This window comes from Doryrhamphus excisus, chromosome 21 (genome assembly GCF_030265055.1).
Source record: "Doryrhamphus excisus isolate RoL2022-K1 chromosome 21, RoL_Dexc_1.0, whole genome shotgun sequence".
Taxonomy (NCBI): Eukaryota; Metazoa; Chordata; class Actinopteri; order Syngnathiformes; family Syngnathidae; genus Doryrhamphus; species Doryrhamphus excisus.
In genome coordinates, this window is record NC_080486.1 from 12,999,003 (window position 1) to 13,436,244 (window position 437,242).

General features: G+C 48.2%; 43 protein-coding genes and 5 long non-coding RNA genes across 86 annotated transcripts; 30 read left to right on the forward strand and 18 right to left on the reverse strand.

Moving 5' to 3' along the window:
• Positions 1-40,804: 40,804 nt before the first annotated feature.
• bhlhe22 (basic helix-loop-helix family, member e22) lies at positions 40,805-42,461 on the reverse strand. Its single transcript, XM_058059833.1, has one exon. The coding sequence runs from the start codon at positions 42,232-42,234 to the stop codon at positions 41,428-41,430; it is 807 nt and encodes a 268-aa protein (XP_057915816.1). The 5' UTR covers positions 42,235-42,461; the 3' UTR covers positions 40,805-41,427.
• A 2,437-nt stretch (positions 42,462-44,898) lies between these two features.
• On the reverse strand, positions 44,899-46,743 carry LOC131108653 (uncharacterized). Its single transcript, XR_009120497.1, has 2 exons — positions 46,560-46,743; positions 44,899-45,279 (listed from the first exon to the last, which is right to left on the reverse strand). It is a non-coding gene; the product is annotated as an uncharacterized LOC131108653 (long non-coding RNA).
• Positions 46,744-77,659: 30,916 nt separating this feature from the next.
• On the reverse strand, positions 77,660-81,932 carry ythdf3 (YTH N6-methyladenosine RNA binding protein F3). Of its 2 annotated transcripts, XM_058059826.1 has the most exons (5): positions 81,544-81,932; positions 81,209-81,233; positions 80,980-81,059; positions 79,147-80,784; positions 77,660-77,803 (listed from the first exon to the last, which is right to left on the reverse strand). In XM_058059826.1, the coding sequence occupies exons 1-5, from the start codon at positions 81,565-81,567 to the stop codon at positions 77,780-77,782; spliced, it is 1,791 nt and encodes a 596-aa protein (XP_057915809.1). In that variant the 5' UTR covers positions 81,568-81,932; the 3' UTR covers positions 77,660-77,779. The 2 variants fall into 2 exon arrangements, with proteins under 2 accessions (XP_057915809.1, XP_057915808.1); XM_058059825.1 differs by lacking the exon at positions 77,660-77,803 and having other exon boundaries at positions 78,792-80,784; positions 81,544-81,929.
• A 651-nt stretch (positions 81,933-82,583) lies between these two features.
• On the forward strand, positions 82,584-84,872 carry abhd10b (abhydrolase domain containing 10, depalmitoylase b). Its single transcript, XM_058059832.1, has 5 exons — positions 82,584-82,741; positions 83,126-83,312; positions 83,468-83,579; positions 83,863-84,000; positions 84,198-84,872. Exons 1-5 carry the CDS (start codon positions 82,648-82,650, stop codon positions 84,537-84,539), a joined length of 873 nt encoding a protein of 290 aa, XP_057915815.1. The 5' UTR covers positions 82,584-82,647; the 3' UTR covers positions 84,540-84,872.
• Positions 84,873-85,022: 150 nt separating this feature from the next.
• Positions 85,023-88,142, forward strand: tagln3b (transgelin 3b). Of its 2 annotated transcripts, XM_058059841.1 has the most exons (5): positions 85,023-85,914; positions 86,575-86,775; positions 86,991-87,165; positions 87,240-87,342; positions 87,406-88,138. In XM_058059841.1, exons 2-5 carry the CDS (start codon positions 86,596-86,598, stop codon positions 87,545-87,547), a joined length of 600 nt encoding a protein of 199 aa, XP_057915824.1. In that variant the 5' UTR covers positions 85,023-85,914; positions 86,575-86,595; the 3' UTR covers positions 87,548-88,138. The 2 variants fall into 2 exon arrangements, with proteins under 2 accessions (XP_057915824.1, XP_057915825.1); XM_058059842.1 differs by lacking the exon at positions 85,023-85,914 and having other exon boundaries at positions 86,580-86,775; positions 87,406-88,142.
• A 1,147-nt stretch (positions 88,143-89,289) lies between these two features.
• On the forward strand, positions 89,290-90,505 carry c1qtnf9 (C1q and TNF related 9). The gene is made up of 3 exons (XM_058059829.1): positions 89,290-89,470; positions 89,539-89,601; positions 89,671-90,505. Exons 1-3 carry the CDS (start codon positions 89,290-89,292, stop codon positions 90,438-90,440), a joined length of 1,014 nt encoding a protein of 337 aa, XP_057915812.1. The 3' UTR covers positions 90,441-90,505.
• Positions 90,506-91,052: 547 nt separating this feature from the next.
• spata13 (spermatogenesis associated 13) lies at positions 91,053-101,167 on the forward strand. 3 transcript variants are annotated; one of them, XM_058059813.1, is made up of 14 exons: positions 91,053-91,434; positions 93,565-93,615; positions 94,923-96,251; positions 97,326-97,745; positions 97,820-97,964; positions 98,045-98,163; positions 98,414-98,593; positions 98,959-99,138; positions 99,247-99,426; positions 99,502-99,734; positions 99,853-99,982; positions 100,054-100,429; positions 100,509-100,583; positions 100,660-101,167. In XM_058059813.1, the coding sequence occupies exons 1-14, from the start codon at positions 91,426-91,428 to the stop codon at positions 100,839-100,841; spliced, it is 3,609 nt and encodes a 1,202-aa protein (XP_057915796.1). In that variant the 5' UTR covers positions 91,053-91,425; the 3' UTR covers positions 100,842-101,167. The 3 variants fall into 3 exon arrangements, with proteins under 3 accessions (XP_057915796.1, XP_057915797.1, XP_057915798.1); XM_058059814.1 differs by lacking the exon at positions 93,565-93,615 and having other exon boundaries at positions 100,660-101,165; XM_058059815.1 differs by lacking the exons at positions 91,053-91,434; positions 93,565-93,615; positions 94,923-96,251 and adding an exon at positions 96,759-97,034 and having other exon boundaries at positions 100,660-101,159.
• Positions 101,168-101,290: 123 nt separating this feature from the next.
• Positions 101,291-107,405, forward strand: tmprss7 (transmembrane serine protease 7). 3 transcript variants are annotated; one of them, XM_058059819.1, is made up of 18 exons: positions 101,291-101,398; positions 101,805-102,009; positions 102,837-102,967; positions 103,040-103,107; positions 103,188-103,384; positions 103,452-103,487; positions 103,573-103,801; positions 103,863-103,987; positions 104,042-104,154; positions 104,223-104,329; positions 104,710-104,846; positions 104,910-105,017; positions 105,091-105,192; positions 105,270-105,386; positions 106,044-106,215; positions 106,289-106,557; positions 106,905-107,041; positions 107,136-107,405. In XM_058059819.1, the coding sequence occupies exons 1-18, from the start codon at positions 101,342-101,344 to the stop codon at positions 107,307-107,309; spliced, it is 2,484 nt and encodes an 827-aa protein (XP_057915802.1). In that variant the 5' UTR covers positions 101,291-101,341; the 3' UTR covers positions 107,310-107,405. The 3 variants fall into 3 exon arrangements, with proteins under 3 accessions (XP_057915802.1, XP_057915801.1, XP_057915803.1); XM_058059818.1 differs by having other exon boundaries at positions 102,837-103,107; XM_058059820.1 differs by lacking the exons at positions 101,291-101,398; positions 101,805-102,009 and adding an exon at positions 102,066-102,725 and having other exon boundaries at positions 102,837-103,107.
• A 519-nt stretch (positions 107,406-107,924) lies between these two features.
• Positions 107,925-113,151, forward strand: LOC131108634 (suppressor of tumorigenicity 14 protein). Its single transcript, XM_058059816.1, has 17 exons — positions 107,925-108,188; positions 108,265-108,389; positions 109,059-109,421; positions 109,493-109,579; positions 109,667-109,886; positions 109,951-110,093; positions 110,188-110,285; positions 110,367-110,470; positions 110,634-110,767; positions 110,877-110,981; positions 111,279-111,383; positions 111,474-111,587; positions 111,707-111,826; positions 111,893-112,076; positions 112,143-112,414; positions 112,480-112,616; positions 112,813-113,151. Exons 1-17 carry the CDS (start codon positions 108,031-108,033, stop codon positions 112,978-112,980), a joined length of 2,637 nt encoding a protein of 878 aa, XP_057915799.1. The 5' UTR covers positions 107,925-108,030; the 3' UTR covers positions 112,981-113,151.
• Positions 113,152-113,840: 689 nt separating this feature from the next.
• flt1 (fms related receptor tyrosine kinase 1) lies at positions 113,841-161,102 on the forward strand. 2 transcript variants are annotated; one of them, XM_058059300.1, is made up of 29 exons: positions 113,841-114,067; positions 115,118-115,220; positions 115,685-115,890; positions 116,791-116,915; positions 118,401-118,566; positions 118,639-118,775; positions 118,962-119,133; positions 119,895-120,012; positions 120,097-120,266; positions 120,349-120,496; positions 126,059-126,185; positions 126,260-126,368; positions 126,913-127,215; positions 129,040-129,186; positions 129,251-129,382; positions 157,406-157,512; positions 157,601-157,739; positions 158,025-158,129; positions 158,207-158,320; positions 158,416-158,504; positions 158,808-158,859; positions 158,966-159,063; positions 159,325-159,447; positions 159,517-159,628; positions 159,694-159,793; positions 159,868-160,056; positions 160,176-160,254; positions 160,337-160,425; positions 160,493-161,102. In XM_058059300.1, exons 1-29 carry the CDS (start codon positions 114,016-114,018, stop codon positions 160,614-160,616), a joined length of 3,735 nt encoding a protein of 1,244 aa, XP_057915283.1. In that variant the 5' UTR covers positions 113,841-114,015; the 3' UTR covers positions 160,617-161,102. The 2 variants fall into 2 exon arrangements, with proteins under 2 accessions (XP_057915283.1, XP_057915284.1); XM_058059301.1 differs by lacking the exons at positions 126,059-126,185; positions 126,260-126,368; positions 126,913-127,215; ... (14 more) ...; positions 160,337-160,425; positions 160,493-161,102 and adding an exon at positions 122,759-124,277.
• pan3 (poly(A) specific ribonuclease subunit PAN3) lies at positions 160,952-180,800 on the reverse strand. Of its 2 annotated transcripts, XM_058059304.1 has the most exons (29): positions 180,723-180,800; positions 179,821-179,912; positions 176,991-177,168; positions 176,431-176,882; positions 175,191-176,357; positions 174,971-175,111; positions 173,709-173,873; positions 173,520-173,586; positions 173,203-173,297; positions 170,450-170,564; positions 169,061-169,265; positions 168,570-168,928; positions 167,635-167,756; positions 167,100-167,172; positions 166,946-167,016; positions 166,710-166,854; positions 166,409-166,626; positions 166,193-166,297; positions 166,072-166,129; positions 165,841-166,002; positions 165,619-165,735; positions 165,294-165,395; positions 164,566-164,731; positions 164,170-164,257; positions 163,934-164,073; positions 163,733-163,862; positions 163,377-163,441; positions 163,146-163,284; positions 160,952-162,651 (listed from the first exon to the last, which is right to left on the reverse strand). In XM_058059304.1, exons 11-29 carry the CDS (start codon positions 169,078-169,080, stop codon positions 162,511-162,513), a joined length of 2,421 nt encoding a protein of 806 aa, XP_057915287.1. In that variant the 5' UTR covers positions 169,081-169,265; positions 170,450-170,564; positions 173,203-173,297; positions 173,520-173,586; positions 173,709-173,873; positions 174,971-175,111; positions 175,191-176,357; positions 176,431-176,882; positions 176,991-177,168; positions 179,821-179,912; positions 180,723-180,800; the 3' UTR covers positions 160,952-162,510. The 2 variants fall into 2 exon arrangements, with proteins under 2 accessions (XP_057915287.1, XP_057915288.1); XM_058059305.1 differs by lacking the exons at positions 160,952-162,651; positions 163,146-163,284; positions 163,377-163,441 and adding an exon at positions 163,543-163,573 and having other exon boundaries at positions 163,685-163,862.
• Positions 169,756-170,622, forward strand: LOC131108412 (uncharacterized). The gene is made up of 3 exons (XR_009120448.1): positions 169,756-169,795; positions 169,863-169,931; positions 170,352-170,622. It is a non-coding gene; the product is annotated as an uncharacterized LOC131108412 (long non-coding RNA).
• flt3 (fms related receptor tyrosine kinase 3) lies at positions 171,141-177,748 on the forward strand. Of its 2 annotated transcripts, none has more exons than XM_058059302.1 (24): positions 171,141-171,194; positions 171,486-171,568; positions 171,643-171,788; positions 171,856-171,983; positions 172,047-172,158; positions 172,221-172,360; positions 172,445-172,623; positions 173,498-173,636; positions 173,714-173,891; positions 174,009-174,109; positions 174,177-174,291; positions 174,357-174,562; positions 174,627-174,739; positions 174,800-174,932; positions 175,014-175,118; positions 175,193-175,303; positions 175,440-175,596; positions 175,763-175,872; positions 175,952-176,061; positions 176,254-176,376; positions 176,441-176,552; positions 176,630-176,729; positions 176,798-176,915; positions 177,024-177,748. In XM_058059302.1, the coding sequence occupies exons 1-24, from the start codon at positions 171,167-171,169 to the stop codon at positions 177,174-177,176; spliced, it is 3,000 nt and encodes a 999-aa protein (XP_057915285.1). In that variant the 5' UTR covers positions 171,141-171,166; the 3' UTR covers positions 177,177-177,748. The 2 variants fall into 2 exon arrangements, with proteins under 2 accessions (XP_057915285.1, XP_057915286.1); XM_058059303.1 differs by having other exon boundaries at positions 176,798-176,903.
• urad (ureidoimidazoline (2-oxo-4-hydroxy-4-carboxy-5-) decarboxylase) lies at positions 178,450-179,465 on the forward strand. Its single transcript, XM_058059311.1, has 2 exons — positions 178,450-178,867; positions 179,037-179,465. The coding sequence occupies exons 1-2, from the start codon at positions 178,693-178,695 to the stop codon at positions 179,372-179,374; spliced, it is 513 nt and encodes a 170-aa protein (XP_057915294.1). The 5' UTR covers positions 178,450-178,692; the 3' UTR covers positions 179,375-179,465.
• A 927-nt stretch (positions 180,801-181,727) lies between the features above and the next one.
• Positions 181,728-183,489, reverse strand: pdx1 (pancreatic and duodenal homeobox 1). Its single transcript, XM_058059310.1, has 2 exons — positions 183,084-183,489; positions 181,728-182,316 (listed from the first exon to the last, which is right to left on the reverse strand). Exons 1-2 carry the CDS (start codon positions 183,487-183,489, stop codon positions 181,949-181,951), a joined length of 774 nt encoding a protein of 257 aa, XP_057915293.1. The 3' UTR covers positions 181,728-181,948.
• Positions 183,490-183,511: 22 nt separating this feature from the next.
• On the reverse strand, positions 183,512-187,592 carry si:ch211-140b10.6 (protein POLR1D-like). Its single transcript, XM_058059312.1, has 3 exons — positions 186,195-187,592; positions 185,741-185,815; positions 183,512-185,400 (listed from the first exon to the last, which is right to left on the reverse strand). Exons 1-3 carry the CDS (start codon positions 186,221-186,223, stop codon positions 185,076-185,078), a joined length of 429 nt encoding a protein of 142 aa, XP_057915295.1. The 5' UTR covers positions 186,224-187,592; the 3' UTR covers positions 183,512-185,075.
• lnx2a (ligand of numb-protein X 2a) lies at positions 185,791-194,037 on the forward strand. 2 transcript variants are annotated; one of them, XM_058059307.1, is made up of 12 exons: positions 185,791-186,007; positions 186,507-186,731; positions 188,396-188,949; positions 190,980-191,212; positions 191,278-191,415; positions 191,487-191,686; positions 191,929-192,342; positions 192,405-192,578; positions 192,640-192,817; positions 192,890-193,115; positions 193,201-193,359; positions 193,432-194,037. In XM_058059307.1, exons 3-12 carry the CDS (start codon positions 188,546-188,548, stop codon positions 193,565-193,567), a joined length of 2,262 nt encoding a protein of 753 aa, XP_057915290.1. In that variant the 5' UTR covers positions 185,791-186,007; positions 186,507-186,731; positions 188,396-188,545; the 3' UTR covers positions 193,568-194,037. The 2 variants fall into 2 exon arrangements, with proteins under 2 accessions (XP_057915290.1, XP_057915291.1); XM_058059308.1 differs by lacking the exons at positions 185,791-186,007; positions 186,507-186,731; positions 188,396-188,949 and adding an exon at positions 189,693-189,836.
• Positions 193,997-196,028, reverse strand: gtf3ab (general transcription factor IIIA, b). Its single transcript, XM_058059309.1, has 9 exons — positions 195,833-196,028; positions 195,673-195,767; positions 195,309-195,405; positions 195,138-195,226; positions 194,994-195,067; positions 194,854-194,934; positions 194,556-194,785; positions 194,373-194,426; positions 193,997-194,286 (listed from the first exon to the last, which is right to left on the reverse strand). Exons 1-9 carry the CDS (start codon positions 195,944-195,946, stop codon positions 194,167-194,169), a joined length of 954 nt encoding a protein of 317 aa, XP_057915292.1. The 5' UTR covers positions 195,947-196,028; the 3' UTR covers positions 193,997-194,166.
• Positions 196,029-199,402: 3,374 nt separating this feature from the next.
• On the forward strand, positions 199,403-201,022 carry LOC131109102 (uncharacterized). Its single transcript, XR_009120655.1, has 3 exons — positions 199,403-199,515; positions 200,126-200,196; positions 200,535-201,022. It is a non-coding gene; the product is annotated as an uncharacterized LOC131109102 (long non-coding RNA).
• Positions 201,023-202,137: 1,115 nt separating this feature from the next.
• rpl21 (ribosomal protein L21) lies at positions 202,138-203,893 on the reverse strand. The gene is made up of 6 exons (XM_058060712.1): positions 203,804-203,893; positions 203,221-203,299; positions 203,076-203,137; positions 202,876-202,988; positions 202,356-202,506; positions 202,138-202,261 (listed from the first exon to the last, which is right to left on the reverse strand). The coding sequence occupies exons 2-6, from the start codon at positions 203,285-203,287 to the stop codon at positions 202,172-202,174; spliced, it is 483 nt and encodes a 160-aa protein (XP_057916695.1). The 5' UTR covers positions 203,288-203,299; positions 203,804-203,893; the 3' UTR covers positions 202,138-202,171.
• A 115-nt stretch (positions 203,894-204,008) lies between these two features.
• On the forward strand, positions 204,009-207,905 carry usp12a (ubiquitin specific peptidase 12a). Its single transcript, XM_058060709.1, has 9 exons — positions 204,009-204,517; positions 205,290-205,370; positions 205,443-205,656; positions 205,724-205,959; positions 206,094-206,170; positions 206,261-206,344; positions 206,413-206,610; positions 207,102-207,180; positions 207,266-207,905. Exons 1-9 carry the CDS (start codon positions 204,470-204,472, stop codon positions 207,365-207,367), a joined length of 1,119 nt encoding a protein of 372 aa, XP_057916692.1. The 5' UTR covers positions 204,009-204,469; the 3' UTR covers positions 207,368-207,905.
• A 591-nt stretch (positions 207,906-208,496) lies between these two features.
• gpr12 (G protein-coupled receptor 12) lies at positions 208,497-214,199 on the forward strand. Its single transcript, XM_058060710.1, has 2 exons — positions 208,497-208,646; positions 209,979-214,199. The coding sequence occupies exon 2, from the start codon at positions 209,991-209,993 to the stop codon at positions 211,017-211,019; it is 1,029 nt and encodes a 342-aa protein (XP_057916693.1). The 5' UTR covers positions 208,497-208,646; positions 209,979-209,990; the 3' UTR covers positions 211,020-214,199.
• wasf3b (WASP family member 3b) lies at positions 212,005-222,740 on the reverse strand. The gene is made up of 9 exons (XM_058060705.1): positions 222,619-222,740; positions 218,142-218,299; positions 216,879-217,013; positions 216,656-216,809; positions 216,416-216,533; positions 216,154-216,335; positions 215,820-216,092; positions 215,363-215,670; positions 212,005-214,874 (listed from the first exon to the last, which is right to left on the reverse strand). The coding sequence occupies exons 2-9, from the start codon at positions 218,272-218,274 to the stop codon at positions 214,717-214,719; spliced, it is 1,461 nt and encodes a 486-aa protein (XP_057916688.1). The 5' UTR covers positions 218,275-218,299; positions 222,619-222,740; the 3' UTR covers positions 212,005-214,716.
• Positions 220,634-224,378, forward strand: LOC131109103 (uncharacterized). The gene is made up of 3 exons (XR_009120656.1): positions 220,634-220,748; positions 221,179-221,219; positions 223,975-224,378. It is a non-coding gene; the product is annotated as an uncharacterized LOC131109103 (long non-coding RNA).
• Positions 223,964-230,048, reverse strand: cdk8 (cyclin dependent kinase 8). Of its 2 annotated transcripts, none has more exons than XM_058060706.1 (13): positions 229,512-230,048; positions 228,075-228,150; positions 227,501-227,611; positions 227,164-227,304; positions 226,714-226,771; positions 226,504-226,635; positions 226,279-226,422; positions 225,535-225,604; positions 225,384-225,456; positions 225,158-225,255; positions 224,999-225,086; positions 224,731-224,889; positions 223,964-224,598 (listed from the first exon to the last, which is right to left on the reverse strand). In XM_058060706.1, the coding sequence occupies exons 1-13, from the start codon at positions 229,637-229,639 to the stop codon at positions 224,473-224,475; spliced, it is 1,404 nt and encodes a 467-aa protein (XP_057916689.1). In that variant the 5' UTR covers positions 229,640-230,048; the 3' UTR covers positions 223,964-224,472. The 2 variants fall into 2 exon arrangements, with proteins under 2 accessions (XP_057916689.1, XP_057916691.1); XM_058060708.1 differs by having other exon boundaries at positions 225,008-225,086; positions 229,512-230,043.
• Positions 230,049-230,265: 217 nt separating this feature from the next.
• On the forward strand, positions 230,266-235,043 carry rnf6 (ring finger protein (C3H2C3 type) 6). 3 transcript variants are annotated; one of them, XM_058060703.1, is made up of 4 exons: positions 230,266-230,406; positions 231,290-231,445; positions 231,648-231,806; positions 231,892-235,042. In XM_058060703.1, exons 2-4 carry the CDS (start codon positions 231,298-231,300, stop codon positions 233,712-233,714), a joined length of 2,130 nt encoding a protein of 709 aa, XP_057916686.1. In that variant the 5' UTR covers positions 230,266-230,406; positions 231,290-231,297; the 3' UTR covers positions 233,715-235,042. The 3 variants fall into 3 exon arrangements, with proteins under 3 accessions (XP_057916686.1, XP_057916687.1, XP_057916685.1); XM_058060704.1 differs by having other exon boundaries at positions 230,405-230,516; positions 231,892-235,043; XM_058060702.1 differs by lacking the exon at positions 230,266-230,406 and adding an exon at positions 230,529-230,986 and having other exon boundaries at positions 231,892-235,043.
• A 467-nt stretch (positions 235,044-235,510) lies between these two features.
• atp8a2 (ATPase phospholipid transporting 8A2) lies at positions 235,511-275,114 on the forward strand. Of its 11 annotated transcripts, none has more exons than XM_058060690.1 (37): positions 235,511-235,783; positions 238,038-238,145; positions 242,290-242,467; positions 244,469-244,568; positions 245,044-245,142; positions 245,221-245,266; positions 245,485-245,525; positions 246,068-246,141; positions 246,250-246,447; positions 246,534-246,645; positions 246,709-246,877; positions 246,973-247,100; positions 247,169-247,246; positions 247,315-247,403; positions 248,872-248,916; positions 249,030-249,105; positions 249,269-249,457; positions 249,530-249,579; positions 249,652-249,721; positions 249,790-249,874; positions 249,960-250,099; positions 250,958-251,096; positions 251,162-251,226; positions 256,914-257,086; positions 258,547-258,730; positions 259,970-260,080; positions 262,239-262,313; positions 262,702-262,824; positions 263,096-263,174; positions 263,274-263,335; positions 263,503-263,559; positions 265,229-265,336; positions 266,478-266,566; positions 266,642-266,746; positions 269,295-269,383; positions 269,457-271,676; positions 272,357-275,114. In XM_058060690.1, exons 1-36 carry the CDS (start codon positions 235,741-235,743, stop codon positions 269,549-269,551), a joined length of 3,672 nt encoding a protein of 1,223 aa, XP_057916673.1. In that variant the 5' UTR covers positions 235,511-235,740; the 3' UTR covers positions 269,552-271,676; positions 272,357-275,114. The 11 variants fall into 11 exon arrangements, with proteins under 11 accessions (XP_057916673.1, XP_057916675.1, XP_057916677.1 ...); XM_058060692.1 differs by having other exon boundaries at positions 242,323-242,467; XM_058060694.1 differs by lacking the exon at positions 248,872-248,916.
• LOC131109100 (protein shisa-2) lies at positions 271,842-278,458 on the reverse strand. Its single transcript, XM_058060711.1, has 2 exons — positions 277,711-278,458; positions 271,842-274,199 (listed from the first exon to the last, which is right to left on the reverse strand). Exons 1-2 carry the CDS (start codon positions 278,012-278,014, stop codon positions 273,625-273,627), a joined length of 879 nt encoding a protein of 292 aa, XP_057916694.1. The 5' UTR covers positions 278,015-278,458; the 3' UTR covers positions 271,842-273,624.
• A 645-nt stretch (positions 278,459-279,103) lies between these two features.
• spice1 (spindle and centriole associated protein 1) lies at positions 279,104-283,516 on the forward strand. 2 transcript variants are annotated; one of them, XM_058060252.1, is made up of 18 exons: positions 279,104-279,298; positions 279,436-279,537; positions 279,671-279,718; positions 280,343-280,489; positions 280,565-280,667; positions 280,728-280,813; positions 280,912-280,976; positions 281,047-281,171; positions 281,250-281,375; positions 281,456-281,718; positions 281,796-281,927; positions 281,996-282,092; positions 282,178-282,273; positions 282,348-282,667; positions 282,737-282,926; positions 283,014-283,089; positions 283,252-283,315; positions 283,386-283,516. In XM_058060252.1, exons 2-18 carry the CDS (start codon positions 279,436-279,438, stop codon positions 283,443-283,445), a joined length of 2,100 nt encoding a protein of 699 aa, XP_057916235.1. In that variant the 5' UTR covers positions 279,104-279,298; the 3' UTR covers positions 283,446-283,516. The 2 variants fall into 2 exon arrangements, with proteins under 2 accessions (XP_057916235.1, XP_057916236.1); XM_058060253.1 differs by having other exon boundaries at positions 280,912-280,958.
• Positions 283,517-285,568: 2,052 nt separating this feature from the next.
• Positions 285,569-298,275, forward strand: LOC131108885 (uncharacterized). The gene is made up of 4 exons (XR_009120555.1): positions 285,569-285,708; positions 288,025-288,144; positions 288,382-288,442; positions 298,025-298,275. It is a non-coding gene; the product is annotated as an uncharacterized LOC131108885 (long non-coding RNA).
• Positions 298,276-298,920: 645 nt separating this feature from the next.
• On the forward strand, positions 298,921-320,238 carry boc (BOC cell adhesion associated, oncogene regulated). The gene is made up of 19 exons (XM_058060554.1): positions 298,921-299,072; positions 299,159-299,713; positions 310,711-310,837; positions 311,194-311,466; positions 313,906-314,052; positions 314,818-314,961; positions 315,203-315,502; positions 316,036-316,308; positions 316,377-316,645; positions 316,744-316,909; positions 317,000-317,068; positions 317,449-317,658; positions 317,762-317,937; positions 318,124-318,346; positions 318,425-318,610; positions 318,784-318,971; positions 319,069-319,157; positions 319,233-319,411; positions 319,509-320,238. The coding sequence occupies exons 3-19, from the start codon at positions 310,726-310,728 to the stop codon at positions 319,658-319,660; spliced, it is 3,156 nt and encodes a 1,051-aa protein (XP_057916537.1). The 5' UTR covers positions 298,921-299,072; positions 299,159-299,713; positions 310,711-310,725; the 3' UTR covers positions 319,661-320,238.
• A 1,652-nt stretch (positions 320,239-321,890) lies between these two features.
• Positions 321,891-330,887, reverse strand: LOC131108734 (basic helix-loop-helix domain-containing protein USF3). Of its 2 annotated transcripts, none has more exons than XM_058059978.1 (7): positions 330,740-330,887; positions 330,156-330,278; positions 330,040-330,071; positions 329,872-329,954; positions 329,680-329,776; positions 324,708-328,924; positions 321,891-323,925 (listed from the first exon to the last, which is right to left on the reverse strand). In XM_058059978.1, exons 2-7 carry the CDS (start codon positions 330,197-330,199, stop codon positions 322,150-322,152), a joined length of 6,249 nt encoding a protein of 2,082 aa, XP_057915961.1. In that variant the 5' UTR covers positions 330,200-330,278; positions 330,740-330,887; the 3' UTR covers positions 321,891-322,149. The 2 variants fall into 2 exon arrangements, with proteins under 2 accessions (XP_057915961.1, XP_057915960.1); XM_058059977.1 differs by having other exon boundaries at positions 321,891-323,928.
• Positions 330,888-331,001: 114 nt separating this feature from the next.
• Positions 331,002-334,213, reverse strand: naa50 (N-alpha-acetyltransferase 50, NatE catalytic subunit). Of its 2 annotated transcripts, none has more exons than XM_058059987.1 (5): positions 334,016-334,213; positions 332,877-333,010; positions 332,688-332,807; positions 332,538-332,604; positions 331,002-332,104 (listed from the first exon to the last, which is right to left on the reverse strand). In XM_058059987.1, exons 1-5 carry the CDS (start codon positions 334,021-334,023, stop codon positions 331,927-331,929), a joined length of 507 nt encoding a protein of 168 aa, XP_057915970.1. In that variant the 5' UTR covers positions 334,024-334,213; the 3' UTR covers positions 331,002-331,926. The 2 variants fall into 2 exon arrangements, with proteins under 2 accessions (XP_057915970.1, XP_057915969.1); XM_058059986.1 differs by having other exon boundaries at positions 332,877-333,013.
• A 583-nt stretch (positions 334,214-334,796) lies between these two features.
• atp6v1ab (ATPase H+ transporting V1 subunit Ab) lies at positions 334,797-341,737 on the forward strand. Of its 2 annotated transcripts, none has more exons than XM_058059984.1 (15): positions 334,797-334,947; positions 337,009-337,113; positions 337,190-337,318; positions 337,460-337,674; positions 337,833-337,970; positions 338,046-338,197; positions 338,323-338,485; positions 338,655-338,763; positions 338,841-338,963; positions 339,736-339,850; positions 339,918-339,981; positions 340,058-340,261; positions 340,348-340,442; positions 340,548-340,719; positions 341,197-341,737. In XM_058059984.1, exons 2-15 carry the CDS (start codon positions 337,032-337,034, stop codon positions 341,287-341,289), a joined length of 1,854 nt encoding a protein of 617 aa, XP_057915967.1. In that variant the 5' UTR covers positions 334,797-334,947; positions 337,009-337,031; the 3' UTR covers positions 341,290-341,737. The 2 variants fall into 2 exon arrangements, with proteins under 2 accessions (XP_057915967.1, XP_057915968.1); XM_058059985.1 differs by having other exon boundaries at positions 334,803-334,947; positions 337,013-337,113.
• A 222-nt stretch (positions 341,738-341,959) lies between these two features.
• Positions 341,960-352,537, forward strand: gramd1c (GRAM domain containing 1c). 5 transcript variants are annotated; one of them, XM_058059982.1, is made up of 19 exons: positions 341,980-342,057; positions 342,148-342,185; positions 343,514-343,630; positions 343,696-343,810; positions 343,949-344,046; positions 344,554-344,649; positions 344,743-344,823; positions 348,231-348,346; positions 348,889-348,976; positions 349,058-349,145; positions 349,293-349,433; positions 349,506-349,624; positions 349,690-349,832; positions 349,913-350,016; positions 350,280-350,435; positions 350,813-350,879; positions 351,052-351,171; positions 351,300-351,405; positions 351,748-352,537. In XM_058059982.1, exons 3-19 carry the CDS (start codon positions 343,529-343,531, stop codon positions 351,814-351,816), a joined length of 1,809 nt encoding a protein of 602 aa, XP_057915965.1. In that variant the 5' UTR covers positions 341,980-342,057; positions 342,148-342,185; positions 343,514-343,528; the 3' UTR covers positions 351,817-352,537. The 5 variants fall into 5 exon arrangements, with proteins under 5 accessions (XP_057915964.1, XP_057915965.1, XP_057915962.1 ...); XM_058059981.1 differs by lacking the exon at positions 342,148-342,185 and having other exon boundaries at positions 341,960-342,057; XM_058059979.1 differs by having other exon boundaries at positions 342,041-342,185.
• A 201-nt stretch (positions 352,538-352,738) lies between these two features.
• zdhhc23b (zinc finger DHHC-type palmitoyltransferase 23b) lies at positions 352,739-357,907 on the forward strand. 2 transcript variants are annotated; one of them, XR_009120484.1, is made up of 7 exons: positions 352,739-352,953; positions 353,901-354,046; positions 354,433-355,062; positions 355,230-355,397; positions 355,769-356,038; positions 356,385-356,470; positions 357,761-357,907. XR_009120484.1 is itself a non-coding variant. In XM_058059582.1 (6 exons), exons 2-6 carry the CDS (start codon positions 353,919-353,921, stop codon positions 356,395-356,397), a joined length of 1,209 nt encoding a protein of 402 aa, XP_057915565.1. In that variant the 5' UTR covers positions 352,739-352,953; positions 353,901-353,918; the 3' UTR covers positions 356,398-356,535. The 2 variants fall into 2 exon arrangements, 1 of the variants encoding a protein (XP_057915565.1); XM_058059582.1 differs by lacking the exon at positions 357,761-357,907 and having other exon boundaries at positions 356,385-356,535.
• On the reverse strand, positions 356,766-366,359 carry ccdc191 (coiled-coil domain containing 191). The gene is made up of 17 exons (XM_058059577.1): positions 366,163-366,359; positions 365,632-365,670; positions 365,352-365,487; positions 365,150-365,290; positions 364,893-365,071; positions 364,643-364,830; positions 363,606-363,765; positions 363,335-363,525; positions 362,764-362,980; positions 361,678-362,015; positions 360,799-360,881; positions 359,967-360,049; positions 359,787-359,876; positions 359,535-359,678; positions 358,433-358,585; positions 357,742-357,896; positions 356,766-357,039 (listed from the first exon to the last, which is right to left on the reverse strand). Exons 1-17 carry the CDS (start codon positions 366,250-366,252, stop codon positions 356,898-356,900), a joined length of 2,529 nt encoding a protein of 842 aa, XP_057915560.1. The 5' UTR covers positions 366,253-366,359; the 3' UTR covers positions 356,766-356,897.
• A 557-nt stretch (positions 366,360-366,916) lies between these two features.
• Positions 366,917-399,546, forward strand: qtrt2 (queuine tRNA-ribosyltransferase accessory subunit 2). The gene is made up of 10 exons (XM_058059581.1): positions 366,917-367,134; positions 367,203-367,258; positions 368,474-368,550; positions 369,041-369,250; positions 369,561-369,760; positions 370,655-370,806; positions 372,921-373,026; positions 373,117-375,543; positions 381,991-382,842; positions 399,471-399,546. The coding sequence occupies exons 1-8, from the start codon at positions 366,917-366,919 to the stop codon at positions 373,355-373,357; spliced, it is 1,260 nt and encodes a 419-aa protein (XP_057915564.1). The 3' UTR covers positions 373,358-375,543; positions 381,991-382,842; positions 399,471-399,546.
• Positions 382,334-393,301, reverse strand: drd3 (dopamine receptor D3). 3 transcript variants are annotated; one of them, XM_058059579.1, is made up of 8 exons: positions 393,158-393,301; positions 391,858-392,187; positions 389,801-389,913; positions 389,232-389,368; positions 387,784-387,977; positions 386,245-386,307; positions 385,514-385,901; positions 382,334-384,502 (listed from the first exon to the last, which is right to left on the reverse strand). In XM_058059579.1, exons 2-8 carry the CDS (start codon positions 392,149-392,151, stop codon positions 384,306-384,308), a joined length of 1,386 nt encoding a protein of 461 aa, XP_057915562.1. In that variant the 5' UTR covers positions 392,152-392,187; positions 393,158-393,301; the 3' UTR covers positions 382,334-384,305. The 3 variants fall into 3 exon arrangements, with proteins under 3 accessions (XP_057915562.1, XP_057915563.1, XP_057915561.1); XM_058059580.1 differs by having other exon boundaries at positions 385,514-385,898; positions 393,151-393,301; XM_058059578.1 differs by having other exon boundaries at positions 393,151-393,301.
• Positions 397,593-399,564, reverse strand: si:ch211-161h7.8 (thiosulfate:glutathione sulfurtransferase). Its single transcript, XM_058059583.1, has 4 exons — positions 399,315-399,564; positions 398,273-398,389; positions 398,037-398,199; positions 397,593-397,851 (listed from the first exon to the last, which is right to left on the reverse strand). Exons 1-4 carry the CDS (start codon positions 399,436-399,438, stop codon positions 397,785-397,787), a joined length of 471 nt encoding a protein of 156 aa, XP_057915566.1. The 5' UTR covers positions 399,439-399,564; the 3' UTR covers positions 397,593-397,784.
• On the forward strand, positions 399,462-401,323 carry LOC131108556 (cystatin-B-like). The gene is made up of 4 exons (XM_058059586.1): positions 399,462-399,542; positions 400,310-400,386; positions 400,448-400,549; positions 400,799-401,323. Exons 2-4 carry the CDS (start codon positions 400,321-400,323, stop codon positions 400,925-400,927), a joined length of 297 nt encoding a protein of 98 aa, XP_057915569.1. The 5' UTR covers positions 399,462-399,542; positions 400,310-400,320; the 3' UTR covers positions 400,928-401,323.
• A 727-nt stretch (positions 401,324-402,050) lies between these two features.
• On the forward strand, positions 402,051-403,521 carry LOC131108555 (cystatin-B-like). The gene is made up of 3 exons (XM_058059585.1): positions 402,051-402,921; positions 402,986-403,087; positions 403,302-403,521. Exons 1-3 carry the CDS (start codon positions 402,853-402,855, stop codon positions 403,431-403,433), a joined length of 303 nt encoding a protein of 100 aa, XP_057915568.1. The 5' UTR covers positions 402,051-402,852; the 3' UTR covers positions 403,434-403,521.
• A 2,404-nt stretch (positions 403,522-405,925) lies between these two features.
• Positions 405,926-410,762, forward strand: fam162a (family with sequence similarity 162 member A). 2 transcript variants are annotated; one of them, XM_058060148.1, is made up of 5 exons: positions 405,926-406,003; positions 409,530-409,613; positions 409,848-409,962; positions 410,158-410,266; positions 410,366-410,762. In XM_058060148.1, exons 1-5 carry the CDS (start codon positions 405,958-405,960, stop codon positions 410,480-410,482), a joined length of 471 nt encoding a protein of 156 aa, XP_057916131.1. In that variant the 5' UTR covers positions 405,926-405,957; the 3' UTR covers positions 410,483-410,762. The 2 variants fall into 2 exon arrangements, with proteins under 2 accessions (XP_057916131.1, XP_057916132.1); XM_058060149.1 differs by lacking the exon at positions 405,926-406,003 and adding an exon at positions 408,880-409,048.
• mix23 (mitochondrial matrix import factor 23) lies at positions 407,371-408,705 on the reverse strand. Of its 2 annotated transcripts, none has more exons than XM_058060145.1 (5): positions 408,578-408,705; positions 408,090-408,215; positions 407,879-408,025; positions 407,750-407,809; positions 407,371-407,693 (listed from the first exon to the last, which is right to left on the reverse strand). In XM_058060145.1, exons 1-5 carry the CDS (start codon positions 408,626-408,628, stop codon positions 407,643-407,645), a joined length of 435 nt encoding a protein of 144 aa, XP_057916128.1. In that variant the 5' UTR covers positions 408,629-408,705; the 3' UTR covers positions 407,371-407,642. The 2 variants fall into 2 exon arrangements, with proteins under 2 accessions (XP_057916128.1, XP_057916130.1); XM_058060147.1 differs by lacking the exon at positions 408,578-408,705 and adding an exon at positions 408,500-408,537.
• A 38-nt stretch (positions 410,763-410,800) lies between the features above and the next one.
• kpna1 (karyopherin alpha 1 (importin alpha 5)) lies at positions 410,801-415,999 on the reverse strand. 2 transcript variants are annotated; one of them, XM_058060142.1, is made up of 14 exons: positions 415,900-415,999; positions 415,187-415,320; positions 414,970-415,083; positions 414,787-414,886; positions 414,603-414,697; positions 414,219-414,350; positions 414,049-414,137; positions 413,878-413,977; positions 413,640-413,803; positions 413,487-413,565; positions 413,294-413,419; positions 413,075-413,202; positions 412,825-413,000; positions 410,801-412,457 (listed from the first exon to the last, which is right to left on the reverse strand). In XM_058060142.1, exons 1-14 carry the CDS (start codon positions 415,973-415,975, stop codon positions 412,270-412,272), a joined length of 1,701 nt encoding a protein of 566 aa, XP_057916125.1. In that variant the 5' UTR covers positions 415,976-415,999; the 3' UTR covers positions 410,801-412,269. The 2 variants fall into 2 exon arrangements, with proteins under 2 accessions (XP_057916125.1, XP_057916126.1); XM_058060143.1 differs by having other exon boundaries at positions 415,805-415,942.
• LOC131108812 (nanos homolog 2-like) lies at positions 414,601-417,048 on the forward strand. The gene has a single exon (XM_058060150.1). The coding sequence runs from the start codon at positions 416,491-416,493 to the stop codon at positions 416,929-416,931; it is 441 nt and encodes a 146-aa protein (XP_057916133.1). The 5' UTR covers positions 414,601-416,490; the 3' UTR covers positions 416,932-417,048.
• Positions 417,049-418,955: 1,907 nt separating this feature from the next.
• On the forward strand, positions 418,956-420,703 carry si:ch211-161h7.5 (uncharacterized). The gene is made up of 7 exons (XM_058060144.1): positions 418,956-419,064; positions 419,135-419,279; positions 419,351-419,464; positions 419,544-419,688; positions 419,846-419,994; positions 420,075-420,214; positions 420,294-420,703. Exons 1-7 carry the CDS (start codon positions 418,956-418,958, stop codon positions 420,443-420,445), a joined length of 954 nt encoding a protein of 317 aa, XP_057916127.1. The 3' UTR covers positions 420,446-420,703.
• A 515-nt stretch (positions 420,704-421,218) lies between these two features.
• On the forward strand, positions 421,219-428,301 carry si:ch211-161h7.4 (microtubule-associated protein futsch). 2 transcript variants are annotated; one of them, XM_058060140.1, is made up of 17 exons: positions 421,219-421,519; positions 422,163-422,206; positions 422,282-422,349; positions 422,423-422,553; positions 422,637-422,697; positions 422,782-422,968; positions 423,307-423,396; positions 423,479-423,514; positions 423,710-423,844; positions 424,357-424,964; positions 425,056-425,526; positions 425,618-426,122; positions 426,202-426,263; positions 426,685-426,843; positions 427,664-427,824; positions 427,904-427,994; positions 428,079-428,301. In XM_058060140.1, exons 1-17 carry the CDS (start codon positions 421,496-421,498, stop codon positions 428,159-428,161), a joined length of 2,916 nt encoding a protein of 971 aa, XP_057916123.1. In that variant the 5' UTR covers positions 421,219-421,495; the 3' UTR covers positions 428,162-428,301. The 2 variants fall into 2 exon arrangements, with proteins under 2 accessions (XP_057916123.1, XP_057916124.1); XM_058060141.1 differs by having other exon boundaries at positions 426,685-426,828.
• The last annotated feature ends 8,941 nt before the right edge of the window (positions 428,302-437,242 follow it).

The window sequence follows — 437,242 nt, forward strand, 5'->3', positions numbered from 1 at the left end:
ATCCACGACGCCCGTGTTAGACGGCGGCGAGGAAAAGGAGAGCAAAGCGCCGGTAATTTGGCTTATTTGCTGATTAATTTGAGCCCACCTGTGATGCTGGCTGCGCTAAGTAGCAGCATCACTTCTAATTACCCAGCTCGCCGCTGGCGTGATGGTGGAAATGACGCTATTAATGATCGCGTGTGGAGGAAGACTTCCCTCCAAACTCCCTCACTCCCGTCCTTCACACAACCTTGACTGTCATGTCATCCATCAGAGCCATCACGTGGCTCTTTGTCTCCGGCCTCCAAAAACCACACCGACGTTACCTTTCCTTCATTCATTCCGTGTGGCGAGCTCACTCGTGTTCCTCGTGCTTTTAGCAAGCTAGCAAGCTAAAGTGCTTCCGACCATCGCTGGTGGGAGTTTGAGAGCCCTTGTTTAAAGAGACAGACACCCGTTGTGTCCAGCCAGAGGTGGTCCTCATCGAGCCCCTCTTGGCCGCCTCTTGCACTCCTGTCTCCCCACCAAAGTGCCATATTCATCATCATTACAGACTTAATAGTCATTCTATTAAAGAAATCACATTATCATACATTTCATTAATTAAACTCCACGCCACGGCCGACACTTTGAGGGGCGACGGTGGGTCGCTGCCAAAGGGCAGGACACTCCGGCGTCTCCCCAAAGTGGCTTTAAAAGGACGCATTTGCATACGGGGCAGCACACAGGCGTGGGACACAACATTAGGTACACCGGCTCAATCTAACGACCAGAGGTCGTGTGCACACTTCCATCCTGGAGGTGTTTGTCCTGCATCCTACTCCATCCTTCTTCTTCTTCTACTTCTACTTCTTCTTCTTCTTGAATATTCCACCACCCCCTCCTCCATCTGCCAGGCCCTCCTCCTCCCCCCTCCCCGGCTGATTAGCATGTGTGCGCTATGTTTCTGTCACGCCGCCGTGTTGACCTGCGCTGTCGTCTCCCTGATTAGCTCCCTGATTCACTTTCCTTGTCTGCTAATGTGCAATCAATCACAATCAATTAGCCAAAATGTTCAATCATTAAAACCATTATCATCAATTCCAATAATTAGCACTTTCTGCCGCTGCTCCACCACACACACACACACGCACACTTTGCCACATGACTCATAAAGTTCTTTCTGAATATTTGATGATGATGATGATGATGATGCAAGCAGGCATTTAATTGCTTTGTGTTTTTAAGCATTTTTCCCTTCTAATTTTTATTTCTATATTTTATCTCATTTCCAAATCCCAAACGTTCAAGCTATTAATCATGGATGCTTATTGATAATTGAACTAATTATATTCCTTCCTCTCCACTCATACTCATCTACAGTCCTTTTTTTCTTTATTTTTCTTCGACCCCACTGGTGCGGTGCTCCGTCAAAGGAAAGGACGGGCGTGAGATGAGACATTGAAGTCACGCTAATGATGTGTAAACCTCAAAAAGCCCCGAGGGGGGTGGGAGGCAGGCAGACATGTTAGCTGGGGCCTTCCAGACGATTGTCATCTCGCTTCTCCCCGTCGTGGCGACCCGGGATGGACCTGTCAGTGGCTGGCCCGCAATAAGCGCTCATGTCAACGTTTCCTCCGCGCCGGGCCTCAGGCTTTATGGGCGCCGTGCCGCGGCATCGCTCACTGCCACCTGAGTAAAGCAGGCGGCTCATTGGGGTCGGGCCCCCTCCGCCCCACGCCCCCCGCCGCTGCAATGTGAGTCCAAAGGAAATGGGCCTGAACGTCGAGTCTGAGCTCCATTAAGTCAGGCATCCTCTCCTTGGGATGGGCGTCCGTGATTGGACGCATCAACACAGCTCATATTCACCCAGATACCAGCTCTACGCAGGCCAGCGTGTACGGACGTTTAGCGAGTTAGCTTCCGTCACGAGTGAACAATGGCAATTGAAGAGAGATGGGGGAGGGTTTTAGAGATGAATCTAATCAACTATTCCCAATCCAAAATTGGAAGAAAATATCCACCTCAAGCTAGCAGGAGGCTTTGGAAGGGGAGGAGCCATGTGTTAAAAATAGCCTCTTATTGGCTTTCAGACTTTGCATTGCACCTAAAGTGTCAATCTATTATTTTGCGGTACTTTTTTATGTTCCGTAAGAAATAAGATGGCTCGTTGAAGCCCGCGTGGTCCATTTCAAACACATAAAATGTGTTTCCTTCCAACATTCTGCCTCGCATGGCAGGGAATCATGTGATAAATCTGCATGCCGCGTGCGTCTGCGAAGGCGGTACAGTCGGTTGCTAATCCAAATTAGCACGGTTGGGCGCGGCCGGGCCTTCTCGTTGTTGGCGCGTGGGTGATGAAGGGGCTCCTTTTGCGGCGAGAGCGAAAGAGACAGGCCGGCCTGGCTGTCACGTCGTAAAGGATGCAGTCGGTGAGAGCAGACATGATTTCATGGCTAATGATTCCCGCTGTAACGGCGGCGAATAACCAAGTTGAGCTGTCTTAGCTCAAATGATTCAATTAGGCCAGCTGTCCCTATTTGTCATGGCTCAACTGGCTGGGAGATTACCTTTCCAAGGGTGCGGACGTGCTGCCGCCGCCGCCGCCTCCAACTTCAGGAAGAAGAGGTTATCAAAGAAGGGAGGAACAATAAGCACATTATCCACTTTGACGCGGTGGCTTGTTTTGTGGCGTGGAGCGTCCTGAAAAGCCGCTTTCTTCCCCGAAGTATCTGGGAGACGCTGCTCTCTTCACCTTTCCCCCGAGCGTCAATTAGCCGAGTATTTAACACAGCCACTCATTAGCCTTGATTGAGCCGCTGATGTCTTCTTCGTCTTCACTTTAATGCGCTTACATTTACCTCAACTAACCTCATCAGGCGTCGTTAACGCTTTTGTCAGTCCGCCGTCACGGAGCAGGAGGTGACGACGTGCGTGTTAAGAAACGGTGGACTCTTTGCCGTGTTCAAGGCGATTAGCGCCGTCAGCGTTATAGCGCTGCGTGTCTGTTTGGGGACGTAAACAACAGCTCATTAACGGCAGGCAGTCAGGCTAACGTGCTCACATGCTAACGTGCCGCGCGCTTCACGTTGTTCTTTCTTGCTGGATGATCAGCAGCAACGCCGGCGAGATAGCTGGCTCGTGTACGTCTTTAGGCCATTTTCACGACATAACGCCACCCCCCCCCCCCCCCCCCCCCCCCCCCCCCCCCCCCCCGTGGAGGGGTGGCACATGGGCCCGCTGCATTTGGTGAGAATCTGGATAAAAGTGGAGCTTTTTTCACGTTTCCCTCCGCCCATTGAGGGGTGGGGGATGGGAGCGGGGGGCGGCGCGGGGCGGCGGGGGCACGGTCCTTGCAGAGCTGTCAAAGCTGTCACCGCGCTCCCACTCATCACAGTGATTGAGAGGACGACAACACTGGCGTCCGCGGCTAAAGTACCATCCATCGTTTAACCCACCAACGACTTCATGCCTTCGTTAAGACAATTTTCTTCTGATTTGTCGCTTTTGCCACACAAAGTGTGAGCCGAAATGGAAGCCTCCGTGTCTGAAGTCCGGTCCGAGGTCTGCCGGCACGCTCCACATTGTAATCTTATGATGAAACCACTAAACTGCAAAACATAAATACAGGAAGAGCAAAAATATGACATTTTTCTGACATTACTGATATTGTCTTTCACTTGCAGCTAAGGTTACAGAACAGGCTGGGATAGTCATCATAACGTGATGCTTTTTTAGGCTTTAAGTATGAATATATTCATGCTAATTATGTTTGATGGCATGCTTACAAGGAAAACCATTGGTACAGATGTAAAAATAATGTCATATTTATTAACGTTAATGAATAAATGAAGGCAAACAAGTAAGATGATACGCTATATTTACTGTATTTTCTGGACTATAAGTCACTCTGGAGTATAAGTCGCACAAGGCCAAATATGCATAAATAGGTAAAAAAAAATTATTTTAATTTATTTTCCAAACTACTTGACCAAAACAGACATTACGTCCTCATAAAAGGTGTCCAGTGTTTATGTAACATAAACACTTTTTTCGTTTATAAGTCGCAGGAACAGCCAACCATTGAAAAAAAGTGCGACTTATAGTCCGGAAAATCCGGTATTCTTCCCTGTTTGTATTCAATTCCTCATTGTATTTTATATCCGTGTATTTTATATGTATTTTATATGGCCTAAAGCGAGCAAATACGCTTCCCTGCCCTTTGAATCCTCTCCGCCACCGTGATGCAGCAAACATAGAAAGCTAATCACACGGAGAACCTTTCCACCTGCTCCCGTGGCCCCGCCTCCCCTTCCTCGGAGCCTACCTGAGCGGGCGCCGGTCCGCACGGCTTCCCGAGTGCAGCTGAGGCCGGCAGCCCATTTGGAGCGGGTCCAGGCCTTCATTGGGAAGTAATGCTTTTCAGTGAGCTGAGTTATGAGCAGCTGTTTGCAGACGCTCCGTGACGCGGTGATGGAGCAGAACGCCGTATGCCGCTTTTCCAAATCAAATGATACGAGGAGGCCGACGGTGTGGAGAAACAGCTGTCATTAGCAATTTGCCGCACGCTCCGCTAATTCCGGACAAAATGCACCTAATGAAGTTACTGCGGGAAACTTATATTGTCGCTGCGACGGCGGCCAAGGCCTGTAATCTCATTCCTTTTGTAGTCGGGAAAATACTAATTACTTGTCATGGCACGCCAACGTTCTTTAATCCTGCAGAACAAAGGCAGGGAATCAAGGCCGGGTGGGTGTCTGGCCGCCACGCATTGATGTCGCCTCGCTTGTGCGCGCACTTGTAACTTCATCGCTGATGCTGATGCTGATGCTGATGCTGATGCTGATGCTGATGCTGATGCTGATGCTGATGCACTACCTGATGAAGAGTCACAGGTTGCTTCTTACTCGTCGCTTCCGACTGAATGCTAACATTTGGTTCAGGCGCCATCTTAATATTTGGACTGATGTATAAAAATATGATTGTAACAAAGGAAACATTGCGTCCTCAGGTCGTGCAGAAGAGAAATTGAGACAAAGGAGCCCAGGCGTCAGCGAGGGGAAAGCGGCGGTGGTATTTTGGCCGCCAAAGGAAGATGCTGCATAAAGAGCAGCGAAAGGTATACAAGAGTCTGGCAGGAGCATCCTTCATTTGGCTCCTCGTCGCTTGTGCCTTTCACAGATTGCCGTGCCGAGAGGAGGAGAGTGTTAAAAGTAGAAGTGGTCCTCTCCTCGGGAACAGTTGTTGTGGTGAGAAGCATTAGAGGCGGGTGGGCGTCTGGACCCCGAGCGCGCCGCTCAGACACGAGGCCCGTGTGTGCCTCCCTGGCAGCCATCTTGCCGCGGCAGAAGGCCCATAAAGCCGCCTGTGTTAATTCTGCCGTAATTATCATGGGTGCCACATGTTAGGCAGGATGTCCTACCACTGCAGAGCCACTCAGAAGTTTGCGCCGAAATCCTTGCTGGCGCTCTAAGCCGCCGAGGCGCGGGGGTGACAGTTGGCCATTGTGATTAGAAAAAGCGCTTCGGCTGCTGCTGGAGCCTTGCCCCGCGTCTCATTTCCTGTCGCGGCCCTTTGTAATGATGTGCCGTGTGCCCAATAACTGGCTGCACTCGCATGACAATAATCACCCATAATTCCCCCAGGGAGGGGGCAGGGGGCGGGCGGCAGGGACAACATTGGTCATAAATATGCAAAATGGCTGCGCTGTCTTTACCGCACGCGCTCATTCTGCTGAAGGTATTGAAATGGTTCATCCTCATTTGGTTGGATTTCCTAGGAAAAAACACAGAAAGAGCTATAGCATTAGCATAGCCATCAGTGGGCCTTGCTATCAAAGCGATTAATGAAAAAATGAAACATATTCACCATATTTAAGCTAGCTTAGTAGGTTTAAAAATGTACATTTTCTTTATTTTTTTCAAGCTGCTGCACCTACATCCTTTGGTTATTTCTTATCGTTATGTCAACAGATGCAGAGCTACAGCACAGCCATCACTGGGCCTTGCAGCCGGAAGCTGATAAGTGGTCCACTTCAGTCTGGGCGTCCCCCGGGGGCGGGGGGGTGAAGGAGTGGTACCACCGCTGAGAGCCCCCCCCACCCCCTCGACAGCCCCTCGTTGCGTGCTTTGGCAGGACCGTGGCGTTTAGCGCCCCGCGTCGCCGCTCACCCTCTCGCAGTCAGCGAGAGAGCGGACACCTTTTTGTCTTCGTCCCATCTTGACTTTTTTTTTTTTTTTCCCCCTCCTGGCTCGCTCCCGTCGTCCATCTGTCAAGCTGATATTTGGACCAGGAGCTCAGATGATCATCTCGCTCTCACGGGCGGTCGTTATCGCCGCTTCCCGAATGTGCCCGCGTTGATTTGCGACGTCAGACGGGCGGCTGACAGATAAATCTGATGGAAATTAAGGCACAATTAAACATTTCATCTGGGCTAATTGCTGGCGCTGGATTTGGCCAAGATGGCGGCGCGCTGCAGGAAATCAGCAAGCATAACACATTTTAATGGGCCACAGCTGTCTGACGGCTTGGCAATGTTTGCACAGTGCACCACAAGTGTAATTTATGAGACGGGGAGAGAGAGCGAGAGGCAGAAAAAGTGGTGATGATGATGATGATGATGATGATGGCAAAGTGATATTATCTAACGGCTTTTGGGTTCTTCCTTATCAAAGTAGGCATAATTACTCTACCTTTTTTGCACCAAGGTAAACACGCCGCACGCGCTCACACACGCACGCAGAAATGCGCCTGACGTGTGCCAAGGAATAAGCCTGGCAAAGTCGGCAAAATGTGGGAAGCAGCTTGGGAACAGATTGATGCAGAGGGGTGAAAAAGGCTGAGAGGGAGTGTTTGCGTGCGCCCAAATGGCTTTGCATGAATGTGCGTATGTACTCTCTGCAAAGCGTCCAAGGCAAACAAAGGACGCTTTCCTCCAGATAACGCCGGCCGCTCTGCCGGCCTCTCGCTGCTGTGGAACTTTGGACAACAAAACTTGTAATTCCTGTCTTTTTTCCGTGAAGGTTCATATGGCGTTGTATGAATTGATCGCCTGTTTATCTGATCTTTATCTTAGACCCTCGAAGAAGACGCCTGCATTGACCTGGCGGATCGCTGCCCCCAGCAGGAGCGTCCTGGTGGTGCTGCAGGCCACGTTTGCCCACAGAGGTCACTTCAACGGCTGTTTACCAGGTGACACCTTCAGTCTGGAACAGGCCCGAGGGCCGACTTGGACCCCCTTTCAGGTGCTGGCTCACGGCCCCTGAAAGCTCACTGGGTGACATGATGGTGCCTTGTGGTCAAACGGCAAGTTAAATAAATACGTTTACTCTATCCAACCCACCATTAGCAGCAACGTTAGCGATCCTAATTATTTTTAAACTAATAACTCTAATTAACGCCTCTGCTCATGTAAATAGAATATGGTCTACAAAAGCAAATAACCTCCAAGGTTTCTAGTTAGCCCAGCAACAACTGTGGCTGTAGGCAACCACATGATGTCGTCTTTTTAAATGAAAGTTGCCTTTGAAGTGGTCAGCACATTTTTACATGATGGCGTTAATGCCATCACTCAATTGATGTTATCTTTATGTTTTTGGCAATTGAATGGCGCTCTGTATTATATATAAAATAACATTCCAGTTGGTCGGCATGGAAGAAGGCGGGGTTTTGGAAGTGCAGCAGCATTTTTTTGCAAAACATTTTTCCTCGTATCGCCCGGAGCTGCATTGTCACCACAGGCTGGCGTACAGTATGTCATTTTGTGCACTGCGTGTGCTGGGAAGGGGGGGTCAGAGGGGCTGGGGGGGGGCAGCATAGTAGCTAGCCGGCTGTTGTCCTAAAAAGTGCAGCACGTTGCCTCGTGGCCCCCGGGTCAGCAGGCGCGGGCAAGGACAAATAAGAGGACGGTGTATGTTGTTTACCAAAGTGTACAGTAAGGATGCGAGGCGGCGTCTCCTCGCTCGTTAGGTCATCGCTGCATCCACGCCGAGGGAATCCAAACATTAGATTAGATATAATGGAGAGAAATGAAGCCGTGCTACACGCGGTTAAGCCTCCCGCATTAAACGCGTGCTCGGAATTGCTCTTTGTTAATCTCTGATCAAGTGGGATATTACCTCATGAAGTGCTGGCTCATTAAGGCATCCGCCGTAAATGCCTGCGTAATTACAAACTCCTATTCCGCTCACTATAAAAAAAAAAAAGAAGAAGAAAAAAAGTGAGTTGGTGAAGGAGCGTGACGGTACGCCATCATCACGGTTCGGTACGTGTGTCGGTTTGAAGGTCACGGTTTGGTTGCATTTGGGTACAGTAGGTTTTCACATTATTAGAGTCCTCCAGACATTAAATAGCACCCCTATAACAGCCATTATTAAGAGAAAATAAGACATTTAAGACACAGTAAGTAAGACGTGTGTTGCTGTAAATGTGTTTCTTTCCTCAGGAAGCTGAGTGGGGGCAGACAGGAAGTGATGTCGGGGACCCGTGTTGGGATTATTGCGCTTATTGTGAGAACCAGTCGTGCCTCGCTGAAATAGAACTACAAGGCAGAAGAAGCATCGTGGTGGTGAGTGCAGTACTTCACTCTGACCACTAGGTGTCAGTAATTGTTGGCTGAGACAAACAATAGACGTGATGGCCACCACCGCCACCACGTGGTCATGCAGGACGTTCCGTATGTCACGGACAGGTACGGCGGTCTCGTTCAGCTGGATGTCTTTCACAGGAGCTTCAACACAGCCATCACACGCCTTCAGTAGATGTTTGTTTGCCTTCTTGACAAGTCGCAGAAGACGAGGAGGACGGTATTTGCAGAAGAACAGCACGGCGACAGAGAGGAGTGGCGATCCTGAGGGAGGCCTAATGGTTCCACTCCTTCCTGCACAGAGATAAAGACTCATAATAAGCGTGTCTGCTCGCCATCTGGCCCTGTGCATGTGGCCCTTATGGAGGCGCAAGCAGCGCAATCTGTAAACGATCAGGAGCCATGGCGCTCCCCCCGGAGAGGCCGCCATGCAATCAAGGTGACAGATGGCGACGCCGCTGCCGTGGCCTCATGGTAGGAGATGAAAATCACCTTCAATAAACTCTGACTGGAATGGGCACGGGCCCTTCAAAAAGTCACTTTGTCAGTCAAAACCGCCGCCGCCTCTTTTGCGTCTTTTCCGCCCTCAGCCGCCACGGGGGGGATGGAGAACACGGTGACGCTAATGTGGGGCAGTGGCAGCGAATGGGGGCACGAAAGGTGGCCGGTGGTCTATTTTTGGACTGACAGGCCCCCCCACCCCACCCCGGCCCCCCTCCCCTCGGTTTCATACAATGCCCGACAAGGTGCAGTTGGACTATCCGGCCGACGTGTGACGGAGCAGCATGCTCGTCCTCCGCACCGTGTCCTCCTCCCCGTTTGGGCCCGAGCGCCGAGACGCTATTTCACACATCCCCTTCATCTGATGCGCAGCTTCTGTCAGCGACGTGAGAAAAAACAGGCTGACTCGCCACGCTTGTTTTGCACCAGTGCAAAAGTTCAAAATGGAGGCGCCATCTGCTCCGTAAAACTAATCTGGGAAGGGAGAGAGCGGCTGCGTCCCGATTGGTCCAGCTTTCCCTGCCACTGAATGAAGATGTCTTCACAAGAAGTTGTCGCCGATGAAACCATAAAAATATCCTTCCTTCCTCTCCGATCATCAGAATAATCATTCCGCTGTCCGCTTTTATTGTTTTCTCCTAAGATCAACTGGAAGGGGAGCACTGCCACTTAGTTAATTGCCGCACTTATTGGATGAATTGGAAAACTTCCATTGTACTTTCATCTTTTATTAGCCTGCCCTTAATCATAGCCTTGTTTTTTAAAGCTAATGTTCAATAGGCCCGCTTCAACTGATAATTGGATCAATTACACTAATGACTTTCACAAGTTGGGGCTTTTAGGTTTCTGACTGCGGCTTTAAATCTGTGACCGGGGGGGGTGACGAGATGGAACCTCTGCAAGGACGTCGGCCCCCCACTTAAGGTTAAATAGTGTACTGCTATAATCATTAAAAAAGACCCAAATTGGATGGCTTTCGCTTGGTGAGTATTTTATCTACAAAGTCATTTTTTATTCCTCCTTCCGCACATATTTTTTAGAATTTCACATGAAACATTGAATCAGGCAGCGGTATAGAAAATGAATGCATGAATGAACATTGATCGTTCTTATTTTTATATAGAAGTGATGATATGTAAGAATAATTAATTTAGTTTTTGTTATATATTTTTTTCATTTAGATAATCAAAATAAAATGATTTATTTGTAATTTTGTATTTTGTTACTAGTAAGCACGTGGCGTGCTTGGACCTCCAGGTGGTGGCCATGTCTAATCAAGCATGTCCAATCAGCCTTTGTGGATTTCCTCCCAGGTATGACCAATCTACCAATGGAATCAATGGAAGGACTTGTGTGTCTTTGAGCTTGTGTCTTTAAAGTGTGAGGCCTTGCTTGTGCTTCAGTTTGGATCATTTCTCCAGTAGCGGTAACTCCTAGAAGATGGACGGGTGGAATGGAGATCAGTCAGTCAAGCCCACAAGCGGAAGCCTGGCGGCGTTACAAACACCAGCGTCAGGTAAACCTTCACTTTTCAACCTTTAAATTCACTTTTAGAGCAGCGGTTCCCAAACCGTTTTACAGTGCAGAAAACCCACACCTTTTTGCTCTACTCACTTAACATAATTCATTGGTGAATTAATTTAATTTCCTGGTCAAAACGTGTATTTGGAGCGCTGCTACAAAGCTAAGCAACCATCTTACGTAACCTTTATTCCAGTCTAAAGTTGGTGTCCTTCCATTTCAACTCCAGCGTCCACTCACGATGGCCCCCCACGATGGTCTTCATTGACACCAAATTGAAGCCTTTACCACAATTGTCGAACTTTTGCTGGTCCGCATACCCCACTTTGGGAAACCTCAAACGTTGACTAACGTGTCTTTCTAGCTGAATGACTCTCGCTAGGTTTAGGCTTGCTCGGTTGGCTAATGTATGCAAAATCCTAGTTTAGCCGTTAGCATTAGCATAGATGTAATCAAAGCCCAGTGATTGTGGTTTACCTTTCCTGACCTTCTTTGGGTTTAAATCTGAGTGATTCATGGTCAGACCGGCGCCGTTGCCGTCGCTTTGTCGAGGCAGGGTTTTAATTTGAGGCTGGCCTGATGGATGCGTGTAATTTATGATGATTAGAAATAAAGCATCATATTTTCCTTTATCTCCCCCGCCCATCGCAACACAAGAGGGTCTCCTCCTGAAGGGTACAAGGGAGCGCTTGATTAGTCGTAATGCGGCCCGCCCGGAAGCCCACGGGGTTCAAATTTATGTCCTCCATTGGAGGAACCCGGCCGCATGAAGCTGCGTACATCAGCTTTGTTAATGAAATTTGTCGCCAGGAGGGAGTCGGGGGGCGAAGGGGGAGGGGCTACGGTCCTTGTGTCGAGTCGTCAGCCATTGCGCTGTGATTGTACGAGCATCATTTTTACCTTCGTACTAATCCAGCCGCGGCCACCATGGCTTGCTTCATATGCAAATATTCCAAATAATTCAGCTCGGAATGGTGGCACCTCTTTGCTTTTTATTTGGCTTTTTGTGTCTGAACCAACAATGGATTAGTTTATTTACAACATGGAGCATCACGTCTTAACACTCGTATAATTCAACACGACCGAAAAGCAGCAGTGATTGACTTCTTTTTACACTTGAATGGCAGTTAAGGATAGGACAGATTGTTTGTGATCTGAGCAAATCGGAGGTGGTGGAGTCCTGGCGATGCTCTCATCCCGTGTGCGGGTGTGATTGACAGCAGGCCTGTCATGGCTGACCAGGCGTCTCTTGCTGAGACACGCAGGGACAGGCGGACGATGAGGGTCTGTCATTTCAGACTTACGTGACACGCGTCCTCGCCCCCTATTGTCCGTCAGCATCAGCAGACCGGTCAGGTGGTTGATCGCACGCAGGAAGACGGAGCGGTCGTGCTAGTCTCCCAGTGAGCTAGCCGCTTAGATGGCGTTCCCTTTTTGGCGACTAAACGGTCTTGCATGTCTGCGCCGTATTGTGCTCGCTGACTGCGCTCCAAAATGGTCATTTCGCAAATGGGAGAACAGCATCTGCTTTCCCGCAGCGTCGCATATGGCGGCCGTGGCTGCTCTGAACAACTCAAGCAGGTAAACGGGGTCGGGGGGTCTGCCCCCGCGGACCCCGAACAGAGGGGCCTGGCCCCGGGGAGTCTTGTCCACAGCGAGGCCTCGCTCGGTCCCCAGACAGATGAACTTGCATATGGAATGAGGCCAGCCAGTGCTCCACAGCGTGAAAGGGAAACATGGAGGGTTATTGCTGTTTACTGTTGTTTACTCCCATGATGGGAAAGCCATTTTCTTATAAGTCATGTGACCCTACAGCCTGCTTATGAGCATCAAAACTGACCGGGAAAGGCTTCGCTACACATCGTAAAACGCAGCCCCGTACGCCAACTCGCCATCATCGTCAGGATGATGATGATGTAATGAGAACAAGTAGAAATATTGCAACTCACAAGTCGACTAAATGCTAATATGCTTGGTCGTTTCTAACACAAGATGGAGGCTGTTTTTCACAATTCAAAATGTTCAATTCCATTTTTTTTGTGGCGTAATCCCTGTTGTGGCCCCTCCGACACTAAATACCGCAATATGGTGGAAGAGTATTTCCAGTATTTGTTGCATTCTGCCGTGCCTGGCCGGGATTGAGAGCAGAATTATGTAATGTTGTTATGGTGCGAAATGAGCGTGTGCAACACTGACGGCGTGACACATTGTTTGCTGATGACTCATGTCATTTGACTTTATAATTTGACGTCAGCGTCAGATGCATGTCATTAAGGCCCAGTTCCACTGCCTACATTCAATATCTTTCATAATATGAAATATTTTGGCAATTATTTTCTGATTCTTGGCGTAGACGAGATAAGAATGCAAAGACCCGAAAGTAGTGCAGTAATCAGGCAGTACTGTGCAAACGTGCATTTTAATATGCGTCAGATTTGCACGTGTACACCGTGAAGGGATGGCGGGGGCTGCACGGGCATCGAGGAGCCCGCCGCATCAAACGGGCGCATGCAGCCTGACAGCAGGTAAATGATGTGTCAAGCACGGCCGGCATTTCAATCCTTGCATATTTTCCAAACGGCTCACAGCCATTCAGTGCTAACTGTTTTTGATTCCAATGTCAATAAGGCTTTCATCCCCGGGGACCCGAGCTGTCCATCACCTCGGGTGTGCTGGGCAACACGGACGTCCATTTATCCACTCGTAGGACGTGTCGTGTAAGAAGCCCATATTCTCGGGGGAGCGTTTAGTCCTGATAGGAGAAGCTGATTGAGGCAAAAGGCCTCAGACTCTCAAGTCAGACTTGAGACTGTGGTTGCTGGGGGGTGGGCGGTGACGCGGGGAACCACCGTAAACAAAAACAATAAGACTGTTCAACCACAAACAAGCATCATAAAGCGAGAACGGTCCGAGTCGGCGGCAGCTGTATCCACAGATGCTCATGTAAAAACATCCTCCTTCACATCCTCCACTTGTTTGCTTCCCGCTAATTTAGCCCATCAGCACGGCTAAGGAAAACATGGCTTTGTTGTCATGCTAACGAGGCAATTAGCAATCGTTACGCATCTCCACTATGGACTGCCTTCAGGCTGATACTGGTCAGGATTTCACTGATACCCTATGCGGCGTTTCCCACAGTAGTGTAGTCGCTCTTTGGTCTAAGGTGAGGTTTCTCATGGTTGGTGCTCAAACAGGAGACTGGCAGAACATCAGTAAAGTCACTTTTGCTTAACGGGACCTATCAATGCACCTTATGTACAGTCTTATTTAGACCACTTTGTTGTGTCTGATGCTAACATTTCCTCCTGTGTCAGCCAGGCTGTGAACGCCACCTTTCGTGAACCTGTATCACGCCTGCCTCGGGATTAGAATGTTTACACACCAGGAGTCTCAAGCTTCCCTGCTCAATTATTAATCCAGTATGCTTCCGGAGGCCGTAAAGACTAATTGTTAAACACACTCGTGTTGCTTTAAAGGACGAGGCTGGGGGGGGGGGGATAAAAGTCAAAGTACAGTAATCATAGATTGAAAACGATAATGGGAGGGGAGGGAGTGTGCCCGCGCTCCCCGGCCACTCGTAAGCTGCTGATGTCGCCCGTGAGCCGCAGGGTCGATGCCGACACACACTTCATTTGGTTGGCTCGCCTTGTAAACATGCCGCAATGACGCACGTGTACACAGGCGGCCATAAAAGCACCAAGGTCACTTCAAGCAACTGCCCAATTACGATGAACTAATCGCTCACAAGCGTCTGCGGGCAAAGCGAGGGGGGGGGGCTGCGTCGCTTTCTCCAGTTCATCTCGTATGAATCCCATTCCCGATTGCCAGAATCCAAAGCTTTTGTTTTGGATTGATTGTGGAGAATAGCGTGAGATATTTATCCCAGCCAACCTCCATCCCATTCCAGTTACTGCCCATCTGCCGCTGCTGCCACCCTGCGCCCTCCTAAAGGTTACTCATTTACATTTTTGGGGGGTGGGGGTGGGGGGGGGGGGGGGGGGGGGGTTGTCGCCTAATCACAGATAGCCGTTATTTCATCAATCAGAGCGTCATCGTCAGAGTGCATGCAACGTTTGGCTTCAAGCTTCTCTTTCAAAAGCCACGATTGACCAGAATGGGATCCCACGGAATTCTGGAGGAAAAGTTCCTCATTTCGCAGATCGAGTATGATGCCGCGGCTGAAACTGATTTATTATTGTGATGCTCGGCCATATGGCACACACTGCCTCCCCCCATCCAAAAAGCTGTGATTACGGGGCTAGGTCAGCGCAACCTTTAGCATTGCTCAAATGAATCTCTGTCTAATCACAAGAGGACAACGAGGGAATGTTGGGCCTCATCTTGGAGCTGCAATTACCAGGGAAAGTGTCTCCATTCCTTGTCCTGGATCATATTTAAGGAAACATTTAGAGTGAGTGCTCTCACGCTCATCATTTGGTCAAGGATTGTTGGGTATTCGTTTTGTTGTTTGCCTTCAGTATTCATGCAGTTCTGTTCACCAGTATACCTTCTCATAGCAGATACTTAAGAAATCCTCAAGATCATAGCTGAAGGCTCCTGGAAAATGATGTGTCGACCTAATGTGATTTTACTGTAACATGATTTTGGTAAATCTGCCCTCTGGAGTCCTCAGCGCTCCTTCCCATGGCGTGACAGCAATTACAGCCAAGGTAAAAAGGGAGATTTGTAATTATTTGCATGTGTCCTATCAACATTGACATCAGCCACCCTGGTCGTCCTCCAGCTCAAGGCTTTATACGTGACACTGCAATCTCCGCCGCCGTTTGCTGACACCGAGTTGCCACGGTGATTTGGCGTGGAGGAGAAGACATGACAGAAGCTGCTTTCGGGAGACTGACAACACAACGTTGGCAGGTTACGGCACCCCCCCCCCCCCCCCCCCCCGGCCTCAGGACAGTCACCTGTCAGCTCAGGTGAAGGCTTGTCACAGCTGACGACCGGGAGCAGCAGAGTGGATATGATGGGATGAAGCCAGTGACGCTGACGCATCGTGGACCTCCTTTTGTCTGCGGGGGGAAGGAGGCGGAGCTTCAGTCATGTCAAGGATCAATTCACCACCAGACGCTCAAACCTGCTCCTGAAGACGCCCCCCTCCAGTGGAACCAAAGTGGTAAGCTTCACTCGTTCACCGTTTGTTGATTCGGATGTCTCAATGCAAACGTAATGTAAATCATCTGGATTATTAATATTTTGCCAAGTCCACGCCGCCTTTGCCACCTTCAAACAAAAAGTCCCTCGGTCACATGCGCTGCCAAGTGCAGAAGTAGCACATGTCCATCAAAGTCAAGCCGATATGACGTGTGAGGGCTGAGGCCTGCCCGCCGCATGGAAGGCGATGTCCTGACTCACTTAGCAACCAAAAAGGAGTCGTACAAATCTCGATCTAAGCGTGCGGGTATGAATGGCGCTCACCTGTCAGTTGTCCACTTTTTCTTAGGTAGCGGCGCTCGCTATCTTCTTCTGCTCGAGTTGCTCAGCCCCCAAAGCGTCCGTCAGAACCGCCTGACGGTGATGAGGTCGGATCTGTGTTCATAACTTCTGTCAAAGCGCTTCCGTCCGCCATGTCCTTCCAGATTCCCAGTGAACTGTTCCAAGCCTCCATTAGTCCAAGTGTTTACTGTTGTAATGATTGTCATCATTTCTGCAGATTCCTCGGAGTGACGGGTGGTTGATGACGTCTTTCCTGGTTTGGCTGGACTGTCTCCCTTGAATGCAGGTAATCTTCTACCCCCCCACCACCCATACACTTCAGTGAATTAATGCAAATGAGATTATGACTGTTTTCTCCGTGTCCGTTTTACGCTTATACACAACTGACATAAGCATCATAAAAATGTAGGTGGTTGACGTCTAGAAGTCAAATTGTGGGAGACGTGACGTCGTCATCGGGGGGTATTGTCGTTTATCGCGGTCTAGTCTCACCGAGCGGGTGAAGGATGCTCCCAACCCAAACCCTCAGTCCCATCTGCTCACAGTAAGGCTCAACATTTGTCAAAGTAGCCCGGATAATGGCTTTGGCATTCTTATCATAATCTCAGCATAATCTTCATTTGTCCATCCTTGGCGTCGGGACACTTTTGGGTTTGGGAAGTCGGTCAAGGCTCATGTGTCCATTAGTTTCCGTCAAGTGATTTTAGCAGCGGGCAGCTTGGTTTTTATTGTATGTTGGCATAAAAGTAGAATCATCTATGATGAATGAGATATATGGTTAGATATGATGCTAATTTGCTTTATCAATCTTCTAATCTTCCTACTCCTTTTCGGACATGTTGAATTGTGCAAGTGTGAAGATCCATGTTTGAAACAAATACGGCGACGACCAGAACTGCACAAAAGCCTAATAACAAGCAGGTCTCTCAGACAATACGGGGACAAACATCCTGCTGCCAATGGCTCCCCCTGTATGTGGGTCACACACACACGTGAACACACACACACACACGTACACACACGTACGGCGTTCCCAGCTGTGCGGCCCAGTCAGCGGCACCGTGTGCCAATGCCCGCCAACATCTGCTCCACAAAAACAATATCCAGCTTTTAGCACTCAAATGGAGGTTGCGCCATATGCCAGCAAGCCACTTAGTTGCTGCCAGGGGAGCCCAGGCCCTGGCCTGCCTTCACGGAGGTAGAGCTGAAGGAGAGCGCCAATGGGATGTGAAGGGGAGCGCCGCTTCCTCTTCCCGCCTTACCTGCCGCAACCGAGTCTCCTCAATATTTCATTTACATTTCTTTTCTTGTATTTTTGTATTTTTTCGTTTAGCGGGTGCCATCAGCATGCCCCTGCTCAAGGTGGCTTGACAGCGTCACCCCTTCGTGTTTGTACCACCCACTCTTGATTTAAACCAGGATCCACACCGTTTTAACATTGTTGTGGGAATGGAGTAATTCCAAAGCACTTGAAACAATAATTAAAAGTGCAGTTGAAGCACTTTGCGCCATGCTAAGAGGCCATAATGGATTTTTAATTCAATGTGGGAACCAAAGGTCCCAAAATGGAGCTTTGCAGCTAACCAAGCAGTCGCCCTTTGGTGGCACCATACACCGGCTTTGTTGTTGTCCTTGACATTCACTTCAGGATTTTTATTGCTTATTTTAGGATTATTTCAGGCTTGTGGGGCTCCGTGGGTGAGATGCAGACGTAGAAGCTCCGTCATCATGTTTTCTTTCAGTGACGAGGAAACCTAGCATGAGCATTATAGCGGAAATAGGCTTGTCCTGTGATGTGCATTGTTAGCTCCCTCATGCTAATGAAGCTTAAAACAAAAAGTGCATCTTTCCTTTTTAAAGCAACACACACAAACCGGTGTGCTCGCAGCGTTTAAAGGCACTTTCAGATGCCGTAAATTCCAGCATCAAAGCTAACACGCTTTGTTTCAAAACAAACAGTACATAGAACATATTGTGCTTTTCTTCTATAAATGCATCCAGTCGTCTCAACCTGAGCTCTTGTCCTTGTTCAGTCGTGGGGGGGGGATAACAAGAGAAGATGGATGGATTCCGCCCGCTCTGGGGTGGGCGGATCGGAGTGGGAAGTTCTGGGACGGCAGGTCGGGGCTGCCTTGTGCAGGTCACGGTTTCACTTGTGGGTATTAATGTGTGTGTGTGTATGTTGGCCATGGTGAGCAGCTAGAAATCACCTTGACAGGCTTCTTCTACTGTACATCATGCTGGGATGCTTCCATGCTCCATTGCTGATTCGTCTACCGCAGCTTTAATTGCTTTTTCCTAAACTCGTGCAGCCACCAACTTCTCTCTTCCAAGCTAACATACCAGTAGTTTGTTTTTATCATGAGCTAATTTAGTCTCCCAGATAACATCATGCTCCCATTTTCCAAGCCCTACCTGAGCCTGGTCTGCTATTTTGGGTCCAAATTCACACGTTCATGTGATCAGGAAAGGCCAGCACTTTTTGGCAGAGATGGCGGCTCGCTGTCTATCTTTAAACACCTCCCACATGAGTCCTTCCGTCTGCCAAAAGGGGTCCAGGCAGTCCAAAGACAAATAAGATTGGATTGGAGGAGGAAGTTGGAGCTCCAGAGAGGATCTGTCATGGTGAGAAGTCTTCCAAAAGTGGCTGAGATGAAATGCAGTCCCTCAAACAGTCAGAGGAGGGCAGTATTCAAGTAGAAACCAAATGTGTGTGTGTGTGTGTGTGGCATCCTTGTTTACATTGTGTCAGCTGTGTGCCTCCGTCCTATAGGTCAGCAATCTGCTGGTGGTTGTCTCCCACGGTACCGCTGGTCATGACGGTGAGGAGCATCAGAGGAATTATGCAAATGAGGACAGTGATTATGTTAATTATGAGACGTCCAGCGCAATGATGCTGAGCTTACATGAGCAAGATCACAAAACCGCTGCTGACGGAAATGGCCAAGATACGCCTCTGGTGTTAATTCATGCTCTTCCACATCGGCCTCCATATGCCGGTGCATTCAAATGCTGTTTTTCACTTCGACACGTGTATTTTTGGATTTTAATATGCAGTCATAATCCCAAAAGAGGACAACATTTGTATCTTTATTTGAATGAAGGTCTTTCTTATTTAATTTTTCAATGCTAATTCATGTAGCAGAAGAAATTGGATCTTTGACTGTAGTGGATCTTTGACTAGCATTTTGGCATCATTTCACAAGCATCTTTACATATACAGGATCTTTGGCTTGTGGTGGTGTACATATAGGCTCTTTGACTAGTGCATTTTTTTACATTTTGACTTGTGGAGGCTCTAGCATTTTCACACACAGGATCTTTGGCATGTTTTTTGCAATATATATGATCTTTGACTGGCATTTTCACTCGCATATCATCGTGTTTTTGCATTTTTAGCGCGTTTTGTATTTTTGCATAAATCAGGTCTTTGACTAGAGTTTTTGCATGTAGAGGATGTTTGACGAGCATTTTCACACACAGGATCTTTGACTCGTATTCATGCACGGAGAGGATCTTTGACTCGTATTCATGCATGGAGAAGATCTTTGACTAGCATTTTTTGCAGGCAGGAGCATAACATTCCAGTCATGCATATAGTAGTTTCCCATAGCGACTGGGATAATCTCTCTAGGAATGTTCTGAACTCCCGTTTTAATATTGTAGCGTAAATATTTTCATCCTCCACAGGAATGTAATGAAGTCACAGCTAACTGACATTGTCTTTTAAAGCTGCATGCCCCCCCCCCCCCCAACTGTGGTCCCATTAGAGTGTATAATTCAACATAAGCGTGACATGATGTTTCTTTCATATTTTCCATAAGCCAAAGAGCCTCGTCGTCTCGGCCGCAGCTGTGCCGCCTCTCCGAGGCGACGTTTGAGGCGGCGGCACGACCGCGAGGCAGGCAGAGTGATGCGGCGACAAATGCGTTCCGTCAGCTCAGCAAGCACATCTGGGTGCGAGGCCTCGCCGAGACCCGCCGACAAACTCTGATCCCGATCGGTGTGAGAAGCGTCGATGTAATATTGAACGTCCAGATGGTTTCCCGGCAAAGACAGACGCGGCGTGGCGTGGCGTGGCATGGCGCTATCTTTAATTCATATCTGCTCAGCCGTTCTCCCTTCATTGTTGGAGATGCGGCGCTAATGTTCATCCAAACAAACTTGCCTCAGTCCTGCTCGTCACGTCGGCTGGCAGCCCCGCTAATGCGTGCGAGCAGCTCGGTGGCTGATATAGTGCAACGCGCTGAATGCTTCCCCCCGCAATTGAAGATGACTTTTTTGGGGGTGTTGTGCCAAGATCTTGACGAGGATGCTCAGCAGCCCAGTATGCTTCACGCCTCGCTGCTTTACAGCAAACGCTAAGCTGCCTCTAAATCATGTGACGTGTGTAATTACTGGCCTGGAACACCTCTTGGATACCTGAATGCACCTTTTTGCTCATCGCCTACCGCCTCGTTTTGCTACATCTAGTCGGCGTCTGACTCCTACAGGACGGGGCCTTGCGTTGTTGACAGAATTGACACGTCCTGTGAGGCTAAGAAATTTAGTAATTCAACAATAAACGACTTAGAATCCGTATCAACTTCACTCTTTTGGCTGTAAAACATGGCTGCCATCCATCAGAACGTCTTTGCAGGGCCCCAGCAGTCTGTCTGATACCTACAGTATCATATGGGGGTCCGCTGGTGGACTACAAGCAAACACTTCTTGTCTTTCCGCGAATAAAAGGCTAACTTTGATCAGGTCGACAAAACGTTTGGCAGGATTGTAAAAAGAAACGGTCACAAGACCGCCGGCGTGACTTCCCTCATTAAGGGATGCTTTCTAAATGCATTTGTCATTTTCTACCATGCCCAAAAAGCAGAGGCTGACAAAAAAATGAAGCCCCCCCCCCCCCAAATGGGGGCGACTCCTGGGCTTCCACTAAACTGGTCATGAATGCACAAACCATCTGTTTTTCTGGCCGTTTGTCAGCGTGAGCGTGGCGGAGGCAGCTGTCGCCGCCGCCCCGCTTTGAATGATGGAGCGTGCAACCTTTGTTTGGCTCGCCGGCGACTTTTTGTGAGCTCTGGCTCGTCCGCGCTTTCTCTTGTCGGCCGTGCAGGCCAAATTCGCCAAATAGGCCGACACGGCAGCGAGGGATGGACTTGGGACTTGGAAGGCAGGCGGAGGAAATGAAATAAGCGCTGAGGGTTGAAGTGGACAAAATGAGGAAGCGTGTGCGGCTGGTGGTTTGGCTGTGACGTGAGGCTGTCGCTCGGTGGGTGAGCTTGTCAGGGAGCAGGGCCAGGCGAGGCGGGTGACGGTGGCCAGGGGAGGCGGGTGACGGTGGCCAGGGGAGGCATGAATCGGGCCAAGCATTTGCATTTTTATACTCTTTTTATTTGGCTTTCACGGCGCTGCCATAGACGGGAAATAACCTGGGAGAGTAATGTTGCGTTATTATACCTATAAGTTTTTAAGGAGGCACCATATGTTCCTTCATGGAAGCTTGTGGGAAGGATCGGACATTAAATGGCCTCATGTTTGCACATCATTAAATGATTAAGAGAATTAAGAATTCTTTGCTATTGATCATGATATCAATGAATTGTACCTTGGGGCAAAAAAAGGAGTGCACTGCTTTGCTGCAGCCAGCAGAGGTGCTGTTGACACATTGTTATGAAACTTTCCTGATTTTCTGTGAAAATTAAAATGTAAAATTAATATTAAAATATAAAATTTCATATTTAACCATTTATCCATCCATCAGTTTTCTACGCCGCTTAACCTCACTCGGGTCGCCAGTATGCTGGAGCCTATCCCAGGTCCAACATAAAAGATGGCATCATGAAGACATAAATAAATGGATCCTCCATGTTAAATATAAATAAAATATCCTATTTGTAGCTTTAACTGAAATGAGACCCAAGCCCCGGTCCAAGCATCGGGAGCGTGAAGTAACCTTCCTGATGCCAAAATGAATGGAAACATTTGACGCACGTTATCTTGGCAGCGGATGTTTGCGTTCCTCCTGACATTGATGCTCATGTGCACTTTGGGTGGCTCAGGCCAGCGTGACCTAATTGCATATATTTTCCCGGCTGACTCACTTGACCGTAAGAGAGGGGCTGTGTTTTTTAGGCTACGGGGTCAAGCTGCGTGTGGCGGATGCTGTGCAGCGCCTGTGTCTTATCTCACCTGACATTAGACGACATATGCTAGGAACACGACACCGGCCTCTCATCCTGGTGGAGCGCAGATGAATGGATGAAGGTCTGGTTTGGTCTTTTCTTTCTCTTTTGTGTCGCAAGGCAAAGCTTTTTCTCCCCTGATTTGCTGTTTGGTCACAGACTGCCGGCAAAGAAAGCGGCTTTCCTTGCGTGGCGGCTTGGAATGAAGAGTTATCCCTGTGTGGCTGGATCAGTGGTGTTTTTGTTTTCCAGGCTTTTAGATGTTGAACCCAGCTTGTTCCATATGCTAGCTACTTTTGGGTGCTTGTAAAGTGATTGGAAAGTGCGTCGCTTGTGTCATTGTGATCATTGTGAGTGTAAGTGCAATGCATTGTGGGCTGCAGGCTGGTGGAGCTTATGGTGTTAAAGCTGAGCCTTGCAGGAAGCAGTTGTGTCCTCTCACACGGCAGGCGGAGCGTGGCGGGTTTTTTTTTTTTTTTGTAGCCGCGGGGCAGCCAGGCAGCTCACGCCCCCCTCACCCACCCCACCCACCGCCACCCCCATCCCAATCTGCGTGTCACCAGTCAGCTCTCGTTAGGCGTGACGGCTCTCTGATGTGGACGAGTTTGTCACTAAGGGAAGACCTGGAGACTGAGCTGCAGAGCTTTGGCTACTTGAAGGCCGACAGTTCTCGAGGCTGTGTTCACCACCACCCCCCCCCCCCCCCCCACCCCCAAGAGGTATGACTATCAGAGGGGTTTCCTCCAGCTTTCCTGTGCTCTGATGCACACGCAAGCCTTCTTTTTCACCCCCATGGTGGCCGACATTTAGCTAGGAGTGACACTCCACCACCATGGTGACTCTTTCCTGATGGGGCATGGAAAAAAACAAACTCAACGTCGACGTATTCCTGCAGGGGTGACGGTTGACCTCCAGTTTGTTTACAAACAATCACATTCTTAGCAAGCTAACCAGTTTGCTTCAAATGTATTTTTTTAAGGAGCCAACAACTTACCACTTCCACACAGGTTGGGAGGGATAACTTTAGTCAACCACCGCAGCCATCATGGAGTTCCTCCATCCCTGGCTGGACATTCTTCAGGACAAAGTGATCTCTACCGAGGTATGCGGAGACCTTGCAAGATTTGCATCCTTTTTGAGGGTCCACTGTAGTCCCTGTCCTCTTTGAGAGCAGAGGAATGAGATCAGGTGCCGCTCTCTCCTTTGCAATTGAGCGGATGGAGAGCGTCAATGGACTGCCAAGCACTCATTCATGAGCTCGCACTTTTGTCCGGGAACCCGAGCGCCAACAATAGGCCGTGTGGCGACAGAATGGCCTCCTGTTCTTTTCAAATGGTTAACGGGCCAACAGGGGCCAACAGGGGCCAAGAGGGGCCAAGCGTCAACATCAGGCTTTCAGAGGGCGGCCGGGGGAAGCATATGGAGCTGGGAATAAAACTGGGATCCGGCACAATGACGGCTGACGCCTGCTTTGTCTGAGAGAAGGGGGGGGGTGGAAAGTTAAATGCTCATAATAAGACTTTGAGGCATGAAGAAATGAATGTATGGCTGCGTAATGCGGCAGGCCGCTTTGTTGGCGACTGACTCTTTACCGCTTCAGTGAGGCCTCGTCATCCGATCAATGGCGCTGACACTTGACAGATTCTACCGCCTTGCTGTCTTTGTGGGGGGGCTATGACCTGAAAGGAGGTTAGGTGGCAGGGCGATGAATAGGCTGTTTAAAAGTCATCCATGGTGGCTAAAACCACACTAAATACGCATCAATTATTATTATTTTACACCAAATCTTACAAAACAAACAGTTGGCCTCCATGATGGAATTTAGACGGTCTTCCTTTTAGGAAGACTTGCTGATCAAACTTACAGCTGACTCATTTTAAGATGTGTAGTGAAGCCTGCTCTTTACAAATCTTAAGTTATAGCAACACAATTGTATCGCTTATGAAAATGCATCAAAGTTTGATTAAGGAACACCAACGTTTACTTTACGCAGGTCGCCAAACGTGTCAGCAAAGATAAAAAATCCAGCTAAATTCTGACCACGCCCCTAAGATGAGCCACTTCCTTTCCCAGTGTAATTAAAGCGGTAGCATTGCTAGTAGCCTGGAATCAACGTTTCGTCCTCTTCAATATCACCCATTTGTTTGGAATCCCAATGAAACAACACCCCCCCCGAGCTACATTGTGTGTTTATGTGCAGCGAGGGAGGGGGTGAGATTTCTCCTGTTTTTTTTCACACTTGCAGAATGCGCGGCCTTTCAAGGACTTGTGAAGCCGAAGGCGTCCCGTTGCTCAATCAAACAGATTAAGTCAGTGCGACAAGCGGCGATCTGTCCCATTGCATGAACTTACTTTTGTCATGCCGCGTCTCCAAACGTGCACAACGCCACGCCCGTGTATACCGTGGCGTCTTCAGATGCGTCTATCGTATCGTAGCCCCGTGAGTGTTGAAGCCCAGGCCAGCCGGTAATGAGGACATCTGTTTTCATATGGTCCTTGACACCCAGCACCAGAAATCTGATGTCATCCTGTCCAAACTGGTACGCGGCCGTCAGACAGCATGGCGTCCCGTGATTGCTTGTGACAAGCCAGTGACAGCTCTGGAGGTGAAGCGGGTGCATGACAAAGGGCAAGCAGAGGATGGAGGGCCGTGGCGTCGGGCTTACGGGGGTCTGCCGGAGACATCGCTGGCTGCTAACCCGACCAGCTAGCCGAGCCTGGTGTTCAACGGCAACGTTTAAAGACCCCATTTTCCCGCGTTTGCGTCAAGATTGATCAATCCCACGCGATAGATCGATAAATTGACGACCGTGTCGGTCAGCGGTACCTTGTGGGGTCTCAGGAGGCGGATGGCTTGGCTGTGGTCCCCTCATGTGGCCTGCCTCCAGTGTGACCTTGCATTAGCGCATATGCTCACAGCAGGGTCGCCGGCCGAGGGCATGATCTGTCAGCCTTTGTTTGTGGGAGGCGGACAGCGCAAGCCTGTAAGATAGCATATTTCACGCAATTAGGGGGTCCTTGCTCAACGGCCTTGCCAATTTCAGCTCAGATGTGATCAACGCAGATGAAGGGAGCGGCTCGCCGCCTTTTCATTACATGTTCACGTCCAGCACAAACACACACGATGGCTGTCTGGGATTGTGTGGCTTTCAACTCATCGTGGATTTGGACGCCAAATGTGTGGAAAAATGTTTATGTCAACATTCAGGATAGTGCATGATATGCAGCTCGGTGCTGATTTTGATGTTTGACGTCGGGGTGGATTTCAAGGCGAAGCAACGGAGACCAAGATAAGACTCTTTCCAGATAGTTTGGATATTTAATGCAAAGCAGTTAATGGAGTTCACCGAGTAAGCAGAACAAGCCCGTAGAAACTGTTTCACGCCCATAAACACACAGGGGGCGCCAGACGCAGCAACGTCTGGAATAATGAGAGGTTATACGAGCGGAGAAGGGAATGATTTCCAATATAAGAATATTTATGCGGCTGAGATACGAGCATGTTTTGCTTTAAGGTCATGTGATGTGCAAAGAATAATAACCTGGCCTGCACTGCATCTGATAACGCAGCATTTGATGTCTTTATGTATATTTGCGCGTGTGCGTGTGTGTTTGACGCGGAGGCGGCGACGTCGTGGACATGATGGAGGTGGTGTTGACAGAGGGTGTCACGGTGAGGGTCGGCAGCGCCTGTGACGGCGGGCGCCCTCTGACAGTCTTTCTATAAGGCTTGGTAACCAGCCTTTTTCCTGGGAGGTGTTTACTGTCACTGCGTGTTGTGGCTGCCTGGCAGCCCAATTTCTCCAGGCTGTCAATCTCCGCAGACACTAACCTGCCATGTTGGATTTGACCTCCACAAGGGAGATTAGTGTCTCCCAGCTTTGGAGGCATCCTTCATTTCTCTCTCTCGCTCTCACTGTAGGGATACCTGGGAGAGAGGACTCAATCCAAGTGTCAGAATATTACAAACCCTCCATGAGATCGCCGTTCCTCCCCACGATACTTGGGCGCTGCACTGTACTTTTCCACGGAGGCACTGACTGTGAGTGTGATGCAGTTTGTGTGTGGGAGGCCTGAGACTTGCCTGTTAATTAAGAGTGTTAGATGATTACGCTCGCACTGTTGGTGCGGCTTCCAGACTAAACTGCAGACATTCTCTGGCAGCGCTTTTGCACGGAAACCTTGTTATACACTCCTTTCAGGCGCAGGAAGTCTCCCGTGGACTAGATTGAATTCAGGAAAAATAGATTCTATTACTTTCCGTCGTCTAAAATATGTTGGGCTTTTTTTTTAATACAAGTGCATGACAGGCTGCTTGTTGATTTAGTAGAATTTACCAGAACCTTGTGGAATGCTGGTATCAAAAATAAAGACCGCTCGCTGTTGACATTCAACAGGATTGAAGTGGACTCAAAATGTACTAAAATCTGTATATGCTTTTGAAATCTGATTTGTCCCCCCCAAAAGCAAGATAGTACATGATATGCTGCTGTCATTTGGGAAGGGTTTAAATGTGCTCAAATCTATGGAATAGTAAGTCCTCTATCTAGATCCCATTCCATTTTTCCCCTCAGAAATTCCAGATAGTGTATGATATGCTGCCTGCTGCTGACAAGTGAGCGAAAGTGTTAGAAATCAGGCTTGATTTGGATGAAATGTTCCACAATGGTGGTAAAATAGAGGCAACATCTTGGCAAAATTACAAGAAAAAGAACATAAAAGCTGCTGCATGATATGCTGCTTGCTGGCATTTAGGGAAAATAAAAATTGAAGCCATAATCTACTTTAATATCGAGGCGCTATGCCGGTTACTTATTTTTTTCATTGAGGATAGTGCATGATACGCTGCTGTGTATTAAGTTCAATTCTCGATTCTATGGTTGCCATCACAAATAGAAAAAACAAAGCAAGTCCAAGCAGAGCAGATTTTATCTCCCAAAAGTCAGAGATCAAACCGTGCGTCTCGTCGGCGTGGCCATGATGCGCTAAAGAGCTTTTATTTACCATCAATCATCTCCTTATCTCGGCAACAGAAGGTCTTTAGCTGCTTTAATGGGCTCCAAAGATGCAGATGGAACTCTCAACTTGACCCCACAGACAAGACACGCGGGTGATTCCAGTTACTAATCTGCATATCAGATTTTTCCGTCCCTCAAAGAGCCGCTTCCTCGTTAAGCATCTTTCCATATGGATACAGCGCCGGCCTATCAGACGCCGTCTCCCGCCGTAATGAAGTTTGAAAAGGGCCATCACACGTCAATTTACAGCCCTCCCCGTCCTTATCGTAAATTGAGCGGCGGCGCGCGGGCGGTTACGCCGTCACATAAAACCCGCCGTTATGGCCCGTGTTCTGTTTAGCTCTTGATCGAAACGCCGCGCCGCTGTATTTCTCGCCGTGAAATTAGAATATGGAACAAAGATTAGAATGAAATTATCATGGCCCCAGGCGCTCACCCGCTGTGCCCACGCTCACGACACGGGCTCCAGGGCAAAGGGTGGAGGGTGGGGGTTGGGTGGGGCGGGGGGGCGTCCCCAAGAATAATGATAATACATGGGAATGTGAGCGTGCTGCTATTATTGCCGTACATTATGTATGTTCAATTCCCGCCACCTTACAGCGGCCACCCTCTGCTGACAGGTAGGTCGTTACTTGCCGCACCGGTGAACACTTATCAGCCCCGCGCTGCTGTTTATGACCACCATGAAGAGCGCTTGTCAGTCAAGGTCACCGCCTCAAATAGCACCGGCTTCACTTGTTCAACTTTGGAGGGTGGGGGCGTTCATCCTTTTCAGTGGTGGGCAAATAATTGGGAATGATCTTTTCCTCTCTCGGATGGAAAAAAGGAGCTGCCTGTGTGTGCGTGTGGGGGGGCAGGGGGGGTTAAGTTTAGCTGACAGGATCCAAAGAGCCTCTTCTTAACTGCAGGGCCAATGCTAATGCATGGTTGGTTGCGTTACACCAGCGAGTGTGGACATCCGAAGTGGCCCACAACGCGGTGCAGACTCCTCATGGCCCCCAGACAAAAACCACTTTTGGTTGCCTGATATTTATATTTATTTTTTTATTTACTTAGCCCGCAGCGTCTGATGTTTGTCATGGCGGCGCGAGTCATTTTGCTGTATCGTCCACACACACACACACACACACACACACACACACACACACACGGTTGCTGATCCGGGCTGCTTAGGTAAAAAGGCTTGCCTCATGGTCACTGTCATGGCTACTTTGGCTTCCCTGCAGGACGTTTTGGCCGATGGCTGCTTGCACGCTACTTCTGCTTTTGGTTAAGTAGTACTATATCTTGATATACTCGTATTTCCTAAAATGGGGATATTCAACTGAATTGTTCAGAGAGAGCAAAGGGCCACTTAAAGATGGTTGGTATAATGCTAGCACGTTTGCTAGGAAGCAGTTAGCATCGCACAAAGACTAGCATCAATAAAGAGGAGCTAACGAGTAGTCAAAAAATCTTTAAATGTCATCGTTAGGACTTTCCTGAACAATGGCCTTGAGTGGACCGCCACACATACATTTGGTACTACCTATTCGCCCTCACCCATAAACCTGGGGAATAAGAAGACTGAGCAGGAGGGATCGATGTTTGCATCTTGGAGAGTGCCGTGGGTCAATGGGCAGTTAGGAAAAATGACAACCACGCCACAGAAGAAAGTTTTTTTGGTGGTTTTTAGGTGGTATATGTTGTGGTGTACTGCAACACGTCATAGAAGTATATACATTTATTTGTATCTTATTAATGTATTGTGGTGAAAGAAACTAGATAATTATTCTATTTAAGAAACAAGTTGGATGTTTCTTTTTAAATTTTTAATTTTTTTCCACACAAGCTGCGCGCTCTTTGACACTTTCTATCAGCCTCAGCGTCCAATCCCGGCGCTCTTTGGACTGTGCTGCCATTAATCCAAATGGACAACGGCTGACAAGGTGCTTTTCATTGTCATCATTTGTCTGGCAAGGCAGCAGCGAGGCATCGTTTACGCAGCCCACCCCCCCACTCCCCTTTCTCTAAACCCCCCCGCTGTTGAAATGAACAGTTTATGGGCTTTGACGCAATACTGACACAAGTCACTTTCAGACACTTGGCTGGATGGAATTTTGATCTGTCCTGTTTTTTTTGTTTTCTTTTTTTCTTTTCTGATTCCTCTGCTTTTCCACCTCCCGAGGCTTGGTCTGTGCAGACTTGGGGAGCTGTCATTTCACCGCCCCCTGATGGGGGTGACGCTCAGCCGCTGTGACAGGTGCTGGACAGCGGTCTTGGCGAGCTGCTTCTCTTTGCTTTTGTCACGTCGCCAAACATTCTTATTATTGCCATCCAATCATCGCTGATACTCAAACATCCTTTAGAAACATACCATGAGCCCCCCCCCACCTTTAACGGACATCATCGTGTACGTACGTGCTCTACAGGAGCCCACAGGCTGCGTGCTCGCTGGTTTAGACACCTTACTGTGGCCTGTGGTGAGACGCTGGTCATCAAATGTTCACACAATCACCCCCACCACCCCGCCCCCCCAAGCCCCTGCACTGCAGCTGAGGTGCCCTTTGCCAACCCCCCCCCCCAAGATGTAGGGACAGATTTAGCCTTCAACATCACAGCTATTGTCAATATTATTCCAACCTCAGAGTACATTCTTTTATTCGGCCATGTTGGAATCGAGCAGTGACCATTTCTTTATTATTATTATTATTTAATCAAACATTGGTGCCGCAATTTTGGTTGTAAAAAATAGTCAGTTGTCCTCCGCTGTATCGTTTGGCCAAGTGTAGAAGAAATGACTTATTGAAACACAAACCAAGGTACCATGGTATTAGCGTCCTATTACTTATATAGATACTTATACATGCTAACGTCATGGAAATCAATTACTTTATTTCATGCTCAAATATCTGCTTAAGGTGAGCTTTTTCTTACCGATATTCATCCTCTAAAGGATGACGCAATACCACGGGTGTCCGTCTCGTACGAGCTCCAGCAATGCGGCGCTCGCCATGCCGAGTCCAGGTTCCCGTGGCTTGTTTACGTCTTAGCGGCAGCTAAGTCAGCATTATTCTCATTATTTTGCATCTGCGTTCGTTCAAGAAACAGCTGTTGAATTGTGAGACGGATCCAAAGTGGCAGCGCCCGAAGTTGTCCCCGCTCGTCGGGCGAGCTTGGCCGTGACGTGATGGCTGCTGGCAGTGTTTTGTGCTGAACTCAACATCTGCGACAGCCGCCGCTGACCGGTCCGCCCTCCCCTTCCTGTCCTTCTCGTGTTTGTTTTTGCATCTTTCTCATCGTCCCTTCTCCATCTTTTGCCTTCCAGGCTTCGCCGCTGAAGACCCAAGCGACAAAACGCGGGGAAAAGGGGGAAACCTTTGACGCCACCGGATCGCTGTCTTCTGCCAACGTCCATCTCCGTCACGGACACGTCAGCTGGTCCCAAGGTCATGTGAACATCTGGCCCCGCCACCGTGCTCTTAGGTCAGTGGGTAGCATCTGTTTGGCGACTCCGCCACCGACAACGTTGGGCAAAAAGTACTCAAAGTAAAATATAGATTTTGTAAAAATAGTCCTGTTATTCAACTTAGAGCAAATATTACAAATCCATTTTGCCTTCGGACGTAAATGAAGTTAGCAGGTTTTGCTTCATTTTTCTCAAGCTGCTTCGCCTCACACTTTGAAACACTCAACTGTTTTTTTAAAGTGGGAAACGTCCCTTAGCATCTCCGGGCGCTACGTAACCGGGTCGCTATCTTTTCTGCAATGTGGTGACTCCTCATGACTTCTCCATGATAACACGTTTTATAATACACCTACACATTTATAGTATGATGACGGTGCCATGTGATTGGCTAGCTACCTGTCCTTTTGTGTGTGTGTGTGTGTGTGTGTGTGGAGTCCGGGCGAAGTTTGAGCAGCAGCAGGCCACGTCGCTGGCTCTCAAGGCCCAGGACAGGAATTATTGAACAGAGGGTGGCTGACGGAGGGATCTGGCCTGGGAGCAAACAGATGTTGCAATCATAAAGAAATACACAAGCTCTGAATTAAAGATGACGAGCGCAGAGGGGACGCTAGGACGCTATGAATGGAGGACGGTCTCCCTCTCGGCCAATGGCGCCAGCTCGCGATGGCCCTCGATTGGTCAGCTGCCGTAGTGATCAGAAGTATAAGAATTAGCTCCAATGATGATGGTTCCTTTCGGCAACAAGACCTTCGAGACGCAAGTCAAGGATGCGGTCGCTAAGTCGTAGCAGGAAGACAGCTGTTTGGAGCATCCTGCTCATTCATTATTCACCGAAGCACGGCCTCGGCACGCAGCGTGTGATGTCAAAACGTTTGAAAGCATTTACGCCACAGCGGCCCGCTCATGAAATCTGTACGAAAGAGCGGAATCTGACAGAATGTCTTCGGAACCTTGTTTTACCACGAGTGTTTTGTTTGCCGCTCGCTTCTACGGGACAGGAGGACAAGCGTGTGAATATTTGATGGCCTCGCTGACATGTCAATCACTAAATATGGCTTTTTTTATAGCCATTTAATAGTCACAATTACACCCGGTTACTATGAATATTACTATTATTTATACTGTTGAATGTGCTTGTACTATTTTTCTCTTTATTTGCCATTGTTTGCTCGCTACCAAGCGAAGTAGTTGACAATCCGACGTAAATACTTTATACTCGTGATTAGTCAAACTGCTGAAGGATTTGTGGTGAAGTGGTGTAGCGAGGTACGGCGCCGATTTTCTAGCCAATCCCTGGCGGTGAAACAAAAGTGAAGAGATGCCACTAAAAAGGCAAATGTGATTATTTTTCCTAAGAGCGCCCTCATCTTGGCGAGCGCGCGGGTCTAAAGTGATGTGACACGCAGATTACTCTCCCTCCTGGCGTCTAATTTCACTCGTCACTCCGAGGAAATATCCGGGGGACGGCTGGACTGACAGAAACGCTCCCGTCTAATAGACTATTTGTCCGCCGCTAAGTGATCTATCGCTTCAGCGCAAACAAAAGTGCTTTATCTGGCCTTGCCCCCCCCCCCCCCCCCCCCCCCCCAGGTAGCGTTATCACTTTTGCGGAAAAAGCCATTAAAAACAAGCAGCGACTCCAACGTTAACGCCGCGATGTAAGCTCATTTTAAGCGCTTGTAAAAAAAAAAAAAATGGTGCGTTTAAAAAAAAAATCCTGTCGTTTCCTGGAAATTGTTTTGATGGGCGACGGGGTCCCCCGTGGAGTGACATTTAACAACGTGCGCAACCTTTTCAGCGACACGCCACTGTTGCCTTGTGCGCCGCCTCTTCAAGCGCTAACCGTAAAAGACAGCGCGCTAAAGGTTATGTCTTTAGCCGCGTCGCACAAATGCAACACGGACACACATTAGCGTTTAGCCACTCTACAACACGGCTTCCTGCTCCTGTCAATCATTGAGTCGGTTTAGGTTGTTAGCCGAAACACGGTCCCAACGCAGCAGCCGCAGAACCAATGTTGTAGCGGTGCCGATTGCGTTGTAAACTCAAGTGTAGTAGTAGTAGTACTTTTTAAAGCGCATGCAGAGGTAGATGATCCTGATGGTGCAGATACGAGACCCATGCACGGACGTCGAGTGAGACATTTGGTGGTGTTCTACAACAATGCTGAAAGACACGCTGCCTCTGATTGGTGCGTTTTCTACTCCACATCCTCGGCAGGAAGTCGGTTTCCTGCCGCCAGTATTGCTGCGCTCCGTGCAGTTTGTCGACTGGCTGGCGTTGTTGTAGCGTCTCCCCGCGACCGCCTTGAGATTAACGATGTGGACTGGCTGTCGTTTTTTTGTGTTTGATGCGGAAATAAAACAATCGCAGGCGTGTGCGTTTCAGGTGGGAGTACGCTGGTGGTCTGACAGGTTGAGTCTGTCGGTTCCTCACGGCCTCCGATTGGCTGTAAGCTAGTAAATATCCTGGGATGGATCAAAAGGGTTGTTCTCCGTGTTAGCGTCGGCCGTGTCACCTTCACAGCCGGGGGGGGTGGCGATGCGGCGGGGGCCGCCTTGTTTACCGCGATCCTCCGACATCCCATCCGCCCCACGTTTATGGCCGTATTTACACCAGCTCATGCTGCCGTTGACCCCATTAGAGGTAAAACAACGGTTCAAGCACGAGAGCACCGACCTCCCGCCGAGAGTAAACACTGCTAGGCTTGCATGCGGCCGAATACTGAATGATTTACGTCACCAGAAATGTATTATTTTAAGTATATGAGTCTAAGCCAAGTACTTGGACACGGTTAGAGGCGCCTGTTTTTATTTTATTTTAGTCGGATTGACACGAGATGAAAGCCAGCAGCGAGGTTTACTTTCCACACAATTAGATTGGACAATAAGACTCAGAACAGCGCCAGCCTCGTGCTTTTAATTAGGAGATAATTAGCAGAAATCCTCCCTAGAAACAAATGTGTAACAGTCTTGTGTTCCGCGCGTGAAATGGGGCCAACATGATAATGGCTGATTATATTAATTAATAGACTGGACTCATTAGTTTAGCTGTAAAAAATGACGCTGCTGATTAAACGGCGTCGCTCTGCTGCCTTGCAGCGCTAACATGGCGTCCTAACAAAGTCGGCTTTAAGTTGTTGGATGCGTGGATGTGCATTCCACTGGCACCCATTGACTGGTAGGCCGAGATGCCGCAGATTGGTGACCCCTGCAGAGAGAGCGAGCACGTGGAACCAAGTCCCGACCCGTTGGAGTCTAATTGTTTCAGCGTGCTGGTGCAGCACAGTCCGCCCCCCCCCCCCAGACGTCACCTCTGCCGAGGCCCGGCGTGCATCACTGTCAGTCGGCCCGCAAAATCTTCCTAACAAGCTCACTGTTACATAAACCCGAATCCCCGCCGCTGCACACGGACGCAGCTTCACGCCGACTCCATTGTGTAGTTCTTCGAGAACGAGCGCGCCGACTTTGTTCATTTTTGTCAGCCGCCATTTCATAAGTCGGCCGTGAGAGCGGACGTCGGCGGAATGAAGTCGCCCGGCGCTCCTCAAAGGGGGCGTGAGTGAGTTTGACAGGCCCTCTGAAATATGCCGGGCTCTACCTTTTTTCATTACGGGAGCAGGGACCCAAAATGCAAATCCAAGGTTGGCCTCTCCGGAGGTCATTAAAAATGTGACAGATCAAACAACGCGCGTCCCGCCTCGCATTACCGCTACGTTTTAATCTCGCTAGCTTGGACTTCATCCGTTTGTACGGCTCCGGCTTGTCAATACGTGGAGGGAAGTGTTTGGGAAGGATTGGGAAAGGAAGTTCAAGGAGCTGCACTTCTCTCTGCTGTGTTCTAAAGATATAAAAACAGCTAAAAAAAAGGCCGTATCATTGTCTTTGAATGCATCTTCTGAATGCCTTATTTGTATTTACGTCATTTAGCCATTTTATTCTTAAAAATGTGCTTCAATATGCATATTTCTGAACAAGCAACCATGACTCAGCATAATTTCATTCATTTGTGTTATAAAAAAAATGTGCTAGCTGCAGCGTTGCTTTTAAAGACAGTAGTTTTCCGTGCATGGATGGTTGCATCCAACGCGGCTCCAAGTGAGCCAGCGACTGACGCTCAGCCAAAGCGACACCCAGCGAAAGCGCGCATCAGACACAGACACAAAAATGGCCGCCGAGCGCCAAGCCCCGCCTTGGCTTTCACTTGGCATCACACCACAGAGAAGCCCGTTCAGCGTCGTGTTGTTCGGCGTCGGGAGAATATTAGCATGCTAGCTTGGTGCTTTTGTGGCTAATGTGCCTGACGGGACTTCCTGTGAAGTCAAGGTGACCTCGCTGGCAGAGGAAGACATCCGAGTCCGCCTTTGAGCCTTGCAGCCAAGAAGATCATGGAATGAAATAAGTGGGGACATTAGCATGAGTTAGCACGTTGATTGGATCTCCAGCAGGCTAATTAAAACATGCTAGGACACGGGTCCTGCCAAGGATCAGTGGATGCTAATGGACGCCAATAGGCCTCCGGAATCCACCGGGCGGGAACGTGGGCCACCACCATCATCATCATCATCATCGTTACCAGCCGTAATGGCGAGCATTGACGGCGTCAGCAGAAAGGAGGAGACTGAAATGAAAGCTAGCGTTCGGCGGCGCTAAAGACTTTTTCATACAATGAAAACATTTTATTATTGGACGATTAGCGGGACGTTTGATGGCTGGAGGTCACACGCTCTCGCTCGGTTTGATGTGACCAAGTACCAACCTTTAGGACTTGAACATTTGGGGTCTCATAAAATGATTGCTGTTTTTATTTGTAGTTTTCCCGTTATTGCATTTTTAGAATAAAAAAAAAAAACAGTCAATGGCCCCCGGGCTGCACTTTGGACACCCCTGATGTATATGGAGCTTTACAGCATATCTTCCCCGGCACCGTCCCAAACATCGAAACGGTCCCTGCGTCCTCCCGTTCCCCCGCCAAGCGTTATCCATCAGCACGTCTGCTAGCATAACCGCTACAAGAGACTCCCGCGTGTTTAACCGAGCTTGGGTTCCGACATCGAACCTGCCTTATGGTGCAGAAAAAATAAAGAGTGCTGAAACGCCGGTGCGGGTATGACAATGCTGATAGGCTATAAAAGCGCTTAATGACCCCCCTCTCACCTCCCTGAGCGTCGCTTACGGCGCCATTTTACAATTCATCACCTCCTCAAAGTGTGGACATACTAGCTCGCCGCTTGAAGGATTACCGAGATGATGCTCGCGGTTCGCTTTCTGTCCAGCATGGCCACCAGTCAGTCGTACGGACGCGTCGACATATACTCGCTGTGAAAATATTCTATAATATTCCACTGGGAATTCAACCGCCCACCATGAAGGAGGGCTTCCTGTTCTCCCATTAATGACGTGGTCTGTTCCAGGGTTAAATAGTTGCCATCCTGAAACCTTTGATGGTACAGGCGATGTTGGAGGAAACGTTTCCAATCACCGCATGCTAACAATTGCAACGATTTTCATGTCTATGGCCGTCATCACCTGAGTTAATCGAGTTAATTCACTTTTAGATGCTAACGGAGCCGATGCAGCTTTAGACGCGAAGTCTTAGCGAGCTGTCTGTGGGATGCTAACACGTGTACAGCATGTACACGCACGCATGAGCGTAGCCCGGCTGCTAGCATAAAGACAAGCGTCCCGGCGGCGGTTTAGCGGAACACGGAGAGCGCCAGGTGTAGGCGGACGGGGGAATAAGGTTGTGTTTATTAGCCGCTCCCTCGGCGTGCTGCAAATTGCCTTGTTTGCTCGGCACGAGCACGCCAACAGATGCTGTCCTCTCCGCTCGGGGTAATTGCGGGAGTCTCTGGGTATTTAGCGAAAAGGCCCCGCAAAGGCGCGCACACGCCCGAGCTGGCAAGCGCGGCGAGACACATTTGCGTGCTAATGTCGGCGTGACATTCTGGAGGCGACAGTGGCGACCTCGCACAAGTACAGTATGATTTATGTAAAGATGGAGACCTTGTCTCCTCGCATAAGCCGGCGCACGACGCCAGCGCAACAAAGCCGGCGACGCAATTTCGCTCTTATTAGGAAAATCTGCATTTAGGAGGTCCCGACGCCATCAGTCGAAATTAATCTGCTTTGACTGACTCCTAATGTGAGCACAGTCAAAGAGTAATTATTGTCTGGATGAGCGCCGCCCCCCTCGCTCCCCCCCGCCCCCCCTCCTCCTTGTCTTGCCGCGTGAAGACGTCCACGAGCGACTGGTTCCAGTGGGTCCGCCTGGCACGTCATTTAGTGCTCCGGCGCCGAGCCGCCCCGTATTATTGTGATTAACGTCCACCCGCCAGGCAGCTGTCCACTTGTCACCGCTGATGCTGCGCCCAAGATGGCCGCCTCTTGGAAGCCGGCGCCGGCCGCCATGTTTTGTCTGCGTGTCTCCTCGCGTTAGCGGAACGGGACCTCGTTTCCGTCAGCGAGTCTTTGCCTCCTTTCGGGCCGAGCCGGTGGGTTCCGACGGCGGTAACGAGAGCACGCGCCTTCTCGCCGTACGTCGCTTTAGATCACAGCAGAGGGGCGGGCAATGAGCTGCCCCCGCCCCCGTCGCTCTTCCTCGTGACCTGCGATCCCTGGCACGCTGGGAGACTGGCCGTGACCTCTGGGAAGACAAAGGGGGACTGCGGGGGGGTGAAATATCAGGACTTGATTTTGGGAATCATTGCTTTATTTGCTTCAAACGTGTTTAGACGGGAAACGCCATCACGCGTTTAAACGGGAAACGCCATCATGCGTTTAAACGGGAAACGCCATCACTTGTTTAAACGGGAAACGCCGTCACATGTTTAGATAGCAAACATCCAGAAATTCTTGATAGTTTCTTCACTTCCTGTCTTTAAATGTCACATTTTTAGCAAATCAGCAGACGGCTGCAAAGACCCCCCTAAAAAAAATGGTACGTTCTGCAGTTTTCTTTCCTTGTAGGCCCGATGCTTGTTTATTATTGGCCTAAAAATAAGAGATGGAGAATTATATCTATCAATACGGACACTCTGGACTTATGCACTGATTGGTGGGGGGGGGGAATCTTTAAATACATAATTTAAAAAATAAAATCCAAAATTGTGAAATTGTGGGAATATATTCCCTATTAATGATTTAATGGATGTTTTGTTCATTCATAATTGCCCCCCCACCCCCACGGCTCTTGAGTCAGTGTTGATGAGGAAGTCGAGGCGGGGGTGTACGGGTGGTCCGGGTGTGGTGGTGTACGCCGCTACGCCTTCCATCAGGATGATTTATGCAAATGATGCGCATTATTCCCGCAGGAATGTCTCTTCTCAAAGTGCCAGGATAAATTGCCGGAAATTAGCCATAAAATTCACAGTGCGGGGAGTGCGAGGTGAAGGCCGCCAGAGGAGCCAAGGACGTCGGACCGCCGCGGTCACGCTCGGCCTGGCCTGCCCCCCCCGCGTCCCCCCCGCCCCCTCCCGTGCTTGGCATTCATGGCTGTTAAAGCTCAGACAGACGGGATCCACCAGAGCCCAGCTCCTGTTTTTTGGGAAGAAAGGAAATACTTGATCACGTTCCTTATCTTCCTCTTTCACCGCCGCGGCGTACGTGGCATCTGTAAAGCTGCATCTCAACCCGTGTTTCTGTACGTGCGGCCAGCTCCCGCCACGGTTATTATCTTGTCATCCCGGCGTCTTTATTTGGACGCGGAGGCCGCCGTTGAATGAACATCCGAGATGAAATCCACCTTAATGAAGTGCGAGGGGGCGTCGCTGCGCATATTGATCAGGCGGCGCCGGCCCGCCACGGCCTCCTTGGTCATGTGCAGGCACATGAAGATGACATCACAAACGATCTTTGGACAAGATCTATTTCATTCACGGACGGGGAAATATCCCAGCAATCCGTCCTTCATCCACTTGGGATGAGGAGTCTTGTTTGTGTTTTCCCACGTTGCATGGAACGTTTTAATCCCACGGGAATAAAAGCACATCAGATTACGGCAGTCGGAGCCATCCGTAAACAAGGATTAGGGGATTGTGGGATTCTAATCGGATTAATACGGAGGCAGATGGAATATTAGAGATGTTACTCCACAATTGGACTTCCCATGGAGTGGATTTAATCAGGCGTCATTTATGCTAACACTGTTAGCATCGGATCAAGGCTGCTAGCAGCTAGCCAGGAAGTGCTCAATAGGACGGCGGGATTACGTCACCGTTTTACATCATCATAAAATATTCCACTATAGTTTTATTTCATCCTCTGGCAGATTTACATTATTTAATACCACATGTACAACATAGAATATAAAGAGGAATATAATGCCAATTATGACCAATTTATTTGTAATATTTACCAGGAGACAAAATATCATTTTTGGACAATATGGCGCCGTATTTGTGAATTTTGTTTAGAAGAATAAAAGAATCTTTTATGACATTTTATGATAATAGCTCCTTATATTGTTTAGAAAAATCTGTAAAATTGTTGTAATATTGCAAGAATAGGTTGCGTAGAGTAGCTGGCAATATTTTTAAAAAAATATTTTTTTAGACTTTAATAGTATTTAAAAACTTTGAGAATTTAGTGTTAATATTCCAAAAATAAATTAGAAAAATGTAATTGTATTTAGTAGTAATATTTCAAGAATAGGTTGTAATATGAGAAAAATGTAATTTGATTTGAATACAACATTATTATATATTAAAGCGGTTTAATATTAAAATTGTAATATTACAACTACTAATCAAATACTAAAGAAAATTTGGTTGCCAAGCCTGATTGGCCTCTAAAAACCTTTGCAATATTTTTTCTTGTCTTTCCATTTTTCTATGAATTTTCCGTATGAAAAAGTGTCCAACTCCATCTTGGCAGATGACAAGCGGCTATGAGAGTTCTTCCGACGTTCCAAAACAAAATGTCACCAAGATTAAAATGCCAGCGTTTATCTTTTTCCTTCTCAAGGCGCGAGTTCGAAACCATCGCTGTCCCGGGATGCAAACGTGTAAATCCTTCAGACGTTGCCAGCGATAAAGGAAACGGGATGACGAGCAAATCTCAACCCAAAAGTCCTCGGTCACGCCGCCCGTCCAGACCTCCACCTCCAGTGTGGAACTTCTCTCTTGAGATAGCGTCATGTTTACGAGGCAGCAGTGAAGGCAACGCCGTGCTCGATCTTGGCCCCAAAGATGAGTTTACTACTCTTCTATCTTTTGGCTGATTATTACTTATCATCTCTGACCATTCCTAGCCCCCCCCCCCCAATATGAACTTATGTATATTCCGCTTTATCATCAAGTGTTATGAAGCTGGATGAGGTCGAGCGTTCCTTCATCTTTACCTGCTTTATTTATTCCACCATCGGGAATAAAAACATTCATGGATGACTTGTTGAAAAGAGGCGTGTCCCTTCCTCCCCGACGCGTCCATGGCCTTTACTACCTTCTCTTCTTTCAACTCACTTTTGTGCCCCCCCCCCCTCCCCGCACGGCTCCATCGCCCTCCCCCAGGGAATATCCTCTTCCTGGCTAATATGAGTAATAGTACGGGTTATATTGCGTCATCAAAATCAAAAGAATATTTTTGTCTGAAATAATCCGCCATCGTTTTTTTTTCCCAAACCGTTTCCAGGCCTCCCGATTATTTCCTGATTTCAGGAATGTGATGGGATGAAATGGGACACAGCGGCGGCCTTGTTGTCGGAATAGCTCATCACAGACGCGCGTGGCTAACGCCGGGCCTCCGCTTTTTTTTTTTTTTTTTTTTTTTTAAGACTGAAATGCACATGGTGGCGTTCCTCCGCTTCCTACATTCCCGGTGGTCACCGCGCATTTGGGCATTTTTATCCAAGATATCCAAGACATATTGAAGTCAAAATACACCTTTGCCTGCCTCTGTCCGTGGTGCTGAAATCTTCACTAGCTTTTCATCCACAGCAAATCTTGTATTACTTATTTCTGCATAAAATTAATTCTGCAAAATAAAACGTCAATTTTTACATTTCATGCAAGTGTGAAGCTTTTTAGATGTTTTTTAATTCCATAAGAATAGATTTTTAAAAATGTTTTAACTCTAAATGAATACATTTTAAAGAAACTAAAATAAAATCCACTGTCTTCGTATTCCAGACATTAAAAATGAGCAAATATTAATTTATCCTTAGGAGGATGCTCCGGTGCCTTCATGCCCTTGGTCAAACAATCAACAATATCAGGAATAAGAAGTGCTATTTTAGTCTGTTGTTGAAAATATTTTAATAAAGCTTTTCCACACTGAAATACATAAAACGAGCCGTCTGCCCGGAGAAGAAGTCAAGTATCTACACAGCCATCCGTGACCTGACAACCAGCGTGTGCAATGCAAGCCACAGTCCAAAGACACAAAAGACCCCATGAAACTCTCGGTGGGGGGGGGGGTTAAATATCTCCTAAAGAATAAATAAAAACACTCTTCCTCATTTGTGACATTCCTCGTGTTCTACTTGGAAGTTGGCGACCAGAAAGAAAAAAGGGCAGCAGCAGAGGGGGGTCGGACCCCCCCTTTTTAAAAGTGGGAAAGAAGTTGCCAGGTCGGTCTTGACTTTTGCATTCACACCAGCACTTGAAGGACGACTTATGTACACAATCAAGTATTGTCTTAACAAAACATGGCGATATTACAAAAGTATTCATCAGCAGGAAGTCTCTAACCTTGACGGACTCGGCCTCCCGTCCCCCCCCCACCCCCTCCCACCCCCCTCACATAAAGCGTCCATTGTGTCCAGGAGGGGTCAAGGCTTGTCGGTGCACTGCTTGCACAGGCTGGAGGTGGCGTTGTTGAACAGGGCACATTTGTCAGGGCAGGAGGACGACGCCACCCCGGCGGGGAAGGGGTATCCGGGCGGCTGCTCGTAGGCGCCGAGGCCGGGGGGGGCCGCCAGGGCGGTGGTGGCCGGTATGGAGGCGGCGGAGATGGCCTGGCCCTGGTTGAGGTAGGCCACCAGCCGCCGCATCTCCTCCAGGGCCTGCGCCTGCATGAGGATGTAGTTCTTGGCGAGGAGCAAGGTGGCGATTTTGGAGAGTTTACGCACGGAGGGGCTGTGCGCGTACGGGATGACCCCCCGGAGCTCGTCCAGGGCGTCGTTCAGGTCGTGCATCCTCCGCCGCTCCCGGGCGTTGATGTTGAGCCGCAGCATCTTCTGCTCTTTGGTCTTCTTGCCGCCCTCCGCTTTGCCCGGGACCCCGGTCCGAGCGTCGGCCAGGAGCACCATGTCGCAGCGGCCGTCGCTGTCGTCGTCGGGGCTCTGCTCCCCGCCGCTGCTCTCCGCCGCCGCCGACGTCCGGTTGGCGCTCTCCCCGTACTTGACGCACAGGGACCCGGTGGGCAGGCCCAGGGCGCCCCCTCGCACCCCCGCCAGTCCTCCGGGCTGAATGGGGTCCGGGTCGCCCTGGTCGAAGCAGCCGATCGGCGACTGGCGTTCTCGGGGCGGCAGCTCGATGCCGGTCCTGAAGGGGTCCATCTTTTTGCCGGACACGGCGCTCAGAGTTTTGTGGAAAATGTCCGCCGCGCCGCCGCTCAAGTTCATCCTCCGGTCCATGTCGCCAACTCTGGGAACTCTCGACGCGTCTCCCGGTGCCTCCCGGTGTCTCCTTGTGTCTCCCGGCGTCTTCCGGTGTCTCTCTCTGTCTCTGCGTCTCGCTGCGTGCGTGCGTCTCTTTGCGAGTTGGATTGTGTCACTGAAGCTTTGCTCCACTTGTCAGCTGGGATGCTGAGGAAGAGGAGGAGACTCTATCTCTCCTTCATCCCCCTTTCTCTCTCTCTTGTTCATCCGTTTTTATCCGCAGGCGGTTATTAAAAATGATTTGTCAACTGGGACCCCCCCACCCCCTCCCCTCGGTCAGGTTAACCTTTTTAATTAACGCCATTTAAAAACACTTTTTGGGTGTGTCTTCATCTTGCTGTGAGCTTCTATTTTGTTTCTCTGACTTAAAAGGTCCTGATAATCATTTAAAGTGAATGTAGATGAGAAAAAAGAGAGGAAAACCTCATTAATTTACTTCTTTTCCTTTCAACTTGCGTCCATTTGTTGTTGCTTTAACTTTGACGCGATGGTACACTCAGGACGAACAGACTTCCTGACATACGTGTGCTTACGCTGCCATCTAGCGGACGTTTCATGCTATTACAGCTCAATGGTGGCATTTGTTATTGTAAGGATGGCCCACAAAGGTGTGGATTATTCATTTCTTCATCTAAGTCCCATTAAAAGTCCCAATTTGTGAATGTTTGCAGTATTTGTCAGCCAAATCCCTAAAAATGAGGCTAAATTAACTTTTCCGTAAAGAAACGCTTGCTAGTTATTTCGTAGGAGTCGAAGTCGTCCTCGTAGTTTTAATTAAAATAAAAATGACTTTCACTTTCCTGGCTTGTTTGCCACCATAATTCTATCATCTCCTTTTCGTCCATTCGTTCAGGTGTCTAATTGTGTGTTCCCGATCTTGCCGTGTTCAGTGAAGCTCAGCAGAGGCCTTACAAATACAACTTTATTGATCACTAATAGCTCTCATCCTGCTTATTTGTGGGGGGGGCAAGGGGGTCACGACTACCGTAAGAGTTCCTGTGTGACGGGCAGCAGAGGAATTGCTTTCATCCCTTTAGACGTCCAGGGAACACCTTCATGGCCAATCAGGTCGGCCTAATGAGACAAGATGGGCCGGGACGCGTGGCCTTGCACGGCCATTATAGCCGCGGCCTGTCAGCACTTTGCTAATGAGGAGGAAGGAGGACAGCTAGTCAACATGAATATAGATTAGCGGAACATAAGGGACACGGAGGGGTCGCGTGTACGACTGTATCCCTGTACTCTATACGGGAGGGAGGGAGGGGGCCGGTTTGGTCCCACAAAATGGACGCTATCATAAAAAGGCGACGGATGTTCAAGTACCAGTTGGTACTAGATGGGTTCCACACATGCTGGGTGCCACCAACAACACCCATCCATCCAGCAGCTATAGCTAGCAATGACCAAAATAAACAGGCATGCTAGCATTAGCTTAGCTGGGGCGCTCCACAGTCTCCCCTTTGCTGCAACGGTGCCCTCATTCTCCTCCTTTGTTGCTGTTGTCGGTTGGCGTGTCTCCGTTTTGGACTGATGGTTTTGGATGGTTTACTTTCCCTTGTCGTCGCCCACAAAGATGGGGCCCAGGCTATTGTCTCGGACTGAGCTGATTGGAGAACTACAGCGGTGTGCTCGGCCGTGATTCGATGCTTCATGAGCAGAAGCCGCCACAAGAGGGCAGTGTCGGCCAGCTGGTCTTAAAGACCCATAGTGACTGCCTTGATGACCCGTAGAGCCTGCCAAGCCACCGTGATTGTTTACGTCGTCGTGGTGACGCAGCATCCGTACATGATTATTATATTGGTTATTGTTGGTCTTATAGTGGCGTATAGTATGCTTACCTTCCTCTTGGCCTCCTTTAGTCTGCACTCAAGACGCAGCGTCATTGTTTTCTGTGCTTATTTGAAGGATTGGAGGAAATTATTGGAAGCCCCCCCCCCTTTTGGTCAGACCACTTTTCATGTACATGAGTATTATAGCCTGGAGAGTCAAAGTGAGTCAAATAAAACTCGTCCTTTTAGTCTTAGTATGACGTCACCAAGCATTTTTTTTATTCTTGCATGCCAACACTGAATTACTCAGTTCCTGTTCTAGCCACAGGAGGGCGCCATGAGACAGTCATATAGCATCCGTGCAAATACCAGAACATCCTGTTTTTTTTTAACCCCCTCTTTAATAATTAAATCATGTTTTTTTTTCCTATAAAATGCAAGGATTTGTTAAACCACAATGGTGCACTTCATTTCCAGTCCATTCCGGCTGACTGAGTGCTCATGGAAATGAAGACCGGAGCACGGAATGAATCATTCTGCGGTGCGGCGCTGCACCTTTTAAGCTTATTGCATGCTTCCTTGCTTCCTTCCTTCCTTCCTTCCTTTTGCTGGCACTTTGTCCTCATCCGTGTAACGATGCTTGCTTCTTCCTTCAGTCAGTCGCTGGAAGGCAGAAACATTTTGATGCATTCTTGTGGAAGCATCGAGGGAAACAAAAGGCTGGAGTTCAGCACCACACACCGTGGACAGCTCTCCTCGACTACACACACACACATATATATATGCACACAGTTTTTTTTAATTTACATTTTTATTTCATTTAAAGAAAACATACAAGACATGGGGAAATTTCATTTTTTTCTTTAAAAAAAAAAAAAGATTCCAGTTTTTGAAGACCAGGAGGATCATCTCTTGGCATTCACCGCGTGCCTTAATTGTAAGACATTAAATCAAGGTCCGCTGTGAACACGGAGAGACACAACCCGCAAGCCGGATGTGTGTGTGTGTGTGTGTGTGTGTGTGTGTGTCATGGCATTCTGCAGTCTGTTCCCATAAAAAGCATTTAATTTAATTATTTTTTTATCAAACTTGAAACGCTCCTTCCCACCCCCTCCCCAAGCATGAGTGTAAGCCAGGAGTATTTGGTAGGAAACGTCCACATGACAAGTCATTCAATGTCACACAGAAAAAAGGTCCACGGGTGGGTGCGTGGTCCAAAGTGCATGAAAGTCCTCCCCTGGTGTTGGTGCACCTAAACAGACCAAAAAAAAGACACGTTATTCCCCTTTGACCTCCTTTCCCAAGACATTCCCATGGTGTCCTTGAGACCGAAAGTGTCCACTTCACGGTCCGGGAACACGAAAAACCAGATCTGCAACCGGGACCGAGCGAGAACCCGAGCCCGTCTGCTCTCCTGGTCCCGCTACACCTCCTGACTTTGGGATTAATGGAGCTCCAGCCAAACAAATGAGGCATCTGCCTTCAGCACAAGAGGATTGGGATGATGGAGGGGGGGCGGGGGGGGGGGGAGGGGTGATGACGTCACTAGGCAAACAGATGTTCCTCTATATTACCCAGCGTCCTCTTCATCCAACACCCCCCCCACACCCCCACCCCGTGTCCTTGAAAGTCAAAATGACGACGTTTGGAGCTGCCTGGCGTGCATGTATCATCCGTGTGTGTGTGTGTGTGTGTGTGTGTGTGTGTGTGTGTGTGTGCGTGTGCGTGCGTGCACGAGCCCGGCAGAGGAAATGCCAAAACTGCAAAGCTCCAAAATCTTGATAGGCTGCTGTTACGCAACATTGCTCCCTTCCCACAATGAAAAGGAACATAAAGACCTGACACCCCCTCAGTGCGCATGTGCAGGCTCGCATCCTCATCCCTGCTGTTTAATGCCTTTTTTTTTAAATGATGGAGTGGACGCCAATGACGTAGATTTTTCTGGAAGATTTGTAGCAAATATGACTCGCTCATCTGGGTGTCATATTAATTTCCATAAAAGTGGCTAAAATCCAAGTAGGTCACGATACGTAGCATGAATGCAGCACCCCTCCCTCCGCACTCATATTGGGAGCAATGTGACAAACATAAAAAGCATTGCAGGCTGGTAGTTATGGTGACGGCACCGTGCGTGTGCGCGCGTGTGTGTGGAGAATAAAAAGAGGTGGTGGATGAGGAGGAGAGGAGGAGAGGAGGAGGGGGGGTGCACAAACAAAGGGCAACGCCATTTTAAGACGGAAACCTTCCCCATCCACTTAGGGGGTGTTGGAGGGGGGGCACCTCGTCATATCGCGTACAGCCGGCTTGCCTTCACCTCGAGCCGGCTCCCCGATCTGCGAGCCCCCGGCAGGTGCACCATCACCCAACACCCCCTGATGACAAGATCACCTTTGCGTCTTTTTTTTTTATGCGCAGTCTCTGTCCTGCCGTACATCCGCAATAACAATAGCAAGTGTTGCGTTCAGGAGCACCGATATGAGGGGGAAACGTCAGCACCGTGCCGTGTCGCGCGATGAAGATGCTAATACTCACCCCGTGACGTCCGGTTTCACTCTTTAATCCGTTCGCAGCTTCTTCCCATGCACCTTCCCAGTCCGTGCATGCTAGTATTCCCGCTTCCGGATGACAGGGAGGAGGAGGAAGATGATGAAGAGCTCCGTTCGGTGCCGAAGCTCCCAATGAGAGAGAGCCTGCCTCTGCAGAGCATGGCTGCTGCCCGCCCGCTGCCTTTTTTCTAAAAGAGGGCAGGTCGTTGTGTGCATCACAATGACTGGGTGCTCTCTCTCTCTCTCTCTCCCCCTCTCTCTCTCCCTCCCTTCCCCCCGCTCTCTCTCTCTCTCTCTCTCGCTCCCCCCTCCCCCCATTTTATGCTACATATACACACACATGCATTTCACCTGCATCTATAGCACATGAATACATGTCATTTACCATCTTTGTTCTGCGCTTGAACGCATCATGTGCATTTATTCTGCTTAATTATTCCATACATTTTTGCACTTCACTTCCGGTTCCTGATTGTCTCCCATGCATCAGTTACGCAGGACCCCCCCACCCAAGATGTCACCCCCCCCCCCAGCCAAGCTATCCCTATACATTTATCCATGCATGTCCAAACGGCCTCCTTATTGATTTCTACCGCTAGATTCTCGTCGCAATGATGCAACACATCATTGGCAAAAAGGAGGAGAATATGTGGGGGCTGTCGCCTCCCGCCCCTACCCCCACCGCTCGCCCCACCGCTCGCCCCACCGCCCTCCAGTTAGGGCATGTGGGGCCATTGTTCCACGCTGAAACAATGGCTGCCGCCGCCGCTGCTGCCGCTGCTGCTGCTGTGGTGCACGCATGAATGAATGCCAGGGCCCTCGCATGCATGAGTGCGGGCCTGGGGTTCCCTCCCCATGTGGGCTGGAGGGGGGGGGTTCTTTTGTGTCGTGCTCCCAAACACAAACATTTATTCATCAAGATGGAAAGAAGCGGATGCGAGGTCTTTGCATGCAGGACTGTACTATAGTGTAGTGTACTATAGTAGTGTACTGTATCATGGATGCAGTAATGTCATATCCGCTACTACTACTACTACTACTACAGTACTTCAGTACCAGGGTTGGCCTTTTCTGGTCTTCCAGGCAAGCATGTGCATCAATCTAAACATGCCATTTCACGGAGGGGTGTCCAAGTGTTTTCCAGCGAGGGCCACATACTGAACAATCAGGATGTGGGGGGGGGGGCTCAGTTTTTAGTTAAATTAGTTAAAAGGTAAAACATTGTACTAAAAATATTCTTAGGATCGGTATTTGAGCTTTTTCATTGTATCTTATTTTGTTTTGTTTTTTTAGCAATCTGCTGTGGGCATTTGAACCTGTAACTTCTGGTCACATGGCCACTCGGTACTCGTTCTTCCTTCCTGAACGCAAACGGTGACCTCAAACGAGGTGCGTACCGAACCGTGCGGATGGGGGTAGCATCCCAGTACTGCTAAGGAGCTTGCCCCCCAAAATCCTTTTCCAAAGATGCTATGACGACGTCTCCATTGGTTTTATTCCTTGCATCATCACGTCAACATCATTCCGGCACCTTACTCATTTAATTAGTCATCATTTGCTTCTAATGAGGAATTGTGTGTGTGTGTGTGTGTGTGTGTACACAAACAGACTTTTTGGATGAGTGTTATTGCTTTAGCGCTAATGAAATTGTCACAGGAGAGAGCTGGAAGGCATCTTTGGAACAATTATCCAAAGATAATAGTTGGAAGTATTTTCATTTTACTGCACGTTAACTAACTTGCTGCAATCACAAAGACGCCTGGCTGAGGATGCTTCAGATCAAACTGTTCATCAGCTCAAATCTGATGCTCAATCCCGGACCACACTTGGAAAACATCATCTTGTACGACCATGATCATGTTTTTCATTCAGTGTTAATTCCAAGCATCTTCTTCCATCATGTTTATTTCCATTTTCATATATAAAATGGACATAATATAGACGCCATATACGTTTTTGTCATGGTTTCATCCCAGTTTAGGTGCAAAAGGTAAAAACGTAGAAATAGACAAAGGAGTCGGTAGAAGCGGAGTTAAAAGTTGACAGAATCATGTAGGAATCATCGTTCCCTGCTTTGGAGTTTTAACAAGCAAATCCCGACACCACCGGTTTTAGCAGGGGGAGGGGCGACGGCGTCAGTCCCGGGTGACGTTTCTAATTTAGTGCTTGCGTGCCAGCAGAAGCAGGCCATGATGCTCTACGGGTCACGGAGGCCAGCATCACTCTGTTATAGTATCACTCTACTATATACAGTAGAGTATCACTCTACTATAGTATCACTCTATTATATACAGTAGAGTATCACCCTATTATAGTATCACGCTATTATAGTATCACTCTACTATATACAGTAGAGTATCACTCTACTATAGTATCACTCTATTATATACAGTAGAGTATCACTCTATTATAGTATCACGCTATTATAGTATCACTCTATTATATACAGCAGAGTATCACTCTATTATAGTATCACGCTATTATAGTATCACTCTATTATATACAGTATAGTATCACTCTACTATAGCATCACTCTATTATATACAGTATAGCATCACTCTACTATAGTATCACTCTATTATATACAGTATAGCATCACTCTACTATAGTATCACTCTATTATATACAGTATAGTATCACTCTACTATAGTATCACTCTATTATATACAGTATAGCATCACTCTACTATAGTATCACTCTATTATATACAGTATAGTATCACTCTATTATAGTATCACTCTATTATATACAGTATAGCATCACTCTACTATAGTATCACTCTATTATATACAGTATAGCATCACTCTACTATAGTATCACTCTATTATATACAGTATAGCATCACTATTATAGCATCACTCTCTGCTATACAGTATAGCATCCAGATATCAGATAGATGTCTTTGCTCGTGTCCACGTGTGCGTTGGCAGTGTTGCGTTGAGAGCGAAGCCTGCAGGATGACCGTATAGGACCTCACAACCCCCCCCCCCCCCCCCCCCCCACCCCCATCCCTGCATCCCCCCTCCCCGACATTAGCAGGAGGTCAGATGTGCATGTAGGGCACCTGGCTCTCCACCTCCCCTTCTCTCTCTGTGATGCTAAATGTCAACCAGCAGCAGCATCCACACACACACACACACACACACACACACACACACACACTCACACACACACACACACACCGCCAGCCTCCTCTATTTTCATGCGGATGCCAGATCATCACATCACAAAGCCGTGCAGGGCCAATTAAAGCTGGGTGTGTGTGAGAGAGGGAGAATGTAGCTGTCAAGTACTGCTTCATGCTAACTTGGTGGCAGCTGGAGCACTCCTGCAGTATCTACTGTATGTACCTGCATGTAGTACTGTATGTACCTGCATGTACTACTGTATGCACCTGTATGTACCTGCATGTACTACTGTATGCACCTGGATGTACTACTGTATGCACCTACATGTAGTACTGTATGTACCTATAGTGGATAATCTAAGTGAAGCTTTGTGTTATCGGTGAGCGTGTGTTAACGTTTATTATCGTACCTTTTTGCCCCCCCCCCCCCCCCCCCCATTGTTGTTTTTTTGTTTATTGACTTCCTCATTTGTAGATTGTGCCGTGGGCCAATTAAAAACAGGCTGCAGGCTGCGGACAAACGGCCCCCAGGTTGTAGTTTGAAGTTGTAAATAAATGAAAGGATGTCTTTGTTTGCTGATTGGTTGGAATCGTCCTCCACTTATCATTCTTACATGTCACACAAGTGTAAAAATAAGCTAAGCGCCGTTTCTACGGAACTATGTGTACTACAGCAAAACAATGAGCCAACATTAGTTTTCCACCATACATGATAATAAATGAATTTGATAATATTTGCTGCTATTTCCTATTAGAAGTTTTCTTGTGCTTGTTTTTAACGAGGGAGTGGATCATCTCCCTCCGCCTCCGTCTTTGGCGTGCGCCGGCGTCTTGCGCGGCGATGATGTTATTAATGTGGCGGCTAATGGCGGCGCATGTCTCCCGCTGATTGTCTGACTGACTACGCGTCCTCGCCGACTGTCGGAATGAGGAGGTGCGCCTCCAGTTAGCGCTGATTGCAGCAGCTGCCAACACATGCGTCGCCATGGCAACAATAACGGGTTGCCGGGCAACCGTGCTCTTTTAGGGACACTGGAAGAAGCCCAAAGGCTTACTAAAAATATGTACAGTACGTGCGTTCCTCACGCACGGATGCCCATCCAGCCCGGCTTGTTAGCGTGCCGTGGAACGCCACTCGGCATTGTCCTCCACCCGGACCCCCTGTCGGCCATCTTGGCTGCTGCGTCTCGCCTCCCCCATTTGCAACAAGGCTCACGCGGAGGGAGAGAGGCAGGTGGAAACAAAGCATTCCATCAGCGGCGGTGACATCACTGCAGTCAGCTCAGCTGTTTGGGCCCCGACGCTAAAAATAGGCTGGCGCAAAAAGACCATCGCCTATGCAGAAAATATTTAACTCCTGACCTCGCCGCTCTCTGGAGAAATGCTTCTCCTGCCTCATGCGGGGAGGGGGGGCGGCCGAGCGGTGAAGTGTGCATTTTGCCAGTGCAGCAGCACACGCTTCCTTTATGGCAGGACCTGAAATCACCCGAAGGCATCACGTGTTGACGTACGCGGCACATGAACGCATCGCAAACGCACAACATGCGCCACGAACAATCACTTGGCTTTCAGCGTTTCAGCCATTTTAGAAGGCGGGTTTTATTGCTCTGTTTGCAGTATTATGCAAAAAGTACTTGACTTCCACAAACGTGCGTACTGTACATCAGGAAAAACATCACGTCTTTATGTCCTGATATGATATAGAGGATCTTTGACAGGCGTTTTTTTCGTCCCTTCTTGAAAACAGCAGAGGACTCCTGTTGGCGTATAGAAGATCTTTTTTTGCAGAAGGTCTTTAAAAACAGCAGATCTCTCCTGGCATATAGATGATCTTTGAACAGTGTTGCTTGTTTGAATGTCAGAAAAGGTACATCTCTGCTTTGCTTTTTCTTTAGCTTTTTTGCATCCCACATTGAAAGGAAAAGGGAACAATGAGTGTGGGAAGAGACGAGGTCGGACCTTCCGGAGGTTCCGCCGTCATCTTGTGGTCCAGATTTATGTGAGGTTGTTTGGCAGCCGGCCCGCATCCACGGCGCGTGCTGGGGTTGGGGGGGGTCACGGCACGTGCAGGGGGGGCATGGCACGGCGTCGGCCCCGCCAGGCTGGCAGCATCGAGGAGCGTGAAGGCATTCAGCGGCGTGAATGCGTCTTTTGTCCCAGAGCGGCGTGCCAGGCGAGCGCTAATGAGGCAGCTCTTTGTGGCGAGCCTCTCAGCATCAAGTGGGCTGCCGGACTCATTAACCTGACTGCTGCAAATAAAGCAGGCAGGCACAAGAGACGCCTATCATAGCACACTTAAGGCCCCCCTGCAGCCTCCCACCGCTCCTCTGATGGGAGCCAAAAGCGCCGCTGGCCTACTTCAGGTGTCCCAAATTAGGATGGAGGTGATTTCCTCTCCTTCACACGGCCAGCTTTAATCCGCCGTTAGCGCATCACGCTAACCTGCTAAATGCGGCCTGGCGTGGAACCGGCCGCTCATTCGGCGTCCGCCGAACTTTATGGATTCCAGGACGCTTTTTTTTGTTGCTGTGCCGCAAATAGATTCCTGGAATGGGATTGAAGGAGCAATTAGGATTTCATTCCGGCCGTTTAAGGCGGCTCAATATGCATTTTTATTAAAGCGTATTATCTTCCCAATCAGCCTTCATTGGGCTGCTGGAATTGGACGGCATTCCATCGACTCGCCCTCACCGCCGCACTTTCACGCCATCTTTGGATGGCCGTCACGTCCGCACCGACGGATGTCATTTAGCTCGAATTCCTTCAGCAGCAAATATGGATCATATTTATACCCATACTGTAATACCGTAGGACTTCGGGGGGGGGGGGGGCTAGCATACAACGGCAGCTAACGGAGACAAAAGGAAATATTAATGAGAAACATCAAAGACTTGATGAACGAATGTTTACATCAGAAACAGCACAGCGCTCCTGTCATACGCAGGATCTTTGTCTAACAGGCTCTTTTTTATATAGATGATCTTTGACTAGCATTTTTTCCCATTGGTCATTCAAAAACTGGTTGCGCTTCTGTGACTGTAAAGAGGATCCTCACCATATAGAGGATCTTTGGCATTTTAGTGGTCACTCCTTCCTGTCACATAGAGGAGCTTTGTTTTGAATTTGTGCAGCCTTTTTTTTTAAATTGGTGTGAAAGAAATCAGCAAAAGCGCTCCCGTCATATAGAGGATCTTTGTCGGGTGTTTTTGCAGTGGGTCCTTACACGAGAGAGAGAGATCCCGTCACATATAGAGGACCTTTGCAGTTGGTCTGGAGTGCTCCTGTGTGTTATAGAGGATCTTTGAGTAGCGTGCTTGCAGCTGGTGCTGCTATGTAGTATCGCTACTGCGTACAGGATGGTATTGATGTATTAGCCCTGTTTCCTTTGGGGGGGGGGGTCAGCTAGTCCAGGAGAAGGTGTCTAGGAAAGGAAGGGCATAACTAAAGAATACTGAAGATAACTGAGCATGAGTATTTAAAGGTACTGATCATTACCATCATTGAACATTGGGGGGGGGGGGTTGTCAGCTGGCCGTGTCTTCTTTTTGTAGCCCCCCCACCCCCGTGATTATCCGCAGCCGCTGTTCCCCATTTGACGAAAGTCAAAGCGGAACAGCAGCACCCTGATGAAGTGACAAGTGGAATACTTAGTTAATCCAGCAGCCGGGTTTAGATTTCAATTAATTTCTCCTCTCGCTTTCTTTCTCTGCTCCATCCTCCCCTGGGGGGGCTGTGGCGCTGCTGGGGGGAGGGGAGGAGGCGGCACGTACAGTGGGATGATGGAGAGCCTTTGAGGTGGGGGAGGGGAAGCCATAAAGGAGAGAGATGCTGGGCGGAATGCCTGCACAGCACTTTCACGTAGAAACGCTGCAGGTCAGGGCGGACGGCGGCGGCGTGCGTCTTTGTTGCATGCTAGCACGCTAGCCGCCTGCTAGCATGTCTGCGTCCTGGCTGTCGGCGCCCTGAGGCCTGAACAGTGCTCTCTCTCCTCACGGCGGCTTGCAGCTACTTCTTACACTTTTCTTTGTCATTTGAATGGTGAACAATATTTCCATCGGGTCCGCCATTTTGGATCCATCCAGCGTTTTTAAAGACTCCCTGCTGGTGTTGACGCTAATGGCCGAGCAAATGAGGAAGTTAATACATGCTGGAGGGTGGGGGGTGCCGGAGAAACGGCGGCCATCGTTGTCATCCGTGGTGTTGGTAGACATGATGGTGGGGGGGGGCCCTGCGGGGCGCTCGCCATCAGCTCTCATTAAGATGACGCCCTTATAGCTAACAACACTTTTCATTCACAGAAAGGCAGTAGTACACAACCCAGTATGCAGTACCTGACTTAATATCATGTAGTATCCTGGTGTGTAGTATGTATATAACCCAGTATGCAGTACCTGACTTAATATCATGCAGTATCCCGGTGTGTAGTACACAACCCAATATGCAGTACCTAACCTAATATCATGCAGTATCCCGGTGTGTAGTGCATAACCCAATATGCAGTACCTGACCTAATATTGTGCAGTATCCTGGTGTGTAGTACATAACCCAATATGCAGTACCTGACCTAATATCATGCAGTATCCTGGTGTGTAGTACATAACCCAGTATGCAGTACCTGACCTAATATCATGCAGTATCCTGGTGTGTAGTACATAACCCAGTATGCAGTACCTGACCTAATATCATGCAGTATCCTGGTGTGTAGTACATAACCCAGTATGCAGTACCTGACCTAATATCATGCAGTATCCTGGTGTGTAGTACATAACCCAGTATGCAGTACCTGACCTAATGTCATGCAGTATCTTGGTGTGTAGTATGTATATAACCCAGAATGCAGTACCTGACCTAATGTCATGCAGTATCTTGGTGTGTAGTATGTATATAACCCAGAATGCAGTACCTGACCTAATGTCATGCAGTATCTTGGTGTGTAGTACATAACCCAGTATGCAGTACCTGACCTAATATCATGCAGTATCCTGGTGTGTAGTACACAACCCAGTATGCAGTACCTGATCTAATGTCATGCAGTATCCTGGTGTGTAGTACATAACCCAGTATGCAGTACCTGACCTAATATCATGCAGTATCCCGGTGTGTAGTATGTATATAACCCAGTATGCAGTACCTGACCTAATGTCATGCAGTATCCTGGTGTGTAGTACGTAGCCCAGTATGCAGTACCTTCCATCCCGGACCGGCCCAGTTGTGCCAGGCCGTTCCCTCCCCTCCCCGCCAGGAGCAAAGGATGCTGGGTGACGAATGGAGGCTGACATCTATGCAGCTAGCAGGCCACGCAGGATGCAGGCGGGCGGGCAGGTTGGCTACAAAACACCAAATACTACTACTACTACTACTTTGATTGCATCACAAGTATGCTTCCATAGCAATTACAGCACTCCTTTCATTAGAGGATCTTTGATTCACGTATTTTTGCAGGTGGTCTTTGTAAACAAGCAGAGCATTCCTGTTAAATAGAGGATCTTTGTCTCCATTTTTTATAGTAGGTCCTTAAAAACAGTTTTACTGACTATAGATGATCTTTGGTTGGGGGGGGTAGGTGCTCCTTTCATACAGACTCACTTTTTGTGGTATTTTTGCAGTACGGAGTACATCATTGCTTTAATATAGATGATCTTGGTCTGGTCTTGGTTTGCAGTAGGTCCTTGGACATAACGCCCCAGCAGACCAACCCCACGTCACGTCTTCGTTCGTTGTTCAGGCATGTCGTGTTCGTACGTTGACATTGTGAGCGGGCACGCTAGCCGCTGCGTCGCCAGCTAGCTAGCTATCTGTGAGTCGTGGTGCCGTTTGAAGGAAAGTGCAACCTTTGCCTTGGGCCTTAATTATGTTCAATTTGCCAAGCAGGGCCTGAAACCATTGTGGGGGGCGATGGAGTGTGGGGGGGATCTCTGACCTATTTATCAATGCAGCTTTTTGCAAAAACAGACGGGGAGCGTGTGAGCCAGCCTGAGGAAGGCTTCCACGCAAACACTGGAGGATCCCTAACGAGCTAGGCGCGTCCACTTCCCACACGCTAATTACCACGTATGTTGCACCGCGTCAACGAAGTCTAAAAAGAAAGAACCGGGATGAGAATTCATCTCACCTTTCCAGTCCGTCCAGCAGCTTTATATCCCGTCAGGCCTGGGAAGTTGGTATCCGTGGGATAGAAAAAGGGATGGATGGATCTTAAGGACGTTCAGAGGTCAGCGCTTTATTGTGAAATAGGCTGTTCATCAAAAGATGATGCCGTTTGACGCCCCTGCGCAACCTGAAGCTCCATTGTTCCTTTGCCCCCCCCCCCCCGCCGCTCCCAATCCAAGCGTTCCATGTTCACATTGTGTGTTCAGGAGCGTAAGCCGCGTGTTATCTATCTCGCCAGGCAAAGCGTGTGGAGCACGGAGAGCGGAGAAGCTTCTTGACGTGAGGTAAACACGGAGGAGCCCATTGACCTTTCATGATAGCTTGTGATAAGGCCAAATATCCGCGCGGCCCAAATGTCAGCTCACTGTATGCGTTATAATGACCTCACTTGGTATTTTCCTCCTCTTTACGTTTTAATGCACGGAGCGCCTCCTTCCCGGCCCGTGCAGGACCTCCGTGCTCCGCCGAGTGAAGAGCTGCTTAACGCTTTCTCATTAGGAGCTTTTATGCACGGCCAAATAAACAAATGCTAATAAACTCATTATTTCTCCACCAGCTCATTTGCAGGCTTTGAATATTCATGTCGGGCCAAAAACAACGTCGACTGCAATTATTTGGATTTTTTTTTTCCTGGAGACGCCATCTTTGCCAGCGTCGTCTTTGTTTTGTGTTCTCACTCCGGGAGAACCAACTTCTAATGATGGCCTGTTTTCTTCTTTTGGAGGACCACTTTCCCTATTCATCATTCCTCATTTCCCATTTTCCATCCCAGTCATTCGGGAACACGCTGCTTGTGTTAGCATGTAGCGCTACCATAACATACGATGAACGTGTGCTGAAACATGTGACACGACGGGATGTGAAGAATGAAACGAAATGCGATCAATGATGAGTTCGAAGTCGGCTTGGAGAAATCCAAAGCTGGGCTCCCTGAAAGCCGCCATCGAGCCGCCACACAATGCCGCAGCCGTCTGCTGTTATTTGCCGTCGGAGCATCCCTAATGCAATTTGACTTGTTGGTGCAATTGTGTGGAAGAGGCTTTGCTTATTTTCCCAACGTGTCAAGGAAAAGCTTTTAAAGTGTCACCTCGCTCTTTCCCTCCTTCCCAAAACCTTTTAGGTGGCCTCTTTCTTCCACCTTATTTTCTTCCACGGTGGATTTTTCCCGGCTGATTTTCATGACGGAGCCGTGTCCGTCTGTCCCACATACGAGGAGGCCGTGATTCAAGATGGCAGCTGTCTGCCTCCCGTCTTCAGCGCTGAGACGCGGACGCGAGCATCCTGGTGATGCTGAAGTCACGTTTGTCTTCTGTGGGCCCGTTTTTCAAAAAAATGGGAAGGAGACAACCCAGTAGCAGATGAATAATGGATGTCGGCCGTGGGCCATGTCGTCCATGAAGTGGGAATACTCATTCCCGGCCGGGCCTTTGGAGGAAATGCTAATTCACACACAGGACGTACGCGCTCGCTCATATCCGTGAGGAAGGATATTTCTTCATAAGGAATGTCCACTCAGCAGCTACATCAACCTTTAACGGGGTGACCCCCCCAGCCCCCTACCCTTCCTCCATTGCTCTTAAGTGCTAAGTCACCAGAGCAGGGAAAGCCCATTAGCCTAAAGACGAAGACGCAGGCGGGGGTGGGGGTGGGGGGGGGGTCCAGTTGGAGTGATTATGCTGATTGGATATAGCAGCACTAGGTTGCTTAGGTCAGGACTAATCAGCTTCAGTGTGGAAGGAAGCTAGGAAGGTAAGAAGGAAGGAAGGAAGGAAGGGTCCCAACCCGTTTCAGTGTTTTCCAAAGGACTGCAATGTATTTGTGGTGCGCTATGTCCATTATTATTATTATTATTATTACATAACATGACTGGAATTGTGGCAACTTAGATCCCTCCTGCTACGTTTTCTTCTTTCAGTGGTATGTTTATCACACACTTCCACCCTGTCGTTGTATTCTTTCCTCCACTTTGGGTTCAGGCCATCATTAGCATGTTCCTGCATGAAGTAGATGAATGACTTCATATGAATTCATATTTTTTTTCTCGTGTCGACGTTGAGATCCTGATTTGCACGCGGCTGTCTGATGTTTATTTCATCTCACACCCGTTTCCTCCTGGCAGGCACGGAAATAACGTGACCTCCTCATAAACTCCAGCAGCGTGGGGGGGTGGGGGGGTTCGCGCCTCAAATGTGTCACTTCTTCCAAATCAAACTCCGCCGCGCGTCGTTGCAGCATTCCGCTACCAAGGGATCATTCCGGACTCCCGTTTTATTCTTTCTACTTTGTTCCGCTAGCGCTGCGCTCGTAACGGAACACGCCCGAGAAAAAGACTGTCAGTGGATTTTCTTCTTGGCGGCGTAAACATTTTGATGAAAGTTTTTTTGCGTGCGCGTCCCCTGAGCTGCCTGGTGCGTGACGTGTGGGTGGTGTCGGCGTGTTGCTGCCGAGGTGATCACGCTTCGCTTCGCTTCGCTTTGCTTGGTTTTCTTCTCGTTTGCCTCCCGACGGCGTCGCCATCTCACCAGGATTTAGGAGGAGAACAAAGTGGAATACTTGGCACACGTGCGGCAAACCTTCACGCCTTGACACATTTTACCGCAATGTCTTAGTATTTACTATTATTACTCCGAGTACTATCTTGTGTTAATTATAATACACCCGTTATTCATCACACAAGTAAATAGTACTCTTATTTGCAGTTTTTTGTGATGTACAAAGTACAAAATGTACATGGCATTTTACGTTCAGTTTTTCCAAATATCCGAAAAAATCATTGCTTTAAAAAAAAATACAGATTTTGGCCTAAATTGATCATTTTTGAGTATAAAAATGTCAAAAGGAAGTAAAATCCAAATACAAGGCCTTCAGAAGATGCGTTCAAACACCTGTAGTGATCTGTAGTATTCCACCCTGGTCGCTAGGTGTCAGTAATGTTGCATTGATGAGACGACAGCCACAACAGGAAGTACGCTGTCAAAAAAAAACAGGCACTTTTTAGTCTGTTATGTCTTAAAGGGGACTATAGGGGTGTTACTTTAAGTCTTTATTTTTATTTAGACGGTTGTCAACAGTTTTTCTAGTCTGTGACGTCAACCCCGGCCCATGTGTGTGATAGCTGGGGTAGGCTCCATCTCGCTATGACGGACGTGTGCCCACGTCGCCACCAGCGAACGCATGAGCGCCGGGCCTGACTTTTAGCGGAGGCCCATCTGAGAGGTTTGCGTTTGCGTCTGCCAGATTGTGAGATTTGGGGATTGGAGGTGAGTGCAAACCTGCGCATCAGCATGTCTTAATCCCACACGGCCGTAATCTGGGATTAGCCATCATCTCCTCGCTGGCTCCCAGATGACAGCGTCCACTCCGCGCGCGAGCGTTCAGCCGTTGGCCGAAGCGAAGCGAAGCGGGGCGGCGGTGGGCGTGGCAGATGATTGTTTGTGTCGGCGAAGAGGAAGATGAGGAAGATGAGGGAAAGCTTTGCAATCATGGCAGCACTTTTAACATCGGACTCGTTACAGCTGTCACACATTGATTTATGGACAGGCACTGCAAGCACTATTGCTTTCCTCTCTCTCGCTCCCTCGCCGTGTGTGTGTGTGCGCGTGTGTGGTTGTGTGTGTGTGTCATCCACCACACACACACACACACACAGCAGCCGCCGCCCACATAGGTCAATCTCATCACCCTGCTCACTGGCACATGCTGGAGCCGTAATCCTAAGGGTCAGAGGTTGGCTTCATGCTGCTCGGCCTGACTGAAAGGGCAGATGGGACGCACACACACACACAAACACACACACAAACACACACACACACACACACACGTAAAGACAGCCAGGTCAGCCTCGTGCTGCTTTGAAGGCCAGATGGCTGCACGGTGCCATGACGGCGGCCATGTTGTCATTGAGAGGACGCTGTGTGGGTCATGCGGGATGTTACGGCAGGACGTCGTGGCCTGTCATCACCACCATGTTGTTTTGCAGGGAAGCTGGAGCCTATCCCAGCTGACTATGAACAAGAGGGAGACTCCGTCCTGTCACTAAAAAACACAAAACTTTCACGTAGACATCCTGCACAATTGATGGACAAGTGGTACTGCTTGATGGCGGCCATGTTTTTCCACCAATCTTGTTCAAGTTTGGCACACGTGTTTGTCACTCCCTTAATGGTGGGATTTCTCCGTGATTATTCGTTAATATAATTATATGAAAATTTCTTTAGTAAAGGGCCATCTGTATCTGGACCGAGGTTCATCATTTTGGCGTAAACGTTTCACGTATCGCAATCAGCAGGTCCGTTTCCAAAACTGCCCCCGCATCCTAATCTGCTTGCCTTGCATCTGCGCTGCAAATGTGGTATTAAAAAAAACTGCAATTTGAAAGGAATTGAATACATGTATAATCTGCTTGTGCGGGATTAGGAGGCCGCATTAGAACAAATCTACAAGACACAAAGGGCACCGAGCGGACAGCGAAATACTCCCTCTCCGTCCCCGCGGAGCGTCAGCCCCCATTTTGGGGGCATCACCTCGCCATGGTTCCATCGCCGAGTGAAAAGTGTCCGCTTGGCGTCTGCGCGGCTTTGGCTTTGTTGACTTTAAGCGTACGCGTGTAAAAATAGACCAATAAGAGGCTTTCATGTGTGGTTGCCACGGAAACAGCATCTTTTGGCATGAAAAGAGTCATCGTTTGTGTTCAAATGTTTTTTTTGTCATCACATCACGGTAAATAAATACAAATATGCAAGGTTAAATACAAATATTTATATCATTATTGTAATATTTGCTGACAAAATGTTTAATATGATGGTAAAATCAGTTCATAAATCACTTCATTTTCTTCAAACACCACAAAAAATATGTCATAATCTCAAAGTGGTTTGCATATGGATTCATATATGTTCATATTTAAGTTCATTTTTTTTTTTTTTTTAAATTCAATTTTATTTGGATTTGGTCGATCAGATTTGGTGCGTCCATCCTCGTACTTGAGATGTCGTCATGCTCCAAGAATGACGTCTATATCCGATGTTTTGATGAAGTTATGCCATTTTTATGCCTTATATGAAAAAATAAATATGTAGTAAATAAAATACTGCAGCGTAGTAGACAGCTGTAGAGTACTATTACTATTACTTACGATGATGGTGTAAAGACATTGGTAGGTTTCACGAATAATAAAATGTACAAATTACCGGAAACATCAGCGTTGGTCCTGCAGCTAGCAAGCTAGCTACGACAACAACAGTTTGTTGGAGTTTGTTTGGATAACATTCAAATTTGGTGTGCTAGAAATGCTACTTGAGACGTCGACGGCCCCCAAAAATGGTATCGCTCTCGTTTTTTGTCAGGTTTCCTCCCCCGCTGTTTGTGCGTGAATACCCGTAAGCGGCGGCGGCGACAGGGCGGCACCTGCATTATGCTGTTGGGCCGGACGCTAGCTCAGCACACTCTACCCTCCGATAAAGTGTCCTAGCCTGGCACGCTATTCTTTTATTGATGAGTTTGCGTCAGCAGATCTTCAGCTGCCATCAACGACGTAACCGAGCGTCGGTAACGCCACCCCGCCCCGCCCGGCCCCGCCTCATGTTTAATGTATCCACCTTAGCTAATAAGGTCAACTAGCAGCCAAATGGCTAACAGCAACCGATACATTTTAATGTCAGCGCCCAACAATGGACACGCGTCCGACACAATAGGAGTCACAGCGGAGGTGTGCGACCAGCTGGGGCCGCCTCCACCGCCCCCCCTGCCCCGCTGACCCCCAAAGGGTCACCAACCGCTCACGTGGCCTTTCAGGCACCTCATGAAAATGTATAGCGAGGGGAAGTTGCTTTGTCATCCAGATAACCTCCACGCGTGGCGGCCTGATAGGGCGCCATTTTAATCAAATCGCTTGATTGTTTGCGAGCGTGGTCGTCGGCGTGATCCCCCGGCAGATGTCTCTGTGGCTTTGGCTCCACCCACAAAGGTCACACGGCTTTTCATATCTTCAACGTGAGGCCCATTAACACGGGACTTTATGGCTTCCTGTATGAAATGTATCGTCACTCACACTCGGCTTGGGTCCCTCTTGCTACATTTTCTTATTTCAGTGGTATGTTTATCACACACTTCCACTCTGCCATTCTATTCTTTCCTCCAAGGGGACACACTTTGGGTTCAGGCTATCATTAGCATGTTTAGATGAATGACTTCATATGAATTTATATGAAAAGCTCGGCTTTTTGTGCCCCGCCAGCGGCCATCTTGACTGGAAACTCAAATCCATGTAGGTTCTGAGCTCCTGCTTCCATGTATTTCCTTGTTGTGTGTAAGGAATGACAGTGACCGGTCACGCTAACGGTTGAAAGATGCATCTTTAACTTTCCACTCCGCCCTCCTCGGACTCTTCTTCCCAAATCTAGCGAATCTGATTGCAGACGCCGGCGAAGCGGAGCCGCTTCACGGCGCCGCAGCACGGCCGCCTTTCCCCACTTGTGTGTTTGGAAAAAATGCAAAAGGGATTTCATTCCATTCTGTCTCCAAATCCTGCCTTTCTCCCGTGATTGATTTGGGGCGAGTGTATCATCCGGGCCGCCCTTTCTGGGCCGCCCTTTCTGGGCCGCCTTTGTACGCCAGGCACAAAGGACGCGTGGAGCCATCAGTCAGCAGCCCCTCGCCATTGTTGCCTTCATTCACGGTGGACCATTCGGGTCGGGTGGGACAGGTTAGGAGTCAGACGGGAACACAAAGGACGTCTCCGCTGCGGGAGGAATATTCCTCTGCTGCGGCGGCGTTGCCATATTTGTTGTGTTTTGCCGGCGAGGCCGCGTCTACAGCGTTCATCTCAACGTGATTGTCTTTAGCCGAGCGTGCCGTCATCCTGACGGCGTTCCCGTTTGAAAACCTCGGAGCATTTTGTCGTCTTCTTGGCCTCGTCTTGAGGCTCATGTCGCTCGCACCGCTGAGAGCGCGGCGTGCCGTGTTGTTCTAAAAAGGAGAAGCCGGTGGGGGGGTGGTGGGGGGGTGGGGGGGGGGGACAGCGCTTTAATCTGATTAGACCTGGCTAAAATCCCAAACAGGAGCTGAAGTGCAGCGCTTGTGGTTTCTGAACGGCTTAGTCAAAGTCTGTAGCGTGGAAATAATCTACTCTTAAAGCCCAGGAAACAAATCAGCGGCGCTAAGGACATAAGTCGCCGTCATTACGCCGTCATTACGGGGGCGTTACGGGGCCGCTGCCACGGGGGGGCGCTGAGTATCGTATCGCACCAATATTCAGTTTCTTTTATTTTTACTCCATGACGACGATGCAACCGACCTGCGACCCAAACATGGCCCTTAGGCCACACGTTGGATAGCCTGCATTACACTATAATAATATGAAATCTGCTTGGCTTTTTATGTCTTATATCTTCATGTGACATATTTACTGTGTGTGTGTGTGTGTGTGCGTGTGTGTGTGTGTGTGTGTGTGTGCGCTTTCAGGCGACTTCACGGCTGCTGAATAATGAATCAAAGCGGAGTCGCGCTGCAAGCAGCACAGCTTATTTATTTATTTATTTATTTATTTATTTGGGATCATTTTCCTGCCACGGAGGCCCGCTATCACCTCTTTGATACGCGCTCGAACATCCGCAGCGGCAGCAGCGTGGTCATGTCCAAAGCAGCGGAATGTTTAGCCTGGGAAAGATTCTTTTTCTCGCTTTCCGCTGGTGGCAGGCGAAGGAGAAGATGGAGGTTGATAGAAAAGTATCTTAAACACACGCAGGCTTATTTCCTGTGTATGTATTACACAGGAAATAGTAGTCGGAATAATAATATTATAATATAATAATATAATAATATTCTGTGTGTGTGTGTTGATTGCGTCGCGTGCCCGCTAGCCTCTTGTCTCACGAGCAGCACGAAGGCTTCCTCGCATCGGTCATGAAGGTTCTTCCCGCGTCCAACAATATGGCCGCCCGCGGGCGTCGGTCCGTAATGCGATTGTTGGCTAACGTAGAAGGATGGAGAGCAGCTTGGCAGCGTCGGACTTCAGTAATCAGCTGGAGTGCTGGCGCCGGCTGAGCAACACCTGCTGCTGAGGGAAGTCGCCGCGGCTAATTGCGGCCCGACGCTAGCGCGGAGGTGGACGCACGCCGACAGTCGGGTGTAATGTAATTAGCCGCCGTGTTCTCCTCCAACCAAATTCCATTATGAGTTTTTTTGCATTTAATTTAGGCGGCCCCGAATGAAAGCGTATCGGCCAGGAGAGATAATGAGCACAAAGTGATGGCGGAATGCGCACGTAACCACGCACGACATGACACCGCCCGCTAAAACATTCATCCTGTCATTACTTCTTCTTCTTCTCTTGTTGCGGACTTGGCTTGCTGGCTTCCTTTTCACAAATACCACCACAGACAGATGCCAAAAAGTAGTCCTTATACAAGAATAACCTGTTAGCATTACCACAAAAAATGTCATAGAATAAAATAGTCATTTAAGAACAAAGACGAAAAAGTTGGAATACGTTGTGGTGGTCTACTTTCCCCCCAGTGTGTTAATTGCTGTTGATTTTCCTGCAGCGCGGTGCAACCATGCCTCGCGTAGCCGCCCTCAGCCAATTTCCATCTTATTACGGCTATCTACGCCGAGCGCTAGCTGCTCCCTTCCAGGGGAAATTACTCTCCATTGAGTCAGGGGTGGGGGGGGGGGGGTCGGGGCTTGTTCCCGCCACCGCAACACTGATGAGCCTGCGAGGATTTCGATCAGCTGTGCTAAAGTCTTTACTGCACGGTTATGATTATTATTAAAGCTTCAATTGAGGCTGAGCACTTCCTGTTTGTCTGGCCGTCATTATTACCATGTGATCCGGCTGCTGCGTAGCATCAATAAACACGCCGCCGCCGCCAACGCCGCCGCCGCTGCTTTTCAAGCACCACGCTTTCTCACGTAGCGACACTGAGCGACACAGCTCATCCAGGAGGACGCTCACGTTGTTAGTCGTAGAAACTGCGGAAGACGGCGTGATGACATCACTACTCACGATGGTGTTGTTACATCATCATTTCATGCTGAATGATCACATATTTATGAATGATGATTAGTCCTAATCAAATATCTTGGCATGACGACGAACACATCACGACCATCAGGAGAAGCGGAGTGTGGAGGGGAGGAGGGAGGGAGCCACCTGCTGTGGCCCAGAAAGGTGCACTGTATTCGGGCACACGCTCCAAGCAACCAGGTCTCTGGCAAACCTCATTTTTCCCCACAAACCATGTGGGGGGGGGGGGGTACTGTCATGGAACCCCACGTCCTCATGACTGTATTGGAAAGATTTACTTATCAGCTTGTCCGTGTTGTTCATCATGGCATCATGGCGTCATGGCATCATGGCGTCATGGCGGTCGGATGAGATGCTGACTCAGCAGAAGGCCTGTCCCTGATTATTGGAGAGTCGTGCATGCAGGACGCCGTAAGGGAGGCAGGAGCTGCGGGTGCAACTGCAGCGTCTGCAATCAGGATGAAACCGGTTCCGGGTGCAGGAGGAGGAGGAAGAGTAGGAGGAAGAGGAAGTCGCTGTGTATTTTAGTCAAGGCATCGTAAGCGCGATGACGTCGGCCAAACATCCCGACCTCATCCTCTCCTCAATAATTCATCCAGCCGAGCGGCCGCGCTTCTCCTGAGCGACGTTTAAACAACGCAATCAATGAGGAGCGCGCCCTGCGGCCATGTTGGGCGACTGCGGGGGTGCACGTGCCTCCACGCGCCCCTCCCCCCTGCCCGTCCCATCCCATCCCGCTGTCAAGCGATGCTCCTCTTCTTGCTGCCGCTACCGCCTCCTCTCCCGAGGCTAGCGGCGCTCCCGAGGAGAGGGTGGGCACCAGACCCCTGGGGGGGGCGGCACCCCGTCTGATTAAAAGTTGCCGACAAAGACGCTCCATAATCCTAATCTGTATGCGGCCGCGACGGCGCTCCGGGAAATGCACAGGCAGCCATTTTGGAAAGGGGACAGCACGGTGCGTTTGTGTAATGGAGGACAGCGCGTGCTAACGCTCGCTCGGCGCTGAAAGCTCCGTCTTACCTGCCAGCCTTAAAATCAGAGCAGGAGGAAGGTGAGCCGTTCATCTTCGCAGCCGGGGGGGGGCGGCTGCTGGGGGGGTGATTGCATGTCTCCAGTGATGCGGGGGTGATTTCTTGCGGCAGGCCGGGAAGCGCCCCAAGGCTGGACGGACGGTGGAGGGAAATGGAAAATACATTTTTAGGGGGGGGGGGGGGTCGGGCCTGCAGAGGAAGAATAAAACAAGCGCTCTTATTTGCTTTACCACTTCCTGCCCCCGTTTTAAGATGGCGAATGAAGCCTGCTTTTTAAACACACAAGGGGAAGTCGGATGCTGGAATTTACGGACCTTAAATCCGGACTGGGACATCATGCTAGGTTGGCCAGCTCAACTTTAAGACGTGTAGCGAAGCCTTTTTGTGGGTGCGTACACACGGGGGCAGGTTTATCTCTGTAGGGGCGGGGCATGGGCAGCAGGAAGCAGCTTTTTCTTTCATTCATCTGTTTATGAAGATAACTGCTATTTTATCATGTCATGATGCATTCAGGGGCCGCACAGCAAAGGGCGTTTTCCGTCTTTAAATGGAGCTAAAAACCCATTTGGACTTGTGATGTTACGGAATAGGACCGTGGGATCGGTACCCCCCCCCCCCCCCCCAGCTTTCAGAATTTACTGGGGGAAAAGGAAGCCGGCGTGTCGGAGACAAGAGGGGAGGATTAGGAGTCTCGGCAAATCAGAGGAAAGCGCGTAGCGGCGAAATCTCAGCATCGCTTTGTTTTGCTCTCCCGCCCGCCTTTTGTGTGCGTCTTCGGCTCTGCCTCTCTTTGATAAGACCGTTCTGCCTCCGCCTTCCTGCCCCGGTTTCTTCTCACACAACTTGGATCCTCGTTCAAGTCCAAACGGGCTTATGGAGGACACTTCCCAAAGTCAGGATGCTCCCAATCCCTTCCTAATCTGTCCGTAGTGGAACAAAAGCTGTGGTGACAATGTGATGTCCTACATTTGCTGTCTCATGAAGCACACAAACCGGGACCAGCGTTCCCAGTATCCAGGAATCCAACCGGAAGCATTCAAGGTCCCTTTATTCCTAATATTCTGTGCGTGTGTAGCTTTAATGCTAACGAGCTGTGGCGGTCTGTGTCCCATCCTACTGCAGGACAAACGTTAGCAACACTAGCATATTATGGGATGCAGGAGAAGCTCAAATCCCGATCTGGCGTCCTCATCCAAACACAAGGTGGCGAATTCCAGTCCATCCTGTCTCCATCTTTGCTAATCCAGCAGTCGCCCCCCCCCAAAACATCACCACGTCCGCCTTGAGGATCCTCTCCTTGTCCCGCCGCCGCCCGCCTTCATCGATAGCCATTAATTACGCGGCCGCGGGCCGCATGATGAATACGCTTCTGATCGGTTCCTTCTCTAATCAATGGCCGCCAACGCTCCTCTCCACGTCTGGCGCCATCAATCGAGGAGCCGACCGTTTCTATCGACAGCCGAGGAGCCATCGATATCATTAGCGCCGCAGAGTGAGGAGTGGTACTTCCGTGACAAAGATTGTTCACGGTGGATGATGATTGACAGCCCCGATGTTCTTATAGATCCGTCGCTTAAGGTATCTGATTGTTGTACTTCTCAGAGCTGTACTACTTGTGTACTTTTAGTGTACTACAAAGTAGAGCAAAGCAGAAAGTGAGGATGAGGATGAGGATGAGGACGTCATGGCGGCGACCGAGGTCTCCATCCAGGTTCTTCTCTACGCTCCACCTGATAAGGCCACGCTGCCTTTAATTGGACGCCAGTGTCGTTCCCCCCGGTCCTGTTTACCGCATTTATTCACGTTGCCATGGAAACACACACCCCCATCTTTGTTTTATTATACTTTTACCTCCCGGACGCTTTTAATCGCCGTGATATCAGCTCGCTGTTGGCATTTCCACCGAGGGCTTGCAGCCTCCTTCACCGCTCGCCCACGCGCTCGGCCATCTTGATTATTAGTCCCACTTCCTGCCGCCGCCCTTTCATATTTCCTACCTTTACTATCGTACTTTGTACCTTTACTATCGTACTTTGTACCTTTACTATCGTACTTCCTACCTTTACTATCATACTTTGTACCTTTACTGCCGTACTTCCTGCCTTTACTGTGGTACTTCCTGCCATGTCCTCCCTTGTCCATCTTTAATAACAACATATGGGACGTTTTTTATGATTGCTTGTGTTGCTGAACTTTCCAGCCAAAAGCAATTAAAGAACAAAATGGCAAATCGGGCCGGAGTCTCAGTCGCAGGACTCCGTAGGACCCACCGAGACCTTGACAGCGGATCATGTCCATCAGTCACGGCGGGCTCGTCTTGGCGGGTATTGATGGTTCCGCCGGTCACGTCCCCGCCACACGGGACCCCAGAAGAAGAGCAATACGGAGGAGGGAAGGATTCTTTGTAGCACCACGGGGGGGGGGTCCTGACTCGTTTTAGGACGTCTAGCTAGCAGTCCAGAACGGACGCCACCCAGCAGCTTAGTGGGCGTGGCGGCCTTACAAAATGTCCATTTCTCATTGGCCTACGGGGCACCTTGTTAATTCTGCCTAGCAACAACGTACAGGAAAAAGGATGGATTCTTCATTGGTGTTTATTTTTATGATTTAGTTTTAAATGCATGCCTGATCATAGTGTGTGTGTGTGTGTGTATGTGTGTGTGTGTGTGTGTGTTATGCTAATCCTATGACCAAATGTTAACTCTACCTTGTTAATGTTCTTAAATACGCTTCTACCAAGCTTTAAGGCAACCCCGTGTTGACTGCCTGTCATAATATTGACATCAACGTGCGGAGGAATATTGGAATCTTCATCCTGCAGTGTGTGTGTGTGTGTGTGTACGTGTGTGTGTATGTGTGTGTATGTGTGTGTGTGTGCGCCTTCTCCACCACGCTATTATTATTTCCCTCGCAGCTCTCATTCGGCACCACTCGCCGCCATCCTTCATTTGACCTTGATGCGCCGCGGTGCCCTCTGCCGCCACGGTTGGCGCTGGCTGCACTGTGTGCCCCCCCCCCCTCCCCGCCGTATACACCCCCCCTCCCATGGCTCGCCAACGCATCATTAAAGACACACACATCAGATCAATAGTTCAATGGGCTTCAGGTCAACAGAGGGAATTAACTGAGCGTGCCCAATCATGGGGAGGGGGGGTTGGGGGGCAGGGTGTGTGTGTGGGGGGGGGTATGGGAAAAATCATTGGCTCTGATGGTCACACAAGTGAGGAGGTGTATTTAAATATGTCCCAAAAAAATAAATATGGCCTCTACGCCATGCCTCAATGAAACGGCGCATCTTCTCGTGAGACTGTGAACGCCTCACCTCAAATAGACACCTGGCATCATCATATCGAATGTCTCATTGACCAATATGTCGCTCGACTTACCGGTCATCAATAGTGGCCTCTGCTCCAATAAATGCCACGCCTCAGCCAATCACATTGTACGCTGTAGGCCTCCTCTCAAATAAATGCCTTACTTCAAATAATTTCCAATCTGTTTACCTTGCTATGTTCACTGATAACGCCACCTCAGGGCTCCATGTAGCTGTAAATACCTTTCCCTAGATAAATACCTGCTGCTACTACTATACTACAGTTAACCAAGTCAGATACCAATCTATACGAGGTTCATACTGCAGTATTTCAAACAATGAGGCGTGTACTCTCTGCATTGGTCGGGGATGAGGTGCTTCTCGTATCGTCTGGTCCTCCTCCGCTCTGCGGTGCTTTTGGATTGCAGCGGTGCATCGTGGGTATTTATCACGGCTCTCGTACGCGAGGATGGGCCTCCTGTGCATTCCTGGCTTTAGCCTCATCTCTTTAATGGCCGCCTAATAGCACAGAGCAGCCATAACATGCATGGCTGCACCGTGATGCGCCCGGCTTCCACTCGCTGTCTATTTTCACCGCATCGGAGCCGCGGGATGGACGGAAAACCAAAGGAAAGCCTTCTCCTATCCGTCTCTGCCCGTCGACGTGTCCCCCGGGGGCCGACGTCTGAGCGGCTAGATCAAAAGTAGAATCAGAGAGGCGAGCCGCGTCCGATGGTGTCACCGGCAGAGGTCTCTGCCGCCGCAGTCGAGCGTCCACGATGGCGGCGGCCGAGGGCGACGATCTCTATCAGCCCAGATAAATTCAGTCAAGATTCCGCAACGTGTGACGCCGCTCCTCCGAGCCCTCAAATGAGGTCGGCCGCCATCGTCTGGATGAGGCCGAGGTGGAGGAGATGATGCGCGGGAATTCCATTCTACATTCCGTCCCTCTTCTCCGTGCTCTTCCATCTTCCGTCTTCTATTGTGTATGCTTGTGGCGTTACGTCTGCGGGCAGGTCATTAAAGGCAGCAAAATGGCTTCCTGCAAGGCAAAAACATCCAAGATGGAATGAGAAACACCGCACCTCAAACGGACACCCAAACAATCAATACCTGTCTAGCAGTTATAGTGGCGGCCTGTGCTCTAATAAACACCGTGCCTCAAATAGACATCTGAAATATCTACATCCATCTATCTGTTCACCATGCAATACCACTCAATAGTGGCCTCTGTTCTAATAAACACCATGCCTCAAGTAATTGTGAGGTGTGTCATCCATTGAAACAAACGCCACGCCTCGAATAAACACCTATTCCAATGATTCATTATTCTATTCCTTATAGTGGCGGCCTCTACTCTAATAAACACCATGCCTTAAACTAACCCAAAGAAACAAACGCCACGCCTCGAAGAGAAACCTACTGTATTAATGTAATTTTTCTTTTCATAATAGTGGCAACCACTGCTCTAATAAACACCATGCCTCAATCGGTAGGTGTTGTCCACTCAAAGAAACACCGCGCCTCAAATAGACACTCAATTAATATCCATCTATGTATATATATATATATATATATGTATATATATATATATTGTAGTGCGTATTAAATACCATACCTCCGTTGGGGATTGGGTCTTTTAGCACACAGACAACAATCAAGTAAAGCAGCGCCCCCACAGATCATTACATCTGTGTGTGTGTGTGTGTGTGTGTGTGTGTGTGTGTTTGTGTGTGTGTGTGTGTGTGTGTGTGTGTGTGTGTGTGTGTGTGTGTGTGTGTGTGTGTGTGCATAGTAATAGTAACTTTTCAGTGTGTGTGATTAAAAAGCAAATAGCGCCAACAGAAGTGATCTGGACTCCTTAATGCAACTTTGATGGTTAACAGGATTACACACAGGAGGGGGGGGGCAGTCACACAAATCCTTCCATGAGTTTTTTCCACGTTGATCCGAGGTGGAGTTCTGTGCTCCAATGGAAGCCAAAGTATTTGACTTTGTTTTCTCATTAGAGGTTTGGTGTTTTTTTTTTCTTTTTACACAATCCAATGCAGGAAACACATCAGCTCATCACACTTGATTGTTTCACACACACACACACACACACACACACACACACACAAATCGGCAATCAGCACAAATACACCCATTAGACACCAGGAGGAGTGCAAACATGGTGGAAGGATACACTCTGCTCTCCTGTGATTGGTCGGATCAATTTTAAAGCAGCCTTATTGATTGCGCAACGCACATGTGATGGCCTTTGTTTATATATTCACTCTTACTGCAATCTATTAAATATCCTACCACTGTACTGGATATGCGGTCGGGGGGCCTTGGGGGCCCTTGGGGGTCCTTGGGACATCGTAGAAACCAAATTGAGGTCAAAGTAAAAAATACACAAATATAAAAAATACAGGAAATAGAGCATGTGATGAGCAAAGGTTGAAATGTTAGCATGGTAATGTTAGCATGGCAATAGTAGCATGGTAATGTTAGCATGGCAATGTCAGCGCTAACATTAAACCACATTTTCCCAGCGACATCATGCTAGGTTAGCCTATTCAAGAAAAGCAACACCATCCAACTCGCAGCTGACATCATTTTAAGACGTGTAGCGAAGCTTTGGGGAAGCGTTTTATTCAGGAGAGATGATAGGTGGTCAATGCTGTCCGTGGTCTTCTTGTCATTGTGGTCACCTGTGACAAGAACCAGTTTGGGTCTGCATGGTGCGGGCCAGGCTACGGTCTTAGGTCTTCGGTCTTTGGTCTTCAGTCTTAGGTGGTTTCATGCAGCTCCACAAGTCGCTTTTTAAGCACCCCCGTCTGTCTTTTTTTTTCCCTTTATTTTAATCCACAGCGCCCCCCCCCCCCCCCCCCCTTCCTCGTCCTCCCCCGGTGTTCTCTGTCACCTTTTCACATCAGCACACATTCCCTAATTGTCTCCTTTTGGGTGGGAGAGGAGGAGGAAGCTGAGGAGCAGCCGAGCACGAGTTTAGATGTCATCCTCTCCTCTCCCGCTTGTCATGACTGCAGGAGATACCTGCCTAATTGTAGCTGCAATGGCCGCTTGGACCGAATCACGCTGGTGTGTGATTCCCATGTAGGTTGGCGCTATTCTTACCGCTGCTGGCCTACATTCTGCAGCATTAGCGAGCCCGCCGCTAGCGTTAGCGCCACAGTGCAAAGCGTGCCTTGAATGCAGCTTGACCTCGATGGGAAGACGGAGAGAAGCCGACTGACCCGGCGTGTACTCTTTCCTTGTCCGCCATCTTGCTCGTGCGTGGCTCTGCCTCGCTGTCCTCACCTCGGGTCCTTCCTCGGAAGGCGTGCAGGCAAATATCCATCATGTGCGGCAAGATGGCCGCGTGCGTCGTCTCATGAAAATGTTTTTTGTATGTAAAAATATGACAATGTTGCGCCATCTTTTTTTATGCACTTTTGCAAAAATGTGGAGCAGCACGGGGGTGAAACTGCTCTGGGGGGGGGGGGGGGGGGGGGATTTACTGCCATTTTCTGGAGCTTTGCTGAAAAAAATCAATATTTTCACATGACAGTACTTCATATTCCTATCATGTTCGAAGAATACTAATTGTGGTACTTTGTCTACAATCTGTACAATCCTCAAATTTTTACGGAAATTAATTTCAATAGTAGAATATTACAAGTATATATTATCTTATTTACATATGAATGTAACACAAATAATTAATTGAAAATGAATTAATCAAATTATAAAGAGACAATGCTATAGCAGGAATAATCTTCCAAACTGTTAAGCAAAGAAACATAAAATTAATACTTTTTGTCCTTTAAATTAGGATTTCAAATGCAGACCTTTCACAGCTAAATGCTTGTTTAGCCGTCTATAATTTTGCCTGAGTCAATACATCTCCGCCATAGAAAATAAGACGCATTCAGGGGTCATTTCAATGCTTTGATTTCTGGCCTCCCTGGACGTGTGTGTCCTCCGTCCTGTGTGAGGATATTTAGCTCCCAACAGGAGCAAGAAGGAGGCCCTTGCAGGATGTGCCGGGAATGGAAGATGCGTTCCGGAGCACGTGAAGAATAGCAAGCACGGAAAAGGTTGGCGCATGCGAGGAGTGTGGGTGGAGGAGCAGCGGATCAATAGCACTGCTGCAAAGACATGTCCATTACTGACTTCACTACACAACTTAAGACCGCCATTTTTCACCAGCATGCAGGCCTTAGTGCATTATCACACTCTTAACGTGTGTGTTTATTCCCCACCAACACACACACACACACACACACACACAGCGGGAGTGTGTGAAAGCAGCCCTCATGTGTGAGCGTCTAAGTTTGCAAAGCACAGATGGGAGAGCGCCACTAATACGCTCGCATTGCTTGCCTCTAATTCATACTCCATCACTAATCATATTATTCACACACAATCACGCCTTCAGTGACCGTTGTGGGTGAATAATTCATTTCAAAAGAAGCTTCAAATGTGTACTTTTTTACTCTCTTCTGACAGAGAGGAACATGTTTAAAATGGCGTTGAAATGAAATATGTAAAGAAAATAAATCGGAGAAAATGGAGTCCATAGGGTTTGTTGTAGCAATGTCGCCCTCTAGCGGACAGTAGCGTTATTGCAGTATTGTCCCAGTCGTAGAACGTAGAAATACTATACAGTAGCTCCTTTTAAAAAAGGAAATACTGACATTTAACGCTAGCTTGTTTCTCTGAGACTTAAAAACGATTAAATTGATGAGTGTTAATTTTCTAATTTGCTTTTGTTTGTGGTCTCCGTGTCTCCTGCAGCTCCAACAGCCCAAGGATGCATCCTCATCCCGGCCGAGTCGAAAGTGTGAGTGATGCCTCCTCGCCGGGCCGCATTAATATGCATGAGAGCAGCAGGAGGATCTGCCCCATGATGTCATTGCAGCAGCCTGGAAGGTCAGCGCGCACACACACACACACACACACACACACACGCGGGTTTCATTGGGAAGGTGGACACTGACTCGGTCTGGATTAAAAATTACCCCAAAAATCCTGAAAATAGTAACAATCTGTTCCAGCCTCAAACTGTGGCCATTTAACATCTTCATGCAAGTGTAAAAATAAGTTAAGAAACCACAAAACCACTTCTTAACATTCATGATGATTGAGAATCATACTTGAAAAAGAGAGGAAGAGTGTGTGTGTGTGTGTGTGTGTGTGTGCGTGTGCGTGTGTGCGTGTGCGTGCGCACGCCACTTGTAATGGGATCATCGTCTGCAGTCGATGTGATCGATAGAAAGCACGCAAGCAGCTGAGAGCTTTTATGGCCGAAAGAGGAAGTCGGGCCGGCGTGCATCACGTTACACGCGCGTCACACGGCGCTGCTGCTGCTACACCCGTAACCTTTCACTCCACACGCATCACCTTCCTTCCGCAAGCACGGGACACACGCCGCCGTGGGACGGGGGGGGCCTTCTGTCTCTTTTTGGCCCGCAGCTCATTTTGATATTTTCCCTGCGCGTCTTGTTACATATAAAATAAAGTGAATTGATGATGAATTATGATGCTAACTAGCTTTGTAGATGTTTAGTTAGCATACCCCCCCCCCATATCGACAAGACAAAGGAGGAGAAATGCTATCAGATGGCGTGCGTCTTCCGTTTGCTGCGATTGCTCTACGGCCACATTAGACGTAATAAACATGGCTGCCGGCGTGCAGGCGTACCTAATGAAATGTCAGCATGGCATGCAAGGATGTTGTTGCCAGGAAACCTTGACGAGCGAAGGCCTCGGATGTTGGCGTTCCACATGCATCAACGCATTCCCCCTGCAGCGGCGGCGCCGCCCGTGGATCCACGGACGGCGCTGCAGCAGCCGTGGGCGGCACGTCGCCACGTCGCCGCCGTAGCGAATCAATATGGCGCCTTCCATCCCGGCACAGTTGGACCTTTTCCTGAAAAGGCGGCTGATTCACGCAGAAGGTCACCTCGCTGCTATTGTTCCCAAACAATAGTCTTCACAACATACGTGTGTGTGTGCACGTGTGTGTGTGCACGTGTGTGTGCATGTAGTGAAATTCCCATGTGGACGCCATCACACTGGAATTTCGCAGGAAAAATATTGTGTTTTTGGCAAGGCATGTTCTGTATGCTTGTCGGCCATATTTGTGGAAAGCATATTGTTAGTGTGTCGCTGCGTATTGTGGCGGTACACGTATGTCGGCCATGTTTGTGGAGCGTGCCGATTTACAAAGGATGTATTGAATGACGTCACAGCGCAAACTGTGTCGGCCATATTTGTGGAGGGTGTTGCTATTAATGTGCTTATGAGGTTATAGGAACTAAAATCAATGAATGCGGGACACATTCCATAAATATGGCCGACACACCCGGTTTGTGCAGCGACATGCTGTCCCTCAGCAAAACACTCCACTAATATGGCCGACGTGTGTGACGTAGCAACAACACACTTTACCTGACATAGCCACTAATATGGCCGACATGGTTGAAGTCGCCATGAAGGCACCCACGCCTATTTCGGACGTAAATACGCCACGTGTGTCCCATGATTCAAATCCCGTCTTTAATAACTGATTTTCAAAACGACAAAGCAAATATTGGATGTGGTGGAGGGAGGGGGGTGGGGGTGGAGGGAGGGGGGGTGGGGGTGGGGGGTCATTTCTAAGTGTGCAGCATGGCTGCTAATGAATCGCCATGGCAACAGACGGCTTCACAAATGCCACTAAAACACAAGCTGTCAATCAAAAGCTCCACTTTCTTTGCGTTCCGGAGTGAAAACTAAAAGGCTGCTGATTATTTCAGCCAATTTGCTTCTTCAGGCAACACCTTCACCGTCGTCTGACTCATCGGGATGGGGGGGCGCACGGGGGGGGGGGGGCGTCAGGCCTGGGAAAAGTACAGCAAAAAGTGGAAGTAGCGACCCGCAGACCGTCGGTAACCTCGCCCCGGGCCGCGTCTTGATGAGGCTTTGCTTCCGCCCAAAACTTCAAAGCATTCCGGGGGAAGACGATGACGGCCGTCCTCTCATCTCGACTTTCTCAACGTCTTTGTCCGACCGTCAGTGTGAGTCCCCGAGCCTTTAGTGATGGTTCAGTCCTTCTGAAAACTAGAGCAGTTTGACAGGCCGCAGCGGCCATCTTTGTGGCGCCTGTTGCATGTCTAAACTCTTCTACTTCTTTTTTTACGGCCTTCAAATGCGATGCGGCTGCGGCGGATCTATTCGGAACCGACCCGATGGAGTCAAACCTCCAAAGAAAGCCAGTGACGAGGCCTTGCTTCAAATGCAGTTATTTTCAGGTGCTGATGTAAGAACCAAAAACATGTTTTTAATTGACAGCACTTTGCACTGATTGGTGAAAACACAGCAACTCTTAACCCAATTGATGGATAAAAGACTCAAAGCCAATGACTAGATAACAGACAAGTACTAAATCCAGCAGCAATGTTATAATTACCGCTCATTCTCCCCCCAGACCAACATAAAGGGCACTCGCTGCACAATTTGGCGAGCTGGCATTAATTGCTTTAAAAAAAAAAAAAGGCTGCGGAAGCAGCACAACAAGTGCTTCCCTCCTCGCTTAATTGGCTCTGGAGGAGTAGGAGGGCTTGGGAAGAAAGGAGGAGAGGAACACTGCTGTTCATTGGAGAGGCTTTGTTCGGAGGGCATTCGAAGGCAACGTCATGGCTGGTGGATGGCGGCCTCTGGTGGACACACAGGGAAATGCACACGGCCGCTAGTACTAATAATGTTCAGTTGAATTTGATCTTTATACGTATCAGATGACAGAATTTATACAAATAAAATAACTCAAATGGGATACATGTGATTAAAATATCATAAATATTAATTAATTATAATAAATTATTAATATTAATTGTATTTTCTTAATTTCTAAAAAATAATCATCTTCTGCTTAATTCCTAGGACACCCTGTTGGTAGTGTGGCGTTTATTCCTGATGGTTGAATGAAGACCAAAAAGCAGACGTACGCTAAACATGGGTCATTTTTAATCCCACTAGTGAGTCACCTGCAGGATCACCCGAGGTTCCTCCTCAGACAAAATGCACTTCAGAATGACAGAATCACAACTAAATAAACTTCTCACCCCCCCCCCCCCCCAACCCCTTCCGTGGCGCTGCATAATTGTATTGTTTTGGTATGCAGCCAGGAAGGGTGCGGGTGTGATTGGCATGATTGTGGCTCTTCCCCAATTAGCTTCCCCCGGCTGTCAATCATCCTCAGCCTCCCGTCTGCAGACGATCAGACCATCAGACGGGTGTGCACACCAACTAAACGACACATCTAGCCAGCGCCACAATACCCCCCCCCCCCCCCCCGACATGATTACAAATAAAAACATGGCCACTAACTCTGATTAGTTGCTCATAAACAAAAGACGAGTAACGAGGGCGATCAAAGAGGCGTTTTTTTCAAAAGTGCTTTCAAAAACTAACTCGTGTGAAAGTGGAAATAAAAAGACAGACGAGTCCGTCACGTTGGAGTGTCCTCCTCCCGGTTAGGCAACGTTAAGGTCCTACGTCGTGGTTATTTCTATGAGCGGTTCTTGCTTGAAGGTTAGGGTTTATTCCTGCTGCGCTCCTGCCAACACCAGAGAAGGACACGTTATAACCGGCAGGCGGACAAACAACACGCGTCCGGCTTTTATTGCTTCGGGTGTTGTGGAACGCCTCCTCGGGAGCGTTGGGGAGCTAATTGTACTTTTTATTTCTTGTTTTTGTTCAGCGAAGTATGACAATGGCGGGATTACCCTTTCACACATAGCATTTGGCCTTTGACCTTTAGTGCTGGTTCTCATGTCACTGATAACAAAGCAGCTTCAATGCTACTTTAAAACATGGTATGTACTTCTTTTTACACTTGCATGACTAAGAAATATGTCAAGAGTTTACACAGATGGGTTAACTTACTTTTACACTTAGCTGCCACTTCAAACACTTCCTGTCCCATGAATAAAGTCTACTCCATCCCACCAAGATGGATGACACGGTGGCGTTGATGCTTGTGAACCAAGTCCACACGTCCTCAATGAAGCTTCTGTGCGCCGACGTTGGCCCCTCGCTCAGGGCTTGGTTACTATTAATATTCTCAATGTCTCTATTATCAGGACAGCAACACACGCTCTGATGATGCGTCCCCCCCCCAAAGGACCCCCAAGCACCGGGACCGGGCCATCAACAGCTCGCGACTTGGCGCTCGGAGAGACCTCCTGGCCTGCATCTGCTTTTGCCTCAAACACGGAATGCCAGGAATGTGCCCCCCCCCCCCCCCCCCTCCCCTCTCGCGGCGCTCACGACAGCACGAGATGGCCGTCGATGAATCAGGCTCTCTTTTCTTTTGACGCTTCTGACTAACGATGACACGTCCGTCTGCTGACAGAGCGGCCGGGAACTTCCACCCGGACCACGCCGCCCTTCGGCCCACCAGATGCCCCCGCCTGAGCAAGTGGGTCAGCTGATTGGACGGGAAGTGAAAAGCGAATTCGGCGCTTTTTGTCCGCGAGTCCACTTCAAAGTCCAAAGACAAAATGGGAAGAAAAATAATGACTTTGAATAAAAAGCAGGTGAACTTGGATTAAAGGTTGATTTTATTCACTCCCCTCACATTTTTTTTGTTAGTGTTTCAATGACCTTTGACCCAGTTGGAGCCACAGATGGCAAACAAAGGGGGTACACAACTTGGTGTTCATACATCCTCTACTTATTCATTCATTATGCAATGTTGCTTTTTTAACGTGCCGATATCAATCATCCGCTATCGCCGCGTGTGTTAGCATCTGCCGCCGCACATAATCAAGGAACACCCGTCAATCAAGAACTCCATGTGGTGTTGTCAAATGGGGTTAAATACTTTGTACATTTCTACCGGTCCACACGCAAACGGGATATTTAGGAAAGCCCTAGCGGCTCGTGCTTCCATCTCACCTTCCTCAAAGCCTCCTCCTCCTCCTGGCGTTTCTCGTAATGTGCAAAGTCGTCAAAGATGGAGGTGGTGTGCTTGTAAGCGGCAATGATTTTCAGCACTTGCTTGGCCTTCTCCAGAGGCACTTCCTGCGTGTCCCTGGAGTTGGTCACTGGCTTGTTGTCATTGTTCTCCAGCCGGATGTGCCGCAGCTGGTTGTTGGGCACGTCCTTGATGAAGACCCACTTCACCTCGAACTTGCCCTTCCACTTGTCCTGAGACCAGACGCCGGCGTAGGCGTTGTAGTCCACCAGCGAGCGCATCTCGGCCACGCCACAGAAGTGGCCGCTGCCGTTGACGCTGAAGAGCAGGAAGAGGGGCCCCTTGCCGCCCAGCGAGCGGTAGGCGCCGTCCAGCCGCTTGTTGCCGTGTTCTGTGCTGCACCAGATGGAGTACTTGATGGAGCGGTGGATGTCGTCTTCCGAGTAGCTCTTGATGATGAAAACGCGGCCGTTTTTCAAGTTCCACTCAAACTCTTTGGGGTTGTAGTTGTTGAGGGCGCGCAGCTTCTCCAGCACGGGGTGCGCCTCTCCAGAGCACAGCGACGCGTTCATGGGCACGCCCATGCCCAGGCCGAAGACGTCGCCCCGGTTCCTGGGTGCCACCCAGCGGTTGGGAGGCGGGCCCGGCGGCGGCTGATGGAGGGCTGGCGGGGGGCCGGGGTGGGAGGAGAGGTGCAGGTGCGGGGGTCCGGGAGGGAGGGACTGAGGGTGCTGCGGGGACTGGAGGGACTGGAGGTGGAAGGGCTGGTGTTGGTGCTGAGGCTGGTGGGACAGGGGGTTCTGCAGTAAGGCCGGGGGCTGAGCGAGAAGAGGCTGCTGCACCAGAGGGGGCGTGGCCATCATCGTCTGAGCCAATGGGGGCTTGCTCAGAGAGCCCTTATCATCCCAGGTGCCGATGTTCATATTGTGCTTTATGGGGGGCGGAGGGATGGCGGCGCCGCCCACCATCGCCATGTTGGCCTTGGGCTTGGCCTTGACCTGCAGCTTGGCCGGCTTCTTGGCGATGGCGGCCCAGGAGGAGGGTTTCGCAACAGACGAGCTCACAGAAGGCGGAAGGCTATTGGCGGCCATACTGCTCATACCTGGGGTGGCCCCTAAGGGCGAGCCCACGGTCTTGGTGACGGCTGCCACCATGTCCGTGCCCAGTTTCAGGCCCGCCATGCCTTGCTCGATGCTGTTCAACACCGGTACTTTGCTGAGCTGGGTGTCGCTGCCGAAGCCGGCCTGTCCGTCCGCGATGGCCCGCCCCAGCGAGCTGGGCGCGTAGCCGTAACTGTTACTGTAGACCGAGCTCTGCGTGGACTGACCCTGGGACACGCTGGTCCCCCAGGTGGAAAAGTCTGCGTTGCCGGGGAAGAAGTTGAAACCGTGTTGGCCGAGAAAGGGCGGCGTGTTTCCCAGGGCGCCCGGCTGACTGAACACGCCGTCGGGGATGAAGTGCGGCTCGCCGTTGCTCATCTGTCCGTAGGTGGTTAGGTAAGGCATGGGGGGGTCTCCTCCGGTGGACCAGGCAGCCTCTCCCAGGGAGTAGGGGAAGCCGATGGATGGGGTGTAGTAGCTGGGCATGTAGGGGTCGGACATGGGTGGGTAGCTGTTGCTCTGTGGGGTGAAGACGAGACACCCGTTAATATTTAAGGTAACCGTCCCTGCAAATATCGTGAAGATACAAATCACAATAGTGACCGATCCAGGGTGCGTCTCGCCTCTCGCCCTCAGAGTCAGCTGGGGTAGGCTCCAGCTCACCCGAGACCCTAATGAGGATGGCTAGTGGTGCATCGTCAGGAAGATTATTACCTGATTTGTCTGGCTGCTTATGTAAGGCTCAAAGTCATCATCGTTCACTCCATCCTTTTGATGCATTGATCCGTTTTGCACTGCGTGGAAAAGAACATGAAATGATGGCATAACATAACATAAATATTTCATTTCTGCCAATATACATGCAGGCGTAGACGCTGGGAAAAAAGGTGTTGAGTGTGTTTTGGTTTCCACAACCTGAGCTGACATGTTGGACCTCACTTACCTTTATTTCCCTGTCCTTTAGGTCTCTGCAAAACACCAAATAGACAGACATTAATCCCCACATCATGTCGTGTTCCTATGGATAAACGTGACAAGTAGCTGCCGGCTCTTATGGACCGGATGTCAGCCGGTAAAGGTGCCGCATCGCCGACCGGCAGAGAGTGCGCTGGGCTCGGCCTGCGTCCAGAATGTTAGCCGCGATGGCTTATCAAAGCTGGTTTGATGTGGCATCCCCACCAGGATCAAACTGTTGTCGACAAACTTTGCCAAGCACCGAGCGGCCCCCAGCTAACAGCCCCCCCGTCGAGCTAAGCTAACGCGGCCGCACTAACTAACCTGGTCCACTGTGGTGGCAGACATCCTCCAGGAAGCGGGGCTGCTCGGCACACTGTCCGTCGGCGGCGCCCTCTCCGTCGGTTTCTCTCTGTGCTCTGAGCCGCTCTCCTGCCGCTGCTCTCCGGGTGCCTGGACGATCCCTCCGCGAGCGGCGGTTCTCCTCTCGAGTCCGGAAAACACACGACGACGCCTTCCTGGGAAAAATGGCCTCTTTCTCCAAATGTCGCCTACGGAGGAGATGTGGGCGAGCGAGTCAGCGTGAAAGTGACGAGCGTTTTACGGGAATATGCCTTGCCATGTTCCACAATGGCGGACAGGCTTCGAGTCCCGCTTCCGCTCCGTTCCTCCGCTCGGTGACCTTCCGCCTGTGACGCTCTGAGTCATGTTCCACTCTGACACCTCACATGACGGCCGAGACGCACCGGGGCCCGCCGCCTTCAGCAGCCTTCGGCAGCCTGGGTGACCGCAGCCATTTTACGCAACACTTTTTATTACCTTTGGCTTCCTCTTTTGGCTCTAAGTTGGGCTAGATGTCATGAATGTACATTTTCATACATTTGTTTACACATATTAGCCCTCTGTGTGATACAGTGCACTGCCAAATATCATCACAATAATAATAAATTGTTAAATCAATACCTACATATGCACATATTGTCCAGAAAGTCATAGTAGTCATATATGTTACTAAAGTGCAAGTATCTGTGTAAAGTGTTTTTTTAATTTCCTATTAGATATTTATAGTTAAATTACATTTTGTTGCATTAGCAGACCCCTGTAGCTCCATATGCTTTGTTTGTATTATATGCGTGGTAGCATTGCATTCTACTTCCGGTATTATTAAAATCCCTAATACAATTAATTAATTTATACATTAGAATTTATTGCTGCACGTGAAAGAGATCTTAGAAAATACGACAAACTGCGTACATTTCTAATCAATTTTTGTACTAGTACTTGAATAAAGTAACTATTTTTGCTTGACTCCAATATTTTTGATGACACTAAATGAATCTGCTACCAATAGTTTTGTGCAGTAAGAGCAAGTCTCGTCAACGAGACTTTGAGTTCTCGCGATACTTCCTCGGTGGCTTCCGCTCCAGTATGGCGGCCGTCGCTCTGAGGTCTTGTCGCAGAGGACTTTCACAGATTTTAAGTCCCGGACGCCTCACTTCTTTGTCCTCTACGCATCGTCAAGGTTTGTTCGTGTCTTAATCATCGATTGAGTGTATTTCACACGCTTTGAGTCCACGGGGAAGACATTTAAAGGTCCACGAGGGGGTGTGGCTTTGATGGACTGCGTCGTTTTAAAAATAATGAACACGAAAAGACACGCAGTTTGCATTTGTCACCGTTTTGTGTCATCTAGTTAGTATTTTGAGTGCATAATTTGAGTGCAATTCGGACTAGTTGTTGTGTTTAGGTCGTCACAAACATGCTAGCCACCCCTTCCAAGTACTGCATTCCAGTCACCAGAATTCCTGACCAAAATGCACCTTCAATTCAGTATTATTATTATTATTATTATTACAGACATCCTGGTGGCATGCTATATTTATAGCTAACACTTTGTGTCCACCAGGCGACAGGAGACACAAGTCCACAGTTCAGTATGCTTCCAGGCCAGACCTTCCCAAGCTGGCCTACAGAAGAGTGAAGGGTAAGAGTCCAGGTGTGATCTTCTTGCCAGGCTATGGCTCCAACATGAATGGCCAGAAGGCTGAGGCCTTGGAGGAGTTCTGTATGTCTCTTGGACACTCGTACCTCAGGTGAGATTCATAACAAAACGAGATTTCACATATGGTACGCTTTATTTGTTGTGAGCAAACAAGTTTCCTTCAGGAACATCACGTGAGCATGGCCGAAAGGCAGCAGCAAGAAACACAGCTTATTGAATTCTACGTTCCGCTTGATTGTCTCTCAGGTTTGACTACACGGGACACGGCGCCTCAGAAGGGGTCCTAGCAGACGGAACCATCGGTACCTGGAAAAAAGACGTCCTTTATGCATTGGACGAATTAGCAGAAGGCCCGCAGGTATGTCCAGGCACATTTTTGCAATTATTATTATTATTATTATTATTGTTAAAATTGTTCATAAAAATGATTTACCCAAATAATAATTAGTTACAATCTTGCATGGATTCTCTTCAGAGGAGTATCCATGTTAGTTTCACAATCCAGCCACAAGGTGTCACTATGTTACCATAATGGCCCCCATGGCTGCTCTTTATACTGCAAAGGCCATAACATTAGGCACACCTGATTCATGATGGTGTGTCGGACATGTGGCTAATAAATGTATTCGTGGTGCTTTTAGATCCTTGTTGGTTCCAGTCTGGGGGGCTGGCTCATGCTGCTGGCGGCCATTGCACGGCCGGAGAAGACCGCCGCCCTGGTGGGCATTTCCACTGCTGCTGACCACATTGTCACGTCATTCAACACTCTTCCTCTGGAGGTGGGAGCACTTTGTCACAATAGTGGAGTTATCTGCACTGTAGCCATGCTTCCACCGGGTGGTGCTGTTTAGACTGATCTGTAAATATCAATATCAATGAAAATATTCCAGGTATTCTCTGCAGTTAAAATAAATAAACTGTAGTGAGTTGATAGTCCTGAAACCCGACTCTGAGCGAGACTTGTTGTGCTGTGCAGACGCGGAAGGAGTTTGAGGAGAAGGGCGAGTGGACGGTGCCCACCAAACACTCGGAGGAAGGTCACTACAAGTTCAGCATGGACTTCCTGAAAGAGGCCGAGAACCACTGCGTGCTCCAGAGCCCCATCCCGGTCACGTGCCCCGTGCGGCTCATCCACGGGCTGAAGGACGAGGACGTGCCGTGGCACATCTCCATGCAGGTGGCGGAGCGCGTGCTCAGCCCCGACGTGGACGTCATCCTGCGGCGCCACGGCCACCACCGCATGTCGGAGAAGGACGACATCAAGCTGATGGTCTACACTTTGGACGACCTCATAGATAAGCTGACCACCATGGTGTGACGAGGTACCGCAGGGGGTTAGGTTGCTGGGTTTTGAAGGACTGTTTACCGCGCAAGCGAAACTACCAAACACTGGCATGTTGCTTTGCCAAAAATGCTTTTATGCATCACGTTTCATGTTTGTTGATGTTTCTCTCATTTCCACTGTCATGAAAAGGGAGCTCCCTCCTGCTAGCTGGTCTTCCCAGGTTCCAAATGTTATGTCATCCAGTATTACACTCACTGTTGCTTCCACACTTCTCCTCCCTTCCTTTTTAATATAAATAGAGTTCCTGTGCCTTTTTTAAAAATCACTTTTTACCCTCGTGGGCCCAATAAAACCTCTGCACACTGAGTGCAGCTCTCTGTCTTTGATACGCGCTGTGATGGCTTTGGGCTGCGGCAGGTAGGTCAAGCAGCATGATGCACAGTCCTAACATGGCCGCCTTCACCCACCGGGTTGTTGATTATTAACATGTAATTGAGCACTGGCTGGACTGCTCAATGGGGTGAAAGCAAGCGCTTTAACTGCAGCGCTGACCTTTCACTTGTAGGGTGCCGTGGGTCATCACTCGATTGAAAGCACATCCGTTAAATGCTGTTATGTGTAATATATTTTGGATATTACTGTATTATGTCACACTGAAGCACGTATTTACTCAAACAAAACAAAAAAAATCTACAAGTAGTAGTTTAAAGTTGACAAAAGAGCAGCGATGCTCAAATTGAGTTATGCATTTGAGTGGTGATCTAATAAAGATTAACTATTTTAGGCGCGTCTGCAGAGGAAAGGAGCTTAACCACGTTAGAGACGGCGTGCTATTCTTGGAAATTACAGGATAAATCCAAAAGTAATGCGGAAAAGTGCACACTAAGTAGTATAGTAACTCAGGAGCATCCCTGTATTGTAATTGCACACAAAGCTTGCTGTCAGGATTTATTATGCTGTACAAACTGAAACCACAATGATGTTTAATTATACAACTAATTTTAAATCAAAACTGGTGGTTTATATTTTTAATATTTTTGTTGACATGATTAAATGCAGATGAACCTCATGCAGTAAACGCAACACCATGCTTCCAATCGGGAGGAAAGACAATAGTTGCTAACTATCAATGGTGAGGCTTCTAGTTGCCGCACGCTGCGATGACCACCAGCTGTGACCAGTCAGATGGTCCTGTGGGGGTGGTCGGGCCCTCTAGACGCCCCCCCCTCCCCTCTTTCCCCGGACGAGGTACCCGTATAAAAGGCGTGACTCGCCCCTCCCGTACACACGGAGACTGACGAGCAGCCCGTTTGGACGGCCTGACACGCCTGTGCTGCCCTTCATGGATGCTCCAGCAGCATCCTCCGTGGAAGTGACGCACTGACTTGACCACCGCAGCTCCTCGCCTGTAAGTAAACATCACATGGGTGGAAGAACACTGCTATGCATGACATGCGTGTGTGTGTTTTTATTTAGGTTCATGTGACTTTGGCTAATAATGTTGAAAGCATTTCTCGCCTATCCCATCCATGGAGATGCTGGACTTGTAGAAAGAATCCTATATCGAGTGACATAAGTCCTTTATTTGCACCGCAAAGGACTGCCATGATTGACTCTTGTGTTTTACTGCGTGCTATAAATAGAACTGCCGTGCAATGTGCATCCTTTGCTTTGCGCTGCATTTTTGCAGCATGCCGGAAACGGCTTGGATTGACATAGTAACCATAGCGATCACGTCCCTGTATGGGACATCTGCCAGGCAGGGACCACACCCTTCCAGCCTCCAGCCCTCCCCCGATGGAGGACTGGACTGGGAGGCCGATGATGCTGCACACCATTTAGGTACACATGCACCATGCTAGACCGCCACCATCATGCTTGCTTTTCATTAAGGTATCAATTTAGCATTATATTTATTATTATACATTTGAATCTTTCTCATATTTAGCACCTCTTCGCCACTTATCTTGTTGTGGGTGTCAGACGTAGCTTGGCCAGTTGTTCAATTCCTCCACTTTACTAAATAAAATCAAGTGTCCTAATATTATTATACTGTGTCCCTCCTTAGGTGAGTGTTGGGACCGTTGCCATGGCGAACAGGGGACCCAGTTATGGACTGAGCCGGGAGGTGCAGGAGAAGATCGACCAGAAGTACGACCCGGACCTGGAGCAGAGGCTGGTGGACTGGATCGTGGCTCAGTGTGGGGCTGGCGTGGAGAAGCCTCCGGTGGGCAAGCAGAGCTTCCAGCAGTGGCTGATGGACGGAACGGTGAGTGAAACAGAAGATACCGTAGAGCGCCCATCAATTATTCAATAGGAAGATGGAAGACGGAAGGGGCAGCAACATTTCCACGATCAGGGCTTTCTACTAAAACTAAATTAGCATCAGATGAGAATTATTATCTTGGTCAAAACCTCAAATACTGCAGTAATACCTAATAAGGTAGAAGTTGTTGTGTATTCTAAGTCCTGCACTGTTTCCAGATCCTGTGTCGACTCATCAACAGCCTCCACCCGAAGGGCAAGGAGCCCATCAAGAAGATTCCTGAGTCCCAGATGGCCTTCAAGCAGATGGAGAAGATCTCCCTGTTCCTGCAGGCAGCGGAAGCCTACGGCGTCACCACCACCGATATCTTTCAGACCGTAGACCTCTGGGAAGGTAAAGCCTGTTCAGCTTCCCGCCATGTTGGGCTTTGACTTCCTGCCAATCAGCCGTGTTCTCCTGGTGCACAGGAAAGGACATGGCCGCCGTGCAGAGGACCCTCATGGCTTTAGGTAGCGTGGCCGTCACCAAGGACGACGGTCAATACAAAGGAGACCGGGACTGGTTCCACAGGTAAAGGTCTTCTTCTCTATCTCCACATGGCTTAAACCATCTAACCCCCGCTGGGCCCCGCAGGAAAGCCCAGGGCTACCGGCGAGAGTTCACAGAGGAGCAGCTACGCCAAGGCCAGAGTCTGATCAGCCTGCAGATGGGAAGTAACCGCGGCGCCTCCCAGTCGGGCATGACGGGCTACGGTATGCACCGTCAGATCATGTAGACCGGCGCGCTCTCGCTCTCGCTCGCTTCCTAGCTTGTACGTTTCTACTAACGCAACCTGCTGCGTGTGCTCAGAGCCTCGCTACCTTTTGCAGAAATCACTGAGCTAACCTCAAACTGAAACTCCCTGAAACTGCTGCTTTGTTCTCACCAGCCTCTCTACTGTAAACAACCTTGTGTCTTCATTTATGTCATTATTATTATTATTATTTCATATCTTCTTTAGCTTCCCACGTGAGTCACCATTAAAATCCACATGATGAACAAGACCATGTGCTGTAGAAGCATGCTTCCTTCTCTGTTCTTGCATAGACCATTATCTATGATGTCATGGTCCACAAGCCTCACCTTGTGCCTGCTTTCCGGGTTCTAGACTGGGACCGGGTCCTGCTAGACTGGCCTCAAATGATAAATGTTTGTGCTGTCATTTATTTTTGACAAGTCAACGTGATGTGCGATGTGTAGCCAACAGGAACCTTCCGGTGCTCCCACTCTTATGTTTGTATTTTTCATATTTATATCTGGAGGCTTACTGGGGGGGAATAAAGTATGTGAACATAAGTATGTCGCTGTGCATTTTTGATCAACACAGGCTAGCTATGTGTGTACATGATCCAAATATGGATGAGAATTCAACCTGCCGTTATACCGTACATCCCAGCTGTAAGTGGAAGGTGGAGTTTATCCTGTTAAAAACCTCAGGGGTCACCTTAAGGGGGCCGTTCGGTGCCACTGCATCAGATTTGGAGCGCCTCTGACAGACAACCACGGCCAGATGAATGCTGTCATTAGATAAAATATTTATTAAAACATATTATTATATCCTGACATATTTGATGTAGTCTTAAATAAATGTAGTCTACCGAAGTACTATATGGTTTCCTGTATTCCTCATGTGCTGCATTCTTATCTGGCTTTTACGTTGGACCTCCTCCCACATGTGCCTCCTGCCTCTCGTCACGGAACACAATCTCATTTTTAAACAAAATAGAGGAGCAGCAGGACGACCGAGTCATTAGGATGATTTCCTGTTCACGGACAACACAATCTTATTCATTCTCAAATTCTAAAATCTCATTAAATGTCAGCTTCTGCTTTGGAAAACATTTGCAAAACCTCCTGGTCTGTCTGACGTCTTTTTAAGTGTTAAATAGTGCAGTGTCTCGTTATCTCTGTTGCACAGGTTTAAATGCCTCAAGCATGCGAAGAACGGCTTTAGGGGCCTTGCAGTTTGTCTAATTCTAACATTAATATATTTTTTAATGTTAATATTTCAACTTTATGCTGTTAAAATTGTTGACATTCTTGCAAAATTCCATTAAATGTGATCTATATTCTTGCAAAATTACTGCAGATTTTTCCTTTTATTTCTTTTTCTATTTTTAGAACATGCCATGGCCGCAAATGGCCCCCAGGCTTCACTTGGTTTAACCCAAATGTATGGCTTCCAACACAGGAAGTGCCTCCAAGTGATGTTTAATGTCAGCTACACTGTGGTGGTGTTGGTTTGTTATTCGGCGCCGGGACAGCTGATGTGGAACTCAGACTGAATAAGTAACCCAAAAACCTCAGCCAGCCAACTGAACGCCTTTCTGGAGTCCAAAGTTCCCGTGCCGCTGTCGTTCTCCATGCTCTTCTGCTTGTCCAGATTTGATTAAGCGTGCGGGCGGCCATGAGCTTCCATCTTCCAGACACTAAAAGCTCCTCCATCCAAGGTTATTAGGTTACATGCCCTCCAGAACCATGCCGAGATTGGCTCTCACGCTCCTGCTCCTCCTCCTGGGAGTCCGATGTGTAGCACAGGAGCTCGCAGAGACGAAAGGCTGCGTTTGCGGCCATCCCGGAATCCCTGGGGACCCAGGTCACAATGGGGCGCCCGGGAGAGACGGCAGGGATGGACTCCGAGGGGACAAGGGGGATGCAGGTAAATAAAGACTTGGTTTATGCTTTACTTTTCATAGAAATCAGACCTTTTGCATCGTCTGTGATTAGGTCTTATTGGTCCAATGGGACTAGCAGGAAGGGATGGCCTGAAGGGGGACGCAGGGGAACCAGGTAAGGAAGATCATGCTCCAAAACCAACAAGTAAAAATATAAGAATGTTTTTCCCCTTGTCATGGCTAGGTCCACCTGGTCCAGCGGGGCTCAAGGGAAAGAGGGGGGACAATGGAGAGCAGGGCCCACCTGGGAAAATGGGGCCCCAAGGAGTCCAAGGGCCTCTCGGTTCAAAAGGAAGTAAAGGCGAGCTTGGGTTACCCGGACACCAGGGACCTCAAGGGGACGTCGGGGGGTCTGGACCGCAGGGGCCTAAGGGGGAAACCGGCCTCCGTGGGGACAGAGGCATTCAGGGACCCATCGGCCCACCTGGTAGGCCGGGGCCTAAAGGGGACATTGGCGTTCCCGGCCACAAAGGTGCCCTCGGCCATCGTGGGGAAAGGGGGCCTCGAGGAGAGAAGGGCGACCCGGGCGAGAAGGGAGATGCTCCTGTTGTCTCCAAAAGTGCTTTCAGTGTGGGACTCACCACCCAAACTAAACTCCCAGCCACGAATGCGCCCGTCCGGTTTGACAAGATTATTTACAACCAGCAAAACCATTACGATCCCCAAACCGGAAGGTTCACATGCTCGCTGCCCGGCGCTTACTTCTTCACCTACCACATCACCGTCTTCTCCACCAACGTCAAGGTGGCTCTGCTGAAGAACGGCGCCAAGGTGATCCACACCACCGACAACTACCAGAGCGGCGAGGACCAGGCCGCGGGGGGCGCTGTGCTGCACCTGCAGGCGGGGGACAAGGTGTGGCTCCAGGTGGCCGGAGGGGAGCTCTTCAATGGGCTCTTTGCCGACGAAGACGACGACACCACCTTTTCTGGCTTCCTAATATTTGGGGACTAAGTCGGCTTTGGGGGTCAGACTGAAGTACTTTTTATTTTACTTGGCTGATTTTAGGCATTTCAAGAATGAAAAGCAATAAATGAAATGACCAAAAGGGGACGCTGTTGGCTGTGTGTCATGTTTTTTTTGTACACTGTAAGCCGGGACAGAGACTTGTATCGCCATGCACTAAGTCTCTTAGTTATTTTCAGTTCTATGGTTGTCATCACACTTTGTAATTTTCTACTGCAATAAATAAGCAAAGCACATTTGTGTTAAGCCTTTATGATCATCACTAGGCCAAAAGAATCAGCAATAAGACCAATAATGGTAGATTATTGTATAAATTCTTATATATTATATTATATATTGTATTCCCGGAAGGCCAGGAAGGAGACACGGGTCCTCCTGTGGGCTACAATCATATGAGGAAGACAACTAGAATGTTCAGTATTCTTCAGACTAAGGACTCAAGTCTCGGGAAGTCTTTTTTTCTTCTTCAATGAGCCATACAAGAGGAGGGCGTGGCTTAGAGAGTATTGCTCCCGCTGCTGCCACATGATTGGCTGGCAGCGAAACAGTCTAGAGACGGTCGACCAGTAATATCTCTCCTCCTAGACTGCTCAAGCCCCGCCCACTCGAGTCAACTGCAACAAGTGCACTAAGATGCTTGCCAGGACTGACTTCTTTTAACGGCAGCTGGCAAAGGAAAAATCCCGACGTTTTCCTGATCAACACTTTTTTATTCCTTAGGAAACTTTCCAGCTCATGCATGCGCCAACGTTTTTCCTGTCGGTTGATTCTACACCAACTCGACTCACGGAGAAAGTTGATCGGCGAGCGCTCATGAGTTAGCTTAAGTTGCTGCTAGCCGGGCTGACAGCCGCTCGACATGTTTCCACGGGTGAACAACGACACGGAGGCTTCCGGGCAAGCCAGGCTGCTGTACTGTGGCTAAGGCTCCATAAACTGCCGCTCCGTTGATGTGAGGAGAACATCGGCGACTATGAGCACGGTGAGTTGTTGTTTTTAAAACTCCTATTAAGTGGAAAAACTTGGATCTGCTCTCATTCTCTTGTGTTCTGCTTCCAAACGGTCCTCAGAGGGCGCTTTGTGCTTTCCAGCCGCGGTTGTTATAGTGATGCTGGCTGCACAGGGACTTGCACGGGGGGGGGCAGCTTACAAAGAGCAAAGAAAGTTAATTAATGCAAGAGTAAAACAGCCACTAATCCTGATTCCACAATTCCTTCCACAGTTGATTCCACTTGAATCAACTTGCACAGTTGAGTATTCCATCCCCTAGCACACTTAGCTCATAGCTTAGCTTCTGTAGCTTCCTCTTTCATGCCTTTCACACTAGAATCATGTTCAGACAAAATATCTCCATGTGAGTTTCAGCTGTGGGAGCATCTACATAGAGGTGATGATAACCATAGAGCTGGAACTTGTGGAGGTGTTCGGACAAAAGCGCTACGTATGTCTCGTATGACATCCCAGCCATGTCTACTTCCTGTTGTTTACTTTCTCTTCCTATCAGTTACTCAAATATCATCTTTATTCATGTTTAGCACGTCAGCCTCACAATCAGAAGATCCGGGTTACAACATCCCTGTGTGGGTTTCCGTCCTCCCACATTCCAAAGGCATGCGTGCTCGACTAATTGGAGACTCAAACTTGTCCATATGTGAAGATAAGTGTTTGTGTACACGTACCATGTGACTGGCAAGTCACAAGTACACTGCCTACCCCGCCCCTCGCCCCCAAAGTCAGCTGGGATAGGCTCCAGCTTACCTGTGACCTTAATGAAGGAAGGAAGCAAACATTCCACTGTGTGGAATTCCCGGCTGTCTGACGCAATGACAGCCAAGAAAGCGGATCAGGTGAAAGTTGGTCTCCTGTATGCAAGTACAGACACTCCGCCCCCCCCCCCCCCCCTGCTTCCCACGCTCCACAAGAAAAGGGGCGGGGCTTGCTCCATTCTTTCTTCCTTGTGTGCCACATCCAAAACAAGGAAGTCGGTCCAATGAGAGCTTGAAGGTTGAATGCACATTTTAGTCATAAGAACCAATGGAATAGTCTGTTACAGGGTCAAACTGGTTTGAGGGAGCGGCCACTTCCATTCATGGTTTTGTGATTATACTTATTATCGTCACATTTTTTTCTCCTCCATCACAAAAAAGTCACAAAAAACTTTATTCGTCGCTGTTTAGAATGCTGCCACAATGGCCGCCGTAGGAGGACTTCAAGCCCTTCCCTTCATGCTCATCTCCTCACTGTGGCGCCCATGCAGGCCCGGCGTGCCCCCGCCATCCGTCCGTGCTCCTCCTGAGAGGCAGGCAGCAACGCGGTGGGCTGCTTTCAAGCTTTTTGGGGTGTCACTTTAAGTCGGGCGCTGAATAGCCTGCTTGTCTACCTGATTAGGCTATCATGTGCAGATGAAACCAGGCCTGGGCCCAGCCTCGCAAAGCTGCACTAATCAGATTAGCAATCAGATGCACACACACACACACACACACACACACACACACACAGGAGCTGTTTGTGTTTTCCTTGTGATACTACACGCTGACTTATCTTGGCCCGCTAAGCAGTTGTCCCGCCTGCTAATTAGCGGTTAGCATTCAGAGTGTTGGATCATCAATTAAGCACCCGAGTAAGCAGTTCCATCCATCCATCAGTTTTCTATGCTGCTTATCCTCACTAGGGTCGCGCCAATGCTGGAGCCTATCCCAACTGTGGAAGTGCGGTGAGCGGCGTGTTGTGGAAGATTGCCGCTTTCTTCCCCGCTGAGCAACAAGCACCCACCACTTAACATCGGTTGCTAACGACAATCACATGACCCAAGTGCGACCCGCTCAACGTGCATGAGGTCTGAGTTTGTGTCTCCAGGCTTGGCGTGTCCGCCTCCGAGTCGATGGAAAAGGAGCGTTTGCCGTTTTCCCATGATACTCCCCCGTCTGGGAGCCCTTGGCTGCTAATGCTCAGCTCTCTCTGTCAATTTAGTGAATTTGATCCCCCCCCCCGAGGCGGGACATACCTCTGCAGAGGCGACCTCCTCCGTCTCAGAGGCTCAGTCGTCGTTTTGCATTTTTTTGGCTCCTTACATAAGAGATGATGATGTGTTGTTGTTCTTCTGCCCAACCAGGAAGGGGAGCCAATGATTGACAAGCTGGGGATGACATCGCCAAGTGTGCACGTGGGTTTCAAGTGCGTGCTCGTGCCAGCGGTGCACATGTTCATGCATCTGGATGCATGTTCATCCTAATCTTAGCTGGCTCCTTCATAGACTTTGGCGTGTGGGAGGGGGAGGGGGGGGGGCTCTTAATTAACCCCGGACCGAGACCTCGGCACCGCCTCGATCTGAGAGGAATTCACACGGCAGCAGCAGCAACACTCCAAAGATTAAAACAAGGGACGAGGAAATGTAAGCATATCAAGAGCATTAGGATCATTATTCTTAGACCCCAATGAAGACAAGGGATTATGGGAAATGGATGACTGGTAGGCCACCATATTGTACAAAGGAGACCCCAACACAGGTGCTCTTAGGTCTGAGACAATTTGTGGGGGTCCTGGAATCCAGGAGACAAGGAGATCTGGGTTTCTTGTATTCCTGTAGTTTCTGTTGATTGTGTCCCGAATGATCCTTGTAGAATCCCGGACCGGGGGAGGACGCCAGCTGGCCGCCGACACCTGTGAGGCGGTTTGGGCGCCAAGATGAGGGCACGAAGGCGTTGAAGGAGAAGTCAGTCACTAGAGCGGCTGTCAGGAATCACAAAGGATTAGCGGCCGAGAAACAAGCCAGCTGACTTGTTGACATTCCTGGCCTATCTCTCTCTTGCCTGAGAGAGAGAGAAGTCGGAATAATGATCCCGAATCCTCCGGCCCGTCTATTCTGCTGCACAACAAGACAATTGAGCGCCGTTTTGAAAGCGGCACATTGTTCCCGGAGGCGGTGCTCGGCGGCGACGGCGCCGTGTTTACATCGATGACGGCAGCAAACCACCTGCTGCATCAGGACGGGAGTGCGGCGGGATGCGGCGGGATGCGGATCTTGAAATGGGGGGCGTAGCACTGAGAAAGCGTCTCGGAAAACCTGGCAATTTACTGCATTAATCACAATGGATTAGCATTTTTCACTGCTTAGTCACGCTGAGAGAGGCCCGCTTCAAAGGGCCAGCTGCATTAGCACGACTGTGACACACACACACACACACACACACACACACACACACAGTCCAATACCACCCGTCCCGGGCCTCTGTTCTCACCCTGACTCTTAAACCAAACGCACGTCATGTTCTAACTGTGTGGGTTCTTTGTTGACCTGGACGTCCTCTCCTCCTGTTACTTTTCATTCTGTGCCACGCAAACACAAGGCTGAGTGTCCTGTAAGCAAGGACATGAGTCAGTGTGCTCCGGGTTCGAGTCCCTGTCACGTTGTAATCCCGCGAGATCAGAGCGGTCGCTTATATGTCACACGTCTCTTGTTTTGATCCACAGGCAGAACCCAAGAGCAGAGTCTCGTTCACAAGCGAAGACTCCCTCCCGAGCCTCCACGCCTCCAAGGTTGCCCCAGCGCCCCGCCCCCTCTGTGATCTCCACCCGAACCACGGTCAACCCGAGGGCAGCGCCGTCCCGTATCTGCTGTCGGGCTGCGGTGCCCAAGTGCAGCCCGTGCAGACTGTGGGCGCCGCGGCGGATGAGGGCCATCCCAACGGCGTCAGCTCCTCGTCCGCCTGGTCCAACCCCGTCAGCGCCAAAGCCGAAGGAAACCCGGCCGCCGCCTCCAGAATCATGAGACTGTTTTCCAGCTCCAGGAAGGGCTCCTGGGCCTCCTCGAGCCCAAACGATGACAGTCCCACCGGGCTTCCGAGGCTGGGTGTCGTGGATTCGTTCAAAAAGCTCCGCTTGTCTGTGCTCCAGGGAATTCAGAGTCGGGGGGCAACCGATCGGGAAGCTGCTGTGAACTCTGACCTCCAGCAGGAGGCAGCAGCTGACTTGAACCTTGCAGAAGTTCACCACGTGTCCAATGGAAACCTGAACTGGCCTGCAAGCCGCTACAGCTCCGACATGGAGGACTACGACGAGGACGACGACGACGGCGGCGGCCTTCAGCGGAATTCCCGCTTCTCCAGGAGTATCAGGAGAGCGTACGGTGCAGGACGCATCACGCTGCTGGACATGGATGAGGAGACCCTGGCGGGAAGCGGCCTTGCTGCCGACTCCAAGAAAGAAATGTCAAAGATGAACGGACAGACGGAAAACTCAGGTGGGAACGTCCTGAGCAGGCTGAGCAAAAGCGCAGACAACCTTCACGTCTTCAAAGCACCCTTCCGACGCAAGGCCCCAGCGCAAGGGGCGCCATCCCCGCAGGAGGCCCCTCAGAGGACGAGCTTGTCAAACGGGACCCCGAACATCCAGAGGACGTCCAGCGCCTCCTCCGTGGACCTCCGAGGACACGCTCGCAGGAGGAGCCCCGTCAAGGTGAAGGGTCAGATGCTGAAGCTCGTCGGCAGCATGACCGACCTGAGGGTCCTCCGCCGGCGAAGCCCCTCCCCCGGCCCCGCCGCGCACACCCCCATGACACCCCTGAGCCGTCTCCACGACGACTACTCCCGGCGTGTACCCTGCCGGGCCGCGAGCGAGCGGCAGCCCCGGCCCTCCCCCGTCAGAGCCCGGGTGGCGTCTGCGGACGTCGGCTCGCTGGTTCACGTGCATCCTCAACGCCACATCGTCATCCAGCAGGTCTCTGCAGGGAGCGGCTTCGAAGACGAGTCGTCTCCTGATGACCAGACGGACCCAGGGGAAGTCGGCCAGCGTCCATCCAAGGTGGGTTTGCAGCAGACAGTTCATTAGGTACACTTGCACAGCGTGAACCAATGAGAGATGGCAGGAAGTGAGGATGTTGGTGTCCGATAGACAAAGCCAGCAGAAGCTTTCGGACTTATTGGAAATCTTTAGGTCGCAATTAAGCTCCGGGTCAAGTTCCACGGATGGAAGAAAGGATTAGAGATTAAATTTCCTGCTCTCGGAAGAACAGCTGATGTGGATTGTTCCCTCGCTGACCTTTGCCTGACGATGTGAAGGAAAACGCCTTTAAAGTTTTATGAACCACCCTTGATGGTTCTGCAATAGTTCTTGGTGCTCATTGGTGGAAATGGAACCAGTCCAGTGTCGTCTTCACTGTCCGTGTTTGCCGTGTGTGATATATTGACCAGCGCTGGTCACATGATGGCGTGCTCCCAGAAGAACAGTCCCGGTTAATGATTAGGCTTTGTTTATGATTACAGGCCCTTGCGCAAAACGGCAAACTGTGGGTGGGCAGGTTGAAATGGGCGCTCTCGCTTCTTCAGTCGCTCCCCCCCCGTGGAGCAAAGTCCAGCACCCTCGGCCTCTCTGAGCCGGCAGCAGCAGCTCAGACAGCGGTCCAAAACACTGGCGTGCGTTGGCGGTCGAGATGAGCTTTTCGCCCTTGAGGCTGCGGAGGAGCAGAGGTCCAGTGTGTTGACGTTAGAGTCGCAGGCGCGTACGTCTTTCACGATGGTGCTCGTGCTCTGTGGGCCTTTCCAATGTGTGTGCCGCCGAGCCCATCCAGACCCAGAGAACCAGAAGGTGAGCTCTGACCTGGCTGGCCGGCGCCAGGCGGTCTCCCAGACAATATTTGCATGTGGAGGTCGGGGAATAAAATCCACTATGGTAGCTTTTTTATTGTGGAATGTTTGTGCTGGAATTTGATAAGATTCCTTTTTATTATGTGACCTCAACGCTTGTTCCAGAGGGACCTGATATTCATTGGAATATTCCTGATCCAGATTCTCTTTGGAATGCTTTGAGCAGCAGTAGCTAGCATACAGCATGTTCTACTACTACTCTCCATTGTGACTTATTATGGGATGGTTCTAGGTGGCGTCAGAGGAGGAGTTGCAGCGAGCAGAGGGAGTCGCCACGGCACCCAGCGGCAGCACCCCCCCTCTCTCCCCGGTCTTCCTCCCGGAGTCGCCCCTGGATTCGGCTTCCTCCGTCAGGGCCCGGCGAAGGAGCGGGCGCCCCAGACCTCGGCCCATCTCGGACTACGGGCAGCTCCTCTCCAGGAGGCACTGCATTCCCGAGGAGGTGGCCGAGCTGAACCCCGACGCGAGGACGGCCAACGCATCGCTCCCCAAGGAATGCAGCAGGAACGGCGTGCTTGGGAGCAGGGAGAGCGTGGGGATGTGCGGCATGAACGGGAACGTTCCGGGAAGGCAGCAGAGACCCGTGTCTGTGATGGGGGTGGAGGATCTGTTCTCCCCCGACACCGACGGTAGCGAGGACCATCTGCCTTCTGTGGGTTCTTCTATTTAGTGTCAAGTATGAAGAATAACATTAGTGGATCTTGTAAATCCTTGTTCTCCCAGCAGCCTCTGTCCCGCCCGCCCGTGCCCTCCCACCAGGTGCCCCCCTACAAGGGAGTCTCTGCCAGGTTTCGCCCCCCCACCCTCTCCCAGAGCACCCCCATCGGACTGGACCGCGTCGGCAGGAGGAAGCAACACCGAGTGCTGAGTGGTGGGTGACGGTTGTCTTTACTTTGAGAGGATCTTCGTCGTTCGTTCGCCGAACGTTCACGTTGGGTTCGAACGCCGCAGACGGTGTGTCGGAGATGCTGGACGACAGCGTGAGCGAGGAGGAGGAGGGGAGCTTTGACGAGCTCGCCGATGTCACGCCTTACCTGGAGCCCGGGGTGGAGCTCTCGGTGCTCGTTGAGGTGAGGCTGAGCACGGAACCTCGTGGCCCGTCACGTTGACACGTCTGCTGCTAGCTTGCGTGTTGACTTTATGACACAACATTTATCTGTGTGTGTGTGCGAGTGTGAGTCCTGCCCCATGGTGAAACACGTGAGGATAAAGTGTGTGTACAAGATGTTTGGACAGCATTCAGCAGAATAGATAACCAGCGCCGATGTTCTCCTGGAGCTCATCCATCATGTAATTGTATGGTGTGTGTTTGTGCCGCAGTGGATAAGCTCGGGCCACGCGGTGTACGCGGAGGCGCTCTGGGACCATGTGACCATGGAGGAGCAGGAGCTGGCCTTCAAGGCCGGAGACGTAATCCGCATCCTGGACGCCTCGCACAAGGACTGGTGGTGGGGCGGGCGGCCCGACAAGGAGGCCTGGTTCCCGTCCAGCTTTGTGAGGGTGAGTGGACCTCCTGACCCCCCGTGTTTGCTCTTCACTTGTAAGCTGGCTCCGCGCCAGATGGAAGTCTTAGCGCCGCCACGCTCGGAGTCGGTTTCTGTGGTGACCGGCGCTGATGTTTGATTGACAGATGCTCGTCTGCTGTGTAATTGCTGCTCGCTTATTCAAAGTTGCTGAACAGGCGCTGATGAAACGTTCTTGCGTGTTACCATGGCAACGCTGAGTGGCTCGAGTGGTTTTTGTTCTCCCCGTTTTCTAATTGCTCTTTGAATTCAGACCGAGTGTCGGCCATCTTGCCCCACAGTTGGAGTGCTTTTCTTAACCGGAAGGCTTAGTTTGGTTTCTGCCGCTACTTTGCGTCTCAGGTGCGCGTGAACCAGGAAGACTCCAGTGCGGGAAGCGTGGAGAGTGTGGCGGACCAGGAAGACCCGACCCCCAGAGACACGCACAGCAGCCAGCACCGCCAGCAGATGAGGACCAATGTGGTCCAGGAGATCATGAACACGGAGCGCATCTACATCAAGCACCTGAAAGACATCTGCGAGGCGAGGCCCACCTCGATGTTCAACTTTAGCTTTTAGCGCCCTCTGCTGGCCGCTGTGTGAACTGCTTCCATTGAGTGACTAGACTAGAACTGTTGCTGTTCTCCTCAGGGTTACATCCGCCAGTGCCGCAAACACCCGGACATGTTCACCGAGCTGCAGTTAAGGACCATCTTCAGCAACATTGAAGACATCTACAGGTTCCAGAGGCAGTTCCTCCGCGACTTGGAGAGGAAGTACAACAAGGAGCAGCCGCACCTCAGTGAAATCGGCTCCTGCTTTCTCATGCAGGTCCGCAGCCGCACTGCCGGAGGTCGTGGCCCCAACGTAAGAGGCCGCATCTTAACGTCTGCTTTGGTCCCAAAGGGGGAGGGCTTCTCCATCTACTCGGAGTACTGCAACACCCACCCGGCAGCCTGCGGCGAGCTGCAGCGCCTTATGAAGTCCGGCCGATACAAGCACTTCTTCGAGGCCTGCCGCCTCCTGCAGCAGATGATCGACATCTCCATCGCCGGCTTCCTGCTCACGCCTGTGCAGAAGATCTGCAAATACCCCCTGCAACTGGGGGAACTGCTCAAGTACACCCCCAAGGACCACAGGTACGCATCAAGGGTCACCTAGCGACACATCGTTTAAGCTAATTAACGATTAAGCTACATCAAGGGTCACCTAGCAACACATCACGCCGTAGCATGCTTTCTTTCCCGCGTGTTGCAGTGACTACGGTGGCGTGGGCGACGCGTACGAGGCCATGAAGAACGTGGCCAGTCTGATAAACGAGAGGAAAAGAAAGCTGGAGAGCGTTGACGCCATCGCTCACTGGAAGGTGTCCATTCTCCACTGGGAGGTGACTGCTATTCTTCCCGCAGACGTTTAGGTGTGAGGCTGGGACTTATTCGGGTTGTCTCCGTGCTGCAGGGTCCCGACGTGCTGGTGCGCAGCTCCGAGCTCATCCACTCGGGGGAGCTGACGCGTGTCCTCCGACAAGGCAAAATGCAGCAGCGCAGCTTCTTCCTCTTCGACCACCAGCTGGTCTTCTGCAAGAAGGACGTCCTGCGCAGGGACCTCCTCCACTACCGGGGCCGGCTGGACATGGACCACACCGAGGTGGTGGATGTGCCGGACGGGCGGGACGCGGACCTCGGCCTGAGCCTGAGGAACGCCGTGCGGCTGCGTCACGCCTCCACGCTGGAGTTTGTGTGCGTGTTGTGCTGCAGGAAGGCGCAGGACAAGGAGAGGTGGCTCCAGGCCTTCGCCGACGAGAGACGGCGAGTCAAGGAGGACCAAGAGATGGGTGAGCATCACGCCACTCCTCCTTCAGGCAGAACAACGAGAGCATTTGAAGAAGCAGGAGGTGTCTGCTGTGTTTGCAGGAATAGAAATCAGCGAAGAGCAAAGGAAGGAAGCTATCGCTAATGCCAGAAGATCCAAACAGGGCAAGATCAAAAGTAAGGAGTCACTTCTCTTCTTTCCTGGAATCCTTCACATCCCGCTCCCATTCCGCTCCTGTTTCTCCACCCGCAGCTGTCGGCTACTCCGGCTCCGTCCCACCGCATCACCAAAACCTCCACCCGCTCCACCAGCGCCACGTCACCATCCCCACCAGCGTACCTCAGCAGCAGGTCTTCTCTCTGGCCGAGCCGCCCAAGCGAAAGCCTTACCAGCTGCTCTACAGCATCACCCGCAATGCCTTCTTTAGGAAATGAGGCTCCGCCCCCTCGCGGCGTGCCGCCAATGGACTGACATGTTTGTTTTTATTCATAAGTTGTTGTGGACGGGCGTGCCTCGGGTGGAAACGGGCCACACTAGTGTTAAAATACTGACTGATGAAGATGCTGCTCACTCCTTCTTCTTAACCCCCCCGTGATCTTACCGACCCCCCCTTTTACGTTCACTGTGACAATGATGTTCATTCTGCTTTTATGTTGACAATTATTTTATTTGACAAAGGCTGGACCCTTTTTTGTTTGTTTGTGCCCCCTGGACTGTGAGTGTTGCCTCCTGTTGACGCTGTAAATAAAATCTTGTACTCTTAAGCAGCCATTTTGCAGCGGACTCAATGAATGTAAGGCGAGCTGCCCCGCCTGGGTCGTGTTTCTCGCACCGGCCGGCTCAGCAACACAAGTCGTCACGTCGCCCTGCTGCGCTCGCCGCTCTCTCTTAAGACAAGAAGCCAGGACGGAGGCTTTAAAGGGATGCCTGCGTCATGGGCTCTGAGGGGGACAGCGGAGACGTGGACACGTCTCAACCTGATGCTGCCAGTGTAAGAACATTCCTTGTCTTCTCTTTTGTTTGTCCTCCTTAAATGTCTTCTAAAGGACAGACTTGTCCCCTCCTTTGGGAGTCCTTACCTTGCCTACTTGGGATGGATGAAGTGCACTTGGCCAGTATGGATGGCGGTGCGTGAATAATTGATGTCCATTGAGTAACTCAATGAGTTCATAAAGCGGAGAGCTTGGTCACTAAAGTCCATTCTCATATTTGGTGATTTGCATGGCTGTTAAAGGAACTGACATTTGAACATGACTCTTGAACACGACTCTTGTTTGTTCAGCGTCATTAATCGCATCCTATTAGCCTCCGCCACATTGTGGTGTCTCTCCAAAAGGCCAAATGAGACGGATTGCCCCCCCCCCCAATGCCCTGTGTGACGTGACCTGCGTCTGTAGGTTACAGATGTGTCAGTGGAGGTGTCCACGGTGGACCACACCATACAGAAGCTGTGCAGGAAGTACAGGAAGACCCGACGGAAGCCCAAAGGCCTCGCCAGGCTGTGGGCCCGCCTGCTGAGCATCCAGCACCTGGCCATCATCATCACGGCCGTGGTCTTCGTGCTGGTGGTCGTCCTGTGGTCGCTGCTTTGGGTCTTCATTTGTAAGTGTGTGACCATAAAGACGTTCAATCATTGTATACAAAATGTTTTATTATCAATATATATTTACTTAAATATAGTATGGAATACAATCAATGTTGTAATATAAATATATGAAATGAAAATATGTATTTATGCATGTCCGGATCAGCGAATGTATAAAAATGTGACCGGTGTTCAGCAGTCGGGGGCGGGGCCACTTGCTATTCACGTCTACGGTCGGGCCTTCTTCTGTTGGCTCTGTTAGCATTAGCTCGCTAACGTTCACATTGGCTTTAGACGGTTAAGTAACTAAGGCTAGTGTGGGGTTAAGTTTGGGGGGGTCGTGTTCACATTGATATTGATACTATATTCAGTTGGCAATTTATTTGTAACAACAACATACAACACTAAACACTTCCTCATTCTCTTATTCTAGCCTTTTTTCCTCCAAACGCGTGCTCTAACCAGCATGCTGAACCAGACTGCCCCCTATCGCTTACATATGAAACAGCAGCTTGGAACAGTATAGCCCTATTGTTGTTGTTGTTGTTGTTAATTTTTTCCTTTCAGGTTCATTGGTGGATTTATGAAAAAAACATCGGTCAATTTATTCCTAATTATTATTTTAATTTTAATTTTATTTAATTATTTAAAATTGTGCCTGTGTGGAGTTTGCATGTTTTCCCCATGCATGGGTTTTCTCCGGGTACTCCGGTTATTCCTACATTCCAAAAAGGTTAGGTTAATTGTGGATTTCGGTGATTGTGTGTCTATACGTGCCCAGCCATTGGTCGGCCTCCATGTTTTATTCAAATCCTCTTGTGCCTAATAAACTGTCTGTGGCCAGTTCGACGAGAGGGCAACAGCGGCGCCTACTTTGCCGGCATGTTCCGTGTGGCCAACGTGGAGTTCATCCCAGAGTACCGCCAGGCTGAATCCCACGAGTTCGTCTCCATGGCAACCAAGATCCAGCATGTGGTATGTGTGGTGCGGCGGGTGTGGCGTGGCCGATGTCCACCCTGGTGGTTGTTGTTGTTGTTGTCGTTGCAGGTGAGCAGCGTGTACAAGACGTCCTCGGTGGCTCGCCTGTACAAGCACGCCACCATTTCCGACCTCACGTAGGCTCCGTCAGCATCAGCACCACGAAGGAATAACACGCCACTGATTCCGTTGCTCACGCGTGTGCCACGTCACGCAGGACCAACAATGAAGGAGGCGTCCTGGTGCACTTCTGGATGGTCTTTGTGGTTCCGCATCTCAAGAGCGCGGCGGCGGTGTGCGAGGAATGTGTGGGGGTCATCCTCAAGGACTCGGTGCACAGCAGCCTGAAGAACCGATCCTCTGTGGGCTTCCTGCTGGGCCTGCCTGTGGACGTAGACTCCATCCTCATCAACGGTGGCGCGCTTTGAGGGTGGAACATTTCTTTTTGGGAATCAAACTGACGGCTTTGCTCTTTTTGCAGCGGTTCTACGCTCAGATTATACGTCCAACGCTGCAGGTAGGTGCTGATGGGCGCTCGTCGCCCTGTGTTTGTTAGTTCTATGGTTATCATCACATCCACATCAACACACCCCCCCCCCCAGGTTCTCAGTGTATCGACAAACTGTACGCCAACCTTCCTGGAGCTAGCGTCCCTCTCAACGTCTTCTCGTCGTGGGGGGGCGTGCGATGCCACGTCAAGCTCACCGCCGTCGCCGGTTTTCTCATCCGTCTGACCGTCCACTCGCTGGAGATCGAGGCCAGCGACTGCGTCAACGACGCCCTGACGGTGTACGATGCCCTGCTGCCCATGAGGGGGCGCATCCTACACAGGTGGGTCCCACTCCATCCCCGTCGCCGCCCCCACCCCCGACAACATGATGTGTGCTCCTAGGATGTGTGAGCCGGTGTCCGGCGCCGTCTCCATGGTGTCCACGTCCAACGTCATGCTGCTGTCCTTCACCATGACCAACGGACCCAAGAGCTTCAGGGGGCACTTTGAGGCCGTCCCACAGGAGGGTATGTCACATGACCGCCGTGCCTTGAATGCATCTCTAATTCTCCCTTCCTCAGTCTGCACGTCTCACATTGAGACCACGTCGGAACCCCACACGACGGGTCGCATCTCCAGCCCCTTCCACCCCAGCCTCATGCCCCCCCACTGCTCTTGCACCTGGACCTTTAAGGTGCAACTCAAATGAGCCTCATTAAGGACTCCCCGGGTCTAATGTGTCGGTTGTGCTTTTAACGACAGACGCCGGACTCCTCTTTGGGCGTCGCCCTGCACTTCCACGGCTACGTGCTGAAACCGAAAGACTTGAAAGGCTGCGAGCACGGCTGGTGGCGCATCAAGGAGGCCATGTATGTGTGAACGAGGACAACAAAACACCACTTGACTCATTCTCTCGGCCGGTGACCCGTCCCGGGTGTGGACATCCATCGGTCGTAGAGTCTGACATGCATCTGTCATACGTACAACTGGAAAACAATGGCCGCTGCTGCCTACTGTCTTTGTTTACACCACATTGCGCAACTCTTACACCCTGGCGACGCGATCCTCTGCAGGGACACACAAGATGGCCGCCGCTTTAAGCATATCAAACTACCACGCTAACTTGTTAGCCTCCTAGTTAGTAATTCAGTCAGTGATGAACGAGTAGTTGAAACACCTGAAGAGGGACAGATGTTGGAACCGCATCCTCTCCACGGGACCTTCACAGCCGTGTGTGTCTGTTCTCCAGTTTCTGCGGCAGCTACGTGGGACACCAGACCGTCTTTCGCATCGCCGAGCGCAGTGCGGAGGTGGAGTTCCGCTGCACCTCCCGCACCTCCTCGCAGCCCTTCCAGGCGTCGTACGGCAGCTACAACATCAGCCAACGTAAGCGTGCCCACCGCTTGTATCAAACGGAGGAGGCCTACCTCATGCCGTGTCTCCCCTAAGCCTGTCCTGAGAGTCACTTCCTGTGCTCCACCGGACTCTGCGTGGAGAAAAGCCGCCGTTGTGACGGGCTGGACGACTGCCAGGATGAGAGCGACGAGGTCTTCTGTTGTAAGTTCTGCCGTCGGGAGCTTTAAGGACGTGCAGGATGGGTTCCTGACGTGTTCCTCGTGTGTCCTCACAGCCAGGCCTGCAAAGAACTGTGGAGGTCTTCTGCATCCTCTGTTTGTGTGCAACGGGGAGACGGACTGCATCAGTGGATCGGATGAAAGCAACTGCACTCAGGGTATAATTATTAATATTATTAATATTAATATTGGGTACTTATTCACTATACTTATATGCATGACCTTCTGATGGTAGAAACAAGCTGCTCAGCCATCAGGTATCAGTGCCACAGCGGCTCCTGCATCGGCAAGAAGAACGCCAGGTGTGACGACGTGGTTGACTGTCAGGACGGCAGCGATGAGGACGACTGCGGTGAGTATCGATATCGTTGTGTACGGTATCGATATCATTGTGTACGGTATCGATATCATTGTGTACGGTATCGATATCATTGTGTACGGTATCGATATCGTTGTGTACAGTATCGATATCATTGTGAAGGGTATCGGTATTGTTGTGTACAGTATCGATATCATTGTGTACGGTATCGGTATTGTTGTGTACAGTATCAATATCGTTGTGTACGGTATCGATATCGTTGTGTACGGTATCGATATCGTTGTGTACGGTATCGATATCGTTGTGTACGGTATCGATATCGTTGTGTACGGTATCGATATCATTGTGTACGGTATCGGTATTGTTGTGTACAGTATCGATATCATTGTGTACGGTATCGGTATTGTTGTGTACAGTATCAATATCATTGTGTACGGTATCGGTATTGATGTGTACAGTATCGATATCATTGTGTACAGTATCGATATCATTGTGTACAGTATCGGTATCATTGTGTACAGTATCGGTATTGTTGTGTACAGTATCGATATCATTGTGTACGGTATCGATATCATTGTGAAGGGTATCGGTATTGTTGTGTACAGTATCGATATCATTGTGTACGGTATCGATATATCTTATCATTGTCATGATGATTATGTGGTTTTCAACAAAGGCTTTGTTCTGCAGATTGCGGGCGCCCCTCCCCTGGGTCCCACCGTGTTGTGGGTGGAGTCAACTCAGAGGAAGGGGAGTGGCCTTGGCAGGTCAGCCTCCTCTTCTCAGGCCACCTGTTCTGCGGCGCCTCCGTCCTCTCCTCCGATTGGCTGATCTCAGCGGCCCACTGCTTCAGCAAAGAGAGGTCCGCCCGCTTCGCCGACGCCGTCTCGCACCAGAAGTTACCAGTCAAGTCATGTGACCTTTTCACCCCACAGGCTGTCCGACCCACGCCGCTGGAGGGCCCACCTGGGGATGCTGACGCAGGGCGGCGCCAAACACGTGGCCGAGGTGCAGCGCATCGTCGTGCACGAGTACTACGACGCCTACACTTTCGACTACGACATCGCCCTGCTCAGGCTGAAGAGGGCGTGGCCTCCCTCCATCGCCTCGCTGGTGCAGCCCGTATGTCTGCCCGCCCCCTCTCACGCCGTCACCGCCAGGCACCACTGCTGGGTCACGGGCTGGGGGTACCGCTCGGAGGAAGGTGAGAATTGTCATCCTCGCCTGATGTTAAATAAAGTTGAAGACAATTTGGCACGCTGCTTCCTGTTTCGTGGAGGATGACGCGACCATTTGTACGATACTCAATGTGCTTGGCAGTGTGTGTTTTTATCCACGACAGCGCCCTCTGCTGGCTGACGTGGTTCACTGCCACACTCAACTGGTGGCAGAGCATCAGGGTTCAAATCCTGGTGGCAAGTGGCGCCATCGGGTGTGTTTGTCTTGTCTGGAATAAGACAAACATGTCCCCGTCCACATGGCAATGTTCCTAGCAAAAAGCATTTTGAGAGCCCTGTTGACCCCCCACCCCCCTCGCCCCCACCCCCACAGACAAGGTGCTGCCCTCCGTGCTGCAGAAGGCTGAGGTGTCCGTCATGAGCCAGACTGACTGTAAGAAGAGTTACGGACCAGTGTCCCCCCGCATGCTATGTGCCGGGGTCGCGTCCGGTGAGCGGGACGCCTGCAGGGTGAGTACCCCCCCCCCCCCCCCCCCCCCCCCCCATCCCCGCTCTCCGAACGACCTGTCCAACGTCTTACTGTACTGTGATGATCACGCCTCAGGGGGATTCGGGAGGTCCTTTATCCTGCCAGGCGCCAGGCGGGGGACGCTGGTTCCTGATTGGCATTGTCAGCTGGGGGGCGGGCTGCGGGCGACCCAACCTCCCGGGGGTCTACACCAGGGTCAGCAAGTTCACCTCCTGGATCTACAGCCACATTGACGCTAAACCACCATAAATCCTTGCCGGCATTTTGGAGCGTAACGGCGTGGAAATGACATCACTGTTGTTCTCAGGTGCTATGTTTGTTCAATAAAGCAAAGTTTGAACTGTAGCCCCTCCCACTGGCAGCCAGTCAAGTCATTTGATGCCAGATTAGTCCATCGAGGTCTCGCCAGTTGCCCCTGCGGAGCATTCGAGCTTCCACAATTACGACACTTTGCCCCCACAGTCCACACATGGAGGAAGTTTATCTATGCCCCCCTCCATAGTGGCCCCATTGTCCCCCCCCTTGCAATGCATGCTGGGATGCCGGGACTCCGGGTCACACCTGCCGCCCAGGTAAAAAGTGAATTAGGTGAATGGCGTCACAGCTCAGATTTCTGCACCCCCACCCGACAAGAAACCAGCGGGGTGGGTGGGATGAGGGGTGGGGGGGCGGCGGGTCCTCTCCCTCGATGGTGACTATGCCTGAGGTATTGCTGCATATCGCCTCTTCGGAGCTAAACGGGACTCCGCTATGAGGACGCTCCCCAAAAGCAGAAGCTGCCAAGTGTACTGCGTTTTCGGGCATGGGCGCCCCCCCGCACAGGTAAGACCCCCCCCCATGTGTTCTCGTCCTGTGGGAACACATTGTATTCCTGTAGCTGACGTCAAATGGGGCGTGTGACTTAATTGGACTGTTAAGTCCCCCCCCCCCATTTGAAATTGAGTTCACTGGAGTGCTGCTCTTGTGCTGCATGGAAGGCAGAGGGGGTCTTGAAGGAGCCCACCACGCAGGCCGAGGAGGAGGCAGCTGCACCTCCTGCACGCATCCCCTGGAGAAAATGGCCGCTGGCGCTCCTGCCCTTCTTCTCCTGCACTGCCGTCATTGGATTCGCCCTCCACTACTTGACGTGTGAGTACGACTCTTCCTTCCTTCCTTCCTTCCTTCCGAGGACGGAACGTTTGTCTGACCTTCCCTCCCTCGGCAGCCCCGCCCTCCTCGGTGTTCTTCCTGGGATGCAGCGTGGAGTTCCCCAACCTCAACTTCTCCTCGGAGCTCGCCGATTGCTCCTCGCCGCAGTTTCACCTGCAGGCTCAGGCGTTAAACCGTTACGTAAGAATGCACACATCTTTGCTACATGCTAATCTTGCTATCAAAACACCCCCACCCCCCCACCGCCCCCCCAAAGTGGTGCCTACCTAATCCCCTTCTTTGTCTCTCATTTGCTTTGTCTGTTTTCTGTGTTAAATGTAAAGCTGAAACAGGAGCTAGTTGTGTGTGTGTGTGTGTGTGTGTGTGTGTGTCTCCATCCGAGGGGTCCAGATACCCCCCAGGGTCCGGGCCCTCTTTCAGGGTGGAGGACAAGCCCTCCATTTGTAAGGCAGACAAGGCCCAGGCAGGCCTCAGTGAGGACGAGCAGAAAGGCTTCAATGACAACATTGTCTGTGCACGGGAGGGGGGGTTGGCGGGGGGGGGGGGGGGGGGGGGGGGGGTCGGGGTTGGGGGGCGGGGGTGCTGGCCAGAGATGTGAGAGGGAGGATTTGGATTTCTGGAGCAAAAGGTCATCCTTTACAGGAGAGCAGGTGACATAACGCACCTGTAATCAGCTTGTAGTGGATCATGTACCTCGCTGGCGTTGAAGCGGCTCCGTCAATCAAAAGTCACCAATATTAATATTTTGTATATGAATATCATTTGCCACGCCCATGCCTCCGTAGACGGCTAATACTCTCTGTGGTTGAGTGCCAGTTTATTTCATGTCTGTGTGTGTCCCTCCAACAGTTGGCAGAACTCTACAAGTCCTCTTGGTGGCGCTCGTACTACCTACGCTCAGGGATTACTGCCTTCAGGTACTGCGGCGTGCTGATCAAATACTGTCCCATGTGTACTTTTTGTCCACTCGGTGTACTAAGAACCCGAGTGACAAACAATTGGCGGTTGTGTGCGGCAGCGAAGGGGCATCGGGCCTCAACGTCTTCTACTGGAGCCAGTTCTCTGCCCCGCATCACATCGCCACCGCCATCCGCAGGTCCCGCCCCGAGAGGCTGCAGCGTAGACTTCCTGGCAGCAACAAGGTGCTGTGGGACGGCCGACACGAGCAGCGGTACTACTTGGAGCAAGATGACGTCACCCGACAACTGCTGGGTAGGAACGGCTAATTCCGTACCAGGATGGGACACGTCCCGTATATTTCCCACCTTGTGACACTTTTGTAGGTTTAGACCCTGATGACTTGGAGCTGGAAGAAAAATCGGGCAAGATTAAGAATCCACACAGCGGGAAATGGCAGCTGGGCTTCCAAGGTTTCATCCGCAAGAACGTTCCAGAATTCCTGCCATGAAAAACTGGAATAACCAAACGTCCGTTTCCTGCCTTGTGCTCCTGTCCAGCCATGTCCTTTGACCTCTACGCCAAACACGGCGTCAACCGCACCCTGAGCCTCGTCAGCCCCAAAAAGCTGTACTACCAATGGCGTCTCCGCGTGCCGGCCGGTCACGTGGTGCGGCTGGTCATCCTCGCCCTGCACGGCGCCACGCCGGGAAGCTGCGGCGCTCACAAGCTCTCGGCCTACGACTTCCTGCTTCCTCTGCAGAACAAGATCATCGCCAGGTATCCTCGGGTTGTTTACTCCCACGCTTCCGCGACGCCATCGTCATCTGTCATGTTGACGCAGGTGGTGCGGACTACCGCCGCAGGGCTCGCCCGCCGCCATGAGTCTGACCTCCTCCGGGAACGTCATGCTGGTCACCTTCTCCTTCAGCCGCCAGAGGGAGGGCACCGTCTTTAAGGCCTATTTCCAGGCCGTCCCGAAAGCAGGTGGAGAAAAGACAAGCATAATCCCTGCCAGGGTGGCGGCGTGGACCCGGTCTTGACTATTTTCTATTTCCTGTGCGGCCATCTTTAACCACAGGCTGTGGAGGCTCACTTTCCTCCTGGAACGGCTCCATTTCCTCCCCCTACCACCCCTCCCACTACGCTCCCAATATAGACTGCAGCTGGAAGCTAAGAGTGAGTGGGGGGTAAGGTGGGGGCGTCTTTTTTTTGGTTGCCCCCTCCCACATTCAGTCTCCCTTTTTTCTTTTCTAATAGGCGCCGTTGCCTGGATACCTGATCTCCATGACGATCGTGACGGTGGACATCCAGGGGTCGTCGGACGGCTGCGAGAAGGACTGGCTGGACGTCGGGGGGGTGAAGTGAGTTTGAGGACACCTCCATGATGGGACCTTCCAGTGTGCTGAGGTTTACTGGATGTTGGGTGGGGGGGGGGTCTTCGGGGACATGGATGCATCTCTGCAGCTTCCATAGATGTTATTGTCCTGCTGAGGTAATCATGAATGGTCGTTCTGGCTGCCCCAGGCTGTGCAACCCGGTGTCAGATGCCAGCAAGAGGCGGGTCTACTCGTCTCCGCTTTCCATCCACTTCCACTCCGACGAATCCCAAACTCACAAAGGCTTCCATCTGCTCTTCCGGGCCTTCTCCGCAGAAGCTGGTAAGGCCATCCTGGTACTTTGTGCTTCAAGGCAGAACATGCAGCTATAGTATGTGTGTGTGTGTGTGTGTGTGTGTGTGTGTGTGTGTGTGTGTGTGTGTGTGCGCAGCGTGTCCTCGTCAATTCCGCTGTGGAGACGGACGCTGCGTCCCTTTAAGGAGCGTGTGTGACGGCGTCAGAGACTGCTCGGACGGACGAGATGAGGCCAAATGCTGTAAGTCTCAGTAAAGCGGATGCGAATGCGGCTATCGCCATCTTGTGGAGTTCATTTTTTTTTAAGTGCATCAGGAGGTTGCCTCCAGCCGCAGCTGATGGTGGTTATTTTGCTCACCTGCGACTATGGGAGAATTTAGCTGATGGAACCAAAACCATGCTGTCACCTGGTTCCATTTACATACGTATAAGTGCTTATCATCTATGCTAATATGCTACAATATGCTACCAGGACGATAATATGTGCATATAAGTGTGCAGACCGGAGTGTAGTGACGGCAGCGTTGTCTGCATGCAGCGTCGTGCAGGCCCGGCGAGGTGTCATGCGGTAACGGACGCTGTCAGCCTCCGAGCAGCCCGTGTTCCAGCATGTGTACGGACAGCAGCGAGGAGAGCAGCTGCAGTGAGTGGCAACAGAGTGCATGCCCTTATTAGAATCATAATAATAATAATAATAATAATAATAATAATAGAATGTACTATGTGTTTCCAGGAAGTGAATGTCACCACAGGTGCCCCAACCAAGGGTGTCTGCCCAAGTCTTCAGTGTGCGATGGCGTGGTGGACTGCAAGGACCGCAGTGATGAGATGAACTGCACCAGAGCATGTGAGTCCGAATCTAATGGAACAGTGGTGTCCAAAGTGCGGCTGGGGGGTGTGCACGGGCCCCCTGAAACGGAAGGTGTATTATGTTTACGTGGGAGGTGTCGCTCATCGTCTCTCCAGACGTGAAAGGCTGCTCCCCGTCCTCCTTCAAGTGCGCCAACGGGAAGTGTGTGAGTAAGGTCAACCCCGAGTGCGACGGCGTCCGAGACTGCCCGGACGGGTCTGACGAAGCGCGATGCGGTGAGTGAGCGGAAAGTCACCGAGCCAGCATTTTGAGCTCCGTGTTCATCCATGCTGGCCGCCCAGGCTGCGGGGTCCGGCCCAGGAGGCGTCCCAAGATAGTGGGCGGCTCGGATGCGGGTCCGGGCTCGTGGCCGTGGCAGGTGAGCCTTCAGATGGAGCGCTACGGTCACATCTGCGGCGCCACGCTGCTCGCCAACCGCTGGCTGGTCTCAGCCGCTCACTGCTTCCAGGACTCGGACGCTATCAAGTGAGCCTTGAATGCACCGCCTGCCTGACCGCCACCCGCCGTCTTCATCTTGCTTCGTGTGTGCAGGTACTCGGACCCGCGTGCGTGGCGGGCCTTCATGGGGCTGCGCGTGGTGACCGCCGGGACCAACAGCGTGGCCACCAGGCCCGTGCGCCGCATTCTCCCCCACCCCGGGTACGACCAGCTCACCTCGGACTACGACATCGCGCTTCTGGAGCTCAGCGCCCCCGTCTTCTTCAACGACCTGGTGCAGCCCGTGTGCGTCCCCGCCCCCTCGCACGCCTTCGCCATGGGGACCAGCTGCTACGTCACGGGCTGGGGCGTCCTCATGGAGGACGGTACGGTCCTGCTTTTTAGGTTCTCGCTCCTACTGGACTCCATCCAAGGTCCATCTTGTCAACAGGAGAGCTGGCCTCGCGCTTGCAGGAAGCGGCGGTGAGGATCATCAGCAGAAACACGTGCAACAAGCTCTACGACGACGCCGTCACTCCCAGGATGCTTTGCGCCGGGAACCTGCAGGGTGGGGTGGACGCCTGCCAGGTGAGTACTCATCATTTTTTGGGCCTGATCACCGACTCAAAGAAGGCTACTAGAAACTATTTCAGCTAATTTTACAAATATGTTTCATGTTGCCACTAGAGGGCATATTTACACTACATCTAAGGCTTGCTATGATTTGCTGTGATGTATTCATCAAGTAAATGCATGCATCCTTTGTGGTTGCCATGGCCTCCAGGGTGACTCGGGGGGGCCGCTGGTGTGCCTGGAGCGCGGCAGGCGCTGGTTCCTGGCGGGCATCGTGAGCTGGGGCGAAGGCTGCGCCAGGCAGAACCGTCCGGGCGTGTACACGCAGGTGGTGAAGTTCAGCGACTGGATCCATCAGCAGACCAGAGGACAGGTGTGACGCCGGTCGTCTGTCGTCCGGGGCGCCGTCATGCCGGGAAACACGGCCAGGTTTGTTTTGTCGGGCGGTGAAGCGGACACGGAGACATGGACTCTTCCTTTGGCCGTCGGTGCAATCGATCAATCAATGAAACGTCACCTCATCCCAAAATAAAGGCAACGTTTTCCTTCATGTGCTTTCATAAGCCACGCTTGACGTTTTTCTACAGGTCAATTTCACCAAGTAACCATGTGGTTTCTTCCAGCCAATCAACAACTAAAGGTAACATTTTGTTGAAAAAAAATATGAAGCTAAAATATTTTTTTAACATTCATAGTATATATAATTTATGGAAGGCTGTTTTTGTCACTGAAGGAATAAGAATATCCAAAAGGTAAGTCAAAATTATTAGATAAAATAATAAGAAAATATTTATCCGAATTCCTGTGTGAATTGTAAAGTAGTCGTTGAGATTATAGCACCCTCTAGTGGCCGATTTCAATACTACATGAATAAATGCACCTTTACACTTTCTCGCACGCAAAATCGGCACAGAAATTTGACAAAATTCAACCTTACACCTAGTATTTCAAACTATCTACTTTACTACATTATTACTGTGTTTTTTTCCCCCCAAAATGAACTTATTACTTGCTTATATTTTCGTGCTGATCGGTGAGGAATCCGGACTGCTTCGTCTGAATGACAGAAATTGGACGATTCGATGATAATAATGACAACATTTAAAGTGAAAGAGGGGTTGTTTCCCGCGTGGGTGTGTCAGTGCGCGTCACGGAAGCCCGCCATCCGGTGGCCCCACTGTGGGAACTCTATAAATCCACGCCGGGGGCCAAAAGGATGGGAAAACCTCTTACTGGAGTCCCAAAGAGAGAGAGAGAGAGAGAGAGAGAGAGAGGGAGGAGAGAGAGAGAGACGTCCAGCTTCATCTTCATCATCCCATCCTCTTCATGGTTAAGATTACTTTCAAGTGGACTTTCATTCAAACCCTCCGCCTCCTCCTTTGCCTCCCTCGTCAACTTCCAGCGGAGTCGCAGGATGAACTTTCTGGGCTTTCTGCTCTGTGGATTGTACGCGGGCTTTGCCGAAGGTCAGTCTCCTTATTCTCCTTATTCTCCTTATTCTCCTTATTCTCCTTATTCTCCTTATTCTCCTTCACCAGCTGGACTGAGACATTACGTCAGAACCAGAACGTAGAACTACTTAAACACTTCAAACATGACATTCATGTAATGGCTTATTTTACTAGATAATATATGTTCATATTTGTGCTGTAATATTTCCAACTATTCCAAACTCCTCTATATAAGTTGTGTGTGTTTAAATCATCTTTTATATACTTTTATATTTGTTAGACCTTGGAAAACCCTCATCATTCCCGACAGTCCGGGTTGGAACAAGAGACCTTGGTAGCACTTTAGGTTTATATTTTTATTAAAATGATATTTGTTACTATTTGATATTTTTTCAGTCGTCTGCTAATATCCAGAAATGGCGTGGAAAGCCTCCCTTCTACTTTTCTGGTTCCATACTGCAAATATCTATAAAATCTATTTTTTTTTAATGTTAAAATAATGAATTATTGGAAAGTGGATCCAAGTGATTGAAGGCCGAGCGATGACATCCTGGACTTAAACGTCAGCCTTGGTCGTTAGTTGCAGTTGCTAATCAGCTAATCGGCTAATCAGCCGATTAGCTAATCAGCCAACAATGAAGCGAACCTGCGATGTCGTCTCTCGGGACGTCTTCCCATTCCTTTAGTTGGGCTGAGTGTGAGTGAGGAGGACGAATCCTAGGAAAGGAAGCGTATAGGAAGTGTGAATGGCTCCTCCACGGGGAGCCATCTTGCAGACGATGGGAGAGAAGCCATGACGGCGGCGGCGAAGCGACTCCTCAATGTTGACTGACCGTGAAGCTTATGAAGCTTGGGGAACTAGTCTGGACCTTTTTAGTGCGGGCCTGGTCTGGTCTGGTCTGGCCTGGTCTGGCCTGGCCTTGTTAATAACGCTGACAAGGCAAAGACGCTGCTGACGCATTTCCACCGTGGTCCTCGGTGATGGGGCGGCCTAAACCTCCCAAACCTGGTTGACCTATGACCCCAGGAAATAAAGCGTACCAGTTCACGTTCTCTCTTTTCAAGGCAGCGACCAAGCGGGTAAAGGCAGGTACAGCGAGCCGGTGCTGGAGGGGGCGCTTGGTCAGGTGGTGCTGGAGGTCAACCACACCCTCCAGCTCAACTGCAGGTGAGTTCAGGTAGATCACCGTAGCGTGGAATGGCGACTGGGCCTTTTCTCATTGGCACCATGGGCAAAAGTATTGGGACAATGACACCTCCGGGAAGGGAAGTCTTCTTTAGGAAAGACCTTCTAGAAGATTCCATGGGATTTTTTTTTGTCTTTCAAAGTGGAAGTGGGGTCCTACCCGTCAACTCTCCTGTTTTCAGATAAAGTCCATATTATTATTATTATTATTATTATTATTATAAGATTGATGTAACATCCTGCCTTCAAAATAAAACCATCCCTGTAAAATAACACACACACACAAAGGAGGATTAAGGTGCAGCAGCTTGAGAACAATAAAGAAAAACACATCACACTACAGTTAATTGGCTATTGGATACATGGGGAGACGTGTCCCAGAACTTTTGTCCAGCCAGTGCGTGTTTTTAGCGTGTGACCTTCAACACGTCTAATGGTTTCTCCAGGGGTCGCTGGGAGCTCTCCTGGTCTTTCCCCCCAGACGTGGCCGTGGATCAGGTCCACGTGCGCGACTCCCGCTGCGGCAAGTCCCTGCAGCTCCACTGCAGCCGCCTGACGCTCGGCGGCGCCCGGGCCCACCACACGGGGACCTTCCGTTGCCGGTACCGCCAGCGAGTCCAGAAGCAGGCGTCTGTTTACGTGTTTGTGGCAGGTAAGACTCGACTCGCATGCTTGTTGTTGCAACAGGATGTGCTAAAAACAGCCAATTATATCCAAACACACTTTGGACATCCTCCTTGATGAGTCTGGCACAGTCGGACCACCGGGCCCACCAAGCCGAGCGGCTAGAAATAGAAAAGAGTGCTCGCTTGCGGGGCAGGAGTGGCCCGTACAGCTGCTGAAAGGCTCAAACCTGGGCAGAGTTTCCCATGCGGAGCGGCGGCCTTATCTGCCCCGCTCAGCCTCGCCTCCAGCATCCTGTGCTCCAGGGAGGAGGGAGGGCAGCGGAGGGGGCGTCGCCGCCGGCTCTCGGACAAGGTGGCGCTCTCTGTGTTTGTGTGAAGATGAAGGCCGCCGCCATGAGAAGTCGGAGAGCATCTCCGAGGTGATATAAGCCGGGCCGGGGGCCAGAACAGTGGCACGGCCCAAAGAGGACCCTGGGGGGCCATCCATGGCTCGGGTCAGCACGTCCGTGACGCCGCCCCCTCCGTGAAGCCCCCACATGAAATCAAAGCAGCAGAAGGAAGCCCGGCTCAGTGGGCCGGTCCTTGGGGTACTTTTGTCTGGAAGGTTCAGAGATTTGCTTTCCTTCAATAACACAAGCAAACAATCTTTATTCCGGACCGCGGCAGACGTGAGCTCAGACCAGGATGGTCCAGGATGGTCCAGGATTGGTGGTTTTCATCTTCACAAGACATCAATGCTGTCTTGGGAGTCGGGCTTGTGAAGGTTTCAGCACCAACAGGTTCCCCTATAGTCCTCAACTGCTAACAGTTTAGCATATATTATATTTCCTTTAGCGCCTTTTCAGCGCTAAATGTCTCCATGGTGTCCCCGCCCCCCCTCACCGGTACGCGTGATTGGTCCCTGAGCGCCAGTGTTTGGGTTTCAGACAGCCGGCAGCCATTTGTGGAGCATCCGGAGATGAGTCCTTACGTGTTGTACATGAAGGAGAAGCAGCCGCTGGTCATCCCGTGCAGGGTCACCCATCCCAACATCACCAGCAGCCTGGTCAAGGTCAGTGAACGCAACACCCGTGTAACCTTTTTCATTTGGCACTTTTCCCGCCGCTCATCCTGGCAAAGCTTGCATGAAACGTGTCAGCAGCAGAGAAAATGTTGGAAATGAGGACCTAACAAGCCTCTTCCCATCTCCTGGCACCTTTTGGCTTTCTTGTCAACCCTGCTGGATGCAGGACGTTGGGTCGCCTCAGTGCCCCCTTGGCTTGGCCCCCAGCCATCATCACTTCCCTCCGCCTGGTAGATGGACTCCTGGCTGCCAACCCCCCCCGACCCCCGCCACCCGCTGATGCTTTAAACAGCTGGCTTGTGTGCGAGGAGGAAGCCCGAGCAGCCACCGTGTTGGCCCCGAAGTGCACGCCATTGTCTGGCGGCGGCCATTAGCTCCTGGTCCGTGCGCTGGCGGGCGTGTGGGAGAAGAACGTTCATCATCTTTGCTTCAAAATAGCTTGTTGCTTCATTCTCTGACGCAACTCCGTGCTCTTTCTGTTCTCATCCACCATTTGGACAACCAGTTTAGTCATCAAAGTTTAAAAAAATTAATTTCAAAGACATTTCTGATATAGAAATAGGAACTAATAAATAGGACGCATGCAAACATTAATGAGGGCTGCGTTCCATTCGGCTTTTTGATATTCATCTAGTTTTAACCAATTCATGACAGAAAATAAATCTCTAAATCCCCTAACTGTGAACCAGGGGGTCCAAAGTGCGGCCCGGGGGCCATTCGTGGCACACAGCTTCTTTTGTATTGGCCCACAGCACAAATTAGAAACACTACTGAACCAAAAAACGAGTGAAAATCCACTCCGAACGCCAATTAAAAAAAAAAGAATACTAACAACTAATACTACAACAAATAGTACTGCAGTACTCCATCACAAACCTCTCCAACGCTTCCAACCAAATGTGCTAAAAATAGCCTTCCTCCTTCCTGGTCCCTCCGCTTGGAATCCACTGGCCGTCCTCTGGAGTGTTTTTTTCCTGGAAGGCTTCGGAGCGCTCGGACAACAATACACACCAGGCCGTCTGTGAAAGTGACCAGGAGGGCCCCGCCCCAACATGTCCGCTTCCTGTAGTGACAGGATGCCAGGAGATGGACTGGAGACGGGGTCCGACACATCCTGGCGTCCTCCTTGGGACGCCTTAGCTCCGCCTCCTCCGTGTTGGCAGGTTGGGTTAGGTAAGGGGGCCCACCACACGGGGCCCCTCGGAGGGGGCTTCAGTGGCTGAAATAAGAGGGAGGTCCCGTCACTCACTGGAGGTCTACCTGGTCCCTGGAGAGAGGGTGGGAGGCTTTCACTGTCACGCAACGTTTGGAAACGGTTGCTCACCACAGGCTTACGTAAGGCGACTTGAACGCCACATCCAGAATATTTTAGATGTATACTCAAATACTATATATATATATATATGCAGTGCTAACTAGCTGCTGCTAACTTGAAAGCTCATTGCTAAGAAGGACTTGTGCCCCCCCCCACAGTTCCCCAGCCAAAGCCTGAGTCCGGACCAGAGGAACATCATGTGGAGCAGCAAGACCGGCTTCACCATCCGCAGTCCGACCTTCTACTACATCGGCCTCTTCTTCTGCCAGAGCGTCCTGGACGGCGTCACGCACAAGTCCCGCATTTACTTTGTCCACAGACCAGGTCCGCCGCCTTGATTAACCAGGTCTCTTGAACGCCCCCTAACCGTGTCCCCCCGCGTCTCCCCCCCCTCAGTGAGTGAAATCATGGAGGTGTACCTGAACAGCAGCGGTCCCGTGCAGGCCTTGAAGGGCGAGAGCTTGGTTCTCAACTGCACCGCCACCGGAGAACTCAACACCAGGGTCAACATCACCTGGGACTACCCCGGCAAGGTGGGGGGCCGTCTCACCACACCATTCCTATCCCGTCCTCTAGGTGGTGGTGACGAGCGCTGCCAAGACGTCACTGGCCCACTTTCGCTCCACGGCGACGGACAGGAACCAAACTCACGTTACTAAAGTATTTCAGTACTAAAGTATTTAGTACTAAAGTACTAAGTCTGCGTCTTTGTCTCACAGAGCAGCAACAGCGGCTCCACGTCCAAACGCCTCCTGAAGCACAGAACCCACATGCTCTTCTACAGCATCCTCACCATCCCCAAACTCCAGCGCTCCGACCGCGGCCTCTACACGTGCCGCGTCAGCAGCGGCGACAACACCAAACAGCAGAAAGTGGGCGTGACCGTCTACGGTGAGCGCCACCTTTTGAGCACGGCTCCTCAAGTTCTTCTGTCATTTAGAGGATCTTTGACGTTTTTGCGATGCATTCTTAAACAGCAATGCTGTTGTATAGATGATCTTTGGCTAGCATTGTTGCAGCAGGTCCTTAAAAACTGTATAATGCTCTTTTATAGAGGATCTTTGACTCACGTTTTTGATGTGTATTCTTAAAAAGAGTAGGCTGCTCCTGTCATAGAGGATCTTTTTTTTTTCTCATAGAGGATCTTTGAGGAATGCACTTGCAGCAAATTCCTGAAAATAGTGCTCTTGTCATATATCGGATCTTTGACTACTGCGGAAAATCTTTGACAAGTGGCCCATAAAAAGAGCGGCAGGCACGCTTGGTATAGAGGATCTTTGACTATGCATTTTCCACAAAACATTGTAGCACTCCTGTCATTTGCAGGATCTTTGACTATCATTTTTGCTCCTGTCAGAGCAATCCTGTCAATCCTAAAAAATAAGAGTACTTTGGTCATGTGCAGGGTCTTTGACTAGTTTGGAGGATCTTTGTTCTTGCGGTCGGCCCTGACAAACAGCATAATGCTCCTGTTATATAGAAGATCTTTGCCTCAATCCTTAAAAACAGCAGAGCACTCCTGTTGTGTAGAGGATCTTTGCCCAGCGTAAACGTCTCGCTTGTGTTTAAATTTGTGACTTGATGACTGGGTCGGCGTTAAGCGAGTCCCCCGGAAGAAAAGCCTCACCTTGTGCGGTCGCGTGTGTCTTCAGATCGTCCGTTCATCCGCCTGAAGCCCAGACGAGGATCCGTGATGGAGGCTCAAGCGGGACAGAAATCGTACCGGATCTCGCCCAAACTGCGAGCCTTCCCGGCCCCCGAGGTCATCTGGTAAGACGCCGCCGCCCCCCCCCCCCCCCCCGCCTCGGCAAAGCGCTAGAGGACGGCGTGTAAGTTGGACTGCTGCCGTCGCAGGTTGAAGGATGGCATGGTGGCGGCAGAGCAATGCTCCAGGTACCACATGGACGGGAACTCTCTGGTCATCAGGGACGTGGCCGAGGAGGACGCCGGGAAATATACCGTCCTCGTACGCATCCGGGAGCATGGACTCTACCACAACCTCACGCTAACGCTGGTGGTCAACGGTAAGCCGACATCCACTCACCGACTCATTCTCAACGATGAACGACTCCACTTGCTGACTCTTCTTCCCTTGGATGTCCGCAGTGAGCCCTCAGATCGGCGAGAAAGCCGTCTCGTCGCAGGACCCGGGGTCTGTGCCCCGGGGGAGCAGACAGTCTCTCCACTGTACGTCCCACGGTGTCCCCCCTCCTCACATCCAGTGGCTGTGGCACCCCTGCCCCCCGAAAGGCCTGTAAGTACATTTCTAAGAATGTCACCTTAATTCCAGTGGACCCTCCGTGGAAGTCCATCTCTGAAACCCATCGTTAGCATCCATTGTCAGGGAACCCCAAAGTTTTACCCCCCCGAAATTCATCCTATTATTAATCCTAATAAAGCTGAATGTTGTCATCTTACAGGACAAATCAATTTTACTCAAAGTAACATGAAATGTGATGACTCCTTTCCACATAGTAAATGCTCTTCCTGTTCTATGGCTACCATCACACTGTTCCTTTTTGACACTAGTCTTTCCCTTCACCAAAAAAATAGAAAAAGTAAAAAAGCCCACACTTGTTTTAAAGAGTATTTAACCCTTTCGGTTTCTAAATTCTACCACTTTGAGATTGTTGGGTGCACTGGAATGATCCGCACCACACATGCTACGCTTATTGCTGTCATGTGACGGCGATAACGCCTCTTCATTGTGGTGCTGTGTGTGTGCGTGCGTGTGTGCGTGCATGCGTGTGCGTGCACGCATTGTGTGATTGAGCAAAGGAGACATGTTTTGTCTATTCCAGCGTGTGTGCAGACACGGCTTCCTTCTTGTAACCAGAACAGATGCCTTTGAGGGCCTTTCATGTGTGCTAATGTGCTAATGTTTGTGTGTGTTTGTGTGTTTTTTCCACTTGCTTTACCGTACGTGTGTCTTTTTCCATACGTTTCTTTAATGCATCCAAATGTATGCCTGTGTTTCCTTAATTTGTGTGTACTTTCTGTGTTTGTGTGTGTATGTGTGTGTGGTGCATTCACAGACACACACTTGAAAGCGGAGACAAACAACACACACTTCAATAGACGGCAGTTCCGTGCTCGCAGTCACGATTTGTTGCTTTCCAAATCAAACGCGATGATTTAATGAATTTCCTGTGCAGAACGCCTGTTTATTATTGTGATTGCACACCACATCCTCTCATGCTTTTTCATATATCTCACACACACACACACACACACACACACTATATATAAAGTTCTCATGAGAAATGACCCAGCCCAGTCCAGCACACACATACTGTATGCACACACACACACACACACACACACACACACACGCAAGCTGAAGCAGGCACTTGGCAAGAAGATTGGAGTATTTGTTGGAGGTCAAAGACGTATTGTGTTGCTGTTGAGCGCGTCAGAGAGGTTAAGTGTTACCTGAGACGCCCACGCCGCGTTCCGCCACGGAGACGCGCCGGCATCATACTCGTCAGCCTTTGACCCCCGGCGTTCCCTCGCACGGCGCCGTCGTCTCTGCGAAATGAGTTAGTGTTTGTCCGTGATGCACGTGAACGCCTCGTAGGGAACACGGGCGGAAAAGGGTGGCGTGCTTTACCTGCAAAAGAAAACTCATACCTGCTTTTTTTTTTCCCCTCAAACTTTATTTATAGCATGCATGGACACAGCTGCTTTATACACTTTAGGCAAATCTTACACTATAATTGGACTATAATTTAGGGGGGGGGGCACACTTATAATAGGAATTTATTATATCACTGCAGAGAATGTATAATAGTCAAATTGCAAGACTCATTAAGATACTATTATTATTATAAGAAGGATATTTTTATATATTTTTTTAAAGTGAAGTATAAATTTTTGTAATGTATTATTGCAAGAATGAATTGAAAAAATATTTTAAAAATATACTATTGCAAGAATGAAGTTTAAAACATTTTTTTAAAGAAATTGCACTATTAAAAAATTGCAGTAAAATTATTTTCAAATTACACCATTTAAAGAATAAATTAAAAAAATATTTTTAAATTTTTTTACTATTGCAAAAATGTTTAAAAAAAAAACAATGAGGTAAAAACATTGTACTATTGCAATAGTAAGTTCAGATGCATAAATCCACGCGAAGAAAGTATTTGAAATGATAGTACTAAAAACTACTGAGCAGCCAGGAAAGAGGCGCATGTCCCACTTTGTCACATGTGCCGTTTCCTGCTCTATGGTTATCATCACAGTGTTCTCTTTTCCGTCCATTATGATGGTACAGGAAGACTACTGAAAAAGGTTGTACTCGTGTCAGTGCTGCCATATTGCGAAAAGAGAAAAAACAACGGCATTGAAATGACGGTGTTGCACTTCACAGTGTAGGCGCTGTTTCCTGTTCTATGGTCATCGTCACGTTTTCATCCTGCAAAGCTCTGTTCTGGTTGGCTACTTGTGCTTGACTGCTGAGTGTGTTTGCTGTGGCTGCATCCTCACATCCTCACTGGGCCCTTGTTCTTTGCAGCCCGGCTGCACCACAAGCCTGACGCCGAGCCGGAGGAGGCCCAGGCGCAGCGGGCCAGGCCGGGCCAGGCTGAGGAGGCCTCTCGCCCGGGTCCCGGGTCCGCTGCCGGGTTCGGCCCTGGGAATCGCAGCGCTCTTATCTGGCCCGGGCAGGAGGCGCACTGGGCTTCCTGTGCAAAAATCAGAGCGCTTTTCCTCTTGTTGTTTGGCTTCCTCTCCGACGCGAGACGCTTCCCAGCAGCGTGATTGTCCCCTCGTCTTCAAACGTGGCACAGGCCGCTTCCGAAAGAGCTTGATCTATTCTGGAGAGCCCCCGCCGCGGCTCTGCTGCCTCCCCGCCGCCCCTGCACACATACCTCCGCAGCCCCTTTTCGGTCGCCAGCTCTGCCCTCCGCCTCAACCCCAACCCGGCATCCTCGCTGGAGCAAGGACCCCCCGCCCTCCGTGACACGAACACGCTTGATGAGCTGAGAGGACTTGCGACACTGCTGAGCGGTGAAGACGAAGACCAGCACTCGAGCAAAATGACGATCAAAACATGTCTAAGGTTTCAGGACGCCTGCTTGATGACTTTATTTATTGTGCGCCTTCTCTTGCTCCCGTAGTTCATCCATGCTTTTATTCTCGTCCATCCATCCATCCATCAATCCATCCATCCTCCACCAGCCACATTTTTGGAGCTGCTTTGCTTTTTTTGTGTGTCCTAGAGTGGTACTATCATGGGTGCATGTCCCGAGCCCTGACCTAAGCCCCGACATCCACACAAGCTGTGAGTTTCTGTTCAGATGTTTGTTTTTTTTTTTCCCTCCACCAGCAAGAAGGCCAAAAAAAAGAGCAAAGATAGGACACCCACGTTGGGACGCTGTCGTAGTTCTCGATTCAAAGACCCCGACGCCTACCATGTAGGACGTCAGAGCACACCTGAGACTGACGTGTCCTCCTCATGTCCGCTCAGCCAAGTCCTTAGCGCTGCCCTGGTGTCCGTCTTCACCTGTGACGAAATACAAGCCATTTCTAGCAAGGAGTAGCGGGGCAAAAATATACACCGGAAAACCACAACCAGCAGGGAAAAGACACGTTCCAAAATATCCACTTCAGTATTTTCATTGTTTTCATTTGTCAAATACATACCCAATGAAATATTGGGCAGATGAAATGATTAACGGTGAATGATTAATCATGTTTTCATTGAGAATAAGAAAAACAGAATTACATAAGAAAAAACTGTAATGACAACTTGAACTTTTATCTCACAGATTGATGAATTTATGCTCATATTTTTAGCCCTAATACTCCTTCATATATTTAAATGCAGGTGTGTGTGTGTGTGTGTGTGTTCTACGGGTGTCTCCCAATGTGATCCATCCCTTGTATAAAGATGTCCTATGAGTAATATATGAATCTAATATTTAATAATTTTATACAACTAACGTACATATGACAATATTTGCCAACTTGTATGAATCATATTTGGTGTTTTGTGCGTGTGTGTGTTTGTGAGTGTGTGTGTGTGTATTAAACTTATATTTGTGCACACTTGTTGTTTTTCTCACTGTGGTTATTTTGGGGTGGAGACAAGCAGGAACCGTGGGGGACGTGAGGTACAGGCGGAGGTACAAGGTGTTTAGACTGAGCAGGACAGGAAGAAAAAGCAGGAGGTGACCCCCACTGCACCCCCCCCGACTCCGCTCACACACAACTTAGCACACACACACACACACACTGAGTGGATGCTGTGTATGATGTCAATGTCTTCTGCTTTTCTTTTTCTATTTTTGTAACTAACCACCTTCATGTTTCTATTCTGTGGAACACAACGTCTTGCTGGAAAGCGTGGGAGATGACAGCTGTGTGTGTGTGTGTGTGTGTGTGTGTGTGTGTGTGTGTGTGTGTGTGTGTGTGTGTGTGTGTGTGTGTGTCATTCACAGGGCGGGTCCTCACGAAAGGAAGAAGACCTCAGGGAAGACAGATATAGATTAACAAATGTTGAATGGGTGGAGGATGTTAGATATATATTTAGGCAGTCAGATGATTACAATTTGTAATCAAATTACTCAAATTATTTAATCATGGTTAATCACAATTCAGAGCAATGTGAAATATGCCTATTGCTGTATTTTTTTTTAGCAGAAATATTAATGACAGGACACAATTATGAAAGTGCTCCTCTAAATCCACGTGTCTGAAAATGTGTTTGCCTAACTAGTCTGTGACGTCATGAGCCATATGATGGATTGCGTTCAAAGACACTTATTGAATTCACATATTTTTTTTAGTGCAGGGGATTTCTGAGCACACTTAAATGCAGCACATTGTTTTTCCATGATAAGAGTGCTGAGTAATAAGAATATCCTCTTTTATTTGTACTTCTGTTGATTTAGACCTCACACACTCATACCCTTGATCACTTTGTTGGCAAATTCGGGGTGTTTCTGAACGCACCTCTTGGTGGTCTCGTGACAACAAGGAAGTGTCGTTCCGATGCGGAAGAGGCTCGACACGTGTTTGTGAGTTGTATATGCCCGTAAAGAGACAATATATGGTGTTGTAATGAATGTCCTCAGGTTCTAAAGTTATAAAAGAGCGTCAGACTCTGTGGAGACGCGATATTGTTCCGCCGTCTGTCGTCATAAATGAAGGGTGTGGCTTGACGTGATGTCCATGGTTAATGATGGTTAGCTTAAAATGTTAGCCAACATAAATGTTAGCTTAAACGTCAGTCATTGTATATGCCCGTAAAGAGACAATATATGGTGTTGTAATGAATGTCCTCAGGTTCTAAAGTTATAAAAGAGCGTCAGACTCTGTGGAGACGCGATATTGTTCCGCCGTCTGTCGTCATAAATGAAGGGTGTGGCTTGAAGTGATGTCCATGGTTAATTATGGTTAGCTTAAAATGTTAGCCAACATAAATGTTAGCTTAAACGTCAGTCATGAAGTAAATGAGTTGCTGCCTTTAAAGCTCTATCTTTGACAGCCCTAGTAGTACATATGTATATGTAGTATGTACTTTGCGGAAAATATGTATATACCAACATTATATACACACATGGCGTCGAGATACGTGCATACTGTATACCCAAAGCTAGCGTAGTCTGTATGCATAGTAGAGAATGTCAGGAAGTGGCCGTACATCCTTCATGTACGAACAATAAGACAATTATCATTGTGTACATTACAACAATGTCTTGCTTCTAATTAAACAGCTTAAGAGGACTCTTGGTGAACAATGTGAACACCTACACACAAACATACAGCTGTCTTATGTCAACACAGCTGAGTCTCCTCTTCTCCATCCAAGGTGTGCGGCTCCGACATCCTCCTCCCTGTGGACTCGTGTGACGGCGGACAGCGTTCCCGCCACGTCCACGCACAACCACATCCTGAGCGTGGCGCTTAGACAGGAAGTGCTTGAGGGGAAGAAGAAGGTGCACATATACACACAATGACGTGATGTAGTGCTTTGTGTAGCGGAATACCGCTAAATAGTGTCCTCCGTTAGAGTGTTGGGGTTCTAACGGTGGGCCAGGCTCTCGTGACGGGGGTGTATCGCTGCGTCGCCTCCAACGCTGCAGGTGTGGACCAACTGGACGTTGGCTTCTATGTCACAGGTGACACCATCAACCATACATAGCACATATTAAACAACCAATGGCACATATAGGTTTACTTATGTATGTATGGTTTACTTATGTATGGTATAAAAGGCTGGGGTTGACCTACTCCCGAGAAGCAGGTAGCTGGCATGTGTTGTTTTGCGTTGTGTTGTGTTGTGTTGTGTGAGTGTGTGTGATAGGAGGTCACATTAATTACCAGGAACACACGGGCAGGCCTCCCTGGTGTGTGTGTGTGTGTGTGCAAGAGTAAAACAGGAACCAAGGACTCTTATCGTTCCACTTCCTCCCCCCGCACGGCACACTTCCTTGGACTGGCAGGTCAGCTTTATTTCGGGAGGCCTTGGGGTGTTTGGGAAAGATAAACACTATCTGCCATCAGGAAACTCTTGAGCCGTTTCCACAGGAAGTTTCAAATGGCTAAAGTAAATAGAAAGCGTTTCCACGGCTACCCTTTGTCACCACAATAGCCATTCATTGGTCTTCAAAGGTGCTCCAAGATGAAGGAGAGCTTCAAACTTCATCTCTTCTTGACCCTCAGACGTCCCAGGAGGCTTTGGCGTGAGCCTGGGTGAAGAACCCACCGAGGGCGGGGACCTCCACCTCACCTGTCGAGCCAACAAGTACCTGTACACCGCCCTGTCATGGCGGAGGCTGGACCGCACTCACGCCTCCAGCGGGGGCACCGCCCTGCACGCCCACCTCACCACGGGGGAATTCTCCCACTCGCTGCTGCTGTTGCTAAGCAACCTGAGCGCCGAGGACTCCGGGGCTTACGGTTGCTCCGCCCACCACCTTGTCACAGGACTGGAGACACACCTGGTCACGCAGGTGAAGGTCTCAGGTGAGTCACTTCCTATTTCTCCTCATCCTCGGCATCATCATAAAGAGTATCGGGACGCATTTAACTGACATTAAAGTAAGAAAGTTTTACAAGAAAAAAACAAGATGCTTACCACAAAAAACTAAAATGGTAAAACAACAGTAACAGCCCCATCAAAAGTACATATTTACTACGTACAGTACATAGATAAGTGTGTATTTTTAATCTAATACAGGTATGTACTGTACATCGAGACATTTATACATAGTATGTCAACAACCACTTGTTGCTAGGCAGTTTTGACGGGGCTGAATCTGCCCAACAGGCCAATGAATAAAAAGTCTGGTACAAGCCACGCCTTCTTGGCTGATTGAAAGAAAGCATTCACTTCTTCCAAATACATTCCTGGAACTAGTGTCTTTTTTTCCAAAATATCAAAGGTGGTGTTGTTTTTTTTAAATACCAATTGTACATTTGGGTACTTGGCACATTTTTGCTCCAAGAGTTAGCTTACCGGGCAATGCCGGGTAGCACCGTGAGGAACAGGAATGGAGTCCAAGCACAGGACTCTTATTTGTGGACATCCTGATGTCTTAGTGCACGTCTGTGGCGCACGCACACACACACACACACACACAAACAAACAAACACTCTCTCAGAGATGTGGCTGTTTTGGAATCGGGTCCCCCCCAGCTTCCTGAGGCCCCACCCTGCCTTTGCTCAGCACCTCTTTCACGTGGGAATGAGCTGCGGTGAGGAGGAAGAGCACACAATGGCACTTCCCACAATGCCACATTTACAGGCCCTACATGGGCCGCTGCAACAATCAGCCAATCACACACTGTCAGACCCCCGGCCCCCGCTCACACAATCATCAATTGTTGTCCAGGAGGAACAACAATCAGTCGCCTTGCTTAAGTGACTTTGCCCCATGCTCGCTTTACAATCAGGGTCTGCTTCCTCCGCTGGGACCCCCGTGAGAGAAGCACCACACACTGGGTGACCAACCACACGAAGATACATCACCAGAATCACAATCACCATCTGTAGACACATAAAGATACATCTTGTGGAGATATGACCTGTTTCAAAGTTGAAATGGATGTCAAATCTTTTTTGATTTATTGTCAAGGTTAGTGTTTAGCACAGCATATTTCTTTCTGTTCACAACTTGCCGGCACTGCCCTCTAGTGGACGCAAAATAAATCCATCATTGCACATTGGAAAGTCCAAAGTCTCAGGCTGGTACGGTGGCCGATAGAGGCAACCACACGGCAACGCCCAAACACATAAATGCTCCAAAACAACAAGGAACAAAAAACAAATCGCTACTTTCCTTACTGCAGTCATTTCAGGTCATCTTTGTTGAAATGATGACCAATTGTAAACGGAGCAACGTGTGAATCGTGTATAAAGTCTGAATTTTTGAAGTTGTGCTTAGTCGTGCTCTTTTCATGTTTTTTTTTTACATTTTATTTCTTTTCTTTTTTCAATTGTTTGAAATGTTCACATATTTTACATGATTTTGTCCCCCATTTTTTTCTTGTTGTCTATAAGCTTGGCTATATTGTTAATCACCTGGCTACCTCAATGCACTTCAGGGTTTAAAATATATCAATAAATTATTAGTTACTGTAAATAAATCATTATTTGAATGAATAGATTTATTTCACGTCTTGCATTTGTAATGCTATGATATTAGATACATTGCTTTTTATTACCAGGCACATGAAGTGAATGTTACTCAGTGTCGCACGAGTAACAAAATCAGTGGTATTAAACATCACAGGAAGAACACTACTGAACCAGTATGTATGTAACCACCTTTGGGGTTTATCCTGTCAGCCTTGGAGCCTCCAGTGCTGCGTAACAATCTAACAGATTGCACCGTCAACATCAGCAACTCAGTGACCCTCCATTGCTCCAGCGAGGGTGTCCCGCGCCCGACTGTCACGTGGTACAAGAACCAACGCGCCCTGCTGCCAGGATCAGGTCAAAGCAGCCACACGTAGTCATTGGAAAGAAAGCGTTTTTCAACTGAGAATGTCGTCTGCAGGGATTGTGATGTCAGGGGAGGAAGGTTCCCTCCATATTGAGCGCATCACAGCGGAGGACCAGGGTCTGTACACCTGCAAGGCCATCAATCTGAGAGGAGCTGCACAGAGCTCCGCCTACATTTGGGTCACTAGTAAGTTTGGGGGGGGGGGGGGGGGTCTGGTAGCACCAGTGACTGTTCAGACTCTGAGGTTTCACTACCAACCGTTCTAACATCCACCAAACATGCCAGCTGAATGGAGCAGTTGGTAGCAGCGGTGTGTCATGGTCCATGGGACCAGAGTTCAAAACCCGGTCACGTCCAATGTTGCTTGTTTTGCAATTTCGTCAGGTTCAACATGTATTGTGATCATGACCTCCGTTATATCATCAAACATGCTTGCTGGCCGGGTGGCTCAGGTGGTAGCACCGCTGATTCATGGTGTGGGAGCTCTCGGTTCAAACCCCAGCAGGGCTCGCTGCAGTTGTTGCTTGTTTTAACATTTCTCCAGCACCTAGCGTACTCATGACCTCCGTTATATCATCAAGCATGCTTGCCGGCTGGGTGGCTCAGGTGGTAGCACCGCTGATTCATGGTGTGGGAGCTCTCGGTTCAAGCCCCGGCAGCGCTCGCAGTTGTTGCTTGTTTTAACATTTCTCCAGCACCTAGCGTACTCATGACCTCCGTTATATCATCACCCATGCTTGCCGGCTGGGTGGCTCATGTGGTAGCACCGCTGATTCATGGTGCAGTGGAGCAAGGTTCAATACCCGGCAAAGGCAACTTCAGTTGTTACTCGTTTTAACATTTCTCCAGCACCTATCGTACTCATGACCTCCGTTATATCATCAAGCATGCTTGCTGGCTGGGTGGCTCAGGTGGTAACACCGCTGATTCATGGTGTGGGAGCTCTTGGTTCAAATCCCAGCAGCAGTTGCAAAAAAATAAAGTTTCAAAAATACCAGTATTATAGAAATTTTATTTGAAATTTTGTAAATTTTTTTTAAAAACCAGCTGACTATTCCTATCCACCCCACGCGCAACCTCCCCACGACCGCCATGCCCCACCCCCCCCTCCCCACCTCGCCCCCCTCACCCCTCCGGCCATCCCCCACTATACGAGTTTACGCCCACTTAACTCCACCTACTTCTCATTTTATGTTGACTTCATCCAGTTGGAGGCACATATTTAATTATCAATCCCTCAAGAGGCGGGATCATTTTGGAGGCGGGATCCCCCCGGAGGCGGGATCCCGCATAATTTCAAGTTGAGGGGGGAAGTTACACACACCCCTTTTTGTGCCGACTGGGAAGGCAACGCCCTATCATTTTTGTTTTGTTTTGTTTTTTGGACCGACTAGGATTTGAACACAGTACTCCAGCACCATGAATCTGCGGTGCTACCAATGGAGCTAGTCAGCTGGCAGACATTCATGATGTTATAACGGAGGTGATGACTGCGATAGGTGTTGGAAGTGGACAAATGGCAAAATGACCTACACTTGCCGTCATAGGACCAGAGTTCAATGTTCGAGTTCAAGTTAAGTTTGTTTTGCTATTGCTCAAGGTTCAACATGCATCGTAATCATCACCTCCGTTATAACATCAGCCACACATGCCAGCTGAATGGTGCAGTTGGTAGCAGCGGTGGGTCACGGTCGATGGTACCTGAGTTCAAAACCCGGTCCCGTCCAATGTTACTTGTTTTGCAATTTCGTCAGGTTCAGCATGTATTGTGATCATGACCTCCGTTATATCATCAAGCATGCTTGCCGGCTGGGTGGCTCAGGTGGTAGCACCGCTGATTCATGGTGTGGGAGCTCTCGGTTCAAACCCCGGCAGCACTCGCAACAGGTGTTGCTTGTTTTAACATTTCTCCAGCACCTAGCGTACTCATGACCTCCGTTATATCATCAAGCATGCTTGCCGGCTGGGTGGCTCAGGTGGTAGCACCGCTGATTCATGGTGTGGGAGCTCTCGGTTCAAACCCCGGCAGCGCTCGCTGCAGTTGTTGCTTGTTTTAACATTTCTCCAGCACCTAGCGTACTCATGACCTCCGTTATATCATCACCCATGCTTGCCGGCTGGGTGGCTCATGTGGTAGCACCGCTGATTCATGGTGCAGTGGAGCAAGGTTCAATACCCGGCAAAGGCAACTTCAGTTGTTACTCGTTTTAACATTTCTCCAGCACCTATCGTACTCATGACCTCCGTTATATCATCAAGCATGCTTGCTGGCTGGGTGGCTCAGGTGGTAACACCGCTGATTCATGGTGTGGGAGCTCTCGGTTCAAACCCCGGCAGCACTCGCAACAGGTGTTGCTTGTTTTAACATTTCTCCAGCACCTAGCGTACTCATGACCTCCGTTATATCATCAAGCATGCTTGCCGGCTGGGTGGCTCAGGTGGTAGCACCGCTGATTCATGGTGTGGGAGCTCTCGGTTCAAACCCCGGCAGCGCTCGCTGCAGTTGTTGCTTGTTTTAACATTTCTCCAGCACCTAGCGTACTCATGACCTCCGTTATATCATCACCCCTGCTTGCCGGCTGGGTGGCTCATGTGGTAGCACCGCTGATTCATGGTGCAGTGGAGCAAGGTTCAATACTCGGTAAAGGCAACTTCAGTTGTTACTCGTTTTAACATTTCTCCAGCACCTATCGTACTCATGACCTCCGTTATATCATCAAGCATCCTTGCTGGCTGGGTGGCTCAGGTGGTAACACCGCTGATTCATGGTGTGGGAGCTCTCGGTTCAAACCCCGGCAGCGCTCGCAGCAGTTGTTGCTTGTTTTAACATTTCTCCAGCACCTAGCGTACTCATGACCTCCGTTATATCATCAAACATGCTTGCCGGCTGGGTGGCTCAGGTGGTAGCACCGCTGATTCATGGTGCAGTGGAGCAAGGTTCAATACCCGGTAAAGGCAACTTCAGTTGTTACTCGTTTTAACATTTCTCCAGCACCTATCGTACTCATGACCTCCGTTATATCATCAAACATGCTTGCCGGCTGGGTGGCTCAGGTGGTAGCACCGCTGATTCATGGTGCAGTGGAGCAAGGTTCAATACCCGGTAAGGGCAGCTTCAGTTGTTGCTCATTTTAACATTTCGCCAGCACCTATCGTACTCATGACCTCCGTTATATCATCACCCATGCTTGCCGGCTGGGTGGCTCATGTGGTAGCACCGCTGATTCATGGTGCAGTGGAGCAAGGTTCAATACCCGGCAAAGGCAACTTCAGTTGTTACTCGTTTTAACATTTCTCCAGCACCTATCGTACTCATGACCTCCGTTATATCATCAAGCATGCTTGCTGGCTGGGTGGCTCAGGTGGTAACACCGCTGATTCATGGTGTGGGAGCTCTTGGTTCAAATCCCAGCAGCGGTTGCAAAAAAATAAAGTTTCAAAAATACCAGTATTATAGAAATTTTATTTGAAATTTTGTAAAAATTTTTTAAAAACCAGCTGACTATTCCTATCCACCCCACGCGCAACCTCCCCACGACCGCCATGCCCCACCCCCCCCTCCCCACCTCGCCCCCCTCACCCCTCCGGCCATCCCCCACTATACGAGTTTACGCCCACTTAACTCCACCTACTTCTCATTTTATGTTGACTTCATCCAGTTGGAGGCACATATTTAATTATCAATCCCTCAAGAGGCTGGATCATTTTGGAGGCGGGATCCCCCCGGAGGCGGGATCCCGCATAATTTCAAGTTGAGGGGGGAAGTTACACACACCCCTTTTTGTGCCGACTGGGAAGGCAACGCCCTATCATTTTTGTTTTGTTTTGTTTTTTGGACCGACTAGGATTTGAACACAGTACTCCAGCACCATGAATCTGCGGTGCTACCAATGGAGCTAGTCAGCTGGCAGACATTCATGATGTTATAACGGAGGTGATGACTGCGATAGGTGTTGGAAGTGGACAAATGGCAAAATGACCTACACTTGCCGTCATAGGACCAGAGTTCAATGTTCGAGTTCAAGTTAAGTTTGTTTTGCTATTGCTCAAGGTTCAACATGCATCGTAATCATCACCTCCGTTATAACATCAGCCACACATGCCAGCTGAATGGTGCAGTTGGTAGCAGCGGTGGGTCACGGTCGATGGTACCTGAGTTCAAAACCCGGTCCCGTCCAATGTTACTTGTTTTGCAATTTCGTCAGGTTCAGCATGTATTGTGATCATGACCTCCGTTATATCATCAAGCATGCTTGCCGGCTGGGTGGCTCAGGTGGTAGCACCGCTGATTCATGGTGTGGGAGCTCTCGGTTCAAACCCCGGCAGCACTCGCAACAGGTGTTGCTTGTTTTAACATTTCTCCAGCACCTAGCGTACTCATGACCTCCGTTATATCATCAAGCATGCTTGCCGGCTGGGTGGCTCAGGTGGTAGCACCGCTGATTCATGGTGTGGGAGCTCTCGGTTCAAACCCCGGCAGCGCTCGCTGCAGTTGTTGCTTGTTTTAACATTTCTCCAGCACCTAGCGTACTCATGACCTCCGTTATATCATCACCCATGCTTGCCGGCTGGGTGGCTCATGTGGTAGCACCGCTGATTCATGGTGCAGTGGAGCAAGGTTCAATACCCGGCAAAGGCAACTTCAGTTGTTACTCGTTTTAACATTTCTCCAGCACCTATCGTACTCATGACCTCCGTTATATCATCAAGCATCCTTGCTGGCTGGGTGGCTCAGGTGGTAACACCGCTGATTCATGGTGTGGGAGCTCTCGGTTCAAACCCCGGCAGCGCTCGCAGCAGTTGTTGCTTGTTTTAACATTTCTCCAGCACCTAGCGTACTCATGACCTCCGTTATATCATCAAACATGCTTGCCGGCTGGGTCGCTCAGGTGGTAGCACCGCTGATTCATGGTGCAGTGGAGCAAGGTTCAATACCCGGTAAAGGCAACTTCAGTTGTTACTCGTTTTAACATTTCTCCAGCACCTATCGTACTCATGACCTCCGTTATATCATCAAACATGCTTGCCGGCTGGGTGGCTCAGGTGGTAGCACCGCTGATTCATGGTGCAGTGGAGCAAGGTTCAATACCCGGCAAAGGCAACTTCAGTTGTTACTCGTTTTAACATTTCTCCAGCACCTATCGTACTCATGACCTCCGTTATATCATCAAGCATGCTTGCTGGCTGGGTGGCTCAGGTGGTAACACCGCTGATTCATGGTGTGGGAGCTCTTGGTTCAAATCCCAGCAGCGGTTGCAAAAAAATAAAGTTTCAAAAATACCAGTATTATAGAAATTTTATTTGAAATTTTGTAAAATTTTTTTAAAAACCAGCTGACTATTCCTATCCACCCCACGCGCAACCTCCCCACGACCGCCATGCCCCACCCCCCCCTCCCCACCTCGCCCCCCTCACCCCTCCGGCCATCCCCCACTATACGAGTTTACGCCCACTTAACTCCACCTACTTCTCATTTTATGTTGACTTCATCCAGTTGGAGGCACATATTTAATTATCAATCCCTCAAGAGGCGGGATCATTTTGGAGGCGGGATCCCCCCGGAGGCGGGATCCCGCATAATTTCAAGTTGAGGGGGGAAGTTACACACACCCCTTTTTGTGCCGACTGGGAAGGCAACGCCCTATCATTTTTGTTTTGTTTTGTTTTTTGGACCGACTAGGATTTGAACACAGTACTCCAGCACCATGAATCTGCGGTGCTACCAATGGAGCTAGTCAGCTGGCAGACATTCATGATGTTATAACGGAGGTGATGACTGCGATAGGTGTTGGAAGTGGACAAATGGCAAAATGACCTACACTTGCCGTCATAGGACCAGAGTTCAATGTTCGAGTTCAAGTTAAGTTTGTTTTGCTATTGCTCAAGGTTCAACATGCATCGTAATCATCACCTCCGTTATAACATCAGCCACACATGCCAGCTGAATGGTGCAGTTGGTAGCAGCGGTGGGTCACGGTCGATGGTACCTGAGTTCAAAACCCGGTCCCGTCCAATGTTACTTGTTTTGCAATTTCGTCAGGTTCAGCATGTATTGTGATCATGACCTCCGTTATATCATCAAGCATGCTTGCCGGCTGGGTGGCTCAGGTGGTAGCACCGCTGATTCATGGTGTGGGAGCTCTCGGTTCAAACCCCGGCAGCACTCGCAACAGGTGTTGCTTGTTTTAACATTTCTCCAGCACCTAGCGTACTCATGACCTCCGTTATATCATCAAGCATGCTTGCCGGCTGGGTGGCTCAGGTGGTAGCACCGCTGATTCATGGTGTGGGAGCTCTCGGTTCAAACCCCGGCAGCGCTCGCTGCAGTTGTTGCTTGTTTTAACATTTCTCCAGCACCTAGCGTACTCATGACCTCCGTTATATCATCACCCCTGCTTGCCGGCTGGGTGGCTCATGTGGTAGCACCGCTGATTCATGGTGCAGTGGAGCAAGGTTCAATACTCGGTAAAGGCAACTTCAGTTGTTACTCGTTTTAACATTTCTCCAGCACCTATCGTACTCATGACCTCCGTTATATCATCAAGCATCCTTGCTGGCTGGGTGGCTCAGGTGGTAACACCGCTGATTCATGGTGTGGGAGCTCTCGGTTCAAACCCCGGCAGCGCTCGCAACAGTTGTTGCTTGTTTTAACATTTCTCCAGCACCTAGCGTACTCATGACCTCCGTTATATCATCAAACATGCTTGCCGGCTGGGTGGCTCAGGTGGTAGCACCGCTGATTCATGGTGCAGTGGAGCAAGGTTCAATACCCGGTAAAGGCAACTTCAGTTGTTACTCGTTTTAACATTTCTCCAGCACCTATCGTACTCATGACCTCCGTTATATCATCAAACATGCTTGCCGGCTGGGTGGCTCAGGTGGTAGCACCGCTGATTCATGGTGCAGTGGAGCAAGGTTCAATACCCGGTAAGGGCAGCTTCAGTTGTTGCTCATTTTAACATTTCGCCAGCACCTATCGTACTCATGACCTCCGTTATATCATCACCCATGCTTGCCGGCTGGGTGGCTCATGTGGTAGCACCGCTGATTCATGGTGCAGTGGAGCAAGGTTCAATACCCGGCAAAGGCAACTTCAGTTGTTACTCGTTTTAACATTTCTCCAGCACCTATCGTACTCATGACCTCCGTTATATCATCAAGCATGCTTGCTGGCTGGGTGGCTCAGGTGGTAACACCGCTGATTCATGGTGTGGGAGCTCTTGGTTCAAATCCCAGCAGCGGTTGCAAAAAAATAAAGTTTCAAAAATACCAGTATTATAGAAATTTTATTTGAAATTTTGTAAAATTTTTTTAAAAACCAGCTGACTATTCCTATCCACCCCACGCGCAACCTCCCCACGACCGCCATGCCCCACCCCCCCCTCCCCACCTCGCCCCCCTCACCCCTCCGGCCATCCCCCACTATACGAGTTTACGCCCACTTAACTCCACCTACTTCTCATTTTATGTTGACTTCATCCAGTTGGAGGCACATATTTAATTATCAATCCCTCAAGAGGCGGGATCATTTTGGAGGCGGGATCCCCCCGGAGGCGGGATCCCGCATAATTTCAAGTTGAGGGGGGAAGTTACACACACCCCTTTTTGTGCCGACTGGGAAGGCAACGCCCTATCATTTTTGTTTTGTTTTGTTTTTTGGACCGACTAGGATTTGAACACAGTACTCCAGCACCATGAATCTGCGGTGCTACCAATGGAGCTAGTCAGCTGGCAGACATTCATGATGTTATAACGGAGGTGATGACTGCGATAGGTGTTGGAAGTGGACAAATGGCAAAATGACCTACACTTGCCGTCATAGGACCAGAGTTCAATGTTCGAGTTCAAGTTAAGTTTGTTTTGCTATTGCTCAAGGTTCAACATGCATCGTAATCATCACCTCCGTTATAACATCAGCCACACATGCCAGCTGAATGGTGCAGTTGGTAGCAGCGGTGGGTCACGGTCGATGGTACCTGAGTTCAAAACCCGGTCCCGTCCAATGTTACTTGTTTTGCAATTTCGTCAGGTTCAGCATGTATTGTGATCATGACCTCCGTTATATCATCAAGCATGCTTGCCGGCTGGGTGGCTCAGGTGGTAGCACCGCTGATTCATGGTGTGGGAGCTCTCGGTTCAAACCCCGGCAGCACTCGCAACAGGTGTTGCTTGTTTTAACATTTCTCCAGCACCTAGCGTACTCATGACCTCCGTTATATCATCAAGCATGCTTGCCGGCTGGGTGGCTCAGGTGGTAGCACCGCTGATTCATGGTGTGGGAGCTCTCGGTTCAAACCCCGGCAGCGCTCGCTGCAGTTGTTGCTTGTTTTAACATTTCTCCAGCACCTAGCGTACTCATGACCTCCGTTATATCATCACCCATGCTTGCCGGCTGGGTGGCTCATGTGGTAGCACCGCTGATTCATGGTGCAGTGGAGCAAGGTTCAATACCCGGCAAAGGCAACTTCAGTTGTTACTCGTTTTAACATTTCTCCAGCACCTATCGTACTCATGACCTCCGTTATATCATCAAGCATGCTTGCTGGCTGGGTGGCTCAGGTGGTAACACCGCTGATTCATGGTGTGGGAGCTCTCGGTTCAAACCCCGGCAGCACTCGCAACAGGTGTTGCTTGTTTTAACATTTCTCCAGCACCTAGCGTACTCATGACCTCCGTTATATCATCAAGCATGCTTGCCGGCTGGGTGGCTCAGGTGGTAGCACCGCTGATTCATGGTGTGGGAGCTCTCGGTTCAAACCCCGGCAGCGCTCGCTGCAGTTGTTGCTTGTTTTAACATTTCTCCAGCACCTAGCGTACTCATGACCTCCGTTATATCATCACCCCTGCTTGCCGGCTGGGTGGCTCATGTGGTAGCACCGCTGATTCATGGTGCAGTGGAGCAAGGTTCAATACTCGGTAAAGGCAACTTCAGTTGTTACTCGTTTTAACATTTCTCCAGCACCTATCGTACTCATGACCTCCGTTATATCATCAAGCATCCTTGCTGGCTGGGTGGCTCAGGTGGTAACACCGCTGATTCATGGTGTGGGAGCTCTCGGTTCAAACCCCGGCAGCGCTCGCAGCAGTTGTTGCTTGTTTTAACATTTCTCCAGCACCTAGCGTACTCATGACCTCCGTTATATCATCAAACATGCTTGCCGGCTGGGTGGCTCAGGTGGTAGCACCGCTGATTCATGGTGCAGTGGAGCAAGGTTCAATACCCGGTAAAGGCAACTTCAGTTGTTACTCGTTTTAACATTTCTCCAGCACCTATCGTACTCATGACCTCCGTTATATCATCAAACATGCTTGCCGGCTGGGTGGCTCAGGTGGTAGCACCGCTGATTCATGGTGCAGTGGAGCAAGGTTCAATACCCGGTAAGGGCAGCTTCAGTTGTTGCTCATTTTAACATTTCGCCAGCACCTATCGTACTCATGACCTCCGTTATATCATCACCCATGCTTGCCGGCTGGGTGGCTCATGTGGTAGCACCGCTGATTCATGGTGCAGTGGAGCAAGGTTCAATACCCGGCAAAGGCAACTTCAGTTGTTACTCGTTTTAACATTTCTCCAGCACCTATCGTACTCATGACCTCCGTTATATCATCAAGCATGCTTGCTGGCTGGGTGGCTCAGGTGGTAACACCGCTGATTCATGGTGTGGGAGCTCTTGGTTCAAATCCCAGCAGCGGTTGCAAAAAAATAAAGTTTCAAAAATACCAGTATTATAGAAATTTTATTTGAAATTTTGTAAAAATTTTTTAAAAACCAGCTGACTATTCCTATCCACCCCACGCGCAACCTCCCCACGACCGCCATGCCCCACCCCCCCCTCCCCACCTCGCCCCCCTCACCCCTCCGGCCATCCCCCACTATACGAGTTTACGCCCACTTAACTCCACCTACTTCTCATTTTATGTTGACTTCATCCAGTTGGAGGCACATATTTAATTATCAATCCCTCAAGAGGCTGGATCATTTTGGAGGCGGGATCCCCCCGGAGGCGGGATCCCGCATAATTTCAAGTTGAGGGGGGAAGTTACACACACCCCTTTTTGTGCCGACTGGGAAGGCAACGCCCTATCATTTTTGTTTTGTTTTGTTTTTTGGACCGACTAGGATTTGAACACAGTACTCCAGCACCATGAATCTGCGGTGCTACCAATGGAGCTAGTCAGCTGGCAGACATTCATGATGTTATAACGGAGGTGATGACTGCGATAGGTGTTGGAAGTGGACAAATGGCAAAATGACCTACACTTGCCGTCATAGGACCAGAGTTCAATGTTCGAGTTCAAGTTAAGTTTGTTTTGCTATTGCTCAAGGTTCAACATGCATCGTAATCATCACCTCCGTTATAACATCAGCCACACATGCCAGCTGAATGGTGCAGTTGGTAGCAGCGGTGGGTCACGGTCGATGGTACCTGAGTTCAAAACCCGGTCCCGTCCAATGTTACTTGTTTTGCAATTTCGTCAGGTTCAGCATGTATTGTGATCATGACCTCCGTTATATCATCAAGCATGCTTGCCGGCTGGGTGGCTCAGGTGGTAGCACCGCTGATTCATGGTGTGGGAGCTCTCGGTTCAAACCCCGGCAGCACTCGCAACAGGTGTTGCTTGTTTTAACATTTCTCCAGCACCTAGCGTACTCATGACCTCCGTTATATCATCAAGCATGCTTGCCGGCTGGGTGGCTCAGGTGGTAGCACCGCTGATTCATGGTGTGGGAGCTCTCGGTTCAAACCCCGGCAGCGCTCGCTGCAGTTGTTGCTTGTTTTAACATTTCTCCAGCACCTAGCGTACTCATGACCTCCGTTATATCATCACCCATGCTTGCCGGCTGGGTGGCTCATGTGGTAGCACCGCTGATTCATGGTGCAGTGGAGCAAGGTTCAATACCCGGCAAAGGCAACTTCAGTTGTTACTCGTTTTAACATTTCTCCAGCACCTATCGTACTCATGACCTCCGTTATATCATCAAGCATCCTTGCTGGCTGGGTGGCTCAGGTGGTAACACCGCTGATTCATGGTGTGGGAGCTCTCGGTTCAAACCCCGGCAGCGCTCGCAGCAGTTGTTGCTTGTTTTAACATTTCTCCAGCACCTAGCGTACTCATGACCTCCGTTATATCATCAAACATGCTTGCCGGCTGGGTCGCTCAGGTGGTAGCACCGCTGATTCATGGTGCAGTGGAGCAAGGTTCAATACCCGGTAAAGGCAACTTCAGTTGTTACTCGTTTTAACATTTCTCCAGCACCTATCGTACTCATGACCTCCGTTATATCATCAAACATGCTTGCCGGCTGGGTGGCTCAGGTGGTAGCACCGCTGATTCATGGTGCAGTGGAGCAAGGTTCAATACCCGGCAAAGGCAACTTCAGTTGTTACTCGTTTTAACATTTCTCCAGCACCTATCGTACTCATGACCTCCGTTATATCATCAAGCATGCTTGCTGGCTGGGTGGCTCAGGTGGTAACACCGCTGATTCATGGTGTGGGAGCTCTTGGTTCAAATCCCAGCAGCGGTTGCAAAAAAATAAAGTTTCAAAAATACCAGTATTATAGAAATTTTATTTGAAATTTTGTAAAATTTTTTTAAAAACCAGCTGACTATTCCTATCCACCCCACGCGCAACCTCCCCACGACCGCCATGCCCCACCCCCCCCTCCCCACCTCGCCCCCCTCACCCCTCCGGCCATCCCCCACTATACGAGTTTACGCCCACTTAACTCCACCTACTTCTCATTTTATGTTGACTTCATCCAGTTGGAGGCACATATTTAATTATCAATCCCTCAAGAGGCGGGATCATTTTGGAGGCGGGATCCCCCCGGAGGCGGGATCCCGCATAATTTCAAGTTGAGGGGGGAAGTTACACACACCCCTTTTTGTGCCGACTGGGAAGGCAACGCCCTATCATTTTTGTTTTGTTTTGTTTTTTGGACCGACTAGGATTTGAACACAGTACTCCAGCACCATGAATCTGCGGTGCTACCAATGGAGCTAGTCAGCTGGCAGACATTCATGATGTTATAACGGAGGTGATGACTGCGATAGGTGTTGGAAGTGGACAAATGGCAAAATGACCTACACTTGCCGTCATAGGACCAGAGTTCAATGTTCGAGTTCAAGTTAAGTTTGTTTTGCTATTGCTCAAGGTTCAACATGCATCGTAATCATCACCTCCGTTATAACATCAGCCACACATGCCAGCTGAATGGTGCAGTTGGTAGCAGCGGTGGGTCACGGTCGATGGTACCTGAGTTCAAAACCCGGTCCCGTCCAATGTTACTTGTTTTGCAATTTCGTCAGGTTCAGCATGTATTGTGATCATGACCTCCGTTATATCATCAAGCATGCTTGCCGGCTGGGTGGCTCAGGTGGTAGCACCGCTGATTCATGGTGTGGGAGCTCTCGGTTCAAACCCCGGCAGCACTCGCAACAGGTGTTGCTTGTTTTAACATTTCTCCAGCACCTAGCGTACTCATGACCTCCGTTATATCATCAAGCATGCTTGCCGGCTGGGTGGCTCAGGTGGTAGCACCGCTGATTCATGGTGTGGGAGCTCTCGGTTCAAACCCCGGCAGCGCTCGCTGCAGTTGTTGCTTGTTTTAACATTTCTCCAGCACCTAGCGTACTCATGACCTCCGTTATATCATCACCCCTGCTTGCCGGCTGGGTGGCTCATGTGGTAGCACCGCTGATTCATGGTGCAGTGGAGCAAGGTTCAATACTCGGTAAAGGCAACTTCAGTTGTTACTCGTTTTAACATTTCTCCAGCACCTATCGTACTCATGACCTCCGTTATATCATCAAGCATCCTTGCTGGCTGGGTGGCTCAGGTGGTAACACCGCTGATTCATGGTGTGGGAGCTCTCGGTTCAAACCCCGGCAGCGCTCGCAACAGTTGTTGCTTGTTTTAACATTTCTCCAGCACCTAGCGTACTCATGACCTCCGTTATATCATCAAACATGCTTGCCGGCTGGGTGGCTCAGGTGGTAGCACCGCTGATTCATGGTGCAGTGGAGCAAGGTTCAATACCCGGTAAAGGCAACTTCAGTTGTTACTCGTTTTAACATTTCTCCAGCACCTATCGTACTCATGACCTCCGTTATATCATCAAACATGCTTGCCGGCTGGGTGGCTCAGGTGGTAGCACCGCTGATTCATGGTGCAGTGGAGCAAGGTTCAATACCCGGTAAGGGCAGCTTCAGTTGTTGCTCATTTTAACATTTCGCCAGCACCTATCGTACTCATGACCTCCGTTATATCATCACCCATGCTTGCCGGCTGGGTGGCTCATGTGGTAGCACCGCTGATTCATGGTGCAGTGGAGCAAGGTTCAATACCCGGCAAAGGCAACTTCAGTTGTTACTCGTTTTAACATTTCTCCAGCACCTATCGTACTCATGACCTCCGTTATATCATCAAGCATGCTTGCTGGCTGGGTGGCTCAGGTGGTAACACCGCTGATTCATGGTGTGGGAGCTCTTGGTTCAAATCCCAGCAGCGGTTGCAAAAAAATAAAGTTTCAAAAATACCAGTATTATAGAAATTTTATTTGAAATTTTGTAAAATTTTTTTAAAAACCAGCTGACTATTCCTATCCACCCCACGCGCAACCTCCCCACGACCGCCATGCCCCACCCCCCCCTCCCCACCTCGCCCCCCTCACCCCTCCGGCCATCCCCCACTATACGAGTTTACGCCCACTTAACTCCACCTACTTCTCATTTTATGTTGACTTCATCCAGTTGGAGGCACATATTTAATTATCAATCCCTCAAGAGGCGGGATCATTTTGGAGGCGGGATCCCCCCGGAGGCGGGATCCCGCATAATTTCAAGTTGAGGGGGGAAGTTACACACACCCCTTTTTGTGCCGACTGGGAAGGCAACGCCCTATCATTTTTGTTTTGTTTTGTTTTTTGGACCGACTAGGATTTGAACACAGTACTCCAGCACCATGAATCTGCGGTGCTACCAATGGAGCTAGTCAGCTGGCAGACATTCATGATGTTATAACGGAGGTGATGACTGCGATAGGTGTTGGAAGTGGACAAATGGCAAAATGACCTACACTTGCCGTCATAGGACCAGAGTTCAATGTTCGAGTTCAAGTTAAGTTTGTTTTGCTATTGCTCAAGGTTCAACATGCATCGTAATCATCACCTCCGTTATAACATCAGCCACACATGCCAGCTGAATGGTGCAGTTGGTAGCAGCGGTGGGTCACGGTCGATGGTACCTGAGTTCAAAACCCGGTCCCGTCCAATGTTACTTGTTTTGCAATTTCGTCAGGTTCAGCATGTATTGTGATCATGACCTCCGTTATATCATCAAGCATGCTTGCCGGCTGGGTGGCTCAGGTGGTAGCACCGCTGATTCATGGTGTGGGAGCTCTCGGTTCAAACCCCGGCAGCACTCGCAACAGGTGTTGCTTGTTTTAACATTTCTCCAGCACCTAGCGTACTCATGACCTCCGTTATATCATCAAGCATGCTTGCCGGCTGGGTGGCTCAGGTGGTAGCACCGCTGATTCATGGTGTGGGAGCTCTCGGTTCAAACCCCGGCAGTGCTCGCTGCAGTTGTTGCTTGTTTTAACATTTCTCCAGCACCTAGCGTACTCATGACCTCCGTTATATCATCACCCATGCTTGCCGGCTGGGTGGCTCATGTGGTAGCACCGCTGATTCATGGTGCAGTGGAGCAAGGTTCAATACCCGGCAAAGGCAACTTCAGTTGTTACTCGTTTTAACATTTCTCCAGCACCTATCGTACTCATGACCTCCGTTATATCATCAAGCATGCTTGCTGGCTGGGTGGCTCAGGTGGTAACACCGCTGATTCATGGTGTGGGAGCTCTTGGTTCAAATCCCAGCAGCGGTTGCAAAAAAATAAAGTTTCAAAAATACCAGTATTATAGAAATTTTATTTGAAATTTTGTAAAATTTTTTTAAAAACCAGCTGACTATTCCTATCCACCCCACGCGCAACCTCCCCACGACCGCCATGCCCCACCCCCCCCTCCCCACCTCGCCCCCCTCACCCCTCCGGCCATCCCCCACTATACGAGTTTACGCCCACTTAACTCCACCTACTTCTCATTTTATGTTGACTTCATCCAGTTGGAGGCACATATTTAATTATCAATCCCTCAAGAGGCGGGATCATTTTGGAGGCGGGATCCCCCCGGAGGCGGGATCCCGCATAATTTCAAGTTGAGGGGGGAAGTTACACACACCCCTTTTTGTGCCGACTGGGAAGGCAACGCCCTATCATTTTTGTTTTGTTTTGTTTTTTGGACCGACTAGGATTTGAACACAGTACTCCAGCACCATGAATCTGCGGTGCTACCAATGGAGCTAGTCAGCTGGCAGACATTCATGATGTTATAACGGAGGTGATGACTGCGATAGGTGTTGGAAGTGGACAAATGGCAAAATGACCTACACTTGCCGTCATAGGACCAGAGTTCAATGTTCGAGTTCAAGTTAAGTTTGTTTTGCTATTGCTCAAGGTTCAACATGCATCGTAATCATCACCTCCGTTATAACATCAGCCACACATGCCAGCTGAATGGTGCAGTTGGTAGCAGCGGTGGGTCACGGTCGATGGTACCTGAGTTCAAAACCCGGTCCCGTCCAATGTTACTTGTTTTGCAATTTCGTCAGGTTCAGCATGTATTGTGATCATGACCTCCGTTATATCATCAAGCATGCTTGCCGGCTGGGTGGCTCAGGTGGTAGCACCGCTGATTCATGGTGTGGGAGCTCTCGGTTCAAACCCCGGCAGCACTCGCAACAGGTGTTGCTTGTTTTAACATTTCTCCAGCACCTAGCGTACTCATGACCTCCGTTATATCATCAAGCATGCTTGCCGGCTGGGTGGCTCAGGTGGTAGCACCGCTGATTCATGGTGTGGGAGCTCTCGGTTCAAACCCCGGCAGCGCTCGCTGCAGTTGTTGCTTGTTTTAACATTTCTCCAGCACCTAGCGTACTCATGACCTCCGTTATATCATCACCCATGCTTGCCGGCTGGGTGGCTCATGTGGTAGCACCGCTGATTCATGGTGCAGTGGAGCAAGGTTCAATACCCGGCAAAGGCAACTTCAGTTGTTACTCGTTTTAACATTTCTCCAGCACCTATCGTACTCATGACCTCCGTTATATCATCAAGCATGCTTGCTGGCTGGGTGGCTCAGGTGGTAACACCGCTGATTCATGGTGTGGGAGCTCTCGGTTCAAACCCCGGCAGCACTCGCAACAGGTGTTGCTTGTTTTAACATTTCTCCAGCACCTAGCGTACTCATGACCTCCGTTATATCATCAAGCATGCTTGCCGGCTGGGTGGCTCAGGTGGTAGCACCGCTGATTCATGGTGTGGGAGCTCTCGGTTCAAACCCCGGCAGCGCTCGCTGCAGTTGTTGCTTGTTTTAACATTTCTCCAGCACCTAGCGTACTCATGACCTCCGTTATATCATCACCCCTGCTTGCCGGCTGGGTGGCTCATGTGGTAGCACCGCTGATTCATGGTGCAGTGGAGCAAGGTTCAATACTCGGTAAAGGCAACTTCAGTTGTTACTCGTTTTAACATTTCTCCAGCACCTATCGTACTCATGACCTCCGTTATATCATCAAGCATCCTTGCTGGCTGGGTGGCTCAGGTGGTAACACCGCTGATTCATGGTGTGGGAGCTCTCGGTTCAAACCCCGGCAGCGCTCGCAGCAGTTGTTGCTTGTTTTAACATTTCTCCAGCACCTAGCGTACTCATGACCTCCGTTATATCATCAAACATGCTTGCCGGCTGGGTGGCTCAGGTGGTAGCACCGCTGATTCATGGTGCAGTGGAGCAAGGTTCAATACCCGGTAAAGGCAACTTCAGTTGTTACTCGTTTTAACATTTCTCCAGCACCTATCGTACTCATGACCTCCGTTATATCATCAAACATGCTTGCCGGCTGGGTGGCTCAGGTGGTAGCACCGCTGATTCATGGTGTGGGAGCTCTCGGTTCAAACCCCGGCAGCGCTCGCTGCAGTTGTTACTTGTTTTAACATTTCACCAGCACCTATCGTACTCATGACCTCCGTTATATCATCAAGCATGCTTGCCGGCTGGTTGGCTCAGGTGGTAGCACCGCTGATTCATGGTGCAGTGGAGCAAGGTTCAATACCCGGTAAGGGCAGCTTCAGTTGTTGCTCATTTTAACATTTCGCCAGCACCTATCGTACTCATGACCTCCGTTATATCATCACCCATGCTTGCCGGCTGGGTGGCTCATGTGGTAGCACCGCTGATTCATGGTGCAGTGGAGCAAGGTTCAATACCCGGCAAAGGCAACTTCAGTTGTTACTCGTTTTAACATTTCTCCAGCACCTATCGTACTCATGACCTCCGTTATATCATCAAGCATGCTTGCTGGCTGGGTGGCTCAGGTGGTAACACCGCTGATTCATGGTGTGGGAGCTCTTGGTTCAAATCCCAGCAGCAGTTGCAAAAAAATAAAGTTTCAAAAATACCAGTATTATAGAAATTTTATTTGAAATTTTGTAAATTTTTTTTAAAAACCAGCTGACTATTCCTATCCACCCCACGCGCAACCTCCCCACGACCGCCATGCCCCACCCCCCCCTCCCCACCTCGCCCCCCTCACCCCTCCGGCCATCCCCCACTATACGAGTTTACGCCCACTTAACTCCACCTACTTCTCATTTTATGTTGACTTCATCCAGTTGGAGGCACATATTTAATTATCAATCCCTCAAGAGGCGGGATCATTTTGGAGGCGGGATCCCCCCGGAGGCGGGATCCCGCATAATTTCAAGTTGAGGGGGGAAGTTACACACACCCCTTTTTGTGCCGACTGGGAAGGCAACGCCCTATCATTTTTGTTTTGTTTTGTTTTTTGGACCGACTAGGATTTGAACACAGTACTCCAGCACCATGAATCTGCGGTGCTACCAATGGAGCTAGTCAGCTGGCAGACATTCATGATGTTATAACGGAGGTGATGACTGCGATAGGTGTTGGAAGTGGACAAATGGCAAAATGACCTACACTTGCCGTCATAGGACCAGAGTTCAATGTTCGAGTTCAAGTTAAGTTTGTTTTGCTATTGCTCAAGGTTCAACATGCATCGTAATCATCACCTCCGTTATAACATCAGCCACACTTGCCAGCTGAATGGCGCAGTTGGTAGCAGCGGTGGGTCACGGTCGATGGTACCTGAGTTCAAAACCCGGTCCCGTCCAATGTTACTTGTTTTGCAATTTCGTCAGGTTCAGCATGTATTGTGATCATGACCTCCGTTATATCATCAAGCATGCTTGCCGGCTGGGTGGCTCAGGTGGTAGCACCGCTGATTCATGGTGTGGGAGCTCTCGGTTCAAACCCCGGCAGCACTCGCAACAGGTGTTGCTTGTTTTAACATTTCTCCAGCACCTAGCGTACTCATGACCTCCGTTATATCATCAAGCATGCTTGCCGGCTGGGTGGCTCAGGTGGTAGCACCGCTGATTCATGGTGTGGGAGCTCTCGGTTCAAACCCCGGCAGCGCTCGCTGCAGTTGTTGCTTGTTTTAACATTTCTCCAGCACCTAGCGTACTCATGACCTCCGTTATATCATCAAACATGCTTGCCGGCTGGGTGGCTCAGGTGGTAGCACCGCTGATTCATGGTGTGGGAGCTCTCGGTTCAAACCCCGGCAGCGCTCGCTGCAGTTGTTACTTGTTTTAACATTTCACCAGCACCTATCGTACTCATGACCTCCGTTATATCATCAAGCATGCTTGCCGGCTGGTTGGCTCAGGTGGTAGCACCGCTGATTCATGGTGCAGTGGAGCAAGGTTCAATACCCGGTAAGGGCAGCTTCAGTTGTTGCTCATTTTAACATTTCGCCAGCACCTATCGTACTCATGACCTCCGTTATATCATCACCCATGCTTGCCGGCTGGGTGGCTCATGTGGTAGCACCGCTGATTCATGGTGCAGTGGAGCAAGGTTCAATACCCGGCAAAGGCAACTTCAGTTGTTACTCGTTTTAACATTTCTCCAGCACCTATCGTACTCATGACCTCCGTTATATCATCAAGCATGCTTGCTGGCTGGGTGGCTCAGGTGGTAACACCGCTGATTCATGGTGTGGGAGCTCTTGGTTCAAATCCCAGCAGTGGTTGCAAAAAAATAAAGTTTCAAAAATACCAGTATTATAGAAATTTTATTTGAAATTTTGTAAATTTTTTTTAAAAACCAGCTGACTATTCCTATCCACCCCACGCGCAACCTCCCCACGACCGCCATGCCCCACCCCCCCCTCCCCACCTCGCCCCCCTCACCCCTCCGGCCATCCCCCACTATACGAGTTTACGCCCACTTAACTCCACCTACTTCTCATTTTATGTTGACTTCATCCAGTTGGAGGCACATATTTAATTATCAATCCCTCAAGAGGCGGGATCATTTTGGAGGCGGGATCCCCCCGGAGGCGGGATCCCGCATAATTTCAAGTTGAGGGGGGAAGTTACACACACCCCTTTTTGTGCCGACTGGGAAGGCAACGCCCTATCATTTTTGTTTTGTTTTGTTTTTTGGACCGACTAGGATTTGAACACAGTACTCCAGCACCATGAATCTGCGGTGCTACCAATGGAGCTAGTCAGCTGGCAGACATTCATGATGTTATAACGGAGGTGATGACTGCGATAGGTGTTGGAAGTGGACAAATGGCAAAATGACCTACACTTGCCGTCATAGGACCAGAGTTCAATGTTCGAGTTCAAGTTAAGTTTGTTTTGCTATTGCTCAAGGTTCAACGTGTATCATAATCATCACCTCCGTTATAACATCAGCCACACTTGCCAGCTGAATGGCGCAGTTGGTAGCAGCGGTGGGTCACGGTCGATGGTACCTGAGTTCAAAACCCGGTCCCGTCCAATGTTACTTGTTTTGCAATTTCGTCAGGTTCAGCATGTATTGTGATCATGACCTCCGTTATATCATAAGCATGCTTGCCGGCTGGGTGGCTCAGGTGGTAGCACCGCTGATTCATGGTGTGGGAGCTCTCGGTTCAAACCCCGGCAGCACTCGCAACAGGTGTTGCTTGTTTTAACATTTCTCCAGCACCTAGCGTACTCATGACCTCCGTTATATCATCAAGCATGCTTGCCGGCTGGGTGGCTCAGGTGGTAGCACCGCTGATTCATGGTGTGGGAGCTCTCGGTTCAAACCCCGGCAGCGCTCGCTGCAGTTGTTGCTTGTTTTAACATTTCTCCAGCACCTAGCGTACTCATGACCTCCGTTATATCATCACCCATGCTTGCCGGCTGGGTGGCTCATGTAGTAGCACCGCTGATTCATGGTGCAGTGGAGCAAGGTTCAATACTCGGTAAAGGCAACTTCAGTTGTTACTCGTTTTAACATTTCTCCAGCACCTATCGTACTCATGACCTCCGTTATATCATCACCCATGCTTGCCGGCTGGGTGGCTCATGTGGTAGCACCGCTGATTCATGGTGCAGTGGAGCAAGGTTCAATACCCGGCAAAGGCAACTTCAGTTGTTACTCGTTTTAACATTTCGCCAGCACCTATCGTACTCATGACCTCCGTTATATCATCACCCATGCTTGCCGGCTGGGTGGCTCATGTGGTAGCACCGCTGATTCATGGTGCAGTGGAGCAAGGTTCAATACCCGGCAAAGGCAACTTCAGTTGTTACTCGTTTTAACATTTCTCCAGCACCTATCGTACTCATGACCTCCGTTATATCATCAAGCATGCTTGCTGGCTGGGTGGCTCAGGTGGTAACACCGCTGATTCATGGTGTGGGAGCTCTTGGTTCAAATCCCAGCAGCGGTTGCAAAAAAATAAAGTTTCAAAAATACCAGTATTATAGAAATTTTATTTGAAATTTTGTAAATTTTTTTTAAAAACCAGCTGACTATTCCTATCCACCCCACGCGCAACCTCCCCACGACCGCCATGCCCCACCCCCCCCTCCCCACCTCGCCCCCCTCACCCCTCCGGCCATCCCCCACTATACGAGTTTACGCCCACTTAACTCCACCTACTTCTCATTTTATGTTGACTTCATCCAGTTGGAGGCACATATTTAATTATCAATCCCTCAAGAGGCGGGATCATTTTGGAGGCGGGATCCCCCCGGAGGCGGGATCCCGCATAATTTCAAGTTGAGGGGGGAAGTTACACACACCCCTTTTTGTGCCGACTGGGAAGGCAACGCCCTATCATTTTTGTTTTGTTTTGTTTTTTGGACCGACTAGGATTTGAACACAGTACTCCAGCACCATGAATCTGCGGTGCTACCAATGGAGCTAGTCAGCTGGCAGACATTCATGATGTTATAACGGAGGTGATGACTGCGATAGGTGTTGGAAGTGGACAAATGGCAAAATGACCTACACTTGCCGTCATAGGACCAGAGTTCAATGTTCGAGTTCAAGTTAAGTTTGTTTTGCTATTGCTCAAGGTTCAACATGCATCGTAATCATCACCTCCGTTATAACATCAGCCACACTTGCCAGCTGAATGGCGCAGTTGGTAGCAGCGGTGGGTCACGGTCGATGGTACCTGAGTTCAAAACCCGGTCCCGTCCAATGTTGCTTGTTTTGCAATTTCATCAGGTTCAGCATGTATTGTGATCATGACCTCCGTTATATCATCAAGCATGCTTGCCGGCTGGGTGGCTCAGGTGGTAGCACCGCTGAATCATGGTGTGGGAGCTCTCGGTTCAAACCCTGGCAGCGCTCGCAATAGGTGTTGCTTGTTTTAACATTTCTCCAGCACCTAGCGTACTCATGACCTCCGTTATATCATCAAGCATGCTTGCCGGCTGGGTGGCTCAGGTGGTAGCACCGCTGATTCATGGTGTGGGAGCTCTCGGTTCAAACCCCGGCAGCACTCGCAACAGGTGTTGCTTGTTTTAACATTTCTCCAGCACCTAGCGTACTCATGACCTCCGTTATATCATCAAGCATGCTTGCCGGCTGGTTGGCTCAGGTGGTAGCACCGCTGATTCATGGTGCAGTGGAGCAAGGTTCAATACCCGGTAAAGGCAACTTCAGTTGTTACTCGTTGTAACATTTCTCCAGCACCTATCGTACTCATGACCTCCGTTATATCATCAAACATGCTTGCCGGCTGGGTGGCTCAGGTGGAAGCACCGCTGATTCATGGTGTGGGAGCTCTCGGTTCAAACCCCGGCAGCGCTCGCTGCAGTTGTTGCTTGTTTTAACATTTCTCCAGCACCTAGCGTACTCATGACCTCCGTTATATCATCAAGCATGCTTGCCGGCTGGGTGGCTCAGGTGGTAGCACCGCTGATTCATGGTGCAGTGGAGCAAGGTTCAATACTCGGTAAAGGCAACTTCAGTTGTTACTCGTTTTAACATTTCTCCAGCACCTATCGTACTCATGACCTCCGTTATATCATCAAGCATGCTTGCCGGCTGGGTGGCTCGGGTGGCAGCACCGCTGATTCATGGTGTGGGAGCTCTCGGTTCAAACCCCGGCAGCGCTCGCTGCAGTTGTTGCTTGTTTTAACATTTCTCCAGCACCTAGCGTACTCATGACCTCCGTTATATCATCAAGCATGCTTGCCGGCTGGGTGGCTCAGGTGGTAGCACCGCTGATTCATGGTGCAGTGGAGCAAGGTTCAATACTCGGTAAAGGCAACTTCAGTTGTTACTCGTTTTAACATTTCTCCAGCACCTATCGTACTCATGACCTCCGTTATATCATCAAGCATGCTTGCCGGCTGGGTGGCTCGGGTGGCAGCACCGCTGATTCATGGTGTGGGAGCTCTCGGTTCAAACCCCGGCAGCGCTCGCTGCAGTTGTTGCTTGTTTTAACATTTCTCCAGCACCTAGCGTACTCATGACCTCCGTTATATCATCAAGCATGCTTGCCGGCTGGTTGGCTCAGGTGGTAGCACCGCTGATTCATGGTGCAGTGGAGCAAGGTTCAATACCCGGTAAAGGCAACTTCAGTTGTTACTCGTTTTAACATTTCTCCAGCACCTATCGTACTCATGACCTCCGTTATATCATCAAGCATGCTTGCTGGCTGGGTGGCTCAGGTGGTAGCACCGCTGATTCATGGTGTGGGAGCTCTCGGTTCAAACCCCGGCAGCGCTCGCAGCAGTTGTTGCTCATTTTAACATTTCGCCAGCACCTATCGTACTCATGACCTCCGTTATATCATCACCCATGCTTGCCGGCTGGGTGGCTCATGTGGTAGCACCGCTGATTCATGGTGCAGTGGAGCAAGGTTCAATACCCGGCAAAGGCAACTTCAGTTGTTACTCGTTTTAACATTTCTCCAGCACCTATCGTACTCATGACCTCCGTTATATCATCAAGCATGCTTGCCGGCTGGGTGGCTCAGGTGGTAACACCGCTGATTCATGGTGTGGGAGCTCTTGGTTCAAATCCCAGCAGCAGTTGCAAAAAAAATAAAGTTTCAAAAATACCAGTATTATAGAAATTTTATTTGAAATTTTGTAAATTTTTTTTAAAAACCAGCTGACTATTCCTATCCACCCCACGCGCAACCTCCCCACGACCGCCATGCCCCACCCCCCCCTCCCCACCTCGCCCCCCTCACCCCTCCGGCCATCCCCCACTATACGAGTTTGCGCCCACTTAACTCCACCTACTTCTCATTTTATGTTGACTTCATCCAGTTGGAGGCACATATTTAATTATCAATCCCCCCGGAGGCGGGATCCCGCATAATTTCAAGTTGAGGGGGGAAGTTACACACACCCCTTTTTGTGCCGACTGGGAAGGCAACGCCCTATCATTTTTGTTTTGTTTTGTTTTTTGGACCGACTAGGATTTGAACACAGTACTCCAGCACCATGAATCTGCGGTGCTACCAATGGAGCTAGTCAGCTGGCAGACATTCATGATGTTATAATGGAGGTGATGACTGCGATAGGTGTTGGAAGTGGACAAATGGCAAATTGACCTACACTTGCCGTCATAGGACCAGAGTTCAATGTTCAAGTTCAAGTTAAGTTTGTTTTGCTATTGCTCAAGGTTCAACGTGTATCATAATCATCACCTCCGTTATAACATCTACCAAGCTTGCCAGCTGAATGGTGCAGTTGGTAGCAGCGGTGGGTCACGGTCGATGGTACCTGAGTTCAAAACCCGGTCCCGTCCAATGTTACTTGTTTTGCAATTTCGTCAGGTTCAGCATGTATTGTGATCATGACCTCCGTTATATCATCAAGCATGCTTGCCGGCTGGGTGGCTCAGGTGGTAGCACTGCTGATTCATGGTGTGGGAGCTCTCGGTTCAAACCCCGGCAGCACTAGCCACAGGTGTTGCTTGTTTTAACATTTCTCCAGCACCTAGCGTACTCATGACCTCCGTTATATCATCAAGCATGCTTGCCGGCTGGGTGGCTCAGGTGGTAGCACCGCTGATTCATGGTGTGGGAGCTCTCGGTTCAAACCCCGGCAGTGCTCGCTGCAGTTGTTGCTTGTTTTAACATTTCTCCAGCACCTAGCGTACTCATGACCTCCGTTATATCATCAAGCATGCTTGCCGGCTGGTTGGCTCAGGTGGTAGCACCGCTGATTCATGGTGCAGTGGAGCAATGTTCAATACCCGGTAAAGGCAACTTCAGTTGTTACTCGTTTTAACATTTCTCCAGCACCTATCGTACTCATGACCTCCGTTATATCATCAAGCATGCTTGCTGGCTGGGTGGCTCAGGTGGTAACACCGCTGATTCATGGTGTGGGAGCTCTCGGTTCAAACCCCCGCAGCGCTCGCAGCAGTTGTTACTTGTTTTAACATTTCTCCAGCACCTAGCGTACTCATGACCTCCGTTATATCATCAAACATGCTTGCCGGCTGGGTGGCTCAGGTGGTAGCACCGCTGATTCATGGTGTGGGAGCTCTCGGTTCAAACCCCGGCAGCGCTCGCTGCAGTTGTTACTTGTTTTAACATTTCACCAGCACCTATCGTACTCATGACCTCCGTTATATCATCACCCATGCTTGCCGGCTGGGTGGCTCATGTGGTAGCACCGCTGATTCATGGTGCAGTGGAGCAAGGTTCAATACCCGGCAAAGGCAACTTCAGTTGTTACTCGTTTTAACATTTCTCCAGCACCTATCGTACTCATGACCTCCGTTATATCATCAAGCATGCTTGCCGGCTGGGTGGCTCATGTGGTAGCACCGCTGATTCATGGTGCAGTGGAGCAAGGTTCAATACCTGGCAAAGGCAACTTCAGTTGTTACTCGTTTTAACATTTCTCCAGCACCTATCGTACTCATGACCTCCGTTATATCATCAAGCATGTTTGCTGGCTGGGTGGCTCAGGTGGTAACACCGCTGATTCATGGTGTGGGAGCTCTTGGTTCAAATCCCAGCAGCAGTTGCAAAAAAATAAAGTTTCAAAAATACCAGTATTATAGAAATTTTATTTGAAATTTTGTAAATTTTTTTTAAAAACCAGCTGACTATTCCTATCCACCCCACGCGCAACCTCCCCACGACCGCCATGCCCCACCCCCCCCTCCCCACCTCGCCCCCCTCACCCCTCCGGCCATCCCCCACTATACGAGTTTGCGCCCACTTAACTCCACCTACTTCTCATTTTATGTTGACTTCATCCAGTTGGAGGCACATATTTAATTATCAATCCCTCAAGAGGCGGGATCATTTTGGAGGCGGGATCCCCCCGGAGGCGGGATCCCGCATAATTTCAAGTTGAGGGGGGAAGTTACACACACCCCTTTTTGTGCCGACTGGGAAGGCAACGCCCTATCATTTTTGTTTTGTTTTTTTTTTTTGGACCGACTAGGATTTGAACACAGTACTCCAGCACCATGAATCTGCGGTGCTACCAATGGAGCTAGTCAGCTGGCAGACATTCGTGATGTTATAACGGAGGTCATGAGTACGCTAGGTGCTGGAGAAATGTTAAAACAAGCAACAACTGCAGCGAGTGCTGCCGGGGTTTGAACCGAGAGCTCCCACACCATGAATCAGCGTTGCTACCACATGAGCCACCCAGCCGGCAAGCATACTCGATGATATAACGGAGGTCATGAGTACGCTAGGTGCTGGAGAAATGTTAAAACGAGCAATAACTGAAGTTGCCCTTACCGGGTATTGAACCTTGCCCCAGAGCACCATGAATCAGCGGTGCTACCACCTGAGCCACCCAGCCGGCAAGCAGGCTTGATGATATAACGGAGGTCATGAGTACGCTAGGTGCTGGAGAAATGTTAAAACAAGCAACAACTGCCGGGGTTTGAACCGAGAGCTCCCACACCATGAATCAGCGGTGCTACCACCTGAGCCACCCAGCCGGCAAGCATGCTTGATGATATAACGGAGGTCATGATCACAATACATGCTGAACCTGACGAACTTGCAAAACAAGCAACATTGGACGTGACCGGGCTTTGAACTCTCGTCCCATCGACCGAGACGCACCGCTGCTACCAACTGCGCCATTCAGCTGGCATGCTTGGTGCATGTTAGAACGGAGGTGATGCTTACGATGCCTGTTGAACCTTGAGAGGTAGCAAAACAAGCTTAACTTAACATGAACTGTCCTGACCTGGCTTTGAACTCTGGTCCCATGGACCATGACCCACCGTTGCTACCAACTGCGCCATTCAGCTGGCAAGCTTGACGCATGTTATAATGGAGGTGACCATTACGATGCATGTTGAACCTTGAGAGAACTTGAGAACTGGACAAATGGCAAAATGACCTACACTTGCCCTGACCGGGTATTGAACCTTGCTCCCCTGCATCATGAACCAGCGGTGCTACCACCTGAGCCACCCAGCCAGCAAGCATGCATGATCATATAACGGAGGTCATGATCATAATACATGCTGAACGAAATTGCAAAACAAGCAACATTGGACGTGACCGGGTTTTGAACTCAGGTCCCATCAACTTTGCCCCACCGCTGCTACCAACTGCGCCATTCAGCTGGCAAGTTTGGTAGATGTTATAACGGAGGTGATGCTTACGATGCATGTTGAACCTTGAGCAACAGCAAAACAAGCAACAGTTGATGTGAGCCGGTATTGAACTCTGGTCCCATGGACCATGCCCTAACGCTGCTACCAACTGCGCCATTCAGCTGGCAAGCTTGAAGCATGTTATAACGGAGGTGATGATTACGATGCATGTTGAACCTTGAGCGATATCAAAACAAGCAACAGTTGACGTGGGCCGGTATTGAACTCTGGTCCCATGGACCATGACCTAACGCTTCTACCAACTGCGCCATTCAGCCGGCAAGCTTGCCCGCTGTTATAACAGAGGTGATGATTGGGATACACAGGAGAAATAGCAAAACATAAGAAGACCGCCGTGCCTTGGTATTGAACCCTGAGCGTCTGAACCATGATCAACTGCTTTTATCCCCCGAGCTAGCCACCACTCCAGCTTCGTTTAAGGAGGTGATGTGGACGATACATGCCGGCCCCCTGAGATACAGCAAAACAATGCAGGACATGGCTTGGTCTGACCGGGTATTGAACCCTGACACCATGCCCTGTGCTTCAACACTTCCACAACATGAGCTAGACAGCAGGCAAACATACACGATGTTGTAACGGAGGTGATGATCATGATACCTGCTTGATCGGGAGAAATAGCAAAACAACTGAAGATCGTGTTTGCACTGACCGAGTCTTGAACCGTGGATCTTATGCACCATGCTCCATCACCCACAGCTTCTACCACCAGAGCTAACCGCCAGGTGAGCAGCCAGGGTGTTGTAACGGAGGTGATGAGGACGACACATGCGGGCCCTCGCGATACAGCAAAACAACAAGACTTGGCATTGAACCGTGATCCCCTGGACTTATAACAATATCCCAATGGTGCTACAACCTGCGCTAGCTAGCAGGCCAACAGGTGATGACAAGAGATGCCTTTATTCGGGGAAAGACGTTGGTTTTTCATTTTCTCGCCGAAATTCCCAAAACGCGGCAGGATGCCCGAAGGCGCATCCCAAGTGGGAACAGCAACATCAAGAATTTGCTGAGTCGCCCTGAGCAGGTTTGGAACCCTGGCCCCCGTGCACCGTGACCTCCCGGTGCTGTTAGCTGAGCTATCCAGCAGGAAGTGGGCGTGTTGAGGGAATGATGGCGATGATGAAGATGTCACGTTGAAGTCATGTGATCATGGGGTGCAGGTGCATCGGAGGCGTCTTCCATGGAGGTTCCCACGCTGGCTTGTACCTGCGTGGTGGCGACGTTCCTCTGGCTTCTCCTGACGCTCCTGATTCGAAAACTCAGACAGGTGCGATGATGACGATGATGATGACGATGATGATGATGATGATGATGGCAACATGTTGACTCATATGAGGAATGTTTGCTCTGTGAAGCCTCACGACCCCCGCAGCAAAGCAGAGTACCTGTCCATCATCGTGGACGCAGGAGGCGGTCCCCTGCAGGAGGAGGGGGGGGGCAGACTCCACTATGACTCCAACCAATGGGAGTTCCCTCGAGAGCGCCTCAAATTAGGTATGAAACTAATCTTTGTTCCCCGAAGGATGTATTGAGAGGATGTATGAAGATCACATGACAGATACGGCGGCTTTCTCATGGGCCTTACGGCGTCGCCGCCGGGAGGGGCCGTCCTTCCGTTCATCAGCCATGTGTTGTCTTTCCTGCTAATTAACTCCATGATAAGTTCACAGTGGGTGTGGCTCGCTGTTTACCGACTAATCAGCCTCCTCAGCCTTCGCCAAAGTCCTCGCCAGGACTGATGAGGACCGTGTTGTCTTTTGTCCTTCCTGTCCCACCCAGGCAACAATCTGGGCCGTGGAGCCTTCGGGAAGGTGGTGCAGGCGTCCGCCTTCGGGCTGGACGACGCCTCCGGCTGCAGGATGGTGGCGGTGAAGATGCTTAAAGGTACGGCAACTCGCCTCCAATCCAAGCGGCCTTCTTTCCAAGTCCTTCAAGCCTTCAGGACTGCCTTTGTCCACCAGAGGGCGCCACAGACAGCGAGCGCAAAGCCCTGATGACCGAGCTGAAAATTCTCAGCTACATCGGACATCACGTCAACGTTGTCAACCTCCTGGGGGCCTGCACCACGCCTGGAGGTCTGTCCCTTTGCAGGGGGGTCCCGGGAGGGGGGGGGGGATACTGGGTCCACGACACAACTCCAACCAACCTGACCGCTTGTCTGCCATTGCAGGCCCACTCATGGTCATCGTGGAGTTCTGTCGCTATGGAAACCTCTCCAGCTTCCTGAAGAGCAAGCGAGACGTGTTTGTGCTCAAGCGGGTGAGCAAAAAGAAGAAGCAAAAGATGCTTCAAGAACAGGAACGTTCACACGCACACCTTTCACAGCTTCAACAACGTAGACGTTTCCCAATTATTCAGAAAGAGAAAAAAGCGCTCGTCACTTCTGCTATCTCCTTTTGAGGTTTGCAGACCTTATCTGGTCCACAAGACCTCAGGTCGACTTCCCTAAAAGTCCTCTCACATGTCACCAAAAGATCTCCGGTTGTCACCAGGAAGTTGGCCTCTCTTGACGTTTATGAATTCTATACCAGAAAACATCATACATCTACGCTTCCTTCTCAGGGCCCACAAGGGACAAGTTGGCATCCGCCCACGGGACCAGGCTTTGGTGACCGTAAGCAACACACGTGTCCGTCACAACATGGCTTCTTTCCAACAAGGAAAGTAGCAACAAGAGTTTATTAGGAAATCATCACAGTCATTTTTTTTTTTTACTTTAGATGACATCCGGACTTCCGACACGGCTTTGTTCCTGGAGGACCTGGTCTCCTTCAGCTTCCAGGTGGCACGAGGGATGGACTTCCTGGCCGCTCGAAAGGTCTCATAGTTGCACTAAAAGTACATCACAAGTAAAAACACTTAGCAAACACTGCCAGGTGGGCATCGAACTCTGGGCAGAATTCAGCCTTTCTTCCAGAGAACTGGAATCATGATCTGGAGTGCATGACAAAATGTGACATGTAGTATGAAGTTCATGTAGTGGCACCAAAGTATGGACATTATTATTCCTATTATTATGGACATTATATGAACTAGCAGGCATCTGTGCAGACCCCTAAGTGTCGTCTGTGGGTCCTAGTGTATCCACCGAGACCTGGCGGCCCGAAACGTCCTCCTGGCAGACGACCGAGTGGTGAAGATCTGCGACTTCGGCCTGGCCAGAGACATCTACAAAGACCCCGACTACGTGCGCAAGGGAGACGTGAGCGCACACGGCACCCAGACCGGGGGGCGTCGCCAAGGTAAATAACGTGCTGTGATTGGCTGACAGGCCCGCCTGCCTCTCAAGTGGATGTCTCCGGAGTCCATCTTTGACAAAGTCTTCACCACTCAAAGTGACGTCTGGTCCTTTGGCGTGCTCCTCTGGGAGATCTTCTCTTTGGGTAAGAGCTCTCACTCCCACCAGTCCTGGAAGCTTTGGGGGTGTAATACCACGCATGTCCACCAGGAGCGTCCCCGTACCCTGGTCTCCACATCGATGAGGAGTTCTGCCACAGACTGAAGGCAGGAACCAGGATGAGAGCGCCGGAGTTCAGCACGGCTGACATGTGAGAGCAGATGAAACGTGTTGATGGTTCTGGTCTTAGAAGATGACCGCGTGTGTGTGTGTGTGTGTGTGTAGTTACAGTACCATGCTGGCCTGCTGGGAGGCCGAGCCCAGCCAGCGACCTTCCTTCTCCCAGCTGGTGGAGACCCTGGGGGACCTGCTCCAGTCCATGGTGCAGCAGGGGGGGAAGGACTACATTCCTCTGGGATGGCCGGAGAAAGCTGAACCCGGCTGGGACAAAAGCCTCGCCGTCACTAACCTCAGGTAGGAATCATCATCGAGTCACGGATGGACTTCTTCCAGTCCTGGAACAATCAAGTCTTTGGACAAATGGAGCACACTCCAAATCCAGATCCAAAGTGTTTGTGCTTGACCTTGGGTAGTTACATGCGGGCCGTGGCCACCCTCCAGACCTTTGAGGTTCCCTGCCAGGGCGACGCTGGTCGTGGACGTGATGATGAGGCAAGAAGACACAACAGCAACTAAAACCCCAAACAAACACAAACACAGTCCTCATGAGACCTGATTGACTCGTTGGCTTCAGGATGAGCAGAGCGACAGCGGCATGGTCCTTCCATCAGAGGAGCTCCAGCACCTGGCGTGGAACCACAGGAGCACCGGGAAGCTCAGCAGGTACCAAACGATGTTCTTTCATGCCAGCATCAAACATCAACACGTCTCGCGGCTTCCTCACCTTCAGTAAGCATCCAGACAAGGACGGTCTCCACGGCGACGAGACGCCCGTCCATCCATGCGACCGGGGCTCCCCGACGACAACGCTGCCCTCCTCCGCCCCTCCCTCTAACATCTCCCTCACCTTCTAGATCGGCCATATTTACTCATCTTTCACTTCTTATTGTGGTATTTCTACCTCGCTGAGCTTTGTTAGAATGACGCCATTATATGCTGGATCAAGTCTGTGTTTCATCAGGACTATTTACTCTCATATGGTACATCATCTTTTCCTGGAAAGTAAGCAAAAATATAAAACAGCTGACATACTCCATTTTGTTCATATGTACTTTGCCAGGTGGAGAACAGACTTTAGCTTTATGATTGACAGGCTGGCCAAACGTGGTTTATGTTGGCGCTGCCTGTCATTATTGATGGAAAGATGAATTAGCTGAACGGTCAGATGCTAACTGCGTTTATGACAACATCACTTTAGTTCTTCTTTATTAAAATACTGCTGTACACACAAATATTGCAAAGTCTGAGACGATGAACACAAGAGGGGCAAAAACACACCAGGATGCTGTGGGGTTGATTACTGGAGTGTGTGTTAGCATGTGGCTGGTCAAGTGATGCTGTGGGGGGGGGGGGGGGGGGGGGGGTTGGGGGCAGTCTTGTGCACATGGAATCTTGTGTGTTTGGGGGTGGAGGTGGGTGGGTGGGGTCTAAAGCACCACATTCACCAAAGTGTGTTTTTGTTTTGCTAAAACCAGAGAAAGTAGTCCATGATCCGACGCCGTCCTCACCCCCCGGCGGCCATCTTTAAAACAGCGGCTGGATCAGAAGCAGCTGAGCCCAGACGCCGTTCTTGGCGTGTCCTCGCCCGTCGGCGTGTGTTATGACTTTGAGGTCCATGGTTTGGTCCACTGAGAAGGCGGAGGAGAAACCGAGAGCAGCGTTTGGGCTCAGTCACGTTTAATCTCCAGGTTGAGCTTTAAAGGGAACCTTGACAGCACAGCTCAGCGAGAAGCCCCGCCCGTGTTCTACCATAGGTGGACCGTTAGGACGCCTGAACACATTCAATGATTTTGGTGGGGGGGTAAAGGGGGGGGGGGGGTCTCACCGGCTTATAGTTTCATCGTCATATCATAAACTAAAAAAAAATGCTGCCTTGTTCTTTTCATCCCTGCTGGTATTGGTCCACAGAATAGAAAGGTAGTCACCCACTTCCCATGATGCACTTCTGCACAACAACTCCATGATGAGGGGAGGGGGGGGGGGGGGGGTAGAAAGAAGATAGCAGAGGACATTCCAAAAAGAGGCAGCTGTGGCTCAACCTCAGACACCCGAAGAATGGGGGCCACCTGTCCTTGAGGTGACCTGTGCCACCCCAGTGTCCGCCCTCCAAAAGCGGGGGCGGGGTGCACGTACTACCCCCGTTACCCACCCTCCCTCCCTGCCCGTCCCTGTTCCAGTTTTCAGCACCTCACCCCCAGTGGTTTGTCCTTGGTGGATTGGGGGGGTGGTGTCGGAGCGTCCCGTGTTGTCCAATAAAAATCCTCCGCACCCCCCCACCCCCCCATGATGCAGTCCATGGGGGACAAAAGGTGGAAGTGATGTTGAGATAATAAGTGTATGACTTTGTACACTCGTCAGCCATTCACGCTTGTTCATAAAAAAATAAGCTAAATTAAAATCTTAGTGCATCGTCCTCACAGAGAGAACCCCCCAGCGGTAGAAACAAACAATAAAAGCAGGAAAAATAGTTCAGACACCCCAAGGTTTGCCTCTGCGTTTGTTCCCCAAATCTAAAAAATGTCATCAATGGCGTCCGAGCGTCCGTAATGTTTTTTTTTCCTTTTTCCGCTGCAGGGATTTTAGGGAAGAAAAAAAAACACTTTAAGAAAAAAAGCCTTCCTGGTGGACAGTGTATGTGACTGAGGTTCACGAAGCCCCGCCCCGCCCCGCCCCCACCATGCTGATGTCACCACGAGCCCCCGGCCGACCGCCGTAGTGCAATTGTGTGCTGCGGGCCTGAAGGGGGCGCTACAGGGAGCCCGAGGCGGCCGCCTGCAGCTCTTGGAAGGTGCTGTCGAAGCAGCGCTTCAGGTCCGAGTAGGTCACCACCAGGATGCTCTTCTCGTCCCGCGACACCAGGCTGATCTTCTCGGGACCGCCCGCATCAAGCTGGAAACAGAACGCCACAAAATGAAGTTCAGCGCAATCATTGCTTCCACACCCAAGCGTGATGAGGGAATTTCCACAGAGGAACATTCCTTTTTCATAAATAAACTCGAAACAACGCTCCTTGTGGCCTTCTGGATGTGCCATTAGAGCCCTCTAGACGTGAAATAACACCCCTAGAGTCACACTTAGCCAATACGGTGAAGAAAAACTAGGCTGGTGTTCATGTGTTCCATTGCTGATTGAAAGCTGCAATAGCCTGGGACTTGATTGTCTCACTGAACATAACAGTAACTTTACTGACCCCTGGTGGCCAGAGTAAAACACTACATATCCCTGAGTGTCTTTGAAGGCTTCTTCTGATTGCCTTACATTTGCACTCTCGTTCATTCAGCCATTTTTATGCTTGAGAATGCTTCATTTTGGCAAAACATAATAATAATAATATTAATAGCCATGGTAGATGATGAGAATGGAATGCGATGCTCTTCACTGACTTTGTTGAGGCAGGAGACGATGTGGCTGAGGTCGATCCATGGCGTTCCGGCTTCCGTCACCTGATGAAAAAGATGGTCCCGGAAAAGCTTGAGCAGGTAGCGGTCGCCCGTTTCCGACCACGTTGGGTCCTTCTGAAACCTAGCAACACACGGCACAGTTCCGCTTCCTCTGCCAAGGGATCACCAATGAAGCGGGCATGCAAGAACTAAGAAAAAAAAGGATCTACTTACTCGGGCCTCTCGTTGATGGTGCCCAGCTTGGCCAACAGGCGGAAGAGGCGGCCATTTTGCACTTCCTGAAAAACAGGTTTGAGCAGGTTTTATCTTGTTGTATACGTTTTCATCCTGGCAATGCTCGCGTGTTTACGTCTCAGCATGTCTGCTGGTAAAGAAAGCCCTTTATCTCACAGGATGCAGCCAAGTGGAGACTGTGGAGTCCAATGGATATAATATATAGAATAGATAGATAGTCTCACGTTACGTTACAACGAGGCGGCTGATACGGTAAATAGTACGGTGTTGCTGTGCCGAGTCGGTACCGTGGAGTAGAAAAGGAAAAGCCCGGTTCCAGACACGGCATCACACACCTTGGCCAGGTCCTCCTCGATGACATCGTTCCTCATCTGCGACGCGTCCAGCTGGGTGTAAAACCGTGCCCCGATCATGGGCATGATGTCGTTGACGCTGCGTAGGCGGGACTGCTCAGTCAGCAGATATCTGCGGCGAGGAGACGGAGCACAATAAAAGCCTTGCGGGGGGGTTTATCTTACACCGCTTCCTGTCCGTACAGTATGAGGTTCTTGAGGTCTGAAGAGTAGTTGATGGACACCAGCTCCATGGCCTTCTGCAGGTTCTCCCTCTGAATGCCGGCCAGCGAGTTGCACGCCAGCGCCAGCACCACTTTGCCCAGCGACACCAGGTCAGCTTGCTGCGCCACAAAGGGTACAATGTTGAGCGTTCGAGCACCCGTGACGCCGTGGTGCACCGTGTGTAGCGCAGACGTGGGCGATGTTGGCGAGACTACCTGGTATTGTGGCATCAGGGCAAGATGGTTGGTCTGACTGTTGTCGAACGTTAAGACGTCAAACACACCCACGCAGTTCACTCGTAACCTGCACACAAACACAAACACAAACAGGACTTTTACCAGTTAGCAGTTTTCATACTGCGCTAGCTAACATGTACCCACTTCCACTTTTCATGTGTTACAGTAACACTTGATAGTTTCACTTTTAGAACAACTAGGAATACATGCAGTACCTGCGTGTACCGAGTGTAGGAATACATGCAGTACCTGTGTGTACTAACACCAAGTGTATGAATGCATGCAGTACCTGCGTGTACCGAGTGTAGGAACGCATGCAAACTAGGAAGGTAAAATATATGCAGTATGCGTGTACTACACCAAAAGTATGCCCACCTGGTCTTGCCGGTGATGAGAATCTTGCTGGGGTCCATGACGCGGCAGGCCAGGCCCGCTGTGTGGATGGTACGCAGGGCGGAGCTGAGCTGGACGATGTAGGCCCAGATCAGAGACTCGGGTAGCAGGCCGGCATGCTGCCGTGGTGGCGGTGGCTCGTGTTGTCCTGCACATGCACGTGCACACACACACACACACACACACACACACACACACGGTTATCAGAGGAACCCAGCTGGAAGGTCTCCCCTCAACTTCCTTATCTTGTCGCTGAGACATTTTGAGTGGCTCCAATGTTAGCGCCCATACGGGCTGCCTCCATGATGACTTTTTATAACTTAGATGTCATTTCAGGGTATTTTCCGCACATCAGACCTGAGCCTGTACGGCACCTGCCTTAAGATCAGTTTCAGCCACAGTTTCCCCAAAGAGGTCCATGTCTCTCTCGCTCAAGTCAACCGTCAAATTTGGGTGCCTCACTGGCAACCCATTTAGGTTTTAACCCCCCCCCCAAAAAAAAACATCCCTGCCTTGTGTCGCAGCCTGCTGCCTTTGAACTCATACGATGGCCATGCCTTAATTGGCTTTCGGCGCCGGCAGCCAAACCGTCCTAAGCTAGTGACCCAATTAGCACATATTAGCGAGTCACAAAAACAAAGTGCGTCAGGCCAAATAAATAAAAAGAGCGCTGAGGGGGGGGGGCTCTGCGTGCAGGAAGAGCCGCTCACCCCACTTCCTCTTGGTGAAATACGAGTCAGCTGCTGGGTCGTTGAAGTGTCGGCTGAACATGGTCTCTGCACCCGCGTGGAAGTCGTAGGAGAACACCAACGCTGCAGACAAGAATGAGGGAAAAGTTTTGAGGGGTGTTCTTTGCACACCATAAAGGATTCTTGGACTTCCATAAAGTTTCAAGAATTTGTAGACCCCCGCAGGGTCCTTATCTACTCAACTGCAGAGGGCAACAGGTTAGGTGTTTATTAGGAGGAGGGTGTGCATAGTGCAAAGACACTAGAATTAATTAACTAATTAACTAGACCGTTTGCCAACACTCACAGTGATCTCCAAAGGCTTTGGTGGTGAAGACCTCCCTCAGCGTTACAGAGTTGGAGTGCTGGATCTTCTTCCACATGTCCACCAACATCATGCACTTGGTGTTGACGAGGCGAAAACCTGCCCACATTTCAACAACGTGAGCACGGGAAGGGAAGCCAGCTAGCATGTAATGTAAAAGATGCTGTTTGTGTACATGCAGCGCCGTTAGCTTAGCATTTGTACCGTGTATCCTCCTCAGGCAGTACGGCAGGTCGTCCTTGCTGTTGACCGCCTTGTAGCAGGACGTGATGTAGCTGAAGTTGCTGGTCTTCTGCATGCAGTTGGGCGGGGGGAGGGGCTCCAGAGGGAAGAGGCTGTGGTAGCTGTCCACCTCGGAGGGGACGTCTGCGGAAGACAATCCACAACAACAATTCTATTCTTAGCAGGTGTGCTTTCCCAGGACCCGAGCTCTACCTGGGTTCTCCGAGTGGTCGATCTGGGCCATGGTGATCAGATGTCGGTTTATCAACTCCTGCGGGAAGATGGCTGACATGAGCACCGTGGAATTTCCGTGTTCAAAAACGTGGAGGCGTACCTGTCGGAGTTCATCGGCCATGAAGAAGGACGGGGCGTTGGCTTTGGGCTGCATGTAAGCCACATGGGGCGCGGTGGGGGGGTAGATATGGTAGGTAGGAAACACCTGTGGTGAAACCAGAAACGCTGAGCTTCCCATTTACTGAGAAGTGAAAACTGGAGGCGACACAAACAAAGAGGATGAAACTTGAGCCTGGCGGAAACGAAATCAACGTACCATCCCGGCCATGGGTGCTGGGGTGTTGTCCGTGTAGAAGTAGGTGGTCCCCCCGACGGTCTCCTTCTGGATGATGTGAGCGCCCTGGTCGGACGCCGTGGTGGGCACCATGTAGTTGACCGGGTTGGGGGTGTGGCTGCGCCGACGCGGGGCGGGTGAGGTGTGGGGCGTGATTTTCGGCGAGTGAAGGGGGGACGATCCCGCCGATAAAGACATGCCTGAAATGAGGGACACGGCGTCACGTTGCAGAATGCGTCGAGGCCGAGGGCCGAGTTCTACAAAAAGGTCTCAAACGCAGCACCTGGGGCGAGAGCGGCCGCTGTGGAGCTGCTGAGGCCTGGGTGAGCGAAGAGAGGTGAGGGGAAGGCCTGGACTGAAGACTGAGCCATGGTGGCCATTCGAGGAGCTCCCTTAGGGATGAACTCACTTGCTGCCGGATTGGGAGCCTAAATCAAATCGGGCTCGTGTATTAAAAACTCACCTTGGGAGCGTTTGAATCTCACACAGCAGTAACGTTGCTTCATGGTGCATACTCACCTTTCTCCTTTGGGAAATGCTGAGAGCACCAAAATCGCTGAACAGTGACGATGTCGGTGAGTTCACTGGATCTAGGAAAAGACCACAAGATAAAAAGTGAGGAAAAGCCGGGAGGGCGTGGGCGTGCAATTTGAATGACGGAAATATGCGTCACCATGAGCGCTGTGGCTGAAATTCTTGGCACCGTCGTTGAGGAGACTGGGAGAGCTGCTGCTGGTAGTTATTCGCTGAAGAAGAGAGGGGCGTTCAAAACACATTTATTACAAACTTATGTGCATTTCTAGACGATCGCCGTCAAATTATGGCCATCGACTGAAGTCTAGGTCACAGTCGGGTGTATGAGTTATCAAACCATACACGCGCCCTCCGTGTGTTTAGACAAGTCAAGCGGCGGGTGCCCGCAGCATCCGAGAAAGAAATGTACAGCTTACGTTTCACTTTTGCATCTCCTAGATAATAACCTTGGTGTTTCATCCAGCTAGCATCAATAATGTGGAAGTGGACAACACGTCAACATAGAGGGAACAATGTTTAAAGAAATGACACTCAGATTTATGTCAACAAAGCAGTTGCCTCAATAATAGCACGGCGGGCCGGGACTTGAAGACATGGACTAAACGGCGACTTTAGCGGGGTGCACGGTTTTAAATTATAAGAAACAATGACGGAAATTAGACATGCTGTCATACCTGCATCATGGAGTATTTGGGCTCTGCAGGGCTTCCAAATCCATTCACCCCAATAAAGCTGCTACTGAAGTAGGAGTTGGTAAGATTGGCATCGCTCAGCGCTGGACCCTCCATCCCTGGGACTGTGGATGACACAAACCACGTTGACTAAATCCAACACGAAGCCAGCAGTGAGAAATGATGCCGAAAAGCGCACAGACGCCAAAGCAGACATTCGGAAAGTTGGAATATTCCTGGTCGGATTGCAACCAATCACAGGGCTCATTAGAAAGAATGTAAACAGTCCCACAAGTGCACTTGCACAGCGGCGATGCTAAGGCACACCAACACCGTCATCTGTAAACAGCACCGTGTCATTAAAACCTTTTAATGTACATTTGCTAGTTTAGTTACAGTTAATTAAGTTGTGTAAGCTTCTTAGTGTTGTTTGTATTCATTGCAAAAAAAAACACTACCTCGTGTGCGGCTATGCTAGCTGTTGGCTAACTTAGCATCAGCGCTACAACTCACTCAATGTATTGATTGTGTTAGAAAAGGGGGATCATTTGTGTTAGAACTTGATTAAAGGACTAATTTGAGGGCTCCTTTATCTCCGAGTCGCTGTCTGGGCGCTACACGGGCGAACGTTAGTGGTTGGTGCCCACTCACAGCTGTCACACTAACAGGCCTCCTCCGTGGCAGCCGCAACAGGCTATTTTCTTATTTTTACGAACAACAACTTTGAAGTAAGTCTTATCACGATACCAGCATTAAAGCACAAAGCCCAAAGCAGATGATGCTGATGTGCATATGACGAGTAACTAATGTAATTTATTTGGCAGCAAAGAGGCCTCATTGAAGCCCCAAACTAAATTTCAACAAAGCCCGCCCATGGAACACTCACAGCCGGGGATATCCCATGTGAGACCCGGGCTGTGACGTAAAGTGTTACTCACTGGTTAACAGCGACCCGTCCAGAGACGTCCCTGCAGGCCCCATGCTTTCAGTCTTCTTGGACACAGCGGTCCCCCCGCCGCCCTGGCAGGAGGCCGCGGAGCCGCTGATGGAATACCCCGCTGGCGTCCCGCCACCCCCGGGCAGAGACAACGGGACGGGGCTCCCGCCGCCGTGCAACGGCAGGGTTGCCATGGACGGATCCTCGTGCAGGAACTGACACTCGTCTCCATAGAAGCAGGTCTTGTCTTTCGCGTAGTAACGGCAAAACTTCACCTTGACATTGGGTATCCCAGCACCCCCGAGCGGAGCAGCTGAAGCTGGGAGTCCACTGTTCATGGCACCACCGCCGCTGCCGTTGCTGCCGGAAGACACTCAAACATAGGGAGACGCATACAGCTAGCCTGCTAGCTAGCTCGCGAGCTAGCCTACAAACAATTCCCCCTTGACGGAGCTAAATTGAGCTGACATTGAAATGGGCTGCAGTACTCACATCATAGCGCTGGGGTGCATGTTTTGCTTTGAGGACTATATCATTGCACGCCTGGAACAGCGAGCTCCCGGGTCGCCATCCATGCAGCACCGTTCTTTGCAAAGTAGCCTGTTGTTGTTTTTGCTTACTGCCAGGCTCCCCTCATGACGCGATGCATCCTGGGTAACCGCCTCTCATTTGGGATACCTGCTGCCAGTGCTGCATACTGTACATTTACAGTACATAATACTATATTACACAGTTTTTACTACATACCATTTACTATACTGCTATATACTATCATTTCGTTGAAATTATATTCGGCTATACTAAAACCTTTAAAAACCATTTAGCAATCATGATGGCGATATTTGTATATTACAACATATTACATTAAGGATATATATATATGTGTGTGTGTGTGTGTGTGTGTATTTATATATACACATATATATGTAACCCAAGTGAAAATTATAATATCATTTATTTATATATACTTGTATACCATATCTTTTTTAAATGTAATTATAATACCCTTTCATATAATTATGAATGCATATACATATAAAGTATCAATAAAATGTTTCAATAAACTAACACTCAGCATCAGGTGATTTGAATTATGTGATTTGAGTCATGTGATTCTGTGCACCCAATCAGGGTTTCACCCCTCGATCACATGACACCCAATAACCAATAAATAGCTAACAGGAAGCCTCTCAATAAACACACATGGGCGAAACACTTGCCGTACAGGTAGGCTTGCAAATGTATTTCAGCGCAATAATATGTTTTAACACTGCTGCATTTAAATACGTTGTAGGCACCCACTACCACTGCCGCGACTGGGAGCACCACCTCGGAGCATTTCGTGTACTATTGAACGGAACTGGTAAGTCTAGGAAACCATTGATTCACTTAGCTGAGCCAGCCAGCCTCATTGTGTGGCCTGGTTAGCATGAACAGCAAATGCCAGATTGTGAAAGTGTAAATGGAATAAACATTCACTTTCATGTTGATGGTAGAATTGTTGCATTTCTGTGAAAGGTTATATTGAACCAATTGTACTTAAGCACTACTTGTGAATGAGTTATGGATGAATGCACTTCACTATTGTATAGCATTCATGTAGAATTATGGGATGAATAATATAATACAATATTATGTCATAGATTTAAATATTAGTAGTTATATTCTAGATACCTTATGCAATTAGTATAAGTCTTATTGTGTGCACACTGACCATTGACAATAACACCTGCCTGTACTTGGTGTTGATTGATTAATTGACTGTGGCCCTGTGTTTTTTCAGGCCAGGGGTTTTTCAGGCACAGAAAGATGGCGAGCTAAGCTAAGGAGGCCTAGAACCAGGACCGACTAGGACTCCACATAAATGAACTGACTACTCACCTGCTGGTAGGAGTTTGGCCAACCTGAACTGTTCCCCATTTTTCCCCCCTTGGTCACTGCCTCACATGAGGTTTTCACTATCTGGTCACCAAGACTTGGACTGGTTGGTATTCAGCTGAAAGAAAACATAGTGAATCTCACACATTGCATTCCTTGTATATTCTTGTAAATGGCACGCACTGAATGGCCATTCAATCACGTACAACCTTGAGCACTTAAACTTTGAACCTTAACTGTCAACTATATATAGTATTTTCTTTTTGTTGTATTGTTTTGGGGTTTATGCCCATGCATGTAAATATTGAATACACTGCATAAGCAAACTCAGATTGTGTATCTGGGTCATTTCTCTTCTCGAGTCTTTCCTAAACTCTTGAGTCCATTGTCCCAACAGCCTTCTTTGATTGCAATTAACTAATTAAATTAGTTGCATATCTATTTTTATACTTTTTGTATAATTTTAATTTCTTGCAACAAGTATACAATATTATAAAGTAGTTGTGTATTGACAAATTTAGGTCAATTGGGCCATTAGCTCAAATAAAATATAATTGGTAATAGTACTCTGAGCGTGTAAGGTGCACTGCCAGAATGGGAAGTGGCTAACTTCATTTATCAGGTCGTCAGGCGTGGCTTCTTCCCCTTTTAATAAAAAAACAAACCTGTCAGCATCACAGCCTTAAGTTTCTGTGGAGCGAGTATGAGACAAACTGGCAGATGGCCTCGCACGGTGAAATGATTGCGGGTGAGTGTGAAATGGCCTGTTGGCTGTTCTAGTCGTCTGATACACTGAACCATTCTGCTTAATTGTTTACAATGACAGTAGGATCAATTGTATAGATTTTTCAATACATGTGTGGTAGTTTTATCATGTTTACATGTTATCCAAAGGTCTATTTGAAGTGTTTGATTCCTGAAAGCAAGAAATGAGAACATTTGATGTGGTTGCTCAACCAATTCTGTATAAATCAACTGACTTACATTTGACTTGTGTTTTGACAAAGCATGGGACTAACATTGTGATTTGTCATCCAAGCTGCTGTCCTGCTGTGGGTACTTGGGCTGCATCGCTGCCACGGCGTTGCAGCACAGAACCACATCTGTGTAACTGGTCATGAGGTAAAATCAGTCTCAAGGTGTCAGTCTTTTGTTCTCTTTGCTTGTGGGCTATTTTCCACTGTCATGCTTTCCAGGTGGAGTGCTTTCACCCAGCAGACCACCTGAACGCATCAGGTGCAGTCCACCTGGAGGTCCGTGTGGGCAAGACACTGGTCATCTCCCTGGAGGACATCCATGGATGCGCCACGTGCCGCTTCATGAGAGGACCAAACACGGTGGCGTGAGTGTCATCTGCCAGCCTGTATGCTTGTAGGGCTGTTGAATGATGTGGGTCGGTTCCTCTACAGAAATGGGAGTGTCTCCATGGTCCTGCCATCACTTTCCATGGGAGATTCCGGAGAGTACATGCTGAGATGTGAGCTTTCCAATGGGACCAGGTTTTCTTTGTCCGTGGTGCTCCATGTAGATACTTCAGGTTAGTGGCACATTACCGTCACTCGTGTTGCAAATTTGAGCTCATGTGATGTTTCCTCCTTAGAGCGTCCCACAAAACCTCGTCTGACATTGATTCACGCAGATGTGCCAATGAGTTCCCCTCATTTTAAGTGTGCGTCTGAGGGACATCCAAAGCCCACCTTGAGGTGGTTTGGGTGAGGACAATTTCTCCTGCAACAATGAATGTGATTATTGGGGACTAATTTTCTTTGAACAGAATTCCAGATGAGGGGACTGTTTCAGGAGATGGTGGAAGTGCGGTGAGCACAATAACTAGCATTAAGTTCACACACAGAGGAGTCATGTGTTGTGCGAGTAACCCCAAAGGACAGGAATGCTCCCAAGTGTATGACTACGGTAATTACATCTCAGCTCATCATGACGAAACCAAAGCCAGATTATCTCACGCCATTTAAATGGAGTAATGTCTTTGTTTCTTAGACTTGGAGAGTTACGTGAAGAAAAATGAGGTGTCCAAGGTGATCCTGAGTCCCGGTCAGCCTCTTCTGCTTCGCTGCAGAATCCAACGCAAGAGACTGCGATCAGCGGTGGCGTGGGACAAAGACGGTCAAGACATGACATCCGGCGCTTTAGCATGCCCCGCTAAAGTAAACGAGGAGGTAGTTACTCCAGCAGTCCTTAAACCTTTGAAGTCCAGAGTAGGATTTAGCAGTTTTATGTACTTGTGTTTTCCGAATACTATGTCTTGGTCTCTTTCCTTTTTTGTGAGCGTAGTTTTTTTTTTACATTTTGACATGATGTATAAACACAAAGCCTGAAATCAACCAAATACTTCAAATTCAAGTAGCATTTTTCAAATGTAAAAACATGTAACATGCAGTGTTAGATGGCCACTCCAAACTGTCCATGAATGTGGGAATGGTTGTTCATCTATATGTGCCCTGCCATTGTGATAGCTCGCTCTCAGAATAACACTGCCCTCTAGCGTTTTAGTAGAGACCTGCACGCCTCAAGGTCTGCCCTCAGCCCTAATCTATTTAACAGCACGTGCCACAACAAAGCTAAATCCGAATTATTTTATATATTATAATTATTTGCCTTCCAAGCCAGGCAAGACTTTGGCAGTATTTAACTTTGTACACAAATGTCCCACTCAAAAAATACCTCAAGCTGAATACATCATGTGTATGAATGCAAAGACCATGATTTATGGCTTCCTGATGGCAGTGTTGGCTTACCTTTCCATGGTCTGACTGGTGACAAGCTTTTTTCCATCAATCGGAAGGTGGTGTCGTGTTTCATTGGCGACTTCCCTTCCGCTTTCAAATCCTTCCTGCATTGAAAGCACATCCAAATCAGTGAATATTATTTTAATATTTACTATCTGCTTTACTTCACCTATGTACGCCACTGAAAGACCCGTATGAAGTTTGAGATCAGTACTTTGAAGCAGAGCATGACTGCGGAGCCGAGGTCATGGATTGCGTCTTAATTATGAGCATGACAAATAAAAATGCTAAAAATGTCTTTCAGATTTGCATAAAAAATGACTCACATGGCAAAATCCAGATGTCCTATCTGTTCATCAACTCCATCAACGTGACCCACAGTGGCAGCTATACCTGCAGGAATCAGCAGAACACAAGCAAGACTGTTGACATCAGCGTCCAGGGTCGGTGCCACACACGCGCTTCAATCAGCCTAAAAAAAGGCCCACGTAGATCTCATGGTTTGCATGCGTTACCCCAGCTGAAGATTCCCTCTCAGTCCAGCTGGAGGGGAGGAAAAGTCTTCCGGCCCGGGAGGCGCTCAGCTCATGCTTGCAAGCCCATGTGTTGTACCACCCCGTGCTGCAGTACTGCGCCTGGGAGGCTCCTGATGGGAATATGTCCCAATGCATTACGGACGACTGGGTGACAAAGCAGAGGTACGACCACTGATGCAAAAGTGAACAGCCATCAATCAAATTGGAATCATATTTTTTTTGTAATTTCCATAGTAAAGTGACATTTCATTAAAGAAATATTTTTGAATGGTTCTTCAGGACTGTGAAGCTGTGTGCTGCACTGAAATCAGGGGAGTACACGCTTCACTTGAAGGCAGGCGGACAAAGCCAAAGCAAGTCTGTGTACGTGTGCGTTGTAGGTAAGAACCCCTCATTTGACGTCCATGTCAGACACATCCAGCTTCATGCTCCCTCCCTTCATCACAGATGAGCCAAAGTTCAATTTCAGCCAAGACGGAAATGACAATACCCTCCGCATCAGGACGGCGAGCGCGGTGCCGGCAAGTTCCATTTGGATGTCGTGTTTCTCTGCCAACCAAAGGTGGGACCGCAACTGGGCGGGTGTTGATCTCCTCCATGACATCTCCACGCTTTGTCTGGTTGCAGCTGTGACAGGCACTCTGTGTGGAAACGCATCCTCAACACCTCGCAGAGTGACTCTGACGAGCGATGCGACAAGCCCATGGAGAGCTCCATCGGCACGGAGCTTTTTGACGGACACTATTTGAAGTTTTGCCTGACTAACTCTGTCGGCTCCTGGTGCACCGAGAGACACTTGGTCTACTACACACCGGCGCCGCTTGCCTCAAGAGGTTTGTTCCACCTAACCGCTTTAGAAACTGTCCACCCAGTCTCACACACACTGGTGTGTTTCAGGAGGTCCGGAAGAAGAGAAGGGCAGCTTCATGGTGCTGAAAGTGGGCAGCGTGATCCTGGTAGTGGCTTTGGTCGTCGTCAGCATGGTGCTTGTTTACTTTGTCAAAAAGAAGGTGAGACATGAAAAGCGTTCAACACACGGGCCAGGTTTTCTAACTCTGATTGGCCAACAGAAACCTCAGTATCAGCCCCAGCTCCAGATGATCCAGATGGTTGGACCCAATGATAACGACTACATCTACATTAACTTCAAGGACTATGACTACGAACGTAAATGGGAATTTCCCAGAGAGAACTTGGAATTAGGTCTGGCTAAATCAATCACTTCTTAGCACGAGACTTACGTGACTCTTGTCGTGATCAATCGGTGTCTCGTGTCCTCCTCAGGCAAAGAACTGGGCTCTGGTGCTTTCGGCACAGTGGTCCAGGCAACGGCGTACGGCATCAACAAGGCAGGCGTCTCTCAGCAGGTGGCCGTCAAGATGCTGAAAGGTTGGTGTTTGCTTGGCTTGATAAGAGTCCAAAGATGCAGTAAGATCATCACGTGCGGTGCTTCTGCCTTACAGAGAAACACCAGGATGTGGAGAAGGAGGCTCTGATGTCCGAACTGAAGATGCTGACTCACATTGGTCACCATGCCAACATTGTCAACCTGCTCGGGGCCTGCACAGAGTCGGGTACATCTACACAACTACAAATGCAGTCACCAAAGTTGGAACATGTGTGGAGTTTGCATGTTTCCCCCGGGTCCTTGTGAATTCAACCAAACTTGTGTAAAATCATGCCTCTAAGCTTAATGTCCGCCCCGTGCAGGTCCCATATACCTGATATTCCAGTTCTGCTGCCATGGAGACTTGCTGAACTACCTGAAGAACAGCAGCGAGCGTTACCACAAGTGTGTGGCGGACGCATTCACCGAGGACCGCTTTAGCAGCCTGTACAACAACCTGACGGCCACTAAAACGTCCTGGTGGGTATCACGCATTGCTAAACACACTTGGCGCCCTCTAGTAGTCACATATGGGAACTTTAAAAGACCCCCTGCCCAGATGATGCCATCAAACCACTATTCAGCTTACCATTGAAAGTAATGAATTTAGTTTAAAGCTGAACTAACTAGTGTTTTGTGCCACCAGTGTGCAGGAGGGCAGTGTGAACAACTACATCCCGATGCACCCCGCCTCCACTCGGGGACAGGAGGACCTTGCCCTCCTCCAGCACAGCTTGGATGACACGGACTGTGAAGGTCAGAAGGTGCCTTCTGAGGCAAACTAAACATTTGACAATTCCGACTAAAAGTTCACCGCTGATCTTGACTGATGCAGAAAGCGCCAAAAACGATGACACGGACGACCTGCAGGCCCTGACTTTCGATGACCTCTTGAGCTTTGCTTTCCAAGTGGCTAAAGGCATGGAGTTCCTCTCCTCCAAAAATGTAAGCACCAGCGTAAAGCACATGTGAATAACTGTGCATTTTTTGTTCAAACAATAAACCTTGAAGTAACAGTATATTCTCAACACATTATTTATTTTCCTACCTGGCAACACAGAGGCCTGAAATCTAATTGGACGGAAGTGATAAAACTATTGGAAGTGAAACTGCTATGATTTGCATTGGTGTGTGTAGTGTATCCATCGTGACCTGGCCGCACGGAACGTGTTGGTGACAAAAGGCCGACTGGTGAAAATTGGTGACTTTGGCTTGGCTCGAGACATCGACAACGACTCCAACTACGTTGTTAGAGGAAACGTAAGTTATATGACACACACCCCCTTCACATCCAAAGTGACTTAAACGACTTACTGCCTCACAGGTGCGTTTGCCCGTCAAGTGGATGGCGCCGGAGAGCATCTTCGAGGGGATGTACACCATGAAGAGTGACGTGTGGGCGTACGGCATCCTCCTCTGGGAGATCTTCTCTCTCGGTATCGCCTCTCACATAAGCACCTGATAATGAGCAGCACACAGCGTAAACAGCCTTTCGTACAAATGTCCGCTTCAGGTGTCACGCCGTACCCAGGCATCAAGGTGGACCACACGTTCTACGCCATGATTGAGAGAGGATTTAAGATGGAGTGTCCCTACTATGCTGATGAGTCTGTGTAGGTGTGCTCGTCTAGACTGTACATGTTCCCCCACACAGGATATGTCATTATCAGTCCTCCTGCAGGTACGACATCATGTGCAAGTGCTGGGCCTTGGAGCCCGGCCACCGGCCCTCGTTCGCCAAGCTGCTGTCGTTCATGTCTGACCATCTGACAATCAGAGAGGAGAAGGTAGACGTGCAGGTTTGAGCAGTCATACAATAGCGCTAACTTCAAATTGATGTACTTTTTAAGGAACAAAGCTTTTATCTGACTCACATGTGTAGCTGACAGCGAGCCTTCCTCTTTCAGCTCTATCACAACATGATCGACCAGACACCCAGCGACTATCAGAATGCAGCAGACGTTCTGGACACTTCCGCTTCTGTGAAACAGGAGGCTGCGCTGCACACGGCCGACGCCACGTGTGAGGGCAAACTTCTGAAGCAGTCCGGGACTGAGTGACAGTTTATATGAAAACGAAAAGGAGCATCGCAACATATTTCATGTATTACAAGACAGCGGTGTTCAAACAGTTGCCAAATAACGAAGGGTGAGAGTCATCACCTTCTGTTTACATTCACTTGATGCTAACACCAAATCAACATAGGTCAAAATATGCTAGAGTATGTAGTTCAACTTTTTTTAAGTGGTACTTTCTGGTTCTGATGTGTTTCATCTTGTGCATCAAACATGCCGTCAGACAATACCAAATGAGCTGCAGGCCAAAGAATTTAGACACGCCTCATCAAATATAAACCTCGACAACGCCCAAGCCAAAATCATTTATGGGGTTTCTAACAAATGTACGACACACGGTTCTGTATATATAATAATCATTTCTACATACACATATTTACCTTTTGTGCAGCTAAAAGCTACAAATTTGCTCTCAGGCACATATACATGCAATTGTTATGCCTGACTGGTTTATTCTGCTTTTTTGTTTTTCAGAGAGCTTTAAACAATATGATTATTGCATGTATTTTCAAGGATGAACTTATATACGTTAGAGCGTCTGAGCACATGACATCATTGGCCCATTCATATCAGATTATGTACTACGTATTATGTCATATTTATGGTAAATGGGATTACACCTGCATCGTGTTTTCATACTCATATTTGATCAGAGCTGATTCTGATATTAGCCCTCAATGTACATATACACAACACTTTGGAAATAAATAACACAATATTACGACAGTGCAATGTTAGCCATATGAATCCAAAGGGTTAAATATTTTATTTACGGAAAACTTTTTTCTATTCAATTTGGTCCTAAAAACGGGGTGTGGGAATCAAGCCTTGTAGCGGAATTGACCAATCGGCGGCGTTGCCTCCGATGATTGACGTGCAGTTCGGCCAATGGCTGCACGCAGAGTCAGTGTTCTGATCGGTTGCATTTTCGGAGACGGCGAAAGAAAGCAAGACATTTCTTCAAGTGTAAGGTGATGTAATCAAAACTTTCAAATTCACGTCGAATGTTTTTTTTTAGCTTATAAAGCTCCAATTTATGCTGGAAAAAACTATATCTTATCAGTTTGACTTGTTTTTTGTCTCGATAAAGAGTGTGGAATGTGTGGAATGCAGCATATAGGCTATAGCTAGTACACACCCTCTATGTTATAGAGCAGAGGTGTCAAACTCATGCCAGGAGGGCCGAGACAGTACAGGTTTTCTTTCCAAACGGTCACTAAAGCTGTTGATTTTAATGATTAACCCTCCATTGGTTTGAGGGAAGGAGCTCATCAATGAAATCACCTGCTAGAGAAACTGGTTGGAAAGAAAACCTGCAGTGCTTCATGTATTATAGAGGAAATCATGACATGATCAAATGATGACTTCCTCTTTCGGCTGCTAATTGCTGTCATTGCCAGGAGAGTCAATAAGGCAAATATTAACCTAGACAGTAGCAAGGGGCTTGTTGTGCAAAGTGCATTCACCTCTCAGCTTTTACTGGTCATGTCCGAAGGGAGAAATGGAACTGTCCGGAGTAAATGAACTCCCCTATGAGGATTTTATCAACATCTTCGCCAACGTGGTGGAGAAATGTCCCATTGTGGCAGCAGCGGTGTGCTCCTCTCGGCCCTTTGGAAGCGTTGATGCACTGGAGGCGGCTATCGGTGACTTCATTGATGCGTTGCCTGAATCTGGTGAGTCCTGGCCAGACCCCTCTGTCCATCAAGTGAGCAGAAACACCAGTTATCTCAGCCAATAGGATTCTGTATAGCCGTACTCTGAAGCTTAGCTCCACCAAGAAGATCAAATGGAGGTGTGATTCTCTTGGGTAGAGAAGGTCAGCTGTCATGTCCGTGTGTCCAGGTAAAGAGGGCATCCTCAGGTGCCACCCGGATCTCGCGGGTCGGGACCTTCAGGCTGGCACCCTGACACAGGAGTCGTTGAAGGAGCAGGGAAATGTCGGCTTGGACGTGCTGACCTCCGACGAGGCCTCCAGCATGGCGCGGCTCAACGAGGACTACAAGAAGCGTTTCGGGTTCCCGTTTGTCATCTGCGCTCGGATGAACGACAAGCCAAACATCTTCAGGGAGATGCACGCTCGTATGGCCAACCGGCTTGAGGTGGAGAGAATGCGCGGCATCGAGGAGGTGAAAAAAATTTGTCACCTGCGTCTTCAGGACCTTGTGCACGCTGACGCTTGAAGAACTCGGGCTCACAGTGTAAATGCTTTCATTTCAAAATCTTGTACTAAGGAGTCATCTAATAGTACTGTAAAAAAATGCTTATATTAAACGTTTTGAGATAACTCTTGGAGTTTTGCATGCTTTATCTGTGTCAAGTGTGCCACCTAGCGGCTGAAAGGGAGAATGAGCTTGTGGCTGCTGCAATAGTATAGGATAGACCACCATGTACTGTACATATATGAGGCCTGACATACAAAGAAACAGTTATAGTCTTTTCTTAGGGCAAGTCCACACCATTACTCCTAGAATTTAACTAATGATTGCCGATTATTTTATACTGTGTCCAGAAATGACCAATGAAATGAACTTAAAAGCAAGCAAAGCGTTCGGCTGTTATGCATACATTATGGCCAACTAAAACTGAAACAACAAAACTAACGTAATTTGAAAATGTTTAAACTCACCTATTCCCATCAGAGGGCGATCTGGGTGCTGAGGAGCGTGCACAAGTCTTTAGACCTCCAGTCAGGGTTGTTTCCTCCCCAGTGGGTGTCTGCTGAGGACAAACATGGAGGTTGATGATGCACAAACAACAAACACCTTCCCCGTTTGTTGACAACTACAACCCCAAAACACCATAACACCGTGCAACTCATGGGACGTGAAACACATTGAACAAACGGGTGCCATGATGATGACAGACACTCGCCTTTGACCTTTACAGCTTGGGGTCATACTTGGAAAGGAACCTAAGAGTCCATTTATTATCCCTGCTGTGGACAGAAAAGAGCTCCTACGCTCTCCACCCATTTCTAAGCGTCTACGGTACACCTTCTTGGCTGTGCACATGTGATGCTGATGTAAATGCATCATTTAACACCACTTAGCGGGTCTGGAGGCCCGGTCACAGCACTCTCGCTGTGTTTACTGGCCATTAGCCTGTCGCATGTGTGTGTTTGTATGCGTTCACCCCATTAAGTAAGCGACCTCTTGGTAAACCAGTTCAGGTTTAAGTGAGCAGAACTCGTGTGTGTGTGGAGTATTTGTAGTTCTCTGGAGGGGCTTTACTTTGTATGTAGTACTTGAACAGCAATTAAAGCACTTGCGTCAGTATCTTGGCGGTGCAATAAAACCCAAGTACACCAATTCCATGCAGCTCACCACCTGCATTATGGCTTAATGGTGTTTATATGTGCACATTCTTTCAAAGAGGAGTTCCCATATCTTCCACCTTTGTGGACATGGACGAATTTATGAAGCATGAGAAGCTACAGCTGAAAAGTGATGCGACTAGCCACATTTATAGCCCCTATACTATACCCCTTTACAGCAATAAAAAATGTAAATTCAATGGAAGAGGACTTACCATCCTGTAGGGCCCAGGGTCCCGGGGGTCTCCGGTCTGTCACTCAGCAGCTCCACTGTTGCAATCTGGAACACACAACTAGTGCGAGGGAAGTACATCTAAGATCTCTCAAAGAAATCTCTGATGGACAGCAACAGCGTCCTGGTTTAACACAAAATATTAACCTTTAACTGGGTTGTTTACTGGGATATTTAGCAGTATTTGACGTGAAAAGAGAGTCAAGTCAACATATGTGGGGTAAAAGCAATCGTTTGACAGGCAAACGTTAATAAAAGCCTGAACAACATTGAACATTAAATATAAACGTATACTTAAAATTCATAAATATATTTCCTCTGACATAAACCTTTAAATAAGTATGACCTAGCAAAGCGAGACAATTATTAGTAAATAATATGTAAGAGTTCATTACATATTACTTGTTTTGATGTTAACACAGGGGTCCTTCCATTTAGGCGCCCGAAGTATGTTGTCTGGATATGTGCCTGATCAAAAATAAACGGTGTCGTGACTTTTTGACAAAAGTATGGTTTGTTGAAGTTTTTACACACATTTAGACCTTTTAAAAATGTATGATTTAGAAAATTTCCACTGTTCCTGTAATACAATTAGACAGGCGGTTGTAAGTAGTTCTGTTTGGCTCACTTACCGGATGTAAACACACTACAAAGATATAATTGACAATTAATTTTAGTAAGGGTGAGATGAAAATAATACTTTGTGCATATATAATTGGTTTTCTATCAAATATGGAGTATGTATTGTCGAGTCAATGTGTTTGAAAGAACACATGGACGTATGCTTCTCTCCTCCGCCAGGGGGCAGCCCTGCTTGGGTCATAGGCCAAAATAATGGGACTCATGAATCAGGTCTTTTCACACTTCTCACCCATTTGAGAATAATGAGTGAGTCCTGTGAATTCCACCTCGCAACAAGTGTCAAAACATAACTAGTTGTGGATTTCTGCTAGCTAAAATGTCTTCTTACACTGAAAGATCATTTGAATGTTTTAATGTGATAAGAACGCCACTACTGAAGCTCTGTGATTACACAGCACGTACAACAGCAATATGTACAAGTGAGAAGAGAAAAGGAAGGTATATTACATTAAATAGATTAAAATATGTCTTTTGTGCACCAAAGTTGGCTGCAATCGAAGAAAAAAAGCCTGGTCCTGTTGATAAAATCCATCTTATTTGCATGGAAAAGGTCCCTACAGTGTCTTCTCACGGTCCAAGTTTTCTGAGGTCAGAGGCCTGCAGGGCATGACCGTGCATCTGTGGGGAGAGCGGAGGCGAGACCCCGGCCGAGGCCTCCCCGTCATGATCCCCCGAGGTGACAGACGAGTCCTGGTCCGGCTCTCCCCTCCTGGTCCTCCTGCGGTCCTCCTCCTTCTTCCACTTCATGCGGCGGTTCTGGAACCAGATCTTGATGTGTCTCTCTGTGAGGCTGAGGGTGAGGGCCAGCTCCACGCGGCGGGGCCTGGAGATGTAGCGGTTGAACAGGAACTCCTTCTCCAGCTCCAGCAGCTGTGCACGCGTGTAGGCCGTGCGCGTACGCTTGTTCTCCTCGGCCTCCGCCATCACGTACGGACCTGGAGACACACGTCATTGAAATCACCTTCGCCACCAAAACACAGTCTACTTGTTAGCCTTGATGGGGTACATCAAGGTCAGTCTTTACAAGGAGAATAGCTTTTTGTTACAAACCTGATTCTAAGGAGGTTTTTTTTCATTCTGAAATGTTTAAATGTTTAAAATAAATACTAATAATCTGGTGAATGTCTGACAAAATACACACATAAATAATAATACAGCAATACATATTGGTATGGAATTGAGTCAGTAAAATAAAATACGTCTACTGCATGTCAACAAAGACTATATTTAATCAGAATGTATTATAATTACAATATTCATTCCACTTGTTTCCAGATTTTTGCCCAAACTTTTGAAATAGTCCTAAAATATTAAAATTCTTCTATTCAAATGGAATCTGTAAAAACCTTTCTGTTGTGCTACGGCCTGATTAATAAATGATATATTACAAAGCTTCTGTAATAAAGTAATAAAGATGTCTTATGGTAGGATTAAGTTTGATTTGGCATTAGTTTGAAAGTTGTTGCATGAAAAAAGTCAAGCTTGTGTAAAAGAATGAATGCTGAAAATGTTTCTATCTTATCTTCGGTGTCAGGAAGGACTTAAGGCCCATTATTCTTGTTAACATTCAAACTAATGATGTCTTCACATTTGACAAACAAAACACATTTTTGTCAAGATAAGAAAAAGGCTCTGACCAACTTTGGCTCTGACAATTAGATGCAATATAAAGCTTATAAAGATTATTAAAAGACAACATTACCTGTCCACTGGTGGCCCTTCCAAGCGTGGGAGTGGGACTTGGTGGTTTTCATCCAGGGAAAAGGGAGGTAAGACCTGCTCTGCTCCTCCGTCTCCACGTAGGCCGCGACGGGTGGGAGCGTCTGCGGGTGCTGGGGCCCAGGAGTCGGGTGTGGATGGTGGTGGTGGTGGTGCAGCAGCGGGATCCCGACATCGTCCCTCAGCGGGAGGCTGTACGCCGGGGCGGCGTCCGGGAGGTTGGCGGTGGTCTCCGGGGCTCCCACGGAGGGCGTCGAGTAGACGGACTGCACCTGCCGGCTCATATAGAGGCAAGGCGGCGGGCTGAAGTCCTCCGCCGCCTGCGGTGCTCTCTGGTAGACGCAGGACTCTTTTAACATCTGCGGGGTTTGGTACATGTCCCGATGCATGTCTGCTCACTGCCGTCTACCCGCAGGGCCCTTGCCCCCTGCGTGGATCTTCTCCTCTGCGGCTGGCCCCCACTTGCAGGGAGGGGGCCCTCAAGGAAACATACAGGTGTGCCTCGCTCGGATCATGTGACCCTGCATCGCCACAACCATTGGCCATTTGCCGTTGAGGAACCTTGACTACGGTGAGCAGAATGTGGCCACACCTGGTGATTCATCTTAGAAAGACAGGGAAAGTTAAGTCTCGGATTCAAATGCATTCTATTGTGAATAAAAGTTGGAGATAAGGGTTTATTTTGCAGGCCTGGTGAAGCCTGCCCATGATGACACCGATGTAAATGCATCATTTAACACCTTTTAGCAGGCGGCGCCTTCATGACAAACAAGAGCGTCTGCTGTCTGGCCGTGTTTACTGGCCATTAGTGTGTGTGTGTGTGTGTGTGTGTGTGTGTGTGTACAGTACCTGTTAGGCCCCATTAAGCAAACTCTCCACTGGTTAACCAATTATGTTTAGCTGGGACCCAATTAAGGGAGTGTGTGCAGGGAGCTGCAGGCTGGAGTCGCTTTGCATGGGATTGGTTGCTTAGTCCTAATTTGGAACAGCTTTACTTTACCGGCATAAAAATAATTAAAAAGACTGAAAACAAGGCAAAAGAAGAGCCAATGAATGACTTCATGTTGCATAATGAACGCAAGCACTAGTCCCTCGCCCTGGCAAGGCTCACTGGGAGATGGGCAGTCTTTCCCACAGGACCGCAATCTATTTGTGGCAATGGTGGCTTGGGAAGGGCATTATTAATTACTGTGATGCATCTGTTAAAAAAAGATACTTCCAACGAATATATTTGTCATTTTAACACGGCTCTGTGTCTTTCATCCATGTTGCATTCTAATTTGGGGCACATCAGGGTTCGCATGAAGCGTTCCAAAGTTCCCACCATCCGAGCCAATCATGACGGGTGTGTTACGTAATGGTGTTTACAAGAGGAAGAGGAATGAAACAGTTCAAAGATAATATCTTCCAGTGTCGTGAACACAGACAATAACGTGATGTGCCTTAAACGTAATGTCACCATCTTTACATGATGGTGTGAGCGAGGAGTCATGCGGCCCGGCTTGGCGTGATTTGATGACAAAACGGCGTAGAGGGGAGATTTATCCTACAACAAGTCCAAACACAAAAAAAACAGGAAAATATTTCGCTTTACTACCATTATAGGAAAAACGATGTCGCCACGTCTTGATAAATGACTTTGCAAGTTCTTGAAGAGGGCTTGTGCACCTGGAGGGGCGTCACCTTTGACAAACACGACTATGTGTGACGGCCGGCATAAACGCGTCAAGAAGTTGCGATAAAACGGCTTAGCGACTGCAGCTCGGCTTGTGTAAACATTATTAGACTACTAAACGGCGCCGTTGCTATTGGGATTCAAATCAAACCGACAGCCCGACAAATAAATACCGTGTTCTTTTTAGGGGGATATGTTTGAACAGGAAGTAACAATTTAGTTCGAAAATGAACTAAAAAAAAAAAAAAGTGGTTCAGAGCAGCAAAAGCAGTCTTCCATCCCTGAAAAAGTCTAAAACCGTCAGCGTTTGTCCTTCTTTGACTTGTGTCCGTCCACCCTGGACGTCTCGCCCCTCTTGTCCTTGTGTCCCCGGCTCCTCTCCCGGCCCCTGTCCCCTTCCTTGGGTCCATCGTGACCGTTCCTGTGGGGGCGTTTGTGGGAGTGTCCTCTGTCACGTCTGGCAGGCGATCTGCTGCGGCTCCTCTCCGGGGAATCCTTCCTGGCATGTCCTCGCATGGACGCGTGTCCGGCTGCTTTGGGCTCCCCGGGGCGCCGCTCCAGGCCCGTGGAGCGCAGTGTGTTCAGAAGGAAGCGCTTGTTGGTGCTCCGCAATGGACATTTCAACCTATAGGGGGCACACACAAGTCCCAGGTGAGGGTGGTAATGCCCCATTCAGTTTCGATTGATGCTACAGTGCAACACGTTTACGTCGACACCTCTGGGAGTGGGTGACTGATGTCGATATAACCCAAACCTATTTAGTGAGACTCCTTTTTAGATTAGAAAGGTTAGAAGCAGTCTGGAAGTAGTGTAGCATGATACAAAAGCCCGTCATAGATCAATTTTAGGTTGACAAGCTTTCAAAACAGCATAACACACACGTCACACAAACGCTGAAGAAAAACAGTGAATTTTGCTTCAAGACGGCAATAAATGTCAGTTTTGCGTCATTGCACAGGACTCACCATCCTGCAGGGCCCATGGTCTCGGCTCTCAGCCGAGCCCTGTCAGTCTCCCTCAGGAGCTCCTCAATGGCACGCCTGGAACACAAACCCACAACAACCCAGTGAGTCAAATGACAAGGGGGATGGAGGGGGGAATTTGTGCAGCATATGGCCATATGCTATGAGGTTATGCAGTCACAAGAGTGTGACCTGTAGTGCCATAAAGCAGTTTGGCTCTTGGAGGTGGTTGGAACCAGACAGAACTGAGGGGCAGTATAATGGCGTAAGGTAAGCAATCGCCTCTATATTATTTGCACGCATCTCATGTAATATTTTCTCTGTCATTACAGCACAACAAATAGAGTCATAGCTTCTTAACACGATGGGATTAGAGGTTCGGAGAGAAAGTACCCTGTTAGCAGCTAACAGCTAACTACGCGATTACTCTCAAACAACGGCGTGGAAAAATACGTACTTTTCTAATTCGTTCTCCTCCTTCGTCATGATTTGGCGGTCAACTGTAGCGTTAAAAAGTAATACTGCCCTTTAAAATCGAAGGTTTAATTTTAATTAAGGCACCAGTCGCTTGTTGACAATATCGGGGTCCGTCCACCAAGGACCCCAAGTTGCCCGTGTCGACGCCTAATTGAAAATAGACATCCAGACATCCGTCCTTTCACAAAATCAGATTCACGAAGAGAGATTTTACCCCCGTTACTTCCCGTAAAATTCAAACTTTATCGAGGTAATATTCCAAGTTTATACTCTGATTTTCTTTTCCACGTAGGCGCTTTTGAAACTGATTCTCCTGAAGTGGAAACCGTACGCCCCGCCTCCTCTAGTTGACTGACGGCGGTAGGCGTGACCAGTCCACCAAAGGCACGGGGGCGTTTTCGTGCGGGTTCGCAGGACTGTCCTTTGCGGTGAAAGCCTCATTGAGGTCCGCTAAAAATCACCCCCTCCCACCCCTTGTGGGGCCGGAATGCACGGCGCGGAGGAGCATCCGGATTAGGTAATATGACATCTGCAATACATTCTGCATGCACGTCTTACAATGTCACTGTGTGTGTGTGTGTGTTGGGGGGGGCTTCGCTTTGTGTTGCCATTGACGCTTGTTGGCGGGTCGGATGATGTGTGTGTGTGTATGTGTGTGTGTGTGATGATGCTCTTGTCTAATCAGACATGTTGAAGGCGTTTAGATCATGACTCTGCAGTACAGGTGCCAGCCAAGAGGATTTAGGGCAATGCCAGCAAGGAGAGAGTGCAATTCTATGCACAGCAATTAGTTTTGTTGACAAAAGCAGCACAGAACAAGCAGGCCTGTGCTTGCAAGTGGATATAAAAAGCACAAAAATGGGTTATAAAAATGTGACGAGTGCTGAATTTTTAAATCTGGGGCCAAAGCATCCATGATTTTATTGAAATGATATTGTGATGTGAGACAGGATGAAGAAAGGTGACTTATTGGTGTCGAAGGTAACAACACACAAACACAGAGAGCCTTGACTTGTAAGCAAAGATATTTTAAAAATAGAATAGAAGTGCTTTTCCTGGTCAAGACTTTACTTATTGATAAAGACTCCTTTGCAGGATGCGGCCGCCCCCCATGCACGCCGGCCCACAAGTGTGTATACATGTGCGAGTGTGTGATGTGGTGATGTCACAGCTTTGTTATAGAAACAGAGAGGCCTTGTGTCCTCATGATTAATTCATGTCCAGCTGCGGGATAGAGACACAAGCAGCCAGTCACACAGAGACAGGAGCGCATCCTTAAAAGGAGCCTGAAATAATTAACAGCCGGACCCGTCGCCAAGGAGACGGCGCAGACAGGTTGTCACCGGGAGCGGTATCCAAGGAGACCGGACCAAAAAAAAAAAAAAAAGAAACCAGCCCCAGGGAGCTCCTATCACGGTCGTCTGCGTTGTCCGACAAGCTGCGAGGCTGTAGCGAGGATGAGCCCCGCATCCTCCCGAGACCACGGCTGCCTCCGCATCCTTCTCCCGCCGCCCTCTGAATGTCAAAGCGGGCTGAAGAGAACAGGCTCCATCCGGGTCGCCATGGAGACAGGAGGAACCAGGTGGATGCATGCGAGCGGAGGCACGCCCTCTGCTGTTGGGTCCTCACCATTAGCGGCCCACGGGGGGCTCGGCTGGTGGAGCCCGAGCACCCACGGATGTGGAGAGCATCCTCCATACGTGTGGAACTCGAACCCACGTCTGCTCACTTTTGAGGAATATTTCCTCCCTACTTTTATATCAGCGCACCCGTCCGCTTGTGGAAGATTTTCCATCCCATTAATCTCTTTCATGCTTCCTCGCTTTATGCTTTTCTTTTGAAAAACAGCTTTCCCTTTCTATTGCTCTCCCAATCCCTCTTGCTCTGATCTGTGTCCTCTCTCCGCCTCAATCCCAGATAATTCCCTCCCTGTGGAATTGGAAGATTGCAGCAGGCGAGAGCAAAAGAGAGATTATACTGTCAGATTAGTGGACAGGAGCAGCGATACATAATCTCAGCGTGCGCACACACACACACACACACACAGGACTCGTGTAGCGTGCCGCACAGGAGCCCACGTGCACAAAGTATTTGCCACATGAATAAATGCCCCACAATATAATCAGACACTTGTTTTTCCCAAACAGCTGTTTCACCCTCATTCTGCCCTCTGACCTGCAGGGTGATGCGCCATCAGCTGGCGGGGGGCATCTGTCCTCGCTGCAACCTGTTCCTCCCGTGACGCTTATGGGATAGGAGCGCTCCCTTCCCAGCGCCACGGCCCTGCCGGAGTCCTTTGTGCCAAAGCTGCCTCGTGTGGACGCGGCCGGGATGGGCAGCCCGGGCTGCGAGGTGGCTCTCGCCGGGCCCGCCGAGCCCGTCCTGGAGGCTCTGTGCTCCGAGTGCGGCCAGGTGCACCGCGGCTGGGAGAACCACCTGTACAACTACCGCCTGGAAGTGGACGACGACCTGGTGTGCCACATCTGCCTGCAGCCGCTGGTGCAGCCGCTGGACACGCCGTGCGGCCACACCTTCTGCGCTCGCTGCCTGCGCAGCTTCCTGCAGGAGCGGGACTTCTGTCCGCTGGACAGGACGCGGCTGCAGCTGGCGGCGTGTCGCAGGTCCAGCATACTGGTGCACAAGCTGCTGGATAAGCTGTCCGTCACGTGCCCCCTGACCCCGGTCTGCTCGCTCAGCATGCCGAGATGCGACCTGGAGGCGCACCTCAAGCACAGGTACGCATCATTTGTGTTTGCGGTGCTTAACTTTAATTTGACATGCGAGAGGCTACGCCTACCTGCAGCCTTATCGGTGTAGCGCCATCTGCTGGGTCTGCATGCTCACTGCCCCTCTTGGCCTCGATACAAGTGGACGGTAACAGTAAAAATTCTTGCATGCGATGGTGTTCTTGCTCAGCAGATGTGCCGCTGCTCCAAAAAAGTTTCATGGAGTAGTTTTCCTGTAAAAAGAAAGTAAACATCTAGTATCTAAGGTCACTATACACCATAACAACCTGGATTCCACTGGTGGAAAAGGTGGAAAGAGCAGATATTTCCTTATGTGGACCTTATGTGGCATGGACCACAACCGCTTATGTCGACAGTCAGTCAGTCTGAGGGGTGTGGAGAGTTCTACAGCATAGTTCAGTCTAATTTCTATTCTATCTGTGTTAGTCTGGGGTATCCAAAGTCTGGCACATGGACCATTTGCAGCACATAACGCAGTTTTTATTGGCCTACAGCATAGTTTTCAAAATAAAACTGCATTCCAGCATGACTTACCTGATTCTACTTGTCACTGTCAACACTGGCCCTGGTGGGAAAAGTCAATGAGGTGCTTGATCTACTCATCAGAAGTTCTACTCGCCCATCAACCTTCAAGATTCCACATGCCTTTGGCTTGGGGCCTGTTTGGACCAGGTGCTGCAAAAACCTTAAAGGGGGGATTACTGGGCGGCAGGTCATGTGACGATGGATTAGTGGATCCCTAGTCATGGTCATGGGTTGGCGGACCAGAAGCTCCATGTTCTCACCCTGCTTGCCATCATGCTGAGCAACTTTAACACCAGAGATCTTTTTAATCATTTCTTCTGCGAGACGGCCAAGGGCAACCCGGGCTTGTGGTGAGTCTATTAGAAACGAGCCTGCAAACCTGTGTCTGATGTTTGCCTTTCAAGTTGCCTTTCTGGTGGATGGAGTCTCGTGTTTATGCATCACCTTAGCAACGGTCTTGTCATGAAAACAATTAGCGGTGTACTCAAATATCGGTTTAGATTGTTGTTGTTTAGATAGATAGACGTAGCGAGGTGAAAGTTGATTTCCTGCATAATGACCCTGAGATGCTCTTTTGCTAAGAACCCTGCAAGTTGAAATACGGGAAAAATCCGGGAGTTTTCTGGGAAAAAGGGTTGACGGGTATGCATGTCACCACCCGTCCCCTATTTTGAGTCCTGCTTGTTAACAGGTTATCCAGTCTTCGCCCGCTGAGAATCCTAAGGGGATTTCCACTAACTAGCTCATGCTAACGAGCTGTTAAATGCTTTCCTGACTCAGCTGTTTGTGCAGGAGACCCTTTGACGCCTTCCTTTTGACCTTTTGACACTACGAACTGGCGAACTTCCCCGTGCCCAATGCCCATCATTTCTTTTATTTGATATAAATCCATTCATTTTGTATACCGCCGATGGAGAGGGGCGCCGTATAAATGTCATTTACGGCGCCACTTTGGAATGGAGTAAACTAATGTATGGGACTAATATAAGCCAGTTGGATAAACTATACAAGGTACAGTGTGTCTGATATCATTGATCCTGGAAGGATTAGTTTGTGCATCCAAGGTCAGACAACAACTTAAGATTGTTCGAAAACCAAGTCCAACTCGTGAGGATTAACATGACATGGTTTGAAGAAACATGCGTGGGCTTTCCCGACCCTATCTTTACCGACTTAGAGGTCCAAGATAGCAACAGGAGTCAAGTGTCAGCCCACGTTGTGTAAGAAGTGAAGGGTGGGGATCAGACGTGCAGAAGATGAAGAAAGTAAGCGTGAGAGACCAGTGTCTGCCGGCGGTTAAGGTGGCGTCTTGATGGGATTAGTGTTGCGTTTGTGCCTCTTGATACAAGCTCTGGTGGCTTCCTGTAGGTTCTACTGTGACATTCTACTATGAGGTTCTACTTTGCCTTGGTTGCTCCAAACAACAATAAATATGATCAATGAATCCTTGACTTGATTCGTCTGATGGACTAAGAGAGAGTTCTTGGTTCCAGGTGTCCAGGGACACACTGTCAGCAGACCAGTGTTGATGGTCCACGCAAGGACAGTGGGGACGAGCGATCCACGGTGAAAAGCCCTCCACGATCCCCCCGCTCACCGCAGACGGACCTCGGGGATGGCACCTCTTCGCCACCTCCTCCTGGTCCTAATACCGGCAACGCACCCATGAGGACAGAGGACGTGGGACTGGACAACCCCGCCTTTGAGGAGAGCACCGAGGAAGACAGTGAGTTCCGATTAAAGTGGACAGCGAGATGAACAAAAGTGTCTTCATCTTTGCTCGTCCCTCAGGTGTGGTCGGGATGGAGTGCATCGTCCCCAGGGTGAAGCGTCCTCTCAGCAATCCATGCATCCACCTCCTACGCTCCGTTAGCTCCACCTCTTCTGGCTGGGACTGCCCCGAGTCTCCGCCTCTTTCCGCAGAAGAGGGTATGACATCACTAAGCCGTAATGATGTCACCGAAGCAGACTGAGACGTGTTGGTGGTGTGCGTCTGTTAGGCTGCGTCAAGCTGCCGTCGCTTCCTGAAGGCGAGATAACGGCGGTGGAGGTCCACCGAGCCAACCCGTACGTGGAGTTGGGCATCAGCATCGTGGGCGGAAACGAGACGCCGCTTATCAACATCGTCATCCAGGAAGTGTACCGGGATGGCGTGATCGCACGGGATGGGCGGCTGCTTGCGGGGGACCAAATACTCCAGGTGAGGAGATGATGTCACAACATCAGGAACAGCTGTACGGCTGTATCCAAAACCATGATGAAACTTACAGCTGCCACGTCTGTAGCTAAATGCTGAGATTCGTTTTAAGATGTGTAGCGAAGCCTCTTTTTTTTTTTTTTTTTTTACAAAAAAAACGTAAAAGGCGAGTACTTGAGGGCGTCTTCTCAATGAAGATGATAGATTATGACATGCTACTGTTTTTGCCCCCTGTTCAAACCCAGGTGAACAACGTGGACATCAGTAACGTCCCCCACAGCTTCGCTCGCTCCACCCTGGCACGCCCCTGCACCACCTTGCAGCTGACCGTGCTCCGAGAGCGCCGCTGTGCGTCCCGCGCCCCGCCCTCCACCTCCGCCTCCACGCCGGCGGTCCCCCACGCCCCCTGCTCCACCCCCGAGGGCAACCCCCCCAGTCCCGTGTCCCTGAGAATCACCCTGCATAAGCGGGACTCCACGGAGCAGCTGGGAATTAAGCTCGTGCGGCGGACGGACGAGTCCGGAGTGTTTGTGTTGGACCTGCTGGACGGCGGCCTGGCGGCTAAAGACGGCCGCCTGCGCAGCAACGACCGCGTGATGGCCGTCAACGACCAGGACCTCCGCCACGGCACGCCGGAGCAGGCTGCACAGATCATACAGGTGAGGATGGAGCCGGGAACGCATGTGCACGTTTGATCCTAAAGCGCTGGTGAACTTTCCAGGCAAGTGGCGAGCGAGTCCACCTGCTGATTGGCCGACCCAACAAACCGACTCCGCCCCCGCCGCCAAAATCAAGCTCTACCAGAGATCTCTACTGCCTTGATCACTTCCTGCCTAACCACAGCACCACTCCGAGTCCTGTACCCGTGCACCTCTCACGCACCAGCACCCACAGGGTGAGCACACAAAGTGTTAGCTACGCTATTAGCTATGACATGCTAACGTGTGTTTGTGCAGGACCTGTCCCAGTGTGTCACCTGCAAGGAGAAGCACATCACTGTGAAGAAGGAACCTCACGAGTCTCTGGGCATGACGGTGGCAGGGGGGCGGGGCAGCAAAAGCGGCGAGCTGCCCATCTTCGTCACCAGCGTCCAACCGCACGGCTGCTTGTCCAGGGACGGCCGAATCAAACGAGGTGACGAGGAGAAGACAAAAACAGCCCTCTGATGAAATGACGACATCAGTGAGACACGCTCTTCTTCTACAGGCGACGTCCTGCTGAGCATCAACACGCAGGACTTGACCTACCTGAGCCACGGCGAGGCGGTGGGCACGCTCAAGGCCAGCGCCGCCTCACCCTCGGTGCAGCTGAGGGTGCTGGAGGTCAGCATGGTGGAGGAGCGCGAGCGTGACCAGCTGCTGCCGCATGCGCACGACTGCGACTTTGACGCCAACTGGTCGCCTTCGTGGGTCATGTGGCTCGGCCTGCCCAGGTGAGGTCACGATACCAGAAACAAAGCCAAAAATGGCCGCCCTGAGGGTCCAGCCACGTACTGTACTTTGTACTTTTGGTGTCAGCTACCTGCACAGCAGTCACGAGATCGTCCTGCGGAGAAGCCACCCCGGCAGCTGGGGGTTCAGCATCGTGGGGGGGTACGAGGAAAGCCACGGCAACCAGGCCTTCTTCATCAAGACCATCGTCCTCGGCACGCCAGCGTACTACGACGGGCGCCTCAAGTGAGTCCTGGCCTCCCCGAAGTACGCTTCGTGTCATCCGTACTGACATGTGCCTTTATCGCTTTATCGGAGGTGTGGCGACATGATCGTGGCGGTCAACGGCCTGTCGACAGCAGGAATGAGCCACACGGCGCTGGTCCCCATGCTGAAGGAGCAGCGCAGCCGGGTGGCGCTCACGGTGGTCTCCTGGCCCGGCAGCCTGGTATAGCCCACGTTCCAGGGATCTGATCCGCATTTCCCGTCCATCGCTCCACACCAGGACCAAAAAGCATGGAGGGCGGGCCCGGTCGGACCCAGCTGGCCGTGCAGATTGCGCCATGCCTCTCGACAGATCGCACGCCAGCACGCCGCTGTGCTCATATGGCCGTGTGTTGGCTCCAGCAGGGACACACAGAGATGGACCGTTAGGTGATATGTGCCGTGTTCGACTCCCCCCCCATGCAGTTTTAGAGTCCAGGGTTCTATTCAGGTGGATGCACCCTTCAAAGTGGACCTTTCATGACTTCTGGATCCAGCTGAATGAGCCTGAGGCCTTATATTAGTAACCTGCCACAACCTGAGGGGCCCCCCTGCCCTCAGCCCCACTTCCTCCCATCACCATGACAACCGGCTGGCCAATCAGCTGTAATTTTATACATGTGTGAATGTGTGTCCTTTGTTTAATAAATATTTCCTGCAAATAAGATCCAAGCGTATGCAGCCACATCGCTACAGTATTGCAGTACTGGTGAGGCTTTTATTTGAACAAAAATATGACCCAACAGAAAATAGGTTTAGCCAATGCTAACTTTTACATAAATCACAGCCTCAGGATTTCGGGTCAACTAAAGTAGTTTTTGAGAGTTTGGCCGCTAGCTTGTTGGTCTCTGCAGTGTGCAGTCTGGCCTGTGCGGCGCTCCACGGCGAAGTCTTCCTGGGATGGAGCTTCTACAAGAGGGAAGCATTTGGACACATTACTATTAAGATAAATACATGCCAACATTTTTTTTTTTTTTTTTTTTAGATTGAATTACCTTCAGCTTCTTCTTGAGTGGATCATGGACCACGCCATGTCGCCAAAGACTTTCCTATGAAGAGTTAGAAAAGTCCATGTAAATTGGCTTTAACCAAAACAATGCAGCCTGAGGGACAATTCCCACTGCAGGACCATTTTAAGTCATGACTCAGTGTTTATTGGTTTGGTGTCATCTGTTCACCTTCATGGCGAAGCTCTTCCCGCAGCCGGCGTAGGCGCAGCTGAAGGGCTTCTTGCCCTCGTGGTCGCCCAGGATGTGGCTGTCCAGGTTGAAACGTCTGGTGAACGTCTTGGTGCAGCCTTTTTTAGAACACGGGAAGCTCCTCTTCTCAGTGTGGCGATGCAGCTCGTGCTGGCGCAGGAACCAGGCGTTGTTGAACCGCTTCTGGCACGTTTGGCATGGCAACTTGACTGAAAGATGCGACAAAAACTTCTGTAAAGTCCTGCAGCACAAGAACAATACTTGGCACTCGCTGTACCTCTGTGCTGGGTCCTGTGCTTCTGGTACTCAGACCAGGTTTTTCCCAGGAAAGGGCACAGCTTTTCCTCACAGGGGTAACCTACAGAACACGTAGTTTGCTATAAACGTGCATTATTAGGACTGGCGATGTTAACTAACCTTTGTGCATATTCTCATGGTGCCTTAGCTTGCCAAGGGAAGGGAACTCTCTTGCACAGCTGTCAACATTACAACTAAAGCAAAAACAAAAAGGATCAAAAAAAAGTGAAAAAGGAAAGCTTCTACCGAACTGGATCATCTTACTTAAACAGCAAAAGGCCTTTGTGTTCCCCCATGTGGGCCTTCAGCTGGAACTTCTTGCTGAAGTCTTCTTTGCAGCCTGGATGATTACACTGAAGGACAAGATGTGCTCAGGGAAGGAAAGAAGGAAGAAAGGAAGCGAGGTCTTTTGCGATAACTTGGAAAATGTCCTACTTTGTATCGCCTGGCCTTGTGTTGGTGGACTCCGGCGATGTGTTTTTTCAAGCTGGCGTGTCGAGCAAAGGCCTCAGAGCATCCTTCAACGTGGCACCTGCAGACCAACATTTGGTAAGTGGAGTAGAAGGCACGTTAAATGGAGTGCTTGATCACAACAGTCATTGATGACCAATTAATCGACTTCCTTCATAAAGTCTGACTAGCTCTTCTTTCCACCAGGCAGCCCGAGCCAAAGCCCGGCATCATATTTCACCAGCAGCCAATCCACATGCGACTGAGAAAAGCAGACTCATGCGTTCACTGAAGGCGGCGGCTTTGATTTATTTTGCTGACATAGCTCAGGCGGCCCACACGGTCTTACTTGTGACGTTTCTCCCCGCTGTGATGGAGCTCATGCCTGGTGAGCTGGTAGCGCGTGCAGAAGCCCTTGTCGCAGCTCTCGCAGGAGAAGGGTTTCTGCATACGGGTCAGAGAAAGGCCATGAAAGGAGAGGAGAATCCGGGCCCGTGCGGGTCACTTACCAATCCCGTGTGTTTGCAAAGGTGGGCCTCCAGCTTCCACGACTTTGTGAATTGCGCTTTGCAGTCAAAAAAGGAGCAAATGTAACTTTTTTGACCTTGAAGCCTCTCCCCCATCTTTCATCGGATGCGGTGTTGTTTGGTGTGGAAAAGGGGGCAGGACAACATCTGACCTACACCTTGCTGCTCACCTGTGCTTGATTTAACTTATTGGCTTCAACCACTTGGCTGGCAAAAAAGGGGGAGTCCATGCTGGATTTTTGTTTCCGTCTGAATGAGAGGACGAGAAGGGCGTGATCACATTGTAGCTCCCACATTGTAAATGTCTTTTATCCGCTTTGATTGATTGATTCCAGCTTTAAACACGTCACACCTTCAGCCTCCGAGACGGACCACTCGTCTGCCTCCCTTCACCGCCTAATCTTATCGCCACGCCAATACAGCTTGCACACACTTAAAAGAAGGCCCGCTGCAGTATAACTTCAAGGGCGCTGTCCAAAATACATCCCAGTTCATTCTCAAGTACATGGCAAGATTTTCATGTTGCAACTAAAAATGCTAATGAATCTTAGCATATTTGCGGTCATATTCTAATGAGGTGTTTCTGTTTTACAGTCAAATTTCCTTTTTATACATTATTTTTACTTTACCGCAACATCAAAAAGAACATTTCAGCAACCAAACTTGACTTGAATTGCTGTGATACGACTTCCCTGGTCACATGATCACCAGTTGCTAGGTAGGATTGGCTGGGCACAACCACTGGATAAACTCTCATGACAAAAACAGCACCAAACATTACACCGCATGTTCATTTTCTGAAAAAAATACATGCTCTGTATTCACTATAAAATACGTACATTTTGTAAAATGAAAGGGCCCCAGCACGAATGCAAACTTATGCAATATTTGATGATAAAATATATGATAAAATATATCACTAAAATATATCGATTTTGGAGAATTTTTGAACTTATTTCTCATGTAAATATTGATCAAATAAACTATGTTGCTGCTTTTTCACACATTTTAAACACTCAAATATGAAATTGTAACATTTTAGTATGAAGCCACTTTCATATGTGTTACAAAATACAGTCATAATAATTTGTATTATGTCAAATATAACAACGTTCATCCTTTTTAATGCTTCAAATCCTAGTCCAAATAAATACATTTATATATGTGGTGCCTTTAATAAAAACTAAAAACAGGAGGCATGACTCTGCTCTGTATTCACTATAAAAAGACATACAGTGAAGTTAATACCTGTCGATAATGAGAGAAATATTCCGAAAGTAAGGGAAACTAAATCACAGCCAAAAGGAGGTGGAAAAGCACATTTGACCAAACAGCATTGTTATTGATTGGCTGATAGACGTCACATGACCCGCCTGGCTCTCAAAAGAGGCATTCAGGGTCCACAGATGGAATAAAAGAAACGCAATAAAACAAAGACTGCTGTGGAATTTGCTATCTTCCTGTCCAAACACCAGCCTCCTGCTCCCATGTGAAACCTTTGACTGCCTGGTGTGAATGAGGCCTATTGAGAGCCTGTTGGACGTTACCGACGTGCCCTCCCACGCTCCAGGTGAGCACGCCGGGGTCAGGACACCCGCTTATCAGCCTCATCCGGTTCCCCCCCCGCCCTCGCTGGAGCTGCCGATCAATACGTGCAGGTTAGTATACACGTATATGAGCCTGACAAGGTGATACCACACCTAACACGCACAGATAGACGTGGTGTGCACTCTTTGACTCGGAATGGGACTTTCCTCTCTGGGAACACACACACACACACACGGAACACAATTATTATTAAAGCCAATCCACCAGCATCACACTTCATGCACAACGAGGAGGACCCTTCATTAGGTACACCTGTGCAACATCTCCCCCACTGTTAAAATATGTCAATATACACACTTTCAATGTTTACATTCTTTTGTTGACGTCATCTTATGTTGCTACATGAGCTGATTTCATGCATTTTGGTGCCTTCACAAGTCCAGCTCAATCGATGGGGGCTACATCCAACGAGCACCATGGTACGCATGCATGTGTGTGGCGGGTTAATATGTAACATCTAACGGGTCGATGGAGCTGTGTGTGTGTGTGCGTGTGTCAAATGAGTGATTAAGGAGTTCATACTCCAATGCTTTTATCCAAATAGTCTCCTCCTTGTCAAACCACACACACACACACACACACACACACACACACCCTCTCTGTCGTTCTCTGTTTGCTTCTTGTTCATTCAATCAGTAACCTCCATGAGTCACACAATGCAAGTGGAGATGGGAGAACACACACACACACACACACACACAAATGCCAGAAAAGTAACTGGTTAAAATGTCAATGATAAAATAGAAAATATATATATACATTAGGTCACCTATTATTTCATTGAGTGTCATTTATTTGATATATAATTATTATGGCTCATTCCGTCTTGACTGGTTGGCTCATTTATTTGCTTATTTCCTGATGGACTCGTTCGAACATAGATGGATAATGTACTCCATCCAGTTGAATCGCATTTTTGTCTCATTCTGACATTCATTTCAATGTTAATTATGAAATTTAATTGAATGTTTTGGTCATTTCATTAAAGCATTTCTTTATTTGAATGGCTCATTTTCGCATGATTGATGACTAGTTCATTTAATTTCTACTGAATTTATCAAGCTTATTTAATATATGGATTTAATGTCATTGAATGAATGTATTTGTTAGTTTCTTTTGCTCTGAAATAGTATGAGCATATTTGTTAATGGAATGTGGACACGGACCGTGTTGACAAGCATTTTGTCCTCAAAAAGCTTCATCTGAGTCATCTGTCAACGTCACTCAAATGTGAAAAAATAACCCTTTGACTGGCTCAGTCCTGGCCCTTCTTTATCTCACACATTACATCCTTCATGCCGGCCCTATCTCTGCAAACTGGAGCTAATTTGTGTCAATATTGGAAAAAGTACCCAGGTTGCATGAGATAACCTATTTGTCACAGAGAAGCACAACAAATGTAAACATGCTAAACATGTTCTCCCTTTATCTACACAAATATACTTTTTGCATATTTGCAAATAGTACATCAATTTGATTTTATATATATTAAAATCCTTTATTTCACAGCATCGTCAAAAATTAAATATCTGCTGTTTCCTAGCAAATTGCACACTGCCCTCTAGTGGATATTTACCAACATTACTACTCGTGCTGGCCTACACCAGAAGTAGGGTAGTAGTAGCAGTAATACACTGAAAAAAATGTTTTTTTGGCCCTGTAATTATTACCACAAATATTAATTTAAATTTTACAAGGATTTATTATTTAACTTCTTTTACTCTAAAATCTCACTCTTTATTTAATGTCTTACTTGATGATTGTGTGTGACTTTGTATCCTCACATTTATATGTAAATGTGATCACTGACACCAAGTAATATTTACATAACTAATATATTGATTTTACAACCTGATACCAGATAGTAAAATGTACTTGGGTAATAGCGGTAAACCTGGCCCCCTTGTGGCCATTCTGCGCATGCGTCAGAGGATCGTTAGCCCTCAGACTTCCCAAGGCAAAGTTGGAGGGCGCCATGTTTTCACGGGAAGACAGTGGAAGACGACATGGACAGTAGTTTAACAAGGAAATTCATCGATGTGGAGCCATATGGGAAGGTCATATGCTTATCTGACTTTTTTTCCATCACCTTTCCTCATCTGTTTACGTCAGTGCTATAATATAAAATACTCGACGTTAGCATTAGCTTACCTTTAGCCTGCCAGCTAGCTAGCTATCAACGGCGAGCTTTGTGGAGGTGTTTTCGGTTGCAGAACAGGAGGTTTTTATGTTTAAAAAATGTTTTAAATCTGTAATGATTCATTCCTTATATATGTAAATTGATTATTTTTGCAGCAGAGGTGTCCTCTAAGCTATGGGAATCGCGTGTAGCTTAAACAATTGTTGAAGTATGCTAGCGACCTGAGTCTTGGGGATCCTGTCGGGGAGCGGGAGTTTTTGTACAGCAGCAGAGTTTGTTCAGACCCTGAAAATATATCAATTATGACTGAAACCTGCCTGGAAGGATTAGAAATTTTGGAGCAAGGTTAGTTCACCGCATCTGTGGTCATTTTAATGTCAAAAATATTGTACGGGAACTTTTGTCATCCGTGTTCTACCAATGATCCAAGTATAACCAAGTAAACATTTGTTTTAATTTCACATATTGTAACACATGATATTGTCATGATTTGTCACTACAATGTTGTTTATTCCACTTGTCAACAGCGTCTAAGAAGCAGAGTCCTCTCTGTGTGTAAAACAGCAGCTTGCACCAACGAAGACGCCTGACTGAGAAGGTAACATTACAATATTACGTATATGGTTATTTGAATCTGTAAATGGCAGTTTAGCCTTTTGTTAAGTTTTATTGATTTAAAAGAGTTGGATAATGGAGTTCCTCAACAGTATCCCGTTGTGAGGAAAAAAGATTGTTTAGGTTCGGTTTCAAGACACATACATAAATATTTGTATTAAAAACTAAGTTGATTTTGAGTGTTTTGTTTTAAAACAAATCAACAAATATTGTCAAGCAGCTTTGTAGTTTAGGCTAATGTGCACGCAATCTGAAACCATTGTGATGATTTTAGATTTTGTATTGTTGCCATAATTTAAATAATTTCTCAATATTTCACAGAATATTGAAGGATGTTGACGCTCAAGTACAACAGTATATACAGTACAGTTATATTGGTGTTTTTTATCTCCTGTACAGCGACCTTGGGTGTCCTGAAAGGCGCTTTTAAATAAAATGTATTATTATTATTATTATAGTACAGCTGTTGAATGACACCAACATGGTTTAGTTATTCATTCATTCATTTTCTATGTCGCTTATCCTCACGAGGGTGGGGGTATGCTGGAGCCTATCCCAGCTGTTTTCGGGCGAGAGGCGGGGTACACCCTGGACTGGTGGACCGGCCAATCCCAGGGCACATATAGACAAACAACCATTCACACTCACATACCTATGGACAATTTGGAGTGGCCAATTAACCTAGCATGTTTTTGGAATGTGGGAGGAAACCGGAGTACCCGGAGAAAACCCACGCATGCGCGGGGAGAACATGCGAACTCCACACAGAGATGCAACGGAGAATCGAACCCAGGTCTTTGGTTTAGTGATGAAATGTTAAATTTATTTCACAGGTACCTCAACCTGTGGATGTGTTGTGTTTTTGTGCACCGTGATCAAGTATGTCCTTCCTTTTGATGACCACATATAGAAACGGCCCCTCTGCCAAATGTTTTCATTCAATGTGGCATGATACGTGTTGAACGATTTCACTGTTATTGTAAGTTAAGTTACAGTTCAGCACATTTTATTGTGTCTTTTAATTGTAATTATTTGCATAATTGTGAATGTAAAACAAATCTCCAATGATTTATAATGTTTTCTATGGTATTTCTAACCGCACTCATCACTGCTGGAAGTAAATACAGCTTTACTACAAACGTAGTAAAGGTGTTCTGGTTTGAAAGAATGTTTTGCAGAAGACGTGTTAAGATAATTTCATTTAATTCAAAGAAGGCCATCTTACAAAAATACAACACAATCATATTAGAAAAGTGGTGTAGGTGGTAGCTTAAATCTCGTGTAAATATTACTTATAAATTGCTCCAAATTAAGGGAAAACTAGTTAAACAATCCTGAAAAGTGAGTATATTTATATGGATTTTTAAGTAGATTCAAAGGTAGTTCTGAGTAAATTTTACTAGCAAACAGAGTACCTTTGTGTCTGTGACAGTAAATCTCAAGTAATGTTAAAGAGTATTTTTAATTTAAAAATAATCCTTGCTGAGAAGTAAATTTTACTTGAATATTTCCCAAGTAAAAGTTACTTAGGAATTGTGCGTGCAATTTGTTACCTAGCTTTTCTCAAGTAAATGGCACTCCAAATTTTTTTCAGTGTGGGCTACATATCCACGCAGTCATGGCACAATATCAAATATGAGCTAAACTTATGTCAATTCTTATTGAGCCCTCTATTTAGTAAACATTCTGTAAATGGCTTACGACATGCCTTGATCTCATACGGTACTATACAAAAAAAACCTATGCCAGCACTTCAGGTAGTTACTATATAGTATACACAATCACACACATTCTGGTACCAAGTATTTTATATGAACACTGTACTTGTAGGTGAAAGGAGACATGACATTTTCATCCAACAAAGCATCCCAGTGAGATTGCAGTGTTTCCGTAGATGTGCATGAAAATACTGAGAGCAGCAGAGTTGTGTACAAATATTTTTTATTAGAACCAGCACTTTAAGCCATGAACTCATATGGGATGGGCTCCAGCAGCTGTGGCTGGTTCTTCTTGGTGCTGACAAAGTGAGCATCACGAGGAGGAGCGGGCTGCAGGGAGGAAGAGAGAAGCTTGAGTTCTTCTGGCAGAACATGACATACTTAAACGCTTGGCTGAAAGAAGACACGCTTGTGGCGATCCTACCTGCCGTTTCAGTTCCACCCAGGTGTTGTTCTGCTTTGCCAGGAGCTTCTTGCGCTCGTTCTCTTTGACGCGCTGCAGGAAACTGTCTCTGCTCTTTGAGTGCTTCACATGTTCAATGCGCACGTTGATCCTCTTGGCCAGGATCTTGCCTCTGTTGGCAAAAACCATCCGTATCCCCAATATTTAAAAATAAGGCGCTCCCAGCAAACACCTTTGAAACACGAGTGTGACATCACAATTGTGTCAATTAAATACCCAAACTTATTGTCACCTCACTTGCACCTCTGCTCCAACAGGAAGTCAGGCTGAGGATGCTGGAGGTCAAAGTACTTTCCCCCATGTGAATGACCAAAGAGGACATTACATGTCCACATGGCAAAGTGAAGATGGGGTTACAAGACTCCAGACTTGGGATTATTTTTGGATTATTACTGATCCCAATATTCTGTCATGACTCCCAGTCAGTGTCTTACAAACCCCCCTTGATCACGTGCGTGTATGTGTGCGTGCGCCTACTTACTTGACTTGCTTGTTGACGATGATGCCGAGAGCATGTTGGGTCACGTTGTACACGCGTCCAGTCTTGCCATGGTAGCATTTGTGTGGCATACCCTTTTGGATGGTACCTGTGCCCTAGAGAAGACACCACCAAACTTAACCTCGCTCCTTAAGAGCACCACTTCAACCATCACATTCAAATATTGCCAACCACATCCTTACCTTTATGTCAACAATGTCACCCTTCTTGTAGATGCGCATGTACGTGGACAGGGGAATCGGGCCTGTGGGGTTGGAACGCAATTGTCATAATGCATTTTACAGAGATATTGCATGTCTCAAACACCACAATACAAACAATACTCACCATGCTTGCGGAATGGCCTGCTGAACATGTACCTGGTCCCCCTCCTCTTGCCTCTGGTGTTAGTCATGGTGCCTGATTACTGAAAGAGCAATGGCAGGAAGAATAAATATTAAATAAAGGTCTGACCTATAAGCTCACTTCAAAAAATAAAGTCTTGCTAGCAGCTCCTCTCCGCACATAGCATCCTTCCCTTTTGGTGTATGGCTACTGCTAACGTAAGTCTTTCAGCGTATCGTGCAGCTAGCGGCTAACAAGCAAACACAAATTAAATGTTGGCTTAATTAACTTGGTTAAATTCACAAATCAAGACCCTAAATATCATTAGACAGTGATCTGACACGCTGTCAAATGTGTTAACTTGCTTCTTGTTTCACCATCATTGCCTGCTAGGCCCACATGGAAGAGCCACGCCGCGGCTACTGCTCACGTTTAGCGGACTCGATCAATCTTTCGAGAAGAGTTACCAGGAATTTCTAACCACGATCGCATAATAAAACCACTATAGCAGACGCGTGAGTGCAAAAAACACCGAAATAACACTTGTTAGAGTACAAATTAAGATTTTAACCGGAGAATATCTTACCGCCGGTCTCAACAAGATGGCGGTTACGGCGGAAAGAGAGATGAGAGGCCCACAAACTCCGCCTAGTTCTGTCTGATGAGGCTGCCTTTAGGCTGCCTGAGTAAAAAGCCCTAAGAGGCGAGTGGCTGACCCAGAGTCAGCTTTACACTGCTTTAAAGCGGCGGTTGACCCGTATCAATCATTCGCATCTTGAGTCGGTGTAACATCAACATTCGTTGACGATTTAATCTCGGCAAAGAAAAATAAATGAAAGGCGTTTCACTGTAAACCTTTGGATTTTCAAAGTATACATTTTTAAATAACAGTTGGTTTAAAAAAGGTTTGCTGTCATTGCGTCCCTGACACGCATGCGTAATAGTTCATATAGCATGATTTTTTTTATGATGACATGTTAGCGGTATCGAGCGTCATTAGCGTCACCTAATCGATATCATGCACGTAGACTGCTAATGTAGGACGATGCGAAATGACAGGCAATCGCTGTGAAAACGAACGTAAACACCCGCACTATCGAGTGTGCCTGTCAAATACGGAAGTAGAGTGCAGCGAATGCTAGCTGGAGGAGCCTGGCAGCGTTAGCTTAGCCGAGCGGTCGTCTGGTTCCCCTCACCCGGGAAACTTGTCTTGTGAGCGCTCTTCGTTGTGCTGGAAGATGGCGCTAGCTGAATGGAAATCCTAATGACAGTCTCCAAATTTGCCTCTTTTTGTACCATGGTGAGCAAACAATGTGTGTTATATACGAACGGCTAAATGCATGCGTTAAACAGCTAGTCAAACCTCTTGTGTGCTAGCCATAGCAGTACAAGCGGCTACACAGCAGCTCTGTTTGCGAACGATGTAAGACACATTCTTGATTTATACTTTTTTCTGTCATACTTTGACAACGTTTGTGTGTTTTCGCACTATTGCTTGGTTGAAAGTGGCACCTGCTGCAGCTAGCTCGCCAGCTAGCTAACGCCAGCGGCTTTACAAGTGACAGCTTGCTAACTGCTAGAGCGCAGCTGGCGAAAAGAAACGAAACAATAAATTAAGGCTGTTACTTCAAAGGCGCTAGCCTGAGAAACGGCGTGCGCGTTTCCATTTCGGGGACAGGCTGTTTGGTATTGCTAACGGAAAACAATGACGACATGGTTTCACATCAGCTGCGCAGTTGCAGCTCCTCGTCCTGCACCCTGTGCACAATGTCACCTTTAAATTCACTTTAAATCACAACTGGCAGCTGCTTTCCTTATGGAGTCAAGTCAGTAAAAGTAAACCTTCCAACTCCTTTTCTACCACGATGCGTACACACAACATTCTGCAAGTGTTTCTTTCCAGCGGTGAGGTATTGTCTTGGCAGCCTTTTGATTTCTCTTTCATTCCACTAACAAATGACCTTGAGAATGCCAAGCCTTGCTCTTTACTTTTGTATGCAGAAGATGTAGTGGTTACGTGATTGTTCCACCCAAAATAACACCTGATGTAATGTCCGTTTTATGCCCCGCAGGGCGCCAATGCCTCTGCTCTGGAGAAAGAGATTGGATCTGAGCAATTTCCGGTCAATGAGCACTACTTTGGTCTGGTCAATGTACGTCACCTTCTCAAACAAGGTTGTCCCCTGCGTGTCGCTTGCACTCACAATGTGACCGCACACTTTCAGTTTGGGAACACCTGCTACTGCAACTCGGTGCTGCAGGCTCTCTACTTCTGCCGGCCATTTCGGGAGAAGATCCTGGCGTATCGCAGCCAACCCCGGCGGAAAGAAAACCTGCTCACCTGCCTGGCCGACCTCTTCCACAGCATCGCCAACCAGAAGAGGAAAGTCGGCGTCATACCGCCAAAGAAGTTCATCACACGTCTCCGCAAGGAGAATGGTAAGCCGCTGCCCGCCCACGCCGTCTTTCCAGGTTGACTCGCTACTCTCTTCCTCTTCCTGTGCAGAGCTGTTTGACAACTACATGCAGCAGGATGCCCACGAGTTCCTGAACTACCTGCTCAACACCATCGCCGATCTACTGCAGGAGGAGAGGAAGCAGGAGAAGACAAACGGCCGCCTGGCCAACGGCACCTTGGACTCGCAGAACAACAACAGCAACGCCACGCCCGCCCCCACATGGGTGCACGAGATCTTCCAAGGCACGCTGACCAACGAGACCCGCTGCCTCACCTGTGAAACGGTAACAACGTGGCAGGGCCCGTTGCGATGGCATTAGCTGTGCGCTAATGCCAGAGAGCTACAACAAAGAGTCGGTTTAGAGACCAAAAAAGCCATTTTTGTGAACTCATTGTTTCCTTATTCTTGCCTCTCCAGATAAGCAGCAAAGATGAGGACTTTCTGGACCTTTCTGTGGATGTGGAACAGAATACGTCCATCACACACTGCCTCAGGTACAATGAGTTTCATGTACAGGTCCCTCCTTCCCATGTGTAAAATCACACTCAGATTAATTTTTTTAATGTTCTGTCTGCTCCGAGTAGAGGCTTCAGCAACACGGAGACACTGTGCAGTGAGTACAAATACTACTGTGAAGAATGCAGAAGCAAGCAGGAGGCGCACAAGAGGTCTGCAGGCCTCGTCTCATGCGTTTATGCGCCTTGTACCTTGTTGTTGATGGACGTTTTCATCCCAGGATGAGAGTCAAGAAGCTGCCCATGATCCTGGCTCTGCATCTGAAGCGCTTCAAGTACATGGAGCAGCTGCAGCGCTACACCAAGCTGTCCTACCGCGTCGTCTTCCCGCTGGAGCTGCGCCTCTTCAACACGTCCGGGGACGCCACCAACCCCGAGAGGCTCTACGACCTGGTGGCCGTGGTGGTGCACTGCGGAAGGTGTGTAGGTGTCACCTCGGGGTTGCATGACAAACATGCAGTGCCCTAATTCATCATAGGCTGTGCTTGCATAGATACATAAATAGTACGGTAAGTACTGCATTCAAAAGCAAAAGGAAATAATTATGCATTAAATGAAGGCCTTGCCTACATTAGACGCCCGGTTTGTTCTGGTGTTGGGTAAATAACGGCACCAGCCATTGCCAAATGCCTTACTCCGAACAGGCGCCTAGAGTTTTCTGCCGTAGAGTAATTAATCCCCCTGAATGCCTCACTCCCTACCACACGGCTGCTATTTTCTACAGATGAGCAAATAGTTGCCATGACACCAGGAAAGGTGTGAAGTGACGTGTTGTTTGACAGTTTCACAGGCTTTCTGCTGGCCAAGTTGTTAAGGGTACCAAAATAGCCGACGCCCACCACATTTTGGTGGCGTTCCTTGTCGAACTGAAGGGGAAATAAAGCTTTTTGTCCTGGTGATGTCTTCCCAGTGGTCCTAACAGGGGTCACTACATAGCCATCGTGAAGAGTCACGACTTCTGGTTGCTGTTTGATGACGACATCGTGGAGGTGAGCGAGGCCCATCGCAGATCAAAGGTTTCCTCTCCGGCTTTGGGACGTGTTGTATCTAAAACCGGATTTTTTTATTGTGCAGAAAATAGACGCACAGGCCATCGAGGAATTCTACGGCCTCACGTCTGAGATCTCCAAGAACTCCGAGTCGGGCTACATCCTCTTTTACCAGTCCAGGGACTAGCCTAGACTCGTGAGCACGCTTTGTCCCCTCTGTGAGGAACGGGAGGACATTAAACGCAACACGGCAGCCTGCATGGTGTCGGCTGTGCCCTAAATATCCCATCCACTCTCTGGCTGCCGGCGCCGGGACAACAACCAATGAAAAGTGTCCAAAAATACTTCACAGATGTAGGAGGAGGCTTGTACAGATGTTTGAGGCATGAATGAGTCTTAAATCATTCATGCCATGTGACGTCAAACCCCGCCCCCGGCCCCTGAGGAAATCAAGCTGATGGGGGGGTGGGAGACGTCTCACTAGAAAGGTGACCTGCATTGTGTATTTCTACAGTGTACAGAATGGAATTTGTATAAATATGACAAAAAAAGATAATATTATTGGAACATATTCAGACCTGGAGGAGATGTATTAACACTATGGTGCACTTTTGATACCGTTTTATAGGTGTTGGGGAGTTTAACGCTCAGAGAGAGGAAGACGGCCTGAATCGTGAATCATTTTCTGTTTTAAAGAAAAAGAAATAAAGCCAGTATTGCGTCTCGCTGCTTCTCTTTGCGGGTCCAGTTGGTGCGCACTCATGACTCATCGCTGCTCTACGGCGCCCCCTGTGGCGCTGACAGGTATGACGTTCGCCGTTGTTTACCCCTGCAACAAGAGACTTTTCATTCATTGTAGCCCCCCCCCCCGGGCAGGAAACAAAATACTGATATTTGCTATCAGTGCCTCACTTAGAAGGGGGGGATTGTTCCTTAGGTTGACTTTTATTAGAACAGACAGGACCGGAATCGGTGTGTTCATGATTTCTGGATGGTTATTACTGTATTCATATTCACAAAAAATGCACCATCCGCACCGGATTTGACTTGGTTTTTCATTTGCCCCCCGTCCACAAATCCTCTTTTCAATGCATAGAACTCTGAATTAGTTTGTCGTCTAAATCCGATCACTAACTCACCATCGGCAATGTTAACATGAGCGGAAGTCCAATACGTCCTATGGGGAGGGGGGGGTATGTACCTACATCCAGACTGAGCAACCCCCTCCCTCCCTCTTCCATGACTGAACCCCACCCCTCTGCTTCTTCGCACAGCCGCAGTCTGCACCGTCTCCTTTTTTCTCCATCCTTGCATCATCATCATCATCATCACCACCACCACCATCGTGTCCAAGCCGAGAGAGCAGCCGCCGCATCTCCCCCCTCCACCTCCTCCATCCCTCCCTCCGAGCCGCCATGGACGCAGGTTGCATCTGAACGGCTCAAGTCTCCGCTCACAGAGTCAAGGTAAGCTTTAGAGATATCTGGCGTCTCTGGCTTGGGGAGGGGGTGGTGGGGGCACATCCCCTCCTTGCCATCCCACCGGCCTCTCCTCCCTCCCCAGCATCCTTTTTGCTGACGTGGAGCAGCCGCTGTTTGTGTGCTCGGAGGTGCACCGCCGGCCATGCATGCATGCTGCAGCAGCAGGAGCATATGGCCGCTTGGTGCCTTGATGCTGCTGCTTCTTGGGGTGGGGGGGCTGCTTCTGGTGCCGTCTTAGGGTGGGGGGCCTCCAGAGCATCCGGAGCATCACTGAATTATCATCGGCACCCTCGGAGGTGTTGTATACAGTGGGAGAAGAATGTGGCCTGTTTTAGCCTGGAAGGGCCCACGACTGTACCGCGCGCGTCTTCACTTCTGCATGCCTTAGGGGTGTCCAAACTTTTGCCTCATCATGAAATATCAAATTTTAATTGTTTAACTCGGCAGGCCATTCCACTGTTGCTTGTAAACATCTTTTTTTCAAGTCTAACTCTGATAATATGTACATTTAACTCATCAACGTCTCAGCCAAGGAGAAGTTTATTACGCCAAGATGGCTCCTTTCAGCAACAGGAGTGTTTTTAGCATATAGAATTAGCATATTTATGAATATATGAATACAATATATAAAATACATCCACGGGTCATTCATGCAAAGACCGTGTTGAGACTAAGTACATTGCAGTCCTTCAAGAAAAACAAATAATTTAGTAACAGGACTGTACTGTGATTGGAACACCCCTGTTGTATACTTGAAATATCTAATATATGCAAAAGTATTCAAATGTATTAAATATGCACCCAGATCAATGTGCAGGGCACGTTTATTGTACAGTTGTACACTTCCTGCCCAAGGTGGAATGGCCCTGATCTGTTTAAGGACTACTGCAATAGTAGGAAATACAGTGTATGCTAAAGTAGCAGCATAGTACATTTGAAGTATTTTATTGTCGTTATGAATAGACACCTCCTACTTACCAATCTGGATTCATATCAATATGCATACTGCATACTCCATGTCGATCAGGGCCATCCGAAGTGCAGCTCATACTTAAATCTGGGGTAGTTCGATTCCCGTTTGGACTATTTTTCATGTCATGAGATTTTGAATTTCGAAGGTTTTGGCAGGAATTGTTTTAGCTAACGCCGACACTAAAAAGGAGAAAGAAACGGTTGTCTGTTGTCAAAGTGGGTCAGCCTGAAAGCATGCGGCTAAAAATAATAGTTGAAAAAAAAAAAATCGAACAAGAAGCACTTTTTTTTTTTCCAACGCAGCGTGGCTTTCGTCAAGTCCTAACGGTGTCTTTCTGCACGCAGACGGGGGGCACAATGAGCCAAGATCCACCGGCCACCCCCGGCTGGCTCACCCCTGACCCCACAGCCTGGGCCAGCGGAGGAGGGGGCCCCACGGATAACGCCAGCACCCCGGGGACGTTCCCCCTGGAGGAGTCCCTGTCGCCTCGCCAGCTGCCCCTGCTGGTCAACCCGTGGGACGTGGTCCTGTGCACGTCGGGGACCCTGATCGCCTGCGAGAACGCTCTGGTGGTCCTGGTGATCTGGCAGAACCCGGCGCTGCGGGCCCCCATGTTCCTGCTGATCGGCAGCCTGGCTCTGGCCGACCTGCTGGCCGGACTGGGCCTGGTGCTGCACTTCACCTGCGCCTACCTGCTGCAGTCCGACTCGGCGCAGCTGCTGACGGTGGGCCTGGTGGTGGCGTCCTTCTCGGCCTCCGTCTTCAGCCTGCTGGCCATCACCATCGACCGCTACCTGTCGCTCTACTACGCCCTGACGTACAACTCTGAGCGCACGGCGGCGTTCACCTACACCATGCTGGTGCTGCTGTGGGGTCTGTCGCTGTGCCTGGGCCTGCTGCCCGTCACTGGCGTCAACTGCCTGGCGGAGGAGGCCACGTGCAGCGTGGTGCGCCCGCTGACCAAGAACAACATCGCCGTGCTGTCCGTCTCCTTCCTGCTGCTCTTCGGCCTCATGCTGCAGCTCTACGTGCAGATCTGCAAGATCGTGATGCGCCACGCCCACCAGATCGCCCTGCAGCACCACTTCCTGGCCGCCACGCCGCACTACGTCACCACGCGGAAGGGCGTGTCCACGCTGGCCATCATCCTGGGGACCTTCGCCGCCTGCTGGATGCCCTTCACCGTGTACTCCCTCATCGCCGACTACACGTACCCGCCGCTGTACACCTACGCCACGCTGGTGCCCGCCACCTACAACTCGGTCATCAACCCCGTCATCTACGCCTTCCGGAACCAGGAGATCCAGAAGGCGCTGTGGCTGGTGTGCTGCGGTTGCGTGCCCGCCAGTGTGGCCCAGCGGGCCCGGACTCCCAGCGACGTCTGACCCGGCGGACATTGTGGATGTTGCAACAGGGGGGGCGGGGCTTTGCCGGTCCACCGCACGGATGACCGCCTTTTTCGTCATCGCGAAGGTTTTTCCTTTCTGTCTTCCTCACCAGAGGCGGCCACCGTGCATGCGGCCCCACCCGCCCCCCACCGTTTTGGTGCCACGCCCTTCCGGTGCTCTGCAGAGGGTGCATCACATGTTCCACGCAGCTTTGGCCGACACGTGCTCGTCCTTCTTCATGCACCGAGGGATTATCGTGCGGCCTTTTGCTGGAGCGGCAGATTAACGAGGCAGACGACGAGCACGCACGCCTTTTTTTTTTTTCTCTCCCAACATCACAGTCTGGAGCAGCATCCCGCCGCTCCGCTCCTGCACACCCCGAACGTGCGTGGCAAGCTAAAGAGGCGCGGTCAGCTAAAAATAGACGCCCGGGCCGCGCGTCCTCCACAGACGGCGAGGAGAAAAAATGAGGACTTGTCTTTCAATGGATTATTGTGTGTGAATGTGTTGGACACACACACACATCACCCTCACGGGAGACCCCCTGCCATTAACCCCCGCCCCTCTTTCCACTTTCATCATCACTGGAGGCACACTGGCCGTGTCACTCCATTTGCCTCCCTGCTGAAGCTTACCTGTGATGGAAGCTTACCATCTTTCTTTTTAACCATGTGACTCCTCACTCCTCAAATCAGTGAATAGTCGTGTTTTGGGCTCCTTTGGGCCTAAACAATTCATGAAGGGATGGGGCACTCATTGGATTACTTCATAATGTCAAATGATCCGCTGTGGCGACTCCGTAATAAGGAAAAAGACAAAAACGGAAGTTTAAAAGCAACATGGAGTATTACACTGACATTGTTTAACTAACTTGAAACATTATTATTATTGACTATTTTACAAGTATAATAATAATACCGTAGTAGAGCCTAACAGTATTCCAGCGAGTGCCCCCCCCAACTGCCCCCATTCCCAAATAAAGGAGTCATTTTAGCGGCATACATGGCTGTGTGTTGCATGTGGACTTGGCTGCCATTTGCATGCAACAAGCACCAAATCCACTCTGGTCCCGAGTTGAGCGCCAGCTGTTATCCTGACCTCAATGTGGTGTTTCGTTTCTTCCCCCGATGCGCCCATCACGAGATGCCATCATGTGTACGTGGACCGTAGCCAATCTCGGAGCCGACGCCGGAGCTCATTTTCCGGTTCACGGAGGCCGTGTTTGTCAGCAATAACGAGCCTCTCAAACGGTCCTTCTTTTGGAGGTGAAGCAATACTCAGACAGCAATAACAGCCGCACGCCGTGCTGGGATTTCTTCCTTCGCTTCTCCTTGTGTTCGTGGGCGCCTTCCGCCGTCCTGGGTGTCGTAACCTCAAGTGTCTTCGTCTTTGTCGTGAGTTGCATGGCCTCCGGGCGGGTGCATGTGCGACCCCAGCAGACCACATAACGAGGGAGGGAGGCGTCGCCACATACTATAACGCCAGTGTCGGCCTCCTTGATTCGCGGGGGCGATGCTGCTGCCAGTCTTCCTGTCCACTGGGAGAGAATCCACACAGCGCATGCAAAGTCAGGACCAACCGGACGAGACTCGAAGCCAAAGCCAAAGGGAGCGGGTGGACCGCTGTAGTCCTGCTGCTGCGGCTACACTAAGTCAATGAAGACAGGTGTCCTTCAAGTGACCTCTGGATGATCTATGAGCTAAACAGGACCACGTCCAAACACCAAGATGATGCCCCTTTCTCTCTTTTCCCTCTCTTCCTCAGAATGAAGCGAGGGAAGCGGAAGAAGAGCACTTCCCAGTATTGGAACGTGGCCCGTCTGTGTCAGACTGACAAACATCACTTCAAAAAAAAAAAAAAAAAGTCTATTTTGTTATATTCATTGAAAAGTTCTATTTTTTTCCACTTTGGTCTGGCCTGAAGTCATGTGACATGTATGATATCACGGCGCTGTAAAAGCCCTTTTTCTGAATGTACTCCCAAATTCTCCTTTTTGAGTTGAAGTGTAAATAATAACAGTACGGCATGCTTGACAATGGGGGGGGGGCAATGACAAACACCGTGCATGGTGCTACCAAAGCCAGTCACCCGTTCTCCATTTCCTCCAGCCAGTGCAGGGTTTCCCAAACGCCATCGGCTCAAACCTGCTGAAACGTGTTTGTGGCGGCCATTTTTAGCACCACAGAAGGTTTTGGCGCTCCTTTGGGGCGCGACGTTACGTACGTTGGGGCTGTCTGTGTAGCTCGCTGTAACGCTGCTTCTTTAGCTGACGTGTAATCTGTTCATCGAGATACGACGTGGTACATTATCTTTCACACCTCACGTGTTGTTGTTGTTTAGTCGCCACTGGATGTTACGTAATGCGCACGCTTGCATGTAAACGAAACGCCTGGCAATCGATAACGTCAGGCGGCGTAAAAACACCCAGCTAGTGTCGCACATTTCTTAACACAAACCAAAAATCAACCAATTATGCAAATGATAAAATGTCATTTAGCCCCTCCCAGATCCTGTACATGGCAGTCATGTGACGTATTGACATGTAGGGTGTGTTCACGTACGATCAGCATGGAACATCTTCCAAACGTTTGGGAAACCCTGATGGAGGTCGAGTCTGTCCAAATTGCATGGTGGATGTAAAGACGTGCAAACAAGGGCTTTTCTATCCAAGAATAGCAAAAGGTTGTCATGTTGGGTGTCACACTTCCACACACACACACACACACACACACACACACACACAGAGTTGTAAATGTACTGTGTGCAAGTGAAGGTGTCGCCAAGGACGGCCTGGATGATGAAGATGTTTGCCAATGTTAGAGCTAAATATCACTCAAGGGCCTGTGAATGTCTGTATGGGTTATGGGGGAGGGAGGGAGGGAGGGGGGCGGTCAGGGGTGGTGCCACTGTAACAGCATCTTGTGTCAACGTAGTTTTCAATGTGAAATGCACTTTATTTTTTGGGGGTGCGGCAGTGATGATGATGATGATGATGGCACAAAAGGAGGATAATCAACCTGCACTAACGTGAATGGAAGGATAAAAACATGGTGTCAACGTGGTGTCTATTTTTCCAAGGTGTTCTAGTTGTACTTTTTATTGTTTGGGTAGTTCACTTCCTGATCATTTTTCTATGAAACTCCCCCCCAAAAAACTAAAGATGTGCTGTGCATACGACGCCCGCCTGGCCTGTTTTCTTGCTTCTCCCCCCCGTCGCCCAGGCAACTCCCTCCTGCCTGAGCGGCCTGTTGCCATGGCAACACAACATGCAGGGTGCCAGGTACGTGACGACCGCCATCGTCCTCCATTCATCTTTTTATTAGTCTCTGCGTGAAAGGATACATGGCTCACACTAGCATACTAGCATAGACACGCCCCCTCAATTTCATCACGTTCTTCACTTTGAGCTAATACACGGTTAAAAAGGAGCCTCGTCATCAGTAAAAAAAAAAAAAAAAAAGGGACGTTGATCACTAATGACACTTGACATGAACGGTGTGGATTAGAGCGGGAAAATAAGTGGGGGCACTCACAGTGAAGCTCGCAGGAAGTGGTTACGGTTACAGCTATTCTTTACAGTGATGCTTGCGGCTTGAAGACACGCCCACACGTCCTCTAGCTTTTTACGCATCTCATGTGTGTGTGTGTGTGTTTGTTTACAGGAAGCATTCTTTCAGACGTGGCCCCGCCCTCTTCAGTCGGACCAGTCGTTGTCCTCCAGCTCCGAGTCATCCTCGGAATCGGAGTATTCCACGGCGATGCGGCGCGACAGGATGGTGGCCACGTCGTTCCCCACCGGCTCCCTCTTGGCCTGCTGCTCCTGCTGCTCCTGCACCTTCTTCAGTTGAATGCCTACGGAACCGCCATTGACCAGGGATTACTGGATATCATATTTTTACATCAATTATTGTCATATTCTCTGGCAGTATTTCATCTGGGATTATGTCTATTATGAGTACAATATGGAATGGAATCAAATATAATACAGGTGGTCTGACCCTGTCATAAGAAGTGATAAAGACATCATACGTTTAGCCCTATTTAATTTGATAAAAATATGATTATTGTTTTTTTGGGGGTTAAAACATTGTGAGCTAGCTTGTAATATCACTTTGTGCCACAGAGGGCGACAAATCGTCGACAAGTGTGATTGTGCATCACTAATGATGTTTTAAACTGAGGTTTTTTTGTGTCAAAATTCGACGTATAAATAGAAATATGAATCAATTCATCAAAATGTCAAATAATCTAGCCAATAATGAAGTGAAAAAACAAATCATGTTAACAAAGCCTGATGATCCATGATCCAGTCATCGTATGAAAGACACCACAGCGCTCACCCATACGAATGGCCGCCAGCAGATCACTGCGAGCATCATTAACCACGCTGCTCTCCACGGGCACGGCCGAGGACATCTTGTGGGAGTGGGAGGCACCGGCTGGGAGAAGAGGCGGCGGGGGCCCTGGAGGCGGTGGGGCAGCCTGACCGCCGGATACAGGTGGTAGAGGCGGAGAGTAGACCCCGCCGCCAATCACTGGCCCGGGTGACATGGGTCCTCCAGGTGGCGAGGCAAAGGCCGTTTGGGCGGAGGGGATGAGAGGGGCCGGGGGTGGGGGCGGCGGTCCTGTGTTGGCATAACCATCCATGCTGAAAGAAAGACAAATGGTCTTATTATAGATAGATATAGATATAGATAGAGGCTTGACGTTCCTAGAGGGAGCCACTAGATGGCAGCATTACAGCCCATGTTGACATTTCTGTTAGTTTAACAGTCCTTGTTTTATCTTCATCTTTACCTATAGTCCATCGGTGGGAGGGACACCGAGCCCCCGTTCATCGCTTCGGCAGGTGGAGGAGGCAGCGGGACTTGGTGGTGGTGAGCGCGGCCCAGCGTGCCCCCCTGATAAGCCATGGACCTGCTCCTGTTATCGTGCTCGCTTCCCCCGCGAGCGGCGTGTCCGGCGGCCATCTGTGCAGCCAGAGCGCTGGGCGGTGGGCCCGAGTAGGTGTGAGCGTGGCCAGCGTGGTTCATGGCGTTGGGATAGTGGTGCAGGTCTCCTCCGTGTCCCCTGAGGGACCAAACATGATGACCCCCAGCTGTACAGTCCTGGTCCAAGAGTGTTCACCTACCTGTTTTCTGGAGACATGGAGCCCTCGGAGGAGGCCCCTCGGTCTCTGTGTATGGTGTGACGGTGGTCCGGCCTCAGCTCCTTATCTAGAGCCATCATGTTCCACTCCTGTCTGCGGTTCCGGGCCTTCCTGACCTTCTTCACCTCCCTCTGCAAGGTTCCATCCACACAGCGCTTCTGCTCCTGTGGGACAGAGACAGAATTATTTATTATTTACTCAACTCCTTCTGACCTTCTCTGATGTTCTGTCGTTTGATTTGTACCTTCTGCTTCCTCTTCTCCTTCCTCTTGTCCTCCGTGTCCTGCAGCATCTTCTCCTTCCACAGGTCAAAGAAGTAAGAGGGGTCGGTGTAGAACTTGAGTGCTTCCTTGTGGTCATCCCTGCCGACATTGAGGACATGCAGCCATGAAAGTTGAATTATTGAAGAAAGGCTTAAAGATGGCGACGGTTTAACGCTGGGTTGTATGATATGCTAGTAAATGTCACCCATTGATGGACCAACCTATAAGATGAGAGGATGCTGAGCGGCGGAGGCTTGTCACTCAAGTTATACATCTCCTTGACGGGATTGGGCACGCTGCTCTTGGACACCACCTGCTGGTCCTGAGTGGTAGAGCTCTTGAAGGCTTTCCGCATGTTGATATCCTGCAGGGAAACTGAGTACACGGATTTTAAAAGCGGTTAAAGGTTGCAGAGCTTGAAAGGAGATGATGGAGCGTACCAACCTTCCTCCACGGTGGAGTCCAGCTGCGTGACCTTGACGGCCAGCCGGTCAATGCGGTCCTGGAGAGAGTTGGCACGCAGGTAGAAGGTGTTGGCCTCGTTGAACAGCTCGCCAAATATGTCCTCCGCGTGTTTGCCTGCGGGAAAGCGGACGTGTGAGAGAAGAAACTGGATCTTGGAAATATCTGGAGCCAATCAATCTCGATGGAGACCGAGCGCTTCAATCGATACTAACGTGGCATCATGTGACGGGACCGCAGATGGTGTCAATAAAACACTTCATTAGCGCTTCCTTTCAAATGTTTCATGGGAAAATTGAAAGGAGGGAGTAGTGCATTAAATATCTTCCTGGGCTTCCATAAATGATGTGAATAAACAAAACATAAAATCCAAAATCCAGACCTACAAATGAAGCTCCCGTATTCTAAGCATGTCGAGTAGCAATGTGGCTTGGCACGCCAACATAAACACATGTCGAGGGGGGGCTATTTATGGCCCTCCCGCGGACAGGATGGGCTGCGGGACAAATAGTTAGTGGAAGGAAGAATCCCGGATGCGGCATGCTGAGCCCCGTCAACTCTGACCCCTCCTGAGGATTCTTGTCGGCTTGTATGTGCGTGCGGTCATGGAGGCTGCATTGTTGGACCTCCACGCCTGGAAGCACTCAAATATGAAATATATATACAATAAATATCAAGGAAATTGGGATGAAAGATGGAGGCCGGTTATATAGAGTAATCTGGGTCAATACAAAACATTTACACACACACACAGACACACACACAGACACACACACACACAGAGCTGTCTGAGCTTTGCAGCCTAATGACCCTGGGCTGTGTAACCATAACAACGGGCCACATCAATCGCCGCCTCGGAGATCATGTGATCACGTGACAATAGTGCAGCCGACATGCAGAAGTGAAATAGATGCCAGATGATCAACATTGTCGTGCTTTATCACCTTGGCTGCTCTTTCACTGTCGCTGGTGAAGCTCCGAAGTCTGACCAGCATTCCCATAAAAAATAACCCGTCTGACCTCAAAGGTTGTTCAAATTTGACCTAAAATTGCCTGGATTGTTTAGAAATGGGATGACACGGGGCCAGTTTGACTCTGGAACAGATCTTTTCTCCAAAACAAATCAAAAAACCTTGGAGGAATTTTGTTGGCGTAGGAATTCTGCTGAAATTCCCAGTGAGTAATTTGACCCCGGCGGGGGTGGGGGCCGCCATGGCATGTTGGTAACATGTTTGTGTGTCTTACTCAGGCTGCTGAGTTGGCGAATGATGGCGGACAGCGTGTTGTTCATCACACACTCCAGCTCGCTGCCGATGCCCTCAGGAAGCTCCCCTCGGCAGAGGTGGCGGGGATCGATGTTCCTCTTGACCAGCGGCATGGTGACGCCTCACACCCGCACGCAACTGCCGGAAAATACATCATTTACTACATATTCCACAAAAAATAGGATGAAAAATATAAATTTACACTTCAGCATCCATCTTTGTATATTATTATATTAAAAATATATATATATAATTTATATTATATACGGTATATTAAAAAGAGAGTCAATGCAGCGACAATTGCTGACCATCAGCTTGAGGACGACCAGCGGCGAGATTAAGGTATTAGCGCTAGCAAGATGCAGTGTGCCAGCTAATCCCAGGCCGGCTTGTCGGTGGCCCAGCTGGAATTGTGACACAAACACAGATTGGCGTGTACATCGTCAGACCGACGCAGTAAAACTCCAATTTGTCATTTCCACACACATGAAAGCAACATATGGACGAGGCTACTTCAAATAAACGGACTCTGTGGTACACAAGAGCGGCCATCTTATCAGCGTCCTGCATCCTATTTTTGCAGCCTATTCCAGTTTCCTGGTCCCACCCATGTCACCTCTTTCCTTCCTGTCCAAACATTCGGTCAGAACAATGCGGCCTTGATTCAAGAAGCAATCAGGAAAACAAACACACTCCGGAACACGTTCCCTCAACTTAACAGTGGACCGCTCCAAGTCGATTTTTAGCATCTTCAAACTTGTACAAAACGTGTCAAAGTCGTCGCCATTGAAGAGTTATTCAAGTGTTATGATGGCCGCAGTTTGACCCTGCCACGGACAAGTTGTGTTCCCGCAAAAGGTGCTAAATGTTCCCTCCAACAGCATCAGGACCAAAAGGGACAAAGGCTGATGCAAAGAGACGATGGTGTGTCGCACCCGCAGCCTGCATGGGGCAGCGTGGGCAAAGGCGGCCATTGACAGGAGTGCATGTGTTGGCTTTAGGCATGACAATCACATCAATGAGGCGAGATAATGAGCAGCGAGGTGGGTGGGAGGTGGGGGGGGGCAGGAGGAAGGGGAGGAGGGTGTCGTGGTGGGGGGGCTTGAGAGAAAAAGAGGAAGCAAAGAGAGAACGAATGAATGAAAGAAAGAGTGTGTGTGTGTGTGTGTGGGTGCAAAGTGGTATGTGACATCAAGTATATGTGTGTGTTTTGAGTGGGGAGGGGTGTTTCGGCTGGGGGGAGGGGTAAAAAACAGGGACCTCGGGGAAGCCACTGAAAGGTTCCCGGGACAATAGAGCTCCGTTCACACGGCAACAGCGCCAGCTTTCCCATGCATCCTCTCCCCCCCCTTCAACCTCCTTGTTCTTTAAGCCCCCTCCCCAAGTTGTTCACCCAAAACTCCCTTTTCTGCATCTCATAGTTGGGTTCCGATGCCTCAATTATTCACACACACGCCTCTAGGCCAGATGTGACGCGTCCATTAGACGTGAGGTGGGAGTGCTTAGCAATTGATGAGCCGCTGCGTGCTCTGCAGGTTGCCTCGCCTCCGATGTTGTGAATAATGCAACGTGGATTACGTCACGCCACGCTGGCCTACTTGTGAAGTGATGTCACCGCTTCTGCCGCCGGGACCAGACTCCAGGCACCTGAGATAAAAGCTCCTAGTTGAAAGGGGCTACCCCATGGCTGTAGTAGTAACAGCGACTCGACTTAAGTACTTGCTGTCTAAACAAATATGGAAGAAACGACAAAGAACTGATGCAGCTGGAAGTCAACATCTTCAATATTTCTTATTTACTTGTTTTATTTCATGCATCCACTCATTCTAACTTATTCATAATTTAACAATACTTTTTATTTATTTCATTTATGGTATTTCCTTCACACTTGAATTCCTATTTGCTTTTCTGTTCACACAGTAAGTGAATAAAATCTCTTTGTACGAACATCATGTTCTTAATGTAACTTGTTAATAAGCATATGTGAAACAAATAAACATCCCATCACATTTGGATCTTTTTAGGGCTGTCAAAAATAACGCGTTAAGGCGGTAACTAATTATTTTTTTTAAATACGTTATTATTTTTTTTTTTGCGTATTTCACGCATGCGCATCATGGCAAGCCACAGCTCTGTTGTGACGACAGACGGCGGCACATGTACTCTTTATAATGATATATTAGATGATATTATATATTATTCTAAGCTGAACGCATCAACAGCAGTGCAATTCAAACACCATTTATGTATCTCATCTCTAAAACAAACACGTCTCTAGTCCGTTCGTCATCGAAGCTTTCACTGACACCCCGAACTCACAACAACCTGCGTTGTTATTCTTGTTTAAAGCACAATTACATGTACACTGGAAAGGACAATATATTTCAAAAACACTTAAATACTTTAAACATTTGTACAAAAGACTGATTTACTAGTTTGAATTCTCTTTTGCTGCTTTGAGTGAACATGATTAAACGCAGCTCCTATTTACGACACTAGATGGGCGCCTGAATGCATCATGACAGCCGCGCGGGTTTCAAGAGTTGGCGTAACATTTGATGTTCAACTAAAGTGCGAACTTTTAAACGTGAGTAACTTGGTTATTTCTCATTATTTCAATGCTAGACGCTGTTTACACCGTCATATTGGAGTCTGTTGTGATTCAGAACCCTCGAGCTAGTAGCTAACTGCTGAGCTAAGTTAGCCATTGCCACTAATTCACGCTATTGTTAGCATGCTAGCATGCTATCACCGTGTTTAGTGTACTGCTTATAGCGAAGATGTTATGTTGCTAACTGCTAGCTTGATAAACATTGCAGTAGGGTAGACGAATATCATTAATTATTCATAATAATATTTAGTTAAAGACAAATTGGCTATTCGAGAAGTGTGTAGGACCCAAGAAGTAACTCTTGGTTTCAAAAAGGTTGGTGACCCCGGTCTAAAACAGAAATGCAAATAATCTGATTCAAATAATCTGATCATCTATCATCTCCTGTGCCCCGTATCCTCACTAGGGTTGCTGGGGAATGCTGGAGCCTATACCAGCTGACTTCAGGTGAGAATTAAATAAAGTGTGTGGCATTTAAATTTTGGTGCTGTTCATCCATACAAATATACATACTAATCCTGCCCTATAATTTGTCTTTCCTTCAATAAAAATATGGTAAAAATTGGCATATTTCAGACATAGTGAAACATGGTGATGAATCAGGATTAATTAATTTGAGAACCGTGATTAATCTGATTAAAATTTTGAATTATTTGACAGCCCTATTTTTTTATATACTGGCTGTTGTTGGCTTGTGCAGGTGTACCTAGTATAGTGTCCAGAGATTGTACAAGCAAATATGAACAATACAAATGCCACAGTAAATAAAGTAAGTAAGTACAGTAAATAGTATGGTGTTTGTAACGGAAGAAAAAAAACTATACTAGTTATGTAGTATTTCATTATCCGCTTTACAACATTTGATTTTGAGCAATAATCAGTTGCTATGAACGGGATGACAAATGATATTAAAAGTAATGCAGCGTGTAGCCGGTCTCCAAGTATACAAGTATTATTGTTTACAATGTAGTCACATGAACATCATGCCTTGAAATTGACATTTACTACTTTCACTTACTCACACACACACACACACACACACACACACACACACACACACTAATGGTAGCCGCGATCAATCAGTGTTCCGCACCGCCGCTTCCCGTATCTGATGGGCTGACCCACATCTGTTCATCTCCCCATCGGTTCCCCTTCATCCATACAGCCTGAAACCCCCAGGGCTATTCAACTAGAGTTTTCTGGGGGGGGGGCACACTTACAAAAAACTAAGAGGGGATAGATCCTCTGTGTGACAGGAGTGTTCTGATGTTTTTAAGACCTGACTGTAAACGCACAAGTAAAAAAAACCCTATAGGACAAGATGAAGGACCTGTTGGAAAAAATGCTAGTCAAAGGTCCTACACAAGATAGGAGGACTCGCTGCAAAAATGCTGGTCAAAGATCTTCCCTATGGCAGAACTTTGATGTTTTCAGGAATCTACTTTCAACATTTGTCACTGCCAAGTTTGCAACTGAACTGGTGGGCTGGTCTAATGTCACTCCCGTCCAGATTAGGTCCGCGGGTCGCCACTTGAAGAGCATCACCCCGGACGCTTCCTTTCTGGGCGTATACGAAATACGTGCACGCCAAATATAAATAGAAATAATATGGGTGCAGCAGAAAGCAGCAGAGTGACAATGTGTGAACATTTGAGGGCGGGTTTCGGCTAGCATGTTTTATCCTCCGCTGGTGGTCCTCTTCGAGTGACCACTCGGTTAGCTGCAGTAGCTTAGTCCGGTGGTCGACTTCTTAAAATACAATATTAGCGCAATCAATCTAAATATCTACGCACGTTTGAATGGCTCAAAAAGAGTGGTTGTAAATAAAGTATGTTTAGACCCTCACCAGCTGTTGGGATATTAGAAGAAATCAGGCGGTCGGCATGTCCCGTTAGATACTCCTATTAGCTCCACCATCCTACATCCTACATCCCCCCTCAGCCTGTCTGCTCACTCCGGGGAAAATCCTTTCAGCACACTGACACGCCTACTTGCCATGTGCGCCAATCACAGGGCTTTACTATATGACGGCCACTGACAGGAGCCAATCGTACTTGGAATAGTGAATGAAGGCTGACCCGAGTGGCACAATGGGGGGTCGGAGTGTTATGGTTGGGCGTTGATAGGAGATGATTTTGCTTTTTTTTTTTTTAAAAAAAAAAAAAAGAAAAACTAAGTTCTGATTGATGTCAGAAATGATTGTTTTAAAGCCACTGTTGATCTAGTCTGCTTGTGGAGCTATTTTCCAAGCAGATGACACGTTTGTGTGAAAGGAAGTAGAGGCTTAGCTGAGACGTTATTAGTGGATTGTGTAACATACTGAAATAGCTGGGCCAGCATCCTGGAGAAAAAGATTCACCCAGAGGATTACTATGCTACTTAAATAGATCAGGTGTGTTTACATTAGAAAGTCAGTGAAATGATATCTATTTACTAAATTAAAAATAACAGCTGTCATCCATGCATTTTCTTTAACGCTTGTCCTCATAAAGGTCACCAAGGAGCTGGAGCCTACCCCATTTGAATGTTAGTGGGGTGTAGCCTGGACGCCTGGACTGGTATCTGTACTGTTCAAAGTGAACTGGAAACCGAAACCAGGCAAATACAACAAAATGGGAGAGCATTCAAGCATATTCATGAGTACTATAAATTTGTACATGTTGACAGGTCTGCACTAAAATGAAAGCCGCTCCCAGGGAAGCACTGAATTAGACTACATACCTGTTTTGGCGATGTGGGAGGATGCAACATCAGAGGTGCTCGCCACAGAGGACCTAAGTGGGGAAAAAAAATCAAGCAGAAATGTATCTTTGCCCCGAATACATGTGACCACAATAATACTGCACAGTCATGGCATTTAAAGTCAGTATTTTAAAAGTAAATTTATCATGCCGGATGCACACGCAACATTAAAAATGGCCTCTTCGGAGTCGGACTGAAAGCAACACCCTGGCACAGAATGGATGATACAAGTGTTTCCACCACTGTTGTTGACTGTTTCCACTTTTATTGTCAGGATACTTGCGTCATGTAAAATATCTCCATACAATACAGTACAATGCATTTGCATCCGCCATCCTCCATGCCATTCATGTTTGTAAGGCTTGCCCACAGCATAAGCTGCTTCGCCATAATTGCCATGAAAACGGATTAAATTAAAAACAACTAAAAATAATTTTCTTCTTTTGTCCTTTCACAACAGGGTTGCGTCCCAGCATGCTTCCACTGCAGTTCAGTCCTCAGCTGGGGGGCGGGGCATACGAAGAAAAAGACAGAGACAAACAGTAGGACAGACGGACATGGAATCTGTCAATGCTGGCAGTCAAATAGCAGCTTTTTCAGTCTCATCCAAGCTTTGACAGTGAGAGGGCTACTGGCTGGGGGGGGGGGCGTATGCCGGAGGACTCTTCTCCTCCCCCGTCCCCGCTTATCACTCATTGGATTGGTGCTATGTAGCAGTGCTGCTAACACTTGCGCTCTGCTGCACTCTATATCTTGAAGCAGCAGAGAGGGGTGGCCCCTGTGGGGCTGTGGTGGCGGGGGAGCGTTGTCGCCCCCTCATCCCTCAGTACATTCTTTCAAAAGGGAGTAGTGAGGGTAAGTGTTATGAGGGAGGCGACAGGGGCGGGGGGGGGGGGGGGGGGGCAGCATGTGTGTTATGTGTGTGTTTTTTGTTCAGAGATCCGACATGCGGCCATTTTCAGTAGCGGTGGGTCTGGTGGGAGTACTGTGGCGGCTGTTGGGAGGTAGAGGAGTATCCCATGCTGCTTTGGGGCAGTGATGTGCTTGGTCCGGGGTTCTGGTAGGCAGCATGTGGATTGGAGCGCTGCGGAGATCAATGTGAATTATTATTTACATCATCATCATCATCATCATCATCATCATCGTAATACATTTTGGCCCATGAAGATTTGGTCAAATCCAAGAGCAGCAACCAGGTGAGATGTAGAGACGCTACCTGGTAGTCTGAGGTCATGATGAGGCCACCTGAGGTAGTGGTGGGCGGGACAACTCGCACTTTCTTCAGAGGCGGGCCCTGGGCGTGGCTGTTGTCGGGGTTGCCGGTGTGCCCCGCCCCGTTTGTGTGGTTGTTTCCCTGCTGCTGCTGCTGGTTCTTCTGCAGGTCGGCACAAACAAGCACAATTATTGGCCAATCGTGGTGGTACACCAGTGAATACACAGACTCTCTGGAGGGCTACTGTCTTTTAGAAAAAGGAAATACATTCCTGTCTTACTTTGTCTGCCTTGTCGTCTGGCTCCTCCTCTGTCAGAAATTCCCGCTTGGGGTAAGGAATCTGACAACCTGCAAACACACTGGAGAGAAAAAAAGACACCCTTGTCATTGGTCCGAGTAGCAGCAAAGGATGATTCCAAACGACGCTTACTCTGAGGTGGGCAGCGGCTCCTCCAAAAAGTAGGGGTCCTGCATTGCCTGCTCGGATGTGATTCTACGGATGGGGTCCATGGTCAGTAGCTTCTGCAGCTGTAGTTCAATGCATCACGTGAAATCAAAATCAAGAGACTATGGAATATGACACCATGACCCAACTCAACTTGTCCGAAAAGGAGCAGGAAGAAGCAGAGCTTAGCCCTGTGTGCATTTTCACTCACCAGATGGAATGCTTTGCTGTCTGGCTTGACTTTGTGTTTCTCCATGTACTTTATAAGGCTGCAGTTTGTGTATCTGAAAGCGGACGAGCGTAGTACCGGCTGTTGAAATTGCTTCAGACGTCGAGCGAAAGTGGGACTCGGCCAGACTCACGTGTTCCTTCTGAAGTCTTTCATCAGCGTGGAGTGCTCAGGCATCTTTTTGATGTCCTCCCAGTCTTTATCTGTCAAATGAAGGGAAGACAAGATTACAGTGTGTTGCGCCCACCCCTCCCCCTGTTGTGCATCTTGTCGTGTGTGGATTAGCATCTTTTTCTAATGCTTTGCTGTCCGGGCACCCTGCTGGCAGCAGGAACATTCACAGCATACACGCGGATCTCTCGTCCAACACAAGAAAAAGTGGGAAAACAAAATCCTTCATGCTGACTGGAGGATTACGCAACGAGAGAAGATGGAGGATCGAAATGACTGAGGCAGCGTCACTGAACTGGAAAAGATAGGCTGAAATGAAATGTTACTCCCCGCCCCGCCCCACCCGTAAGTAGACGTTTCCGTGTCATTGTCCCAAAGTGTCAGCTCTCAAACCACATTACTGACAATGGCCCAAGGTTCCCCCCAGGACCGCGATCCATGTGTGGCAGTGGATTGCAGGGGGGGCGGTCTAATGGGGGGAAAAATAATCAGAACAAATAGATTTAGAAATACAAATGGCTGTTCTTCCATCTTTAAGGATCTAGTGGGTCTGAATACTCACTAAATGTTACCAAGTTGGCAACACCGCTCCCCCTTACCACGCCTTTGGTTGTTAAGAAGCAAAGTTTGTATGCGCTGTACGGAGTTGACAGGACAAGCTCCATCCACAGAAAGTCCCATGAACATGTGTTCATCAGTGTCTCACCAGCAGGGAAGCCCATGACGTTGAAGATGCGGTCAAGCTGGTCGTGATGGTAAGGGTTACTGGTCTTGATGTCCTCCTGGCGACAGTGGAATATGGGCTCAGACGTCAGCAGCTCCGCAAAGATGCAGCCTATCGCCCAGATGTCTGCGAGAGCGTGCCAGAAACAAGTTGATGATGTCTGAAGAACAGCAGCATGAGGACGGGCAGCGTGGCGCCGTGACTCACCGATGGCTTTGGTGTAGTGCCGGGCCCCCAGCAGCAGTTCAGGCGCCCTGTACCAGAATGTGACGACCACCGGGTCGAGGTCGGCTAAAGGCTTCAGCGGTGAATTGAAGAGACGGGCAAACCCCATGTCGGCTGCGGAGCAGATGTACTGATGGGTTAAGAAACAGCAGACATCGGTAACAGCTGTCAGTGATTGGCCAGTGTACACACCTATCTTTACTCTACCCCTCTCTGGCCCCTCCCCCATCACTAAAATGTTGGCTGGTTTCTGAGGAGAAAAACACAAACAGGAATTGCATCAGAGAATGTCCAAGAACAAGAACATGTATGGCGTACATTGCTGGCCTCTAGTGGACAAATCTCTCCATAGCAGCCATCTTGAGCTCATCCTTTGGCAAATTAAGATTCATTTACTGTAGTTTGGGGGTATTTTAAATGACAACATTCATAAGACTATGAATCTTTTTCTACATGATGATGATGATGCATTCTAATCTCATTCATACCGCATCTGCGCACCACCACCACCACCACAACAACAACAACAAGTTATTTATGAACCATGACTAAACACAGTCATCCATGCACTCTTGTTTTTCCCTTTTCTTCTAGCAAAAACACTTCATGCCCTTCCACCCGCCACTCCCCCAGTCGGCTTACGAGGTCTCTGTGGAGGACCCAGTTTGCGTGGAGGTAATGGATGCCATCCAGGATCTGGTAGAGCAGAGACTTGACCATCCCTCTGGGAAGCTGCAGCGGCTTCTTGTTGGCCTTGGAGGCTCTGTGGAACTTAATAATGTGCTGGAGCAAAGACGAAACAAAAAGAGTCAGGGTGGCAAACGAGTCGACGAAAAAGCATCTTGGTGATCCTTTCAACCATTATAAAAACCCTTTAGGCTACGTACGAGACGAGTCATTCGGTCTTTCTGAAACATACTGTTGACTGGATACCACTCGGGCGAGTTAGCGTGCACTGTGCGGTATACAAGTAGCCTACCCAGAGGTCGTGCTCGGCGTAGTCAAACAGCAGCCACACTTTTCGGTCTGCGTGTGACAGGAAAACCTTCTGCAGTGAGATGACGTTGGGGTGCTTCAGCTCTCGCAGCAGCTGCAGTTAGAATAGACACAGGAAGTAGTATCGCTTGTTATCGATTGTTCTGTCACCTTCTTCTTACGCTCGCTTGGCTGTCTAGAAAGTTTGTGTATTTCCAGGAGTAGTTAACCTCTTTTTACGCTTGTGATGATTAACATTCCTGACTTCACTTTTTATCAAATGTGTTGACTCGATAGTCAAGAATGTTCATCGGAATGGTTCGCTTGCAGCAAGCTGATACGCGTCGTCGCTTGTTATCAAATGTAATTACATCATTGCTTACATTGAAGAGAATGTTTTATCTTTTCATTAGAGTGGTTAGCTTATATTACTAAGATTGAAACCATAAAAACTCTGCCTAGACAGTTAAAAATTGATTTTATGACTTTGTATGGTTTTCAAATCTGAAATCAGGTACGACCCAACAAGTGGAGAATGGTGCAAAGGTTAAAAGCTTAGCAGTGATGGAGCGTCTTACCGCAATCTCTCTGCAGGCTGACATGGAGATGCCGGTGCCTTCAATCTGTTTGAGGGCGTAGTCCTTATCATCTTTCCTACAAACACACAGGAGAGGCTGAGCAACATCAACATCGGAGCAGCCCCCCCTGAGAACGGTCTGCATGGGACCGTAAAGGGGCGCAAAGGGGGTGGCGGGAGGGCGCTCGGCAGCTGGCATCGGGACTCTGATGGGAAGCAGAGTTTCATTACCTCCAGATTTGTGTAATCAAGCTCACCTCTGAGGCTGGCTACAACAGAGCGGGGGAGGAAGCGGGCCCTTGTCTGGCAGCTGGCGAAAGGGAACCACTCTTCACTTGAATGAATTGGCCGCGACCCCTCCCCTCTCCGTTGCCTAAATCACCCCTTATAAACCCAGGCTTTGTGCCTCCTCCTCGGGCCGCTTCCGACTGCTGCGGAACCACGAGACGGCCCGTCGCATACACAGCAACTGACCTCAGAACTGAACACACACCGGCTTTAAATGCTCGTTTGTGGCGTTTTAGGACTGCTTACACGCATCACATTGAGGATGCACCGTTCTGCAAAAATGTCAATCATGGTTCTCTTGCTTTCAAGTGAAAATGACCCCCCCATGCACCATATTCACAGCCACGTACTGTTCTTTCATTGTTTTAACTATTGTTTATCATTATTACTGTGCTCTCTTATTGTCTAGTTCTGCTTTAAGAAACTTCCAGTGACTTTCCTAGCGGGAGGTCCCGGAAGGACAGTTGACAGTTTTCTAATAGAAATGAATAAGACAAGATAATCCATCTAGTCAAAAACATGGTACTTAATGCATGGTACTTAGTGAAGCGTTTGTTAGCGATGCTGCTGCTTTAGTAAGTAAACAATTAAATTCAATTGCATGTTTGTGTGAACACAGATCACACTGATGGGATGTAGCTGGAGACCAATGAGCTAAGTGGCTTGGAACACAAGCTTGGATATATTTAAATACCGCCTTAAAACAACAGAGAAACAAGGTGTGGTTAGAAATGAACTAGGAAGAGAACAAAAACATGCATCATAGCTACATTTGAATCAATACCGTATAACATAAAAAGGGGGCTTTGGTGATTAAACAAGAACCCCAAAAAACATTCACAAGGCTGTGCATAGTGACTGGGCAAAACATTAGGTAAACCAGCTCAATATGCCTTTTCCAAAGATAGTAAGGCTCAGTTTTGATCTCTATTGTCTGCTGTCAGCCACACGTCAGTGTCTTTAAACGTGACGAGCTGCAGAAGCACACACAAACCTAAACATCTGATGGACAAACAAACCTAAACATCTCATGAATATTGTGGTGTTTTTCTGTGTCTGCAAACGCACCCAGCAAAGCACCTGTCAGTGTTAAAAGAGCGCATGTTTAACGTGTATTTGACTGCGAGGCCTTGCTGGTCTTTGCACTCACCCATCTTTTCTCTTCGCCTTGTAAACATGCCCGTAGGTGCCTCTGCCCACTTTGCATCCTTCGTACTCAAACAAGTCCTCCACACGCTCTCGTTCGCCGGTCAGCTTCACCTTGAAATCATAGTCCATCTTTTCAAACGCTGTTTGGGCCCCAAACGTGTCGTCCCCTTTCTTCTCGTTGAAAGCGTCGCTTCGGAAGGCAACTAGGCTAGTACTCCGACGAGCTCGGTTCGGTAATTCAGCTAGTTGCCTTCCCCCAGCGTGGCTCTTTCTTTCTTCAGCCCAGAGTCCACATCGAGCTATCTGGGAAAAATTATGTCGCCGGCGAAGGATATGCGGTGCTCGGGTGGACCAGGCGAGAAATAAGCGTGTTGTTTTATTATTGCTTTTTCTTGTAGCTGCGTTCCTCTCAGCCGGTATCTGCTCCAAAGAGACGCACTTTACTCTGGAACGACGTCGTATTCCAGCGCGGCACTGTCGTAAAATGTCGTAAAAGGCCTCGCAGAGAAAGCGTGGAACGTGGAAGATCTTATACTCGCTAAAAATAAAAACACGGTGTTTATTTATAGAGTAATATCTGTGTTAAGTCCAAAAGTACAACAAAATATCGCATGTATTTATTTGAATTTGGGGATACACTTTGAACCCTTCAGCACGAGAAGAGTTTAACAAAATCTAAACTTAAACTACCTAAACTAATAAATACATTTATATTTATTTGTATGTTTGTTTATTTATTATAGTAAATTTGTTGTGGTTTCTGGCACAGGAACCAAGCCAAACAAATGTATGTGTTTCCACACGGATCGTTTCGGCGTGACACCACTGGTCCCATCTTGGGTAGAGCGAGAGAAGGAAAACGAAGGAAATCGTCCATATTACAGCTGCTCTATCGGGTACTACGTCTTTTCTTTGACATTGTCATCTCATGTAAATCCCCACTGGTGCTTGGCTTTATCGACCTTGCACGTTGACTTGGTGATACAACTCTTTATCTGATATATATGTAGGTAATTATTCAACATTGGGTCGTCCGCGAGTCGGCTAACCGCTGCTATTCGCTATCGTCACTTGCGCTAACTAGCTAGTACTCCGCTAGCAACTAAGGCGTTGCGCATTCAGAATAGCTCGGTGTGCCTTTGTGGTGTCGGTGAAATGTATTGTAAATCTGGCGGCGGCGACGGCACACTTTACCATCGTCATAGTTTTGTAACACTTATGAAAAGCGAATTCTTTTGTCTTTGCCTTCGTTTACATGGAGACCCTGTCCTTTTCGCTTCGCCCCACCTCCGTTGACCGCGATTGGACGCTTGGCTCGTCGCTCATTTCTAACCGGCCGGTGATTGGCTGCTGCCCAACGAGGACAACGCCACTTTACTTTGCTTTATCGCCCTGTCTTCAACGTGGCCTTCCGTAGCATCTGTCAAAACTCGGCCACGAACAAATAATACCAACGGCCACGACAAATGCGTCGATGTGAGGATGTCTTTTAACTGTAGTTTCAGCTCATTATGATGTCTTAAACTCGGGGCTCAACACTAGCAACGTTAACGAGATTACTGTAGGTGGTGTCAGTCGGCTGCCTGTGCCTGTTGAGGGAAAATGGACGACGCCACAGCTGACAGTTTAGCTGTTTATAGTTGAGGCAAACTGACAAACATGGCTTCCATTGCGTCACGAACCTCCTTGTGTCCTTGAGTATTCATTAAACCTGTGAGCAAAAGCTACTGATGATTATATAATTATGGACAATGACACTGCTCTGGTCTGTTTTACCAGCACTGTTCATGGTAATGGACCCTCCTGGGGGGGGAGACGAGCGTCGGAGACAGGCAGAGCGTCTTCGAAGGGAGGAGGCGTATTATCATTTTATCAATGAGCTGAGCGAGGAGGAGTATCGACTCATGAGAGACAGCAACCTGCTGGGGACCCCCGGTGAGGAGGGACACTTAGATTGGGGGTGTCGTATGATGTCATGAAAAAGCCTGTGCAAGCTAAGCAAATGGAAGGGAGGTGCTTTAGCTTGGTCATGTGCTGATACTATCAGGAACGAACAAAGAATACTTTTTTTAAATTATTGAAGCTGCTGCTTTCTAGTATTTTTAGCTTTGCTCATCCCAATTTTATTTTCATACAGGAGAGGTGACCGCCGAGGAGCTCCAACAGCGTCTTGATGGCGCAAAGGAGCGCGAGTCATCTCAGCCCAGCACGGTGCAGCGCTTGCCGGCTGCTGACCCGGTGGAGCAGCAGGGCGGCAGTGGAGAGGAGAGGGGGTCTGGCGGGCGACGAGGAACAGGTGGAATATCTCCACGATGATGTTTAAAATGTTTAAAAAGATTTAAATGGGGTGTTGCTTACAGTCTTAAACGTGCTCTTTGCAGGCACCCACGGAGAACCCGGGGCAGAGACCTCCAACGGAGACTCCTTACTGGAGTGGCTAAACACGTTCAGGCGCACTGGGAACGCCACCCGCAGCGGGCAGAGCGGCAACCAGACGTGGCGCGCCGTTAGCCGGACCAACCCCAACAGCGGGGAGTTCCGCTTCAGCCTGGAGATCAACATCAACCACGATCAGTCCGAAGCGGGGGAGCAGAGTGACACTTTGGATTTGGCCGAGCAGCCCCCCGCTGCTCCAAGTACACCTCCCAACCGAACCGCTTCCTCCGCCTCTCGGCCGTCAAGCGTGCCCCGGCCGTCCCCTTACCCGTCCCCTCGGCCTGCCCTCAGCAGGAGGATGCAGACACGCCGCACACGCAGCAGCACTAGCACTCTTTCCGTGGGCCCCACTGCACTTACGGCTCCTGCGGCGCCTCCAGCTCCGAGGAGAGGGGCCGCCATGCACTCTTTAGTACCGCCACCCACTGTTGCCCCCCATTCCGACCTGTCAGCACCTTCTTCACATCAAGCCCCCATTCAAGTCGAAATGGAGCAGGGCCGCGATGACGTGACCTTATCCCTGGACTGCCCCCGTGTGTCGCCCCAGGCTGGGTCTCAGGCCCCCGCGGTGGAGCAAGAATCACGCAGGACTCGATCACGCGGACGATCGCGCAGGGCTGCGGCAGGGAGCTTGGCCCCACCCCGCACCTCCAGGCGAAGTCGGTCTCCCTTACAAAGGAGCCCCGTCACGACCCCGGTGCCCAGTGGTATCAGCGGCTCGAGCATCCACATTGTCGACACAGGAAGTGGTACCAGCTCTGTCTCCATGGAGACGGGGGAGGCTGCAGCAGAACCTGCAGCCGAAACGGAGCCAGCTGCCGAGACTGGCGAGCGTGAAAATGAATCACATTTGACTTCATCAGGAGCTTCTTCAGTCCGCCGCCACCCCACCATCATGCTGGACCTGCAAGTGAGAAGGATCAGACCCGGAGAAAACCGAGACCGGGACAGCATTGCCAGCCGAACGCGCTCTCGAGCCCGTGTTGCCGAGAACACGGTCACTTTTGAAAGCGACAGCGGTGGATTTCGCCGCACCATCTCCAGGTCGGAGCGAGCGGGGATCCGCACGTACGTGAGCACTATTCGGATCCCGCTGCGGCGCATCAGCGAGACCGGCCTGGGGGAACCCAACTCAACTGCACTGCGCTCCATTCTGCGCCAGATCATGACCGGATTTGGAGAGCTGAGCTCTCTCATGGAGACCGAGGCAGATTCTGAAAGCGTGTCCCCGAGCCACATGGACGTTAGCTTGACGAATAGCAGCCCTAGCCCAGCCGGACGCTTGTACACCCACGAGAACACATCCGCTCAGGTGGGCTCAGCTGCACTTGATCCGGAGAGGGTGGGGCCAGCGGGGAACGAGGAGGAGCGCGGCGGTCAGGCCAGACTCGGGGGAGGACCGGTGAGCGCCACAGAGGGCCGGCCCACCAGCAGAGACACTAACAACCTTGTAGAAAACGGCACTCTCCCCATCTTGCGGCTAGCGCAGTTCTTCCTCTTGAACGACGAAGAGGAGGATGAGCACCCTCGCGGCCTGACCAAAGAGCAGATTGACAATTTGGCCACACGCTCCTACGGCCAGGCCAGCCTGGAGGGGGAGGCGGGCCGCGCGTGCAGCGTTTGCATCAACGACTACGCCCAGGGCAACAAGCTGCGGCGCCTGCCCTGCTCGCACGAGTTCCACATCCACTGCATCGACCGCTGGCTCTCGGAGAACAACACCTGCCCCATCTGCAGGCAGCCCATCCTGGCCGCGCACCAGGACTGAGCGGCCCGCGTGGACCGCGTGTACATAGTGCTCCCATCCCTTCTCGATAGTTTTAACGTTATACAAAGAAATCATTTGGGGGGGCGGGGCTTCACAACCCTTGTGGTTTGAAAGCCAATCATTTAAAGTCAAATAGATTCATGCTGAAACAAGCCAGCAGTGAAATGTCCTACGCTTTGTTCACACTTTGAATGGGACTGGCCTTTGATACACAAAGGTGCCTGTATCAAACTAAAGTACGATTCAGGATTTCCCCGTGTTCCCGGTCTGGTGTTTTGGCTGCGTTTAGCGTTCACTTTACGTTTGACAAATCGGGCCTCTTCCGTATTTATTTATCCAAAGCGAACCTGTCAAGTGTGGACACGCCATAAGAGTGTACAGTGGGTAATTCCACTCATTTTTAATAAACTAATTTCACAAGCACCGTCTAGTTTCAAGTATGCTTAATCAGTTCCAACTAGCCAGTGACTTCAATTAACAAATTATTTTTGTAGCCTCTGGTGTCAGCGTCGTTCGATTTCTGATGAGATTTTTCAGCTGCTGCGGATAGTTTCCCGTTTTTAAGTCTCCCGTTCCGCTCGACAGAAACGACTTTTCGATTGGATTGGTTGAGTGTAGGCTGTAAATACCCTACCACACTTTGGAGGACACGCGACACGCTGGCCTCCATTTTAAAGTGTCCTTTCATTGTTTATTGCTTTAATGGAGGTGTTGTTCTATGGGCATGTGTATGAGTTGTGTATTTAAATTGTCTACTAAATCCAGTATTCTATACTAAGTTCTCTCCACACATGCGGACGGCACGTGATAATCAGGAATCTAGACTTGTGCAATACACAATGAAATGTATTCATGTCTTATTGTTTTTGTTGTTTGGCTGTTGATGGCTGTTGATGGCTGTTCACATTGTCATGCCTGATGATCATCTTCACTCTCAAGTCTCGCAAATCTTCAATTCAGCCCTTAGAGACCCGGTACCGTCTCAGATAGCCTGACGAGATAATCTGTAGCGATTATACATCATGAGGTAGGTGTGACATGAAAGATGATGTTTGGATTTAAAATGAAGTACCATGTGGTTGAATGACGATGATGATGCAAGCGGTTCGCAGCATGTTGCTGCTCAGGGAAGTTCCAGCAGGTTTGGGTAGGGGCAGTGCCTATTCATTTTCTAAGAAATGATCAATATGGAGACTGATACCATGAATGTGTATTATGTTCCTGTGTGATGCTGAGGTCCCCCCCCCCCATGTGCAAAAAATAATTTCCTAGCTCTCCTCGACAACACAATAAAACGCAGCTTGCCTGGCGTTGTGTGTTTCTGTCAATGATTACATTTTTTAAAATTATTGCAGTTGTCAAAGAAGGATGGATGTCATGCTCCAGTGCAGTGGAAAGTGTGGCTTTAATATCGCTATTTAATTAATTTTAATTTCTCTGTTTCTCTGTTAATTTCTCTGTTTTTCTGTTTATTTTTTATTTACAAATGTATTAAAATCAAATAATCCAAATGAAATACATCCACCAACACGACCAAGAACTCAATAAATGAATACGTAAAGCTAGATAGCAAGCTAAGGAAAAACGCGATATTTACCCTTCAAAGTAAAAGCTTTTACTGCATGTGTCTATTGATGTTGTCCTTCAGACGGTCGGTATTTGACTAATTTACTTTTACAAAGCTTTTAAATAACAAGGAAGAAACAAAATGTCCTTGAGATGAACACGATGGGCCTAAACGTGAGGGTAGTGTGTCTTAATTTGAAATACGAAAGCACACCGGAACTGGCTTGCGAAACTAACAAACAGTGTGCTTGTTTTGCTGCGTGCAGCCGCCATCCTCCTTCCATCAGCACTACCTCCACTACGTCCGCGGTCAGACGGAACATGATCCCCGGTCAAGAGCGGCAGCGCCGGCCGCCTCCCGGGGCGACCGTCCTCCTTCTCTTCCTCCTCTTCCTCCTCCTCGGCTCTGCGGGCGAGTCCTGAGCATGTCACCGCTCCCGCCTCCTCGTCCCAGCTCAAGATGTATTTCAACCGGAGGGCCAAGAAGATACACAGCGAGGGAGGTAAGATGCACATCAAAGGTTTGTTTTAAATGTCATGTGTCGCCTTCCGTTGTGTTTGCCGAGGTGTCGTAAAGCGGTTCTTTGACATCCACCAGGAGGCCCGAGGGCATGGCGGCCTTGCCGGCTGATGTGCTAAGCATACTAACGCCGAGGTCCAGCCAGGACTGCGGCATGTTTGTGTTGATGTTAGCTGGGACTGCCAAGGAGGTGCTGGTGTTCATCGGGTCTGATGACCTCACATGGGAGGTGTGGACCTGGTTTTGCTGGAAGGTCAGCTTTGGTGTTCTTGCACGGCTTCTTCTTCTCTGGTATTGACTCCTTTCCAACATGCATGCATACAGGATGACGGTTATCTGTGGAGGCAAGAGTCCAGAGACCAGATTTGTCCACCAGTTTGAGAACAGCCTATTAACCGGCGACTTAAAAGTCACATGACTGTCTAAAGAGGTACCTATATTAGTCCGATGATTTAAAAATACCTTCCATGGTTGTCATGTATACTCGGATAGGCGTTAGCTCGGGAACCAAATATGGTTCCTTGCTCTATCTAGAAGCTGTTTCCTTCATAACTAACCGTTAAGATCTTATGCTTACATAACGAAAGGTGTCTCATTAAAGGCGGCACAGGATTGTCCTGGAATGGAGCACAATGTGTTGGTCTCACCGGTGGGGGGGGGGTTTATTGAAATAGCGCGAGGCTGTTGTGTGGCTGCATGCCCATGCCGCTTGCAGCTTCCAGAAATAGAAAGCGGGACAATTTATTAGAAGAGAGGAGCGAGGAGCGTCTGCTCCGAGATTCCCATGTTTCTATGATTTTTATATCATGATTCCAGGGATGCTCCCGGGTCCTGGGTTCCGTCTATTTTAAGCACCGTGGATTTTAGCTCTGATGTTCTCATCCATTCTCTGTTCCTCATGTTCATTGGAGTGCAGTCCAAGCGTGGAGAAGCCTGCAAAAGACAGCAGCGGTGTGTCTGTAATCTCTCGGGAGCTTTGACCTCTTGATTCTCTGCTCCAATTAGCTCCGCCACGCGTTTGCCATGACGTCCGCAGCCACGACGTCCGCAGCCACGTCCAGCTGTTTGTTTTTTCTATTTCCTTTTAATTATGACGACTGTCACTTTTAGTACACGCGGTATGCAGACCTTTGACACAATGGAAGACACGGGGGTCCAAACCTTTTCTACCCAGGCCTGCATGACTGCAATGAAAAGGATGCAGTGGGGCATTATTCTATTTTTAGTACTGTTAAAAGAGGCTAAAACAAATCTAGTATACCTTTCAGTGTTTCCCACAAACTGTCCATGATGTCATCATCACATTTGCATCGTTGGTCATGATGCAAAACTCCAGCCTGGGTTTGTGTACACGAGTAAAATGTAGCTTTTTTCACGCGGCGTTAGACGTGTATTGTCCCGTTATTATGTGTTTTGGAGCGAGGGTAACAATAGCTTGAATCAAATGTAAAAAAAAAAAAAAAAAAAAAAAGCTCCAACTCTATCTGTGGCAGTCCAAATGCATTCCTGGCGAGCCACCACAAATGAATGCTTACATTGGAAACACTATCACTTGAAAAATGAGTCAAAAAGTCAAATATTTCTTGATTTTGTAATACTTTGGATGATTATAGCTTATAGTTAATACAAACTGAAACATAATCACTTTTTACTGAACATTGTAATTTATGAAAATGTAATGTATTATTAATTATGACATGGCGGAGCCTTTTTGCTGTTTTTATCGTTTTTTAGTGTCTTAACTTTTCTCCTCAATAGGCTCCAGCATACTTATGAATATTGTGAGGCCTTTATTAAAAGTGTGTGTGTGTGTGTGTGTGTTGCGGTAACGATGTCCGCCATGACCCATGATGTCAGAGTCATGTTAATTAATTTGAGCTCAATCGCAGCACTGTGCGTTTTTTTGGTTGTGTTTTATTGAGATCCACGTGCTCGGCCAACTGTCAAGCATCTGTAGTGGTTAGATAATAACACGACTGTCATGGCTGCTCAGTAACGAAACATGCCTTGGTGAGAGATAGTGAGCGCTAAGAAATGGCAGCAACTGTGTGTTTACCTCTGCCGGACACAAGGGGGCGGGCATGTGCAGTTAATGCTCCAGCTGGTCCTCCTGCAAGCATCCTTTTATGGTTTTCCCGCGCACACGAACGCATCATGCAGTGATTTGAAATATGTGCTGTATGTGTACATTTACTTATTGTCTTGTTGTGTGTTGTTTTCTCCCACCGGGGCCGCAGAGCAGTTAGTGTTGACCACCCTTAGGCAGGACGCTTCCGAACCTCAGGACCCGAGCCGGGGTGCCGGTGCCGCCATGCGCGCCCGCCTCCCAGACAGGTTTGACAAAAGTGAGTCTTGCTCCAGTTGGATTTGGATGACGTCCTTGTTTTTGTTTTTTCTTGGCCCCCCGAAAGGTGCATGTGCGCATCCGGCTAGGAGTAGATGTCACGCCAACCCCCGGCCCTCAAGAGCCGCAACGCCTGGCGACTAAAAAGTATTTTCGGTCTGAAAATTGGCGGCTCCTCGGGGCCTGGAGTGATGATTGCTGGGTTCAGACCTTCTCACTGCATGAGCTTGTAGGTCGTGAGATGACGAGGTGTGCACATAATCACTAGCATGCATGCTTTAGCACACATGCATGTGAATATGCATGTTTATGAGTGCATTGTATGTGCGTATACATACATGTTATGTGTGTGTCTTGGAAGTCTGCTTCGTAGGATTACGAGTGCGTGGCTTAGCCAAGTTGCAGAGCAGACATGGAGGGGATTACCGTGCTTGCTCACTTGGCCCGTAAGAGGCTTTCTCGCCTTCCTCTCCTGCACCATGACAGCGGCAAATGGACCGCCCCGCAAGCCTGGACACCGGGTCGGACTGAAACGGCACATAAGTGGGCACTGCCGGTGTCTCCTAGGATACCAGGATGGGACCTAAGGGTCATCCGGGCAGGCGGCGCTCCATTGGTAATGCTTTCCTGACCGCGTGGTTGGCTGGATGGGGGTGTTTGTTTACAGTGGACCCGTGGATGTGTTCCCATCGCCTGTAGGACATAATGGAAGTACACACCTGAGACTTTTGGTCACGCTACAGGCGAGGTTTTAAGTCACATGACGACTTTGGAATTAGTTGCCTTTGCAGTTCTTTGGTCATCATCACACCAAAAAGCTAAAGTAAAAGCAAAATGGCTGACTGGTTAGTTAGCACGACCTCTCATGTCATTTTTTGTTCAAGTCCCACAAAGAGAATGAATCTGTTCCAGGGTCAAACTGTGGCCATCATGACATTTTTACCCGTACATGCAATGATGGCGAGTCATGCAAGTGTAAAAAGAAGTTAATGATAGATTAGCTGCCATGACAGCTGCGTGTCTTGTGTGATGTTGTGTGTTTTGATGGGATGTTGGAGGTTCTCCAATGTTTTGATTGATGAAGGCGGCTCCGGAATTATGTCAACAATTTCCATGACCTTGCAATGAATGTCCAGGCAGGACGAAGATGTCAATTGGAATGTGGAAGGAGTGTTTCTTTCTGGTGGAGGTTCCACGCTGCGTGCTGTTCTCCTCAAGGCAATTGACATCATGGCAGGGTGTTGGCCGCTGCTTTGACAGCTGTTGTTCATTGCAGCTTTGCACCCGCAAACGCGATTTTCCTCCAGTATTGGTTGCATGGAAGACTGGGAAGACCGCCGTGTCCGGTGTTCTCGTGAAACGTGCTGCGCCGCGCCGTTATTGTGTAAGAACGCTGATGAATTATGCAGCCCGCCTCGCTCCATTATTGAGCAGCCTCGCTTGCGTTTTTAACCGTGAAAGTGTTGACATCGTGCCAGGGCACCTTGAGACGTGCTAACGCTATCCTTGATGGAGTATTATCATCCCACGTATAAATCTCATACACATCCGCATAACACAAATACATTCTCATAGTAAATAATTAGTCATTCTAATTGACAACAGAATACTATTAGAAGAGAAGACTTGGAATTAAATGTCTTTTTTCTGAACAGTGTAACACGGCGAGTTCAAAAGTCGCCGACAAGAAAAGTCATCATCATCATCATCCTCCTGTGCACTCAAACCACTAAAGTCGTCTCCTTCAGTGTTGGAATTGAACAACCTGATAATGTGATTGCTTTGTCACACACTTTATCAGCCTCTCTCGGTCTGGAGGCTAACGAGCGCCTCTGCTGTTCTCCTCATCACATCCAGCCTTTCCGATATTCACATCTAACACAGGAAATACGCCTTTCAGTTTGTTTTTTTTGTTGTCGTGAGCACTTAAGGCACAGTAATGCTAATGCTAATGCACTGGTTTAGCCCCAGTTGCTGGTTTGCAGTGTCTTCATGTGGTGTTTGCCGAGGGATGGAGGAGCCTCACCTAGGGACGAAGGTCATCGGAACCCTCTTACCTTGTGACCTGGCCGTGCTGTGTTGGCGTTTATTTCCGGTGTTTGACTGGAGTACCAGATTGGGGGGGGGGGCGGGGGCATCTATTCCATCATAGCTGAGTAACAGAGGCATTGATCCGCTCCCAAACGATCCAGAGCCAAAGTGGGCTGCTGCTGAGAAAAACATTATTGATCCAAAAGGTGGAGTGGCGGCTGTAACAAATGCCGGTTGTAAATGGGACAACACGGACGGCACGCTACGTCGGAGGAAGTGAAAGCAAGGGAAAATGAGCCGGAAAAGAGCGAGTATGCATTCCACTTGACTAACTGTGACCTTGTCCGTTGCTGTCTTGATTTAACCCCGCTGCCATTTGCTCTGTGGACTGTTGTGAGAGTCCTGATTGTGACTTACGGCTCGGCCAGGCACTAGCCTGCCCCCCCGCTCCCCTCATCTGATAGGACACTTATTATCATTTGGCTTGGACGGACTTTGACTCCTTCGCCGTCATAGCATGTGGATCATACAGCACTACACTTCATTCTTTCTATATAGCATATATAGCCTAAATAGTATGTTTATATATCCCAGTCGTCACCAGGTGAACGCCAGTCAGGAACTCAATCTGCCTGACTGGGCCCAGACTTTTATTAGATTGTAAATAATGTATGCCCCCTGCCTGTTGTGTTGGCTTACACTGACAGACAGCATCTCAAAGAGGAGGCCGCGACCCGTTAGCGATGAAAGCAATACACTGGATGTGATTACAGTACTGAGAAAACAAATCACCAAAGCCAACCACTTAACGTTGCGCCGCTTGTCAGTTGCTGTACTTTCACTTTTACTTTACTGCAGGATTCTAAAAAGCAGATGGAAAAACGGCAGATTACTAATTATGCTCATCTTAATTCACGGGCCTGCCTTCCAGCTTTTGGATACCTTTTCACAAAATGAAGCATTGATGTTTATTTGTCTTTAAAGCTTTACAGAATAAAATAATTAAAAGTGTGCATTTTGGCAAATGACTGTTAAACTGTAAAAGAAACTTCTGAAAAACAACACTACGGCACACAAACAAAACTAGCTAACATTTACTACTAGTAAATGAATGACGTCATGCGCTGATTTCCTCCAATGACGCATCAACTGTCAGTGGCCAGCCAATGACAGCGCAGGAAGGCGGGACTTAAACCGGAACTGGCAGTTCAAATGCACAAAGTAGCTTTACTAACAACAATAATGGCTAATAGTTAACCCAAATTACCCGAAATAAAGCAATATTTACTACTTTTGTGTCACGATCACTTTACTTCCGTTGCTACATCTGAGTTTGCGTTTGTTCCACTATGGCGACTGTCACTTTAAAAAAAAAAAAAAAAAAAAAGCGGAGCCCCTGCTTTGCCTCCTCCCACCTCCTACTAGTGGAGGATGTCCATATGGCTTCCTCTTGTTGTCTGGGCTGCCTGCAACAGCGCGCCATCAATTGAGAGGGAGGAGACTGTCCTCATTTACGGCGAAGAAGAACACGAAGAGGAGAGCTCTCCCGATGGGGCGGTCGGCCAGATGACCCGGCGACGGAGCTTGAGGGGCAAACATCTTTGGACCGCGATCCGGACTTCGAGAGTCTGCTCGGGCGTGCTGTCGCCGCTGCGTCCGTCCTCGTCCCGCAGGTCCGCCAAAACGTTACCGGCGTGCAGTAGTTGAGTAAAAGGCGTGCGTGTCGGAGTTGGTGTTGGTGTGAGTTGTGTTAGGGTGGCGTGCGTGGAGGCTGAAGGAGCGATGCGAAGGCGGAGGTGGATCGTTGCATCCTCTCTGACTTGTCCGGGTTCGATCTACCTGTGCTGCTCGGAGTGGGCCTGCCGTGTTTGTTGGCCGTAGTGCATCCCTCAGCACATCCATTATCAGCCAGAAAGGGTGGGTGGTGTCTGGGTGTGGGGTTCCCGTGGGTGTGTGTGCGTTGACAACTTCCATGAAGCACAGCACACACACACACACAGACACACACAGACTGATGCTAAATGGGTCGCCCTGTCTTGTCTTGAACTGTCCCCCCCTCTGTGTCACCCCCCATCATCACCCCCCCCATTGCCTCCTTACTGGCACTCACCCAGCCTCGCCTCTCTCTCATCAATCCAACGGTGCAGGACCCGCTTGCTCGTCCGCCGGCTACCACAAGGCAGATGATGAGATGTCCGGGACCACGTCGCAGGCGGAGCCCATAGACGCCACGGCACGGACGGTGCTGCTCAACCGGCCCCAGACCACCAAGTTCTGCGACAACCACGTCAGGTAGACCTTCCTTGGTTCTTCCCGTAGTCGGTGCACTTTTGCTGGATGTCGGCGTGCCGCTTCCGTTTGCTCTCTACTGCTTTGACATCATGGCGGTCACGTTGAAGGCCATGCTGTTTGTTGGTACTTGGTTGGTACTGTTTTCCTACACTTTTCCTTAACTAAAGCAATCTTTTTGAACGTGTTTAACAAAAAGACCTCATCATGGCCAAAGCCTGGAGATAAGACTGTAATAACTCATCCATTAAGTGATTATTTGCAGCCGGCGCAGCCGTCCCAAAGGTGAGGCTCAAAGTGTACCACCGCGGTTTGAAAACTGCTTGCCTTGACTAAACTTCACATGCCGCGTAAATCAAAGCACGCCGGTTTAAAGAGGAAGTTACGTGGGATTCTTTTAGGCCGTCTTCAAGGCCGCCATGGAAACCTTTTGAAAAGCTAACCTCTGGTTTGTGTTTCCACTGCGACGTGCGGAGGCGGAGGTGGGGGGGGGTTGATAGCGCCACCAGGACGTCAGCGGTGTGACAGCGTCGGAGCGTGACTCCCTCTTCCATTTCAATGAACGCCATTTGCACAGAGGAAGTTGTTTTCATCTTTGTTGTCTTATTTGTTGGTTTGCTAGCAAAATCACGCTAAAGATGCATCATCGTAAATATGGTTGGTGGGGGTGGGGGGGTGTTTGTGCAGATACGGATAAAGGTCTATTCAGCTGTGCTGTATTTGTTATGATTGCACTCACAGGCTTGTAATCTACCTGTGGTGTCGGTTTGGTGTGAGGTGGGCGGTGCATAACGTCGATCTAATTTGCATAACTGGAGAGTGGAGATTTGGGGAAATTGTGGACGGGAAAACTCAGCTTTCTGGTTTGTGTCATGAGAACATTATCATGGAGGATGTTCAGGTCTCATGAAGACCCCCTCATGGTCCTTCAGGGACTCGTGCGGGTGCACATCTGCCATTACCGATGGCAGATGTTATTGTTAGTATTTTTTCCCTCGTGTTTCAGCCGGGCTAACGACATTACGGCGCTCCCTGGCTGATTGGATCGGATGACGCGAGCTGCGTTTTCAGCGCTCCGTGATTGGAGCTCGCTGCTCTTCCTCGATCTCTTTTGCTTTCTGTTTTGAAGCTATTGATTTCTGCCAGATTAAAGCCTCGTATTTTCCGAGCCCGGCGCTCCTTCAGCCGTCCGCCGTGTCCATAATTCACTGTCGCTACAGTCGCTTTTTATGTGCATTAGCGCTGCCGCTCAACTGCACTCACTTTTATCGAAGTCGCCAGCTCCTCCTGCGGCAACAGGCACTCGTCTCCTCTTTCTCCTCCTTGTCCTCCTCGCTCTGAGCTCCCTCGCTCGGAAGAAGGAAGGCTATTTCCTACAAAAACAGAATCCATCAGCAGGGGATCGTCACTCCTGCAGCTAGCAGCTGTTCACACCCTTTAGAATGTCCAACATCTGTGGAGTGACAGATCATGTGACCGGCTCTATTCCCTTAACGGACCGTAGCGCTATGCTAGGTAGCCCAAAACTGGAAGGGCTGAAACTTCACAACGGAATCGTACCAAACTGAAGGGAATGTACTGCTTAATGGACACAGGGCTTTAGTGCCTTTTTCCTTTTAGTACACACACACACACACACACACACACACACACACACACACACACACACACACACACACACACACACATGTGCAGCGTCCATTAAACAATGGCAGCTACCTGTCCACTCCACAGGCAGATCCTTTTTAGGCCATCTTAAAAGCTCCTGCCAGTCGATACGCTCGTCTGATCAATGCGCTTGATTGAAGTCGTCAAAGTTTCTGCAGCTTCCCGTTTTTGCTAAATGTAGCTTCTAGGATTCTAAATCCTAAGATGCAGCCCACGGAGGCTTAGTTCTGCCTCTGCGGGGGCCATTTTTTTTAAATGAAAGTATGATTTAAAAAGCAGGAAAGCGCTTGTTTTACTTACCGAGCCGCTGTGACTCTGCCCGCCATTTCCCTGCAGCACCACCAAGTATGGCGTCCTCACCTTCCTTCCCCGCTTCCTGTACGAGCAGATCAGGAGGGCCGCCAACGCCTTCTTCCTCTTCATCGCACTCATGCAGGTAACCGACAATGACATGTCAATGTGCCACTGATAGATTGCAGTCCTGTGGGAAATATCATGAAATGTACACAAAGTCGGTAGAGAAGTGCTGACACGTTCCTTCTAGACGTGTTGTCAGACTTCATGGACTACAAGGATGGATATGGATTGATATCAGGGTCAGAAGGACTAGAACTAATTTGGATTTGATCGACTGTACCTGTTCTCATCAAATATTACTACCGCTACTACAACATGAGTACTATCTGGAGAGGACAGAGCAGAGGAAGCCACCTGGTGTGGCCCAGCAAGGTGCACTGTATTCGGGCACATGCTCCGAGCAGTCGGTGTGCCTCCATGGAGGTCCCTGGCAAAACCTTTGCACTTTTCAAACTCCACAACGCTGGCGTTTCCGGTGCATTTGCTACAATTGGCAGGCTAAATGACTTCCTCAGAAAGTGAATGTTTCGTTAACGGCTGTTATCCCCCGTCAGCAAATCCCCGACGTGTCACCGACGGGCCGCTACACCACGCTGGTCCCGCTCATTTTCATCCTCACCGTGGCGGGCATCAAGGAGATCATTGAGGACTACGTGAGTAGCACAGGACATCCTTTATTTGTATTATTTTGAAGAGGTGTGGCTCTCATGCAACATCTTCTTCCCTCACAGAAACGACATAAAGCGGACAACACGGTCAACAACAAGAAGACGACAGGTATCTGCTACTGTGTTGGTGCATTAGCATCCACTCTGTCTGCTCTTTCACTGGCTTGGACGTCAGCGTGGTTTTGTCTTCCCGTCACGGCCGAGTGCGAGGCTGTCGACGGTGGCTCATTACGCCGCCGCCGCCGCCGCAGACGCTTTGCGATGAATACTGTATGAGAGATCCTCTATGGGCCGACTGACAGCTGCTGTTCTTCTCCTGTCTGGCAGTGCTGCGGAGCGGAGCCTGGCAGACCGTCGTGTGGAAACAGGTAGCGTCACTCGGTCGTTTGTATCGGAAAGGACCCGGAGCTAGCATGTGGCGTTTATTTCCCTGTGGTTCAAACACAGCGTGGGGGGGACAGTTTGTAAGATCCTCCTCCTGGGGGCCACATTTGAAAAAGGATATTATTTATTTTTTGTATATATTATCAGTTCAAGGCTTTGTCATACCTTCAAATGTTAGCCACGCATAAACCCTCGTCAAAGATCCTCAACAAGGCCGAGGGCCTCCAGTTGAACAACCCCGCTTTAGAGCATTGCACACACAAAGGAGGCGGCGCTAAATGTTGCACACCGATGCAATGTTTGTCATTTTAAACAAAGTTGATGTTAGCTTGTGCTCATTTTCTTGTGTTTGTGCTTATCATTGCTTTTTTTTTTGTTTTAGTCCAATTAAAAGACTCGAAGCTGCGCTTGCTGTCACTTTAAGTCACGTCATCTTGGCTGCTCACTAATTTCTTTTTCTCTGTCTATCCCCCCCCCCCTCCTTAACACCCATCTGCCCCCATGCTGTTGCACCGCTGACCACAAGGTGGCAGTAGGAGACATAGTAAAGGTGACCAATGGCCGGCACCTCCCGGCCGACATGGTCATTGTGTCATCCAGGTCAGACGTTTGAATGTTTGTCAGTAAATAGAATCATGTGTCTTCATGTCATTACGTGTGTTTAAATAAAGTTTATTCATCGACTGACTCGACTCTCGTCTTCCACAGCGAACCACAAGCAATGTGCTACACGGAGACCTCAAACCTGGATGGTGAAACCAACCTGAAGATCCGACAGGGTCTTTCCCTCACCGCGGGCTTCCAGACCCTGGAGGATTTGATGGCCTTGTCTGGTCGGTTGGAGTGTGAAGGTCCAAACAGACACCTGTACGACTTCACCGGGACCCTGAGGCTGGAGAACCAAAAGTAAGAATCTCCTCATCGCTGGTGCACTACTTGACTTCAACCAGAAGAGGCGCTGTTCATTCCAAAGCACGGCTTCTTCTCCTCAGTCCTGCTCCTCTAGGTCCAGACCAGGTCCTGCTGCGTGGAGCTCAGATCCGGAACACGCAGTGGGTGGTGGGAATTGTGGTCTACACCGGCCATGACTCCAAACTCATGCAGGTACTCACCAACCTTTTTTTATTGTCCAACTCCAAGACCTGAATGACTTTTCTCCCTCACAAGAACTCCACCAAGGCGCCGCTGAAGCGCTCCAATGTGGAGCGGGTCACCAACATGCAGATCCTGGTCCTGCTCGGCATCCTCCTGGTCATGGCCTTGATCAGCTCCGTGGGCGCCGCCATCTGGAACAGACAGCACACAGACGTTTCCTGCTGGTACCTCTCACGTGTTGGTGAGAGAACACCTGCGCACCCACGCGCACCCATGCACCCACACCCCACCCACTTTGCATCCTCCTGACAAGAAACCAAACCATGTTTTGTGCAGGCGACATCTCTGCCAACTTTGCCTACAACCTGCTGACGTTCATCATCTTGTACAACAACCTGATCCCCATCAGCCTGCTGGTCACCCTGGAGGTGGTCAAGTTCACGCAGGCCCTCTTCATCAACTGGGTACGCAGCATTTGACGCAATATCTGCATGAACGTGTGCTGTGCAATCATGCTGGATGTCCGTACCAGGATATGGAGATGTACTACGCCGAGACGGACACGCCAGCCATGGCTCGAACGTCCAACCTGAACGAGGAGCTGGGCCAGGTATCTTCACTCATGACGCGGCTTTATTGTCCTTTTAAACGTTTTGAACTCTGCTGGTGTCCACGCAGGTCAAATATCTCTTCTCTGACAAGACGGGCACCCTCACCTGTAACGTCATGCACTTTAAGAAGTGTACCATCGCAGGAATCACCTACGGGTAAGTCCCCTTTTTTATAAAACTGTCCCCTTACTTACATCAGGTGTGTCCAAAGTATGGCCCAGGGGCCGTTTGTAGCCCGCAGATTGACTTTATTGGGGAATATTCAATACATAAAGTAGCAGCGGAGATAACAACACTTCAGGTTGTTTGTTTCTTTATGTCACAAGCACCTGTCTGTGCTTTTGGTGGGGGGGGGGGGCACACGGCCCCCACTGCTCGTTACGCAATATATGCTCTCATGTCAAATGTATGGGAAACATTGTATGAAATGGAACACTGGAAAGTTACATTCAAAGGAGAAAACGTTGAAATATTCCTTGTTTGAATAACCTACCATGTACACAATAATAATAAATTAATAACAATAATAATAATAACAATAATAACAATAACAATAATAATAAATTAATTAATAATAATAATAATAATAATAATAATAATAATAATAATAATTTCGTATGTTTGAACAGAAGTAGAATAATACTGAGCTCCTTTAATCCTACCCAATCGTAAAAAAATAGCCACATCAATAATTAATATTAACCATGAATGAATACACAAAGGGCTGGAGGAGTGGTTAGCGCGCAGGCCTCACAGCTAAGAGACCCGAGTTTGATTCCACCCTCAAATTGTCCATAGGTATGAATGTGAGTGTGAATGGTTGTTTGTCTATATGTGCCCTGTGATTGGCTGACGACCAATCCCGGGTGTACCCCGCCTCTCCCTTTTAAAAAAAAAACAGCTGGGATAGGCTCCAGCACCCCCGCGACCCTCGTGAGGAAAAAGCGGTAGAAAATGAAATGAAATGAAATGAATACACAAAGGACTGCACGAGTGGTTAGCGCGCAGGCCTCACAGCTAGGAGACCCCAGTTCAATTCCACCCTCAAATTGTCCATAGGTATGAATGTGAGTGTGAATGGTTGTTTGTCTATATGTGCCCTGTGATTGGCTGACGACCAGTCCAGAGTGTACCCCGCCTCTCCCTTTAAAAAAAACAGCTGGGATAGGCTCCAGCACCCCCGCGACCCTCGTGAGGATAAGCAGTAGAAAATGAATGAATGAATAACTTCTTCAATACAATGATGGAATAATGAAAGATATTTAACAGTAGCTCATATTGATTTAGACCAAAGTCAGCTGGGATAGGCTCCAGCACGCCTTCGGAACCGAACGAGGATAAGCGGCATAGAAAATGAACGGATGGATAACAGAAATGATCAAAGTGGCCCCACGTCTGTTCACGTTTCTTGACGCGGACACAGTTTGGACACCCCTGAAGTACTCTTTCGTGATCCTCCAACCTCCTAATGAAGACTAATACCCGACTCCGACTGCTCGTTAGTCCGCCCTTCCTCCTTTGGTGACTCCGCCCGTTCATTTAAGTCTGGCATGCTCTGATCAGATGAACTAATCAACTCACCAAACGATTCCTTTTGCAAACCCGACCTCCTCCGTGACGGCAGCCACTTCCCTGATCTTGACTGTGATCGGTCCATGGAGGACTTCAGGTGAGCGCGCCGTCATCGCCGAGTTCTCCTCTTCTTCTCTTCTGCATGATGTGGTTCTTCTTAAAGAACCAAAAACCCATCAAATGACATCCACACTCCTTTTCATCTCACAGCAACCTGCCGTCCAACAGCCACAACTCCACAGAGTTTGATGACCCCACTCTCATCCAGAACATCGAGAAAGGCCACGTAGGTGTCGCCGATGGGTGCAGATTTACTTTCTATCTGTTATTTCCTCACATGTGTTCTTGATGAAGAAGTGTCCATCATCTGTCTTTATTCTTCCACATTCTTTATTAAAACCTCTAATATGAATTGAATATGTAATTATATTTAATTATTTTGTGTCCAGGCCACGGCTCCTCACATCTGCGAGTTCCTGACCATGATGGCGGTGTGCCACACGGTGGTGCCAGAGCGAGAGGACGACCAGCTGGTCTACCAGGCCTCCTCGCCAGACGAGGGCGCTCTGGTCAAAGGCGCCAAAGGTCTGGGCTTCGTGTTCACCGCCAGGACGCCGCATTCCGTCATCATCGACGCCGTGAGTCTTGGACGCACGCTCGTCGGGATGTGGCCTCCTGACCTTCTGACGTTTTCTTGTTGTGTTCTCCAGAGAGGGAAGGAGTTGACCTACGAGCTGCTAAACGTTTTGGAGTTTTCCAGGTACTCGTGTCTGTTCTGGATTACTCCGAAAAGTACCTCCAAATTTCTGTAATGATACTTTATTTTTCCCAGCAACCGCAAACGCATGTCGGTGGTGGTGCGGACCCCCAACGGGAGGCTCCGCCTTTACTGCAAAGGCGCGGTATGTTCCTGTCATTGTCAGCCATGTTGGTTGTAGTCAAAGAAAAACACGTATGTTCTTTTGTCCAGGATAACGTCATATTTGAGCGTCTGACCGCGGACTCCCAGTACAAAGACCTGACTGTCGCTCACCTGGAGCAGTTTGCCACCGAAGGTCAGAGAATGTCGGAATTAGGAGCGTTTTTTTTTTTTTTTTGTCTTACTGAGCCGTCTGGATTCCATCCTTTCACCCCATCCAGGCTTGAGGACTTTGTGCTTCGCCTATGTGGACTTGGAGGAAGACGCCTATCAGGAGTGGTTGAAGGAGTACAACAGGGTCAGCACCGTGCTCAAGGACAGAGCTCAGAAACTGGAGGAGTGTTACGAGCAGCTGGAAAAGGTCGGTTGTAAAGATGGTGGCGTTTGGGTGATATGAGAGAAAGATATTTATTTCATTTCACACCATCATGCATCGAGAGGCCCCCGGAGTCGTATTTAGCGACTCTATCTATTCGTAAAGCGGATTATTTGTGTCCAAACCTTTTCCCCATACATAACAAATACATGAATGCATGTGGCGCGTCCCAAAATGTCCAGCAGGTGGCAGTATTGGTCCATTGTTGCCGCTCTGTGCTGCACTTGTTGAAACTTGTTGGAGGTGAGAAGACTGAAGAGGGTCGTGTGTGTGTGTTGAGGGGGGGTGGGTGGGGTGGGGGGTTCAAAAGAGGAAGCAGGAGCAGAAGGGGCGCTCAGACCGTGAGACCACAAGTTAATTACCCAACACCAGCCTGCCAAAAAAACCTCTCAAAAAACGTGGGAGCCAACAACGCGGCAGTGTTAGCTTGCGCGTCTGCGGGCGTCTGCGGGCGTCTGCGGGGGAGTGTTTGTGTGCGCATGTGAGTGCGTCTAATAAGCGTACATGTGCGTTTAATCGGCCAGCTAATTAAAAGCAAAGAGAGCAGGGCGCTGAGGGGGCGTGTCCCAGGCTGGCTTCTTGGCACCGAGTCACGAGTCCGACACAGCCGCCATCGGGCCTCATCCTCCTAATTGGAAGTGAATGATGATGTTGGTGTGAAGGAGCCCCCACGCACGGCCTGGCCCACTGACTTCCTACCTGGAGAAGAAATACAAAAGTATTGGGACACAGGCAGGAAGTGGACCCTGTCCATCCCCTTGTGTTCTGATACATTTTCTGATTCTGTAAAGATGATAAATGATGTCAAATTCTAACAAAAAAAATGTTTACGTACACGAACAGAACCTGATGCTGTTGGGGGCCACCGCCATCGAGGACCGCCTCCAGGCCGGCGTCCCCGAAACCATCGCCACACTAATGAGAGCTGACATCAAGATCTGGGTCCTCACCGGAGACAAGCAGGAGACGGCCATCAACATCGGTGAGGGCAAACGGCAGCGCTGAGCGTGTGTCTTTGTGACCTTTAACCTTCAACCCCCCCGTCAGGTTACTCGTGTCGCCTGGTGACGCACGGCATGTCCCTCATCATTGTCAACGAGGACTCTCTGGATGTGAGTACAGACTCCTTTTGCTCACTTTTTTGCACCAGGAGTGTGCTTTGTGGTTGCCGTGGGAACCAGGGTGCGGTCCCCCTTCCACACTGGCGGGCGGGGCGCTTTGTGTGTCCCAGGTGCGGGTCATTAAAGTCTCTGGTGTCCCCGACGGTCCGGTGTGGGCGTGTCTGCATGGCGTCGCTGCCGATTGGCTCGGTCGGCTCAGCCGCGTCACGTGCGGCTGCTTTTATTCCCGTCGTGTTTTATTCCCGTCACACGCAAACACGTTCGATCTCCGAATGTGCAAAGCTGTACACGTTCTACATTTACACTCTTGGCACTTCCTCAAGGTTATTAGCAGATGGCCAGGGGGCGCCAACATCCGACTTTAAAGCACATTTCACATATCATGAGACGTCTTTGGTTGCGTCAATTTGATTAGTGTCAGTTAGGACGGTGGGCTAACTTGGTTTGTAGCACTCCCACGGACGCTACGCTAACATACAGTACTCCTATTTACCTATTATAGAGAACTACTGTAATTCTGTGTACTTTATTGCAAACCAAAGTGAATAGTAAAAAGGGCGTAAAATGGGAGTCGGTCCCTAAGGTTTATTCCTGCTTTATGGAAGAAAAACTTGAGTAATCCTAGAAATGTAACAGCTGACAACAGATGAAAGTGGGCTGCAAGCGTGTGGAATTTGTCATGTGACACTTACGTGGCCCTACGGTATGCACCAGTACCCGGGACGCCCTGTTGCATCCGATTCTGTCCCGTTTATCCTCATTCGGGTCGCCCGCCTATCCCAGCTGACTTTGGGTGAGAGGCGGGGTCATATTCACAAGGGTCTCAGTGGGGTGCTGGAGCCTATCCCAGCTGACTTTGGGTGAGAGGCGGGGTCATATTCACAAGGGTCTCGGGGAGGGGGAGGGGGTGCTGGAGCCTATCCCAGCTGACTTTGGGTGAGAAGCGGGGTCATATTCACAAGGGTCTGGGGGTGCTGGAGCCTATCCCAGCTGACTTTGGGTGAGAGGCAGGGTCATATTCATTCATTCATTCATTCATTCATTCATTCATTCATTCATTGTCTACCGCTTATCCTCACAAGGGTCTCAGGGGTGCTGGAGCCTATCCCAGCTGACTGGGCGAGAGGCGGGGTCATGTTCACAAGGGTCTCGGGGGTGCTGGAGCCTATCCCAGCTGACTTTGGGTGAGGGCGGGGTCCTATTCATTCATTCATTCATTTGCTACCGCTTATCCTCACAAGGGTCTCAGGGGTGCTGGAGCCTATCCCAGCTGACTGGGCGAGAGGCGGGGTCATGTTCACAAGGGTCTCGGGGGTGCTGGAGCCTATCCCAGCTGACTTTGGGTGAGGGCGGGGTCCTATTCATTCATTCATTTGCTACCGCTGATCCTCACGAGGGTCCCCGGGGTGCTGGAGCCTATCCCAGCTGACTGGGCGAGAGGCGGGGTCATGTTCACAAGGGTCTCGGGGGTGCTGGAGCCTATCCCTGCTGACTTTGGGCGAGAGGCGGGGTCCTAATCATCCAAAAATACAAATGTCTTTTGTCATTTGTCTAATGATGATAAACGTATATATTGAATACGCTTGCATGGCTTTTTCACCACAACCCACAGGGGGCGCCGCACATGTCAGCCGCCAATCAGGAGTTTGGGAGGGTTCTTAAGTGCGAAGTGGATGAAAGCAACACCTTGCTCTCACTTAACATAACTTCTGTCTTGAGGGTGTGGTGTTGGGTGGATGTGAGGAGAAACAGAACAGAAGGCCTCCTCCGGCCGTCGGTGCGGATGGAGGTGTTGGGGTGGCCACTTTGGAGCGGTCCCTCGCTACGAGGGGCGGAAGACGTGTTTGTGGGCGCAAGGGAAACTCAAGCATTCACAGACAAAAGATGGCGCAGGTGGAATCATTTCTACTTCCTGTTGGCTTCATGACCGACCCAAAACTTTTGTCATCAACCTTTCAGATGAAGTATTATCTACATCCACTATATGACCCCCCCCCCCCCCTCCCACCCCCATTTCTGCTCCACATCTCCTCCACACTGCTAAGTCCACATCTGTCAGCACCTTCTCTTTGCACAGGAAGGAAGTACACACTCGTGTGTGTGTGTGTGTGTGTGTGTGTGTGTGTGTGTGTGTGTGTGTGTGTGATGAAAGTGGGAACATGCACTTCTGATTTTTTCCTCAGCAAACGAGGGTGTTTATCCTACGGCATGTGTGTGTATGTCGTTGGTGGGCTTTCCTTTTTGGCGCACACACACACACACACACACTCCATGAATCTTGTAGCATTTCCCACAATCCCTTGTCAAGGCGCCCCCCCCACCCACAGTACTGCTCATTAATCATGTGTACACACACAAACATAGTATGTATGTAGTATGTACATAGTGTATATCCATACAGTGGATGGATGCTGTCTTGTTATGTTTATGGCCAACATATTCATCTCATACGCTCCATGCTTTCAAAGCGTGGGTGGCCTGGCCTCTTCATGTTTGCACAGATGCACACTGGATGGTGCTGGATGCTGGATGAAGGTGGTGGATGATGCTGGATGCTGGATGAAGGTGGTGGATGATGCAGACTGGATGCTGGATGATGCTGGATGCTGGTGGATGATGGTACGATCCATCCTGCACCATGCGTATGTGTGTACTTTGCAAGATGGTTCAAGGTTCCAACATCTTCACCTGCTCTTTGTCAAACCGCCTCCATGCTTGGCCCAGTTTGGGATCCTAATTTAATCCTGATAAAGTCCAGTGCACACAGTGTGTGTGTGTGTGTGTGTGTGTGTGTGTGTGCACACTCTCCTGATGCACATTAGGTCAATATTTAGTTTGGAGGAATATGAGGAAAAGCCTATTGCTATCACAATGGCCGCTGTGAAATAAGTAAGGCGGCCTTTTCCCTCCGAGGGCTCCACGAATGAGCGGTAATTTAGCATGAGAAAGGTATTTAGTCGGCCATCTTTTTCCACCCCTTCTCATGTCTGCTGTGAGTTATGATGTTATGATGTTCTGATGTTCTTGTCGTGCAAACATGACAGCAAAGTCTGAAGTGGCGTTTGAGGTCGCCTGTTGATTCCAACTTCCACATAAATAAGCATCTGTCACTTCCAGTATTAGGCTGACTTTAAAAAAAAAAAAAAAAAAAGTAATTTTCAGATATTTTTGCATGCAGGAAAATACTTTTTTGTGGTGGCGGGTTGCGGTGGGGGTCTCATTTGCATAATAGGCCATGCATGACGCATGTGCATGTCATTTTTATGGATGCCGTCTTCGACAAAAAGTGAACAAAACAGATACAAATATCGTCTGTTGCTTCTTTTTCTGTTGTTTTGGTTTGTTCTTATGTCACAAGCAAGACCGGGCCACCTGTCGGTTCTTTTAGATGGGGGAGGGGGGCACAGCAGGACCCGTTGTCGAGAAGAGCGAGCGATATGTGCTTTGCGTTAGTCTCTACAGACATCATTTGTTGCTAGTTGCACTTTACAATAAGATGCACAAAATGACAGTCGGTAATGAGGAACAAACCTTAACTACTACTATTGACTATTATTATTTCATCATTAGCCATTAGCTCCTCAGTAACGACTGTGTTTTTGTGTACTTTAGTTACTTTTTAAGAAGCAATCTAAGTTCTCAGTAAGTTGACATCTTGATCCCTCTTGCAACGTCTTCTTATTCTCTGGCAGACCAGGTGTGACGAGAGCTACATTCACAGAAAGTTCCATAATGATGCGTTTAAGGTCCATATTTGCGTCATCCATGCCTCCAGGAATAAATGAAAGCATGGGAAAGACCGCTAATGCCTTCGGCGGCGTCTTTATTATTCCGGCCGCCGTTTGGTGCAGAGTTGTGCCGCTTTTGTGTTCATTCCTGTGCAGCGAGGTGAAAAGGAGCTTGAGATCCTTATCTGTCACACATGCACGCATGTAGTCTGGCATGGAGACGCGCACGGCACGCGTGTGGAAGCGCACGCAACGAACACAACGCACGTTGCGTGCACCGGTGAGTTGCAGGACTGTGACAGGCCGCAATCTGCTTTAATCCCTTCATTATGTTTGTGTTTTCCTTTGCCGTGTTTAGTGGGGGTGGAAAGGTGAATGCAAACAGGAATTCCGGCATACAAAGAAAAACACACAGCCGCGGGCTGAGAAAACAAGAGGAAAGGGGAATATTTGGGAGGAGCTTGCGGAGGAGGAGGAGGGACAGATGTGGGGAGGGCGAAGAAAGGCCGCATTGTTCACCTAATTGTCTTGTGTGTGCCTCGGAGACGCTCTGCTTCGATGGCTCCCAGTCTGATGAAAAACATTTTTTTTCCAGTCCACTCTGAGTCGAGGTGATATTAGACTTTGTTGCTTGAGAAGCGTCACAGTGGAGCAGCACAGAAAGATTTTGTGAAGCACATTGTCGTCACCCGGCGCCCTACCGGAGTGAATTTAACAGGCCCATAACCTGCGTTAAGAGCCTGTTGCAGGATGTTTTGCACTCTTATTAAAAGCTTAAGTGGCCGAGTCAAAGTAGCGAGCTTGTTCTCGTCCTGCAGAGCTTTCGCACCTCGTCGTATGGAAATAGGGATTCGCCGTCATCCCGCCGCTGCGTTCTGTTGATGATTTGTGACTTTTGACCCGCTGCCACGCTGCGGACATCAGTGAGCTGACATCATGTCTGCAGCGATGAGCTTTATATCGCCAGACTTTATTGTGCAGCACACAGAAGCGCTGATTTGATTTTGGTCCTAAATAGCTGCGACACATGGTTTCCATTACGGGGCACCGACTCCGTGCCTTCAGCAAAGGTTCCTGTTTGGATGACCACGTTTTCACTTAGCGTGGCTTCCTGTGCGCCAAGACTTAAAAACAAGTGGACTGCAGTGTTTACATGTTTAAACAAAACATTTGTTAGTTGGACTTTTTTTTATATATTAATTCAATGTAATTGTTAGTTTTTAATCATAATAAAAACTAACAATTAATAAGATAATAAGAAATTATTACAATAATACATTTAAAAAATAAATAAATAAAATATTTTAAATTAATATGAATATTTTAAAATATTCATATTAATTCAATGTAATTGTTAGTTTTTAATCATAATAACCATAACAACAGAAATTATTACAATAATACAGTTAAAAAAATAAATAAAGAAAACCCCAACCCTCCCCACTTTTTACATGTTTGAACAAATCATTTGTTAGTTGGACTTTTTTTTTTTACAATATTCATATTAATTCAATGTAATTGTTAGTTTTTAATCATAATAATCATAACAGAAATTATTACAATAATACAGTTTAAAAAATAAATAAATAAAACCCCATCCCTCCCCACTTTTTACATGTTTGGACAAATCATTTGTTAGTTGGACTATTTTTTTTTTTACAATATTCATATTAATTCAATGTAATTGTTAGTTTTTAATCATAATAATAACCATAACAAAATAAATTATTACAATAATACAGTTAAAAAATAAATAAATAAAACCCCATCGCTCCCCACTTTTTGCGAACCCGCACAAGAAGTGTCCTGGCGGCTAAAGTAGGTGAGTTGCCATGGCAACCCCAGAGATGCTACCCTCCTCCTCAACCCCCCATCAACATGACCCCAAAGCTGCTTTCTAGTTCACGTGTTGCTTAACTTCATGTTTGGGTGTCCCGTGTCATCTCGCAGGCGACCCGCGCCACCCTGACGGCTCACTGCTCATCCTTGGGCGACTCGCTGCGGAAGGAGAACGAGCTGGCGCTGATCATCGACGGCCAGACGCTGAAGTACGCGCTGTCGTTTGAGCTGCGTCAGGCCTTCCTGGACCTGGCCTTGTCTTGCAAGGCGGTCATCTGCTGCAGGTCAGGACCGACGCCTCGCTGATGTTGTCACACGTCTTTGTGTGTTTTTCGCTTGCGATGCCGTGCCTTGCTGTGCATTGCATGTTTTCACTCACCGGCAGCTGTGATGATGAACTGGAGGTTTTCCTTGGTCTTTTACGTACGTGTTGGTGTGTTGGTGTGTTGGTGCAGGCAGGAGGAGGTCATTGACTCATTGCATTTCCAGGCCGTATCCGGATTCTGCTCTCCGAGGCCTTGCAAACAATCTCTCTCCCGTTTTTCTCTCCTTCCCTTCATTCCTCCCTCCTTGCTCAGCATCTTTAATTTAACGCAACCTGATTCCGGTAGTTTATTAGCTACAACCCAGGAAAAGTAGTCAGCGTGGCCAACATTAACAATAGCTCCATTAGCTTTAAAACACGAGATGCTGAGATACGGTCTCGCCTGTGTGTGTGTGTGTGTGTGTGTGTGTGTGTGTGTGTGTGTGTGTACATGGCTTCCAGACCGTTTGTTTATAAGAGAGAGAATGTAGCGGCTGCAGCCTTTCATCTCTCCTGTGCCACTTTTATACAATCTCAGACGCCCCGACAAGCACAAAGCGAGGGGGCGAGAGATGAGGAGATTTAAAGGCTCAGACACACACACACACACACACACGCACACACATGCACACACATGCACACACACACACTTGGGTCCAAATGTAGAAGAACTAAACTACTTACCTTTTTGTATAACAATTCTAAAAAAATATTTAAAAATCCAAAAAGATCTGCTGTGAAGGGTGGCACGGTGGTCGAGTGGTTAGCGCGCAGACCTCACAGCTAGGAGACCAGGGTTCAATTCCACCCTGGGCCATCTCTGTGTGGAGTTTGCATGCGTGGGTTTTCTCCGGTTTCCTCCCACATTCCAAAAACATGCTAGGTTAATTGGTGACTCCAAATTATCCATAGGTATGAATGTGAGTGTGAATGGTTGTTTGTCTATGTGCCCTGTGATTGGCTGGCGACCAGTCCAGGGTGTATCCCGCCTCTCGCCCAAAGACAGCTGGGATAGGCTCCAGCACCCCCGCGACCCTCGTGAGGAAAAAGCGGTAGAAAATGAATGAATGAACAAAAAGAAATCTATCTGTGTTCCATGTGTGCCAGCATTTTGACCACAAACCACAGGGGGCGCCACAGGGGGCGCCACCCGTGTCGCGTCTCGTCATCGTAGCACACCTGGCCCACCACATGATCACCCGGGTCCCCCCAAGCGGGGCATCTTGTAATGGATCCCGGCTGGCTCCTTCATTGTCTATGAAGAGACAGAACCGGTTTATTCAGACGGAGGATCATGTGTTCATCCAGGTCAAGGGGGCGGAGTCGCACCAGAGGCCGCCACACACACACACACGCACACACACACACACACACACACACACGCGCGCTTCTATTCTGCAGGTGTACCTATTCTTTTGTCTGTTAATTGCATCTGCCCAGGGTGTCCCCGCTGCAGAAGTCTGAGATCGTGGACATGGTGAAGAAGCACGTGAAGGCCATCACGCTGGCCATCGGCGACGGCGCCAACGACGTGGGCATGATCCAGACGGCTCACGTGGGCGTGGGCATCAGCGGCAACGAGGGCATGCAAGCCACCAACTCCTCCGACTACTCCATCGCGCAGGTAAAGCCCGGAATGCGAGAGCTCCTTGAGATGTTTTGATGCACGCCTGGCCGGCGAGCACGTGTCTTCAGGCCAGACACTGGATCCTTTAGCCGCTTGGAGTCCCCTGACCTTTCACCTCCCGGGACGGGGACGCCTTTAAGGAGATTTGACTGACAGGGCTCTCTCTCATGTGTCACAATGAACGTCAATCAAATGCATCACAGTTGCTTTAAACAATCGTGTAGAGCGCAGACCTCCTCCAGGGCGCCATCATTGATTGGATGAATCTTGTCATTGAACATAAGATGGCGTATTCACTGAGAAATGAAGAGAAATTTGCAGAAATATGGAAAATACCAAAAATATCACATTTACAAAATGGAATATTTTAGTAGTTAGAGCATAGAAAACCTGTTCATGACTTTATTATGACATTATTAGAGCCCTGTAGACATGAAATAACACCCCTATAGTCACCAATACACTCCAATTATTCATTGTTTACAGTGGACTGCACTGAAGAAATATGGAAAATACCAAAAATATCACATTTGCAATGAAGGATTTAATGTTGATAAATGGAATATTTTTGTAGTTAGAGCATAGAAAACCTGTTCATGGCTTTATTATGACATTATTAGAGCCCCGTAGACATGAAATAACACCCCTATAGTCACCAATACACTTATATTATTCATTGTTTACAGTGGACTGCACTGAAGAAATATGGAAAATACCAAAAATATCACATTTGCAATAAAGGATTCAATGTTGATAAATGGAATATTTTAGTAGTTAGAGCATAGAAAACCTGTTCATGACTTTATTATGACATTATTAGAGCCCTGTAGACATGAAATAACACCCCTATAGTCACCAATACACTCCTATTATTCATTGTTTACAGCGGACTGCACTATTTTGGGGGGGGGGGGGGGGGGTCTGTGTTTTGTCAGTTTATGCCCATAGACTAGATGTGACGGACTAGATAGGACAGCTGTTCAAGGAGCTGGATGAACGAAAGCATTCACAGACGAGATGAGCTTAATGTAATCACTAATTGCTGTCGTTATCTGGCCCGTCCCACAAACGGCATCGTGTCGCTTTCCACTGGCGTTGATCTGGCAGCCTTGGGGGCCAGTGTTGCGCAATCTCCCTTATCACGCTGCTCTTCTCCACTTTCACCTTCTTCACCGGCATTCTTCACGTTGTCGCTTCCAGGCTGTGACTGTGCTTTTTCTGCCGTGTGATTGACAGTTCTCCTACCTGGAGAAGCTGCTGCTGGTCCACGGCGCTTGGAGCTACAACCGTGTCACCAAGTGCATCCTCTACTGCTTCTACAAGAACGTGGTGCTATACATCATTGAGGTACGCACGCACACACACACACACACACACACACACACACACACACGGTTGCATTAACAGAGACGTTTTGCAGCTGTTTGTCCACGCAGCTGACAGTGATGGACGAGGTGCCCTTGTGGTGTCTGCTTTCCGTCTCTGCTCCACGCATGCACAGACAAAATGTTTAGATAGGCGCTGTTGAGACATGGCGTGCGTCTCGCGGATCGTCCGGTGTCTTGTGAGGACGTAAAAGCGGCTCAAAAATCGTATCCGAGGATAAAATCATCAATGACAAAATTGTATTAAATGTAGTGTTTTGTTGTTCATATACGAATTAAATGTTTGTCTTTGGAGGTTGGGGTCAGCTGCCCTTGCCTGTCTGCAGGGTGGCAGCTGTGCCACCCCCACTCCCGCCCCCAAAACCCTCTGTCTGGCATTAAGGATGTCAGCAGGTGCAGATCCTCATGGGACAATCTCTAGTCTGCTGTGTGTGTGTGTGTGTGTGTGTGTGTGTGTGTGTGTGTGTGTGTGTGTGTGTGTGTGTGTGTCCATTATCATCGCGTCTCCCTGCAGGGCAAAGGTTGGAGACCGTCTCTGTCGGAGACAGCATCAGGAGGGATGTGCGTCTGTGTGATTTTGTGTATCTAACCTCAGCCCCCAGGCTGCACGCTCCCAAGAATGTCTCCTCGGTGTCCTGACATCGGACTGCGTCCACTCACTTTGCTTCATGGCGTTGCAAACACACATGTCGCTACATTCACTGGTGTGTGTGTGTGTGTGTGTGTGTTTTCGTTGTCTTCATGGCCTCCACTCCAGCCAGAAGGTACAGTGGAGCTACAGGAAGTCAAACAGCAACTCATGACATGAACAGTTGATGAATCAGAGCGGGAGACAATGCTTTGGAAAGCAGCACGCTCTACAATATGCATGCTTTATTTATTTGCTGGATATGAAAATACAGTAGAGTCAAATACCTTCCATAAACACACACACACACACACACACACACACACACACAAGGAATTTGGGTGGAGACGTTCAACTCTAATGTTGAGGGATTCATTTTACATTTCACCTTGTTGATGATAAAAGTGTTGGTGTGACATTGAAATGCAAGTGAAGGACATCCAAAGTCTGCTTTGTTCCTCCAAAGGGAAAAAAAGGCGTCCAAAGCCGTTAAAGAAAAACACTTTACTACATAACTCGATGAAAAATACAGATGCTTCTGTTACTGAAAGTCAAAGTAACAGCTCCTCATCCTCATCAAACATGGCGGTACTTTTATCCAAGTGGTCTACCGAGGCTAAATACTTCAAGTTATCTTCATCCATCTTCACGTCCACGCAAAGCGAGCCATTAGAATCACACACGGATCCAAACGTGTGCTTGTTTAGTGCTGCATAGGAGACGTGTTAAGTGTCATGGCCTGACCCGAGTCGGGATTGAACATGCAGTTGCGGTCCTGCAGCTGTCATGCGTCTCACTGAAGAAACACCTGTCGTACTTATTATTATTATTATTATTATTCATTCACTTTTTCATTTATTTTTTAACGCTTATCCTCACGAGGGTCTGGGGGTGCTGGAGCCTATCCCAGCAGTCTTCAGGCGAGAGGCGGGGTACACCCTGGACTGGTCGCCAGCCAAACAAATCATTTGTTAGTTGGTTAGTTTTTTTTTTTTTTACAATATTCATATTAATTCAATTTAATTGTTAGGTTTTAATCATAATAATAACCATAACAACAACAGAAATTATTACAATAATACAAAATATAAAAATAAATAAAACCCCACCCCTCCCCACTTTTTACGTTTGAACAAATCATTTGTTACTTGGACTTTTTTTTTTTTTTTACAATATTCATATTAATTCAATGTAATTGTTAGGTTTTAATCATAATAATAACCATAACAACAACAGAAATTATTACAATAAATATACAATAAATAAAATAAATAAAGTTGCCAGCCAATCACAGGGCTATTATTATTATTATTATTATTATTATTATTATTGTTATTATTTTGTCTTCAATCACCTTCTCTGGCACACCAGCGGCCCCTCATCTTTCTGAACTTTGGGGACCCCCGTAGTAGAGGACCTCATATACCGTTTTTTAATTCATTGGACAGTTAGCACTCTCGCCCCCTGTCAATCATCTCGTTTGTGTCCTCAGCTCTGGTTTGCCTTTGTGAACGGCTTCTCGGGTCAGATCCTGTTTGAGCGCTGGTGCATCGGCCTCTACAACGTGGTGAGTAAGACTTTTACCACAGGCTTTTTACCGAGCTTAATAATGTCAAGTGTCACCGACGGCTGTCAAAGCGTAATCTCTCAATCTGGCGTCTTCTTATCAGCGTGTAGCATGACGCAGACGAGCTCTGTGAGGCAGGGATTCTTAAAAACTTAACGTACGCCTACCAAGGAATCTCCAGCCAGATGAAGATGTTTGCATGCCAACGCAACAGGTGGCGCTGTAGCTTTACCATCAGGCCGTTTCAGCCTTTCAGACGATCACTAGTCATTTATTTTTATCAAGCTATGAGGGGGGCACACAGGTCATTTACAGTCATGGCTGTATAAGAAAATGTAACCCCCCCGCCCCCAAAACATGACTGATGTGATGTTTGCGTGCGTTCCAGATGTTTACCGCTCTGCCTCCGTTCACTCTGGGGATTTTCGACCGGCCGTGCAGCCAGCAGAACATGCTTCGCTTCCCTCAGCTTTACCGCATCACCCAGAATGCCGAGGGCTTCAACACCAGGGTACACACAGCTCTGTAGCTCTGCGCTCCACTCGTCATGCCTCGCGGCTTTTGTTTGTTTGGCATGGCGGCGGGTAAACAAGGCTTGGGTGTTTCCATGACAACCCCCACGAGAGTGCTGAATAAGGAAGTCTTTCTGTGGATGTGTCACATGTTAATCCGTGTGTGTACACTAGGGCTCTTGTAGTGTAGTGGATTTTTGTGTTTTTGTGTGTGAGCTTTGGCAATGACGCCGACTTGTGCCCCCCCCCACCCCCACCGCTTCTTTCCAGGTGTTCTGGGGTCACTGCTTCAACGCCCTGTTTCACTCCATTATTCTCTTTTGGTTCCCCCTAAAAATGTTGGAGCACGGTGAGTCACATTTATGCATAAAATCCAAAAAATCCCACTTTCAACTTTGCTTTGTTGTTAATGGCTTTGGGGGGGTGGGGGTGGGGGGGTTCTGTACAGACTCTCCCTTTGATAACGGTCAAGGCAACGACTACCTTTTTGTCGGGAACATGGTCTACACGGTGAGTACGCCTTTTGCACAATACTTGTTGGATGCTTGCCGCCTCCTGGGGGCCCGTTCACTTCTCCGTCTGACACACGCACCATCGACTTTGACTCCCTTTTGTCTCGGGAGGACGTCCCGCGCCAGCAAACTCAGCTTATTTCTCAATTTGTCTTTTTCTTGTAGTACGTTGTCGTCACCGTGTGTCTGAAAGCTGGAATGGAGACCACCGCCTGGACCAAGGTAACAACATCTTCAACATCTTGTACTTAAACAGGGCATGGCTGTGAGTGGCTTGGTGTTTTTTGATGGTGCTGCCCCCCCCCCAATCCATGATATGTTGTGCCGTGACTCATCTGGAAGAGGTTGACTTGACCTGGCGGGAATTTTGACGGAGAAGAGCCCAACAGTCGGATTTAATCCCCACTATGAATCATAGTAATGTTTCTGAAAGGCCGATACGTGATGTACGCCTCAGCCACACTTGCCTCATGGAGGAAGGAGGAAGGAGTCATGAGGCAACATTTCAACTAATTTCTACAAAAAAAAGATTTCAAGTGGAAATAAACTTGCAAAAATATGAAGTAGCCATCAGTAATATTTCATTCATTCATTTTCTACTGCTTATCCTCACGAGGATCACGGGGGGGGGGGGGGTGCTGGAGCCTATCCCAGCTGTCTTCCACCCTGGACTGGTGGCCAGCCAATCACAGGGCACATATAGACAAACAACCATTCACACTCACATTCATACCTATGGACAATTTGGAGTCGCCAATTAGCCTAGCATGTTTTTGGAATGTGGGAGGAAACCGGAGTATCTGGAGAAAACCCACCCAGGGTGGAATTGAACCTGGGTCTCCTAGCTGTGAGGCCTGCACGACTACCGCTCGACCACCGTGCAGCCATTCAGTAACATTGCTTTAAAAAAAATATAATAAGACTTTTTTTCTGATAATATAAAAATTGTTATTACTTATTACTGTGCTTCTTACGACTCCTGCTGTTAATAATGATACAAAAAATACTGCGTTTTGTCTTTATTCCGTGTGGCCCTAATAGTCCTTTCTAGTCACCAGGACTACCTTTACTGTGTTTCCTACGACCACTCAGTCGCCGTTAAAGAGCTTCACGGGTCTGGGCGTGATCAAACGCGGTCCAAAACCCGCAGCTGTACTCCTTCCGGTCCTGACATTGTCAGTTAACATTTGCTCGACGTGCTTCCCATAGACCCCGGAGCCACCTGTTGGATGTATGGCAGCCACACGCAGCGATAGCGCTGACTTGGACTTTAGCAACATTGCGGTGAGGCTAGCTGAGGTGTCATTATATTGAATTACTGACGTGTGTGTCGGACACTGAAGCAGCCTCGTAAAACATGGAAATATCTTTTTAAAAATATCTTTTTAAAAATGGATAACGTCAGCTCGCCGTCTGACCTCGACTTTTACTTCCTCCTTCCTTAGAAGTTATGGTGACACAGACATCGAATAAAATAAAATAAAATAAAATCTATGCAGTAGAATTCATTTGAAACAGTTTTGGCCTTTTTCTTCAGGTTTTCTATTGGCCCAAAAGGCCCCGTGTTTAGGGGTGGTAGCGCCACCTGTTGTTTTGGTGCACACGGAAGGAAAAGACACATTTCTTTAGCGTCGGCGGTCAAGTTGACACCGCCGTTGTCCGCTCAGCTGTTTGTCGTGACGGAAATGAAGTAGGGCGGGGGCTGGGGGCAGGGGTGCCCTCTGGAATTCACACAGTGTCCCCTTGCAGCGGATCACAGAGCGGCCGGCGGCCAAGACGTGATTGGGCGTGAAGTGGGGAGGGTGTGTTGTCTATATTGAGCTCCGTGTCTACTATGTGACCTGGCCTTATCGCCGCCCTGTCCCCCCCCCCCTCTCTTGTTTCCCTCCAGTTCTCCCACCTGGCGGTTTGGGGAAGCATGGCCCTCTGGCTGGTCTTCTTTGGGGTCTACTCGGCCATCTGGCCCACCTTTCCCATCGCCCCCGACATGTTGGGCCAGGCAAGTCAGCCCAAAACCTTCTTTCTAGTAACGGGGGGTAACGGGGGGGGTCCAAGGGGTTAAAATAGCTGCTGCTGCCTTAGAGAATCACTTCCTGGGTGTTCCACGTCGCCACTGCTGGGTAGGGTGGAGGGGATTTACGCCCTGCCGGCCCCTCTCACCAGGCGTCCCGCACCTGCTGCTTGTCACCCGAACCCCCCGCCCTCCCCACTATCCAAACCCCTCCACCCTTTAGTGGCCTTTCCGGAGCTGTTGACTTAAGCGGGTGGGCTGCCGCTGCTCCGCTGCGTGTGCTGATGACCCAGGAGGCTCCTCCTTATGGAGACACTCGTTTTGGCCATCATAAAGAGGGGAGGGGCAGACGGTGGGGGGGGGGGGGGGGGGTGAGGTGTCCCACTGGGCGGATTGGAGTGTCTTCAGCCCATTAATTCAATTTGTGTCAGAAATCCGGAATGCGGTCAAATATCTCTGCAGCTGCTCCGTCTAACTGGACACCCCCCCCCGCCCGCCCCGCCCACATTTGCAGTGTTACCCCCCCCAGATCAAAATATCATATCACCCCTTTTAACTGCTTCATCCACCAGCAGCTTTATTGTTTTCACATCATTTCTCATTGGAACAGATACATGGAGGATGTACAGGAATTGATGGATGGTGTATCATAAATAAATACCGTATTTATGATATTTTGTTGATATTAGACGTCTGAAAATGCAGTTATTCATTGCTGGAAGAAGAAATGTAGCCAGTATTTGTCTCAGTGGTGTTACTGTTCCTGTTGTATTTTCACATGTCCATGAAAGGAGCTGGCGGGGGAATAGCTTGCATCCAAGTTTGCTGCGCTGTGATGTTCCAGCTGTGACTAACATGTCAGCATTGACTGTCAGAGACTTCCATACGAGTCCACTTTGCCGCTCAAGTTCATTCCAGCTGTTGCCGGGGAGATTTCCTAACATTTTATCGCTTCTCTTTCCCCGTTTCCTCCCCTGGGAGGAACGTATCGGTGTACTGTTGTTGCTTTCACACAGCTGCCTCGTACCTCGGACAATATTGTTGTCTATAAAGCGGACGCGCTTGTGCAGGACACAAAACGCTTCCTCCCGATTTGTCCGTCATCATGCTAACTTGAGCTGCGTTGCAGGCTGGTAGGGTGATGCAGTGCTGGTACTTCTGGTTGGGTCTGGTCCTGGTGCCCACCGTCTGCCTACTCAAAGACTTTGCTTGGGCATCGTAAGTACTTAACAGTGATATTATTCAACACGCCGCATGCATTTTTACTTTTTTTTTTTTTTTTTTTTTTTTCAGGACCCGTCGCACGGTACGGAAGTCTCTCCTGGAGGAAGTGCAGGAGCTTGAAGCGCACGCCGTGGATCCGGGTGCCGCCGTGCTGAGGGATGCCAGTGGACGCAGGTACGGTAAAGAGCAAGGCATGATGGGTAGAACGGCCTCATCTGAAATAAATCTGTCATCATCATCATCATCATCATCATTAGGGCCAAAACCAAGCCCGGGGGCCCGTAGAGGCAACACACACACACAACCGCACACACAGAGGTAGTCTCTGGGTTTGAACTGTCCCGCTGTGTGACCTCTGACCTGGAATGACCCTTGTGACCCTCACTTGTTTGTGCATGCTCGTGTCTTATTTATTTCCCCCTTTTTCTTTTCTAAAAGGCTTCATAGGTGGACCAGTCTGACCTGCTGCACTGACCTGGTGTGTTGTGTGTGTTACGTGCGTTTGTGTGATTGTGTAGCATTCTAGTAGCGTTGCTAGAAAGTAACACAACTGACTTTTGTGCCTTTTATGTTCAAACACTTAAAGACAAATGGATATTTTGTGTACAGTTACTCGTCTGATGTCTTTTAGCATTAGCTAAAGCTAATCTAGCAAACTAGTAGAGCTCACTTAATAGCTATAGCCAAGTATAGCTAATGCTAAGCTGTTAATTACTATAAGCCGCTTTTCAACTACACAAATTGAATAAACACATCATGAATTTTTAAAAGCTTTGACAGTATAGATAACAGTATCAGTGACAAGGTAGCCCTTAGCTTTAGCTCATGATAAATGATAAATTAATTGAATAACATTTTGATATTATTTTTGTTACATATTGCAAACAACACACAGGCTTCATGGCTAGCTAACTTAGCATGAGCTATATTCACTAGCTACTGCAGTAGCTGTGGATATAGATCTACTGTATATTTTTTTGGGAACTTAAATACACAAATTCAATAATCATACCAAAAGTTCTGACTAGTTTTGGCAATGAATATATACAGTATATAAAATACTACATTCTGACTACATGGGAGTTTCATAGCTAACGTAGCATTTAGCTCAAATATAACTTTGCATTAGCTGTATTTGGTAGCTGAATATAAAACTCTAACTTATTAGTGAGTATTAAAATACATCAATGTACTGTATTTTGTTTGTAGTATTGTTTTTTTATTGTTTATTTAGATATCCTTGTAGCTATTAGCAGCCATAGCTAAGTCAACGTAGCGTGTCATTAGCTCTTATGGGCCATGGTTATGCTAGGTTAGCTTGACTATAATATGACGTGAATTGTGAAGCGATTACATCCCATTAGCCAAGATGGACATTTCCGTTGGCTAAACAGGAGGCGTATATGAGCAAATTAGCAACAAGACGAGCTTTCTGTGAGCCGCTTGGCTGTGGGTGGACGGGCGCTTGAGACGGGCTTTCATCAGACCACTTCTCCTCATCCAACACGTGCGTCACCGACAGGAGGCATGACTGGCTGCTCTGAGTGGACTCCACGTGGAAAGGGAGCTTTATGGACTGTGGAAGGAGGTCGGGGAGGGAATAGGCGGCCCATTGGAAGAGAGCACATCTGTGTTTGTACTTCCTGGGGAGGTCCCGGGAACCAGCCCTGGGAAAGAGGTGGAAAGGTAGGAGGAGGAATACGGGAGAATCCCGAGGGAGGACTACAACTAGCGCTCTTCCGTTGTATCTCTTAAGCGCCGTAAGGTTATTTTTTTATAGTTTTCACCTTTTAAGAAAGTTCCAAACTTTGTGAACGTTCCCCTTTGGCTCTGGCCAGGAACGTCCTTGTTTGAGCACAAAGCTCCATTCATCCAAATCAACCTTCCAAACGTTTGGCAACCAAATGCTCCAGAATGTCCAGACCAGGACTTGAATGGTTGCAGTGATGGCGGCAGAGGCCGAGGCCGAGGCGGGGGGCGGGTCTAATAATCTGGAAGGTACTCGGTTATTTTTTGGTCACGGGAGGAGAGGAGCCGTGACGGCGTGTGGTCTTCAAACAGAGCGAGCACTCTTCTCGGAAAGAAGAGGAGTGGGGAGTGAAGAAGAGGAGTGGGGAGTGATTTAGAGGAGGAAAGTGGACGCCTGTTGGGCCTTCAAGCCTTGTAGTCCACTTTATGGAGGACATGCTGTCTTCTTCCTGTTTCGATAATCAACCAATCAATGAGTTGCAATGTGTTTAGCTCCACCCATTGTTTTCTATTGGCCCCATGAATGTTGTCACAATTATTATTATTATTATTGTTCTTTCTGAGGTTAAAAGTGGGTTAGAAGGAACAACAAAAACAACAAAAAATAGTAAAAAAAACTAAATTAATTTTTATAAATATAAGAACTTTTTTCTGTTGCAAGATGGCGTCACCTGTCAGTGCTTTTAGTACAGGGATGTCCAAAGTGTGGCGCAGGGGCCGTTTGCATACGCTGCTGTTTTTCTAAATGTTAGCAGCACTGCTCCAGGTGAAGGTGTGGAGCCATGCAAACAGGAAGCAGCACATCAACTCCATTTGTGGCCGCCCACCACAAACAAACGGCGTTCCCGGTGTGCTAGAAGGTTGTCCAACTAGAGCAAGAACAATTAGTTGATTTAGTTGGTGTCAATAGCGGCGGCTAAAGTCTTGTTTATTTTCCACTTTTATACTTCACGTCTTCTGTCCTCCTCCGCAGTCTAAACGAACGGGCCCATCTTCTGACAAGAGTTAGGAAGACGGCCTCCAGCCTCGGACGCTCCAACTCGGTGCAGCAGACCGTGACACGTGAGTTCCCGAGCCGGTCTTCAGTCCTGAAGAACATAGCATCCTCGCTAACGCGTGTCCTTCCCTCCTGCAGATGGCTACGCCTTCTCCCAGGAGGAGCACGGCGTGGTGTCCCAATCCCAGGTGGTGCGCTCCTACGACACCACCCGCCAGCGGCCCAGCATCTAGCCACGCCCCCCCCCCCCCCCCCCGAGCAAGTCCTCAAGACGGTGCGTGGATCCCTCATAGCCGTGGCCTTACTGGGACCTGGACTTGTTCTTCTTGGAGGCGAACTTGAAGGAGACGATGGGGAACAAGCTTCAAACGTCAGTCCTGCCCACGCTAGGCATGACGAGTCGAACTCAGAGACTGTTAATCACCCTCAGCCTGGGTTGGATTCATTCATGCTGCTGCTGCGTCTTTCCTGTGTGTGTGCGTGCGTCCACGGTTCCCTCTTTTTTTCCGTGAGGTTTTTTTTCTTTTGCTCCTCACTCATCGCATGCCGACATCAGAGAGCGCAGGACGTCCAAATAAACACACACGGATGAATTCCTCGGAGCGGGAAAAGAGCCCGGTCTCGCTGCCAAACACCACAGGGATGCTGCTGAGGCAGAACCGACCCCCGAGCGCCTCCCCACCCTCCCTTACCACACTACAGCATCCTTCCTTCCTTATCTCCTCACTTCCTATCTCTCCATCTCCAGCTTCCACCACTGGACTTTTTTCATTTGACTTCCCTTTTTTTCATGACGAATGCTTCATGTTTTTGTACTGGTGTCCTGGAGGGAACATTCTACTTGAACTAGATCCGATTCCGCATGGAGATGCTGTCTTCTCGTGGTGTTTTTTTCTTTTTTCTTTGTCTGCGTGTTCTGTTGTGTGTCGACGTCTCTCTCTCTCTCGCTCTCTCTCTCTCTCTCTCTCTCTCTCTCGCTGCTTCTTCTGGAATGCCGAGACTGAAAGCTTGTACGAGGGGATTGTCCATCCAAATCATCCTAATCATTAAATCTAATCAATCCAACGTCTGTGCCGTCTCCTGGCTGGAAGGAGCATGCTCTCCACGCCTTAAAGTAGCATTTCCTACAAAAAGCAGTTGTTGCTAGTTTAAAGCCCAAATATGTTGCTTCGTTTTCGTGCGCTTGAGAGGTTTGCGCAGCACGACGCCTCTTTCTAGGAAACAATCTTGCTAATTCTACGATGTCATGCTACGTTCTAGTTAGCGTTTGAATTAGTAGTTTTCTAAACATTAGAACCTGCTCCAAGCTTCTTTTGTGTGAGGGGGGGGGGCATTTCTGCCTGTAAAGGTCATGGAAATAATCCAGGGTCAAACATAAAAGCTTTATTAACCTGAAAGCCACGTTAATTGTTCCTAATTTTTTTTTATATCTGATTAACTTATGGTTGTCCTCGTTGCGTAAATTCTAATTTGTTTGTTTTTTAGTTCTGGAGAAAAAAAATGAGGGTGGGGTGACATTTTGACATGACGGCTTACTGTTAAGGAGTATTTTATAAGTGTAAAAATAAGTTAACCACCTTCCATTTTGACACGCGAACGCGAGTGGGGGGGGGCGGGGCAAAGTATAATTCTGAAGTGACGTCTAATGTGGTTCAAACTTCAACATTTTCAGCAACTTTTTTCACACAAACGCTCTAAACTCCTTGCATTTCAAACTTCCTCTTCTCCCACGCTCCTTTTCCCGATGTAGACCTTTAGGATTAATACACTCCCCCCCCGATCCCTGGGACTCTGGAGCCCGAGCAGCGATGCATTTCCCACCCACCTTCCTGGACGTGCAGTATGGAGAATCCATCTCCATTCTTGCCAAGAGCTACTTACCAGCGCCACACCTCCATGTTGCTGTGCTGATGTGACAGCTACTAGTTAGCGTGCACAGTGTGTGTGTCTGCTGTGTGTGTGTGTGTCTCTGCTGTGTGTGTGTGTGTGTGTGTGTAATTGCTCTTTCAGGGAGATTAGCAACATGAGACGGCTATGCGTGCAAAACTCTGGACCAAGGCCCTTCCTCTTCCGAGTGCATGCTGTTACTCGGCACATACTGGCCTATTAAAGGTCCCCTATTGTGCCAAAGTGACTTTTTAATGATGTTCTACCGGTAATGTGTTCCTACAGCCTGTTTATGAGCATCAAACATGAGGAAAGTCTATCATCTCCCTCACGTGTTGGCTCTACTTTGGAAAGAAGCCGCCATTTTTGAAGTCCTCTGAAGTCCAGGCTTTGCCACACATCTTGAAATAAAAGGTGTTTGATTCCAGCCGTCCCATCGTGGCTCCAACATGGCTCCTTCACGCTATCGAGGTATTTCAGCAAATTGTACATTTGTCCCAAATGAAGCATTGTCAAGTATCCAAATAAATAAATGCCATGAAGGCACCATACGGTCAGTGAAGGCATCGTTCTGCGTTGGTCATCAGGTGTCGGAGACGTTGGGTGAGACAAGCACCAGACTTGATTGCCGGAAGAACAGGCTTTTATTGCAGCTTTAAATTATCTCACAACAGGCACAATCATCATCATCAGAACACGGCTTACATTGAGCTAAAACGTCACTTCCTGTCCGCCACTGATTCTGCCCCCCGCCATTTTAAATGGCTTATTTTTGTGATGATATCCGTGATATTGGGTAATATGATTGTAAAGGTGGCTATATGGCTGATATTCCATGTCTAGATGGCTTTCATCATGTTGGAATACTTACTTGGAAGATTGGAAATCTGTTTTCCGTGTGGAAGTAATTAACCACATGAAAGGAGGGCTTACCGTATTTACGTTTTCTTCAGCAAAGAGCTAAGCTAGCATGATGTTGCTGATGAAATGTGAGTCATGTTAGCACCGTAGCTCAGCGCTATATCCAAGTTTGACATTTTATTCTGAAAACCAGAAACTGAAGCTGCCTTGAAATGTTTTTTATTTTATTATTAGGACCCCTAATAATATTCCATTCAATATTCTCTTCTGTGTATGCTTTTATTTTGAAGGAAATGGTGACGGGGGCCTGCTTGGCCTGTCAGCACTCAACTGTGCAAGTATTAAATACAGCAACACCCCGCCCACCGCCGCCACCCACCCCACCGCCCCCGTCGTCACAGGAGGGGCGAGAAGTCTTTCCACTCCGGCCGTAATCTTCACGCCGCCTTTCATCCACACGGCAACGGCTGTGGGTGCCTGAACGGTATGTTTGCAAAACGCCGTCACGGTGGGAGAGTCGAACTATTACTTCCTGGAATGGATGATGTCACTGTCATGTGAGCAGAAATGGGCGGTTTATGGTGTACTGCTGCCAAAAAGCGGCCTAGAAAATGGATGCTGCCATCCAGACTTTGTCTTTTACTCTTTGTCAGTCTAGACCAGAGATGGGCAAACTACGGCCCGGGGGCCACATGCGGCCCGCCAAGTGTTTGAATACGGCCCAAAGTATTTCATTGAAACTTAACATAGTACAACCTGGCATCATGGTACAACCTTGGTACACCATGGTACAAGTACATATAGCTGATTGCACTACATTTTTACAGATACAATAATTCCAGGTAGACTGTTACGTGTAGAATATATAGTATGCCCCCCCACCCCCGTCAATTTTGTTAAGTCAATGCGGCCCGCGAGTCAAAAAGTTTGCCCACCCCTGGTCTAGACCTTGTGTGCATGTCTTCTATAGTTGTGGTGTGTCACGTGGTTCTGTGTGTGCGCCACATGTTGGTCACCAAGTGATCCGTTCCCGTGTGGATGTGACTTATTCACTGAGCCGATACCGTTCGTTTTTTTTCCCCAAACGGTCATAAAAACCCAGGAGCGTTCCCGGGAGACGACATATTTGGCCTTGTGTGAGTGTGTGAGACTTTCTACTGTATGTTTTTTCTTGTGGGTGGCAGCAGCGGGGGCCGGTGGGCGGAGCGTCACAGACCATGTCCTGTGCTCACTTCATTAGAGTTTAAATAGTCTGCAGGGAGATTTCAACATGGCGCCACCTGCGTTTGCCATCACTCGCTGGACCACATCCCCTTAACGCACTTCACACTTCACCTCTCTCACACACACACACACACACACTTTGACCGCACAAATGTTGTCAAGTGCCGATGTGCACGTCACCTGTAAGCGCAGCTTGTGCTCACGGCTAAGAATCATCCAACCATCACTCAGACTTCCGTACTTGCAAGTATTTTCTTGATGCAGCACCCTCAACATGACATCCAACGGATGCCACATTTGTCGGCAAAAAGGTCCCAGGCCGCCCGGCTGCCCCTCACACCGTCACGGGGGGGTATTTCTGCTCACTGGCGACGCTGGAACCCCCAGCTTGAGGAGGGCAAGGGGACTGGAGGGGCCTGTACCCGCCTTGCGTGGGGTCTATGAAGGTGGGAGCCGGGGACACAGGGTGGGCGTACCCGATGTACTGCGGGTGCAGGAACTGTCCCTGGTGGGGCATGATCTGGGTGGCCTGCTGGCAGTTGAGTACGGAGAAGTTGGTGGGCATGTTGACGAAGACGCTGGCGTCCGGCGGCAAGCAGCACGAGGCCTGGGCCCGCACCAGAGGGGCCGGAGGCGGGGCGGGGCGGGGGTTGCCGGCGGGGGCGGAGGAGCTGGATGACGTGGCGGTGCTGGACTGACGCGACGACGAGCCCCTGGAGGTGTTGGACATCATGGGGATGGTCTCCAGGAGGCGGCCCCCGCCGGCCGCACCCCCTGAGGTGCCGCCCACGGACGCCAACTCCTGCTTGGGTCGGAGGCAGCGGCAGCAGCACAAGGCCACCACGGAGCCCACCAGGATGAACGCCACGAAGACGGAGCCCACGATGAGGAAGGGCACGTAGATGGGCACTGCGGAGGGGGACACGGAGACATCAAAGTCCGGTCCAGAGACACAGAAACCGGTCCCTGTTTGGACTCTACTCAAAGAATGAAAGGTGCTCCGGGATTTGGTCCCCAGGGAGCCGGCCTGAGAGCCTCATTAGCACTTATCAACTTTGTTTTGATCTCTTCTAATCCTCTAGAACCCTGCTGGGTGTGTCAGGTTCTCCTCGGTCTGAGAGGACATTCGGTTTCAAAGGTGAGGACCCTCTTTTTTTTCAGCTAGATGGGTCCTCCATAGCAAGGTAGCACATTTATTAGACATAAAACACGTGTAATAATATTATGTGTAGTTAGTCTGTGTTATTGTGGTTTACGCTACATAATCACTACAAATGGCGCAAAGTATTACGATGCACGGCATCCATTTCTGCATTGGGTGTACCCAATAAAGTGTCCAGCCGTTGCATGAGTCAGGTTATGTGTTGGACATTCTTGAGGCAGTTATTCTTGGCCAGACTTAAATCTTGGCTTCCGCCTAAAGAAAAGGAGAAAATCAAAGGCCTGACTTGGCTTTAAAACGGCAAACGGTAATGTATGATTTGCCAGCTCGCCGAGACACACGGCGGAGAGTCTGTCATGTTGCAAACGGATCAAGGAAATCTGTACGCTGGCTTTTTTTTTGTTGTGGCAAAGCCGCTGAAAGGAGCGCGGAAAGAGTCGTGTTCACACCTCGCCAGCACAATAACGTCGGTGTTACGAGCGGTTGGTTTTATGGCCCCCCACGGGCTGCAGTTCTTTTCCATTCTCCGTGTTGCCCTCCTGTGTGTGTTACGAGGTGTAACTGTATGCCAAACAGCCAGCGATGGCAACTGGCTCCAGTTTCCTTTTGTCTGCACGCTCTTTCAGCCTTGAGAAAAACTCTTTTTTTTTTTTTTTTTTTTTTGCTCATCAAAAGCAACAGGGTATTAGAGGAGATTACGGCGTCAGAGACGTCTGCTGCCTGACTGAGCCGCCGTGAGGACATGAGGAGGCCCGGGCGGGTGACACCAAGCCAGCAGAGGTGTCAGCTTCTAACGTAGCCCGGCCTACACCCTCTTCCAATAAACAGCTTCTCACAGGAACTCTTTCTACAAGGCTGAGCATAGAAGCGGTAATGTCCCTGGGGGGTGGGGTGGGGTGTGGTGGGGGGGGGGACTTGACTGGCCTCTTTTCCTGCACTTATATGGCGTCAACCGCCCTGCTTCCTAACCCTCCCAACTTCCATGTGTGTCGTATTTGATTAGTAAATTGAAATAAAAATGGCTGCCACCGAGCTTGTCCTTGAAAAGTGAATACTTTGGCGAGGCGTGCCGCAGTTTGACTGCACAAACTCCACAACAATGGCTGCCTTCCGCCACGGGATCGGGGTTATTTTCATTGGTCAGCATCAAGCGGTTTTATCGCTTTAAAATGTTTCTGCTCAACTCGTTGGTGCGAAAGTCGTACGTGTCGTACGTGTCGTCTTTGTGTTTACCGTCAACTCATCGGCGCCATTCGTACTGGCTCAGCAGTTCACGCCTTGCAGCTATTACAACATTGGTTCTGTTGCTGATGCTTTGTTGTGTAATATTCTCATTAATAAAGGTTTCGTTTTCAGTTAGGGTTATTTTTTTGCCCAAACTACCTTTTTGGTTTGTTTTTTGTTATAAACCTCTCATTCAGTAGCATGACTAAGTGTGTCTAAACATTTGACTGTTGTTGTACAGCATCATAAATAAGTGGGTGGATACATTGTTGTTGTCTCCAACCGTGCATTTGTACTTAGCTTAGTAGCTGCAGCAAAAAAAACAAAACATTAGAATGACCATCTCTCCACTTTGGGCCTTTCTAAACGTTTACTCTAATCTCCTAATCTGAACGTTGTTTTTGTCTGCTAAGCACCCACAGATGCTTGAACCGCAAGGGGAATTTTCCACTCTTTTTATAAGGTTAAAATCCACGTCACGGCCGATAAAAGCAGTCTGATACAAGGTAAACAAGGTACCACAGTAGCAGACGCTACAAATGTCGTGTTTGCGGCTCTTCTTCCACACCTGTCGCTTCTCCATTCGGCCCAAGAACAAGCTCCGCTTTGGGCTGTCTTACCCCCGTCGGGGGCATTCTCCTGTTCCCCGAACGCCACATGTTTCTTCATGGCGAAGCACATTAATAACGTCCTGCCTGCCTGCCAGCCATCAAAGCTGCTCTGTGTGTATCCTTGAGTGATTAATAGCCTGCAAAGCGCATGAAAATGGCCAAAATGCAACTGATCTTTGTATGAGAGAGAAGGAAGGAAAATGTTTCTTTGGCTGGGGGCCATTGAATGAAATGTATACAGCGGCGATAAGACCTGATGGTCTTCTTGGAATGACAGATAAATGAAGCAGAACCCGTCGTGTGTTCCATTCATGTCAAACAACAAACATGGATCCAAATTTAATCATATTTATCTTTTGTTTCTGGTGCATTTTATTTCTAGATCATGCTGAGGACCATGAAAAAATTAGTTGAGGGCTGGGTATGGTCCCCGGGCCGGACTTTGGACACCCTTGCTTGAATGTAACGAACAGAGCATGAATTGTCGGACAATAAATAGTTTAAAAATGTTTTTTAACTGTGTAAAGCATGTCGGGTTGCATTTTTAGATGCATTAAAAGCGCTAAATAAAGTTTGATTGAATTTGATTAGTAGTATTTCACTGTAGTTTGCCATTTTAAGAAGTAATATTTCAAATAAAAGTCTTTAAAGGTCCGTAAAACAGCGTTTCATTGGAGAGTCCAAAGATAATTATTCAATATTGACCCTTTTAATATGTAGTCCAAGGTGCACCCCTCTCTTGTCTAAAGCTGGGATAGGCTCCAGCATACCCCCAAAACCCTAATCAAGAGAATGATTCAATAAAGTTGACTTTAATGCGTCGTAATGATGACATACGTACATGTCATACTGTAAAAGTAAAGGTAGGAACGACTGATTTATGTATCGTCTGCACACTTGATCATTATTATTACTCCAAATAGCAATACTAATGGTAGTATTCTAGCCTACTTGATGTATTAAGAGAAGTATTAAATACTTTTAGTTGTAAATTGACCTCCAATAAAAGTGAGCAAGTCAATGAAAATGTGCCATGGATGTTTATAATGATACATATAGATCCATTCATAGTTCACTACTGTACTGGAAGTGGGAGGAGCTTCTACCAAAACGATATGGGTGACCACGTGAGCAGTCTGTCAGCACCTTTGGGTGATCTACCGCTGTCCAACATCCAGTCCAGCCTAAACTAACATCTATTTATAGTTTTACGACCATTGAAGTGTTTTTTTTTTCTTTTGCTTGCATGTTGTGCAGCTGCTCCTGCCAACCTGCGCCAGCTGGAGCTCCTCTCAACTTTGCAACGAGGAGGAAATGCTAAAGATGCCATCTAACAATGCGTTGCTATGGTGATTATTTTTCACTGACATCCTCAACCTTTGACACCTTTGTCTGCCGTGTGCATGAAGAAGGAAGACGGTACCTGCACCAGAGTCCTTGGCCTCTTTGCTCTCGGTCCCGGGTTCCAGGGCCTGCCTGTCGTTGTCACAGCTGCCCTGGTCCAGCCGTGCGTCCGTGCTGGAGCAGCAGTAGCGCAGCTCACACTTCCCGCAGCAAATGATAGCGTCCACGCCGTCTATCTTCTCCGGGCACTGGAAGCCCTCCTTCCACACTCCCTGAGCGTCCTGCCAGCCGTGGCAGTACTCCCCGCTGGCCTTCACGTCCATGGTGACCAGGAGCAGAGTCACGATGACGGTGACCGACCTTGGGAGTCCTGCACCCCGCATTCTGGCGCACACAGAGGCGTCACTCCCCCGGGGTCCAATCGGGCGAAAAGCCGGCTATGAATCGCGCGAACTATGATAGGAGTTGTAGCAATGAAGAAATAGGTTGGCAAAGAATTTAAAAGTTGTCATTTGTTTGAAAAAATCCTGTGCGTAATGCTCCCCGAAGTGACTCCACTTTCGTATCCTGGCGTTTTGCTCATATGCTGCGTAAATCCCCAACTTTCAGCGTCAAATCGCGTCCTGAAAAGACAGCAGAAGTCCCCCTTAAAGCCTCCAAGTGTCCTCACGCAAGTCTGATCGCCGTGAGCACCGCTGCAGCCCTCCTGGAGTCCTGTGACCGGCTGCCCTGCGCGCACACCACCTTCCAGGCTTGAGTGGCTCGCTTTGCATTTTGCTCAAAGAGTCCCGAAAGAAGTGAACCAGTGGACCGGGTCCGGGTCTGGGGTCAGGCTGGCACGGCGAGCAGGACGTCCTACTTTCCGTCGGAGGGGGCGTGTTGAAACTCTGATGCAAATGAAGACATGCACTGGAATGACAGATGTCCAGGTACAACCAGATGATTCTCCATCGACATCAAATACAAAATAGATAGAAAGATATTGTTTTTAAAACTTGAATGAAATTGAACTTCGGCTAGTAAAACTTTTTGTATACTGGAAACTTGACTGGCCTCATGCTAGGAAGTCGACATTGCTTGGTAATACTGCCATCTAGTGGACAAACTTCCAATAAAATCTTCACCGTCGTTTAAAAAAATAGGATTTACACTAGTAAATGTTTCAACATGAATTGGGATTAAACACATTGATCTCCGATTACAGTCGCTGTAAGTAGCATATGGATACTTCGTGGTGCCCAACTACTTCATTTCCCATCATGCTTTGTCGCGAGGAGGCATCGTAAATTAACGACAAGCAGACATAGCACAACAAACTGCACATATACATTATCTATTAACGACCATATGTACACATTGAAAGAAGACACATTTAGATTTCTAAGCCATTTCAGTTTTACATGTATTTCCTTAATCGTAATGCACAGTATTAAAAGTAGTGTAGGACACTTCCGGATATCAGAGGACTACACTTCCCATGATGCTATTGACAACAGGCGCAGGAAGTGGCGCGCAACGGTTGAAAATCTGTCACACAACAAAGTTCGACAGACATATATGAATCTACAAACCTGACGCGGTGACAAGTCTATCGAACATTTAAAACTCTCTGACAACAAAAGAAAAGAGGCGAGTTTGTTCGGGAATAGCAAGAGCGTCCTCTCAAGGTAAGTGCTAGCCTTAAAGGTTTGCTAGCTTGTTCCGAAGTGGATATTAGCCAACCCCACACATTTTGCTAGCTAACGCTTTTTGATAAATTAAAGTGGAAAATAAAAATGCAGTATCTTTAAAAAAATTCTCGAAGATGTCGCTTGTGAGAGGAGGGTGTCGACCGCAACAAAACAAGACGAAAAAGACTGTTGTTCGGCCCAAGAAGACAGCCCCCCCTCCCAAAAGAGAGTGGGTGGTGAGTACATATCAATTTATTTTTCAAAATCTACTTCTGACTTAGTAATATTTAACTTTTTGCATGTACTTTGTACTTTCTATTTTGTATGCTGTGCACTGATTTGGTTACTGATTTGTGTTGTTCATTTCAGAGCACTGTTAATGACTTGTCGGTGCACAAACTCACACCTGCAGAGCTGGTAAGTTGTTATCAAACCCTAAAGGATTCAGAAAATTGGAAAGTATAAAGTAAGGATGCTAACAGGGGTGCAGCTATATCCAATCGTTTCAAACACAGAAATGAGCCTAAACCACAAATGCAAACACCAGAAGACACATGCCCTTAGAAATACCTGCAATCCTATAAATGAAAAAAAAACAACAAACAAATGCAAAAGAAAAATGCTGAAAGAGAGCCCCAAAACAGCTCAATGAGAAAAATACTACAAATTCACAGAATAAAACAGAATTTAGGTTGGATGCCCAGAAGACAACTGGTGCTATGAAATTAATTAATTTAATTTACTTTAAAGACGCTCAGGTCAGGCGTCCCTGGTACTCTGACTAACTTTTTTTTTTTTTTGCAACATTTCTCTCACGCAGGTGTGTTGGGGGTTTGCGTGTGTTTTTGGCATTTGCAGCATTTTTCTTTTCCCCTTGTTTTTCATCCTGTATGTAATTGTGGCATTTTAAATTTGCAGTCTTTTCCTGTTTGTTTCATTGTGTTTTTTTGCTTTGGATCACTTCTGTGTTTGGATGCTGTTGCGCATTTGGCCACCAGAACAAAGACCACAAGTGTGTCTTGTTGCTCTGCCACATTTCAGAATCATCGCCACGAGATCCGCAAGTCCCACAACAAGGCTGCCGCTCAGTGGGAGCTGAGAGAGAAGGCTCTAAAAGGCCGTCTTTTTAGGCAGGCCGGTTCTAGTCCTGCTTCCCTAGATCAATCCAGTCTCACAATCTTAAGAGAGGTAGGATAAACGGGTGACACACTTCCCAGACAAAGTTATCCCATTTCAGTCATATCACATCATATTCTACTGCAGGTGTTTTCTGACAAGCTGCTGCTGCAGGATGTGCTGGCTCACTCCGACAGAGCCATGGCTCTTGTTAAGAACATATTTGGAGATGCGCCGCGCAAGCAGACAGGTAGCACTATTGACACATTCTTCAGCCTGAATGCTATTGCGAGTAACTGTCATTGTGCAGGACATCCATGTGTGACCATGGTTCCGAGTTCACACTCCCCTCCAACTCGGCTGTCTCTTTTTGGCAAGTCTATGCTGGATCAACAGGTGTTGACTTAAAAAAAACTCAAACCTTTTCATAGATAATAATGCTGAGTTTTGTTTGACAGTGTTGACAAATGTGTGCCATATGTGGTTTCTTTCAGGTTCTCAGTGAGCCAGAGGATGACTACTACAATGAAGATACTTCCAGGTCCAGCCTAACCCAAAGGCACTCATGGCACTCTGATTCTGACCGAGTCATGAATGGCAGGCATTATCACTTAGCTCTTTTTCTGCAGGAAAATGAAGGCAAAGAATAAGTTGGCAGGGGTTCAGCACCAAAAGGTCCATCGTGGTCTATCCAAACAGGCATTTAGTAGCCCTCAGACTCCTTGCGCGTCAGCCAGAGCGCCAGCACTAACAGGTTGGCTGTTTTTTTTTTTTTTAAATGTCTTGGCTGGATTCATTAAAGATCATGCAAACTCATGGCGCCTTGTTTAAGCTCTCAATGCCACACTGGAAGTGCAGCGTTTAAGATCCAGACAGAACCAGTCACAGGAAACCCCTGAGGAGTCTTCCTTACTTGCCTCCCAAGTCCTCAGCCCCGAGCTGTCTCCGAGGCAAGCAGGTAAGTGAAAGAAGGCCTCCTCTCATCTAAATGAAATATTTGTAAAAAAGCCTTATTTTTGCCCCTGTGGTGTTGTTCAGGCAGCGGTCGTCCCGCCAGGACCAGGAAGCATGTCTGCAAGACCACCGAGCTGAATGGCTCTTCTGTTGCCTCCCTCAGTGGGGATCAGTCCAGTATGGACCTGCTGCAGACCATGTTGGGCCAAGTGGAGGTGGACTTGAATTCTCTGAGTCCAGAAACGGGGCCGGCATCGAGACAGAGTCAGCAGACAACGCACAGCCTCACTGGCTTCTCTGTGGCTTTGGTCTCCACTCTGGGACGCCTGGTGCACCTCCTCAAAAAGGTCGGCCTCACTTCGCATACGCACATTTGATGCAACTCTGGGACCATTTCAGGGAGATGAATGTTCATGCTTCTTAGCGGCAAGAGGAAGCTGAGAGTGCGGCTGAGGAAAGACGGCAGCTGGAGGAGAAGCTGACGGAGCAGCAAGGCCTGATTGACGCTCTCACCGCTGAGAGCATGACGCTGCGAGAGGAGACCACCGCTCTGCAGGTGTTTTGTTGACCAAGACTGCAGCATCAATGTACTTTGTTACCTGACGTGGCTTTATTTCTCTACAGGTCGCGCTGCAGCAGCGGACAGCAGAGCTGGAGAGGAAGTTGGAAAGTGTGGCGTCGGCCATGGCAACGCGCATCAACTCTGATGTCATCGTTGCAGGTTCATCCTCTGGTTGATGTTACTTACTTTCAGGATGATAATGACAATCATGACATATTCAACCTAAAGATGATGTTCTCTACAGTTGAACAGCCTGTTGCTAAGCGACCAGTCGTCTCTCCTCTTCCTGCTGTCTGCCTGTCCTCACCTGGAAGTGGCGACTCATGGCGCCCAATACCTGGTAACATAATTACTTTTTGTATTCTATTCCACCTGTGAGAGACCATCTTTTTGTCATTGTGTTTTCTCGCATAGACACTGGTCCATCGCATCAGGATGCCTACAACAAACCCGGGGCTCACAGCTCAGCGTCCCATCCCACAAGCCTTCCTTCCTCGTTGTCACTGACCTCTAACCCTCACCTGTCTCTGGAAGCCATGGAGGCTGAGATTGCTCACCTCTGCAGACTTAAAGATGTGATCAAAGTGCAAATTAGTCAAGCTTGGGCTGCCAGTTCGGGTGTTGGAGGGTCGCTGGGCAGCGGCGAGGAACAGAGATGTTTGCTCTCCAGCGGTGCAACACCTCAAAGTGTCAGAGCCAGCGCTTCTACACTCGGTCAACACATGAAGCAACAGGTGAGCTCATCAAAACGAGCTGCTCATCTTTAACTCAACCAAAAGTCTGTTTGTGTCCTTTTGTCATAGGGGATGCCTACCAGTATCACCCCCAGTGTAAGCAGTGTACATCAGCGCCTCCTGGAGCTCAACAAGCAAAGTGCAGCAGCCAGGGGACGACTGCTGGAGCTGATCGAGCAGCAGAAGCAGAATGTCTCCGCCAAGATGTCCGTGTCTGCCTCCCCCATCCCTCCATCAGCCTTCAGCCCACAGCCAGCAGGTAGAGTGGGTCATCCACGCACCCTGCCACACATCTGCTCTAATACCTGTCACTCACAGTTCACTCACTGTGTGTCTTGTCACTCAGGTGGAGGAAGCACTGATAGAGCCTTCCTCATCCCCGCCGAAGAGCCGCTGTCCAAAGTTGCAGAAGGTGACAGACGGTAAGCTGGAGCAGCACGACACCAGTTAATGCACTTATAAAGCTCAGAACTTTAGAACCTTGAAGGGTGCGTACTCTCAGTGCTTGTCTTTTATGATTGACCACAGCATCAGATTAACTAATATATATATATATTACCAAAGTCATTTCATATCTGCTGCAGATCACCTGGTTTTGAAGTTCATTCTCAGCATTATGAGGAAGCACAGAGGGATGTAAGCACACAGGTACACACAAGCTTATTCACACGCTCATGTTGTTGTACACAAATAAAATAAAAGTCATTGTCCTCCACAGAAGGTGGACAAGCGGAGCGTGCCGGGGGGCTGGTTTGCACTCTCCACTCATGTCAGGTGATGAGAAGAGGAGCTAAAAACCATTTTATTGCTCGTTTTAATTGGCCGAAATAAAAGTTTGTTTGTTTTTTTTACACTAAGAACTATTGATTTGTTAAATTCTGATCGGTGCACCACATTCTAAAGCCAGTAGATGGCAGCATTTAACTACAAATGTTTCAACGCTAACCACTCGTCCTCACTATCAATGTAACAATGTGGTCATCCTGGGAGATGTTTGTAATATTTCATGATGGATATGAAAGTAGCTGACGTCTCTTCAAGCACACAACCGTGTTGTCCAGCTGTGGAGGTGATGCTGGGATAGGAAGGAAGCATGCTGAGGTGGTGCAGGCTAAGGTCGGTGGTTGGGAAGTGAGGCTACCAAAAGGAGTAAATGACAGGATGATGGAGGCATAACATAAAGGAGTGGCGGTAAACGCGGGGGTCACAGGGTCACCACAGGGAGGCGGGCGGAGCTTATTGTGTGCAAACGGGTTGAGTGAAGGATGTGACTGAATGGGGATTAACCCCACCCGAGTGCCTCTCAATGCCCCCCCCCATCACCACAGGGACTCATGTGGTGAACCCCTCCCATCGGCAATAAAACATGTTTGTCTTTTATTTACACACACACACACTCGACATACTGTATCATATGGAGGACATGACGCCATCCGTATGACTACGGTCTTGCCAGACTACCCGACAGTAGATGGGTGTCACATGCAATGGTGGAGTGGCCATGGGGGTTGTCTTCATGACTCATTTACATGTGCCCCCACTTCACCCCTGTCAAGGAGGTTGAAGTCACTGTGGAAAACACACACTCCACGCTGAAAACTAGTGACACACACATTATTCCGTGCAAATGGGGCGGCCCCCGCCCTCTCATTTTGGCAGATTCATAGTTTCTAAACAGAAATGTTCAGACATCAGATTACTTGTGTTCTTATTTGTTTTAGATGATAATAATACCGTTCATTTCCTCCAGTTAGGAATTGCTTGTACAGAATAGAATCATTTTCAATCAACTTAAGTCTGACTGTTGAGTATTGAACAAATAGTACCATGGAAAATACTGTATAGCAGGGGTCTGGAACCTCTATCTGGGACAGCCATATAACTTTATTTACACTGAAAACATCTAAATGTATGCATTTCTAAGCTGGGCCAACAATTGTACAATATAAAAGTCTATGAATCTCTATTGGGAGTTTGCATGTTCTTCAGGTACTCCGGTTTCCTCCCACATTCCAAAAACATGCTAGGTTAATTGGCGACTCCAAATTGTCCATAGGTATGAATACGAGTGTGAATGGTTGTTTGTGTGTCTGTATGTGCCCTGACACTGGCTGGTGACCAGTCCAGGGTGACCCTGCCACCTTAGTGGCGGTGGTATGCTGGAGCCACATCTGGCCCCTGAGCCACAGGTTCCCTACCCCTGCTGTATGGTCATTGTCCAGCTTGTTTGCATGTCACTGCAATGTGGTGTGCCTGCGCCTAGAGGGAGACATTTTAGTAATGAAACAGCCATGTTTAGAGGCCTGAAAGACTTCTTTCAAAGACACTAATAAAAAAAATCATCTATATGTGAAGCCTATAAGTGATTGGACTCTTGCAGAGTGTGTGTGTGTGTGTGTGTGCGGTTGCCTATATGCGTCGACGTGTCCTCTGCAGCTGTGCAATACTGGGATCTGAAGCAGGCTGTTGCTCGCTGTGAAAATATTATTGCAAGTGTTTATTATTGCTTCAGTGTGAAACAGTGGGAGTGTTGTATGTGCTGAGCGTGGATTGGACTCTGTGTGTGTGTGTGTGTGTGTGTGTGTGAGAATGAGTACGTGTGCAGGGCCAGCGGTCGGGGTGTCGTATCTGTTTCCCACCGGCAAGCCCCCGGCCTGTGGCCCATTGCACTCTGGGTAATGGGGAGGCCTTTTGGAGTTGATTAGTTCCGGCTGGATCCCAGATAGAGTTCTGACAGCCAGGAGAAACGATCTCCCAGCATGACCCCCCCTCCTCACACACACACACACACACACACACACACACAGTCCTGTCTCAGACACAAAGGACCAAGCAGGGGAAGGGCTTTTTAAACAACTACGGCCTCTCTCAACTCCACTTGTCCCTTTCCAGGCATGAAAACTTTGATCAGCGTTTGCATGCAAATTGAAGCACGGCCACGTCGATACAAGCTGGAGCTGTAGATCATCTTACAATATGTGTCTTTGCATCACCTTCTGCCTCCCAACGCTCTTTCATGACCGCCACAGTTCAAGATGGATGTGAGTAGTCCATTACAATCCGCCCCATTCAATGTTTTTTTTGTATATAAGTGTTTTCTCCCGGACAAAACATGGCATCCAGCGTGTCGGACACCTGTGGCCCACTCTGGCATCCGTCACACACATTCCAAAAGCGGAGCGGCCTCATTCATGCACGTTCCCGCTGCGGTTTCATCCACTCCTCATCCCCCCTCCCCCTAAGATCTCCTCTTTCTTTTCCGCAGGGTTCCCTCTGTCTCCACACTTAATTGATTAAGGGCCGTTTTCATAAATCAATTTGGGATGCACATCAGTCAGCCCTGAATGGAGGGAGCCCCTCGCCACCCCCCCCCCCCCCCCCCACCTCTGCCTGTGAGTGCTGGTATTAATCTACCTCCGCATGGCCTGCCACTCTCACTTACACACACGCACTCAATGCTGTATACTTTGTTTTCTTTGGCTTTGCAACATGAAATATGCAAACGTGCACACAGGAGGGCCCGAGAGAGACACTTTTCACTAAGACGCCCCTTTTTAACGGAAAAGCTGAAAAGGTTGCGCTTTTCCATCTCAAACTACGTATTTCCATCTACTTGTCCATTTGTATCCCCACTGCTCCGCCTCCGCCACTCACGCCTGGGGATCAAAACGGGGTCCACAGAATGAGTGTTGAGCAGCGGTAGTCCTTTTTAAGTCCTTTTAACTCGACGGCTAGCGCCCTCCACTTCTATTCCGTGAACCCTGGGCGTGCGCAAGAGCGGCTCAGATGGGTGACATTGTTGCTGTGACCCGGCAACACCGGATGACAGAAACACCTCAGCTTTTAGCTTGATGGCTAGCACTTATATCTCTCATTCTGCGGACTTACGTTTGCCTTTAGGTATGAATGAACCCTAGTGAGGATAAGTGGCATAGAAAATGGATGCATGGATGGAATTTTATATGATGTGTATTGCACATCCTGTATTCATCCAATAAACCACAATCTCCACTGTGCTGCAGCACTCCAAATTCTTTCTGCCGTCAGTTTCGTGTAAGATAAAATGTGTCTTGTAAGCACAGGAGACCTTCGTTCCCGTACGTTGTCTTGCGGTTTTTGAACTGTGCACCCAGGAGAGCCGAGTCGGTACCGTGTGGTGGAAAAGCGGCAACTGTGCAGTTAGTCTGTGTGAGCGTGGCTGGTGAAATATTGCAGTTTTTTACTGTCATTGTGTCATAAGTGCAGCAAACGTAGAAGGCCCAGGAATGTAAAGTGGTTGTATTGGAGTGGATCTGCTTCTTATTACTCTTCTTTTTTTCTCATTATTGTCATGTCATCTCGCTTTTTTTTATTTTTTTTCTCTTCTCCCTGTTGGATGCCGTTGGTGTGGATGTTTCGACTTCAACGTAACCATGACACCGCCCTGTCCTTTTTTTAGAGAACGCTGCCAAGTAGCAAAGCATTGTGGGAAGCATTGCAACAGCTGCAAATGATATGGCTGATTCCTACCCCCCCCCCTCCTTCCTCAGTCTGGATTTTCTTACACTTTGGCCTTTTTTCTCCCTGACTTTCTCCTTCATCTTGATCTTTTGTTCTTTTTTTTCTTAGCCTAAATACCTCCGCTGTACCCCGTCGCTCCACTTCTGACTTGTTTCTCATTCCTTGCCTCCATATTTGACCCCCCCCCACCCCCCTTCCCCTCTGAGCTGCGGGGGTGTTGGCTTTAGTGGTAGTGAAAGCTGCGTTGCCTTTGAAAACAGTTTGTCTTAATGAGAAATTGGGGGGGGGGGGGATGCGGGTCACAGCTGAAGCCAATTGTGGCCCCCTTTTCCTGTCTGAGGTGCCGCTGGCCGAGGTCAAGCTCAGGGTCACGCTGGGCCGTCGCTTTGGCTGGGTCCTGGTGCCGGTTCTGACTGGCGGCCTGTGTGTGTGTGTGTGTAAGCGGACAAGGAGGGCACATCTGTTTCTGATCCCCCAGAAAGACTTGCTCTCCGAACCTGGAGGTGCTGGAGTGCCTGCGGAGGCTTGACGGGGGCTGGGGGGGGTTTGGTGTACATAAGGGCGAGTGAGCGGTCACACGCATGTTCTATCATCGCCATGGACACAGTTGTACTTTTTTGTACGGTTGTATGCTAGCATTGCTAAGTTAGGATTCCAAGATGTGGAGGTAACCTGCATTCTGTCCAATGGCCAGCAGGGGGTCTGATTGTGACAATGCCATGTGGGTCAAGCCTTCCTATTTAGGGTAATGACAAATGCTTGAATGTGTGAATTTAGCATAGATTGCTATGATATGTTGATATGGAACATTTCCATGTGTTGGAACTTTTTACATTTGAAGTGTTTGTGTGTCGTAGTGAAGAATCCACCCAGCATCGTTCTCCAAAACTGGACGGGCGGGCGAATTCCCTTTGGCTTCTGCTTCATCATCGTCGTCCTCCTCCTCCTTTTCCTCCTCTCCACAGCGAGTGCAGAAGGTAAGCTGGAGATGAAACGCCACGTCAGTCTTTGAAGCGAGCCTGTAAAACACACGCGTATTAACGAGCGTGCCTAACGAGCTGCAGGAGCCTGTGGGCCGCATCACACTGTGCACGCTCATATGCTAAAATACTTGGATTTGATGGAGACGTAATCAGGCATTTCTAGAGTGCCTTCACACAAAAGATTCATTATTGTTCCAGAAATTATGAAAGTGGTGCTTCTCTCTCCTGCAGTCTCACGGCGTGACGAGAATATCCTTACAGTAAAGCTCGGATGTCATGGTGTCGCATAGAGGTACAACACACACACACACACACACACACAGTGTGGCACACCTGAGCCAATAAAGCAGGGTATTATTTTGCCAGGAAAAGCTATTTAATTCCCTCCGAAAACCCATCCTACACAAATCCTGCCCCCCCCCCCCCCACACACACACACATACACACTTTCCATGTCAGTCCCTGAGGCGTTAAAACCTGCCCCTGTACTTAACTTCTCCCAAAACCCCTCAACATGTCCACCTAACACTATGCCCCCCTCCTTACACACACCCCTCTCCTAATTCCCTCTATACGCCCCCCCCTCCCCCGCCCCCTCCTGATATCCTCCCCCCTGGAGAGGTTCGTTTTCTTTTTTCACAAGGCCTGTCATCCCTGCCAGGGCAGTAAAAAACACATCTGGAATCACACTCTGCACGCTCTCACCCTGTGTTTGAGAAGCATGCCCCCCCCCCATACACACACACACACACACACACACACACCCCTGCCCAACCCTGCCTCTCCACTCTCAACGCATATCAAGCTACAAAGACACAAAGAGTGAAATAACACTGCTAGCCCACAGTGAGTTCCAAATGAAGGCTGGAGACGAGGTTTGTGTGTGTGTGTGTGTGTGTGTGTGTGTGTGTGTGGCTGGCACAGACGTCATGAAATCCGACGCGGCCTTGTCGACTCCATCCACACGCCCACGCAGCCAGAGGCCATTTTGGATTTGGCCGTTCCCTTTCCCTCCCTCCTCCCTCCCTCTGTGTGTCCTTCCCGAAGACTGCTCGTCGTGTTGGACCGTCTCCCGGTCTGAGGCGTGACTATATATACATTTAATAAGGGCCTTTGCGGCGCTGCCATGGCCACTTGGGCTCGGCTACAGCCCGGGTCGGGGATGCGCCGGCAGCAGATGCGAGGAACCAAGATAGAGACGCAAGGGAATTCATCTGTTCCAGCCTCAAACTATCGCCACCATCATAAACCCTTTTATCCACAAAGTTATCCCAAAGTTATATGATTAACCAACCTAAAGGGGACCTATTGTGCTTTTCCACTTTTCTGACTTATCAATGTAGTTAGAATGTTAGATTCCACCTCTTGTGGGGCGTTCCGCTTTGGAGCCTTCACTGTACGTGAGAAACCCTCCCGCTCCTCCTGAGTTTGATCCAACGCTGGACAATAGGAGACTCCAAAACCACCCAGAAATCTGGCTGTTCTTTCTCTTCTTTTTTTTTTTTCTTAACACAACCTAATCAAAGTGAGGGTTAGCGGGGGACACGGAGGGAAGAACATGTGTTGTAGCTCCTCCTCCTTTTTTGTAAAAGTACGCTTTAAGAGCTGATTAGCTTCTGACCATGGGACACCTCCACCTCGGTGTCCATGATGGGAACGTTCATGTACAGTATGTACTCTGTGTCATTGAGAGGCATGGGGGTCTGCCATGGGGAGGGGTTTCAGGTTTGGGGCTCAGCAGTGCTGCGGTAGGTGACCCCGCAGGCCCGCCAGTAGAACACTCGGCCAGAACCTTTTTTTGTTTTGTTTTGTGAGTTTTTTTTTTCTTTCTCCTGTAAGACTTGGCTAGTAAGCAGGGGAGGGTGGAGGTTGAATATGACTGAGTACTGGGACCAGGAAGGGTGGGGGGCGGGTATTAACAAGGACCATGCTTTTTTTTTTTAATTAGTGCACTCCTGCAGAGCTTTTTGGAGACGGTGTGTGAGTTTTAGCAAACTTCTTCACACAATGCGGTTTCTCTTTCTTAAAAGGAGGCTGCGTCAGACCGTCCCGCCATCCCATCCTCGCAGCAAAGACGGAGAGTTTCCTTTCTCTTTTCTCGCCTCTTGAAACTTTCTTTCCTCTGTCCCTCTCTCATCATCGCCTGCTTCCATTGCCCCCGCGACCCCTCCCTCCACCGCCAAAGCCCCGCCCCTCCCCAGGCCTCTGGCGAGCTTAGTGGAGCGGTTTCCTGAGTCTGCCCAGATTAATGAGTGTAAGTCAGAGATTGAAAAAAAATAGAAAGAAGGAGAACGAATGCCTCAGCACGACCACAACTTGTGTGTGTCTGCTTGTGTGTGTGTGTGTGTGTGTGTGTGTGTGTGTTGGGGGAGCGGCGTGATTTGTGGTCTCCAAAGCAAACTTTTTGTTGTGTGGATTTTCCTGCTGTAGAAAGTGGACTCAGCTTTTGTCGTCGCTTTTTCCGCCGCGTCACCGAATCAGTGGAGGTTCAATCAGAAAATGAGCCCGGTGACCTTTGACCTATGGCCTAGCAAGGAGGTCAGAGGATCGACTGTACAAACTAAAAAAACGATCACCACTGATTGGAAGACGTTTTTTTCAGAAGTGCTAAAAATAATCTCCTGATTAGAGCCATGTGTTGGTTGGGGGTAAGGTGTGTGTGTGTGTGTGTGTGTGTGTGTCTGTGCGTGTGTGTGTGTGTGTGCGGCCGCAGAGAATAGGGAGGAGGCTCAAGGCAGAGAGAAAAACAGTTTGTCTTCCCTCTGAGCTCTGATAATAACGCCACGTGAGTCCCCTTTGCGCCATGTTTATTTACTCTCACAACTCGCTGCTGCACGCACACACACACACACACGCACACACACACACACACGCAAACAAACGCATACACACAAAGTCACTCCAACGTGGACGTGAACGTGAAGCCTGTAAAACCTTCTCACCCAAACCCCTCCCTCACAGATGGGGGGGAGGCGGGTACCTCCTAATGGCCAGGTGGCTTCAGTTAGGGTGCACTAGCTTGAAAGAAGAAAAAAAAAAGTAGAATAAATCAGTTTTTTTAGTCAGGTACGCTTGGCTGCGTGTGCTCCGACCGTACTGAAATGAATAAAGAGGCTTTTTTATGATTTATTATTTCCATTTTCATAGGTCGTCATGCAAGAACCACATGGCAGTGTACATGCACAAACCCCAGAGCAACACGGTTATAAACGTCTGTTGCTAGAAATGGGAAATAGCACCTTATGTTGCATGAGCAATCTTACAAAATAATATATTTTATTGTCTTTCTAAATTGATATTTTGCATATCAATATCCAGTACATACGCCGTTTTCTAGTTACTCCAAAGCCTTGAACTTGAATCCACTGCTTTCATAAGAATTGAGCAAATGAGTGGTCTAAACTGCTGTCACTCACCAATTAGGATTGCAGGAAAAGGGGGCGGGACATCCTGGAGAGAGACCAGGCAGCGTCTGCTTATTTGATAAGAAGTCGTCCATCAGGAAAGAAAATAAACAGCCGAGGCCGCGGCTACTGCGAGAGCTTCTACTGGAGCGCAACACAATATTTACACTGCCTACACACACACACACACACACACACATGCTGGACTCACACTGCTTACCTGCAACACATACACAAACACTGTCATGCATGTGTACACACCTTTTCTCTCACTTGTTGCAGCGTTTGTATATTTATAACAGAAAACACAGAGAAGCTGTGATTGTATCATTGTTGTAACGCAGCCACGTCACTACGTTGTGTGTGTGTGTGTGTGTGTGTGTGTGTGTGTGTGTGTGTGTATCGTGATGGATCAGCTCATGAATTGTCAAATGAGAGAAATAACCGACCGAAGGAAAAAGAAAGGAGAGATGGGGGGCCAAGGGGGCTGGGCGGGGGGGTTGGCTGAACGATCTCCAAGCCGTAATGTTTTCCACATGCTTTGGAAAATAGTCGACACGTATGATTTGTTGTTGGGGAGCCTGAAAAACACTTTTTCCAAAACGGCGGCTGTCAGAGTGGAGCGTCGCGGCGCACATTCTCCGAGCTCAACGACGCCGTTGGGACGACGGCCAATGTTTGCCGTCCGCGACTCCGACACCACCCTCGGCAGCGTCTCCGGGCTAAGTTAGGGAAACATTGCGGCTTCGCAACTGAAAATTAACAGCGTCTCTTTTTTTCCACAGATGCTTGTTTTTTTTTTGTTTTTGTTTTTTTTTTGCCAACACCGCTGCAAACACAAATACTTTGCTCACGTCTGTATAGAACAGGGGTGGGCAAACTTTTTGACTCGTGGGCCGCGTTCAGTTAACAAAATTGTGCGGGGGGCCAGAATATATATTTAACACACACTATTTTACACTTATAATTCCAACAGTCCGCCTTGAATTATTAGTCTAATTTTATTTTATAAAAGTGTCATACTATCAGCTATATGTTCCCATTTCCTCAAACTACGAAATTTAATTTTATAGTTTTTTTTTGTTTTTTTTTACTGAATAAGACATCATGTTAAACGTTGAAATACTCTGAAAGTAACTGACGGGCCAGATTCAAACGCTTGGTGGGCCGCATGTGGCCCCCGGGCCATAGTTTGCCCACCCCTGGTATAGAACATCTTTATTTTGTTGTGTGGACATTGGGCAGAAGCAATGAAGATGCTAGATACAATCAGTTTCAATTAGTTTCTGAGAACAAGAAGACGTTGCAGGAAGGATGCTATATAAAGCAATCAGACACCTCTAAATGCTATTTTTGCGAAAACAAATCTCGTGAAAGCTAGTATCGCTCTTCTCAAGCCATCCAGCCAAACGTACTCACGGGCAGCTACGTCTCGTTTTTAACCGAAGAAAAGTTCATTTCTATTTCGGAATTTATGTCTTTGACTTTTCATGTTTTTTACTCACTTTTTGCAAATGCATCATAGCTACTGATCCAAATTTAATCTCCCCCCACCCCAACCTCCCACCATGCAGTAAATACATGACAATCCTGTGGAAATATATACATTATTAAAATCTATACATCTTTACATACTGGACCTTTAAACGCGAGCACAGTACAGTGGAACATCTGGGGTCCAGTCATCAGTTTTTGGGTCCCACATTAGCGTGTGAGAGCCTCTCCAGAATGGATGGTTGGTTGTTTGTTTGTTGGTGAGTTTGAGTTGAGCGCCCAGGGACCAGGGAGGCATTCTGACCCTCCAGACCCAGAGTCCCGCCCTCTGGCTGTGACGGACCGATAGCATCAGTATGGCTCCTTATCAGCCGCGGCTCTCTCTGATCCGGGATCAGCCCCGCAGCGCCGCACAGATGATGAGCGGGCATGACAAACACGCAGCTCACTCGGAGGCGGAGGCTCGCGTAACGTTTGTGAACACACCAGCAGGTCGAGCTAACGTCGTTGTATTTTCTCGTGTTAGACCGTCGGTATGACTGTGAGTGTGTGTTGTTTCTCTTGGATCTCGGGCTGTTCTCCATTGCCTGTAAGACATCGGGTGTATTTCTTGGAGGGGGTGAGCTCATGCTTCCAACATAAAGACGCATTGAGTGAAGTGGGACCGTGGGCCAAGTCTGGAGGTACAAGGATCTATGTATGCACACACACACACTCAGGCCAGTGTGTAGGGCTCCCGAGGGCTGGGGTTGGGGGGGGGACTATCGTTTTCCTCGTTAATTACGACCGTCTGGCAGACTGGAGAGCAGGAAGTCCAAGAGTGAGCGATGGAAAGAGGGAGGAGGGAGAGATGGGACATAGATGATAGCAGCCAGAGAAAGTGAGTGAAGAAAAAAAATAAGAGCAGAAACAAAAACTCAAGATGGATGAAGGCAGCGTCGTCTCGTACAACAGCGATGGAGACGTCCAACTTAAACATGGATGGGAAAACCAGGTGCTTCCATTTATCGCCAAAGAAGACGAGTCGAAGTTTTATTTGGAGCAAGCTCACATGTTGTGTTGCTTGGGTTCAGATGAAGTTTGATGGTTTTTCTTCTTTCTTGAAGTGAAAACACCAAGTGTGGCCAAGTCATGGCAGCACTTTACTTCTACAGTACATGACATCAGCTGCTGGCAACATTGAATAATAATTCTTTGCATGTCCGATAATGACGTTACACCTGTTCAGCAGCGGCGTAGACCTGAGCTGGTCACATGCAAACATGATCTATATATCGTCCAGTATTGGAATCTGATCCAAGCTTATCCAACTTCTATGCTACGTTTACATCCTGTATGCATACAGTGTCAAATTCAGGCCGCATAGGTTGTGGTCGTTGACGTTTGTGCTTTGATCAGGTTGTTTTGGATTCTTTCCACCTTCCACACTGGACCTGGATTGGCTGGCCGTCTTGTGATATACATCACGCACCTTTTGACCCTCTCAGCCAAAGCAGCTTGTGGCCGTAAGTTGACTTTACCATCCTGCCCTCTCTGCCATCCATCCGTCATCCAACTCCCCTCTGGGACCGAACATCACGTAGCCATGCACTGGGCTTAAAATCAACGTTTTTTTTTTTTTTTTAAAAGAGAGTGGGGGGGGAGTAGGCCAAGCAGCTGCGGTGCCGTGCAGAGCGGGCCTGGGATTTAACTGGCTCCAGGTCCAATTACGAGTGTCTGCCGCATCTGGACACAGTTAGAGGCGAAGCACAGTGCGCGCCATTAGGGATATAAATTCACAAGTTTTAGACAACGCTGCTTGATGTTATTTAGCGCTCAGCCGGCAGACGGATCGAGGCTGCGGGCGTGCACGGTTGGCCTCTGCAGGTCGCATCATGTTTGAATTACCAGCTGAACACTCTGCTTGCGCCGCCGCATCGGGAACCAGATTTAGATCTCTGAGCAAGTTGAACAATGATGGAAAAATGCGAGCGTCACAGACATGCCAGTAAAAGTTTTTAATGAGATTTGCGCTGTTTTGAAAGTGACACAAAGTCACCGCCAATCATCAGCTGTAGTGTGAAAGACACAGGAAGTTGATCATGTCTCATGTCCAATACATTTAATAATTAGTATACAAATACTAAGGTGCCATCCATCTACTGTATGGAGTTGGAACCACAAGCTCTATTCCCAGACAGTCCCATTATAATGTGTTTATCAGCAAGGGCTAACAGGTAGCACCAAATTTATTTATGGCGGACCAAATTTATTTATGGCTACAAATAATTTATTTTTTTATTTGTGAAACATTTTGGATACTCCTAGCTTTGTGGGAACAGTTATGTCCCAAAACGTGATAGCATGGACTAGCATGGAGACAATATTGGATGGAAGCAGAGCGGATATTGCACACGCGGTTCTCCAGGCTTTGCATTGTGGAAGCAGCTTAAAGGATGGACAAGTTATGAGTTTGAGACCTAACGAATCCATCGTGCTGAGGAAAGTCTCCACAAACTTAAAGGTCAAAACTGAGACAACATCTAAAGGTCTCCATGGAGACCCCGAGGCCCCACTGCACAGAAAAACAATAACATTACATTCCACATTATGACACACACACACACACACACACACTGTAGCTCACCCTGAGGTCCGACCCCACCTGAGCTTGGATGTGTGCCTCGGCAGCACAATCACACTGGAATGATGACCAACAAAAACACACACACACACACTTAGTAAGCTTTAAATCAGAATGAAATGAAGAACAATAAAATCTCCGGATATGAAAAACCCCTGAGGCCATTACACACACTTACTCACATCATCTCCGTACTCTGGTTTGCTCTTTGACGTCCCACCTTTATTGTGGGGACATTTCATCTTTGCAAGGACTTGACTAGAGATGACCCGTGCGGTCAACTTGCCTTGGAAGACCTGCTAGCATACACGCAATCCAGATATACGCTACTTGAGTGACAGGTTGTGCTTTTGGCTTTGGTTTTCCTGTGTGCCAGGTGTGGTGCTTTTGTTTTGTATTTCTACTTCCTGTTCGGCACCGCAGCGGGCACTGTGAGTGCACTGGGGCTGATGTGTAATTAGCGTAGTATTTACTGTAAATTCCAGACTGAGCACTTAAATACTTGAGCACTTCCTGACTTTGCACTCTAAGCATCATGGGAACTGTAGTTCTTTTAACCACAAATTAGCCACATCATTGCCATAGGGTGCAAAGCACAGGAAAAAAGGGAATTGCGGTAGTTCAATTTATTTTGCTACTTTGACTGTTTGTGTGAGAAATTTCAAGTTGTGTATTTGTCAGGAAAAATAATATGTTGTGTAAATAACACATTTTCACGCTTTGATGTGCAACGATTCAGGAGAAGTTGTTTTCATTTTTTTTGTATGACTGCCTATATTGTGTGTGTGTGTGTGTGTGTGTGTGTGTGTGTGTGTGTGTGTGTGAGAGTATGAGAGTCCAAAACCCAAGCAGACTTTTCCTTTTAGCATTGATATTTTCAACCCTTTTCTCTTCCCAGAAAATATGCTGACCCGTTACATTTCTTAGCCCAAATCTTGCAGGCGTGTACAAGGCCTCGTTGACGTCCTGGTTTTTGATGGATTTCACATTCACCCTGCGAGAGGTCATCCTTCCTCTTAAGGACATTTTCCCAGCAGCGCTTTTTCTACATTTAGGAGCCAAGGAAACATCAGACGTTGCAAGGGGGAGAAAGAGAGAAAGAAAAAAGCCCAATGACTCGGACAGCTTTGACATGTGCTCTGCAGTTTTTCAGCTCGCATGGGTTTATTTTTAGGCGTGTACGCGAGGAAGAAAAGCCGTGCAGGAAGTGGAGATCTGGCCGCTGTGCTGTTGACTCTACCTCCCATCATGCTTCATTAATCCCGCGTATTGCCACTTTATCAGCCAATCTTTTTGCTATCGTTTCAACCACGACCAGTGTCTTTGCTGCTCCTTTCTCGTCACGTCACACGGGTCTGACACTTGCTGCATCTTCCAAGACCTTCCAAGTCCTGTCTTTCGTTTTACGTCTTTACGACGTAAGCCACATCAAGCGTTTGCTGCTCTGGAGCCCAGTGGAGAAATACGACGCACGTACAGACATGTCGTCAACCCGCAAAAGCCACATGAGCTGTTTTGAAATGGCAGCAAAAACATTGAAAACATAAAGATGCAATAAAAGACACTAATTTTTGCATTGCTAAAAAATAGCTAGTATGTTAATTACCTGTGCCAAGGATTTTATAGTTTACACACTCTTTCTAGATTTCTTAGCAGGATGGTGCAAAATATCACAATCTTCTACCGTTTTAAAATGATTTCCTTATACACGTTTCTACATTTGTATTCATTTGTGCTAGCTAGCCAGCTGGATATAAATAGACATTTTCCTTATCTTGTCCTTTCTCTGCATTAGCCAGCTAGCAATACCATGGCCATAGCATTTTTTCACTTTCAGAAGCATTTAGTGACATTTTACTTCATTTCCTTGTGATAGCAAGCTAGCTAGTCGGAGAGTGAGCAGTTAGTTTGCTAACTTCCATTTGTAATCGCTTTGTAATAGTTAGACAGCCTTCCAGCTATGTAGCCGTTCAGCTACATAGCTGGCTATTAGCTAGCTTGCTTGCTAGATTGATTGTTAAATTGTGTTCACTTTTGTTAACATTTTTGTACTTTTTCTTCATTTATGTTTCTGTGATAGCTGTAGTTAGCTTAGCTGTATATTTTCAAATAGATTTTATTCAATGGCATTTATATTTTTTGTCATTTTCCTGTGATCGTGAGATCTTTGTAGGTAGCATCTAGGTAGCTAGTTTACTAGCATGATATTGATAGATTTATGTTCACTTTTGTTAAAATGTTTGATGTTTTCTAACAAGTTGTCATGCAGGTAGGTAGACAGATGTATTGATTTTGTTTTGTTCACTTTTAACCTTTTGACATTTTTCTTTAATTTGTCATTTCCGGATGATAGGTGGGCAGAGAGGTCGTTGCCACGGCGACCAGCAAATCGACTGAACCAAGAGACATATGACGTGCTTGAGCCCACTCTACTCTCACTGTGCGTCACTTTCATAACAAGGTTTGTAATGATCTACATGACAATCTGTGCAGGGCCTCCCTCCATAGTGAGGCTGAGGGCTGAAGGGGAGGGAGGAACGGTTGTGTGACAGCTCTGAAGGGGAGCAGTGCATGCTGGGATTGCGGCCCGCTGGGAGAGAGGCATTCTGGGAGGCAGTGTCCTACGGAGCAGGGCCTCTGGGGGATGCAGTGTGCTTAATAGGCCTTTCATGGCCGGCCCACAAAACCTTTTGTCCCACGCTAATTCATCCTGCCCAGCATGGACAGATAGAGGAGGGGTGAGGGGGAAGGGGTTGTTTTTGGGGAAGAGGGAGGTGTCCCGGTTTTTTTTTTTGGTACCCTCTTTTTGCTGAAGGGTGAACTAATGTATGTGTACAGGCCTCTCTGAGTAGTGAGCAGCATAAACCACTACTGTGTAGTATCTGCTAGCGTGCTAATCAGATACTATACTACATGATTGGCATCATTATAATGTGGTAAGATACAGGAGTACAAATTCCAAATAAACACACATTCTCGTGTTAGCTTGCCCAAGATACAGCAGTACTATGGGCTACTCCTCAGTCTCCACTTTGCTGCAGGACACTTCTACTTCATATATCCGGTGTACTCGTGGTAGAACGCATGCACAGAAACTCACAAGTCATGAGTCAGTTAAACTTTGACAGTCTTCGTCGAGTGCCCAAAATTCGAGTCTTTGTCAATCTCGCATCTTTAGTCGAACACCTTGAATCTTGGTCAACTCGTGAGTCATCCTAAACTCGAGTCTTCAACACTTGAGTTGAAAGAAAGCTCGAGTCTTGGTCACCTTGTGAGTCAGTGAAAGTACCTGTTAGTCAGAGTGAATCGTTCGTGTTGTGGAGCCTGTGCTGCAGGCAGGAAGCAGAGAGGAGAGTTGATTTGAGGCAAAGAGCAGATGTGTTCAGCTGGTGGAAGCAGCGGTGAGTACATGAACGAGTTAACTTTCATGAGTACCCGTGAGTGTCAGTTAATTAAAAAAAAAACTAACTGTTCTTTCAACTAACAGCACAGCTGCCTGGAGGGCTGCAGGCCTCAGTGGACTGGTCAGTATAAAAACTGTGTGGACCAAAGCATACCAAATGAGGAGGTAGGGAAGGGGTGAAACTTTTTACCCCTGCAGGACAGCCCTGAAGAGGAGTTAATATGTTTTAATGAGTGAAACAAACACATGTGCTGGCATTGTACGTTTTTGCCATGAGGTGACGTGCAGGTTGTTTTTTAGGGGGTCCATGATGCAGTTCCCGCATTGTTCACGTCCCTCCTCCTGCTTGGGAAGTGGGAGGACTCGAAAGGCGTCGCAAAAGCGGGGGGAGAATTGTTTGAGAGCTCAGTCATCCAAAAACGGCCTTTCAGTGTGAGAAACTTTGTGTGGAGAAAATGTCGCTGGCTTCGTCGCAGTGAATCCAAACAACACACGAGAACAAGTAGAAGAAGACGACGTTTTTTGCTTTCTTTTTGCTTTTCTTGTTTGGGAGAAGGACTAAAAAAGTCGCCCGCAGTCGAACTGAAGATCGCTCTGCAGAAAAAAAACGAGGTGCGAGCAGCAGATCGAGCAGTTTTGGTAAGTTTGAGGCTTTCTTCTTCAATGAAAACAAACCTAGCTATGTTATCAATGCACTTTTGCACTAATCTTTACTTGCGCCGAACTTTAAAACGCCAAAAAGTGATCGTTGGGTCGCTACCACTTTGTCATGCTTGCTAGCATCCTAGCATGTGTTTCCTTTTTAAACGTATCCGTGCACCCCAAAGCTGGACTAAATGTCATTTCGGCTTCCAGAAATGAGATTTTCATTCGGCGTCACAGTTTTAGCGTCTTATTAATGTGCTGCTTTCTTGACTTTGAATTGGCGTGGAAAACGGCCGCACTTTAAAACCACTAAGTGTGTTTTTCGGGAGTGGGCGACACGTCGCTTGTGATTTTGTGGCTTAGTTTTGTCTTTTTTTCTACTAAAAGTCATTTACGTGTTGCAGGCCGCAGCCTACAGTGGCCAACTTTTTTTTTTGGGGGGGGGGGCATTTGAACTGCTGGGTTCATTTACCCCCCCACTATACCACCAGACAGTGTAGCAATGTCGGACAGAATTCTGGGGAAAGCGTTTTCTCCCAGCCTACAGTGAATGCACCATTTCCCTGCACATTATCTGCAGATTCGGTGACTGTTTTTTCGAATGGCAAGACATAATAAACATTTAAAAGGACCAATTTGTTCTGATTGAATGTATGTATTTAGTTTACTGTCTTGTCTTGCTGATGTTGTCACGCATAACAACCAGAGCGATGCTTTTCTGGGTCTGGTGGTGTCAACCTCCTCTTAAAACATCCCTCCTCTGTCATGGCTGCTTGCATCCTCTTAATGAGAAGATGTTTGTGTTAATCCCCCAGGGCTGCTAATGAGCCTTGGCCCTGGTCTCAGTCACCAGCCGGAGGGGGTCTGGAGGACGGCAACGGCCCCAGGGCTCATGTTGTCCAGCCCAGGTGTTGTTTTTGTTGTCACAATTCACATTTCTGGCCCCGGAATCTGCTCTTGACATGAGACAAGAGCGCCGCTGAATTGATGTCACTCGGATTAAAAGTCGAGAAGCAACCGTCTGGCCTCCTCGCTAATTGGGAACGCTGTTTCTCAGGGAATGAACTGGTCTCTGGAACAAAGAAGATAAGCGAGGCTCTTGGCAAGTGAGATGCATCAAAGTTGAACTAATTGATTCCAGTCCTGATTATCTGCCCGTTTCTCTGCGCCATTCATCAAAACACCATTAAATGAAACGCTTATGCGGCATCTTAAATTATAGTCTTGGGTCGATTCAGGCCAAACTTGCACTACATTTACATTATGTATTGCCATAGCAACCACGTGGGCGCATAATGTCATCAGAAAGAACACAACCAAGAAATGAATCTGTGCTGCATGGTTAATAATGATTGATAAAACTTGCTACAGCGTGAATTAATTCTAGAAAATACACATAATGTGGTTAGAGTCTCATGAAAGGCCTACAATAGTCGCTGGTAAGTGGTCTAAGGTAAAACATGCCCCCGTTCCAGTCATTTTATAAGCTGGTAAAAGTAGCATTCATTCAGTCAGATCACAGGAAGCCACAAGAAGCCACGTGGGCTCGCCGGACAAACATTTTTATGTCCGTTTCAAGGGCCAGAGCCGAAGCTGTATCGTTTTAATGTCGGCTATGATGAGAACCGCAGCAGGCTGTCATGCTACGGTATTTGACTTGTCTTTAGGGGCTAACGGATCCAGCCAGGAGACTGACTTTCTTGCCAGTTTGGCCTCAGTTATCTCCTTTGAAGGCGAAACTGGAAAGGCTTTTGCATATTTATCACCTATCGCCTGTTGAGGAATGCTCCAGCGGTGTGTATCTTGGTGGCCAGCCACCTCAGTGTGGTTCTCCAAATGCATTTTTCTCCTTTCGGACATGGCTTATGTCGTAAGTGTTGAGTAAAAATGGAGATGATGTGGTGTTTGTGACTGCGGCGTTGTTATTGCAGAGGGTGGAACGTTGCTGTTAAGTGACAAAAGAGGAGGGGAAGAGGGGAAAAGGAGCCTTCCTGGAGGGCATGCTTTCATCTTTGACAGCGGGACACTCGTGCAGCCAAAACAGACACTGGCGGGGCAAACTTTTTGGGCTTTTACCGCCCGTGTGAGCGTCCAATCAGGGCGGTAGGGCCTCAGCTGGGGCCTCACCTGTGTGCTCCCTCGAGGCAAGAAAGAATACAAGTGTACTGATTCAGTGATGTCTCTAGTTTTGTAGCTACATCTAATTGTGGTGTGTAACTGCGATGCAGCATAATGAGTGGTGTCTAATACTTCACTTCCATTATTTATGTACAATGCAGCAGCCTAAAGCAAAAAATAGGGTGAATTGTGGATGAAGTCTTGTATTGGATTGGTACTGGCTTCAGTGCTGATTGATTGAAAATGATGGGTTTATGGGTGCATCCATAGGAGGACACCTGGGCTGGCAGGTTTCCACGAGGGGCCGCATACCTCTGGCAGCCTGGGCCGTATTGAGAGGGAGGAATGCGAGGACAAGGGGGGGGGGTGGACTTTTGAGGATAATTAAACATGCCGCCATCAAACGAAACAAGATTAGAGCAGAGGAAAAAAAATCCCTCTCCGCTTCAGGTGCCTCTCACAGCCGACGGCAACCTTTCCCACGCATTTTTTGATATTCTGTCCATTAATAAGCATTAGCCAAATCCCTCTTAGCTGCAGGTTAATTGGCTCCTGATTGATGAATGAAGTTACCTCTGCTCACTTTCTCTTGCACACTTGCAAACTCACACATTGTGAATGACGTGTGAGTACTGTTTGCTTACTGATCCACTCCACATCAATTGGAGGTGTGGGGGGGGGGGTGCTTGTGTGTAGACAAATAGCGCTGTGTGTGTAAAGTAGATATTTGGACAGAGATTAGAGGGTGTTGTTGGCGACACAGCTGAGCTCTAATGGATCATTCACATGCAGGTGTAATATCGGTCTTACCTCATTAAGTTTATTCAATCAATGTGTCCATGCAGGTCCAAAATCTGGCAAAATCTGAAGGAGAACGTTGCACGACATGACTGTAGAACGAGTTGCGTTCTCACCTGCAGTACAACAACACATTCAGTATTTTATTATTTGCATTATTGGCCATGATGCAAAACGTCTTCTTAAACTGGCACTGGTTTGAGTTATTTCCCGGGCTCCGTGTACGATCCTGCAGACATCATCATGGTACATCTGCTATATCAGTGTATTGATGAACAAAGCCGTTATCATGCTTCATTTCGGAAATATTTGAGTTTGTGTGGACATTGCCTTAAGGTGAAGAATGTCCTTTCCGCTGACATTCAAACTTTTCAAAACATGAACTTTCCTGCACCGACGTGAGTAAATGTCATGTAGGATTCTAGGCTGTGTTCCAATGCTTTAACCAATAATCACATGTAAAATGGAAGAATGTCAAATTGGCAGGGCCTCATCCCAGCGGATGAATCACTGGGCACCCCCCCCCCCCCCCCCCCCCCACCCAACCTCCTCCCAGCGTTATCAAGAGCTGGAATTTTCCACTGTGCTGCTCTGTCAGCTGTCCAACGTGAAGTGGTTGGATTTGATGTTACGGTGAAATACTATACTCCTGAGCTTCTTGCTCAAATTTGTTTGAGAAAAGTACACCTCGACAGTCACATCTTAACCCTCCATCTTTATGGACGAGGGGACAGCGTACCCCCAACACCTCAGTTCAGCCAGCATCAAAGTATAATCTACACATAAGTTACACTAATACCAAAAAGGAAGACCAACTTAATCAGAGCTGTAGTGCTTTTTTTTGTTTGACTGTACTTTTTTAGTGTGCTTATATAACTTATTTTTCCTACTGAAAACATCCACCTCCAATGTTCCAGCTGTGTTTTACTGTAGACCATTGAACATTGGATACCCATGAAACCAAACAACGTTTTGAGCTGTTTCGAACGTGTTGTATAGGCCAATCATCTTTGCAGTGTGCAGTTGTCATTTCAAATCTTTGCTTTTGCTAGCGGTTCACTTCTTTTTACACTTGCAAGACGAGTGCCGTTCTGGCGGTTCCGGTATAGGTTGGATTACCTGGCACATCCAGGCCCCTGATTGGCAGGACCAGAGGTGTCTGTGCTGAAAAGACTAAATGGAGCTCCAGACTCTGAGAGCTGGTTCCTGCATGGTTCCTGCTCCAGCTGCTTCTCCTCTTAGGCCCGCCCAGGTCCGGCTTGCTTGCTCTTTCATTTCCTGCCCCCCACCCCCAAATACCTGCTTTTCCAATAAGCCTTGTGACTTCGCTGAAGCCTTATCTCCTTTCTCGGGGCTGCCTGCCATATCTGTTTTACATATAACCATGCAGCCGCTCCGCTTCTCCTTTTCCTTCCTGCGTCTCCCGCTGAGCCAGGCAGCCTCACTCACAAATCCCTCCCTTGGCTCCTGCTGAATAATAGGCAGAAATTGCTCTTGATTTATAATTGGTTCCATGCTGCTAAAGAAAGTTTTCTTTTTTTGGGGAGGGAGAGCCTTCTCCCCCACCTTTTTCCATCCCCCAAATGCAGGAAGGAGTAAGCTGCACGCATGTACTGACTGTATGGAGCAAAAACGTCGGAATGGCAGCACGGCCGCTGTGTGTATTGTGTACCTAATAAAATGCATGCGTGCTGTATGGCGTGTATGTGTGCCCCAGGCTGAGGATAGAAGTGGCAGCTTGTTTTTCTGTGTGTGTGTGGAGGGAGGGAAAAAAGGATCCTGAGGTCTGCATATTTGTGCGCTGTGTGAGTATACTTTTACCATGTAATAGGACTTTGTGTGATTGCTTGCTTATGCGCGGCCAGAGAAAGCAGGCAGCCAGAGAATAGTTGTGGCTAGGTGAAATATGTAAGTGCATGTGTGTGATGAGTGCTCTTGAAATTGTGGGTATTAGTTCGCTTTCTCCTCACCGCGTTGTTTGTGTGTGTGTGTGCGTGCATGTGTTTAGATGCTCGCTGCTCGGCTAAAGCCAGCAAAGACTTATTTATCCTCCTTAAAGAGTGATGTTTCCTTTGCAAAGTTCAGTGTTTCCTGTACATTTATTTATTTGTGGCCGGCCGCCCTCGTTCATAAACATATGATATGGGACTGTCTGCTTGTCAAGGCACCTTATATCCCCTGCTCTGCCAGATAATAAGAAGATGTAGAAGGAGGGATCAGGCTTGCCAACTTATTGACACTGTTGCTACATTTAGCCAGCAGTCAGACTAGTCTTTTTCAAAAAAGCGACGAGTGAGAAATCTTAGATTGTGAAAGCTACACAGCAGATGTAGTATGTTTGTTCTATTTGCTGGATGTATTAATCTGTGGCAGCGTTGCATCATGGCCAATGAGACGATCACGTCATGACATCATCCTCTATATAATATATTGCAGTGGTGTTGGAAAGGCTGATTTATTTTTTGCATAGGTAATGGAATACCAATAAAGAAAATTGTGACTGCTCCGTGGTGTGATTGTATGACAGTTCCATTTTTTGTAGGGGAAAGAACCTCATTTAGTTGTTGTTCTTTCCAAGTGTAGGAAGCTGTAACACACTAACTTCTCCACACTTGTCGGTTTTTGAATACACAAGAACATCCAGCATGTCTGCTGGGATACATTGTGGTTATCCATCACCATGCAGTTCCATAACTATTGTTTCTTGGTGGAAGCCGTTATCATAGTAATCATAGCAATCAAACGTTTCCCTTCCTTCCTTGCACGTGATTGGCTAATACATTGTCCTATGTTCCTTTAAAAAAAAATATATATTATTTATTTTTTTGACCGTTCCTTTCCCATGGCCCCGCTGCTTCGTGCCGGCATCTCACGCCAAGCGCAGGAATGTGTCGTAATTAGCTCGCCATGGTTAATTCAGCTTCGTTATCTAAATTAATGCTAATTCGCCGGTGCCTAATTGATTTGAACGCCTCCGCCCCCCCCTCCCCACTTTACAATTGTGGGTCTGTCCACATCTCCCTCGTTAATCCCCAAAGACGCTCTGCAGCTCGTTAGGGGAAGTCGGGAGGATTTGGACGGGCATGTAGTTTAATACCTTGAAAGATGGCTGCGAGGGGGGGGGGTGATCTCGTTAGCGATGCTTAGATAGGTTTTTGTGGGTAATTTGATGGCATGAGAACCAGCCTGTCTCCACCTGTTGGTTGCTTGGTTGGCTGCCAATGCTCTTCTCCTGGCGGAATATCTTTCTGGTCACATCATTGTCTTCACAGGACACTTGCAGCTTTTTTTATATTTTTATGCACGTTTATAATAATAGCAATAGTGGGATTTAGTTTGACTAAAAAAGACTGAGACGCTGACCTGGACTCGCACTGCCTTACACAGTCAGGCTTTGTTGACAGTTGCCATCACTTCATAAAGCAACACTACAATTTTCCTTACTGTGGATTATTATTATCATTATTTTTCTGTGGTTTGAGGCCTTGTTGTAAAGTGTTAGTGTGGCCTGAATGGCTCCTGTGTCAGGATTGTTAGCATTGCTGCTAACAAACAAAGTTATCTGCAACACCCCTTTTGCCTCTGCCTGTTTTAGTAGGTGACTTCTACGGGCTGTGTTAAGTCAACTCTGGACCCCCACCCCCCCTTGCACTCGTAACCCGTGCCATCGAGCGAGCCAACAGCTTGACAGAGCGAGGTGAAAATATGTCAGCGTGTTGTCGAGCGCCGGCCTCCCATTGGCTGACCCGCCAGTTGACGTCCTGCTCCTGGAGTCAACCCCCTCCCTCATCCTTTTACCCATCAATCCAGAAACTCTCTAACCACTTGGTCATTGAGCCCCCCCCCTCCCTCCCTCATCTGCGTGGTCATTGAGCCAGGGCCCATCAGCTCTTCCTCGGGCCCTTCAGAGCAGCGTCTCCCCTTTCTCCAGGGGTCCGCGAGGGTCTTTGTCTGTGCGCCGGCTCACTGCTTTACAATGACTCTCCACTCTATTAAGGTGCGTTCTGCCTGTTAGCGTCGCCCGGGGCAACCGGCCTCCCGCGCGGCAGCTATGCGGCGCTGCATTGTGGGCCGCGGAGCCCGGCGGGCAAGTTGAATCCTCCGCCACTCCTCACACTTGACACCGCATGTGTTTATCTAAAGGGGGGGACCGGGGGGAGGGGGTGGGGGGCTTGTGGTGTGTTTGGAGAACCTCAAGAAGAGAGGGAGGGGGGTACACAAGACGTAAAAGTGAGGGAGGAAGGTGGGTAAGGAAGGGTGATAAATATTCAACAGCCAGGGAACCCCCCCCCCCCCCCAAGCCAGAAAGCAGATGGAATGTGAGCGCTCAGAGAGGAGGCTCCAGGCTGGTTTTGTCCAATTAGCAAGCTTGTCAAAATGAATTTATCCGCCCGGAGACAACCACAATGGCCCCGGAGGGGGCTGGAGAGAGGGGATGGGCATTGGGGCGCTCCCCTGGTGGTTTTACTTACTGTCATGTGACCACAAACGCAGCGTAGACACGATATGAACAAAAGTATTTAGACACCAGCAGGAAGTGAAAAGTGAAGCACATTTGGAGTATTATTACCGTTACTGTACCAACAGGACCTTGGAGTATTTATGGGTGAGGTCAGAGGTCAAGGCCTGTCCAAGCCTGCCTTTCTTGCCAACCGAATCATTGTTTCATTTTGCTATTTTTTATATTCTATTACTACAATTATATTGACACGACACCATTGTACGCGTATATGACTTACTAAGGCACTGTATGTAAGTATCAATCTAAGACCACTCATGTGTTTGATGTATCTCATCGTCTTCTGAATGTGAAACAAATGCTTGTCCTGTACAGAGGACAAAAATGCATTCCTCAGTCTGAGGAGGTTCAGCCATGTGTTTCCCACAGGACTACAATCTATTTGTGGTGGCATGTTGCTGAGGTCAGGGGCTCGATGACGCCATCGTTGGCAGTGAGTCACATGTGTCAAAGATGATTTAGTTAGTTGATTGATTCGTCTACAGCTTGTTGTTTTGATTTATGGAGTGATTGTTTTTTTAGGCTCTGCATGGACCAAGTCATTGGTTATGAACAGTTCGCGGTTTGGACTCCGACATAGGAAAAATAGGCAAACATATTGATCACTGTTTTGGCAGTAGGCAACACTGGTCCCTCCTGCTTTGTCTTCTTCTTCCCTGGCTGACCAAGAAGTAGCGTTACTATGCCATCTACTGCCCAGAGTTGGAACAACGAGCTACTTTCACGAATGTGTCTATGGGTGAGGCTGAACAGGTAGCGACAAACGTACTTGTGGTGGAACTAGGAAATGAATGTATGGGGAACATTGCATGGTCATGAGTACTTTTGTTTCCTGCTACTCATACTGTATATGCCCAACAAACGCTGTAAACACACATGCACCTAAAAACGTTGTTGTTCTTCCAGTCCAAGTGTAAGTTTACAAATTGCAGTCACAGACAGCTGGAAGATATGAAGTCTATTTTGTTTTAATACCGCATGACAACTCCCACATAGAGTTTTGGGCACGTATGGATTTAGAGGGGGGGTTGGGCTGAGTGTTCTGGTTTTTATCAGCCTTGCTGCTGTGTAGGAGTCTCCTCTCTCTTTCTCTCTCTCTCGCTCCTTTGTGTGTGCGAGCCTGGTTTTAGGGAGGGATGGATGGATGGAAAAGGTTGGACATCGATGTCAGGGCAACTTTTCATCTGGAGGCTAAGCAAACACGAGGCCCAGCTGACCAATCAATCACGTTCGTGGCTGTTTTTAGGCCGCCATGATGTACGAGGGAGCTGTTTTAACAACGCTCCATCCATCTCGTCCTCCCTTCTCACTGCTTTCACAGTGCCAACTAGACGGCACGATTGGGACAGGTATCCAACAGGTATTGGTCCGTCCCGCCGTGGCCCGCTTTGCATTTTAGCATCCCCCACAGTGGACACAGGTGCTGCATACAGATGTGCGCGTCTTTTTATGAGCAGCTGCTCCAGGTTGCGAGCGGCCCACAGAAGCCACAGGCCTCCACACACTTTGTTTGTTTACCGTGTCAGCTCGCCACTAAATGCAAGTGTACATATGTGACGCTCCGGCTGGCTTATTCACTCAAAATGCCCGTCTCACGTCTCCGTTCCAGGGGGGAAATATTTGCCAAGCTTGTTTTCTCCTTTTTCCCCCACATTGACAGCGGTGCAATCTAATGGAGCCAATAAAGCCGGCACATCAACACACTTCTTATGTTGGATTAAGGGTACCTATTGTGGTACTGTAAGTACGCCACTTTATTTATTTACGTGGCCATTCTTCTGGGAAACAGCGCACACATTTTGTGGTAAAGGGATCTGACATCCAAGTGAGCTACAAATTAACATTTAATACCACAACTTAGCATCATTTGAGCCTAAAATACCCGCGTCTTATTCATTTGGACAGTTGTTGCCATGATGCCACCTATTGAGTTTAGAGTGTTTGTACAAACTGTACATAAGTTTTATGTATGATAAACTTAACCTAGACCGGCTTTTCAGTGTTTTTTGTGAGCATTGTTTTGGCTATTGAACATTAGCAATCTGTTAGCCACCTCGGTGAAACAGCCTGTAATAATAAAAGTAAAAAAAGTGCTCCAAAATGAATAATTCTGTAAAGAATTCTTCCAGCTTCTTGTGTTGTTTTTGCATGTCGGCGGGTGGTCGCTAATCTAATATTGCTCTTATTAATGGCGTGCAGTGTGTGGTCTTGTGTGTGACTCTTGGCTTAGCTAACAACTGTTTTTCCGTCAGCTTGCTGCATGAACTCATTTTCACTAAATGTGCCCGGCAGCTCCACATTTTCACCGAGCGAGAGAGAGCGCTTGTAAGAGTTTCCATCCTCTTCCTCCCCGCTACTCGCCTGCTCTTTGTGCTTTGTCCGTGCGGCCTCATTAATCATCTCCCCTCGCCGCGATAAGAGCTGGACAAACACGACAGCACCAGAAAGCCTCCTTTCTGTATTTCTTTTTAAAGCGCCCTTGAATATTATGCATGTTCAGGGACGTGCGATGGGAGTGGGAGGGATGTGAGCGGTGCGGGACGGGACCACCCTCCTCATCCTGACGGGAAGTTGTTAGTTTAACCTGACAGGAAAGAATTCAGGAAACTTGGCAGCGAGCGACGCCAGAGCGAGAGAAGAGATGCACTCTCTGCATTAACCGTTAATAGACCGGCTATTACCATCAGCATCCCGCCGCACTGGAGCATGACGCCGCCGCCGTCACCCCCCCACCCCCACCTCTCATTAGCCGCTCTTTCAATACAGCCTCTTGTTTTTTGTTCTTCCTGGTGCACTCTTCTACCTGGATCACTTACACCTGAGCGGGGGGTGGGGGGCAGCGTCAGGTTACAGCCCCCAGAATGAGGGCGCCCCTTTGATGAATGCATGGGGAGACGGGGTCAGCGTGGCGGGATGGGGGCTTGGCGGAAAAGAAAGGGTAGGCTTGTGTGTTGCTGCTGGGGGCACTGACAGACTTGTGTTTCCTTCATGGCCGCCTGTTTGTGGACGTGACGCAGACCGGGAGATGCTTCTATCTTTTTGACTTTGTTTTTATAAACAGACCTGGGAATAAGACAGAGCGCTGTAATGTGCCTGCCAGGCCAGTAGTTAGCAGTGCCACTGCATGCATGCTTCTTTTCCTCTTTCAATTGATGTCTGTAATGTACATTTGACATGTAAAGGAGGATTTAGTGAGGTTGGACTCCTTCACCAGTTGTCTTGTTTATGCCCCCAGATAGCAGTTGCTGTGGCAACAAAGGATGGACCTAACAGACATTTAATGGCACATCAACCTTACATGGTCGTCTGAATCAAAGTTTACATGATGTTGGTGGTGTAGCTGTCACACATTTATCCAGATCTGCACCAAAACCTGCACCACTGCTCACTGCACCACCTCCACCAGGTTTCATGGAATTTGCTGATGTTGTTTATTGTCGCCAACAAACGTCAATGAAAACATTCGCTCCTTTATGCTATCATGGATGCATGCTGCTGGAGTGCGTACCGGTGGAAATTGGTTTTTCAAAAGTCCTATTTTCTGTCTCTTCCACAGAGCGGTGCATGGAAGATGTCGGGAAAGCGAGACTGGACTCCGTGGATGAGAAAAAGAAGCGCTCCAGTGTTGTGCGCGCTGGGTGCAGTACTGCTGTGCTGCCTCCAGAGTGGCGCCGCCGTCCCTGGTGAGTGCACCGAGTGGCGTTTTCAAAACAAGGAACGCACACAGTCGGCGTACGGATGCCTTTACGTGGGTTTTTCCTAACACCTGGCGCAGCCCGAGTCCCGCCAAGGCCAAAATATTCCCACTCGCAGGGAGGGAGGCGTTTTAACGTGTTTGGCAGCTGCAGCAGCACTTTGTTTGAAATAAATCTCAAGGAGTGGGTAGCTTGCATGAGCAGCGCTCGCCACCAAGGCGGGCGGGAAAGAGAAAAGAAGTATTGTGTGTCAACAGAACTTCCAAGAGGGAAAAAAGAATAAACGCAAAACTGTCTAAAAGCCCAAAGCTGATTCTTGTAAAAAAATCATTTCCCATCATCAGACGAGGTCCCAGAGTTCACCGAGGAGCCCGCCTCGGTGGTGCAGAAGCTGGGAGGCAGCGTGAGTCTGCAATGCGGCGCCCGGCCCGCCTCCGCCAACATCAGCTGGCGCCTGAATGGCCGGCACCTGACGGACGGAGATCTCGGCGTGGTGCTGGGGCCCGGCGGCTTGTTCATCGCCACGCTCTCCAACGTGACTCTTGGCCGCTACCAGTGTGTGGTCGCCACCGACGCCGGAGCCCTGGCCAGCGTGCCTGCTGACGTCACCGCAGCCAGTGAGTAACCACCCACGCTGCGCACACACGCGCTTTTTCACAAAAGAACGTCCAAAAAACACAAGTTGGGGACCGTGGCCGTGCATTTCGAATTATTTTGCATGAGTCACTTTTTATTCTGTTAACTTTTTATTCAAGACTTTGTTTTGCCTCCTAGCCTTCGCCTAATGGGGTTTAGATCCTCAGATTGGCTGGGGGGGGGGGTATATTTGATATGCATCATGGGACCGTGAGGCGGCCTGAAGCAGTGTAACCTGAACCACAGGAATGAAGGGGACCCGGGGGCAGGGACCAGTCCGAACAGGAAGAGGGACCCGGACTCGCTGAGTACCCAACCCCCCCGCCCCCGTTTGCTCCCATAACCTCTCCATGGGGCCTGACAGCTGGGCTCAGCAGAAGTTATGGTCCCATTACTGACTCAGAGGTTGCTGAGGGACGTGTGGTGGACGGGGGTGGGGGGGGCTGTGGTGGACGAGGGGGCCGCGTGTATGTCTCAATGTCTGACTGGAGGACATGATGAAGTTGCAAACGTAGTCGTGCGTGATGTGATGTGAGGCGTGAGGCTGATGACGCCGTGAGGTGTTCAAGACCAGCCCAGACAAGATGAGACCTGGTTGTCCTCACGCAGCTTTCACTCCTCGCCTTGTCACTTTCTCCTGCCTCCCCTTTCCTTGCCGGCCACGTCCCCTCCCCTCGCCAACACCGCTGCCAAGATATAAAACAAAAGCCCTTTTTCCGTCTTGCCTCACTTTCAGTTTTCAACTTGTGGTCCTGTTGTCCAAAATGTACCAAATGAACGAAGTGGTCGTGATACCGCCATGTTGAGCAGATGCGTCATTGCCGCCTCTAAACCCAGATGCTAACTTTGCTGCAGTACTACACTCCACAGTCTCCGCTTTGCTGCAGTGGCCCTTAGTCTCCTCTTGTTGGTGATGTTAAACTGAACTGAACCAAAGCGCTCCATCGTTGCCACGCCCCCAAGTACGTCATCATCAACCGCCCAGTCGCTCCATCTCCATGTGTTCTTGGCCACATTGGATTCCCTCGATGCCCTACCTGGTCCGGTCCACTCGTTGCACGTGAGCGCCAAGCACGTTGCACAAGGACACGCCGTAATCCACAATCCATAATCCCCAATCCATGCAGCGCCTCTGCTGCTCCGCATGAATATGATGAATGCATCCTGCTCCTCAAGCATCGGAGCCAAGGCTTTGCCAAGAAGGGGCCCCGGTGCGGGAGGTCCACTTGGCTTTATGAACACAATCAATCCTCCGCTCGGCCCCCCGACCTCTGCAGGATGCGCACACACACATGTACACACATGCACACACATGCACACACACACCTGAGCGAGGCAGCCATGCGGGGGTCTCCTGGCTGGGAAGAATGCGGGAGGGAGCGAGGGTTAAAGGGTGGAAGTGAAGGAATTTTTGAGACTGGAGGAGGAAGGTGTGCAGATATGGGGGGGATGTGGGGGGGTGCAGGAGGCTGTGAAAACACCACCTGATTGATTTAGCAAATGGAGCGCTCCGTCTTTGGGCTTTCAAGCCTACCAGCACTTAGCCTGACGGGCTTGGCTGGGATTCTCATCTTTCCCAAATTGCTGAAATGGAGAACCCAGCATACGTGTGTGTGTTTGTGGGTGTGTGCTTTGTGTTCATACCCTCATGCCCCCCCATTCCTCCACTTTTTATAGCTCCAGCAGACAGACAGACAGCAGGACCGGGTGAGTAAATCAGGGCTGTCTTGCAGGGAAGCCGTTTGTTCTTTGCTTTGATGAAATCATGGAGATGTTCCAGCTATCACTTGGACAGCAGATCCAAGAACAACACACCTCTCTCAAAGACTGAATCAACAACATATTTATGCTCCTGGAGAAACAATAGACCAATGTGCTGCTCTCGAACTCTATCATAAAAATGCCGGCCCTCCTCCTCCTCCTCCTCCTCTCTGCTGTTTTTCCGGCCTCTTAAGAGCAGCGTCGTGCCGTTTCCTCCCAAAGCCAAAGTGGATATATTTCCCTGAAACCCGATAGCCTGGACACCTCTCACCTCTGACCCCGCGGCCAGGCCTCTGGGCCGCTCAGGCAGGGGTTTAGGGGGTCAAAGGTGAGATCGGTGTCTGTGCCGTGCAGACTGTGTGTCTGCGGGGCGTTTGCAGCACATGGTCCCCGGTAATCCCACGCCGCCCGGTTCCCACGGAGCACCACCCAGCCCCGAGTATGAAGTTTGACAAGATGAGCCATGACTGCTAGGCTGTTACGTAGCCGGGGGGGGGCACGCCAAGGAAAGTTAAGCCGCTATATCACATATTTTAAAGCGAGCGATGCTATAAAGAGACGGGATAACAACCCAGCCGCCAGATGTTGTTTATGCAACCCAGACTGTGTCGCAACATACAGTACGTGTGACGTGACATCTCCACCTCGTCTCCTCTCAGAGCTGCGTGACTTCGAGCCCGACGACCAGCAGGAGATCGAGGTGGACGAAGGCAACACGGCCGTCATCGAGTGTCACCTCCCGGAGAGCCAGCCCAAAGCTCAGGTCCGATACAGCGTCAAGCAGGAATGGCTGGAGACGTCCAAAGGTAACCCCCACCGGGCCCCTGCCGCCCACTTATCACCACCCCTGCCCCCCCTACTTCCCAAACTATCTTCATAATTTACAGGAATGCCAAAGCGCTATCTGGGCCCATCATTAAAGCGCTGATAAGAGTATTATCTCAAGAATGCTCAAACGCAAATTGGCTTGTTTATTTTTCCAAACTATTAACTTCCCAACTGCCTGGAGAAGAAAAGCAGCCCAGCTTTAGCGGCTGGAATGCCGATGATGCCTCCGAGCTGTAGCTTCTGATACCAGCAGCTTCATCTGGGAGGAAATGAACAACATTTTACTGTGAAAACATTCCCTGCTTCAGTAGACTCCAAGCTGCCCTCCTGTGGCCTCTGGTGGTACTGCACCTTTATTTCATTCTCCAGCAGAAACCTGTTGAATTATTTTACTTTGCTTCGTCTTCTGATGCTGTTACTGTTGGAAAAGGAGTTGGGATTAAGGTGAGGGTTACGGACAAAGCGTAGCAGAGAGGAAGACCGTGTTCATTTTGGATCAGCAGTATTCCTTAAATGGAAAAAAGTGCTGGATTTAAAGCTTGTAGTGGAAATTCCACAGTAGTCCTTATGAAAACTGGGAGGAAGTCCCCACACCCTGCGTGCAGCGTCTCCAGCACCCGTAAAAATAACACCGAGAGAAGGGCCAAAGGTCATGTGACTCTATCCGCCTGTGTTTGAACAAGCGCTTCACGCGTTGTTAGGTTCGTCCTGGCGCTTCCATCATTGCGTTCTTCTCCCCGCAGGCAACTACCTCATCATGCCGTCAGGGAACCTGCAGATCGCCAACGCCACGCGGGACGACGAGGGGCCGTACAAGTGCGCCGCTTACAACCCCGTCACCCAGGAGGTCAAAACCTCCACCTCCACCGACCGCCTGCGCATACGCCGTAAGTCGCCGAGCATCAAAATGAACGTCGCGTTCGGGGTTCAGACATGTGCTGCACATGTGCCGCACACTTGCATGCCGCGGTGCACTTAGCCGCAGCTCCTGGCGGCCATAACTCTTTGAAACATTTGGAGCGCCTTCAAAGACATTCGCATTGTGATGTCAATTACGAGCCGCGCAGGAAGTCCCTCGCCAGACCCGACGTGGCAAATAAGCGCTCACGCGTCGTCTCCTTTGGACAGGCTCCACGTCGGAGGCGGCCCGCATCATCTACCCGCCGGCGTCCCGCTCCATCATGGTGACCAAAGGCCAGCGGCTGGTGCTGGAGTGCGTGGCCAGCGGCATCCCCACCCCGCAGGTCACATGGGCCAAGGACGGCCTGGACCTGCGCTTCCTCGGAAACAACACTCGCTTCCTGCTCAGCAACCTGCTCATCGACGCCGTGGCCGAGGGCGACTCGGGGACGTACGCCTGCCGGGCCGACAACGGCATTGGCTCCTCCGCCATGGCCGCCACCGTGCTCTACGATGTGCAAGTGTTTGGTAAGCGAGGACACCAATAGAAATATACATATACTTAGGAATATTACCAAGGCGAATATTAGGCTGGTACTGTGTGTGTGTGTGTGTGTGTGTGTGTGTGTGTGTGTGTGTGTGTGTGCATCTGGCTGTAATTAAAGCATTGTCGCTGCGGTAATGAGCTCTGCTTTCCCTCATCCACAAGCAGCCAACCATCAACTGGGTCCGTGTTCCAAGTACGGTTGATCGATGCCATTTTCCTCTTTTCTCTCGATGCACATTTCAACCGTTTCTATCCTGTTGGAAGACAGTAGAGTTCTACTTGGGGTTGGAATATCGTGTTTGGGTACCATAACAGCATAACAGTACCTCAAATGGAACAAAAATGGTGGTAGCTTTTTCATTTTCACCAATTGAATGCGTGTTTTAGTGAGAGGGGAGCTGTAATACCCCAACTTGTCCACTAGGTGGAGCCATTATACACAAAGGGTACATTTTCCTGATGTAAAAACTCCCTGATCTCCAGACCCTAAGCTGTCTTTGTCGTCACGGCGCAGAGCCTCCTCAGGTGGCGGTGGAGCTTCAGCAGCAGGAAGTGATGTTTGGCGAGACCGTGCGCTTCAGCTGCCAAGCCCGGGGCAAGCCGGCGCCGTCCGTGACGTGGCTGCACAACGCCCGGCCCCTCTCGCCGTCCGCTCACCACCGCTTGACCTCCCGCATGCTCCGCATCTCCAACGTGGGCCCCCAGGACGAGGGCCTGTACCAGTGCATGGTGGAGAACGGCGTGGGCAGCGCTCAGGCGTCCGCTCGCCTCATCACGATATCGAGCGGTGAGTGGGACGATGAGACTCGGTTCGTTTGAAAGAGTCGTTACCGAGCCCGATGTTTGTTGTCGCAGGGGTTAGCGCCAGGGGGAAGCTGCCCTCCATGTATCGGCCCCTCAGTCCGGACAAAGTGCTGAGGGAGCAGCCGCCCGTGAGGCCCGGGGCCTCGGGGGCCATGCTGCCTCTGGACTGCGCCTCGCTGCCGGGACAGATCCTGCCCGCCGAAGCCCCCATCATCCTCAGCCAGCCTCGCACCGGCAAAGCCGACCACTACGAGCTGACCTGGAGGCCCAGACACGAGCGAGGAGCCCCCGTGCTGGAGTACATGATCAAGTACAGAAAGGTACCGCAACAGAAGAAAGACTCATACAAAATTAGCACAACCTGGTTAGCTTGTTAGCAAACCAACGCTTCCATCCAAATAACCTGTGCGCGTCTCAGGTGGGCGACCCGTTGGCCGAGTGGACGTCCAGCAGCATCTCGGGCGCCCTGCACAAGCTCACGCTGGCCAAGCTGCAGCCAGACAGCCTCTACGAGGTGGAGATGGCCGCCAAGAACTGTGCGGGCTTAGGCCAGCCCGCCATGATGACCTTCAGGACCGGCAGAGGTAGGCCGCACCTTCCAGGTGGAACAAAAACACTTTTATTGTGGAAAACCTCACCCTGACTTCCTGTCTTCCTGTCTTCCTGTCCTCAAGGTCGCAAGGGTTTAGGAGGACACAACGATCTGCCCAAAACGCCTGCCGTCCCCTCGCCGAGCCTTTCTCGTAAGCATGGTTTCATGTGGCGCTACGCAAACCTGTCCTCCTCCTCCTCCTCCTCGGCTAGCGTCTTAGCTTTTGGACTAACATGACCGTTTCTCTCTCTTTCACTTTCACTTTCTCACGGATGAACTCTCAGTAAGTTTCTCTTCTCTACCAACATCCTGGTCCCCTTCGGGGGCTGCAAAATGCTGGGAATTTATAGCATTCTTAATGGTAAATATCACGTTGCAGCAATGCCAGCTACTTCCCTGTCAATCATCTAAAATCCCCGGAGAAATTCCTGGAAATGTCCGCCACTTTGCAGCCTCATCCTCCATCTTTGCTTTTCCCCACTTCCACTTTCACGTGTTGACATTTGACCTCCGTCTTCCCTCCCTCGGCAGCTCCCGAGGCGCCGGACAAGCCCACGGTCTCCACGGCGACGGAGACGTCCGCCTACGTGACGTGGATCCCCCGCGGCAACCGAGGCTTCCCCATCCAGTCCTTCCGCGTGGAGTACAAGAAGGTGAAGAAGGCGGGCGAGGACTGGGTGACGGCGGTGGAGAACATCCCGCCGTCACGCCTCTCCGTGGAGATCACCGGTCTGGAGAAAGGTGGGCCGTCTTCAGTCGGCACGATGTTGTGCTTTCCCACGGCCTTAAACACATCATCGGCGATCTGGTTAGCAAACCTAACACGGCGTTCTCATCCACGTAGGGACCTCCTACAAGTTCAGAGTCTTGGCTGTCAACGTGATCGGGTCCAGCCCCCCGAGCGCCCCCTCCAAAGCCTACACGGTGGTGGGGGGGAGGACCCACGAGCGCCCCGTGGACGGCCCCTACATCACCTACAACGAGGCCATCAACGAGACCACCATCATCCTCAAATGGACGGTAAGAAACCTTGAGTCAGTTTGTCTGTTCCAGGGTCAAACTGTGGCCATCAGAAAGCATTGGAGTCGTACTTGATCATTGTGCGAGTGTGTGGGATCTTGTACTGAGCAGCCAGAGCCTCTCCTGCAACACATTTCCCTTTCTATGGTTATCGTCACACGCTGCTGTCCTCCTGCCCCCCCCCAGTACACGCCAGTCAACAACACGCCCATCTACGGCTTCTACATCTACTACCGGCCCACCGACAGCGACAACGACAGCGACTACAAGAAGGACGTGGTGGAGGGCGACCGCTACTGGCACTCCATCGGCGACCTGCAGCCCGAGACGGCGTACGACATCAAGATGCAGAGCTTCAACGAGAAGGGCGAGAGCGAGTTTGGCAACGTGGTCATCCTGGAGACCAAAGGTGAGCGCGTCGGGCCCGAAGACGCCGTCCTCGCTCTTTCGCCGCGTCTCATCATCTCATCCTCATCCTCCTCCATAGCGCGTCCTCATCACCAGCGCCCCGCCCCCTCGGAGAGCCCCGACCAAGAGGTGGGCCACACCAGCGGGCTGGTGCCCCGGCCGGGTGACCTCCCTTACCTCATCGTCGGGATCGTGCTCGGAGCCTTCGTCTTCATCATCGTTGCCTTCATCCCCTTCTGCCTGTGGAGGGCCTGGGCCAAGCAGAGTAAGACGCACGTGCACGCACACACGTGCACGCACACATGATTTATTCATTAATTTCAAGTGAAGTAACGTCGCTGAGTCATTTGTCTCCATTCCTGTCGTGTTCACACGCTAAGGAAAGGAAACCACAACAAAACCTGATTGGTTGATTTTTTTATTATTATTTTTTTTTAGAGCAAACGTCGGACTTGTGCTTCCCGACCGTGGCTGCCCCCGTGTCCTCGTGCCAGTACACCATGGTTCCTCTTCAGGGTCTCGCCCTGGTGGGACACTGTCCCATGGACGCCCACCTGACGGTCCCGCACGCCGTTTACCCCGCGAGTGGAGACTACGGCCACAACGGCAAAGCCCACCGCCTGCAGGTGGGAATCGAATACGACGACACTGATCATGAGTTGTTTACTATTCGTGATCATGGTTGATGCCGACGTTGACCACGGTGGTGCTGCTGTGTTTCAGGACGACGTGGACTGTCCTCTGGAATGTGACACCTTGTTGCCGCAGGGACCGCCCAATGGGCACCTTCCGCTCTACCACTACGCCAGCAGGTACCTTCACCTGGCCGATGACGGGGCCGTCCGTCATCCATCAACGCCTCTGACTGACTTCCCTCCGCATTTTAGCGACGCCGACCCTCACGAGCAGACGTTTGGGCTGGCCGACGACTCTTCCCGTCAGCTCCTGGACTCTTCCTGTCAGCTCCTGGACTCTTCCTGCCAGCGCCTGGACTCTTCCCGTCAGCTCGTCGACACACAGGAGTTGAGCGGGGACAGGGACGAGGAAGAAGACAAACCTTCCGAAAGTATGTCGCCATTTTTTGAATAGTAAAACTGATGAGGACACTTGATTAGGTACAGCTGACCTTTGGATGGCTTGTTTCTCCGTCCTCCCAAATGCAGAAGCGGCGTCATTCCCTGGCCTTCCTCTAGAAGATGAAGGAATTTTCACCACGTCGTCGTCATCGTCTTCGGCCACGACGCCGCAATGCCAAGATACGAGCATCCAGGAAGTGAATGTCGTCCCAGGCGAAGGGAACGTCGCGTGTGCATAAGAGACTCTTTGAAACAAATCTATATTTATTTTTGTATCAGATATTTATATATTTATGCTTTTGTACATATTTGTTTCATACTGTATATAAGCTTATTTTCATATTGTAAAAAAGCTCTATTCATCTAAGGCCCGCCCCTTTGTGTCACATGGTCTTGTTCTGCTTCTTTGCTCAGCACTTGTAGATCATTCCTCACTTTCCCAAATGTTGGAATATTTAGCTTTACCGAGTCTGAGGTGCTTTATCACGGCTTTTTTTTGTACAGCAATAACGCCTTCTTCCTCTTCATAACTCATAGCAAGCACGGAAAAGAGATGATATATTGTATAGTTATTTATTTTTCTATTTCATCACTGAATGGGATTCTGGACAAAAAGATTTATCAGTCATGATAAGCTCAATTGTTTGTTTGTTTTTTACTCATTTGCTGGTTACCAAATGGCCGCCAGGAGGGGGCGCTGTGACGGTTGGGTCAGTGTTAGTAATATTCTTTCCAAGCAAAATGAAGGAATTTGAAGTGTAGCTGCTGTCTGGTTGCACAAGCTGGAGCACTATGGCATGTAAATAAAAGCTTATGAAGCCCATTTATGTCTGTATGTGCGTGTGTGTGTGTGTGCGCTTGTTGCCCTGTGGTGAATGGATACAGTGCTGCAGTCAAATGTTCTCTCATGAAACTTTTACTTTGGCGCCATCCAATGGACACAAAGAGTATTGCATGTAAATGTTCTCTTGTTTTACTGTGGTGTATCCAGGAAAAAGCCGAAAGAAAAAGAAGAAGCCCAAGTGGACAGTGAGTATTGTATTTTGAACACGATTGCATTTAAATACTGTATTTTTTTAACTATAGTGCTCTCTCGTGGACAGAAAGAGTACTGCATTTAAATGGTTTTAAATGTGCTCTTTCGTGGCCGGAGTTTTGCATTGACATGCGTGTGAGTATACACATTCATCATGGTCGTTGCATTCTTTTACTGTGGTGCTCTCTAGTGGACAAAGTAAGTATTGTATTCAGATATTCATACTCCTTAATCAGGAAAAAGCCTTTATACCATAGAACTCTCTAGGGTATTACATTTAAATGTTCAACATTGTATTGTGTCTTTATTTTTACCGTAGTGTTTTCTGCTGGACAGAGTATTGCATTTAAATGTTTTAAATAGTTTTTAGCATAGTGCTCTCTTGTGGACAGAAAGGGTATTGCATCTTAATGTTTAACATAGCATTATTCATTAATTTTTACCGTAGTGCTTTCTAGTGGACAGAGTATTGCGTCTAAATGTTTTAAGTGGATTTTAGCATAGTGCTCTCTAGTGGGCAAAAAGGGTATTGTATTTAAATGTTTAACTTGGCATTATTTATTTTATTTGTTTTACCGTAGTGCTTTCCAGTGGACAGAGTCTTGCATGTGAATGTTTTAAATTGATTTTAGCATAGTGCTCTCTAGTGGGCAAAAAGGGTATTGCATTTAAATGCTCCATTATTTCTTTATTTTTACCGGAGTGCTTTCTCGTGCAGTGTTTTTCCAACCTTTCTTGAGCCATGGCGCTTTTTTTATATTGGTGAAATCTTGCGGCACACTACTAAGCACCTCACGTGCATCACTAAGTATTGGAGGAACGAAGCAATCGGCTACGTGTTGCCACACGGACGAATATTACGTTGCTCTGCCTGTTTTCAGACCACGGACACTCGACAATGACATAATATTAGCAGAAAATGATTAATAAATGTTCATTTAAAAATATCATATTGGATAATACGTCACGGCACACCTGACTTTCTCATGAGGCACAGTGGTTGGCAATACTCTGTCCACTAGATTCTCGTGGACAGAGTATTACATGTAAATGTTTTCTATAGGTTTTAGGATAGCGCCCTCATGTGGGCAAAAAGGGTATTACATTTAAACTTTAACATTGCATTATTTCTTTACCGTAGTGCTTTCTAGTGGACAGAGTATTGCATCTAAATGTTTTAAAGTGATGCTCCAGCATGCCCAGGTATAGGAAATTGGATGGATGTTTTTAAATAGTGTTCTCTCGTGGGCAGAAAGGGTATTGCATTTATATGTTAAACATTTCATTATGTCTTTATTTGTAACGGAGTGCTTTCTAGTGGACATTGTTATTGGATGTAAATGTTTTTGATAGGTTTTAGCATAGTGCTCTCTAGTGGGCAGAAAGGGTATTGCATTTATTTTTCTTTTTTTACAGTCAGGTGTTTTTACATGTGAGTGAATGTCCACATTAATCATGGTGATTGCATTTTGTGGACATTATTGCATTGATAGATCCGTCCATATTACTTTATTACATTTTACTGTGGCTCCCTCCAGTGGACAGAAAAAGGTTTGCATTGAACGTTCTCTTATAAACTTTATTTAGTATTTACAAATACACAATCTAAGCTCTGATATGAAAATTGTATATTTACAAATCCATGGTGTGATATAAGTTAGTCACGTAAAACGCTGCACGCTTTGTCCTCCTTCAGACGGCCGAGCTTCCGTCATGTCCCAGGATGTGGCTGATGTTGTGGGCGGGCCTGTTGGGCTGCTTACCGGCGTCGGCGGAGGAGGCGTTGGCGAGGGACAGCAGAGGCGACATGGGCATGGAGGAGCCGTCGGCGGGCATCCCTGTGGCGATCTCCGGGAAGAGCGAGGTGAGGCTGAAGTTGGAGATGTGAGGCGTGATGCCCGATGAGTTTGCGATGGGCATCGGGGGCATGTCGGGCAACAGGGGGAAGCTGGTCTGAGCGAAGCCCACCGGACGCGGCGGCGACAGGATGGAGCCGAAGCGGTTGTTGAGGGGCGGCGGCGGGGGGGCGCTGGCCTTGTCGGCCGTGGGGCTGGTGAACATCTGGTTGGAGAAGTACTGCAGGGTGACGTCACTGGGTAGGCTGGGGTGGGCGGCAGGCGAGTAGGACGGGTAGAAGGAGGGTAAGGTGTTCTGGGGCGGCTCCACAGGCAGGAGGGAGGGTGTGCGGGAAGCACTGGGCTGACTAACCGGCGGGATGAAGGTAGAGTTGGCGTTGATGGGCGGCGGGGGGTTCATGCCGCCCTCCGGGATAAAGGGGAAGCCAAAGTTTTGCGTCAGGTGTTGTTCAGGCACCAGGTTGTTGTCACTGGGCGGCTGACTGCCGTCTGCCATGAAGCGGACAATGGCGCTGCGTCTCCCCTCTCCCCCAGGGGGAGGCTGAGGCCGGCCCAGCAGCACCCCCCCCGGCAGGTGGCCCTCACCCTCAAAGGAGTGAGCGGGTCGTAGAGTTCCCGATCTGGGCCTCTCGCCCGGTCTCAGTTTGGCATTCTGAGGGTCCCGGGCAATGTGGCGAGAATGCTGGCTGATGGCCGGGGGCGGCCTCGAGGGGGCGGCCGGGCGACCGGGCTCAGAGCTGCTGTGAGGCGTTGGAGGGTGAGCCACGCCCGCTCGTACGGCCCCGTGCATGCTGGCGTTCACCTGAGAGATGTGACCTTTGTTACCCTCAGACAGCCTCATGGCCGAGGCCTTCTGGCTGGGGGGCCCACTGGGGCTGGAAGTCTTTGCCGCCTGGATGTCCGCTGACGAAGGCACGCAGGCGTACTCCATGCTGACAGGGGGGCAGCACTGGGCCGCCCTCTGGTGGTTGCTGTGCTCGGGCAGGTGGGGGGACAGGAGGCTCTGCATGAAGGTCTGGTGACAGGCGTCACCTTGTGGGCCCTGAGAGCCAAGATGGACGCCAGTGTAGCGGTTCCTGCCGTCAGCCGGGGGGCCGACACCCATTCTGAACGTCCCCTGCTGCTGGCCCTGAGGTCCCCGCTGTGAGGAGGGGCCGGACTTGGGGGCCATGTCGCTGCTGCGTGAAACTTGCGCCTCAAAGCCGCTGAGCTGATGTCCCCCTGCCGCCATGGCCTTGAAGGGGGGGCACTCCGAGACCCTCTGAATGTCAGCTGGGTGCTGCTCCGAGGGGAGGCGGTTCTGGGGGTTGTGCGCCATGCTGGCCTTGGCTCGCGTGGTGTCCATGTACGCTCGCAGGTCGCTCTGGTCCTGGGCTGCGGGGCGGCCCGGCTGCTGGTGAAGAGCCAGGCGCTGCTGCTGCTCGCCGCTCGTCGAGCTTTTCCCGATGAGCGCCTCCGCAGAGTAGCTGGACACGCGGTGGCGCTCCTGGCGCGATGGAACGCAGGACAGCTCGGAGGGACGCGAGACGGGGTTGCTGGGCGGCGAGATGAGCTGCTGCTGCTCCAGAGTCCTTGAACTCATCATCCTCTGCATGGCGCTATGGTCCTGACCCTGCTGAGGACACAAAATCAGGACTTAGTGCTGCTCCGCCTTTTTGGCTTGAAAATCAAACTCTCCGTTACTCGAAGCTGAAGTGCAAACTTTGCTTGTTGAATATTTGGAATCTGCCTTAAGATGACTAAATGTTTAAAAAATAATAATAATAATAACTATGACTAAATATTGCTACTTCCAGGGATGCCCCCCAGTGGATGCTTGGTGGAAGTGCGCTGATCTCCTGGGATGCCAGGAAGCCACAGTAGGTAAAAAATGGAAGTGAAGTATTAGTAGTAGTAGTAGTAGTAGTATTAGTAGTACTATAGACAAGAAGAATAAATGGAGTGGAATGTTATTATTGCTGTGTTGTTTAGCAGTGGTTGCATTGATTGACAGCACAGGTGAAGGTAATTAAGGCTAAGACAGGTGTGGCGGAGGAGAGCAGAGGGACGGGAACACAGGAAGAAAAGCCAAGGTTACATTTGATTTCCATAAAATTCCCAGGAGAGATCATTTGGGGTCCAGGAGAGAATTTTAGTGTTTTTAGTTTTTCTGCTGGAGTTTGAATTCAATTGATCAGAAGTCCCAGAATGAGGAGGACGACACGTCGGCATCAACCCCTTGTCCCCAGCGTGAAGGTGACTTCTTTTCTTTCATTACCACTAAAATTGTGTAGGAATGAGTAGTACTTGAAAAATGTTAATTAGCGCCATTAAAACAGTAGAATTGTTTACAGTAATAATAAACATTTAGACTCCCTCCCTCCCTAAATGTATGAAAAAGTACTGTAGTCTGACCTTGAGGTGGTCCTGCTGGGCCAGATGGTTGCTGTGGTGGGCTCTGGCTCCAGCAGCCTGGGCGTCGCAGCTCTTCTCCTGGTGTCTGAAGTGTTGTTGTATCTGCTGCTGGAGATGCTGCTGGTGTCTGGGGTGGGGGTTCTGCTGCAGCTGTTGATGGTGTTGTTGGTGCTGCGCTTGATGTGCTTGGTGCTGCTGAGGATGAGATGCTTGGTGCTGCTGCTGCTGAGGATGCGGCGGATGCTGCTGCTGCTGCTGCTGCTGCTGAGCATGCTGATGTGCAGCCTGTTGCTGATGCGAGTGCTGCTGCTGCTGCTGCTTTTCCAGGTGATGCTGCTTCTGCTGCATGCCAGCGGGCGACCCGGTCTGCCCGCCTCGTATGAGCCCTCGCTTCTTTTGCTGCTGCTGCTCCTGCAGCGCCCTCTGGTGGAGTGAGTGTCGCTGTGCGGCGTCAGGCTGAGTCAGGTGGTGTTGCAGGTGGTAAAGATGGTGCCTCTGTTGCTCCTGCTGCTGCTGCTGCTGCTGTTTCATGTAGATGTTCCCACCCAGGTGCTGTCCAGGCTGGGGTGGAGGATGCTGTGGATGAACTTGGGGCAGGTGGAGTACTCCAGATTGGTTCTGCTCAGGGGGACAGTGGCCGTCGGCGGCTCGGACTACCGGACTCATGAACGAGTTAGCAGGGAAAAGCGAGCCTTCGGGATGAATCCGAGCCATGGCTGAGGATGAGGGGGGCAGCTGTGCCGCCATCATCTGGCTGTGGTCTGCCTTGACATCCATGTGGCCCACAGTGGGCGGCGGCGGGGGGCAAGGCTTGGCTCGCTTCCCCGTGTTGAGCATGGCCTCCTCCTGGGCCTGCCGCTTGGAGATGATCTTGACTTGGCGCTCAGCCTGAGCCCTCAGTAGGGCCGTCTTCATGGGGGTGTACTCGCTGACCTGGGCCGCACCGGGGCAGGGTGAGTTGTTGGAGGCTTGAGATATGTGGATGGAGGCGGCGGCGGCGGCAGCGGGTGAGGCCGCCTGCTGAGCCGCCAGACTGGGAGAGGCGGGGTAGGGCTGCTGGGAAGGGCTGGGTCTGATCAGGTTGTTGATGCTGAGGCTGGCCACGGTGCCGCTTTGAGTCTGGACCTGAGGGAGGGACTGGGGCTGGGAGTATGACATGTGATGAGTCGGGTTCTGTGGGTGTCTGCTTCCACTCGTCCCACTGACCGAAACATCTCCAGCCTGCCCTCTGATGGACCCTTGAACTGGAGCTTTAACGGCGTCCACGGGCTTGCTGACTTTCGCCTGCTGCACGGTGGACGCTTTGTCTTTACTTGAGGACGCTTTGGGGGTCTCCCAAGCGGCTGCGGTGCTGTTGGTTGATGCGGTGTTGTTGCTTGGTGTCGTGTCGCTCCCGGCACAGCTTCCAGTCCTCCTCCCGGGACTATCCTGCTCCAGCATGGCCAGGGCTAACATCTCGGCCTGCTCGGAGGTGAAGGTAAAGGTGCCAAAGGAGGTGGAGGAGGCGCTCATGCTGTGACCCTGGGGGAGCATGGAGGCCACTGAGAAACCTCGGCCCCCCCCTGCCACCGAGGACATGGGAGAGTCTGTCCTCGCGGGGTGCTCCATCGCTTGCTCGTCCAGGTTGGTGTACACCCCGTGAGGGAGTGCAAATTCTTTCTTCGACGTTGCGTCGGATGTGGTCTCTGCTGCTGTGACCGGTCGTTCTTCCTGAAGCTGCCTGGTCTTTGCTGGGGGGTCAGGTACTTTGATTTCTGGCTGCTCCACTCGGGTGGATGTGACTCCTTTCCTCAACTCTGAAGTGGTGGTTGCGGGTGTGATGGAGCTGACGGATGAAGACGGGGCGGTGCCTGTGGAAGAGGGGGGGGGCTTATGACACGGCAGAGGGTCTGTGATGTCACCTCGCTGAGGACAAGATGCTGAGCTGGTTGCCGTGTTCTGAGTGATGGACGCTGCTGTGGTGCAGACTGCAGGAGGACAAGCGGACGTGACCACACATCTGCTCTGTTTAGGCCCAGCAGAAGGGGGCGCCATCTTGCTTTGCGTAGTGAGAGTTGCTGCGGTGGTGGCTGGTGGTTTCACACCTGAGTCGACAACCGCTGAGTCGCTGCTTGAAGATGCAGATGTTTTTTCGTTGGCGACCTTACTCACTGGAGGCTTAGCTGATGTTGCGCTGACTACTGCGGTTTGTGTCACAGTGGCGTCGGTCCGACTGACGTCACTCTGAGTGGCGCCGACAGAGCCCCCACTTTGTGGCTGAGGTTTACTAGGTAAAACAGTCTGTGTGGAGGTGGCACTTTCTCCGGGGTCACCGCTCAACGTAATGGAGGTGGCGGCCACGGGTGGAATGTCTGCACTCGCCTGGCTGACTTCACTCTTCTTCGGTGCTTTGGTCCTTTTAGCTGCAGACCGCTTAGTGTGGAGAGAAGTCCTGAGCCTCTTTCCTGCAGGTTTCGGAGCACTCGGCACCAGTCCCGGTTTCACAGCGTTTACGGGGACCACCCGAGGAGCGGCATACTGCTGCTGTTGGACCGCTGTTGATGTAGCAGCCGGAGGTTGGACACCGTTGCTCTGGCTAGCAATGGTAAGTGGAAGGCCCTGAGAGATGCTCTGGTTCAGACTGCTGAGGGCCCCCAAACTGTTGGTCGTCGGTTCCTCTGTGGTGGTGGGCTGCACCAGTTGGATTGTACTTTGGCAGCCCTGTGAGGTGTTTTTGTCTGGTGTCTTCATGGGCTGCAGGGCGAACACCTGCCCATTCACAGTGATGGTCTGTGGGGGGGCCTGGACCCCTGGGCCGGTGGCCGCCTGGCTGGGCTGTGGAGGGTGGCTCACTGTAGGCTGAGCCGGGCGTGGCAGAATGTGCACCAGCTGCTTGCCGCCTACACTTTGTACAGTTGCTGTGGAGCTGCTGGGGGTTTGAGTGGACGCCGCAGGTAAGGAGGCAGGCACCAAGCCCATCTGGGGGTTCTGAGGGGGGGAAGCTTGATTGGGGGCCTGGATGATGACAATGTGCTGACAGGGCGTCGGCTTATCTTCTCTTATGGCCGGCTGGCTCGGGCAGGAATTGGCCTGCTGCAGGATGACCACACTGGCGTTGTTGGTGTTCTGGGGCGCCGAGGCTGTTGCCCCGCTGGGGTTGACCTGCAGCACCTGCATGGTCTGCAGGAGGGGGACCACGGCGGACTGCTGCTGAGGCACCACCGGCTGAGCTTGAGGAAGGAGGGCAGCAGGAGGGTGGGGAACTAACGAAGCAGGCTGGAGCACAGCAGGCTGGGGCTGAGTGACGATGGCGGGGTGGGCTACGACAGCTGGCTGAGGTACGATGGCCGACTGCGGCAGCCGGGCACATTGAGGTTGGGGGGCGAGGACCGTCTGGATGGCAGGTCGTAGCTGGGGTGTTCTGGCTTGAATGTGGGCAGAGATGGGGGCTTGTTGCACAGGGGGCTGCATGTGTATCTGAATGGGCTGAACAGGAGGAGGACACACCGTCACCTGGTGGACAGCCGGGGTGGTGCTGCCTAGACTTTGGCAGACAGGCTGCACCGTGTTGCCCGCCATCTGCAGGGTCGTCCATGTGGTTTGCGTGCTACCGGCGGCTCCCGCCCTAAGGAGGGCTTGACTGTTGCGGATGGCGGTGTAACCTGCAGTCCTGGCCGTCGGGTCCTGCAGGCCTGTTGCTGTGGTGACGGTCTGAACCGGTGTGGCGATGCTGGACACAGGCGTGCTTTGAGTGAGGACGGGGCATGCTGAAGTAGCCATGTTGGGATGCGTCGGGAGCTGCAGTGTGATGTAGGACACAGATGGCGGCAAAGAGGGGACGACCGGGATCTGCTCCACCACAGTAAGGCCCGTTGTGGACTGGCAGGGTGGGACAGTTGCAGCGGTGGAAGAAGGTTCAACTTGCAGCAAGGTTCCATTCACCCTTAACCTTGTGCTGACCTCAGAGGGGGGTTGAAGAATAAGAGTGTCAGACGGTTGTTTGCCAGGACTCGCTTCCTTTCCTGAGGCCACATTGCCATTGGAATAGACGATTATTCCTTTGGGAAGCTGATGGGTGGGAGTCACTTTTGCCACCTTGGCACAGCGCTGCTTCCCCTTCCAGTGTACGGTGGGGTCCTCCAGAAGGTTGATGTCGTGGGCTTTGAGGAGCTCAATGTAATGAGCGCTCTCCTTGCGAAGCTCCTCCAGCTGACGCCGCAGTCGTCGGATTTCCTCCGCTGTGGAGACCACAACATACGAGATGATCTACCATGACATGAAAATATGGTATACAGTAGTATGGGGCTATGTTCCTGACAAAATGTCTATTTTTTTATACGCAGCACGGTCCTCCTCACCCTCCACACCCTCCTGCGAGTATGACGTTGATGTTCTCCTTTCATTTTGGATCAACATTTGCAGTAAGTGTAAGCCTCATGTAATTATAAGACATTTTACAGTATAAAATGTATAGGTATTCACCACAAATGAACGATAATGTAAAATGATCCATTGAAGTCCCATTGTATGATCTATGTTGTATTCAAGGACCGCCAAATTAAGTGCAAAATCTCAATCTTAAAACATTATCAGTGAAGCATAACGACAAACATGTAAAAATTATCTTTTTTGCCAGTGGTACATGTGTGCTGTAAATTTTACCTGTATTACCACGTATTTATAAATTATTACTGAATTATTGTAATCTTTTCTGTCAAAAAAAATATTTTTGGAGAATTTTTTTTTTTTTTTATAAAATTATTTTTCAGGACAAAAAATCTACTCAAATGCTGGGCTGTGTATGCTGAATCACAAATGTGCAGGGATCCACTGTGTCCTCTGCTCCATTCCATTGTAACCCATGACTTACGTTTTGAATTTTGACATCTAGCACACAAAGCAGGGTTAAATTAAAATGTATGGCATTTGTGGAAAGTGCAAATTTCCAAGCTCATTAAATAACTATGGAATAGATGAATTAAAACAAATTTACCTTGGACTTTGTCGCCGCCCTCCAGCAGCATTGCATCATTCTGTTTCTTCAACTCAGTGATGTAGCGAAAGGCCTGGTCCAGAATCATATTCTTACTCTGCAAGGCAGGACAAAATAAGATTTATTAAGATGGAGTCCTAGTTAGTGTAATTCAGCGATATAGTCTCATTTCAGCATAGCAATGCACCCTACCTGTTTAAGTGCTTGTGAGCAAGGCAAAAGATTACCAATGCGATTGATTCCAGCATTTATCTTCTCTTTTCTGTGTCTCTCAACTAAATACAAGCAAGAATATACTTGTGTTATTCAAGTGATGCAACCACACAGTAACGACATGCACGCTAAATCGAGACGTCTTACCTGCATTGTGAGATTCTTTGTTTTTCTTCTTTCTGCAAAAAAAAATTAGAAAAGAAATGATAAAGAAATGATACTTTCCTGATTACTTCACCAATCCCAGTTGAAACCGTGCTTACTTTGGTTTGCGACCAGCTGTCTCAGTATCAGTCATCTCTGGCATCCTTTCCAACAGTTGCCTGTCTGTTAGGTACCAGTCAACACTTTCACCAGGTTGACCTTAGATCCTTCCTGTGCTCCTGCTGCAATCAAACATGCAACATCCCCCATGAGCCAGCGTACATGAGTGTTTCAGAAGACAAGACAGTAGAAATGCTCTCACGGCGGCTTAGGAATGAGACAGAAGTGTTGTGTCGTTAAAAATGCATAATGCCTCTCACACAACCACAAGCTTTAGCTAGCATTGGAGCTAATCTGCACTCATGTACAAGCTTTTGCAGCCTCAGTAGAACACAAAGAACACATCGCGAAGAAGGACGGGGGTTCACACATATGGAGTAATAACTGTCGACAGTAATTATCCAGACACTTATTACGTCGCTTATTCAAAGTAACCAAGTAGCATCTATGCTCATCCGGCTAGCTCGCTTAGCTAAGAGCTAGCTTAGCTCACTTTTATTGCATTATTTAGAAGACAACGTGAAAGTCGTTTAGCCGCTTTTCAGCTAAAAAACATTATTAAAGGACAGAAATTGCCACTAACCTGTAATTTGGACATTTTCAAAAGTGCCTGTCCCTCTCACAACTTAATGTTTGGAATCTAGCTGCTTGCTAGCTATATAGCTAGCAGCATAATCAACAGAGCTCAAAACAATCTCGCTGCAGAAAGAGGCGGTACTACAGAGGTGACAGCCAATCAAATTTCGAAGTTGGGACGACGCAGCCAATCAGAATTAGTGTACGGCGAATCCAATGTTTCGGGAACTTTTTAAAGATGACATAAATAAGACCAAAACAAGTTTACTGCAAATAGTAATTCCTTTATTTAGACGTTAAAAAGTCTTACAATATAGAGCTCCAGAAAAGATAAAATTCTTCAAAGAAAGAAACCATGCTTATACTACAGTCGAGAGGACACAAGTCTCCTTGCATGCATGTGGAGTCAGAGCTTCCTCTGGGTAAAACACACACTGTTCAAGACCAAAGCAAAGAAGGTTTACATGGGGAACATCAGCAGCTCACCCTGGCAGGAACGGTTCTGCAAGGCAGCAAACGTTGATCGCTGAAGATGTTAGAAAGTCCCGAGACGCATCCACTTCACTGAGACACATTCTTCAAGAGAAGCCAGTTCCAAAAATGGTCATCTAACATTTGGGTTTCCCCCAACAGGGAAACACGTTGACATTCAATACCGTTATTTGTTCTCATTGTAGCAAACCCAGGAGAACCTCTGAAACATTTACCTTTGCAAATGTAAAATGAAAACTTAAATCAAAACCAAGCTGGGAATGAAACGAGTGATGTCAGAGTATTCCCGCCACCTAACAACTTCTGCTTGTTGCCTGTAAATTCAGGGAAGGCATTTCCCATAATTGAACCCCTTTGCACCAAACAGCTTACCTCCTCTGATAGCTTTAAACTGCATAACAACCAAAGTATGCATCACAAATCACGCTGTCCTCTCTAGCAAGTCTAAAACGGCATCATCAGGTTGGCTCGTTGTCAATTTACTGTGTGGGTGAAGGGGAAGCAATCAAATGTGCCAAAACAAACAAACTCAAAATCCCCAAAATAGAAAGAGCAATTTAGATTTTCTTCCCCAAATTCGTTCCGTTTTTAGCGTCCTTTGTGTTTAACGTGTCGACCCTGTGATGTGGGTGGGGGGGTGTTTGTCACAGTTCTGTTTCCGTATAGGTGGCCGCACGTGTCCTGCTGTCCCCCGCACAGCCATCACTCTGTCTTCTGGAGCTCTCTGCTGGGGGGCGCGCACGGGCTGCGCAGACTCTTCTGCAAGACGTGCGCATCTGCGGGCTCTATCCTCTTGTAGTAGTTCTTCTTTGTTTCGATGATCTCAAAGCCAAACTTCTGGTAAAAGTCAATGGCTGACTCGTTGCTGATCTGCACGTGACTGTACAGGTAATCACAAATCAAGTTAGTGGCTCATCCACTTTCAACACACACTATACGTATTGGAACACATATAGGATGTGGGAAATGTGGAGTTGTACAAGTTGGCAGTTGCTGCCACTACAATTTACACACATGCACAACACAATATATGGAACGCACATTTCCAACATGAAAATGTGAAGTTTTACAATATGTTGGGAGTGTGTCTGTCGGAATGTTCGTCCCTTTGTGATGTCTGAGGTCATGTATATAGGGCCTATTGTAGTTTTTCCTAACCAGCCCCATCCAAGCATGCATTTATGGACTTTGCTTTGTGCACTGGAAACAGAAGAGGCTTCCCCAAACTGTTTCCATGTAGTTGGCATGTAATTGTCAGGGACAAGTTAGCGTACTGATTGATTAATCGATTAAGACGTGTGTCTGCGACTTACAGGTAAATGTTGTCAAAAGTGCCATCCTTCTCACAGATGTTTAGCACATGATTCAGCATCTTTGTCCCTGCCGGACCAAGAACATATACAATTTAGTTAAATAAACTACTCGCTATCACCACCAAAATGTGTTTTTTTGGTGCTCCTTACCAATGCCAAGTCTACGGTACGGCGCTAGACATCCCAGCGTCATGATGTACAATCTCTTCTGGTTCTGAGAGTGGTCCACTCTGCAGCACACAGCCCCTACTGCGATGTCATTGAAATACGCTGCAAGACAAATGGACGTCAACTTATTTGAACAATGGTCCTTTTGTGAATGGAGGAGGTGTAACTCACCTAGCTTGGCAAGCTCTCCGACCTCGAGCACGTCCTTGTAGAACTTGTCGTTGTAGCTGACAGGGAAGATGACCTGATTAAGGCGCTTCAGCTGCTTAATGTTGTGGGGCGTAACGTCCCCCAGCTCGATCCGGCTACTGGAGCAAAAGCGAAACGGTCAAAGAGCGGACACGGCAGCCCAGGTGCAAAAGTTGAGGACTGTAATGTTTAGCTTAGTAGATCAGTGTATCTTACAAGGTCTTTCATTAAAAACTAAAGTAATAGGCACTTGTGTGGGGAAAACACTTCAAGGGTTTTTTAAAGCTATTTTTGTGAAGACATCAGTTTTGGCACATAACTGCGTTAGTGTGAACCATTCACAGTTTTGATACACACCAGCGTCAGCGTGAACCATTGACACAATGATGTTGACAATGTTTACATTGTTGACAATGCAGGAGAAAGGTGAAGAAAACCAGGCTGAACTCTTCACTCACACTTGCCATTAGTGACATTTTTAGGGCCTCAAAAGCACTTGATTTGTAACTTAGTTTACTTTCTTTTTTTAACATCAAGTGACACTCCAAAAATAACAACACTCGACTTGTCTAGTTGTGAGTATTTTTTAGTCTCCGCATCCAAATGGAGTTGTTGGCGGCCACGCCAGTTGCTCGTGTGCAACGTTAAATAATCATAACTGTTAATAACCAACATTAGCCAAGCATGTTGGAACGTCACAGCACTGACAACCAACTGTCAACAACTGTAAAGTGACTGAGACGTCCACACTCGGTCAATCCCACACATATGAGGCTAAAACACGTTTAGAAGCGGTCTGTGTACACTTACAGTGCCGTCTGAAATCACAACTAATATTAAAATGCTCAGAGTGACGCTCATAATATGCAGCCAATGCTCCCAGCGTTATCAGGCTATTAGTTAACATGACCCAAAAGCCTAAGAGACAAAACGGCTTGCAATGGGCGGGGATTTCGTCGTAAAGTTGAGTCACGAATGGTGCTGTCCATAGCTGTTAAAACAATATTTTGGGCTCTGGCACCAAGCTTAAAATGGCTTAGCTAGCTAGCTAGCCTCACCTCGCCGTCCAACTTTACGTGTGCTAATGCGCTTAAATCGTGGCTCTAAAGCTTTACACTCACCCTTTCATTGTAAGCACAGACAATCCGTTATTCTAAACAAGGCTCGACTATAGCGTTGTAGCCGGTAAAAGCGGGGAGATTTGACTTAGGGTCGGGGATGGCTTCCCTTTTCACCCTCCACATGTAGCTAGTTACGATGCTGCTAGCTTGTTAGCTTAGCCGCCGCACTGCTTGGAAGTAGACGGTCAACCCTTCACCCCCGCATGCGCACTATCATCTTTTCATGCGGACGAGTGTTTACCCGAATTTAGCCTGACAGGCTGTTGCTGTTTCCATTCTATGACTGGGTAATACAAGATGTCAGTTTGTAGATAACAACATCTTGTCAATGTTCTCTAAAACAAACAGTTTCAGTTTGTTTGGAGAAAAATAACCTATTAAAATAAATGTAAAAAATTAGACATTTTTACAGTAGCTTTTACAATAAAATGTTGGAGACCCCTGATTTCATGCCCCTTAGCCCTGGGAGATCTTGTTTTTTATACGGATTAAGACGATAATTAACCAGTTCACCAAATACTACCTTTGCTAGATGAACGATGGAAGGCTGATAATGTAGTAGTGGATATTTAAATTAATTTGGAGTTTGCAAAGTCAATGCTACAGTAATATTATCATTGGCTGGGAACATGATTCCATTTTGGCTCAAGCGTCATTGCAAAGATATTGATCACATTAAGAAGAGCCACCTCGTGGAGTAATTCTTTCAATTGCAGCAAGTTTACTCGAAAACGATTTGGAGTGTGCTATCTTCGTGCTTCTGACTTGTCAGTATCTTTGCTCTATTCCGGGGGCGGATCCAAAATGGCGGCGGTGGCAGCACAGCTACACAGTGAATGAAGTCAGCTGATCTCGATCTGCTGTCACGAAGCACAGCCAGCATCGTTTGCTCAACAAGGAACTCAAATAAAGAACCTCTTCCCAACCTGACGGTAAGCATAAAATTAGTAGATAAGTAAAAATATATATTTACAACGAATCTTTACTGTGAAAATGTAGAATTGTTCGTTGAAGCTGAGCCATTGCACCAAATGTTGGAGTCCCCCTTTTATCGGGCCAATAGCACCCCTGTTGTTTAAATGCTGCAAATAATCAAATCGGCACCTAGTTAATGTCATCTTAACCTACACTTAGACTAAAAGTGCGATAAGAGAGGAACTGTGGGTTTTTATTCGCTGTATTATGTTGGCTATATGGTTGCTAGCATGCGTAAAATGAATACGCACCGGCCAAACATGGATGAGTGTACTCTTCTTAATTTTTGTGTTTAAAATGACATAATTTAGTCGGGTATGACGTGTTAACTCACTCCAATAAACACTACAAGACTCATGTTGACATCATGGCCATCTCACTTCCATGTAACATTTCTAACAGGGCAGACTATTTTTACACGTATTTACCTACACCTCACCTTGTTTGTTTAGTGAGGATCACTTTTTAGCATTCTTTGTTTTGAATGAAACAGCAGCGCGATAATGAGAAGATTGTTATTCACAAGAAACCACAATGATAGTGTTTGCAGTTCCTCATTAACAGTCACAGAAGAGTGCGTCCTTATTTCACAGCATGCTTATTTTCCACTTCCTTGAAGAGCCAGAGTCATGTGCTCGGATCATATGATCAAGTGTCATGTCTTTGCGCAGTGCCACTGTAGGGAATGGATGGAAACATTTTTATGTCCTCGTCGTTTAACTTGTGGAATAGACAAATCAAGCTGGTTAATCAAGGATCTTATCTAACCTTGTGTAGACACTGTATGAGCCTCATCAGGCTTCGAACAATGCTCTTTATGTACACTCAACAACATTGACAAAATGTCCAGTCAATATTTGCTCAGTCAAGTCAATATTAAATGGCCATTCTGCTCAATTTGTTGTCAAATTATTATAAAGACAATACTTTCATAACATGAGCTTTGCTATGTCAATATTTCCCACAGGACTGCAGTGTATCTGTGGCATTGAGTTGGGTGGAGTGGAGGGTGCATATCATGCCACTGTCTGATTTGCATAATTGGCCATGATGCAGACTCCCACTCAGTTTGTGTGGACGAGCAAAACCGAGCTTTTTGGTGTACCCCATAACAAATGTGCAACATTATCACATCTTTTTAAATCTTTATTACTTCTAATGTATCACTATAATGGTGAACACATGCGTTATAGTGCATAACCAAGTCACACGTGGCATATGTAATATAAAATATGTCACACTTTCTGTATTGTCATGACTTTGTGGGTGAAATATTGCGATATTATCATACTGCAAGTTACTTAGGATCTCATTTCTTGAGATGATCAAGTATTATTCTTGCAGTTGCTTCAATGGCCAGGTAGTGGCGCTGTGTCATTAGGAGGGAAGAAGCAGCCTCACAAGGCCGCAAGGTCTCAGCACTAGCGGGAAGGACACAGTAAAGGGCACAGATGAAGTGTACCAGAGGAAAAGGGGATCCCGAATATGAGCAACATGGATGAATTGGTGCACTCTTTCATTCTGGCATTTAACACGAGAGCATCTGCTGCAGCATCTGGCAAGGCATGTTTAGTTCCAGAGCACATTTCATACACAAGCTAATTCAAAGTGCTTTACAGAAAAAAATTACTTCATTAAATTATTGCATGGAACTAAAATCATTACATAAAATCTCCCAATTGTAAAATGAAGAGCGTAGATAAAATACAAAGTTGAGGATTGTCGCAAGAAGAAGTGAAACACAGCCTCACCGTGTTTAGTCCTGACCCTGGGCACCCGCAGGAGACCCCTCCCTCCACTTCTCAGGGCCCGAGATGGTCCATGTGACTCGGAGATGTCAGAGATGTACTTTGGCACAAGACCGTGAAAATACTTGTACACAAGCAGAGCTCTCATCAAGACCGAGGAAAGCCATTATCTTTGCAAAGACAGGATGTTTAGATTGTGGCTGGTGAGCATATAAAAACACAATGCTGTGTTAGATTTTGCATTTAATTTAATTTCTCTTGTTCTCCAAGTCAGAAGGTTAAATCCACTCAAGATGAACACGTCCAAGCTGCCCAAGATCCGGGATGAGGACCGAGAGAGCCAGTTTGGATACGTGCATGGAGTCTCCGGACCAGGTTGCTGCCGCACTCACATAATATTTTGTACATATGTGCTGCGTCATCAAGCTGAGGCCTGCTGTTTGCTTTCCAGTGGTGACGGCGACCGCCATGGCGGGGGCAGCCATGTACGAGCTGGTGCGTGTGGGCCACAGCGAGCTGGTGGGGGAGATTATCAGACTGGAAGGAGACATGGCCACCATTCAGGTCTACGAGGAGACTTGTATCCTTTTTGTAAAAACTGTTGCACTTCACTAGCAATACTAGCCCATGGCAGTGATTCCCACAGGACTGCAACCTATCCGTGGTATATGGCGTTGTTGTCAGGTCAATGTGACGTGTTTTTTCCTGAGCTGGATCCCAGCTGGCGTGTCTGTCGGAGACCCAGTGCTTCGTACGGGGAAACCTCTCTCTGTAGAGCTGGGCCCGGGAATCATGGGCTCCATCTTTGACGGTATCCAGCGACCCTTGAAGGACATCAACGACCTCACGCAAAGCATCTACATCCCGAGGGGCGTCAACATCGGGGCCCTCAACCGAGACCTGAAATGGGAGTTTTGTCCTAGCAAGAGTCTGCGGGTGAGTGGGCAATCAAAATTTATCTTGGGATCATACTTCCTCACAAATAATCGTCAGATGTTGCTTCCACTTGGAAAAATACACGCAGTACTTCAACTGAATGCTTCCTTCTTATGCATTTTATCTAATTTTGGCTTTTTTCTTCTTGTCTCCATCAGGTTGGCAGTCACATCACAGGTGGAGATATTTATGGGATGGTGTACGAGAACTCTCTCATCAGGCACAAGATCATGCTGCCGCCCAAGAACAGAGGCACTGTCACTTACGTGGCCCCCCCCGGAAACTACGACATCAGCGTGGGTCCAACACTCACACACGCATTTAGGATACTGTTCTATTTTTGCTGACAATTGACTGTGTCTCTACTTCAGGATGTCGTGATGGAGCTGGAGTTCGAGGGCGTGAAGGAGAAGTTCACCATGGTGCAAGTGTGGCCCGTCAGACAAGTGCGGCCCGTCACGGAGAAGCTGCCCGCCAATCACCCGCTGCTGACCGGACAAAGAGTCCTGGATGCCCTTTTCCCGTGAGCCTCGTCGACCTTTTCACTCCAGACTCCAGTGGACTTGTTCTCCAGCTCCGCCACTTATCTCACCCGTTCTGCAATGCACACATTTAAAGTCCGTCCTCTCTCCCTGATCTACACTTCAGGTGTGTGCAAGGAGGAACCACCGCTATCCCGGGAGCTTTCGGCTGCGGGAAGACCGTCATCTCCCAGTCGCTGTCCAAGTACTCCAACAGTGACGTCATCGTGTACGTTGGATGTGGGGAGCGTGGTAACGAGATGTCTGAAGTGCTGCGAGACTTCCCTGAGGTGGGTAGCGTCGGCGGCGTCGCTATGAGGTCCTTGATGTTCATTCAACATTGAAAGAAACATCAGTGATCCCCAACCTTTTTTAGTGGCGTGTCGGGGGTGCAATGTAATATTTATATTTTGCGTATAAGACAAAGACAGATGCTCACGCTCTTTGTGTGACCCACAGCTGACCATGGAGGTGGACGGCAAGACGGAGAGCATCATGAAGAGAACGGCGCTGGTGGCCAACACCTCCAACATGCCCGTAGCTGCCCGAGAAGCCTCCATCTACACGGGTACACGCTGCCGCCAAGAGGGAGTTTGCTTTGGGTTAGCACGCTTGCATGTGCTAACCCAAAGTCTGTTTTGGTAGGAATCACGCTCTCGGAGTATTTCCGAGACATGGGATACAACGTCAGCATGATGGCCGACTCCACCTCCCGTTGGGCTGAAGCTCTCAGGGAAATTTCAGGACGTCTGGCTGAGATGCCTGCAGGTAAGCCAAGAGGGGAAAGATTTTATTCAATCATGAAGTCAATTTAATTTATACATGAGATGCACACTTCTCATTGCTTACCAAAATGTTATGACCAAATGATGTTCTTTCTTGGCCCCCAACTAGCAGTACATTCCCCCTTTCAATTTCATTGCTTCACTCATCACATGCTCTTAAAATATATGAAATAATAAATCATTGCTGAGAGCAAATTTGATGTATTTGGCCAAAAAAAGCATAAAAAAATGACTGAATGAACTAAAATAGAAATGACATTCAGAAAATGTAAATGTAGTGTTCTACATTGGACACTAGGTGTCAGTAATGTGATGGTAACAACCTGTTTCACGTGTAAATAGTGATGTCATGAAGGCGCCTCACTGGTAATGTTATTGCTGGATAAGGATGAAGTGTTGCCGTGGGAGCAAGAGCAAGGAGGAAGTAAGGAGTGTGTGAGCTGAACTGAAGGAAATTTAAAAGAACGTCAGATTCTGTGTGATGCTATAAGAAAGCTGCATTACATTAGCCATTACCAGAAGTCCTGAAAGTAGAAACAGAAAGACCAACAAGGAACTCTCCCAATGCTAACGTGTGCTGTGAGTCAAAATTATGTCTTATTTTCTATTATGTGTACTATATTGGGTAGTGTAAAGGTGACTATAGGGGTGTTATTTGATGTCTAGAGAGCTCCCATGGTGTTAAAAATGTATTTAGGTCATAAACCAGAACAAACGAGGCATTACATGATATGAAAGTGGATGTGTTTCCTTAGACAGTGGCTACCCCGCCTACCTGGGCGCCCGTCTGGCTTCCTTCTACGAGCGCGCCGGGAGAGTGAAGTGTCTGGGCAACCCTGAGAGGGAGGGCAGCGTCAGCATCGTTGGAGCGTGAGTCAACAGAACACTTTTCCAAAAAGTTGACTTGTTTCATTGTGTTAAATGTGTGTTTTTGTAGTGTATCTCCCCCTGGTGGTGACTTCTCTGACCCGGTTACTTCAGCCACGCTCGGTATCGTCCAGGTAGTGGACCACCTCTCGGAGACGTTGTCACTTTCGGCTTTTTGCTGACATCATTGCTCGTCATGCCCTCTCTCAGGTGTTCTGGGGTCTGGATAAGAAGCTGGCTCAGCGGAAACACTTCCCCTCGGTCAACTGGCTCATCAGCTATAGCAAGTACACCCGCGCCCTCGACGAGTACTACGACAAACATTTCACAGAGTTTGTGCCGCTGCGCACCAAGGCCAAAGAGATCCTGCAGGAAGAGGAGGACCTGGCTGAGATCGTGCAGCTTGTCGGAAAGGTAATTCCCTGACTTTCCATCACTTGTGAAACTAAATTTTAAAAAAAATCAAGAAGGCAGCGTTGACATGGTTACCTGACTGGCAGGCATCATTGGCGGAGACAGACAAGATCACCCTGGAAGTAGCCAAACTCATTAAAGACGACTTCCTGCAGCAGAACGGCTACACGCCTTATGACAGGTCAGACATCGAGCATTGATTTTTACGAGAACCCCCCCCCCCCCCCCCCCCCCCCCCCCCCCACATACACACACTCATTTATCATGACTTCTTGTTTTTCCACAGATTCTGCCCCTTCTACAAGACTGTGGGCATCCTCTCGAACATGATCGCCTTCTACGACATGGCGCGCCATGCGGTGGAGACCACGGCGCAGAGCGACAACAAGATCACCTGGGCCATGATCAGGGAGCACATGGGGGAAATCCTCTACAGGATCAGCTCCATGAAATTCAAGGTTGGTTTTTCCAGATCCAGTGTAAATAATGCGAAGAATGCCTCCCTTCTAATAAATATTTCATTCCTCTCATGCTGCTAATCATTTTCCTATTCATACAGTGGCACCCGCTTATGTCAACCAGCTTATCAAGTTTGTAGCGGCCTGCCGCCAATCAATTTCCATCCGCCACAAATAGTTTATGGCACTACCCGTTCACACAAGCTCTTAAGCATATTATAATGGGACTTTGTGACTGTGGCTTGTCGTTCCAACTCTGGACAGTTGATGGCGTCACAACTCTGCCCCTTAACACACCACAAACTGCCAGAAAATAAGAACACGTAGCAGGAGGGATAAGTGTATTTACAAAGTACTTTAAATGCGCAAACAATGTTTAGTTTCAGTTATGTTTACTTACACTGGTCTCGTTGTATTCCTTGTATTTTATGAACTGTTTTACTTCCAAGTATAACGCTCTCTAATGTGATGGCGCAGGACCCAGTGAAGGACGGCGAGGCCAAGATCAAGGGCGAGTACGCGCAGCTGCTGGAGGACATGCAGAACGCCTTCCGCACGCTGGAGGAATAGACGTTCCTTTTTGTTTTTTCGTTGTCTCCGATCCATCACATTCCGCCTTTTGTGCTTCCTCGTGCTTCATTGTGAGAGATGGCGTGTGTGTGTGTGTGTGTGTGTGTGTGTGTGTGTGTGTGTGTGTGTGTGTGTGTGTGTGGAGGTTCAGGAGAAAGATGTACTGTATTTGTTATTTGATGCCCTCATGTTGTGGCGCACTCTGGATCCTCTACTTGGTGGTGATTGTGACGTCATCCACGTACCGTCTGTCTGTACAGAAGAAGAGTCATGAGATTATGAGTATTTATTGCAACATTTTGACGTCTGATTTTATGCTTCTGCTTGTATTTGTGTTGTGTACTTTTGCCGCGTGGCAGTGTACAAGTCGGACTGCGACACCCAGTCGTCAAGTGGCTCCCAAAGAATTAAAAGAGTGGGGGAGACACAAAAAAAGACACGTGTCTATTTGCCTTTGTTGTTTGACTTGATGCTTGCTGCTGGTGCTGCTCAACTGGTCTCTCTGCATGTCACACATAACTTCAAAATGTGACCTCTAAATGCTTAGAAAAACAACCGCAACCGTTTATTTAGATTTTAGATTAATGAATCTTTGGAAGTCCAATTTGACAGTGCAACAAACTGCATTCATTAGGAAGTAAAACAAATAGATGGTTCCTCTAATGCTGGAATAAGAGTTCACTTCCTCTACCTGAAGACAGACGTCATCCAGTTCAAGATGTTAGATGAAGACTGATGATGAGTGAGAAGACAACACCCTACCTACAGGTATGCTCTGTGGCTGGATGACATGCACCTGCAAACAACACTTGTCTTATCCCAGAGAGCCATCATTGACTAGCATAACACTGTCTGCAGCTATTTTGCCAGGCCATCCTGGGTCCTCTAAGAGTCAGGTAGGTTCATATTCATTTTGGGTTTTGTTTTTTTTTTCTTCACAATTCTGCAAATTCAGAATCCATGTAACTTTTGGGGAACTTTCAAGATCCATTTAAGTGATACTTCTTAGCATTTTATCACAAGGACTGATAAAAGGTATTATCATTCCATGTTTGCACGATACCGTAACTGGCTTTCCAAGGTAACCATAGGGCTTTTCATGCAAGAAAAATGGCGGCGCACATAAGTCATTACCGGTAAAAGACGCTTAATGTGTCCCCCCACCCCCAACCCACCTACCCAAATTCCAAAATTCGGTATGAACAACAGTTGTGTTCAACTAAAGTAAACCACACAAATAAAATGTTGAATTCGTTTTAAAACGTCAAATCTTGCTAGCTAATGAGCTTGCTAGCAGCTGTTCCTTGGTCACATGACGTGTTTGCTAGCTTAAGTGCTACCCGGGGCTTAGCAAGGTTCGTGACTCCTGTACCAGGAAAGCTATTCTATACCCTCTTTAATGTTTTTTTTCAACTTAAAATTTTGGTTCAACACAATAATGAATAATAACACAGGCCAATAGAAATAATATGTTTTTAATAATAGTTATAATTTTGCTTGCTAACTACCGAGCTAGCAAGGCTGCAGCATGGCTTTTATTGTATTTTTTGCTGTTTCATAGTCACATGACATGTTGCTAGGTAATGTTGCTAATACGGAACAATATATTACAATTAATGCTTATACATAAATTATAATTATAATTATTTATTTATTAATTATGGAGGAGTGCAGAGAAACTAAAATAATATTATTTGAAGAAATTGTAAGATCACTTGTGATGTTAGGTGGCCATAGTCTGTTTGCAAGATAATGTAGAAGAAAATGAGGCCAGCATGAGTTGAATGCTAACAATTGGTGCCTGTCAGAAACGAGTAGCTACCGGCTGTGTATTTTGGCAAGGTCACTGTTAGTGAACAATGTAGGAAGCTCCTGCAATATATTGCTTTTAAATATAGAAAAAAAGAAGAAGACCAGGGCACTGCCTCACTTGCCCCACTGACTTTGTTATAGTTGAGTGTGTGTGTGTGTGTGTATGTGTGTGTTTCCGTGACTCGACTTAGTCGTCAAACCAGTCGAGGTGCAGTTCTAATGAGGTCCCTGGGGGCCCTGCTGATGTTTGATGGCATCCACTAGTATGTGTTTAATGCTCATTACGCCAGTCCAAGTCCAAGTCCTCCACTTATACTACTAGCACAGTAGAGCAGCTGTCAACACAAGTGGAGCTCATACACCTAATGGGATCCTGTGTTTGAAACGTGGTTATGTACTTATGAATGTGCAGAGCACGTCAGAGCAGATGGACCGGGTGCCAAACCGTCCGGGCGTAGGCAGCAGCGACACCGCAAATGAGACGACGTCACTGTTGTGTGATAGGTCGAGCGTTGACGGGGATGATGAGGTAATGAGCAAAACAAACTCTCAATGTATTTAGTCTTAACTTGACACATTTCTTTTGTCTCTCAGAGCTCAGAAACTCAGGTGAACTGTACCGGCAACACCTTGCCGACCTACCAGCACAGGTGTGACGAGTTGAGGAAGTTGTTCAAAGAGGTGCCAGACTCGGAGAGACTCCTTGTTGGTGAGTTTGGAAGCAAGAGGATTTATACTGCCGTACAGCACACACTCACACATGAAATACTCCTAGATTGCATGGTGTTACTTCCTGCTTTAGAGCTGTGATGATGATGAAGATGATGGTGTGTGTGTTCTCTGTCAGACTACCCATGTGCACTCCATCGAGACATCCTCCTTCAGGGACGTCTCTACCTCACAGACAACTGGCTCTGTTTCTACAGCGTGTTCCGAGCCACGAAGGTAATATTAATAATAATACTCGTAATAAGACACATGGGGTCATCCCATGATGGATGGCTGATGTGTGGAGTTTGCATGTTCTTCCCGTGCATGCGTGGGTTTTCTCCGGGTACTCCGGTTTCCTCCCACATTCCAAAAACATGCTAGGTTAATTGGCGACTCCAAATTGTCCATAGGTATGAATGTGAGTGTGAATGGTTGTTTGTCTATATGTGCCCTATATGTGTCCAGGGTGTACCCCGCCTCTCGCCTGAAGACAGCTGGGATAGGCTCCAGCACCCCCGCGACCCTTGTAAGCACAAGCAGTGGAAAATGAATGAATGAATTAAAAGAAGTGCAAAGCAGATCTACCACAAATGTTGTTGTCCAATCCACAAAAAACAAATAACTATCAGCAGTTGTGGCTGTGGGCAACCTCCTGATGTATCTGTCAAAAAGACGGCAGTAGCTGCATTCACTCCAAATTCCCAGAACCTCTAATAATTAGCTTTTGTTCTTGTGTTTCAGATTGCCCTGTTCCTCAAGGACATCGAACAAATGACCAAGGAAAAAACCGCTCGGCTGTTTCCCAACGCAATCGTATTCTGCACGAAAACCGAGAGGGTGCGACGATCATACCGAAAGCATCCAAAAAAACACAAACGTATCTCTTATCTGATGAGTGATTTGTGTTTGGTTTCCTCAAAACACACACAGCTCTTCCTGGCGTCCTTCTCAGCAAGAGAGAAGAGTTACCTGGTGGTTTTCCGTATGTGGCAGAATGCGCTGTTGGGCAAGGTAAAGGCTGCTAGTTTCACAACAGAGACATTGTACATTCATTGTACATTCACACAAACTGCACATAACAAAGGCTTTTGAAAGACATATTCATACTAATAATTGGTACGCATGACAAAATGCAGGGATTTACATTTGGCACTGTTGGAGGTTCAGACAAGAAATATGTATGAAATTATTCAAGTGAAATAGGCTTTTCATCGGCTAATCAAACTGTAGCCCAGAAAACCCAAAACCGACCTAAAGTAGAAATAAAATGTTTAAAAAAAGGACTCATACCTCCAAAATTGGTTTGGCCATGCTTGATGCCAGCGTTCCCAAGAGGTTAGTGGAACTGTCGCTCAAGGTGGTGAAGATGGAGGGCATCAACTGACTGGAACTGATGTCCATTTTTTGTAAACCTCCGTTGTTATCCTTCCCCAAATTTTCTCAATCGGATTTAGATCAGGGGAACATGAAGGATGGTCCCAAAGAGTGAGCATGTTCCTCTGGAAGATATCCTTTCTCAGGCCGCCATTGTTACTGCCGTATTGTCCTGTTGGAAAATCCACTCATTACCACACAGACAAGTGCCTTCGGTCATAAGGGATAAGGGATGGCATCTGCAACATCACCACAGAACCAGCTCTTGTTTGACGCCCCTGCTCCAATTGTGCCATTGAAGGATCATGATGGCGCCCCCTCCATTGTGCTGTGTGGACAACATCTCAGGTGGGATCTTGTTGGAAGCCATCAGGACCGTCAGGGTTCCTTTTTTTCTCTTCAAAGAATACAAGTTTGTTCCACCTTTCAATGCCTCCATGTTTGGTAGGACATGAGGCCTTTGAGGATATTTTTTTTTCTTAAAACCCTTCTCTCGCAGATGCCTTGTGATGGTTATCAGACTGCTATCGGCACCAGTAACAATCTTAACTTGGACTAAGGATCCTCCTTAGTATCTTGACAGACAGCCAATTCGTCCTGACATGACATTGAATCCACATTTGTTGCCAAGATTTTTTTTTTTTTTTTTTAAAGCTGAGGTCTTGAACTTTTGATCAGCAGATGAACAGCCCATTTCACTTTAAGGGTGTTTCGCAATAAATGACTTACTCATTTTCTCATTCTCATTTCTTCTTTTTGCATTGAGAAGCTTTAGAAGTTCCTTAAGATCCAACAGTGCAAGATGTAAATTTCAACCGGTCTTACATTTGGATCACGAGTGTGTTTATGCTATTCAAAGAGCCTCGATAATAGGTGCGTCCAAAGTGTGGCCCTGGGGCCATGGTTTTGTTGCTTTTCCAAATGGTTGACATTTTCATCTGTGCTTGTGTTGTTAAGTTACCTTTGCTGCCATTCCAGTAGCCACGACATCATACTGGACTTATCTGATCGGTCCAAAGTCCCAATGCTCCAGCTGGAGTGGGTCATGTTTTGAGGTTATCAGTGTTGTCCTGCGGCATGCAGGCTGCTGATCTGCACACAGCAGCAGTGGATTCAAGCTCAGAATTATTGTTGTGGCAATAATTCAGGGATTATACTTTTATGGTAATTTTTTAAACAAACACAGAGAAGTCAGAGCAATTGTAATTTGCAGTAAACAATACTAAGACTGCTGATATTGCTTCTTTCTTATGGTTACAGTTGCCATTTAGCATCATGTCTTTGGTCAAATGTAACTCATTAGCATAATGGTAATGTTATTATGTATTTGTTTCAGGCATGCTTAACAAGTTACAATAAGGAACATAAAAGGTTACATTTACTCAATGCAGCACGTCCAAAAAGAGTTTGGAAGCCTTCTACCAGGTCTCCATGTCTCAGGAATGACTGCTAGTTAGTTTGGCTTTCACTTTTATTTTGACATTTGGTATCACAGGAGAGCCACTGTAGTTAATACTATTCCTCATTGTACACATTGTACTGCACATATTGTGTACTGTACTGCACAGGCTGCAGGTCTGCCCCATGGGCGTGTGTGTCTGTGTTTCTGTGGGGAATTTGAAGGCACCACAACACCACTTTGTTCAAAAGTTCAGTGGCCTTCTCAGGTGTTGCCATGACGTCTCATTTGCGTGGAGGCAACCTGCACAGAGGACGCACTATTGCGCAATTCCAAATTCTAAACCACAGCTTCCTGATTTATCGCGTTTAGTTGAGCTTCTAACTGTCAGGTGTGGAAATAGGCGATGTTGATCTTGCTGCCTGTGTGGGCGGGGCTTGCCTACTTCCGGATAGTAAAAGCAGGTTTCAGTCGACACTTTGACCGCCCGGCAGGAGTACGACTCAGGGACCTGACCTGCAACAAGTAAGCGTTGGAAGCTCTTTTAACGTCCTGGTTTCAGTGGAGTCGATGCGATTGCGAACCGCTGAGCTCATACACCAAAACGCTACTGGTCGTAATGCTTGATTGGGAAAAAAACGTGCTCTTTTACTGTCATAAATGCTAGCAGACAAACATTTCATGCTATGTATAAGTGCTGAGAAATCAACTCAATTGTCTGCAATCAGACCTCTCCCTTTTCTATTATTTTTACTTTGTCTTTTGACTTCACCAAATGACTATTTCTGTATTGTCATACAAAGTAATGCAGTCTAAAGTCAAAACAAAATCAATATGTGCAGGCTGTCCATAGTGGTCCACTGCACATTCTCAAAATTCAGTAAAACAAGAAAACTACAGCAAAGGTTGGAAAGAAAAGAACAAGAAAAAGTTCATGCAATTAATGCAGCATATTTTTTTTAAACGTTTAAAAGTTTTTAGTGTTTTGGAATACATTTAAAATATCAAAATGGACCCCACATCCTTTGTATCTTTCGCTATGCGGCCCCTGCACAGCAGGTTTTAAGGATGGAGTGCCAAAAAGGTGAGAAAAAGATCCTCTATACGACAGGAGCACTGTGCCTTTTGAAGGTCTTACTGGAAGATCCAGCCAAGGGTCATTGAAATGACTGCAGTGCTATACTGTTGTTTTTGAGGACATTCTACAAAAGCGCTAGTCAAAGATCCTCACCGCGATACACACGACAAGATGGAGCCGCTCTTTTTACTGCAAAAATGTTGAATTGTCTGCTATTGTGTGTTATCATGCATCGTGTGTGGATTTTGGCTGAATGCAGTGTGTGGAATACAAGAACATATATGACGTCATTTCACACAAGCCAGGACCTTGTTCTGCTTATCAGACGGTGTGAATGCCGAGAGACGAGCAGTCACCACCGCTGCGGGGCCTGTGGCGGCATCATACATAATGCATCGACCCTTTGCTCACGTGAAGGCCGGCCGACGGGCTCGGTCACCATTGGAGACACATGAAGGTGTCTCCAGGTTACCTGCAGCTCACGTTCTACTTCCTGCTGCTCAAAGCAACCTTGCACCACCTGTATCCAGGTCACGCTGACATTTTGGTTCCTCCCTTAACTCCCAGACGCTGACCTCCCAAGAGTTTTGTCAGATGGTCAAGCAGCATTATGGCAGCGAGGCACTGAGCCACGAGGAGATGGAGAGCTTACAGTTGACTGCTGAATTCAGCATGCAGAGCAGGTGAGCCATGACATTCTATTGCCAACGACTTGCCTACAATTGAAATGTAAAATGTCGTCTGGGCTCGTAGGCTCAATCCCGACACCCCGAGTACATAAACTTAGTTTTTTGACTGCATATGTACGCTCACACCGGGAAGTAGGGCAAAATGCTGTGCGGACACTCACTACTTCCAATATCGTCGCCATCTTGGCTAAGCAGCTAAAGGGGAGGAGCTAACTTCACTCACTGAGGAGCGACCCGTAGCAGTGCAAAGTAGTGAACAACTGTGGGTTATATTCAACATATGAAAAGTAATACACATTCATCTTTATGTAGCAGCGAGGGGAAAATAGCTGCCGGATATTTTATACAGCAAACCAAATGTTGGCCACAATCCTCCGACAAGTAGAAAATAAAAAGAAGGCGGTGAATATTCTGATCTTTAAGAGCGCAATGACAGGAATGGACTTGGGATGGAAGTATTCCAACTGACACCCGACGTGAGGCTCCTTGCATCTCGCTGTTGAGTTGATTGTGACGCCCTCACTATCGTATTGCAGCGTAGACGGTGGCGATGACAGCTTGCCCAGGCCGGAGACGTCCACCCCCCAGGAGAATGACGTAACGTCACCGAGTGGCTCATTCACTGTAGGTCTACCACTGAGATCGTAAGACAATCCCCAGTTCTTCAGCTACACATCAACCAAGCGTTTTTGTACTGTTGTCCAGCAGGAGGATCCTCGCTCTTCTTCTCCTTTTCCGGATCGGAACCCCAATGGTGTGTCGGAGGAGAGTGTATCGGAGAGTGTGGATGAAGGTAAAAAGGAGTACTGTGTGAATGGTTGTCTGTCTGTCTGTATGTGCCATGGATGTGCCCCGCCTCTCGCCCAAAGTCAGCTTGGATAGGCTCCAGCATACCCCCTAAAGAAAATGAACGAATGAACTTCCCGTTCCTCCTCTGCAGAGGATCGTGTGGGCCTGTCACAAGAACAGGGTCGTCTTTACCTCAACAAAGTCTTCCACATGAGCGCCGGCCGAATGTTCGACTTGCTCTTCACAGACTCTCCCTTCATTCGCAGGTTCATGAATGTGCGAAAGATAACCGGTAAGCCCACGTCGTCATCTCAGCCTTTTCCCATAGCACCTCTCTAAATCAGCCCATGTCTGTTGCTGCCAGACCCCAGCTTCACAGCATGGCAGGAAGACACCACGGGGAACTCCAAGAGGAGCCTAAACTACACAATCACCATCAGCAACCCTCTGATTGGGAAGTTCTCCACGGCCACGGAGAATCAGGTGTGTTTACATCAGATCACTAGAATTATGGCGTGTATTCACTTCACTCTCCGTTGGTTTGTCAGACGCTGTACAAAGAGTCGCAGGATGGTCACTTTTACCTGGTGGACTCCGAGGTGTACACCCATGACGTCCCCTACCACGACTACTTCTACACTCAGAATCGATACTACATCAGAAGGCACTCCAAGCACAAGTGTCGCCTGAAGTAAAGCTGACTGCAGTTGTATCTCATGCTGGAACCCGGTGTTGGTTGAAGACCTTATAAAGGCTGTGTTGTTCTGTTAGGGTCTACACGGATGTCAAGTACAAGAAGCAGCCGTGGGGCCTGATTAAGTCCTTCATCACCAAGAACTCCTGGAATGGAATTGAAGATTATTTCAGAGAACTTGGTGAGCCAAGCTTATGCATTTTTCTTCCCACTTTATGTCCGATATTAACATTTCAATGTTTTCCACGTGTGTGAATTTGCATAACTTAGGGTGATGCAAAACTTCATCCATAATGAGCATTTAGGCATTCTAGTTCTTGCACATTTGGCAAGTATGACGTACTGATTGGCGCCCCGGCACGGCACATTTCCTTTCCTTTGGCGCAATGGGAAGATTGATTCTGATTCTTGATTGATTGTCTGATTCTTATGTTTTTTCTCCAGAGGCTGAACTTCTGGAGGAGGAGGCCGAGATCACACAGGGAAGCGTGGACTCCGGGCAGATGGGCGGGCGGCTGCGGCGGAGGAGGCACACGTACGGCCGGATCTCGCCGGAACACATGAAGCCCAACAAGCAAGTGGCCATCCAGCGCAGAGATGGTAACATGGGGACATGTTCTTGTTCTCCTCATCTGTCAGCACAGTTAGGAATAAACGTACTTGACACCGTCAGACCGGAATTAACAAAGTGTTATTATTATTATTATTGTGGTTGAAGAGGTTAAGAGGAACACAAAATGGTCTTGCAGTGCAGGGGGTGAGATGGTATAATTGGCATATTTTTTACGTTCACAGACAGTTCCATTATAATGTGTTTATGTGGGAGGGTGAACAGGTAGCGTTTGATCTATTTGCGGCAGGCAGCGACTAATAAATGAATGCATAGGGAAAAGGGTGCAACGTGAAAAAGCTGTCGGTATGATGTCTGTGTGATGTGTTGTCTGTTCCCCATTGAGCCTTTTGTTCTTGTCGCTCAGGCCCAGCGCAGATGAACAGCCCTCACAGATGGAACATCCCAACAATCGTGGCTGGAATGAGTGTGATGTAAGATAAAGCGTGTGTTGCGCTGATTGCCGTTGTGTGTGTGTGTGTGCTGGTTTGAATTGCTGCCGCATGTCGGAACATGTCATATTTTACTCCCCGTCCACAATGCTCCACAATCGAAGAACTGATTTCTTATCTGCCTAATGCAACATTTCTATTTTTGTCCTTTCAGTTTGCTGATTCTGACCGTGGTAAACGTGGGCTTGTTCTGCAAGTTGTGGGCAATGGAGGACGTGGCCCACCGCATGTACCTGACGACAAAACATCGCCTGAGGGAGAGGAGCGAGGCCAGGTGTGCGTTCCTCTTAACACTGCAACCTACGTACATACGAGCTAGCTGTAGCTACAGAATGTAACCTTGACCCTCCCTGCCTTGTCTGTCTGCACGCTTCATGGTTCCGTTTGCATGCTGTCCGACAGCGTGGTGCCTGAATATGGTTCAAGACCGGATCCAGCCTACATGACCAGAGAGGAGGCACAGCTGCTCAAAACCGTACTGCAGGACTCAATCAGCCTTTTAGAACAGGTAGGGAGGCGGCCCGATCATCCCAAGTGTGATGCAATTCTAGCCAATTAGAAGCCTGAATAAAGTTCTTTCCGGAAAAGTCAGCACTTTCTGCTCATTTAGATGAGCCAAACATGCTTGTCAGTCACCAAAAGTCACTTGGCCCATCGCTTTTGTTGGCATGTGGATGAAACAGCCAAAATGTCAAAGTTTGTTTTTAAAAATACCTCTTTGGGGATGTTGGACAATGTAATGAAAGTGATTAGTTATGGTGCATCTGTGTCGTGTGAGTAGAGCACCAGCGGCTCTGAGACGCTATTGCATGTTGATGAAGTCAATGATCCCTTTTTGTTTCCTTCACAGTTGCGCAGTTCTCTCGTGTTGCTGCAGCAGAACTTTGCGTTGGCCAATCAAACGGCTGTGATGCAGTGACGCCTCCGTGCCTGCAGGGTGATGTAAAGCTGAGCTGCCTGTTGGGAAACTGCTGGTGCGTGGTGACGTTGGCACCGTGACACATGCTATGACGTTTATTTTACTGTTTATTCAGCCTACGGGATGTTTTTAATGCTGCGGACTAACTTCTTATAAATTAACAGCAAAGTAATGCTATGTGCCTGTGTGTGAGTTGCAAATGTATATATTTTTGTTTTATTACCAGAAAGTCGATCATTATTTAAAATGTATTTGTTTACAAGTTTGCACATTTTAATTTTTGCACAAGACCTTTATGTCAAGCTCTGTTTTTAGATCAATTTTAATTTCTTTAAATGAATTGCATTATCTGCATTTCGCGTTGAAAATACTGTGATATTATTGTTCTGTTTTCCTTGTTTGGGCAGGTATGTTAACAAATCCCACATAAAACCACATTTAATGTATTGTAGTCTTTGTGCCTGCCACGCCTGATGTTAGAGGTGCTCTAAAACCATGATTTCCACTTTCCTTAATTAACTTGTTTGGACATTTCCACCTTTTCTGCACACTTTTAACCACATTTAACCTTTTGTCACAAAATGGCACACAGGAGCCGTGGTACTACGCAAATGTTAAATTCAGGTTTGTCCACTTTCATGTTTACATTCTTGCCTTCCCTGTTCGCTTTTGGCCACAATGCACTTTTTTTGTCAATAAACAATGATTCTTAGTCTTGATACAGCGGTCTTTCAGTTTGTTTGTGTCTTCTGCCAAACACAATGTATGTATACATGCAATGTATACATTTATATTTTAAAATTGACTAAAAACATGATTTGTCTAAAAACGTATATATATTTTGAAAGCATTGTCTTAGCAAAGCATGACCGGTGGGTAACGAAGCACGTGTGCTGCTGCCATGGGCGGGGCAAGGCTTCGCCGCGTGACGTCACGCAACGTCACGTGACAGGAGTACACAGGAAAGAAAAGCTACAAGACACTTGTACTAACTCAAACCAGAACAAGGACCAGAACAATCTCACGACTAAACGACGTTGAGCAGACTTGGAGCACCTTGAAGCACCTCAGAAGGAGCACCTGGAGGCACGTGGCGTAGGAGACGACGCGAGGACATGTAACGGCTCAAATGTTCTGGTATGTTCCACACTTCTTTATGTCATGACTCGCGTCGGTGACACTTTGCCTTGAGACGCGGAGAGTTGGTTTAACATTTAAGCCTTAAATAGATGATTAACTATCCAATTGATTCCCTCGCCGGTGAAAGACCTGCACAAGCAGGAAGTGGAGCTCGTGGATTGTTTCGCTCGTTTTTCAGTTAAACGCCTTGTGATTGGTCGGTTGACCTTCTGGTACAGGAAATGGTAACGGAAGTTGACATTTTTGGTTGTCTATCCAAACATGTCACGTTTACAACTTACTACAGTATTTAGATGGTTTCTCAAATGTATGTAGCGTGCCACTAGCTAACTCTACACAAAACACTGATGACAAATGACGGTTTCTAAGCGACCTCACCATGACGACCAGAGCCACGGAAGTGAGGAAGGACGTCACGTGATCTCGCTGTGACAAGAAATACCCATAACTTTTTGTAATAACAGTGAGCAGTTTAATGTTATCACTGAAATGAGTACACCAATGTATCATTTGATCGAACCTGTCATTATTATTATTATTATTATTATTATTAAACGGATGTAGATGCTTCTGTCTGTTTCACTTTGTTGTAATGCTAAGCTAATTGATTGAAAGCTATTCATGAGGGTGGAGGTGAGCTGGAGCCTATGCCAGCTGCACTCTGGCGCAGACGCCTATACCTATACACACACGTTTATGTACAATTTAGAGCATCCTATAAACCAACAAATATTCAAACCCAGATCTCCAGACCATGAGGCCGACGTGCTGACTCTATCTCCATTTTAAATGTATTTATGTATGTTCTTATGTTATTTTTCTCCAGATATTTCTGGAATGGTTACAATATTGACTTGAAATTTGTCTTTACTGTTTTCACTGGAGCAGTTGTGCTTGCCATTGCAACTTTTTTGTTGTAATTGTCATCATCTGCCTCTTTTCAGTGTGCACTGCTGTCCGTCATGAAGAAAAGGCGGCAGGAGGAAGAGGATGTCTTGTGCTGCTGCGAGTACATCAACAGACACGGTGAGCGCAGCCATGTGGCCGCCTGCTGCTGTGACTGTGAAGACCTGGACGATGTGTGTGACAGGTGAGTGGAAATGACCTCCGCAGCTTTAACGACCGAGCCTAAACCAGCAGTGCCAAGCCAAATAGAGGTGGCTGTTGTAGACTACCGAATAAATAGAATTTTTGTACTTTTTCTGATATAGTGACCTTTTGTTGTGCCTCATTTCATAGAGAAACATTTCCCGACTTAAAAGGTCAATGCCACTGTGACTATTAGAATAGAATCATGACCTTCAATCTCTGGAGCGTCAAATAAATTAATGTTCCCCAGAAAGGCTTTTCCGGCCGTTGTTCTTTTTATGACATTTTTATAGCCGCTTTTAAGGACTTGTGACATTGATGGCACCTAATGTGTCAGTGGTGGCACGCAGGCACAAGGCAACCAAGTTAAAGAAGGTTTATTTTCAGGGTTTTCAAAAGGGAACCTCAGAATCCAGAGTCCCTGTCCCGGGTGGCCGCTGTCTTCAGCGATCGTCTCCGTGTTCCCTGGCTGTGGGGCGGTGCCCAAAAGGTGGACCCATCCATCATTCCTCCTTTGCTCGTACTCCCAGTGCTGCTGCACCTTGCCGCTGTCCACCCTCTGCTGGGCGTGTTGGTTCTGACCATCCTGCCGGTCCTGGTGCTGTGGTACTACTACTTCACCCATCGCAAAAAAGGCCGGACGCTGTTCTTCCTCAGCCTGGCTCTCTTCTCCTTGGCCTACATGTACTATTTGTTCATCATGGAAGTGCTGCCACGCGGGGATGTCGGCACTTTTCAGGTTGCCGTGGTAACAGGAGGGGTTTTGCTCACCCTCCTCTGCCTCATCCAGACCAAGAGAGGCCCGGGCTTTGTGAGGCCGAACCAAGAGTCGCTCCCAGCTCCTCTCAGCGGCGGGACGCCTTACGTGAAAGTAGCTGACCAGATGGGATTGTCGCAGGAGGCGGAGCTTAACAGGAAGAACTGGTGTCACATATGTGAGGTATCACGGCCCGCGAGGGCAGGACATTGTCGAATCTGTGGCGTCTGCGTGCTGCGTCATGATCACCACTGCGTCTGGTGGGTTCCATCTGAAGCCTCTGCATGCCTTTTCCACCCTTGCCATGATTCGTATTTAACATCGCCAACGACGCCTGTGTGTTCTCCTGCTCATGTGCGTCTGACCGTCACCTCTCAGTGCTGTCCTTTGTCTCCCCCGATGTGTTCCCCATTATCGCGGTGTTTAGGATCAATAGCTGCGTGGGCCAGGCCAACCACCGCAGCTTCCTGCTGACACTGGTCGTCTTCCTGTTGACGTCCCTGTACGGGATCAGCCTGGTGTTGCGCAGCGTGTGCCCGGCGCAAAACGTCCTCATCGCCCTGTTCTATTGCCCTGGGGTCTACGAGGATTACAGGTATTGGCGACGCCATCATAATGTCCTGATGAAGGGCAAGATAGCACAATTTAGTGTTTCCCACAGGACTGCAATGTATCTGTGGTGGTGGGTTACATTACATAATCCAATTTGCATAATTGGTCAGGACTCGTGCCTTATGGACACTTTTTCTCTGACAGCTAAGGTGTGTGAAAAGCGAAGTTATTATTTGTAGAGACTTGTAACACCACCACAGTCCCATTATAATGTGTGGAAGAACAGGTACCATCAAATCTATTTGCGGATGGCAGCCGCAAATGAATGTATGGGAAACATACATTTAGGTCCAGCGATGTCGGGTGCAGTAGCAAAATGTTGACACCGCTCAGCCTCCTCGCCGTGTGTTTCAGCACCGCCTTGTGCTTCACAAGCGCCTGGTACTGCAGCATGGTGACGGGCGGCCTGCTGCATCTGCTCCTGGTGCAGCTCATCAACATCAGCTACAACGTGACCGAGCGCGAGGCACGGGCCGCCCTCAGCGACAGATCTGGCCGCAGGGCCTTCTGGGGCCTTGTCGTCGACACCGGCATCTACTCGCGTGGTTTCCGAGGCAACTGGGCCGAGTTCATCAGCCCTGCGGGTGACAGGACTTCGCACTTCTCAACCCAGACCGACGTGGTGTAAGGGAACTCTCGTTGCTGTTCTGCTCTTGTCCACTGGGTGGCAGCATGGCGCCTTTCAGAATTCTTCCACTTGGCTTGCCTTCTTCCAGCAGCAAAGGGGTATCTTTTTCCTTCCTTCCTTCCTTCCTTCCTTCCTTCCTTCCTTCCTTCCTTCCTTCCTTCCTTCCAGCAATAACACTCACACACCACATTTATGGTGTGGCCGCATCCACTCACCGTGACCTTCTTGTCACTTTCCACTGCTTCTTCTTTCATCTCTCATTCATCTCCAAGCCAAGCACAGATGACTTTTCGTACACTTGTTCACTGAACATTGTGTTTGTGTGTCTCCTCTACACTTTAGTGCCATCCAGTGAGCCTGCGAGGCATTGAGTGACGCCTGAATGACAGTCATTTGGTTATCCATCCTGCCGGCACCGCAGCAGCAAGGTGACGCCGCCTAACATTTGGTGCACATCATCACACAGGCCGATCAGCATATCCACCTCCAGCATCCTCCTCCGTGCTCGCACACGCCCCCTCCCATGCATGCAGGTAATCAGGCCCGGTATTGTTCTGCAGGGTAACCAACCACAGAGGACAGGTACAGAGGTACAAAGAAATTAGGAATTCACCTTGAGGCAGCTGGGGAATCATGGGAAAATAACTTCAATCAATCCCAGTTTTGATCTGCAGCAAATTGTACGCATGCACAGCACTTCATTTAGTCATGAACACTTTATTCACTTGAAATATTGGGAAGATATGTTCTGTTGGTCCTCAACGGTTGTGACTGTTATATTTTTGTAATAAAACATTGACACGATCATTCGCGGCGTCACTGAGGTGTTTGTGTGTCTTGTGTGCCGCCAAGCCTTCACAGAGGACGAGACCAAAAGTCGGGCAGGACCTCAATCACTTTGCGGCCCAGCCTCTCCCGCCGCTGTTCCCTCTCTCTTTCCTTGCGCTGCAGATTTGGAAGCCGCCTCCAGGCCTGGAAACATCGCCTTAGCGCCGCTCTGACGTTGGCAGGCAGATGGAGGGACAGACGAGTGCAAAACAAGAGAGGCATAAGAAATCATTTTGGGTCCTTTGGGTTGGCCGCACCTAATGATATTTCACATTATGGAGCTCAGGGTTCATTGGGAATGGCAGGTGGACCGCTGGAGGGAATGGACTCGTAGTCTAGTACCACAAAGTCGCTTCACCTGGGGTTCTGACGTTTGCTCACAACATTGCATTCTTCTCACATACAGCTGGAGTAAAAAAACAATACATCATTTGATCTCACCAACCTAATGTCCCTCGCTCGCCGTCTTTGTTTCCCACAGCATCAATGAAAATGACTTGCACATGCATCGTGGCCAATTATGCAAATTTGATGAAAATAGATTGTAAGTCTGGGGGGAACGGTGCAGCAACGTATTTTCTTTGTTGAAGGCTACCGCACAGTCAACAATACCGGAAACATTTTTTGTCATTTTCCAACCCGAGCAGGAAAACGGCTTGAAAATGATTGATCTATCATCATACGCAGCATGTGGGGGAGGTTTACTGCTAACACCTTGAAAGCACATAATGATCTTCCAAAGAAACCGCCACACATCTCATTTGTTTTACAAAGCGCTGCCGCCTACTCCAGTAGACTTCAGGTTTGAAGCGACGTCGTTCTTTGACGCCAATCCTTACTAAAACTCTGGATTTGCAATTTGCAATCAGACCTGTTGTCGTGCCCTTCAGCCAGCTCCTGACGTTCCTGCTCCAGCAGCCTTTCCCGGGTCAAGTGGTCCCGCAGGGCCTGCAGGAACCTTCTCAGAGTGTGGGTGCCATAGAAAAAGTCAGCCATCTCCTCCTGAACATGCCTCCAGCCCTCCAGCTGCAACAGATGAGGAGGTGGGACACCCATGCTTCAGTGCTCCCACATCACTCAAGGTGCAGCTGCACGGACTAATCACATCCAATTAGATGCTCAGTTTGATTGACACAAGAAGATGATTACTATCATGCTATTGCTTTGGTATTAATCGTATGGGTAACATGTGACTTTTTACTAGTTTTAGGTACCTACCAACTTCCCCTCTTGGTAGTGCTCTGCATAATGCAATATCCATGAGACAGAGTGATACATTTACAACCATGTTAACCATTAGTTAACAATCACAATCCTTGTGTGGGTTCATGCTACTGCTTTGAAAGAGTCTTTGGTGGTTTCAAGCACGGGCTAGCCGAACACACCGCCACAGGCTGCACTTGTATTAACAAGAAAAGTTTGGGGAAACTGAAGTCAGGCTTTTCTCCTCAGATAGTGCTCTTGCAAACATAATATGGAGCGTAGGCAGTGCGGAGATTAGTCACTGCCAGTGGATGGACTGAATCCTGATTGTGTGTGTGTGTGTGTGTGTATATACACACTTTCTTCCAGCAGGTTAAGCTCCTCCGAAGCAGGAGTCGTCGATGCAGTCGGTCAGCACAAGCTTCCCTCTCAGACTGGGAATCTCTGGCTGATTGCAGCCATGCCAGTGTGCATCGCCTCAGCAGGGAGCCGGCGTGATGAGTCTGGGCCAGCTGGAGGGGATTGAGAAGAAGAAGAAGAAGAGGATGGATGGATGCGTGCTGATGAATGGAGTCGAAGTCACATGACAATGTGCCAGACAGGGACAATGAAATGACGGATTGTGTGTTTGTTTGGTTTCTCTTGCAGAGATGCTGCACAAACGCTGTGAGGGGTGCTGCATTCGACCTTTTGGTCGGCCTCAACGCATCTAGGCCTGATGATGAAGATGAAGGCAACCATAGAATGGTAAGAACCTGGCCTAATCAACATAATAATATGACTTGGATATTTTTTTTGGTCCCCAAGGACAGTTTTCCGTCACATTTGCTTTATTTTGGAAGTGAGTGTTAGCGTGTTTTGCTAAAACGATCCATTCATTGCCCATGGACACTAGTCGTCATGGATAATGATCAACTGTGTTTCATATTAGCATTAACAAATTGCAATTATGGCTCAAGGGTAATTATGCACACTTATTTGCCAGCCCAAGTAGCATAAAGTAAGATTTAACTACATGGAATGCGCCACCAAGTCATTTAAAAGTGTTTATTATTGGATGAAGCACCGGCGAGTCCATTTAAGAGCAGTGAATAATCCTCTTTGCATGACGGCTAACATTTTTTGTCGGCAGATTAACATTAGAATCGTCTAGAATCGTCTAGAATCGTCTAAACACTCTTTTAGTGGCGAGATAAGATGTGTGTCTGTGTGTGTGTGTTACATTTGAAGTACAACAAAGTGGCTCTTGCAGACTGCGCACAGCTTGTTTGGCCTCAGACGGGGATTTTGTTATTCACATGGATGCTGGATAATTGGAGCTTGGAGGTCAAACATCCCCGATGCGCCGTATAAAATGGACCAAAACAAGGTCCTCAAAGGGAAACTAGCGTGCTGCTCTGCCTGCTTGGGCTAAAGAAGGGGTGTTAGTATACTTGTCAATCACAGTAAACCATGACTTACCTCTGTGTTGGCCTGCCTGAGCTCCATGAGGCGTTTCCACGGCGCCAGGCCTTTCCAACGTAACAAACTTCTCTTGTAATGTTGATGGGCCTCGTCTTCCAGTTGATGCTGTTTTTTCCTTCGCTGACGTTTCTCCTCTTCCTTCTACACAAACAACAATATGAAAGTTGTTCTTTTCAGGAGGGCACACAGGACAAGAAGCTCTCTTCTGCAGGTCGTCCTTACAGACCGACTTTCCAGTCAGTATCTTACCATCCTGGCCAGCCTTTTCTCCTCCATCATCCTTGCTTTCTCCATCGCCTCCTCCCTCAGCTTCTGCTCTTCTGCAGCTTTCATCTCCGCCTCAACGTGTCATCCAAACACAAAACCGGCCCTTAGTAAACAAAGCTACAAAGCTACCGAGTCCACATTGGCAAGCCTTGCCTCTCTCACCATTTTTTCCTCTTGCTTGACCCTTTGGAGTTCCTCAATCTGCTTCTTCCGCTCCGCACGTGCACGTGCCCTCTCCTCCATGGCTGTACGGGGAAGGGAGTGGATAACATTTGCATCATAAGAGCGTAAAAGAACATTCAACATAAATAGCTCATCCAATTTTCATAGCATCCGCTCTCTCTTGCTCTTTCATACACACACACACACACACACACACACACACACACACACACACAGTGTTGGAGTTGAGTAATTACATCATCGTATAATTAGCAGAATTTTCCATGACGCTTTTCCATGTAAGTGTAAAAAGGCGCCGTATGAGAGAGGAATAACATTATGGGAGACAAAGTGAATAAAAACAACATGAAAAGCACAAGAAGTATGTATAGTCGGAACTACGAATAAATGATGAGAATAAACTATAAGAATAAACTATGAGAAGCCAAGTGAACCCAATGCATAGCTTTCTTCAACGCTGCCACAGCTCAATACATCCAAGCACTTTAACGCCAGGAGACGTCTCACCCTTTTCAGAGCCTCCCCCTTGTAGTCTCTTCACTAGATTTGTTGGGAGTCGTCTTTTTAAATGATATCAACAAATACAGTAACAATGTATGAAAGTTGGCAACACTTGATCCTTCCTTCTTTTTTATTCTCTGGCAGACCAGGTGCGAACTAGGCGTGTTAACAAGCAGTCCCATTATAATGTGTTTATGAACGAAGGTCAACACGTAGCACCAAATCCACAAATAAATGAATGTATGAGAAACACTGGTGTGTGTGTGTGTGTGTGTGTGTGTGTGTGTGTGTGTGTGTGTGAGGCTGTGACCTGCGATAATTGGATGACAGCTTTTCTGGGGTGTCGCGTCTTTCCTTGCAGAGTCGTCCAAGCTGTTGGGTTGTGTCGGCGCTCTGCAACAGCAAGCATCCAGGCGAGGCATGACACGCACACACACACACACGTACACGCAAACGGTGCTTGTACAGGTCAGCGCAGGCGCTCCTGTGTGATTGTTATTTGATGAGGATAATACACTCGCTCGCCACAACGCCGGGTACACCCGCCCCGTAATGAGTGCCAAACGATCTGTGCTGCTGTGATGCTTAAACACTCAGTCAAGGGCAGGCAGGACGCACTTTGTAGATATCATGTGGTGCGGTGTGTTTACTGACAATATCACCATCAGCACAAAATTGCCCTCTTTTCTATATTATTGTGAGTATTCCATGATTCCCCATGCAGCAGTGTTATTGTGCACGGAAGGATTAGCATGTGTGACTTAGCACACACTTGAGTTCGACTGAAACAGCAAACAAAACGAGCACAAAAGATGTGACCGGTGTTGATTTGGTGTATTTTAATGGCCACTTTTCATGGGAACTTTGCCTGCACACCGTAGTGTTCACCTTTCATACTTTTTAGCTTCGGTGTTTCCAAACCTCAGCCAGAAAGGAGAACAAGATGATGTTCTGAAAGTACAGACCAGAGTAGAGGTGAACCTTGCCGCTGAGGGACTCCTTCCCATGTGGCGGAGAGCATCCTCGCTATTAACTGTTGGCTCCGCCGAAAGGCCATTTTTTGATTCTGTTAATCTTAGACCTTTCTGTTAATTTAGACCTAGATCTTAGACCTTTCACGTTTTTCACATTGGATCCATTATGCCATTCAGTTTATGCTCAGAAGTCTGGACCCCGGAGTGGAACCCACCTCTGCTGCGGCGTCCGCCTCGCTGCTTTGCCCTTCCAGGTGATGGTGACCTCCCGCTTGAGCTGAGCGATCTCTTCCTGCTGCTCCTTCAGCTGCTTCCTCTGCTGCATGATGATCATCTTCTGGGCCGCATGTCTGTGTTCGAAGCGGCCGCCCTGCAAGGCGCCGCTCTTTGGGCAGGTGAGGTCATCGCCGTCCTCGACCCTCTGCCGGGCCTGATTGAGCTCTCTCGTGGCGAGCCCTGCATGGCGCCGTTTAACCCACTGCTGGGGCTGAGAGGTTCTGGAACCCACAGGGGTTCTGGGATGGCGGGTTGTGACGGGCTTGTGGGACTCTACCTGTAGGAGACGTACGGAAGGGGCGTCCTTTTTAGCGTAGGATTTGATTGATTCCATTAACTTAGTCGGTGTCTCCACAGGACTGCATCTTTGAGGTCACCTTGAATGTGGTCTCGGTTTAGTTCCCTTCCAGTCCATGGAGCAATTTGGTTAATCTGCGCAATGTGAACACAAAGTGGTCCAGATTCAATTCACTTTCTCTTGCCTGTGGCTCCATGGAAACCTAGTGAATTGTGAAGTGAATTGTGTTGTCAAATGAAATCACAATGTGAACACAATGGTCCACTTCATGGAGGACAAAAGAAAACAGAGACAACGTGAAAAGTGAAGCGAATGCGGAATGCTTTGTGTTCACATTGCTGTGTGAACGCTGTACTGTACGTACGGCAGATCCAACCAAAACCACGTGGATCTTCAGCCCAGCAATCCAGACAGAAAGCAGCAGAACCCTGGTGATGAGCATGACCTTTACACTGACACTAGACTTCCCGTCTCCAGCTCGCTGCTTCCTTATGTCCCTGGAGTTCTGTTCCACTATCCTTACACCCTACTTCCGACAGCGCTCTTTCCATACGGCTTCCCGAGATCCATACATAAACACACCTCACCTCCTGACACGCTGGAGAGCTGCCAACTTCCTCAGGGGATGTTTCCGTGAACAATTGACGCATTCAGGCCACCTGAGGCGGCCATTGCTATCGTGGTTGCCTTTATGGACAAAAGTATTTGGACATGCCCGTTACACTACCTGCCCCGAGGCCTCCGGCGGGGTGTCGCACATCGTGGGGGGTTTCAGTTGGCCCGTGGTGGCGGCACTGATCAGGGCGTCCATCTTGCGCCGGGTCTCCTGCTGCTGGGCCAACAGCTCGCGTTGGTCCCGCTCCAGCCGGCACCACAGCTGCCACTCCAGCAGACATCGCCTCAGCACCCGCCGCCGGTCGCTGTCCACGGCCAGCTGGCATCGCCTGGAGGTGGAGACCCTCGTCATTATTGGATATTTCGCGGCTTGACTTCTATGTCAAACAAAGGTATTGGGACACCCACAGGAAGTGAAATATATGGCGCTGGCCTATTTAGAGTTGGACCTGAGGAGGTTCATCCCAAGCCTTGCTCACCCCTGCTTTGTTCAGTGGGATCGGTAAAGGTTCTCATAAAGTTGCATACAACCAAAATGTCTTGCTAAGATGAAGGCACTGATTGAGGCAGCTTTCCCAAACCCTGATTAATTCACTGATTAAAAGGCGTCGCCCAAGATCTTTCAATAAAATGTTTCATACGCCAATATAAATGATGATTGCTCATTATAAATAGGTGCTTACTTGTTTTCCGTTCGCAGCTCCTCCTCTGTTCTCCACACCTCTCGCTCATTCCTCCTGGCCCACGTGACGGCACGCCACACTCGCCAGGCTCTCCGCTGTCTCCTCCAATCACACAGCGCCGTGGCCTTACCTGCATGCAGCCTTTGCTCCAGCACCACCGAGTACCACTGGGAGAAATGCCTCCTGAGACACTAGGAGGCATCATTAGTGTTGGGATTTTTGTATCTCGCTGGACGAGAAGCTGCCCACGCCTGCATCACAGGCAACTGACCTTCAGGTTATGCAGGTGAACAAAGATCTCAACGTTCTTTTCTTGGCATTGTGGTTTTGCTTCTGCCGGTGGCGACCGCTGCTGATGCTGCTTCTGCATTGCGGGGGATGGGAGAGCTGGCTGGAGGCTCCTGGCTGCTCTTTGACCTTCCAGTCGTTCCCTGTTTGAGCAACATAGCATTTGCTTAACTTTGGTTGGGGGAAATGAACAACATTAATATTAATATATTGCTGTTTTGATTGTTTTTAAGGGGATGATGTCACGTTGGCCATCTTTAGACTAATTGAACCAACAGTGCCTCTGCTGGTTACTGCCGGGTAGTGCACTCCATTTTTCTTATTTCCTCTTAGACACGATTAGAATTTAGAACAATCAAATCAGTCATGAAGCCCATCCTCGCAAGAGGTTTTGTGCTATTAATCTATTTTTTTTCCCAATGAATGTGACCGTAATTAAGGCACAATAGCAAAAAGGCCTTTGTGTTCAGCAATACTCCCACAGTTTAATTAGTCCAGATGTACTTTTTTTTAAGATTACACATCCCACACACTCGCATACTTCTGCTCCCCTGATAAAACATCAGTTGCCTGCAGTTTGATGTGAATAATTAATTTTCCTCCAAACTTTGCAGGACTAATTCCATATAATGAAAATGCATCCATTCGTATACGAGTTCTTTTTCAATATAACAAGGCTGGGTAATGTACAGGGGAAGTCGCCATTGCATCCATTTCCTGCAGGCCTCTTTATGCTTGGTTCATTCAGGTGTCTTTATGGAAATGTTACACAAATAACACCAAAGGTTATGGCCTGACACTCTTGCATTATGCTAACCAGCGGCGTACGGGGACACGCTCACTCTCTCAGGGTCACAGAGGGGGGGCTCAAGTCTCTTATTATTTGTTACAAGGTTAGCATTAATCCCTTCCATCCTGCGAGAGACGCTACGTGGATCATGACACAGGCACTAAGTGAATCAGACGGGGGGGGGGGGGGGGATGTGGGGGTGGTGTGAGTGGTTGCCATGGATACGGGACCTCCGTCTCAGCAGCAGTTCAAGGCCTTTCCTCTCCTCCCTCTGTCGCCGGAGTCTGACGATCTCCTGCTGAACCATCTCCTCCTGCCTCTTCCTCTCCTCCTGCCTCTTCTTCCTCTCCTGCAGCTCCCGCTCCCGCCGCTTGGCATCGTCGCCGGCGCCGTCCCGTGTCGCTCTGTTCTCTCGCACCTTTGCGCCGGCATTAGGGTGTCAATCGGACGTTGATGGAAAGGTATATTTTAGGGACGTACCTGCTGGTGGCGCACGTCCATGGTGACGACGGGGTCGTTGAACTTCCTGTTGGTGTATCCAACGTCCAGTGTCAGCTGCTGCATCATGCCACCGTCCACCACTTCCTGCTCCTTCAGGTCTTGCAGGAAGTTGCTGACCGCACAGTGCTCTTCTTCCTTGGCCAGGTGGTTGTACAGATCTTTGAAAAGCAAAACCAAAGTTCTTTCGAGATTTGACATCCCTTACACCTATGATCTTTATCTTCATTTATCCTCACCGTCAAAGTTGTTGTATTTCATGTTGGGAGTCGGTGCCACTGGCCTTGATCTCGCACCCACCATCTCCTCCTCCACCTCATCCTCTGCCTCCAGCTCCAGCGGCAACGTACTGTCCAGCCAGTCACCCAGAAGTGCCTGAGCTGCAAGACACCATCATCATTAACCGAGGCTCTCCCATGGAGAATGCACCATTTGACCGACCTTCAGCATTGGTGTCATCGTCATCTTTCCACTGCTCCAAGTGTTGCAGCGCTTCAGCCAGGCCTTTGCCCCCCGAGTGGGCTTTCTTGCGGAAGAAGACTTCGGTCACAGCAAACGCTGACGCTTTCTCCACTTGCTGACCACGAGCGCCACATAAAAAAGTGGGGAGAAAAGATGGCAGACAATCTCCACATTTCATTCCAAATGCTTGTAATATGTTTTCCCACATTCACTCGTTGTCTCCAGTCCACACACAAACTGTCCATTAAGTTCCTCCCACCTTCCGCCAATGATCGATGTCCTCCTTATTCACATGCCTCTGTAATGGAATGAAAAAGAAACCCCGTGTAAGCTGATTGTATTTGTCGCTGAGAGCAGTGGGCTCCATAAAAATGCTGCTCTCACGGTCACCTCCACCTGCTTGCTCTCAGACACCGTGAGCTGGAGGCACCCAGCGTAAATTGAGGGCTGAGCCTGTGCCTCGTGTCTGTGGATTATTTCAGGAAAAAGCTGAGCCGATGACTTAAATCAGCAGATTACTTCAAAAATCATTTCCCCGCATGTCCAAATGGCGGTGCTTTGCTCCAGGCCATTGGGCTATCTCTGTCTCAGGCTGCAGGCGCATGATGCTGTGGGCTCGCCGCTATCTGAAAACAATCCTGATCCCCAGTCTGACACAATGCTTTGCTTCTCCTTCATTCATCCATCCAACAGGGCACCTTGGCTGCAGCATTCTAACCCATCATCATCATCATCATCTTGGATGCATAACATGGATGCATTGGCTGTGGAACATTAAGACTAAACTTACCTTTGTGGCAGATGCCTTTGTTGGACCACTCTTGCCAGCCTTCCTACACCTTAACAGGTGAGAATCCTGACCCGCTAAAGTGGTGGCCATCTTAGATGAAGTGACAACACTGGCTCCATAGAATCTAACTAAAGCCACTATCCCAAGTTTATATTAAGTCCCAACAAAGACCCGTTCTAACATGACTTGCATCAAATAGCATGACAAAGGATTGTGGGTAATGCTGTCATTTGGACATGTTTGCCGCTCGAGAAGTGTATGTTTGGACTCTGTTTCCCATTGGACAGCAGGGCGTTTCGCGTCCCCCTTGTTACCATGGCAACGCTTTATTTAAATGTTTAAAATAAAGTAATCATGAAATGAATTTAATATGGGCTCGAATAGCACTGCGTTATAGATATTTCGGTGCTAAAAGAAAAAAACAGACCGTCATGTTTGCTTTTGCGTTGCCTGGTGATGACGTAATAAACAGGCGACTTGTAGTTCCTTGCCACCCGGCGTTGATGGTGGTTAAAGCGCTAACAAGTTATCAAGTAAACAGGAGAGACCTAGTATCACTAATCTTTTGGCGTTTCATCGGGTGAAGGGAAACATTTTGTGTAAAGTTAATATCTCTCGGTGGCGAAAGGAGGAAAAAGAAAGGAGTATGTGAATGCTACTTGCTAAGTTGCTAATTCACGTGCTGGTGTACCTCCGTTATTTTGAATTGGGTGTTTTTAGCCACGTAGATTTGATTGATTGACTGCTTAGCTTCATGGCTGCGAGTAAGATGAAGTTAGAGCTGACTCGGGTGCTTCACGGAGGAAGCCGCCTGGGTGTTCTGAAGGGGCTCGGTAAGACCGGGCAGCACTCCCTGGAGGTCCCTGGATGTCTGCTGTACACACACTGTGGCACAGTGCCTCACCTCACCCGGGAGACCCTGCACAGTCTGGACGAGCTGCCCTCTGTCACCCAGGTCACCCTGTCGGACCTGTAAGATGTGTCAAACATAGCATCCTGTATATGTTACACACAAATAATGACTATTTTTGTCTTCCCAGGGCAGAGCACCAGGAAGTGTTGGCGGATTTTAAGGAAGGATTTAAGAAATTTTCAGGTACTGAAGATGTCCACCATTGCTGTGTTATGTTTCATGACCTGTGAATAGTAAAATAATGGACAGCCTTTTTGTGACTCCGTGCTCCATAATATGGCTCACACACTTATTACTAACAGCATTTTAAAATGTAAAATATTTTGTTACATACCAGGAATGTGTACCATTATGTATCATAAAGGATGGGCGCTAGGAGAATCGATGGACCTGGAGTCACGGTGTCAAGCTAATACGACAACCACGTTTCTGCCTTGTGTGTCTCCGCCTCCATCCCCCTTTAAAACAGCTAGTGGTGGTGTGTGTTAAATATTATTTATAAATATGAATTATTACTCACTTGGGTTAGATAAGGTGGCTTTCCTCCCCCCCAAAACCCCAAACAAACAAATTGGGCCAAATGTCAGAGAGACGCTTGGTTTTGCTTTTTTGTACCCCATTTTGGGAGGCTGCATGTAATGTTAAAAGTCTCCAAAAGTGTCCAATTAGACCAGAAAAGTCATTAGATTTGTCGCTAGTTGCTTTAAAAAAACAAAAACAATTTAGCGGGGTCTGAATAATCACTAAATATAAGTTTGCAACACCGATCTCTCCTGCTACATCTTATTCTCTGGCATACCAGGTGTGTTACGATACCATCTACAACATTTATACACATTTTGTGGACACACACCAGACAGACGGAGATGGAGACAGAGCGAGGTTTGAAATGCAGATGATGTCAAGTTTGATTCTTTACTGCGATTTGCCTGTCTGACACTTGCCATCAGTCATGTCCAAATAACTCCATCTGAGAACACGCTGTCGGGCTGCCGAGCTGCGTAGAGCGATGATAAAAGTCACACATGAGAGATCAGACACAGTGCGGGATTTATTTCAAGCCGCCTCCCGTGGACGCGCCATAAAACGTGCAAGTTCATATTAAAAAGCTCATTACGGCTTGTTTGCCATCTTTATATATAGAAACGCCCCAGAAGGGTGACCTCATTCAACGTATCAAGTAAAAGTGCCTCCTCGGGCGACTGGAGTAAAAATGAGAAATGAAAAGGTTGCGGCGTGAGGTGGTGTAAAAATGATCAATTGCCAAAGTGCCGTCGGAGGTGTGCCCAATTGGCGAATAATTTACTCCCTCGTTTGCAGTTAGGAGGCACCTTTTGTTTTCTGGTCTTGTTTGGTTTTCTTCTCTGATGTCGCGTGTTTGTGTCGTGTCCTCTGCAGGTCTTTATGACACAGTGTTGTACTGCTCGCTGCACGACCCCGCGACCCCCTGCCCCACGGGTTACACCACTAACAAGGTTACATTATCTTTATTTATTCGTCCCTCCCACCACCCGGGGTTTATTTGTCCGCTACGACCTCTGTTTACAACTTTGAATGTAAAATGAATGTTTTGTTTAATCCCTCCATCCATTTTTATAGCACTTTATTTATTTATTTTTAATATTGTTGACAGAATTTGATAATTCGCAATGCGTGCTTTCATGTCAACGTCACCAAAAGCCCCTTTACTAGATTTGTTGTTAATCGTTTTATTGGTGAAAAAGAGTATATATCAGGGTGTGATTACTTGCTAACTAAGTTTCAAACACCAATCCCTCCTGCTACGTCTTCTTATTCTATCAATGTGTTTGTGGCCATAAACGTATGAGAAACACTGCATATTTTAATGAATTTTTTGGTTGTTACCGAGTTATATAAATAAGATTTTTTTGCGACTAGCCAGTTTTAAATGAGAACGGTTCCAGTCATTTGTGTTTGTCTCTGTTTGGGGGGGGGGCGATACAGACTGTGTCTGTTTGGGGCAGCGGCGGACGCATCGAGCTGACGGTGGCAAAGTTCATGGCCCTGCAGAGGCACGTGCAGCCCGACTGGTACCTGAGCATGGCGGACGGCGAGACCTGGCAGGACAACACCTCCCGCAAGAGGGTACGCAAGGCTGTGGACCGGACCCTCGCCCACTTGGACGAGTGCCTGCGGGTGCAGCAAACATTGCAGGTTCTGCACGTTAATTGCCCATCACTGATTGATCGCTTCCTTTTATATCCCTCTCTAAATGGAGCATTTATCACTGTCAGGACAGGATTGATGGCCTTCACAGGGGTCCCGTCAGATTATGGGGAGTCAGTATTTGTGCCTGGCATTCCTCAATAAAAAGAATGTGTAATCAATACTGTCCAGTCATGCACGTGCACTTGATGAACGAGGTGGCTGCAGAGAGTTTTGTTGTCATGATGAGGATTCATGTTTACAAGATAAGAGCGATCATCTTTCATGCATTTGACACTTCATGTTTTATCCCCGCCAGGAGCTGCGCGGAGCGGAGGTGTGGGGGGCGGTGCAGGGTGGAGACATCCTGGAGGAGAGGCTGCGCTCCGCCAGGGAGACCGCCAAGAGACCCGTGGCCGGCTTCTGCCTGGATGGCCTCCAGACGGGCCGCATGGACCCGGCGCTGAGGAGCCAGATCGTCACGGCGGTGATAAAGGAGCTGCCCGAGGACAAACCCAGGTGCGTCCTGCTCCTTCACCTGTGATAAATGTATATATCGAACCGCAGACTCTGACGCTGGCTGGAAGGCGCTCATGAATGAACCGAAAAACGCAATTTATTTCTATAGTACACGTCTGGGGTTTTTTTGGTGCTAAAGCATGTGACTCATGGCATTAATTAGTCAGTGATTGATTACAAGGAAGGCAGCTCTGTTGGTGATCTCCACAGCCTTTCATTACCCCCACGCCTCCACTTTTGATTGGCAGGTGGCTTCAGCACTGCCGCCTGTCAGAAGCGTGGTAGCTTTCTTTTCTTTTTGCTGTCATCTTTACTTTCTATAGGATGTGGCATCGCCATGGCAACTGCAGAGCCGAGACTTGATTGTGTACAATCAAAAGTAAATGTAAATAGTAAATTTGTAAAAAATAAATAAATAAATAAATTTCAAACACGGCCAAGTAAAGTCCGATTTGATGAATGCAGTGTTGATAATACAAGATGACATCCCAATCAATTACTACCCAGCTCCTCGGGTCCACGTGAAGTCAGTCCATGTGTCCACAAAGTGAACCAGAACGAAAAAATCTCCACGGATGACCCTCCATTACTTGGCAATCCCAAGAGGGAGGGCCGCCGTTGCTCAGTTGTCGGCCAAGCTGCTTCACTTCTCCGAGAGTTGAACACGCCTGACAAGCTACCTGCGCTCCTCACACGCAGCGTGGCGTCTGCGCGGAATGCTAAATTGGCCTTGACCTTGCCGCCTGCAGGCGCCTACCTGCCGGCGCCAACACGTGCGCTGACCGTGCCGGCTCATTAACATGCGCCGCATGCTGCATGTCTTTGGCAATGTCACATGTTTTATCTGGCTGATTTATTACCCTTCTTCCTATTCTTATCCTGCCCCACTCTCAGGCTGCTGCAAGGCGTCGGGCGACCTGACGAGGTGCTGGCGTGCGCAGAGGCCGGAGTGGACCTATTTGAGGGCTTCTTCCCCTTCCAGGTGACTGAGCGAGGCTGCGCTCTGTGCTTCAGCTTTGAGACCCGCACCGACCCGGAGAGCACAGGTAGAGCACCACCTCCAGGGGCGCTTGGTCATAATTGGGATGATGTCTGTGAACTTGTTAGCTAATGCAAGGGGTCATTACAAGGTCGTTATCGTACCACGCCACTTCAGGCTTTCCCACGTATTTGTGGCAATATTGTAAAATATTGTTTCATATGTTTTTTTATACCTATGAACCAGTTATACAGGTATACTGACAAGATGGGGGAGGGGCGGCGGCAGGTATCATATTCATAACAGCATGAATAATAGATTCAAAAAAAATTGACTGACTTTAATATTGCAATATTTTCATTTCATGTGGGAGCTAAACAAACGATTTGAACATTCAGACGCCGTGTCGTTGTTGCCATTTAAAATGCATAAAGCCAGACTCCCACACGTAGACGAAATCTATGCATTCTTAGTGGCAATATTACTCTGCTACATGGTCACCATGTCATTTCATTCCCCTGATTTGAATTCCACCCAAACCTGAATCTCATGTAATTGCTTCTATTCATGTGTGAGCCATGCCAGTCACGTTAATTGAGCTTTTCTTGTCATGCTCACAGAACCACTAAACATGAAATATGCCAGGTAATGAAGCCGCTATCTGTAGGCATGTTTGAGATGATTTTTTGCTAATATTAATGGATTCCATTGAGAGGTACACTATAGATCATTTTGGCTCGTTAATTAGATTGAACTAAGATCAGTGCAAAGTGCTCGGAGACCATGTGCTGGTGTCATTTGGAAATAATTGGCCGGAAGGAGTGTTGAAATGAAATCAGTGGCGCCGCAGCGATTGAGGTAACGACCGTGCACGCTCTGACGGTCGTCCCACGCGAGATGCAAAAGAAGCGTTATGACGAGGAGAGGAGGCGCTGCCGGCCAGCGCTTCATTAAAAAGTTGCGTCCAACTCGGCTCACAGGAAGACTCTTGAAGGCGCGGCGCGTCCGTGTCAGACGGCGCTAATCGATTCTGCTCTGGCAGCGTAATGGAGTTGGGTGGAGGTTGGGTGCGAGCCGCACTTTCACACCTGGAGAGGAATTCTCATTCCCTCTTCGACCAATTACAATACCCCGTGGGGGTCTCGGGGTGTTTGATGCAGCTGAGTGTATGCTAATAACGACGCCTCCTGACATCTCGGCCTCTCCACAAGTTGCTCTTCTTCACGTTTTTTCCTCGCAGTAATTGCCTTTGGTCACATTGTGTTATCATGGCTGCTGACGTTCGCTGCTTTGTACTCATTTGGAAGTGTGGCTTTACAGCGAACGCACCGCTTTACTCCTCTTCTGGCATCTCCTGCTTCAGCTTTGGTTTCAATACAATTGCACTGAACAAAAGGCAATCAGAGAGGAAGAAGTTTGCACAGGCATTATAAAGTTTATTTATATCGAAGTAAGAAAAAAAAAAAAAAGATTTGTTGGTGAACTTTGTTGCTACGTGCTGCAACTTTTGATTGAAGTCTCAAGCTGCTACCACGGCTTCCGTGGCACAGATGCTTCCATCAATAACAGCATTAAATGGGCATATGGGCCTTGCATTGCATTGCACTGAGCATCATCTTAATGCTTGGCATCATCTTCATGCTTGTGCGTTCCGCGCGAGATTACATCCATTTCCAACAAACAATGAGTCTGTGAGCGAGCGATAAAGGAAGCCTTAAGCAGCCCGTCCAGGACTGCAATCTATTTGTGGCGGCGGTGTTTGTCTTCAATTATAAAGCCTCATTGCTGCATCCAAAGCATGTTTTTTTCCCTACATGGATGCATTCATTGTATCATCCGGTCTTATCTTGAGGTATTTGAGGTGTTTGCATCCAGCTGTGACCAACAGCAACAATCCTCCTCAGACCTTCTCAGACATTAAGTACAAAATAAAAGCATACGGCTTTGTTTCTCGCCGTCAACCTGAACAAAGCCAGCCAGCTGTGTGATGCAGCCGACATTTCCAGCTTCCTTCCCGGCGAATAATTACATCCTCTCACCAGGGGAGACTGGAGGTGTTTAATAGGGGTCAAGCTGTGTTTTTCAATGATTTTATTTCCACCGCCCCTCGGCCGTCTGGGAAGGATCTTATTTAACGCTGAGAAATGAGATGAGGATTGAATGACACGTGTGTTTGGGCAGTGCTGGACGAGGAGCTGGCGGGGGACCCCCAGCAGAACGGAGACCACAACACAACGGACGATCCAACACAGATGACGTCCTTTGAGATGGATCTGAAAGACAAAAGGTTGGATGGTTTGTTTTGTGGCCCCCACAGTAGGACTGGAGTGGGGGAAATGTGTGGACACGGCCGTGATACGTACGAATCTGTGTCCAGGTACCGAGACGACTTCGGGCCCCTGGTCGAGGGGTGTGGTTGCTACTGCTGCCAGAACCACCAGAGGGCGTACCTGCACCACTTGTTGGTGACCAATGAGCTGCTGGCGGGCGTCCTGCTCACCATCCACAACATGGCCCACTATCTGGGCTTCTTCGCGGCCCTCAGAGGAGCGTTGGCCCGCAATGAACTGGACCTCCTGAAAAGGCGCGTGCTCGCATCGACTGGAACGAAAGCTTAAGGTGCACAAATCAGACGAGACGGATTGGGCCCGGAGGAGAGGTTTGGTCACGGAGCAGATTGGCTTTACGGTGCAGAAGCAATCAAAACTGTTTTTTTTTTCTTCTCGGTGGATGCCTCGCCTTACGCTTGGCAGCCCTCTGGATGGTCCAAACAAAGGACAGTCGCTGACGCCTTTCACTTTTTTGTTGTGCTGTGTCACGTCAGGATGCCTCATTGCGGCCCACGTATCGATTCCAGCAGACGGAATGGGCGGCGCTTTGCACAGCCATAGAAATGTGAGGACGGATGAGGGCCGACTATTGACTCCTGCCATAAGTGCTCTGATTGCTGCTCGGCACGGGATGAATATGTGTGTGTGCAGCGCAGACACTAGCTATGAGCTAGGAATAATCAAATCATGGCCGTTTGCTATACGCTACTTCCAGGGAAGTAGGAAGCCCAGGAGAAAGCCAGGACATTTTGGTGCAGGTCCTCCATCACTGAATGACACTTGTGTTAATGTGTAAGAAGGTGGGTGTCCCCATCCGGGTGGGTGGGTCCACATTAGCATTCTAGGCCTTGGGGGAGGTCTGAGCTATTCTGTACTATGGGATGTTTGTTTTTTTTTTCCATATAAAATCTCCAACCATGTGCTCTTGATTTATTGCTTTTTGTCTTCCAGCTGCCTTGGTTTCTTCTGTCAACGCCTCATTGATGCGCTATGCCGTTTAAATAGTTGACAGGTAAACCTTTTTGGGTTTATTCTCTAATCCGATGGAGGTGAAGTGAAGGCTTGAGCTGACAGCTGAGAAAGGATAAAGATCAGATAAAGACGGGGTCTCCATCCATGCAGGGAGGCTCTTTGAAGGTGAGAGGATTTAAGTGAATGAGTGTGGGTTGGCTCACAAGTCGTCTTCCTCGCTGTAACCAAACATTTCTATTTGCTCCCCTCCCCCCGAAACAGTCATGGAATTCTCAAGGAGGAGAAGTGGCACGGACCTCCAGACTCTTATTTTTACAATGTTAAAGACAGCGGAGAAGACGTCAAGTCAATCCCTGCAGATTAGTCGGTAAAAATAGAACCATACTGTCCTCCTTACCTGGAATAGACGTGATTGATATTCACAAGACGTCTGAGTGGAGCCCCCCCCACCGTGCTCGTACTCTACATGCGTGTGCCACCTGAGTGCGTGCAGCGCAGGTTGCAAACCATGGAGACTTTTGGCATAAAAAGCAAAAGATGTGTTCATGTGTTGATTCGCGAGCGGTCCTCGTAGTTCGTTTCAACCAATTAGAAAGCTGGAGAAGCATTTAGTCCAGCCCTTCCAAGTTATTTGTTGTTCTTTTGTGTCCGGCTTCCTATATTTTTTTTATCTGCAGCCAGATGGCTATCTGCCACGCCGCTCTCACAAAGCCACAGCGTTGGTGTGCGCCTGGTTGGAGGAAATGATGTGTGAGATGGTGATATCGCCCCATTGGTCGTCGTGTTTTTATATTAAAGAAAGCAGGGACGCACCAAGTGTTTACACAACGCAGTCGTGCCGTGTTTGCTTGGCCACTTGTTGCTAGGCAGAATTCATTGGACACGTTTTATTTGATTCATTTGAAAATATTCTTCATCAAATTTATCAGGTATATTTATTTTATTAGTGTTAAATACAATTCATTGAATAGTCACATATTTTTAATTGCTTCTCTATTATATATGCAATATTAATACAATGAGTCATAAAATATATTGAGTATTCTATTCTATGATATGATATTATATTGAGTATTTATAAACAGTAATGTCAAAGGGTGTATTTATTAGAATGAAATCCAGTTCATATTTTGACAATTTCCCAGTGGAACAAAATAAAGAAAAGAAAACATATTCCATTCACAAAAATCTACTCATTAATTATAAAAAAATATTATGTTGAATATTTAACACTATTTGAAATATTTTCACAATTGTCTATGATGGAAAATATACTTATGGGACATATTTAATATATATGTGCATGTTCACGATGTGCTCATCTGTGTCTTATAATATCTTCCTCCATTTCACCTCGTGTCATAGGACTGAATGCCATCATACAGATGACCCCCTGGTGACCCCTGTCTCCCGCGACGCCTGACCTCCCTGCTGGGCGGCTGCTGGCTAAAGAGGAGCGTAAACGTCTTATTAAGTCCCTGATGTCGTCACCTGAAAATCAGGTAAATCAGCAGGGAGCTTCCTTGTCAGCCTGTCAGTCAATCTTTCAGCACGCGTCCTCGGCGGCTGCATCACAATGCACCGAGAGGCGCAAGGTCGGCACGCATTAATGCTGGACACTTGGTGGTGGACGTAGCCTCTAGACCCCCCCCACCCCCCCACCCCAACCTCTTTAGGGACACCTACTATTACTACCGACTATACATTAAATGTTAAACGTTTGTATTTATGCTTCACTGATGATGTTTTCCTCCATCTCGTGGAGATTTTGCACTTTGTTTGGCAGCCTTTGAACGCACCACGGGTGTGTGCATTGACCGTGCGCATGAGGCATATTAAACCTGGATTGTGTGGCGGGTGAACAATGGCAATTGAAGAGAGAAGCGGAGGGCAGGCAGTGTGATATATTGTACAGACCGGTACGGCGGTGATATGATATCAAATATTATATCAGGTATATTGGGATGTCGTGTTGACAACTATTGTGATATCGTTTTAGATAGATACTAAACTCGTGATTTAGATGCGATTTCATTATAGTGACATATCGTCGGCGGCATCACAGAGGTTGTGATGGAGTGAAGATATTTTGATAACACGACATCACGGGCAATATGATATGTACAGGGTAGTATGTATAAATTAATTGTTGACGGTAGATTATGTATTGTCGATAGTATCATGATATTATGAAGTCTAATCCCATAGATGGGATCAGTGCTTTATTGTGATATTAGGGCAAAATAATGCCACGCTCATTTGCAAATGGAACCATGTTTGTCTTTCGGTTTGTGAAGTACAGCACAAGCTTACTTTTATTTTCCATCGTTGTTGACGTCCTTTCACACTGGTATGACTGTTAAGAATGCTATCAACTCGGTCAGGGTACACATCAATTACATTTCCGATATTTGTCACGGGGAGAAATTGCTTCTCAATGCGAGCAAGTTGTAGGTCAAGCGTCCCAAAACGGAGGATTGTGTTTGACCTTTCCAAAGCAGACCTGTTAGCGGCTCAGCTCCGTTTAGCTAACATTCCTCCGGCCTGACTGATGATCGTATGCCCTGAAAGTTCCGCCCTTCTTGATGCCTGGCTTGGATTCCAACCTGGCCTGGTCGGCTCCAGCATGTCTGAGGAAGAGGCCTGATGAGCGTTCCAGAGAGTCCGAATGCAGCACCAACAATCAATCCTTTGACCGGAGGAGCTGGCGAAGACGCCGTAGTCGAGGCAAACACCCGGAGGACCTGAAGGAAAACATTCCCGAAGAGAAACTTCATCTGTCATGGACTCTTTTCCCCCCAATTCAACCGTGCACTCGCAAAGACGCACCAGCTTCTCGGAGGTGTGTGTGTGTTTTTCTTTTCCAGACATGTGGAGCTGTCTGACAGTGATCAATAGCAGCCCACTCAGGAAACAAGCTTATTCCCTCGGTTGAGGACATCTTCAAATGGATTTCATCTCCAAAGGCTGTGATTACGGCAAAGACGACCAGAAAGGTTTCATGTGGAACACCAATTTTGCTGAAAATATGAGATGAATGTGGGCCACAGAAACACGAGCGAGAGAGAGAGAGAGAGAGAGAGCGAACAAGCCAATGGAGCGTTTGTTTTGTTGCCCAGCAGGCCTGGAGGTCGCGGCAAGTTCAAGCAAAGGTCACCCGTGTTCCCTTCCCGAGGACGCCGGACGCGTGAAAAGGCAGCTCGTCTTTGACCTTTTTAATCATGCCGCCGAGGAGCAAACCTCATTTCTAACATAATAGGCTCCGCCCCCGTCCCTTCAACAGCGATGTTCCTGCTCTCCTACATGAGGTCTGACCTTGGAGAGGGGGCGGATCATCAGGGTGATCTGGGACTTCCATGATAAATGGTCTTGTAGGTACGTCGGTACCGCCATGTGCTCTTTATGGTCGACACGCTTTCATATGAAAACACATCTGCTGGTGGGAGGGTGCTGTGGAAATAAAGTTGGATGAATTGATTTTCATTCAACGAGATCTTCCAAAAATGTTGTAGCTACCATGCGACAGCAGCAATCAGAAGGTGATTGAAGTGGCCGGAACACACATCGGAGAGCGTGATTACATGGTGATTCTCGGGGAGGCGGGCCGCTTCTCCTATTGATGAACTTAATAGCCACTTTCTTGTTTCCTAATCCCTAGAGGAGTCATAGCCAATTGCGTCATCCGGAATGATTGTCTTTCTAATAACACTTGGAGTTGGATGAAGAACATATCCGGTATGTGGACCTCACCTATTGGATGTCCACGCCCGAGACATTGGCAGCCAGGTATCAAGGGAGGCTAGGCCAGATGTTAGCATCGAGTGCATGCTTACGTACAGTGTTCATTTTAAATGCATGGCTTGGGGCTCAAGTATACCCTCCTCCAATCGTCAACACCACTTTCACTTTCACTTTCATTTACGGGGGCACGCCCTGTTCTTTGTTTTTCTGCACCAAATAAATAAATACCTGTCATATCATATAATACCTACCATACATCATGATACCACCTACCGCGCTACCTACCAGATATCACCTTATCTAGGATACCATCACCATACTACCTACCATACATCATGATACCACCTACCGCGCTACCTACCAGATATCACCTTATCTAGGATACCATCACCATACTACCTACCATACATCATGATGCTACCTACCAGATATCACCTTATCTAGGATACCATCACCATACTACCTACCATACATCATGATACCACCTACCATGCTACCTACCAGATATCACCTTATCTATGATACCATCACCATACTACCTACCATACATCATGATACCACCTACCACGCTACCTACCAGATATCACCTTATCTATGATACCATCACCATACTACCTACCATACATCATGATACCACCTACCACGCTACCTACCAGATATCACCTTATCTATGATACCATCACCATACTACCTACCATACATCATGATACCACCTACCGCGCTACCTACCAGATATCACCTTATCTATGATACCATCTACATACCGCCTACCATACATCATGATACCACCTACCACGCTACCTACCAGATATCACCTTATCTAGGATACCATCACCATACTACCTACCATACATCATGATACCACCTACCACGCTACCTACCAGATATCACCTTATCTGGGATACCATCACCATACTACCTACCATACATCATGATACCACCTACCGCGCTACCTACCAGATATCACCTTATCTGGGATACCATCACCATACTACCTACCATACATCATGATACCACCTACCGCGCTACCTACCAGATATCACCTTATCTATGATACCATCACCATACTACCTACCATACATCATGATACCGCCTACCGCGCTACCTACCAGATATCACCTTATCTATGATACCATCACCATACTACCTACCATACATCATGATACCGCCTACCACGCTACCTACCAGATATCACCTTATCTAGGATACATCACCATACTACCTACCATACATCATGATACCACCTACCACGCTACCTACCAGATATCACCTTATCTAGGATACCATCACTATACTACCTACTATACATCATGATACCACCTACCGCGCTACCTACCAGATATCACCTTATCTATGATACCATCTACGTACCGCCTACCATAATATATATACAATACGTCAAGATAACCGTGATATAGTCACCATACCACTATGATATCATCGCAATACCGCCACCATTTCATCACAATATGACACAGCATGATATCTTTGATATCATCACAATGCCTCCCACAATATCGAAATCATCAAGGCACCATCTGTATTATCACAATCTTATCACCTACAATATTTTATGATATCCTCACGATACATGACGATATCATGCCCCCCTACCCCAGTGAGGATGGATGGACACGATGATATCTTTGATATCTGTAATGCTATTATGATATAACCTGATGGTAGCATCTATTCTCCGATATCAAGCAATATGACACAGCATGATAGCTTTGATATCATCACAATGCCCCCCACAATATAGAAATCATCAAGACATCATCTGTATTATCACAATCGTATCACCTACAATATTTCATGATATCCTCACGATACATGACGATATCCCGCCCCCCTCCCACAGTGAGGATGGATGGACACGATGATATATTTGATATCTGTAATGCTATTATGATACAACCTGATGGTACCATCTATTCTCCGATATCACGCATCGATATCATCCCTTCATGTATCACCCTGAGGAAGATGTGCGTGTAAGTCAGTGTGACTGTCAACTGTTGTGTCATGGCCTGTCTCCACGGCAACAGCAAAGCATTCCAGCCAGCGTGGGTGATATGTCATATTTTTTATTTAACAGGAGGAGGAAGGAAAGAAATCTTTATGAAACAAAAACCACCAAAGTTCCCATGTGAAGGTTATTGATAAGAAAATAAAAGCCTTTCTGAAAGTCGTGTTAAAAGCCAGACGTCGCTGGTAGAGCACTTTTGTTAGCATGGAAGGGCGTTTACATGGATTATGCTATCTGGGCCAATGGCTGGACAGGACAAAACATAAACACTGATGACGCACGTGTGTGTGTGTGTGTGTGTGGGTGCTATTTTTGTGTGTCTGATGATTGGACGTTCGCTGTTGACTTGAAGCCACGATGATGACGATGATGATGCAGCCAGCTGGGCCGGGTCGTGGCCGCGGTCAAACCGTGAGTCGGCCGCAGGATAAAAGAGCAGCTGGGGGACGGGGGACACCGCCTGTCGCCCACCGCTAACCCCCCTCTCGCCCTCCAACATGCCAATGGCCAACATATAGCGTGTTAGCATCTTCATCGCCACTTGAAACACCGCTTCATAATAAACGGCCATCATTATCTGCTTGCTAGGCAGGGGAGGAGCTTAGATCCTTCTGCTCATTTGATTGCGTTAATTGTGTTTGCATTCTTCATTTTCTCAGCAAAAGTCGACAAAAACATGGCCGATGATGCAAATGCGTTCCAAGTAATCCAGCTGCGTGACCTTTGCCCTGCCCGGGAGTGAAACACGCAGGTGAATTCTGATGAAGCCAAGATGGCGTCCAGGTCTGGCTAATAATTGCTCTTTAGATTGACAGCAGCTGCTGGGGGCCTGCGGTGACCAAGGTGTGTGTGTGTGTGTGTGTGTGCGTGTGCAAGGTCCAACATTTATTAAGCCGCCTGGACATACTACGTACGTTATTGAATATTTCATGTTTCACTTCTCTTTTGGGGGAAACACGAAGCGGTTCATACTCCATCTTCACCCTCGCCGCTCATTAACGCTCCAAGTTGAGAGGCGGCCGACAGATAGAAATGGGGCATTGTGATGCTAATTATTAGCGCCGCAGTGTTTGGCCTTTAATGTCGTGAGCAGGAAGTGGGGATCTTTTGGTGGATGTTTGCCTCCTCCTGGATGCTGCCAGCGCTCGTGCTTTGCCGCTTCGAGTCATCCAGTAGCAATGAAAGACGCTACACATGAACGCCATCATGAGCGCTAATCACGGTTAGTCACGCGGCTTCCATCCATACGTCCCTGCAGCCTAATGGATGCTACCCGGGGGAGGGGGGGGATTTGCATACAATCAGCCAAAGCTCCCACCGCCCCTCAAGGACTGACCCGTCACTGCTACCCTGAGGCAATTCATATTCTTTTATTTCACTTCATTTCCTCTTGTGACTAATTGCACATTATTTGAATCCATGGCACCTTTCTTTTATTTGGAGAAATCTTTGTGATGCATTTCATATTTCTACACATTTTTATTTTATATTGATATATAATGTTTAGATTTTCCTTGTATTTTCATACATTTTATTATTTTTACATACAATTTTATAATATACTTAACATTTTATCCATGTACATTTTCTGCTTTAATTTATATTTTCTTTTCATAAATTTCATATTTTAGTTCTATATATTTTTTCTTGTACTTTAATTTAATTTCATTGATATCTTGCTTTATTTGAATACACAGTATTTTTATTTACTTTTTATGTAAATATTTTAACCGAATTATTTTATTTAATTCATTTCAAAACATGTATTATTGTATTAGAATATATGGTATAGTTTAAGTTTTTTTATTTGATTGTAATATTTTATTTAGTTTTTAGCTTTTTATTGTCGTTGATATAATTTGCATATGATGTTATTGTGATATGTAGTATTTTGGATTGCATTTCCATACGTTTGAGAGTTGGGGCTTTGTTGACTTTATTTGCGGATGGGTGCCTCTCCACTTTGCTATCATGGTGTCAATAATAATATTATTATGCATGAAGTCAATATTTCATGTGTATGTGCATATTTCAATATTTAATGAGGACGTAGGGTACAGTCGGTGCCATGCTGATGAGCAGCGCTTTAATTGGATGTGAATATGGAAGAAAGTGATAGAAGTGACTTTATGAAGGTCTCCTTCTTCTTCTTCTTCTTCTTCTTCTTCTTCTTCAACAGGCCGGACGGATGCCAATGCTAATGAAAAGATGAAAAGGTTAGCGGGTCACTCCAAACAAGACTTGGCTTCCTGTGGGAAGATGAATGCCAACATCCAATTTCAGGGCAATCTGCGTGTTTACATCAGAGCACGCAGAGAGTGCACATGGTTGACATTTGGTCCCAAAGGTGCTGCGCCTTTAATGGAACGTTCAGGCGTGGAGAATTGAAAGAAGCCGCCGCTTATTTGTTTTTTTTACCAAAGCTCCATTGTCTGATTGTTGTCGTGGAGCGTACTTTTGCATATAGATTCTATAGGTCGCTAACATCCAGTATAGCCTGCTAGCTAACAGCTGGACGGATACACACATTTCATTTAGTTTACATTTTATTTTCTGTTTTTGATGTCCGCATTTCAATGGAAGTGGCCAACAAAACAACAAAACAACATGTGACAAGACTGCTGGTCTAATTAAGCCTATCATCCATAATCTTTATTGTCCTTTTCACACATTTTCCTGTCACTCTTGTGCCATTGTTAATATTTCCCCCGACCACGAAATGTGCAATCATTTCTCATTTCTTGTACAACATTATTCACGAGATAAATAATACGACACGTGCATAAAAAAACCGGCCGTGTCAATTTTCCTGTCTTTCACCTCAATTTCCTGTGTGGAGCTTTTATTTTGTATTTCCACTTCCTGTAAGACACCGTGGAGGGCGCCTTGACTAAAGTTTGATGTGTAATCAGTGTAGTATTGACTTCAGCTGAGTCTTTCTGCGAGTGGCGGGATCATCGATCACGTGTCTTTGCTTCGCTACTTCCGATTCGTGCAAACCTGGCGCTTAAAGTTCCCCGTTAGCCTCATGGTAAGTCCTATTTATGTTACTTGTATTTACAGTGGAACCTTGGTTAGCGTGTTCTTCAGTTAACGTCGAAAATGTATGCCAACATGTAGCCCTGGTGTAGTATATTATCCGGCTATGGTCTGAATGTATTTTTAGCTTGTGTCTCTTCACCGTCCATCCTTACAGGAAATGCGATTGGTTCCGCACATGCGTCAGAACTACGTCACTTCTTTAGCAAATTGCTTGTGTGTAGTTATTATATTTTTAAGTGTCTGAACAGAAAAGGTCGAGACCCATACTGTGTTACATAGTAACATTAAATTACATTAGTGACTTTGGTAAAAACACTGTTTCTATCGTCTGATCTACTAAAAGACGTATGTAAAAACTTCCGCAATGCACATAGCGCATGCGCGACTGACAATATACATAAATACAAATGTAATAAAGCCTATAAAACGAAACATAAATTACTGTGATATTTCAATGTAAACAAACCTAAAGAGTGCAATGATGGCTTCATTTGTTTTCATGAGATGATGAACGAACATGAAAGTTACTTTTATCTTCATTGAATACATGAATCTCCATCGGTGTTCCCCACAAGATATAAAATGGACACTAGCTTCCTGTTTTGTCAGGACTTATTCCTTGAATTCAAATCAATGATGTTTTTCTCCTGCTCTATCAACATGCTGGTACTTGAAACCTTTAGCTCAATTTTGGGTGATTGAATTCAAGCAAAATTCATGGCAAAACAGGAAGGTGGTGTCTCGCTGCCACAGCGTGTCTTTGGGAACACTCCCGTCGGTAATCCACCTTCAGTGAAGGTAAAAGTAACCTTAAAGGTTGATTTATCCCTTTGTTATCATTTTACATGTTAGTGTGCATTTGGCTGCACGGTGGTTGAGTGGTTAGCATGTTGGCCCCACAGTCAGGAGGTGGGTTAGGTTAAGATGCGAGTGAATGAATAATTGTCTCTGTGACCTGTAGTTGCCATAAAAGATGTATGGATGGATGGTTTGCATTTGGAAGTCCAACTATAAACATGTTTACTGTTAGCATTTTTGGCTTTCTGGAACAAATTCGGCCACGCCGCAAGCTGAGCAGAACGTAAGCGAATGATCGGGACACGAGGAGGAAGCCCCAGCTGAACTAAAATGGTACCCCCCCGGGGGAATGAGTTTGTGCTTTTGTTTGTCATTTCCATCACGGAACAGCCACAGTGTGAAAATCCTTGATGCGTGTCTGCGCATCACAGCCAGCTTTGACAGGAAAGATAAAAAAATCAGCATGAAAAATGTCCCGTCTTTGAGTGGATGCACGTTGTAAATCCACTCCACTTGGGGAGCGTTGGAGTGCATGTTCAGAACCTCATTTAGTCCACGCCTGCGAATGTGGTTCCCAAAGACGCATGCAGGAAGAAGCACAAAAACTGCAAGTCCACACGTTGTGCTTCCCGAGCGTCTTTCCTGTCCGGGTTTTTAGCAGCTGAGGATCTTGATGAAGGCGCGCCTGAACTCCACGTTGAAGGTGGTGTAAATGACGGGGTTGAGAGCGCTGTTGACGTAGCCCAGCCAGGTGAAGGCGCTGTACAGGCCTGGCGGCACCTGGCACGTCCTGCAGTGCGTGTTGAGGATGTGCGTGACGAAGAAGGGCAGCCAGCAGATGAGAAACACCCCTGAAATCACCACAAAACGACGGCGGAAGTTCAGACAAAAATGTGATGACGTCTCACCATGGTCCTAGAATGAACTTGAAGTACCCAAATGTCCTAATTGTACTAACGTGAAGGAAAGGTTGACGTCCAGCACGTATGGATACAGTAGATTGGTGAGGAAGAGCGGCGCTTGGAAGTGAAAGTCATTGCAAGAGCAGAGCAAACATAAAGACCATCACGTCGCTTTCTAACCGCAATTTATGCCACTTTTAGTGACATGGCATGCTAATGATGTCCATAGACGCCATAACGTTGGCGTTGCCCTTGAACGCAACGTTCTAACGGCCCTCCGGATCCCATCGACAGACAATATGTAAGACCATCATACGTTTATTGTGGCGGCCTTCTAGTCTGATGTTCGGTGCGGTCGCCAGCTAGCCGTGCTGCACACCTCTTGGCGTGCCAGGAGATGATAAAGGACGAGAAGATGACATCTCTTGTTTGTGTCCAACAGGTGCTATCGTATTCGGACGTCCACTGTAACCGTGTCGGGAGGAGGGTTCACTCTGTGCATTGGATTCAACATCTTGCCTTGTTTGTTGCATAGAACAACGGCATGAACAGAGTGAACCCTTTTAGTCGTTCATACTGTCTCTTTGTCTTGGTGGGTGGAGGCGGGGCTGCTCGCATACACACACAGTGTGTAGCCTTGTGAGGAGCAATTTGAGGTAATGTAGTAGAACATTGCAATATATATTGTCATATTTTTAGTGTACTTTTCTTAGAAATAAAGTTAAAATCTCATCTTCTCATGGACCCAATGTCATGCTCGCCTTTATTTTAAGACGTGTAGTGAAGCCTAGAAAAAGCTTCAAGGCGAGCATTTGAGTGTTTGTGCTCTCAAGTTAGCAAAGAAGCGATGGACGTTTGGTGCTAATAAACGGATTCGTTTCTGTTAGAAGTTGATTATGACATAACTTGTTCAATTTCTGGCAACGCCCCCCGAACTCGGACGAAAAGGCACCTACTCACCGAGCACGATGGCCAGCATCTGCGTGGCCTTCTTCTCGCGAGCGTGCATGCTCCTGAATCTGGGATGGCTGATGCTGGCGGGCCGCAGCGACGTGTGCGTGCGTCCGTTGGCGAGGTCCTTCACCTGGCAGCTCAGCCTAGCCGACAGCTGCACGTCGTGGCTCATCTCCGCCGCCGCCGCCACTGCCCCCATGTCAGGGCCCCGGTCCCGGTCCTGGTCCAGGTCCAGCTCGGTGCGGCCGCAGGAGGCGTGGCTGATGCTGCAGTAGTTCTGCGAGTCCACCGGGGGCAGCGCTGAGTTCTCCACGGGGCCCGTCTTTGGGCGCTTGCGCCACAGACAGGCCGACAGCAGGTTGGACTTGGGCGGGGCTAAGGGCTCCACGCACTGCTGGAAACGTAGTAGCGCTAGTAGTACGTGTCATCATTGCGGCATCTAACGAGCTTAATTGAAGCGGCAGCAACTCCAATGATCATGCGGGTTAGCGGCTAATAGCTAAAGCTAAAGACCACAGGCTAACATCTGGCAGGACAATGTCAGCTAGCTTCTGTTCAATACGCAGAAAAACAGTCTCGGCACGTATTTACACCCGAGTTTACTTTCATTTTCATTTAAAGCAACCCACCAAAAGGCTGTGTTGATGCGTGGCATCGCCACCTACTGGCCTGGCATGCACATGGCAGCACTTTGTCCTGGCAAAGTCCAAAGTATGCAAACATGAAATCAGGCCTACCATTTTAATCCTGATGGGAGACAGGTCATGTCTGGTCTTGGCGGCCTCCTGCAGACACGTCTCCTGGCAGACGACAGAAGTCACATGGATTACTCCCGCCTTTTAAAGTCACGTCTTGTCACGCAATCATTGTCTGCCGTTCACGCTCATCCCGTTTGAGATAATGTTTCACACCCGAGACCCGAGGAACTCATTTTTCACTTGATAAGAGAATATTCAATGAAAGCTATTTGCCCGTTTTTGGAAAGTTATTGTGCTGTTTATGATTTACTGCTTGTTTATGTAACGTTATATTCTGTAACGTTATATTATTCCTGAATGGACGCTAGTAGATAAGCGCCATCTAAATGCAGCGTATTCTCATATATTGACATATTGATCATCAGTCAAGCAGTGAATAAAATTGACTGACTTCATCCTCAAGTCGTTGTTGTTTTGATGCGGTGGCGTCGTGATTCACCGCCGACCACCTGACCTCTTTCCCATTCGAGCAAAGCCCCTTTTTTTCAAATGACTTCCTTTGTCTCGTTGGAACGCACGCGGACGCAAATAACCGCTTTGACATTTTCACACAGCATATTTGCCGGCATCAGCTGGGCGGCGTTTTATTTTGGAAGACGCGTGTGTGTGTGTGTGTGTGTGTGTGTGTGTGTGTGAAGGCGCAATTTAAAGGTGAATTATGCGTAACGCAGGTGAATGGTGTCAGCTTGGAAAGCAATATTGCAACGTAAAGATGACCCCATTTCAGACAAGTGTCAACCCGAATAAAAGGTTGATGCCGGGGGGTGTCCAAAGTGCAGCCCGGGGGCAGCTCATGTTTTTGGTTTTTAAGTAGGCAGATGAATGAGACCTGCCTACCTGGTCTCCACCCTGGTTGGTGTGTTTGTGTCTTGTCATGTTATTGTTATTATTATTAATATTATTATTATTAATATTATTATGATGAATCCACTGCATGAGTCCAACTGTGATCTTAATGGACACTTCTCAGAAATGTGTGGGTTTTTTGCAGTTGTGATCAAAACAAGACTTGAGACTTGAGGTGAGAACCACGATTGAATCAAGAAATAACTCCTAGCAAAACAGGAAGTTGGTGCCCGTGTCGATCTCGCGACCACAATCACCTCTTCCATTTCTTATTTCCTGGAGATGCGTTTGGAATTGTCCAATTCTAAACCTGTTTTGGAAGACATTGATTGGCTTTCCATCCTTTTCTTATGGGAAACGTTCCTGTGGTTAATGAAGGCCCATTTTGGTTGGAGTGGTATCTCCCGGGCCAGCATGAAGATTTTCAAATGTGGGGTCTTTGGTGGTTTAGTGGTTGATAGAAAGGTAGATATTGAACGTGAGGAAGAAAAGTGTGGCGTGAATACATTTTTGATCCATTGATGTCAGCATACGACTAAATGATGCTTTCATTTAAGGTTGTAAAACGGAGGCCGGGCTTTATGAAGCGCAGTAAATCATTAACATTCATGAAGGGGCGGAGCAGACCTAGAATAGAAGAAGAAAAGATGAAACGGAGGAGAGTCCACGCACCACGGAGGGCGGCGTGGAGTCCGGCTGCACTTTCCCGCTGGCTTGGCTGAAGGTGATCCTCTTCCTCCTCATCCTCAGGAAGACGTAGATGCGGATGTAGACCAGCAGCGTGACCATGAAGGGGAGGTAGAAGGACACCACGGAGGAGTAGATGACAAAGTCGGGGTTGGAGATGGAGCACACCATGGGGTCGTCTGCACACGTGGAGGCCAACAATGACAAACAGGCCCTGCTTGATATTCAGCGTGCACGTTCACGTGCACGTTCACGTGCGCGACAGCGAGCGCCTTGGCTTCTTCCTGCCCGCCTGATTGCCTCCCCTGCCGTTGCTGGATAAATTCATGCCTGCGGCGGCGTATGGATCTAAGTTGCGTACGTCGCCGTTATCCGCGTCGATAACGTCACGTCTGTTTCCTGGCTCGCTCCTAAACGCCGCAATTATCAACCTCATCAGTAGGCGGCTCGGAATTCTTGCCTTTCAGTCTGGAGCAGCATGGAATTACGTTGGGATGACGATTGGGAAAGATTGGGAAAGTGATGCCAGGGCAGGGTAAGGTGGCCACTGGAAAACCTTTGGCAAATATATCCGATATTTGTACCGACAAAGAGCAGCTATTGGCTACCGAGGATCACATGACCAGCGACCACATTTAGGACATTTTAGGACATTTTAAGACATATTTACCAACTTTTGTCAGTATTTTACATTTAGACGTAAGTGGAAGTCGTGTGTGTGTGTACCGTGTCATGGCTGCGGCTTTCTGCCTCGACCATTGTGTTGTGAAATGTGATCTCGTAGAGAAGGTGTGGTTGTTGACCGCCGTTTTCAGCGTGTCGTTATTTCAGGTGTAACATCAAATGATACGACCAAATAGTCCAAAAGTGTTGTTTCTCATGATGATGATGATGACGATGACGAAGGATGCCGCACCTGACGTGAACCTTGCTATGCGCGCTAACACAACCTGCATTGTTGGCCGCTAATAGAGAAATGGACGAGGACGGGTGTCCTTTAGCGTATTAGCATTGTTAGCATTGCACCGACTAATGTTCTCCATTGCGCCGTGCAGCCATGCGTGACGGCTCCTCCTGGCTGGACCGGACCAGGATGGACATTGCAGTGGGGGTGAGGAATGGTTGGGTCATTCACGAGGCAAATGCGGACCATGCTGCTTGGTGAAGATACATGCGGGAAGGGAATCGGAATAACTGTTTCCTGGTATTCTCCTTTTCTTGCGTGTTCCTGTTTTCCACCTCCCACGGCGAGTTTAACGTTTTTGGTAACTTGCCTCTCTGGGAGCTAATCTTTTGTCGAATGTAAGACCGTATTGGAGCGCCTGCCACCGTCCTGAGGAGTTTCTACTGAAGCCAAGTTCTAAGACTATGGAACGTGCCGAATAAATTCGAATCGTTCACTCTGACCTCCATCACGACCTCGCAGTACTGACCTGTAGTGTTGAAGCCGAACAGCAGGGGGCAGGAGACGGCGAAGGCCAGGACCCACACGGTGGCGATCATGACGAAGACCCTCTTGCGTGAGCGATGCGTGGTGTTGTACAACACGGGCATGACCACGGCCGTGTACCTACACACGATGCAGTTTGATTCCTTTGGGAAATGGACATTGGTAACTACGCAGTGGAGTGCTCTTCTAGCCCCATCATCTAGCCCCATCAAGGCGTGCTTGGAGGACTTGGGTGGAGAAGAGCTACTCCAATCTCCTACAGCTGAGTGGAAGCTTGAATTTACCTCACGTTTCACTTTCCATTCGTGTCTCGATATTGAAGCGTACACAATGCAACACCCCCCCCCCCCTTCCCCCCCAGCACATAATGCAGAAAGGAGCTTTGTGAAGAAAGTTCTAGTTCAGCATGTGGAATGATTTGATGCCGTTATCTCACACCTCCACCACCCCCCCCCACACACACACACCACTTGGCACACACCTGGAAATCACGGAATTAGGGCTGACATTTTGTACGGGCGCCGCTGCCATGGCGACAGCCAGCGCGCTCACCTGTCGATGCTGATGGCGCACAGATTGAGGATGCTGGCGGTGCACATCATCACATCCAGCGTGACGAAGATGTTACAGTACAGGCGGCTGAAAAGCCAGGCGCCACCCACCACCTGCGGAGGATACACACACACACACGGAGGGCGGCGTGAAATTTACGTGACGCCAGCCAAGGACACGTGGACGTGCTTTCTTCCATCTGGAATATTTACGCTCAACTAGGAAGGCTAATTCAACGCTAGAAGGGAGGCCATTGGGGCAACTCGTCAGAACAGTATAGTATAGTACAGTACAGTATATACAGTATAGTATTAGGACCTCACAGCTAGGAGACCAGGGTTCAATTCCACCCTCGGCCATCTCTGTGTGGAGTTTACATGTATGAATGTGATTGTGAATGGTTGTTTGTCTATATGTGCCCTGTGATTGGCTGGCCACCAGTCCAGGGTGTACCTCGCCTCTCGCCCCAAGACAGCTGGGATAGGCTCCAGCACCCCCGCGACCCTCGTGAGGAAAAAAACGGTAGAAAATGAATGAATGAATGAACGTACATATATGAAGTACATATAGTATATCATCAGATAGTATGCAATGATGCCCCCTGGTGGCTGTGAGCAGCATAGGGCGTGACGTCAGCGGGTTAAATGCCTTATTAACGCTCTCATCATCAATAAAAAAATAAAATAGTTCAGACTTGACAACTGTTTGGGCGCAAGAAGAAAATAAAGGCCATATTTCATCATAAATCGTCCATTGATTTCAGCTCTGACTCGTCTGAAGCCATCGTCGCTTCATCAGCATTAAAGGTCCCCAATTATGCAAAAGCCACTTTTTAATGATCTTCTAAGTAATGTGTCTCCCTGACCTCCTAATGAGCACCAAACGAGAAGCGGCACTCAAAAGCTCACTTTTCAAATTGCGGCTTCAAAACAGGCTTCACGACCTGTCTTAAAATAACACAGCCGTCCGTGGGAGCTCCGAGTTCCATTGTTTAGTTTTTTCTTCCGCGAATATGCTAACCTAGCATGATGATGCTGTAATGTTAACACTTTAGCTCACAAGCTATGCTAGCGTTGCTAACCTTGTTGCCTAGTATATGTGATATTTGGCATGTACTCCATTGGGGATTAGCGTTACAGTGGAGTACACATGAAGTGTGGAACCTCCTCCCCCAAAGCGTCCACGACGCCAAATAGGCTGCTCAGACCTTCAGGCGTCCACTTAGAGGTGACATAAAGCCTGCTGAGATAAACGCCCGGGGGCTGCACAAGGCCAAAGATGGAATCTCTTGGATCCAGAATGGGAATGCGGGTCCGCCCACACACACACAACGGACAACGTAGCAACAGCCGCCTCCTGATTTCATCTCCATCCTGACCTCCCGACGCTCGCCCATCCCCGGAAGGGGGTCCAGTGGCATCCTTCCGAGGACGTGCCAGGAATTTAAGACAAAAATGTGCCTTTATGAGGCTCGCCATGCCGAGGCGGACATGTTTGCGGATTCCGGCGACCACGTGCATCCCCATTCCGTAGGAAGTTATGGGAAGGTCCCACCAATGCTGACCTGGATGCTTGTGCTGCATTTCTTTCCCGCCGCAGCCGCCTCCGATTCCGAGCCTCACAAATAAAGCCACACAATGAACATTCCTGCTGATGAATCATTTTGGAGAAGAATGGCCGCCCGTGCGCCGATCAATTCAAGCCAAGATGGTGGCAAAGTTGTGCAGCAGCAGCAGAACGAGTCGGTGGAAGTGGAAATGCACTGGAGTGTTTTGACAGCAAATGGACTTATTGATTTATCCCGTGGAGAGGCGGAGAGCGTTCCCAATGAGCTTGGATGAAATGTTTTGGGAAGGGGGCTCATTCTGGGATGCAGATCACCATCTGTTCCCCAAATCCTCCACCATATTATAGACGTACATGTCCTAGATCTGCATCCCGAAGTGTCCCGAATCCCATTTTATTAGCTACTATGAATTTTTCATATATAAATTCTGATTTATTACTCCACAAATCCCGCCTAGCAACAAGTCAGGATGCAAACATCCCGCTCTCACCTCCAGGTAGACGGCCCAGGGCATGACCAGGGAGGCCACCAGGAGGTCGGCCACCGCCAGGCTGACCACCAGGTAGTTGGTGGTGGTCTGCAGGGAGCGCTCCCTCAGCACGGCCAGGCACACCAGCACGTTGCCGAACACGATGGCCAGGATGAGCAGCGAGTACAACATGGCGTAGTAGTGGCGCTCGCCCTCGCCGCGCCAGGCCGCCTCCGCCGCGCTCTCGTTGCGCTCGTCCCAGCCCAGGTGCTCCGACGCGTTCCACGGCCGCTCGGCACCGCTAAGCATCGCCATGTCCCGGCCTCATGGGGGTGCGGACGTTTGGCAGACCTGTGGAGGGAGGATTGGGAGATGACAGTGAGGTCACATGGGAAACATCAAAACATGGGGGGGGGCTTCCTTTACTCCGTTATGTCTCGTGTATTTCTACTATGAAAGTTGGCAGTCAGTTGGGAGGCGTGGTGCCAGTTATCATAAATAACTGGCATGCGGAGACGGGACCACATTCCTTTCAGGACATGTGTTGAACGTGCCGGCATTCCAGCCTTTGGATTTTCTCTCCATTCCTGTTGTGGAAGGTGCTAATGATGATTAATAACTGGTGACCAACGTGGGCCAAATGAATGTTCCTACATTCCGGGAATGTAGCTCCTGGGATGCAAGGACTTCCTGTCAAGTGCTCTTAAACACAAACCAGCGACTTGTGAGGAGGAGCTGGCACCATGGCGAGGAGGCGTAAATCCACCATGATGGTCATCATCCTCCGTGGCTCTGCTCTCCTCTCGCATCCAATCCCGTCTTATCATCAACACTTCTATCTCGCATCTTCCTCTTCTTCTTCTGAGAGGAAGATAGCGAGGCTGATGTTTGGATCCACTTCCACACAATTCCACGGCTCCTGGCTGATGTGATTGTCCACACCGGAAAGACCTTGAAGTCTCCTCATGGGCGGGGACTTTGTCCCAAAATGAGACGTGACAGGTGGAAATGAAGATAAATGGCACACAAAATGAAACGCTGGCGGCGTGCAGGTGCCATGTTACCTCTTGGAGGGAACTTCCTCAAGGATGTGGATGAAGTTCAAGCAATGATCAGCTGTCGAGATGAATCGCCATGGAGAGTTGATGAGGTTAAATGGAATTAAAGGCTGATAAAGGCTGTCATGGCAGCAGCAGCAGCTTATCAGCCTCGGCCATCACATCCATATGGGATTCATTAGACTCCTCCATGAAGCCATTAAAGCCTCATTTGGGAGCCAATCAACACCGGCTTTACTTTAGAGAGGACGCGTACCTCTTACCGTCTCCCAGTGCGGAAACCATCAGATCCCACGGAGGACAAACATCATCCCTTCAGAGTTCAAAGTTGTCCAGCCATCATGGTCGCCGCGTCCCTGAGTGCCGTGGAGGCTCCTGCTGGCTGCCTGCCGGTGCGTTCGCTGCCATGGCGCGCAGGAGAGTGAGGGTGGATGGATGCGCTCGCCAGACACACACCCGCCCCCCCCTCCCCTCCCCTCCCTGGAGGTCATTCACTCTCCTCCTGCTCTCCACCGTCGCACTTCCACACATTCATCCAGCACATGATGACGACCAGGAGACACTTTCATTCATATCTGACGCCCATTTTTAGATGCGTGGAAGAAACGCGCCTTCTTCTGCTCAGACAACTCAAGCAAGAATACTCAATGAAAGCTCAGAAGGGGGGGGGGTGTAACTTCTCCCTTCACTCCTTCCCTCTTCTTCATTTGTGTGAAATGTCACCTTCACTCTTAGATATCCCCAAATGGTTGTAACATATTTACACGAACCAAAGATCCTCTATATAACAGTACATCTCTGCTGCAATTTTTTCATAAAATGCCAGTCAAAGATCCTTCATACGATTACAGCGTTTTGCTGATTTAAAGGGGCTGCTGCTGCCAAAGCAATGCCAGTCAAAGATCCTCTATACGGTATGCCAGTAGCACTTTCCTGCTATTAGAGATCTGATGCAAAGATCCTCTATACGGTATGCCAGTAGCACTTTCCTGCTATTAGGGATCTGATGCAAAGATCCTCTATACGGTACGCCAGTAGCACTTTCCTGCTATTAGGGATCTGATGCAAAGATCCTCTATACGGTACGCCAGTAGCACTTTCCTGCTTTTAGAGATCTGATGCCAAAAGCAAAGATCCTCTATGTCGGTAGCACTAGGCTGTTTTTAGGAATCTAGTGCATACAATGATGCAGAAACGCCAGACAAAGATCCTCCATATGACAGGAGCGCTCTGCTTTATTTTTTTTTAAAGATCTGCTGCAAAAAAGAAAACGCTAGTGGGAGGAGTTTTTTGTTTATTGTTGTTTGTTTATTGTTTATTTATTTATGTGAGGGAAAAGTGTGGCGACAACCATAGAAGTAGAACAGTAGGCCCGCCCACGCCAAATGTAAGGAAACTCTTTAAACGGGAAGGCAGTCTCTACCGAGAGTGGCGTTTGTGTTTGTACGTAAATATGAAAAGTCGCTGGTGTACCTGGAGCTTGTATCTCCAGTATCTCCTGTGTCTCCTATCCAGCTACCTTGTTCTCCTGTCCTTCATCCACCCGGCCCAGCAGCGCCCAGGAGATGTGTCCCATGTTGGACGTCTCCTTTTTCTTTCACGCCTGCAAAGAATCCCAATTTGTTCCTTTTTTCTAGTTTCAGTGCTTAGATGAGTGACATCCTGTTTGAACATAAAACATAAACGGCAGATAAGTTAGTGAGTTAGAGCCCCGCCAAGGCCTGAGCTAAAAGTTTCTTTTGTGATGACCTCTCTGATGCCCGGCGGGGCTGACAAACAGGCCCCAAGCGACTATTTTTCACCTCCATGTTCAGGTGTCCGGCGTCCTTGGCGCTCCATGGAAATGCGAGCCATCCTTCTTGGACGCTGCCGGTGTGAATCCTAACAAGAGGAACGGTCGGTGTCGGTGTGGGAGTGGGCTGGGCACCAGCAGACTCCCAATTGATGGCGCCGTGTTTGTGACGCACGCTTGGACTCTGTGAGTGATGCTCCTCCTCCACCGCGTCCAAAAGGCGCGAATTGCAATCTTCTTTACAGTGCACTTTGGACGTCTTGCAATCTTTGCAGGGTCAATCAATCTCTCCTGTGAGAAGGCGAGAAACGGTAATTGAGTAATTTTCTCGAAGGACAACCAGGCTGAGTCGACTGAGTGATAAATGAACACTGAATCTATTTTTCAACAGGTTTGATCAACCATCTGCCCATCCCCCGGCCCAGCACCTCCTGCCGAAACTTCTGCCGAAACTCCCCCCATCGACACCTCGAGTGGACAGCCCTACCCCCACCTCCCCCTCCTGCACACAGCCATCCCCCACCACTTCTCACCTAATCAGCTCAACCTCCTCACTAACCTCCCCCCGCACACAGCCCCCCTGCTCCAACCTGACCCTCACAACATCCCAGGTGAGAAACCAGCTCCGGAAAACCAAGGCGAGGAAGGCGGCGGGACCAGACGGCATCAGCTCCAGGCTCCTGAAGTCCTGCGCGGACGAGCTGTGCGGGATTGTTGAGCACATCTTCAACCTGAGCCTGAAGCTGGGGAGGGTGCCACAGCTGTGGAAGACATCCTGCGTGGTTCCTGTCCCCAAGACGCCGCACCCCAAGGACCTCAGCAGCTACAGGCCGGTGGCACTTACATCACACCTGATGAAGACCTTGGAGCGGCTGATCCTTGACCATCTCCGCCCCCTGGTGGGTCCTTCGATGGACCCGCTCCAGTTCGCCTATCAACCTGGCACTGGGGTGGACGACGCTGTCATCTTCCTCCAGCACAGAGCGCTCTCTCACCTGGAGAAACCTGGGAGCACGGTGAGAATCATGTTCTTTGATTTTTCCAGTGCGTTCAACACCATCCAGCCAGCACTTCTGAGGGACAAGCTGGAGAACACAGGGGTGGACCTGCACCTCACATCGTGGATACTGGATTACCTCACCAACCGTCCACAGTATGTGAGGACACGGGACTGTGTGTCCGACACAGTTGTCTGCAGTACGGGGGCTCCGCAGGGAACGGTCCTGGCTCCGTTCCTTTTCACCCTCTACACAGCAGACTTCTCCTACAACACACCAACCTGCCACCTGCAGAAGTTCTCTGACGACTCTGCAATTGTTGGCCTCATCACAGATGGGGACGACTTGGAGTACAGAGGACTGACACAGGACTTTGTGGACTGGTGCCAGCGGAACTGCCTCCAGATCAACACGGGGAAAACCAGAGAGCTGGTGGTGGATTTCCGCAGGCGCATCCACTCTCCTCCAACACCAGTAAACATTCAGGGAATGGACATTGAGATGGTGACATCTTACAAGTACCTGGGTGTTCATCTCAACAATAGACTGGACTGGACTCATCACACAGAAGCACTTTACAGGAAGGGCATGAGCAGACTCTATCTGCTCAGGAGACTGAGGTCTTTTGGAGTGCAAGGGGCACTCCTCAAGACGTTCTATGACTCTGTTGTGGCTTCAGCCATTTTCCAGGGAGTGGTCTGCTGGGGCAGCAGCATCTCGGCTGCGGATAGGAAGAGACTGGATAAGATCATCAGGAAGGCCAGCTCTGCACTGGGTTGCCCCCTTGACCCAGTGGAGGTGGTGGGAGAGAGGAGGATGTTGGCTAAGCTATCATCCATGTTGGAGAACAACTCCCACCCCCTGCAGGACACCTTGACAGCACTTGAAAGCTCCTTCAGCGATAGACTGCTTCACCCCAAGTGTGTGAAGGAGCGATATCGCAGGTCTTTTCTTCCTGCAGCTGTCAGGCTGTACAACCAGCACTGCTCCCAATAGACTTCTACACTGCTATGTACATCTGTGTAATACTTTGCTTTTTACATTCAGTATAGTTACTCCAGACCCCCATTCACTGTGCAATATCTGATCAACCTCCATGTGCAATATTAAGGCTCTAAATGCAATATATTAAGTTCTATGTGAAGTATTTCTATAATGCCTCATATTAACTCACTAGCAAGATCTCAGTGTATAGACTGGTCATATATATCATCTCGTCTCATATTATCTACATACTGTATTGTATATAACTCTGGGAAAAACTGTTGATTTTTGTTAATACTTGAGTCGTTTATATTATTTTTCTATATTGTGTATTTTGTACTGCTTAACTGATTCTGTACTCTTGCTGCTGTGCAATACAAATTTCCCCACTGAGGGACGAATAAAGGCATATCTTAATCTTAATCTTAATCTTAATCTTGAACCTTTTTGTCCACACGCCATTCCGCTGTGCTGTGGGTGTTTGCGCACGTGCTCCAAAAAGGGGTTCTGATTCCCGCTTAAGTTGTTCACTCTGATACTGCTGTGACTGTCAGGCCTGGGGGGGGCGAGGGGGTGAGGGGGAACCTGCTGAGATAACCATGAAGATGGAAGGATGACATTTGGCATTTTGCTGCCATCTAGCGGCCAAAGCACTCAACTGCTTATTGGGAGATCTCTAGTTAAAGGCGGAAGGGGTGGTCATTATTGTAGGCCAGGGGTGCCCAGATGTCATGTGACATCAATCAGCTGACATTAAGCCCCCCCTCCTCATTCGCTCTTTCCCCCCCAAAAGCAGTGGTTTGTAAACTACACAGAGATGCAACATTTGGTCTTTATTATTCCAATTATGGATAAACTAAGCAGTTAGATGCCTATATCTACAAACGCAATATATTGTACATAAATACTGTGTATTTAGTCTGTATTTATAGTAGGCTTGACTTGACTGGCCTTCGTACTGCATGACTTCCACCACACAAATGTGAGCTCATGTTGGATTTATTGATTACCATCAGATTTCATTGATGTCCATCATTCCATCATACAGTGAGTGTGTATTACAGTATAATGCTAGCATCATAGCATAGATACATAAATAGACTCCGACGCCACAACTCAGCTCGCCGAGTTTTTTCTCTCTTGCTCCGCCCACTCGCTGTAGCCTCCTTTATAATGTCTGGCCCTGGCAGAGAAGAAAATCAAGTCAAGGTTTTGACTTTGCGTGCTTCCCATACAATCATTTCTTTCATGTGGACTGCCACAGATAGATGACAATCCTGGGAACACGGTTGCACCCTGAATGCATCGTGAATGTGTCACTTCTCATAAAACCTCCTTTTATGAGTATCATTTAGCATCATAACTGACCTGTTAAAGCCCATCTTCCGGGCAATGTCCAGCGCTTTGGCGCTCCTCCTCCCACTGAAGCAGTGAAAGACGATGTTGTCGTCGTCTTTTGCTGGCGCCCTCACTTGAAATCTCTGCTGAAAGCTCTCCGGGGACATCTTCAGAGACTCCTCCAGAGCGTCCACTAAAGGGCAGCAGCAACAACCGTGCGCTCAGACAAACGGCGTGTTCGTTTGCGTGTCCGTCTTGGCACTTACACGGCATGTTGACCGCATGCGGGATGCGGCCGGCCTTGAATTCATCGGGATTTCTCACATCAAACAGTTGGAGGTCACGCTTGGACAGCATGCTCCTCAACTGGGAGGATGTGACCTCTGCCGCCAAAAGGAAGACGAAGAAATCATCAAAATAAAAGAATTGATTACTGATGTGAGGGTGACGTTACCCACATGGAGATTACTACACTATCAGGATTGATCGGTGCTCTTTTCTACCATCTTGTGGGCATTTGAAGCAACTACTACAGGTGGACGATACTGCAAATATGGGTGTCTTATCCAAAAAGTCAACACATGCAAAGTAGTGCCGATACTGATCAGTACTTTAACTTTTTTTTAAAATATATATTTGTGATTCGGCCTTTAAATGTATTATACTCGCAATCAAACACAAGACAAAGTTTTTAGGCAAGCTAATATTTGTATCGACCACAGTGGTGGGCAAAGTACGGCACAGAGACCACATGCGGCCCACCAAGTGTTTGAATCCGGCCCGCCGGTTGCTTTCTAAGTATTTCAACTTTTAACATACAATCTGGCAACATGACTTGCCAGTCGGATGTCTTATTTAGTAAAAAAAACAACAACAAAACTGTAAAATTAAATGATATAGTTTGATGTGGTGTGACGTTTAAAGTGCTCCTGAAAAAAGGGACATGAGAACATACAGCTGATAGTACAACACTTTTTTACAGATAAAATTTGATAAATAATTAAGGGAAAATTATAAGCTTAACATAATGTGTGTGTTAAATATATGTTCTGCCCCCCCGGGCAATTTAGTCAAAATATTTGCCCAGCCCTGCTGTACCATAATTCCACCTTGGGGCCCTCAACAAACTAATTGTTGAACAATTTAAGTGTGTAAATACAACAATATGAGCAGTATGTACTTACACTACTGTTTCTGGCACGGAAAATGTCAGTTTAAACGACGTAACATCACACAAAGATGGAAAAAGAACAGTATTTACGCTATTCTTGTCCAACGTTAATGTACATCTAATAAGTGTGTATTTACCGCTAACCCACTCCGCCGTTTGGACATCTTCCGGCAGGTTGGCGAAAGAACGAAAACCACTCCGGTAGGATTGTTGGTGCTTGGCCACACTGGGCCAAAGTCTTCTCAAAAGCACACAAGTCATCCTCACACAAGTTTCAATTATTTGGCTTTCAGGTGACCGAGAGGTGACCAGCTACGTCGTCGTCGTCACCACGTCTGTCACCGCTGACTGTTGCCAACTCCTCAGTAAGAAATGTAGCTATTGGCTGTTCTGGAAGGCAGTTACATGACGTCATTCAATTAGCATCTTATTTGCATTTGATTTAAGAAAACAAGTACATTTTTGATTTGTTCATTTAAAAGTGGCGATGACTCAGTCACAACATAATAATTTTAATATTTTATCTCGACCAAAGCCTCTGAAAGTCTATCTTGCAGTTAGGACTGCTTTTATCACACAAGCCCGAAAGGGGCTTGGGTGTAGGAGTCATTTAAGTCATTTAATGAAGACTAAGAAACAGTAGAAATCTGAGATAAAGTATTTATCGTATGAAAAAAAAAACAAATATCCGATTATTTTATTGTATGCAATTATTCGGATGATCATGAGCATTTTGAAGGCAAGACAAAAAAAAAGTCAAGTACAAATTTGGTTTCGCCCACTTTACCGTAAGTATGCTTTGCGATGCGGAAGTAAACAAAGCCACGCCTTCGACTCATCTACTTTGTCTCATAAGAGGGACATAGAGACGATTGTATTGAAAATGTAGCAAGTGCAGTTTGACCACAAAGCAAATATAATCTTGGTGTATACCTAAAATGTAGCTAATGTATTTATATATTAGCTAAACGCTCTAGTATCAAGTTTTAAACAACGTTTAATAATGTTCCACCCATGAGTGAATGGTTCGGTCCGTGAGTCAGCGTCACATGATGAAGTGGCGCTGTTGAACCAACATAGACACATTTAGTTCCGCTTTATTCCTGCCCGATTTGTTCTTGTTGCCTGACAGCCACCATCGAGATGATTTGTGGAGGAATTGGAGATGCCAAGCCTGCCGACGAAGAGACTCAGCGCATTTGCGACGAAGTGAGTATAAATGTGGTCTTTGGACTTTTAAGGTACATTCTAACGCAACTTGCTTCACCAGATGAAGCCTCATGTTGAGCAGAAAGCTGGCAAGTCTTATGATACCTTCACTGCCAAGAGTTACAAGACACAGTTAGTATCTGGGACGAACTACTACATCAAGGTAAGCATTAGCAGCACACAAGCACCAATTGATGCAATTATCATCTGCAGCATCTCTATTATATATTATAATCACCTGGCAGGGATAAATGTTGACTGCTACAAATAATTTTGGTGCTCATGAGTAGAGCGACTGCCAAAAACTGTACTTTAATTTTACTTGGTCCTACTGATGATGAGAGGGGTGCAATGTTTACACCAACAAGTCGACAAATGAAAGCTACAGGTTGTTTCCCATGCTTTTCTGCAGGTGCACTTGGGGGGAGAGGATCACGTTCACATTTGTGTCTACAAAAAGCTGCCTGTCCATGGAGGAGATCTGATGCTGAGCAAGATCCAGGAGTCAAAGAGCCACAGCGACCCCATCGAGTACTTCTGAGACAGAAAGCGTCTGAATGATTCTTTTTACAGCAACAAGCATTAAAAGCACGTCTGTCTATGTTCATGTGGAAGGGGCCATCAACAATATAGGACCAGAAGAATGATACACACATATATAACAAGGTGACTTTGTTGGGTTAATTGGCAATTCTTTTATTATCTCGAGCTTAGACGTAAAGGGATGTCCAACTCACGGTTGGGGGGGGTACTTTTTTATTGGTACTTACGAGCAAAAAGTTGTAATGTAAAAAAAAAAAGTTTTAGTGATCCGGATTCTACAATGCTGACACATAGGCTGTTTTCCCCTTTTAAAATGTAACATTTTTAGCATATTAGTTGGCTTTTAGCCTTTTTTACAAATAAAAACACATCCAAAAGTGAAGATTGCTGCATCTTTTCATCCAAATATTAAAAACCATCCCGATAGAGGATCAACCCCAGAAAGAGGAAGTTGGGAGTCTGAATTGAAATTGGCTCTGATTCCTAAATATGACAAAAGACCAGTCCAAATGACATGGAAATCAGTGAAAAGCCCATAATGATCTATTTGCTTGAGGGGTGATTTCAACTGATTACATAAATCATGCAACACAAGAACACCAGTATGCTAGTTGATCAGTGCCCCTTTCTACCATGTCATGGCCGACTGAAGCAACTACTGGGGTGGACTATATTGCAAATGCCGGTGTCGATCCAAAGCAAATCAACACAGAACCGGTAGTAGTATCGATATATTTCTTCAGTACTTTCAAACAATAGTTGATACGATTGTGATCCTGCCTTTTAATTATTACAACCACAATTAAGCACCGGACAAAAGTTCAAAGCAAACTTTATTGACAACATATCATCCATCAACTAGTCTGCCTTGCTGCCCTTAAAAGTTAACTGTTCTGGAACAGTTTAACTACGTAAATAGAACATTACGAGCAATACGATATAAAAAAAATATTTGTGAGAGTAAACTGTAGAGAACTGAAAAAAAAACATTTAAACAACAACAACACACTGCGGTGGCTAAACGGAAGTAGTCTGCATTTACCGCCAACACACTCCGTCCTTTGGACTTCATCCGTGACGTTGGCGAAAGAACGAAAACCAGACCGGTAAGATTCTTGTTTTTTGTCACAATGGGCCAATGTCTTCGCCAAAACCTATAATTCATGACCACGGGTACTAGATACAGATACTACGGGTATTTATTTGGCTTTCTGCTGACCGTGTTCATTAGTTTCTTCTTCTTTGTCGTCAGTTAGTCAAACTGTCACTGCTACTACAGCGCCGCCCTCAGGCTGGTTGAGGCGTGACTCCTTCGGGAGCTCGGAGGAGCAAAGATCAGGGGCGTATAAGTCATTTGGGGGCCCAAAGCAACCCTGGTCATTGGGGCACTGCAATGAGTTTATTAGTTTATTTCTCACCTCAACACAAGGTCTTCAGCGTGGGCAACAGGAAGTAGGCCAGAACATTTTTCCTGATGTTGAAATCTGTTACAGTGATCTTTTAGCTTTTGTTGCTAGCTACATAGCCATGGTTATATTACCCCCCCAAAAAGAAAAACAAATCAATATTGTTTATCGTCACCTAACAACTTCTCACATTTCTCTTTTGAATATTGCGTTTTTAAAAATCAATAAAGCGGGATGTGCTCGGATACAAAAGTTGAAACTCGCCAAAAGGCCATCAAGTATTTGACATCACGTGTAACCTTTGTTATACCTGGGAAATATAAATGCTTCCATCACATCAAGTTACGGGAAGGATGATTGCACATTAAAAAGGAAAAAGTTCCACCCCCCTCGAGAGTGGGCGGGTCCACGAGCCACGAGTCAGCGTCACGCCATAAAACCAACAGACACATTTGACCTCCACTCTTTTTCCCTGCTACCTTTCTTCTCCTTCTACCGACACCTGACATCCATCATCATGATGATGTGCGGAGGACTCAACGAGCCTAAGGCTGCCGACCCAAAGATCCAGGCCATCTGCGAGAAAGTGAGTCTCAGTGTGGCCTTTAAGGGACTTTTAATGTCTGCTCTAACTCGACTTGCCTCACCAGGTGAAGCCTCATGTTGAGCAGAAAGCCGGCAAGTCTTTTGACGTCTTCACTCCCAAGATGTATCGGGAGCAGGTGGTGGCTGGGACCAACTTCTTCATTAAGGTACGCATAACACACCCCCACACGGGGGCGGCTCCGTCTTGTTTGGGACAATAAAAAAACACAAAAAATAAGCAAGAGAAGAACATGGATTTGTGTTTCTAAACGTGCTTTGCATGTTCCTTGCCCGACAACTGAAAATGTGAACGCCGTCAAAGTGGAATAGAATCAAGAGAGTTACTCACCGAGGTCGTTTTGTCCCGGTGCTTTTCCGCAGGTGCACGTGGGGGGAGAGGATCACATCCACATCCGCGTCTTCAAAAAGCTGCCGTGCAACCCGGGAGAAGATCTGGAGCTGAGCGGCATCCAGGAGTCAAAGAGCCACTCCGACCCCATCGAGTACTTCTGAGAGACTCGGCGTGTGAACGATTCTTTTGACAAAGCGCACCTCTGTGTGTGTTCATGGTGAGTTGTGTCGCGGATGAACCAATAAAGAATCCACACTGACTTTGCTTTGTGTTTCATCTTCAGTGGGAAGACATTTTAGCACATTCCAAGCGCAGTCATTTAAAACGTCTTCTAAAAAAGTGAAATAAAGTTGGCTTAGGAAGGAAATGCTGCATTCCTCTATCATCCCTTGGCACTAGTAAAAGGATATCTGGAGTGGAGTCCAATTTGAAAGCCAGCAAAAGATGAAATAATCCAGAATTTTTATTGAGATTAACGCTGAACAATTATGTTAATTGAGGTCTTTGGTCCTGGGGGGGGGGGTCAAGGGCCGCCTGTCCCAATACTTCTGTACCAGTCGCCCCTTTGGAGACACTTTGTCATTCAATAGCAGGACAAAGTGTCTCCAAACTTTTGACTAGTGGCATATAATAATAATAATAATAATAATAATAATAATTTAGCCATTTAGGTGAGATGGAGTTCAATCCTGTTTCTCGCCTCCTGTATTCAAATGCTGGCCTTGCAACCTTTTTTTGGCCCCATGGCGGCTTATTTAGCCGTCACATGCAATAAAGCAGTCGGTCAGCAAGGCGTGGGGGGGTTTGCTTGGGGACTGGATTCTGCGGAAGGATACAGCCCCCTTTGTCACATGCAATATGTCATGTCTGAAAAGCAACAGCGGGGGCATAAAAACACTCGGGTTTGAGCGCACTACGCAGGTCAAGCGGTCACGGTCAAACATATTTCAAGGAAAAACAACTTGAGTGTTTATTGGCTTAATTGGAACAACTTTTTGCTGCATATTTTCATCCAATTAAAAAAAAAAACGAAAGTGAGAATGCATTTAAATCACACGTACGTGCAGACAGACACCAAAAAGACCTTCCACGTGTTTTTTCACTGACTCGACGTGTTGTGAAAGTCCTGCAGATTACAGAGCAGACTATGGACGCCCCCTCCTTAAAGCATTTGACTCTCCTGTTGTGACACACATAAACCCGCACGTCGTCACATACTATTCAGTCTCAGGCGACGCCCCGTGAAAATATTCACATTTTCATCTGACTTTGCAAACATTGCAGCCACTCCATCGTGGGCTTTGTCCTCCGTCCGTCAGCCTGTCAGCTGCCACAAAGACGCCATCCACACGTCAACACATGACGGCCAGGAATGCTCCAATAACCGGCAAAGCATCCATCCCTTCGTTTCTTACCGCGCTTGGCTTCTTTAGCGTCACGGGTGAGCGGGAGCCTATCCCAGGCGACTTGTTAGCAGTCAATCACAGTACACGTGTACTCACGCGTGTACTCATGCATTTATCAGGCCCCCACTTCCTGACTCTGATCAATACAAAGTATTGATGGAAAGGACTGTTTATCATGTGCTTGTGTTATGATGGTTCACACCTATACTGCAGTTGTATCGTAATGGTACACACTTATACTGCGGTTGTATCGTAATGGTACACACTTATACTGCGGTTGTATGGTAATGGTACACACTTATACTGCGGTTGTATCGTAATGGTACACACTTATACTGCGGTTGTATCCTAATGGTACACACTTATACTGCGGTTGTATCCTAATGGTACACACTTATACTGCGGTTGTATCGTAATGGTACACACTTATACTGCGGTTGTATCATAATGGTACACACTTATACTGCGGTTGTATCCTAATGGTACACACTTATACTGCGGTTGTATCATAATGGTACACACTTATACTGCGGTTGTATCGTAATGGTACACACTTATACTGCGGTTGTATCCCAATGGTACACACTTATACTGCAGTTGTATCCTAATGGTACACACTTATACTGCGGTTGTATCATAATGGTACACACTTATACTGCGGTTGTATCCTAATGGTACACACTTATACTGCGGTTGTATCGTAATGGTAAACACTTATACTGCGGTTGTATCCTAATGGTACACACTTATACTGCGGTTGTATCGTAATGGTACACACTTATACTGCGGTTGTATCGTAATGGTACACACTTATACTGCAGTTGTATCATAATGGTACACACTTATACTGCAGTTGTATCCTAATGGTACACACTTATACTGCGGTTGTATCCTAATGGTACACACTTATACTGCAGTTGTATCCTAATGGTACACACGTACATGTACTCCTAAGCTAATATGGATTGCTCTCTAATTGTTCAATAATAACATTCATACTTAAAAAATGATTTGGTAAGATAATTACTTCATAACCATTGAAAGTATTTATTACATTAAATTACATTACACTTGCATTTCGGTTTTCCGTTGTTTTATAACATTTCCTGTTTGGTGCTCTTAATTTGTTTTCTTGTTTCCTGTTTTGGGATCCTGCAATGATCAGCGGCTCTGCTTCAGCTGGTCAGGGCTGGCAGAAGCACCTGCTGGTCATTTTTAATCAAGATATCATTTGGTGTAGTTTTGGTGTAGTTGGGACTTTCTCCAAGTTGCATTTGCCATGGACGTTGCCTGCCTGCCTGCTTACTGCCTGCTTACTGCGTTTGGTGAGTGTGACTACAGATGTAGATGACCATCACCAGCATGTCAATGAATAATAGGATCACATTACTGTAAAGTGCCACAAATTGTCCTCAGTCGAGCATATTTCTAAATTATTATTATTATTATTATGAAATCAAATGACATGAAACCAACAGGGCTTTTCCCATGAAAAGTGGACGTGGAAGTTGATGTTGTGTGGGAGGTTGGAGGGCGTGTTCATGACTCATTTGTAAATATTTCCAAACTTGAAAAGTTAAAACTGCTCTTTCTCGTAATTGAAAGAGATCAAGTATTATTAAATTCATGCCTAAAACCACCAAAGTATTAAGCTGCCTTTCTTGTTTATTATTGAAAATATTTAGTATTTCTGCTCATTTTGGGATACTAGAGTGAGAAGTAGGTTACAGATGAGCGCCGGCACCCACTCTCACTCAATCACTCACTCACTCAATCACTCACTCAATCACTCTCAATGATGAAATGTTAAAATTGATCATACTGTTGCAAATAAGGGAGGTGCAACGTTCGGTTCCTCCTCAAGTGCTTGTGTTAGTCACATTGCATCTATGCATGCGTTACATTTGAAGGAACATTTGTGTGGAAAATTACACCCCCCCCCCCCCCATCTATCAGATGCACCAAAGCACAGAATTGTTTGATTGTATTATGTATTTTAATCACTAGTATATAAATTGAATGCGCCCAAATTGAATTGAACATTTGACTTAGTAACGTGAAGAGGACTTGGGTGGGCATCTCTGTGTGGAGTTTGCATGTTCTCCCCGTGCATGCGTGGGTTTTCTCCGTGTATTCCAGTTTCCTCCCCACATTCCAAAGACATGCTAGGTTAATTGACGACTCCAAATTATCCATAGGTATGAATGTGGGTGGGAATGGTTGTTTGTCTTTATGTGCCGTGGGATTGGCTGGCCACCAGTCCAGGGTGGACCCCGCCTCTCGCCCGAAGACAGCTGGGATAGGCCCCAGCACCCCCGCGACCCTCGTGAGGAGAAATAAATGGATGGATGGACTTGGGTGTGTTGCCAGCGCTTTAAAGGTGAATGATTTTGTGTTATTTTGAAGTGACTGTAAATGTACTTTCATACAAGCTGTACACTGACTACTTTATATTGAAAAGTGTCATTTTTTTCAGTGTTGTTCCACAAAAAGGTATAAATTTTTTTCTGAAATGTAGACTGTACTCTTGTAACGTTCCTTCTGACCATGCGCTTTTTTGGGAAGTGATGGGATAAGTTTTCTGGTTGGTTGTTTTGAAGTGTAGGAGGGGCGCGGTGACAGCAAAAGGATTTGTTAAGCACCGACTGCCCTCAGGTGGTAGACTGGATGAAATGCATTATTTTGTGTTTATTTTCATAGTATTTTTTTCTCACATTTGCAGTCATCCATTGGAAAAACACACCAGGATTCTTTTTGAAAATATTTCATTATCTTTAAAAAAAAAAAAAAAGTCATACTTCTGTCATCAAAGAAGCACATAGAAGGCTGTTTTTAACGATGCGGGACAAAAATCACACCGGGACACGAGCAAGACGGAGGACGAAGAAAGGTCCGAGCAGTCTGGAGCCAAGATGTCGGCGGCAGGTCACAGTTTTTAGGGTCCGTCTATTGTTTGGGACGCAGTCACTTCACCTTGGGAGGCGTGTAGTGGATTCGACACCTTTCGTTAAAAACCTGCAATGGAAACATCGTCAAGTGGGAATAGAAATAAAAATGGCAAAGTAGCATACCTTCAGGCTTCTATCGTTGACAACCTCCTCAACGTTCAGCTCAGACTGCATGAGCTTTAACTGGAAGAAGAAGAGGAATGAGAAAGCGAGTCCGACTCCAAGTGAGCTGGTCTTCAAGAGGACAATTACTTTGGTCTGTTCTTTTCTAAGCTGCTTGATGAGAGCCAAGTTGTCTCCATCTTTCGTCCTGGCCTCTCGCAGTTGTCCCACCACTTCAGACGCTTGGGTGATGCACGTCTTGATGGCTTTGTCTCTGCTCAGATGGGCCTCCATCATCTGCAACACAAACAGCCGGAAGTCGCTTGGAAGTCACGACAGCAGAAAGCCGTCGGCCACTCACCGATTGGTAGAGTTGCTTGCACGTTTGTGTGGCGTCCACTTTGCCTGAGAAGGAGACTGTGGGCACGGTGGTGTTCAGGGAGTGGACGATGCGATCATCGATGGTGCGCATTGTCCTCAGCATCTCCTGGAAGACGAGGGAAAGGTCACTTTGACGAAAAACGCCTTCAGTGGTACACCCCGCATGCCAACATGGTCAGTGAAGACCAACCAATAAGGTGAATTTTAAAATGACTAAATCGACATATTATACGTGTGTGTACAGTACTGTTCAATTATTGGGACTGAATGAAAATGTGCTGCAACGTGTTCTGCGATTCACATGTTACAACTCCTGGAGATTACAGAACACTTCAGTCTTCACAAGGGGTCACGTAGTCTGTTTAAAAACACACGGCGGGGCCTCGCAACTTTATCGACACGGTGCCTCGATCCGAGTCAATTACGCACAAGACTGAAAAACATTCAATAATCCTCCTTTGCGATTACCTGAAACATGGAAAAGTCCTCACAGTCTAATGTTCCATAGGGCGCCGCCATAGTGGATCGCGCGGACCTCTCAGGAGGCTGTTCAATGGAATGCCTTTCGGCGGGTAAATATATGACTACATCGACTAACATTAGGTATGTGGAGTAAACAATTTAAATTGGTATATTGTATGCGTATTTTCTATGTTAAAACAAGTGAATGTCTAATACTAACTAAAGGTACTATACTAGAGCGATTTTTATCAGGCGAACAACACGGACCACTATCACTCATCGAAGGGGTCCTCGAGGCGACTTTGTCGCTAGGCTAGGTTGTGCTATGTTATGCTAAATGGTTGACTTTCAGCAGCTGACGGGACTGGACGTGTTTCTGCGCACGTCTGCGTTGATCTAGTTTCGAATACTTTTAACACTCGAAAGAAAACAGCATGAATTTAGTCAGGTCCCGACTTTCCGTTGGTAACCTCTTGGGTTCGTATGCATTTAAATTTTATTTCCATTTTCCTTCCGAGCATTTACCAACCTGTACCTCCTATTTAGGTAGTTCCTACATTGTTTGTATCCATTTTTTATAGTCAGTTTTTGATATGTTGTACTATAAATACGTGTTTTAAATTTGACTTAAACTACTGTAAACTATGTTGTCACCTTTTGTAAACTCCTGTATTGTGAAATACACCTTCAATGATGACAAAATGTGTTGTGAAATGTATTAAGCGGGACATTGAACACCTCTCCGCTTGTAAACTTATTTTTTGGGTTACGATTTATGTGGTATTTGTTTACTATTTTATTCATTATTTCATTGCAACTTTTGTATCACATTAAACTTGCTAAAAACATTATCAGTCTGTTGCTGTCCAACCTTAAACATGCAGTCATTCCCACCGCCGTTTTATTTGTGTTCAGGTGGGTTGGAGATAACTTTTTACTGGTTACTGTTTTGGCACAGGTCAGCGGCACAGACACATCAGAGGGATGTGCAATAAACCACAGGAGGTCAAAACAGAGCCGCCGCCTGCAGCTCCAGCACAAGGTAACATGAATCATATTATCACAAAGGCACACATCGGAAATTCAATCACATATATGGTCTTTGTCACACACACCATAAATTAAATCACACACACGTTCATCAGGGCATGACGTTTGGGATCTGTTTTCCAGCTGAGTTTGAAGCTCCACAGGAAGTGTGTGTGTGTGTTGTTTTTTAAGTGTTTGTTTTGGACTTGCACGCCATGTTCTTGGTGTTATGTGTTCTCCCACGCAGCATCTCCTCGTCTCGGCTTCAAGATCCCAGGTTACAGACCCTCGCAGCTGGACAAGAAGATTCTAGTGTGGTCGGGACGCTACAAAGGAGCAGAGGAGATACCAGAGTTTGTGTCGTAAGTCGACTCTTCCTGTTTACCCCACGATGAATATATGTACATCACAGGAAAAGAGCTCATTAGATGGTCCTTCTGGGGATGGTGGCGAGAGGAAGTAATTGGTGTGGTTCCTGATGTGAGAGTGGAGATAAATTGGATTTTCTGCTGCGATAAGACCACTATGTAAAACACTATGTGTGGGTGTGTCCACAGGTTTGAAACACTGGATGCTGCCAGAAACCGAGTCCGAGTGAAAGCCTGCTATGTGATGATGGCGGCAACAATAGGTGGCTGTTTGCTGATGGTCATCCTGGGCAAACGGGTGAGCGCTTTGTGTGTGTGCGTGTCCATGCACGGATGCATTGACAATTGAGGTTCATCATTTAGGATTTATAAAGAACCTTCAATTTGGTCATTGCAGGCCGCGAGCAGACATGAGTCCCTGACGGACCAGAACATGAAGAAGAAGGCTAAATGGAGGGAGGATCTACAGAGAGAGCAGGAAGCAGCGGTTGCCCTGTCTGACAAGGCTCAGTGATGGAGGATGACGACAAACAAAGGCACATCCGGGTATCTCCCCTCGCTGATTCATATACATCACCGCCAGTGACTAGAACGGCCTGACACTGTATAATACGTAATTATTTGGTCATCTGTGACAAGTTAAAAAACAAACCTCAAGAAAATGAATCTTATAATATATTTTAAATTTCATTCTAACATCAAGAAGGTCCCATTTTGTTCATGTGACGTCTGCGTTTGTACGTGAAACGGGCCAAAAACACACAAGTCAATTAAAGTAATCTTTGTTGATCACATGACCGAATGAGGACAATGAAGGCGCTTGACTCCATGCTTGATGGGATGCCTTTTATGCAAATGTCAGAACAGGGGAGAGTTGCACAAACTCAATACTACAGCGGTGAACAGTGTCTGAGCTAGCCATCTCTTCCACAGACTGTGACAAAAGTAAGTAATGTAAAGAGGACTAGGTAAACATTCAGATTAGCTAACTAAAGGCGATCACCAGAGTTTTCAAGTTTCATCTGGAGTCTTGCTGAAATGAACTGGATTCATGGTGAAGATTAATGGCACAATAGGCAATGTGACATAAACGCAATGTTTGAAAAGGAAACTATTCAGACCCAAAAGCTGAAGTGTGAGTGAAAAGATTTGGCATGATCATATGAGAAAATACTATCATGGCAATGTGGGTCAAGACGCCATGTTGCCGTGGACAATGTCACCAATTGTCAGATTGTTAGGTCAGAGTGTTTCTTGTCGCTCTGCTTGGAATTAGTGTGCTAACACTTGTAGTCCCCAATGTGCTGGAGTCCCTTTTGTCAGAGTGGTTATCTGAAGTAATCCTCGCGTCCTGAGAGGGGAAGAGCCGTGTCATCAAGCAGTTAAATAGTAAATGTAACAACAAAAGTATTTGTCCTCAATGAGCAGGCGTCAGTCCTCAACTAAAGTGCTGTGAAATGAAATGATGGTAGTAAAAATCCCCACTGGTCTGCTTGCAGGACAGTCTCCAGGGTTTATTAGTCTGGTCCAATTGTCTCAGTGCGAGGGAAGACTGCAATTTTCCCCATGCGTCCATGGGAGTATTGGTATCACACCAGAGGCAGTCCTAACTTGTCTTCTGGATGGAGCCCGAGCAGCTGGAGGGGTCTCGGGACTGGGGTGGATGAATGAAATCCAGCAGCCAGGTTTGTCGCTGGCAAGCTCCGCCCCTCAGCGACGCCTACGTCCTAATTTGTCCATCCATGGCTGAGAGAGGTGAGCGAGATCCGCTCCACGTTTTTCGTCTTAAGTGCTGTTCCTAGCGGTCGCTTGAGTCCTTGCGTTGGGCAGTTGAGTCCGGTGGGCAGCGTCTGACAGTCAGTCCAGTGTCTAGGTGAGCTTGTTCACGTCTACCTGTGTGTGGACAAGAGGGTCAAGGTGTTGGAGCTGTGCAGTCCTACCGTTTCCCCCACCGAGAGCTTTGTGGCCTTTTTGTCAAACCCAAAAAGTAAGACTGGGGCGCTGCGGGATATGTTGAGTGAGTTCAAGTGATGACGAATGGGGCGCACACAGGTGAGCTCAACGACGAGTGGAACCTTCAGCGGCCGCCCAACAGGACAGCAGACTTGACCCATGCTCACGTACGCACACGCTCCAGTAATTTGTCATTTATGTAATTACGATAAAATCAATCTCTCTTGACGATGAGGAGGGGGGAGGAACGAGGCGAGCCTGGGGTTGCTGGCGGCTCCTCCTCGACCATGGCGGCGGTGGCGGGCAGAGAAATGAGCTGAGGATGAAGGTGGCAGCGCAGATTGAGCTTTATAGTTGGAAGCCTTCCATGGGCGCCTCGCACTGCTGGAAGAGGAACTGCTGCTGCTGCAGATCCACGGCCGGAGCGAGAGACGCATCCTCATCCTCCGTGTTGAAGTAGCGCTCGATCAAGTCGTACGCTTTCTGGTAGATGTCCTGGTTCTCGTGGCCCTGCAGGAACTCCAGCTTGTCCAGACCTGAATAGTTGGTAAGTAGGACAATAATTACCACAAAATGTCTTTCACACTTTGTTAGATTGCAGCCCAGTGGGAAACACTATGGAGATTTTCATGTAATGACACAGACGGTCCTGTTATGTTTGTTAGCGCCAAATTTTAAAAAAGAAAAAAGTACATCTAAAATGAGTGGATGTATGGAAACGAGTGAACAATGGTTAAGATAGAAGGGGAGTGTTACTGCTGCTGGAGGCTAATGGATGCGTTACAACAATAGTTGCTCGCGCAAATGCTGATCCGAAATCGAACAGGAAGGTGTTTGCAGGGGTGGACCAGACACTGACTGTGTTTGCAAGGCGGGATCAAGTGTGGAAGCAGCAGTGTGTACCGTAGGCCTCCTCGATGAGTGCACAGTAGGGGTTGATGCCGCCTCCCCTCTTGGCCTCCAGTTCACCCAGTCGCAGGATGTTCTCAATGCCATTCAGGGCCACCTGAACTATTTTGGAGTCCATCAGCGTGAGCAAATCACACAGCGGTTTTATGCAGCCAAGTTCCACGAGGTGCCTGCAGGTGGTAGCACAAACGGTTCATGTATCCCGTTTTTATGCAGAGTAGCGATGGATCTTAAGCACCCCAACCTGATTTGCTCAGCAGAGCCCCCAGAGGTGGCGTTGGTAATCGCCCATGCTGCCTCCTTCCTTGTGCGAAACTCTGCCACTTGTAGGATAGTGATGAGCGGAGGCAGCAGATTTGCATCTATCACCATCTGTTACGGACGTACGAAGGTTCAGAGAAAATGCTCACGGCACCGCCAGGTGTTGGTGTTATTATTCTTGGCTATGGCATGCCCCTCTGACCTGTATTTGTGCTCGGTTCCCTGCTGTGATGTTGGAGATGGTCCAGCAGGCTTCCTTCTTGATGGACTCTTTGGGGCTGCTCAGAAGATGAAGAAGGGACTGCAGTGCTGAACAGTTTAGGATAACCTAGACCACATGACGCCACAGTCAGACGCAAGCCGCATCGCCACGTACGTGTGAACGTTGCCATCACCTGTGTCTGAAAGTCATCCCCAGTAACAATATTTCCAACAGCTCGTAGAGCAGGAGACACCACCTTGTAGTCACTGTGCCTGAGACAAGACAAAAACTGGTCAGAAGATGGCCCAGTGTGTCAATGTTTGCTGCTGCTGGAAGAGCTTCTTACATCAGTAACTCCACCAGCCTGCGACACACTCCTGAGTCGATCACGGCCTGGATTTTGTCGTTCGGGCCATCAGACAGGTATGAGAGTGCCCAGCAAGCGTCGGCCATGATGTCTGTGTCGTTGACAAACAGCAGCCAGGACAGCACGCTGAGACATGGGGACACCTGCACGAGAGAGGAACACGTCTGATGTTCTGTTTGCAGCGTGATACTTTCAACCCAAAAAGACATGAAACTACCTTTGCAAAGTCGGGAGGAGGATTCTTCCCCCTGCACAGGTTCGAGAGCGCCCACACGGCGTTCCTCATCATTGTTAGACGCGTCTGTTTAGCCAATAACCTGCAAGGCGGAGGTTCCACAGCCTGTTGTGTTTACTGACAGACGTGCTTTGTGTGTTGGTTGCTACTCACTGCAGCAGTGAAGGCAGGATGTTGCAGTCTACGACAAAGTCTCTGCATGCGGTGCTGTCTCCTGCTATGTTGCCGAGCGCCCACACCGCCTGCGGGGGCAAAACCACACATTCAGGTCACTTTGTAGTCAGGGGAAAAAAAACACACCACGGCAAGCGAATCCCCCTCACCTGCTCTTGTACATCCTCGAAATCGGAGCTGAGCATTTCTATAAAAATGGGCACAGCACCCGCTTGGATGACCACCCGCGTCTGGTGGGAAGTGCCCGAAGCGATGTTGGTCAGCACCCATGCAGCTTCGAACTAGAGCAATGTAGAAATGGGAATGACAGACTTAGTGCCGTGAGAAACGTAGAGAGTGGCACACCAAAGGCTAAATAATGCTACAGCGGGGTACCCACACCTGGTGGGTGCTCAGAATGTGGCTTGCAATTCTCTGCCAAAAATGCTAGGGGCAGCGAAATAATTTATTTTTTGATGGTACCAGTTTCAGTGGAGGGTTTGGATGGAGAGGAGGGAGCCAGCACAATGAAGCCTGAAATGATTTATTTCTACCTGCAATGTGCAGTTTTCTCGCCTCTTCAGAAACTCCACAAAGCGCTCCACCACGCCCGGAGTGGCGATGACTTCGTCAATGGGTGGATTGGGCTCTGTGGATGGCATGGTGACAATTAACACCAAAGTACAAAAAATGTGGTTGTTGATGGACAATGGTCTCTATTTGAGGAAAACACTTCACCCTTAGATAGAAGTTTCCGAAATCGCTGGGTGCCAATGAGTTGCTGCTCAGGAGATGTAGAGAAGATCATTTGAGTCATATCCTCAGAGATCACCCCGCCCTGCAGCAGACCAGATGGACAATCCAGAGTGTTTTACCAGCACATCACTGCTGCACCCTTTTTAAAATAAACATCTCCCTCACCATAAGCGGGTCCATGTTGTTCGCCTGGGACTCCAGGTAGCCGCTGTCAGCCATTCCGTCATCTTCCAGGGTGCCGTCGTCATCCACTGTGGCGACGTTTCTCCTTTTAAACAGCTGGTAGACAAAAGTCAGCAAATGCGTGACTGACCTGTTACCATGACCAGGATTGATTCATCCCGGCAGTTGTCCTTGCAATTTGACCTGAAGGTGAACTCACCTGTTCATCCTTCTTCTGTTTGCGAAGTTGCAGACCTTCCTCTTCCCTCCGCCTTCGCATTTCATCTGTGTTGAGGGACTTGTTCTTGTAGCTCTTGAGTCGGGCATTGTCCTTAGTCTGACTCATTGTGCAGCCTGAGCGGACAACAAGATACTTAATGTTCATTAACAGACATCATTGATCACTTATGTAACATCAGCTTAATTACAAGACTTTTCTTCCAGGGTGGTACAAGTTTATCCTGTCGTACAGTCTGGTCTTATCCAATACAGGCATTGCTGATGATCCTTTAAGTATAGCGGTCCAGACGAACGATGACAGCAATACAGTTCAGCAAATGAGGGCATCTGAGGATATTTGGCTAGCTGCCTAGCATTAACTGTACCGCCACGGCGACACGACATGGAATAAACAACACATTTGGTCCAAAATCGAATGTGCTGTCAACCCTGGGGTGTTCTTATCATACTGGGACACGGAAGCGACACCTTAAGAGGCTCTTTATCGAATGTTCGATCACCTGGCTAAGGCATGCTAGCACAGTTAGCTAATGCTAGCTTTCAAATGCAACACTAACGTTCGCTGGCGTGACAACACCGAGACGGAGCGCCATTTTACCGTCTCTGTCGACGCCTGTGGTTCCGCGCGTTTGGGGAAAATGACAAGTTTGATCCTTTTATGGGTTAAAGTGATGTTAGAAATTCAAATGTCACCTGTCAAATCGGGCTCCTTTTTAATCCCCTTATTCGTTAGGCCTTCTCGAGCCGTCGCCGGTATTGTACTGCGCATGCGCCGTTTCCCCCGCACGCCTCCCCAGCCGTTTATACAGGCTCCGCCCTGTCTAGCTGTCAATAATCTTTCAACAACATGATTAAATGACAATATGCTTTTGCATATCTACATCCTTAAAAACGGGTAACATTTGTGGAAGGCATAACTGATTGGATGGGTGGATAACTTCAAGGTGTGCTTTGTGAAAGAGCAGGTTTTGGTTCAAACTTGGAGAGTCGTTCATGGTGCGTGGTGGATCCGTGATAGCCACCTGCTGACCTCGTCTCTGTGTGTGCGTGGGGGTGGGGGGCGTGTGGCGCCACTTTGACCCCTCAACATCCTGCGGAACCCAGAGAGAAAAGGGACTCTTCCAATTTAGAGATGAAAGTGGTCCTCATCACTCGAAACTTTTTCTCTTTGGAAAGCATGCACCTGTGCGTTGGACACGCGTGCCAAACGATGAATGCGTGGGGTGGGGTGCAAGGGATCATCAAATAAATGGCATCCTCCATGGCACGCGCCCACCAACAAACATGGCCTCCCGCCAGCCCCCCGCCCCGTCCGACGTCCCCCTCTTTGACATGTGGCGCGACTACTTGAACCTGAGTGGTGTGCTGAAGAAGATCCGCAGCGAATACCCGGTGGAGGCAGAGGCCCCCCTCCAGGCGTGCGAGGCGCCCCACCGCGGTGACTCCCTGGAGAGCACTTCTGTGAGCAGCCGCTCGGACAGCAGCTCCACCGTGCGGCCGTCGGCCTTCTGTCCCTTCTGCAAGCGGAACGGAGAGACCTCCCACGTGTACCTCTCCCACAACCTGAAGGCAGAAGACGGCAAGGTGGTGTGCCCCGTCCTGTGGAGGTACACCTGTCCCGTGTGTGACGCTACAGGAGACCACGCCCACACACTCCGCTATTGCCCTCTGGCCCAGCGCCTGAAGGTGGCCAGGATGATGATGCCAGGTCCCAAGTTCTGGTAGATGTTTCATGTTGTTTCATGAGATTGTGCGGCCTCTGTTGCGGTTCTGCTCTGCTTGCCATTTCGGCCATGTTTTCACTGCCATGCAACTTCCAATCCAATAAAGATGAATATTTTAGAATGCAGAAAGTAGTATTTGGTCATTGATGTTTATACATTATGCTAAGCTATTATGCTAAGCTATCATGCAGTAATGAAGCAAAGTCCAGCGTACTGTAGGTGTGCATTTTATCATATCATTCAAAACAGCGCGTGGCACGGCGGTCGAGTGGTTAGCGCGCAGACCTCACAGCTAGGAGACCAGCGTTCAATTCCACCTATCTCTGTGTGGAGTTTGCATGTTCTCCCCGTGCATGCGTGGGTTTTCTCCGGGTACTCCGGTTTCCTCCCACATTCCAAAAACATGCTAGGTTAATTGGCGACTCCAAATTGTCCATAGGTATGAATGTGAGTGTGAATGGTTGTTTGTCTATATGTGCCCTGGGATTGGCTGGCGACCAGTCCAGGGTGTACCCCGCCTCTCGCCCGAAGACAGCTGGGATAGGCTCCAGCACCCCCGCTACCCTCGTGAGGAAAAGCGGTAGAAAATGAATGAATGAATGAATGCCAAAACACTACTTGGGATGACATTGGTGACTGCTAACAGCCGACGATACATTATGCTAAGCTATTATGCTAAGCTATTATGCAGTAATGAAGCAAAGTCCAGCGTACTGTAGGTGTGCATTTTATCATATCATTCAAAACAGCGGGTGGAACGATGGTCGAGTGGTTAGCGCGCAGACCTCACAGCTAGGAGACCAGGGTTCAATTCCACCCATCTCTGTGTGGAGTTTGCATGTTCTCCCCGTGCATGCGTGGGTTTTCTCCGGGTACTCTCCGGTTTCCTCACATTCCAAAAACATGCTAGGTTAATTGGCGACTCCAAATTGTCCATAGGTATGAATGTGAGTGTGAATGGTTGTTTGTCTATATGTGCCCTGGGATTGGCTGGCGACCAGTCCAGGGTGTACCCCGCCTCTCGCCCGAAGACAGCTGGGATAGGCTCCAGCACCCCCGCTACCCTCGTGAGGAAAAGCGGTAGAAAATGAATGAGTGAATGCCAAAACACTACTTGGGATGACATTGGTGACTGCCAACAGCCGACGATACATTATGCTAAGCTATTATGCTAAGCTATTATGCAGTAATGAAGCAAAGTCCAGCGTACAGTAGGTGTGCATTTTATCATATCATTCAAAACAGCGGGTGGCACGGCGGTCGAGTGGTTAGCGCGCAGACCTCACAGCTAGGAGACCAGGGTTCAATTCCACCCATCTCTGTGTGGAGTTTGCATGTTCTCCTCGCGCATGCGTCGGTTTTCTCCGGGTACTCCCCGGTTTCCTCACATTCCAAAATTCCAAAAACATGCTAGGTCAATTGGCGACTCCAAATTGTCCGTAGGTGTTAGTGTGAATGGTTGTCTATATGTGCCCTGTGATTGGCTGGGGACCAGTCCAGAGTGTACCCCGCCTCTTGCCTGAAGACAGCTGGGATAGGCTCCAGCACGCCCGCGACCTTTGTGAGGAAAAGCGGTAGAAAATGAATGAATGAATTCAAAACAGCAATTCTGCACATTCTGTTTTTATAGTAAAAATGGCAGCCTATCACCGAGAGGATCTCGTCACATGGAAAATTAAATCATGATCATTTTCAGACATGCTGAATTGTGCAAGTTGATGTACTCGTGTATGCACCTTTGCATGATCCAAGCACCATTACGGCCATGTGGAGGAGTGTTGTGTTTTGTTGGTAGATTGTGAGTGCGTTGCAGCAGGAATGTATGCAAGATAAGAGGCACACGTGACCCTGACAGTGGTCATAAACCTTGCCGTTATAAAACGAGCTAATGTATAAAAGTGAGGCGTCCGCGCTTTGTCTTGTTTGCTCACACTGGGAGGGCTGGGCTGGAGAAAGGTAGGCTTTGTTTGACGTTCAGCTTGCATTTAGCATATTGCGTAATGTTCTCGTGTTTGTTGTATTCAGATGCCCACGATGGCGGAACACGATGCTGGACGTCTCGTAGTCATTCTGCTATCTCTTCTCTTCTACGTTGTGAGCTTGGTGTTCAACGGCCTCTCTGTGGTTGGAGTAGGTAAGTGAAGCTCTGGTGTTACTCCAACGTTGATGCTTCATTCCGACATGTTCCTTCTGCTTGCATACAGGTCCTTTCTACACCACCACAGCCAACGTTTCCGCTGTCTTTGAGACCGAGATCACACCCTCGGGATGGACCTTCAGCATCTGGAGCGTCATCTACGTGTGGTTGACCATCATGATCATCTACATCCTGGCTAACCTTTGCAGAAAGTAATGTTTGCAAGCATTTCTGAAGCCGATTCCCGTGGGAATGCTAACAGTGATGATTTGACTCCTTGCAGGAATGCTTATGGTTATGTTTACTGCAGCCCTCCAGTCTTACCCTACGGATTCTTCATATGCTGGTGTCTCAATCTGTGCTTTAATATCGCCTGGCTGCTGGTTTGGGACAGAGGGTGAGCTTACAATTACAAGAATCTAACATGTTTGATTGACAATATCAAATATGTTTTGTTTCTGGTCTCTTCTATCAAGGCTGATGATTGCAGCGCTTGTTTTTCTCATTCTGGTCGCCGGCACAAACTACGCAATGATCTCTTTTGCCTGCCATGGCCTCCATGTTTATGGAGCGTGGCTAAAGAAATACCACAAAGCAGACCTGTGGCTTATTCGTATACTGGTTAGTATACCTTGCACATTACGCCTAGTTTTGGAAAAAATAATATAGTCAGTGTTTTGTTTTCTAGATTTACATCCTGTTTCTCTCTGGTACGATAAGCCTACCATAAAAGTTCTGCACAGTTTTATAATATGTGTTTTTCTGACTGGAAGTGCAGGTTCAGAATGGCGTGATGATCTACACAACATGGACCACCATCGCCACGCTAATCAACCTGGCTATCGTGCTGACGTACGAGGCAAAGATGTCGCCCACCGACGCCGCCACCGTGTCGTATTGCGCCTTGACTGTCTTGCTGCTCGTGTGGTGAGCCTCGTGTGCACACATCTTTTCACCGTTAGATTCCAAGCGCACCAAAAAAACCCTCCACTCTCCTCCACTCTCAGGTTCTTTGTGGAGAACGTTGTCCTGGACAGGCACGTGCGCTACATCCTCATCGACTACCCGGTTGTGATCTGGGCCTTGGCGGGAAACTTTGATAAACACTACAATGCGGAGTCTCCCAGCCGCAGTGGTATCTTCATCGGTAAAGATCTTGGTCACCAGCGTCATACGACAGCAGAGGTTCCACACACGGCTAATTGTGAACTCCCCTCTTGTTGCAGTTGTGCTGTTGGCTGCGTCGTCCTTGCTGTTTGTCGTACGCGTTCTTCTGGTGTTTTGGCGTCACTTCAAACAGCCGCTCTACAACAACATCAGCCCCGAGGCCATGGATCCCATGGAAGCTGCGCAGCGGCAAAAAAAGACACTTCGATAAGCTTTGTTCGGGATAAATGGCTTTCTTCACAGGTGTGCAACTGTTTTGTCTTGACATGTGCTGTTAATAATTTACAGTATGTGATGGCCATGAGCTATATTATCTTGATCTCTGACTGACTGAGCTCTGAACCTTTTTATAGTACTTTATAGTACTATAGTACAAACTGATACTGATCAGTACATACATACTGATCATAAAACTAGTAAACAAGCAACACGGCCCAGTCAACTCGTCTGTACTTTTTTTGTATCCCAATACTGATGTCAATATATTTATTTTGAAATAAACTATGTGTATGAAAGTATGAAAAGTGTGTGAAAGTGTATGAAAGTTAATTTGATCTTGCAATATTCTATAACTATAAGTACTATAACTGTATAATCAAATATTAACACACGTGCCTTGTTTTACACTTTTATTTAAACTAATGGAAATGTCACCACAATGTTCATATTACAGAGTAATTTAAGGCTGAACGCTACCATAGTTCACCGACAGAGGGCAGTATTTCACAGTCCCAAGCTGACAATGCCTGGTAATGAAAACGTAGAAGACCAAAACGCCATTAAAAGTTTCACCCCCGTTTTACCTTCAGGCAGATAAAATTTAGCAACGCCGTTACTGAGCAATAAATATCATACATCACACAAACAGTCAAATGAATGCTACATTTTTATTGCATAAATATACACAACGTGTCACGACAAGAAAGCATCTTCCAACTTAACAGTGTGCTTCCTGCAAAACACAGCTCGGGGCCGGATGTGCTTTTCTGTCGGCGGGATATTTAGAACTCCGCCACAGCATTACAGTTGTTATGCTAGTACCCGGAGACATTGGTTTTCGGTTGTAATGACTCCTTTTAAAGGCTCCTCAACCATTTTACTGTAACAACTCTACGTGCAGTCATTTTATAGCTAAAGTAAATGCGATGTGAATATCTTATTAAAATGCAGGGAATCGTAACCAGGAGCTAGCTAGCTAAAGCTAATGTTGTGGTTAGCATTGTAAGAAAGACATCTCCTGCTGAAAGAGGGACGTCCTGAAATGGAGAAAAACTATCCAGTGTTGGTAAGACGAGTTTTTCCCTTCGTGTTTTCGCTTCCGAAATTGGGTGAATAACCAAGCGCGCAACGTTTCCACGAACTGAGAAGTCGCCTATCTGTAGCTACACCAGGACGCTAAGGGCCAGGGGGCGGACCTCTACCGTCACTATTATTCTTGTTTTGTATATAAAGTCATTGTAGTACACGAATCAAAGATCCTCTATCAGACAGGAACGCTCTGCTGTAATTACGTACTACTTCAAACGCCAGTCTACGATCCTCTCAATGACAGCAATATTCTGATGTTTTACGGACCCACTGCAAAAACAAAAAATAACAAGGATTCCCTACAGGACACGAATGGCCTGCTGTTTTTAAGAACCTGCTGCAAAAATGTTAGTAAGTTTTTGTGAACACCGCTCATTATTGCAGTATTGCCAGAAATTACAAATAATTGAACCAGAAACCATCAATTGTCAGATATACCCGATATGACGTTTCTCGGGACCATATGCTGCATTGAAATATTCCCACAAACCACGTATAGTTTGTACTATAATCCACTTTACTCCACGGACAATTTTGAGTCTCCAGCGAGAGATGCTGCAAAGCCCTTCTATGTGCTTCCATAATATTCTCTTAAGATCTCTTATGATGTCTGTCCACAGAAGAGACCAAAGAGGAAGCTCCTCTACTTGCCAAGCATACAGAAGTAAGTCAAACATTCTTCACACTTTAGTGTTGTTGTCAGGAGACCAAATGTAGAGCTTGCGTTTTGTCTTTTCAGTTCCCGTAAAGAAAAGTGGGGGCCCAAGCTGTCATTGGGAGACGTGGACAGGATGTTTGATGACTTGGGTAGGTTTGTGTGTCGGATTTGTTTTTCGTCTCTCCCCCTCCGGATGTTAATCATTCATGTTTCCATGCGTAGATTGTGTCTCTGACGTTGAGGCACCCCCCTTATCTTTAACGCCGGAGGATTGCGAGGAAAGCCAGGACGTGACTTCACCAGCTTCACCAGTCCCGCTGCGTCGAGCATCAAGACCTGCCAAATGTCAAACTGTAGGCACAAATGCTCAATTGACAAGTTGAAGCACACGACCCTTGCTTTGCTGCACAACGTCACTATTTGTGTATCTCTTCAGCCTCCAAGAGAAGCTCAGTTGTCTCCTGCAACACAACCACTGAGTCCCGAATTGCACATCCGTAAGAGACTTGTCAGCAATCTGACCTAAAGCATTCTGTGTTTTTCTATATCTGCTGACCCGTTTCTACCCGTCTCCGATGCAGACATTCCTATTAAAGGGCATGGGCCAATGAAAACCTCCAGCCCCATTGAAATGGGCAGGGGGGCTGTGCAGACGGAGAGCAATGAAAAAGACAAAGACCTGTCGCCTATCCTCTTTGACTGCCAAGAAGCCGAGGGGAGGACACAGCCTTCGTCTGGCAAGAAGGCGAACGAGGACGTCTCCCAGAAGTAAGAATGGACTCCTCTAATGTGTTATGTTAGTTAGTTTTAAAGTAGTTTATAAACATAACTTTGGCTAGCGTCATAGCGTTCCAATACCGATATTTTGTCTGGTAAAGTTATTTACTGAAAAAAGTATTTACTGAAGTAAATGAGTAATTTATTTAATAATGTCATTTAAATAGTGAAGTTTTTTCAGAGGTAGTGGGGTGATTTACAATATGGTGGCATCATCCCTTTACTATGCTGTACTATTGCCAGGTGTATCTGGCAAATACACAGAGGGCAGGAAATTAGATTAAATTAGAATTAGATATAAGCATCGACTAACCTCTTATTCCCACTAGACATCTCCACTCTGATTTTGAGTCCCCACCGAGTCTTGTTGTCCTCTGCAAGCACACGTCCAGTCTCAAGAACAGGATGGGGGAACCACTGTGAGTGTTTTATTTTATTTTTTACATCTTCAAGCAGCTTCCACTCACTAGTCACCGTGTGATATACTTCTGCTCTTTTCAGCCACAATGAAAGTCCGACAGAAAGGAAAGTGTCACGGTTGGTAGTGTTTCTTTTGTGTGTTACCCCTTAGAAATGGCAGGTGGCAGTGTTGTATTTGTAAAAACCCTAACTGCTGAATATTTGTGCTGAAATGTATCAAATGAGGAAAATACATGAAACACAGGCGTGCCAGAACGAAAACAAGTATCAAGTCAGTAACTACCTTCCCTCTGTTGTTGTTTATGTCATTAGTCAGTCACCCCGCCAGGAGCCCCGACTCCCCTCTCCTGAGGGGGAGTTGACAGCCGAGACGTCCGTCCAGGTGAAAAAAGACATGTCTGCTTTTCTGCGGAAGCTTCGAGACGCTGGGCAGCCCAAAGCCACAGTGTGAGTTTGGCTCACCGGATGCCCCAAACTGTTTGACCTCGTTTCTTTTAACAGAAAGAACTGATGCAGTGTACATGGTGGGGATGGGGATGAAGACATTGTCTAATTTGCATAATTGGCTGTGAGCTGTGTTAAGACACAGAGCCATGATGCCATCTATTGTACTGAGTAGTAGCGACACGAAGGGAAGGGATTAAATCTCTTTCTATTTTAAATCTGTTTGCGGCAGTCCAAATAATTTGATACAAATAAATGAACAGTGGTTAACAGTATGTTGACTTTGCTAACAAGTGAAGACTCCATAATAAAAAAAAATGTGCAGGGACACTAATTGTTAGTATTAGCATTTTGAACTTTTTCCCTTCAAATTGTGCCTTTTATTTTTGCAAACATTTTTTTGTATTTTTAACTTGACACAGGATTTACAATGTCAACGTCATTCTGCTGTAGAGAGCTCAGGAGGTAAAAAAACAAGCTTTAACACACTCCGCACCTCCGCACTTGTTTTTCAGGCTAAAGAAGCCCCTGGCACCAATGAATCCCCCCTCTGAACCAGAGGACGATTTCCTGATCCTGGAGGACGAAGTGTCTTTTCATTTCTCCATCCCCAGTAAATCTACGACCACACCGCAAAGGAGCAAGAGGTCCAGCAGTGACAAAGACGGCTCGACAGACAAAGGGTCCAAGGGTCGCTCGCCGGAGAGGACGCCAAAGCAGCCGTCGGCAGGTGTGTCTGGTAGAAAGCCTCTCAAAGATCCGACTGTTGGGCAGAGAGCGACGAAGAGAGAGAAAAGGAAGAATGCAGCGGGGACTGGAGGAAGCAAGGCTCCAAGCCCCGATGACATTCCAGCTGCCGAGACGCTGCCTCGTGATATCTCGAGCAAAAAGAAAGCCCACCTGCAGGAGAAAGTGCTGCCCGACACCGCAGAGGACCATCAGAAGGAGCCCGCCAGGAGACAAACGGATGACGAGAAAGCCCAGACGTCATCCAGAGTCAGGAGATTAAAGTCTTCCAAGCCCAGCAGAGACAATCTCAAGACCAGCAGGCCAGCTGCAAAAGTGAAAGGAATTTGCCAGAAGCCGAGCAGCAAGGAACGTGCAGACCTGGGTTCTCCTTCGGGTAGGTTTATCTCATCATCATCATCATCATTGTGCATGTGCATGGCCGCAGTGAAGACTAATGATTATCGGTCTTTGCGTCCACCTCACAGAACCCGACATGAGCCCAGTCCAGGATTCAACAGCTGGAAAGCCGGATCAAAACAAACGCTTGGGTTCTGGTGAGAGTTCCCCCGAGGAGGGTCAGGTTCTCGGGAAAAGGAAAAGAAATCCCCCTGGAGAGTGGTGGTTGAACTGCCCTCAGAACACGGAGCAGCTCATGGACCCGCCGCCCAGTGTCAAGAAGTCCAAACGGGGGGAAGCCAGCGCTGGCGCACCTTCGCCTGCCAAAGCAGAGAAGCAGCGCCCCTTCAAAAGACCCAGCAAGGTCTCCAAAAAGACCAAGGGTGCAAAAGTCAAGCAGAAGAATGGACTGCCAAGAGACGCCACGGACGCCATTGAACTCAACAGAGATGAAGCAGAGCAGATGGACGCTCGGGAGCAGGAAGTAGCACAGCGGGACTTGGAGCCTCTGTTGTCCAGCCCTCTGGATCTGATCCACAGAGACCAGAGCCACATGTCAGGTACACTACACACCTAAAACCCTTTTTAAACTGTTTTAAATTATTGCAGCATTCTTGTATTGGATTTCATTGTTGTCACTCACCACTTCAGAGCACCAACCATTCCAGAGAGTGTATCCGCACCCTGGCAGGAAAAAAGTCTCCCACTCCCCCGTCCCTCTCAGCCCCAGAGGATCCTTGGAGCAGCTGAGCAGACCACAACCCAGCAAACGCAACAGGAAGCCACCGGGTGAGTGGTGGAAGGCCACCAGCACATCTGAAGACGCAGAGTCGTCACCGCCCGAGCTTCTACCCAGAAGGCCCAAGAAGTCCCAGGCTCGCAAGGAGCGGAAAACGGGGTCCAAACAAAGGAGAACTCCTGCAGCAGGGGGTGCTCTTGTATCTCCGCTCGCCAAGAAGGCGCTGTGGGTCCCGAAGAGCATCAAATCCTCAATGGGCACTTTTAAGAACATTTTCTCCTCGCATACGGAGGGCACCGTCGTACTGAGCAATGAAGCTGCGGATCAGAATAATGAAGTCCAATCACCTGACCATCCAACATCCAGAAACACCCACCAGGCAACAGTCGACATCGACGGGGGGGACTTTCAGACCACGTAGGTCAAACAGACGTGTCATCAGTCCATCTCTTGTTTGTTCTTCCTGGCTTATAGTTTGGTCTTTTTTTCTGCACAGATTTAGCATCCTCAGAAGCGGGCCGTCATCCATGATTGATCTGGAGATGCACAAGGACACAGGTCTGTCTACAGAACTTTGGATCTCAGTCACATAAACAAACCCCCCACCCCCAGACACAGATTTGTGATGGAATAGCAGACTGCTGCTAGCCATAAATGAAACAGTAGATCAATCAAACCTGCAGTTCTCCAACATTGTAAAGGAGGCTATACGCGACTGACTGTTCAATTAGGCGTCATTCAAGAGCGGAATAATAATCATAGCAATCATCTCCATGCCTGGGAATGTCCTCATTCATCCAGGGTATTGTATTTTCCGGGCATTGTGTGGAGCCCAACTGGAGTGTTCAGGTTTTCTCAGAAGAGGTTTCGCCTCATTCAAGCAGGCTGAGCAGTTATTTGCGACTCATGCAATGCTCCGAGTAATCAGCTGCCTGTTTTTAGAAGCAGAATTTAAACCGCAAACCTGTCTTGGTTCCAGGCCCTTCATTGCCCAGGCCTGCTCCCGCCGAGCTCTCCGTGTGTGACCTGTGTGCTCCTCCCCTCAAGCCTTTCGTCCTGCAGCCCAAGGACAAAGCCAACCTGACCAGGTGGCTGGGAGTTCTGTGGTCCACCACCCTGAGAAGTAAGAAGAGTAACAGTAAGAACAACATCATTAGCAAATACACAGTGTCTGCTTGTTTAAGGCTGCACGCCTTGCAAAACGCCAACAAAATCACTTCCTGCTGTTTGTGCACGGCAAAGCCACATGTGTTGCTGTGAGACATAACCATAACCATAACGTGCCAGGAAAGATCATTACACAGAGTCATCCAAAGTACAAATATTGAAAAGTGCATACAAAGTAGGGATGCGCAAAAAAATCAAAGAAAAATGACCATCTTCAGTCACATTAAACTGCGATCTAAATACGAAATTACTATTATTTTTTAATTTTACTAAACTGTCATCGGAATGACGGCCGGTGCTTCCTCTTCACTCTTCGCTAGAATTCATCCGCTTGCAGGAGGAGCGATCGCATTCATGAATTTCATGACTTTCATGCCTTTTATTTATGACATTTATGAATGTGTTGCCAAGTGAGCGTGCCACTAACAATGATAATATTAATACAAACTGATTTCTTTTAAATATACTGGCCATGAACATGGTCAACTTCCATTTCAATTCTCAGCAAGGAAATCGTGTGTGAGATTTGATGCAGAATTGTGTGTCCCGAATACAAACTGCCGCATGCAGCATGCTTTTTTCATCACCTACTGGACCATAAAGTCCATAAAAACGCATTTCTCATTCATCACCAAAATGTTGGTCTACGTGCGGAGTCGTGGGTGTGCTGTATTTAACCTCTGGAATCCAACTCGCAAACCAGAAAGAACAAAAAACAAAGGAAAAATGTCGGTTTTCCCACCCGTCTACAACAAAACACTTTTTTTTTTGGACAATCCTCGCCCTGGCAGATGCGTCCAAGGTCACCCCCGACCACTTTGATTGGTACACCCACCGTGGCAGAGTCATGGGTGTCATGGAGGACCTGCACTGTGGGAACATCTCCCATGGAAAGATACTGCTGGGCTCCTTCATGAGGAAACCCCTGTGGGTGGACCACAGCGCCACCACGGTCAGCAGACCCTTTACCTCAGAATATCTCTTACACTTAAAAACGTTTTGTTGACTTTTTAATTTTTTTGCTCCTGAAGGTTTTCAACCTGCTAACGAGCTCCGTCAACGTGGCCATCAACTGCACGGAGTCCTGTGTGCACGCGGGGCAGTCCTTCATGGTGCCATGCGGTAAGAATGCATATCGCTTTTCGGATTATTTGGAGGCGTGGTTTCAAGGTGCATGTCAGTGACATCATCTTTGTGCTCCAACAGGCCACGCCTACAGTATCCAGAACCTGGTGGCGCAGCCAGTAGTTCTGTGCTTTACCAGGGTGCTGGCAGAGAGTCCAGACTGATGTAAGCATGTCTACAGCTTGGTAGAACAAGCTGTGTTCTTATTGAGCTCTCGTCGTACATTTTCTGTAGCTGTGCTTGTAGTGAATTAGCTCTGTCAAAATGCCAATGGAAAATAAAATGTCAGATGTTGTTTAAAGTGGTTTTAGAATGATTTAAATGTATTATTGATATTTGATGGTATGGTTTATTTTTAATTTATTTCAGACATGCTTCAAAAGTCGCATGAAAGAACATCACGTGGTCACATTTGTAGAAAGAAACAGCTTATTTAAAAATGTTTCAATGATAAAATATAAAAAAAGAGTTAAAATGCCACTATTTAACTTGTGCTTGTGTAGTTTTAAGCAAAAATAAGGACTAAAAAGGATAATAGTAAACATTTTACTCAGTAGGAAAATAGGACTATATTTTCATAATAAATAGAAAATAATTAAGTTCAAGAACAACTGCAGACATTGAATTAAAAAGAAGTAGAGCAACAATGTTTACTGCATTTTGTATGGACAAATATTCCACTTCTGCCTGCCAAAATGTTCTGTTGACACGAGTTACACATCAAGACCTCTTTTTAAAATATTGAAAGAGTGGCAGACTTGCACTCTTGTCACTCATTGTGTCCTCATCAAACATTTACTGACCTACTTCATGAGGAATGATTTATTTTTTATCCACTTTGAAGAGTCCATGATGCACAGTCAACACATCGTACGTGTGTGTGTGTGTGTGTGTGTTGTCATTTATTTGGGGCTGCTACCTGTTGACTGTGAATGTAGTTTGTCCTGAGATGGCATCATAACACACACACACACACATAATGTGTGCCGCATCACTAATAATATCCACACATCTCCACTCAGACTGGTTGGATTGTTACGCAACAAAACATTGTGTGTATTCTTAGTCTGAAACAGCCTGCTCATTCAGTCATGTGTGCATCGGCAGGATCTGCGCTCTGACCACCATCTTTTAATTATAAAGCACGCCTATGAGCAAATCCGCCGCATCAAGCGCAACATCTGTGCACTGACGAGACCAGAAAGAAGTTGTTTTCTTTTGCTACCTGTGTTTAGTTTGTACAGACGCTAGCCAGTTGCTATAGTGTAGCTGTAAATATTGTCCTGGCGTGGCGTGTTTACACTCGGGAAATACCACTACGTCCAAAACAGACAAGGCAGAAAGAAACAGGAAGACATTCCCAAAAGGAGCGTTTATACCAGATGACACAACGCATATTGCATATTTTATGGCCAGACACAACGCTAACGAGCAACAGAAGCATTAGAACTTCTTCAAATAGGAGTAAGGAAGGAAAGTTGATATTTGCATTGCATGATGTGATCAATGCAAAGTATATATATATATATATATATATATATATGCAAAGTGTGTATATATATATATATATATATATATATATATATATATATATATATATATATATATATATATCCATCCATCTACTCCTTAATACAGGGCTGTCATAACTTTTTCCACCAAGGGGTGCATACCAAAAAAATCAAAGAGGGGGGCCATTTGATATTGAAGTATACTAACAAATTATTTCTATGTATTTAAGAACACATTGCGCCTTTTTGCTTTTTTTTCCCCCATTGTAGTTTTATGAGTAAATGTATTATAAAAACCAAGCTGTGGACCACAAATGGGCCCACGCTCCCCCCTTAATTCCAGCGATAAGATCATGCTATTGTTATTGTTAGGAGCTATTTACACCATCACGGGGTTATGAAAGTTATTATTATGCTGTGAAATGATTACTCCTCAAGCCACCTGTGAGCATGGGACATCAACAAGTGTCAATGCAAAACCCCTCCGTGTTGTTAGCTTTAAAAAGCTCGTTTGCAATGAAATATAAATTCTTTGAAACGTCTGCGAGTGTGAATGAGCGCGGCCTGTCAATGAGCCAACGAGGAAATAAGCTGCAGCGCTTAGCATGCCACACAATCATTCCCCCCCCACACAAACACCCGTTTGTCTCTCTTCAGGCTCCACAGCATTCAAACCCCGACTTGCATTTCCTTCCTCTCCTCGGCTTTTATTCATATTTCTTGAGCATAACATACCGCTTGTGACGCATGACATTTGTTTTCTCCAAAGTGGCACCAACATTCTTATTGTGTAAAAGTCTCGATGATGGCCACTTCATGCACTCTATGAGTTCCAATACTGCAATGTATTTATCACTCTTAGAACTTATATTTCCCATCTAGTGAGTAAGAAAAGATGCAGCCGTATTTTCACAAGCCGTGTTTTATTCATCGCACAGCCATCAAACCCACCATTACCACCATTATGAGCTGGTAAATGTAAGACACAGACCATTCTAGGTTAGCTAGTCACTGCTCTGCTGGGTGAATTTGGACCTCCAGGAGGCGCCCTGGAGCTCACTCTTTAGGTTGACCTTTTTTTGCGAATAAGTAGCAATATTACGAGTAAAGACATTTCATTTTACAAGAATTAAGTCATAACAAAGTCTAGCATTAAATATACGAGAATTAAGCTATACCTTTTTATACTGGACTTGGTGGACTTGGTCACGGGTCTCCAAGACAGCGCTTCTGGTACATTAAAGAACTGAAGCACTTTGGCGACAGAGGCGAGGAAAGGCGCCCTCAAGGCCAGACGAATGTGAGGTGTGCGTCAAGAAGATGAAAACTGCGTCAAAGCGCTTGTAGATGAATCTTAGTTGAGATTATATTTAGCTTCAGGCCGCCCACCTGTGCCAGGAGACGGGGTGTAGCGGCAGGTCTCCAAGCGGGGAGGTGGACTTATTTCATCCTGGCACCCAAAGGAGCCATTTTGGCACCAAAAGGCCCTGCCGCCGCCCATAAAGACGGCAATTTGTGTAAAAGCTCAGCGGATCACCTTGAGAGTGCCACGTTTGGAAAGCTTATCTATGAGTGTTGAACGACAGCCAGCTTGTCTTCAAGTCAAGTCCGCGGCAGATCGTGAGTCATCACCCCCCCCCCGCACTGGAACTTCTCAGCATCTGCTCCCCTTTGGCATGCTGATACGACCGCCGTGACGCTGCATTGTAAGATGCTTTGCATCTTATCTTGCAGACTGATCTTGTTATGATCACATTTTTCATCAGAGCCGCTTTAATGTGGCAGAGCCTCTTTTTTTTACAACCTGGATGTCATATTTGCAGGTAATGACATCCTACTGTATACATCCCAAACATTGTACATGCCACGTACTGTATGCTACGCAGCATCAGTGACTATCTAGCCTCCATTAACAGGCTGTCATCTCGTTGCCTTCAGCGTCCGCATTGACTTGCAGAGTGAGAACACACACTGAATTTTATTTACTCTTTTCCTTTCCGTAATGTCCTCTGCTTGTCTGCCGTGATTTATTTATGTCGCGGTGCACTTTGGGACATTTTCTCCTATTTATTTGAACTCGGACAGACGTGATATGAAGTCAATGTACAGTCGCCACGGCAACATCTTAAGCGTCTAATGAAACTGCACTCTTTTCTGCAAATTGCACAAAGCACTGAAGCAACTAAATGCGGTACACGTCACACAAAAGAGCAAAACAAAAACTCATGTGGAAAATCACTCTTTACGGATATGTACAAAATGTCAGCATGAAAAAATACATTTAGATTCAGACCAAATGTATTGTAAATATTAGGTTGCTGGGTATTATTTTCATGATGTAGATTCACACAGCTGTGTTTTCTATACATGAAAGATGATGACGTCATCCGTGAATTTGCATAATTGACCTTGACGCATCTCGTTTTTATGGAAACACAAAGTCAGCAAAAACCATGAAAAGACCAAAATATGTTGGAGATACGAGTGAATGTTTGTCTGTTTCTGAAGCCAGAGCGGCGTTGCGTGATTGCCCACAGCCGCACCCACAGTGGGTTCATTGAAACAAACGATACATGCTTTCATGTTAAGAGTCTCCTGAAGTGGCTGATAAGAGCAGAAAAGATTGCTAGATTTGTTGCTAGTCGCTTGATTGAAATACAGCACTGAGAGGGGTGTGAGTACTCAGAGTAATTTATCTGTGGCGGGCTGTCACAGAACAAATCGATGAAGGAAACATCCAGGTGTTGACATGTCAGAGAGGGAGGATGAAGGATGAAGCTGTGCTTTTTTTTCCCGGACATGTTGAATTGTTTAAGCGTGACTATATGATGTTCCTCGATGTAACTTGTGCTAAGTGCACATCAAAGTCCAAAATACCGAGCTTTTCACTAATTAGAGTGCAAATTTTCATACCAAATTCTCCTGTCTGTCAATGGATAGCAAAGAGTATCCCTTCAAATGAGATTGAAGCGTTTGAGCTGACAGTTCCAATCCATTTGAGGGCTAAATTGCCTCATTTGCGTAACGTGGTGACAGTGCGCTGATGGGCGACACCTGCACTCCATCGCTTCCTGACAAAACCTCACAAACGCTGCGGCCGCAGAAACGAGGCTGGCACCTGTGTCTTTGTCGTTTCATGGACGAGGTAATCGAGAAAAAACACCACTTGGACAGCTTCAATACAAAAAAATAGCATATTGATTTTTGTTTTGCACATCGTCCACATTCCCGTCTATCCAGCCGCGCCACGGAGCGTTAAATTCAGCGACTCCACATCCACTTGTTTGATTGTAATGAAAGTGGCAGATACCTCAAGCCATCCTCCGACCCCCAGGGACTAACCCTCACCCCCTAGACTGCACCGAAAGCGAATGTGTTCCGCATGGAGGGGAAATGTTAGCTTGATGTTTTTTTGTTGTTGAAGAAGCGGTGGAATGGCGCGGCAACAAAAAAGGCGCTCTGTGTTTTGTTTCACCTCGTGGAACTCATGCATAATCTATGATGCCCTTTTGCAGACCTCATCTTCATCATCACGCGTCCGTGCTTACTGTATGTCACCATATACAGCAGGACACCCCCCCCCATGCCGAATACTACACAGCGTTGAAGACTGCAGATCCTCACGCATTCCAGCAAATTCACTCATTTTTGCTCCAATTGATATTTATTTCTCCAAAGGACGGAATGAAGGAAGGACGACTCCTAATGTTGCAGTACCCACCCAGAACAGCGTGGAAAATATTCCATTCCCAACAGCTGAGAATGTTTTTTTGTCAACTGTTGAGTTTTTGCACTTTGTTTGACAGTCTTTGAACACACCACAATGCTGTGATACAATCAATCAGTCAATCCGACATCAAAAAGTGAACAAGGTGAAAAGGTGAATGTATGATGGAAAGTGGTGACCGGAGTGACCCCTGACGACCACGGCAAAGGCTCCTCCACCGTGACTCCGATTCCACGTGTTCATCATGGCTGCTCGTACCTTGTCATTCATCAGTGGTGAGTGGTGACTATTCACTGTGTTTCATTCATATGGAGATCTTGAAGCTGCATTGTACGAATAGCTTGTACGTGTCTTGTGCTGTCCTTGTAGATGCTGATGGTCCACGGCGTCAGCTCATGGTGAGCATTCTATAATTACACATCTAGTGCCTGCATCAAAGTTCATTTGCAGTTCAGAGAGCGCCAACGTCTCAGCGGACATCATTTCAGACAGCCTGCGGCTCCCACCAGCCCTTCCATGGCGGCACGCAACATGCCTGCAGTCCGAACCCAGTGAGTGCCAGCATGTTGACCACGCTTCTTTCCCTCTTCCTTTGTCGCTTTGTTTGTTCTTGGACAGCCGACACCGTGCTGCAGTGATGGAATGATTCAGACAACATGCTAACAGCACATTGTGTCATCCCCTCAGCGGAGAAGATGCATTTTTCAAAGCAGAACATTGTATACTTGACAGTAAGAACATGGTTACTGTTCACACTTTATGATTCAGTCACTTAGTTATTACGGCTAATCTTACCTAATGTGACACAAATATGAACATAGACTGGAAGCACAATCATCAGCCCTCCCTTAATGAAAACCACTTAGGACAGGGGTCGGGAACCTTTTTGGCTAAGAGAGCCATGAAGGCCAGATATTTTAAAATGTGTATCTGTGAGAGCCATATACATTTTGAATGCAATAAATAAAATGTGTGCATTTTTATGTAAGACCAACAGTTTTAGATATAATGGGCTCTAATTATGTAGACCAGGCACACTACCCCACGCCAATGGGGTGTGGCCAGCATACTTTCGTGAGCAGCGCAGTGTCTAATAATAAATCAAATACTTGCTGCCATTAATGCAACTTCTGCTGCTGCATAGTTTTGAACCGTATTCAGTACACGTATTTCATTCTTTTGGCCATCTTCGTCAGAAGGCTTGGTTCTGCAGCTTTAGCTATTTGACTAAAGGAGGAAAGTTTACATTTACATGTTTTTTTGACATCTCAATGACCGAGGTAGACTACCGCATTACCCAGTAATAATCAAGTTTTGGTGTTTGACCTGGAAAATATCATCAGGAAAGATAGATATGGTTGGCCGTATTGCAGCAGAATATTGATGGACGAATTAAAATGCATAAGAAAAGTTGATTTTGAATATTATTTTCAACAGTCATTTCGGTGATGGTTTACTTTAAAATGTTAGCAAAAATACATTTTTATTGTGGTAAGAAATGCTTGAGAGCCAGATACAAAAGAGCCCTACCTGGCTCCCGAGCCATAGGTTCCCTACCTCTGACTTAGGACAGTGTTTGTGTGAGTCATGAATGAGTCTTTTAAAATGTGCATTTTTTTTTACTGAATCGAGACTCTACTATGAAGTCGTTCACTTACTCACCGCTGCTGCCATTAGCTACATTTCACAAGGAAACTATGGAGTGATTGTGCAAATTTTACTCTAACTTTATTTGTATGAATCTTTTAGACCTGCGGAGAAAGCAACAGTCCAATCTTCTAGTCCTTGCCTCCAATCATCTCAACTTTCCGCTTTTTTGACTGACATACGGGTTGATGAAGACGCAAGTTTAACCGTCTCACGGATGCTTGGCGGAGACTTGAGTTGGTCTGACTCTCAGGTTGATGAAAACTAGGCTTTCACTGAGTCACTGGTGCTCGGTGAAGACCCGGGTTTCACCGACTTGTAGATTGACTAAGACTCGAGTCTCACTGACTCGCAGCTACACGACCAAGTCTTACGTTTCGCTGACTTGCGGGTACTCAAGGAAGACCGGAGTATCACTGACTGTCGGTGCTCCTTGTTGTGTCAGTGACCAGTGACTCGAGAATACCCGATTGACTCCGGTGAGAGACCCATAACAACCGGAGTCGGTGAAAGGTATGGTTTCCCATCGCTGGTGACCAGCGAGGGCATGCTCCTCGCTAAATTTGAACCAGCGTCTGGTTAACATGTCCCTTCACTCCCCCTTTGGCAGATCCTTTCCAGGCATGACCAATAGAGAACAGATCCAAGGCACAACTGAGGGGGATTCCAGATCCCATCTGGCATGTAAGGAGCGTTTGGATACCTGCTGTACAACAACAGCATTTGGCTCGGCTCGCTGCTGAGACAAATTGGCGGCGGGAAAGCATCAGTGGGATTCGATTTTTGGCAGCATGATCACATGGAAGGTAGGGAATGCATCAGGAACCGGGACTGCTGAAGAGGGAAGTGCTTACTTTCGGTGTAGAAGTCCAAATTTGCCATTTGTTATTGGTTCGGCGTATTGTAAAAATAAATATTATATTATGATACTCATTTACCTTGCTGTCTATACCGTCTATGTGTATAATATAATGAAAATATAGGATATTTTGGTCATGTAGTGAACCGATTACAGACAGAAACATCAAAAAAAGTTTCTTCCAGTGGCTAACATTCATTCATTTTCTACCGCTTTTCCTCACGAGGGTCGCGGGGGGTGCTGGAGCCTATCCCAGCTGTCTTCGGGCGTAAGGCGGGGTACACCCTAGCCTGGTCGCCAGCCAATCACAGGGCACATATAGACTAACAACCATTCACACTCACATTCATACCTATGGACAATTTGGAGTCGCCAATTAACCTAGCATGTTTTTGGAATGTGGGAGGAAACCGGAGTACCCGGAGAACATGCAAACTCCACACAGAGATGCCCGAGGGTGGGATTGAACCCTGGTCTCCTAGCTGTGAGGTCTGCGCGCTAACCCCTAGACCGCCCAGTGGCTAACATGGTAAAAAAAAAAGTGGGTGTAGAATGGGGGTTTATCAGATTTTGAATCTTATTTTGCACTGAACAGGAAGTCACTGTGTGGTGCATGTTTCAATGCTGATTCACTGGACAGTAGTTTACATTGTGGCTGTTGACGCTATTACGAGAAACGCATGCTGACAAATACGGGATGAATTTTGACAGACCTTGGGATAACGAATGTTAGTCGACACGGTGCTTTCATGTAGGTGCTACAATGGAGCTTTAAAGCGTTATCAAGCCGAAACGTAATGAATCAGAAGTGTTAATTTTCCCTCTGGGAGATACAAATCCACGTGGACACAATAGAACGATTCCTTTTGGGACCTGCTGGTGTTCCACTATAATCTGCGGGCGGTAAATCAATGGCACGCTGTGTTCTTAAGGACCGGGAGGCGTCGGCAAGCGTTTGGTGATTGCAGACCGCCGTTCTGTGCACTCCAAGAGTAAACAAAGCCCGGGGATGAGGGCCGCCATTACGTCTCAGACTGCTAATCATGTCAAATCGATTGCTGTCATCTTCGCTGGCTAAAGTAATGGCCAACATACAATCTTGTGAACCATGGGGCGCCCTCTGAAGGTTCTGTGTTGACGGCATATTTGCTCATAAAGCCACGTGCAATACACACAATTTGCTATTTCCTGTGGGGGGTGTGGCTCTTTATTTACTCAACTGCAGAGAGTCCTGCCACTGGATTACATTTTCTAACACAGGCGTCATTTTTGTTGACCAATGATTAATGATCCATCACTCTGGGCATTGGTTTCAACACCTGGGTGCGTTTATTCCATAGAACAACGGCATGAAGAGAGTGAGCCCTTTGTGCAGAAGAGTCTTAACAGAGAAAAAATATTTTTTGTTATGAATGTTTAATGATAGATGGGACTGTTGTCGATTGGTCGATGCCGATGATGATGCATTTACATATTTACGGATGCATTTTTTTCTTTCCCT

Coding starts and splice junctions, on each gene's coding strand:
- kpna1 (XM_058060142.1), bottom strand. CDS start 415,975: ATGCGCAGTACAATACCGGCGACGGCTCGAGAAGGCCTAACGAATAAG. Junction 413,978..414,048: donor ATCCTGCCTTCACTGCTGCA/GTGAGTAGCAAC, acceptor TCCGCCTTGCAG/GTTATTGGCTAAACAGACGC. Junction 413,804..413,877: donor CTCCTCCCGACTTTGCAAAG/GTAGTTTCATGT, acceptor TCTCTCGTGCAG/GTGTCCCCATGTCTCAGCGT.
- gtf3ab (XM_058059309.1), bottom strand. CDS start 195,946: ATGGGGGAGAGGCTTCAAGGTCAAAAAAGTTACATTTGCTCCTTTTTT. Junction 195,768..195,832: donor TTTGCAAACACACGGGATTG/GTAAGTGACCCG, acceptor ACCCGTATGCAG/AAACCCTTCTCCTGCGAGAG. Junction 195,227..195,308: donor ACAAGGCCAGGCGATACAAA/GTAGGACATTTT, acceptor CTTGTCCTTCAG/TGTAATCATCCAGGCTGCAA.
- LOC131108734 (XM_058059977.1), bottom strand. CDS start 330,199: ATGCCAGAGATGACTGATACTGAGACAGCTGGTCGCAAACCAAA. Junction 329,955..330,039: donor CAAAGAATCTCACAATGCAG/GTAAGACGTCTC, acceptor GCTTGTATTTAG/TTGAGAGACACAGAAAAGAG. Junction 329,777..329,871: donor GCTCACAAGCACTTAAACAG/GTAGGGTGCATT, acceptor CCTGCCTTGCAG/AGTAAGAATATGATTCTGGA.
- ythdf3 (XM_058059825.1), bottom strand. CDS start 81,567: ATGTCTGCCACCACAGTGGACCAG. Junction 81,234..81,543: donor CTGCCACCACAGTGGACCAG/GTTAGTTAGTGC, acceptor GGTGTTTTGCAG/AGACCTAAAGGACAGGGAAA. Junction 81,060..81,208: donor TAAAGGACAGGGAAATAAAG/GTAAGTGAGGTC, acceptor TTTTCCACGCAG/TGCAAAACGGATCAATGCAT.
- spata13 (XM_058059813.1), top strand. Junction 97,746..97,819: donor GCGAGGACCATCTGCCTTCT/GTGGGTTCTTCT, acceptor TTCTCCCAGCAG/CCTCTGTCCCGCCCGCCCGT. Junction 99,983..100,053: donor TGTCCATTCTCCACTGGGAG/GTGACTGCTATT, acceptor TCCGTGCTGCAG/GGTCCCGACGTGCTGGTGCG.
- abhd10b (XM_058059832.1), top strand. CDS start 82,648: ATGGCGGCCGTCGCTCTGAGGTCTTGTCGCAGAGGACTTTCACAGATT. Junction 83,313..83,467: donor CTTGGACACTCGTACCTCAG/GTGAGATTCATA, acceptor ATTGTCTCTCAG/GTTTGACTACACGGGACACG. Junction 84,001..84,197: donor TCAACACTCTTCCTCTGGAG/GTGGGAGCACTT, acceptor TGTGCTGTGCAG/ACGCGGAAGGAGTTTGAGGA.
- LOC131108555 (XM_058059585.1), top strand. CDS start 402,853: ATGATGATGTGCGGAGGACTCAACGAGCCTAAGGCTGCCGACCCAAAG. Junction 402,922..402,985: donor TCCAGGCCATCTGCGAGAAA/GTGAGTCTCAGT, acceptor TTGCCTCACCAG/GTGAAGCCTCATGTTGAGCA. Junction 403,088..403,301: donor GGACCAACTTCTTCATTAAG/GTACGCATAACA, acceptor GCTTTTCCGCAG/GTGCACGTGGGGGGAGAGGA.
- LOC131108556 (XM_058059586.1), top strand. CDS start 400,321: ATGATTTGTGGAGGAATTGGAGATGCCAAGCCTGCCGACGAAGAGACT. Junction 400,387..400,447: donor CTCAGCGCATTTGCGACGAA/GTGAGTATAAAT, acceptor TTGCTTCACCAG/ATGAAGCCTCATGTTGAGCA. Junction 400,550..400,798: donor GGACGAACTACTACATCAAG/GTAAGCATTAGC, acceptor GCTTTTCTGCAG/GTGCACTTGGGGGGAGAGGA.
- gpr12 (XM_058060710.1), top strand. CDS start 209,991: ATGAGCCAAGATCCACCGGCCACCCCCGGCTGGCTCACCCCTGACCCC.
- flt3 (XM_058059302.1), top strand. CDS start 171,167: ATGGCCTCGCACGGTGAAATGATTGCGG. Junction 172,159..172,220: donor CCCACCTTGAGGTGGTTTGG/GTGAGGACAATT, acceptor TTCTTTGAACAG/AATTCCAGATGAGGGGACTG. Junction 172,624..173,497: donor CCGCTAAAGTAAACGAGGAG/GTAGTTACTCCA, acceptor AATGTCTTTCAG/ATTTGCATAAAAAATGACTC.
- rnf6 (XM_058060702.1), top strand. Junction 231,446..231,647: donor CAACCTGCTGGGGACCCCCG/GTGAGGAGGGAC, acceptor ATTTTCATACAG/GAGAGGTGACCGCCGAGGAG. Junction 231,807..231,891: donor TGGCGGGCGACGAGGAACAG/GTGGAATATCTC, acceptor TGCTCTTTGCAG/GCACCCACGGAGAACCCGGG.
- bhlhe22 (XM_058059833.1), bottom strand. CDS start 42,234: ATGGACCGGAGGATGAACTTGAGCGGCGGCGCGGCGGACATTTTCCAC.
- mix23 (XM_058060145.1), bottom strand. CDS start 408,628: ATGGCGGCGCCCTATGGAACATTAGACTGTGAGGACTTTTCCATGTTT. Junction 408,216..408,577: donor AGGACTTTTCCATGTTTCAG/GTAATCGCAAAG, acceptor CTCGTCTTCCAG/GAGATGCTGAGGACAATGCG. Junction 408,026..408,089: donor GCAAGCAACTCTACCAATCG/GTGAGTGGCCGA, acceptor TTTGTGTTGCAG/ATGATGGAGGCCCATCTGAG.
- si:ch211-161h7.4 (XM_058060140.1), top strand. CDS start 421,496: ATGGAGAAAAACTATCCAGTGTTG. Junction 422,554..422,636: donor GACCTGCCAAATGTCAAACT/GTAGGCACAAAT, acceptor GTATCTCTTCAG/CCTCCAAGAGAAGCTCAGTT. Junction 427,825..427,903: donor TGGACCACAGCGCCACCACG/GTCAGCAGACCC, acceptor TTGCTCCTGAAG/GTTTTCAACCTGCTAACGAG.
- cdk8 (XM_058060706.1), bottom strand. CDS start 229,639: ATGGACTATGATTTCAAGGTGAAGCTGACCGGCGAACGAGAGCGTGTG. Junction 228,151..229,511: donor AAGGCGAAGAGAAAAGATGG/GTGAGTGCAAAG, acceptor GTGTGTTTGTAG/GAAAGATGATAAGGACTACG. Junction 225,605..226,278: donor CGTCATGGGCTTCCCTGCTG/GTGAGACACTGA, acceptor TTCATTTGACAG/ATAAAGACTGGGAGGACATC.
- LOC131108812 (XM_058060150.1), top strand. CDS start 416,491: ATGGCCTCCCGCCAGCCCCCCGCCCCGTCCGACGTCCCCCTCTTTGAC.
- usp12a (XM_058060709.1), top strand. CDS start 204,470: ATGGAAATCCTAATGACAGTCTCCAAATTTGCCTCTTTTTGTACCATG. Junction 206,345..206,412: donor AAGCAGGAGGCGCACAAGAG/GTCTGCAGGCCT, acceptor TTTTCATCCCAG/GATGAGAGTCAAGAAGCTGC. Junction 207,181..207,265: donor TTGATGACGACATCGTGGAG/GTGAGCGAGGCC, acceptor TTTATTGTGCAG/AAAATAGACGCACAGGCCAT.
- tagln3b (XM_058059841.1), top strand. CDS start 86,596: ATGGCGAACAGGGGACCCAGTTATGGACTGAGCCGGGAGGTGCAGGAG. Junction 86,776..86,990: donor AGTGGCTGATGGACGGAACG/GTGAGTGAAACA, acceptor CACTGTTTCCAG/ATCCTGTGTCGACTCATCAA. Junction 87,166..87,239: donor GACCGTAGACCTCTGGGAAG/GTAAAGCCTGTT, acceptor CCTGGTGCACAG/GAAAGGACATGGCCGCCGTG.
- gramd1c (XM_058059979.1), top strand. CDS start 342,060: ATGCTCTGTGGCTGGATGACATGCACCTGCAAACAACACTTGTCTTAT. Junction 343,631..343,695: donor GCGTTGACGGGGATGATGAG/GTAATGAGCAAA, acceptor TTTGTCTCTCAG/AGCTCAGAAACTCAGGTGAA. Junction 349,625..349,689: donor CCACGGCCACGGAGAATCAG/GTGTGTTTACAT, acceptor TTGGTTTGTCAG/ACGCTGTACAAAGAGTCGCA.
- wasf3b (XM_058060705.1), bottom strand. CDS start 218,274: ATGCCGCTGGTCAAGAGGAACATCGATCCCCGCCACCTCTGCCGAGGG. Junction 216,810..216,878: donor GGACTCCACCGTGGAGGAAG/GTTGGTACGCTC, acceptor CCGTGTACTCAG/TTTCCCTGCAGGATATCAAC. Junction 216,534..216,655: donor AGCATCCTCTCATCTTATAG/GTTGGTCCATCA, acceptor CAATGTCGGCAG/GGATGACCACAAGGAAGCAC.
- c1qtnf9 (XM_058059829.1), top strand. CDS start 89,290: ATGCCGAGATTGGCTCTCACGCTCCTGCTCCTCCTCCTGGGAGTCCGA. Junction 89,471..89,538: donor AGGGGACAAGGGGGATGCAG/GTAAATAAAGAC, acceptor GTCTGTGATTAG/GTCTTATTGGTCCAATGGGA. Junction 89,602..89,670: donor GGGGGACGCAGGGGAACCAG/GTAAGGAAGATC, acceptor TGTCATGGCTAG/GTCCACCTGGTCCAGCGGGG.
- tmprss7 (XM_058059818.1), top strand. CDS start 101,342: ATGGGCTCTGAGGGGGACAGCGGAGACGTGGACACGTCTCAACCTGAT. Junction 104,330..104,709: donor TGGCGCATCAAGGAGGCCAT/GTATGTGTGAAC, acceptor TCTGTTCTCCAG/TTTCTGCGGCAGCTACGTGG. Junction 105,193..105,269: donor TGAAAGCAACTGCACTCAGG/GTATAATTATTA, acceptor TTCTGATGGTAG/AAACAAGCTGCTCAGCCATC.
- zdhhc23b (XM_058059582.1), top strand. CDS start 353,919: ATGAAGAAAAGGCGGCAGGAGGAAGAGGATGTCTTGTGCTGCTGCGAG. Junction 355,063..355,229: donor CATGATCACCACTGCGTCTG/GTGGGTTCCATC, acceptor CGCGGTGTTTAG/GATCAATAGCTGCGTGGGCC. Junction 355,398..355,768: donor GGGGTCTACGAGGATTACAG/GTATTGGCGACG, acceptor CGTGTGTTTCAG/CACCGCCTTGTGCTTCACAA.
- rpl21 (XM_058060712.1), bottom strand. CDS start 203,287: ATGACTAACACCAGAGGCAAGAGGAGGGGGACCAGGTACATGTTCAGC. Junction 202,989..203,075: donor GTGACATTGTTGACATAAAG/GTAAGGATGTGG, acceptor TGTCTTCTCTAG/GGCACAGGTACCATCCAAAA. Junction 202,507..202,875: donor ATCGTCAACAAGCAAGTCAA/GTAAGTAGGCGC, acceptor TTTTGCCAACAG/AGGCAAGATCCTGGCCAAGA.
- pdx1 (XM_058059310.1), bottom strand. CDS start 183,489: ATGCATCGGGACATGTACCAAACCCCGCAGATGTTAAAAGAGTCCTGC. Junction 182,317..183,083: donor GAAGGGCCACCAGTGGACAG/GTAATGTTGTCT, acceptor GTGTGTCTCCAG/GTCCGTACGTGATGGCGGAG.
- ccdc191 (XM_058059577.1), bottom strand. CDS start 366,252: ATGGCCACCACTTTAGCGGGTCAGGATTCTCACCTGTTAAGGTGTAGG. Junction 365,671..366,162: donor CAAAGGCATCTGCCACAAAG/GTAAGTTTAGTC, acceptor ATTCCATTACAG/AGGCATGTGAATAAGGAGGA. Junction 359,679..359,786: donor AGAAAAGGCTGGCCAGGATG/GTAAGATACTGA, acceptor TTGTTTGTGTAG/AAGGAAGAGGAGAAACGTCA.
- qtrt2 (XM_058059581.1), top strand. CDS start 366,917: ATGGCTGCGAGTAAGATGAAGTTAGAGCTGACTCGGGTGCTTCACGGA. Junction 367,259..368,473: donor AGGATTTAAGAAATTTTCAG/GTACTGAAGATG, acceptor TGTCCTCTGCAG/GTCTTTATGACACAGTGTTG. Junction 368,551..369,040: donor CGGGTTACACCACTAACAAG/GTTACATTATCT, acceptor GGGGCGATACAG/ACTGTGTCTGTTTGGGGCAG.
- atp8a2 (XM_058060690.1), top strand. CDS start 235,741: ATGTATTTCAACCGGAGGGCCAAGAAGATACACAGCGAGGGAG. Junction 249,106..249,268: donor AGAACATCGAGAAAGGCCAC/GTAGGTGTCGCC, acceptor TTTTGTGTCCAG/GCCACGGCTCCTCACATCTG. Junction 263,560..265,228: donor AGACCACCGCCTGGACCAAG/GTAACAACATCT, acceptor GTTTCCCTCCAG/TTCTCCCACCTGGCGGTTTG.
- urad (XM_058059311.1), top strand. CDS start 178,693: ATGGAACTGTCCGGAGTAAATGAACTCCCCTATGAGGATTTTATCAAC. Junction 178,868..179,036: donor TGATGCGTTGCCTGAATCTG/GTGAGTCCTGGC, acceptor CCGTGTGTCCAG/GTAAAGAGGGCATCCTCAGG.
- flt1 (XM_058059300.1), top strand. CDS start 114,016: ATGAACTTTCTGGGCTTTCTGCTCTGTGGATTGTACGCGGGCTTTGCC. Junction 120,497..126,058: donor CCCTGCCCCCCGAAAGGCCT/GTAAGTACATTT, acceptor TCTCCATCCAAG/GTGTGCGGCTCCGACATCCT. Junction 129,383..157,405: donor CGCCTACATTTGGGTCACTA/GTAAGTTTGGGG, acceptor CATGGGGTGCAG/GTGCATCGGAGGCGTCTTCC.
- si:ch211-140b10.6 (XM_058059312.1), bottom strand. CDS start 186,223: ATGACGAAGGAGGAGAACGAATTAGAAAA. Junction 185,816..186,194: donor GAGGAGAACGAATTAGAAAA/GTACGTATTTTT, acceptor TTTGTGTTCCAG/GCGTGCCATTGAGGAGCTCC. Junction 185,401..185,740: donor ACCATGGGCCCTGCAGGATG/GTGAGTCCTGTG, acceptor TGCCCCCTATAG/GTTGAAATGTCCATTGCGGA.
- naa50 (XM_058059986.1), bottom strand. Junction 332,808..332,876: donor CGGAGAGCTTGCCAAGCTAG/GTGAGTTACACC, acceptor TTTGTCTTGCAG/CGTATTTCAATGACATCGCA. Junction 332,105..332,537: donor ACTTTTGACAACATTTACCT/GTAAGTCGCAGA, acceptor TTACCTGTACAG/TCACGTGCAGATCAGCAACG.
- drd3 (XM_058059579.1), bottom strand. CDS start 392,151: ATGGCGATGCTTAGCGGTGCCGAGCGGCCGTGGAACGCGTCGGAGCAC. Junction 387,978..389,231: donor GTTCGGCTTCAACACTACAG/GTCAGTACTGCG, acceptor CCACGTGTGCAG/ACGACCCCATGGTGTGCTCC. Junction 384,503..385,513: donor GATGCTGGCCATCGTGCTCG/GTGAGTAGGTGC, acceptor TGGTGATTTCAG/GGGTGTTTCTCATCTGCTGG.
- fam162a (XM_058060148.1), top strand. CDS start 405,958: ATGGACGTTGCCTGCCTGCCTGCTTACTGCCTGCTTACTGCGTTTG. Junction 409,614..409,847: donor GCCTGCAGCTCCAGCACAAG/GTAACATGAATC, acceptor TCTCCCACGCAG/CATCTCCTCGTCTCGGCTTC. Junction 410,267..410,365: donor TGGTCATCCTGGGCAAACGG/GTGAGCGCTTTG, acceptor TGGTCATTGCAG/GCCGCGAGCAGACATGAGTC.
- si:ch211-161h7.8 (XM_058059583.1), bottom strand. CDS start 399,438: ATGACTTGTGTGCTTTTGAGAAGACTTTGGCCCAGTGTGGCCAAGCAC. Junction 398,200..398,272: donor GCATGCGGTCAACATGCCGT/GTAAGTGCCAAG, acceptor GCTGCCCTTTAG/TGGACGCTCTGGAGGAGTCT. Junction 397,852..398,036: donor CGGAAGATGGGCTTTAACAG/GTCAGTTATGAT, acceptor CTTCTCTGCCAG/GGCCAGACATTATAAAGGAG.
- LOC131108634 (XM_058059816.1), top strand. CDS start 108,031: ATGGAAGGCAGAGGGGGTCTTGAAGGAGCCCACCACGCAGGCCGAGGA. Junction 108,189..108,264: donor CGCCCTCCACTACTTGACGT/GTGAGTACGACT, acceptor CTCCCTCGGCAG/CCCCGCCCTCCTCGGTGTTC. Junction 108,390..109,058: donor CTCAGGCGTTAAACCGTTAC/GTAAGAATGCAC, acceptor TCCCTCCAACAG/TTGGCAGAACTCTACAAGTC.
- pan3 (XM_058059304.1), bottom strand. CDS start 169,080: ATGCACCCCAGCGCTATGAT. Junction 166,627..166,709: donor AGCGGCCGCTCTCGCCCCAG/GTGCTGCGTTTG, acceptor CCCTCATTTCAG/GCATGTCTTTATCGGCGGGA. Junction 165,396..165,618: donor CAAAGCCTTTGGAGATCACT/GTGAGTGTTGGC, acceptor TCTTGTCTGCAG/CGTTGGTGTTCTCCTACGAC.
- lnx2a (XM_058059307.1), top strand. CDS start 188,546: ATGGGCAGCCCGGGCTGCGAGGTGGCTCTCGCCGGGCCCGCCGAGCCC. Junction 193,116..193,200: donor ATGTGGCTCGGCCTGCCCAG/GTGAGGTCACGA, acceptor TTTTGGTGTCAG/CTACCTGCACAGCAGTCACG. Junction 193,360..193,431: donor TACTACGACGGGCGCCTCAA/GTGAGTCCTGGC, acceptor GCTTTATCGGAG/GTGTGGCGACATGATCGTGG.
- LOC131109100 (XM_058060711.1), bottom strand. CDS start 278,014: ATGCGGGGTGCAGGACTCCCAAGGTCGGTCACCGTCATCGTGACTCTG. Junction 274,200..277,710: donor GGCCAAGGACTCTGGTGCAG/GTACCGTCTTCC, acceptor CCCCCTCCGCAG/TGCCCATCTACGTGCCCTTC.
- boc (XM_058060554.1), top strand. CDS start 310,726: ATGTCGGGAAAGCGAGACTGGACTCCGTGGATGAGAAAAAGAAGCGCT. Junction 317,069..317,448: donor CCCCTCGCCGAGCCTTTCTC/GTAAGCATGGTT, acceptor CTCCCTCGGCAG/CTCCCGAGGCGCCGGACAAG. Junction 318,347..318,424: donor GGTCATCCTGGAGACCAAAG/GTGAGCGCGTCG, acceptor CCTCCTCCATAG/CGCGTCCTCATCACCAGCGC.
- atp6v1ab (XM_058059984.1), top strand. CDS start 337,032: ATGAACACGTCCAAGCTGCCCAAGATCCGGGATGAGGACCGAGAGAGC. Junction 337,114..337,189: donor GCATGGAGTCTCCGGACCAG/GTTGCTGCCGCA, acceptor TTTGCTTTCCAG/TGGTGACGGCGACCGCCATG. Junction 337,319..337,459: donor TCAGGTCTACGAGGAGACTT/GTATCCTTTTTG, acceptor GCTGGATCCCAG/CTGGCGTGTCTGTCGGAGAC.
- spice1 (XM_058060252.1), top strand. CDS start 279,436: ATGTCGCTTGTGAGAGGAGGGTGTCGACCGCAACAAAACAAGACGAAA. Junction 280,668..280,727: donor TGCGCCGCGCAAGCAGACAG/GTAGCACTATTG, acceptor GTCATTGTGCAG/GACATCCATGTGTGACCATG. Junction 281,376..281,455: donor GCTGTCTCCGAGGCAAGCAG/GTAAGTGAAAGA, acceptor GGTGTTGTTCAG/GCAGCGGTCGTCCCGCCAGG.
- si:ch211-161h7.5 (XM_058060144.1), top strand. CDS start 418,956: ATGCCCACGATGGCGGAACACGATGCTGGACGTCTCGTAGTCATTCTG. Junction 419,065..419,134: donor CCTCTCTGTGGTTGGAGTAG/GTAAGTGAAGCT, acceptor GCTTGCATACAG/GTCCTTTCTACACCACCACA. Junction 420,215..420,293: donor CCGCAGTGGTATCTTCATCG/GTAAAGATCTTG, acceptor CTCTTGTTGCAG/TTGTGCTGTTGGCTGCGTCG.